Source organism: Ochotona curzoniae, unplaced genomic scaffold, assembly GCF_017591425.1.
Source record: "Ochotona curzoniae isolate NIBS_2020 unplaced genomic scaffold, NIBS_Ocur_1.0 contig_2723, whole genome shotgun sequence".
NCBI classification, from domain to species: domain Eukaryota; kingdom Metazoa; phylum Chordata; class Mammalia; order Lagomorpha; family Ochotonidae; genus Ochotona; species Ochotona curzoniae.
Window position 1 is genome coordinate 22,876,709 of NW_024465573.1, and position 519,171 is coordinate 23,395,879.

The 519,171-nt window shown below is 46.9% G+C and overlaps 4 protein-coding genes, 1 long non-coding RNA gene, 1 other non-coding gene and 2 pseudogenes across 14 annotated transcripts; 3 read left to right on the forward strand and 5 right to left on the reverse strand.

Annotated features, from left to right (window-relative positions):
- Positions 1-3,537: 3,537 nt before the first annotated feature.
- On the reverse strand, positions 3,538-290,933 carry LOC121154128. Its single transcript, XR_005883462.1, has 3 exons — positions 290,869-290,933; positions 269,814-269,967; positions 3,538-3,635 (listed from the first exon to the last, which is right to left on the reverse strand). It is a non-coding gene; the product is annotated as an uncharacterized LOC121154128 (long non-coding RNA).
- On the reverse strand, positions 214,576-214,902 carry LOC121154127 (annotated as a pseudogene).
- Positions 290,934-446,104: 155,171 nt separating the features above from the next.
- Positions 446,105-446,211, forward strand: LOC121154334. The gene has a single exon (XR_005883478.1). It is a non-coding gene; the product is annotated as a U6 spliceosomal RNA (small nuclear RNA).
- A 4,648-nt stretch (positions 446,212-450,859) lies between these two features.
- Positions 450,860-451,320, forward strand: LOC121154306 (40S ribosomal protein S15a-like). The gene has a single exon (XM_040977277.1). The coding sequence runs from the start codon at positions 450,881-450,883 to the stop codon at positions 451,271-451,273; it is 393 nt and encodes a 130-aa protein (XP_040833211.1). The 5' UTR covers positions 450,860-450,880; the 3' UTR covers positions 451,274-451,320.
- Positions 451,321-453,106: 1,786 nt separating this feature from the next.
- LOC121154307 lies at positions 453,107-453,447 on the forward strand (annotated as a pseudogene).
- Positions 453,448-457,780: 4,333 nt separating this feature from the next.
- BUD13 (BUD13 homolog) lies at positions 457,781-481,234 on the reverse strand. 6 transcript variants are annotated; one of them, XM_040976989.1, is made up of 12 exons: positions 480,998-481,234; positions 478,231-478,321; positions 472,088-472,172; positions 469,176-469,203; positions 468,787-469,097; positions 467,316-467,478; positions 467,117-467,171; positions 465,482-465,587; positions 464,980-465,118; positions 464,206-464,390; positions 463,641-463,722; positions 457,781-458,170 (listed from the first exon to the last, which is right to left on the reverse strand). In XM_040976989.1, the coding sequence occupies exons 1-12, from the start codon at positions 481,138-481,140 to the stop codon at positions 458,077-458,079; spliced, it is 1,482 nt and encodes a 493-aa protein (XP_040832923.1). In that variant the 5' UTR covers positions 481,141-481,234; the 3' UTR covers positions 457,781-458,076. The 6 variants fall into 6 exon arrangements, with proteins under 6 accessions (XP_040832923.1, XP_040832922.1, XP_040832920.1 ...); XM_040976988.1 differs by having other exon boundaries at positions 468,451-469,203; positions 480,998-481,231; XM_040976986.1 differs by having other exon boundaries at positions 467,220-467,478; positions 468,451-469,203; positions 480,998-481,231.
- Positions 481,235-485,214: 3,980 nt separating this feature from the next.
- Positions 485,215-496,971, reverse strand: ZPR1 (ZPR1 zinc finger). 2 transcript variants are annotated; one of them, XM_040976990.1, is made up of 14 exons: positions 496,800-496,971; positions 496,492-496,653; positions 496,117-496,207; positions 495,003-495,073; positions 494,369-494,455; positions 494,125-494,247; positions 493,782-493,829; positions 493,539-493,605; positions 493,044-493,114; positions 492,272-492,361; positions 491,681-491,791; positions 490,950-491,036; positions 486,435-486,500; positions 485,215-485,811 (listed from the first exon to the last, which is right to left on the reverse strand). In XM_040976990.1, exons 1-14 carry the CDS (start codon positions 496,938-496,940, stop codon positions 485,677-485,679), a joined length of 1,350 nt encoding a protein of 449 aa, XP_040832924.1. In that variant the 5' UTR covers positions 496,941-496,971; the 3' UTR covers positions 485,215-485,676. The 2 variants fall into 2 exon arrangements, with proteins under 2 accessions (XP_040832924.1, XP_040832925.1); XM_040976991.1 differs by lacking the exon at positions 496,492-496,653.
- A 1,764-nt stretch (positions 496,972-498,735) lies between these two features.
- APOA5 (apolipoprotein A5) lies at positions 498,736-502,385 on the reverse strand. Of its 3 annotated transcripts, none has more exons than XM_040977278.1 (4): positions 502,203-502,385; positions 501,108-501,165; positions 500,863-500,974; positions 498,736-500,435 (listed from the first exon to the last, which is right to left on the reverse strand). In XM_040977278.1, the coding sequence occupies exons 1-4, from the start codon at positions 502,320-502,322 to the stop codon at positions 499,499-499,501; spliced, it is 1,227 nt and encodes a 408-aa protein (XP_040833212.1). In that variant the 5' UTR covers positions 502,323-502,385; the 3' UTR covers positions 498,736-499,498. The 3 variants fall into 3 exon arrangements, with proteins under 3 accessions (XP_040833212.1, XP_040833215.1, XP_040833214.1); XM_040977281.1 differs by having other exon boundaries at positions 501,616-502,385; XM_040977280.1 differs by lacking the exon at positions 502,203-502,385 and having other exon boundaries at positions 501,108-501,537.
- Between the last annotated feature and the right edge of the window lie 16,786 nt (positions 502,386-519,171).

Sequence of the window (519,171 nt, forward strand, 5' to 3'; positions counted from 1 at the left end):
ACACACACACACTCTCTCTCTCTCTCTTTTTTTCCTCTCCCCCCGCCCCAAGCCTACTTATCAGCCATTTCTATGACCTTAGTTCAAAGAATATTCTAACCGGTCTTCACTGCTACCATTCTGGCCCATCATCATCATCTTACAACTGGATCATAACATTAGTATCTTCAGTTCATTCCTCATCATTAACACAGGAGTTAAAATCCTGAAAACTGCTGAGTTTTCCCTGAAGGTAATCTTTATCACCTGTACACTCAAGAATTAGATTTCTAAACATCGGACTAAGAGTATCATCCTGCAAGTGAATGAATTACAACACAAATTGTATTCCCAACATTACAGAGTATCTTCTGGTAACATTTAAGTGTTGATTGAAAAGAAATTTTATACTTAAAATTGGGATTGGGACATAGGATCTTGATGAATCTGGGGACCTTGTAGTTCTAAATTCTGTCAAGTCTTCTTTGCAGAAGCAGCCCTTCCAACCAAGGTTACATTTACAATGCTCTGCCTGAAACTGTAGTGAGAGTTCCTTAAGACAGTGGACTTGCAAGGTGCTACTGTTTCGCCTCAGAACCCACCCTTGTCAACCCTGTATTAGAATAGACTCAAGTCTCAACCAGCCCCAAAGGGTCAGGTGCAAAGTGTGAGCCAAGCAAGGAGGTCCACTGTGCATTAAAAGAATGGCATTACTTTTATGCTTGATACAAATAAAGATCTGCAGAACCTGTGTGAATGGGAATGTAGAGTGTAGAATCAAGGAGGAAGGAAAATAAAACTCGGTCAAGCTGACTTTACTGATGTGAGTCTACTAGCCAGAGATTCTGGATTCCATGTTAGCCTGAGAAGCTAGGAAGAGCTTTAAACAGTATATTTATTTGGTTGGTTGGTAAACTGAAGCACAGACCCAAATATGGCCTACTTTAAATAAACTTGTCATTCCAAGAATGCCTTGGTACACAATAGAGGAAGACTCCAGATTTGGGGATTTTAGGGTGTTGGAGTGAATTGAACACATGAAGCCTATTTATCTACCCCAGGAGGGTCCAGGGATTACATCTGTCCCTGCAATTATGAGGTTTCCAACACAGACACTTTGAGGGACAAACCACATCCAGACCAAAGTACACTACAGGGCCCGGTGTGATGCCTCAATTGGTGAATCCTCCCCTTGCACACACCAGGATCCCATATAGGTGCCAGTTCATGACCCAGTTGCTCCACTTCTACTCAGCTCCTTGTTTGTAACCTGTGAAAGCAGTAAAGGGTGGCCTACATCCCTGGGACCCTATACCCATGTTTGAGACCTCAAGGAGGCTCCTGGCTTCAGACTGGTTCACGTCCAGCCATTGAAGCCACTTGGGGAGTGAACCAATGGACGGGGGATCTTTGTTTTTCTCACTGTACATCTGCCTTTCTAATAAAAAAAGAAAGGTCTTAAAAAAAGAAGAAATAGATTTGCAAATCACTAAATTATTAGCTACTTTATAAGCAGAGGAGTTATAGATCTAGCAAGCAGCAATGTTATTTGAATTATCAAAACACAATCATGGCCTCTCAGGCAATTCTCAGATTTGAGCCAGTTTATGGACTCAGAACTCCTTGAGTGAAAGAAGCCCACAGCTCTTTAAGGAAGGACCTCATTATGTGGCCAAAAATCTATACAGTTTATATGTTTACCCTAGCCTGTTCCCAGGGGATCTACAGTCATTCATCAAGGCACTGGGGAAAGATAAATACAATGTTCAGGGTTTACTGGATGTTAGCTCTGAACTGACACTGATCTTTTTTTTAATGATGTTTACATGGTTGATCAGAGTGGGAAGGATGGAGGGTTAGGGGAAGTAGATGAGACCATTGTTTCCAAATTTTATTTTTCTTCCTCCCGTATTTGGTGGGAGGAGGGAGACAAGTGGAGAAGCTACACCCAGCCTCCCAAATGTCCCAGTACCCAGGGATAGGGAACAGCCACCTGAAATCAACCCAGGGTCTCTGATGTGCAGCATGTTCTGAGGGCTTTGCTTAAGTGTTTCAATAATTCTGAAATGCTGTTGATCTCACCGATCCAAGGATGAAGAAATCCTTTCAAGGTCCACTGGCTGACATAATCCACCCTAGAGTCACCATTTGCCCAGATATTTTCTGTTGGCTGGTTAGTCATCCAAATTGTTCTGCCCTCCTTCCTCTGTTGTGATATCGGATGTCCTCTGCAATTCCCAGTGGGCTACCATGTTCTCCATTTGCATCTGGGCCTGCCATCCATTTCTCCATCTTTTCCACTGAGGAGGCCCAGTTCTGATACAGTCAGTCCACCAATTCTGAATGTGAACCCTCAGGTCCCAACACGCCCCCACTTGTGCTAGCCCCCAGACTCCCTGCAAGCCCACATTCCCAAACCCCCACAAATGTGCCATTGGACAGACTGTGGGTTTCGCCCAGTGCTAATGGCACCCCAGACAGCCTGACCCGGGATGTACCAGGCCCTCTCTGAAGCAAACCCTCCTGCTCTCTCCATGTAGGTAGACCAGAGTTCCCATGCCAGGCAACTCAGGCCCTGCTGGACCTTCCACCCAAGGGGCTCACAGGTCAATCATGCAGCAACACTAATTTTTAAAGATCCAATATTACACTGCAGTCCACAATAAGACTGATTATAAAATCCAAATAATCAATGGGGTTTTCATTCAGCTGTATTACACAGTGAATCCAGTGGATCTTTGAACTCAGTCTGAAGTACGTAATTAGAATAAGCATCCTTTGCAACTCACAAATGCCTGCCTACATTGGTTCTTTGTCCAGTAGGAAGAAGGTTTTTGTGGTGGACAAGATCATGTAAAAGCCACAAGAACTCTATCTACCTACAGAAATTATAAACTGAAAGTAATAAAATTTTAAAATGGAGATCAATGCAGAGAAAAGAGAAGTAACACCTTTTCCTCATTCACCTCAAGGGTCACAGCTAACACATCTATAACAGAGTCACATTTATAAGAGAAAAGTATGATGTTCATTTAATGATAGCTAAGTGTATATGACATGGGAACATTCAGAAATGAAGGCCTAAGGCCCAGGGAAAACTGGATTTTTATGCCAAATTTGGTGAAACAATTTGGCATAAAATGGTTGTGGAGAAATGTGATTTGTCAAAAAGGGGGATATGACCTATCAGTACTAACTGAGATCCTTAGCAAGGCCTTTTGCTCAATTCCTTCTTGAACTCTAAGTGTATGGCAACACTCTTCTGGAATGAGGATCTTATGTTGTACTTTCAGGTAAGATAGGTTAGATAATGCCTTTATGACCATGGCTCTGGAGAACAAAGCAGGAGGTCAAAGCTATCTTGCTTCTGTAGTTCCTCAATTGTAAGTTTGCCAAGTTTGGGAGAGGGGCAGTATGTTTATAAGACCTAACAATAAGGACTTGGAAGATAAAGAAGTGGTGAGTCCCACCATATCTCCATGAACTTACCTTTGCAGAAGACAGATGGATCTTGAAGAAGAAGAGTGGATTATCTTAAAACTTGGTTTATTCTGCCAGCTAGGTAACAACATTCTGCAGGGCTGGAGCAAGGCTGTGTAGGCTCAAGTCAGCATAAATCCATGGCAGCGTTTCTCCTGCGGTCAGAATTCATGTACCTATGAGTCAAAGAGTTGAAATGGAAGTGGATTCAAAAACAATACTCCCAGTGCTCCACAGCAGAATGTGTGCTTCCTGTCTCTGAAATTTAGGATCACCTTATCTACGGGTCTTAGCTTCAAAGACAGCAAAGTTTCCAACAGTAGACACGACAAAAATTCCCTTGAATTAAACAATTGTTGCACTGCCATGATGGGCTTCTCATGCGTCTGAATCAACAATCAAAGAAAAGGATGACAGTACTATCTGGGATGATTGATCTTCACCGCCAAGGGGAATCTTGGATGTTGTTACACAGTGGAAAAAAAGAGAGAGGATGTCTAGAATACAGGACATTCCTCAGGGTCTTTCAGAACTCACATGTCATGTGATTTAAGTCGATGGAAAACTGTAACAACCGAGCTCAGGCAAGACTGTTAATGGCACATACCCTTCAGAAATAAAGGCTTGAGTTATCTTACCAAGTAAAGAAATAGAACCAGCTAATGTGCCTGCCAAGGACAAAAAGTATGCGGACTGGATGATGGAAAAGGTAATCAAACACATTAGCTATGATCATATGGTGGAAACAGGGATTGTAATGTTTCTTCCTAATTTTTTTATTAAAATTTCTATCTATCTAGCTAGCTAGCTAGCTATCTACCAAATGTTTTTCACTCATTCCCTTATTGTCAAACACAAACTGTGTTAACAACAGCTAATTTTTTTCAGTGTTTAAGATACAAACAACAACAGTGAGCATCATCCAAGGACTTTTTATTCCATTCTGGAGAAAGTGTTAAAACATTTTCAATTGTACTCAGGATGGTTGTATCATGTTAGGCAGAAGTGTGACTTTACTATCTTTCTTTGGATAGTAAATATGGTTTAAGGAGATATGTGTGGGTGTCCAAGGGGTGGTTTGTGATGGTATTTTTGATGTACCAACTTAGATTAGCTAGCATCCCTGTTACTCTCATGCCGAACTAGATGTTTGTATAAAGGCACTTTGTATGTGATTACATTCCATCACCAGTTTATTGTAAATTGGAGGTGGAACATCAGGATGGGACCACGTTAATTAGCACTGGAATCATGATTGAGGCTTCCCTCAGGAAAGCATTCTTCCTGTGGACAGCAGCCTCATCCCATGTTGGAGAGTTCCAGTCTGCCCTCCCTGAAGTCTGCCCCAGAATTCCAGATCTGACCAATCAGCCCCCATCATGCCAATCTCTTAGACTCAATCTCTACATATCTCCTTCTTGTTCCATTTCTCCTATTGAATCCTAGGTGATACAACTGGGAGACATAGGATTTAAAATGGTAGAGGACAAATAGCAACACTTAATTGTTAAAGACAAAAGGGATGTAACTACTGTAAGAGTTGGCAAGTTTGAGATAGCCAAGACCAACAGAGTCAACTCCAAGTTTTTTGAAACTCCTTATTCTCACCGTTAGACAAGAAAAAAACTGTTGCAACTGGGAAAATGACCGCAATTACCACTAACATAAAAAAATTCAAGATGCAAAGATAAATAGCCACATCTTGACTATCTTGGATCTGTGAGACTGACTGATTCTAACAGATGATGACAAACCATTGCAACCCTGAGCAGATGGTTGCCCCAACTGCAGCTGGCATGCTACACATGGTATCTAGGCAGGATTAGGTGAACCCAGCTTAGAAACAGGTACTGATCTGACATATATACTCTATATGTTCATCATTAAAAAATTAAGTTCACATTTACATGGTAAGGCTGGCAGTACACAGCCAGGATATCTCTCAAGCCTTCCATGAACTCTGCCAGTCCACAACAACCTGTTCACCTTGACTTTCTGTAGACCATCAGGTGAGCCACAGTATAGATGATTGTACCTGGTGAGTTCAACTGAAAATACTCCAAACAACAATTGCCCAATTGTGTGAAGGGTTGCTTTTTTTAGTTATATTACCACTTAATAAACTTTGATGAAAATGGGTTACTAGAAAAGTGAAATAAAAACAAAACATATATAAACAATCTAATCATTAGGTTCAATACATGTAAAATTAAACTTCCACAAATATAATTATGAAAAATTTAATAAGCAAAACTAACTAAAAATCTGCACAGATTGTTCACTGAATGTTATTATTAATCTAAAAATCACCATTACACTCAAAACATTTTTCATGCTTCATTTACAACTAAAGAGTTATGAGTGAAATCCTGATATCACCATTGAATAACTTCAAAGCACATTTTCTTCTTGCTTGTAAAATTATCTAAACTCAGTTGGATTGATGATAATCCTACTCACAAAGAACAATGTCTATCTAAATCATTTCTATGATTCATTTTAATGACACAGCATTCACAGCAGAAGGATATAGAAGGATACAATCAGGAATGGAGGAAGAGATTTTCATTTCCAGTAAGTTCAGGGTAATAACTTTTACTCAAAAAAAAGGCAAGTAGGCTGTATTTTCTTCTTCTTTTTTAAAGATTTATTTACTTTTATTGGAAAGTGAGACTTACAGAGAGAAACAGAGATAAAGATCTCCCATCCACCAGTTCACTCCCCAAGTGGCTGCAATGGCCAGAGCTGAGCTGATCCAAAGCCAGGAGCCAGGAGCTTCTCCTGGGTCTGCCAAGTGGGGACAGAGTTTCAAGGCTTTGGGCCATCTTCAACTGCCTTCCCAGGCCACAAGCAGGGAGCTGGATAGGAAGTGGAGTAGCCAGGATTTGAACTAGTGCCTATATGGAATGCCAGCACATACAAGGCAAGGACTTTAGTCAATATGCTACTGCATCAGGCCTAAATAGGCTGTATTTTCAGAAATCATTCTTCAGTTCTTCATTGGTTCCTCTCAGTACTTTATCATACAAAATTAAACAAGATGATCTTCCAATGAAAAAAAAATTAATTTGGGCCCGGAGTGGAGGTCTAGTGGCTAAAGTCCTCGCCTTGAACACCAGGATCCCATATGGGTGTCGGTTCTAAACCCGGCAGTCCACCTGCCTGCTTGTAGCCTGGGAAGGCAGTTGAGGATGGCCCAAAGCCTTGAGGCTCTGCACCTACATTGGAGACCCAAAAGAAGCTCCTGGCTCCTGGCTTTGGATTGGCTCAACTCCAGCTGTTGTGGTCACTTGGGGAGTGAATCATCAGATGGAAGAACTTCTTTCTGTCTCTCCTCCTTTCTGTATATCTGACTTTGCAATAAAAATAAATAAACCTTTAAAATACTAGTTTATGGTTTTATACACAAGGATTTCAGCTGACATACCAACCTTATAATATCCTGTGTTATTATTAACATGTGACTACATGTGCCTTATTGTATAAATTCATAACATGCAGGTGGATCTAACATGGCTAAGTAAGACAAAACCACTGGTAATGCACCAATGCCACAACCATGTCGTCACTATAAACCTTTCTAAAAGCTTACTTCTAGCTCTCTGCAAATACTTCACTGCAGAAAAGTACAAATAGGTCACAGGCCAGTCACGAGGCAGGCTTTGAATAGCACCGCATTCAATGCCTGGTAAGAAAGTTGAGTACAAAAATGAAGAGAAAAATTCCATAAAGACTCAAAATTCTGCTACAGAAATTGAATGTTCAGGATTCTGGTAGTTTGGGAAAGCTGAGACATTCTCTCTAAAACAAAAGACAAGTTCTTAATAACCTACTATGTATGTTCTGAGCAAATAGAAGAGAGGTACTCAAAGGCTCCAATCATAAGATAATGACAAGGAGAGAGAAACGTTAATCACCTTGATTTCAGCAGTACATATTGTGTACATTCATTGAAATGTCATACTGTACCCTGTAATTACATATAATTGTTAAGTGTTAATCAAAAAAATGTGTTTAAAAACTGTTTAGGCAATGGAAGCGCTAACAAACTGGACTATATCTTCACACATTGAATACAGGGATTGAGTTATTATATAGTACCTCACAAATATGTAGAATAAAAATGAAAAATTAAAAAGAATCAATGATAAATTACTGTATCTCCCAGCTTCTATCACTAAGTGAAAAACGGAAGTATAATGTAAACTGCTCCTGAGAATATTGCTTGGGCCCATTATCAAGTCATTTGGAGTTTTCCTTTCATTTTTTAAAAATATTTGATTTTGTTTATTTGGCAGGAAGAGTGGCAGAGAGATAAGCAGAGAGAGAAAGAGAGATCTTGCATATGTTGGTTGCATATCACTCCCCAAATAGCCACAATGGCTGGAACTGGACAAAGCAGAGCTAAGAACCAAGAACCCAGAACTCCATCTCCGTCTCCCTCATGGGTAGCAGAAAATAAAGTATGTTACCCATCTTCCATTACTTTCCCAGATGTGTTAACAGGAAGATGCATTAGAAACAGAGCAGCCGGAGAATCAAGATGTTGGAATAGGGTAAGGACACGTTAAACAGACTGAGAAACATTTGTTCAGGATGAAGCAGAGAGGATACATTCCAGGAAATAGGAGAGGACAGATGGGTACCTCAAGACTAACAGACACAGGAAAGCAGCGAAAACCATGGTGTGCTGTGGCAGTGACTGATATCCCAGTGGCATTTCAGCGAGTAGCAATGTGAACTCTACTGGCAGCCCGAACTCCACCAGCAACCAGGTGGGAACAAACTTCACTGGGAGCTTTGGAGGTGAACCCAGACAAAGAACTGTCCGTCCTGCTGGTCCGTTTGATTTGACCAGGAGCAGAGACAGAGCAGCAGATCCCAGATGGGCAGTGCAACAACAGCATGTATTTCACAGCCCAGTCAACCCCCTAAAGCCGAATCAGGCGCCATTTTGCGTAAGGAGGCAAAGGCAAGGGAAAGGACTGAGCATGCGCTGAGCTGGGAGTGAACTCATTTCTAACTCAGTGAACTACATAAATGTGGCATCCTCAGGTTCCACCCAAGACAGGTCCTGATAGCCCTCAGACCTGATGGCCAGCAGATTAAGAACTCTAGTAGTGGTACATCAGGCACCATTTTGTACACTGTGGTGCCAGTCTGTTCCAGACTGCAGGGATAAGAGTGAGCTGCACATGTGCTGAGCTCACAAGAACTCACTGAGTTCCGTGGATTGCACTGGCCTCACAGGAAAATAATACCGACTGTGGCATTGTACAAATCAAAATAGGTCTGTATGGCCCTCAGATCTAACAGCTAACAGGTTCCTGCAAGATCAGCACCACCAACAACCTAGCTATATAGGACACCTGGTGTCTCCCTAATCCTGGCACCTGCTCCAACCGGAAGCAGGAGGAAGGTTGCACAGACAATGGTGCAGCCTCAGCACAGTATCACAGGAGGTGGAGAGTGGTGAATCAGGAGCTGGGGCTCCGGAGTTCTTTGTGGAAATCTAACATAACAACCCAGACCTGAAACTCACTGGAGGGAGTGGCACAATTGGCTCCAAGCAAAGAGTGGTGTACCAACCGCAATAAGTAAAATCAAACAGTAGACCTGTGGGTGACACAGTTTAGAAACCTGCCCCAAGGAGAAGACTCTAATAACCAGAAGTACATAGACCAAGAGCAAAATAAGAGACAAAGACACAATGAATATTACTGAAGACTCCCCTGCAAAGGAGCAAAATCCTTTGCCAACCTCAGAGTTAACTAAGGAAGACATCGAAAAAAATGGGGCACACAGAATTCACAAAACTCATTTTAAAGCTTCTGATCAACAATGAGAAGGACATACTAGAGTTCAAAGAATTTAAGAAATATTTTACACAAGCAATAGCAGCAATAAAGCAAATCAAGACCGATATATCAGAAATTAAGAACACCATAGAGCAAATTAAAAGTACAGTGGAAAGTCTCCAAAACAGAATGAAACAAGCAGAAGAAACAATCTCGAAATTGGAAGATATTTTCTGTCATCAGGGGAAAGTAAACAAAAAGCTGAAAGCAGATCTGGACCAAGTCAAAAAAAGTATTCAAGAATTGAAAGACACTATTAAGAGGCGTAATATAAGAGTGATGGGAGTCCTAGAAGGTGCAGAAAGAGAAACTGGTTTTACAAATATATTTAATGAAATAATAAAAGAAAATTTCCCTAACCTAGAGAAAGAATTGGGAAACAACATCCAGGAGGGGCACAGAACTCCCAACAGGCTTGGCCAAAAGCGATCTTCACCAAGACACATGATAATCAAGCTCTCTTCAACTGAACATAAGGAAAAGATTCTGAAATATGCACGTGAAAAAAATCAATTGACATATAAAGGAATGCCAATTAAACTCACAGGAGATCTCTCACAGGAAACTCTACAGACAAGAAGAGAATGGAGTAACATATTCCAGATTCTAAAAGAAAAAAAAATTGTCAGCCTAGGATAACATATCTAGCAAAGCTTTCTTTTGTCTTTGAAAATGAAATAAAACTCTTCCACAGTAAAGAAAAGTTAAAAGACTTTGCCTCTTTCAAACCTGCCCTACAAATGATACCTAAAGATGTTCTCTTGACAGAGAAGAGGAATAGCACCAAACAAAGCCAAAGGCAGATGTGAAGAACATCCCAGGAAAATGACAACAAAAGACTAACCCAATGAACAACCCACTCCTAAAATGACAGGACCAAAGTGCCACCCATACATATTAACCCTGAATGTAAGTGGCTTAAGCTCAATCAAACATCATAGATTAGTAGACTATATTAAAAAAACAAAATTATCTATTTGTTGTCTAAAAAAGGCACATTTCACCAACAAAAATCAATGGAAACTATGTCACATGTGTTTTGATGTTTTCATCTTTTCAAAACACTTTCTTCTGATTAAATTCTTCAATGACTCATAGATCATACAGTAACATCATTTTCTGCAAGAAGGTTACTGATTTTCATTTCTTCAGCTACATGTTAGTCGTTTAGTAGCATGTTATTTAACTTCATGGTGTTGTTAATTTCTTTTTTCTTCCTGATGTTGATTTTGTTCTGTGGCTTTTCATTTAAGGGGATGTATAGTAACTGTGTAATGAAGACTGTCATATCAAGTAACATGTTATTTAACTTCATGGCATTGTAAATTTCTATTTTTCTGTTGTTGACTTTGTATTATGAGTTTTCATTTGAGGGGATGTACAGTAGCTGTGAAATGGAGACTAACATATCCAGATGTGAGGATACAATGTAGTATGCATTTCTACTTCCAGACAAAGATGGATTTACAATGAAACTATTTACTGTACCTTGACAATAGGATGCTGGACTCTCTGCCACTGTCCATGCCTACAATGATGGACATATGACTGAGTATGAAGAACTATACTTTAGTAATGATATAGAGGAACGAGGTGGGGGGGGGGCAAAATTGGGGCAGAGATAAAGAAAATACCAGGAGCCTATGGAACTGTATCATAAAATGATAATAATAATAATAAAATATTTTTTAAAAAGAAACAGAGCAGCCACGACTCAAACAGGTGATCTGATGATATGGGATGCCCCAACACAAGAGGTGGCTTCACCCACTGCACCATAACACTGGTCCCTGATTTGGAAAACATTCAACAATAAAAGGCTCTGCAAGACATGAAGGGTATAGGCACAAGCTGTAACGCCATTCAGAGCCCAGCAGCCACAGACAGAATCAGTGTGTAAAGATGTTTCGGGGAGTGTTCAGGAAATACCAACTGTGAGACCCCTGACATGCTCCTGACCCAAGTACAGACTAAGCCCACGTGAAACTATCAAAAAAAAACTACACAAATCACAAGTGCTCATTATGGTCTGGAAATAATCAATTCCTCTAAGTCAGAAGGTTGAATGATCATAATATGAATCCCCCCTACATTGGACATGACACATGTTGGATTGATCTAGAACAGGTCTAGAAGACACAAGTCAATAACAAAAAGGGAAAAATGTTCTTTTTTCTATACTCACAACACTTTTGACATCAGATGTGTGAGTTTTTTTTCCACACCAAGAATCAATTCTCCAACTCCTGAAAACAAACTGTGTGTACTACATATCCATGCATTTCTGACACAATGCTTAGAGTTAACATCAAACTTCTGGGCAAGAGCTCAGTCCCACCAGACTGCCTGCTCTTCAGACTCCAATCACAAGCCTCTAGTATGTCTGACAAGTTTGGCTAAAACTCAGAGGTCTCCAAATCCCCTCTATCTCAGGTCCAGCAATTTAATACAATAGCTCCCATAACACAGAGAAATACTTCATTCCAGTATTACTGATTTATAGCAAAAACTACAAAGGACACCGATGAACAGCCAGACAAAAGATGCTATAGGACAAGGTGTGTGGGATGGAGTGTGCAGCTTCCATGCCCTCTCTAGATGCACTACCCTCCAAGATCTTCCACATGTTCAACTGAAAATCCTCAAACCCTGTTGTTTATTGCTGTATGGACCTTATAACATGTAGAAGCATATGATTTAATCATTGATCATTACCAAATGGTGTTGGTATTTAATCCCTCCCACCTCCCCAGAGATCACAGGCAGAGCAGGAAGTTCTAGCATTTTAATCGCACAGCTGGTTCTTCTAGCTTCAGGCTGCATCCTAAAGTTGTCTTAGGGTTTTAGCCACCACCATTTCACTAACATACAAGAAGATCCACCTCACTCTGGAGATGCCAAGGGTCTTAGAAGCACCATGCCAAGAACTGATGGCAAAGCCCAAACACATATCCCTAAGCATGTCACAATTATGTTCATAGGGGGCCATACTCCCGTATACTCTCGTATCTGTAGTTACTGATGTCTCTTCCTCAATTCACAGTTCTTAATTTACAGGCTCATATTACTTGTGACCAACAAAGAAAGTCTTCAGGCTGGTTTGTAAAAGGTGCAGGACGTTAGTATTAGCTAAAATTGGAGTTGCAATAAAGCCCTGCTGAAGAGTGACTATGGGAGAATTTTCCCAGTGGTAGATATTCCCAATAGGCATACATGAAGCATTACACTTTATCTTTCATGAAGATAAAGGAAAAGGAAAAGGAAGCAGAGCTATGTATAAACACAGACTTTCGAATGGCAGGTGGCTTGCCTGGAAGGAGCACAACCAGGAGGGGAAGAGAAAGGAGGACTGCTGAAAGATAGGGAAATAGACTTGATGGTGTGTGCAGAAATCTACAGATCTCTGTCACATGCTCACCAAAGATCATCCCATCATAAAGACACTCTCAAACAGCCAGACTGATTTTTCCCTGTAGAGTCAGCCAGCCTTTGTCTTTAGTCACCAGCGTCAGTGCAATGATTTCAGGAACAGAATGACAGTAGTCAAAGCTACACATGGTGTAAAAGCATGGGATCTTCTTTGCCATCAAAAACTTAGCTGTGGACACTGAGGATAGGCCAGCAGTAGAAGCCCCTTCTGAACTCTTGATATGCCACAACTTAAGTAGACCACTCCCACTCCAGTCATTCAGTCTTTCATGTAAGATCACACAGCCTAGAAAGTCACCCAAAACTGATCCTCTGCTTGTGTGTTTGCCTTATGTCTTAGTGCATTTTATACTGTTAAAACAAGATACACAGCACTTAATAACCTACGGACAATAGAAAGGTTTATTTGGCTCACAGTTCTGCATCAGCATTCCTCTTGATCACATAACCTCATACAAACCATACCTACTAATACTATCCCAGCAGCAATTAAATTTCAACATGAGACTTAGAGGATATACAAACCATAGCAACTTTTGTTTTATTTTGTTTTGCCTTCAATATCTCCATTGGCATCCAAAGGCTTACAGTGTATGACCTATAAGGCATCACAAACAACAAGTAGACAGAAACTCCCCCATTTTATGACAAAGAAAGTGGAGTGCTTGGTACGTGACCATGACTATGGGATCCACTAGTCTAACCAAACATCTACCAACCAGAAATAGTGGACTGCTCTGTTAAAGTTCGGAATAGAACTCTAGCCAAGGATCAATATCCTGTGGCCTGAGGTCCTGTCTTCAAATGTTCTATATGTACAAAATTACAAGGGGAGAAGCAGCAGTGATCACTTCTCATAATACACCTAGAGAATTTGTCCTAACTGTATAACATTCTACAAAACCAAACAAGAGGCCCTGCTTCCCAGGGATAGAACACATGTCTCAGGGAACACAGTAAGGGCTTCACTGCACTGAGAGCTGTGGCTATCATCTGGCTACTTAAGGCCATATCACCGAATTAACAGACAAAAAAGTGTTAATTTAATGGCAGGAGAATTCTTCCTTAATTTCTACGAGAAGCTGGACTCATTGTTGTACCATAAGGAAAGGAGAAGGTGAGCTCACTGCTGTACCATAACACAGGTGTATTTATCACTTGTGCTTTCTTGCCCAGAGAGAATGTTAAATGCAGTTATATCAACCAAAGCCCACAAAGGACACTGAAGGCTTAGACTCCTCAGAGATGAAGGCTGGTGACTCTACCAAGCCAAGTCTGAAGAGTTAACTGAGGGTGAGGAACATCTGGACTGGATGATTGGGGAGAAAGGTGATAAAGGTGATAAATGTCCATCACAAGTTTGGACCAAACTGAAGGCCCAAGGGAAATAGATTGCTTTGTTCAACTTTTGTTTTGACTTTTTCCAGAGATGGTGGCTTTCCTTGACCTTAAAAGGAACTCTGATTGATTGGACTTATTCCTCCCTGCAGGGAAAAAATAGTTGCATTTTTCATAAAAATGGGGAAGAGCCCAACTTAAACAAAAATGAAAGCAGGAATTAGAAAGCAGAAGCAAATGCTGGTGCAGGAAGGGAAATGGGGGGAATGGCAGGTATGCTAAGTCTATCTAATGACATGTGGAAAACGAGCAGAGAGGAAGTCTCTGACCTGGAGGTTCTCATCCTAAATGCCAGACTCTTCGCCCTGAATCCTGATCTTTACTCAGGAGGAGCCACAGAGTGAGCTTCTGCTGTCGGAAAGACATATATACCAGGGTAGACATTTGGCCTAGAAGACGAGATGCAAGTTAAAACACTCACAGATCAACACTCAACTCTAGCACCTGACTTCAGTTTCCTACTAATAGAGACCCTGGAAAGTGATGGTTCAAGTAATTGAGTCCCTGTTACCCATGTGAGTGATCTGGACTGAGTTTCCAACCCCGGCTTCAGCCTAGCCCAACTTAGGGCTGTCGCACATATTTGGGTGAGTGAATGAGCAGATAGGAGCTTGCCTTCCCTCTTTCTCTCTCTTCCTTTCAAATAATAAAAAATATATATATTCCTTGATGCCTTGTAGGACTAATTTAAATTGTCTTTAAGCATATGAGTAACACAAATCAGTCAGAGTTAAGTGCCAATAAAATAATTTTACAGTCAGCCTGTGCTGCCAAGAGTTCCTGAGAAACCAGAGTTCTGAAGAGGGTCAGTTGGGAAGACTTCTTGAGCTTGAACTTGAGCTTGGCTTTACCTCTACCCACTGCCTTGGAAGCAGAGATTGAAACAGGACTTTCCTTGTAGATGCAATGATATCTGATTTGGGCATGATCTCTGTGCCAGCTCTAAAACTGGGTTATATTTAGGTGTCATGGAAATCTAAAGGACATCTAGTGCAGGTCACGCTCTTTATGTCAGGATAAAGTGTAACATACTCATCAGATGTCAGCCAGATTCTCCCTCACCCAAAGAGCCCAGCTCAAAACTGGCCATGATGGCACAGATAGACGTTGTTCATAGGATCAACAACATGAACATGTTGAGTTCCCTGCCACTACCCCACAGTGCCCAAAACAAAACTGCTACTAGGCTCCTACATGGCATCATTTCCCAGAGGGACCAGCCAGTCACTCAGTGATACACTGATAACATTGGAATCCTCCCCCCTACTGATCATGGAGAAGGAAGAGCATTTTCCTCAGGGAGAAAGACATGTGTCCATTATTATACATGGATTCTTAAGATGATTCTGCTAGCAACACTATCTCTGGAATTATAGAATATCTTATTCATGGTCTTCCTTACAACACTGATTCTAATCAAGCAATTCATTTCTCAGCCAAGAAGTGTGGCAAGTGGTCCAAGTCCCTAAATTCACTCTTATTATATACTTCATCATCCAGAAACCACAGGCCTAAAAGAATGGTGAGATGTGATACTAAAGTCTCAGCTGCAGTTCCAGTTGGAAGATAGCTCATGGAAAGAATGGGGTTCAGTTGTAGATAATGTAGTAAACACATGGAATTAAACACGACCCTTGGTGCATTTCTCCCGCAGCTAGAATACATAGATCTTGGAATCCAGTGGAACAAGGAGCGACTCTCACCTTTACACTCAGTGGTATGGAATTTTTGGTAGCCATCATTGCAACTTTGAGTTCTGCTTGTTTGGAGAGGCGGGAAAGCCTCTACCAGCAAAAGCAAATATTCCTGTCTTGTTATTTTAGATCCCTTGTGTCACTACCTATCAACAGATAAGCAAAGAGGGTTACACTACTAACAGAGTTGATCAACTCTCTCTCCCCCAAAAGGAAATTTAGCTGAAGAAAGAATTATCTCTGGAAGTTAAGGGATTCTGTAGTGCATCCCATAGTACTCCCACTCTCTAGAGTAAAACATTATTGAAACCACAGTAACTGGGGCAATATTATACATAATAGGCCGGCCTCTCATTTGGGTGCTAGTTTATGTCCTGGCTGCGCCACTTCCCATTCAGCTCCCTACTTATGGCCTGGGAAAGCAGCGGAAAATGGCCCAAAGCCTTAGGACTCTGTACCTGCATGGGAGACCTAGAAGAAGCTGGTTTCCAGCTTCAGATCTGCCCAGGTACAGACGTTGTGGTCACTGGGGGAGTGAACAGCAGATAAAAAGTTCTTTTTGTCTCTCCTTCTCTCTGTAACTCTGTCTTTCAAATAAAACTAATTTAAAAATCTTTTTCTTGAAAGACATAGAAAGTACAGTAACCAAAACCAGACAGGATCACTAACACACTTCAGGGATAAAACTCTGAGTCACGCCACCAAGGCTGACCACTTGTTGCCTTAGTGATGGACAACAAAAACACAAATCAGATAGTGGAAATGGAAGATTTCACATACATACCTTATCAATTATCTGATTACTGATTACCTCAACAATAACAAGTATGGGGATGAGGGGTCTTTAAGTTCATGGAAAACACATGTGATTAAAAAAAAGATTTCAAATATTTCCACCCATCTGCAATCATATTATAATTCTATCCTTTCCCAAACTTTCGGGAGGCCCCTAATACTTATTTTATGTTATGCCATCTTTCCCTGATTATGTTACACAAATTATTGGGGATTAACTTTGAAAACTACTCTTTAAAGAAAAATATTCAGAAGACAAAACTGCAACTACTTTTGAGGAGAAGTGTTAACTGGATCTAGTAATGGAGAGTGTGACTTTCTCCTAGAAATGAATACAACAATTGCTGAAAATTTGCATCTCTTCCTTTGGAGAAAAGGAAGAGAATGTCTTCCTTTTATAAAAGATGATCGCATCTTATTGGGTAATTGGGGAAAAGATTGGTTTGGGTTGTAGATGTCTAAATGTGTATAGAAAGGGATGCATGGATGCCGAGTATCCAAAGGGATAACCCATCAAACCACTATCTTTTTCTATTTGATCCATGCTCCTAAATTCTGCTTTATGATGCTGCAACTCCTGTTCTGCTGGCTTCCTGTCAGTCAAGGTTCTACATATCAGAGCTCCTGGAAGAGGACTGTAGAGCTGGAGAAGAGCAAGAAATGTAGTCCTTCTGGCTGGAGTCTTGATTGCTTCCTACTTCTGTCGTATTTGTTTACCCAGTGATGACAAGTTGTTCTGTAGCAGCAACTGAATACAGTCTAGAGATTTTCCAATAGTCTCCTTTTGCTTTCTCATGGACTGGCTCCTCAGAAGGCTTGGGTCCCAGCAGCTCCAGCCAACAGCTTTCCCTGCTCAGAGCTTTGCTGTTTAGCACCCTGGGTTCCCCAGTTCTAGGGAAGGCAGCTGCTTCTTGGTGCTGCTATTTCCATGATATCCAGTGCTGTCTTTTGCAGTTCTAGTGAGTTGGCGACCCATTTCACTGTTCAATAATGTTTTATATGAATTGTCTATACTTGAGATGTTCAAAATGTCAGGCATGGTTTCTGCCTCCTGATTAGACCCAGGATTACAAGACCGAACTTACAAAGATTAGTGGGGAAATGGAATTAAACAATACGTTTATTTTGGTGCCAAACAAGTTTGAAAATAGGTGCCTACTTTTTCTATATAGTATGCACTTTTCCAAAACTTCATAAAAACTCCTGGTTTATTATTCAAGAGGGAATTATACAAGGAGGCAACAGGATAAAGATGGAAACCCGTTTTGACTTTGGCCTTGACTATGTCTTCTCTACAATCTTATAAAAATATAAGCATGGCACATCCCACTTTGCCATTTCTGCCCCAGCAGCATCAAAATTGCCTGCTACACCCCCATAGAACTTACAGTTTCTTCCAGGAGTCATGACAATACTCTTTTTGTACCAAAGGTGAGCAGGGAAAAGTAAGACTTAATGGACCACTAAGAATTTGTCTTTATGCTGGCAAGAGGATGGACCTGGAAAGATTTTCAGCTGAACAGTCATATGGAAACAACAGCACTTGAGGACTATATACAGAGGTTGAACTGAAATATTATCTCAGCTACTAATGTCCTTCTACACTCTTGCTAAGGAAAGGGTATCCCAAGAGCTGTCCAGCTCTTCCTTCTTCTCCCTACCCTAACAGAAATCTTCTGAGGAAAAATCTTGCACCTTTTGTCATTCAGAGGATCTATCCTTTATCCCCATCATCACTACCACCATTGATTTTGTAGATTTTCAGAAGTTGATGGGGAAAATTTGGCCAAGGAGATGAAAGAGTAAGAAATCAGAGGGTAGAGGCTTATTAGAGACACAGGTAGCCAAGAGAAATTGATGGAAAAGGAAGAAGTTCCTAACAGAAGAAATACAAGATGGGCCTCCATGAGAATAGAGTACTTTCACCAATAAGTCAGCACAATTAAGTCATTTAGCAACTAGGAAGCTGAATATAGCGAGAGCAAAGACAGTTCAGACCCTCTCTTTTCAGTAGAAAGCTATACCTTTTATTTCAGAGGTGACTGGCAATTTGATCCTGGGAATCCAATGGGAATAAAAAGAATACCAGCTGGAACCACCATGCTGTTGATCTTCTCCATTAAGAAAAAAGTCAATGGTGAAACTCAAGAAAGGCTAATTATGGGACAAACACAGGATAGTTTAGGAACTTCCTTTCATAAGGACCACCAAAAGCGGAAGAAGGAGCTTTGAATAAGCCCCTTACTAACCCATTTTACCCTAGTCTTCTCATCCACTGAACATGTATTTAACTGAACCAGAGTGTTCTGGATGTTGGGCTCACAGTATTAAAATAAACAGCTGTTGTGCTTGTCTTCATGGAGATTACAGTACAGAAATGAAAGTGTGTATGTAACACAAACTGGTCGAGCGCCTTCAGAGATAAAGCAGTAGAGGAATGTAAAAAGAAAAAAACAATGATTCCCTGTATCTGGGGTCAGGGGAGAAACAGAGGGAAAAGCCCCACTCAGCCTCTCACCCATCCCAGGTTTCTGATGTGAGGCACAGGGGAAAAAATGATATTAGTATGGAAACAATGGTATTACCCACTTTCCTGTAGCCCTTGACCCTTTGTACCCTAATAAACTAAGTAAGATTATTAATAAATAAATAAATCTTTAAACAATAATTTTAAAAACTATTCCAACTGCAGTAGATTGGAGAAAATCTGCAAAGGCTTTGCTAACTGCAGCACTTGATCCAGATTTTGGAAGTATAAGGGAGGAACACAAGGGAAACTATAGGCACAGAAAGGGAAGCCCAGGGGAAGCAAAAAGTAGGAAATGTTGATGTATGGGTGGAGAAAATAAGTAGACTCATTAGAACAGGGCACAATGCAACCAACAGCACATCCTGTCTTCTATCCTGACCCCATACAAGCATTGCCACAGCCTGAACCACTACTCTAGCTTTTCATTTCTTGCACTTCTACTTCCCGGTCTCAGCACCCACTGCACCTTCAGTGAGGATGGAGTGATTTATGAGCAGCAATACTCCATTCCTCAAAGCATGATCAAAGATCAATGGCAATAATGTGGAAAATTAACCCATATTAAGATTGAATCAAGCAAATGATGACATAAACTCCTCTGGAAATACATGGAATTTCCAGGAAATTCGAGTCCTAGAGTCGTGACTCCTGGATTCCTCCTCACCTTCCTGAGGAGTAAAGGATTTGTCTGAGGAATATCAATCCTGATATTCTAAGTCAGAAACTAGCCAGGGCTCCTGAAGCCCATTGTCTTCCTAGTGTCCTGTCCCAAGGAGTCTCTGATCATTCTCAGACCCTTTACCCACCACACAGATCACAAAACAAGAGTACACCAGAGTCACAATGGAATCTTAAGATAAGTCAGCAATAAAACATAGAAAAAACTCAAAGGGCAGGTGCAAGAAGGAGTGGTAAAAATGCACTGAAAGGAAAAGCAGGGCCAAGTTCCAATTTTGATTTTACTTCCTCCCAGCTGTGGGAAGTGGACATAATTCCTTTGTAGCTCATTTTCTTCATCTATAAACAGGAGAGTAGTATAATCATTCCTATCTCTATAGGGTTATTATTAATTAACACAATGTATGGGAAAATACTTTGTTAACTGTGAAGTGCTAGTCAACATTATTATATTGTCCTAAAGGTTCAAAAACATTCTTCTGAGGTACATGTCTTACTAACAGGATTTATTGATGGGTTCCACGTAGTCCATAAGTGCTCTGAAGTTAACTTTTGTCAAATTGTCTATCGAGTGATAGATGCAGATTTCAAGGGAAAAGAGGACCTGTGGCTTTTAATAGACTCTTAAAGAGGTTTGGGGCCCAATAGTTATTTGAGAACCCTTGATGTAAAGATACTAAGGGACATCTTTCCACCTCTGTGCTATTGGGGCTAGTCAGTGCAAGGTGAAGTATCAAAGTCAATGGAAGAAAGATGTGAAATTTTGAGTTTTAAACTCAGGAATGGCCTGGATGCTAGCCTGTCTAGAAGCAGGGGGAGCGATCTTAATGGCTTCTTAGCTGTATTGTCAACCCTTCACCTTGGTCTCTGGGTTGCCCAAATCCAGAGGACTCTGCTCAGTTTGGTGTAACCAAGCCTTCGGAGCACACCGTAGGGCTCGTCCCTCACCCACCATGTGTGCTTCGCCCTAGGGATTGCCCAAGGGGTGGCCCTGCCTCCATTTTTTCAACTCTCCTTCCAGCTTGTCAATCCTCACAGCTAAAGGATTCAGAGACTCTTGGGTAGCCTCTTGCCCTTTCTGAAATCCCAGTGGCTTCTGACCTCTGGACATGCTGGGACAATTCTGCCCCAAAGTGAGGGAAGGGACAAGGTGGCACCACATGCCTTCTTCTATCCCAGACCTGCTGAGATAGACGAGCAGGTAGAATCCTCATGGATGGGATGGGGTCCTAGTGGGCTAACCCCTTTGTACAGCCAGCCAAACCAGGGTCTTTATCTTGAACTTTCTAGCATCCAGAATGTGAGTAACAACCTTTTCTTGTTTGTTAGTGGCCCAGTCTGCAGTCTTTTGTGATAGCAGCACAAGTAGACTGAGACAGGGGCTTAGATGGTAACCTCACATTGGAAGGAAATTAGGTAGTTATATGATTTGGCCTGCCTCTGAGAATCATGACTCTCCCTAATAGGGGTGAATAGTGAATATTTCACAAACTCCCCACTTCAGGGAGACCAAGAACTTCCTCCCATGGTCTAATCAAGTCCCATTAAATGCAGCCTGCATGGAGAAGGGTAAATGAGTCCTCTCAGGCTCAGTCACTTCCAGACTCAACTTTCTGCCATTGCTCAGTCCCCAGTAACCACTCCAAGTGTCTCTTCTGGGATGGATATATTGTTTCCTGGGAAACTGCCAACCATGCAGGGGAGTCAGAGGGGGCAGAAATGACCACAAAGCTACAGGGAATGCTTATAGAGTCCAACAACTGTCCAAAACAGATTTATTGAACATCTGTCATGTTCCAGGAACTCTGCAGGGCACACAGGAGAGATGGGCTCTGGCTGGGCCAGCCATTTCTGAGAGCATAGTAGCCACCCATAAATCAGTCCCATAAACCTCTCCTATCTTGGTGGGATTTATCTCAGACTATCTAATAAGTAGCAAGGCAATTTGTGTAAAGGACTTACGCCCCTTCTGGACTCCAAATGCCTTAAGGGTGAGGAGGGCTCACATAATTGTTTGTTTAATTCATTAACAACAGAGTTCATTGTCCTTCTTTATTATTTCTTGAGGTACTAGAGAGCAAAGTTACACAGAAAGAGAACAGTGAATATGCACAGAACTCCCAAAGATTCCTCCTCTCTTGAAGCACACACAACACTCACGCAAGCGTGTGCATATGTATGCATACACACACACACACACACACACACACACACGCTCAGTAGATGCTCTCAGCTCCCTACTGCTGGCTTGAAAATGCAGGCTTCAAGAGACAATTAAATATTGATATCTTTACATCTCAGTATTTTCTTTTCAAATCCAAACAGCCCCAACAGGAGCCATTGCTGGTACTTATTTAACTCCTTAAAAACATCCTCCAGGGGTTTTTATCCTTTTTAAATTAAGTTGTTAAGAGCAGAGCCCATGTAACAGGCTGTGGGGATGGGAATGGGCTAACTCCTCTAAAATGGGCCGGAGGGAAGCTCCAATTCACTCACTCAGATACCACCCAAGAGGATTGGCTCAAAGGGGATCAACCAGCCCTCCTTATCCAGGATCCAGAACCCAGACTCCCAGACTTTTCCCCACTTGGCCTGCAAAGCACAAAGGGTTGCTCTCGTCAGCTTTCCCCTACACATTCTTCAGTGCACTGCAATCAGAGCGTTGGCAGTTAGGCAAATTATCAGTCCAGAATGTTGTCATCTGTGATGCAATGAATCCAGTGGGACTACCCTCAGCTCTGTGCAGCACCAAGAACAGGCACAGTGCTCTTAGACCAGACTACAAATGGTCTTCTCACTATACTACACCACCTTCTCACTCACACACACTTCTGTCACTCACATCCCCCACCTCTTCTCTCACAGTGAGTCCAAGCAATCTACCCTTTAGAATCTCCAAGGTTGGGACTGGAACAAAAAGATCCAAAACCCTTCCCCAGGACTTGTTTCAAACACAGGTAAGTAAAAGAACTTTCAGATGGTTGACCTCTGCCCCTTGTGTTACTGAAACATGCTTCCACATCTCATGTCCCAACATGGGCAAGACTCAGACTCCCATGTCTTCAGCAGACTCAGTTCTAGGCCCTTTGACTCCCTAAGTGCTTACCAAATGCTTTCTGAATGGAACTGAATTCCAAAATTATAGATGAAAAACATCTTTGAAGTTATTTAAGAAGTCAACAGATACTCTCTGAAGGGGAGCCCTATGCCAGACACTGGGCAACATCTATGCCAGGTACCAAGTCAACTCTAGGCCAGCCACCATGAATTCCTAGAAATTATAGGCAAACTGTATCTTTAGGTAGCTTTTAGTACGGGAATAAAGTCTATAGCGTTCACTTGTTTCTTCATAGGGTCATGATCCCTCTCTAGTAAAAAAAAAAAAGTTAATGTAAACCAACACAGTATGACACATGTAGGACAAAGACAAGCATGACATACCCTTAGGAGATATGGAGGAGGTTCCAACTTGCAACAGCGACCCCTGAAACCAGGATCACCCCTTCTTGGATAGATTTTCCCAGTCCCATGTCACTAATCAGGAAAATGCAGCCCAGAGAGGTAAGGCCATTTGCCCAAGGCCACGCATCAGTAAAGCCAACCTTGAAATCTAAGATTCTAATCCCAAACTTGGTGTTCTTCTAACCTCCACCTCCCAGTAGCTGCCTCAGCACATGAGAGCCTGGCCTGTCCTCCCAGGCATGGGACCCCCGAGATGACCATTTGAATTCTGGAGAGCCCTGCAGCAGGCTTGGCAGCTAGGCCTCCCTGTCCCTGGTGTGAGCATCTTTCATGCTTCAGCGGACTCTGTCGAGTCTATTTACCACATCTAAGACCAATTTCCTTCTCTTCAGTTGCTTTGAAGATAATTGAAGCTATTGCATTGTGTGCCTGGGAATGTAAAAAGCCAGCTAATGCTGCAATCGATGCTTCCTACTTAATGCTGTGCCTCCACCCAAGCCTGCCATGAACAGCAGCTCACAGGGTCTTCAGTGATGGCTTCAGCTTCGGCATGTCTTCCCGGTCAGCTACTTTGTTAATCAGAAGGGGGAAGGGGGCTGCAGGGGCCCTCAGGATAATGGGAGGAGATTGAGTTGTTAAGCCAGATGAAATATTTAGTAGCACCATTTGCAGGATTCAGTTGTTAGGAGCAGAATTCTCAGCACTGCCTTGGGACGGGGGAGGGGAGTCCCTGCCTTGAGCACTCCAGTCAGAGGCACGGATTAGTCTTTTCCAGCCATCAGTGCCCACTCATGCTGAGAAAGTTGAGATAGAGACTGTCAAGATGTCATCTTCTGACTCAAGGCCAGGACTACCCAAGGAGTGCAAGAGACCAAATATTACAAAACCTGCCACTAACATGGGGTTAAACCGGGGTGGCCTCCACCATGGAGAAAAGTCCTATTGTCTCCATCCATCCACACCTCATCTCCCCTAGGCCCTTAGGTTCTGTATTGTAGTTCAGTTTATCATGGACATTTAATAAAGACTTGTAAATATGTGAGAGAAGGGAATGAAACTTGGAATTCTCAGGGTTGGCATGGGGCAGAATTCTGGCTCAATGTCCCATCCAGCTCCCTGCTTATGGCCTGGGAAAACAGCAGAGGATGGCCCAGATCCTTGGGTCCCTGAACCCACATGGAAGACCAAAAAAAAAAAACAATTTTTTTTTTTAAAAACCCTCTTTGCTCCTGGCTTTGGATCTGCCCAGCTCCAGCCATTATATCCATTTGGAGAGTGAACCAGTGGATAGAAGATCTTTCTGATTCTCCTTTTCTCTGCAAATCTGTCTTTCAAATAAAAATAAGCAAATCTTTTTTTTAAAAAAGGACAGAATTTTTCCTGTTTCTCCCCTTAAACAATTTGGAACATGGTATCCAGTCCACGGTATTTATACCATTCTGACTTCCTTGCTTTTAAAAAATCATGGAATCTCAGCATTGGGTGGGACAGTGTAGACCACATGTTTAATCATCACTGAATCAATTCCTAACTGCTATGATGAAGTACATACTATGTCTTCTATTGCACTGAACATTCAATGTTTTTATCTACACCTCAATTGGCTGACATCTAAACACCTTCTTGAGTGAGGAATTCATTTCTCACATATGCTCATGTAACAAGTCTTGGTTAGAAACATCTTTTCACACAGCTCAAATCTCTTCCTTTTGGTTTCTATTGATCACCTTGCACCTGGTCCTTGTATCCCCTATTTGGGTTTGCATAATAGCTAGGATGTCCTCCAAAGTCCCACGGACTGGGAGTTAGCCCCACAGTCTTATGTTAATGGTTGATTAAGGGTGGAGACAGGATATAACGAAACCTTCTGGTAGGTGGGCGCAACAGGTCCTTGTTTTCAGAAGACGCTGCCACTGAAGGGTCGGTTACCTCAGCTCAGCTCCAGCTAGCTTCTCCTTTGCTTCCTGGTTCCCCATTTCATCCTCTCACCATACATGCTCTTCCATTGCCATCCTCCAGCCAACCAAATGGTTGAATGCATGAGAGACACCTGATCTTGGATTCTGAGCCACCAAGCCTGAATACAATTTCTTGCCTTTTAAGAAGCTTCCCTCAGATAGTCTGAAGTAATGAAAAGCTGCCAGATATACTTCATTATTGCCAAAGCCAAAGTAGAGTCCTTCAGCTATCTGGAAACAGCTTCCGGGCTTCTTCTAGGCCAGCAGAATGATAATTAGTAACCCAAAGAGCAAGGTAGAATATGGCAATGCTAAACCTGCTCCTAACTCTTCTCTCTCATATTTATGTGATGTATTTTCTACTTAATCTCTAACACAAAGTAGTGATCACAAAACTTCCTTATAAAGGCAGACTACAGGGATCTCTAATTTGTATCTCTAAGAGCTTCCTGCTAATAAAAAAACTTTTTTAAATTTTAAAAAGTGTTGCAGAGGTACCAAAGTAGCTAGAACATATGAATCAAATGTAAAAAGCTGGCAGGGGGAGGGGGAGGAGGAGAGGAACTGACACAGTAGGCATATTAGGCAAAGCCATCATCTGTGACTCTGGCATCCCATACGGTCATCTGTTGGTGTCCCAGTTACTCTACATGGACTCATGCCACCCATGCGAGTGACTCAGCTGACGTTCTGGGATACTGCATTAAGTCTGACCCAGCCCTGACTATTGTGGCCATCTGGGAGTGAGCCAGTGGATAGAAGACTTGTCTCTCTTGCTTGCTCCTTTCTTCTTTCCTTCTAACTCCAACTTTCTCTTTCTTCTTTCTCTCGCTAATTCAAACTTTCAAATAAACAACTTTCTTTTAAGAATTTCAAAAATAAGGTAAATGAATTGGAATCACTCTATGTTCATGACTGCTTTTCCCTTGGATTACCCACCAAGTCAAATGCAGCAGCTCAAAGACTGAGACAGCATGTGTGTGAGAGTAGCTAAGACGCCGCAAAGCTGGGCAGAGCTGTCCCCAGATTCATGAGGCTGAAGAGACATAAAGAGGGGTTCAAGAACTACCAAGGCATCCTGAATATAAGGGTTGAAATCCTGCAGAGAAAAGAAGGTCAAAGAAGTGAACCCTACAATCAGTGTCAATTTTTCTCAAGGCATTTGTGCTCTATAATCAGCAGTCAAGGGCCTAGGAGGGCTAACCATAAACTGGCTTTGAGACTAGGAAATTTAAAAGTGCTATAGCAGTTTTAAGGTACCAGTGAGATAAAAATCGAAGACCTCTAAGAAGACCCTGTAAACATTTCAAGATTTCATTTGGGACCCCTGGAGCATTAAAAAGAGAGAGAGAGAGTAAGGAATAGATAAGAGAATGAGAGAGCCTGGCTTCAAACCCAGTAACTTGCCTCTACCCTAACTGGCTAAATATATCTTATCTAAAAGAGGTTAACATCATGCAGCAGGTATAACTTTCCATAACAATGTCTGGAGTCCAAAAAGAAATTACTAGGAACTAGGGACATAGTATTAAATGAGAATCAAATATATGGTGGCTCAGAGCTGAACCTTCAGAGCTGAACCAAACATTCGTGTTGGCAGGCACAGTTTTTAAAATAATTCTACTGAATATCCAAAGTAGAAAATTTTAGCAATAAGAAATCCAAACCAGAACCCATAATAAGAACCAAAATATAATTCATGAACTAAAGAAATATAACTAAAGCCAGTCACTGCCGTTTAACAAGAAATTAAATGCCACAGAGGAAGAAGAAATGTTTGTAATGATAGGCTGATAGACAGAAATCACTGATAAGAGAACATTTTTAAAAGATAAAAATATAGAAAGAATTATAAGAGATACATTGGGCATGTAAAAAGATCTAATATATGTGTAATCCAAGTCTCAGAAGAAAAAAAAAAAAAGAAAACATGTAGCATAAGGAGTATCAGGAAAAGTGGCTTAAAATCTTTAAAAGATATCAAGCCACAGATTTCAGAGAATCCTAAGAATAGTAATGTGTCACAGCAAAACTATGGAAAATCCAAAGCCACCTAAGTAACAAGGGGAAAAACCCACATTACTTTCAAGCGAGTAACAGAAAAACACAGATAACTTCTCAATAGAAATAGCAAAAATGGTAAACACAATAATTTTGTTTGTTATGCCAAAAATTAATATTGCCAACTAAGAGAATAACAAAAGACTATACAGTTAACACAATAACAGGATCAATAAAACATACTTGATTGACTTATGAAAAAAGAAAGAACAAAAGGAGAATTCAGAAGAGAATACAAATAACGCAAATAAGAAATTCACAGTATAGCCAAACATAAATATATCAACATTGTACAAAAGACTAATTTCTACTGAAAATAAAAATTATTAGACCCTTGATAACTTTTTAATACCAATGTTTATTTGCATTATTCCTATAACAAGTTTCTAGTTTAAAGCAGACTTTTATTGCAACAATGGCTACATCCATTTGCCATACCTAGTTCTTTCCTTTAAGGATGCTGCACTGGGCCTGGCGGCGTGGCCTAGCGGCTTAAGTCCTTGCCTTGAACCTGCCTAGGATCCCATATGGGCACCGGTTCTAATCCCAGCAGCTCTACTTCCCATGCAGCTCCCTGCTTGTGGCCTGGGAAAGCAGCCTTGGGACCCTGCACCCGTGTGGGAGACCCAGAAGAAGTTCCTGGATCCTGGCTTCGGATCGGCATAGCATCAGCCGTTGCATAGCATCAGCCATTGCGCTCACTTGGGGAGTGACTCATCGGACGGAAGATCTTCCTCTCTGTCTCTCCTCCTCTCTGTATATCTGACTTTCCAATGAATAAATAAATCTTTTTTTTTTTTTAAAAAAAAGGATGCTGCATTGACACCCATGAGTTTAGTTCTTGCCAAGCAAAATGAGTTTCTGGAAATACAGTAAAGGAATCTAAGAATTATGAACCTGGATGTTTATGTAAGAACTGATATACTCTCTGCCTTTTCCTGAGAGAGGAAGAGGGAGTTATCTTGCTAATGAATACAAATTCTCAAGAAAGAGAAAGGAAAAATCCCTACCCTGAAATGTAAGCATTTGGCTCTGGGCAAGGTAAGTTTACTTATCCTTTCAATGGCAGCAGATGGCTCCAATATAAAGAAAAAAGTCAATCATTTTTTGACTGTGAGGATCAAATGTGTCTGGGTGAAAGACATATTCTCCATTATTACAGCATGTCAATTCCCTTTGCTCAGGAAGTTTTAACCATGCAGAAACATGAAAATATTCATATTGGTTTCCAACAACTATGATGAAAGAAAACAGCCATGTGAGCAAGTGACACATCTCTAATGTAAGAACATGGAGTACCCAAAAATGACATACTATGCAAACATTAACCAATAGAAAGATAGTATGGCTATACTTATATCAATGTAGATTTTTGAGGCAAGGAAAATTAGGAAACCCCCCAAAAAAGGATATTTCATAATGACAAAAGAATCCACTGGAAAGATGTAAAAATTTTAAATATGTATGTACTTCATAACATGACCTCAAATGTAAAAAGCAAAATTTGAAACAAATAATTAAATTTTTCTCATTTAACTGGTAGAAAGAGCATACAAAATATCAAGAATATAAAATATTTGGGAAATCACTTTAAAAACCTTAAACTAGAGGCCAGTCTTGTGGCATAACAGGTTAAACTGCCACCTGGGAAAGTGGCATCTCATAGGTGTGCAATTCCCAAACAACTCCCTGATAATGAACCTTGGAAAGCACCAAATGATGACCCAAGTCCTTGAGTCCCTGCACCTATATGGGATCCCTGGAAGAAGCTCCTAGCTCTAGTTTGACCCAGCCCTGGCTATTGTGATCATTTGGGAAGTAAACCAGGAGATCTCTCTCTCTCTCTCTGCCTTTCAAATAAATAAAAATAAGGCTTTAAAAAACTTGAGCTTATTAAAATATACTAAAATACCACACTTGATACCCACTTGAAGCCAACAAAGAATAACCAGAACTAGATACGCCCTCCAAAATAGAACGACAGTTTAAAGAAAATTTCATTTTCTTACTTAGAAAATAATAGTTCTTAAAACTTTGTACATTAGGCAACAAAGAACAGTGATTCTTGTAAGACGAGAAATAAAGGGAGTGAGCCTGTGATGGTTCCCAGTTTATCTCCTAAAGAAAGTCTCCAGCCTGTGATGCAACAGGAGAAACCCTGTGCATTGCAGTGGTCTCCTCAATTCAAGCAGGTTCACACCTGAGTGAGGGGAAGCCAGCACACTTGGTGGTCCTTCATCTCAGCTCACTTACTCTCACAATCTTCTCAGTCTATTTTTATCCCTGTGATTCATTTTGAACAGTTTTTACTGCTACATCATTAAGACCACTAATCCTTTCTTGTAAAGTATCTATACTATCATAATCCCATACATTGTACTTTTTCATATAATTGTAGTTACATTTCTGGAAGTTGAAATGGGGCTACATCTTTACCATATTTACCTATACACAATACAGTGTAATGTGCTCTCAAACTTTGGAAGCTATGGATTTCAATCCTTAACTGTATTCAACTCTGCAACTCCCCCTTTTCTACTAAATCTACAATCTGGATCAGCTTGGATTGATTGACTTTTCTCCTCATTATTGCTCCTTTCCATCCTTGATATTTTATGGAATATCAACAATTATACATTTTATCATACTGGGAACTGGTTACTTTTACATTCCTGCGTAGACTCCTTGGCTTTGTTCTGGAGTACAGTTAACATTTTTGGAAACATGCTGAGCTTTCTGAAGCTTGCTTTAAACATTTGCTAGGTAGCACCAGAGCATCATTTTGACCAGGGTTAATACACTGACTAAAGCGAAGTTCCCACAGGACTGTGTCTGACGATTTCTGTTATGATTCGTACTCTCGATCTGAATAGGTGTCAAAGATTGTACCTTATCTAGTAAATTAGCAAATTCAATAAAATGAAAAAAAATTATAAAAATAGTCAATACAAATAATATTTGTCATCTGAGGCAAGTCTAATACATACATATGTGTATACACATATATATAAAGATCTTAAAGATTTATTTATTATCACTGGAAAGTCGTTTTCATAGAAGAGACAGAGAAATATCTTCGATTTGCTGACCCATTTGCCAGGTGGTCATAATTGCACACTCACACCCATACACACGTATAGGTATCCCTGTCTGTCAAATTAATAAATTAAAAACTTGGGTACAGATGACTTCATAAGTGAACCCTTCCACAAGTTTAGGAATAATATCAATTCTACACAGATTCTGCCAGAAAATTAAAAAAAAAAAAAAGATTGCACTTCCCAACTCAGTTATAAAGCCAATGTAATCTTGATAGTAAGCTTGATAAACACACTACATAAGAAAAACTACTGATCATTTTGTCTCATGGACATAAATGTAAAATTCTTAAATAAATGATTCACAAATTGAATTCAACAATATATGAAAAGTATAATGCAACACAAATAAATTGGTTTTATTCCAGGCAACAAAGTTTGTTTACTATTTGAAAACAAATCAGTATAATTGATTGTCATTCACCAATTACCAGAATAAAGGAGCAAAAAATACTTGATAACCTCAATAGATGTAGAAAAACCATCTGATAAAATTCAACACATTTTTATTTAAAATTGGATAAAGATTTAACAAATTAACAGGAGAAAGAAATTTCCGTGATTTTAGATAGTGAAGCCACAAAAAACCGGCAGCAAACACTATTCTCAATTATATATATTAAAAGATTTACCCCTATTCCAGAAATGAGGCAATTATGTTCACGATAGCCTCCTTCATTCAACACTGGGTCATAGATTCTATGCAGTGCAATTAGGTGGGAGAATGCAATGGTTGAAAATAAATACGCAGGTCCTGACTATGTATTAATCCAAAAGAATGTGCAAATAAACTGATAAAATTAAATAATCTGACTTTAGGTCAAGCAAGGTCACACTCAATACATACTTTAATCATATCTTGCTATACATCCAGCAAAGAGAAACTGTTTTCAATAGTAAAAGTTAGCAAGAAGTCTAAACAAACCCTATATATATATTATTAAGATAAAAACAAAACTGAAATAAAGTAGTTAGGTGTTTATGGACTGACATAACTGTAAAGTTGTCAGCTCTTCTCACATTAACATAAAATTCATTACCATCCTGATAAATTTCAACTTCCTTTTAATTTTGTAGAAATTGATAAACTGATCTTAAAACTTACTCATAAATGCAAAGCATCAAAATAGCCGAGACAATCTGAAAGAAGAGTGAACAAGCTGGGGATGGGTGTTCTGACACTGTGTGCTAGGCCACTGGGTGCAAAGCGGGCCTCCTATATGAGCACCATTTTTGAGTCCCAGCTGCTCCACTCTGATTCACATGTCTGCTAGTGTACCTGGGAAAGCATCCAAAGATGGCCTGAGTGTTTGGGTCCTTAACACATACAGAGAAGAACCATATGGAATTCCAGGCTCCTGTCTTAATCCTGACTCTTCCTTAGCCACTGCAGCCATCTGGGGAGTGAACCAGGGGTAAAAAATCTCTCTCCCCACTGCCGTGCGTGTGTGGGTGTGTGTCCCTTTCTCTGTAACTCTGCCTTTCAAATAAATAATTTTTTTTTTAATTTGGAGGATCTGAACTACTAGCTATTCAAATATATTATACAATTCCAGTGCAGAATTGGCATAGGGTTAACTAACACATACAACAGCATTTGAAATTCCCAAAGAGCCATACATGCTTTAATTTGACTTATTCCAAAGATGATATGACAGAACAGTGGAAAATGGACACTATGCTAACTAAATGGAAACCAAACAACTGTACATATAACTGGAAATCAAATAAATTTTGATCCCCTCTTCAAATCATGCATACAAATCAATGTCAGATGTATTGAAAGCGAAAAAAAAAAGATAACCAATAAAGTGCTAAAACATAGGAGAATACGTTAGTAACTGTGGAGAGGGCAAATATTTCTTAAACAAGGCACAAAATGTATTTACTATAAAGGAAAGATATTGATAATAGGACTATCTTAAAGTTTAAAACTTCTCTTTATGAAATGATACCTTTAAAAAGTAAAAAGCCAATCCATATAATAGGATAAGGTATTTACACATAAATATTTAACAAAAACCTTATATCCATAATACGAAATGGTTCTTACAACTAATAAGAAAAAATACAGAAAACTGAATGGGAAAATGTGGGGGTAGGAAGAGGACACACAAAGACTACACAAAGATGATATCTCTATGTCCAATAAGCAGAGGAAAAGACACTCAATTTTATTAGGAAACGTGTTATTAGGAAACATGTAAGATAAAGCTACAATGAACTACTGTATGCTCGCCAGAGAAGGGAAACAATGATACACAATAATAATCAAGTGTTGGAGATAATGTAGAACAAATGAAATTTTTACAGATTGCTAGCACATAAAAAGTAGACCCTAAGTCTACTCCTAAATACAGCCATGTGCTATCTAGCAACACGTTGGTCCGTAATGAACTATATATTCCATGGTGGTCCCAAAAGATTATCTCACCTCGTGTCACTGTAAGCAGGTCAGTCCAAATCTGTTCTACTTGTAATATTCACACAATGACAAAATCACTAAACAACACATTTTCCTCAACATATTCCCACTAAATGGCATACAGCTTTGTACTAGAAGTGTCACGTAGAAGTCTACGTATAAATGTGCACATATTTGTTTCAGAAGACATTGCTTCCATCCAAGTACTAACCAGGCGTGGCCTCTGAGATCAGATGAGATCAGGCACATTCAGTATAGAATGGCCGTAGGCAGGAGATATTCCAAATGACGACACACTGGGATGGTGAGGAAGAGAATGCATCAATGGTAGCATGGATAATGTGTGATGTGCCCATACAGTGAAATACTATACAACAAAGAAAACCAGCAAACCAGTACTACATGCAACGAAATGCACGTACCTCACAAAGATGATAAGAAATAGGAGAAGCTCACAGAAGAAAGCACATATGCTATAATTTTTTTTGTTCATATACCAGTTTCAAAGTGGTTTCCACAGTGACAGAAGGCAGAATTGTGTCTACAGTTGCTAGGAATAGTGACAGATGTAAGAGAGAGAAGTTTTGGAGTATTGGTAATGCTGTTTCTTCTTTAAAATGTTACTTTTTGTTTTTTTTTTTTTTTAAAGACAAAACAAGAGTGGAAGAGAAAGAGATGAATGAGCTCTTCCTTCCACCGATTCATTCCCTAAGTATCCTCAAAAGCTGCAGTGGGGGGCCCGGCGCGGTGGCGCAAGTGGTTAAGTCCTCACCTTGCACGCCCGGGATCCCATATGGGCGCCGGTTCTAATCCCGGCAGCCCCGCTTCCCTTCCAGCTCCCTGCCTGTGGCCTGGGAAAGCAGTCGAGGACAGCCCAAGGCTTTGGGACCCTGCACCCGCGTGGGAGACCCGGAAGAGGCTCCTGGCTTCGGATCGGCATAGTATCGGCCCGTTGCGGCTCACTTGGGGAGTGAATCATCGGACGGAAGATCTTCCTCTCTGTCTCTCCTCTCTGTATATCCGCCTTTCCAATAAAAAATAATAAAAATAAATCTTTAAAAAAAAAAAAAAAAAAAAGCTGCAGTGGGGCAAGGCAAAAGACAGTAGCAGGATATCTCTGAGGGGGTGTCAGGGAGCCAGGTACTTGAGTCACTAACTGCTCTCTCCCAGGGTGTCTATTTTCAGGACACTGGGTCACAAGCAGAGATGGAACTTGATCTTAGGCATTTCAATATGGGGCATGGGTGTGGCAAGTGGTGACTCAATCAGTGGCACCAATACACCTACCCCATAATACTGCTTCTTGATCTGATGACACTGGCTACACGACAGTGAAAAGTCACTTATCTGTACGTTTATAATTTGTGCACTCCTGATGCATTTTATATTTTGCTTTTTAAAATTAAATAATACTTTATGATATAAATTTTAAATGTTAAAAAATAAAACAAGATTATAAACATCTGTGGCATGATTATATAAACTTGTGTAAAAAATACATATTAAACACATTATAAATATATATGAAAATACTAATAGTAATTCTCTTTGAATATTGGTTTATGAGTCATATTCAATGTCTTCTTTTTACTTTTTGTATTGTCTATTTCCAATGAGAATGTATTGCTTCCATTAAACCTAAGAATAATAACACTTTAAATAAAGTTCTTATTTTATAAGATGGTAAAACAGTATTGTGATTATGTTTAGAAAAAAGAGTCCTTATCTCTTAGAAATACATAATTGAAGCATTTACAGATGAAATAATATGAGGTCTAGCAGGGGGTAGAGAGAAGCAGAGAATACAGATTTGTTTAATGACCATATGTTAATAATGGTCGAGCTTGCCTATGGTCTACAGAATTCATTATACTCTTCCCTCTACCTATGTGTGTTTGAATAATAAGAAACTGAAAAACAAACATTCTTTCACAACATGGAAATTACCATGGTGGATATTGCCCATAGCCAAGCTGCATATCCAGAGAAAGGGGGCTGAATTCTTAGAGGACATTTTCTAAATACCTGGGTGGGATGCAGCTGGACAGTATGGCATGGAAAGTGTATCCAGGTCACACTGGGAGATACAAGCCTTGATCAAGATTATAGATGACAGACCCAAGGCCATAAAGGAGGGAAACTGTTCATACACTCATCAACCTAGAAAGGCGACAAGCCCAGCAGAGAGCACCTCTACTTGAAAGACAGAACTTGCACGCACGACCCTTCCCCAGGGCTTCTCCAAAAGATGATGAAAGGACCATATCTTCCATAGGGAATCGGGCCTTACCTTGGTAATGCCTTGCCCTTTCAAGCTCAGGAATGAGGTATCAGGGATAATGGATTGGGATAGGGAAGGGGGAGTGGGTGTCCTAATACGAAGGCAGTAGCTGCCGAGAGTTCTGGCTGGAGCTAGCGACCCTGGAGTATGTCTACACTGGCCCTCAGATCTCACCCCAGACCTTGTCCACTGGATTCTACTGCTGACTTGCCTGCTCTTCATCTAAGCCTCACCAGCCTTGATCTGGGTATGAATATGCCTTAAACTGTCTTTCTGATCAAACTGGGCTCAGCATGCTCAAATTCTCTAATCTTTAATTTTTTTTTTGGCAAATAGATAATATCTCTTTATTAACAAATTTCAAGTATAGATTAAAGATTTTAATTTCTTTAGGAGGTAGATGTTTGTAGGAGGAATTAGTGAGATGGCTGAGAAACCTTGCAAATAAGGAAAGGCAATATTGTTTATTCCCAACTATCAGAGTTAGTCTACGCATAAAATGTATGTTAGACTTTGGTTTTTAATCTAAAGACAACATAGAAATGGAAGATTGATTCAGGAAGATAAATTAAGGCATGCTCTACCGTGTCTTCACATCCAATTAAAAAATAGCATAAGTCATAACTGAACGACAAATTTAATTCCAATTTTCTCATGGTCAATTTTGGAGGGAAATTGGTGCTATATTTTATTTAATGCAAAGTAGTATTTTAACAAGTAATAAACATAAAAGCATCAATGGGATATTTTACATCTTTTTGTACCATATCTTCAAACTCCATGTATATTTTATACTTAGGGCACATATATTTTATACTTAGTATATTTTATACTTAGGGGTATTTGTCCTGGCAAAATGGCCTAGTGGCTAAATCCTCACCATACATGCGTTGTGATCCTGCATGGGCACCGGTTTCATGTCCCAGCTGTTCCACTTCCCATTCAGCTCCCTACTTGTGGCCTGGGAGAACAGAGGAGGATAGCGCAAAGCCTAGGGACCCTGTACCCATGTGGTAAATCAGAAGAAGCTCCCAACCCCTAGCTTCTGATCAGCTCAGCTCCAGACATTGCATTCACCTGGGAGTGAACCAGAACATGGAAGATGTTTCTTTCTGTCTGTCCTCTCTGTACATCTGCTTTTTCAATAAAAATAAATAAATCTTGAAAAAAAAAAAACTCAGTAGGGGCATCACGTACTTGGGATGCCCTTGTCCCATATTGGAGTGCCTGGTTCAAGTCTCTGTTATCCTGCTTCCAACATAGTGTCCTGCTAACGGGTAGCTTTAGAGGCAGCAGGTGTCAGTGCCAATGCTTGGGTCTTGGTTATATATGTCACAGATGTGGACTGAAATCAGGCTCTTGATTTCATCCTGGTCCCACTATGGCTACTTCAAGCAGAGTGAACCAACAGATAGGCAGAGTGGCAGATGAAAAAAAAAATCTATCTTTCATTTTCAAACAAAAGATGGAAATAAGTAAATCTTTAAAAATTAGAACTCAATAGTCACATGTACCTATCTTGGTAAATGCAGGTAGATTTAGAAGACAGGGAGGCAGCTGAAACCTTAAGACTGCTGACAACTGTTACAGCTGTGGAGCTGGTCTGGGCACAAGGAACTGTTAATGTCCTTGATGTTCCAGCCATGCACTAGCCCTGGAGTCATCATTGCTGAGCTTGTACCATGCAGGGCCTGAGATAAGAATGCATCTATAGGGCCCGGCGCGGTGGCGCAAGTGGTTAAAGGTCCTCGCCTTGCACGCCCGGGATCCCATATGGGCGCCGGTTCTAATCCCGGCAGCCCCGCTTCCCTTCCAGCTCCCTGCCTGTGGCCTGGGAAAGCAGTCGAGGACAGCCCAAAGCTTTGGGAACCTGCACCCGCGTGGGAGACCCGGAAGAGGCTCCTGGCTTCGGATCGGCATAGCATCGGCCGTTGCGCTCACTTGGGGAGTGAATCATCGGACGGAAGATCTTCCTCTCTGTCTCTCCTCTCTGTATATCCGCCTTTCCAATGAAAAAATAATAAAAATAAATCTTTAAAAAAAAAAAAAAAAAGAATGCATCTATATCAAGCAGGAAGTGACAATAGTCACAGAGTTGGAACAAGAAAAGTCATCCAACTGTTCCCAAGACTTATTTTATTCATCTTGCATGATCATGCTTGGCTATTCCAATAAAGCTAAGTAATTTGTACATTTAAAGCACAGCTAAAATATGCTAATATCTCTTAAAGGTCACTGGAAGCCTAGTGATTCCAACCACATGACCCTCCGATAGTGATGCACAAAGTACTCAGGGGAAAATATAATCACACTCCCACATGCCAAACTTACAAAGCTAATTCTGGAAAGCAAAAAGAGCTAAGTGAAATGCTCGAAAGATACCTCTGGGGGAAAAATATAACATGATGCAAATTAATTGCAGTTTCAAAGGAAGGATCAAGCAGCAGGATGATGCAACCAAGAAGCACTGGCTTTGGAGCCACACTGTTGATCTTGAGATGTTTCCATTCTGTCATCTCTAAAATGGGAAGATGTCAGTTTCTGTAAAGTCTAAAAATGATCATGCATAGCACCTAGCAGGGTCTTGTCCAGAATAGGATAAAAAATTGTTATTTCATCAATTTGATCAATACATATTTGTTCAATAGCCAGTAGGTACTGAATACTGAAAAAAAAATTTAAAGCGCACTAAAGAGCCATTGGTGAATACAGAGCAGTGAATATCATTCAGAGTGCTTCTCCACCCTAAAAGGCTTCTACTCGGTTCAGTGGCCCAAGACTTGACATTTGTTTACGGAGCCTGTAGAGTCATGTTAGCCTCAGGAGTTTAACCTTGTCCAATCTATCCATCATTACTCTGGCTTTCAGCAGGAACTGATAACCTTTCTTGAAAATATAGAGGGCAGGACCTGGCACTATGACCTAATGGCTAAATCCTCACCTTGTATCTGCTGGAATCCCATATGGGCACCAGCTCATGTCCTCCTTGCTCCACTTTCCATCCAGCTCCCTGCTTGCAGCCTGGAAAGCAGCAGAGGATAGGTCCCAAACCTTGGGACCCTGCACCTGTGTGGGAAACCTGGAAAAAGTTTCTGGCTCCTGATTCCAGATTGAGTCTTCTCCAGCCATTGTGGCCACTTGGAGAGGAGACAAGTGGATATTTCTGTCTCTCCTCTTTGTAAATCTGCCTTTCCAATAAATATAAATGAATATTTTAAAACACCAGAAAATAAACAGAGCATATGGAGATAGGCCCACAACACCCAAAGGTGCAGAATCCAGGGAAGTGTAGCCCTATGGGATGAAAGGATGGCTTAAGAGGGACAGCTACCAAAGTCTCTGATATCCTGGATTACTTCTATGTCCTTCATCTTCCCCATCACTGCTTCCAAATGCCCACTGTTTTCCAAGCTGTCCAACACTGAGCACAGGGCCACCATGCTATGATGAGTGGAGATTTCTGGAGAGCTGTAGCTCCTCATTATCTCACCTGCTGCATCAACTGAAGGATGTTCTGAAGTGGGGAGCTTGTTCTTGGTCTACAGGGATGAGCCTAAGGATAAAGAGTTTAAGTGTTGCTCAGAAAGGGTTGCTTACTGAGGCTCACATTTTGTTTTGTTCTTGTTCTTGTTCCAGCCTGCTTGGCATCATAGCATAAGCTTCTGTTAGCTCCCATCCAGTATCTGGATTTCTCCTCCCACAATTGTTCTGTACCCTGTGTGGCAGATCTGCAACGAACAAGCCATACTTGAGCTTCAGGTATGTCTGCCTGCCAAAAAGCCGTAAGTCAGCCACAGTTCACACAAGGTGGATACCAGTTGGTCAGACTACCACCAAGGAATCAATAAATACCACATCTCATCCTGGACATCAGAGCTGTCACTCAAATGAACCTGAGCAAAGGACAACCAAGCAACAATGAGGGAAATGATGAGAAAATCCAGGACCTTCCATTGACTTCTGTTAAGTATAAATATGGTGTTATAGAGGCATTGCTCATTTTAGCCTTCTGCTTAGCTCTGTGAGCTTTCTAAGAGATAATTATCCCCATTTTACAGACGCACAAATTAGCAAAACTCATAAAGTAAAAGTAAGTTGTCAGAGAGCTTCCTTGTACTACAGAGAGACTCTCAGCTCACATGAACAATGCTCTGGCTTCTCCCTTTTTTTTTTAGATTTATTTTATTTTTAATTGGAAAGGCAGAGAAGCAAAGACAAAGAGGAAGATCTTCCGTCCGTTGACTCACTCCCCAAGCCGCTACAATGGCTAGAGCTGTGCCAATCTGAAGCCAGGAGCCTGGAGCCTGTTCCAGGGCTCCCACAGAGGTGCAGGGTCCCAAAGCTTTGGGTCATTCTCGACTGCCTTCCCAGGTCACAAGCAGGGAACAGGACACAAACCAGCCCCCATATGGGATCCCAGCACATGCAAGGTGAGGACTTTGGCTGCAGGCCTTGGCTTCTCCCTTCTAACGCTAATGTTGAAATTTGATTCTCAAGTAAAGATGTTAAGAAGTAGGACCTTTAGGATCTGAGCCCTTATGGAGGGAGTGGGTTCATTCTGGTGGCAGTAGGTGGTCTCTTCTGTACCTGCCCACTTGTTCCTTCACTTTCCACCATGAGTTGAAGCAGCACGAGATTCCCATCCCACGCCAGTCTGCACTCTTGAACTTCATAACCTTCAAAACTGTCAGCCCAAACAAATTCTTTCCTTTACATATTATTCAGCCTCACGTATTTTATTATAGCAACAGAAACGGGCTAGGATAACCACCTACCTGAATTCCAGACTCCAGTAATTGTATATACTGGAAGAATTTGGTGAAATTGCAGTTCTGTTAGAATTCTAACTCTCATATTCCCAACAGAAAACCCCACTTGTTAAATCCCTCATCAATGGTAATTCTGCATCTGGTACTCTGCCTTACACACAAGAAATACTTATTCCCATAAGACTTTCACTTTGCCTCTACCCACAAGCCTTTTATATCTGCCACCCCTCTTACCCATGGAGCAAGCAAGCCCAGAGGTGGCTTGAATGAACCCAGGAGCAGCCTGGAAGCTGAGCGTCCCCCAATTCAAGTCTTCTGGAATCTGAGAAGCTTACAACTGGAAAGAGTCTTCAAAGTCACCTTAAGATTCATCCCTCTCCTCTTAAAAAGCTCTCCAGACTTTGTGTGATAGTCCATCTCCAGTGGCCAGGAACTTCCCATCTCCCCAGGAGGCAAGGCCACTCTTATTCAGCCCCAGATAGCAAAAGCTCTTCTTGGCCTGCAGCCAAGGCCATCTTCTTCAAGGCTTCTACACATGTTTTTGTATTCTTTAGGGATGTGGAGAAGCCTGTTCTTTCTTGTTCACGACAGCTCTCAGAAGGCAGCTTTAAGTCTCCTACCGTCTTTTGGCCTCCAGACTGGACAACGCCAGCTATTTCTCACAAGGCAAGGTGTTTGCTTCCCACCTCGTCCCAGTCTCTCCTGAATATGCTCCTGATGACAAGTCGCTTGGTCATCACCTTGCACAAGAGGATTTTTAATTTTGCTGAAATTCTTCCTCCCTCCATTCTCTTGCCCTCTGTTTCTTTTTCTCCCACGTCCACCGAGTCAAAGGGTTAGGTCAAGTCTGGGAGCCTCATCATTTGTCACTCCCATGGGTTCTGGTCATCTGTTTGTTAGTATCTCTTATTGTGGTCTCTCCCTCCAGGGAAAACAGAACAGATAAGAATTCAGATGCCAATCTCCCCTTGTGCCAGGAATGCATCATGGAGAAGGGGGGTGGTGTGGAAGTTGGGGTAGGTGATGGGATAAGCAAGGGTCTGGACTACAAACTGGGATCCTCAGACTCAGCAAAGTCATCAGAGGTCACAAGCAGAAGCTATCCTTTGCCTAGAGTTCTAGTGTGGTAGGGTACCCCACCAATCACATACTTTTGAAAAGCCCTTTTGATTTAGAAGGCACCTCCTGAAATCCAACCTGAATCCAACACAATAGTCACTCTTGAGTCCAGTTACTCAGTCAGGTTGTGAGGCTACACAAGAGGCTGGGAAACATACAAAAAAGAAAACTTTGCTTCTCCCGTACCAGGCTGTGTCACCACCTGGTTTGAATGCTACAGAGGAAGCCTGCAGGGGACCTTAATGCCTGCCTTGCAATCAGTTAGAGGATACATCATATGTTGGCAGAGGAAAAGTCAGTGCCACAGCAAGCAGCAGATAAGGGGGTCTGAGAAAGTCTAGTGAAGGCATCCTAAAGAATGCGGCTATACAAAGAGCATCTAAGAGGGAGTTCAGTCAATCTCTGATGTCCACACTTTGCTCCAGTGATTCCTCCACTGATGTGGGTCCCAATTGGGCTGTAATGGCAAACATTGCTCCAGATGGTATCTCAGATCCAGGCACATGTTCAGCCGGCTCAGTGGCCCCAAGAATATTGTAAAGCATCAGCCCTCTTCACCTGCCTCCGTCTCCCTTTACATACCTTGCTATACTCCCAGGATCTCCTTTCAGTCTGCTTGTCACCTTCTAGAAGCACCAGAAAGGAGCATGAGAATCTCATTCACACCTATGCATTGCCTTTTAAAGAACAGATGCATTCAACTAAAGGAATGACATTCAAATGGTGGGATCTTGGGCATGGAGACAGAGGCAGGGAAGTATTTCTGGTTTAGAAGTGGGAGGAGATGCTTCCAAGATCCTACATCCTTGTGCAGGTGGCTGCCTCCGTGGATTGCAACAAGGAACTGGGAATCTCAGAGAAAAACAGCAGAAGGAAATACTGTGTCCCCTTTCCCTATTCCCAACAGAACTTCAGGGCAAATATCCACACTAAGGTATGGGTAGACTCAGCCCAATCCCAGCTCAGTAGAATCACAGCTTTATGATCCTGGCAAGGCCTCTTCCCAACGATGGCCTAGTTTTCTCATCTCTAAGACAAGGGAACTCAGCGGAATGGGACCTAAACCCACTTTTGTGGCATTCTGGTCCCCGGGTCTCAGTACTGCAGATGGCATACCTCTGGGTAGCAAAGGTATCCTCACCTTGCCCCACACCATCTCTCCCTGATGGCCTGCTTTCTTATTCTTCACACAAAAAAAGATTCGGAAATAAGAGATGAAAGGACCCTCTTTGCTCTTGGCCCATTCTGTACAGGAACCCAGGAAATGCCTGGAGGGACAAGAAACTGGAAGAGAATCTCTAACTTCACTAGTATGTTATTTAGGTCATTGTCTCCCAGGCCACAAGAAGATATGTGGAAGGATATATCAGAGTTTGTACCTGATAGCCCAACTCAGTTAGATGCTACTATGAGTAAACTTCCCAAATATGTCCACTCCAGAACAGGATACATAGATGAAGAGAGGCCAACATTATATCTCCTTCCTCATCAGACAAGTTGCACTGAAATTTTTGGCAAAGGCTGGAAACAGCCTGGCAATAAGGTGGACAAAGTGATCAAAGTAGTTGAGTTGCCCACCTTGACTGTCCTGCTTTGAGCCCTCTGCCAACCAAGGGCCCATTTCCAAGGTCGGATGCCCATGTGGGTCACCGTCAGCATTAGCATTACCACCACCCCTGTGTACACATATTCATAGATTCCTCTTTATGGACACAGGAGAGTTAAGCAGGCCAGGGAAACAGCCATTTCTATGCTAAGTGCCCCCCATGTGGCCTGAGGGTTGGAAAATAAATCTCGAGACCACTCAGAAGTCAAAGAAGCTGGACTCCATCAACCCTGAAGGCCAAGAGGAGCCTGGGCCACCTAGGTCTGACCTGGATGTGAGCCCTGGCCTGGATGTTGAAGACCCTTGGCAGGTAAAAGAGCAAAAGGCAGCTTCCCTAGAAACCAGCAACTCCACATAGGACACTGCTATGACCAAGGGTGGGAAAAGCACTTGACCCCATTAGCATTCTCTCAGCCATACACAGCTACACTGCTCATGTCTTCTAGTTAAACTGATTCTTCAAAAGGAGACCAGGATGTCCAATGCAAGAAGCATTACTGAGAGTCTAAAGACTGTGCAACTGGGTCTCCTAGGTTGTATTCCTCTTTGGACCTCAGTTTTACCACAAGGGGGTTGGGTCACATGACCCCCAATGGCTGTCTCAATACAATGTCCAATCAAGAGGGGATCTGGGATGCTTTTTGACAGTGGAGTGTACATAAAAGATCAGGCTGAAACACTTCTCTTAATTCAGTTATCTTCCAATAGAGAGAGAAACTTCCATGAGAGGCATGAAGGAACAACGATAGAAATTCAGGGGAAAGACAACCTAGTCAGTGTATCCCAGATAGGTGAAAAGTTTGACCTATAGTAGGGTATTTGATTTTCACTATTTGCAGGAAGAAGGGAGAGGTCACCAGCATAAGCCCCTATGCTCTGACGGACACATCCAGGAGTGGACAAGGCCAGTGCCCCCCAGTGTGTGCAGCACATCTGCCTAGAAACATGAGCCTTGCTGCCTAAAGGTCTACTGGTGTCACCAGGGCCAGCTACTTCCTGCTAGTGCTAAGACCTTTGGGTGCATAAAAACTGTATTTTGTAAACAAAGAACAATTGGATTAGAACCAAGATAGCTTGACAGGATAGAAGTTTAGAAAATAGTACATGTAACCCAGGGATAGGAGGAGTAGCTTGACTAGGGTAACGGTGAAGAAGCCAAACCCAAACTTTTGCTTTAGTGTTGGAGAGAAAAGGAGCACAGACCAATTGTGTGTGGCACATGAACATCTGGTCTTCTTAGTACTTCTGGCTGAACCACCTGGTGGCTGTGCCCAGCACCTCAACAGAACACAGGCTTTCCCACCTCCTCCTTGCCTTATGTAATGATATCCAGCATTCATTATTTAATTTTTATAATTATAAGGCCCAAATTAAACCCACACACATTTTCATGTTTAAATTTTGTTGCATTCTATCAAGAAAATGCTTTTACTAAGATTGAATTGACTGGACTCAAACTCAGCTATCCAGGCTGTTAAAACTCTACCCTCTTCTATCCAAGCTGCTGGGCTATGAAGCAGAGAGCCAGCAAATGCCTGTTTGTGAGCAGGCATCAGTCACCTCCCTGCCCCCCATCCCTACGGCACAAGGGCAGCAGGGCCAGCGCTGATGGAGGCCCAGGAGCCCATAGTGTGGCGGGAGAGTTTCCCGCAAAATGGAGCAGGCTGCCAGCATGCTCATTACCCAACCTTATTTCATCTCATAATAAATGGAGCCCCCGGAGGGCCAGGCATGATGGGGCGGGGTGAGATGGGGAGCGAAGACTATTACGGGATTTTAACCTTCGTCTTCTCTTTACGGGCCTCTGGAACAGCTGTTCAACAAAATGGATCTGTGCAGACAATCATTTTTGCTGCATTACTTAATATACAGTTGCTCTCGGCAAGAGATATAATTGACTTGCTTAACTAATCAATCTTTCTATAAGCATAGCTGCTTTGCTCTCCCACTGGGGGAGGGAAGCAGGGGGAGAAGGAGGGAAAGAGAAATTGCAAGGAGCAACCTTTGGCATGAGTTACAGCATTCTCACACCCAGCTGAGGTTTCAGAGCCAGGGGCTAAGCACTCCCATCAAGGCTCCTCCTTGGACCAGATGTGCTCTGCAGTGGCCTGTGGCCAGAGTCACCCAGCATGAAATGGAGGCACTAGTGTCAACAGGGGTCAGGCCCAGGCAACCCCTAGACCTCTTTGAGTTGGCTTTGGAGTGACTTGCTGCATAGGGAACCACAACAGTGTGTGCCATGAGCAGGAGTTTCACAACTCTCCAATCGAGTAATGAAACCATGAGTGAAATCTCCTTTGCACCAAGCAAGCAAACAGCCAGCTTTCCCCATACTCTACCCTACCATGGCTACTTTCCTTGCAGCTCCATCTTCCCAGGATCTCTTCTTTGAAGGAATTAGCAGCATCAGCACAACCAAAGTACAGGCCTCTCTGGTGTTTTCTACATTTGACTCACTCCTCACTCCAGAGTCTAAAGAGGAAATATCAACACTCCTCCTCTTCTCTTCACTCTATCTTATCAGCCTCTATAACTGCACACAGGCGCGCGCGCGTGCACACACACGTACACACACATACCCCAGGCCATTCTAAACATAGGGAAGATGAATTTGGAGAGTGAGTCACAAGGTAGAGAAGGTGACTGAGATGATTGGATTAAAATGGTATTATAAAACGTCCCTATCCAGAGCCAATCCCCACTCATCATTCAAACCCTGTTGAATGTACTTCATTCTCTAAATTCCAATTCAAATATTACTGAGGCCTGGCATCTAACCCACATGCACTGAAAATGACCACTTCACGCCATCGTTTCTATGTGTCCATCTCCCCTACTCTTCTTACAGCTCTTGAACCACCCGTGCTTCCTCAGTGCCTAGAATTTTGCCAGAAGCATAGTCAGGCATTCAATGTAGGATTATTACACAATTATGAAGTCAGACTTGTGACATCTGTATTCAAGAAGATGGGTTCCCATCACCCTTTGGGAAACCTGTCTCCGAAAAAGAGGCATGAGGATCTATCTTTTGTTTCAGGTGATGAGTCTTCTCAATGGCATGGATGAAACTTGAGAAATGACAACTGCCTAATTTATGTATGTCCAGATTTAAAGGGAGAAATTGCCTAGAGGACCAAATTTCTATCCCAGTGGGCTAGAAGACAAGCAAAATCACAAAGATGATGTCCAGTGGTGCTAAATGGAAAGTCCTACATTTGAGTTCAAAACTTCAGTTGGACAAGTACAAGATAAAAGGAATCTGTCTGGCTTGGCAGAGACCTAAGAGAAAAAGAACATGGGGTTTGAATGAACCACCAGCTCAGTATGGTGGTGCATATGCTAAGGAAAGAAAGAAATCTCAAAGATGTACAGCTAGGAGAGAAAAATAGCTCCCAGTAGTCCATCTTTGTTGGGTCCCCAATTGGACTACGGGACATCCTTCCTAGCCCATTGTGAAAGGAACAGAAGGCAGTGAACAAGGTACCTACAGAAACAGTGCTGAGGATTCTGGGAGTGTGGCACCCCCAACAAATGTCAAACAATCTAAAACCTGGTAAGGGTGACGCATTGAAGGCAAGGGAGAGAGCTACCTGGCAGCTCAGAAGCTAACAAAAGCAAACTCAGGAGCCAAAACGGCCTGGATTCAAATCCCAGCTCTGCCACATGGTAGATGGATGATCTAAGACAAGTTCCTGGGACTCTCAATGCCCCCAGTTTTATCATCTACAAAATGGGTATATGGCTTTTTAACCCAGAGGTTAAATGAGTTATAGTAAAACTGTCCACACAGAGCAAGACACATGAGTGGCAGCTCCTGCTGTGCTGTGACATTACAAGACAGACCAGACTGGAAGTGTAGCAGTTACACTAAGCTTTTATTTCACTGGCACAAGAGATTCCTGCTAGTGTCGGACATGACAGCCAGGTACAGGAGAACTTCTGACTATCGGACACATCACATGTGACTAAGCGCTGTGAATGGGACCTCCATTCCAACATTCTTGAGCTTAAAGGAAATTCCTCTCCTGTCCTTATGTCTTATAGGAGTTGGCCAAAGTATCCCTTTTACAAGGGGAATAAAGAAATGAAGCCATAAGGGTTTGAAATTGTGTAGGATGGGGCTATTGAACCCCTCACCCCCACTCCCACCCCACTGGAACAGGCAGATCCCAGGCTGAAAGTCTGGGTCAGTCCCTGGGGCTGTGAGTGCTCCTCAGGGACTCTCCTGGGGAGCACTTAGACCCCACAGAGAGGGCTGAGGTCTTGGTCCCCCAAGCTGTGAGTGAGCACCACGAAAGGCCAGGTGCCTGGGGAACTCCAAAGGGGGCAGAAATGAAATTTAATTACAAGAGCCACCAAGCTCCCTTGGGAGCAGAGGCTGCACAACCAGGTCCAACAGTGACATTTCAGGAGGCCCAGAGAAAGGGCTCGCTCCCTCCTCCTTGCCTCTGCCAGTGTTCTCAGGGACAGGCAGCCACGGCCTGCCTGTGGCTCCTGTGAGAATGAGCCAGCAGGAGGTGTTGATTGAATGACTGACCCGGCAAAAAAGCGAACTTTGAAAGACAGGAGGGAGAGTGGGTGGGATTAGACATCCTGATGACTGTATGAAGGTTTTGTGCTAAGGAAATGCCACCTGAGACCCTCCTCTGTTTGGGGCCTTGCCTTGGAATTAGCAGTGATTTCACCACTGTGTCCCAGGGTAACCTGGGATGGACCGAGTTGCCCATCTCTTCTGGCTTCAGCTTCCATTTGTACGAAAGGAGGCCCTGTGCTGGTGACCCCCAAATGTCACTTCCTGTTCAAACATAGTTGGCCAAGAACACGCACATCATGAGTTACTTAACTCTCCTGACAAGGTGTTGAGGTTGGCAGGCCAAGTTCCAGAGTTTACAGAAGAGAGAAATGCAAAGAAGTGACTACGCTCTCAGAAACACAGCACAGGAAAGGAGATCAAGACCCCCTGGCGGTGGAACCCCAAACAGGGGGATGTTTTTCCTGTACCCAGTGCCCTTCATCTCACCACGAGACACTCCACCTGAATGTCTGGTACAGTCCCCTGTTCTAATAAGGGGGTTCTGGCAACTCACAGTGAACAGTGTCCAGGCAAGAAAGGGGACAGGGATTTCAGAGACTTCCTTAAGCAGAAGCTGGGAAACGATCTCAGACAACAGTTTCCGGCTGCCTCAAGATTCAGTGCTGAAGACTCAGAAAGGGAAAACTCACAGCTTTGTTTGTGTATGAGCAAGGAGCCTTTCTCTGCAAAAGGGCGTGAATGTTATGGCATTATTTATGGAGCTGAATATTCAGATGGATTGGCTGTCTTTTCTATTTCCCACAGTTCCTTCTGAAAAGGAACAGAGATACCATAATGCCCAGCTTGGGAGTAAGACACAGCTGTCCACATTCGACCTTCTAGAGAGTGGCTCAGCATTGACATGACGTTTCTGTGAGGCCTAATTCACTCCTGGAAGACCTACTCCAATCTCAGAGAAGCCACCCAGTTAGAACTAACACTGTTTTGAGAATGACATCCTTCTATTGCTTCTCAGCCTTTTGGCTAAGATCAAGCGAGAAAGGCACCGTTTATGAGAGTCTTTCCACTATGATTTAATCACCTTCCACTGGGCTTCAAAGATCTCACTGCCTCTCAACACCACTCCATTAGGATCCAGCAGAGAAACCACAGGGAGACAAACCATTTCCAGACCATGGAAGATACTGACAGGGACCTCCAGCTAACAGCCAGCAAAAACACAGAACAACTACACAAAAGTGAGTTCCACCAAAATTCAGATGAGCTTGGAAAACCCTGCGCCTCAGTGAGCTCACAGCTCTGACTGAGACCTTACTTTCATCCTGGTAAGACCCTTAGCACAGCCTGGATGTATGACTTTCAGAAACAATTAGATAACAAAGGGTAATTTTCAAGGCCACCAAGTTGAAGGGGACAAATGAAAACAAATACATCCAGTCCTATGAGATGAGATAATAGGTTCTCGTAAGAATCCATGGTAGCATTGGATCTACCCCATAGTAGATGTTCAACAAATTGCCATTTCAAAATGGAGATAGAAATGATACCTACAGAGTAAGATCATCACAAGGATTAAGGGCAACAGTGCATGGAAGGCTGCTCAACAACAGTTACACCCACAAATATCATACTGGAGCATTGGACATAACTGCAGAGATGACAGAGAAGTGCCTGGATACCCATAGCATTTTGTTACTGCCTATCAAAACCACAAGGCTCCCTCTCATTAGCATGATAGATTGCTACCTGCCTTCCAGGTGCCTGACTACTGCTCTCCGGCCAATTTTTTCTCATACTCCTTCAAGAGTGTACCTGGGTGTTCCTTTGGGTGAGCTAAGTAGAGCCAGGACATAACTTAAGACAAAAACAGAAATCTCTCAAGAGTGGATGGATTTCACCTGCTGGAAGTAAGAAGGTTTTATCAAGTGCTGCGGTTTGAATATGTCTCCCAAATGTCCACTTGTTGGAAACTCAGTCTCCAAATCAATGTGTGTGTGTGTGTGGTTTTTTTTTTTAGAAATATAGCAGTTGTGGGGTGTAATTAGGAACAGATGAGGTCATGATGTGAGACTCCTCCCCACAAGATGGCATTATATGAAGACTCCAGCTAACACACTTGCTCTGTCTTGCCATGGGATGTCCTCTGCCATGGTAAGATGCAGTCTGAAGGTCCTCCTCAGATGCAGAGCAGGTGCTGGTGCCTGTTCCTGGATCATAGACTTTCCAAGCTCAACAACCATGAGCCAAACAACGTCTGTTCTTTGTAAAGTACCAGGTCTCAGGGATTTTATTTCAACAGCATGTAGAAAACCAACTGGGACCAAAAATTGGCTCCCAGAAGCAAGGTTGTAGTTACACAAAAAAACTGAAAATCTGAAAGCAGCATGGACACTTGGGAGAGGAATACATGCCAAAACTGTTTTAAAGGGCACGCTGCAAAATGCCTGTGCTGGAATAAACCGAGTGCAAGAGGGGAATCTGGTAAGCACTCAGAAGAAAAGACTTGGGAAAGTCTGGGATTTTTCAGAGACTACCGCTGTGATCATGACCACAATGTTCAAGAAGATGTAGACAGAAGAGGCCTTTCTGATGAGGCCTCAAAACAGAGCTGTGGAATGAGATACTGGGAATTAAAGTTAAAAGCATCCTTGTAATAAAGATAAAGGTAACTTGGGTGCATTGTGTCTGTGTCCTAGGACTTCACAAAATGCAGAACTTTGTAGTTCTATAGCAGAAAACAGTCAAAGACACAAAGCTTTCAAGTGCTACTCCCCAGAATCTCAATAGTTAGTTTCATTGATAGTCAGTCATGATTTCATTCAATAGCAAGCATTTACTGCGTACCAGTCTGGACTAAGTGCTGGGAATAAGATAGCATCCCTGAATCTGTGGAGTTCCCAGTGTGCTGAGAATACAAACAGATGGTGATAATAAGAAGATTTCCAGCTGGACTCAGCCTCCAATTGGAATTTAGCCTATTTGGGTGTGCATTATCTAAAGAGAGACAATGACTATTTCTTTCTTCCAGGATCTTGAATGCCCAGAGGCAAGATATGCAAGTAGTCTATTACCAAGGTTACCCTAATTTTGAGGCAGTGACCACCCAATACATTTTGAATAGAAACAAAATAGCTGAGTTAAGGTGTCCCCATTGATATATAGAAGAGAGCGTTCATAAGGAAGAAAGACAGAGAGGGTAACATTGTATATGAGCACTCAATATCTTCTTCCACTTCCCAGTAATAAATAAATAAATAAATAAATAAATAAATAAATAAATAAAATGACAACTTGCATAAAAGATTCAAACAGACATCCTGGCAAACGAATTTGACAAGTGCAAACCAATTCCTATGGTCCTGGACACTGTGGATTGCAAATGCAGCAAGGAGAAATTTGGGGTGGATTGTTCATGTGATTTTATTGAGAAGGTGAGGTTTCAAAGAAATGGGAATTACACAAGTGAATACCTGGAAATAAGAAAAGAGAATAGCCACAGTAAAGACTGTAAATAGAGAAGACATGCAGTGGGTTGGGAAGTCAGTGCCAGGAGTTCTATTTAGGGCACATCAAGTCTAAGAAGTCTTTTGGAATTCAAGCAAGTACAGGAAGGGTTTTGCTCATCCGAATAGGGCAGAGAAGGCTCTCTGACGCTACTGGAAATAGCCTAAGCTCGGGAGAGAAGTCAGTACTGAAGCCATCAACACATAGCTGATATTCAGTCATGAGACAATGTCAGAATATATAGAGATGACTAAGGAATGAGCTCTGAGGTTCCTAGTAAACCCAACATAAAGAGGCCTAGTAGAAGAAACAAAGAAGGGGAGGTAGAAAAGAATCATGCATAAGACAGGAAAACCAACAAACCATCATAACTGGGAATACAAGGAGTTGGGTGTTACCCCTGAATCAAAGCTTTGCTGGTGGAGCCAGTAAAATGCAGAGTGAACACCCTCAACTGGGTTAGCCCCAGGGAGGTCACATGCAGGTGGGAATGGCCCATATAGAGCTATAAACTGATGAAGTACAACAGAGGGAAGAGCTGCTAGAGGCTAGAGGAGAGAGGGTCTGGTGCTCACACAAGTGGAAGAGTGGCCACAAAAGCATGAAGCATGGACAGTCTGTTGATTCTCTCACAAGGAAGGTAGAAAATGAAAGGGCAAATGTGGGTAGATGCAACAGGGGAGGTTCCTAGAAGACCTTTTTGATTGCTTCCATTTTCCCAGGGAAGAAGGAAGCGAACAGAAGGTGAAGATAGGGAGGGTGTCCTGTGAGGAAGCTTAAATCATACTGTCATGTGACAGGGTGTTAGGACATTTGATATTGATAAAGACATGTGATATCTATCGAGTTTCATGCCACACACTAAGCCACACTTGATTCAGGTAATCTCAGTCATCCCCTTGTCTTCCCCAATTTGCCCATCCCTTGGTTTGTATATTTCACACATGATCTCTCTCACTTCCTCTGCTGTTTCATCTCTTCTGCTAGGCCTCCTAATTCTGGGCTTACCATGGATCCCAGAACTCATCATCCTCACAGCAAACCTCCAATGTTAGTGCGCATTCTGTAAAGATGGAGAAATGAGTCTCAGAACGATTGAACAAAAGATCTTTTGCCACCTGGGTGAGGAGGAGAAAGGCAAGCTTCAAACCCCAGACCCTCACTATAAAAACTGTGCTCTGACCTAGGAGTGGGAATGCAAGGCAGAAGTAGGGAACCACAGGCAAAAGGCTAAAGACACTTTTCCTACCTTAACACAGGGAAAGGTAAAGAAGAGGAGGCTAGCTTGGCTTCCTTTTGAGCCATGAACAAATAAGTCAACCAGGGAGTTGCTGAGATGTTCCCCACACCTGCCGGGTCTCTTTGGGGGGTTTTACTGTGCTTGGCACTATCTTGGGCACAATCTTTGGACAGTGCTTCTCAGTCCAGCAGATGCTACTGTCACATGTCTCAGGCTTCCCTTGATTCCACTGACCGGATCAGAACATCTGAGAAATGTGGGCATTTCCGTACTGGTTTCCTGTTGCTGCTGTAACAAATCATCACACACTGAGTATTTTAAAGCATGTTGTGTCTCACAGCATTGGAGCTCAGAACTGCAACCTATAAGTTATGCGTTAAAAATCAAGCGGTTTTCACAGCTATTCTCCCTTTAGGAGGATCCAAGAGATTGATTTTTGGTCTTCTCCAGGCTCCAGAGCCCGCACTCACCCCTTAGCTCATGGTCCCTTCCTCCATCTTTAGAACCAGTCAAGCAAGCTGGGTCTTCTTCACATGGAGTAATTCTGACCTCTTCTGTCTCCCTCTTAACACTTTGCATAATATTGGGCTCACCCAAATAATCCAGAACACTCAATCTTAAGACCAACCAATCAGTGACTAATTTCCCTTCATCACAGTCAGTTTCCAAAATGCAGGTTTGGCATCAGGAGAGCAGCTTTCTTCTTCCTTCCACAATGGCTGTTAATACCTGACTCACAGGCCAAGCAAATTACATCTCCAGACCATACGCTTGAAGGCCCCTACTGTCTTCACTCATTTATTCAGGATTCTGGGCTTTAGGAACAAGCCCTAATCTGGGGGGTCATTCTCCTGTCTCCCTTGCAATGTTAATTTTTAGTGGATACATTATTTTGTGCAGAAATTCTGCAGAATGTCTGAAAGGAATAAAGCACCATGCACTGGGAAGGTATGGGGGCTGCGGGAGGATGTGAGGAATGGAGGTAGAAATGGGGTGGGTGCCTTCCACTTCTCCAGCACCTTCTCCACCCCTTCATGGGCCCGGGTATAACAGATGTATAGGGTGATCCCTGGAGGGTTGTGGGGTTTTTCCTGACAAACTTTGTTAGCAGGGCTATTTAAATCATCCTAATTACTCCAGAAACACCCCATTAAGTTTTCCACTGAGGGTTGCTGCAGAAAAGGCGAGGAAAAATTGAGGAGAGGCTGTGAATGAAAAATGGCTACAAACCTGCCATTTGGCTCCTGCAGCCTCATGTGCAGTTTGCTTAACATAAGGAGGCAGAGGAGGGAGCCAAGGGCAAGAGAGAAAATAAACAGAGTGTCAGGCCCTGCCATTAGAAATGCAAAATTCATTAGAAAAACATTGATTGCAAAGAATTGATTTGGTAGTGATTTGATTGTCAGGCATACACTACATCCAAAGAAAATTTTCATTATGATTCAGAATCTGTTAAAAATAAGATAGAAAAACAGTGGAGGAAGGACATACTGTGGCAGCTGTCTGGGAGCTACCCCCTCCCACCCTAGGAGGACCATGCTGCCTCACCAAGGAGTCAGTGATGTACCTGCAACTGTCCTGGATGCTTCATTCTGTATGCTCTACAAAGAGGCAGTCTTGTTGGATATGACCCCATCACATGGCTGGGTGACGTGGCTTCTCTGTTACTGCCACTTACAGAGCAGGGACACTCCTCCACTGGTCCTCCTTTCTTCCTTTTTCCCTTTTTACTGCACTGAGGCTGCATAGCTAAGACAGTCAGATGAGGAAAGCATGGCTCAGATTATCATTAATGCCCTATACCAGCAGCTTTTTCCTGGCTAAGTCCCTCTACCTACAACCAAGACACCTGCTCTCAGCATACATCAGTCTGGGGTCCTGAGTTCCTTCCCATCTTTCAACTCTTTCATTATACTACTGCCTTCTCATTTCCTTCTCATTCTCTGAGAGAGCTAGATCCACTCTATTTGAGATCATGGTGTATTCCTTTTGGCTTCTGGACTTGAATTCACCTTCCTTACCCCCTGGGATTCCTTAAGGAAACTCTGATTATCTCTATCCCATCTCCTCAAGCCCATGACAAAGGCCAGGCTCTTCACTGACTCTGAAGACAGCTTTGTATCCCCCAAAACCACAGATATGTTCCATTTGATTATTGAGCTAGTTCTCCTTGCAGGCTCTGTCCTCAGCCCTGCACATCAAGATCTTGCCTCTACTTCCTTTCTTCCCTGGTACTCTTGGCTTCTGCTCTCCTCTCTTTGGGAAACACCAACCACCAGCTTTCCTCAGCAATGCTCCAGTAATGCCCTGGAGACCTGGCCATGTGTAACATCTTCTCCATTGCTCCACTTGTATACTGTTTTCCTTTACAAGGTCTCTTGACCTCTTACCTTAAATCCTCCCCTGTCAAATGAATGTGATGGTAACAGCTTGTCCACCTATCTCAGAGGAGCAGCAATAATCACACCTGTGTCAGTGCCTTATGAAACAAAACAGCTACTCAAGTGTAAACTGTATTTGCTTTCCAATTCATGGATGTACAACAAAACGTGCATTTTGGAAATGATCTCCAGTGATTGGCATTAGTACTTAAGAAACACTTCTGGGCTGATATTCTTAACCCTGGATACAATAAAATGATCCCAGTGGCCTTGGCTGAGACTCAAGCACAGTGTTTTTTAAGATTTATTCATTTATCTTAAAAGTCTGAATTACACGGAGGGAGGGACAGAGAAAGATCTTTCACCCACTGATTTACTCCCACCACTCTCTGGCTGGGCCATGTAAAAGCCAGGATCCAGAAGCTTCATCTGGGTCTCCCTTATGGTTCCAGGGGCCCAAACACTTAGCCTTAACACAGCTTTCCCCATATCATTAGCAGCCCCCATATGGAATGTTGGTATTGCAGCTTTACCTGCCACACCACAATGCAAAATATTCCTGGAAAGCTCTTAAATGCTGCAAATCTGCAGCCAGGATTGAGAATCACTGGTTTTTGCCTGGTTTCTACATTTTCACAGAGCCATCACCTATCCATTCCTATAATCCAGAAGCAAGCCCCCTCCTCCACCTACTTTCCTCCTACCCTTCTTCTTCACCTCTACTGTTTGAAGTGAGTCTTTAGATATTTAAGTGGGTTCTGGTGTTCTAATATTTGGGGCTTTAGAGAGAGACTTGCTCTGGGATGTGTGGGGGCTCACTTCCCTGGAGGTACTTCAAAGAAGGTCTCTGCCCTCTGAAAGAGACACACCTACAGACACAAACCAAGTCTCTGTTATCTGTTTCCTCTTTCCCATATCCCACTCTCTCACCTTGACCAGAACTGACTCTTCCTACCAACCAAATCTAACTGTCAGCCTTCAACGCCGCAGCCTCCACCTTTACTAACAGGTGAGGGCTTATTTCAAACTGAAGATGCCACAATTTGTAAAACGCACCCTCATTTTATGTTTCACTTAAAAAGAAGGGCCTGCTGTCAGATAAATTGTGATATGGCATTCATGGTAACATCCATTGCAAATTCAGGGATGATAAAATATGCTCAAACGCAGACTTGATTAAACACTATCTCACCTGTTGATTCCTCCTCTTGTCTCCCATCATGAACCCAATGTTCCCCAGCTGTTTCTCTGGGGCTGACCCACCTCAAACCTCTGATTTCATCTGACTCTATAATTTCAGATTCCTTCTAATTGCATAGGAAAAGAGGAGGAAAAGCATTCCAACTCTTAATTCCCCTTCCTCCTAGGCCTTCTCATGCTAAAGAACCAGTCTGGTGAAAAACCATGTAACTAGAAAAGGATCAGGCAAGAGAAAAAAATTCTTCAGACAAAACTGCCTCTGCCCCCACCAGTGTGACAGGTGTCACAGGCACTGGAGCGATGTTTCCAGGCACTTATATACTACATGCCCCGTGCTAAGTGCTGAAGGTACAGTGGTAACTATGACTTACCCTTCAACTTCAAGCATCCCATCTCAGTCCAGACAGCTGTCAACGCTAAAATACATAAGAGATCATGTGATGACACATGATCTAAATGCAGGCTGCTCTTAATTCTGTGGGAAGCTGGGGTAAGGGTCAGGGAAGACTTCATAAAACCACAATCAGCCAGGTTGTAAGGACAACAAGGACATCAACAAGTGAAGAATGCAAAAGTATTCTGGATTGAGGGGAAAGCATAAAGAAGTCAAGTTATTAAAAAAAAAAAAAGGCAAAGCGGGGATGACTAGCACAGCAGCTAAGATACTGCTTGAGGTGCCACATTCCACATACAAATTTGGGTGCCCAATTCCAAGAGTGCTAAGGCACACTTCTTGAAAGCAGCAGAGCTGCTAATGATTCCAGTAGCTGGGTCCTTGTCACCCACATGGGAGATGTGGATGGAGTTCCTGGCTCCTGCCCCAAACTGTTAGGAAATGAACATACAAATAAGAGACTTCTCTCTACCCCACCCCATTTCCTCTCTATCACATAAAAAATTATTTATTACAAAAAACAATCCAAAATACTGAGGAGCTACAGTGGTCTCACATGGGCTGCCACAATGTTTTGAGGGAGTGGCTTTCAGGATGCTTTAAGGGAGTGGCAAACAAGAAAATGCAGTCTGGTTATGAAAACCCAAAGGGTTAGACTAAACAGTGAAAGACTTTGATCATGACTCATGGAAAGTATTTGAGTGTTGTAGTCTTAGGCAGCTAATTCAGAATCTGAGCCTAAAAGCCAAGCCTCCCCCACCTAAATGGTCCCTTCTGCCCACCTATGATGCTCACCTATCATCACCTGGAACTTGAGAGAGGGCGGTAATGCATTGTTGTGTAACCACTCCCCTTACAAGCCCTCATGAAGACTCATCATAGGGAGGGGCTCTCTTGGCCTAGTATTCCCATCGCTTTTACACTCCAACTCTTGGCCTTCCCTGGAATCTGTTTGTTCTCTGGCTTCCCGCACACAGACTCCAGGGCTCACAAACCTGACAGCCACTACATGGATGGGCCCTCCAGACCCCCTACCCCTGAGGCTCATGGATCCAACACCCACCATGCAGGTGAGCACAAGGCCCTGGGCCATGTGACCGCAGACCCACTGGAACCCCCAACCCTGAAGCTGATAGACCCAGTACGCACCACGCAGGCAGGCTCAGTTGCTCCAACCAGCAGAGCCAGTAACGTGGACACGGAGAGGGTCTGGGGATGAAGCACCGACAGGAGACCAGTGATGGTGGAAGTCTGCGAAGTCTCCCTTTGTTGCCCTTTTACCTCTCCTTAAATACTCTTCCCCCCAGATCCTCATTTAGCAGCATATTGGATACAGATGAGTCCAATTAGTCTAAGTGGTTTTAGCCACAAGCACCGCTCCTGTTCCTGCCTAGGCTAACGAGCACTAATGAACTCCTTAGCCCACAACACTCAGTGACCTGGGCCTCCAAACTCCTGGGACTCATGGATCCAGCACCCACCATGTAGTCAAGCCCAAAGATTTGGATCAGGAGACCCCTGGGCTCCCCACCCCAGGTGGCTCACGGACCTGACATCCACTATGCACATGGGTCTTAGGACTGGGCCAGGAGACCCAGGGCCAAGCCAGATTCCCCAGCGCTGAGGTTCATGGATCCAACACCCATCATGCAGGCAGGCCCAAAACCCTGGGCCATACGACCCAGGACCCATTGGAACCCTCGCCCCTGGGACTCACAGAATCGGCATCCACCATGTACACAGGTTCACTGACTTGAGTCAGGAGATCCAGGCCCTTCTGGGCCCCCAGGAGACCCAGGTCACATTGGACCCATCATCCACAGGGCTCACAGTCTAAAACCTACCATGCAAGTGAGCCCTAGAACCTGGGTCAGGAAACCCAGGGCCCTCCAGAACCCCCACCCCTAGGGCTCATGGCCCCAACACTCTCCACCCTCAGACTGACATGGTTTATCTTTCCTCAGCACCCACCAGTAGGTGCTTCAGCCTAGTTCAACTCACCGTGTCCCCCCAGTTCCAGCTTGTGCTGGTTGGTACTATAGCCTAGCCTTTCCCAGTCAGCCCCAAGTCCTGGCTCAAGTTTGAACTGGCTGGTGATGCGGCCCAATTTGGCCCTTCCTGCACTCCATCCTGGTTCTTGGATCTGCCAGTGAACATTATGAACTGGCCCAGCCTGGCCCATCCCCTGATCTGACCCACATGTATGCCTACAGATACTGTAACCTGATCTGGTTTGTGCTGCTTCTTGCCTTGGTTCTTGCACTTATCTGCAGGGACTGCAACCTGACAAAGGAATTCACTAAACTCTTCTATCCAGTCTCTTCTCCCACTGGCAGATCTTGCATATACTGGTGGGCTAGGAACCCACCAGTTGTCTGCCTGTTGTCCAGGCACGAGCAGTATCCTTGCCCAATTAGCCCATTCCCTTTCCAGTTCTTTCTGTTGGGTGTTGCAGCCCATCCACACCTGATCCATGCCTAGACGCAGTTCTCACATGATTCAGCAGGAGCTGAAACCTAGCCCATCCCATTCTACACCCACCCTGATTCTCACGAGTACCAGTGGGTGCTGGAGTCTAACCCAGCCTAGCCCTCCACACACCCAGGCCACACCTGTGCTGAGGGAGATTGCAGCCATGTTCAGCCTAGGACAATGCACCAATTCTGGCTCTTGTGTTCACCAATGGGAATTCCGGCCTAGCTGGGGCATCTCCTTAGCCCCTCAGCCAGGCCTGTTCCCAGCCAAGGTTCTTGCACATGCCAAGGGAGACTGCTGTTCCACATGAGTAAGTCATTCCTCAGCTGGAGCTGAACCCTAAGCTCCCTGCTCATCCCCACTTGTGCCATCTCTCAGATTTCCTGTAAGCTCACACCCCCAAGATCCCAGAGCACATTTCCATGTGGCTGGATCCAGGGTCAAACATCCGTGCCTCCAACTCATCCTCACTTGAGCTCCCCCAACAAAGAAGGTGGTGGTGGGCAGCACCAGGGTCCAAAGCTGCCCAAAGATGTCTAAGATCTGCCCACAGTGTGACTGCTGTAGAAGGAGAAATTTCTTGGGCCTAGACAAGCTCAGGATTTGCCCATCACCTGGCAGCAGTGGCCAGAGCTAGGATCCCAAGCATTGAGCCTAACCCAGCACAGATTCCCCCAGTGGCAGCCATGTGGCTGGGAGGGTCAAGCATCCGTACCTCCAGCTCAGACTCACCTGAGCTCCCCCTGCTTTGTAAGTGTGTTCAGGTTGTTTGCTGAGTGTCTCTTAAGATAATTTATATTGCTGTGGAAGCCAGAACAAAGGTCTTCATTTTTAACAGACAGATTTCATGGTAATGACCATTTGTTTTGATTCAGACTGGATTGCCACAGTGACTTCACTTGCTAATTTCTGGTGGGCACTGTCACTGCCAAGCTTAGTTAATAAAGACCCCTTAATATATCCTAGTCTTCTCTGGCATGATCTTGCTCGCACCCTGCAACATGAGGAGGAATGCAACATGCTCTTATGCATATATGCAATATGCTTGATGGTATAGGACTTCTGCTAAATAAATCAAGATTAATGAAAATCTGACCCCCTACCCCCTAATGCTACCACACAGTTCTGTAGCTTTTACACCACCTCTGCTTCTAAAATTCCCAGGACGGTGCAGACACCAACACAGAGGACTTAGCTTAAAGGAAATTCCCCAAAGTAACAAATGAGAACAGAAGCCCTAACCCAGGTCACATGCTTCTACTCCCTGCTGGAGCCCACAGGACTGGGGTAGAAAAGTCACATCCAGATCATCTGGAAGGAGGAAGGAGTTAGGCAAAAGTTTGAGGAGAGAAAGTTGGCCAGAAAGTCATGGTCACCAAAGGTTATATTGAGTAATCACTGGCCCCAAGGGGTGATGTCTGCAGGAAAAGTGGACTTCATCCACGATCTTAATTGATGATTATTGGGCATCTTGAGTAAAAGCCAGTGATCCCTCTGAAGAGAGAAATTTGCTCAAAGGACAGCCAGAATTGCTGTAATGAGCACAGCCATTAATTTTATTATACAGAGCAGGAACCATCGTCATGGCGACACAGGCATTCCCTCTGGGCTGAGCAGTTCCAGGTGATCAAGAGGAACCCCACAATTCAGACAAGGACAATGAGAAGCATTCAGGAGGTTTTTCCAGTAGGTCATTTTCTGGAAAAGAAGCTGGGGAAGGGAAGGAAGAGGGGTGGGGACTAAGTGCTGTAGCACAAGGTGGTTAAGACACAGCCTGGGATGCCCATATCCCATCAGAGTGCAAGTTCAACTCTCTGCTGCTCACTTTCTGAGTCATCATCTTGCTAAAGCACCCTGGAAGGCAGCACATGGTAGCTCAAGTGCTTGCCTCCCTGTTACCCAGGTAGGAGACAGAGATGGAGTTCTCAGCTCCTGGGTTTGGCCTGGCCCAGTCCTTGAAGCCATTTCAGGAGTAAATCACCATTCATTCATTCATTCATTCTCTCACCCTGCCATTCAAAATTAATTAATTAATTAATTAATAATCAGTAAATAATTTCAAATGAAGAGCAAGGTAATATTAGCAACTGTAACAAACATGAAACCTTAGTGGTTTAACACAACAGAACATTTATTCCCTCCTGTGGTGGAGAAATGAATCATTCAAGAACCCAAAATGATTTAGAAAAATAAAAACTTTGTTAGTGGGATCAGCATTGTGATGTATATGGTAAAACCTGTGATGCTGGCATCTAATATTGGTTCCAGTTTGAGTCTAGGCTGCTCTTAAGTTCTGAATCATCTCCCTAATAGTGGTCTGGACAAAACAGCACAGGATGGTCCAACTGTTTGGATTCCTGTTCACTTGAGAAACCTGGATGAAGCTCCTGGCTTTTGCCTGATCCAACCTTAGCTACCGTGGCCATCAGGGAGTAAACCAGAGTATGGAAAAATTTTTCACTATATCTCTCTTTCCATGTGTAGCTCTGACTTTCAAATTAATGAATAAATCCTTAAATAGATAAATAAATTTGCTAGCATCAACAAGTAGTTATCCCAGGTAACTCTGGGTTCTGACTTCCGGAGAGGAAAGAGGAAAGACTGGGAGAATACATTCCTGGAAGGTTTTTATGATCTGGAACTGGCATCTGTCAATCATTTTGTACAGAAGTATGTGAAGAGTGGCATTTGGTCTAGTAATTAAGGTGCCTGCAACCAGACTGGAGTGCCTGAACTTGAGTTCCAACTCTGACTCCTGACTCCATCCTCCTGGTAATGTAGACCCTGCAAGGCAGCAGTAATCAAGTACTTGGGTCTCTGCCATCCATGTGGAAGACCTAGATTGAGTTCCTGGCTCTGGACTCAGCCTCAGTGTTACGCCATTCCCATAAGTGTCTTATTTTCTCTCCTCCTCCTCCCCTCCCTTCATATAAAATGAAATAAAATTTTTAAATGTACTGTAGAAGAAGCATGTCTATCTTTGGCACATAGCTAGCCATCTGCCCCCAGGAAGCTTGCTGTAAATAAAGAAAAGAGTACTGCACTGAGATTCCAGCACTCTGTGTCTACTCCAAGCTCTCACACTACCCAAATGTATGTCTGAAGCAGGAGCAAGGAACTGGGCTTAATGTCTCCTGCAGGCTTTGACTATGATGTTGAAGTTTATCTGTACTGGCCCCAAAGAAAGCTCCACCTGTAAACTGTCCCCAAGCCATGCTGCATCAATACACAGTCTCTCTCCATCTGGCATCACACAAATAGGATCCCAGAGAGGATGGAAATCGAATGATGTCCACAGGATAGGGAACAGGAAAGGTTACGTGATTTGAGCCTGCATGTGTATGCGTGTGTGGGTCAAGACACCTTTTGCTTACATGGAAAGATGCAGGCTGCTGGGTGAGTGGCCAGTAAGGCACACAGAGCCAGGAACTGCCTTACTCATAGGACCTCAGGGATTGAGAACCATTGTGTTGGAGTCACAAAGGTGAGCACATTACATGTGGCAGAAAATTCTGGAGCTAAACCAACATGTACAAAAACCAGCCCACCTGTGACCACAAACACATACAGCATTTACTCACTGGATAGTCATGGACAGGTTCACACTCTAAGTGCATATACATGGACATGCACACATGCATGGGTACACATCTACCCAGGGCAGAGAAGGCTGGACTTGTACGTGCACATAGTTAGCTGTACATAAACATTCACTCTTAGGCCAACACAATGGGATATCTGGATATCACACCAGGGCCTACCCCATGCTATACAGTTAGGTGTTCTTAGATAAACAAGCTTGTTGACACAGAAAATCCATACTGATTCATGGTGTTCATAAGGATAGCTACAATTTCCCATAAGCAGAAATGTACCAAGGAACACATGAATGTAACCATGACTAACATCACACCTGTAGTCACAGATGAACAGCTGCCTATCAGTCATATAAACTCAGATGCACAGCCATGCAATGGGGAGCTAGTGTCGAATCCAGGATAGCAATGTTGTCAAATCGCTCCCCTCTTGCTTCAGCCAGACATCAGGACATAGGGAGCTCTAAAAATGCATTCTAAACTGGCTGATGAATATTTACAATTATACCCAGTACAGTGGCCCTAACCACGTGACAGGACATAATACACTACTAAATCTTTGAGAGGCAGACAAGCATAGTTCAGAAGTGACAGGCAGGCACACGGGTAGCTGTCAAAGTACAAGCAACTGATGATGGCATTATACCGGCAGGCAGGACTCAGGGAGTTGAAAGAAAGGTGCATAAGAGCTTCCTCTAAGGAAGACTTGACTTTCTCAACTGGACAACAAAGAGGTGAATTAGATGGCCGGCCAGTCCTTCCAGGTGTGACACACAGAGTAGCTTGCATGGGGGATTCAGGAAGAAGCCAATGAGCAGAGGCTCCCTACCAAGCCTCAGGACCACAGGGCATCTGTCCAGGACAACTCCCAAAAATTAAAGCCACACTACAAGGCTCAGACTGGCAATACACCATGAACCATAAGAACTAACCCTAGTAACAAGCTACATGTTGGTTACTGTACCAGCAGAAAGCCCCCAGCAGCCCTCTGGTTTAAGGAGGCCTCAGAGAGAATGTGTGTACTCTGCCCTCCCCTGTCACTGCCTCCTAGCACCCTGTAGGACAAGGCTGGCTGAGGCACAGAAGGTATAGTTATACACATAGCATGGGTTCCTGGTTACAAATGCACTCACATCCTGTGAAGAACAGTGTGTCGCCATGTGAGGAAGTGTACGTGAGAATACACGTGGGTGTTTCATGGTTCACTGTGGTTACATCTGTCTGCACCATCCAGAAGTAACCCTTAACCAAGTGCATCTCCCCAATCTGACCCTGCTCACATAATGTACATCTGAAAGCTCAGATCTCAGCCTGGGTGTGAGCATGTTTGTGTGTGTTTTTACCCATTCACTAGCACCTGAATATTATCTGTCTTCAAAGGAAAATTGTATTTGTGCCTTTGCTCCACTGTTCTACTCCCCACCTACCTCCTTTCCCAATTCTTTCCTTGTCTAACTGATAAAACTGGAACAAGTTTAGGTCACCAGTGCCTGCATGGCCAGGGTCTGGGGTGGAATGCATATATCTGCCCTCCTGTACAAGTAGGCTCTGTCTAACAGCAGGGAATCCTGCAGGTGTGTCAGGACTGTGATTCTGGGCAACCTCAAAGCACAAAGGAAGGATAGGAAGCGCCTGGGAGCCTCAGTTCTTTAAATCAACTCTTCAGGCAACAAAGCTGAAATGCCGACAAATCTAACTGGGGTGGATTTTATAGTCCACAACTTGTCCATTGTGAAACTGTGTGTGCCTTTGAAGAAGGTGGAATACGGGAGAATTTTGATCACTGCCTGCCATTTCTATTTCTTACCTGGTTCAGAAGTAGGTGAAAGGAGGAATTCAACTCATTGGCCCAATCTCTAGATGTTGACACGCTCCTGCCCCAAAGAGTGTCTTTGTGTACCCAAACATCATTTCAGGGATGGGGAGGTGCTGTGTTATCTGCCTGTCTGAGAGTTAGAGGTTTGACACACTCATGGTTACGATGCGGAATGTAGGGCTGTGAAGTGCTGCACACTCATTCACGGGCAGTATGCTGGGCACCTGTCTCATGTAGGTGTGAATGAGTCCATGTGCTGGTCTACACACGCACTGTCTCTGTGTGGATACTTGAGCTGCAACCCCAGTCCCAGACTCACTGGCCATCACTCAGAGAGGACCACCAGCTACAGACCAGAAAGGAGGCGAGCTCAGCAGATCCTGGTTTGGACCCTCATTGCTCTGGCTTCTCTGCAGGAGAGGTCACCCAGGGCAAAGGGGTAGGTGGGGGAGGGCTCTTTGGAAACAGGCTCCTCCTCACCTATCTGAGAACAAGAAATACAAAGCAATCTAGTAATTAGGAATAATCATGTCTTTCTGATAAGCCATTATTTCACTAGAACAAAGCAGGACCTTGGGGATGGGGCAGCATCAAGGGCCAGGAACAAGAAGGATGGAGGAATTGCTCCCTTCCTGTCTCTCGCTTTGGTGTGGGTGTTGGGCCCTTCAGAGTCATTCTGTCAGGGCCTTAGGTCTCCTCCTCAGCCCCATATCGACCACCAGTCCTCCCCTGCATTCTTTCCCACCTAGGCAGCACTTAATCCCACACCACACAGAGGGGATGCAATGTGCAAACACAGAGGAAGCCAAATGCAGTTCAAGGCTCAGGGCAGGTGCACAGGAATGGCTGAGAATGCCCATGAGCCCTCAGCCCATGAACTAGAGGCTAATCAGGACCTCCTTCCTGCGGAGCTGAGAGAATATAGGATGACCCACAGGCCATGAGCTTGGGAAGGTCTTATCCCAGATCCAGCCCAACTCTCATTCGTGCTTCCTGAAGATACCTAAAGGACTACTCATGGCAGTTGCTCAGATACCAAGAGAGCTACACCAAGGGTGCTTTCCATTGAGGGGCTTATATCCAATAAGAAGAAAAGCAAATGCCCACAAGGGACAGCAGTGCAGAGCACAAAAGTACATGAAAGAGTGTTATGGGAAACAAGACCACTGCTACCTACAATAATTGGGAAATGCTTCTTGGAAGAGAATGTATTTAACCTGGTCATGAGAATTGAGAAATGTGGGGCCTGTGTTGTGTTTCAGTATATTCAGCCACCACCTGCAGCACTGACATTCAATATCAGTACATCAGTTCGACCCTCAGCTCTTGCACCTCAGATCCAGTTATCTGCTAATGCAGAGAGCAGAAGGTAGAAGATGGCCCAGATGCTTAGACCCCCTATGATCTACATGGAAGATCCAAATGGTGTTCCAGGCTCTTAGCTTCAGCCTGGTCCATCCCCAAAATTACAGACATTTGGGGGACTGAATGGAAGAGCAAGTTCTCTCTCTCTCTCTCTCTCTCTCTTTCTCTCTCCTCTGCTTTCTAAATGAAAAAAAATCATTGGAAAATTTGGGCACAAGAGTATTTTGGGTCCAGAAAACCATGAAGATGAAGATGATGACCATCAATGTCAATAAAAACACTGAAAACTTTCCCTATTCCCTCTTAGCTTTGCCCCCTGTATCCTGCCCACCCCTCTGTTCATTACTGCCTGAGCAAGTCCAAGCCTCTGTCCCTGTCCAGCTTCTGCTGCCTGGAATGTCTAAAACAGAGGAGACCCCATCTGCCCTCTGCAGCAGTCACTGTGTTGTAGGCCTGTGGTCCTAGCTTAATGACCACACAAGCTGAGAACAGGTAAGAATACAATAAAATAAACAGGGAGATAATACCAGGCATCCATATAATGCTTTATAGCTTTCAAAGCCCTCTTATACACGTTATCTCATGTTGACAAGAAAGGTAATATCAACCACATTGCAAAGATGATAACCAGAGTCAGAGGGGTGGGGTCTTGCCACAATTGTGCAGTAGGCTGTCACTGTATGTGCTGCCACGCTGCTGTGCCTGGAAGGACACATGGACCCACACTGAGCATATCTGATGGGGGGCTAGGTGTATACTCTGAGGATTAATCTCCCCACAGCATGCCTTTCTACCACTTACCCAGATGTCCAGATCCTGTGCTTCATTTCAGCTGGAATCTCACCCTTCTCTGCTAGCAAAGCTTCCAGGAACTGTTGGGAATGTGATATGAGCACAGTATCAAGCTGTGTACCCACCAAAGATACAGTCATCCAGGCATGCCCCTCAAAAACCAGCAAGGAGTGGGCCTTTTGCTAATGATTAAGGTGCCCAACATTCCACATCAGAATTCAGTTCCTGATTCCTATTCCTGACTCTAGCTTCCTGATAGTGCAAGCCCTGAGAGGCAGAAGTAATGACTCAGGAATTAGATTCCTGGTTCCTGACTTGAACCCCAGCCTAGTGCTCTGGGCATTGGGAGAGTGAACCCGGTAAACCAGTAAATGAGATCCATTCTCTCTTTCTCTTTCTCAATCTCTCTCTCTCTCTTACACACACACACACACACACACACACACACACACACACACACACACACACACAGAAAATATAAATTTTAAAAGCAGTAGAGGATCTCAGCTGCCTACAAATCAAAGCTGAGCTTCCCATAATCTCCCTCAAAGCCACTTCCCACAATCCTCCCTGACCATCAGGTGCCTCTATACCTTCAAGCCTTTCCATCCCCTCCACTCAGCACATATCCCCTTGCTTCCCTGCCAACCTTCAAACTTCATCTGCTTCACAACAGAACCCATCTGGCTTCCTACAAGTGGCAGAATGATGGACAGATGCCCCCAGATCCTGTCACTGTAACCTGGGCCCCGTGCAACAGACACCTTCACTTTCGAATCTCCCCACTGACCTCACCACCAGAGACACATGGAGCAGGCACCTTTCATGCTTATTAACTGTTGTTTCATCAGAAAGGCCACAGTATCCTTCATCAAAGTCATGCTGAGCTTCATATGATAGGACAAATTCATACCACAATGGAGCAGAGCCAAGCTGCTAGGGTGTTAACTGGGCTGGACACAGACCCCACTGCTTGGGGAGCAGAAGAATAAGGGGAAGGAGAAGAGTCCCAGGCCCACCAGGCTTGAGCTGTAGAACAAGTCACCTGGGAAACCCCCAAAAGCTGCAGTGTCTCTCCATCAAGGCCACTGAGGACCGTTCAGTACCCAAAAATGTCAACACTCCGTGAAAGAGGTCTCTGTTGGCCTGCAAATCTCCAGGCTGCCTGCACTTGTGATAAGCACAATAAATAAAACAATGAGGCCCATTTGAAGGCACTTGTGAGACAGTGGAGCTTTGAGAACTTGACTTTGATGAGTTTGAAAGGCAGTGGAAAGAAAGAAGAATGAGTTTCCTCTTGGGCCCAGGTTTGTTTATCTTGCTTCTCAGTGCCTACAAGCCTGATGGTTTCAAAGGACCCTGAATGTTTCTGGAATTCTAGACCAGATTACCCGGGCCAGAAGGCACCTGTCAGCCCTGGGCCAGAAGAGGCACAGCCACCTTGGCACCCTGCAGGGAGAGAAGGAGGAAGAAGCAGGTGTGGGGCGGGGGGACAGCCTGTACATTTGCTGTCACAATTTTTTTTAAGATTTACTTTTATTTATGGGAAAGTATAAATCTCCCACCTGCTGGTTTAATCCCCAAATGGCTGCAATGCTCAGGGCCGAATCAGACTGAAGCCATAGTCTGAAACTCCTTCCAGGTCTCCCATGTGGGTTCAGGGGCCCTAGCATTTGGCCCATCTTCAGTTGATTTCCTAGGCACATTTACAGGGAACTGGATCAGAAGTGGAGCAGCAGGGACAGAAACTGGCACTCCATAGGGGAGGCCAGCTGTGTAGGCAGCAGCTTGATTCACTGAGCTATTGTCCCAGAGCCCAAGTGTTCTCTCAATTTTAAATAAATTTGGCTCTCAATCATATTTATTATATTTATGTATTATGTATTATATTTATGCCTTTGTGTTGAAGCCTTATCTCTATGGGGATAAGAACTTGAAATAAAAATAAAGATATGTATTCATATAACAAGAGAAAGCTGAAGCTTCAAGAGATTAAGGGTTTATCTACCTCTGCTTTTGCCAATGAACCTGGAATCTGTTTCATCCTTACAACATGACCACCAAGCACACAGCCCATTCTGGCAAAAAGGATTTAGAATCCAAGAAAGAGGCAGCAACTTGCCTAGAGCTCAGCTGACCAAGAGCAGCACCGAGGCTCAGGTCCAGCCCCACTGATGGCCATGTCTGAAGCTCCTGTGCCATCTCCTCCTGACCAAACATCTAAAAGTTACCTCCATCTAGACTACAACCCATGTGGAAGGGGAGAAGCATACAAGGGACAGAGTACCCCATCCATTGGCCATCCTCAGATCCTGCCCACTCTCTGCCACCATGAGCTAGCCAGTGCACCCCACCTCCCCATGAGTCATTCCACAGAGTCCAGACACTAAGTGCTCTGAGAAATGATGACTTTAAGGGAGTTCCATGAGGACTCAGGCTTCTTGGAAAAAATAAACAGGTCATGCCCTTCCTCTCCTATTGCCTGAAGAAAGCCCAAGGCCCCACAGATAGACCTTATACCTGTCTGGAGGCAGCACTACCAGGTCAAATACAAGGCCACTGCCCTCCTCCCTCCCCCATCAGATCCCTCTAGCCCACTGCCTCCACTACAGGCATTGTAACTGGAAGGTGAACCCCCATATGAACACGGAGAAACCATTGAAGACACACATCTTCTTCAAAGACACACAGCAGAGCTGAGCTGGATTCCTTTAGACTCCAAGCAAACATACTGCCATGGCCACAGCACACTTCCAGGCTCTCTCAGTGTGGGACTTGAGCCAGTCAGTAAGTCCTATTCCTCCAGATGAGGTACAGGTGGAATGGTGTGTTGTAGGGAGCTGGCTGAGATACATCCCACCTTCTTCCAGCAGGTGCATTCTAAACACCTATCATACTCCAGAGCCCTACAAGTCCTGGGAGTTTTCAGGTAAACAGAAGATTGATACACCTTCCTTAAGCTTACAGCCATGGTTGACTTTTTCTTCCCATAATGAAGTATATAGAGTAGGCTACTTTCTTAAGGAAAACAATTTCTTTGGGCTCATGATTCTGTAGATTCACAGAATCTTGATCCACAAATCAAATGGAGCCCATTGATTTTGCTTCTTTGATGGCAGAATCCCAAAGTGACACAAGGCATCCATGACAAGAGACAAGGCATCACATGACAAGAGACAGGGCCCACACATGTCTGCCTCTCTCTCTGTCCTTATAGAGCAGCCAGGATTTAGTGTTAGAGGCTCCACCTTAGTGTCCTGCCCCGATTCAATCACCTGCCAAAGACTCCATCTCCAAACACCATCATGAAGTCAAACTTCCTCCCTCTTAATACTTCTAAGACTTTGGGGACTAACCTGTACAAAAACAAGGGGGCAAATCACACTCAAACCATGAGAGGCAGAGACACCAAATATTGCTTATGTAGTCACAGATTTCTTCACCTCCTCACCTGCTTTCCAAGAGGGAGGCCATGTTTGCCCTCCTGTACTGCTGAAATCAGGTGACTTCTCCAGAAAGAACTCTAGAAGCCCAGAGGTCACAACTGCTGCAGGGACAACTAGTCCACGCTGAGATAAAAAGGACATTTGGGAGGTGGGTGTCATGATACATGTGGCTGTTATTTATGCTACCAGCATCCAATATCAAAGGGGCTGGAATCTAGTTTCACCTCTGCTTCTAATTCAGCTATTCAGCTGCCTGTTAATGTGCCTGGGAAAGCAGGAGATGATGGTCAAGTACTTGGGTGCCTGTCATCTACCTGGGAGACCTAAACAGAACTCCTACCTCCTACTTTCAATTTTACCCAGTCCTGGCTGTTGAGGGCTTCTGGGAATTGAATCAGCAGAAAGAATATATTCTCTATGTATAGGAGGCAGCAGTCTGAGGGGGTGAAGTCACTCTTTCAAGTAAATTAGTAAATCAATCTTTAAAAATAAAAAATTTGAGATAGATTCCAACAGTTAAAACTTAGATTCTTCAATAAGATGCAGAGTTGTGTCTTCTCTTGATAAAGTCAGATCTGTTACCCCAGGTGCCCATGCCTTCACTCACTCTTGTATTCATGTAACCACAGGCATGGTCCCATTCCATATGCTGGATACCAAGATGGACATCAAGGTAACCAAGAGGGACATCTCCTAAAGAAGACCCCGCCCAGGGACAACTCCAACTGCCGCAGTCTCTGCTACTCCCTCTTGCTCACCAAGCTCACTTCTCTTGTTTCTCCTCTCTACCCAGCTACTTTGATCTCTTCCACTGGTGGGGGCGGGGGGGGGGGCAGGATGGTTAGAAAGGGCAGAGGGCTGAAGCAGTGTTACACAGCACTAACCTTTCTTTAATCTGTGGTGGAGGCCAGAGTGTCTATCCTATTATGTTCTGTCTTGGTATGAATACATCAGTCTTTTTAAAAAAAAAAAACTAACTAGAAGGATGAAGGTAAAGAGAGCAACTTACAGGGAAAAGTCTAAAAGAGTGACTGAAGGAGGGAAAGGCTGTGTTCTGGTGAAAATCCGAGCGGGTGGGAAGGCAAAGAGAATGTGGTGATACCATCAGACTGGGAGAGATGGGGGGTGGGGTTTAAGAATTTTTGTTGTGGGCCCGGCAGCATGGCCTAGCAGCTAAAGTCCTCGCCTTGAACGCACCGGGATCCCATATGGGCACCAGTTCTAATCCTGGAAGCTCCACTTCCCATCCAGCTCCCTGCCTGTGGTCTGGGAAAGCAGTCGAGGACAGCCCAAAGCCTTGGGACTCTGCACCCCTGTGGGAGACCTGGAAGAAGTTCCTGGTTCTTGCCTTCGGACCGGTATAGCATCGGCTGTTGCGCTCACATGGGGAGTAAATCATCAGAAGGAATATCTTTCTCACTGTCTCTCCTCCTCTCTGTATATCTGACTTTCCAATAAAAATAAATAAATCTTTAAAAAAAATTTTGTTGTTGTTGTCTGTTAGAAATGCATGTCCCTTTGGCATTTTCCAAGTGGCTTCATAAAAGATGTAAATTATTTTTCAATGCATTTTAGGTGTTTACCTTCTGTTTCCTTTTAATATAACACTGTGGCATGAGCATAGGGAAAGCATATTAATGAATCATAGCAAGTGCCATAGTGGGAAAGTGGGGGCGGTGGTACTGCACAGCTCTGGGGAAGAGGCACCCTCCTACTTGGGAAGCAAAGCAGGCTCCCAGGGAAAGAATCTTTTAAACTCAAATGTGGATGGGTAGATGTAGTGGAAGGTGATCAGAGATGCAGCAAAGAATCCTCCAGGCAGTGGGGATGGCTTATAGGAAGACTAAGAACAGGAGCTCCATGCTCTGGAAGTGGTATGGGATGGCAGGACAGTCAGCCTGCAGTAGGACTGCAAAGCGGTTCACAGACCACATCCACTGGGCAGAATCAGGAGTCATGAGGGTTTTAACCAGAGCAGGAAGGTGGCTAACTTGTATTTTTAATGCCCCTTTGTTCTGTGAAAAAATAACTGTAACAGGGTCAAACAGAAGTCCACAGACTAGCAATGATTGGCACAGATCAGACAAGAGACAACGGCAGCTTGTGCTGGGCTTTTGTTGAGGGGAATGTAAACCAGTGCTTGATTCCTAAAGACTCTTAAGAGGATGAGAGCAGAGTGCCTAATCCAGCACCAGGGCCCCAGCACCTAGTATACTTCCTGGTACTCCAAATAAAGGTATAATAAATATTTACTGAATGAATCAATCAAAAATAAAAGACTTGATCAACAAACAAGGAGATGCTTAAACCCCATTCATCCAGTGAACAATGTTTAAAACAAATAGTTAACTGTTTGTGAAGGCCTACTATGCCCCAAACAATGGTGCCAGAGCCTTCACATATCATCTCTACATCATCTAAAAACTCCTGCAGGGCAAGTGGCATTGCTCCCATTTTTCAGGTCAGAAGACAGAAAAGTTGAGCGGCTTGCTCGCATTCACCCAGGGAACAGGAAGCAGAGATAGATAAGTCCTTTTCCAGGTATGTCCTCCGCATCTTATCGATTCTCGGAATGTTGCCTCCAAGCTGAGGGAGTACCAGTACCTCTACCTATCGTCCCAACATAGTATTATAGGTTAAAGGGGAATGCTGCCAGAGACAATGAAAGAGTGGAAAGCAGGAACCTAGAGTTCCTGGATATGCAGTTCTGATACTCCATGGACCACCTACATCCTCACCAATGCACATTCAGAGAGTGCCCTGCCCAGACCACCTGCCGTGCTGAACCATACTGGTATGAAGAACTGAATTTGTTCTTCCCTGTTTCGGAGACCTATTGCAGAGTGGGGGAAAATTTGGGATTAGAGAGAAGTTGGGGTTCTGTAATAGCACATACAACGGTTAGAGTGGTGAACACAGCTGGCTCACACAGGAGACCAGAGAGCTGGGCCGGTGAGGTAAAAGGTAGCAGATGAGAATGGAAGCTGGGTGGATGTACACCTGAGCTGGGCTCAGAGCAGAGGAGACAAAGAAAAGAAGACAGGAATTAAAGATGCTCTGTGATAGGCCAGGCAGGAGGGTGACTGCTTGCTTATGAGAATCAATCAGTGAACATCAGCCTAGAAGGTGGGACAATCTCACTATTTTGGCCAGAACAACTACCCAGCAGACTCTTGTCCATCAGCTCCAGTGTGGCTGCTGAGACATTGTCCCTCAAGCCAACAAATCCTCAGAAATAAACCAAAGGACAAAGCTGGGACTCAAACCTCTGCCCCAGCTCCTTGATGCATAAAAGCTTTCTGTTCCCTTTATTTCTCTTCTTACCTGTCGGAATTCACAAATTACATAAACCGGCTTGCCCCTCCAACCAAATAACTCCATCTTTGGATAAATAAGAAGAGGAGATCAAGGATTTGAAGAGACACTTATTTATCTCTTTACCAGGCAGGCTAATGAATAATTTCATGTTTGCAAAAGCTCATTTTGAAATTTGAAGACAAGAGATATATTGCCAAGGCAGCTCTAATACTGCGACATTAATTTTGCACTGAAAGATTTACTCAAAAATTAGATTTTACAATTTTAATGCCTCCATTCTTTTCTTTAAATAAGCTGTGAAATACAGTTAATTAGACTTAAACCCTGGAAGCTTAGACGTTTGAGCTTTGGTGTAAGCTACAAAAGAAAGCAAGCTTTTTCACTTGCAAATTAAATCTAAATTCATTACACGCCTAAACCTATACCACTTGCAGAAATCCTACTGGGCTGAGGAAGGGTCTTCTGGAGTCTCCGTTTGTCTCCCTACAGAATTCTGGCTGCAAAGAAGGATTGGGGGAAATGAAAGGAGAAACAGATTGGAGTGGAAACGACAGAGAGTATCTGACAAAGTTGTCGTAAGCAACGTTAGTGTATTCTTTGGAATAACAGCCCGGAGAATTGCTGTTTGGAGCAAGAAAAGATTCCGTGCTCAGGGGAAAAAAAAAGAGAGAGAGAGAGAGAGAGAAATACAAAGATACTGCATGCTAGACTCCACCATAGGAAATCATGGGTTCAAAGTAGAACAAGTAAGCCAATCAAAAAAACAAAAACAAACAACAACAACAAAAAAACTGTTTTGCTTTGTCTCACCCAGGCTCTCTTGAACATATCTGACAGTGGTAGTGACATCTTTTTGGTTTTTTTTTTTTTTTAATCAAAACACACACTGTTTGGATATACTGTGCTGCAAAGCACAGCCTGCTCTGGGCCCTGGCATCTGCATGAGAACTGGCCCTGGGATCTCAGCCCTGAATTTCTGTTCACTTCCATGTTGATCTCAGTGAGAGTGGTGAAACCATCACATGCACAGCTGGCTATGAAATACAAAATTGAATTCCCAACAGGTTGAGGCATCTGGGGCCCAAGGCACAGCTAAGTGATCCTATCCGCTAAACATAGCTCTACAGGGTAATCAGAGAAAGTGTCATGAAACCCTGCACTGTTCAACTGCCCACCCAATGCCAGAATTCTTCCACAAAACCTGAGACAGTTTCATTCAGTGCCTGAGCACTTATAATAGGAAACTCCACTCTTAGACACCCACCTCACCTCTGAATAGTGCCAACTGTGAGCTTACCTGGTTTGGGGTTTTTTTATATTTTGTTTTTTGGCTTTTAGGTTTTTTCTAATTGAAAAGACAGATATACAGAGAGAAGGAAAGACAAAGATCTTCCATCTACTAGTTCTCTCCCCAGTGGTTGCAACAACCAGTGCTGAGCCAATCCAGAGCCAGGGGTCAGGGGCTTCTCCTAGGTCTCCCACGTGGGCGCAGGGTCCCAAGGCCTTGGACCATCCTCCTCTGCTTTCCCAGGCCACAAGCAGGGAGCTAGATGGGATGTAGAACAGGTAGGACATTAACCAGGATTCATATGAGAGCCTGGTGCTTGCAAGGCAAGGATTTAGCCACTGAGCTGTCACACTGGCCCCAAGACTATTTTTTTGTATGACCTGACACTGATCTGGGGTACAACAGGTCTATAACTCTGCCACATAGACTCCAAATTACTCATACAAAGGAAATATCTCTGGGGCTGGTCCATTGGCTCAACAAGGTAATCATAGCTGCAAGCACAGGCATTCCACACGGACACTGGCTCTGCTCTACTCCAATCCAGCTTCCTATCTATGGCCTGGGAAAGCAGAGAGTATAAACCAAGCCCTTGAGACCCTGCACCCATGTGGGACAGCCACAAGAAGCTCCTAACTCCTGGCTTCGGATTGGCTCAGTTCTGGCCATTGCACCCATTTGGGGAATGAACCAGTGGATGGAAGATCTTTGTCTCTCCTTTTTTCTGTAACTCTGTCTTTCTGATGTAAATAAATTTTTTAAAGTAAGTATCTCCAGTACTTTCCCATTCTTGCCTATATTTCTGTTCCAAAGAGACCCTTTCTTCTACTACCATCCAGTGCCAGATCCATGGCCAAAAACCTTCCTGCACATTAACAGGAAGCTGTATGGGAAATAGGAAGCTGCCAGAACTCAAGCAACACCTTCTATATATGGGATGCAGGCATCACAAGCAATGACTTAACTGGCTACCCCACAATACCAAACTCTAAATTGTCCAATATTAAAAGCTTTTTAAATGCCTTGATGTCTGTTCACCAGCCATATCTATGTGACTTAAAAGTAAGGCATTTATCTAAACTGTTGGTGTTAGCTAAATCTAACCTACCCTAATCAACTCTACGGCATCTGGTACAAGCCAAAGTGGACACTTCCATCAGTGCCCTTTATTACCCAGTACTCATGCTGTATTCAGGGCTTACTGTAATTATTCAGGACATAATTCATCTTTAGAGAGTACTAACAAAAGCTATAACAATAACAAAATTCTACCTTATGCTTGCAATTTATGGTATTGACATAAACTACCTAATTTGACTCTCTCCAAGACCCAAATCACAAAATTTACATTTGCTTTTGATAATAACAACAAAACAGGTTCAAAATGGTTTGAGTGACTTTCACAAAAGCCAAATTCCCAGGGCCCTTGTGCAGTATCCTTATAAAATGTTATGCTGTCTCTGAATTACAAACTCCAGATTTTCACAAAGTATCCAGGTTTCTTAGAGTCACAGAGGGGTGTTAAGGGTATCAATCTTTGAAAGGACCAACAGACTGTTTTGTACATGACATGACTGAAGAACAACGCTTTGAGTTCAAATCTTTCTCCAGCACTTGCCCCTTGGTAATTGCGAGCAAGGCGAGCAAGGCGTTTCACCTTTGGAGTTAAGATCAGAAGTGGAGTCATGGAGTTACTAGAAAGATTAAATGAGATAACACACACAGTGTACTTGAGACATTGTACACACTCAGCAGATGTGTGAACACTGAAAAGGAGTGTATGGGCCAGGGAAGCAAAAAAAAAAAAGTCTTCCTGGGAGAGGTAAGATTTAAATTGGGTTCAGGAACTGGTTGTAGGTGTGGGGAAGATGGGAGGAAGCCTATGAAATAGTGTCCAGGCAGGAAGCTGTAAAGTGCAGTGGGGTAAATGAAGTTATAAACAAAACATGGTCTGGAACAACAGAATTTGCAACAGAGAGCAAACAGGAAATCCAGTAGACTGGGAGTTCGGGCTTGTTTCTGACACCAAAAAGAATTACTGAAGGTTTCTGACCTGAATGACAGTCAATGACCTGTAACTGGAAGCAGGGAGAAACTAAAGTGTAGCAACAATTTTGGAGGTTATTGCAGTGGCCCAGGTGACAGGGAGACAAGCCAAATTTACCTTTTGCTTGGCCTTGTTCCCAATACCCAAGTCTCTCTCCCATCTTTACCCTGAGTGCAAGAGAAAGAATCACTGGGTCTCAAAAATGGACTCCCATTAGGATAGAATTAAACCACACATGCTGACTGCAACATGCCAGTCAACACTTACAACAGCTCTAATTCCTGCTTGAGAGTTTTAGAAAGAATCACCTTCCTGAGGGCTTGAACCCTTGCCTAGGGAACCAGCCATGCCCACTATAACTCAACAAGTGGAAAACACAGCCTTCAAGGAACTTGCAGTGCTGAACAGAGGGCAAACCATGATAAGACTATAATATTATGTCAAGTGAGTCTGAAAGCTTTTTTCACACAGCTCTGGCTAAGCAATGATGGCTCTTCTCTTGAAATATGATCAGAGAAGTCTGCTAATATCTCCAGTTTTGTTTTTTTGATCAATGACTATTTCCATCTGGCTTAACTGTCACCTGTCCATGAAGGAATGGCTGCTATGGGAAGAGGTAGCATTACTTCATGACCTGGCTCTACAGCTGCTGCCTTTATATCTCTGCATGTTCCAGACACCTACTAAAGCTCTTCTAGACTGCCAATATGGCTGCTATCCCACCAGCCATCAAAATCTGTTTCTCTCTCACATATACACACGATGGGATAGGAGAAGAAGCCTTTTCAAGGAAAACAAAGGAAAAAAAATCAAGGATCATTCTGATTGTAAGCTAAGCATTTAGCAAATTATTGACTCACACACACAGCCTATAAGACCCCCAAACCCTGATTTCTTCCTATCATTTCAACCTTTTTTGTTTTTAAAAGATTTATTTATTTTTATTGGAAAGTCAGATATACAAAGAAGAGGAGAGACAGAAAGGAAGATCTTCTGTCCGATGATTCACTCCCCAAGTGAGTGCAACAACCGAAGCTATGCCGGTCCGAAGGCAGGATCCAGGAGCCTCTTCCGGGTCTCCCACAGGGGTGCAGGGTCCTAAGGCTTTAGGCTGTCCTCTATTGCTTTCCCAGGCCACAGGCAGGGAGCTGGATGGGAAGTGGAGCTGCTGAGATTAGAACCGGCACCCATATGGGATCCCGGTGCGTTCAAGGCGAGGACTTTAGCTGCTAGGCCACGCCGCCGGGCCCTCATTTCAACCTTTTCTTCCTGGAATATTTAAGAAACATTTGGGCTTTTCTCCACATAGTTGGAGCCAGCGCCCTCCTGGTTGCTGTGGGATCCTCAATGCTTTTTTTAAAAGATCCACTTATTTGAAACCAAAGTTATGGTGGTGATCTTCCATCTACTAGTTCATCAGTACCACAGAGAGCCAAAATGGCCGGGGCTGGGCCAGGCCAAAGCCAGGAGCTTCTTCCAAATGAGTTAAAGGGGCCCAAGTATTTGGACATCTTTCATTGTTTTTCCCAGACCACAAGCAAGAGGTGGATTGAAAGTGAAGCAGCCAGGACATGCACCAATAACCATCCCAGTTGGGATGTTGACATAGCAGGTGGCAAACCCACTATCCACAATGCTGGCCCCTTCAGTAGCTTCTTGAACCAACCTCACCTCTGATTATGGAGCCCTATTTGCCACTGCCGGACTACAGCTGCTACTCTTACAGCCCCAGCTCTGGTCAATGTGGCACAGTTTGCTTAGGTTGCTCCTCTTTGACTGTGTCTCAGACTAAATCTACCTGACCAAACCCAACGGATTCTTTGTTTTCACTTAGGCACTCCTGACATGAGCCTTGCCCACCCACACCTTTGCTATGTATGTTTGGTTTGTTGATCCACACCTCATTCTACTAATGTCCAGCTCTGAGAGCCAATGCCACCTTTCCCTGGCTGAATCATGCTGCTATCTTCCACGGATCAGAAGCAGACACCATGGTTCAACAACTGAATGCTTTTCTTTTTTTTTTTTTTTTAAAGATTTATTTTTATTATTTTTTTTTTTTTTTATTGGAAAGGCGGATATACAGAGAGGAGAGACAGAGAGGAAGATCTTCCATCCGATGATTCACTCCCCAAGTGAGCCGCAACGGGCCGATACTATGCCGATCCGAAGCCAGGAGCCTCTTCCGGGTCTCCCACGCGGGTGCAGGTTCCCAAAGCTTTGGGCCGTCCTCAACTGCTTTCCCAGGCCACAGGCAGGGAGCTGGAAGGGAAGCGGGGCTGCCGGGATTAGAACCGGCGCCCATATGGGATCCCGGGCGTGCAAGGCGAGGACTTAACCACTTGCGCCACCGCGCCGGGCCCAACTGAATGCTTTTCACAGTGCACTTCCATGACATTCCCCAGCTTCAGGTTCCTTGTAACTCCTATTTTCCTTGCAGAAAACCCATAGCCTTCCCAGGCACAGCAAGAGTGCCCTGAGTGATGCATTTCTCACTCCCCTCTCAGTCTCATCCATGGACCATCACACACCTGCTTTCCACCTATTTAAGTTGGACATTTTTGAATGTGGCCTGCTCTCTGCTGTTGCCTAGCACAATCCATACAGAAAAAAATGCCTATTCATCCTCTCTCTCAAACACTGCCCCCACCAGGAAGCCCTCTTAGACCTATTAAACAGAAGCAGCCACATTGTTCTCCACGGATCCTGCAATGTTGGATTTGAACTTGTAATGTACTTGGACAGGACAATGCCATTTCTGTAATTACATATATTCTGACTCCATAAGACATAAAATTGTGACCAAGATATCTGACTCAGAGTCTAGCAGAGCTAAGATCAAATTCCAGCTCATCATTGACTGGCTGGGTGCCTTTGAGAAAGAAAAGACCTTCGTCTCAGCTCCCTCTTATGTAAGTGGCAATGAGGAAAATGAGACATACCACATGAGGTTGTCGTGAGGATTAAATAAGTTAGAGACCTAAATCATATTGCCTGGTATATAGTAATCAGCCAAGCAATATCCAGTTAGTTTGTTTTAGGCTCTGCAATTCTAAGTTCCCCCTACTTGGGAATGTTGACTGCATTTGCTTAGTATTTGTTGCCTATACTTGCACTGGCGCACCTGGTGTTCATGACAGCCTTCTTGTGTTCTCACCATTTTACAGAGGAAAAAAATAAAGGCAAACAGCCTAATTAACGTGCCTAACTTACAGCCAGAAGTTACAGATGCAAAACTTAAAGTCTGGCTCCAAAGATTATTGCCTCCATAGGGATCTGTAAAGCATTCATTGTATGTATGTATATATGTGTATTTGTATATATGTATACACACACACACACACACAGAGTTAACTGAACCAATCAATCCATTCAACTTTTTCTCCTCCCTGCCCAGCACACACTCAGCACAAAGTTCTCCTCAGTGCTTGCTGACTGATGAGGGGCAGGGATTCCACGCAAAGGGTGCACCCTCCACTTCTCCCAGTGCTCATACGAGGCTTGACTCAGGAGCCCAGCAGAGTGTACTTCCATGATCCTCTCACTTCAGTTTCACCATCAATACACATGGTAAACAAAGCAGACTTCACTCTCACCTAGGGAGGGGATGAAGACCCCTCCCCAGTGCAGGCAGTCATTGCCTCTCTGTTCCCCCCTACCCCTGTGACTGAATACTTTCCACTGAGCACAGAGAAGAGGGAAAGAGAACAAGCCCCAGACAGGGAGAGATAAAGTGTTTGACTCATTAGCTGCATTTTACATTCTGACGTTTGAATCTGATGAAATCCAAGCAGGGTTGTAATAATGAATTATTCCCGGGGAAGAATATAGACCTGTAGCTCCTCAGGTATTAGTGGTATGTAGCAAAGGAAGCCCTGCTGAGCCCACAGGTATCTCAGTTTACACCCCACTGGCACAATCCTTCTGGAACTTGCTTCATCTGGTCCAGCCAAACCTCAGGGAGACAGGCCCAAGCCAGGGATTCAGCATGCACCAGCTTACCTATGGGATTAACTGAAGAAGTGGATCAGCACCCCTTCCCTCATTTCACCAAGGCAGAACTGCATCTCCTGGGACTCTGTGTCCCAGTTAGTACGTCACACATCTCCTAGTGGTCATCTTGTCCAGGTTCCTGCCTTTACGACCCTTTTCTATATCAAACATCTCCTTTCAGTGGATCACAAAGAAAAACAAGTGGTCATCAGTTTCCCTAGATTTATGTTTATTCTCTGTCTCTCTTTCTTTCTCTTTCTAGCTGCCACATGTGTATACACCCACACACACACTTCATGATGTATCAATCAAATAGTCATTTCGCAAACCACCAACCCATCGCCCCTTCAGCCTCCATGGCTGCCAACGCTTTAATGGTGCTGGATCCAGGGCTAGTTAGAGGGTGGTGCTGGCACAAATCTACAAAAGAAAAAGAAAGAACGAGAAGCAAGGAGAGGTATCCCAGTCCTCCTCTTCACCCCCACCTCCAGCTCTCTTCTCCAGGCTGGGCTGTGTCTAACCCCAGGCCACAGAATTCATCGCTCACTCTGATTCAGTGGGACAGTTATTTTATATTATTAAAATAAGAGATTATCATCACCACCAATCTCCATCTCCTTTCCAATCTCATCTGAAAAGCAGGCATTGCCTCCTGCTCCCGGACCCCTAATTCTCTCTGCCTTGCCTGTTAAATCATTTAACCTAGCAAAGTGTCGGGAGATGCATTTTACATGAGAGACACGAGGCAGGATAAATCTGGGCTGACTGCAGCGTCTGCAAAGAAATATCTGCTATGTGACCGAGGGTCAAAAGAGACCTGGGTGGGATGCAAAGTCAGGAAGGATGGGGGTCTTCTTCCTCTTTCCTCCTGCTTAGAGAATGAGACAAACAAAAAATGATCCCTATTTGCAGAGAAGCGACTGAAATCCAAGACAAAGGGCCAAGGCACACCATGCAAGTGGGCCTTCCCCTAGACGGCTGAGACAAGATAGCACCATTCATGGCCTCCATGAGCCCTGGGGCTCAGCAAAGGTCTAGGATACAAGCTTTGTTTGAATCACTCAGCTGCCTCAGACCGTTTGTCTAGGTGGAAAAGACTGCCAAGCACAACTCTATTGGTTTGCAGATGAGGAAACTAAGGTCAAGATAGAGTAGGGGATTAGAGCATAAACCAGAAATTGTACCAGGCTTGTGCTGGGATGCTGGGATGCTGCTTGTTGGTCCAGTGCTCAGACCAATGGATTTTAAGATTGCATACATTATTACATACCTAACCCTTTGTGGTTTGTAAATGACAAGACTGGCTACTCAGGAGCCTGGGTGAGAATACAAGGAAGCAGTATTGACTCATGAATTCATTTTATCAACTTAATAACCAGGGTCTGTCATGTGCCAGTCTTGGGCTGGGTGCTGGGGATGCAAAAGAACTGTGGCCCAGACACAGCCCTGTCAGCAAAAGGAACTCATGCTCAGATGACCCCACAGAGATAAACAGAGAGTGCTGTAGGCACCCTGAGCATGAGGCCAAGTAACCAACCGCAAAAGCAACACCAGGCATGTGCCCTGGGAGCAGAACAAAAATTCCCTTTGATTTGCCGGATGAGGATTTTGCAAAGCCCTATGTGAAAGTCCCACAAATTCTTAAGTGTTCTGTAGTTCAAGGTTGCTCATTTCTGGTCTGACCTAAAATGGGACCATTTAGGTTGCTTTAGGAAATCTGGCATGAAGACAGCAGGTCCAAGGATCACACTCAGGACTCCCGTGTCAGCAATGATGTCAATTCCACCACCTACACTTAGACCCAGTCCCACCATTTGAAGTTCTTTGTATACAAGATGACATCAGACAGTTTGTGGCAAATGGAATTAAAAGACAAGCTTATGCTGATAAAAAATATTTTTAATTCTATGCATAGTTTTTTCATAATATGTATTTGCCATGAACTCTTTGAAGACCACTTGTATGCAAACTTCAAAAACATTTTTTGCACAAAAGTAAGATTAACCTTTTAACTCCACTGTCCATGAATTTTATGAAGTAGCCTTATGAAGTAGCCTAGGGGTGGGGGCACAAGGTTGCCAGGTGAAGCAAATAAGAACACAGGCCACCCTGTTAGATTTGAACTTCAGATAAAGAACAAACAAAATAATTTTGTAATATAAGCATGTCTCAAGTGTTACATGAGACATACACTAAAAAACTTATTCTTGTCTGAATTGAAATTGAATCGACATCTATATCTTAACTGGAGCTGGGAGACAGAGCCACTCAGAAATTGGGCACACATGACTTGGGTCAGGAAAATTCAGGCTGGAGGACCATGGAAAGGTGCTAGGAACCCAGTAGGTGACCTTCAGCTCCCAGGGGAGGCTGAGCCCTCCCTCCAACACAGCACCTCCCAACCCGACAGTAACTTGAACGTCTTCATGCAGCTGTGCTAACTAGGATGCTCTTCTCCAAACAACAGATTAATTGATTTAAAAGTTTTAATGCCAGATGCTTGGTGGAAGCATTTTAATAATCCTTGAGTCAGAATTAATCATGTCTCCTGATCTTTAAGGAGGGTAGTTACTAAATCCTACAGAAACAGGAGATGGGGCAGGGAGAAGAAAGAAGCTACTTTTTCTGGCTCCTTTTCCCTGGGCTGCTCTAATTAGAGCCATGGGACCCACCAGCAAGGGTGCAGGTGGAAGCACATCTTTGTGTACAGTCTATTCAAATGGCCCTAGAAAGGCAGAATGTGGTTAGCAAACTAACCTGGCCCTGGATCATCACAGCCCACAGCCAAGATGGCATAAAGGGGAGGTCCATGCCAGGGAGTCTCCCAAAGATCAGGCCAGAGGACCAGCTGATCTTTTGAATGACGGAACCAGGGTACCTGTGCTCAGCCCCAAGAGAAATGATGCCTGACAACAGGGCACCTGCTGGTGAGTTCCTCCTACTTATTTCCTTTCTTTTCAATTTTGTTCATTTATTTTTATTTGAAAGGCAAAGAGAGAATGAGAGAGGAGTCTTTTTTTCTGCTGGTGGTTCACTCCTGACTGCATGCAGCAGCCAGGGCTAGACCAGGAACCAGAAACCGTATCCAGACCTGCTCATGAGTAATAGAACTGCCTCCCAAGGTGGGTATTAGCAGGCAGCTAGATTGAAACTGGAGGTGGAATTCAGTGTCAGAATGCTTAATGTTAGATTAGTGGCAGCTTATCACACTAAGCTACAATGACAGTCCTACTCACTCTCTTTTCAATTCTAGGGAATTTTAAACCCACCTCTCTGAATTTTGTGACCTAGAAAAGGAAAAATGTCCCCTCTTTTGAAGTCAGAGGACTCTCTGCTCTGCAAAGCACCCCACTGCTCCCACTCCTTACTCCCCACTATCCTCCATGGCCTCCAACACTTTCCTTTTCTTCACTGCTGGGTTTAGAAATGGTTTGTCCCCTTCCCTTTTAAAACTCAGGCTGAAATTTGGTCCCCACTGTAGCAGTGTTGGGAAATAGCAGTGTAAGGTCTCATCTTTGTAACTCTCCCATTCAACTCATTATCCTTGTTTGATTACAGAGGAGTTTTGGTTATGTCTGTGACATCCAGAGAGACTTGATTCCCTGTCTTTAAGCCTCACCTCCACTTGGAGGCCTTCCTGGCTCCTCTGTGCCCTCTTGGCCTTAGTATTCCTACAGAGAATGTTATGTCCCCCTTTCTAGTTACTACACCTCTAGCCCAGGGGCGGGCATCTGGCTGCCAAATTCAAATGGCAACAGGAAGCTCATGATTAGGCTGACAAAGTTCTCTAGGCACCTAGGCTTCCCAGAAGTTCTGCTTCTCATGAGGGTCATCCCAACTATTGGGGGTGGGAGTACTCTCTTAGGCCCCAGATACTAATGCATGTCCCTCTTCCCTGTTACCCAGCTCCAGAAGCAGGCAGGGGGCTGCCAGTGGGCTCCACCCAATATGAGGTCTGACTCAAAAGCAACACTAGACCAGGATGGCCTTAGGGGTGTCACACTCTGCCCCCTATTAAAGCTGAACACCCTGGGCTCCTCCGGTCCCCAGATGCCCCACTGTCAAAGCTAAATCGATACTCCCTTTTTTCTCTGCAAGAACATCTCAGTAATCCTAATTGGTCACTATGGCAACCCCAGCTGCAGCTCCTCCTGGCCTCAATGAAGAGACAGAAGGATGAGAGCGGGTGAGATGGAGGTTAAGCCTACTTATTGTATAATGCTCTGCCTTTGATATCACCTAGATCCACATGCTAAGTACCTGGAAAGAAACAAAATCCCGTGTAAATTAGAATGATACCATCCAATCCCCTGCTTATACCCTCACTAGCAGTAGCCGATAAGGCCATTGTCTGTAGCCATTGGGCCTGACCTCCCTGTCTTGACGGCTGATGGGGTTTCAGTGGGGGTCACGTTCATCAGGGAGGACGGGCTGGGGCTGTGCAGAGGCTGCTGCTGGCAATACCCTCCCACTCCGCGCCCCTTCACTCCCCTGCCAGGAGGGCATTCAAGGGGATGGGACAGCAGTACGTGCACAGCATGCAGCTTTGTTCCTACCTCCTCTTTGCCTGAATCAGGGGCTAGTATTCCAGGCTCCCACCAGACAGATCACCTCCCACTCAACTGGATATAGTTTTTGTCCATTTTCTGTTGCTGTAACAGATCATCACATGTTGGGTAAGTTAAAGACAGTAGAAATGCATTGTGTTCATGGTCTGAAGGCCCCTTCCTGCCTCCATAGCAACATGGTGGAGGGTGAATGAGACAGGGAGGTAAGCCAGACAGGGAGACAGGGACTGAGCATATCTTTTTCAGCAGGAACCCACCCCATGGTAACTAACCCATTCTCTTGATAATGGTGCTCATCTGCTCATTGATGGCCATGCTCCCACAAGCTAACCATCTTTAAAGGACCTTCCTCTTGATAACATTATGGTTGCAATGAAACTTCAATGGCAGTTGGGGAGGAGCTGTACAAACCATGAAAGGTGCTCTCAATTCCCCCACTCCATCAGTGACTAAAGGATGAAGTTTCCCTCTCTATGCGTTACACACATACACACACACCCTTCCCAAGCTACAAATTCTTCTTCCCATTCTAGAAACATCCCTGCTATCTTCATTCTTTAAAGGTTCCTGTATGGGGTCTACATAGATGTGTAGAAGAGACCCATCTTTTTTTTTTTCTAGATAAAAATCAAGTATCTTTAGACTTTTGTATGTTTTCAGTTCCCTGGTGCTTTTTTGTTGTTGTTGTTTGTTTGTTTTGTTTTGTTTCATCTTACTTTATTTACTTATTTATTTTATAATCTTACTTAGTTACTTAGGGTACAAAGGGTCAAGGGCTACAGGAAAGTGGGTAATACCATTGTTTCCACACCAATATCATCATTTTTTCCCCTGTATCTGGGGTCAGGGGAGAAATAAAGGGAAAAGCCCCACCCAGCCTCCCTCCCATCCCAGGTCCCCGATCTGAGGTGTGCTCCAAGGGTCCTGCTCAAGCAGTTTTGATAGTTCAACAGTTCTGAATTGCTGGCAATCTCGCTGCTCCAAGCACAATGAAATCTCCTCAGAACCTACTGGCTGACAGTCCCCTCATGGTTGGGGTTCTGAGATCAGCAGTTCAGTTGGAAGGATCTCCAAAGAAATTTCATCTGAGGTGATCCCAGACCTGATTCTTGTGTGTGCTTGCCAGTACAGCGTCCGGCACAGTCCATCACCCCAATTAGCTTATGCATATGCTGGTGGTTGCAATTGCTGAGTCAGTTCTGCTTCCAGCCCTGTTTTCCACATGAACCGATGGGTGTTATAGTCCAGTCCGATCCTGTCCACTTCATACTCAACCCTCACACAAACCAGTGGGACCTGCAGCCTAATTGGGATGACGCCCTATAACCCCCACCAGACCTGCCCCCTACCCTGGTTCCCCTGCTTGCCAGTATGTACCACAGACTTGTTAAGTCTGACCCACATCCCATTTAGCTCTCTTACATATCAATGGGCATTGAAGCCTAGTTCAATCCAACCAACCCTACTATCCAGTCTACCCATCTACTGGCAGGTTCCTTTCTGTCTAACCACCCCTGTCCCTGCCCTGGTTTTCATGCTCTCCAGTGGGAGTGGTAACCCAAGAGGGAGGTGCCCACTATCTGCCTACTAGGCCTCTCCAACTTCCAGATTATGCACTCTCCAGGTGGTTCTGGAGTTTAATTTGACAGATTAAGCTCCCAGTGCCAGCCTCTGCCAACTTATGCTGCGGCTAAGCCCAACCAACCCTCACCCACTCTAATTTTTGCTTGCACCAGTCGGAACAGTCAGTCCAACCTGGCCCTTCGCTGAACTTGCTCACCTGAGGCCCACAGGTGTTGTAGCCCTGCCTGATCTGGTCTGCCCCCACCCCAACTCACGCTCTCCAGTGGCAGTAGTTGTCCAGCAGGGGAGCCCAGTTTCCCCCTGCCCTCCTTGGTTCTCACATGTGTTATTCAGGAGCTGCAACCACATCTGATATAGCTCACTCCACCTTGGCATTCTGTAATATGCACTGGTTTGTGTCATGACCAAACCCGGCCTGATCCACACTCTATTCTGGTGCTCAGATTCACCACCGGGTGATGTGAACTGGTTCAGCCTGGTCTGTCCCCAGCTGTGCCAAATGTATGCCAGTAGGTATCTTCCTCTGGCCTGCTCTGGGTTGCTCTCTCTTGTGGTTCTTGTGCTCACCTGTAGGGACTGTATCCCGACAGAGGAGTTTCCCAAGCTCCTCCATCAGAGCCTCTCCCTATGCCAGATCTTGCGCATACTGGTGGTTCCATGAGAAGAGACCCGTCTTGATGGACTGATTCACTCATGTGGTTGTTTAAGCTGAGAAGTCTCACCATCTGCCATCAGCAAGCAGGTGGCCTTGTTCCAGACAGACCTGAAGACCCAAGCATCAGCAGGATGATGGTGTCTTCCTCTGCCTCTTTGTTGTCCTGGCCCAAGGTAGACTAGGTATCATTCACCCACGTTGGTGAGTGTGGTCTACTTTACTGTCATCGAAATGTTAACTTTTTCCAGAAATATCCTAATGAGCATGCTGAGAAATGACTGTTCACTAGCTATCTGAGCAAGCCTTAGCCCAGACAACTTGACACATGAACTACACCCTCACAATTCCCTGTACCTCCTTGTCTCCAGCACTCCTAATGCTCCTTCATGCTGTGACTCTGATTCTCCCGTTGCCAGGATGATGATGCTGCTGCCTTGACATCAGAATCCTTCAGCTGTGCCCCATACACTGTATTCTCAGAGCCAGGCTTCCTCCCCAGCCCAGAAGAGTGGGTTTGAGCCTTCTCTCCCAAAGCACTGCCCTGGTTAGGCTCTATGTGCCTCAAGGGGAACCACTGACCTGTTGCCAATGTGCTGCAACTGAACAGCCCAGGTTCACAGCCTGCCCCAGCTTGGCAAGAAGCTAATTTGTTGTTCTTTAAAGGTCAACCTTTTTTCTTGGTGCAGTTGCCTCAGGTCTACTTGAGAGGAGCTTTTGATCATACCCTCAAAGATACCCCTTTGCTGACAACCTCCAGAAGTCTAAGTTTCTATGACCCACTTTGGACCATTCTCCATGGGAAGAAGAGGATCTATGTTTTTTAATATTTATAAATATTTACATGTGAGAAAGCCTTATTCATTCTGGTTCTCTGTCTCCCCTTTTCATGAGGTCCTCCTTCAACACACACTGCAGCATGCCAGTGGTCAACCATCCATCTCTAAACCCTGACCAACAGCCACATACAGCATGAGAAGGTAAAGGTGGATTCCTTCTGTCACCTCCTGCCCATTGACAAGGGACACACATAAGCCTCAGTTGTATTGATGACCTTTTCACTTCTGTCCCAATTGAACCTGCCTTGGAACAGAATCCTGCTGACTCTTGTAAAGTAGCTTTTCATCAAGAAGATAGAAGTAGGTATATTACAGATACTTTATTTGAGTCACAACACTTCGTGTGACAGGTGTAAAGAAGGCATTGTGTTTATGCCCATTATAACAATGAAAGAACTGAAGCAAGAGAGGTGAAGTGACTTTTCCAAGGCCCTGGAACCCAACAAGTCTTCCAACTCCTAGATGCAAAGCCTGTGCTCCCATACTCCACTCTGCAGCTGCCTGCCTCCGGAAGCCCACTCCCATGCTCTAGCAGGGTAAATACTTGAAGATGGCCCTTTGCTCTGAGGATGTGTTGAGTGGAACAGCAGGTCAGGGTTCAGCTGCATTTCTGGTGACAGAAAGCTGTGGAGACCATGGGAACCCCTCAGTGCTCTGTGGGGCTGGATGGGAGCAAGCGGATGTGTGGAGATTACATGCAGTTATGAATATTGCTTGTCATGCTACAATCAGCAGATGCCTTTTTCAATTGACTAGTTGCTTGTATTTCCAGAATAGGGAGTGCCAGATGTATTTACTGAAGTGAAAGGGAATGGCAAGGGCCCTTGGAAAGAAATCCAGCTGTCGCATTTCCAAGGAACCAGGGCAGTTTAACCCCTCGTGGCCTTGTAGTCTGAATTCCTGGGGTGCCAAGGACAAACAGACAAGTCAGCCTGTATCTAAAATCAATTAAGACTTCAGAGTCCTTTCTAACTTGCTGTTTGAAATTTAGGATCCAGTTTCCTGGGTAAACAATGCTACTGAGTCTTGCTATGTGCTATATGAAATTAAGACACAACATCTGCTTTTTTTTGTTTTTCACCATTTAGGGGTTACTGGCGTGTTTGTTACTCACCAAATTAGCAATACTTCACTATTTCACATGCATTCATTCTCAGCCTTCGTTACACTGGGCACAGCCATTTGACACTAGAATTTAGACGGAAATCCTGTAACCACCTCCTTATATGGTCCACAGAAGTCCCTCCTGCTTAATCCTTCAGCCCTCACTCTTCTTCCATCTGCCTGCTCAATGAAAAGTACCCAGTGAAAGGATCCCAGTTCGGAGAAGCTACAATCAATAAACCAGAAGGATCCATGTCCCCCAAAATACACCTCTACCAACCTATACAGGACTACAACATGGGCAAGAAATAATATGTAGTAAGTCACTGATATCTGGAGAGCTTCATTACTAAAGTCCACCCAACTGGCAGATCCACTGCCACCTGCCCTGGAGCCTATAATCTCACTTTAAATGAAATACCAGATAGCTAAAATGGGTATTTGGGTGTTAAAAAAAAGTACTGAATGAATTAATTCACTCCAAAACTAGACATGAAGCATCCTTTTTCATGTTTGACCATGAGATACAGTGCAATTTCCAGATTTTTTTTATACAGAAAGCTTTCATTCAATGCTTAATGTACTTTACAATCTCTGCATAAACATCACCCAGCTTAGAGGTGAGCATCAGCATGGTAGTTAAGAAGTCCATGTCCCACATCAGAGTACATGGATTCAATGCCTGATACAACTTTCTGTTATTGAAGATCCTAATAGGCAGTTATGATGGGTCAAGTAATTGGATGCTTGCCATTTATGTGACAGACCCACTTCCATCCCCACCAACCTGCTTTTGCCATATCACAAGCATTTGGAAAATGAACCAATAGATGAGAGTTTTGCCTCCCTTCCCCTCTTCCCATCGTCCCTCCATCTCTCAAATAAATAAATTTTAAAAAAAAATAGACTTCCGATCTTCACTCACACCCTCCAGTCAAAGAAAACCCAGCTATAATGCAGTCTATTTCAACTTTGGACAGCTCTGACTCTAAGAAAGCTTTTCTTTATCTTCCATAACCCCCAGACTAGGTCGATTTCCCAGTTGTCAGCTTCTCATAACAATACGCTTTTCCTTCAGAGCATATGTTATAGATTACAATTTGAAAGTTATTTGTGGAGTAATTTGTTCCATGTCTGTCTCCCACATTGCACTGTAAACATCAGAGGGCAGAGATTGCATCTGTCTTGTTCCCTGCTACATCTTCAGCACCTGGTAAACCATTAATAGGCATTCGGCAAACATACAGACTAAACAAATTTTAAAATTTACACTTTACAATTGTATTACTTTACTGAACAGAGACTAAGTTCCCTTAATAATGAATGACTATCTTGATTAATTCATTATCAGTGCAAATCAGTTGCTTTTTTTCACAAATGATGAAACTGAGGCTCAGAGAGGTAATGTGATATGCCCAAGGATGCAAAGCAAGTGAATAAGCCAATATTCCAATCCAGATATAGCTGATTCCATAGCAAACAATTTTTTCATGCTAATCACCATAAGGTTCCTAAGCCAGTCACAAAATATTTTGCTAACAAGCTATCCAGTAGTGTTTTTGTTTTTGTTTTGTTTTTCTCAATTTACCCTCATTCATTACTGAATGAAGTTTCTGGGGGCAATAATTGAAGTTCCAAACCAAACCTGGGGTTTCATTCCCTTCCCACCCTCAACAGTTTCGGAGAACATTTCTGTGTCTGTGTACTCTAGATAGAAAAAAATGTGTTTGTGGGCCCTTTTATCCTAAGGATAAAAGAGCAAGTGTTCCCGTGGGAAGGAGGACCCACTCAGATTTCCCCTGTGAACTTCATGTAGCCCTTGCTAGCTCAAATTATTGGTAGGCTGGAAGTTTGCTTGTGACCCAAGACATACAAGTATAATTTTGTCTCATAGCATATTTCTATTATTAATCACAGAAACATAGTAACCCATTTTCGTAAACCTGAAATTGAAAAGCATGGTATGACTAGTTGAGAAGTAGTGATAAGGGAAAAATACTTGAAATTGCCAGTGACCTGGAAATCCTAGGAACTGCTACCACAAGGGAAACTTCCTAATAGCCAGAGGAAACGAATCAACTCTAGCATTTGACATGTGCCACCAATAAGCCAGACCATGGGAGACAGGAATGTAAAGGAAGCATGCCTGTCCTCAAAAGGATGAGGTGATTAGGCAGAATCAGTGAAAATGCAGAGTATACTCTAGAAGCTCTCCGTCAACATACCCAGGGCTGACATGCTCCAGCCAGGCAGTTTTCACAAGTGGAACACAGAAATGTGTCCCTCTCAGATGCCCCTTTTGAAGTCACAAACATATTCATTTGTGCATTAAATCAATGGAGCAGGATTTACTGACCACTTGGTATGGAACATGATTTTCTCCTTTATTTTTTTCCAAATCTCCTCTCTTCCCTGTCCCCACTGGTTACCTCTTCTTTGTGGTTACCTACATGCTCCCACTCCTTGTTCAACTTAGCCTCCAAATATCTCAATGCTTCTTCTTTACCAGATCTTGTTCAGAAATTCCAAGCTGTTCCACCAGATTCAACCAACACAATATCCACTTCCAGATTATCAAATCCTTGGTGGGGGGAGGGGGGCGGCGGGGAGGATTGTTTCCAAGATATCAAAACTAAATGTAGAAGAAACTGTGGGCATTTTATAAATGACTCATTCACAAAAAGTTCTGATTTTTTGTTCATGAAAATTCACCTGGTAGCATCTCACCCATGGCTTGGCAGGCCAGAGTGCTGTCCATGGTGCTGAACTGGGTAGCAACTGAAGAGTATTCCTTTTCTACTCCCCACTTAACTGACAATGAATCACCCAACTCTGCTCTGAGCCTCACCCATCTCTAACAAAGGATTTACTATCAACAGAACTTATCTCATGCAAAGCACATAGTATCAAACTTGGTGCAAAGAACTCAGAAAATGGTAGTATTTATTATTATGCTGTTATTCTACAGAATTCACAGAACTGTTTGTTGCCCTTCTACTCTTTACTCTCACACTTCCCAGATACACTTTTTGCCTAAATACATTACTCTCATCTTCCCCCACACAATCTTCCGTAAAATTAACACAAGAAATGAAATTTTGCCCTAGTGACTAAGACATAGCTTGGGATATCTGCAGCTCTATCGTTGTACCTGGGTGTAAATCCTGATTCTGTTCTTAATTCCAGGCTCCTGCTAACATGTCTCTTATGGGGCAATAGGTAAGGGCTCAAGTACTTATCTGTCTGCCTCGCAAGAGATCTGAATAAAATTACTGCCTCCTAGCTTCAGCCTGGCCCAGCCCCAGCTATTGTGGGCATTTGGGGAAGGAATAAACAAATTGAAGTGCTCATTTCCTTTCTCTCTCTCAATCTCTCTCTCTCTCATGCATGTGCTCTGTAACTTTTAAATAAATTAAATAGGCAATTTAAAAAAAATAATAACAAAAAATTAATCCAAGTTCCCCCATGTCATTTTGCCTTAACAGTGAAAGAAATAGGAGTTTACAAAGTGACTAACCATGTCTGTCATCAATCATAACTGGTTCCATTGGTTGAGCTATAAGTAAGTTTATCCTAGATGCTTTCAGCTTTGATATTTTTCTTTCATTGATTTACATGGTGGCTCCTTCTCTGGTTCTTAAAACTATCTGCTGCTCCCAAGACTGTGCTTCTGGGCCTAGTGTGGTAGCCTACTAGCTAATGTTCTTGCCTTGCATGCCAGGGATCACATATGGGTAGCAGTTCGTATCCTGGCTGCTCCACTTCCCTTCCAGCTCCCTGCTTGTGGCCTGGGAAAGCAGTCAAGGATGGCCCAATGCCTTGGAAACCTGCACCCATATAGGAGACTTGGAAGAAGTTCCTGGCTCCTGGCTTTGGATGAGCTCAGCTCTGGCCATTGCAGCCACTAGGGAACTGAACCATGGATGAAAGAGCTTTCGCTTTGTCTCTTCTTCACTCTACAAGTCTGATTTTTCCAATAAAAAATAAATAAATCTTTTCAAAAAAGAAAGACTATACTTCCTTATTAGTGGCACATCTCATGCTTGGCCGAAATGGCCTCTTACAAAGATTCTACTCTTCACCTTGTTCCCTCGACAGCTGCTCAATGCTAGGCACATTCTTTGGACCTAAGCAAAGCAAAAGAACAAATTAAAGATGATAGATGGCATTTTTATCCCAATGTTCCAGCCATCCCTGTATCCACACATCCTCTTCCATGTGTCTCTGAATCTAACCCACTAAAGTATTTTGAGCATACATGGATGAGTTTCTTTGGATTCAAAATGAAGCAGACATGACTGTGATCCAGTTCTAACCTTAAACTTTAAGAAGCCTTGCACCTTGAACTTCACTGTACTAAGAATGTGTCTATGGCTTCAAAAGATAAAGAGAGTTCTGTGGACTCAAACTACCAGAACTGACGTAACCTGAAGCAGAGCCACCTAATATCCGAAGTTAAAGGTAAAACCAGTTAACAAACCCCCATCCACATGAGTCATGTCTCAAGTGTCCTACAGAAACATTAGTAATAATAAGTCATTACTGTTTTAAGCCACCATATTTGGGAGCTAACATGTTACATATCATTGTTTTGGCAATACCTGGCTAACCAATACATCAAGAAAGGCACACAGTGTAATTTTTTTAAATTAGAAGATAGTTTTTGAAGTTCAATAGCTTATTCTCTCCAAGCCTAATCCACAAAGTTTGACTGTATCTGGCCAACCTAGCCAACAGAATTCATGGTTAGCTTCAGATGAAATAAGGATAGGACAGCACAGCAATGAATTAGTCAACAGTCTCCTGCCCTGGATCCTGCATCCTTACTTGGCACTATGAAGGGTATTTGGGAACACAAAAGTACTTTAAAATCAATTCATTTCCAAAGGGTAAATTTAAACGGTCTTTTTTCACCTTTAATCAGAAAATCCAGTTGAATTCCTTGATTTTGGATATAGGAAGCTCTCATTCTACCTTGTGTTCAATGGGCTTTACAACACTCCCACCAAGAGTCAAAGCATTGGGCCTAGTGGTGAAGTCCATGTCCCACATCAGAGCACATGGATTCAATTTCTGGATCCAGCTGACTGCAGCTCCTAACTCTAGCTTCCTGCTAATGCACACTTGAGAGGCAACAGTGAAGGAGCAAGTAATTGATTTCCTCCCACCCACATGAGAAATCCAGATTGTATTCCCACCAACCCGCTTTGGTACTAGCTGAGACGAGCAACTGGAGAATGAGCCAATGAATGGGATTGCTTTCAACTCTCTCAAATAAACAAATTTTTAAAAAAATAGACTTCCGATCTTCACTCACACCCTCCAGTCAAAGGAAACCCAGCTATAATGCAGTCTATTTCAACTTTGGACAGCTCTGACTCTAAGAAAGCTTTTCTTTATCTTCCATAACCCCCAGACTAGGTCGATTTCCCAGTTGTCAGCTTCTCATAACAATACGCTTTTCCTTCAGAGCATATGTTATAGATTACAATTTGAAAGTTATTTGTGGAGTAATTTGTTCCATGTCTGTCTCCCACATTGCACTGTAAACATCAGAGGGCAGAGATTGCATCTGTCTTGTTCCCTGCTACATCTTCAGCACCTGGTAAACCATTAATAGGCATTCGGCAAACATACAGACTAAACAAATTTTTTAAAAAATCATTTCACTATATAATCTTACTAAAACTTACTGAACAGAGACTAAGTTCCCTAGATAATGAATGAGTAAGTAGAGGACAGTATAGAGGAACTTCCTCCCTTCAAAATGGCATTAATTCTTTATCTTGGAAGCCCATCAGAAAATGTGGCAGCCCTAGAACATCTCTGCGCAGTCCAAACCAACAGGAGCCTGACCTGTGGGAAATTTCTGATTAGAGGAAGTAATGGATAAAGAATTTATAATTCATGTAACCATTTTGCATTGAGCATCAATTATATGCCATCCACATTTATAAGTACTAGGGATACAGCAGTGAGCTGGATAAAAAGATAATCGAAGGATCCATGGAGTTCATGTGCCAAAGGGAGGAGGGAAATGATAAGCAAGGAAGTAAAATATTTAGTGGATCAGATGGTGCTAAGTGCAATGGGGAAGAATAAAGCGGGAAAAGAGAGCTGGCAACTTGGAGGGAAGGTTACTATTTTAAGTGCAGTGATAGGGGAGGTCTTCTAAAAAAGATGATGTTTTCACACAGTTCTAAAGTTAGTGACAGTGAGCTGTGCAGACATTTTTGAGGAGGAGGAATGCTCCAGGTAGGAAAACACAGCAAAGTGAAAGACTCTGAACTGGGAACAGAGCTGGCAGGAAGAGAGAAAGATGTGGAACCCAATATACCTATCAGGCTGATCAAGACAGGCCACAACTGGAGAGGAAGACAGGTGGGTCAGAGGAAGCCTCATGGTCATTTTAAGATTCTTGTTTCTAACTCCGAACAAAGTGCTTGCTCTCTCTCTCACACACACAAACACATACACCTATATACACACCATGCTTTTGAGCAGGATATAGTGACACAATCTGATTTCCCTGGCTGGTGGATTGAGTATAGACTGTGGAGGCACAAGGACAGAAGTGATTAGATAGGACATGACAATAACCTGAGGGATGATGATATTTGGCCTATGATGGGGTTTACTCTTTTGTATCCTCAGAATCTAGCACAGAGGAGACATTGAAAAAATATTGCACAAATGGATATTTGGATAGACAGGTGACAGAGAAGAGAATGCTCTAGTCTGGGAATCAAAATAACTGGATTTGGATTGAGAATTCCACAGTTAAGTTATTCCTAGGTCCCATAGTTTTGTTTTCCTTTGAGCCTGCCTTCAATCTAAGAATGAGAACAAAAGTTATGAAAGAGTATATAGGAATGGCCTGCTCAGCCAGACACAGGAGATCACATCCCACTCCATTTGTAGGAAACATCCATAGAGGCAAATCCATAGATAGAAAGTGGATTCCCAGTCAACAGAAGAATGGGAAATAGCTGATATGGATACAGGCTTTCACCTGGGGTGATGGGCATGTTGTAGAATTAGATAGCTACCCAGTTTTGATTTCATTAAAAACCACTGAATTGCAGTTTTAAAAGGTGAATTTTATAAAATTTGAACTATAATGTTAATTTTTAGAAAGAGAAATCATAATCAACAAACCCAAGGCTGACAGGAGACTAAGAACCTATGCCCATTGAATATCAGGCAGTGTCCTGCATGGGACCCTGGGCAGAACACAGACATCAAAAGAAAACAAGGGAAATCTGAAAAGAGTGTGAGTTTCAGTTAATTGGTTCATTATCTGTGATAAATGTACCGTACCCATACAAAAGCCTAATATGGGAAACTAGATGTGGAGGGATCCAGGAAATCTCTGCACTATGCTTTTCATAATTTTCTTTTGTGACTAAAGCTATTATAGAATAAAATATTATTTAAACATTCTTTCAAAGTGACTATTCATGCCTGAGAAATTGAAGAGGCTCACTGTTTCATCACTGTTTCATCAGGAATCTTGGGGTATTCCCCCACCTCCTGAACTGAAGCCTCCCCTCCCCTCATACCTTTTCCCACTCCAAGACCCTGGCCTTCCTGGTAGTTAGCCTTTCCTTGGCCATTCTTCCTGAATCCATTCTGAGAGCTGCTCTTTTCCACATGTGCCCTGGGCAGTAAACTGTTGGAAATAATCACAATAATAAGGTAAGAAAAGAGGGATACCAAAAAAAAAATACTTCTAAATGACTTTAACTAATGTCCTCTGGGCTTCTGGGTGGGTAATCTGGACCCTTCTGTGTACAAGCAAATGTGATTACAGTGGGGCTTGTATTGGCCTGTCTCTGAGCTCACAGCCCCCTAGGCCATGGCCTGCCCTAACCGCATTAGCAGCACAAGAGTCATCCATCAGACTAACAGGGGGCCTGGGATGGGCCCTGGCTCTGTTGCAAGCAGCCAGGCCCCACCATCAGGAGATACGTGGCTCCGACTTCTCACCATCACAGTGTCAAGGATGTGGCTGTGGAAGTGTTCCTTCTGATCCTGCCCTGTTCTTGCGCAGACTTGAGCCATCCCACTGCATCCTCAGGGCTGCTTCGTTAGGGATGGGGAAGAAGCTCTTAGTTCCTGCTACAGAACAAATCTTGCTGGGTTGACAGGCCATGTTTCACCATCTGCCTCCCACTTCCAGTTCAGCAGGTGCCCTCTCATCTGCCCCCACAATCAACTCCCTCAGTCTCCCTGGCCCAAGCCTGTCAAAAATAGAGATCATTGGCACCAGAAGCAGGAGGGTAGAAGAGGCAGGGGGTCTTGTTTACCTAACACAGTGCTAATTGCTACAAAGGTCAAGGCCCATCTGCCAGACAGTGGGTGCCAGGAAACCAGCTGCCTTCATGGCAAGGGCACCAAATATTAGTGAGAGGCAGGTGGACTGACCAAGAAACCACTGCTTGGTACCTCGGCGTGCTATACTCTGCTTCTCTCTCTCTCTCTCTCTCTCTCTCTCTCTCTCTCTCTCTCTCTCTCTCATTCTCACTCTAGGACTAGAATTCACAGGATAGGTAAACACTGAGTTCCACGCTGACTTTTTCTGCCATTCTGCATGCTCACAGCCATGATTCCTGCTTCCTGTGCAAGTTTATCAGACCTACTTATTTTTTAAATGATATATTTATTACATATTTGAAAAGCACAACAACAGAGAAATAGAAAGATGGGAGAAGGGCAAAGAGACAGAGGTTTTCATTCTTTGGTTCTTTCTTCAAATGCCCACAGTAGTCAACTGAAGCCAGGAACTTTATCTGGGTTTCCCCACAGAAGGAAAGAGCCTAAATATTTGGCCCATCACCTATTACCCTTCCAGATGCATCAGCAGGAAGCTGGATGCTAAGCAAAACAGCTGGGACTCAACCAGCAATCGAGTATGGGATCGTAAGTGGCAGCTTAACACCCTGCCCACAATGCCAGCTCCAGGGAACATATCTAAATCCTTGAGTAATTGGAGATAATCCAGAGCCATGCTGGCTATTGTTTAGGGGCAGGGGCAACAACACTCTAACTCCTTATAAAAGTGAACAGAAACAGCTAGGAAGCCCTATGGCTTTGGAGATTATCCTCAGACTGTGGCTCCTCCTGCAGCCCATGCCTTTTGGTTCCCAACTCTTTCCCCTTTCTGTGCTTCTGCTTTAATCCCTGTGGAAGCTCTGCTGAGGTGATTTGTGCAAGAATGAAGCCACAACAGGGTTGATCCTGGAGCATCCTGAAGGCAAATGAAAGTAGGAGAGCCAAGTATGAGGGACCTCTGTTGGCCTCTGAGCCCCAATCACAGCAGTAGGGAGGATGCTCCAGCCAGACCCTCTCAGAGGAGTGAACTGCCAACACCTCTCCCTTGCCAACTCTACCTCCTGGAATCTCATCTGCATGCTCAGAGAAGCTCAGAGGAGTGGTGTCTCGGGGGGAAAAAAGCCCCTTCTTCGGGTTATGTTCCACAGAGGAGATGCCAGAATTGTCTGTGGAGCCAGAGCTTGTGCTGATTAAGGTGAGGCTCCACTCAGCAGAACACATGGTGAAATTTTCAGCTCTAAAGGCAATAAAAACAGAATAAGGGTTCCCAGGCTGTTCTGGGAGAATTAAATTCTTCAGCCCTTCTGCCATGTCCAGAAATGCTGGAAGCTCCAGGTAGAGGGAGCATGGGCTCCAAATGGCTTGCACCAGCTGTGTGGTCCCAATAAGCCACCATTCTTTTCAGACACTCTTTTCAGCCTGCCATCTCTCAGATCCAGTCCCTGAGTTTCAACCTTCATTGTGCCTCAGAAACACTCAGTGCCAGTTTGAATATGACTTGGTCCCTGAACTATGCAGATATTTGTCCCGCAAAGTCATAAGTTGGGGCTATGATAATGGTAGGAGGAGCATGGAAACTATCCAATTAACGCATCTGAGAAATGGGCCTGGTGGAAGGGCCTTAGGTCATGGGGACATGTTCCCACCAGAGTAGTTGGCTGCAAAACCTGAATGGGGTCCAGTCACTTGGTGCTTCCTAACTCACCAGGTTATCCCCCTCATGGCCATACTAATGTCAAAGCCTTTGGAGAACACATTGACCAAACCATAGTACATGCTACCTCAGAAATATTAGTCCGCCTTTTATGTGAAATTCTCCTCTCACAACTCAGTCTTCTATATCTGAAGAACTATGAACAGGAGCAGACATTTTGCGTGTCCTATCTGGAGATGTTGCAAGGTGTCCTGTCCATTCTCAGTAACTTCACTCTGTGGAGCAAAGCTCAGCCATGTGATTAACCATGACATAACATGCATGCATCAAGGTAAGAAGAACAGCTCAGCCCTAAAGTGATCCAGGACTCCCCACTCCTGTACTCCATTACTTAGCTACCAATCTGGAAATGGCAGGGAGCACCTATTGTACATGTCTTTAAATAGCATCCATGGTAGCAAACCTTCAACTTGAGAGTAGATTTGATGCTTGGAAACATCCCAAAGCTATCCAGTGCCGTGAACTGCAGCTACAGTGAGAGAATAGGGATGGAAAATACTATTTTAGTCTTAAAAAGGATGTAACTATAATTAAATCGATCTGGGTTGGTTGGGATTGTTTCTAATGTCTCCTATAGCTCCAACATGCTATGATTTTCTTGCATAAATAAAAAATGAATTTGGAAGCCTAAAGAAAAACATTCCACAGGTGTCTAAAATGAAGTAACTTCAAAGGAATCCACACAGAATTATTTCTTGCAAGGTAACTATTTTAAAGGGTAAACCTCTCTTCAAAAATATACCTTATTTCACAGATTCAGAGGCACATTTTTTCACATTTCATCTCTGAAATCAGGATACAGAAAAAGACTGATGAAGAATCGTAGTTTAATGTTAGCATTTCTTCTTTTTCAGTTGTATATAAAATAATGATGCCCCCTTCAGTTGATGACATGTGAGGTTTGATGAATTACAGTAAATCCCACACTGTTTTGATTTTATCTTTCAGGACCACTTGCTTTAGAATGAGCCTTCTTACACTTTTTTCATTCCTCAGATTAGTCTTGATTTCCAACTTTGCACATTCCAGAATTTGGGGACCAGGGTTTGGGCGGGGGCAAGATTCAAACATTAGTCATTTTTAAAGCCATCCAGGTACAGAATCCATAGAAAGCCAGACTTCCAGGGAAGCTAACAGCATGAATGATGAATCAGATACATGGAAAGGTATTAGGTATAATGTTGAGTTCCTGGATTGAGCCATGACTGTAACCGTCTATTGCCTCTGGACTTTAGTTCTGTCAGCAATACAACTTCATTATTTAAACTGGTTGGGTTTTCTGTTACTTACAACACACACAAAATACAGAACCAATAGTGATATGTTATTTGCAACCGGCTGAACTGAGACACTGAAAGAGAAGAGTGATGAAGGTTAGATTGTCCTGGAGGTTAGTAATCCTGGTTCTGAGGCAGCAAAGCAGCTTGTTAATCTTTATCCTTTTTAAACCTTAAGACTCATACCACATAGCTTCTAAGGTTTGGGCATCCCAGAATTTGTCAGTAAAAATTCAATGTGTTAGATGGTGAAAGATGCCTTCTAAAAAGTTAGCCCAGCTGAAAATAGCTAGAGAACAACCCACGTTGCTGCTGCGAAAGGCCCCTTTTAGATTATGGCCTACAACATGACTACCCAGGGTCTGGCAGTGAATAATTTGGCTTGAGGAGTTGGAAAGGACACACTCTACTTCAAGCTTAATTTCCTACAAACGGAGAGAGGAAGTAAGAAGAACAGAAGACACATTGGGACCCAGGAGCTACTTGATCCCCAAGTAATTCCCAAGCACACCTGTTAAGATGAGGATTTCTCATGCTGCTGACTAAAACATAGCTAGAAAAAGGAAGACTTTAGCTCGGTCTGAGATTTTCACTTGTCCCAAAGTATAGCTCACTGAATACAGTAGGAAAAGTTTCCAGAGGCCAGGTCTGTTTGCTTGGACATAGAAGTGTCCAGATCCTATTCTAGCCTCACAGATAAATTCTTTACAATCAGTAAACAAACAGCCTGAAACGAACAGAGGCTACATGATCTACTAGGACTCAGTTTGATTCCCTGATTTTCCAGACTTCTCCAAAAATGTTTGTATATTTTTCCTATCCCCCACCATAAAACATGTATGTTAGACATAAAGGAAACATCTAGCATGTAAACAACAGGTGAGTAACGAGCTTTTCCCAAGCACTACTGATGATAAAAACAGTATATATCTCCAAAGAGAGCAAAGAATGGCCAGATAAATGTCTGGGTTGGGAAAGAAGCAGCTAGATGAAAATCTGAGCCTTAACCCCTTAGACTTAAGCCTATTCTCCACCTCTCAGAGAGATGGATCTCCACTGTGCAAGTCAGTAAACATGCTACATTGGATCCTCAGGTCCTCCTGGGAGGCTCATGCTAAAGACCACAATAGATTCCTATTCCTGGGCAACTTTTCATGTATTGGGTGATGGGCAAGAATACCTCCAAAATTGTTCTGAATGGATGATGGACTAAGAACCAGGGGTGTGTATGGTTAATTCATTCAAAAATCCAAACAACCCAGATTAGCCAGAAGGTTGACACTGATTTCAAAACTTCATAACATAGAAATGACAGTACTCAAGACAGTGTAGTGCAGGTGTAGAGACAGACACATAGATATATGGGACAGAATTGAGAGTCCAGAAATAAACCTCTACCTCTCCTGGCAACTGGTTTTGGCAAAGATGTGGAGACAAGTCAGTGAAGGAAATAAAGGTCTCTTCAACTGATGGTGCCGGAACAACTAGACCTCTGTGTAACAGGGATAAGTCTCTGTCTCCACCTCACACAATGCATGAGAATCAACTCAGATCAATCATAGACCTTCATGCAAAAGCTCACACTACAGAACTCCTAGAACACATATGAGTGAGACTGCGTGATGCTGAGGTAGGCGATGATTTCTTAACACATTGGTAAAACACAAATGGTGAAAGAAAAATGTATAATCAGACTTTATCAAAATCAAAGCATTTGGTTTTCAAAAATAAAAATACAAGCTACATATTGGTGAAAATGTGTGCAAATATATGTAAAACATGGACCTTCAAAGGGACTTGTGTTTGTGTGTGGCCCACAATCTCTCTCTCTCTCACACACACATACACACACACACACACACACACACACATACACACACACACACACACACACACACAGGTGTCCAAGTCTTAATGCTCAGAACCTGCATACCTGTAACTGGCAGAAACTCACAAAATGACTGTTTTCAGATTTTTGTCAGAAAAAAAGATGTGGCAACAGAATAAGCCTTAGAGAGCAGTGACACTGCTGGTTTTGAAGCTGGGGGAAGAGAATCAGAAGTAAGGAATGTGGCAGACTTCGAGAAACTAAAAAAGCCAAGGAAATAAACTTTTGTCCCCAAGCCTGCTGGCGCTTTGATTTTAACTCAGTGAGCTCTGTGCCAACGACTCACCTACAGAGCCATATGACAAAAATTCTATGTTAAATTGCTATGTGCATGGTAATTGTTACAGCTGAAATATAAGCTAATACAAGGAATATAAAAAAATCTTTACAACTCAATACTAAACAAATAATCTAATATAAACATGTGCTAAAAATCTAAATAGCTATTTCATCAAGGCATACAAATAGTCAATAAGCCCCCCAAAAAAGACACTGAACATCAATATTTAGCAGAGAAATGCAAACCAAACCACAATGAGATATAACTTTAACAAAAATTACTGAGTGCTTATTTATTTTAGAGATGCAGGGGCAGGGAGAGAGAGATCGCTCATCTGTTTGTTCATTCCCCAAATGCCTGCCATGTCCCAGGGTGAGGCAGAGAAGAAAGGAGGAGCTCGGAACTCAGTCCAGCTCTCCTATGTGGGTGACAGGAGCCCCATTACTTAATATATCCCATCTACCTCTTAGGATCTGCATTAGCAGGAATCTGGACTCAGGAGTTGGAGCAGTGAATTGGAAACTTTGATAGGAGATGTGAATGCCTTACTTGCTAGCCTGAACACCTAACCCAAAAGATATTACTTTAAACCCTCTAGGTTGAATAAAATAAAAATGATATTCAGTAACAGATGTTGGTAAGGATGTGAAGAAACCGGAAAGCCCACACTAGTGTGATCGAAATTTAAGTAGTGAAGCTGCTTAGGAAAACAGGAGGGTACTTTAAAAAGGACTTGGAAATAGAATTAAAAGAGAAGTTTGTTCTTTCATGCAAAGAAATCTTGGAATGTATGCAAAGTTTTTTTACCATATGCATTTCCCATTAACTTTTTGAAGACTCCTTGTGGCTTGAAACATTGTTAAAAATGTAAGCCTAAAGTATAGAAATATATGACCCAACAATTCCACTCCTAGGCATCTACTCATGAGAAATGAAAGCTATGTCTACACACAGGCTTGTAAGTGAATATTTACAGAAGTATTACTCATAATAACCAAACGTAAAAATAAATCACACTTTCATCAACTGGTAGATGTATAAACAAAATGATAAATAATAATAAACAAATATTAATAAGGAACTGAGTACTGATATAAGATACAACATGAATGAACCTCAAAAACAGCAGTTACTCTAAACGGAAGAACACAGTCACAAAGGACTACAAACTATGTGACTCCATTTAAAGCAAATGCCTGAAATAAGTACATCTGCAGAGACAGAAAATAGATCAGTGGATTCTAGAGCCAGGGGAAGGAGAGAGCTGGAAGGGTAATAACTAAGAGGGCAGTGTTTCTTTTATGGGGTAATAAGACTGTTATAAAGTTAGACAAAGTTTCCTGTTCATGTGACTGGGAGGCAGCAGATGATGGCTCAGATATCTGGGTCCTTGCCACCCACATGGGAAACTGAGATAAGAGTTTTTAAACTCCTGGCTTTCGCATAGCCTACCATGGCTGCTGAAGACATTTTGTGGAAGTAAGTCAGTTGAGTACACAATCTCAATCTCTCTCTCTCTCTCCCCCTATTACTCAGCCTTTCAAATAAATAAATAATATGAATAAATAAATCCTCAAAGAAAATAAAGTTAGACTGTGGTGACAGTTGCACCACTCTGTAAATATCCTAAATATCTTTGAATAGCACACTAGAAACAAGTGTAAACTTGATGGTATGTTAAATAGGCCTCAGGAAAGCTAAGGAAGAGAAGAACACCACACCCAGAGTTCACTGCCAACTGAAGGTTTCCTAGAGGCTAAGGTGAATCTTGAACTTTGGGGCCTGTGCAGAATCAGTTGGGCTGCTCTTTGGACAGAATAAATACAGCATTTGACTTTGTTTCAGTAGCTTATAGCATTAAGCAATCAGAGTTTCTAGTAAAAAAACTTTCTAAGGGAGAAATCACCCAGTCAGAGGAGTTCAGGGAATGAATTTGCCACAAGATCCACGATTCTCCACCCCACAAATAGGACACTAGGCAGAGGGGTACAGCTATGCCAGGGGATTTCAACAAGTTAGTGCAAGACTCCAGCATGGAAGTGCAGATAATTCTGTCTCTACTGCAATTTCTACATTCCATATAGGCACTGGCTTCAGTCCCAGATGTTCATACCACTTCTACCTGCAAAGTAGCAAAAGATGGTCCAAATGCTTGGGCTCCTGCCACCCACATGGGAGACCCAGATGGAATTCCTAGCTTCTGGTTTCCGGTTGACTCAGCCCAAGTCTTTGCAGTCATTTGGGAGTGACCTAGTAAATGGGAAATCTGTGTGTGTATGTGCGTCCCTCCTTCTCTGTTAAGTTTCAAAAAAATATTCTTTAAAAAAAATCATGGGGGCCCGGCGCGGTGGCGCAAGTGGTTAAGGTCCTTGCCTAGCACGCCCAGGATCCCATATGGGCGCCGGTTCTAATCCCGGCAGCCCCGCTTCCCTTCCAGCTCCCTGCCTGTGGCCTGGGAAAGCAGTTGAGGACGGCCCAAAGCTTTGGGACCCTGCACCCGTGTGGGAGACCCGGAAGAGGCTCCTGGCTTCGGATCGGCATAGTATCGGCCCGTTGCGGCTCACTTGGGGAGTGAATCATTGGACGGAAGATCTTCCTCTCTGTCTCTCCTCTCTGTATATGCCTTTCCAATAAAAAAATAATAAAAATAAATCTTTAAAAAAAAATCATGGAAAATGCACTTTATTAGCCTCTGTCTGCAGGCAAAGAAGAAAAGCCAGACTTTGTAGCTCACCTGGTTCACCCAAGGTCCGGCCCCTAGGCCAATATGTGGGGTTGCAGGCATTCGTCATGAACAGCGCCATCCAAACAGGCAGGAACTCATGTGGGATTTACCTCTCCTAAAAGCAGGAACTTGGACTGCCTGAATTCTGAATGCAGGAAAATCATCCTCATCCATCCATCTTCCTACCTGAGCGAGAGAAGGTGCTGTAACAAGCAACTTGATATATACGTGTCTGCAATCTGGTTATGAGGTTATCAAGCAAGAAAGACGCCCCAAGGGAATGCAAGTGCTTTTTTCATAGAGGGAACTGTGAGTAAATAGCAGAAATTTATCTTGAGGGAGATAATAGAAGCACTTTTTTAAAATGGGAGGGAAAAAAAACAATATTTTTCTCTAGAGCATTAAAGCCTTTCCAGGTTTAGATCATGTTTCTCATTAATGGGTTTCCTGGCCAGATTCATCTTAAATCCAGGAGACAAGACAAGAAGTAGATCAGCCTGGTCCAATGTTTTGATATAAGCCAAGTTGAGGGAGGAGGGAAGGGGGACTCAGCCACTCCATATCAAGCGTCCAGTTCTGCCCTCAAAAGCCTCTAGGAGAATAGTCTAAGGACATACACTGCTCATGATTTCAGGGGTACTGGAAAATTCTGGAGCAACCATATTCTGTTTGTTTTTGCTGTTCTACAGATTAATTTATGCGAAGTTATCTTCCATCCACTGGATTACTCCCTAGACACCCACAACAGCCAGGCTGCCCCAGGCTGAAACCAGGAGTCTGGAATTCCATGCAGGTCATTCACATGAGTGTCAAAAGCCCCAAGTAATTGGCCATCTTCTGCTACTTTCCCAGGCACATTAGCAGGCAGCTGGATCAGAAAAGGAGCATCCGGACTCAAACTGACTCTCACATGAGTTGCCCGTGTTGCAGGCAGAAGCGTAACCTGATGTACCACAAGGCTGGCCCCTAGACACTATCACTTCTAAGTCCATCTCCTGGGATCTCTCCATGAGATCACTGCCTTGCTGAGGGATACTGGCCTCTTTTCCTGCATCACTGCAAACACTAAGTATATTTATCAACCTACTGGTGCAGGAATGAGGCCTTCATGAACTGAGAAGCACTGGTACACAGAAGATGGCAGAGCAAGTTTGTATGAAAAACATTCAAGTACTATGCAATTTCCTTTAGGCCATTCCATTGAGGTCTTATTTTTTTAAAAAAAAAAGAATGATGAAATAGGTATTTCCACTCACCTAGGATGAACTCAAGCCAGAAATCACACAGCAGGGCCTGGCACAGTAGTCTAGTGGCAAAAGTCCTTTCCTTGCACATGCCAGGATCTCATATGGGAACCAATTTGTGTCCTGGCTGTTCCACTTCCCATCCAGCTCCCTACTTGTAGCCTAGGAAAGAAGTGGAGGATGACCCAGCACCCACATGGGAGATCTGGAAGAAACTCCTGGTTCCTGGCTTCAGATTGGCTCAGCTCCACTACATCCACTTGGGGAGTGAACCAGCAGCCAGGTAATCTTTCTCTATGTCTCTCCTTTCTTAACAAGAAAACTAAATAAACCTTATTTTAGAAGTAAGGAAGGAAGGGAAGAAAGAAGGAGAAGAAGAGAAAAGAAGAGAAAAGAAGAGAAAAAAAGGAAAGGAAAGGGAAGGGAAGGGAAGGGAAGGGAAGGGAAGGGAAGGGAAGGGAAGGGAAGGGAAGGGAAGGGAAGGGAAGGGAAGGGAAGGGAAGGGAAGGGAAGGGAAGGGAAGGGAAGGGAAGGGAAGGGAAGGGAAGGGAAGGGAAGGGAAGGGAAGGGAAGGGAAGGGAAGGGAAGGGAAGGGAAGGGAAGGGAAGGGAAGGGAAGGGAAGGGAAGGGAAGGGAAGGGAAGGGAAGGGAAGGGAAGGGAAGGGAAGGGAAGGAAAGGAAAGGAAAGGAAAGGAAAGGAAAGGAAAGGAAAGGAAAGGAAAGGAAAGGAAAGGAAAAAAACAAGACAGGCCAGCCCCATCTGTAAGTGGCAGTGCAGGATCTGACCTTCAAATGTGACTGACTCTAAATTCATGGCTAGTTCTGTAGACTGACAATGGATACCATTAGACTAAAAGTGCCCTTGGGATCAGGGCTGGAGCTAGGCATATTATTCAGAGCCTCAGGTAAGCCACGGTGCTGCCTGGCATACATGGTGCCCCCACTACAGCAGTCCTGAGATCCTCAGAGCTCTTTCAGTGAAATGATCTTTAACTCAGTGTTTTCTTTTTTAATTTTATTATTGGTGATGTTTACATAATTGATCGGGGTGGGAAGGGTTGAGGATTGGGGGATAGTGGGTGAGACTCTTGTTTACACATTTTCTTCTTCTTCTTCCCAAATATGGGGCAGAGGGAAATACAAGAGGAGAGACCACGCCCAGCTTCCCAACCACCACACTTCCTCAGGGACTGGGAAACACTCAGTGTTTCCAAATGGCCTCTTCTCCTGAGGGGCTGGTTGGACAGCAAGGAAGGAGTCCTGTCTTTCCTTAGCCATATTCAGTCCCAGCTCAGTATTTTACCTCTCTGAGCTATGAGCTTCAGATGATGAACTAAGAGCAGCTTGTTGTTTTTCAAATTTATTTCACCATGACTCACAGTAAGAAATGCATTCTGTCTTATCACTCAGTTCACATGTTAGTACATTTCTCCCTCAAAACAAAGCTGATCCTCACTGTTTGTGATGCTCAGTATTGTTCTTCTATCTTGTTCTATTTCTCTGGTTTGCCTGCTGTTTGATTCCATGCTGGTCACAGCCCACTAATTAATTTCACTACCCTGTAGGATCATGACCAACGGTTTGAAAGTCTCTTGCTCGAAGCTCTCTACTGACCATTCCATATGTGACCTGGACAGATCTTAGCCCAGACCTGTCCCCATCTAGAGCGCTTGCTCTGCCTGCCTCTGCCTGCCTCTGCCTGCCTCTGCTCTGCTCCCTGCCAACCCCTGGCCTGCTCCTCTGAGCCAGCTATCTCATGTGTGTGCACTTCATGAATTCTCCAAGGTTAAATGACTTAATAAAGGTGGTACCACTAGCAGTTGGGGGTAAAGACTTCAGCCCGTACAACATGGCTACTGAGCCAGAGCTCACCACATCACCATGCTCACCAAAGACAGTGATCAGGTGGTCAGTGGTCAGGTGGTACCAGGTCTCTGGGGAGAATGTGCTCCACCCCCACAGCTTGTGGGCTGTTGGGCTTCTTGAAAGAGCAGAACTTCCCTTCTTGCCTTTCTGCATCCAGCTCTCGTCATAACTGCCAGTTTTCAGAACTCTCCCAAGCCTATCGCTGATATCTGGGTATATCCCTATGTTTGAGGAAGTGATGGGCAAGTCCATTTAGTTTGATTTGTCTTATCAGAGGCAGATTTCTGAATCCTTGCTCCCATGGGAGCAGACATTCTACCTCCTGCAGGTACTAAGTGAAAAAACTGAGTGTGTCTCATTAACATTAGATCTCTCTTCTAGTCACTAGAGTAGAAAATGTTGGCTATTTCTGCCAAAGATGTCCGTGATTCGATGATGTGGCAGCTAGAGTCTCATGGATGCATAATGCTAGAATGTTAGGAGGAAGGGAGACCTCCCTAGTGTGAATACATAAGAACCCTACATGGACGGTGCCACTCAGCAATTGTGGTGGTAGAAGGAAAGTTCTCATACCAGAGGGGCATCTGTAAACCAAGCTCTGGCTTGGGATTTCTAATGGCTATTAATTATTGTGTGTGATCTTAGGTGGAGGAAAGGTGGAGAGTGATAGCTAGATGGTGGCTGATGGATGCTAAATAATGGAGAGTACATGGTGGATGATGAGGAACTATAGATAGTAGAGAATAAAAAGTAGCTCATAGATTGTCGCACATAGCAGATAATAGACAGTAGCTGATAGATCACAGATAACAAATGGAAGATACTGGATAATGGCTGAAGATAATAGACACTGATAGTAGATAATAGTAGGTAGTTTATAAGAGTAACTAATAATGGATAATAGGAGGTAGATGATAATAGTAGCTAATGGTGGCTAATAGTTAGGAAGTGATAATAGTTGCTAATAGAGGGCAGTGCTAATAGCAGATAATAGTGGCTGGCTGTAGATCACAGCTGAGAGCTCATAGGTAGTGGCCTGAAAGGCCACTAAATACAGAACATCTCCTAGTTCCATCTATTATTCTAAATGGCTTCAGGACACCCCATGTAAGCCTGTCCTGAAGGCTCTGGGTCTCAGGGTGGAGGGGGTAGGGAATACTCGTCCACTCTTCACAAACCCTTTTTCCAGTTTCACTGCCTCATTCACACTGGCAGGATCTTGCTCATCCCACCCAACCCCCAGCATGAGCCTAGGATTCCTCATATCTAGAGGAAGGGATGAGCTGGAATCTTGTTCTACCCAACTCAGAGGGGGAAAAAAAAAAAAAGAACCCATGGCAGGGGCAACCACATTTTGGGCTTTCACAGCAGGAGACAGGGGTCAGAAAAGCAGCACTGCTGGCGAAGACAGGATGTAGATATTGCCCCAGCTGGGCAGAGAGGATGGCTGTGTCTGGTAGCCTCACCATTAGCAGGAAACAGATCAGGCCAGGAACAGCAGAAGGCTGATGGGGCAGTGGTATCTTTCTTGGCCTTTCACAAATGCTCCCAACCCCAGTGTTCTCCTAACATCTTCCAATAGTTTCTGTCATTTTGCTAGTGGCTTCCCCCACTGCACTTAGAATACAACCAACAGCTCATCAGGATCCACAAGGTACTTTCTGACCTGGGTCCCACCCTCCTGCCAGCACTCACACTGCCCCATGACTTCTGTTCCTGAGATAAGCCAACCTCACTGCCACAGGGTCCTTGCACATGACCTTCCTCCTCCTGAGTTATACATATGGCTGGTTCCTTCTCACCAGCTAAGACTCTGCTTGCTGTCATCCCCCCACCCCTCGCCGAGAGAAAACTTTTCCACCCTGAGTCACTCCATCATTTCTCTCCTTTGTAGCATTTAATCTCTACATTAAAGAATCTTCTTTGCTTGTAAAGCTGTTAAGGGTCTCACTACCCAACTCAAACATAATTTCCATGAAATCAGGGTCCTTGCCCCAATCATTAAAGTTTCTCCAAGGCCCAGCATGATAGCCTAGTGGCTAAAGTCCTCACCTTGAACACGCCCAGGATCCCATATGGGCGCGGGTTCTAATAATGCCTGTGGCCCCACTTCCCATCCAGCTCCCTGCTTGAGGCCTGGGAAAGCAGCCGAGGACGGCCCAAAACCTTGGGACCCTGCACTCGCGTGGGAGACCCAGAAGAGGCTCCAGGCTCCTGGCTTCAGATCAGCTAAGCTCCGGCTGTTGTGGCTGCTTGGGGAGTGAATCACCAAACAGAGGATCTTTCTTGCTGTCTCTCCTCCTCTCTGTATATCTGACTTTGCAATAACAACGAATAAATCTTTAAAGTTTCTCCAGCACCTAGAACAATTCTGCCACGTAGCAGCTCCTCAGCAAATATTCATTGATGATTGAATTAATACCAAAAAATAATAACAGAAATTATCTCTGCAATGGGATGTTCCACTCCAAAACAGTCAGGGACAGAAGATGAGTCACTTGACCTCTCTTACTGTGTGTGTTTGTTCAATTACAAACATGAGGATGCTATCAACAATATTGAACTTGATCTGAGCCCTGTGTTTCCCCACTGCACTTAGGCATCACACACACCTTGCACACAATATTGCACACATCTTGCTGTGTGTTCCCCACAAATGGCTAATCCTCCCCTCACTCCCAGCTAAGACTCATCTCACACCTCCCAGATGACTCACAGAGGTTCCCTTGTTGAACCTGCCCCCTAGAAATCCCAGGCCCCCTCCCTGTCTTTTCTTTGAGGTATTCCCTAATGCAAATAACTTTACTAAAATTATCTCCTTAATTAATTAGTACATTCTGTCCTTCACAGTATTTTTCCCTTTGCATTTTTAGTGTGAGGAACAGCATGTGTAAAAGTTGCATTGCACAGCACCTTTGGTATAATTTTCTCTCAATAGGATTTGATAGATCTCCAAGGAGTCTCTAGGTTGACATAAAGTATGGGTCCTTCTACAGGTCACAGAAAAAACAACTAGGGCCTCGCCCCTGCTCCCATTACCTCCGGCTCTATGAGAAAAAGAAAAGGAAAATACCTACTGATTTTTATTGCCTCTCTATACATATATCTATATGAATATATATATTCATGAATACATGAGAGTACTCCAAAAAGTTCATGAAAGATGCAATGAAAACATTTATTTTGGTGCAAAAAAAATTTGAAATTCATGCATACAGAGAATCTTCAAAAAGTTCATGAAAAAAACTGTGCATGGGTTTCCAAATCTTTTTGTCCCCAAATACTTATCATTTAATTTTATTTCCCAGGAACTTTTTGAAGTGTCCTTATAAACATTTCCAAGTATTTTCATCTATATGTACGCATGATATGCAGTAATATAGAAAGAGCACATACTGCAGTATTAGGGAACATTTTGGTGGCTTCTACATAAAATGTGTACTAATTATCTATTATTTCTAGTCTTAGAGAAAGTTAGCTACTCGTCCAAGATCCCACAACTAATCAGTGACAAGGGTGGGATCCGAACTCTGGTATAACTGAACCCAGAACTCATGCACACTTCCTCTCTACTGTCTTGCTAAATACTGCTCATTTAACACACATTTTAAGTGCCTGCTCCAAACTCGGCATAGAGTTTGGATATGGATGTTGCCCTCAGAAAATTTGCAGTCCTGGAAGCAATGCAGAGACCACACCAGAGAGTTAACAAGGTCTCCAGGGAAACAGTCAGGACAGCCAGATCAACGTGCTCAGAGGCACAGAGTACTGCTTTACATGGGTGCTTGCTAAGCATACAAGGTGAACAGGTGATGTCACTGAAGTTTAGGAGGGGAGAATTTAATCTGGTCTTAATGATGACTCCCCTCAACATCTGGCCCTTTCCTTGTGGTAACGATGAGCTCCCTGCGGGCTGGATTTGTCTTCCTGGGTTAAAGACCCTTGACTAAGAACCCCAATCCTTTTACATGAGGCTTTGCGTTTTTAAATTCACCACGTGACTGTCTCCTAAGAGCTGAAGATGTTTAAGTTATGGAAATTAAAGAGCAAGCCTGTTCCCTAGTTCCCTGTGTGGCATGAAGGCCATTAACCAATTAATGGCTGGGCAGGTGCCAGCTGGTACCAGGGTAATTATTAGATAGTAATTGCCATATTATTAGAAGGTAAATATAGGGTCGAATTGTCATCCACCCTGTGGAGGACATTTTATTCCTATTAAGCATAATTACTCCCCATTCTCTGGGAGCCTGTGATTTCCAATATAATTATATACTGTTTGCCAACTCCATCCACATGGGATGCGGTTCGGCAGCAGACAACGAGGGGGCAGCCTAGGGAGGTGTGGGGCAGCAGCTTAAAAACTCTAAGAATCACCAGGCTTTAGAAGCTAAACCAGTCAAGCATATCCTAAGACAAAAGAATTGACTAAGGCAGAGGAAGAGAGAAGTAGGCTTCACTGTGATTTAACAGAACCCTCTGCTCATAATGCCGGGGAAACACATTGTATCGTCTTCATTACCTTAAACCTCCCACAGACCGTACTGCTTATTCATTCCTTCCACCCAAAGCAGCTGGATGAGCAGCTGGGTCAGGTGTTCTGCACGGCACAAGAGAGAGGAAGAAAAATAAAACAAGGCACCTCTCCTAAGAGTCGCAGTAGTGGCAGAGAGTCCCTCATCTTAATCCTCCTTCTGCAGGTGGGGAAGCTGAGGTGCTTTTATTGGCTACCCTGGCCCAAGTCACTCCAAGAAACAAAATTGACAATTCAACAAGCAGAAGGTTATCTGCAACACTAAAAGGTGCCCTCTCACTTGCAAATAAGGAACTTTCAATGCTTGACAAGAACATACATGTGGGGCCCTGTGCGATGGCGCAAGTGGTTAAGGTCCTCACCTTGCATGCCCGGGATCCCATATGGGCGCCGGTTCTAATCCCGGCAGCCCCGCTTCCCATCCAGCTCCCTGCCTGTGGCCCGGGAAAGGCAGTCGAGGACAGCCCAAAGCTTTGGGACCCTGCACCCGTGTGGGAGACCCAGAAGAGGCTCCTGGCTTCAGATCGGCATAGCATCGGCCGTTGCGCTCACTTGGGGAGTGAATCATCGGACGGAAGATCTTCCTCTCTGTCTCTCCTCTCTGTATATCCGCCTTTCCAATAAAAATAAAAAATAAATCTTTTTTAAAAAAAGAACATACATGTATGACCACCGAGACATAAAGTTGATGGAGACGTGTGAGAACTGCCAGGGGAGAACAAGGGGAACCAATGGTTCCAGCCATGGAAGAAGGAAAGCTTGACCAGATGCATTCTGAAAGATCCAGAGACATGACTAATACTAATGTGTAATAACGCCATTTATCACCTATAATAAGAACTTGCTTCTAACAAACATTTACACCAAAACTATTCCCCATAAATCAAGTTAACACACCCCCAAGCCTATCTGAGATGTGTTTTGTACCTGGGAGCCTCACTATTAAATCAACTATCATAATTTGCATCAGAAATGTTTGGTCAAAAGGTTAAAACAGACATACTCATTGCTTGTCAACCTCATAGATTGGTGGGAAGCCCTTCTGATTTTTACTTCTAGTACTCAAGGCCTCTTTTGCACCCCCATGGCTGCTCTGTAGCTCTCTCAAGCTTAAGGGCACTGGATTGGGGTGGTCAGATTGCTGATTCAACCAGAATAGACAGAGGATTAATCAGATCAGAGGCCTTTAATCACCTACTAGTGATGTAAAATGATCACAATAGCAGGGGGCAGCAATTATGATACCAGTTGGGATTCCCAAAAACCATATCTAAGTGTCTGAGTTAGAATCTCTCTGTTCCTTCCCTCTATTTCACCTCTTCGCTAATGTGGAAAACCGTAAGTGATGGTTCAAGTAGTCGGACCCCTGCCACCCCAGAGCTTGGACCCCAAGCTCTGACTTCAACTTGACTCACCCCGTCTGGTGCAGGCATTTGAGAATGAATCTATGGATGGAAGATCTTTGCCTTTCTCTCGCTGTCTCTTTGCCTTTCAAATAACATAATGCATACATATGTATTATAATATAGTATAGTATAGCATAGTATATAACAAAATTAGAAAATGAAACAGACAAGCTGTTTTCATGGAAGTTGTAGAGTAACAAATTTTATATCCAGTGTCTCATGTAATCCTTACAACCTGGAAGATTATCCCCATTTTGTTGTTGGCATTAATTTTCACAGGTAGAAAGAGCAGAGCAGGTTTTCCCATAGTGATCTGTCTGCTTGCAGGCCCATGCTCTTTCTACACCCTTGGCCCCCATTTCCCTCCCATATCCAAGGAAGCCCAGCTCTCAGAACACTAAAAACTTTCCACCTCAGTTCCCAGGTGGCCCTGCCAGTGTGACGTGTTGTCTCCTGTCTAGCCGGCCTGCCACTAATCGCCCCTCAATTGAATGTTTATTATCTTGTGGCATAACAGTTACCGTAGCAGTGAAATTTATACTCAGTGATACCGAACTGCCATGATTTCAACTACTAATGGAATTACTATTTTTGTTTGTTTTAAAGTCATAGCAATAAAATAGGCTCCCAACAATCCTCAGGCATTTTTTTTTTTTGTCGTCAAAATTTACTGTAAGTGAGAATCATAATAACAGAATGCCTGTAAATATACAAATGGTCTTCCTGGAAAAAGAGGGGCTTTTGGTTGCCATCACAGTGGAACCCACAGAGTGACAGATTGATGCTGGTTTAGAAGGTGAAGGTTGACAACTACTGCAACCTTGGACTCCAGAGGGGTCTGGATTACATGAATCAATATTTGATGAGCTCAGGCATAAAGAGTCATCTATTCTCCCCTCTAGAAGCACCCAAGAAAATAACTGGTGGAGAGAAGAGAAGTTAAGGAACACTTGGATGTTCGAGAAGTCCTGGTGGTTCCACATTTATTCTTTCTATGGGAAGAGGGTTTGAACAAATTGGGCCACATCCCCTGTTGTTCGTACATGTCACAGCCTGGTTATCAGTTCAAGGTTCAGGGGCAAACTGGAGGGTAAAGGCAGACAAAATGAGGAACCAGTACCCCCCAGATGGTTGACCTAATCTTGGACTCTTACAAAATATAAGGTCTTTAAGAACATGCTATCCCCAGGAGTCTCAATCTATGCCTTTAAAACTTGCCTTAAATGTGCACCATTCCACAGAAGAAAGCTGCAACTCCAGAAGCACCTGCCAGATTATAAGTGTGTCACCATTGACATGTCACATTCCCATTCTAGCAGGGGTCAGTTTATCAATCCAGCCATCTCCAAAAGCAGCACTCTTAAGACAGAAGACCCCAGATTCAAAAAAAAAAAAAAAAAAGGTTCCAAATGTAGAGGAGAGAGCCAGGTGTGGCCTAGGACAAGAGAAACAGCCAGTGGGTGAACATAATGGAGGGTGAGTTCAAGACGGTAGGGCTAGGAAAAAGAGCAAAGAGGGAAATTCCTCCCGAGGTGTCAGTGAGGAAATAGAGGCAGGAACTGTATCTGGATCAAAGACCACAATAGGCCATAATGCTTCCCTGGAGAGCCTCACATGCGAAACAGGAGTCATCAAAAGTCAAAGGGTCAGCAAGATCCGCCCCCCGCCCCAACAAAAAAGAGTCAGAGGGAAGACAGAACTTTAGAAAGACAATTTGCCCAGCTCCCAAGAAAGGTGTGAGGATTGAGTAGCCCAAATTTAAGGTCCAAGGAATAAGTTGGCCACCCTGCTTAAGGTGATCATCTGGGTCATACTGAATTAAGGGACCACATTTGATTATGGATCCCATCCACCAGTACATAGTCTATGCCCAGAGGAACATTCTATGCAAGTGATGGACCTGACTTGGAGTGGATGAATGAGATCCTACTAGGAGATAAAATAAAATCACCCCATGGAGATCCCAATACATTTTCCATCAACTTACCCTAAATAAGCATATACACGATGCATATGTCTACCCCTCAGCTACCCACAGCTGGCCCATGTGATCTTCCTCCTCACCCTCAACTTGGTTCCAAATTGTACAAGGCTGCCCTCATTGTGCCAGAAACACTCAAACCTGACTGCTTATTTTGGATGGCAGGGAAGAAACCACATCCACAGACTGCCCTGAGGGCACTTGGGAGCTGGCCTAGCTGGGCCAGGACGCAGGAGCACACATGCCACCTTCTCTGACCCTGGCTTGGCAGAGTGTCAAGCCTGATCAAGTGGAGGCTGACTTCTGAAGAGTTAAAGAGCCATGCCAAGAGCCACTGGATCAGCTGCTTCAAAGGACAGAAACAGACACAGCTGGAGCTGAGCAATACTCAAAAGTGATCTAGTGCCCACTCTGTTACAATCTCCCAAAAGGAAGAAGGTGACTATGGAGGCAACCCAGTGCGGCAGGGGCACATATCTGAGTTTACACTTGCATTTGATACTGAACATGTATACAACAGCCAAGTTTCCACACATCTGTATGGAAAATAATCCACAACCAAGTTTTAACAGCAAATCCTCTCCCCCACCATTCAGTACAGTCCCAGGGCTCTGTCCAGATGGTCCAAGTGCCCCAGGATTGCCCATGTACCTTTACTGCCTCTTCATATCCTATTCATTCTTTAAAGTAGAATCTGTTCTCCCCACAGCTGCCAGCTCCCAGGAAGCCTTCTCTAAAGACCCCTTCCCCACGGGGAGCAGTCCCTTCCAATCTTTAAGAAATCAAGTTACCTGTCTCCACCTATGGTTTTGTCATGATCTCCCCTATCTAAAGCTGACTTATGTTCATATTGCATTATCACAAATGGGGTGTAAGTTCTAGAAGGTCAAAGGAAACCCAGGCATACTACTCGAGTGTCCCTGATAGTCTTCTGCAAATAAATGCTTTTGGTTGTTAATTTGTGTCACTCTGGCTGAATGGAAATCCAGAGAGCTGAGAAAGCATTATTCTTTGGTGAGTTCATGAAGGTATTTTTGGAAATGATCTGCATTGGAGTTGATAGACGGTGTACAGACGAGCCATGTTCATCATTGAAGGTGAGCACCATCCAACAGGTTGAGAGTGCAAACAGAACCAACAGGCAGAGGGAGGGCACTTGTTCTCTGTTCTTGAGCCATGATAACTGTCTTCTCCTGTACTTGGACTTTGGCATCTCTGTTTCTCAGACCTTCAGACACACACTGAAGTATGCCACCAGCTCTCCCAATTCCCCAGGATGCAGACAGAAGTCCATGGGGCTTCGTGGCCTCCTCACCGTGTGGATCGATTCCTAAAAGTCTCTAAGTCTGCTTACACTGATGCATGTGTGTCTATACACAAACACACACACACGGACATGTTTCTCTGGAGAACACTATACAATGTTCAAAAAAGTTCTTTACAGTGTTGGAACTTAAAGAACATCTAGTGGGTAAGGTGCTGATTTAGTTACCCACAATCCCCATGAGACTGTTTGGGTTCAACTCCAGACTCTGGTTCCAAATTGCAACTTTCTTTCAATGTGGATTCTAGGGAGGTGGGGGGCAATAATGATGGCCAACAAGAGACCCTGGATTGGGCTCCAGGCTCTCAGCTTCAGCCTGGCACAGCCCCCAGCTATTGTGAGCACTCAGGGAGTGAACCAGCAGATAAAACCGTTTCTTTTTTTTCCTTTTTAAAAAAGAATTCTTTATTTTTATTGGAATAGCAGGTATACAGAGAGGAGGAGAGACAGAGTGGAAAATCTTCCATCTGCTGATTCACTCCCCAAATGGCCACAGCAGCTGGTGCTGAGCCAATCCAAAGCCAGGAGCCCAGAGCAGGGTCCCAAGACTTTGGGCCATCCTAGACTGCTTCCCAGGCCATAAGCAGGGAGCGGGAAGGGAAGTGGGGCCACTGGGATTAGAGCTGGTGCCCATATGGGATTCCAGCACATTCAAGGCGAGGACTTTGGCCAGTAGGCTATCATGCTGGGCCCTCTTTTTTACTTTTTAAGATTTATTCATTTGTTTGAAAGGCAGATTTTTACAGACAGAAGAGATGCAGAAAGAAGGGAGAGACATCTTCCATTCACTGATTCATGCCCCCAAATGGCTGCAACAGCCAAAACTGAGACAATCCAAAGCCAGGAGCTTCTTTCTGGATCTCCCACATGGGTGCGAGGTCCCAAGGACTTAGGTCATCCTCTGCTGCTTTCCCAGTCTATTAGTGGGCAGGATTGGAAATGAGCAGCCGGTACTACAATTGGCACCCATGTGAGATGTCGGCTTTGCAGGTGAAAAAGTAGCATATTATGCCAGCCCCAGATTAAAGCACTTTCTCTGATTTTCACTCCGTATCCCTCTGACTTTCAAATAAATAAACACACACAAAAAAAACTAAAAACTGTTTCTACTCATCAATGTCAATTTTAAAAAGTAAGGATCCAGTGTTGTGACACAAGTTAAGCCATCACTTGAAATATCCCATCTTGGAGTCCCGTTGTTCTGCCTCTGACCCAGCTCCCTGCTAACACGCCACAGAAACCAGCTGAGGATGACCCAAGTTCTAGAGCCCCCAACATGAGGGACTCAGAAGGCATTTCTGGTTCCTGCAGCCATTTGTGGTGATGGGTGATTGGGAATGAATGAGCAGATAGAAAATCTCTCTCTCTCTCATTCTCTCTCTCTGTCTCTTTCTCCCTCTCTGTTACTCAACCTGTCAAATAAATACATCTAAACAAAAATAAGAAGAATGATCTCTCACAGGTTCTTACAGGAAAGGTACTGATAAGGTTCAAGTTCCAGCTCTTTTCTGCTACGTGAGCTCAAGAAGTTTAGTTAGCTTCATTATGTCACAGACACAAGTAAGAAACTGAGCCCTACCTCACTCACAGTGTGATGAGCACAGAGAAATCATGGATATGAAGAGATTCATCACAAATGGGCCCACAATGGATGTTCACATAGTAGCAGCTGTACGCCACCCATCCCCACATTTTTCTGTGCTTATTCCAGAGGAAAGTGATGTGGTTCAGCACTTTAAGCCACAGCCTGGGATGCCCACCTTCCATATTTAAGTGCCTGGGATCCAGTTCTACCTCTGATCCAACTTTCTGCTAATACATCCTAGGAGAAAGCAGGTGACAGCACAGGAATCCCTGCATCCAAGGGGAGAATCACACCGAGGCTTTTGGCTTTGGCCTGGCCCAAACGCCTCTTTCCTATACGTCATTTTATATGACCCTCACAACAACTCCATGAGAGTTATTTTATTAGGATGCCTGTGCCACAAATGGAGACATCAAAATCTAGATAATTTATGTAACTCTAACCCAAGAAAACATCATTAGTGAACCCATGAAACACTATCCAATGGGGTCCATCTGATGCCCAGCTTGCCTAACCAGGGCACATGGCATTGAGGATGGTGGCTACTAGGTGAGGTCTTAGATTAATATCCAGCAAGTAGCTGAGTTAGAGAGGTGAGCAGGGACTCGGGCTGGGAGGTGGTGCTACAGCTGGGTAGCAGCAGCCTTATCACACTGACTACTATCCTGTACAATAAGAGACCAGGGCTGACAAGATTCCACTATTGCATGAAGGCACACAGTTGGTTTTGCCTTAGTCAGGATGCTGAAGAATTCCACCTGCAGACAGTCACCATGGTGATGCTGTTGGAGAAAGCTTTAAGCATGGAACACTTGTGGCCCCACCCTTCTTCTGGGGAGAAACAGGGCTTCTCTGGACAAACTTCAGCTGAGCCATCCTCTGCATGGTCCAAACCCTCCTGAAAGCAGCAGTTCAGGGAGACCAAGAAAGTCTCCACTGTTCCAAACTTCTCCCAGCCACCCTGAGTGTCATCTCCAGATGCTTATGCTCAGGCTTCAGGGAGCTGTGGGAGGGGGAGGATGTGAAAGGGAACTCTGATGAGCTGCAGCCATGTTAGGCACCGTGCTACCTTCTTTAAGTCCATTATCTCCATTGACCCATATCCAACTCTGATGGGAAAGGTGTTGATACAGGTAATGGCACCAGGTACAGAGGAAATGCAGAGCAGTGTTTTGCTAAGCCAGAATCTGAGCCCAGGTCTATCTGAAATCCATTACTGAATGAGTAGTTAACAAGGCCACACTTTATATCAGTCCACAGGACTTGGGGCTCATGACTATTAGCTGAAGGGAAAGTTGAGGGAATAGGAGATTGCTGGGGCAGTGCAAGGTCACAGGTTGCAGGGATGGGAAAAGGCACCAAAGCCCCAATTCAACTAAGGAAGTCCTACACTATTTAACAGCACCCCTTCTCTTGCCCTTATGCCTAGGCTGTGGGGAATAAGGCAAGCCCAAGGAGGAAGATAAACTTTGGAGTCTATAAAAACTGTGGTGCATATGCTTGGCATCCACTGGAAGAGAACAGGTGATTAGGGGCAGAACAACCCTGGAGCTCATTGTGGGGCTGTCTTCCTTTCCTGCCACAGCCAGGGATAGACCAGGGCACCACCCTCTGCAGACTTGCATTAAAAAGAATCAAAAAAAATAATTACAGAATAGAGAGGATTTATTAAATTGGATAACTCCTGACTACAGCTTTCTTTTTAGGCTTTGAGTAGTTTGTGTATTTTTTTTCATTCAGGCTGCATAATAAAATAATTTCATAATTAGCAAGAAATTTGTTACCTTTCAAGGAAGGAGTCTAACTGTCCTGAAGATGGCCTCCCCTCCTCTAGGCTTTGCCATTAGTAGGGATGTGTAGGAACTAAGGGGAAAAGGGAAGGCCACCCAAACCATCAACAATTCCCAAATCAAGGTCACTTACCCCACCCACCTCCAAACCAAACAGAATCATAACTTGCTCAGACTGGCTGAGCAAGCTGGGAGTCTTTCTCTCCATCTTCCTCTCAGCTCCCACTGCGGCCTGTAACAGTGCTTTCCATGGGTGAGCATCTCCCACTTTTAACAGAGAGGCAGACAAAAATTTATCAGTTCACTCCAGTTTACTCCTGGCTGGCCAAGCCAAAGCTGTGAGCCACATGGGTGGCAGGTTCCCAAGTACCTGAGCCGTCACTTACTACATTTCAGGTTGCAGGAAGCTGCAATCAGGAGCAGACTAGGGGCTCAAACCCAGATACCCATAAATGGAATCTGGTCATCCCAAGCAGTTTCTTAACCTCTGCACAAAACACCCACCTTCAGATTTCTTATAGAATCCAGGAGAGGAGTGAAACCGCAGGTCTCTGTGGCAACACCTGGCAATTGTTATTAAAGCATGGTTCCCACTGGTCCATTCATAGCCCTGTGCAGTGAGATGGGCATTAAAAACAAAGATTTGGTGATCACAGCAACAGGAAGTAGTTATATGCCTCTTCATTCCTCCATAACAAGAACAGTTAGGGAAGTCTTACTCGTGATCAAGTCTATCTTCTGACCCTTCTCCTACTCTGTCTAGTTCTCTTTTCTCATCTGTGTAGTGGGGTATTATGCCAGATATTCTAAAGCTCTTTCCAGCTCTAAGATTCTTCAATTCCCTATCAACTACTGTCTTCTGCTATGTTCTACCCCTCCCAGATTTATACCTAAGTCACCCTGTGTTACTGATGAAAGAAAAGTCAGCACATGTTTATGCTGGAAAGAATTCTCTTTTTCAGCTTCTAAAACCTAAAACTGTGGCCCCTTGTCGAACCCAAACACCACCAAGAAGAGTTGGTTATAGTTTAAAATGGTTCATTATTCTTGACAGCAGCAGGAGAGTATGTATGAGGTTGTTCATTTAGGGAAGAGGCATGGCAATGGAGTAATCTTTTTATATGATCTGGCCACCCAGTCCTACGTTCCAGTCATAATGCTGCAACATGCAACTGTGTGATGGACAATGCTGAATTTCACCTGCACCCTGTGCTCCTAGCCTACAGTGAGGTCAAGAAATCTTCCCACTCTTTGAGTTTTGGAAAAGAACCTGCTACAAAAAGACAAACATTCCTTCCCATGTGACTTAAATCAAACCCACGGATGCCTTCCTGTTGACTTCCCTGTGACAAGGTCAGACACGGTTTGTCCCCATTCTCTGTCTCATAAATGATTCACAGAATTGCTTTCCCCCAATGATAAATTGGAACAAAGCACATGGCAACCAAATTTGAGTTCAGCCTCTCTCTTTTCCCCGAGATCCTGAACTTTGGTTCATCTGTGGCCTGTCCAGACAAACCCTCCTGAGAAGAGTCTGCCCTTTGGTGAAACACTGCCTGTCACCCATATTCCTGCACCTGTTCTTTCTAGCTTGCTGCCTGCCCTCTGGGGATGAAAACCCCTGTACCTCCTTCCAGGGAAGCCTGTAGATCTCAGAGCTACTTGCAGAGCCTATTCTGTACTGCAAGACTTCCTCTTCTACCATGCAATGATCCATTTGAGTGAAGTCTCTCCTTATTCAGTCTGGATTTCATTTGTATTTGACAATGACCACTACCCAAGTTATTTCACTGCATTCTGTTTACCTGTAAAGTCAGCAAAATATATCACATTATACAATCAAAAACACTGAACACACCTGGGTAATCTTTAATACCTAAGAAAACAAAATACGCTTACAGCAGAGGCTGGAGTTGTTAGGCCTGGATTTCCCTCCATAAATATACGCCAGCACCCACCCCTGCAGCCCATTCTCTTCCCCGAGTCCAGGGTCCTGCCCCGCCTTCCAGGGCCAGAAAGCCACCAGTCCCTTCCCCAGGCACTTCTATCCCTCATTCATCACTGTCACATCCCACAGAGGACTTTTATTTAACAACCAATTTATTTCCAATTTAACTAATCTGAGGATGAACCATCTTTCTCTCTCACACACAAACCAACGAGCCCTGGGTGTAAATAGACTTACCAATGAGTGCGCTGGATAATATAAACCCTCATCACAACACCATCAGGAGAGGAGAGTGGGGAAGGGTGTGTGAGATTGCAGGGAGATAGAATATGCAAGCCCCCAAGACAAACATACCCTGCCTTGTAAGCTATGCCTTGCACTCAGCATAGCTTGGAATTATTTATTTATTTGTCTCTCTGATTGCCTGGCTCACCTTGAGCCCCAGACAAATGCTTCATAAACAATGTATGAGATGGGTTGGGCAGAAGCAGTCAGGTGTTAGGAAGGTGGGCAATCGCTATCTCAGGCCATGCTCCCCTGCCCAGCTTCTTGGGCTAAGGTGTGGAAAGGACCCTCTGGCTTGCAATTGGGCAGAATAAGGGTCTCAGGACAAATCTTGCTTTTTGAAAGAGACAGCTAATTGGTTGTCTACCAGGCACATTTTGCCCCAGGGCACACAGATCCTCTAGAGATACTCAAGAGCAGGAGGGCTTTGCTTACAATAGGCAGGGCAAGGCAGAGGTTCAAGGTGCCAGCCAGAATAGCAGGCTAAGAGGTATCCCCAACAGACCTGGAGGCTGCCATGGTACCTCTGTTCTCTTCCTCCAGATTGTGGGACTGTGTTCTTACCCCAGGAATCCCATCCTGGGTTGGATCCCTGCACTGGAGAAGATGCATGTTAGGAAATCGAATTTTACAAGGAAGGGAGCCTTACTGGCTGGGTAGCCTACAGTAAGTCCCCTCAACTCACCTCACACTCAGTGCCCTTTCTTAAAAAGAAGGCCTTGAACTAGTCAATCTCTGCTCCAGTCTCTTAGAGACGAAGTCACCAAGAAGATGGCACAGCTGCTAAGAGATTATCTGGTCCCCACCCCAATCACACATGCCAAACTCTGCCCCATTCAGGATTTTCTCAGCTATCTGGGAAAGCAGAACAAGTTTATGTTAACCAAACACCACTTATTTATTAGCAACATATTGATAGTGCCTGTGCAGCTCCGGGAAGGGACACAGAGGCATTCCCCAGCTGGGCTCCAGTGAGCAGCACACCACCAAGTAGCTCCTCTGCAGCCTCAGAACCAGGACATGGCCACTTTGGCCAAGATCAATCCCACCTGGTTTTTTTTCTGCTGCTGCCACCATCATCCCATGACTCTAGCACACTCCTGCTGGGGGACCCAGCCTACAGGCCAGCCAATTCTGTTTAAGTAGGACAGTGTGTCTGAGCATGATTCTCCATCAAATAAGCAACTGGATTCCAAGCCATTTAGAAGAGGGAGCATTCACTGAGTGAGGGCATCTCTTGCAGGGCTGAGTTCAAGATTCCAGTTTATGGTAGAAATGGGGTTGAAGGTGGGAACCTGGTATCTTAAGAGTAGGAGAGCTGGTGAGTAAGAGAGGAGGGGGAGAGGGCCCTCCCTGCAGAGACCCGATTCCCTAAGGAGGAAGCGAAGGACAGAATAGAGAAAGAAGCAAGGAGCTTCTGCCCTCTCCCCAATATCCCACTGCAACATGGCTGGATTCCTCCAGTGGCCAGAAATATTTAATCGAATACTTTTGTTTGGATCTTGCATCCTTGGTAACCTGAAGATGTTACCATGGCAATTTCTGAGTAATACATCTCGATTATTTATGGCCTTGCAAATAGGGTGGGGAAGTGCTCCTGGCCCTGCAAAAAACGGTGGGCAGGCAGGAGCCTCATTTCTTCCTCACTATTCCCAGCAGCCCCAGAGGAGTGAGAAAAGGAAGGTGCACTTTGGTTGGCTGGAAATTGTTCAAAGCCTTTCCATTTTGAGGGTGTCCGGTTTTCATTCTGCTTTTATATCTCTTAGAACTCTGCCCACCTTTCCCTCCAGCCTAGGCTTGCCACAGCACTCCCTGGTCACTTTCCATTCTCTGGAGGACAGCCCCAGGAGGAACCCAGGGGAAGCTAGAGACTTGGGCCTCCAGTTCTAGCATAAGCTGAGCTGGAACTCTCTACATGTAACCTGTGGCATTTGTGATCTAGGACACATGACTTCATCTCCCAGAGGCTTGAAGCAGTGCCAAGTGAGGACAAAAGTGGGCATTGAGGGTTCACACAGTTGGTGTGGGGGTTAAATAGAACAAGTGTCCCTCCTCTGTTCCTAAGTGGCATGAGGCTCTCCTCCTGTGATTCAGCTGAACTCAGCCTGTCTTTACTGACTGAGCTGGCCTGCCCACTCGCCGAGCCTGGGCCATCACCCAGCCCTCCATGTCTGTACTGCTCTCTCCTTGTTAGAGAAGGCCTCTCTCCCAGGCGTGGTTTCAGGAAATGACAGCCCAAAATATGCCCCCTTGGACCTCATGCTGAGAGCATCTGAAGAGCAGCAGATGCAGGAAGGCTCTCCCTGAAGGCCTCCTACTTCCCCAAGATTAGATCCTTGAAAAGGTGTCCCACAGCAGGAATCCCTTGCCCAGACAGCCCATTTTCCTGAGGAAGTTGAGGTATATCACAGAAAGGGAGGTGACAGTTGACATCATACTCCCAGTCCAGACAACTTTATCCCAGGTTGTTGTCTACTCCTGGGACTCAATCATCTCCCCTAAAGATCATTTACTCTTCCTCTGAAATGTCCTGTATCCCAAGATTGGCACAGTGGCATAGCAAGCACCGGCAACACCGGCATGCCAAAGGGGTGCTGGTTTGTGTCCTAACTGCTCCACTTCAATCCAGCTCCCTGCTGATGGCATGAAAAAGCAGCGAAAGATGGCTCAAAACCTTGGGTCCCTATATCTACACAGGAGATCCAGAAAAGGCTTCTGACTCCTGACTTTAGATCAGCTCAACTGTGGCCATGGTGGCCATTTGGGGAGTGAACTAACAGAAGAAGATCTCTCTCTCTCTCAGTCTCTCTCTATATATAGCTAACTAGCTAACTAGATAGATAGTTATAGAGCTAGAGCTAGAGATTATATAGATATACACTTCTCTCTGTGACTCTTTCAAAGAAAAAGAAATCAAATCCTAAAAAAGAATCCTACATGCATCACTTCCTATCCCCTAGGGAGAGGGCATCCCAGCTTCCACTTCTCATTGGGTTACTGGGTACTCATTTTCCTGGATGCCCCATGCATGTAACACATCTGTATATCTGTTCCTCTGGAAATCTGTGCATTATCAGTTAATTCCTCAGACTCAAGTACCAAGTTTCCAGAAGGGAAAGAGAATGCTTTTTCACTCCTAACCACTGAACATGGACCATACCCACCATTCTCACTGCCTTGCATGTTCAACCAACCACTCAATGGACTGACTCCAGTTTTTCATAGCTTTTCTTTGGAGTATGACACCAATTCCCTGTGAGAGATGGGCAGGAGGGTAACCTGCATGGGCACTGACATCAAACAAATGAGCCCTTCCTGCCAGCCCTAAGCTTGCCCTGGCCCCTGCTGGCACTGTCCCCCATTGAGTTAGTCCAAGATTTCAGCCTAGTCACTGCTCCTTGCACAAGCTTTCAACGCCTCTAATCTTGCTTCTCTATCACCTTGGGCTCCCCAGACTTCCACGTCCCCTTCTTTCCTATGACCTTCTCCTCATCCTTAAGGTGTCCACCACAGGAATTCTTCCCTAGATGGTCTCTAGTCTATTAAGAGCTACAACCTGGATTGTTGTCTGCTGGGGGGACCCAGGCCAGGTTGGACTTCATGCTTGGGGTCCTGGCTCCAGCCACAATGACCACACAGTGAGCAGGGCCTAGACCCGCCTGGGCTCAAGAGGCTTCTCCCTTCCTAGTGAGTACACTGGGAAGGGATTTCTTAGGAACAAGGCAGGCCCAGGCTCCACCCACCACCAACATCATGCAGTGGGTGGGACGAGGGGAGTGCGACCTTGGGGGTCTGGGTAGAGACAACTTCCAGCAGCCTAGGCTGCTGAGGGGATGTGGAGTGGGTTGGACTCCATGCTTGGGGCCCTGGCCCAGCCACCACAACCACGCAGTGAGCTCTGAAGTCTTGGGGGTATGGAATTGCTGCCTACGTATGTCCATGTTTAGGCCACTGTATGTGTAATTGAGGAATCAATCCTGAGGGGCTCCCAACGACAGAGTAACTGTTCTTTGAAGGCAACTGAGGGTACTGAGACGTGGTGGTTTGGAAGGGAGAGACTGGACAATCTGTATGGGTCAGATTGATACACCAGCCCACTTAAGAGTCCTGTGTAGGTAGAACTTGTTATCACCAAACAATGATGACCACCACACACTAGTCAATGTGAAAGTTAAGGCTGGGAGATGGTCTAGCAGGGCTAGAACCTAGTACCTGACAGAATGTTGGATCAGGGGACAGATTATATTAGGCATGGCCATGACACGAACCAGCACACAAGAGAACCATTTCCGGGGGTAGATTCTATGGGGGATGTGTAGGCCAAACTCTATGGAAATACTAGTCCCACCCGTTAGCTCAAGAGTTGGGGTGGTGATGGGTTGAGCTAGGAGTGACCATGGAACCTGCCATCACTCACAGTTAAAGGAACCGACAACAGTCTGGGCAGGTCAAGGCAGCAGCACCTGAATGTGCATCCTAAAACAGGGTGTTGGGTGAACTGGGCTGCAACATTCACCAGTTTACACAAGGGCAAAATGGAAGGGCAGTCTGTGCCAGGCACTGGCCTAACATCCACTGGCACGTATGAGTCTAGGACTGGGAGTGGGTCAAGTGGGGGAACTTGGGAAACTCCCCTAGTGGGTCACAACTCTCACTGATGAACACACAGTCCAGGCCTGGGGGTCGGGTAAGCTAGGCAAAGTAATTCCAATGACTAGCTAACGTGTGGGTTGGTTATGGAAGGGAACAGCCCAGGCAGGGCCGAGCAAACCTTAGCTCACAAGAAAGAACAAAAATTAGGATGGAGCAAAGGCCATGCTGAGCTAGGCTCTTACACCTACTGATATGCATGAGCCAGTGATGCTAGGCCACTGCATCTAAGGCAAAGGCCAAGACAGGTAAAGGGCTATGCCAAGCTTGGTCAGAGCAACCACTGGTATGCATGCAATCTATGGCTGGGAACGGGCCTGGTTGGGGAGTTAAGAGGACACCCTGGCTGGGTTGGGGTTCCCATTGGTGGGTGTGGGGGCTGCATTGTGGTCTGGATACGGCTGCAGTCTCCCTTGGCACAAGTGTGGGACTGGGCACACCAAGCCTGGCTAGACTCCAGCACCCTCTGGTACTCTGGAGGACCAGGATAGATGTAGGATGGACTAGGCTAGGTCTCTGCCCCTACTGAGTCATGTGTGAGCTGTGCCTGGGTATGGACAAGCCTGAGCTAGGCTGAAACATCCAACAGTAAGAACTGGAATTGGTTGAAGGCCACTCAGGAAAGGCCACAAAGTAGGGCTGGCCCATGGACCCACCAGTATGCGCGAGATCTGGCATTGGGAGAGGTTCTGATGGAGGAGCTTGAGAAATCCCTCTGTCAGGACACAGTCCCTGCAGGTGAACACAAAAATCATGATATGGAGCAGTCCAGCCCAGGCCAGGGCAAGGTACCCACCAGCATACACTTGGCATAGGTTGGGGGTGGACCAGTCTAAACGAGTTCATGTCACCCGCTGGCAAATCCGAGCACCAGAACAGAGTGTGGGTTGGGCCAGGTTTGGTTGCAACATATAACATTGAGGCTGAGATGGATGCTTACTGGACTGGGCTAGGCTGTAACCCTCACCAACATCAGCTGGAGTTGGGGGTGGGCCAGGCCGGGTCAGGCTATGGCACCCTCTGGCAAATGCCAAGGTTAGGCAGGCCATGCCAGATTGAGCTGCAGCACCCAACCAGCACATGTGAGAACCAGGCAGAGAAGGGGCAGGGCCAGTAGGGAGAATGTGGAAGGCTTCCCTGCTGGACTGCCACTCCCAGTGGAGAATGTGAGTTGGGATGAGGGCAGATAAGGCCAGACACGGCTACAACACCCGTGGACCTCATGTGAGCTAGATCAGGGAAAACCCAGGCTGGGCTGTTACTTCTGGTGCAAGCACAGATCAGAGTGGGTAAGGGTTTATTTGGCTTTTCCACAGCATCAGTTGGCAGATGCTGGCATGGGGGACTAATTCTGTCAAATTAAACTCCAGAACCACCTGGAGAGTACATAATCCAGAAGTTGGAGTGGCCCAGTAGGGAAATAGTGGGCACCTGCCTCTTGTGTTATCACTCCCACTGGAGAGCATGAAAACCTTACTGGGGCAAACATGGATAGACAGAACAGCACCTCCCAGCATGTGTGTGGGGTAGATAGTGGGGCTGGTTAGGTTGAACTAGACTTCAATGCCTATTGACATGTAAAAGAGCTGAATGAGATGTGGGACAGACTGGACCAGTGTGCCGTACATAGTGGCAAGCAGGGGAACCAGGGCAGGGGCGAGCCTGGTGGTGGTTATTGCGGGTCACCCCAACTAGGCTGAAGCTCCCACTGGTTTGTGTGAGGGCCAACTGTGTGATGGACAGAATCAAACTGTACTGCAAAACCAATTGGTTCATGTGGAAGACAGGGCTGGAAACAGAACTGATGCAGCAATTACAACCACCAGCATATGCATAAGCTGAATGGGGCGATGGACTGTGCCGAACACTGTACTAGCAAGCACACACAAGATCAGGTGTGGGATCACCTCAGATGAAATTTCTTTGGGGATCCCTCCAACTGAACTCTTGATCTCAGAACCCCAAGCATGGAGGAAATTGAGGCTCCATGGTCTGACCATGGAATGCATGTGTTAAAGCTGAGCCTCTTCAGACGCTCAGACAGAGCAGTGGACATCACATCCAGGTGCACATGGAGGATATGGCAGTCCATTTGGAACCTGCAGAGGACAATGATATCACAGCAGAGGACAGAGGACAGAACAAATCAATCAACTACCCCAGCCATGCATTAGCAGCGGATATCTGGGCAAATGGAGACTCTAAGATGGACTATATCAGTCAGTGGATTCTGGAGATGTTGCATTGTGCTTGGAATGGTGAGACTGGCAGCAATTCAGAACTGTTGGACTATCAAAACCACATGAGCAGGACCCTCAGAGCATGTCCCACTTCGGGGACCTAAGGTGGGTTGGAGGCTGGGTAGGGTTTCTCTTCTATCTCCCCTTTTACCCCAGATACAGAAAAAAATAATAATGTGGAAACAATGGTTTTACCCACTTTCCTGTAGCCCTTGACCCTTTGAGTCCTAATCAACTATGTAAAGATTATCAAAATAAAAACAAAAAGCAAGCAAACAAAAAAGAGCTACAGCCTCTGTGCCCCAGTGCCCTTCTTCAGTGGACTTCTCTATGAAGTGTCCACAGCACTTAGTAACTGTTCAATTGGCCTTCCCCTGGACTGTGAGCTCCACAAAAGCAGATACCTTCACTCCCTTATTTATCACAAACCCTCAGTACCTGACAATGTCTGGCACATAGCAGACGTTAAATAAATGTGTTCATAGCCAATGAATGACACCTAGGGACTCACATACAGTGACACATACCTCAGACTACACATAGTCTGGGTGCTGAGAACAGCTATGCTTGTTACATCCAAGGTCATTGAGATCAGAAACTTACATGTTTTAGATTAAGACTGAACAGCAAGCTGTTGGAAGAGAGGATAATGCAGGTGGTTTAAAGTGTCTATACATGTGCATGGTGTGCACAGGTGAAAGCCTGGAGCAGATGGCAGAGCCTACTCTGTCCCTGAAGGTGGCACTGGCTTGGAACAACCCCCTCTCTCTGAAGGAAAGGTACCTGGCCAGGTATCAGAGATGCAGAGGCCTGAAGAGAACAGATAAGGAAGGGCTGAAAGATCCAGTCCTGTGGTCCCAATCTTCTGTCCCCAGACCTCTATGAGCTCCCCCAGGTAGTACTAGGGCTCACAAGCTATTTTAATGTTTGTGTATGCCTTGCAGGAACGACACATGTCCCAAAGATAAGACTGCACAGAACTACTAACTGAGACATCATTTCTCCGCTTTTGGCTGGAATTATATCGACTCGGTGTGATAACACTACTAATCTCATGCTGATCTGAGCCCCTGATTGGCAGCTGTACATGGCTTTGATTAATAAAAAATGAGAAAACAAATTATTACCTGATAAATGCAGTTTGTTTGGTAGTCAAAAATCTTTTAAAAGATGGGGCCCACAGTGTCAAAGGAGGGAGAGATTATGTGACTGTTAAGAATACAGGCTTTGGAACCAGGCATTCATTTAAATCTTGGCTCAACCACCTTTTCACAGTAAGTTGCACTAGTCTTCAGGCTCTAGGCCTCAGCTTCTCCTCCTATAAAATGGAAGTCACAACAGTATCTTGCGAGTAACTGGGAGACCAAGTGGATAATTGAAAGCACTGAGCTTATGAGTGGCATACAGGAAATGTCATTCCACGTCAGCACTTATTTTCACGTCACCATCACTTCTCCTAGTGGAGTAGCAGAAAGTTGGGATCCACTGAGCCAGACTGCTCTCAGCATTCAAAGTGGGTCTGTTGTCCCTCCTCTTGAAAAGAGGCTAGGCACTTAGTAGGTCTGCTCTCCACCGATAAGAAAGTAGCATATACCTGCCAGCGAGGCCAGAAAGTAGGAAGGGTGGATTCACCTCCAGATGACCACATGTCAGACTTCTTGTACCTCCTATTGTGACACAATAAACTGTCACACAGTTCATGGCTTTAAAGAATTTTCAGGTATTTACTCCAAGTCTGTATAGGTCAGAAGCTGGGATAGATTTAAATGAATCTCAGAAGACCAAAACCAAAGGGTCAGAGGCCAGGTTGGGCCTTTCAGCATAGGTCCTGGGGAAGAAGTGGCTTCCAAGCTGTTTCAATTCATTGTCAAGAGTGCAGGCCTTGTGGCTGCAGGACTGAAGTCCTGATGCCCTTGCTGGTCCTCACTGGAGCTGCTCTCACTGCTGCAGGCTGCCCGTTCCCCCATGCTGTCTGCAGGCCATAATGACTCACCACATATTCCTTACACTTCACTCTCACAATCTCTTCTGCCACTGGCCAGAGAAAACTGCTATTAAAGAGCTCACTGACTTGGAACAGCCCTCCCCATTGAGCTCTCTTTTTCTTTTTTTAAAATATTTATTCATTTTTATTGCAAAGTCAGATATACAGAGAGGTGGAAAGACAGAGAGCAAGATCTTCCGTCCGATGATTCACTCCCCAAGTGACCGCAATGGCAGAGCCGATTTGATCTGAAGCCAGGAGCCAGGAACTTCTTCCAGGTCTTCCACAAGGGTGCAGAGTCCCAAGGCTTTGGGTCATCCTTGACTGCTTTCCCAGGCCACAAACAAGGAGCTAGCCAGGAAGTGGGGCTTCCAGGATTAGAGCTGGCAGCCATATGGGATCCCAGCACGTTCAAGGCAAGGACTTTAGCCTATTGCGCCAGGCACAATCTCCCCATCTTAGAGTTGGCAGTGCCACAACACACTCACATGAAAAGCCATGTTCTGCTCCACTCAAAGGCCAAAGGACGAAGGTTATCAAGGGTCATTCTAGGATTCTACCCATCCAGGAAGAACATGACAGGAAAATTGGCTTAAAATAGCACTAAGGACATCCCCTGATCCCATAAGGCCTTGTTTGCAACTTGAAGGATTGTGAAGTGGTGTTTTTCCAATGAAAGGGACGTAATCATCATGAAGAGACATCATTCCTAACATACAGCCCCATCATCTTTGCCAATGCCATCACCAGGACCCCCAGCACTGGGAGCAAGTCAGCTTCCTGAAATATGAAAGATCTGCAAGTTCATTATCCAGAACTTCACACACTGAAAGCCAATGTTCATTTGCCTCTGGCTTCATCCTCTTTCCCTTTCTTTGCACAGCCTCAGTGCCAGCTCTCCTTCCAGTCTAAGAGGTAGAGGGTATGCCTTTAGTTATTTAACTACCTTCTCCCTTTCCTCTGTTGGTTTCTATTCAAAGCCTCAGTGATTCCTGCATGCCTACCACCCTAACTCCAGCAGGTGTGTCTCTTCTGCTTCTTTGGCCCTTGGAGTAAGCCTCCCTGAGCCCTAGGCAGAGTCCCCAATACCCTGGTCCTTTGCTGGTTAATACTGACTAATACCAAGATACTTCAAAAAGCTCATGGAAAATGGAATTAAAAGATAAGTTTATTTTGGTGCAAAAACCTTTTTTGAATTCAAGCATACAAGGGCCTTCAAAGAGTTCATGAAAAATGCATAATATGAAAAACTATGCATGGATTTCAAAAAAATTTTTACATCAAAATAAATTTACCTTGAATTTCATTTTTCTGTGAACTCAATAAACTGTCCTCATACAATTCTACACCCTGTGCACAGCTACTACCCCACTTGCATCTTGTGTGGCAGCCAAGTCCTACATACACCCCATCTGGGTCCTTCCAATCTGGAGCCTTCTAGATCGCTTGTCCAAAGCACATGGCCCCCTGTGCCTGACTGGGTGCTCTCCAGGAAATTAGCATCCTACTGTACAGCTCTGGGTCATCTCCCCTCAAATCCTTATGCCTCTTTGAAATTACCTCCTCTCTGCCACACATCCAGTAAGATGTACTGGCCTGCATTTCCACATCTGCCTTCCACATGGGAGCAGGAATGAGGCTAGATCAGCAGCCACCATATTTCAGGGGCATCACCTGAGAACTGGTTAGATACAGTCTTGGTGTTACCTCCAGATCAGTACTTAACAAGTTGCAAGGAAACATCCAGGCCCTGTGCTGTTACTGAGTCTCAGACGCAAACTGCACCAGCCAGCTCAGGAGACCAGATCCTCCCTTCCAGATCAAACTTCATGATCTCTGAGACCTCTCTTTCTAGGAGACCCTTCAAGCTGGACACAAAGAGCTCTTGAAAAACACTGCACCACATCCTCTGAAGATTTCAAGCTGCTCCCAACATCTGTTCTGTCTGGGTGACAGGATCACCAGTGTGTCACTCTACCCATGTAAACCCACCCCCCACACACACACACATGATGTGCTCTGTTTCCACAGTACTCACTGGTCACCCTGCCAGGCACTCCAGGGTCATCTTCCACCTTGACTCCACATCCACACCCATCCCAGTAAGTCTGAGGCTACCCTGTCACCCTCTGCCAAGTTCCAGGTCCATGAAAAGGCATGAAACCTGTCATAAGACCCCTGGTGAAGTGGGCAGAACCACAAGAGTCCTGAAGCAAATAGCCCCTTACTGCACGGCCTTGCCAGTCAGACGGGGGCTATAAAGGACTGGTCCTGAACTGAGACACCTGCTGTGCATAGGTTGGGGAAAGATGATGATAGAGCTTTGCTGTCCATGAGCTTTGCAAGCAGACACTGACCCTACAGCACCTGATGAGAGACACACACAGGATTTGAGGCAGGCAGTGAGGGGACTTCAAAAGTTTATAGAGAAATGGAATCAGATGTTTATTTTGGTAGGTATAAGCAAATTTTTTTTATCCATGTAGAGTTTTTCACAATATATATTTTTATGAACTTTTGGAAGACTCTCCAATATGTATGGATTTCAATTTTTTTGCATCAAAACAAATATTTATTTATTTATTTATTTGAGAGAGAGAGAGAAAAGGGAGACATGACAGAATTCTCACCTACTAGATCACTTTTCAAATGCCTGCCATAAAGCTGGGAGCTGGGAATACAAACCAAGTCTCCCATGTGGGTAGCAGGGACCCAACTGCTTGAGTTACCACTGCTGCCTCCCAGGGTGTACCTTAACAGGAAGCTGGAGTCAGGAACCAGGACCAGAACTGGAACACAGGCTCTCTTTTAGGAAACAGGGAGCTTAACCCTAGGTCAAACACTCGCACCTAAATTTATCTTTTCATTCCATTTGATACATACTTTTGGAGCCCCCTTTTACTCAAAGTGTCAGAAGGACAGAGAGGGCCAAGAGCTGGGTGGAGGCAGCAGGTTAGGAAGGGCCACAACACTAGGCTTTGAAGAAAAGATGGGACCTGGCAACCAGGCTCTAGGTAGTGCCAGCAGAGCCTCTGGAGAATAACCAAAGGCTGCCTGCCTGGCCACCCATGTCATCTGTCTCACCAGCTCACAAACTCATTTGGAAGAGGCTAGTGAGACGTGGGATCTGGGAACTCTGACTTTCTGGAGCTCTGGGAGGGTCTTCTGAAAGCTTAGGGTCAGAAGATGCTAGTTCCAGCAGCATCCTGCCTCTTCCCATAAAAAAGGGTGTCAAGTGGGGACAGCTGGTAGGTTCTGGGTATAGGCAACTATCAGGCAGCCTTCAGGCCCTGCCAGGGATGAGGAAAGAGGAGGGAGAAACTTGGGAAGCTCCCCACGTCCCCATTTTCTCACACTGATACAAAATAGGGTTTCCTAGTGGTTGCTGCAGAGGTGTGATGTCCCCTGGAGGAGAGGCACCCCCCGCTCCCACACACAGATTTCCCTGACAGACCTCCCCAGGAGTCTGTAGGATGCAAATCAAAATGCAACTATTAATTCTTTAACTGTTTTCTTCTTCCTTCCCAAGGCACAGTAAACCCACTCTCCACTGTTGTCTGCAGCTAAGGAAGCTCACCTCCCCAAAGAAAGATCCAGGGAGCCCAGGCCAGGCAAAGCCAGGATGAGCAGAGGGCGGGTGGACTCCTCCAACCACCACTGCAGATGGCTTCCTGGAAGAGCCTCTGCAACCCCCACCCTGCCCAAGGCTCCTTTGCCTTTGTGACTGATTGGAGGAATTGCTAAAGGACTCCTAAAACAGGTCTGTTCACCCTGACCCAAAGCAAGCCATCCACTGACACAGGTGGTGAAGTAAGAACAACGCACAAGGCAAGAAGCCGGTAGTTGTTGATTTACTTCCGGCCTCCTTGAGGAGCTGGAATAAAGGTTTTTAGTCATGAAGGCCCGAGCTAAGAAAGGTATGGTCATCATATGCCCAGGTCCCTGGTAGGTCAGTTGTACTCATGGATTTGCTTTCATTGGCTGGCAGTGCTGTGTTCATAAGAGGATTTTGATGATGGCAGTGGATTCTAGTCTGGGGCAGGCTGGGGAGCCTCCATGCTAGGGATAGCTGTGTTTTGCTCACGATCTGGAGTTTCTGAAAAAGAAACCCCTCAAGAAAAGATGTGATCAGTGGGGGAAATAAGTGACTTCATGAGTGTGGGCATTGGGTGCCACACTCATGAAGTCACACCATTGGGCCAGTCACACCATGCCCTTGGTTCAGTGTGTTAATTTCAGTGAAAGCAGAGCAAGAGAAGCTTTATACTAAGTCAGGGAGACTGGGGGACCCTGAGAGGCCAAGGCTGGTGGTCTCCAGCATCTACAGAGAAGGCACTGGGGAGCTCCCCAGGCTACACTTGGCCCAGGAGGAAGAGCCCAAGAGTTCCAGGCTTGCCCAGCTGGACCAGCTGTGGCACAAAGGGTAGAAGAGAGAGAAGGCAACAGACAACCTGGGAGAACCAGAAGCAAAGGTTTGGAAGAAATCTCAGTGGTTTCTGAACGTTAAATGAGGTGGTGTTCAAATGAGATGCAAATGACATGCAAATGAGCTTCCAGTAGTTTTGAAAAGAGGCACCAGTGATTTGGCTAACAGAATAGCAGTTAATCTCGCTGCCACCGCCAGAGACAGGCAAAATGACCTCTCCTCAGAGCCACTCCACCACATTTAGGAACTGCCCAGCTACTCAAAGCCAAGCCCCTACCCCACCAGGGCCCAGGCACACCCCAACACCACCTTCCCATGTGTGCAGTGCTCCCCATGGAGTGCCTGCCCAGTGGTTTTCTTTGTTCTCCCTGAGGCATTTGGTAAGGGGCAAAGGTGCACCCTCAGATGTAACATTTACAGCACAATAGAATCTAGTGAAGGGAGGACACAGATGTCATTGTGTGGACCTGACAGGGGAGGATCCATAGCAGTTTTGTGTCAGAACCAGACCTAGAACTCAGACCTCTGTGAGTCTCTACTCCTGCCTGCCACAGTCCCTGGGCTCACTCTGCTCTCACTCCTGGCCTTTGGTGAGAGCAGAACTTCCCCTCAGAGGCCCCTCCCCAAGTGGGAATCGGTCATCACAGGGCCACTCACCCCAGCGGACTCAATACAGCTCCCGAAGCTTCTTGGGTCTCCCACCAACACCACTTCTGCTTTCTCTATCCTCTCAGAAGCCAGATCCTGCGCAGACACTTCTAGACCAGAGCCTTCACCCTGCTGGGACCCCAGGAGTCCCCAAGAGCAGGCCTGGGAATGCCAGAAGAGAGAAGCACGATTAAGTGTCAGAAGGTAGTATCACTTGAGAAAGCAGAAGCCACATTTCTGAAAGCTTCCAGAGGCTTGAGATGCCAGAAAAGACCTCCAGAGGGCAAAGGGGAGCTGGCTGAGTTTCCTCAAAAGACAACCGGTGGGCAAAGAAGAGGAAGATTAGGGAAGGACAAGGGGCTATAGAGGAAGACAGAACTGTAATCAGCTGCTCCTCTGCAGGAGGCTCCCATGCACACAGTGTCTTGCGTTCAGAAAAAGAGCTACCTCCTGTCCACTCCTGATAGGCGTCAGAGCCTGCCTTCTCCCCTCCTTCTGTCAGCCTTCCCCAAAGTTTTCCTCAACCGCAGGACCTAGGTGCCCCAAGTGCAGATAGACTTGGGGTAAATGAACCTGAACCCTGGCAATCATACACTCAGAGCACTCTCTGACAGGTGCCTTTGAATTCCAAGCTGAACACCCACCATGCTTAGTAAAACCAGATGAATATATGAATTGGTGGGCTAATTCATTCATTCCTTTTGGAGAATTCCCAGCAAGTGGGCTCTTCCCCACCTCCCTAGGCTCTGTAGTTTCCCTATAGAGCCAATGAGTCTGGCTCCACAGGTGGCCTTGAAGCCACCTGGACAGAGTGAGCGTGTGGACTATGAACAGATGTTTTCGAAGTCTGAAGGGCCTGCCAAACCATGAGCCTCACCTGAAACCAAGCCTCCCGTAGGCCCTGAAAAGTGAGCAGCTGATGCCACATGCCTGATTGTCCAACATCTGTTTCTCCACTCCAGTGCTTCATACCCTGTTTGGGCCCCTGCCTGGGGACAGCTGGAGGTTGGCAACAGAAGGCACAGATTTCAGGTGCTTTATCTTCAGGCTCAGAAAGAACCTGGACCCTCCAGCAGGGTGCTTTCCAGCTCTCATGACTAGGATATGCCCACCCCAAGGATAACCAGCCTAGGGGAGAAGGCAGAAGAACGAGGAAGAGGAGAGAAATAGTCACCAGGATTTTCCTATCTCTTTCACCCCAGTAGGCCTCCCTGGGCACTATTTCTCTCCAGAAGATAAGTGCAGAGATGGAAAATGCAGAAACCTCTTTGTGGACAGTAACTGGCCAGGGGTCAGCAAATATTTTGCCATCATCTTTACTTGGCCCCTTTCAATAGTGAACAAAGGTACATTAGTAACTCTACAAATCAACAACTTGTGCCCTGACCTCTCTCTCTGATGGTTTATCACAGAGGCCTCATATGGTGGCCTCAGAGGGATATGGAAGTCAACCAGTAAGCTGAGACCTGGAACACCACCTAGCAAAAGATAACATACAAGTATAGACATTGGAGAAAGGAAACTGAAGCATTGGATGGCTAGTCACATGCAATTTGCATTTTTGCATTCATTCATGTAATAAATATTTTCATAATGCCAAGTATTGGAGAAATATTGACAAGTGATATAGAAATCCCATCCTCATGGAGCTGATAAGCCACTAGAATATTGAACACTAATTATGTTTTCAACGAGGAAACAAAAGGGTATTGTCTAAGGAAGTTTTGATTGGTTTCTTTCTTATTTATTTGAAAGGTAGAGTGAAGGAGCGAGAAGAGAAAGAGAACTTTCTTCTCCTGGCTGCCCACAAGAGCCAAAATAGGAACAGACAGAATCCAAGAGATAGGGGCTCCATGCAGCTCTCCAGGATGGAGAGCAGGGAACATAAAAATTTCAGCCATCACCTGCTACCTCCCAGGATGCACATTAGCAGGAAGCTGTAACCATAAATTGAGCTTGGACTGAACCAAGGACTCCAATATGAGATGTGGATGTTCCAACCAATGTCTTAAACACCATGCCAAATGGCTGCCTAGTTCCACTTTTAATTAAAATCAATCTGATATGGAGATGACTACTTAGTGCTATGTCCTTTGTGTAATTTATTTAACTTTTTTGAGCCTCAATTTTCTAACTCCTAAAGGGAGGATTATAACTACTTCATGGAATTAAGCTGAAATTAAATAACAAACAAGGCAAGTACTCAAAAGACATAAATTTCCTTTTCTTTTATTTCTGAAGTGGCTTACCTCTGTGCTTTCACTCCCGTTTTTCTTTTAGCAGTTTTTTCTCCTTCCCATTCTCCACCTGAGAAGTTCCTATTCATCCTCCAATGCCCAGCCCAGCATAGTGAAAACTGCTAAAGAACAGCAGTTAAGAGAACCAGGCTTGGGCCCGGCGCGGTGGCGCAAGTGGTTAAGTCCTCGCCTTGCACGCCCGGGATCCCATATGGGCTCCGGTTCTAATCCCGGCAGCCCTGCTTCCCTTCCAGCTCCCTGCCTGTGGCCCGGGAAAGCAGTCGAGGATGGCCCAAAGCTTTGGGACCCTGCACCCGCGTGGGAGACCCGGAAGAGGCTCCTGGCTTCGGATCGGCATAGTATCGACCCGTTGCGGCTCACTTGGGGAGTGAATCATCAGATGGAAGATCTTCCTCTCTGTATATCCGCCTTTCCAATAAAAAATAATAAAAATAAATCTTTAAAAAAAAAAAAAAAGAGAACCAGGCTTTTGGCACAGTAGTTAGGATGCCCACATCCCAGACTGAAGTTTTATGCAGACCTGGATTGAATTCAAGGCTCCTGGCTTCAGTCTGACCCAGCCATAGCTGTTGCAGGTTTGTGAAGAGTAAACCAGAATATTGGAAATTCTCTCTCTCCTTTTCTCTCAGTACCTCTCAAGTTTTTTACTCCTGGGTTCGAATTTTATCAATTATTGTATAATCCTGGAACAAATAACTTACTCTGTCTGTGCCTCAATATCCTCCTGTTTCATTGGTGAGGACATAATGAGCCAATAAACTTAATATACTTAAACCATCATCTACTTTATAGTAGGTGCTATGAGAATTTCTTTAAAATAAAGAAGCAGCTCAGAAATCAATTTTTTTACAGCTTTAAAAATAAGAAATTCTGCTGATTTAAGCTGAGTTTGTGGTCTTGCCTTGAGTAGTGAATGAGCCTGGCTTTAGACTTGCATTCCATGGCCAGGTAACATTTGCAAATGGGCTATGAACCAAGTGGGGGAGCCAGGACACAGCCTTGAAAGGAGAAAGCTCTCACCTTGAGCCAACTTAGGAACCAGGAGTCTAGTGTCCAATGCAAACTCCAGACTTCACTATTCCATCACTTCTAAATTTCACAGTTTGGGATTAAACACAAGATAGATTCTCCTCTGAAATGGTTTAGCCACTGTCCTTTGGGACATAGCTTCTCAAGGTCATTGCAAACCATGGATCTGAGAACCCCTCCCTGCAGTCTCTGCTTTCCTCCCCAGAAGTACAGTCATACCAAGGGACCAACTCCAACCTCAAGACTACAGGATGTGGTCAGTTCAATTCCAGGTCCCCTCCCACCCACAGCCAACCCTCTATCCCCTGATGTAAGGCAACAACTACTGTCAGAAAATCCCATCTGGCCCTGCATTGGCATATCAACAGCCCAAGACCCAGAGATCAAAGTGACCAAAGTATCTTTACCCCTCTCTTTCCTTTTCTCCCTTCCTGGAGACTGGATGGACATCAGAATGAGCCCTGAACCACTCTCTGTTGCCAGCCACAGCTACTGTGGCTGGAATGTCTGCTTTGGGACTGGAAGTGGGGTTGGGGTTCCACAATTGATGATTACGCAGAAGCAGTTTATCACCTGTGCTTTTATGATTGCAGCAACTAAGGGAGAAAGATGTCCTTTCAGATAAGCATTTGAAGAAGGGGGAGGAAGATTTTCAAAGCTTCCTTTGTTCTCCTGGAGCGCCGTGCCATGGAGTTCTGGCAGGCAGCCCAGGAGAAAGGAGGATTTAAAATACAATCTGAGCAGTCTTCCACAGTGCTGTACCATCCCTGTCATCAATTAGAGATGGTACTTAAAAAGAGTTGGGGACATTGTCTTGTCCAGACCGCTTTCTCTAATTGGATGCAGAACACTGATGAATTCTTTTGAAAAGGGTCCCAAGTTGCAGAGGTCATTGCCGTGGCCCCTGACACTCAAGACCAACTCAGGCTGGGCTGCTGCAAGCCTCTTGGGCACACTGCTGGCAGGGAGATAAGAAAGGACCTTTCTGAGGCACCTCAGCAAAGGCGAGGAGCACAGCCCCCAGAGCTCAAGAAAGAACAGGATACCAGGCCATGGCTGCAACTGAAGACACATAGCCAGAGGGAGGCAGCTGGTTGATTCTGCATCCCCTACCAACTCCAGGCTTACCCAGCAGCAGCCTTGCACCCTTCTACTGCAGACCAAGCTCCTGTCTGCTAAGTTCTAAAAATGGATCTCCTGCAGCACACAGAACTGTAAGGTTTCAGGTTACAAAGGGGTGGCTCTGAAATCAGGGTGAACTGCCACCAACACAATACATGTTTGGCTTACATCACAGCCACAGTACCACCAGTAAGAGGACATCTTCCTCAGCAAAGCAAATCTGTTCTTCCACAGTTTGCTAAGGAAAGAAGTCCTGGGATAAAAAGAGGCCGTGGTTCCTGGTGCCCTGATTTGGAAGTGCCTGAAGCCGAGGGTTCAAGATGCTTCCTATCTCACCTCGCATGACCAAGGGTGGGAATGGGACAGCTGAGTTCAAGCTAGACTACTAAAGTCAGGCTCTGCTAACTGCTCTGCATAACCAAAGGAAACAACACAGGGGAATGGAAAATTAGACTACTAGGGCCCGGCATGGTTAGAGTCCTCACCTTGAACGTGCTGGGATCCCATGTGGGCGCCAGTTCTAGTCCCGGAAGCCCCACTTCCCATCCTGCTCCCTGTTTGTGGCCTGGGAAAGCAGCCAAGGACAGTTCAAAGCCTTGGGATCCTGCAACCACGTGGGAGACCCGGAAGAAGTTCCTGGATCCTGGCTTCAGATCAGATCGGCTCTACCACTGCAGTCACTTGGGGAGTGAATCGTCGGACGGAAAATCTTGCTCTCTGTCTTTCCACCTCTCTGTATATCTGACTTTGCAATAAAAATGTTTTAAATCTTTTAAAAAATTTTTTAAAAAAGAAAGTAGACTATGGATGGAATACACAGCTCCCCAGGTTCATCAGCAACTCTCTGGAAGCTAAATGCTTACCAGGGGGAACTCCTGGCTGCCCTTTCTTGCCAGAGGCACCTTTCCCCACCCCATGGGAGATGCTGGACATCCAAAGGTGCCCAGGGTATGAAGCACTGTGCTGTATATACTTCTTAGGTGTGGTTTGCACATGTGAGGAGTGACCTATTGCAGAGTGCTCATCCTGGTGGGCTGAGGACAAGGCCTGAGTGGATCCTCTAGGACATTCCTGACATTCCTAAGGAGACAAGGTCCGAATGATTCATTGTGGACTCACTATCACTCTGCCTCAGGCCAGTATCCTACTCTGGCAAACCTAACACACATCACCTTGCAGACTTCCAAATCATGATCGGATCAGTATGAAATCTTACAGCCTCACACACGTGTAAGTAAGACGCATGTTCTAAAGCAAAAGGTTGTTTTTCTAGCTCAAATTGGCCTAGCACATGTGTGGACTTGATTTTCAACTGTGGTAAGGTAGGCAGCTAGTTCAGGGTCATGAGCTTGGAAGCCCACTCGTCCACCACCTAGGTCTTTCCTCCTGCCCGCTTGTGACTTTAGCCTGTTACCTGAGAGGGGGCAGTATTGCACTGTTGTGTAACCACTCCCCTCACCAGCCCCTATAAGGGCTCATAAGGAGAGGTGGTTTTCTCTCTCTCTCTCTCTCTCTCTCTCTCTCTCTCTCTCTCTCGGTCATGTGCTTCCAGCTCTCTAGTACTCTTCACTCTTGGCCTCCCCACTACCTGCTTACTCTCTGGCTTCCCACAGATTCTGGGGACAGGTATCCCCTGAGCATGGTCCCTGTCTGTCTGTATTCCTCACCCTCTGTTTACTGCTTGAGTGGGACAATGAAGATATCAATGCTAAGATGCTTTGTATTTCTAATTTGTATACTATCAGGAGTTCCAGGAGCGGTGAGGCCTAGCAGTAGTGGAATGTGGGCAGAGAAGCCAGGGAAAGGTGAATATTGGCAGCTTTATAAGTGTGTCCAGGTTATTTGATGTATGTCTCTTAGGATAACTTATATTGTTGGGGAAGCTGGGACAAAGGTCTTCAGCTTAATGGATGGACTTCAATACTGACCATTTGTTCCTCTTGGGGTTACAATTGACTGGATTGCCATATGGATTTGATTTACTATTTCTAGTGTGCCCTGTTATCTCCAAGCTTGGTTAATAAAGACTCCTTAATAAACCTTAGACATGTCTGACATGATCTTGCTCACATTCCACAATACAACCTGGGTTTCCTTAGCACTCTAGTTCCTTTTGGCAACAGAATCCTGCCCTCTTAAGGTCATCTGTGCTTTCCTAGGTGCACAGAGTTGGATCAAAAGTGGAGTATATGCTGGACTTGAACTGTTATTTCAATATCGAATGCTGGTGTTGCAACCATTAGTTTAACACACTGAGCCAAAATACCGACCTTCACATAATTTTAAATCTTAAAGTATAATCATTATAGCCGCCATCTTACTGAGTTGACAAACTTTGTATGCTTTGTTTCTTTAATCCTCCTAACAACTGTGAGAGGTAGACACTGCACCCATCTTAGTGATGAGGAAACAGGTTCAGAGTGACTAAGTAGTTTCCCACAAGATCACCAACTATTGTATGACATACCTAAACTTGAAAGTTTGTTCAAGTGATCTCAAAATTCATATTCCTTCTATCATGATGGGTTGATTTCCTGACAGCTCAGCAGGAGCTGGGATCCATGCTAAGACCACAGGGGAGAGGGCACAATCCACCACTTCTCAACCAAAACTTTTCAAAATGCTGAGGATCCAAATACAAGAACACTGCAAGACCAAGCACTGGGTGTCATGGTAGACAAGCAGAACTCCAGGGCTGCCCCAGGGCAAGCAGCAGAGACTATGGCACTAATAATGCAGGGAGACTGTTTGACCAAATGGGTCACATCCTTACCCACTCTTGACTCCCTCTGTGAAACCCAGGCTGCCCATAAATCTTTATCTGTGATACTATATACCACAGAACCTACCCAATCCACACTAGCATGCTAACCTGCTAGAGGCCCAAGGAAACATCATTTCCCTTTTCTTGCTTTTACCCTAACTAAGTCAAGAAAACACAAAAGCCCTTAGCATCCTTAACCTTAGGTCAAAGGGGAAAAGCTGACAATTTCTGAGTCTCTTTAGTGTCAGGCACCCCCACCTCCAACTCTTATTTGCAGGAGTAACAGACTAGAGGTAAAGCAACTTGACTTAGGTCTTTCTGCCAGGAAGTAAAGAGCTGAAATGCAAATCCCGGCCCACCTACTCCAAAGCCCAGGGATGATCTTTCCACTATGTGCTACCTCATTACCACAGGCAAGAAACTGTGGGACATCCATCCCAGTCAACTGGATGTTTAAACCTCAGGTACAGCACGTAGCCAAGTGCTGCAAGGAGACTGGGCTAACTTTGCTATTGCCAAGACCCTCCTCAAGTTAAAGGATATGAAATAATGAAGCATCTGAGGGTTTAAGGGTAATGTGTGCCCACTGTCATCAGCCTCTTCTGGACCCACAAACCCTCCCTGCAGGCTGTCTTGATCCCCTTTCCCTCCACCTTCCCTTCCCAGCCAGAAGTCTGAGCACCAGCCTCAGGGAAATGTCAGCCAGACCTGGCCAAGCATATGCCTGTGTCATTGACACTGCAGGGAGCTCCAACAGTCAGGAGGTGGAGGAAGCTGGTGCCAGGGGTGGGGCAGATGGCATCTCATCAGCTCTGTCACTGCTCTGAGAACCCTCAGCCTACTTTTGGCTCCCTCTCTGAAACCAGCGCTGCCCATGAGCCTTCAGCTCCCATACCATGGAACTCACCCAACCCAGAAAGGCATGCCAACCTGTGAGCTGGCAAAGACACGAGCATGGCTCGGTTCCCTCTGCCACCTGCCTGTTGTCACTCTTCATTGAGCATCATTGGCCTTCCACAGGGCTGCGCTCTCAGGCTCCAGGCTTCCAATCTGCTCTCCGGGAGGCTGGGGGAGGCCTCCCTGCCTCGTTCCCACCAGCTCCTTGCCCAGGGCCTGGATGTTGGAACAAGTACTAGGAACCCAGATGGTAATTGCTGCCATCTAATTATGCGTGCATATGATATTAGCCAAAAGCATTTGACTATCTCCTGCGGTCTGAGGCAGATCAAATGGAGAGGCCGTGTGGGTTCGAGGATTACTCCAGCAAGATAATAGCTGACAAGGCTGCCTGCTGCCACTCAGGCAATCTCGGACAGGCTGTCTTGCTCCTCCCCCCAACCCTCCCACTCCCCAGTAGCGATCAAGCTTCACCAAAGGGAAAACAGAGTCCCTCTGGGAGTCAGCAGGAACAGAACTCATCCAAGGCTTAGGGATCTTGACATTTCCCTAACAAAGTCCCTACTGGCCACAAACACCCTGAGTTTCTCAGGGTGGGGGCTGGGAGTGGAGAAAGAGAGATGGAAGCAAAGCTTTCATTTCCAAAATTAGCATTGGTTGCTTGTGGAGAATTCTGATGTTTTCCTGAGACTATCATCTCAAGCTCTCATCTAGAAAAAGAAATGTCTACCTACACAGCATCCATTTGCAATGAATTAAGAACACCCACTACTGCATCTGCATGGCTCAGCATCCTGAAGGACTGATACCCTAGTTGGGACTTTTTTGTTTTTTGTTTTTTTTAAGATTTATTTATTCTTACTGAAAAGGCATACTTACAGAGTGATGGAGAGACAGAGGGAAAAAGCTTCTGTCCACTGGTTCACTCCCCAAGTAGCCACAATGATTGGAGCTGAGCCGATACAAAGCCAGAAGTCAGGAGCTTCTTCTGGGTCTCCCAAAGAGGTGTAGGGTCCCAAGGCTTTGAGCTGTCTTCCACTGTTTTCCCAGGCCACAAGCAGGAAGCTAGATGGGTAGTGGAGCAGCAGGGACATGAACTGACAGCCATATGGGATCCTGGTAGATGCAAGGCGGGGATTTTAGCCACTAAACTATCACTCTGGGCCCCCCATTTGGTTTTCGCATTCTTTCTGGAAATGGAGACTTTCAGCACAGTACTTGATAAACACTGGAAGCACAGGAAGTGTTGACCAAGCTCAATTTCACATTCCTTGTCAGTGATCTTCTGGTTCTTGCTAGGTAACAGGTAGCATGCTTGTCTTCCAGACACAGACAGAAAAAAGCACAGTCCCTGCCCCGAAGAAATACACTATCTGATCCATTAGCATCTGGTTGTGGATGGTTAGAGAGAAGGGAAGAACAACCATCAAGAAAGAAAAGCCAGGTGGCAGCTTAAGGGTTAAAGGGTAGACTGAATTGCTGAAACAGGGGTTTAAGCAAACAACACCAAGGACTTCCTGAAGATTTCAGCATTTGCACTGTTAATGGGTATTAGTTGGACCGATGGATTTACAGGTTATGAGCAGATCTTCCTACAATTATCCCGAAAGAGGTTAGGAGAATGGCACAAAGGAAGCCCTGTCCACTGCACCAGTCAGAAGGCCTCGTGGGCTCTTAGGGCCAAGAAGACCTAGTCCCTTAGCACTGCCTGGGGAGACTGGGAGCACTGAGATGCATCAGGTGCTTCAGAAACTGATCTAGTTAGGACAAAAAGAATAGAGGTTCAGCCTCGTGAACAAGTAGGTGCCAGGAGGATATAGCTATCTCCTGCCTTGATACAGGATAACATAGTTCAAGAAGATACAGAGGGAGTGATTCAGTTTGAGGACTCATGAACAGTCCGTAGAATGGTGATGGGGTAGAAACAAGGGTCTAAGGCTCCAAGCCCTGTTCTGCTGGAACAGAACTAGAATGATGGGGTATCAATGGTACCAAGGTGGGGCCAGACCAGAGTTTGCCATGGTTCTCCTTTGGGTGAACCAACTCATTCACTGATGCTTAGGCCAGGGAAGGTCTTCATGGGGTAAGTGTGACTTTAGTTGAGCTCTAAAGGAAGCAATCAGAAGGGAAGCATTATTGGCAGGGGCTTGGAATGGGAAGATATTGAGGATGAGTTTTTCAATAATGTGCTTCTGATGGAATATAACATTCAGAGAGTATCACTTACTATACTCAGGATTTGGTTTGGGGCTGGATTGTACTGGGAACTGAACAACAGACTAAGAAACTGGAGAATCCTGGAGGAACTCTAGTTCCCACGAATATAGACAAAGCAGAGGAGGAGGAGGACTGCTTGCAGATAAAGTAACCTCTTGAGATCTCATATCATCTATGGTGAATTCCAAGGTGAAAGTAGCAAACACCGTCCCTCCTGTGTTCTTCTCTTCCAGGGAGAAGTGTTCCACATAGGAAAAAACAAGACTCATCTAGGTAGCTGTGTGTGTGTGTGTGTGTGTGTGTGTGTACAAGATGTAGAACAAGCCGAGCAATCATTACATTGTGCGTAATGGGTTCTCCCCAAATGTGACTCTGGGTCAGGGGCTCAGCTCTAGAAATTAAACATGGGATAAAGACAGCACAGGGTAGGGAAGTTCAGCATGGTTGTTAAGTTGCCATTTGGAACACTGGCATTCCGTATCAGATGCCTAGTTCGAGTCCCAGCCCCTCTATTTTCCATCCAGCTTCCTGCTAAGGCATCCTAAGCAGCATTAGGTGATAACTCAAGTTATTGGGATACCTGCCACCCATGTGGGAGAGCTGAATTGAATTTCAGTTTCCTGGCTTCAACCTGGCCCAGCCCTGACTGTCGCCAGCATTTGGGGAGTGAACCAGAGGACAAAAGCTAGCTTGCTTTTTTAACAGCAAAAAAAAGCCACATTTTCCTTGAACAAGTATCTTCTTCATACTTGTCTCTGTCCTCAGATAGGATGCTGCCTTGCTTCCCCAGCCCCAGCAGCCTGACACGGAAGTGGGTGTGTCAGAATACAGATCACAGCAGGTAAAGGGTTGACACCTCACGAGTAATGAAGAGACAAAAAGCATCAAGGGTGTTTAAGGGAGATGACAGCTGATCACAGAGGCCGCCTCTTTCCCCAGATGTATTTTGTCAACTGATCACTCAGAGCAGACCTGAGCAGGAGCTAACTCCAGCCGCCCTGGGGCCCCTGGGGAGAAGAGGGTGCTTTTGATCCCAGGCGTGTGGAAGCCTGGTTTTAGCCACGCTCCTGCTGCTCCCTGGTGGGGGTGAAGGGAGGACAGGCTCCCTTTGAAGTTTGTCCTGGGACATGCTCAGTTTCCTTTCTCTGCATAAAGCTGAGATGAGCTTGGGGAAGCAAATCCCCACAGAGCGACACAGCAAGGAGGAACTGGCCAAGGGCACTGAGCCTTTCCGCACAGCCAGAACTTCCTAACAGACTCCACCAGTCTGTGCAGAAGACACTGTAACCGTGTGACCTTGAGTAACTGTCGAGTCTCTCCGAACTGCCAACTTCATTATCTACAAAACAGGGATAATTCTGTATTTCATTAAATCTAAGATGCCATCAGTTTCAGATCCTCTCTTTTTCAATTTATCACTAAGGTAGAAAACAGGGGCTACTTCTGAAACCATGATGCTCATCACAGTAAGACCTACTCTGATGTCAGAGATGTTAAAAGGAGAAGCAAATGTTGTTGGGAGCATTTATGAAAGATGCTGCCAAGAATTCTTACTGTTGCAGCTTTGGGGAAGATTAAGCATGCTAATGAGAAGCAAGGCACTTTACAAACTATGAAGAACTGGGAAATAGAGGTTTTGCTTATCATCAACAATGTTAAAGATCTTGATCTCACTAGAAGATGAGCTTCCTGTGGAAGGCTGAAGACATTTGGCCTGTGTCTTGTACCACCACATCTCAATAAAATTTTCTGAGTAAGTGAGTGATGGGTAAGCTTTAAAACTCCAAACTGTTTGCAGTCTCATCCTATGACAGGTACATCCCATGTGGTAAGGATGTGGGGTGCTGTTAACCCTAAGATCTCAGGTCTCTGTTGCTCTCCTTTCTGACCCCTTGGGTAGTGCAGGAGGTAAGAGTTTGGGCAGACTCAAGGCAGGACTTGCTGTGATAAGCAGGGCACTGCTTTTCTTAGCACTGCTCTGTTTTCATTCAATGAGGCTAGAACACTCCCAATGAGTAGACAAGACCCATCCTCCTCTTGAACAATAGAAGATTTTGAAACATTTATGAAGTGACAACTATATGAATAATCAGGGGCTGATTACTGAGTGGCAGAGATACAAATATGCACTCCATCCCTCTGGAATCCGCCCTGATTGTGAAAAGAAACATTAGAACCACTAAAGCAACCTGAGATACATGCTTTACCTTGTTAGTTGGTAAGAGCATACACTGATCTCTTATTCCTTATAAGGACACTACCCAGAAGCCTTTGATCTTAAAGGCTTCTCCAAAGGCCCAGTCTCCAAATATAGTCATAATCTGAGGACTTCAAATTTGGAAGGAATGTAACTCAGTCTGTAACAACTGATTAATTCAACAAGCATTTACTGATCACAACTGTATACCAAGTGTCATGATAAGCGATGGGAACACACAGATGATTAAGATTACCCCTGGTAGTTTTTCAGTCTAGCAGGGGAAACAGATGCTGCCCTCCTCTGTGGCAATGTGATGATAGACACATGTAACATACAAGAGTACCAAGGACAAAGTATCTGTCCCAGCCTAAGGTTGAAGGCAATTCAGGAAGACTTTCTAGAACAGACGACATCTTAGCTGACCATCAAGAGTAAGAGTCAAACTGAGTTTAAGAAAGAAAGAGGATATTCCTGAGAGAAGAAACAAGGGCCACCACGTGTAAGGTATGAGCAGGAGAAAGGCAAGGCAAGGAAGGGGCTGCCCTTGAAAACACAGGGCAGTGAAAGGTGAGTGCCACCTTCAAGGCTGTGTCCTGGGGAGCCTCAGCCATGTCACCTAGGCCAGCCCTGCCAGCTGTGCTCCTGAAAACCCACACTTGGTGCAATGCTGCTGAAAAATAAAGAAAGGACACCAGGCAAAAAGGCAGGGAGTTGGAGGTAGGACATAGCAGGGGGAAGAGTCTGTGTGCCAGGCTGGGAGACTGCTGTCCTCAAGTGTCTGGGAACAGAGACCCAAGACAGATTCCAGTGGTGTGTCTGACTGCTCCAATGGAGTGGGCACTGGGTGATTGGGAGGCTAGGATGTGAAGCATGAAGCCAAATGCCTGACTGGCAGCTCAGTGCAGCATTGAGGCCATCGTTGTTATTCTGCCCAGGATGGTTCCTTACCAGTGGAGGAGGGATAATAAAACCACCTCACAGAGTTGTTTCGAGGATTAAATGAGACAACCTATGCAACCAATCTCTCCGAACTGCAGCTTCATTATCTGCAAAGCAAGGATAATTTTGTGTTTTATTAAATCTAAGATACTGCTGATTAGAAGATTCATTATTCTTTTATTTACCACAAAGAAAGAAACGAAGATTAAATGAGATAACCCATGTAACGTGTTCCGCATTGTGCTTGAAGCATAGTAGGAGAGCCAAAAGGGAGACAGAAGTTGCTGCCTGCTTAGCTTCTGCTCGTTGCCCAGGCTGAAAATCTGGTCAGCCTTGACTCTCCCTCTCTCGCACTTACCCAGCTAAGTAATCACCAATTTCTGGGTTTGCTAAGTCCTTAGTGGTTAGAATCTGTGCATTTCTTTTCCTCCCTCCCGCCTGCGTCTTCTCTCTTCATGCAAGCCCCTTGCCTTCTAGGCTGTCACAGGGTTGTGACAGGTGTGATAAGTTCCTGCTAGAGCAGACTGGATCTGTCTACTTATCACAGCAGAGGGCCTAGACACAGTCACACACAGTCCAAGGCAGTGTGAAGAGACTCACACCCAGGGTGAAGGTCAGGTGGTGATGGAGGCAGAGACTACAGTGATGCTGCTGCAAGTGAGGGACTGCCGACCACCACCAAAACGAGCAAGGATTTCACCCAGTGCCTCAGAGGGAGTACGGATCTGCCAGCAGCTTGATCTCAGACTTCTCAACTCCAGAGCTCTGATGGAATGAATGTGCTTTCAAGCTATCTGATAACAACTCCCAGGAAACTAATACACATCCAACTCCTACAACATAATCAGAACCAAGCGGAGACTTTGTCAACGTGTGTAGAGTGAGGATAGAAGGGAGCAAGAGGGAAGGAAGGAAAGAAAGAAGGGAGGAGAAAAGGAAGAAGGGCGTGAAAGTGTGTTTCATATTACTCCAGCTCCTTCTAGACAGGGCTTCTTTAGGGGCATGAGGTGTGAGAAGAGATTTTTCCCAGAAAATGTTACAAGCATGTATTTGATACATTCTTCTGAAAGAGGAAGTTGAGTTAAGCCGTGGAAATGTTTTTCCTGCAGATAGCCAATTGACAAAACAGTAATATGAGGTTATAAAACTGGGAGATCCCTATGGACGCATAAATTGAAGAGCAAATACAGCGCTCTTTAAAAGAAATGTGAGAGAGGCAGTGTTGTTTAATTTCTCGTGTCTCTAGGCATCAATAGCCTATAAATAGGTGTTGGCGTTGTGATGCACTGGGTAAAGCCACTCCCTGCAGCACCAGCATCCCACATGGACACCTGTTCAACTCCTCATTATTACACTTTTGATCCAGCTCCTTCCCAGGCAGCAAGAGATGATTCAAGTGCTTGGGCCCCTGCACATTTGCAGGTAATGTGGATAGAGTTGCTCCTACCTTTTGCCTGGCTCAGCCCTGTTACAGAAGTTGGGGAGTGAACCATCAGATAGAAGATCTCTCTCTCTTTCACTTTCTGCATCTCACTTTCTCTGTTACTCTCCATTTCAAACAAATAAATAAAACACAACAACAACAATAACAAAAAGGCCTACAAAATAGTGCACCTGCATAAACGCTGCCTTGGTGAGGGAAGGGTAGGGCAGAAAGCAGTATTCACAAAGAGGTCCCAGAGACAAGTTGAGTCCAGATGGTGGGATGAGGGTGAGGGTACAGAAGGCCAAGGTAGAAGGTGCAGTTGTTAAGCTAGCAGGTAGCAGGGGAGGAACAGATCCCCTCTGCCCAAGTTGGTGGCCAGGTAGTTGATAACAAGTGTGAGGACAGAGGACATCAAGAATTGGACTAGCTTTCCATGACTTCTGTGTCAAATACTGCACATTTAATGACTCCAAACAGCACAGGTTTCTTACCTCATGGTTCTAGAGACCAGAAGTTCAACATGGGTTCTACTGGATCAAAGCCAAGGTATTGGCAGGACTGCCTTCTCTTCTGTAAGCCCAGGGCAAAGACTTGTCCTCATAGCGCACTGCTCTCCTTTGGTCCTCCATTATTGGAGCCCTTCGCATTGAGAAGAGTCCTACACACCCCACTATCTTTCTGGTTCTCCCTCAGTAGCCTCCTGCTATAACCTGTAGGGATCCTTGTGATTATACGGTTCTCACCTGAGGTACCCATGAGACCCTCCCTAGTTTAAGGCCTGCTGATCAGCAGCCTGAATTCCAAGTGCAGCTTTAACTCCCTTTGCTAAGTAAGCTAACACAGACCTTAGGGACTACAATGTGGATATCATGAAGGGAGCATTATACTGCTTACCACTCTGTTCTCTGATCCCCAAAGATAAACAGCAAAGTGCAGATAATTTCACCTGATTTCTAGCATCACAATCTAAATTAGAAGCAGAACCAGTAAGAGATATACATTAGAGATGTCTTTTTCATTTATTTGAAAGGCAGAATTACTAAGAGAAAAGGAAAAACAAGAGAGAGAAAGAGGCTTATCCATCATCAGGTTCATTCCCCCAAATGACCACAATAGTGGGACTGGGCCTGACTAGACCCAGGAGTTTGGAACTCCATCTGGGTCTCCACCCGGGTGGCAGAGTAGCTGTTGCCTCTCAGATTGCACAGCAGCAGGATGCTGAATTGGCAGTAGAGCATTCTGGACCCAAACTGGTACTCTGATACAGAATGCCAGGGTTACAAGCGGTGGCTTAAATTGTTGTGCCACAAAGCCAGCCCTAAGGGATTTATTGCAAGAACTTGCTTTCACAATTACCAGGGCTAGTGGGGCAAGTCTGAGGTCTCCAGGATGAGGGATAAGGAAGAACAGACCAGAGCTCTTAATACAGAGAAAAACGGTAGTTCATGGATAGTTCTTCCTTCAAGGAAGCTCCAACCCATCCTTAATAAGGCTTTTCATAGATTGAATCAAATCTTCCCAGTTTTCTAAACTCATTTCCTTAATTTAAAGCAACCTACTTATGGATTTTAACCATGCCTGCATAGCAACACTCAGATTAGTGTTTAATTGAATAACTAAGGATTGTAGCCCAGTCAACTTGACACATCGTGCTGGTTTTAGAGAATAAAATATGGCAAAAGCCATAGAACTACAACTTCACAACGACCTTCAGTTGCTAAGAAGGAAGCTGGGCCATCTATCAGCAAGAAATGTGGATGTCAGTCTTCCCACTACAAACAGCAGAAGAGGAGCCTGAACTCAGCAGAAGACATAGCCTACAGGATACCTTAATCTCAGCCTTCTAAAATCCAAGCAGAGAACTCAGTCAATACACATACTGATTAAGTCTTGCAAACTGAGTATGGGTATTGGTTTACACCACTAGGTGTAAGAGAATTGTGAAACTTAGACCCAAACAGTACCTTGAATGTGCATACTAGATACCATCAGGCCCCAGTATCCTACCCACCATCCCTTAGCTTAACTCCGCAGAATTAAGAGTGGTGCAGCCAGCCCTACAAGATTCCAATCCCTGGATTCATGAGGTCATTCGCCTCTTCAATCTACAACATCTTGGAGGCCAGGACTGTCTCCAGGAGTTTTGTATAGGGGAAATTCAGGTCTGGGCACAGGAATCTCAGGCATAAGGCAGAACACAGTGATCATTTGTATGTATCCCCCAGGTTGACTGAAGCCCACTTGGCCATCACACCTCCCAGGGGACACACAGGCAGCTCATGAAGAGCATATTGTTAGTGCTTTGGGACAGGGCCACCAACTTCCTGCTCACCCATTACCTAAGGTGCACATCACATCGGTCTTTATCTCAACTTGCTTTTCAGACAACAAGAGGAAAACAGAAAAGGTGTATACAAGACTTGGCATCTGTCTCTCAAAGACTTGTAGCTTCTTCATGATTTCATTACAAAGTACCCCCTTCTTTGTAGCCTCTTTAAAAACCCCAAAACAGGGTCAGCATTACAGCACAGTATGTATAACTACTGCCTGTCATGTCAGCAATCTGTATGCGTACCAGTTCCTGACTCAGCTCCTCCTTTTCCAATCCAACTCCCTGATAATGCACCTGAAAAAGTAGAAGATAGCCCAAGTTTTTGCACCCCTACACCCCTTTGAGACACTCCTGTCTCCTCACTTCAGCCTGACCCCTTCCCACCCATTACAGCCATCTAGGGAATGACCAGTGGAAGAAAGATCTCTCTCTCTCTTTTTCTTTCCTCTCTCTTTCTTGCTCTCCCCCCTTATCCTCCCTGCCTCCCTCTGTAATTGTACCTCTCATATAAATCTTTAAAAAGAAAAACCCCAAAGCACACTCCTAAGAGTGATAGTTTTTGAGAGTCTGAGGTCTGCTACCATTCATCTGTCAACAGATTAAACTTTCCTCTATTCTCAAACCTTGTCTTCATTATTCTGATTTGGCACTGGGGATGGAGGCCAAGGTTTTGATAACAATTTGTCACACAGCAGTAGAAAATAAATAGCTTCCTGACACTCTTTCTGTAAAAGCACAAAGAGAAAACACTATTTATATAGTATATTGAGATAAGGGGGCAGAGCTAGCCAAGGGTGGGAACACTGGTATGGGGACTCTGGGTGCCCCCAGACTCCACCCTGAGGGCTAACGATATTACTGGCTAATGACCAGAGCAACTCAAAAGTCTTTATTGTGATTGAATTATATTTCAAGACCCTGGAAGCATTTGATGTCCTCCCAAGCTGTCTTTTAGGTTTCAGTTACATTCCAGGAAGAGATGCAATCCACAGCCACTCTGGTCTAATTCTGACCACATCACAGGAGCAATGCCCAAACAGACCAGTCCAAGAGTATCCAAAGATCACTCTTTGCTTCCCTTTAATTGTGGATCCCCACCAGGAGGATTTTAAGCTTTATTAGCATAATCTGCAAAATATGCTAATGCAAGTTCTAAGGCACCAGCATGAACATGTACCTGCTCCTACATGTGATGACAAAACCTTCCCCTCTTATGTACTCATTTCCACCTAAAATAAAAGATACACATATCTCCTGATAATGGAGTCACAACTTTGGAAATGATTGTCCCATGAGATCTCTACATAGAAAGTTCTACTTGCCGTTAGTTGTAAATACAAGCACAACCTCACTGAGCTTTCTTCTCTTACTTCCTCACATTCTACCCTGGTGACCAGGCATACACTGCAACTGCAAGGACATTACATCTACCTTTCTTTTTCATGTTCTAATTAACAAAAGCAAACTGATCATCTTGTGATTGATGAGAATGTTCAACAGATGCTGGCCTGAGAATTGCAGAACTAACTGCAGTGAGTGGCTGGAACACCAGATCCCAGGTAAGGAACCCATCACCAGTGGAAAAAAAACCATACAGAACCCTCCTCCTAAGTGTTAACAATTTTTTTTTCAACCTCTGCAGCCTCACCTCCGCGTCTCCTTTAAGGCTTCCTGATAATTTTCAAATGGGGAAAAGTACTTTTGGAGCCAAAAAGGTGTACTTTCCCTAACCCTTCTCTCCAAAGATTGCTGGCCTATTCAATAAACCTGCTCCTTTGAATCAACTCTCATGCCTGGTGACATGGATGTCCAGCACTGAGCAGCCTAAGTCTATATTTAACTGGTATCACAATTTCATTCCAGAACTGTAGAATGTTCAGCAAATATCACAGCTCTCCATTTGGTTTTATGACAATGCCTTGGAAGCAGCACAGACAGCATTTATCTTATCAAAAGACCTGTCCATGTCTGGGAACCTTGTAGGTGGCTCCCAGCTCCCCCATGGACATCTCAGGAAAATCTTACCAGCACAGTATTGGAGTCAGCAGGTGTCAAGTGGGTGGGTATAGTTTGTCCAATACCACTGCACTGATCAAGCCCCAGAAGGAATTTTACAAATCAAAGTTCATGCCTAGAAAGCGCTGCCCCATAGAATAAGAATAATCCCAGAATAAGAAGGTAAAGGAACATAGGTAACCTTGTTCTTACAAAACTCTAGTTTGAATGTAGACACAAAACCAAATCCCTCATCAAAGTGCCCCATCCAGTGCCTTGGATACAGATATTAGATATCATGAGACCTCTCTCCTGCCTCACCCGACCTTAGCTTAACTCACTGAACTGAGGGAATGGTTCAGCCAGCCGGCCCTAAAGTATTCGAATCACTAGACTTATGAGGTAATTTGCTCCTTCAATAGATGATACCTTGGAGGACAGTGTTGCCCCAAGAAATACTATAAGGCTGACTGGGGTACAGGGATCAGTTATAATGGAGAAGCACTAACAAAACCTCCTGAGCAGTTTCCCTACCCCTCCCAGATACAGGTGCAGAATTTTACAGAAAATATTCCCAATTTCCAGAGTTGGCCAACTGCAAAGTTCTCTGTGACCTATAAATAACTTTCCCATTCACCAAATCCTCACTCCCATTCTACCTTCCAGTCCGGCATTTATTTATATCAACCCCAAGAAATTCTCGCTGGTCATGACTCCACTGGCCCATTGCCTCTCCTCGGACCAGTGGACTCATCCAGGAGCGCAGCTAATAATGTCTTTTTTGCTTATTAGCCATTTCTCTCTTTTTGCACCAACTCTATTCAATACTCTGACATTACAGATGCCTTTTGGAAGAATTCAAAGTCTTGGCAGGAGTGATACTGTATAAACAGGTAGCTAGATTAAAACCACACATTAGAAGCCACAACCCACACTCCTTTTATAATGCTACCAACCTATTTACTAGTCAAACCATCCCCCTCCCAGGATATATCACCCTTCATCTGGGACCTGGAAAGGGAGTTATCAAGTACATTCCCATTTTGATGTCATAGAAGAGGCAACTGGAAGGTGTTGTCTATTTTCTCTCTCTGCAGACCAAGAGAAGGTGCTGAGGTTCTACATTTCTATTTCCCTTTGCCATTCCTTTTCCCTCCTGGCCTACTCATCTATGCTCACAAATGTGTGTATACTTTCTCATATTTTTAAGTAAACTTTGTCATTTTATGAATCAAATCTGTGTCTGTACTTAGAATGCTTCTCCCAGTAGAAGATAAGAACCTGAAATAAAAATTAGATGTTCTGTCTTTCATTTCAGGGCGATATCAAGACTGGTGTGCAAAACAGCTCTACTATCTGGAGACCCTAAGCTGATGGAAGCCCACTTGGCCATTATACCAAGCAGCTGATACTGTGTAGGCAGCAATTGCAGAGCATCTCCTTGATGCTCAGGGGTTGGATCACCAGGTTCCATTTACCTGTGTCCTGAGGGACACACTGTCTTGACCTGTATCTCAAATCCTTTTGCCAACAACCACAGCAAGACAACCTCATAGGGTGGGTCTAACCTCATCACCTGTGAACCTCAAGGTAGTGGTGAGATAGAGACACACCACAGGCTTGCAGTTTTGCCAGATGATCTCCCTCTTCCATATAGCCTCCTTAAAATCTCAAAAACACCCTCATTCAGGAGGGTACATTTCTTGAGGCTTGGAAATCAGCTAAACCCTCATCTGTAGATAGGTTAAACCTTGTTTCTTTTACCCTCAGATCTTATCCTTCCTATTTTGATTCAGCACCAGGGACAACGATTGAGCTCCAAGCAAAAAACCCAGGCTCAGCTTTTGAGTTGCCCATCTGGCCATCTGACTGTGTTATTCTCTCCATTAAATACAGGTAGGATGGCTTTTTTTTTTAAAGTTTATTTTTTTAATATTTTGACAATCTTTACATAGTTAATTAGGGTAAAAAGGTTCAAGGGCTACAGGAAAGAGGGTAAGACTATTATTTTTTCCATATTGTTTCCTTCATGTTTAAAGGGGGGTACTAATGGAGAAGGCCCACCCAATTTCCAACCCTCCCCAAGTCCTGGATGTAGGGTATGCTCTGAGGTTCTTGCTCAAGTGGATTTGATATTTCATCAGTTATGAATCGCTGCCAATCTTGCCACTCCAAGCACTATGAGGTCCTTGAAGAATCATCTGATTGACATAGTCCATCATAGAGTCTCTGTTTGCCCCGTATTTCGCTGCCAAGATATAGCTGAGATGGTTGGTTGACCTGTTCTGTCTTCTCACTTTTCTTGGGTAGGGTTCTGAGTCCAGCATTTCGATTGGGGAAATCTCCAAAGAAACTTTGTCTGAGGTGTTCTCAAACCAGATTCTTATATGTGCTAGCAAGTACAGGGCCTGGCACAGTCCATCACCCCAATCAGCTGGTGGTTGCAATTGTTTTCACTCCCGACTTCCATTGGAACCAATAGGTGTTGCAGTCCAGCCTGGTTCTGCCCAGCACATACTCGGCCCTTGCATAAACCAGTGGGAGCTGCAGCCTAGTTGGAGTGACCCACAATAACCCCCACCAGGCCCGCCCCCTACCCTGGTTTGCCAGTATGTGTAGCAGTAGTCCAGTTTGTCCCATACCCCATTCCACCCCAGCCGCTGTCCTAGTTTTATGCCCTCCCATGGAAGTGGTAACCCAAGAGGGAGGAGCCCACTATTTCCCTTCCAGGCCTCTCCCACTCCCAGATTATGCATTCTCCAGATAGTTCTGTGGGTTAATTTCACAGAACTAGCCCCCAGTGCCAGCTTCTGCCAGCTGATGCTGTGGCTAAGCCCAAACAACCCTCACCCACTCTAATTTTGTTTGCACCAGTAGGAATAATCAGCCCAGCCTGGCTTTTCCCTGATCTAGTAGTCCACCTGAGGCTTACAGGTGTTGTAGCTCTGCCTAGTCTGGTCTGCCCCCATCCCAGCCTATGCTCTCCAGCGGGAGTAGCTGTCCAGTAAAGGAACCCTCCCTTATTCCCCTGCCGCCTCTGCTCCCTCCCTTCCTTGTTCTCAGGCTGGTTGGGCGCTGCGGTCCCTTCTGGTACAGGCAACCTCACCTTGACATGTCGTATTGTGCACTAGTCTTTGTTGCGACCGAACCTGGCTCAACCCACACTGTTCTAGTGCTTGGATTTGCCAGTGGATGATGTGGACAGATTCAGCCTGGTCTTCCCCCAACCCCTGCCAATTGTATGCCAGTGGGTAACTTTCCATGGCCTGTTCTGGGCTGTTTCCTATCAAGTTTCTTGCGCTTACCTGTCGGGTCTGTGTCCTGCCAGAGGAGTTGCCCAGGCTCCTCCACCAGAACCTCTCCCAGTGATAGCATGGCTTTTGATTATCTCTGTTTCATGTCTAAAATTCTTAAGACAGGAAATGTAAGGAGTTATTCAAATATCCCACCATGGACCCAGTGTCATTTCATCTTCCTCACTGTTCACTAAATTAGCGCCAGTCCAGCCATTCACCAATCAGATGTAACTCATTTCACCTGAGAACCGCACACCCAATCTCCAAACCCCTTCCCCAACTCTGCCCACTTACCAGTCATTCTTAGGCAATCACCTGTGACAGTCTCAAGCACAAATCCCCCTGGGACCTGCCCTCAATCTCTCCCAATCCTCACCCCCACACCTTGCAGGCTCACCTGAGTGACAAAAAGGCCCCCAAGTGCAGCTCTGTCTCTTCTCCTTCTGGCTCCCCTTCCACCCCCACCCCCGGCTTCCTTCCCTTTTTCCCCCTCTGATATCCCACCACCTCCATCCCCTTCCTGACCCACTGGAATAAACCTCCTAAGATACCTCATTGCATCTGGTATTTTCAGCTCATGGTAAAGAAATAGGCTGCAGGAATTACCTGTGTGTAATGGTAACATAAAAACTAGATAACTCTTTTAAAAATAACAGGAAACCCTGTTCCAGGTGTTTCCAGTAACAAAGACAGAGACAAAGTTCTTTCTCAAAATTCAGCATTTTTCTCTTTGTAGTGAGAAAGCCTCTTCTACGTTACTGTTAGGCCCTTTTAGGAAAAAGCAGGAACTTGTTCTACCCATTCCCCACCAACCCTATACTGCACTGAAAGGATCTAAGAGGTTGAAGTCCCACCATTACTAGACTTCTCTGACCTCTGCTTCCAGCCTGCTAGATGTGGCCCCAGAGTATTAAAGGTTACACTCTGGGTGGTCAGGCAGTAGCCCTTCTCCTAGAGGGCTCCCCACTTTCCAAATCTGTCTGGGCTTCTGTCAACACTGTTGCCTAGCCCAGAAAAACCCAGATCTAAGGCCCTTTCCAGAGACCCAGAGTTTAAAATTGATTCAAGTTCAATTCTCCCTCCTCCACTTCACCTCACCCTCTGGTTGCAATCTTATCTCTTTTTGGATGGAGAAAGACACTGTTCTTCTCCACAGTCTGGTTTACAATATAAAATCTGTGCTCTGAGCCCTCTGGCTTTGGCTTTTGATATTTAAAGCCAAGCTTTTGAAATTCAAAAATACCCTTTTTTCTCTCTGAGCACCTTGCCCTTAGAATTGAAATCTGTGGCTCTCAATACCATTGCCTCTACAATAGATTTACAAAAGGCTACTTAAGAGCTCAAAAACCAGGAAAGGGACTCTTTGTTCTCTCTGTATGGTCCCTACCCTAAGGGCGATGCATGAAGAAAGTCCTTGCTACAACTCAAATCGAGAGGCGGAGAAATGAGGGGGTTAAAGGCACTGCCGAGACAGGGAGTTGAATATCAGGATTTTACTTGCAGCATTTAGAAAGTGCTTGAGATGTGTTTCTCCAGAGCTCAGCAAGGCATGGCTTTCATGACTCATGTTAGCTCTAAGTATTAATAAAAGCAAGCACTTCTGCCTTCACAAATATTGACACAAATAGATGACAGGTAAATTTTTTATATTCATTTATGAGCATTTGTTGACTGAAATTTTGCAAAAATCGCCTTAGAGTTTCTTCAATGTGGAGCTTTGAACACTTCTTTTACACTTGGAAGAACACCTAAAAACATAAGCATATACACATAAGAATCCCACTCATGAGTGTTATTAGGAGAGCAGCAAGGAGGAAATGATTCCACCCTTTTGGGTTTATAGCTTTATCATGAGAACAGAAAGGAGCTATCTTTCTCACCCTTCCGATGTTTTGTTTGTTTCATCCTGAGCAAATGAGGAGCCCTAGCATGTGTTTTTGGCTCCACCCTCTATTTGATTCTTGGCTGCTGTTCCACTTTTCCCCCAAAATTGTGCTTCAAAGACTGCACTTAAACCAAATTTGGGGATCTTTCTCTCCTGGAGCTCCACAATTGACTGCTGTGGCAGGAGGGTGCTGCCTTTAATAAATCAAGCTTTGTTGACTGATTTATACATGTGGAAATTCTTTCATGTGAGACAAAAACTGAGGTCATCTTCTTTGTGTCATTTTCCCCATAACTACACCATGAGGGGACTGCAAATAGAGGAGAAGGGGACAAGAAGATGGAGAACAGGGAGGAAAACAGGGAAGAGCTGGGCAGGAAAGTTGCAGCACATGCAGGTGGAGAAAGGAGGAAGAGGGGAAGAATAGGAAGTGGATACAGGGCGGCCATGAAGGACTGGTAGATCGTCTGAGCCATAGGGGATTGGTAGGTGGGCGGGGATTACAGAGAGGGGCCTTGAGGGTAGTGTTGTAAGGTGTGGTGCCATAAAGTTACAGCAGATTGGGTGGGCAACCAGAAGGGGTGGCAGGCTTATAAGGTAACAGTGGATTGGTAGGCAACCAGAAGGCGGGAAATCTGTGAGCCAGGGAAGGGGAAGCAAATATTTAAAATAGTACTTAACACATTATTAAATACTTAAAATAGTATTTAAAAGAATCCAAAATGGCAGGGGCCTTCAGGGCTGATCTTTGAGTCACTCCTCACAAGCCTTACTAAGTTTCCCTTTTCCTTTTGAAATTCTGAACTGATAATGATATGGTCTAAGCATGCTGCTAGTTTAGAAGCCACACCTCCCTTCCCAGTGTAATCCTTTCTGCCCACCTGTGAGTCAGATGAGCTAACTTATCATTGTTAGTTATTTAAAACAGTTTGAGTTCTAGTTCATAAGATATTACGATATTACTGAAAAGAAAAATTTAGGGATAGAGGAATTTAATTTGCTTTTTTGCTTTCTGTACTTTGCTTGCTCTTGCTTTCTGTACTTTGCTTGCTGAAAAGGACAATGAATAGCCAAACAAACAACTCATGATTTAGTTTAGATAGAGCCTGGGAACCAGAGAGAGCTAAGGGGTGCCTGCAGCTACATCCAGATTAGGTCATAAGAGAAGTCTTGGGACAGGCATCTCAAGAAAAAGTGTGATAAGGAATTGAGAGTGGCAGTGGAAAAGTCCCTAATTGCATGGCAAGGCAAAGGTGTTTTATGGCCCCCTTCCTGAGTGTGGTTTTTAGCCTTTAAAAAGAATGCTGAACAAAGACTCGCTGCTGGTGTGCCTAGCCTCCTGCGTGGAGACTGGCCCTAGCCCCAGCATGCTGGTGATTGAATAAAGCCTCCTGCTTTTGCATCAAGTCTCGTCTTCGTTGGTCATTGGGGAGACTCACTCTTTCGGGGAAGGACAGTAAGGTCATCCCATTTGGGGATGCCTTACATTACAATATTATTACATGCAGCTAATTCCCACAACCTGGTTCTTTACCATGAGCTGAAAACACCAGACACAACAAGGTATCTTAGGAGGTTTATTCCAGTGGGGCAGGAACTGGGTGGAGGTGGTGGAGAGGCAAGAAGGAAAAAGGGGAAGGCGATGAGAGAAAGGGAGGCCAGAATCATTACCTGAAATCATTACCTGAAACCCAAGGAGGGCAGTGTTGTATGAATAACCACTCCTTTTTCAAGCCCCTTGAAAAGCCTATGTTGAAGAAGGGCTGGCCCTGCTCTATGTCACGTGCTTCGTTGCCATGTTTCATCACTCCCACTGCAGCTCTTGCAGGCACACTGGCTCTTGGCCTCTTGCAAACCCACTTGCTCTCTCATTTCCCATGGATAGACTACGCGGAGGAGGGAATAGAGCAATTTCCCTTACCCCTTTCCCTTAGTGGCTCACTCTCCCTGAACATGGGCCACACATGTGTACTCCTCACGCATTGAATAAATCTTACCATTTGCTTAAACCAAGTTGGTGCCCATACTTAAAATGCAAGAGCCAACTAAATAGATAATTCAGCCTAAACCTAGACCATAACACTAGTGACTAGTCACACATGTGCTACTATAAACAGAATATATCGCCCTTTCTTTTTCATGGTCTAACAAGAGCTAGTTGCTAAACTCATGGGTGACAAAAATGCGGTACAACCAGATGTGGACTTAAAGAGTTTCAGAAGCTGATTGCAGGTAGATGATGGAGGTAATAACTACCAGCCCAAACTCATTTGGTTTCATATCATTGAAGCCTCTTTCCTCCAAGTGGTGTACTCACCCTAGAAATCCATTCAACAATCTTTCCCAACCCTTTTTTTTCCTTTAAAACTTCTTCTGACTGGGAAAATGAAGAACTATGGCAGAGGACTAGGGTTTTTCTTTCTTGCTTTTCCTCCTGCCACTATGGCAGGAGGTAAGGGTCTTTTCTATCTCAAAGCCCCCTCCCATCACTAGGACAGGAGTCTCCTTTCTCAACTTCTCTAATAAATCCTGCTTTAAAACTAAACTGTGTCTGCATGAAAATTCTTTCCTGCGAGACAAGAATTGAGGTTGCTGCCGTATTGGAGTCAAAAACCCTACAACAAAAATAGTTATCTCCCCGCAATATCTTCACATCCCCCAGCACCCCAAAACCCCACCCACTGGCCACTTGAATAAACATGCTTCCTTGCTTCAGTTCTCATCCTTGGTATATTGGCTGTCTAGCATTGACTAGTCTGGGCCAAGTCTTAGCAAGAAACACAGGGAAACAATAAAAGACACATAGGCCTTGCTAAGATTGTTAACTTTCTTCCTACAAACCCAAGACACCAGACACTATGAGTCACCCACAAGAAAGGTCCTTTATTCCAGTGGGGAAGGCAGCTGTGAGGTAGAGGGGAAAGGGGTAGCACAGAGAGTCAGAGAGAGAGAAGAACAGAGTAGAGAGACAGCAAAGGGCAGAGGCATCTTTGTAGCTTTGAGGTGGGGTGTGGGAAGTGTGGGTGAAGGATAGGCAGATACAGCTGTAGCTGGACACCAAGGATAAATGCCTTGGGGCATTGGTGGAGCAATGCCTTCAGGTATGGGGTCATAAAGCATGGGCAGAGAACATGGTTTAAGTCTAAAGGAAGCAAGCTCACTTAAGTGAGCAGGCCTTCAGGGGACTGAGACCTAGTGAATATACAGTAGTACTGGATAAGCAGGTATTCAAGGTGGCACTGAGTCCAGGTCAGCCTTTGGGTTTACTGTTCAAGTCACTCCTTACAAAGATTCCAGTATGTGAGGAGTTAGATTGGGTAGTAGGCAGTTAAGGCATTCTGGGTCCCAGAGCCATTTTCTTCTCAAAAATAAAATGGCACCTTCCTCACCATGTTTTAGATTCACCAAAGCACATTTCTTCCAAGAGACAAAGGCGAGATTAACATACCAATTCCCCACCTGAAGCATCAGCCATTGTCTCCGGCCATTGTGGGGGAGGGCCTCAGACTGATCTCCTTATCATTGAAAAGGGACCAAGGAAGTAGTATGTCTGACACCTTTCTGGCCTTTTGTCTCAAAGCCAGGTACCATGGGAATCAAGAATTTCCTATTGTCTGTGGAGAAACCCCTTTGAAATAAAGCTTTATAAGATCCCAACACTGTCTATATGGGAGGAGCAAGGGGGGTTCCACTTTTCCTCCTGCCACTTTCTATCTCAGAGCCCCCTCCCATCACTAGGATGGGAGTTTCCTTTCTCAGCTTTTCTAATAAATCATGCTTTAAAACTAAAATGTGTCTGCACAGAATGGCATAATATCCAGGGATCTTTCTGTTTAGTAACATTCTATAAATAATCCCTTGTGCATAGGAAGCTTTCCACCCAGCAACATCCCAAAAGTGAGGAAGAAAAAGCAGGGAAAAGAAGTTTATCTCATATGCTACAAGTCACAGGCTAAATGCAGATGAGATATTGAACATGTTTTCTTAAAGATTTTTTTTATTGAAGATGAAGATTTAGAGAGAGAGAAAGAGAGAGAGAGATCTGTCTGTTGGCTCAATCCCCAAGTGGGCACAACAGAGCTGAGCTGATCCAAACCCGGAGCCAGCTAGCTTTGTCCATGTGTCCCACACAGGTGCATGGTCCAAAGGCTGTGAACCATCCTCTACTGCTTTCCCAGGCCACAAGCAGAGAGCTGGATGGGAAGTAGAGCAGCTGGGACACAAATCGGCACCAATATGGGATCCCATCGCTACAAGGTGAGGATTTAGCCACTGAGCCATCGCACCTGGCCTGGGACAATGAACTTGCTACTGAACTGGCTATCTCGGTCTGCCAGGTATTTCAAACTTCATTAGCTTATTTACCGTCAACTTCCAATGCCCATCTGAACTCCTACCCTACCTTACCACTAGTACAAGTGTCAGGTCTCAATTTCCACCAATTACTGATAACAGTGGGAGGTGTTGCTATGGAGCCCAAAACGGAGCCCAGCATAACACACATAGTAAGCCAATCACTGATACCAGGATGGTAAGGAAAAAAAATGTAGATTCTATTGCAAAGCACAGAGCAAGGGTATGGGCAGTTTCCTTGAGGGAATAAATGCAGTGACTTTTATAGTTCAAAGTCGGAGTTCAGAAGTGCATGATCAGCTCATGTGAGAGCCTCTGGTCAGCTCGGTGTGTGTGGCCTTCCTTTGATTGGTCACTGATAGGGGACGGCATGTTTCCTTTGGAATGGTAAAAGTGGGCTCTTGTCTGTCTGTGTTCAAGGGTAGATTATTACTGTCTGACCTGTGAATTCTTGAAAACACATCTCAACTAAAGTCAACAAGTCAATCACAGGTTGCAGTATTCTTATAATTGTGCATTTCTTTGGGTTTGTGTTGATCTAGCCAAAAAGAAACCATTTGACATTTAGTTAAGGGATGACTATATATGACTTTTAAGCCTTTTGAGAGAATTTATACAGCACACCAAGGAGATAATATTTTAGTATATGTGCTCCCAAACTGAGCACAAGGAGAACACTATTAGGACTACCTAGAGGATAATACGAAGAATTTAGATTATGCATCATAATCAGGGTCGCCAGGAACCAAACCAACCAAAATTCAAATAAACCAAAAAAAAAAAAGAAGTAAATGAGATGTATGCCCATTTTAACCACATACCATGCTAATTTCTGCAACTGAGTCTCTACACTATAGGTGTATTTATCATTATGCAACACAAAATATCAACAACTGAACACATTTTCCCTGTTCAGCTAGTAGGTACCTAATACCACTTTACTGAGTCAAAGCAGAAGTGAGAACAAGTGAGTCCAGAAATCTAATTATAGATTACAGACGCACCACAAGTAGGGTGTGAACAAAAGGTACATATTCAGCAATTCATCAAAATTGTCTTCAGAAGTCACTGTTTATATTGGAAAGATAGATCAATAGTGAGAAGAAAAGACAAAGAGAGAAAGATCCTCCATCCACTGATCACTTCCCAAATGGTCCCAATGGCCAGAGCTGAGCCAATCCAAAGCCAGGAGTTCCTTCCAGGTCCCCCATGTGGACGCACAGTCCCAAGGCCCTGGGACATCCTACACTTCTTTCTAGGCTACAAGCAGGAAGCTAAATGAAGTGGAGCAGCCAGGACATAACATAAACTGGCACCTATAAGCGGTGCGGGTGCCTGTAGGTGGAAGATTAGCCAGTTGAGCCATTGCACCAACCCCTAGTAATGATATTCTGACTACACAGTTGTAGACATAAGCAAGGGAAGATTGAGAGAAGATTCTCATTATTTTGGGGAATCTTGATCTGACTTCTAGGGAAAAGCTACCTATAGCTGGCATCAACTTCTCATTGTAGTTTGCTGTTTGAGCGTCTCTAATTATGGTATCCTCTATGCTGGGGAACTCTGTGTGACTTACATAAGGCACATTCCCCAAAGTTCGCATTGAGCTTTTATGGCTTTAGTGGCACAGTAGTTCTTTTCCCCATGTGATTCCAGGGGAGAAAACTGCATTGAAGGAAACTAGAATTTGGTATCTACTCCATTCTAGAGGTAGATAGTAAAAACTTAGAAACTGTAAGCAGGGAATGTAATAAAAGGAGTACTGTTTTTTTTTTTCTTGAAACATGATTTTTCTCACTGCAGTCACCCCTTCCCACAGCTAGTCAGAGAAAGACCAATTTGTCTGCAAAGTAAGTTTAGTTTCATTAAACCTGGTTGGATTATTCACGTAAATGCTGCAAGAATAATGATGAAGCCAACAGGCTCTTTTTAAATTTGCTTTGCTGGAAATCTTGATAAGAAATTTCAAATTGAACTTTAGAAAACCTCTTAATGCTAGAAAGCCAAACCAAGGCAGACTTCAGCTTTTGCCTGCAATACCCATATTCATTCTCAGTGTGTATTACAATATACATTTTCAAATATAACATCCCAGTTGAATCCTTAGTATTACAATCAGTATTTCCAATTGAATCCTGATATACAGGGAACAGATTCTTATCATATTTATGCAAATAACTGTATTGCCATAAAAATAAGACTACTCATGAATAATTTCTGGAATCTGAGGGAACCAAGTAGAGGGGGAAAAAAGCAAATGTTTCACTTTTTGCTCACAAGATTATAGGTTACCAAATTGCTTTAAGCTGTAGATAAACTTTTTAAAGGTTTCCTTAAGTCTAGGGGAAAAATATTGAAAGAACTAATAATGTTTCAAATTATTAAACCCACAAAATCTCATAGTTCTTCAACATTCAACTAATCTGATGTAATCCTGTTCTGTTTGATCTTAGTTTCACAAACTGATCAGTTTCTTCATTAGAGTTTTTCTTTTTATTTTCTTCATTAGAGTTTTAGAAATTCCATTCCCAAAGTTATCAAAAACCTGTACTTGCCAATGTTTTTAGCACCCTTCCTCATGAACCCCCTTGAAAACACAACACTTTTAAAGAACTGCAATTGCTCACAATAGAACCTACAGAAAAAGACAAGTAAACAGTCATGGGCCAAACTTGAAATGGTCATTGTTAGAGAGCAAATGAGAATTCATTATAACCATTAACTGTCAAGGAAATTTGGTTACTTCTATAGCCCACAATATTTTAATATAACAACCAAAATTATAACTGATCATATTAGATTTCTAATAATTTCATAAGATTCTATAATACATGTTAAGAATATACGAACACAGGCCCGGTGGCATGGCCTAGTGGCTAAAGTCCTCTCCTTGAACTCACTGGGATCCCACATGGGTGCCAGTTCTAATCCTGGCAGTTCCACTTCCCATCCAGCTCCCAGCTTGTGGCCTGAGAAAGCAGTAGAGGATGACCCAAAGCTTTGGGACCATGCACCCATGTGGGATACCCAGAAGAAGTTCGTGAATCTTGGCTTCGGATCGGAATAGCATCAGGCCGTTGCGGTCACTTGGGGAGTGAATCATCGGACGGAAAATCTTCCTCTCTGTCTCTCCTCCTATCTGTATATCTGATTTTCCAATAAATAAATAAATCTTTAAAAAATACATGAACACTTAAAAAAGATCATATGGACACACAAAAGAAGAATATATGGACACAAACATAACTCAAAGAAGCTTAAACATGTTTTATCTGAATATGCCTTAGAAATGGTTCAACATACCAAATACGCATAATTGTTTAAGATGTCTCAAACTGCAAGAGCCCTACAGAATGTTTCAAAATTACTGCAAGGTCAAAGAGATTTAATTCCGGTAATGATTTTACAAAGTTTCTCAAAAACCTTAAAGGTTCAAGACATTTAACAAAGGAGTGAACTCATTTCTGCCTCAGTGAACTGCAACAATGTGGCATCCTACAGGTTCCAACCAACACAGGTCAAGATAGCCCTCAGACCTGATGGCCAGCAGATCAAGAACTCGAGTAGTGGCAATTCAAGCACCATTTCTTACAGTATAGCAAAGAATTTAAGACTTCAGGGGACAACGGTGAGCTGCGCATGTGCTGAGCTGGGAGAGAACTCACTGAGCTCAGTGCATTGCACTGATCCCACAGGAAGTTAATACCAACTCTTGCATTGTACTGGTCAAAATAGGTCTGTGTGGCCCTCGGATCTAACAGCCAACAGGTTCCTGCAAGATCAGCACCAACAACAACTTAGCTATATAAGACACTTGGTGTCTCCCTGATCCTGGGACCTGTTCCAACAAGAAGTGGGAGAGAGGTTATACAAAAAATGGTGCAGCCTCAGCACAGTATCACTGAAAGTGGAGACTGGTGTGACCCAGGAGCTGGGGCTACAGAGACCAAGGTGGAACTCTAACATAAGAACCTAGACATGGAACTCGCTGCAGGGAGTGGCACAAATGACTGCAAACAAACAGCCATGTGCCAACTGCAATAAGTAAAACTGGACTGTAGATCTGTGGGTGACACAGCTTGGAAACCTGCCCCAAGGAGAAGACTCTGATAACCAGAAGTACAATGATCAAGAGCAAAAGAAGAGACAAAGGCACAATGAATATTACTGAAGACTCCCCTGCAAAAGAGTAAAAGCCTTTGCCAACCTCAGAGTTCACTGAGCAACATATTGAGAAAATGGGGGATATAAAATTCAAAACACTTGTTATAAAACTTTTTATCAACAACGAGACACACATAAAACAGGCATTCAAGGAATTTAAGGAATATGTCACACTGGAAATGAGTCAAATGAAAGTTGATATATCAGAAATGAAGAATACAGTGCAGCAAAATAAAAGTACAATGGAGAGTCCAAAAAAATCAAATGAAGGAAGCAGAAGAATGAATCTCAGAATTGAAAGATATTTCCTGTAATCAGGGGGAAACAAACAAAAAGCTGGAAGCAGAGCTGGCTCAAACTAAAAAAAGTATTCAAGAATTGAAAGACACTATTAAGAGGCCAAATATAAGAGTTATGGGAGTCCCAGAAGGTGCAGAAAGAAAAACTGGGATTAAAGGTGTATTTCATGAAATAATAATGGAAAAATTCTCTAATCTGGAGAAAGAATTGGGAAACAATATCCAGGAGGGTTAGAGAACTCCCAACAGGGTTGACCAAAAGCGATCTTCACCAAGACACATGACAATCAAGCTCTCTTCAAAACAATAATGAATAAAATAAAATAAAATAAAATAATTTAAAGCTAAAAAAATAAAAATTAAAAAATTAAAATTCATTTTACAAGAATCATTCATCTTCCAGGGTTGATATTGTGGCATTGTGGGTAAATCCACGGCCTGCAATATCAACATCTAATATGGACCCCAGTTAAGAGTCCTGGCTGCTCTGCTTTTGATCCAGCTCCCTACCAATGTGCCTAGAAATACAGCAAAGGACAGGCCAAGTCCTTTCGTCCCTACACCCATGTGGAAAATCTGAAAGAATCTCCTGGGTTCTGGCTTTGGACCAGGCCAGCAATGGCCACTGTGGTCATTTGGGGAGTGAACCAGTGGATTGAGGATCTCTCAGTCTCAGTTTTCATCTCTCCCTATAAACTCTGTCTTTTAAGTAAACAGATAAGTAGTTTCTAAAAATCTTCCATTACTTTCTACATTCTAGGTTGGACAGAACTTACCCTTGTTCAATCAGTTATTTGTCCTACATTTTACCTTTTCAATGCAAGTTTTAAATACCACATATTTATTGAAATTTCTTTACTGTTAGTCATCTTAATTTCTATGGAAACTCTAGAAATTAAGCAATTCTCTAATATCATATTCTAATGCTTAATGAATATGCATTTCAAGTCTCAAAAAACACCTCCTCATAGAATGATTTTCCATGTTTACTAATAGACTCATGTACATTTAGCTTTCCTGTACCACATAAAAATAACATACAAAAGTTCATATATTTTAAACTTACATTGAGCAACTTATGCTTCATCATTTTAACTTACTTAGCTTCAATTTAGATATTCAATTATTCACCAGTATTTAACTTAACTATGAAGACTTTTAAGCACCTCAGCTGTAGGCAACTGCATAGGTTGCCTTTTACCTAGACAAGTGTTACACTGCTGAGAGAAAAGCTGCCAATAGCCAGTGGCCATTCTTGGCCTGGTTAATGACAAATTTGTATCAACTGTACCAATATGTCAGCATAGCAGCTTCTTCTTTTTAAGATATGTGGAAGGGCCCGGCACGGTGGTGCAGGTGGTTGAGGTCCTCGCCTTGCAAGCCCGGGATCCCATATGGGCGCCGGTTCTATCCCGGCAGCCCCACTTCCCAGCCAGCTCCCTGCCTGTGGCCCGGGAAGGCAGTCGAGGACGGCCCAGGGCTTTGGGACCCTGCACCCACGTGGGAGACCCGGAAGAGGCTCCTGGCTTCGGATCGGCATAGCATCGGCTGTTGCGCTCGCTTGGGGAGTGAATCATTGGACGGAAGATCTTCCTCTCTGTCTCTCCTCTCTGTATATCCGCCTTTCCAATAAGAAAATTAAAAAAAAAAAAAAAGATACGTGGAAAAGGTGGGGAATGCTGGGATGGGACACACCACCCAGGCCCCAGATTGGGGGTAATGCAGACTGCCTGGCAAAGGGGATATGAGGACATACTGAAGTGGGAGTGGCTGAGGGCATGTTTTACAGGGAAGGAATGACTTCTGTGGTCTAAAACAGACTGGTTACTATACTTGCAAGTAGGCAAGGGAGTTGAGGGCATGTCTAGGTCAGGCCAGGGCATCCACCCATGTGGGTTATCTGCGGTAGGCTAAATAACACACATGCAAAAGCTGGGCCAGGGGCATGCCTGGCTGAGCTAAGCCACAGCACCCATCTGTGAGTGTTAGAGCATGGGGTAGGACATGACACACTGGGCCACAGCACCCATGAGAACATGAGAAAAGAGGATCTGGGGATAGATTCTGTAGGGGAATTATAGGCTTGTCCCCAACAGTTTATGTGGAAAGTTGGGAGTGGTAATGTGCCCAGCCAGGCTGGACCACAGAACTCATTTGATAAGAACCTACTTGACACTCTCAGGAGTTAGGGCTGGGAAAAAGCCAGTGGGACCAGGCTGTACCAGCTACCAGCACATGCAAAGGCTAGGACTGAGGGCAGACCATGCCAAGCAGGGCTGTTGCATCCATTAAGACATTTGGAATCGGGGGTGAGAGCAGGTATGGTAGGAAAACTTGGGGAATTCCCCCTACTAAGCCATAGCTCCTGCTGGAGCTGGATTGGGGGTAGACCAGGTTGGACAAGGTGGCAGCACCTGTCTGCATACATGAGGGCCAGGTCTGAGGGGATCGGGAATGAGCTAAGCCACAACACCCAGGGGTGTGCACAAGAGGCAGATGGGATACAGGGTGGGCCTCAGTAGAGGCTGGTACAGCAAAAACCAGGGCTGGGAGCTGGCACAGTAGTTATTGGTTTGCCCCAACTGGGCCATGACACCCACTGGTATCCATAAGGACTGTGTCTGCGATATGCTGACATGGTTGGGCTGCAACACCCATCAGTTCACCTGAGTTATCAGGCTGTAGCAGAGCTGACCAGGCAGCTGCATCCACAGGTATGTGCATTGGCTGGTGCCAGTGACAGACAAAAGCTGACCCTGCTGGTACACACAAGAGTCAAGTCTGAGGTCACTCCTGACAAGGTTTCTTGGGGAACTCCCCAACTGGACCACTGAAATCAATCCCTGGGCACAGGGAAAAATCACAGGATATGTTGTCCACCCTTGGAGTAAATGTGTTGGGACTGGCCACTTCAGTTACGGATACCTGTGTAATGGACAGTAGGCCAGATGCACACGGGGGACACGATAGCCAGATCATCTAAGCCAGGAGGGGATGTCAAGTGCCTCAGCAGAGGCTGTTAATCAATATTGGAAGAGTTGGAAAGACTTTTTCAACCCTGGAGCAATGAAACCAACAACTTGTCACAACTATCAAAACCTCTCAAGCACTACCCTTGGAACACTCTTCCCCACTTCCAGATCTCTGCAGCATCATCAACCGATCATCTCCCATCCCTAGACGCTAATATAGTTGGACAGCAAGGAGCAGTTTCCTCCTCAGCCTTCCCTGTGGACACAGGAGAAAAAAGCCTGAGACACTTGTCCCATACACTTCTCTTTATACCTGATCTTTTCTACCCTAATCAGAGGCCCACAAGGGTGTGCATCCCTCATAATTATGTGAACAATGCTAAAAAGAAAATAACTTTTTAATCACCAAGGAAATATTTGGAAATTTAAAAAAATATAATATTGTTAAAATATTTATAAACTTTTATCCCACTTACATTTTTTTCAAAGATTGATTTTATTTGTTTGAAAGCTAGGTACAGAGGAGAAGGAAGAAAGGGAGGGAGCGAGGAAGAGAGAGATAGCTAGAGAGAGTTATCTCATGCTAGGATGAAGTCAGGAGCCAGATTTAACTAGCTTTCATGTAGGTTCAGAGGCTCAAGCACTTGGGCCATCCTCTGCTGCTTTCAAGGCACATTAGTAGGGAATTAAACTGAAGGTGGAGCAACATTCCATATAGGAGGCTGGCACTACAAGTGGCAGCTTAATGCACTATGCCACAATGTTGGATTCCTAATTTATATCTTACATACATCGTTAACAATTATGCTTTCATTATTCACAATAGTATCATTAGACTTTAGACAAAACTACCCATCATCTCAAATGGTTTCCTTATTAATCATTTTTATAACATGTGTCAGGCAGTCATCACCAAAGAGACCTAAAGTTAAACACGGGTGTCGGTGTGGGTGTTGTTGGTTGTAACTCAGAAGCCACAGCTGTGCCTCACTAAATGAACAATATTAAGCTTACTTTATTTACCAATGATTTACCCAAATCATATGCTTTGACTGGATATGATTTGTATGCCCAAAAACTTCATGTGGTGGAGGCCTGGTCTTCGGTGAGGCAACAGAGGGTGGTAGACCTTGAAAGAGTGGGGCTTAGTGGAAGAGCTGTAGGTCCTCCAGGTTCGTGGGACCACAGTCTCTGACTCCTCCTCCTGTGGAGATGTTATCTCTTCCTCCCGCACACACTCCTATGGTAACATCATCACTGTGAGGTCTGAACCAGTGCTCAGCTGATGCTCGTGCCAATATGCCTTTGAACCTCCATAACTACTCTGGAAATTTCACTAATGGAAACCAGACTACTTCTTCACGTAAATTTGAAAATCATTTGAAGTTACTTTAGTTCTTAAGATTCTACCAGTTTAGGTATGCTCATTAATTTCCAATTCGAGTAGAGCCTTTTAGTAGCAGAGATTGCCAAGATTTTTTATTCATTTCGCTTTCAAATAGCCAATAATAGGCAGAGCCAGGGCTGCCTGGCGGCTTCCTTCTGCATTTGCGGAGCCAGAGCTGCTGGTGGCTTCACTGTCTTTCAGGAGCTCTGGGGTCTGGGGATTTGCACTGGGGGCTGTCAGAGTGGGCGTGAGATTGCATACATGTTTCTGTCCCAAGGGCACGTGGAGAGGGGGCGGGAATGGCCCCAGGCTAGCACGGTCTGGGGTCTCATGCACACACTTGTGTCCCAGGTGAGTGGAGACATAAGGTCCCAGACCTACTTGCAGAGGATTGGCTCTGGGAATCTGTCTATGATCTTGGGTCTATAGTGGGCAGGCAGAGCTCCAGTCCAGCAAGCCACATCACAAGAAGACTGGGCTTGGGAAGACCAGCCTGGAGAACCCAAGTGCTCCAGGGCACAGGGACTACTGATTGTTCAGGGAAGGTATTATGGGGATATGAGGGAGAGAGGATCGCTGAGGGAATATTTTGCTGAAGAAGTATATTGCAGCTGAGGAATGACTTCTGGGGGATTTCCACCGACAAGGCCACTGTACTTGCAGTTAAGTGGGGGGTCTGAAACTGAGCGGTTTGGAGGGGGAAAGCCAGAGGACCTTTCTGGGTCACAATGACGCACCCGCCCAAGTGGGAGATGTAGTTGGGCTAATTATCATTGCCCACTGTAGATAATCACCTACCAGTGAACACAAAATCTAGAGTTGGGGGCCTACCTGACAGGGCTAGATCACAGTACCCTCCAGTGAGTATCAGAACAAGGCACAAGTCACCTTAGGCTGGGCGATGACACAAACTACTACGCAAGAGAACCAGGTCTTGGGGCAGATTCTGTGGAGGATATGTTGACCTACCCCTGTTGAACTGCAATTTCTGCTGATTTGCTTAAGAGATGGAGGTAGTGGTGAGCTGAGCTAGGCATGACCATGGATCACTCTGACACTCATGATTATAGGAGTTGAAATAGCAGGGCTGGTCCAGGCTGCAGCACCCACAGGTGCACCCAAGAATAGGATGTGAGGCAGGCTAGGCCACAACATGCACCAGCTCATACAAGGGCTGGGAAGAAGCAGGGCAGACTATGCTAGGTAAGGGCCTAGTACCTGCTGGCATATGTGAGATCTGGGTCTGCTAGTGGCCCTGAAGGGGAAATTTGGGAAACCCCCCACCCCCCTGGTGAGCTGTGCTCCCACTGGTGAGCATATGGTCAGGTCTGGGTGTTGGTCAGGCCAAGCAAGATAGCTCCACCCATCAGCAAGTATATATGTTGGTTCTGGAGGGGGGCAGACCAGGCAGGGCCAGGCCAACCTTATCCCACTGGTATGTACAGGAGCCAAGCTAGAGTGTTGGTCGTACCAGGCTAGGATATCACACCTACCAGTTTGCATGAGACAGCGATGGGAGCAGACTGGGCAGGGATAGACTACAGCACCTGCCAGTAACAGCTGGTTGAGGACAGGCTGGAACAAGTCAGGCTGCAGCATCTGATGGCAAAGGTCAAGATGAGGGATGGGCTACACTGAGCTGGGTCAGAGCAATCACTGGCAGGTGAAAGATCTGTGGCTGGCAACAGGCCTGGTTGGGAAGCTAAGCAGATATGTGAGCTGGGTTATGGTTCTCATTGGTAAGCATGAAAGCTGGAGTAGGGATGGCAGACTGGGCCAGACATGACTGTAGCATCCCTCAGAATGGGTGTGGACTGGTTCTGGGGTGTGCAAGATTCTCTCTGGTGCTCATGAAAGCCAAGGAGGATGTAAGATGAGCTAGGTTAGCTCTCTGCACCTGCTGAACCACGGGAGAGTTGTATCTGGGTATGAACCAGGTGTGGCTGGGCTGTAGCACCCAACAGTTACTGGAATGGGTGTAAGACAGTTGAGCAAGGCCACTGGTCCTGCCAGAACAAGAGGTGGACTAAGTCAGCCTGGATCAAGGACCCACCAGAGTGCACAAGATCTGCCACTGGGAGGAGACCTGATAGAGGTGCTTGGGGAACTCCTTTGTCAGGATGTAGTCCCTGCAGGTGAGCTCAAGAACCAAGGCTGGGAGCAACACAGACCAGGCAAGGTTATTGTACCCACTAGCATATGTGTGGGTCAAGACTGGGGGCAGGACAGGCTGGGCCAGTTCACAGGACCCACTGGCAAATGTGAGAACCAGGATGGGGTACAGGAGAGGCTGAGTCAGGCCTCAACACAAGCCAGTTCACATTAGGGCCAGGACTGGGGGCTGGGCTGGGCTGGACCAGGCTGTAGCACCCACTAACATGAGCTGGAACCTGGGGCAAACCAGACCAGGTCAGACTACAGCATCCACTGGTTAATGCCAAGGTGAGGCAGGCCATGCCAGACTGGGCTCTAGCACCCATCAGCATACATTATACCTGTAGGGAAGAGGGTGCAAGCCCAGTAGCGGGTCCTTGGGGAGCTCCTCTTCTGGGCCACTGGTCTCACTGGCAAGTGTGAGAACTGGGATCGGGGGCAGACCAGGCTGGGCAGGTCTATAACACCTGTTGGACTGCATGTGAACTGGGCTGGGCTGGCTATATCCACTAGTGCATGCATGAGCCAGATCAAGGGAAAGTTGATTGGGTTTTGCACAGGATCAGCTGGCAAGTGCTGGGACTGGGAGCAAGTCTTGTCAAGCTACACTGCAGAACCATCTGGAAAATGCAAAATCTGAAACTGGGCCCAGTAGGGAAACTGTAGGCACTTCTCTGATGGGTTCCAACTCCCACTGGTGAGCCTGAGAACCAGTACTGGGGGCAGGTTTGGCTAGATAAGTGGTGGCACCCACTGGCATGAGTGTGGGCTGGATAGTGGGGTTAGTTGGATTGAGTTAGGCTTCAATGCTCTGTGACATGTAGGAGAGCTGAATAGAGTTGGGAACACTTGACCAGTCTGTAGCATATACCAGCATATGCAAGAACCAGGGCTAGGGGCATGCATAATGGGGATTACTGGGGCTCCTGCTGGTGCATGTGAGAGCCAAGTATGTGGTGGGTGGGGTTGGGCTGGGAAATCAGGTTAGAGACAGAAACAACCCAACAATTACAACTACCAGTGTGTGCATAGGCTGATGTGGGTGATGGACAGAGCCAGACTCCATACTGACAAATACACACAAGATGGATCTGGGATCACTTCAGACAAGGTTTCTTTGGAGATCCCCCAAATGAACTGTTGGACTCAGAACTCCAACCATGGGGATAATCGCAGAATCTGTGTACTGACCGTGGAGTGAATGTGTCAGAACTGGGTCTCCTAAGTAGCTTAGACATAACAGTGGATATCCAGGTGCACATGGAGGATATGGCAGTACACTGAAATCTGCAGAGGACACCTGGAACCATAACAGAGGATGGAGGACAGAACAAATCAACCAACTACCCCAGCCAAGTGTTGCCAACAAATATCTGGGCAAGCATAATCTCTAAGGTAGACTATGTCAACCAGTGGAGTCTGGAAAAATTTCACCATGATTGAAGGAAATGGCAAGATCAGCAATAATACAGAACTGCTCAACTATCAAAACCACTTGAGCAGGACCCTTGGAGCATGGTCCACACTGGGGACCCTGGGATGGTTGGGAGACTGGGCGGTGCTTCTCCCCTTATCTCCCTCTTCCCCCAGCTGCAGGAAGGAAATAAGAAAATGTGAAACCAGTGGTCTCATCCACTTTCCTCTAGCCCTTGACCCTTATCGCCCTAATCAACTATGTAAAAATCATCAAAAATAAATATAATTATCAGAAAAAATTACATTTAACAGGTACTTGTCCCAGCACTAAAAACACTGATTAGGTTGTCCTAATCCCATATGAGTGTACCTGGGTTAGAATCTCAATTCCATTCCCGATTCTTGTTTACTATTGATGTGGGTGATAGCTCCAGGAATTGAGTCCCAGCTGTTCACATGGCAAATTTAAATTCAGTTCCTAGCTACTAGTTTCAGCCTGATCCAGCTCTGGCTCTGGTGAGCAACTGGAAAGTGAACCATTGGAAAGGAAAACTCTCTTTGCTTATGCAACAATTTTTTTTTTTTTTGGAAAGGCAGATATACAGAGAGGAGAGACAGAGAGGAAGATCTTCTGTCTGATGATTCACTCCCCAAGTGAGCACAACGGCCGATGCTATGCCGATCCGAAGCCAGGAGCCTCTTCCGGGTCTCCCACGCGGGTGCAGGGTCCTAGAGCTTTGGGTGGTCCTTGACTGCTGGGTCCCAGAGCTTTGGGCCGTGCTAGACTGCCTTCCCGGGCCACAGGCAGGGAGCTGGAAGGGAAGCAGGGCTGCCGGGATAGAACCAGTGCCCATATGGGATCCCGGGCGTTCAAGGCGAGGACCTTAACCATTTGCGCCATCGCGCCGGGCCCGCAACAAATTTTTTAAAAATTATTTTTTAACTATCTTATTATCTAGGACAAATAGGTGATATTTATGGCAGCATTAAATTCCTTTTTTTTTTTTTCCTTTTTGAGTCTGTACTTCCATTTTAGCTGAGCAGATAGGGTCAAAAAAAAAATCAAAAGGTTCCTATTATATTCCAAATACAAAGGTATACCTAACAAGTGACTCAAGACCAAAGCTAATAAGCTCCAAAGAGATAGCAAAAATGTGCAGCTCTTTGATGAACCAGAACCATGTCCAAAGAAAGTGAAAAGAAAGACTTCGTGGCAGTTGATGTGAGTCACAAAAAGCAGCTTAACTTGCATGCCTCTGGCCATTGGGGTCCCAGTATCTTATTGGCCACCTACACTCAAAGATCCAATGATTCATCATAACCTGTGTGCCCCTAACACACAGAAAGACCAGCCACCTTCTCAGGACATACCTAAAACAAAATAAAATGAAATCAAAAGAAAAGCAACGGCTGTCACTGAGTAGAAAAGAATCAATCTTTAAAAAATTTCTTTTCATAAACATTGCAGGAATTTTTAATTTGAAAGGCAGAGAGAGGACAAGTTAAAGAGAGGGAAAGTTTTGCCAATAAATATTGGTTCACTTCCCAAATACCTCAATAGCCAGAGTTGAGCCAGGCTGAAGTCAGGAGTCAGGAACTCAGTCTGAGACTCCCCAGGTCTTAAGCCAGCAGCTGCTGCCTCCCAGGATGTGCACTGGCAGAAAGCTGGATTAGAAGCAGAGAAGTTACAACTCAAACAAAACACTCAGATTTGGGATACGGCATCTTAATTAAAATATCACGTGCCTGCTGCAAGTATGAATCTTAACACGCAGTTTTGTTCATCTGGAACATTTCATGCCATCACCATCACAATTTTAAATGATCTTAAATAAGATTTTGTCATTTTCATAAATATTTAACAGCTTTCAGGGCCTAATACACATGTAAAAGTCAGGTGTAGCCTGAAAGTAGACTATTTACAAACTAAAGAGATCAGCTTTAATTTCAATCTTGGATGTCTGAGAGCTGAGCTTAGATGTTAAGTGGGTGGGGTCAGCACTTTGGCATAGCACATTAAGCCACTACCTTCAGTGCTGGCATTCCATATAGGCACTGGTGTAAGTCCTGCTCCACTTACCATTCAGCTCCCTGCTAACGCCCTAGGAAAGCAAAGGATAGTCCAAGCGTTTGGGCCTCTGCACCCACATGGGTGATCCACAGAAAGCTCCTGGCTACTGGCTTTGGCCTGGCCCAGCTCTGGCTGTAGAAGCCACTTGGGGAGTAAACCATTAGATAGAAGACCTTTCTCTTTCGCTTCATCTCTCTCTATAGCTCTGCCTTTTAAGTAAACAAAAACAAATCTTTTAAAGACTAAGTAGAAAACGTCATAGGATTGGGTCATTCAACGACTTCACAACGTACGTCACTGCACAAATGTTTTCTTGAGATTCATGAATGACCTCCTATCAACTAACTCATTCTGTGACTAGCTTATCCCAGCCCAAGAGTTTAATTTTGGAGCACTCTAATAGCTCTTAATTGTCTCAACCATCCCCACCACTAAATTGAGGCTTTGGTACTTAGGTCTCTTGGCCAACTTAACCAACATTTTCCCAGTTTTCTACCTGACTCAGACATCAAAACATTCAAGAAACATTACCAAAACATTCAAGAAGAAGAAGTAAAAGAAGCTAGAAGCCAAATAGCTGTGAGTTCTGGAAGCCAGATTCTGTCCCCTGTAGTAACAGCCCTGCACTTCGACTACTATCAATTACCTCTGAAACCACAGCCCTGGCCAGTAAGTCATCAGCACCCACAAACACAAAGGGCAAAAGGCTCTTTCACAGCACAAACTCAGAATTAACTTTGTAGTAGTTACTACAAACTAACTACTGCAAAAATGTAAAGGGGTTTAGTGGAAGCAGAACAGAGTTTCGCCTGGGAGGAACTTAAAACACTCCGGACTCCTGGATAAAGATAGGCCCTTCAGGGTCCAAAAATGGGTCAACAACACCTCTTTCTCATTCCTCAATGGATCTTCAGAGTCATCAGCACAGTCTTTCATGTCCCTTGGCCAGCTGTCAGGAAGATCAAAAGACAAATACAACAAACTATTCAAAGGTCTTAACTGGCTTCATGCACAGCTCTAAACTTGGTAACCCTTTATCCCATAAAACAAAAAGTAGAAAGAATTTTTCAAGAAACTGAGCAAAGGTGCCTTGCTTTATAGAGAGAAAGCAGAAACTGTGCTGTTTTTAAGTTACTTTCCTTATAAAGGTTAAAGTGGCAGGGGCAGGAGAGGACAGGACGCACACAGCTCCTTCATCCCAGTTAAAACTGGCTTTGGGAGGATTGGGCTATTATCTCTCACTCTCTTGATCTCTCAGCTGGCCAAACAATTTAACTTCTGCCTAGTGACAAGGAACTTCAGCACGAGTGACTGTTTTTGTTTGATAGGTTGGTTCCGCTGCAAAAGCTCAGTTCACACTAAAGACCGCCTATAAATTTTATTTAATAAGTATGTACCTCACAGCATTGAAAGCATGTATCCACGCAAAGGTTTTCTTACAATGCTCATTACAGGGGATTGGATCGGCAATCTGTGATATACCCATACATTAGAACACCAAACAACACTAGAACAACAACAAAAAAACCCCAATGAACTAATATTCACGTAGTAACATGGATGAAATATATTATGTAAAGGATGCCAGATGAAAAAAGAACACACACTCTTTGATCCTATTTATATAAAATTTGAGAAAATGCAAACTGATCCATCGTGACAGAAAGCAGACCAGTGGTGAACTAAAAGAATGGAAAAGAAGAGAAAGAGGAACAGAGACAGGCAAAAAGGATGTGAAGAAATTTGTGTGAGTGTGTTTGGGGGAGAGGAGTTGATGAGTCTGTTTATCCTAATTAAGGATGATAATTTCATAAAGATATGGATGCATCAAAACTTACCCTGCACATTCAAAATATGCTCAGTTTATTGTATGTCAATTACGCCTCAATAAAGCTGTTTGGAATGACATGTTTATAAAAAAATGCATGTGTTTTGGGGTCTGTCACAGGGACAGACTTGTAACACAATCTGTGTATGCCTTCTAAACCCTGAATTTAGCCACATCAACTCCATGTGGGGCTCTCAAAGATCTGATTATGACACTCACTAAATGTCATAGCGAAGCTGAACATATTTTCTCATTTGTGTCTATAATCCCACATGGGTGACAGGGACCCAAGCCATCACTTGCAGCCTTCTAGGATGCACTTTAACAGGAAACTTGTCATCAGAAGCAGAATAGCTAGAGGCACTCTGATGCAGAAAGCAGGCATCCCAAGCTGCAACCCGCAATGCAAAACCCTGCCTCCATAACTGACCTCTAAAATGCTAATATTTTGTCAACAACTATTTATTTATTTTATTTATTTGAAAGACAGAGGGGGGAAGGAAGGGAAAGAAATCTCTAATCTACTAGTTCATTCCCTAAAAGGCCAGCAACAGCAGCGACTAGCCCAGGTAGAAACCAGAACCCAGTACCCTAAACAGGGTTTCCAACACAGGTGATAGGATCCCAACTACTGAACCATCACCAGTTATACACAAGGTGGACCACAGCAGGGAGGTGAAATCAGAAAGAGAGCTGGGGCTAGAACCTAAGCATTATGATACAGAATGAGGGTGCCCCAAACAGCAACTTAGCCACTGTGCCCTAATGTTCTCTCCCATCAAGAACTGTTAGGGCAGGTATATCAGAAGCATCTAGCCCACCCCACTATGAAACATAGAGCCCCAGGGGGCTCCAGTGACCCATGGAATTAAAGTCACTGCTACAGGAGGATGAAAGGAGAGAAGCTGCAAGAGTAGGAGGCCGGGCTGGGGAAAGGAGGTGGGAATGAGGTGCCCAGCCCTGCAGAGAACACAAATATAATCTTTGTGGCTATAAGTTATTGCAGGATTTTTAAAAATTATCTACTTGAAAGGTAGGGAGTTACAATAACAGAGATCTTCCTTCCTCTAGTTTACTCCCCAAATGGCTGAACTGGCCAGGGCTGAGCCAGGAGCCAGGAACTCCATCTGGGACTCCACATTTGTGGCCAGGACCCAAGTACTGGAGCCCTCTTCCCCTGCTTTCCCAAACACGTTCACAGAGGGTTGGATTGGAAGTGGAATAGCTGGGACTTGAACCGTCACTCACATGGGATGGCAACCTGACAGACAGAAGTTTAAGTCGCTTTACCACAATGTTTTACATGTTATCTTCATCTATCTTCAAATCCCTACGATGTCAATCCTACACTTAAATTCCTTGAAAGATGAGGACGTTGAGGCTGATAGAAAATTCAAACTACTTCACTTTGGTTAAATGACACAACCACTAGAGGTTTTTTGTTTTGTTTTGTTTTTCAATTCCATTGGTTCTCCCATTATTGCTGTCAATTGTTACCACTAATTTAGTGCTTAGGCCAACATGAATTTATTTGCTCATAGAGGTCTAAAGTCTGAAATTCATTCTCAGAGCTAAAGTCAAAGTGAGAGCAACATAGCGTTTGCTCTGGAGATCCCAGAGGAGAACTTGTTCCCTGTCCCCTTCAAGCTAGAGGCTGCCAGATTCTTTGGCTTGTGGTTATATAAGGATCTTTGTTGGTTACATAGGGTCTATCTAGTAATCCAGATCAGTCTCCCCATCTCAGACATTTTTGCAGGAGTTTACTCTTCAAATGGTTACAATGGCCAGAGCTGAGCTGATACAAAGCCAAGGGCCAGCAACCTCCTCTAGATCTCCCATGTGGGCACAGGGACTCCACACTTTGGGCCTTCCTCCACTGCTTTCCCAGACCATAAGTGGGGAGCTGGTTCAAAGCTGAACAGCTGGGAAATGAACCAGCACCCACATGGAATGCTGGTGCTGCAAACCCAAACTCACTTAACCTATAATACTATGGCACTGGCCACATTTCACTCATTTTTAAAAATCACATCTACAAAGTCCTTTGACTAATGAAGGTACTATAATCATTGAATCTATGAACACAATATGGGCTTCCTCAGGATGCAGGAGCAAGAGGAAATCTCCCCTTTTTCTCTGAAGGTGCACAATGTCTCTGTCAGGTGGAATACATCAGCAATGATGGAATTCATTCTCAATATGTCCTGGTCATCAGGATGTGCTCTGGCCAAGGACAAGGGTTGGAAGAGCCTCTGCTGCCTTTTTAGTTTTTGTCAAACCCAAGTCACTCTTCTATCCCAAGCCAAGGATAGTGTATTGGCTGTGTTACACAGCAGGAACAAGGCCACCTTCTTCCAGACATGTCACTGTCATCTGCTGGAAATCATGGCAAAAACATTCAACTACAATGTTGAATGGTACCCACTAGAATGTGTTCAGTGCATCACCTGCCTACCCTTGTGTGGTTCTATTCTATTGTTATTATCATTCCTGTACTGCCATATTGCATAGCTACTAGAAAATATCTCCAGAAATGGAACCAGCATTGTAGCACACCAGGTTAAACCATGGCTTTCAATGCCGGCTTCCTATGTCAGAATGCCAGCTAATCACTTCTGATCCGGTACCCTGCTAAATGCATCTGGGAAAGCTGTAGAAGATGTTCTAGTAGGACCAGTGCTATGGCATATCAGGCTAATCCTCTGGCTGCAGTGTCAGCATCTCATATGGGCAATGATTGGTGTCCCATCTGCTCCACTTCCTATCCAGCTCCCTTCCTATGGCCTGGAAAAATAGCAAATAATGACACAAGTCCTTGGGACCCTGCACCCACATGGGAGATCCAGAAGAGCTTCTGTCTCCTAGCTTCAGATTAGCTCAGCTCTGGCTGTTGCGGCCATTTGGGGAATGAACCAATAGATGAAAGATCTTTCCCTTTCGGTCTCTCCTTCTGTCTAAATTTGCTTTCAAATAAAATTAAATCTTTAGAAAACAAAATCCATTGCCTCATAGTTGACCTTAAATGCTAAATCTCTACTGGAAACTCTGTGTCCACAGAGGAGGTAGTAAGCCAAGCAACAGGTTTACCCAATCGGAAATGGAAATCCAGGTTTGCTATGAAGAATATGGTGGGTTAGGCATCTAACTTAGTTAATAGGATACCTCTACCCCACATCAGAGTTTCAGGATTCAATTCCCAGTACGAACTCCTGACTAGATGCTCCTAGACTGTGTGTCCAACTCCTGGCTTTGGTCTAGTCCAGCCCTAGCTGTTACAGGAAAAGAACAGGATGGAAGCTGTGTTTATCTACCTGTCTGCCTCTCAAATAAATAAAGAAGGGAGGGATTGTACCTATGAACCATGTAAAATCCATCTCTTTATATGAACAAGAAAGGTAAATAATAAAAGAGATTAATAAACTAGAACAATAAAATAATTAAATAAACCTTAAAAACAAACAAAAAAACAGTCCCATTCCCTTATGAAGAGACTTCAAAGACTTCATATAAATGCAATTAAAAGGGAAGTTCCTTTCAATGAAAAAAAAATTAATCCATCTATACAAGGAGGTTTCTAAGAGTTCATGGAAAATGTAATCCATGAAAAACTTACATGCATATTTCTAAGAAAAGATTTTGGATCACAATAGTCTTAGTGTTTCATTCTACTGTCCATGAAATTTTGAAATACTTATGCATTTCTAACCATATAGTTTCCACATTGTTTACAAACATGGACACACACACACACCCTAGTTTGCAACTATGTTTGCAGAGTTTGAATTCTTTGTCTAAAATAAAGGAGTCAGTTCTGTGTGGTTTCATGGCCCACCTGAACTCCAATGGTTTCACTAAGTGGTGAGTGAGTATGCAGGAGTGTATTCCCCAGGAGTTGATGGCTCCACCTGGCTCCCCTGTGGGAAGATGGGCTGATCCAGACACAGCACATTCTACCTGAGCCTTCCTTGCCCAGTCTTTCTCAGCAATGGGGATGCAGAACCTGTATCTCTTCAGCTTTGAATGCTCTCACCTGCTTTCTACCTTGAATTCTCCATAATTTTGTTCTTTCTCATACAGCCCCAAGCTTAGGGTTAAAACATTCTGATATTGGCTGTGGGTGTCAGAGACAGTCAACACAACTCTGAGGACACACCAGTCCCCAGACTCAAGGGCTCTGGGGAGGAGCCATTGTAGTGCTAATGGGAAGGAGATGCTCAATTGAGCTCCTGTATGGTGTACCTTCATGAACCATCTGGGAGCTAAATAAGACTCCTATGTGCTGGGGCTGTGAGACCACACTGAGGAGGGAGACATGATCCCAGCCTTTAGAGCACACACAAATCACCTCAGCACAAGGCCAAACATTATTCCCAAATGCCATGGGGATTTCAGGAAGTAAGTAGTATTGTCAACAGGAGACGAGAATGGTGGGTCTGGTGTTATGGCTCAGTGAGTTAGAGAACTTGCTTGAACACTGGTTGTTCCATTTCAGATCCATCTTTCTGCTAGGGTTACTGAGAAAGTAAATGAATGAGAGGATAAATGAATGAGTTCAACAGGAACCATGCGGTGCAAGAGTATGTATATTGTTGTCATTGGTGAAATTTTTGTCCTCTGGTCTGCAGAAAGAGGGAGACAGTAAAAGCAACACCCAGACTTCTACACTGAAAAAAGGCAAGAAGAACTGCCGAAATGAGTTCACTTCAAAGATCTCTCACCAGACAGTAGTCCTGGAGTGCTTCTACTCTCGGGGAGCAGAGGCCTTCCTTAACCCCACAAGCCATTGCTTGCTGTTACTGCTCCTCCTGTCCAGCTGTCTGTCCCACATCAGCAAAGCCCATTTATATTTACTAAGCTCATTTGCAAGTTTAAAAAATGCCATCACTGACTTCCTCTTTAGAATATTAACTTTCCAGCAGGGCTTCCCAGAGTCAGGCAGGAACCCTTTGCTGAATTAGCCAGTGTAGTCCTGCCATGCCTTTTCCACACTGATGCTGCTCACCCAAGACATGCACAGATAGACTCCAGGACAAAGCCTGGGCTGGAACAGATGCATCTGCTGAAAAAAACTAAGTTCAGACTGGCTTGGAAATTGTCTAGGTTTCAAGAAAAATGTTGGAGGGCTTGGGGTTAAGTGTCAGGTACAGAGAGTTCCATACAGAGCTGTCTTATCCCATTTTTAGCTGCTCTGCTCAATATGACGTCAGTCTACACAATGTCTGGATCCCAGGGGATCCTTGGGCTTAGTAGACAGATTGCCTCAAAGAGGGAGCTAATAAATACTCAATCAATGAAATACTTCTAAGTGAAGTGAATAGGGCAAAAATTCATTTTCCTGTCTGAAATGAGTGTATTATTCCTTTATATAGTTCTATCTACCCATCTACCTATTAATCTTTTCACCTACCTATCTGCTTATTTATGCATCTGTTCACCTTGATCTCTTTCTCTCTTTCTCAGCAATTATGCTGTGTTATGGGAACACACCCAAGCACAAAATGGGTAAGACCTCTTCCCTCCCGAAGCGCAAAATCAACAAGAAAATATAGATGAGCAAAGCATCATTTAAAGCAGAGGGACACACATGTACTGTTGGGACTTGGATCAGAGACAGCCGGTCTAATGCAAAAGGATTCCTGGAGGAAATGACAATTGAGTCAAGGTTGGATGGTTGAGAAGGAGTCACCAGGCAGCGGAGATAGCATGTCCACAGGCCCAGAGACAGACACAGTATAGCATTTCCTAACCAGTTAAGATTCTGGCTAGCTATGGTTACAAGTGGGAGAACAGAGAGGAGGCTGAAGGGAACCCTATCTCCAAGTGCCTGCCTTGTCAACCACGCATGGCATTTGCCTGTTGTGCTGGAGCCACGGAGTTAAGCAGGGAAGCACAACAGAGTTCAGGTCATATGCCAGGGCGAAGCAAATAGGGACCAGAAGAGTGACAGGAAGGGGCCAAAAAGGAACTGGGTGGCCTTGAAACCATTTATGTGCATTGAAGGTGAATACTATCATCCTCTTTTCCCTAGAGAGTACACACACACACACACACACACACACACACACACGGATGTCAAGAAATATATCCTTAACCAGCCCTCAAGTATGTTGAACTTCAAAGGCAGTTTCTACAAAGGGGGGGTCTCCTTATGTGAAATCCTTGATAACTTGGAGTCAGCAGGACAGCCATGATTACCCTCCACATTGGCAATGAGGAAAAAGAAACCCAAGGAGGGAAACTGACTGGTCAGCAACCACATGATCAACAGAGTTGCATCAACAGCTTTTTATTTTCCTAATGCTGAGGAAAACACTGTTTTGGGTTTTTTTTTTTTACACAGATTATATACTGGCTCTCAAGGTGTTCACAGGTGAGTAAACCTACAATTGCAAACTTACTGAGTGTTCGCCCATCAGAGTGTGACTGCACAGGAACAAGTACATTTTTACTACTCTTCTCTTTGAGAACTTGCCCAGAGGCCTGGGCATGGCAGGTCACACAGCCCTGGAGATAAGCTCAAGAGCAATCCTTTGTGTCTTCAAAACAGGGGAGTGATCTCAAGGCTGACTTGAGTGAGTATCCTCTATCCTCTATGCAAATGCATTATCACCAGAAAGGTCACCAAGAATTCCAAATACTACCTTAAGTTCCCACCTCTGCCCACTCCCTGTCTCCTACAACTGTGACCTGTGGCAGCCAATGCAGGAGTTAATTACAGGGCCACCCCAAGTCCCAGAAGCTTCTCGAGGCTGAGCCTGACCTGCTATGGAACACCATTTCTGCTATAGCACAAGGCCAGGAGCCAGTCCTGGGAGGACTGCTTAAAGTGGGAGAAATGTATCATTCCATTTCTATGGGCACATCTGTCTGAAGGCCTGCCTGCTCCTCTCCCAATCATAGACCCTTCTCTATGGGTAATTCATTTCTGAGGAAGGGGAGTGGCAGAGGAGTGGGGTACAGACCTGGAGATCTTTTGCTAAGGTCTTTGTTGCTGTTATTTCTGTCTTCCTCCACAGAGAGCCCTGCGGAGCTTGAGGACTGCTCAGTGCCATGGACAATTGTGTTATCAAAGGAAGCGGATTATGGCTCAGGAGGAGGGGGAAGCAGGAGCACTAGCTGAGCTGGGAACTGACAAGAGAAGTTGACAAGTCACTTAGGCCCCAGGTTGAGAGCCCAGTGGCAGGCTGTGAGATGCAGAGGTGGCAGGTCTCGTCAATTCTGAGGGACTGTTGGTGTCAAGGAGAACACGCTGTCTTTGAAAAGGAGCCAACCCCCTGAAGTGGGGGAAATCTGAAATGCAGTAGCAGGTGGAGACTAGGGGAGTGAAAGTATGACCAAGCAGATGGTGGAAGGCTGCCCCAACTGTGTCCCTGATGGAGGTGGGATAAGAAAGGGACAAGCAGGAAAGAGGATAGGGGGATATGCTGGTCAAAATGGAAGGAACGGGACCTCTAGTGAAAAGAGGCCTAGAAGACCTGGGGCAATTCAGGGAGCAAAACATTTTGGATAGGTCTGTAGGTAGGAAGGGACAATAAACTAAAACTTCAGAGACCAATGAATCAGGGGAGAAATAAAGGTTCAGTCACCCAGGACATACTGTGAGCTACCTTGAGCCCAGGTTTCTATCTAGCAACTTGCAGGAGACATTAGTCAATATGGTCTCTATCTATCTTCCTGTGGTTACAAATACATGTACAGCTGTGTGAAACACATCCATGCCAGGGTTCTCACGGTTTGTGGGAAGGGCATAGGCAAGGGATGGTTGAGTTAGAAGGCACTGCTGTGGAGAACTGGCAGCAGGAAAGAAGACAGAGGAGGGAATGAAAACAGTCTACATAATTTCTCTGAGCCTGAGTTTTCATCTGTACAATGGAGCACAGATACAATTTATATATGTTGTAGTGTATTCCCAAGGGCTTATGTATTGGAACCTGAATTCTCTATGGTGGTGGTAGAACATTTAAGAACTGGAGCCTAGTGGGAGACCTTCAGGTCAATTTCGGGCATGCCCTTGGAAGGGATTGAGGGCCCCTAATCTCTTTCTCTCTTTCTGGCTTCCTGTTTTGCAATGTAGCTCCCGCTCCCAAAGACATTCTAACATGCATCATCCAACACAAGGCCCTCACCAGAATTAAACTGATGCACTTTGACCTCTAGCACTGGGAGTTCAATAGATCCCTTTTCTGTAAAAAGATACCCAGACTCAAGAATTCTGTTATAGTCATGAAAAGTTGATTAATAGAAGTACCTCTCACTCAAAGCTTTCTAGGTGTTGCATCTCAGACATTCTGGCCTTTCTTCAAGCAGGGCCTAGTTTCTTCACTTCCTGTAATATTGGGAAGTGGTCCCTGATCTCTGTATTGCTCAGAACAGAAATTATTTGGGTCATGATGTATTCTCAAGCAGAGAAAAGCAAAAATCCATGTTGGTATTTTTAAGGCAGTTGGGAACATCTTCCAAGAGTCCCCCAGCTGTGTCCCACCCTACCACACCCAAAATAAGTAGGGGAGACACATTTTCTGGGCTCCTCTGACACATTTAATGGATATCAGATGGGAACGTCTGCACAGCAAATAGGAATCTAATCTATCCCTTGTTCAGCCAAATGGAAACAGCAGGATTTCAATGGCTGAGCTTCTAGCTTCTGGCGGGGGACACATAGAAGGAAAATGGAAACAGATTATAGTCAGTCTGATACTCAACTAACAAATAGGTATCCCAGAGAGAAATTTGTTTTGTTGATGTTCTGGAAGAGATCCACTGATTTCTTCACCTGCTCTGTCTTGCTACTTTAATTGAGGAAGGTGCTAGTTAAAAGCTAAGGGAAAAGCAAAATAAAATTAGGTGCCTAATGGCTGGTACACATCTGTCCCTGTGCACACACACTCAGGTGTACACACCTGCACTCTCTTGGCAATGAACTGCCTCCATAACAACCCAAAGGTCACCTGGAAATGCCCACTGACTGAATGTAGTTTCATTTTTTCAGAGTTGCCACGTGCTCGAGAGCTTCAGGGAAGAAACATTGTGGGGGAATGGATCAGCTATTGGGCCTAGAGCTATGGGATGGAACTTGGGAGTGTTGGATTTTTCTTGGGATTCAGGTCAAGATGAGATAGAGCCACTGAGAGACCAGCCTTCACAAAAATATCACCGTAGTGCCCCCAGAATCAGAGGAAAGGGGAACTGAAGCAAAATCAAGGAAAACAGGTAAATAGATCAAGGAAAAACAAGAAGAAAAAGTTTTAAAGGGGAAGGAGAGTGGATAGAACAGTAGATCTATTATAGTCCTGGCTCCTACAGCATCAAGACCATGGTCCTCTTCCAAAGATGCAAGTAGGAGGAGGGATTTTTGTGATATTATAAAGGCAGTTTATAGGTTTTGGGTTGTCTTTATGAGATACTCTATAAATAATTTACTGGTGTATAAAAGATCAAAGAAACTGCTAGAACTGCAGCCTGGAACATCAAATCTCTAATGTTTATTTGGAGTTATACCAACTCTGCAAATTTATAACTCGATGGGATACATTTATGGTTGTATGCCCTGTTCCTCCAAAGGTAGACATTTTAGGAAAACAGAACAAACAAAACACTTTTAAGGCAAGCAGACTTAGGGAGGGATATGAAGAAGTGAAGGAGCCATAGGTAATACCTCTCACAACAGAATGGTTCACAACTGTAACTATTGGAAATTATCAAGCACCTGTCCCACTGCATCCAATCTGCCATAAAACCACCCTTAAAGGGATGCAGATGCTTGCAAAAGCCAACAGAATGGATGTGATCAGTCTGCTGAAAAAAACCCAAGATCTGGTAAGTGGGTAGCATCAAATCTAACCAAGGCAACACCAGCATATTCCCAGAAGACTGGATGAAAACATGGTTTAAACTCTGGTGTTTTATGGGGAGATATGGCTGCAGCAATCATGCCTAGAGCATGTCTAGGCTCTGGCACCATCCCAGTCAAAGCAGTTACTCTTGGCTCTCCCACTTGGGCCTCAGTACATGCATATCATCACAGGCTGGGGAAAAGGTCTTGGGAGCCACTTTGGAGCTATTAAGTCAGGAAATTCCAAGTTCCTGGGTAAAAGAAGGACCAGAGTACAGCTTTCAAAAAGTAAAAGCCCAAGGCAAGAATCCCAATACCTAGGTCTTTGAGTGGTAGGAGCCCAAAGCACACGTGTGTTGCTTCACCCTGTACTCACTAAAAGGAAGAGATATAGAGCGACTTGAGTACTGTGGGTTCTCAGGAGGCAGTGACAAGGGAGTCACCAATTTATAGGGCTTCACCATGTCATCTTCACTAGCCCCAAATCTACGCTCACTGGTCACTGCCCTGGTTTAAGAGGGTGCTCCGAACAGCAGATAGGAATCCTCCATACACTGAAAAGGATGAGACCCTTTGTCAGTCATTCCTCTACAGTTCTTTGTGCATCTCTCTACAGTCTCTTGTGCATCTGGTTAGCATGAGTCACCCTCCCAGCGGCTCTCCCTATACTATTATCAGAGTCACTATTGACTTTTGAGGTGGGATGAATCTTGGTTGTGTTGGATTTTCCTGCTCATTGTAGGATGTATTACATCCCTGGCCCCTAGGCCTTGATTGTTGACAGTCAACAACAGTCCTCAGTCATTGAAACAGCCAGACTCTGTTTCCAAGCACTACCTCTCCACTGTGCAAGGCCACCTTCCTAGATGGGGACCACTGCTCCAGCTACAGCTAAAGAAGAAAAATGAAGGACAGATAAGAAAGATCAGGAGAACATAGACTGGAAACAGAAAGATAAGATACCACAGGAACAGACAGAAGCAGGGGAAGGGAAATAAATATGTGGAACAGCCAGTAGAGTTCGTAACAAACCCCACACACTCAGGTAAGATCTACCAGAAAACCAATATTTCTCTCTCTCTCTTTCTGTCTGTCTCTTTCTCTCTCTTTTTTTCCACAGGCAGGGGGTGAAGACTGCCACCACCTTGATGGAACCAGTCAACCATTTGCCCAGGCTGTATCATTCTGGGGTTTGGAAACCTGATAACATCAAACTGCTGGCAGTGCTGTGTTCCCTTTATCCTTTCCACGTTGGTCCTCTCCCACCTCTGCCACCATCTATCCCTAATGGAAGCCAACTGCTGACAAGTGGTTGGCAGGTTACTTTCCTCTTCATAAGTGGCTTCTGCCAGCAGGGTAGGAAGCAGCTGTTATGCGGCCAGTGGGGATGTCATGCTGCCAGGGAGCTCTTCAGAGGCTGCAGCCATCAGAGCCAATCAGTCTAGCACTGTTACCCAGACAACAGCCCATGCTGAGTTGTGCCAAAATGGACACTCTCTGTGCCCATGCCCACTCCTTCCCTGCCTGGTGGGACATGAAGTCAGTACGCCCTGTGCCCTTCCCCTGCCTTTCCAGGGCTCAGTGTCAGTAGTGGGTACTCAAGGTGTCCCACTCAAAGTAAGAATATGACTTGAGCACTCCAGGGTATCATGCAGATCTCTTACTTTCACTTGCTAGGAAGCGGTCTGGTGCAGGGAGAGCCAATTATTCTGCACTTTGCCATGTTAGCTTTGTCTTTCTGCAGCATAAGTCCATTATGTCCCCATTTCACACTCCTCATCCCTGTATCTCTGTCCACATAATTGATCTAGGCAACTGGCTAAAGCGACCAAGGATGCAGAATTCTCCTGAGTGACACTGAATGGACACCCCACATGGAGTGTCATGTGTGAACAAAATCCAAGCTACCTGGATCTCTTCCCCACTGGCCACCTAAAATTAAGAAGGAAGACGCTTTCTTCAGTAGGAACCTAGGGAGCCCAGCTCTGCTAGAACAGCTTACTTCAGTTCCCATCTTCTACTCTGCAAGAAATCAGCTGTGACTTTCTTTGCCTACTATTCACAGTGCAAGAAACTGCTTCATGATCCTGGAGCAATAGGCTAGTGGCTAAATCCTCACCTTGAACACACCAGGATCCCATATAAATGCTGGTTCAAGTCCTGGCTGCTCTACTTCCTTTCTAGCTCCCTGCTTGTGGCCTGAGAAAGCAGTAGAGGATGGCCCAAAGCATTGGGACCCTGAACCTGTGTGGGTGACCTGGAAGAAGCTCCTGGCTCCTGGCTTCAGATTAGCTCAGCTCTGTTCACTATAGCCGTTTGGGGAGTGAACCAGCATATACAAGATCTTTCTCTATCTCTATCTCTCTCTGTAAATCTGACTTTACAATAAAAATAAATAAATCTTAAAAAAAAAAGCAAAGGTTCTGGGATGCTGAAGCATGATCCACATGTAAATATAAGGCACAAAGGTTGATAATTAGTATCCTTACACTTGACTGAGTGCCCACAACCACACACTAGCCTCTTTACATCCATGCTCCCATTTGATCCCAATCATTTCCTGCCAATTAGGTATTGTCATGCAACATTTTTACAGCCAAGGCAACTGAGGCTCAAAAAAAAAGAAACAACTTGGTAAGGGCCCCATGTGTGTACTATTCTACTTCATGGAACGTCGTACATAGAGGCTTAATAAATACTTGACAAATGAAAGAGTGAGTTAAGTGCTCAATTTTGTCTTCAGTGAGTCAACCTTCTAACCCCACCCTGCAGCCAAACCCAGCCAGCTAAGCTATGTGGTTTATTCAATAAATACTTACTGAGCACTTTCCCAATTTTATTCTCTGCTGTGAGGGGTACAAAAAGTCAGCCACTGGAAAAGTTAATGGAAACATTCAACTAATAAAAAGTTAGCAACATTTAACATTAACTTGAATTAATTTCAAGGTTATCTGTTTTCACTTTCAGCTAATTAAATGTTAGTTAAATGGTGCATAACAGGTTGACTACAGAGTAATGTAGCAAAAAGAACACTGGATCTGAAGTCAGGGGTCCTGGGTTCCAAAACCTTTCCAGGACCCTCCTCAGTGTATGAACTTGACCTTTTCAAGCTTCTTTCTGGCTAACTACATTGAGACTGAACATAGTCCTACGTTTATAGCATCATCATAAACATCCAGAAGGAAAAAAAAACTGATGACAGCAGGATTTATAAGCTCCAGGAACACAGGAGATGGTACTCATTTTTGAAGGCAGAGAATTAGTCAATCGACTTAGTATTTAAATTTTTTTCTTGAAAGCAATAATGGGCAATTTGTCCATAAGCTCATAAATTTGCTTGAAACTTATCCTGGAAACAATTTGTTCCTTCCACATAATTTGCAGAATGACAATATAACAATGTTGCTAGACTATCATGGCAAGGATTTTTTAATTTGATGAGAGCAGAGAAGGGAAACCATAATTAAAATATGGAAGGACAGTGACATGGTCTAGTGCTTAATAGCCTAGTTGGTGAGTTTTCTTCTCTTCTCCAAGTTTCTCCCGTGATGATGTTTTACAGAAGTCAGAGGACTTTGGTACCACCCTGTCACCAGAACTCTGAGTGTGACGTGTATCTATCCCATGTTCACCTTCGAAACTTCTCACAGCCTAGCACAGAGCCTTGCTGCGAGAAAACTGTGAACACACGTGTGCTACTTACAGAAAAATCTTGCATTAGGATCATATTCAGTTGGAAATACTATTTTTTATTTGAAAAAGCATAGTTACAGAGAAAAAGATAGAGCAAGAGTGTGTGAGAGAGAGAGGTTTTCCATGTGCTGGTCCAAATAGCCACAATGGCTGGATTGAGCCTATCTGAAGCCAGAAACCAAAATATTCCTCTGAGTCTCTCATGTGGGTGTACAGTCCCAAGGACTTAAGCCATTCTCTGCTATGTTCCTGGGCCATAAGCAGGGAGATGGGTTAGAAGCAGAACAGATATGACTTGAAACAACACCCATATGAGATGCCAATGCCATAGATAGAAGCTTAGTCTACTAGGCTATGGAGAAGATCATTTCTAGTTGTGTCTATAAAGGCATTTCCACAAGAGATTAGCACTGGACTCAGTGGACCCTCACCAGCACAGGTGAGCACTAAATGACCGAATAGAACAAACAGGTAGAGACTATGAATTCCCTGTCTTTCCTTGGGCTAGGACATACATCCTCACCCATCCTCAGACAGGCCTCCTCCCCTGCTTTACTAGGTCTCCAGCTTGCATATGGCAGTCATGGGACATGTAGGTTAGTCATGGAACTAACCAGCCCCTCATAATAATTCTTATTCTGCAGATTTCTAGATATTCTGTTATTTCTGCTTCTCTGAAGTACTCTGACTAGTACAGGGGTTAGGTTTATATCAGCCAAGCTTGACCCTGGATGGTAAGTGTAACGCTACTAGATGATACTCCCTGAGTGCTTCTTCTCCGTATCAAGTGTTCATTCTACCCAACTCCAGGACAGCTACAAAGCCCTAGCAGCAGTCCCTGCTCTACAACTGAAAAGACGAAGGCAGAGCAAAACCAGGAAACTTGGCCCTACTTGGCACCTTCAAACTCCCTAAAATACCTAAATAGTGGACAAAGATCTGTACTTTCCCCAAATTCCATGTTTTCAATCATTGTGTGTACTACACAGAAAAGTAGCAAACATAGAAAAAGTTATCTAGTTAACCACTCAAAATTAACTTGCTCTCTGACTTTTCAAAAAGGAGAATGATTTTTTTTTCAATCTGACTAGGTCCAGATTAGTGCCAAGAATGATGAAACTGAAAAATACTTGGCTGTGGGCCAATCAATGTGGTTGTCTCTCTAATTGACGGTGACTGATCCAAGATGGGACAATACTGCCTTGATTTTGTAAACTTTCACAAGCACTGCATGTAAGAGACAAGGCAGTGCAAACTGGCAGGTTTTCTGTAACTGGGAATTCCTTTCCCATCCAGACATGAACAAGGTGGGATGAACTACTTGGCTTGTTACCAAGATTTTCAAATAGTGGTATCCTTCCTTTTCTCTCTTTTGGCTTGAGGCGAACACAGGAGGAGGCAGGCATCTGGCAAGTCAACATGCTGATCAAAAGACCCTGCTTTGCAGCTGCAAGTGGAATCATATGAATCGAGCCTCCTGAATATGGCAACTCCTAAAATATGGGGACTCTGTAGACAGAGTGTATGTGCCTTGGCACACACGGCCACAGTCCACACAGCACTACGGACCTCCAGTGTTTAAAGTTTCAATTACTTACAATCCCAGTGGGGAGGGAACTTTACCCTCAAACTCTTAAAGTTTTGATGAACTCCAAGCAACTTAGTTGCCCAAATGTTTCAAGTCTAACTTTTAACTTATTCTGTTTAAACTCTGAATATTTTTGAAATAATATGATGCTCCAGATAAGAAGGTAACTTTAGCTTATTAGTTCCTGATTAATTCATTTACCTGCAAGTGTGACTTATTGCCTCTGCCCATATGGAAGCTGAACCTCAAAAGAAAAGTGAGACATATACGCAAACCGTCCCAATGCAAGGTCCTTACTGACCTGTATCACAGGTACTATCAACAAAAAGAGAAGGTTTGCTTTCAGAGTGCCAACCTGACAGGTGGGAGGTCCAGGTGGGACTCTAACAAGTTCTTTCTTAAAGAAAGAACTGATATAGAAGAAAAATGTAAGACAAATATATATATATATATATATATATATATACATATATATGTATTCCAAGACCATGAATAAAATGTGGACCAGTTTAACTTGAGCATTAAGTTTTTGCAGGGGAATTGCTAGGAGATGGGATTAGGAAGGCAAATTGGGACCATATTGTGCTGAGCTTTGGAAGTCAAGGTAAGGCCTATGAGGTTTATTTAGAATACAATGGGGAGTCATTGAAGGTTATTGCGCAAGGAAGAGAAACAATCACACTAATGTGCTCCCTGTTCCTGTTTTTTGAGAGCGCATGATCTTTTCTGGCAGATACTACATCAAGTCTAAACTTAAGCCAAAATTATTTTCCTGGGCAGTATCTAACCTGGCTGTGCCTCCTGCCTGCTCTCCATGCCCAGAAAGCTCTCGAACAATTCCGCTTTCTGGGCATGTGGCCTGGGTCAGCTTCCCTGAGCTGCTTTAACTCTTGCTTTATTGAACACTCTCCATGATTCTTAAACAAGGTTCCTGATTCTGCCACAGCTAAAATCTAATAACGGCAAACCTTTCTCTGTTCCCAGAAAAATAAGTTAACTGATGATTCTCTTAATTGTAAATATTCAACCATTAATTTATTTTTAAATATTGGCCTCTGCTACAGCTTTCCTTTAATAGAATCTAGTCAGAGCTGCTATTTGATTTAACACAAAATTATATTTTTAATTAGTCTAGGCTTTGAAGTTGGGCCCATCTGGACAGGAATCCTTGGTCCACAACTTACTAGCTCCAGGACCTTAGGCAAATCAGTTGCCATTTCTGAACCTCAATGCACTCATCGGTAAAATGTGGGCAATTATCGCTTTCCGCCTGGGTGTTGTGAGAATTAAATGAGATTAAGCCATGGAGTGCCTAGCCAAGTGGCAAGTGCTTTGAAACTCTCAACGAATATATCAAATTCTATCTCCCCATGGCCTCTCCCACTCCTTCTCCGTCTTCCTGCTCCTGTTGGTGGTGTGGTAGTAAAAGGTGTGCTTTATGCCAAAGTTTAGCATTAACATTTTGTGCAGGGGAACCGGCATGCCTTAAGAATAGCAGAGACCTGGGTTCAAATTCTGGCAACTCTCTCTGGCACTGTGACTTTGTGGGAAGCATTCATCCTTCCCAAACTTTAATCTTCTCTTATGCAAAGGAGCACCCTGTGAGTAAGGGTCCACCAGGGAAACAGAACCAATAGGACACAGAGATATTTAAGAGAAGGGGCATGGTGGGAGTTGGTTCACACAGTTGTGGAGACTGAGTGGTTATATAATCTGGGGAAAGCCAGGAAAATGGATGGTCAGTCAAGCCCAAAGTCTTCAGGAGCCAAAGGGAAGTCAAAAGGGAAGGTGCTTACATGTATGTTCCGAATCTGAAGACCTCAAAATGGGGAGCACTGATGTTTTAGAGTGACCAGTTGAGGCCAGCTGCCTCTGTTCCTTTTTCTTCATGGAGAAAACAAGTTACAAGTCAGAGAGATAATACTCTGTATAGTAAGGCAAAACTGTGCTGAAATATGTTCCAAAGACAATCAAGATGGCAGAATACGGTAAGGACACATTCAAACAGACAGAAAACATTAGCCAGTGTGAAGCAGAAAGGGCATATTCCAGGAAATAGGAGAGGACAGAACAAGAGCAGAGCGGTACCTGGAGACTGACAGACACAGGAAAACAGCAGACACAATGCTGTGGTGTTTCAAAGGACTGATACTCCAGTGGAATTCAGCAAACAGCAATCTGAACTCCTCCTGCAGCCGAAACTACACCAGCAACAAGGTGGGAAGGGACTGTCACTGGGAGCTCAGGGGGGGAACACAAAGAACTGCCTGTCCTGCTGGTCTGTGCAATTTGAATAGCAGCAAAAACAGAGCAGCAAATCCCAGATGGGCAGTGCTGCGAACAGGGTGGATTTCAAAGCCCAGTCTACTGCCTAAAGCCAAATCAGGCGCCATTTTGTTTAAGGAGGCAAGGGCTATAGACAGTACTGCATATGCACTGGAGCTGTGAGTGAACTCATTTCTGACTCAGTGAACTGTAACAATGTGGCATCCTACAGGTGCCAACCAACACAGGTCAAGATAGCCCTCAGACCTGATGGCCAGCAGATCAAGAACTCAAGTAGTGGCAATTCAAGCACCATTTCTTACAGTGTAGCAAAGAATTTAAGACTTCAGGGGACAACGGTGAGCTGCGCATGTGCTGAGCTGGGAGAGAACTCACTGAGCTCAGTGCATTGCACTGATCCCACAGGAAGTTAATACCAACTCTTGCATTGTACTGGTCAAAATAGGTCTGTGTGGCCCTCGGATCTAACAGCCAACAGGTTCCTGCAAGATCAGCACCAACAACAACTTAGCTATATAAGACACTTGGTGTCTCCCTGATCCTGGGACCTGTTCCAACAAGAAGTGGGAGAAAGGTTATACAAAAAATGGTGCAGCCTCAGCACAGTATCACTGAAAGTGGAGACTGGTGACCCAGGAGCTGGGGCTACAGAGACCAAGGTGGAACTCTAACATAAGAACCTAGACATGGAACTCGCTGCAGGGAGTGGCACAAATGACTGCAAACAAACAGCCATGTGCCAACTGCAATAAGTAAAACTGGACTGTAGATCTGTGGGTGACACAGCTTGGAAACCTGCCCCAGGGAGAAGACTCTGATAACCAGAAGTACAATGATCAAGAACAAAAGAAGAGACAAAGGCACAATGAATATTACTGAAGACTCCCCTGCAAAAGAGTAAAAGCCTTTGCCAACCTCAGAGTTCACTGAGCAACATATTGAGAAAATGGGGGATATAAAATTCAAAACACTTGTTATAAAACTTTTTATCAACAACGAGACACACATAAAACAGGCATTCAAGGAATTTAAGGAATATGTCACACTGGAAATGAGTCAAATGAAAGTTGATATATCAGAAATGAAGAATACAGTGCAGCAAAATAAAAGTACAATGGAGAGTCCAAAAAAATCAAATGAAGGAAGCAGAAGAATGAATCTCAGAATTGAAAGATATTTCCTGTAATCAGGGGGAAACAAACAAAAAGCTGGAAGCAGAGCTGGCTCAAACTAAAAAAAGTATTCAAGAATTGAAAGACACTATTAAGAAGCCTAATATAAGAGTACGGGAGTCCCAGAAGGTGCAGAAAGAAAAGCTGGGATTAAAGTTGCATTTCATGAAATAATAATGGAAAAATTCCCTAATCTGGAGAAAGAATTGGGGAACAGCATTCAGGAGGGGCACAGAACTCCCAATAGGGTTGACCAAAATTGATCTTCACCAAGATACATAATAATCAAGCTCTCTTCAATCGAACATAAGGAAAAGATCCTTAAATATGCTCATGAAAAAAAATCAACTGACATATAAAGGAATGCCAATTAAACTCACAGGAGATCTGTCACAGGAAACTCTACAGGCAAGAAGAGAATGGAACAACATATTCCAGATTCTAAAAGCAAAAAATTGTTGGTCCAGGATAACGTAGCCAGCAAAGCTTTCCTTTGTTTTTGAAAATGAAATTAAATTCTTCCACAGTAAAGAAAAGTTAAAAGAATTTCCTCTTCCGAACCTGCCCTATAAATGATGCCTAAAGATGTTCTCTTGACAGAGAAAAGGAATAGCACCTACCAAAGCCAAAGGCAAATGCGAAGAAGATCCCAGTAAAATGACAACAAAAGACTAAAACAATGAACAACCCATTACTAAAATGACAGGACCAAATTACCACCCACTCATATTTCACCTGAACATAAATGGCTTAAACTCATCAATCAAATGTCATAGATTAGTAGACTGAATTAAAAAAAGCAAAACCTATTTTTTTGTTGCCTACAAGATACACATTTCACCAACAAAGATCAGCAAGAACTATATCTCATAGATTTTGATTTTTTTTGTTAGTTTCACCTCTTTAAAACACTTTCTTCTGATTAAATTCTTCAATGACTCATAGATCATATGATAGCATCATTTTCTTCAAGAAGGTTCTTGATTTTCTTTTTCATTTCTTCAGTAACACACTGGTCATTCAGTAGCATGTTATTTAACCTCATGGTGTTGTTAATTTCTTTTTTCTTCCTGTTGTTGATTTTGTTTTGTGGATTTTCATTCAAGAGGATATATAGTAACTGTGTAATGGAGATTATCATAACCAGATGTGAGGATACAATGTAGTGCACATCTCTACATCCAGACTAAAGGTGGCCTCCCAATGAAACTTACTATATTTTGACAATAGGATGCTGGGCTCTGCCATTTTCCATGTCCACAATAATGGACATATGACTGTGTATGAAAAACTATACTATAGTAATAATATAGGTGAACTCAGTGAGTGAGGAGGGAATAGGAGAGGGGTTTAGGGAAATCCGAAGGCATATGGAACTGCATCATAAAATGATAATAATAAAAAGAAGTTTTAAAAAAAGAAGGAAATATGTTCCTAGGGGGAAAAGGGCAGGCAAGAGAACACATGGCACCTTTCTTCTTGGTGTGTGGCTCTCCCCAGTTGCCCACACCTTATTATCACTAGGGCAGAAGATGGATGTTTCAGTCAAGACAAAGAGGAAGAATTTTCTCATCTTCCACCTTTTTTTTTCTACATGCATCCTCAACAGGTGAAGCAATGTCTGCCCACATTAGTGAAGGTGGGCCTTCTTCATTTCTCACTGATTCCAACATGAATCTCTCCAGAAACACTCTCAGAGGCACAATCAGAAATAGTATTTAACAATAAACTGGGTATTCCTTAACCAAATCAATACAAAATTAGTCATCACAAGCACCCACCACATGCATTGACTGCAAGGATTAAATCAGTTGGTCCATGTAGCCAGCATTAGCACCAGGCCTCAGGGTTCAACATATATCAGCAGCCACCGTGGCAAATTAGAAGACTTTTGGGCTCAATTCTTTCCTCCTTTATCTGTTTCATTTATGAGAGAGGAGGCAGGGGAAGGATGAGAAAAACAGAGAAACAGAGGAAGAGCTCCAATCCACTAGTCCACTCCCCAAATGCCAGTGAAGGTCAGGTCTGGGGTAAGGAAAGTGAGGGACTCAAACCATGTCTCCCACACAGGAAGCAGGGACCAAATTACTTGAGTCCTCACCACTAGCTCCTAGGGTGTGTATAACAGGAAGTGAATCAGGAGCCAGAGCTGGGTGTCAAATTGAGGTACTTTGATGTGGTACTTGAGTGTCTCATCAATGACATCCTGACCACTAAACACCTGCCCCCTTTTCCTCCAGAGCTAACCGTTCTTGGTTCCTCTTTATATATTTGTGAGGTAGAAAGACACATGGAGAAGCAGAGGTCTCCCATCTGCTGACTCACTCTCCAAATGCTAATCATAACCTCCAGCTGGAATGACAGCCAGCAGCCCATGTGTCCAAGCATCCCATGGGGACAAACTACTTGAGCCATCTACTGCTGCCTCCCAGGTTGCACATCAGCATGAAGCTTAAAGAGCAGAGTGCAGAAACTACAATACATGATAAGGGTATCCTGAGTGGTGCCTTAACCTGTAGGGTAAGTGCCCATCCCCTCCATTCCTTTATGTTCTGTTGTCAATGCTTTCTATTCTCATCCAGGAAGAAGAGCAATGGTAGTGAGTAATCAACTTTGTTACCCAAGATTTACAGACTTGCCTTAGAAATCTTTGCTCCATCATTCACAAGCCCAGTGCCTAAACCAGCATGTCATCTCCACCCCTCTCCTTCCCCTGAGAATGAGCATGCAGATTAGAGAAAATAGAGAAAGAACTCCCAACAGTGCCTGCACATCATGGTCCCAGTGAGCCTGAGCCAAGCTAACCAAGTTCAGGTGTGCTGATGTCTTTCCTATGGCTTTACTCAGTATTCAGCAGCTCTGGCTCCCTCCAAATTCATATTCCAAAACCCATGAAAGTACTGATTCTCTTATCATGGTGACAACAAAGAATGGTGCTTTAAAAGCACAACTGAAGCACAGTTCTCATTTCCTAATGAAAGTCTGAGGCTTCCACAGCCAAGAAAGAGGAAGGCCAAGCTAATGGGTGATGTTCTGTTCTTTTTTTTTTTTTTTTTGTCTATTGTACTTAAAGCAAAGCTCATAGTCACCCGTTTCTCCCCTAATCAAAACAATTGTTAATTCTGTCACCTCATCCTGAAGGCACTAGTGAATTCTTTGCTAAGCACAGCTGTAGGAATGCCCCATAAGACAGAAGCAGCACCCCCACAACCAATCAATGAAAAGCAGTGGCTAGTTGTCCCCTGCCCCTGGGTTCCTGCTGGCCCAAGAGATCTGGGGGTTTGGGCCCCAGAAAGGTGGCCTCTGAGAAAGAAATTATGCCGATTTGCTAACCCTCAGAGAAATGACCTTGCAACAAGCAGCATTTAAAGAATCAAAATGAATTTTGTTTGTACTTTCTTTGCTTATTTGTAACTCGTTGATCCCTATATCACCTCACCTGTTAGAGCTGGAAGGACCATAGAAGAGTGTGGTTTCTTCGTTTCACTGGGAAAAAATTGGGTTCGGAGAGCTTAAGAGACTTGCTCAAGGTCAGTATGTTAGGAGTTTTTGCCATTAACCCAGAATACCAGATGCAATGAGCCACACAGGAGGTCTTTATTCCAGAGGGAGAGGCAGCCACGGGGAAGGGGGAGAAAGCAGAGCAGAGAAAGATGGTCATGGGAAGGGAGAGAAGGCAAAGAGCAGAGACAGAAGAGAAAGAGGTCTCCTGCCATCGTGACTGGAGGGGCCTCTGAGGAAAGAAAGAGAGAAACCAGAGAGAGCACGCATGGGAGCATGTTTTTATGGCCAGGGGGTGGGTATTGGGCACACAGGATTGTGAGGGACTAGTGGATAAGATCATCAGGGTGGCAGGGGATTGGTAGATGTGGTGATGCTAAGCGGGTTCTAGGGGAGGGGCCCGCAAGGGATTGGTGGATAGGGCCATCGGGTATGATGTCATGAGGTTACAACAGATTGGTGGGAGCAGGTTTATGAAATTACAGTAGATTGATAGAGAACAAGGTTAGGAAGTTACAGCAGATTGACTGACAGCGAAGTTTGAACCTCTTAAGGCATAAATCTTACAAAAGCACACCTTAGGCAGCAGAACTGCATGTGGCCATGCAAACTAAGACTTTCGGTTCTGTCCATGTTCGCTTTAGGGTAGGACTCAGCCCTTACTTTGTGTTAGGTTGGACAGAGCAGGATGCTGGCCTGAACTGTGAGTCCACGTGGATCATCCCAGCCATATTTTCTCCAGAATAGCTGAATGCTCTACAGTAACCACAAGGGTTTTGTCTCAGTCAACCACAATGGTCACTTGCTACACTACCATGTACAAACTGAGAAGCTACTACTTTCTTCCATCCCCTGCACCTAAGATGTAGAAAGGCCCAGTGCTGTATATTTTGGGCAGCTATTTCCCTCATGCTGTCACTCTGCCATGTGTAAGTGGTCCCCAGCCTTCTCTCACCAGCGTGCAGTTTGTCAAGACTCTCTCCTCTGATTAAAACCCTTTGGAAATCCTCTCTCTTTCACTCTAAATCACCTTTTCTGAAAGAAAGCACAGGCATGGAAAAGATATGGAACCCATCCAGTTTCTTAGCTAGCATTTATTGAATACCAACCATACCAGAATGCTGTGCCAGTCACATTTTAATAAGTTATTTCACAGGACTGTCCTGCCAAATTTTGGATCCCTACTGCCACTGGCACATAGAAGCTTCTCAACCAGGGTGGGTTTTATTTTTTGTCTTGGGGCTCTGGCTATAGTAGAAAGGGAGTTGGTTTCAGAGTTAAGCTTAGTTGGATTCTCATCCCTAATATGTCCAAATGTTTTGGTCTTTCCCTTTCCAACCTCAGTTTCCACATCTCTAAAATAAAGACAACAACTAAATTGAAGTATGGTTGTAATTTTTAAGGTTATTGTAAGTGAAGGGCCTCAGACATTGTAGGTACTCAAACACAACACTTTCTGTCATTAACTTAATTACCTGATTTTAGAAAGCTGAAAAATCTCAGAAAATAAGAGACATACATAAATAGCAGGGAAAACTGGACAAGATCATAGAAGAGACTGGTGATAAAGTCATAAGGATAGTTCTTAATAGCCGAGGATGATGGGAACTTCCTGCCACGGGTGCCACTGTGGTTGGAAAAAGCTCAATAGTTTGAAGGGAATGGTGATGCTGGAAGAAAAAGAAGGAGATAGGAGAGAAGACAGGAGAATTCAGCAAGTATCTAGTCCAGGAGGAAAGGATCCTAGGATTTTGTGGAAATAGATGTTTGAAGGAGTAGAGGAATATAAATCTAGAAAAAGAAAAAGGTAGAAGACAAACTGAGGAGACCAAAGATTATGGAACTTGTTCTGCTAGAAATAAGGATTCAAAGAAGCATCTTGAATGGGGTAATGGTAGGCAAAGTGGTAAGACAGACAGTGACTACCGGGGTGCTATGTTCAGTATAATCTGGAAGACAGATATCAGAAAGTAATAGGCTAATCACTTACGAGACAGTGTCAAGGAAGTGGTTAAGATGCTGCTTGGCACTCCCACATCGCTTATCAGAATGTCTGGGTTTGAGTCACAACTCTGCTCCTAACTCTAGTTTTCTGCTAATGTGCATCCTGGAAGGAATTGAGGCATGGCTCAAGCAGCTGGGTCCCTGCCACCCAGGTGGGAACCTCATATTGAGGAGTTCCCAGCTCCTGACAACCGCCTGGCCCAAGTCCATCAGGCAACTAAAGAGTGAAACAGCACATAGGAGGATGTGTGTGTTCACTCTCTCTCAAATAAGTCAAATACATTAGTTTGAACATTTAAAAAAAAAAAAAAACCTACTGTGATTGACCCAACTTGAGAAAATCAAGGCCTGGCAGAGAGCAACCTAGGGGAATAAAAAGAAAGTAGATACAAAATAGATACCAAAAGTAAAATATGAGTAAGGAACTAGCTATAGATGAGTTATGGAGATGAGGGAGGAAAAAGAGTCAGAGATGGCTGTAAGGTATGGAGGGCAGGGAGAGTTCAATGATATCATTCATCTAAGTAGGGAAAGTCACAAAGATTGATTAGAGACAAAGAAAAAAGTAGGAAGGAATTGTAAAGGAAGACAGAGAGATGTGGTCACACAGGCAGAACTAAAGGAAAGAAAGTTACTGCAAGTGCAGGGCAGAGAGTAACCCAAAGAACAAGGCTCCAGGGAAGGACAGACATGACCTCTGGGTCTTCAGTCAGCATGTGATATGAGGTGAACAGACACATGAAGACACAATGGCATTTTAAGCTGGAAAGAGGAAAATTTTAATTTATTCATTGATATCCTCATTTATTCCATAACTTCCAGGAAGAGCCTACTATATAGACACCAAGCTGACCCATGTTACCCTGTACTAGACTTCCCACAAGCTAAAGGCAAGGACATTGCTAAGAGAGACAGGTCTTTAGAAACTTGTTTAAAATGCCAATCCCCAGGCCCATTCCCTAAAGATACAAATTCAGTACCACCTGTCAGCTGGCTCTTTGAGAAATGTCCCAATAACTCAGTTGAAGAAAATGAATTAGAAACCTGCAAGCACCTTAAAGTCACAGTCAAGGTCCCAGATTTGTAGAGAACCCGGTCAGCACCCTACTTAGTCAACCTAGGAATGGGAATGATGAGGCAGGCAGTAAGCAGCACTCACTTGTCATTTGGATGACTAGGAGATGAAGAAGCACAAGGGATAGGGAAGGAAGTATTTCAAAAACTTCTAGGGCTTATCACAAATGTCTCAACTCTAACCAACTTCCAATTTTTCCCAACCCTTGATAATGATACTCAGAATTCCAGTGACCTAGATATCCTAAGGTTTTCTTTTTTATTATTATTATTATTTTTATTATTTTTTTATTGGAAAGGTGGATATACAGAGAGGAGGAGAGACAGAGAGGAAGATCTTCCGTCTGATGATTCACTCCCCAAGTGAGCCACAACGGCCAATACTATGCCAACCCAAAGCCACAACGACCGATACTATTCCGATCCGAAGCCACAACGGCCGATACTATGCCGATCCGAAGCCAGGAGCCTCTTCTGGGTCTCCCACGCGGGTGCAGGGTCCCAAAGCTTTGGGCCATCCTGGACTGCTTTCCCGGGCCACAGGCAGGGAGCTGGAAGGGAAGCAGGGCTGCCGGGATTAGAACCGGCGCCCATATGGGATCCTGGGCGTGCAAGGCGAGGACCTTAACCACTGCACCACTGCGCCACCGTGCCGGGCCCCATATCCTAAGGTTTTCAAGCTTCCTTCAGCTCTAAGATTTAACTACAATTACACTTAAAACATATCTAACAATCAGATTTGTTCAAAGGAGGAGACTGTCTTTGTGATACTGCTTAATGTCATTGGGGAATGTCACAGTTTTCAGAGCAATTTCATGCATATTGCTGAATTTTATATTGTGCCTGCATTTTTCAGTGAGACATCCATGGACCACCAGCACTGATGTCATCTGAGAGCACAGGAGAAACAGAGATCTGTGGGTTCAAGCCTATACCTGCTGTTTTCACATCACCCGGAGGTGTTGCCAGGACCTAGAAATCAAACATGCTCAGGATTGATTCCGAAGAAAAGTATAATGTGGGAACTGTGACCGTGTGTGTGTGAGCTTTAGAAATGCTTGGAGCTTCCTGACAGAGGTGTATTCTGCTACTCAAATAAGTCCTTCCCATCACACTAAACTTAATTTATGCTAAAGATGAGCTCTTAAACAGCTTCAAGGGAAAGACTGCTCATGCCAGAAAGAATGAGCATGGGATAAGGTATTGTGTTGCAGTGGTTAAGATGCTCCTTGGGATGCCTGCATCCCATATCAGAGTAGCAGCTACTCTGCTTCCAAAACAGTTTCCTGCTCATGTGTACCCTGGGAAGGCATTAAATGATGGATTAAGTACTTGGGCTCCTGCCTCTAATATCAGACACCAAAATGGAATTCTAAACTTCTTGAGCCTCATCCTGCCCTGGCTATTGAAGGCACTAGAGTATAAACCAACAGACAGATAATGCTCTCTCTCTTTCTCTCTCTCTCTTTCAAAAAAACGCATGACCATTGATTGACCTACTCATGCCCACACAATGAAACCCATATCCAAAGTCTGGATACCAAAGCTCGGGGTTCTTTCCTGGAGGTGCTCCAAGGATGGCGCATGCAGACCGCATGAGAAAAGGGTGTGGAATTTCTGCTGCCATCCCCCACACCATCTGGCTGTTCCTGAATTTCATCTTCTGTAATCAAATGAGAACCATGGACATGTGCTCCCAGTGGGTCCTATGAGCTTTGCCAGCAGAGTATTAAACTTGAAGGGAGTCAAAGAAGCCCCAAATTTGAAGCCACAGCAGAAAGAATGACAGGCAAACTAATGATGCACTGTGAGAAATGTTACTCCAAAACACGTTACCTTGGTATCCTGAGTATTTTAAACTCAAGAAGTTAAGAAGCGGGGCTGGCAGTGTGGCCTAGCAACTAAATTCCTCACCTTGAACATGCTGGGGATCCCATATGGGCGCTGGTTCTAATCTCAGCAGCTCCACTTCCGATCCAGCTCCCTGCTTGTGGCCTGGGAAAGCAGTCGAGGACAGCCCAAGGCTCTGGGTCCCTGCACCCATGTGGGATACCCAGAAGAAGTTCCTGGATCCTGGCTTCGGATTGGCATAGCATTGGCCATTGCGCTCACTTGGGGACTTAAACATTGGACGGAAGATCTTCCTCTCTGTCTTCCTCCTCTCTGTATATCTGACTTTCCAATAAATAAATAAATCTTTAAAAAAAAGAAGTTAAGAAGCATGGAAATCAGGGCCCCTCTTATCCCCTTCTTACCTGAAGGCAATAAAACCAGGCCAGTCACTGGGTTTTACAGACACGTGTCCTGTCCTATACCCAGTGGGAACAAATCCAAGAAAAATCTGGCAAAAGAAGCCTTGCCGACGACTCCCCACATCAAGTTCATTACCTTTAGCAATACATTTCTATCCTCCAATCACACTTCCACATAACTGTCCATGAAAAGAGTGTTTTTGCTGGGTCTTAAGACCTTATTTCCAAAGGCTCCCAAGACATGGATAATTTTTATGCTTTTTCCTTATGAATGTGTCATTTGTTATAGGAATCTCAGACATGATCTTTGCAATAAGTAAGAAAAAGATACTACATTTCTTTTCATGCTGTAGAAACTCTATTTACGTCTGGCAACTGAAGTAAAGGAAATCCTGAAGGACACTGAGCTGGTTGAGAATTGCAACCAGGAGCCAGGGCCATGGCTTAATAGGCTAATCTTCCATCTTCCATTCCGTAAGAGCACCAGTTTGTGTCCCAGCTGTTCTATTTTCAATACAACTCTGCTGATGGCCTGAGAAAGCAGCAGAGGATGGTTCAAATCCTTGAACGTCTGCACCCACTAAGGAGACCTGGGAGAAGTTCCTGCCTCCTGACTTTGGATCAGCTCAGCTCTGGTTGTTGTGGCCAATGGTAAGTGAAACAGGAGATGGAAGAATGTGTGTGTGTGTGTGTGTGTGTGTGTGTGTTTCTGTCTCTCCTTCTCTCTATAACTAAATAAAAATCAAATAAATCTTTCAAAAATTAAAAACTGCTGCTAGAACACAACAACCATTTTGTGTTTTTGTGAGGGAGGAAGGAAAGAGGGAGGCAGAAAGAGGGAGACAAAGAATGCATTGCCACTTGCTGGTTTACTACCCAAATGCTCATAGCAGCTGGGGCTAAGCTAGGAGCTAAGAACTCCTAAGCTAAGATGTTTGCCACATGGATAACACTGAGCCAACTTCTAGAGCACATTAACAGGAAGCTGAGCTCAGGAACTGGAGCTAGGCACTGAACCCAAGTACTAAGTGTAAGGCCATGGGGCCCTGAGCTGACATCTTAACAGCTAAGCCAAACACCTGCCCCTAGAACCATAGTCTCATGGGCGTATAACCAACCACAAAACCACAACCTAGTAAGTCATGGATCAATATCCCCACATTACAAATGGGGAGACAGAGAGACAGGAAGAGTAAATGACTCGTTTACAGTCAAAGAGCTGTTTTGGTGCAAAGTAGAAAAAAGAAGTTAGGACCTTAGCCCATATCCCTTCCTTCCAGGGATCAGCAGCCCCCATATCTACTAAAACTACAAAGCTTTGGGGCTGGAACCTGTACACTGGTCACTTCAGTCAGTTCATCAGGGCAAGCTGTCAGAGAGGTAATGAAAAAGAGCTGAGGCCTTCAGACCTTTGCAAATTTAAATTATACCTTTCTGACTGTATGTGTCTTGTGTAATCCTCAAAGATTTGTAATTGTGACAGCTTAGGAAAATTACAGGTGACTCAAAGCAATTTAATGATAATAAAAATAAAATAAAAACAGTAAACAGCACTGCTGCTCCCTCTAATTTCCCAGCATCTTTATCATATAAATGCCTCGCATTCTTTTCCCCACAGACAATTAATGAATCTGCAATTTGCACTGGATGCTTCTGCCCTGCAGGGAGCCCCTCCCAGCTGCTATGCTCCCGGGAAGCCAGACTAAGAGAGCAGCACTGGGCTCTAATCCTCTACAGACCACACTTCCCTCTCTTGGTCCTTACCCCAGTGGCCCAGGCCCTGGCTTCTCCAGCCAGGTTCCTCCAGGAGCCCTGCTGATTTGAGCAACCACAAATTGACCTTCTCTCCGGGTGTCTCCTTGCCTTCTTCCCAGTGTTAATATGCGCCCTAAAGAGCTGCAAACTCAACAAGTCTCTGTTATGCAGGTTAATTCAGAGCGCAGCCAAGCTGTGATCAAATGACCTTTACCCACTTCCCTACTAATTTTGATGGGCAGCTCCATTTTCCTTCTCCCTCCTGATTCCCCCCTTGCTCTAAATTGGAAATCTATCAATTTTCGAGGCAAATGGAAAATAAAGACACACAGGCACAAGCAACACACACACACACACACACACACACACACACACACACACACACACACACACACACACACACCAGCAGCAACAGCAGTTGCTGAGATAGGGGTAGACTGAACCTGTTTCTTTTTAAACTCTAAACGCCCAGATCTCAGAACACAGTAGCTAGATCTGGAGCTGAAGTCAAAAGAAAATAAATGTTCTGAAAGAGAATTCCTCCTCAAGGTTATTCCTTGCTTTAGAAGTGGGGTACAATAACAATAGCAAATGTAGAAAACATTAATAATAATTAATGTTCACCAAGTGCTGACCATGTGTAAGTCGCTTCTCGGGGATTATCTCATTTAATTTTCCTGACAGCTTTATGAAATAAGAACTATTATTATCCCCACATTATAGAAAGAGAAACTGAGGCTTCAAGAGATTACAGAAAAGGCTTTAGAATATGCGTATAGAATGAGGCAGGGTGAACATTTGAACCTGGATGGTCCAATTCCAACGTCAAGTCTTGTTTCATTATTAACAGCAGTGTAACCTGGAACCTGTCATAGAATTACAGGCAATCTTAGTTGCCTCATCTTCAAAGTGAGGATAATAAGATCTACTTCACCAAGCTCCTGGGAGGAGAAATGAGGCAGTGATCAGACCCTGTCAGCTGTCATTACAATAATTATTATTAATTCAATTAAATTCTTATATAAACATTTCCTGATCACTTCTATGTACCAGTCCTGCTCTCACCCTGAGGACACAACAGTGATCAAAGCAGATCACAACATCCCTGTCCCTGAGGAACATGCATTGAAGCAGGGAAGACAGACAAAAATAAAGAAAATAAATACACATCAGATGAAGCTTAATGTTTTAGTAGAAATAAAATGAAAGGAGGTATAGTGGAAGGACCATAATTTTAGGTTGGCTGGGCAGAGGCAACCTCACAGAGAAGGTGATAATGCAGACAAAGTTCTAAAAAAATAAAATAAAATATGGTGACAGAGGCAAGCCACTGTCTGGGAAAGAGCATTCCAAGTAGGGAAAACAGCAAATGCAAAGACCCTGAAACAGAACCAGCAAGGGAGCCAGAGAGGACAGAATAGAGGCAGGTCACGATAGTGAGTTGAGACCAGAGAAGAAGAGCAGGAGCTGGTCCTTATAATCCTTTAGAGGGTTCTGAGCAGAGCAGTGACATTATTTAGCATGTTAAAACTGTTTAAATTTATGTATTTTGCTTATTTGAAACACAGAGGGAGAGGGAAGCAAAGAGAAAATCTCCTACCCACTGATTAATTTCCCAAATGCCCACAGTAGCCATGACTGGGCCAGGTAGAAGCCAGGATCTGGGAATTCAAAATGAGTCATTCATGTGGGTGGCAGGAACCCAACTTCTTCGGTCCTCACTTGCTGCCTCTCAGAGTGTACATTTACAGAAAGCTGGAATCAGATGCAGCGCTGGAACTCAAACCCAGGCCCTCCACACAAAAGGCAGGTTTCTTAAGCAGTATCTTAATTGTTGCACCAAACTCTGGACACTGAACACATTTTGAAGAGAGAATGACAGATTCTGCTGCTGCACGGGATGTCAACGTGTAAGAAAAGGAGGAGTCATTAATGACACTAAGAATTTTTATCTGAGCAGCTGAAAGTTTAAAGTTGACTTTTACCAGAATGAGATAAAGGAGGACAGTCAAATATTATTCACTGAATTGTGTTTTCTTTATTGTGCCCCCCTGAAAAAAAGACATTGAAGTTCTGACCCCCAACACTTGAAAATGTGATATGATTTGGAAATAGGTTCTGTGCAGGTGTGAGGTTAAGATGTGGTCATTTGGATATGCCCTCATCTACCATGACTGATGTCCCTATTAAAGCAGGCAACATGGACACAGAAGCACATACACAGGGAGAATATCACATGGAGATTACAGTAATACTGCCATAAGCCAGAAGCTGGAGAGAGGCCTCAGGCAAACGCTTCCCAGGACATCCAGAAGGAATGCAACCCTGCCAACATTCTGATTTAGGATCTCTGGCCTCCAGAACTGGAAGCCAGTAAATTTGTGCTGCCTTGTGACACTTGGTCACGACAGCCCTAGCAGAGCAACACAGCACGCTGTAAAGGTAGAGTCAGTAGTTTTAAACATTCAGGTGAAGTGCCAATTAACAGATGAATATGGGTCTGAAGTTCAGGGATGAGGGCTGCACTGGAGATATATTCAAGAAATGCATCAGTTGTGTGATCACTTGGAGAAGAGGACCAAGAACGGAGCTCTGGGATACTCCACCATTAAGCCCACAGGGGGTTAAGGCAGTCGATGTGAAAACCAAGAGAGGTGAACATCTGAAAAGTAAGTGAAGAAAATGTTTTGAGAAGAAATGAATTATCAGTTCTGTGTAATGTCAGCCATGAGTCAAGCTGGATGAAGACAAAGAATTGACCACTGGATTAAACAACTCAGAACTCATTTGTGACCTTGACAGTGGCACTTTGAGAAGTGAGAGTGAAACATAATTAGAATGGGCTAAGGAAGAGGGGAGGAGAGGAATTGGAGACACAGGTGTTGACAACTCTATTGAGTAATTTTGCTAAAAGGAGAGGTGAGATCGAGAGAGAACTTTTGAAAAGGGAAAAAGGAGTGTTTTATATGGAAATAGATAATGCAACACAGAGGGAGAAAATGGTGACCCAAGCAAGAATAGAGTGAATTGCAGTGCTGCCCTTCAAAAATCTGTCTGCAGGGATGGGGAGGGCAGGGTCAAGGCCATTAGTGGAAGGGCTGACCCTGGCCAGGAGCATAGATGAACCACTCAGGGTGACAAGAGACAGGCAGGCACGTGGGCATAGAGCAGGGGTGTGCACAGAAGTGGTGGTGTTGCAAGAGGCAAAGGCATCAACTGAGAGTGAGGAGAGGGTAGGAAGTGCTTAAGCTTTGGGGAGAACATCTTGAAATTGTCATGGAGAAGGACTGGGATGGGAAAATACAGTAGGATTGAGGAGCAGTACTCAGGGCCTGCCTGAGGTGAAGTCAGATCAATCAGTCAAGTTTAGCTGCACAGTGTTAGCTCGAAGTCAGCCATCTGACTTGAATAGGACTGGATCTTTATTCCTCAAACACAGAGAGAGCAGAAACAAAAGAGCTGAGGGGTGTTCAACAGAGTGGTTATAAAGATGGATTATAGCATTTATTTTCATTTATTTATTTTCAATAGTTTAAATTTTTGAGGAGTACAGCATCACTCAGGTTCTGTGCCTAGTGGCCTTTGCAGGCAGGTTGCTTTAAAACTTGGCACAAACCATGTCACTGTTTCCATTAGCGTGAGTTCCCTTTCCCCAGATGACTCTGCTATTGTTAGATTCACTATTAGGTGTCACTATGTTTGCTTTGTGCATGCAGGCATACCTCTTGCACAAGTAGGATTCAGTTTCATCCAGGGTATACACACCTTCAATTTTAAGCAGCACCGTGTGCTGCCTTTTGTTCTGGAGACCTCGCATGTAGCCAGCAAAAATGACCTTGCACCACAGTTTTTCAGACATTATTGTCTTGTAGAAGTCCTGTTCCCAGCATGCCTCCAAGGCTCCAAGATGGTGGAAAGAGGAGCTATGGAATTTAATTTGGTTATGGATAAAAGGCAAGACTTGAGAAAGTCAGGGATCACCAAAGACCAGTTAGATCAAGAGATGGTGTGTTCTCACACAAATTAGAATAGATAGGCAGACTTTGTCAGCATGGACTCACATATACCTTACTAGGTAGGACACAGAGTAAGTACTCCTCACCAAGGTATTGAAGATTTCTCTGCACACCACTCCTATAACTGTTATGCACCTCAATTGTTAAAATGTCAATGGAGTAGTCACAGGATGTGATTAAGAACTTGCATTATTTTTAACATATTGTTTACTCAATACTATGTCAATTAATTCCATAATGTTATATATTGTTGCTGATGTTATGTTAGGGTTTTTGATTGATCGGGATTTTACTCTGTTGGCTCTACCTTCAGACCAGAGAAGGTCTCCCCAAGAAGCCGTTGAACTTATCTGGACAATAAGATGCTGGACTCTATGCTTGGTATATGCTTACGATGAAGGAATCTCAACTGAACTTGAACTGTGGTTATGCAACAAGGTGGAGGAATCCACCATGGGGGGAGGGTTATAGGAAGGGTGGGGGGAATCCCAGTACCTGTAAAACTGTGTCACATAATACAATGTTATTAATAATAATAAAAAAGAAAAAAAAGAGAGATGGTGTGTTCTTATACGGGGAAAAGGCCTTAAGAGTCAAGGACCTAGAGCCTCTAAGCTAGCCGCATAAGAGCAGGGTCATGCATGCAAATCTTAGACAGATGGCAGTGCCAACAATAATATGGTTTAGGATATGGCCATGGGAATGAGTGGCTAGGGCAGGAATGAAAATCTGAACCTTGGTGGTGGAGGTCAGAAAACTAAGACATCAAAGTACTGGAGAGATCTTGAATATTGAAATCACCAAGAATTATGGGAGGTCTACCAATAGAGTGACAGTGAGGCAGGAGCCAAAATGCTGAAGGATGAAGAGGAAGGTACTAGGAATCACTCTGTAACAACATCTGATAATGCAAATTCTGCAGCTGGGGCTTGTACAGAAGGGATAGAGAACAGGGTGGAGACAACCAAAGGACACAAGATGTCTTACTACATTACCTCTAAGCCAGAAGGTACGATGGTGGTGAGAGATAAAAAGACCCAAAGAGCAACCAGAGAAGAGATGGACAAACTAACAGCTTTTGCTGAAGACTGAGCACGGATTCCAGCAGCAAAAGTAAAGGATAGAGAGGAAATGAGGAGTTAAGTAACAAAAGGAGATTTGCTAAGCCTGGATGCTGGGGGAACCCATGAGTTCTGGGTTGCTCATCTGACTGCCATAAATCAGAGTAAATGAGTAGTCCTGGGACACTAAAGCCGAGGTCTTAAGGACTGAACAAGAGCAGGGTGGGCCATTCCACGAGCATTAGGAGTTCTGGTGTCCCCACTCATGGGTTTTCAAAAATTTTTACTTACTTGAAAGAGTTTCAGAAAGACACTAGGAGAAAGAAAGAGAAAGAGGAAAATCCTTCATCTGGTTTGCTTCTCAAACAGCTGCCAACAGCTGGAATCAGGTTGGTCTAAAGCCAGGAGCCTGGAGCTTCCTCTGTATCTCCCACACGGGTGCAAGGCCCAAGCACTTGGATCATTGTCCACTGCTTTCCCAGGTGCATTATCAGCGATCTGGTCTAGAACTGGAACAGCTGGACTTGAACCAGTACCCACAGGGGATGCTGGTGCTGCAGAGTGGCCTCCCTCAATATATCACAGTGCTGCCCTCCTCAACTCATTTTTGCCAAATGTGACATGCAAATTATAAACAATAACTAAACTTTATTTTGGTATCAATCAGCCTTCTCAAGTAGCCCACACCACTTTGCCTAGTTCTTACAAAACACATACACAGAACTATGCATGAATTTTAAAAAATTTATGCAATATAGTAAACATACCTTTTAATTTTATTTTATTTTATTACGAACTTTAAAAAAATACTTGAAAAGTAGAGTTACAGAGGGAGAGAGAAATCTTCCACTTGCTGGCTTACTCCCCAAATGTCCACAACAGCCTGAACTAGAGCAGGCCAAAATCAGGAGCTAGGAACGGCCATTTAGGTTCCCAATATGGGTAGCAGAAATCCAGCTATTTGATCTATCATCTGCTGCCTCCCAGGCACACTGAGAGAAAACACAATCAGAAGTACTGACTATCTAAGACTGGAACCAGACACTTAGATATGGAATGTGGGCAATGCATGTGGGACTTAACCTGCTGTACCATGACACTGCTTTCCATGAACTTCTTGATGTTTCCTCCCACATATCAGAAATATACAGGCAGTTCCCAGAAACTATCCAGAGTCAAAACACACAGTCAAGACCAATACCTAGCCTCACTGGGGGTGCTCTTCAGTGCCAACACCTTCTGTGCCTCCAACAATGCCCAGAACTGAATGGCAAAAGTTCTGCAAAGACTGCTTTCAAGGAACCAAACTCCTCTATCATTGCATCAACCAAGACACTGATTCCTTTGATTTGGTAGCCTTCACTTACTGTCCACCCTCAGACAAGTCTCTATTGGTGATCATGTTGGTCAAAGTAACTGACAAGACAGGCAACTCAAGAAACACTGACCAACTGCCAGCAGTGTCATGCAGCAGGTTAAGACACTCCTTGTAGCACCGGAATCCCATTTCAGAGTGCCAATTTGAGTCCCACTATTCTGCCTCAGATGTCCTGCCTCTTTCCTAACACACTTGGAATGGCAGTGAAAGGTGACTCATGTACCTGGACCCTGCCATTAGCATAAGAGACCCAGAAGAAGTTCCTGGTTGCAGTCTGGCCTGCCCTGGCTATTGTGGCCATTTGGGGAGTAAGCCAGCAGATGTGAGGTCTGTTCCTCTTACTCTCTATCATTCTACCTTTCAAATAAGTATATAAATGAACAAAAGCTGACGAAACAGGTCTTCCAGCCTCGACCTTGGAAAGAGTCGATAAATTTGTACAGATTAGTCAAATATGAAGATGTTCAAAGATATTGATCACAACTGTCAAATATTTATTAAAAGCAATAGTAATAAAGAAGTATTACTATTTTGTCTGGTCAAGCAAGAAAGAGCAGAAGAAAAGTCTGGGCAACCACTCCACAATGAGGATAGGTGCCTTATCTTCTGGGTAAGAACACGATTCCTACTGACTAGGGCTAAGGTAGGACTTTAGTGCCTGAATCTTCCTAGATAAGAGCAGATATGTGCAGGGTTCAATGCACAGCAAAACACACTCCTGATTCTCAAAAGATGAGATGATAAAGGCTCCCATTTACTTAGTAGCCCCCCCCCCCATGCCAGCCACTGTAGTCAGCATGCATGGCCTCATTTCATCCTCAGGTAAAGAAGAGAGTGGGGTATAAGATTACATTTGAGGGGGCCCAGCACAGGGGCCTAGTGGTTAAAGTCCTCACCTTGAATGCATCTGGATCCCATATGGACGCAGGTTCTAATCCCGGCAGCTCCATTTCCCATCCAGCTCCCTGCTTGTGGTCTGGGAAAGCAGTAAAGGATGGCCCAAAGCCTTGGGACCCTGCACCCATGTGGGAGACCTGGAAGAGTTTCCAGGCACCTAGCTTTGGATCGGCACAGCACCGGCCACTCAGGTCACTTGGAGAGTGAATCAGTGGACAGAAGATCTTCCTCTCTGTCTCTCCTCCTCTCTGTATATCTGACTTTCCAATAAAAATAAATAAATGTTTTTAAAAAAGATTACTTTTAAGGAAACACTAGTTTAAAGATGGTATCAGTAACTCACCTGTGATCTCCATCCTCCATCCACTTCCCACTCCCCAACTACAAGGTCACTTAGGTAGACATGCTGGTCATGTACTGCACAACTCCACAGCACACGACTGCACTTGAGAAGGATGGCACTACTTGCAGTTAGGCAATGTACCACCTGCTCCTGCTCACTTGATTCCAAAGTCCATTTTCCTTACAACTGTATTACCAAGTCCAGTAATCAAGGTCTTTTAAGTAAGAGCTCCTTAAGGTCAGGGAAGATTTTTTTTTGTGTGTCCACAGAGAGTAGTACAACGCCCAGCACATAGCAGGTGCACAAGAAATGGCTGCAAGATTAAAGGCTATCAAAGATGAACATGAATGTGCTCATCAACTCCTGAATCACTGGATCTACAGAGGCACCACTTGAAGCCTGAAAATAGGTAGTTTAAAACAAATGAAAGGAAGAACTATTGCTTTACACAGCTGGCTGTCAGCTTATAAAACTCATTAACCCAAGAGGTGGTATAGGCAGCAAATACTAATGGACTCCAGGTGTGTCTAGGAAAGTTCAAAGCTTCTAAGTCATGATGTACTATTAAGGAGAGTAGCCAAGAAGTGAACTGACATCGCTGAAGCACCTTCTATGTTTCCAGCACTGGGCTACACTGAACATCTATTTTACTGATCTCTCCATTTCTACTTCCCTCTCTATAAACTAGATCTAATATTTGCTACCCATTGAGAGTGTTCTGATCATTAAATCAAATAATATATGTAAAGCACTTAACTCTAGCATAGTGTTAATACTCAAATCTTGAGTATTATTGCTAGAAATAACAGCAAAGATTATTAACAGATGAGATTGTATTTACATTTCACTAATAGAAAAACATCTCACAAAATTTGCAATGTAGATCAAGAAACCAGGCTCAATTTATCCCTTCATGGAGACACTTTACTAGTCAAGATCAAAAACTAAGCTTCATTCAACTTTTGGAATTGCACATAAGAATGGCTCTCCCTGGTGATTTTCAGCCAGGCCTATCCTGTACTAAAGCAACTTGGTCATGACCATCTCCAAGTACAACCATCCCCCTCCTCCTGTAATTTCTATCAACAGCTTTAGGAGACTGATACCACGCTGTGCCCGGCAACAAATAAAACATCTGGATGAAATTTCCTCCATTCTAGGTGGAGATATTGGGGCAGAATTTGTGTGCATTGTGATACATGGGGAAAATGGAATGGACTGGCTTTATTAGAAGCCATAACCTGAGGAAAATCTTGGTACTATAAGGAGAGTAGCCAAGAAGTGAACTGACATCGCTGAAGCACCTTCTATGTTTCCAGCACTGGGCTACACTGAACACCTATTTTACTGATCTCTCCATTTCTACTTCCCTCTCTATAAACTAGATCTAATATTTGTACCCATTGAGAGTGTTCTGATCTCAATCTTCTTTCCTACAAACCTGAACATGGCTTCTGAGAGGCCTGCCCTCACTGAGAGCTCTTAGAAGCAACGATCATTCAACTACATAACATTTCCTCTCTGCATCCATAGATGCCACACTGTGCCTGACACAAAGATTTTCTGAGAGAGGGAGGAATTGTAAAGATGGATGTGTGGACAATAGAACAATAGATGGATTATGGACAGATGATTGATAAACAAGTGGATAAAACAACTTAGTATAATTAACACAAGTATAGTTTAAAGTGATACTGGAGTCTAAACCCAGTTCCTCCACTATTTAGTTGTGTGGCCTTCAAAACAACTACTTACTCTTTCTGGGCCTTAGCTTCCTTATTGGTAATGTGAGGATAACAGTGGCAACCTATTTGGTAGAGTTGTTGTAGGCTTGAAGTAAGAAAATATATATAAATCACTTACTCATCCATCAGTATTTATTGTGCTTCTACTATGCATGAGACTTCAGCCCAAGCATTGAAATTACAGTGTAAAAACAGGTTTTAAAAATCTATGCCTTCTTTGAATTTAGACTCTAATTGGGAAAATAGATCAAGAATAATAAATTAGATAAGTATAGAGAATATTAAAGGTAAGTGTTCTTCAGGGGAAAAAGATAGCAGAGTAAGAGATTGGGGAAGCGATCCTCTTGGAGAAGAGACTATCTGAAAAGAGTGAAGATGTGAAAGATGGCGTTGCCTGGGGTTGGTGGGGGGAGCATTCCAGGCAGAGAGAACAGCTAGTTCAAAGTCCTTGGGTCAGGAGTGTGCCTGAATTATCTGCAGCAGAGAAGCAGCGGGGCAGAGGGAAAGGACAGCAGGTGGTGAGGTCTTACAGTAGGAGGTCAGATCCCAGAAGGCCTTAGAGGTCGCTGTAAGGCTTTGGGTTTTTGTTTTCTGAGAAAAGGGTGCAGGAAATCTCTTTGTATGATATTGAGCAGCAGAGGAACATGCTCTTACTTACCATGTATGAAGGACCAGACACCTAACTGGGACACAAGGGCAGCTAATTAACAATGTTCAGCAGAAAGAGTTGCCTTTTTGGGGGGGTCTTAGCCAAGCTGTTTGGATTTTGAATGACTTATAACATCTGTTTTCAAAGACTGCAGCAAAAAAGCTCTGCAGGGATGGGGAGAAGGAGAAAGTCGGCTCCTCCAAGTAGAATCCAGCATTGCAACTGCACACCTGGGACACTGTCAAGGTGTTCCTAAGACTGGGAGTGTGGGCAAGGGAAGACTCCGAAACCGATCCTAAGCAGTCTGTTCTCCATCCCATCAGGCCTGAGAGATGAACACATTCCACCGGAAGCTGGTAGGCAGACACTATAAGAGCCTTCATTACTTCCCCTTTTCTTCCTTCACCTCCCACTTCTCTTCCCCTTCTCTCTCCTTCTCCCTCACTTCCTTCTTTCCATCAACATCATCTTCTTTATGTCCATTATCTTTGCTTTCTACAATATCATCACTGCCATCATTGCCATTATTCATAGTTTACTCAGCCTGTAGCCTAGCATATAAGCACTTTATATGCATTAGCTCGCTCACTCACTCTCCACAATAACTACAGTCATGTGAGACAGGCATTCCCGCAATCTCCCTTTGATCCACACTGAAATGAAGGTCCAGACAGGTGACGCAACGTGCCCAGGGGACACAGAACTGTGATGCAGCAGAGCAGGACTCTGTACACAGGTAGACCATTAGGTTTCCTGTTTATAACTGCATTTTTCCGGCTTTATTCAGCCTGTCTGAAAATGTCGTCAATATGCCCCAGAGGACACAAAAGATGAGGGGACTAGGAAGACAGAATAGAAATGGTAAGCAGCCCGGAAAAGGGCAGATGACATCGCACTCCAGCATATGTGACTAGGAGCCAAAACTATCCTGATACTCATCTAGGAAAGTGTGTATGCAGAAGATGTACAGGGAAGGTAGGTGGAGATATGACTGCAGATATGCATCTGGTCGTGCACAGGAGGGTAGTGGAATCGGTAACAGGTGGGAGTAGAACCAGACCCTAGCTGTGCCCTTCACCAGCTGGGAGACCTTGAGAGAACTTCATCACTCAGACTGCTGCTTCTCATCTGTAACAAGAAGATAAGACCAGTACCTACTTCACAAGCACAATGTTGTAAGAAAAGCCATAAACACTTTATATTATAAAATATATAGCCATGGATAATGATCTCATATTCAGCCCAAATGTGGCCATCTACTGGCTAGTCTTTTTAAAAAAACATTTATTATTATTATTATCATTATCATTTTATGATACAGTTCCATAGGCTCCTGGTATTTCCCTTATCCCCTCCCCAATTCCTTCCCCCCACCTAGTTCCTCTATATCATTACTAAAATGTTGTTCTTCATACATAGTCATATGTTCATCATTGCGGGTATGGAAAGTGGCAGAGAGTCCAGCATCCTATTGTCAAGAAATAGTGAACAGTTTCATTGTAAGTCCATCTTTGTCTGGAAGTAGAAATGCATACTACATTGTATCCTCACATCTGGATATGTTAGTCTCCATTTCACAGCTACTGTACATCCCCTCAAATAAAAAGTAATAATACAAAATCAACAATAGAAAGAAAAATAGAAATCTACAATGCCACGAAGTTAAATGACATGTTACTAAATATGACAGTCTCCATTATACAGCTACTTTACATCCCCTTAAATGAAGAGCCACAAAACAAAATCAACATCAGGGAACACCATGAAGTTAAATAACATGCTGCACCATGAAGTAAAATAGCATGCTACTAAATGACTAAGGTGTAGCTGAAGAAATGAAAATCAAGAACCTTCTTGAAGAAAATGATGCTACTGCATGATCTACGAGTCATTGAATGATTTAATCAGAAGAAAGTGTTTTGAAGAGATGAAACTAACAGAAAGCAACAAAACCCATGCGATATAGCTTCTGCTGATTTTTGTTGGTGAAGTGTGTCTCTTCTAGACAATAATAGACAGGTTTTGTTCTTTAATCCAGTGTACTAATCTATGACGTCTGATTGAGCTTAAGCCATTTACGTTCAGAGTTTAATATGTATGGATGGTACTTTGGTCCTGTCATTTTAGGAATGGGTCGTTCATTGGTTTAAAGCTATAGCTGAAAGGGAAGGACCACCATGGAAACCTGGGACCAACCTTGGGAATTAAGAGGTGTGTCCCAGGCCCACATCTCAGGTGAGATGGCCGCCAACAACTATTAGCCCAGGCTTCTGCTCCCACATCAGCTTCTCAAAGGAGAGGCTTCTGGTTCACTGAGCTGGGTGGGGTGTGAGTGTGTGTGTGTGTGTGTGTGTGTGTGTGTGTGTGTGTGGTGTGGTATGGTGTGGTGTGGAGTGTGTGGCTCACTTTCCCAGCAGTGTCTGCTGAGCCCTCAAAGCATCTTCCAGGTGTCCACTGTGGCTGGGTCTGCCTTAGAACACAGCATCCCTGGGTCATGAACTTTATTTCCCAACACCAACCAAGGAGGAATAGGGCAAACAAAACAGCTCTTTGCAGGCTACTTCACTGTAGAGAAAACAGCCATCGATCTCTGAAAGCAAGGTCTGCTCACTATTTGTCGCCCAGGACCTACTGCAATGCCAGCCTAGAACATAGCAGACCTACAGTATCTGTGCAGCAACAGGATAAAGACATTATGGCAGGAAAAAGGAACATGCTGAAGTTTTTAATAAACAGCACCCCGTATTTTTGCCTGACCAAACACATTGGCCATCCCCTTGGGGACGTATGTAACTGATCTCCCTATCAGGAGAGGAAAGAGAGTACATGTGGGAGACAGGCATAATCATGAGGGTCCCCACCAGGAAGACAAATCTAGTCACCCCACCCCTCACACCCGTCATTCCAGCCCCTCCTTCGGGCAGTTCCTGTGACTCCATAAACCTACTCTTGTCAGGTATAAATAAAGCAAGCCCATTATTGCATGCGCTCCACCTGTTAATTAACAAATAAATCAGCCCCATCTCACCAATTAAGAAAAGATATCTGAGACTGCAAGACGTGACTTATTCCTCCCAGTGATAATGAAAAGTGTTTGTCACAGATTTCAAGGTGACAGGGGCCGCCCCTTCTCCCTCCAGCCCCTGCCTCTTTCACATAGCCATTCTCTCCTTAGGGCTTCTCTGAAGGCCTGGCAGGGGCAGACATGTGGGGGACCTTACTGGCCCCTGCTCTCCACCCTAGGGGCTGCAAACAGTAGCTGAGTCTGCAACAGGTAAAGCAATGTTTCCTGCTTCAGAATCGTGGAGCGGAGGCAGGGACATGGATTTGTCCAAATGAAGATCCTCGGGCCCCACTCAGTCCCCTTGAGTCAGCATCTCCAGGAACTGGAACCAGGATGCTGCTCCCTAGAAGATTGCTATAGTTTGACAATCATGGATGAAAAATCTGTCTTTTCCTTCATTTGGGAATTTATGTTGTCTTTGTATGGACCAAAAAAAAAGTTGAGGGGCATAATTACCAGTAAATAGCACAGGATTGTAGGATATCCAGGATGGAAAGGACTATAGTTCAACCTTCATTCGACAGGTAAGCAAACTAAACCCATGCCATAGTTTAATGTCTCTATCCCCCCCCGCCAAAAAAGATAAGAGGATATTTTAACCCCCAGCATTTAAAAATGTGACCTTATTTGGAAAAAAGATCTTAGCAGACGTCATCAAGTAAAATTGAGGTCATTAAAGTGAGCTCTCATCTAATCCAACCGGCATCTTTATAACAGGGGGAGATCTGGACACAGTGGTAGAACATGTAATGAAGGAAACAGATTGAAAAAAAAAAAACAGGCAGAATGCAATGGGACAATGTGGGTGATGCTGTCACAAGCCCAGCAATAGCAGGGGCAAGCAGAGGCTTGGAAGAAGCAAGGAAAGATCTTCCCCCTACCAGCTGCAGTGAGAATGTGGCCCTTCATTTCAGATTTTTAGCCTCCAGGCCATGAGACAATATATTTCCATGGTGGTGCTTGATTACGACAATCCTAGACAACTAAGGCAACCCATAAAGAGAACATGGCCTGGCCAAGGTCACAGAGCTGAACAGAGAACAACACAGGGCACAGACAGAGGCTCCTTCTCTCTCCGAGGTTCATTTACCCCATCACAGTACCACATAGTTTAAGTCTCCCCTTCCTCTTGTACAACACATGACCCTGAGCTCTGTAAGAATGTGGAGTAGGTGGCATCTCCAAGGCGTTCCTCCAGAAACATGAGGGTGTGTTGTTAGAAGGTCACTCAGCAACCAATCCCAGACTCCAGAACCAATCACATTTGTCACCAGGTTAGGTACATGACCACAGTGAAGCAGACTAAATTTGGGTGCTGTTTGAAACCCTGCTGAGCTGTCAACCAACACTCCAGGACATTTTCTGTGAGACCATTCCAGAAAGGCAAAGCACAGCAAGGTTCTCAGGTTCCCCAAGGAAGACTGCATTTGTGCAGGAAAGTAGAAATCTGGAGCATCAATGAGACCAGTACTGAGAAGACAATGACAAGAATCAGTGGGGGCCAGGCTCATCAGACAACAGCCAGTTAGGGTAAAGACATTCTCATTCTCATAGACCCTCCCCTCAGAGGCCAGGCTGCTAACAAAGTGTCCCTGGCCTCCAAAACATACCCTCCAATATCTACCATCTCTTTTATTATGGGATGTAGGCTATCATACAGGGGTAAACAGCCTTGCAAACCTCTGGTCTTTGAGGCCTGGATTAGAAGGGAAGAGAGATTTGTTGCTTGGTTTGAGAAGAGTTTGTGGCCTAGGAATTCTTCATTAAGAAACAAAGTAAAATTCTTGAGTGGCATGGTCCCTGTATTTTTTCACAGTTGATGGGAGTAGGATACAAGACTTTTCATTTCTGTGGGACATACTACTGGGCAAAGGCTCCAGGCTACCATAATCTCCATCCCCAGAGCTCAGAGAGCAAGAGTTCCAGAGGACGTGGTCTCTGCAGTGCACTCTGAGTAAGGCAGAACCCTCTGAGACTCCAAGGTCCCTACCCATTTCCACAAGTTATCTCCTTGAGTAACATGTCCATTAGAAAGTCATCTGTGATGAGGAGGGAGAGTTTGCACTCAAATTTAATTCTAATAACACTGACAAGGAGATTTGGAAGCACAGCCAATGACTCCATTACAGTAATTACTTCAGGTCCCTCCTGTCATCACCTTAGGCTTTGCCCTCTCCTCTGCCCACTATATCTCCACGTGCTGGCAATGACCACTGTGTTGAGAGACAGGAAGGACAGCAGGGATGATGCTAATGCCTCACAACCCTCACTCCACTGACCAGTGTCAGTCCTTGTGTTTGGCAGCCACAGAAAGAGAGTGAATCCCTATATGGCCACATGAGCAGCTGTGAGTAGACATGCCCACAACTGCCACCACACTTCTCTCCTATCTAGACACATGCCCCGTACACGCCACCCACACGAACTATCAGGCCAATGTCCCCCAGAAAAGTGCAGAGTGGTGACCCTTATTAGACACCCTCATATAGATGTGGACAGTTCATATGAGCTCAAACTGGGGGCTGGGGAGAAGCATGTGGCCAAGTAGTGAACACAACCATGTCCCATATCAGAGTATCTGAGTTTGAGTCTCAGCTCCATTCCTGATTCCAGCTTTCTGCTAATACAGACTTTGACAGCACTGATAGTTCAAGTTGTTAGGTTCCTGTCATCTGATTTAACTTGGATTATAGTCCCAATTCTCAGTTTCAGGCCAACCCAGCCCCCAGATTATATAGGCATTTGGGGGAGTACACTGTTAGATGGGATCTTGTGTGCTCTCTCTGAAACAAATAAAAGAAAGAGCAAAAACAAAAGATTCCAGGAGTGGAGCCCAGGTAAGTCTGAGCAGCAGAGCAGGTATGTTACTGTCCCGGCCATGTGGCTGTGGCTGGGAAAACCTGTGCCATGCCATGCTGTCTGCTAGAAACCCTACCTCCCCATGGACTGCTGCTGGGTGAGGGGAGGGTCCTGGGCTTGTGGGTGGCCAGAGTGCCAACTGGGCTCCCAGCAGTGAGCTCTGGGGTCTTGGGGTTATGGAATCACTGCCTTGGGACATCCACGGATAAAGCCACAATACATGTAGGCAAGGAATGACTCCTGAGGGACACCCAACAACAGGGCCACTGTATTTGAAGGTAAGCGCGGGGACTGAGACCTGGTGGTTTGGAGTGGAGAGACCTAAAAATCTTTATGGGTCAGACTGATACACTAGCCCACATGGAATCCTGAGTTGGGCTTGTTAGCATGGGACATGGCTGACCACCATATACCAGCACACACACACAAGTAAGACTGAGGGCCTGTCTGGCAGGGTTAGATCCCAGTACCTGAAAGTGTCGGATCAGGAAATGGATCACATCAGACTGGGTCATGACACTAACTAGTAAGTAATAGAGCCAGGTCTGGAGGTGGATTCTGTGGAGGGACAAGTGGGTCTAACCCTATGGAACTACAAGTCCTGCTGGCTAGTTTTAGAGTTGAGACGGGGATAGGCTGAGCTAGGTGTGACCATGTAGCTCACCGATGCACACAAGTGCTGGGGCTGGGAATAAGTGGGGCAGGTCCAGGCTGCAGCACCCACGTGAGCACCCTAAAACAGGGCATGGGTCAGGTCAGGCTGCACCAACTCATACAAAGGCCAGGACAGATACAGCAGGCCATGCCATGTAAGGGCCAAACACCCGCTGATGTGCATGAGATCTGGGTCTTGGAATAGCCTGAACAGGAGAACATAGGAAACTCCCCTAGTGGGTCATAGCTTCCTCTGATGAGCATGTGGTTCATGCCTAGGTGTTGGGCAGTCTGGGCAGGATAGCTCCATCCATCAGCAAGTGTGTGAGTTGGTTTTGGAAGAGAGCAGACCGGGCAGGGCCAAGCTAACCTTAGCTTACTGGCAAGTGCAGAAACCAGGCTGGAACACAGGTCGTAACGGATTATGCTGTCACACCTACCAGTTTGCATGAACCAGGGATGGGAGCAGACTGAGCAGGGCCAGGTTCCAGCACCTACCAGCAAGAGCGGGGACTAGGGGCAGGCTGGGCTAGGCCAGGCTGCAGCTTCTGAAGGCAAGGGCCAAGACTGTGCCAAGCTGAGTCAGAGCAACCACTGGCATGTGTGTGATCTGTGGCTGGGATCAGGCCTGGTTGGGAAACTAAGGGAATACCCTGGCTGGGTTCTGGGTCCCAGTGGTGAGCACAGGGGCCAGAGTAGGGGATACGGTCTGGTCCGGACATGGCTGCAGTTTCCTTCGGCACAAATGTGGAATGGATCTGGGGTATGCCAGATTGGGTTAGACTCCAGCACCCACTGGTGATCGTGAGAACCAGGGTGAATGTAGGATGAGCTGGGCTAGGTCTCTGCCCATGTTGATTCACGTGTGAGCTATATTTGGATATGGATGAGCATTGGTTGGGCTGTAGCACCCAACAGTAATAACCAGAATGAGTGAGGGTGAGTCAGCAAAGGCCACTGTTCCTGTTAGGACAAGAGGTAGATTAATTAGGGTTGGCCCTTGGACACTCCGGTGTGCGTGAGATCTGGCATTGGGAGAGGTTCTGATGGAAGAACTTGGGGAACTCCTCTGTCAGGTCAAAGTCCCTGCAGGTGAGTGCAACAACCAAGAAAGGGAGCAGCCCAGACAAAGCCAGGTTACAGTACCCACAGGCTTACCTTTGGCTCAGGTTGCGGGCAAGACAGGCTGGGCCAGTTCATATCACCTGATGGCAAATTTGACAGCCAGAATGGTGTGTGCATCATATCAGGTCAGGCCACAATACCAGCCAGTTCACATTAGGATCAGGACTGGGGACTGGCTGGGCTAGCTAGACTGTATTCTCCATCAGTGCGAGCTGGACTGACGGTGGACCGGGCTGGCCCAGGCTACAGCAGCCACTGGCAATTGCCGAGTTTAGGTAGGCCATGCCAGACTGGGCCACAATGCCCAACCAGTATACATGAGACCCAGGGGAGTGTAGGCAAACCTGGTAGGGGGACTGCAGGGAGCTCCCCTGCTGGATCACTATTCCCACCAGACCAGGCAGGGCTACCACACCTGTTGACCTGCATGTGAGCTGGATCAGGGACAAGCCAGGCTAGGTGGACTCTATCTACTGGTACATGCATATGCCAGAGTGTGGGAGGGTGGGGTTGATTGGGGTTTGCTGCAGCATCAGCAGGCAGATGCTGGCATGGGAGGTAAATTCTATCGAGCTTAAGCGCAGTACCACCTGGAGAGTGCAAGATCCAGGAGTGGGTGTGAGCCCATTAGGGAAAGAGTGGGCACCTCCCTCTTGGGTCGCCACTCTGACTGGTGAGCATGAGAACCAAGACTGAGACAAGCACGGCTAGATAGGCAGTGGCACCCGCCAGTACATGTGTGGGCAGGATAATGGGGCTAGTTGAGTTGAACTAGGCTTCAATGCCCATTGACATGTCTGAGAGCTTAATGGGATTTGGGACAGATAGGATCAGTCTGCTGTACATACTGGCAAGCACAGGATTCAGGGCAGGGGATGGACCTGGTGGGGGTTATTGCAAGGTCGCTCCTACCAGGCCACAATTCCCACTGGTTTGCATGGGGGCCATATGTGCAGTGAACAGGATCAGATTGGACTGCAATACCCATTAGTTTGCATAGAAGACAGGGTTGGAGTCAACTGACCAAGAAATTGCAACTAACAGTGTGCATGTAGGTCGATTTGGGCAACAGACTGCACCAGACCCTGTACTGGCATGCACACAAGAATCAGGGCTAGGATCATCTCAGATGAAGTTTCTTTGGGAATCCCCCAAACTTAACTGCTGATTTCAGAACTCCAACCACAGAGAAAATTGCAGGTTCCACGGTCTGACCATGGGATTATGTGTCAGAGCTGGGTCTCCTAAGTGGCTCAGATGAAGCAATGGACAGCATATCCAGAAGCACATGGAGGATATGGCAGTACACTCAAACCTGCAGAGGACACCTGGTACCATAACAGAGGATGGAGGACAGAACAAATCAACCAACTACCCCAGCCAAGTGTTGCCAACAAATATCTGGGCAAGCGTAATCTCTAAGGTAGACTATGTCAACCAGTGGAGTCTAGAGAAATTTCACCATGATTGAAGTGGCAAGATCAGCAATAATACAGAACTGTTGAACTATCCAAACCACTTGAGCAGGACCCTTGGAGCATGGCCCACACTGGGGACCCTGGGATGGTTGGGAGACTGGGCGATGCTTCTCCCCCTATGTCTCCCCTTCCCGTAGATGCAGGAAGGAAATAAGAGAATGTGAAACCAGTGGTCTTACCCACTTTCCTCTAGCCCTTGACCCTTCACACCCTAATCAAATACGTAAAAATTCTTAAAAGTAAAATTTATACTACAAAAAAATTCCAGGAAAGAGACCAGGCAGAACTTAACTAGATATGTCAGAACTGAATTGCCCTTTTTGCTACTTCGGATTTTTTTACTTTGTCTTTTCTTCATTTTTTTAAATCTTGTTTTATTTTGTTTTTTGAAAGGCAAAAAGAGAGAGAGAATCTTGCATCTGCTGATTCACTTCCCAAATGTCAGCAGCTGACAGGCTGGGCCAGATCAAAGACAGGAGCTCAGAACTCCATCCATGTTGCCCATTTCTGCGGCAAAGACTCAACTGCTTTAGCCACTGCCTGGTGCCTCTCAAGGTATGCACTGGTAGAAAGCTGGATCAAAAGTGCACCAGGACTCAAACCAAACACTCAACCATGAGATGCAGGCATGCCAAGTAAAGACAATTCATTAAGCAGTTACCCTCCCCTATTTTTCCCTCTTCCCAGTCTTTGGCAGCTACTAAACTACTTTCTGTTTCTATGGGTTTATTTATTTTGGAAATTTCATGTAAGTAAAACTGTTCAGCATATAAAGTCTTGGCTTCTTTGCCTTAGTTAATGTTTCTAAGGCCCATCCACCTTACAGCACTTGTCAGCCCTTCAGTCCTTCTTTACTGTTGAATAATATTCCATTCCAGAAACACACTGGAGGAAGATGGCTCAGGGCATCCTTCCTGAAGGATGCACAGGCTTGTGATATGCACAGGAAAAAGATAAAAACGGCCAGCTGAGAAGCCAGCTGGTGGCTAAGGGTGTGCCATGACTTAGGCAGCACCCAGTGATCTCCTGCAACACAAGGTCTGGGAGAGGCAGTCTTGTCGAAAGGTTGTGAGCTGGCCTAGAAGACATCAGCATGGCCACTAGAGATCTGATACAAGAAGGCTGGAGCTGCTTCCCACATCCCTCTGCAGCTTTATCACTGCTCTGGTCTGCATAAGGCGGGGACAGAAGTCTTGCAAAGTAAGCAAATATTTTTAAAAGATTTATTTTTTTTTATTGGAAAGTCAGATATACAGAGAGTAGGAGAGACAAACAGGATCCATCTGTTAATTCACTCCCAAAGTGGCAGCGATGGCCGGTACTAAGCCAGTCCGAAGCCAGGAGCTTCCTCCAGATTTCCCATGCAGGTGCAGGATCCCAAGGCCTTGGGCTGTCCTTAACTGCTTTCCCAGGCTACAGGCAGAGAGCTGGATGGGAAGTGGGGCTACGGGACATGAACTGGCATCCATATGTGAACCAAGCACATGTAAGTCAAAAACTTTAGCTACTAGGCTACCGCGCCAAATGTTTCAAGAGGACATTTCTTCTTTTAATTAAAAAGTTACTGACAGGTAATAATTGTTTATCTTCATGGTGTAGCATATGATGTAATAAAAAAAAAAGGAGATATTTCAGAGGAGAGTAAACTTGGATTTCAAGAAAGAACTGCTGTTCCCCCTTATACCTTATTTAAAATTGTCACAAAGGCTACTTCTGGAATTCAGCTTTGGGGCACAGCAGGTTAAGCCACCACCATCCTGTATCAGAGCACTGTTTGGAGCCCTGGCTGCTCCACTTCCACTCCAGGTCCCTGCTGATGTGCCAGGGAAGGCAGCAGAGGCTAGTGCAAGTGGCTAGATCCCTAACACACATGTGGGAGGCATGGATGAAGTTTCTGGTTCTTGGTTTCAGTCTTGCCTAGCTCTCTTGGATGCTGTGGCCACTTACTGTTACCCAGTAGACAGAAATATTTCTCTGTCTCTTTTTCTTAGTAGCTCTGCCTTTCAAATAAATAGATCTTTAGAAAAAGAAACGCAGTTTCCCACAGAGTGAACACCTGTCTAATACCCCTTTGCCATTCTGCATTTGAGAAGAGATCCCAGGCCAACATTGGGGTCTCCCTGGTACTGGCTGCACCCAGGCACCCTCTTACACCTGCGCTGCTTTACCATCTTTCCCAGACAGAGCAGCTGATCTGCCCAGGAAGGGTCTGGCCAAGCCTCCACCTCCTCCCTGTGCTGCCACTTGTCAGCGCCAAGCAAAAGAGATACCAGCTTCGTCCCCAGCCTGAAAGCCCATCCAGGGCGCTGGAAGATGAATTATGTTTCATTTATATCAAAGAAGCAATCTCGGAGCCCATTTGTGATCAAATTTGCTGTCAGAGAAACTTTGCTTTATCTCATTACATCTGATATCTCTTGGCTTCTTGTCCTTGAGACTATTAAAGTTTAATGTCAAATTCAAGATGAAATGAAATCTTTGCTGTATCATCTCATCAGGACCCAAGCATTCCCCCTTCCATCTAAAATTTTTTGACAACTAATTACAATGGGGGTGGGAGGAGAAAAAGAGAAACCCATTCCCCTCCCATTTACTAAAGATGCCAACCTCTGGATGGGTTATCAGTGACCACCGGTAGCAGGGAACAAGAAGTGCTCGTCACCATGCAACGTCTCTTCTTCCCTTCACCCAAAACTCACCATGCATGAACTTGTGACATCTGCTTTCATTCCTATCCATACAGGGCTTCCCATGGCACATGGTATGGGGAAAACATCCTGGATTAGGAGGCATACTTGAGTTTCATTCCAGTCTCTGCCAGCTACACTGTTAAGGGCAATCTCTGCCTACATCCTCCACACCTCAGTTTCCTCAACTATCAAGTGATGGTGCTGGACTAGAATTGCGTAGTCCTACATAGGTGCTAGGAGGAAGGATAAGTGAACAGCCATCTGGTGTGTAAGACAAAAGGATGGCAAGAGAAGCACACACTTCTGCCCACAGACATTCAAAGAAATCATGTCTGCGGGGCTTACAGATCACGACAAATTCAAGACTAGTTTATTTCCAAAGCCCATGACCGTCTCTTGAGACAAGTGCCTACAAAAAATGGGTCTTGAGCTGAGAATGTACTTTCCTCAGAGAAGAGCTGATATGTTAACTAATGATCCTGATTCAAATCCATATGCGCAATATGGGACCATCAGAAGTTTCATGGATACAAATACAAAGCAATGTGTGGGGAGGAAGGAAGTCAAGTCTTTAAAGAAGCTGTCTGTTAACCACTTATACTACAAACATTTACTAAACATATCTTATGTAACTCCACTTTGGCATACTTGGAATTCAGCCATTGATAAAGGCAAAAATTCTTGACCTCATGCAGGCTAGATACTGAGAGAATGAGGGCAAATAACAAACATGAACAATAATTATTTTATTTGATTCACTGAGCCAATGAAAGGGGAGACTGTGGGATGTCAGAATGATGTCAGAGAATGGCTCTGCCACTACCACTACCTAGCTGTGTGACCTCAATCATAAACATAAAACAAAGTAAAAACCAAATGGTAACTACATCCTGGAGGCAAGCTCGATTGATGTGAAGTGTCTCACACAGTGTCTGGCACTCAAAAATGACCACATCCATTGGCACGGTCATGTGGGGAAGCTTTCTGGTGATAGGACGCTCAGGCCAGCAAGCTCCAGAGCTCAGTACCTGAAGAAGGAGCGACTGGGCTAGGCTGCAGCCCACAGCTCAGCAAAGATTTCATCTCTGTTCCAAACAGCGACCTTCTGGAAGAAATCAGGAATCACTGCAATGCACTCTGCTAACCTGGGCTCTGGCTCTAATCAAATGATTCCTTCATCTTCTTTACTCACCCATCTCTATGCCCAACTCTCTTCAGAGGACTCTGTGAAACCTAGCCACTGGCATTTCTGTAGCAAGCACCTGCCAGGTCTACCCTTCCCTTCAGAGGAATCAAAGAATATCTTACAACTCACTCTGAAATCTAGGCCTCCAAAAGTTTCAGGGCAGCAACTTACGCCCTAGCTTTCTCTTCTCCAGGGGACAAAATAGCAATACTCCGAAATGTCTTTTTTTCATTTAATTAGAATAGTTTTATGCCAGATATCTGTTTTTAGGGTAGCACTGAAAAGTAGATACCATTCTCCCATTGTATAGGCAAATAAACCAAGCCAGAAACTAAATAACTACCCAAAATAGTCCAGCTGAGTGACAGAGCCAGGACATAAAGTGCACCTATTGGCTTCAAATGGCATAGTTGTATCTGCATGAGAGGGGCTTCCAGAAGTTCATGGGAAATGGATTTTAAAATATAAGTTGATTTTGGTACAAAAAAATTTTAATCCATGAATATACTTTTTTTAAAATGTGCATTTTCTATGAACATTCTCAAATACCCTTTGAATGCATAAATTTCAAAACTTTCTCAAAACAAAAATATTTATTTTCATTTTATTCAAAAATCAAAGAGAGGAAGAAAGAGACAGAGAGAAAACAGAACATGATCTTATACCCACTGGTTCACTTCCCAAATGTCCACAACAACCAAGGCTGGGCCAAGCTGAAGTCAGGAGCTCAGAACTCACTCAAGGTTTCCTACATGGGTGCCAGGAATCCAAGTAATCAACCATCACCTGCTGCTCCCTAAAGTGAGCCTCAGCAGGAAGCTGGGTTGCAAATGAAGCAAACACTCAAACCTGGCATCCAGATGTGGAAGTCAGGCACCCTAGGAGATGGCTTAAAACAGCTGCACCACATGCCAGTCCCTCAAAAATGTCTGCATCAGAACAAATGTGTCTTTTAATTCCACTTCTCACCACCTTTCTGAAGTAACTCTGTACAATATTGGTGCCATGAGTTTGGAGGTTTTCTCAGGGACCAATACGAAGTCCCCTTTTAGAATACAAGCTCCTAAAAGGTGTAAGCCACAGCTGAGGACTCACAGTTGTCCAGTGACACACATCTGCACAAGGAGCACCTGAAGCCAAAGATACAGTCTTTCCAAGAAGCCCCTGGCACTGTGGCCCTGGGCAAGCAGTGCCTTGCAGAGTCCCCTCTTCTTCCAGGGGTATTGTCACTGCTTCTGTCATTGCTGGTTTGTCTTTTTCTATCCCTGGCCTTGAACTCCTTGTTTTTCTTATTGTGAATCTGTTCAAAGATGGTAAATCTTTAATGTTTTGAGGGTAGATTTGATTTCTGGAAAAAGACCAGACTTATTTGGAGCCAAATCTTGCCAATAAGGTAGACAAGTCATTTATATTAAATTTAAAAAAAAAACACAACCCAGTGCCTGGGGCTCAATAAATATTTGTTGACTAACAATGACAACAAAATGAAAATTAAATACGCGTCGCTTGATTCTAAAGAAAAGAGACTAGTTTTATTCTGCGGCTCATAAACCTTCTTTGAAAGTAATTCCAGTAAAGAAATTTTAGAATATTTTGAACAGTGGCAGGGTCACTAGAATAAGAGCAGCCTATTGGGGCAGCTGCTTTCTGAGGACAATCTATGATTGCAGTGGCTCTAGATTTCAAATCAACAGACATTTAAAGCACCCTAATTACATGCAAGATACTTCCAAACACTATTTAGTGTAACTAAACAAGAAAAAATTCTCCAAGAGCTGTCAATCCCTGGAGAAAAAAAAAAAAAAGAGAGAGGCTGCCTCAAAAAGCAGCAGACACCCAAGATACAGCATAAACCACATGCAGTCCAGGAGCACCCTGCAAGGTGTCCCAGGGAGGGACAGAGCATTCTGGCTCAAGAATTCCAGAGACATGAGGGTGCTGGACCTTCAGGCAGCACTGCACCAGGGCACCCACCAGACATCACACTCACAAAGAGTGTTCCCTGGGCCAATAGACAGATGAGGTCCCTGACTAGGAGGGGTTCCAGGGGCTCCAGTCCCATGGAGCCACCATGAGAGCCAGGGGAGTAAGTGCTTCCATAACCCACTTTCTAACACACCAGTTAGGAAGCACTGCCTTAAAGAAGGACTAGAATCTGCAACACGTGGCTGGGGAGGAAGTTACCACAAATTCATAAGCACAAGGCAAAGAGGTGGTAAGTGCTGGGTGTATTTCAACAATGTGTTAATATCCTGAATGGCAAAAGGGCAGAAACTATAAGGAAGAGCATGAAGCAGGTTGAAGTCAGCAAACGGAGGGCCCTGAGGGTCTGTTGTAGAGTTTGTGCTTGGCAGGGAGTTTGAGTAACTGACAGGGAATTGAGTGATGTATTTAAAAGAAAACACATTTTAAAACCCACACTTTTAATTTATGTAAAAACAACCATCAATAGTAAACTTTAAATAGGTAAATTCCAAAAAGCTAGGAGTCAGGCCTTTCTCTTGTTTTTAGCTTAGTAGGTACCCCTTCTTACAGAGGAAAAAAAAAAGGTCCAGTGATTTAAAAATAAGATAAAAAATCTCCAAATCCCAATTTTTAAAACGAATGTCTGAAATTAAAAATAAACACCCAAGTGTCCTTGGAAGTTTAGGGATCCCACATACCAAAAAAGGGCAAGCTCCTTTATGTGTGTTTTGTGCATGCTGCTAGGAGTTGGAGCTGCCACTGCTGTTGTCCACCCTGCCTGAAATGAGAATACACACACGGCTGCTGAACAGGAAGCCAGCTGCCTGTGCGAGAAGGATGGAGCGAGCACTGGAGCGGGGCTAGAGGAGCACCTCAAGATGGCTGCCAGCGTTGCTATGGAAATCCAATTCCCGACTAGAAGCAAATCCCAGTCCAAAGGCCAAGAATGACTGTGTTAGGTCAAACACAGAACATGAACTGGGGGAAAAGATTGTGCTTCCAGAGAACCAAACAATTAATTTAGCAGGGGAACCACCCTACAAAGAGAACACTGCAGACTGCCTGATGTTTAAAGAGCCTACAAGGGAGCAGGTTGCAAGAGAATGTTCTCTGTCACAGCAGAGGAGAAGTTTACACGGTGGCAGGAGAGATGGGGGTACGAGGTCAGGAAAGATGGTCAGACAGAAAAGCCTAAGACACTACTTGCTTTCCTTCCTTCCTTCAATTAGAAAGGAGATCAGATTTACAGACAGGAGAGATAGAAAAATCTTCCATCCACTGGTTCACTCCTCAAATGGCTTCAATGTCCAGAGCTGAGCTGACACAAAGCCAGGAGCCTGGAGCCTCTCTTCTAGGTCTCCCCCTCAAGTGCAGGGTCCCAAGGCTTTGGGCCATCCTTTACTGCTTTCCTACACCACAAACAGGGAGCTGATGGGAAGTGGAGCAGCCAGGACACGTACCAGTGCCCATAAGAGATGCCAGTGCATGCAAGGTGAGGATTTAGCTATTGAACCATCACACCAGGTTCAACACTGCTCTTGGCTCCTAAGAAGAGTTGTGGATCTATTTCTCAAGGAATTCTAGAGAAAATGTGATTAGGTCCATGTCCCAAAGGGCTCAGATGATTGCCTTCGAAGAGTCCACAGTGCCATGCTCCTGTGCCTCTTCTAACTCGATTAGGAATACAAAGTCTCTCTGTTTTCCGCATCTCACTATCTATATGTACCCGCAAAAACAGTGTGAGACTACATTAAGCCTAGCCACAAGTGGAATGCAACTACCTAAATAATTCATAGGCAATGTGTGAAAAATACCCACACACAAGCACACTCCCTCCTACCTTCTTTTTCCGCTTTTGCTCCCTCCTCCAGCCATCACTCTCCAGCTCACAGTCCAAAATAGATCAAGGGAAGTAACAATTCAGTCAGCAAACATTAGCGGTATTATCATGCTTGAGACACTGTGTTAAGTGTCATGGAGAAAAGTGAGAGGCAAAGATTTTTATCACGGCCCATAATGCGTTAAGTCCCCACCTGCAATGCCAGCATCCCATATGGGTACCAGTTTGAGTCCTTCCTATTCCACTTTAAATCCAACTTCCTGCTAATGTATCCAGGAATGCAATGGAGGATGGCCCCAGTAGCCAAGCCACTGCACCTATAAAGGAGACCCAGAAGAAGCTCCTGGCTCCTGGCTTCAGACATGCCCAGCCCAGTGCAGCTATTTGGGAGTGAAATAGCACATGGGAGATCTATCTCTTCCTCTTTTTCTCCATAACTCTGCCTTTCTAATAAATAATCTTTTTTTCTAAGATTTGTTTATTTTTATTGGAAAGGAAGATTTACAGAGAGGAGAGGCAAAGCAGAAGATCTCCATCTGCTGGTTCACTCCCCAAGTGGCCACAATGGCCAGAGCTGAGCCAATCCAAAGCCAGGAGCCAGGAGCTTCTTCCAGGTCTTCCATGTGGATGCAGGGGCATAAGGCTTTTGGCTATCCTCTATTGCTTTCCAAGGCCACAAGCAGGGAGCTGGATGGGAAGTGGAACAGCTGGAACAGGAACCAGTGCCCATAAGAAATCCTGGCACATGCAAGGTGAGGACTTAGTCATTAGGCCATCACACCAGGCCATAAATAAATAAATATGCGTGTGTGTATCATATAACATATATATATGTATAATACATATAACTAGTGCCCATATGGGATCCCAGCGAGTGCAAGGTGAGAACTGTAGCTAATAGGTTATCACATCGGGCCCCATCTTAACCACTGTTAAACACACATTTCAGTAGCATCAAGTGTATTTCCACTGTCGTCCAGCACATCTTCAGAAGTATTTTTCAACTTGGATTCTGAAATCTTGCATCCATTAAGAAGCAACTCCCCATATCCACCCTTCCCCCATTCACAGCAGCCACAAGTATGCTTTCAAACTCTACAGAATGACACGATGTTTTTCCTTTCATGGTTGGCTTGTTTAACTGACCACAATGTCTTCAAGGGTCATCCACTTCACAGCATGTGTAGAATCTGCTTCCTTTTTAAGGCTGAATAATATTCTACTACATGTATGCAGCACATTTTGTTTGTCTATTCATCTCTTATCTTGGATTCTTGGATTCTTCCACTTCTTGGCCACTGTAATAGCCAGTAACAGCTGCCATGCCGTGCTTGCGAAAGTATCTCTTTACCACCATGCAATTTTGAATACATGTACCCAGAGGTGGGACTGTTGGGTCACATGGTAATTCTATTGCTAATTTTTTGAGGAACCAACAACTATATTATTTGACATCCCACCAGGGGTGCACAACAGTTACAATTTCTCCACTTTCCCTCTTGCTTTATCTCTGTCTTCTTAATAGCAACCATCCTAATGGATTCAGGGTGGTTTCTTACTGTGGTTTTGATTTGCGTTTCTCTAAGGATTACTGGTGTTGAACATCTTTTCAGATGCTTGTTTGCCATTTTTGGCCATCATCTTTAGAGAAATATCTACTCAAGTCCTTTACTTGCCTTTTGTTGTTGAAGGATACACATTTTTGGCTGAGCTTGGACATAGAGACATGTCTGAACAGGTAGAGACAGTCCTTTGTTGAGTCAAGAGCCAGAGAGCCCACCTGAGTGCTTTAAGGAAAGTGAGTCTGGTGTGCTATGTTGACAAGATGAGCAGCGCATGCTCGCAGACCTCTCAAAAAAGGACTCTGTGACTTGAGATCCCTAGATTTGCCTAATCCATGTTGCTAAATAAACAACGTTCTGTCATCAGAGTAGACTCAATTTACTGTTATTTATCAGAGGAAAGGGCTCTCAGGTCCCACCTTCACCCCAGGTGTCAGCCAGGGCAGTCTTCTACATTTCCAGTGTGATTTCTAGCTTGCCTGCTAGTACTATTTTGCTACAGCTTCCCAGTGATTGGCACCTTGCCCTTCCCAGCCCCTCCCCACCACCATCCTGCTGCAGCTGCATAAGCCTACCTACAAGGAAAGCTTATGTAGTGACAGGTCTCAAGTGATACAGCAGTTGAGTCTGGCCCAAGTCCTGAGGCATCCTTTGGGACACTGGGTCACAGCCTGACTTGTCTGGAGGGCTAGCCCTCCTGCCAGTGGACCTGTTGGTTCTCTTGCTGCACCGTAAATGGGGGATAACAGTCCAGATCTGTCAGCACTGAGAACTCCTCTGAGAGCCTGATGTCCCAAACCTCACAGACCAAACACCTGGCCACATTCATCACATGGCTTTTGTTTTATGCAGAAAGCTTCTGATACACTGTTACCACGTAGGTGACAAAACAGCATTCCTACAGGAGACTCCTGTTAAAAAACGAAGATACAGAGAAAGCAAGAAAGAGAAGGGCAGGGAGGTGACACACCTCAAATATTAATAGTGGTTGCTTCCGAGTAGTAGAATATGGATGAATTTTTTTTGTGCTTTTCTGTATTTTCCAAATTTTGGGCCATGAATATGTATTGCTTTTGTAATCAGAGAAAAGGACAGCACATGGTAATTTAAAAAAAGCCTTTGTTGGGCTTTATGCCCACTTGGGCTTGGTGCGCATGTGGATTTCAAGCACCAAGCTGTGTAGTCCATGCCCCTCTGAGCTCCTGATCCCCAGGTAAGCTTGCCAAGGTGCTCCAAGGGGTCCCAGACCACAAAGGAGCACAGGGGAACACACACACCTGCAGAGAGATGGCCAAGGCACCCACCCTTAGGTCACCTTCACCTCTGATGAATGCCGAGTGTACTCTGACTTCTTCAAGGGAAGGGAAATGGGAGGGACCCTTTTGGAAACTAGAGGGAAATAGCTGCACGGGTAAGGCTGAAAAAGGCCCAGAGTGGGCTTCTTGGGATGCAATAGGGGGCTGCCCCAACAGACCCTGCCTAATCCCATGCCTGCCTCACCAGAAAAAAGCAGCACATTTTCAAGGACTGATTGTCTTGATAGAAATCAGCTTGGTAAGGGAACGGGAATGAGTTCTGCGAGACAGAGAGGAGTCTGGGGGACAGTATCTTGATTTGAATCGGAGGTACAAACCCCGTGAGTCTCAGGATTCTCCTATCAGCCATTTCCCGCCCTCCGCCAGGAGGGGAAGCATCATGGGTCCTAAAGATAGCCCCTGAGGAGAAAGGGGCCTGGGAGGCAGCACCAGACAAGCTAGAGATAAGTCCTCCCTCCACCACTGCCCCTTAGAAGATAAGCTTGGGCGGCTGCCGGGTTTTATGCATGAGAGATGAGTTATGAGCATAATCCTTTGCACATATCCAGGACCTTGCCCCTCCCCCAAGAGTTTCTATGGAACACATCCTATCAGACAGGGAGGAAAGTGAGCCATGGAACCCCAGGGCACAGAGTGGAACAACCAAGACTGCTACCTGGGGGTTTCAGCGGCCACAATCAGGCTTCTCTTCCCCACAACCACTGGGATGACTCATAGGAATCCACTCACTGATCTGCGCTACAGGATGCTCTGCCTGGGAAGGAAGGGTACCTGCATCCTGGGAATTCTGAGAGCTTAAACCCAGGCCCAAATAACCCACTTTATTGCACCCCGTGTGCATACATTCTTTCTTTGCAGCCCCAAATACACCATTCTGAGGTTCTGAAGAAGAAAGTCATGACAAGGGTCCTTTTGTTCTCCAGCCCAGGAAGACAACTATACAGCCAGTCTACCTGACTAGCCAACCTTCCTGGCACCAAAGTGCCTTTGAGAACACTAGCATAGGGCACTCCCTCCTGGTGGATGAGTTACAACACAAGGCACTCTGGCCACAGGCCAAGGACTACAAAAAGTTTAGAATGGCACCCCTGGCTGCTGGTCCAGCTTTCCTCCTCAATGGCACACTCGCACACAGGTTTTCTCAAGCCCTCTCTTCCTTGTCTGGATTGCCCTCAGCTTGCACTCCGTCCCTTGCCAAAGGGTCTGGATTGCATTTCCAGACCCCCATGTTCAGCTGATGAGGAGTTTTTACGCCAGTGGGGAAGCAGAGCACTTCTCCATCCTTTGCCCACCCCCACCCCCTCTCAGAGAGCTCCTTTACTCTATTTTTAGTTTCTTGATTGCAAGTGAGAAGTCAGAATCAGAGAACACTGAAAAAACTGCAGTGGTAACTAACCCAGGAAAATGGACAACAGTGTGGAGAGGGAGGGGACTCCAGGAGTGGTGCAGGGCACTGGGGGAACAACGAGGCCCTCCCCCTCCCCATTCAACTTGTGCTCTACTCTGGGCTGCAGAGCAGCACACACAGGTGGCTAAGGCACTACCACAAAGCCAGGAGCTTCCTAGAGACTACTTCTTGCAGCTTCTTCCTTTCCGGAGATAGAAACTGAGTCACATGGCTATACAGAGGCCGGACCTCAGGAGACCCTAATTCCCCAGGTCTCCTGCCAGGGCCCTGCATGAAAACATTTCCCTATCCTTATTATCAGAGCAGCTGCCAGCTCCACACCAACTCCCAAACCTGCACCAGGCCAGCCTCTTCCCGAGCTCCGTACAGCCCCACACAGGTCAAATCCTCACTCCTAGCCACCCTCAGTTTGGTTGCATCCCTTCTCCCCAGCAAAGACAAAAGAAAAATCTCAGCCAGGAGTGTTCTCCCCATGCACAATGTACGCCACACTCCTTAAATGAATGAACTGGCGGCTCCAAGACTGCGGCGCAATTGGCAGTTATTGCTGGCAGTTTATCAGCATTAACTGATTAGGCCTGAGAAGATGGATCCCCTGTCTCATAGCGCCTGTCGCCCTGAAGGCCATGCTCCACCCTCCGTGGCCCCACACCATCCGGCAGCTCACAGAACCCCACTTCTGTGAAACACCCCAGCCCCACAGTGGCCTCCCAGCAGCCCAGACCCTCTTTTGCCTACTCCCACTCCTGACATTTTCCGCCCAGAGAGACACATTTAAATAAATAAAACAAAATTCAAATGAGGACACTAAATCTCGCCGGCGTTTAATTGATGATCATTATGCTTGGGAACCTAAACTCTTTTAATTTCACTGCGGTACGGGGAGATGAATTATAGAATTACAGTCACCAATTATCAATCACGCCTTTGCACCGTGGCTCAAGGCTGCCCGGCCAGCTCGCCCTCCCTCCTGTAGGCCAGAGGTGGAATAGGCAGGAAAATAGCACCAGGAAGGTGAGCTCTGCAGGGTGACAGGGGCCCAAAGGCCAGCTTTTGGGGTGTCCAGGCTTCCCTCTTTGCTGTCACCCCATTTCGAACATGCCACCTTCCCCACAGTGCTATGAAAAACACACACAGCAGAACAAAAAAGAAACCCTTTTTCATTTAGAGCTTGGCATTTAATTCATTTTGCTCAGGGTAAGATGTGCAAGCCTTCGGTCCCCACACCAGGCAGGGTTCCAACAGCAAGTCCCAGGCCCCACCCAAGCAGCTGCAGGCAAGCCCACCTTCCCCAGGCAGCCTGCTGAGCACTGGTGTAAGGGGCGTCACCAGGCTCCGGGGCCACCCCACTGCCTGCCTTGGGCACCCAGCTCCCACCATCCTTAGGATTGCCCTCTTCTTCCAGTCCTCCTGTTCAGTGAAAATAATAATAATAATTTGAATAATAATTTCCACTGAAGCTGTGAGCAATTTGCATTTGTATAGTGCTCTGCAATTTACAAAGTGCTTTCATGTGCATTATCTCATTTGATCCTCCCAATAATCCTGAGAGAGGTCGGAAGAGCAGGTATTTTTGTTATTCAAACGTTTATTCGTTCATTTGACTAACATTTATTGAGTCTCTACTTTGTGCCAAGCCCTGGGGATAGACAGAGAAGAATAAAGGAGACTGCCTTCCTCCAGGATTCAGCTTGTTGGTAGGACCTACTAAGCAAACACTAAATGTTCACTTCATAGGGGCAGGGCAGGATGCCCAGGGGGCTGTGCAAGCTGACCACCGGCGTGAGGATGGGCTCACTCCTGCACACCGGGTTCCACATGAGTGAATTATTATATAGTCCCCATTATCTTCATCTGTCCTTTAGAGATACTCATACATTAATTGCTAGTCCTGGGTCCAAAAATACATATGATCAATGGTAAACAGTGGTAGATTAGGAGAACAAATTTGGGAGCCTCAGATACCAACAAATTTCTTAAGGTCAAGCGTGTTGCTGCTGCATAAAGGGAGATTAAGGCTGAGAGTGGAAAGCAGTTGCCTGAATCCTCTCTGAGTGCTGGTACCACGGGATCCTTCTTGTGGGATCCTGCCTTGAAACATCTAGTCAACTGTTCATGACTGATGGGTCAGATGGCTGACTGATCAATAACTTATGATACTTTTGTTATTCCAAAAGCAGATCTGACATGGACCAAGACTATGCGGTCTCTTCTTTCAAGCCCAAAGGAATAAAGTTGATTTGCCACTGGTCATTTTCATTGCTTGCTTTGTTGAACAATCCCATCCCGAGATTAAGCTCATGAATGGAGGGAGGTCCACTACTCATCATCTAACTTTAAACCACAGTTTCTGACTGCAGGGTCTCAGGGAGGTAGAAGCTACCCTGGCCAGTTCATTTAGCTCAGTTCCATGCCAAAGGGCTTAGGCCCTCAGAGTCCCCAAGCTCACAATGAAGGCAAGAATGTACAGAGCAAGGGGGCACTCTCAGCAGGGCCACACCACTGGCTTTACTTCTTTCTGTAGAGCCAGCCACTTCCAAGAGGAGGTCTGTCAGGGATGCCTGGGTCAGAGCCCACCAATGTGCCTTGCCAATACCAGGACAACTCTATCCTGTCACCAGCTGGCTTCCCTGGGCTGTAGGCCACTGGCTTTCAGGCACCCAGCCATGCCAGAGAGCCAAGCTGCCCTGGCAGAGCACAGCCCTATAGCATTCTCAGACACCTTGGAAGGCAGAGATGGAACCAGGGTACTCAATAAAAATTATGTCTCCATCTTTAGGTAGGGAAAGCATCCCAACCTTGTCCCAGCACTGAGGCCTTCCATCCAAAGCACACCCTATGCATTGCCAGGAAAGAGAAAGCCCATCTTGGGCTGCTAACCCCATCTGGCCTCACTCATTCAACTGTGTCTGCTTCTACCACTCCATTCCCAGGCCTCCCTCACCTCTCTTTGACATGAACATCCCATCAGCCTTTAAGACCCACCTTAACTATCAACTCCTCCGAGAAGCTTTCATTATGCCACTACCAAGCCAGAGTTCACCTCTACCTCCTCAGGGTTTCCTCCGTGTCTTGTGCAGGCTTCACACATTTGAGCCCCTTACCAGGCCCAATTTGGTCAAGGTAATCCTCCTCTGTGCCCTGGGTACCTTCAAGTTGATGCCTGTTTCTGCCCTTACTATTCCCTTAAGTTCTGCTATAGTACATCATCAATACAATGGTATCAACCAACCTTTACAGCCCTGAACGGTAATACAAGCCCTATGACCACTTTAGCACAACTGACCCAGAACCTGCAAGTCCCACACACAGGGAACACCCTCTGTCCCTGGGAAACTGGGGCCATACCTCTCACTTGACACTGAAGACAGCAATGCTGATTTTAACAAGAGAAATGCTTTCAAAGCTGCTTTACCTGAGACTGATATCCTCCAAAAAAGGTAAAGCACCTCCCAGCATGGTTCCCACCAGGCGGATGTAAGGATCCAGAGAGTTCCAGAATGGACTTGTGGGTATGGGAGACTTCTTGCAAATGGAACACCTTGGAACCATTGAGAACAGGAAGCCGAGGCCATGACCCATCCACAATGGCACCAGAAGATGGAAGGACACCGTAGGACAGCAAAGAGCTGGTCCCATTGTGACATAGGTTGAACTACTGAGCCCACAGTGCCCCACCAGGGAAATAGGTCTGCCAGACACACCTAGCCCAACTACTTATCCCCAGGCAAAGAGAGAGACACTAGCATTTAATGAATCCCCAGCCCTGTGACAATGACCTTTCACTCATTACCTTCCCAGGTGTAATCCCAACACCCCCATGTCCTCTTACACATGACGAAACCAAGGTTCATAGAAGTCATATAATTTTCCTAAGCTCATCCAGTGAATGGTAGTGCTGGCTTATGCTCTGCCTTCTCTGGCCCCCATGCCCTTTCTACCATATCCCTCGTCCTTGAGGCTAAGTCCAGTCTCCTTCAGCTCCAGCTTCCCTGGGAGCCCAGAGCACAACTGCTGCTCCATCAGATGCTCACTGTCAGGAAGCAAAGAGGACCTCAGTAGGATGAGACCGGAAGCCTCTACAGAGAAGGGATAAAGGCAGAGAGGGAAGAGTACCTACCATACCATTCTTCCAAAGCCCAGACCTCAGTCAGAGAATATGGTAGGGAGTTGGTTGGCAAGTAAAGCTGTTGTGTTCAGAATGAGGGGTCTGGAGACTTTACAGGGACCTACTCCATGGAGGCATGGAAGGAGTCAGGGACAGACATGAAAGTCACAGGTGGCCAGGAGGAGCTGCTGCAGTCTTGATATCCTCCAGCCTTCTGCCCTGACTGCTGCATAGCTGGCCCCCAAGGATGCTGCCACCCTCAGTTCTTGCTCTCTGTTCTTACTCCAAACCTGTGAGTAGCAGGATGGACACCGGCTTCCTGCTGAGTTTGCTACCTGGCCTCACCCTCTTCTCCCCCAGTGTCAGCAGCTGGCCAGAGGCTTCCTCCTCCACAGGAAGATTGATGGATAGACCTTGCACCCCTAACCCTACCTGTCCCAGCAGGTTGGTGGGTTTACTGGTTGGCTTCACCCCTTATTTTGGAATGCAAAGTGGTGGCAGCTGGTCAGCAAGGATGGCCACCTCCTGATAAGACCCTGTGGAGCTCTTCCCTAATTTTTTGTTTTGTTTTGTCTTAAATATTTATTTTTTTTTTTTTATTGGAAAGGCAGATATACAGAGGAAGAGAGAGAGAGGAAGATCTTCCATCCGATGAAAGTGACCCAAGTGACTGCAACGGCTGGAGCTGAGCCAAACCCAAGCCAGGAGCCAGGAGCTCTTCCAGATCTCCCGCACGGGTGCAGGATTCCAAGGCTTTGGGCCATCCTCAACTGCCTTCCCAGGCCACAAGCAGAGAGCTGAATGAGAAGCAGGGCCACTGGGATTAGAACTGGCGACCATATGGAATCCAGGTGTGTGCAAGGGGAGGACTTTAACCACTACACTATCACGCCGGGCCCCGTTTTGTTTTATTTTTTTAAGATTTATTTCTTCTTTGAAAGACAGAGTGGCATAGACAGAGGGAGGGAAAGAATCTTGCATCCACTGGTTAACTTTGCAAATGCCTGTAACAGCCAGGCCTGGGCCAGGGAGAAGCCAGGAACTCCACCCACTGGCAAAGATCCAAGTACTACTTGGACCATGATCTGCTGCTTCCCAGGATGTATATTAGCAGGATGCTGAACTTGAAACGGAGTCAGGGCTTATCTCAGGCACTCTGATACAGGATGAGGACTTGTGTCTGTCCGGAGCGGCTCTGCCACCACACCCACTCCTCTGCTCTAGGTCTAAGCAAGCTTCAACAGATGCTCTCTCTGACGACAGAAGCTCCCCACATCCCCTACACTCCCCTTCTCAAGTCCTCCTTCTGACCCATCTTTCTGGCCAGACCTCCCACCTCTTCACTGTCATAGCAAGCCCAAAATATTCACATTGTTGCCGGATGCAAACCAAGTGCAATTGCTCTTCTAATTGTACAAACTAACAGCTGACAAACACACCAGAGGCCCCCCTCTTTTCCTGCTGACCCAACAGCCCTATTAGGACAGATCCTGTTATCTTCTCGGCCCTCTTCATATATTTTACGGAGCAGCCTCAAAAGTACTCTGCTTCTGGCTCTCCCTCCCACTCCCACTCTCCTTCAAGGCGATGCCTTTGTGAAAGCTGAGGGGGAAAAATAAAGCCTTTTACTAAAATGTCACTCTGGGAAAAGGGGGGGAAATTTTCTAATAGGCCATTGCAGGCTCGCTCTTTTTTTTTTTTTTTTTGTAAGTGTGATAAATTTGGCCTGTCTTAAAAAGACAGCTCAGTGTTGCTTATCAACTGTGATTTGACCAGATAGCCGTTTCAAAAAACAGACACTGGTCTTTTTATAATAAATGAAAGCAATAAAACCATGAGCTGGGCCAGAACTATAATTAAGAATCAGGAGCTGAAAACAGGGGTGTATGTCTGCAGAGGGCAAAATCCACTCTGGGCAGGGGGCAGGGGGTAAAGGACAAGACAAGCTGGGAGTCTTGCCAGATAAAAGGGGGTGCTGGAGGAAGTGGGCAACACCCTGAAAGAGAGGGGGGACTCCTTATGACCCCTGAAGTCCCCCAAGTCCCTTCTTTTCGCCTTTCTAAGTAGGAGAGCTCCTTTCTTTGGACAGATGGGCCCATGGGTGGAGGAGAAGGGGCGAAGAGGGGCTCATCACTCACCCCCACAGCGGAATCAAAGACGGATTTGAAATGCAGCCAGACAGCCCCCTCCTTGCTCTGCCTGTGCACAATAAACATCCCGGAGTCGGCTACTCCTAAAGAGCTGTCTGTTTAACACAATCTCCATCTCAAGCGGCTGTTTTGCATTTCCTTTTGGCTTTATTAAAACTGATTTTCTATTTGCACTATAAAAACTGATCTGATTAAATTTCCATTTTTCCCCAAAGAAAAGACTCTCCTCTCTCTCTCTCCCCCTTGCCTCTTCTCTCTTTCTCTCCCCCCACCCATTTTTAGCTCTTTCCCTCCCTCTCTCCCTCTGTCTCTTTGCCTTTTTCTCTTTCCTCCCTCCCATTCTCCCTCTACTCCTTTCTCCTCTCTCTTCAAACAAACAATCCTTGATTATTCTCTTCCTCATCCCTCTCTTATCCCTCCACGGGGTCCCCATCACAGTTTCCATGGGAATCTCTGCGGATAGGGCTCTCAGGGAAGAGAACAAGCAGGAAGCTCCCTACCCAGGAAGCTGGAATGATTTGGGGGTGGGAGGCGGCACCACGCCAGAACCCCAAGTCACTCCAGAGTCCCAAGTGACTCAAGGGCATCAGGTGTCATCCTAGCTCTCTGCCCTTGCGCCCTCCCTGCGTGCTATGGCCCTTACAAAGCCAATGCTGAGAGTTTAGTCCTGGGGGAGAGGAGTGAGGGTTGTCATCACTGAGAGCTGCCTCCTTGTGTCTGGATCCCATCCTGGCTGAGCTGTGTGTTTCTAGGGGCACTGCTGTCTACGGCCACACCACCCTGAACACGCCTGATCTGTCTAGGGGCACTGGGGGTACGGGCCATGTGTGGAGAGTAAACTGTGCAAACCCCAACCCCACCCTCTGGGAAAATAAAAGATCAAGCACTCAGTGTTCGTAATTTTGCTTCCTTTCCTTCTGGTCAACAGCAAGCCCCTTGTCTTTTTTACCTCTGTATGACTGTAATATCCATCACTCACTCAAGTCTCATTACAAAGAGCATAACAGGCCAGTGCACAATACACACAACCTCTGGAGGAGAGGCCAGCTTAGAGAGGCTGAGTAATTGGCTCATGGGAACATGCAACGTTGGGTGTACTAGCTGCCAAGCCTGCACACAGACTACTGCATCACACTTCCTGTGCAACAACAGATTCTTGGAAAGGAATAAGCCACAGTGCGCAGAGGCTTAGCAGAGATAAGGGCATGTCGGGCAGACTGCTGCACTCTGTCCTTCCAATGCTGCTTTCCCTGCTAGGTTCCCAGCCCAGGGGGTCATCTTGCCTCCACCCCCTTGGTCCCTGTGGTGTGTTCCTGCACTGAGAACTTGAGCTCCTTCAGCTCCTCCCTTTAGCGCAGCTGAAGCAGGCTGGTATTTTTAGAAGACTTTTCCAAATAATCCAGGAAAACAAAAAGCAAATAATGATAGGAAATACAAATGGCAGGCACCAAGTTATTTCCCAGTGCTCCAGATTGCCTGTGTAGCCTCAGTAATTAACAGAGGAGACAATGAGGGAGGGAGGGAGGGAGGGAGGGAGGGAGAGAAGAAGGAAGGAAGGAAGGAAGGAAGGAAGGAAGGAAGGAAGGAAGGAAGGAAGGAAGGAAAGAAGGAAGGAGTTACGCACTTATGAACCAAACCAAATGAGGCTCTGGTCAAGTCCCCAACACAGCTAGGGCTGTGTTCTCAGGGGTATAGTCTAATCTAAGAGGGCACCAGCCTGCTCTGTTAGGTCCTGATTTACATATAAGAAAAACTCCCAGGTTAGGCCTTTTTTAAATAGAGGCGACCTCCCTCACTACAGTCATCTAGTATATCTTACCTGGGCAGTAGCATGTCAGAGGAATTCACACATCCTCCTTACAATTCACCCATGGTTACAATTCTCCAGATCCGAGTCAAGACATTACCTAGTCCCTTGCTGTCCCACCACCACATATCTTGGCTCACTCAGACCTCCAGTATTTGGGATTCTCTCATTCAACCTCCACTGGGTGCCCACAGATCTGAGCCAGGCCCAGGAAGCCACTGGGATGACCCTTTGGTTTTCTGCAAACCAGCAAAGAGGAGAGTTATGCCCACAGGAAACTGTGAAATAGTCACACATGGGAGCTGAAGAGACACAGCCTAGAGGAAAGTGCCATGGATACTCATCAGGGAAAGAAAGGCTGTTTTTCTGGTGGGTGGGAAGGAAAAAGATTCATGCAGGAAGAGGGCTGTGAATCAACCCCTAAATCCTGGAGAATGGTTGTCATCCCCATGTCCAGAAACAGAGAAGGACTTCCTAAGCAAAGGGACCGCCTGAGTGACAGCATGAATGCTGGACAGAGCTGGGACTCCATGCAACCATGTTGTCTGGAGCAGAGTATGGGAAGACTAGCAAAGGTGAAGCAGGCCTGCTGAACAAGATGCCTTGGACACGACCCTAAAACAGCAGCCCAAGAGCTCAGTGAATTTGTTCTTCATCTCTGCCACCTGAAACTCTCCTTGCCCTCCAAGGTGCAGGTGGAGGCCCACTTCCTCCAGGAACCCTTTACTGAGCTCTCTTCCACTGAAGTTCTCTGCCCTTACAGTCAACAGCACTCCCTGGACACGTCAGCTTATCCACACAGCACTGCAGCAAGTACCTTCCCCAGCTGCATTTGCACACACCCTCTTCTCAGAGGTGTTCTCTCTCCCTCTTTTGCACCCATCTTCTGCTTGCTAGCTGGTGCCTCCTCACTCTCAGGGCTGAATTTGAGGAAGGATTCTTGGTCCTCAGCCCCTCACCTCTACTCCCAAAGCATTCTAGGATTCCTACCTGCCCCCCTTACCTGCACTGAACAGACATCCCTGCTCATGCACATCTTTCTCCTTGACCACAGCACAGGTTCCTCAAAGGCAGAGACTGTGTCTTTCATCTCTGCACCCAGCACAGTGTTCAATGCACCTTGGCTTTTCAACAAGCATCTGTTGAATGAGTGGACAGGCCAATGAAAAAGCATTGCCTGGTGAAGAGCTTACACTGTGGATTTGGTTTGCTGTATCACGGCAGTGGATATCACTGTCCCTCTAGTTTTTAAGTTCCTTCAGGACACAGCCCTATCTTCATGCCCTCAGCAGTTAGCACAGTGCTGTGCTGACACCAGGTACCCCTCAAATATCTGTCCAAAAAGATACCTGGATCATGTGCCTTAAATCCAGTTCTGTGACTGAAATCTCAAGACACTTCCATGGAGGTGGGAAATGTTGTTTCTGCATTGAGGTTTCATGCAATCCAGTCGAAGGACCACCCAAGACAGAGGGACTGGCACAGGAGCTGAGGCCCAAAGGGCAGCGATCCATGTCTGTTTCCTATTTCTGTGTCCTGTGCCTGGCACACAACAGGTGCCTAATATGTACTCACTGAAAGAAACATGGTTATGCACAGAGCTAGCAGACAACCGTAAACACTCTAGAAAGGTTTCTTCTGATAACTGACTGGATACAGCAAGCTAAAGAGAGAAGGATGCTCGAGAAAAAGAAGGCTGGGGGTGGAGTGGTCTAAGAGAAAAGAAGCTAAATTTGGTTCTAGACATTTATGAGGACAGCAGGACACATAAGCAAAGATGTTCTGCAGGCTCCTGGTTTTATGAGCCTAGTGTACTGGCCAGAGTTCAATACTAGAAATGAAAATCTGGGCATCTTAGGAACAAAGAGATCAGCTGCAAATGTACTGCTGCAGAATATGACTCCAGAGGCAGGGAAGACAGCTCTGGGAAAGACCTTAGGGAACAACTCCAGATGGGAGCAGAAGTGCAGAGGGGGCAGAGAAGGCATGGGGTGTTGGGAAGCAACCCAAGGACATGGTGCGGACAAGGTCGAGGAGGAGGCACTTATCTTGCTCACCTGTGGGGATTTTTAGCTCCTTTCCCAACATCTTTCAGCTTGGCCCTTTCTCCAAACTCTGGCTTGATCCCAGCCGCTGCTCTGCAGCTTCTTTCCCCACCACCTACTCACCTAGACTTTCTACAACCAGCCCAACAGTGGGACCACACAGTGTCATGTCTTTTCACATAGATTTTAAAAATAAAATTAATAAAGCATCACATCCCTGTTCTCATGCTACAGAGGAAGTGCAGAGATGGAATATAATCTGCTAAAAGTCCCACAGTCGGGGAATGAAGGACAGGACCAGATGCTAGGTCTCCTGTGGCCCAAGCTAGTGCTCCCAGGCTTCTACCACAGTTCATTCTACAAGGGAAGTCGGAGACCCAGAGGGAGGACATGACCTGCCCAAGATTCACAGCTGGACCCAATTCAGACCAGACTTCCAAGATCAAATTTCCTGATTACACTCCTGATCTACCACCTGGACAAGACCAACCTGCTTGCTTGTCTTCCTTGGGCAGCCTGAATGCCCGAGGTGCTGCCTGGAACTGGCAGACACTACCTTGTGAGTGTAGACTCGGGGCAGTTAGGGCTCAAACCCTGACTGCTCCTTTCATCCATCTTCAGCCCTCTCTGCCCATTAAATTTGCAAAGAACAGACCTCCTTTAAGGACAAGGCCCTTGGGCTCTGGGAACAGCGACTGCTAACCTCCCTTCATCCACACCTAGAATCTGGGCCACTGCAAAGACAAAATTACATGACCTTTGTCACCCTGCACCAAAGCAGCTGGCTGCTTAGAAACCCTTGGTCCTCCTGTCCTGAAGCCGCCAATTTCCTCATCAGTATTTTATTTGTCTGTTTTGCTCATTTTTAAGCTGGTGGCAATTGCTATTTAAATTGTTTTGTAAAGTGTCTTTGCATTTACAATGCCTCCTGTCAGCAGCCCCACAATAGGAAATGAGATTTGGCATCAAAGGCAAAGAAGCTACTAAAATACATTTTAATAAATATGTAAATCAATTAATCAATCACCCATCCAGGGAAGGAGCTCTGGGAACACAGACAGGCTGGCTGGGGGAGACCAGCAGCAGAGAATGAGGGTTTGAAAAGGCTGAAGAGGCTCAGTGAGCATTGAAAGCAGGGTATGTGGATGCACCATGGGCACTGGCCATACCTCTGCTCCTGGGATCCTGACCTGGCCTGCCACCCTCCCTGTTCTGCCTAAATGGGCCCCCACGTTGCTTTCCTTAGCAGCCCCAGTCAGGAAAGCAATCAAGATCACACTGACAAGATCAACTCAGAGGCCGAGACTGAGAAACCAGTCCTATGGTTGAAACACCCACTGCCCCCAGTGTCTTCTCTAATGATGCTGTTCCCCACAGAAGTCAGAAATTAGGAAGCAGTGGCAAGGTACATGTCTGCAAACTGAAGGATTAGCATCAGGCCATGTCAGAAAGAAACGGCCAGCTGTTCTTGCTTTTCCTGAAACGGCAGCAAAGCAAAACAACTTAAGCTGTTATGTATCCTGGGGCTTGGGGCAGGATGCTTGCTGTCCCCTCCAAGAAGGTTCTGATGAGAAAAGGAAATAAGACTCCAAGCACAGCATCGAACAAAAAGAGGGAGGAGGGCTATCACCAAGAGTTTTTAAAGCAAGTGCACAGACACACACTGCATCTGACAAGCAAAATGTGGGTATCTAGTGGCAAGGAGGCTGGTAACATATTCATAGAGACTTAGTCCACGCAAGGTGTTTTAGGAAGCACAATTCTGGCCAATCAATCAAATCCAAGCTGGAGCTAGTGAGCATCTCCCAACCTGGTCTAGAGAGTCCCGGAGAGCCTTTTGCAGTCCATGCAATGTGGTTTGCTAGCCAGGGTGCTACATTCCTATGTAGCTTGATCGTGGGTAGGCTATTTTCCCCACTGGGCCTCTGTCTACTCAGTAGACAATGCAGGTGTTGGGCAAAATCACTCCAAACTCAAAACTCTGTAATTCTGTTTTCCCCACATTGTAGAGATTTAACCACCAGTACCTTCCTATAACAGTTTCCAGCCCTTCCTTGGATGTCAGCAGAGGTTGGCCTAACCCTGACAGGAAAGAGACTGATCATTCAGAGTCCAAAAATCATTTAAGGGGCCTGAATGTCCCCCTCCAAAGCGCCAGGACCTAGGAAGACTGGTACATTACTATGGAAGAACCAAGGCATCCAACCCTCAGCTTCTCCCACCTCCTTATCCACTGCACATGCTGCCCATGCCCAGCCCCACCGCTTCCCCTGGAACAGCTAAGCCTTCTGATTGAAGACCTGTCTAGCTCCCAAATTACCTCGTTTTTTAAACTGATGCCACCTGGACCAGAGGGCAAGCATTCCCATCAGGGCTGAGAGCAGGCACACATGCCCAGCCCTGAGTGGCTGGATGTATATGCAAATGACAATCTGCAGAGGTTGGGTTTCAGAGGTGTGAGCAAATGCCTGAATTTGGGCCCATGTGTGTACTGCTGAGTGTAAAGATGTGTGGGCCTCTCATCAGCATGTTCATTCAGGCAGGTCCAGCTGCATACATGTATTTCAGTGAGACTGTATGTGTGTGTGTGTGTGTGTGTGGTACATTAAATGCTTTGAAACACACCTGTTACCAATAGAAGTCACATGACAGGCAGGAATTGGTAAATCAGATGTCATGTTCATATTGCTCTCTGCTCTGGGAGAATCCATTTCAGAGCACTGCCCAATGTCATCACTGTGCAGGCTACTATCAACCTTCTTAGCACCACTGAGGCACCAATAAAGCAAGTCTGACTTGCACCGATCCTTTGCCTGGGACCAGGAATAAGAGTTGGGTGTGTACTTTCAAGGGAATCCCTCTAATCTTTCTGTAAAAAAACAGAACCATCCTAAGAATAGCTTTCAGGCAGTAATCCTCTGCCCTACGTGCAGCTGTTAGGGTCAACTTTTTTAAAAACAAACCTGAGGAACGGATATTTGGTCTAGGAGCCAAGATGTCCGCTTCCCACATTGGAGTACTAGGGTTCCATTCCTGCTTCTAGTTCCCAACTCCAGCTTCCTGCTAAGGCAGGCAATGCAGATCCTGGACAGTAGGAGATGGTCCAAATACTTGGGTCCCTAACACCCATCTAGGAGACCTGGACTTAGTTCTTGGCTCCTGGTTTCAATCCAGGGCAGAGCCAGGCATGACGGGCACTTGGGGAGTGAACCAGCAGATGAAAGTATGCACTCTCCCTACCTCCCTCAGATAAATAGATGCAATCCCAGCCCCCTTTGTGTTAGTCTTCCCATGGCTTCCCACTCCCCATCTCCACCTGTCACTACCTGACCCAAATGACACAAATAAGCCCAATCTCCCTTGATAAGCCATTCACCTCTATTTAGTGTGGAAGCTTCAAGTTTCAGGAATCCTTTCCTCACTTGCAGACAGATTACTCTTCCGCAAGAGCACCTTTCACATCCACTACTTCTTTATAAGGCTTTTATACTCTGAGTTTTTATACTCCAGGCTATTGTACCCTCTCATAGTCCCAAGAACAAGGTATCGGAAAACTAAGGACAGCCTCTGTGTAACAGAATCTGCCAAAATCATCCTAACTGATGAATCACAAACCTATTCACTCTGCCTCACCTGTGCCTTCCCACAAAAGTCACATAGAGGCTCTTTCCTACATCTTCTTCACACCCCTGACCTCCTAATAGGTGCTGGTGACCCTTCACGGCCTCGGACACCACTTCATCTTGAGAGCTGTAACAAACTGTGCTTCAATGACAGTCTTCTCATCTGTTGGTCTTGCCATACCTAAGCAATAATAACTCACACATTTTAAAAACAAAGCACTCCTCTCTCAGGATGCTGTTAAGGCTAAGGGTCACTTGGTTCCTCTATCCATAAGTTCAACACTGGCTTCAATGTGCCCAAAAATTTGGCTCCAAATTCATCTTTGAATCCATAAACACAAAGCATGGCATCTGGCACACACAGTGATTAACATTCCCAGGAACATTCTTACAGTTCAATAACTTGAAGCATCTGTACAAACTTGATTCTGATATTCTAAACTGACGAACAAGACCCCTAGCTACATTCTTCACCATACTGTGGCCACTGCTCTTTAGAAACTAAGTAAGTCCCAGAAAACCAAATGTTGGGACAGCCTCAACACACAGCACCAACTCCAGGACTGCAACCCTCAGACTCTTGGCCAGGCTCCACCCATGTTTTCAGCTATCTCTCTGAGCGTGAGAAACCTCAGAGAGAGATGAGGCAAGCCACTTTCCACCCACCAAACCAAGGATCCAAGACCCTCTGACAACAAGGATTGACCTCAAGTCCTGAATGAAGGTCATATTCATTTGAGATAATGTCTCTTATTTTTGTCCCCTAGCACATAGTAGGTCCTCAGCTATAATTATCAATGAAAATAAATATTCTGAAGCCACTAGGTGCATGAACAAGTGTCCTTTCTTCCCAAATATGTGCTAAACATCTCCATGGTATAAGTACACTTGTCTATGTCTTTGGAACGTCCTCTCCATGCAACCCCTCCCTCAGCTCAATGCTGGCTGGGCACCCAGAGGCCCAAACTGGACACCACTGATGACTGCCAGACTGGTCACCACACAACTCCACACCTGCTATCCTCCTGGCTTCCCCAGGTTCCATCATCTCCACCCTGTGAGTGACACCATTCCTGGGGAAACTTCTGAGGCATTAAGTTTATTAAGATTGATTTGGCCCACTTGCCACTCTGACAGGTCCAAAAGCAAACACGGCAGGGCCATGGGGGAGATTTGGTCATAATTACCATCTTTAATTACTGCTAAAACATCAATTGCTCTTGTTCAATTAGCAGTGCGGTTTCAGGCATGGCAAACTTTGCAACACAAAATAAGCTGAAAATTGATTTCTGAACACTTAATGCAGATCTGAAATTGCTAACCTGATAAGGTTGTCATAGAAGAGCCAATGTGGCCAAGGAGGAACTTTTCAGGGCTGTAATTGCCTTGGTAGGAAGATTAATAAGTTGTATACTTACATCTTGTTCATCAAGTAGGAGGCACTGGTGGGGGAGCCAGGAGTGGCAGGTGGGTGTGAGGCAGGAAGGCAGAGGGAGGGTGTTAACAAGGACACTGGCAATTAGGCAGCCGAGAGCAGCAGCCTGCACCCAATGGTCCGTGAATGAGGACAAGGCCCTCTGGGATAGCATACAGGAGGGGCTGGCTGCTTGGGCCAGCTGCCAGGGAAGGCCAGCCACCACACAGCAGGCAGCTACTGTCTTGGGCAGGTGTAGCAAGTATGGCCAGGTCACAGCTACCTCTACTTTCTCTCCAAACCCTAGAAATGGATCCTCAAGGTCAAAGCTCTCCTAAAAGCTCAATAGCTCAATCGTCCTCTGGAAGAGTTTTCTCTCTTTAGACTGCCTGGCAAGCAAAGGGCTGAATGTGATGGACAGGGGGAGCCGCAGCTGGATCTCAAAATGCCAGGGCTGCTGCCACCACTGCGTCCACCAGGTCTCATTCTGATGCTTGGTCTCCTGGCCAGGGGCTAAGTGGATTTCTGTGCTCTGTGGACTGTGTAACTGCTACTATTATTATTATCATTGCTTTTTTTTCAAATATCTAATTATTTTTATTGAAAAGACAGATATACACAGAGGAGGAGAGACAGAGGAAGCTCTTCCACCTGATGGTTCACTCCCCAACTGGCTGCAATGGCTGGAGCTGAGCCGATCCCAGGAGCCAGGAGTTCTTCTGGGTCCCCCATGTGTGTGCAGGGTTCCAAGGCTTAGGGCCATCCTCGACTGCTTTCCCAGGCCACAAGCAGGGAGCTGGATGGGAAGTGGAGCTGCCAGGGATTAGAACCGGCGCCCACATGGGATCCCTGGCGCTTTCAAGGCGAGGACGTTAACCATTAGGCTATCATGCCGGGCCCTATTATCATTGTTATTCTATGCTGTGGGCACAATGAGAAGCCTGAGCAGCCTTGGAAGAGACACCTTTTCTCTCTCAGCCTTGTCACTGAAGCTGAGAAAGCTTGTAAAATTAACATCAGCTGAGGACCAGGAACGGGCATAGTACTGGACAGATGTGTGGATGCATGGTAGATAGGTGGATGGATAGATGTATAAATAGATAGGAAGGAGGGAGGAAAGAAAATGTCACGATAGGCAGATAATTGCATTTAGTCCTATCAAACCCACTAAAGGGTGAGTATTATTACCCCCCTTCGAGAGATAAGGGGAAAAAAGACTGACCAAGGTTAAGTAGCTGGCTCCCAAGTCAAGCATGTACTAAGCAACACAGTTGTGATTCAAACCCATGTCTCCTTGAGGTAATAGATAATACACTTAATCCCTGCCCTCTGTCCTTGGGGCATCCTTTAAACTTCTCTGTGCAGTTCACTGGACTGTACCAGGCCTTGGGCAGACAGAGATGGGGACCAGAAATGCCCTTGTCCTATGGAAAATGCAGACACTCATCCACAGCTGTGCTTCACGTGCTGCCAACAAACACCCCTGCTTCATTTCCAGAGCAGCCAGTTAGACACTCTCAGGAGATACACCTGCTAATGCCAGGCTTAAGCCACAGCCAGACTGTAACCAGGCTCTTCTCATTTGTTTTCCCCTTAGGGTACAGGTTTATAACCCTGTGGATAATGAGTTTCAACTCGATTCAATACAAGTTTTTTGAACACCTTCTTGCCCAGCTTAAGTCTGGAGTGAGAATAGTTCAAATTCTCTGTCTGGCAGAGGGATGGGAAAGAGGCAACAATATCACTGTGAACTGGGCAGAACTAGCAAATGACACACAGAACGTACAAGACAGAGAGCAGTTAGAAGACTGCCCAGGGAAGGCCGGTGAAGACTAAGTGGACTTTGCAGGTGGTCAGAAAGTAGGTAGGAAACAGGCTAAAGGGCTCTACAGAAACATGGAGGTACAAAGGGGCATGGTCTGTCCTGGAGACATTAATAATTGCTGTCTCTGAGGTTTATGCATGAGGTTGGGTTTGAGATCTCAGGGAGAGATGAGGCTGGAGGGGTGAGAAAAGGCAAGTTGACAAAAGGTCTACCAATCAGGACCAACTCTGTGGCTCAACGGGCTAATCCTCCACCTTCAAGCACCAGCACCCCATATGGACCCTGGTTTGTGTCCTAGCTGCTCCACTTCCCATCAGGCTCCCTGCTTAAGGCCTGGGAAAATAATGAGAGGATGATTCAAAGACTCTGGACCCTGCACCCATGATCCTGGTTTCAGACTGGCTCAGCTCTGGACTTTGCAGCCATTTGGGGAATGAATCAGTGGAGGGAAGATCTTTCCTTCTGTCTTTCTTTCTGTCTGTAAATTTGACTTTCTGATAAAAACAAATAAATCTTAAAAAAAAACAAACCCTACAGACCATATCAGACTTCACCACGTAGATGCTGAAGAGTAGGAGTTTAGAAAGCCCTTTCCTGCTGAAGGGAGAAAGCAGGAGTAGTTGCTTGCTAGGACTACCCTAACAAAGTACCATGACTGGACAACTTGAACAACAGAGCCTTTATTACAGAATTCTGGAGGCCAAAAGTCTAAGATGAAGGTGTTGACTGACTTGGTTCCCTCTGAGGCCTCTCTCCTGGGATTCTGACAACCATCTTCTGTGTCCTAAACTCCTCTTCTTCTAAGAGTACCACTCAGATTGGACTGGGACCACCCTCAAGTCTTCATTTTAACACAATGACCTCTTTGAAGACCATATCTCCAAATACAATCCCATAGTGACATCCCCGGGGTTAAGATCTCATGTGTAGATTTGGGAAGTGAGATGGAAAACATAACAGTGAGAGCCCAGGCAACAAGACAACACTTCCCAGAGCCCTCATTTTCTCTCCAGTTTCCAGTGATTCCCAACTACCAATTAGCTTAAGTTCAAATTTCTCAACCTGAAGTTTAAGGCCTCTCACCACTTGCCATGCCTCTCCATATTCAGCTCCCCTTCCCACTACTCCTCAGCAGGTTCTACACCTTCAGAGCTTGATTTGCAAGCGGGGCCCTCCACTCCTCAAATTCAGCCCTGACCCCAAGTCCTTACCCAGACTGTTCTTAATCAAAATAAACCCTCTTAGCCACACACTCCTGAGGAGACACGTTCCCCAGAGTTATTGAAGACCCCTTTCCTACAGTTACTTGACCAGCAGGAGTCTAACCCACCAACACACACAGATTTTCCCAAAGCCTAAGAAGGCAAAACACTCTATACAATTAAGGGTGTTTATGTCTTAGATCAACCAGAATACCTTAAACATTTTGAACAGGAAAACATGGGAAGAGCTTATCGGGTGGCTGGTAGCAAAAGCAAAAAACAAAAAAGTGAACACATTTAGATGTGAAGACTGCAAGGTGTTAGTGTTTTTTACATAAGAAGAAATTGTCAGAAACTGACATTTCTTCTAGAGGAAAAAATATTTCTCTCAAAAATCAGCTAAAAGCAATAAGGAGGAAAAAATTAAGCTTTTTAATATTTTTTGCTTAAGTAATTTTGTTTCTGGATTTTTAAAAAAAGATTTTAATTAATAGACAATTATACAGATTTATGTACTACAGTGTGAGTGATGTTTAAATCAGGATAATTAGCATTTCCATCACCTCTCATCATTCCTTTGTGTTTGAACATTCAAACTCCTCTCTTCCAACTATGATGCCTTCTAAAATATACAGTAAATTGTGAACTACAATAATCGTACAGTGTAGTAATTACCAGATATCATTGTTTCTAACTCTGTCTTGGCTTCCATTACCCATTCTCTCTGCGGCCTCTCTACTCCTACCCTCCCCAGCTACTGCTGGCCTCTGTTCTAAACTCTACTTCTCTGACAGATCAAAAATTTTTTTAGCCTCTAATCTGAGTTTTCTAGGCTCATCCATATAACTACAAATGACAGGATTACCTCTTTTTGAGAGACTGTACAATATTTCAATGTGTATCACATTTTCCCTTCCCATTCATCTGTTGATGGACACTTAGGCTGGTTCCAAATCTTGGCTGTTGTGAGTAGGGCTGTAATTGTGAGGAGTGATTCTAACATGCCATCTTGGACACGGCGCCACTTCCTCCTTCCCCTTTCCCACAGCTCAAGAAATTTGCGCCATTCCAGTTATCCACAGGTTTATAGACAAACTCCCAGATAGGTACAAAGATAGCATTAATGAGTATTCGTGAACATGAGAACAAGCAGTCTCATGAGCTGAGGAGTCTACAGTTGGATAACTTCAAGACAATCAAAGGACAAATGGATGACACTACCAAAGAACCAGAAATACTGTTCACACAATTGAGAATAAAGCTAAAATATAGCAATGTGGAGATTACAGTTTTAGCATCAAATATAGAGGTTGTGAACCTTGATAATACAAAAATTCAGAGGGCCAGGAGCAATAGCAGAGTGGCTAAAGTCTTCACCTTGCATGCACCAGGATACCATATGGGCACTGGTTTGTCTCTCTGCTGCTCCACTTCCCATCCAGCTCTCTGCTTGTGGCCTGGGAAAGCATTAAAGGATAGCCCAAAGCCAGTAAACCAACAGATGAAGATCTTCCTCTCCGTCTCTCTGTGTATCTGCCTTTCCAGTAAAAAATTAATCTAAAAACAAAAAATGAAGTGGGAGAGGAAAGAAAATGTAGTAAGCAGTGTAAATGTACTAACAATGCTCTTAATTTTTTTTAATTTATTTTTGTTGCAAAGTCAGATATATAGAGAGGAGGAGAGTCAGAGAGGAAGATCTTCTGTCCACTGATTCACTCCCCAACTGGCTGCAACAGCCAGAACTGAGCCAATCCGAAACCCAGGAGCCAGGAGCCTCTTCCAGGTCTCCCATGTGGGTGCAGGGTCCCAAGGCTTTGAGCCATCCTCAACTGCTTTTCCAGACCACAAGCAGGGAGCTGGATGGGAAGTTGGGCTGCCGGGATTAGAACTGGCACCCATATGGGAGTAGGGTGCCAGCAGTAGGCCCAATGCTCTTAATTTTTAAAAAGAATTTTGACAGTGAATATTGATGGGGTACTATATGATGTTTCTTTGTATGCATACATTATGTAATTTCCAAACACAGTAATTATTTATGCTTTCAGTTATTCGGCATTTCTTTATAGCAAAAACAACCTAAATTCTTTCTTCTGTTTTTTTGGAATACATAAATATGCAATATACCTACTGTGCAACAGAACCCCAAAACTTATTTGTAGCTAGCTGTAACGTAATATCCATACGTTTCCCCAGCCCATCCCCCTTTCTCTTCCCACCCCAAGGCTCTAGTGATCACCACTATACGTTCAATTTCCATGAGATCATATATTTTTTACCCTCCACATGAGCAAAATCATATGATGTTTATCTTTCTGCACTTCGTTAGTTTCACTTAATATAGTGACCTTCAGTTTGTTACAAATGACAAAATTCCATCCTACTTAATGTCTGAGTAATACGGTATTGTATATATGTGTGCACCTTGTTTTTATTTATCCATGTGTTAGTGATGAACAGTTAGGTGGTTTTGGCTTCACAGCTACAATGAACAGTGCTGCACTCTACATGGGAGTTTATATTTACCTTGGATATGTATCCAGCAATGGGACTGCTGTGTCATGTAGCAGATATATTTTTTTATTTTATTATTTTTAAAGAAACCTACCACAATGGCTGTACCAATTCACATTCCCCAGCATAAATGTGCAAGGGTGTCGTTTTCTCCACATTCCATTATCTTTCATCTTTTTCACAATCACCATTCATACTAGAATGTTGTGATAGCTCATGTTAGTTTAAATTTGCATTTTCTGATTATTAGTGATGTTGGACATCTTTTGTGTACCTGTTGACCTTTTGCATGTTCTTCATTGAGAAGTGTCTATTTAGATCTACTGTCTATGTTTTAATCTAATTATTTCTTTTTGCTTTATGTTGTGTTCTTTGTTATTGAGCTGAGTGACTTGCATATTTTGGATATTAACCCCTTGCAAATTGTATAGCTTGCAAATATTTTCTCCTATTCTGCAGATTGTTTCTTCACTCTGCTTATTTTTTTTTCTTTGCTGTTTTCTGTGTTTTGGGGATCTGACCTAGAAAATCACTGCCCATTCCAACGTCTGGAAGCGTTTTCTCAATGTTTTCTTCTAACATTTTCAGTGTCAGCTCTCACACTTAGGCCTTTCAACCATTTTGAGTTATTTATGTACATGGCAAGAGACAGGGACCTAGTTTCATTCTTCTGCATGTGGATATCCAATTTTGCCAGACCCATTTATTTAAAGGGCTGTCCTTTTTATAATGTGTTTTTCTTAATGCCTTTATCAGTTGATATCTGTATATGTGTAGGTTTATTTCAAGGGTCTCTATTCTCTCCACAAGTGTCATACTATACTATAGCTTTGTAATATATTTTAAAATGAAGTAGCGTAGCACATGTCCCTTGCTGTGCTCCTTGCTCAAGGTCACTTTGGCTATTTGGAATCTTTTGAAGTTCCACACAAATTTTAGTTGCATTTGTTCTAGTTCTGTGAAAAATATCCCAGGGTTTTCATGGTAATTGCATTGAATCTATAATTCACTTTGGTTACTATGAACATTTTAATCATACAGATTCTTCTAATCCATGAGCATGTCTTACCATCTTTCTGTGTCCTATTCATATGCTGCCATCTATCATAGATTTCACCGTAAAGACCTTTTACTTCTTCATTCTTCAGTTTATTCCAGGTTTGGGATTTCTGTTGTTGCTTTGTTTTGTTTTGCTTCATTAGTAACTATTGGAAATGCAACTACTTTCCTGATTTCTTCTTGAGATGATTCACTACTGGTGTTTAACAACACTGCTTTTTGTATGTTGAATTTCAACCCTGCAACTCTGCTAAATCTGTTTCGTTGTTCTAACAGCTTTTTGATGGAGTATTCAGGGTTTCACTTGTATAAGATCATGTAACTTGGCCTAGCACAGTACTCTGGTAGGTAAAGTCCTTGCCTTGTACACCTAGGATCCCATATGGGAGCCAGTTCTAATTACAGCAGTCCAACTTCCCATCCAGCTCCCTGCTTGTGGCCTGGGAGAGCAGTCAAAGATGGCCCAAAGCCTTGGGACCCTGCACCCACATGGGAGACCTGGAATAGGCTCCTGGCTCCTGGTTTCAGATTGACTCAGTTCTGGCTGTTGCAGCCAGTTGGGGAGTGAATCAGTGGACAGAAGATCTTCCTCTCTGACTCTCCTCCTCTCTGTGTATCTGAGCTTCCAATAAAAATAAATCTTTTTTAAAAAATCATGCAACTTGTTTACACTGACTATATAACTTCCTCATTTCTAATTTGAATGCTCTGTATTTCTTTCCATTGCCTAATTGCTCTAACTAGGATCTTTGGTATCAAGTTGAACAAAGGAGGTGAAAATGGGTTTCCTTATTCTGAATTTTAGAGAGAAAGCTAAGAAGTTTCTTGATTCAATAAGATCTTAGTCGTTGGCTTTTTACATATGGTATTAATTATATTTAATTTTGCCAGAGTTTTTAATCATGGAGGAATGTTGCATTGTATCAGATGCCTTTTCTGCATCTACTGAAGCAATTGTGTGATTTTGTCCTTGATTCTATTGAGGTGGTGTATCACATTGATTGGTTTGTGCATGTTATTTCACCCTTGCATCCCTGAGATGAATCCCATTTGATCATAGTGAATGATCTTCTTAGTATTCTGCTGGATTCAATTTGCTAGCATTTTTGTTGAGAATTTTTGCATTTATATTCAACAATCATATTGGCCTATAGCTTTCTTTTCACTGCATACTTGTTCAGTTTTGATATCAAGTTAATACTGACCTTATGGGATGAATCTAAAAGAAATCCCTCTTCTACATCTTTTTAAATAATTTAAGGATTAGTGTTAATTCTTTAAAATTTTTGGTAGGGTGAAGTCAACTGGTCTGTGCTTTTCTTTGCTGATAATTTGTTAAATTACTAATCCAATCTCATTATTCATTATTCTGTTTAGGTATTCTACTCATGATTAAATTTTGGTAAGGTATATGTGTCCAATAATTTGTCAATTTATTCAAGGTTACCAAATTTATTGCCATATAATTGTTCATAATAATCTCTATCAATCCCTTGTATTATTGTGGTATTAATCATAATGTCTCCATTTTCATTTCTTATTCAGCATATATGAATCCTCTTTATTTTTTCTTGGCTCGTCCCATTAAGTATCTTTTGAAACAACCAGCTCCCTTCATTGTTCTTTCATTATCCATTTAGTCTCTGTGTCATTTACTTCTTCAAAGAGTTGTATTACTTCCTTCCTTTTACCAATTTTTGCATTTGATTTTTTAAAATTTTTTAATTCCTTGAGGCACAGTGATAAATCGTTTACTGTAGTTTTAAAAATGCACTAATTGTTATAAAAGTTCCTCTTTGTGTTCCTTTTGCTGCATCCCATAGGTTTTGTTGCGCTGTGTTTCCATTTTATTTCAAGAAATTTAAATTTTTTCTCTGATTTCTTTGTTGATCCATTGATCATTTAGGAGCAAGTTGTTTAATTTCCATGTATTTATGTAGTTTCCAAAGATTTTGCTGTTACTGATTTCGGTGGTCAGAAAAGATATTTAATATAATTCCCATTACTTTTAATTTGTTAGGAATTGTGTAACTTACCATAAGACCTGTCCTGGAAAGTGTTCCTGTTGGATATCACATCTAATTGATTTAGATACAACTTAACTTACCTGTTGTGTTCTGATTTTATGCCCAGATTTTATTTCTGAGAGTCCAATGTTAAAATTCCTGATTATTATTATGCTGAAGTCTATTTCTCCACTTAGGTTTATTAACATTTGTTATATATATTTGGGTGCTCCAATATTAGGTGCATATATAATTGTCATTTTTTTTCTTGCTAGAATAATATTTTTTCTGGTCTCTTTTTACTGTTCTGGTCTCTTTTTTTCTGTCTCTTTTTACTGATTTAAAATATATTTTGCTTGATAGAAATTTGAATACTACCTCTTTTTCTGTTTTCTATTTGTATAGCACATTTTGCTCCATCCTTTCATTTTCAGGTGTAAGTCAATATACATTGACTTACAAGTGAATTGAGTTTCTTCTAAACAGCATAAAGTTCAGTTCTGTTTTTTAATCCATTCTGTTACTCTATGTCTTTCAATTGGAGAATTTAGTTCAGTTATGTTTAAAGTAATTTTTGGTATACAATGTTTTCTGCCAATTTGATATTTGTGTTTTTTTTATCATTATTTCCTTTCTGTTATCATCTTCGTTGGTGAATAAGAGCTTTTCTCTAATGAAGTATTTTGATTCGTTGCTTCTTTTAATGCTGTGTCTGGTGCACATTTGTGGTTACCTTGAAACTTAACCAAAAAAAAGATTCTTTGGACTATAACATACTATCCTGAATAACAACAACGCTGATTATAAAGATAGAACAAAAATTTTAAAAAGAGAGAGAGAGAAGAGAGGCCAATGCAGTGGTTCAACAGGATAATCCCCCACCTAGCAGCACCACTTCCATCTCATACAGGTGCCAGTTTGTATCCCATCTGCTCCACTTCCAATACAGTTCTCTGCTTCTGGCCTGGGAAAGCAACAGAGGATGCCTCAAGCCCTTGGGCCCTGCACCCATGTAGGAGACCCATGATAAGCTCTTGGCTCCTGGTTTCAGATTAACTCGGCTCCAGCCATTGCAGCATTTGGGGAGCAAACCAGCAGATAGGAGATCTTCCTGTTTTCTTACTCTCTATAAATCTGCCTTTCCAATAAAAATAAGTAAACAAATATTTCTCTAAAAAATAAAATAGGTACAAAATCCTAATAAATAACTCTACATTTGTGCTCCATTCTCTCCACATTTTTAATTTCTTACATTACATCTGACACCTTTCAATACTGTTTCTTAATGTCTTAATGCAGTATTTGTAATTTTTGTCTTCACGGTAAATATAAATGATTTACACAAAATGTTTATAATAGTGTAGCATTCTGAATGCTTAGAGTTGTTACCAGTGAATTTTCCATCATTTGATATTTTCTTCTTACTTGTTAGTGTCTCTTTCTTTCCGTTGGAAGGTCTCTCTTGAACATTTCTTACAATATAGGTCCAGTGGTGATAAATCCTGTCAGACTGGGAATGTCTTCATCTCTCCCTCACATCTGAAGGACACCTTTATAGTGTTCACCCTCATTGCTAAAGGATGGCTTTGTCAGTATTCTTGGCTGGCAATTATTTTCCTTCAGTACTGTAAAAACCTTATCCTACTCCCTCCTGGCTTGTATGGTTTCTGCTGAGCAGTCCGTTGTCAGGCGAATTGGGATCATTTTTGGGTTATTTGCTTCTTTTCTGTTGCAGCTTTGAGAATCCTCTTTTTTATCTTTAACCTTAGAGAGCTTAACCTTAACGTCTTAGGGTAGACAAAGGTGGACTGAATCTGGATCCTCTTTGAACTTCTCACACCTACACAATTGTGCTTCTTCCAGGTGTGGAAGGTTTTCTGTTAATGTCACTCTGAATATGCTTTCAAGTACAATAACCTGAATATTTGCTATCCCATATTTCCCATAAGCTTTCTTTATTCCTTATATTTTTTTCCTTTTTCTCCTCCGTCTCTGTATTTTCAAATAGCCTGTCTTGGAATTCACGGATAATTTCTTCTGCTTGATCTAGTCTATTCTATGTGATATCTTCTATCACATTTTTAATTTCACTTAGCGTGCTTTTCAGTTGAGTGCTTCCACTTGATTTTGTTTAATTACTTCTATCTCTTTCCAATCTGTTAGACTATCGAATCATCTCTCTGCCTTCTCTTTCATTTCATTGAATCTCCTTAAAATAGTGGTTTTTTGAAATCTTCATCTGAGCATTTAGAAACTTCAGTTCCAAAGTGGCTGGTCTCTGGCACCTTATTTGCTCTTTAGGTCAGAGCATGATTCCCTAGAAGTTCTCAATACTATTGGTGCGCTACATCACCCGTGCAGTGAAGGACTCGTCATAGTAATCTGTTGTGGCTGTGCTTCTAGAAATTCTAAGCAATCTGTTGATTGTGTCTGAGCCTACGGATACTATCTATTTCACCACTAGATAGAATCATAATTTGACCCACTCCCACTGCTGAAATGTTTTTCACTTCCCAAACTCAAATTTGTCTCAAACCTGCAATTGATTTGCCATCCAGTATGACCTAGGAAAGTTCCTGAAAAGAAGCATTCCATCCCTACAAGCCTGTGACAGGCTAACACCTTGTCCTGTGCCTGTGCATGTCTCCACCTGCTAGACCACATCCCAAGTCCTCAGCCTCACTGAGATCAGCGCAACCTAGAGCTAAAACCAAAGCTCATCTTCCACAGGCCTGTCTACTACTGAGGCAGGCCCATGGGGTGGGCCTCATGACCCACTGGGAATGTTGGCTTGGATGTAAGACTAGAACCACAGAACTCTGATGGCCACTGAAACAGGTCCAGAAGTTCTATCTGATTATATTGGCCCAAGACACAGGCACCATTAGGGTCTGCTTAATGCTGGGTTTTATCAACCTGACACCGAACCCCAAAACTATCCAGTGATTCTCTGCTGTCCACCCAAGGATGTAGAAGTGAAAGAAGTGGCCTCGCAGCTACCTTGGCAGGCCCTGGGTGAGTCACAACTGAGTCTCAGTCACCATGTCCCTTGCAAGCTTGAGTGTGCACGCCAGGCCTGTAAGAGTCTTGGGGTGATACACACCAAAACAAATTCACCTCCTCCAGGGCACAGCTCTCCGCCTGATGTAGGGGCAAGTTCCGAGACTCTGTCCACAGGATCTGCCCAGCACTAAGCTTTCCCAGCCCAGTGGCAAATCCCAAGACACAGCAGTCCCTGCGCCCCTTGTCATCTGCCTCAAATTGGAGGAGAGAAAAAGGCAGGCTTCTGGTCACCCGAACGGGTTGAAACAAAGTCCTCGGGGGTCCTCCAAGCCCACCAGAGGCCGACAGTGGCAGAAGCCAAAATAAGGCTGACTCTCAATGGCAGGCAACTGGAGAGGCTCGCTCTGAGCAGCGACAGTGGGCCAGGGCTCGAATCCTTCGGGTTTTATCAGGTACTGGGTCCTGGTGAGGAACGCAGGTTCCGAGCTCTCTAGCCCGGCCCCGCGCCTGCACGCCTGGAGTTTGGCTTTTAGCCCGGGAAGGGAGGCTGCTCAGAGGCTTTAGACCTTCACTCCACAGCCCCGGGCCGACAGCCGGGACAGAGGCGCTTGGCCGGCCTGGCCCTGGGGTTCAGTCCCTGGGCTCTCCAGCCCGAGGCGTCCCTCCACGCTGCGCGCCTCGGCGCTGAGGGAGGGCTGACGCGGGCAACACTTCCCTTCCTGCTTCTTCGTCACCACTTTTCTTAGGACTGCAACATAGGTAAGGCACTGCGCTCCCTCACCTGGCTTCTGTGGCTCTGGAGAAGGCGACCTGGCGGGTGTAGCTGTTCGGGTTCTCGTCTCTGAGAGAACGAGGGCGACACGGCTGCTCGTCTGCCGCCATCTTGGCGCCGATCAGCTGGGGGTGGTTTTGTCGATCTCTTGACCGCTAGAGACCTAAACATTAAAGCAACAGAAGCCGTGTCCTCAACTGAACAGGATCATTGATTCTCATGGAAAGCAATCAATAAATATCAAGGAAAAGAGAGACATCTATTTTAAAAGACATACAGGTAGAGATAATCACTGGGAAGAAACGCAAACCTTCCCAATATCAGAAGAAATGCACACATAAAAAAAATCAAACAAGTCAAACAGAATATGGATAAAAGATTTTTGTTGAAAAAAAAAAAAATCCTGCAGCAGCAAGGAAGCCAGAAACTATAACATAAAATTTGATTTAAAAGAAAAAAAAATAGCTAAGACCAACCATGTCTGTCATATTAATTTATGTGAATTTTACCTACTAAAAATATTTACCCTAAGACTGAATCACATACAGACACACACACACACACACACACACACACACACACACACACACACACACACACACAAAGCCCAGATTTCTTTTATAGCTTAAAACACAATTACTTAGGGAGGCTGAACACAAACAAATGGGAAAAGACATAACATGCAAAAGAAATCAAGGAGCACAAGTTTAGTGCTGTCAAGATTGAGTCAGGCCTGGGAGGAAGCATGCAGAGGAGCATTTAACTGGAGAAAAGGAAGCTCTGTAAGAATAAAGCATGCCACTTCCAATGAGCTTCTGACAGTCAAGAATATTCGTGCTTCAGATATCGTCACAGCAACATCCTTAAAGCAAAACTGCAGGAAACGCACCAAGAAATAGCAGCATATCATTAGGCAGAGACCGCAGCTGAACAATCAGGCCACGACAGAAAACAATGAAAGTCGTTGAGGATAGAGAAGTCAATAGTCTAATTTATAAAGTATTCCCAAATATGTAAGATTACTTTAAAAATTGGTGGAAAAAAAATAGAAGTAAAAGATAAAGTTATGTATGTACAAAACATATTGTAATCCCCTGCCTAGTTTTTTTCACAGTATGCGTTTTCCACAGACATTTTAAATCCTCTTCTTTTGCATGAATTTCAAAAAATTTTACACCAAAATATACTTGTCTTTTAATCCTGTTTTCTACAAACCTCTGAGGCACTCCTATACATTAACTCAGTGCCCTGAAACCAGAAAAATTAAAATATTGAAAATTTCAGGCTGAAAAAACAACCTTAATGTACTCCAGAGAGTGGAAACTATATAAAAATATTCTGAGAATATAATGTAATAAAAGTAGAAATTTGAAATAAAATCCTTTCACTCAAATTTTCACCTATTCTTTTAAATAGCTCGTGAAACAAAACACAAATCAAAATTGAAATTGGAAAATATCTTTCAAAGAATTCTAATGGAAATGCTGTATACTAAAATGTATGCTAAAAGAATAAGCATATAGTAAATGAAAATAGATTATCTGGTCCAAGAAGGTAGGGATGGGGTCATTGTTGTGGTGCAGTAAGTTGAGCTGCTGCTTGCAAGGCCTTCTTCCCATAGTAGAATGTCAAAAGTAGCCCAGCTCTACTGGCTTCCAATTTAGCTTCCTGCTAATGTGCCCGGGAGGCAGAAAATGATGACCCGAGTACTTGGACCTCCACCACCCACCTGAGAAACTAGAATACAGTTCTGGCTCCTGGCTTCATTCGAGTTCAAGAACTATCTGGGTCAGGAACTAGCAGATGGAAGAGTTCGTTCTCTCTCTCTCTTTCTCTCTCTTTCTGCATTTCAAGTAAATCAGTCTTTTAAAAAGTTAGAAAAAAAGGCAACAAACTCAAGCTAAAAGAAAGCAGAAGTGACATTACTTATTCAAAAGAGTACAATGAATTAAAGAATTATAGAATAAATATATACAGATTCAAAAGTTCATTCTATTTTTTGAAGTTAATCGATAGACACACTATTAGTTAACCATATCAAACCAAAGATGAACAATAGCTATACTCCAAATACAAAATGTAATGAGGAAATAGCCAAAGAAAATGTTAAGACATAAAGCGTAATGTAACATCATCTTTTTACAAAATAATTTGAGAACCTGGGAAAATCAACCATAGTGAACTCAGAGCACCTAACAGATCAATTTGTATAAAAGGACACTTGTCAAAGTCTTGCTCTGACAAAGTCCAGACAGTAGCACAGAATCTTAACTTTCAAGAAGCAGGTGATTTTAATGCTATGTAAATACATTTAGAGTAAACAAGAAAGCAAATGCAGTTTTTTTTTTTGCAATTCTTTTTTATGAAAAATCACAACAAGAAAATGCATATGCCTGTATAATAATCACAGTAAGAGTTTATGGGAAAACATGATGAAACGTCTCATTAAAGTCAGGAACAAGGCCAGAACATTGAATCTCAGGACATTTTACATTGTCCCACACATGAAAGAATTGAAAAGGAAAACATAAAATTTTTCATCATTTTCTATAGATATAATTGCTTGCTTGAAAGACCCAAGGTAATTGACTAAAAATATTATAAACTATAGGAAAGTTCATTAAACTGGCTGGTTATAAAAACAACACACACACACACATATATATATATAAACATATAAACAACTAATTGAAAGGTGTAATGGAAGAAAAAATAGAATCGCAACAGAAGAAAAGATGCATAAAATTAAGATTTTAAAAATACAGGAAGTATGGAGGGAAGAAAACTAGAAATACTTCTAAGCAGCCATAGAAGAGTTGGATATGAAAATTCAACATTCAAAATAAGACAAACTTTCCCTGTGTTAATATATAGACTCAGTGTAACTCTGCCTTTACAATAACAAGAGTTAGGATTTTTTAATTTCGTTTTTGCTTACTTGAGCATTTATGAATAAAAAATACATAATTCTGGAGGCAAGTGTTGTGGTGTAGAGGGTTAACCACCTGTGATGCTAGCATCCTATATAAGCACTGGTTCATGTCTCAGCTGCTCTACTTTCAATCCAACTCCCTGCAGCAGAAAATGGCCCAAGTGCTTGGTCCCCTGCAAGCAATGTGAGAGACTCAGATGAAGCTTCTGGCTCCTGGCCTCAGCCTGGCCCAGCTCTGGCTGTTGCAGCCACTGGGGAATGAACCAGCAGAGAGAAGATCTCTCTCTCTCACTTTCTCACTCTCTCTCTTTCCCTTCTCTATAACTCTGCCTTTCAGATAAATTAAATACATGAACTGAAATAAATGTCAGTCTCTAGAAATAAACAAGAATAACTAGAAAAAATATATATCTTACTGTAGTTTTACATTTTTAGAAAATGCATATTTATGGGTCCAGCACAGTAGCCTAGTGGTTTAAGTCCTCACCTGTATGTTCCAGAATCCCATATGACCACTGATTTGTGTCCAGGCAGCCCCACTTTCCGTCTAGCTTCCTGCTTGTTCCTGAGAAAGCAGTAAAGTATGGCCCAAAGCCTTGGGACTCTGCACCCATGTGCGAGACCCAGGAGGCTCCTAGATGCTGGCTTTGGATCAGCTCAGGTCTGGCCATTGTGGCCACTTGGGGAGTGAATCAGTGGACAAAAGACCTGTCTCTCCTCCTCTCTGTATATTTGACTTTCCAATAAAAAAAATAAATCTTTTAAAATGCTTATTTATTTGAAAGGCAGTTATAAGAGAGAGGGAGAGACACAGAAAGAAAACAGGTCCTTATCTACTGTATTCCTTAAATTGCTGCAACAGCTGGGGCTGAGCCTGGGCCAGCCAAAGCCAGGAGCCTTGAGCTTCTTCCAGTTCTCCCACATCAGGGACAAGGGTCCATGTATCCATGTACTTGGATTATCTTTTTTTTTTTCCCCCCAAGTGCATTAGCAGGGAACTGGAACAGAAGCAATGCTATGGGATTCAAACCAATTAATGCTCATATGGGATGCCAAGTGTCAGAGGCAGCAGCTTGATTCAATCCATCACAAGACCATCTTCCCCAAAATATTTTTTCAACAAGAATTATGGTTGATACAAGTAATGCTAGTTTTACCAGATATTAAAACCTACAAAGTCACAAACATCATTTTTTGTTTTAAGTATTTATTCATATTTATAATTCTTAGTTTATTTTCTATATACATTTTTAGAACAATAATGAAAATATTAGCCTCAGTACCACAAGTAAAATGTCCTATTTTTTTTTTATCCCATGCCTTATTCTATTTTAATTATAGCATTCCATGGCATTATTGGCAAAACTGCATGTCGCCTGCGTTTATTATTCCTGGAAATGTATCGCTGTTCTTGGTTCCGTGACCATCACAAGTACCAAAATCTGAAAATCCTCAAGTTCTGCTAATTAACTACCAGAGCATTTTCAGAGTTTAAACACACACCCTTCTATACGCTTTGGTCATCTCCAGGTTACTTACAATAATAAATATAAATACTATGTAAATAATTGCTTTACTGTGTTGCTTTAGGAAATAAGAGCAAGGGGGAAGTCTACACATACTCAAAATAGTGCAATTCTTTCACATCTTCCAGGCATCATTGATTGAATGCTTAACATCTCATATTCACAGATTTCTGAGTTATGTCATTGATGTCCTTTAGGGGTCACTATTCTGTCTATCACATTCCCTATCCAGGTTTCCCCCATTCTTATCATCTTATATTACCGTTTTGTATTTGTGAAAACTAAGAAGATAACATTGGTTCATTATTGTCAACTAAACTCCAGGCTGTATTTGCAAGTCATACAATTTTCCATCATATCTCTTTTTTTTCTTTTTTTCTTAGATCACGCCCTTTAATAAGGTCAGAATTTATTGGATGAGTTTTGGAATTCATTAATAATTGTGTATCCATAAGCAGTGAGAAAAAAAGAAGTTCAATGGTGTACATGGTATGAATGTAGATGTATTCTCAAAAGGATCATTCAGGCTGTTAACCTATACTTAAATACTTCTTTATTTTTATTGAAAGGGCAGATCAGATTTATAGAGAAAGAGAGGCAGAAAGAAATATCTTCCATTTGATGGTTGACTCCCCAAGTGGCCACAATGGCTTGAACTGCACCAATCCAATGCCAAGAGCCAGTAGCTTCTTCCGGATCTCCAATGCAGGTGCAGGGTCCCAAGGCTTTGGGCCATCCTTTACTGCTTTCCCAGGGCACAAGCAGGGAGCTGGATGGGAAGTGAAGTCACTTTTCAGGGTGGAACACAAACTGACACACATATGGGATTCTGGCACTTGCAAAGTGAGGATTTAGCCATTGAGCCTGCATGCCAGGCCCCAAACATAATTCTTTTTTTTTTTTTTGTAGATTTATTTTATTTGTATTGGAAATTCAGATAGACAGAGGAGAGACAGAGAGAAAGCTCTTCTAAATGTTGATTCACTCCCCAAGCAGCCACAATGGCCAGAGCTGAGCTGATCTAAAGCCAGGAGCCCGGAGCCTCTTCCAGGTCTCTCATGTGGTGCAGGATCCCAAGGCTTTGGGCTATCCTTGACTGCTTTCCCAGGCAACAAGAAGGGAGCTAGATGGGAAATGGGGCTGCCGGGATTAGAACCAGCATTCGTATGGGATCCTAGTGCATGCAAAATGAGGACTTTAGCTGCTAGGCTACTGTGCTGGGCCCCAAATATAATTATTAAAACATACGTGGCATGAGCAGGTGAAGAAATTGACAGAACAAATGAAACCGAAAGACCATGATTTCAACTGAGTTGGCAATCAACTTTTCAGCTGTTTCTTAAATTATATTTCATTTTCATTTTATCTGAAAGAGAAGGGGAAGTGGGGCAGAGAGTGAGAGACGTCAGCCCCTGCCTCCCAAGAGTACTGTAGCAGGACCCTGGAATTGGAACTATAGACTTAAACCAGGCACTCGGATAGGGGATGGTGGCATCTGAATCAGTCTTAACTCTTTGTCAAACTCTGGTCCACCTAAATTGGCATCTAGACAAAACTGGGCAGCAAGTGAAACAGAATCTGTATCTCAGACCTTACACTGAAACCAACCGCAGAAAAACTGAAGTTCCATTTTTTAAAGAATATAACTATAGAATGTTGAAAGACAGTGGAAGCATTTTACAAGTATACTTTTGTTGGGGTAGGATATACCTTTGTTACTAAGATCCAAAACCCTAGAGCTAGCAAAAAGAAATGGATTAATTTCACCATACAGTAATAATATTTGGCTGTCTCAGGGCTGATGGGATGAGTAAGTCACAAAAGGCAAATGACTAGAGAAAGTTTTTGAAGACCATTTCCCAAGCAGTTACTTCTCTTCCTTAGTTAATTAGTTTTAGTTACATAGAAAGACAGAAACACATACTAATCTTCTGACTGCTTGTTCACTTCCTAAATACCCACAACAACCAGGGTCAGGAACTTAAAACTCAATGCAGGTCCCCCTTATGGAATCAGGGACGCTGCTGTTTACCAGGGTATACATGCGCAGGAAGCTGCAGCCAGGAGCAGGGAGTCAAATCGAGGCATTCTGAAATAGGGTTTAGACATTCCACATGGCTTCTGAGCCTCTCTGCCAAACACCTGCCCCACACAGTTCATTAATTTTTTAAGGTTTATTTATTTATTTGAAAGTCAGAGCTATGGGGGGAGAAGCAGAGAAAGAGAGGGATCCTCCATTACTGTTTTATTCTCCAACAGCCAGGGCTGGCCAAGCCAGAACCAGGAACCAGGATCTTCATCCACGTCTCTCATGTGGGTGCAGGGGCCAAACGCTTGGATATCTTCTCATTTTCCCAGGCTAGTAACAGGGAGCTGGTTTGAAAGTGGAGCGTTAGGGACAAACTGACATCCATATGGGATGCGAGAGTCAGATGGCTGCTTTACCCGATATGCCACAATACCAGCCCCCAAACAGTTCATTTTCTGAAATGAGAAAGGAAATCTGCAAATCCTTGAGCAATTTGGCCAAGAATAAACCGTTGTTCACCTAACAGGGTTCCTAAACACCAGAAAAGATGGTCAACATCACCCATACTAAGAGAAATTTTAACCTTATGATACCATTTTTGCCCTAACAGATGATCAAAGGTCAAAACATTCAGTATCTTGTGTAGGAAAAAAAAAATGTGGAGACCCAGGTTTTCTTTTGCTCTGGAAGGAGCATGATTTGATATAAATTTAGAGTTGTTGCACAACAGCTGGAAATTTTGTCCTGAGCATGTTTCTTATAGATCTCACAACACATCTCTTAGGAGTGTGTTCAGATTAAAAAGATGGCATTTGCCAACTACACAGCAGATGCTGATCCCCTCACAGCTTGGTCACCACACTTTTTGACTCCAACAGAACATCCCATGCACCACTAAGGCTGTTCAGAGATTTTGCCTCCTGGGGAAAGGGATGCTCCTCCTCCCAGAGCTGGAAGAGGGACCTGGTTTATCCCAGAGACACAGCCCTCCATATCCAAGCCTCAGCCTGGACTGGCCAGCTACTGAGGATGCAGACAAGACTTCTGGGGACTTCGTCTCCACAGGCACACGTACCAAGCACGCAATGCTGCCAGCTCATTAGCGCCCCTCACTAGCCCAGCCCCTCCCTCACCCCCATGAACCAGAGCCCAGTGGAAAACATCTGATTCATTCTCAGGTTCAGGGAGACTGAATTCCAGCTGAGCTGAGTTGATGCACACAAACCCACAGGATTGTTCTGGGATGGTGTCATTCAGGGGAGCACTTGATCTTCTGCCCTCTCTAACACTAACCGGGTGAGTGAGTCCACTGACATAGGGGAGGGAGCTGAGCTGGAAACAGGGAGGAAGTGCATCTTCTACTCCAAGGCAGGACATCAGACTCTTCAGCCTGCCTTAGTACTCAGCAAGATATAAGCAACACCAAAGATACAAAGTATCTGGGAACTGACCAGACCAAAATGCAAGGAAGCTTTGTGAAGAAAAGCCACCTGCCATGAAAAGGTAAAATGTAAGGCATCAATGAGCAGAGAAAATTATCTCCACATTAATCTATAAGCTCACTATAATTCCAAATAAAATTCCAGCAGGATTTCTAAAATTAGTTTTTCATTTATTATGAATGAATCTGAATATTTTTGTAGTCTCTTAGTTATTTAGTTATTCCAATTTCCTCCTTGGAGAACTGCCTATTCCTAGGATTGCGTTCTTTAAGAGTGTTAGTTTTCGTGACTCAATGAACACTTTATTCATTGAAGTTATAAGCTTTTTCCTGTCGTGTTTATTTAAAAAATATCTCCAGTTCGGATGCCAGTTAAGATGTTCACATCTCACATAGGAGTGCCTGGGTGTGAATGCCGACTCTGGCTCCAGACTGCAGCTTGCTGCTAATGTTAACCATGGGAGGTAACAGACCCTAACTCAAGTATCTGGGTTCCTACTACCCATATGGAAGATTTAAATTATGATCCCAGCTTCCAGCTTTGGTCCCTGTCCAGGTCCAGCTCTTGCAGGCACTTGGGGAACTAACCAGCAACTGGGAGAGCTCTTTGTGTCTGTTTCTCTCTCTCTCGCTCTCTGTTTTTCTCTCTCTCTCTCTCTTTCTCTTTGCTAGAAGGAAGAAAGCCAATTTCCAGGTTTGTTTTGTTTATACAGTTTGAGCATTCAGGATTTTTGCTTCTGTATGTAGCTAAGCCCATCAGGTTGTGTGCATATGGTACCCACCATTACTTTTACAGTTAGAACCAGGAGTCAGATGTTTCGTCCATTTTTCTTTCTTCTAATTTGTACAATTATTTTCTTTATCCAAATGAATGCTTTCTTTTATGATATAAAATGGGTTATCTGAGCATATTTTTCTTTCTCTTACCGCCACACCACCTTCGACAGTTATTCAATTTTTTCCAGTGTCTTTTAATTTGTAATTAAGTGAATAGTTGTATCCTCTTTAACAACTGGCATCAGAAGAATTTCTCTTAGGGGAAAAATGTCATTTTTGGAAGATTTCTAGAGAAATATGGAATGAAAGGAGGACCCTCTGAGGGTTCAAAACTTTAGGTGAGTATGGGGCTTAAGTTAAGGTGCCATCAGGGAACCTGAAATCCGATATTATTGTATGCTCAAGACTTGCCTCTGCTTCTGATCTAGCTTCCTACTCATGTGCCTAGGAAGCGGCAGATGATGGCTCATGTACCTGACTTCCCACCACTCCCATGAGAGACCTGGATGGAGTTCCTGACTCCTGGCTTCAGCCTGGCCCTGTCACAGCTACTGCAGGCATTTGGAGTGGAAAAACAGATGGAAAATACCTCTCTGTCTCCCATACCCTGTCTTTCACATAAACAGAATAAGCACATTTTAAATTCTTTCTTAAAAAATGCATGGATGATAAGGGGAAGCCTCCCTGCATGATATTCTGGAGAGATTTTTTGTTCCAATCAAAGGGAGTGTTAGAGATAATGTAAATCAAGAATTTGGGAGAAAGAGGAGGCAGAAAATTGGCAAGATCTGGAATGAGTGAAGGGCTGGTGAGGCACACTGGAGATGTGGCGCCAATCGCATTCTCAGAAAGGTGGAAATTGCTGTGAAAACCACACCTCTTTGTATGCCAGCCCCACAAACCTCTCCCTCCTCCATCACACTTTTGCTCAAAACCATTTGTCTGGAAGGATTTTCCCAGCTGGAATTTCGTACAAGATTGACAGATTCTAAAATGGAAGAACAAAAGCCACCACAAAATAAGTAACTTTCAAAAGAAGAGCAAAGAGGAGGGACACAGTTACTGGAGGTTGCACAGGCCTTGGCAGTTGTTTTGGTCAGAGTGCAGTGCAGAAACAAAACAACCCATGCACAGTTACTTATAAGAGCAAAGTTTATTGCTGGCTTGCACTGAATATCAATCTTGGGCCAGTCTTGACGTCCACACTCCTGGATTCAGCTCAACAGTACCTGCACCTGTTCCCCCTACTTCCCTGGGAGCATGATAGATTGTCCTGGTGGAGTAGGGGAAAGGTGGCAAATGACAAAGGTGCTTGAAAGCTTCCTCTCAGAAGTGATATGCGCTACTTATGCTCACACTATATTGTTCGAATCAAGTCACATAGCCACATCTAACTCCACCAGGGCAAGGACATTTTCCTGAAAAGCAGGAGAACTTTACTGTTAGTGAATGGTTCTAACAATTAGCACAGATTTTTTTTTAAAAAAAAAGAATTGGCCGCATTGGTTCTGGGACTGACAGCCTAACAGGACAGAAAACAGGATCATGTGGGAGGAGTGTGTGAGTGTAGGTGTGTGTGTAGGATATGTAAGCATACTTCAAAATGCTTGTGAGAAACAGAATTTAAAAACGAAGTTATTTTGATGCCAAAAAAATTTTAAAATCCATGCACAAAAAGAGGCCTTCAAAAAGTTCGTGAAAAATGCATGTTATGAAACCAAATTCTGGGGCTAGGACTGTAGCATAGCATGCTATATTTCACTTAAATACTGACATCCCGAATAGGTACTGGTTCAAAACCTGGCAATTCCACCTCCCATCCAGCTAATGCAATGGGAAAAGTAGAAGATGGCCCACGTTTTTTGGGCTTCTGTATCCATGTGGGAGACCTAAAAGAAGCTCTGTGCTCCCAACTTCAGACCAGTCCAACTCTAGCCACTGGGGCCATTTGGGGAGTGAACTGTGAATTAAAGATCTCTTTCTTCCTCCCTCTGTGACTCTGTTTTTCAGATTTGAAAAATTATGTTTTTTTTAAATTCATGGACTACAAGTTTTGGCAGAAAAATAAACTTATTTAATTCCATTTTCTGGAAACTTTTTGAAGTAGGGGAGGGTGTGAGTATTCAAATTGGGCACATATAGTGAAATAACAAAGCAACAGAGAAAAATCCAGTTTCCTTAGTGGATGATGGTGAGAAACTGGTTTATCATACAAATAAAAACCCTCTAAACCTCTCCTTCTTCTATATAAATACATGAACTAACCCCAGAAGGTTACGGCCTGAAATGTGAAATGTTAAACTATAAAGCTAATGGAGGCAAATGTAAAAAGAACATCTTTGTGCACTTGATGTGAAAAGAGTTCTTTAATAAGACCCCAAAAGGCACAAACTGTAAGGCAAACAAGAACTGATACATTTAACTAGAATAAAATTGAGGATTTCTGTTCATAGAAGACACCATAGAGTTAAGAGACAGGTGACCAACTAGCAGAGCTTACCACAACTAAAAGAATACATGTAGAGCTGGCATGTATTAGCAACTCCTTCAAATTGGCAAGAAAAAGACAGCTGAGGAAATGCAAAAAAACACATTCAGATAATTCACATAAGGGAAAAATATGATCAAGCCCTTCACCATAAAAGGCACACAAAGAAATGGACAGCCATGGAGTAGTGAGAGAAGTACCTAAGCCATTGAGCTAGCCCTTTCAACCCATCAGCCTAGCAGTCATTAGAAAGCTAGATAACACCAAGTGTTGGGGAGACAGATTCCTTCAGGCACAGTAGGCAGAAATCCACTTGGCAGCTCTAAGGGAAACTGATGAGGGCCCAGCACACCCTCTCCTGAGTATCAATCTCAGATAATTCTCTGCAGGGACCCCCAGAAGATAGGTATGAAATTGTTCATCACGGCACAGCATTTGAGGCAATCTAGGTGCTATGATTTAGATGTTGAATGCCTCCTGAGGGACCAGCATCCACAAAATCCTTTATTCGTGGTAGCAAGAGCTTGGTGGAGGACTTAATCCAATTCAGGATGGGGCCTTGGAAGATAAATGGGTTAAACTGAATCGTTAGGATACAGCCCTCTGAATTAGAGCCTCCTCATAATTAGATCCTGGTGGTTTTACAGAGGATCAAGCAGATTCACAGACACACACAGTTCCTTGTTACCCTTTGCTATGCCAGGAAAGACACTACCACCAGATCTCATGAGATCACCCCCGCCCCCCCGGACTATGAATTTCCACAACTGGGAGCCAAAATAAGCTTTTTCCCTGAGAAAGGTATTTGCCTCGGGTTATCTCACAGCAGTAAGGAAAAGCTATTACACGGGATGTTCATCAATAAGAGAGAGTCAAAAGCAATATTTATTGAGTGGATAAGTAGAGTGAAATACAGCAGCCAGAAAGAAGTAGTCAGATCATGGGTGTACAGCAGCGAGAATTAAATTAAAAACTGAGTAGAAAATTATACATTTATGAAAAGATGTATGCTTTGGTTTGCTTCTAAGATACGTAGGCTGAGATATAGATATGTGATTAGTAGAGATGGGTAAGGATGGGAGTGAAGTTGAAAGAAAGAAGGAGACAAAATAAAACAAACGAGATTCTTTATAAATGAATGATGACAGTTGCTAAGTACCGTGGGATGCGATTAATTCAATTCAACACACCTGACATCCAGACATGAGCAAGAAAAGGAATGCGCTCACGTGGATCACTGCAATGACTGAGAATTCCACTTCTCTGCCCTCGGCTGAGAGCTTCTGCTCACACTGCCACCCAGTCCCAGAGATTTGGCTTCCACTCCTCACAAGGTCCTGGGTGATAAGCTGACGCACGCGAACAGTACTTAGAGAAGCCAGGAGCTGCACTGCAGTCAGAAAGCCAGAGTTCACTGCAAGGGCAGCTGGGAAATGCAAGCTGCCTCTGCCCCAGGAAGAAGGCACCATCATATCCTGCTTTGCCTGGGGCTGCTATCACTGTCTCTGTCCAAACTCCCATGTCTATCCCTACCCTCCCAACTAGACAATAGTCACACAAGGGAGGGATCATGTCTGCACCCCCACTCCAGTGCCTGACACATAGCAGAAACTCTAGAAATGTGTGTTGGGGTAGCGGGTGGGAAGTGAGGGGAGTGGGTCTAGTAGTGTGGCATAGTATGTTAAGCTGCTGCCTACAGCACTGATATCCCATATGGGCAACAGTTGGAGTCCCAGCAGCTCTGCTTCTGATCCAGCTCCCTATTAATGGCCTTGAAAAGGCAGTAAAAGATGCTCTAAGTGTTTAGGGCCCCACAACCTTATGGGAGGCCTGGATGAAACTCCTGGTTCCTGGCTTAGCTTTGGTCATTATGGATATCTGGATAGTAAACCAGCGAATGGAAAATATCTCTCTCTCCCTCTCATCTGTAACTCTGACGTTCAAATAAATAAATACTGCTTTTAGGAGTTAATGAAAAAATAAATGTGGCTGGACAGTTCAATTTTCTGAACAAGAAAGTAACTGACAAAAACGAGGGCTCCAGAAGAGGAATCTCACCAGCTAGACTGAGGGATGGGTCAGTGTGGGAGCAAATTCAGCTTCCAGGGAGGGAAACCTGGACAAAGAAGCCAGAATGGAAGACTCCACGCACCTTGAAAGGTTTGGTACATGGGGCTCCTTCCACCCACCCATGCCTCTGCCCTCCCACTCCTCACCACATTTCTCCCCAGGAGGGTGAAATTAACACAGAAGAGATGAGTGGCAAGACAGCTTGGGGCAGGATCCCCTGAGACTCCCTGGGCTATCTCAGAATAGCTGAGAAATGGCTTAGTGGGAAGACTCAGCTATCTCCAAGCCTGGAAGTTCAAAGTTCAAAGATTGACCATGGACAGATGAAAAACAAGCCTGATGGATACAGGGCTACCCGCAGAATCTGCCAATCCGGATGGTGTCCAGGTCTACCAACCCAAATGGACTAAGAACAGCTCTGAACAGGGAGCCCGTTTAATGGGTCTGAGCCCACGTCAAGTGGCTGCCTCCATTTGCTCTGAGTCCCTATACCTGTTAACATGAACTCAGGAACCCTAAAACAAAAACCTAAATGCCAGGAATCTAGGATGTAGCGTACCCTCTGCTGTGGGTTCTTTTGCCCCCTCTCCCTGGAATTATCCCTCCACTCCCAGCCCCACTTCAAAGGGTGTACAAGTTTTTGTAATGGTAGTATTTTACTCTGTGGCTAGTTCCATACAGAGAATACAGTCTTTCCTATAAGCCTGGTCAGTTGGCCTTGGAAGGGTGGCTGTCCCCAATCTATCCCAGTCATCCTTTACTCCCCGCTCCCTTTCTCTCCTTTCACCAGGACTGGGGCTGTCCCTGGCCATCAAGAGAACCAAAGTCTTCAAACCCCGGGCACTGGACACACAGGTGACCACACCTGTTCTGTTGCTGAAACCCTGGCTCTTGCTGCCTAGTGCCCTAGAATAGATGCTTGAGGCCTGGGGAGGAGTGAATTTGTCGCCTGTCAGTCCTTCCATCCTCAGGGCTGGCAGCACTGCCCCCCACCTCCCTTGCTCCAGCCACTGAGATTGCTGAGCTCCCACATGCCCAGGAGCGCCCATTCCCAGCCCCAGACTGACCTCTCCCGGTCAGACCCTGCACAGCAGTTTGGAAAAAAAGAGAAGAGTGAGGTATCTTTGTGTGCTCGCTGCTGTTGCATTGCCTGCCCCACAAAGCACAGGGGACAAAGAGGAAATCAGAAGGAGTTAGTTTGTTCCTCCTCCACCCTCACCCTGCAGCCTCCCGCCTCTCCCCCAGACTCCAGCTGCCGGCCTAAAATCACAAAGCCTTTTCGCTCACAATCCAGAGGGGGAAATAAAAAGAATGAGAAGGGAAGTAGAGGAGCAGCAGCGAATTTCAAAAGGAGGGCTAATTTGTGCAGCCCCGGACAGCTGCATTTGCATAATGAAATGTGCAGAGGATGTTTGGCTCATGTATTTTTTAGAAGGTTTAACTTTAATTTTATTTAGCCTAAGAAGGGCATGTCACTCAAACTCCGCTGGTCATTTATAAAAATATTTCAATTGTGTTTCCAAGGAGCTGTCTTTCTGGCCTAAGTGGCTGGTGCTGGAGGTTGTGAATGCTAATGCAGAGGTCGAGAGATTGATGGGGAGGGGTAGGGGAGGAGTACAGACACCAAAAGAGACACTGACACCGAACAGAAAGGACAAAGCAAGAGATGGACAAATGGGAGAATGGGGTGGACAGCAATGCGGAGTGCTGCCAACTCTAGGGACTCCAGAGAAGCAGACTGGGGAACCCTCACCCCCACAGAAATGGGATGGACATTCCCAGTGGTCCACCCTCACTCACACAGGTGGACCCAGCTCAGCCGGCTCCCGGTGTTTGCCTTTTGTTTTCAGCACATCTGCTCTCATCTCCGACAGTTTTCAAGAAGAGTGTTTTATTGTTGATTTCCACCCACCCCTGGGTCACATGAGAAGTGCTTCCTCCCGTCTAATTCTACATTGATACAGAGGAGCTCTGCTTGAGCTGCTCGCTTTGGAGACAGGGAAGGGAGTGCCGAGCTGGGCTCAGTTGGCTCAGTGCACGAATTTCTCCTGTAACTCAAGCAATAGCAGGCCTTCATTGCCTCAGCACCTCCAGCGCACCAGCCCCTATATCAAATACTCAGCTTCCAAAGCTAAACACCATGTAACCGACAGAAGAGATGGAGCAGTAATTCACCCCACCCTTATTATCCTCAAGGCATTTTGGAAAGACCCCCAAAGTCTCAGCCCCCGGGGCGAGTCCCTGACTGGTGTAGGAAGAAAGGTCAGGGGAGAGCAGTAAGTGCCCACCAGAGGCAACCAGCCTCCCCCTGCCCTGCCTGTTGGCACTCTGTCAGCCTCATCCCACCACTTCCTCCTCCCTCTGACTATTATTTGTTAAATATTTTTTAAAGGTTTTATTTATTTTTATTGGAGAGACAAATTTACAGAGAAAAAGAGAGACAGAGAAAGATCTTCCATCTGCTGGTTCACTCCCCAAGTGGCCACGATGGCCAGAGCTGAGTCAATCTGAAGCCAAGAGCCAGGTGCTTCTTCCAGGTCTCCCATGCAGATGCAAGGTCCCCAGGCTTTGGCCCATCCTCTACTGCTTTCCCAGGCCACAAGCAGGGAGCTGGATGGGAAATGGAGCAGCCAGGACAGGAACTGGTGCTCATATGGGATGCTGGCGCTTGGAGGAGGAGGTTAGCCTATTGAGCCACAGCACCACATCACTACATCACCACAGCCACCATCACCATCATCATACCCCTCGACTCCCATTCCCCTCCCCCCACCCCCGCCGCTTATTCACAGATCACACTCAGGGCTCCTTCACAATCTTCTCTTGACCTTGAAGGTCAGAAAAGAGATGTCCAGTTACATGCCTGATAAGACTCTGCAGAGCCCTGCAGAGCCATTTAGAGCTCTAGTCAGGTGCTCTGGGTTGAGTGTCCAGCTTGGACTGTCAGCTCTCACTTTGAACTGTAGACATAGCACGGGCCTTTCCACAGTTCGAGACACCTTCAGAAGTTCCAGTCTTGGAGCTTACGGCCCTCTTGATTGTGGGGCTGAAGGCACAGCACACCACTCCCCACAAGAAGCATCCCAAGCTTTATACTGAAAAAGAAAGAAAAAGAAAACTGAAAATGATACCCAAGCCAGGGTGGCCCTGGATGAGTAGTCTAACTGCAACATTCCTAGACCTGGCAGGAGGTACACATGGAGTTGAGAAGAGTGGCACCTGTGTTGACTTTTGATATGGGAGAAGCAGCCTGGCAGAGCAGGGGCTGGGAGGTGGGCACTCCTGTATTCAACTTTGCTTAAGTTTCTCACCTGAGCTACTTAATCTCTCTGATCCTCAGTTTCTCCATCTGTAAAAAGGAAGGAAGCACGACCAACAAGGTTTTGGCATTGGGCATGTCAACAGGCTTTGGCACATGATGCAAGAAAGAGAAAAATGCTGTCTGCCAGGCACACAGATAGAGAGACCCCATTGGCCAAGCCCCTAGCCCTGGGCATCTTTAGAGACGGGGGCAGAGGAGGTGAGGCAGAGACAGAAGGTGCTACCCACAGTGACAACAGCTGACTGTCCCTGGGTTGAACAAAAGTGCTTTTGATATGGCAAGGATGTTTTAATCTTACTCAAGTTCTTCCCTCACACAAAGACAAACATTCTAAGTGCAGACACGCATGGGTGCAAAAGTGATAACAATGTGAATTCAAAGGGTGAGAAAGTTAATGCACATGCAGGCATGAGTGTGAGTTGCCCCCACACAAAGGGCAGTGGACCAGAAGCTGGCTTGAAGGGTAGAGGTGTTGGGGATTGGAGAGAGAACCCCTGGGCAGCACCACCAGCTGTGGTCCTCAGTAAAAGAGAACAAATGCCCGGCCACCAAGTTATTAGCCTCTTTTATGAGGTTGGGAGTGGTGCCTGTCCAGGCCTGAAGGCCTCTAGGAATTACATGGCACTCCACAAATTCCACATGGAGCTTAATGTTTGTATTTTCATAGTATCCTCACTAGGTCCCAATGAAGCAGGTACATCCCAGGAATGCAGGTGTTTTGATGTTCAAGTAAGCAGACCAGATGACACAAGGGGCCTTGCCAGACTTCCGGCTTAGCAGGGTTATCCAGTTACCTACCTGCTCATCCCACATCCCTTTGAGAAAGACTAGAACGTCAAGGAACGGCAAGCCACAAGGGTAATAGCAGTCTAATGCAGCACTTGCATTTGGAAAGTAAGAAGACAAAAACCCAGAGGGGCGGGGGGAAGAAAGCTTAGGTCATGTAGCTGGTCCTACACAGCCAAGTCCTAGACCAATCTCCGCTTCTTCACTCTCCACTAAACAACTCCAACAGCTTCTGATGAATGAAAGAACCCACCCACCCTCAGTCACCCCCTACTCCCAAGACAGGAAGGGGCCCCAGCTGACTTGCGGCTCACCAGTTCCTTATGTGCAGCTGAGATCAGGCTGGGGGTGGGAGCAGAGCCAGGGGAAGGGGCTGGCGCTGGCCAGCACAACCCTCACAGGAACAGCCGCATATGGCCAGCCAGGCTCGGCAGCCCATGCACTAATCCTGCTGTCAGCCAGGCCGGGCGCCGGATTAGGAAATGTCACGTTTCAAAAGAAATTATTTCCATTTTCTCCCCAGGAAAGGGAAAAGGCAGAAAGACAAGCAAACTCCTGGGGTCGTGTGTTGGGAGACAGGCCAGCATCTGGGCCTCAGACAGGCGCCTCTCCTCCTCCTCCAGCCCCCATGCAGACGCCCAGAAGTGACAGCAATCGCCTGGCTGAGTTCACCCTGGCCAAGGACAAATGGATTTCACAGTTTATCAAGAGAAGAAGGGGCGTGTCACTGGCTCATCAACCATGGCCACCTTTGGTCTCTTCTACTGCTGCCCCTGTTCACAACCACAACTTCATGCCTGCCCCTCCACTCCCCACCCCCGCCCCATCTCACTCAGCTAGCTCCTGAACCCAGCTTCCTGGGAGCAGCAAGTCTGAGAAAGAGAGCTCGCCCTTGACCTTCTGTGCAAGTGCCAGACGCTCTGCTCTCAGCCCAGCCAGGGTCCCCGCCTCCACTCAGGGGTCCCAGCCTCTGCAGATGGTGAAAAACCCTTGCCTCCCTGTCAGCTTTCTCCCTCTGCTCTGCCTCTCTTGCTTCTCCTCCTCCCCCGCCCCTTCTGAGACAATAATAAATACTTCTCATTCTCACCGCCACTGGAAATTGTGGGGCTTCTTAATTACAAAAGTAATGTCACCATATTCGCAATTAATTAATTCTAATCTGGCCTGGAAGAGAGGTCGGGCACACAATCACCCCCTGACGCCTCTGGAGCCGGGGACCAAGCCGACGGATATTGTGATTGAAATGTATTTGTATGGAGTTATTAGATACTATCTGCAATCAATCCATTACCATAAACTTAAGCTTCCACGTTCTTTCATATTAAATGAATTTTCATATCACATTTCCCAATAAGCACTGCCTCAAGTCAGCCCTTATTTATCTAATAACGCCATGCAAATATTTTATTATATTTCAATGAAATGTGTCGAAAACTATTACCTTGTGCTGGCTCTGGGGTGGGGAAGGAATGGTGCTGGCAGGGCACAGGTGGGAAGGGTTCCCCATGCAGCTGCTGGGTGCACCGGTAGTTCCTGTGCTGACACCCACAGCCTTTGGTTCCCACCATAGTAGGGCCAGGCCCTGTCCAGGAAATGGGACTAGAAGGAGGGAGTTTTCTAGCTTCCTCTGGTTCTCACACAAACTAAGGATCTTCAAGCAATTGCAAGCCTACAAGATCAAAGGTCAGCCTCTCCCACCCTCTGTCCCAAGATCAGGGTTATGACCTGTGTGGTCATAGAAGGTCCCCCGCTTAAGGACCTTGTGCTTTGCTCAATGACTTACTGTCACTGGGTGAACATATCAATATATTTTGCACAGGGGCTCAGCCTTTTCATTTTTTGTTTTGTTTTGATTTAAAAAAAATACTTTTTTTACTTTGAAAAATCTGAGTTGCAGAGGCAGCAGGGGACAGAGAAAGAAGGAGATCTTCCATCTACTAGTTCACTCCCCTACATGGCCACAAGAGCCAACACTGAGCCAGACTGAAGCCAGGAGCTAGGAGCTTTTCCAAGGTTTCTCACATGGATGGATGAATGCAGAGGGTCCAAGCACTTGGACCATTTTCTGCTGCTATTCCCAGGCCATTGGCAGGGAGCTAGATTGGAAGTAGAGTAATCAGGACACAAAACAGTGCTAATATGGGATGCTGGCATCACAGGGGGTAGCTTTAACCATTGTCTCACAACACTGGCCCCCACGTCTTCCTTTTGCACTGAGAAATCCCATGGATTGGGAAGCTGGTCCCATTGAGGATATCTCTCACCTCAGCTCTATTCTCTGTCTTCTACAATGTGCCACGCACTCTGGGATGTCCCCTGACCACTCATCTTCCTTTATGATCAGAAAAGCCCCTTCCTAGTGTCATCCTTTCCACTTGTTCAGCCTCACTTTCTGGCACAAATTCTCTCCCAGGCTCAACAATCTGCAAAGAGCATTCCAGAGGCTGAGCCTGCTAAGGCTGTTCAGCCAAGAAGAGGCAGAATGCAGACTGCATCCCTGAGCTCGGACTCAACAGTGGGGATGCCTGCCTGCCTGCTGTCCTGCTGGCAGGTGACACGAGGCCATCTTAGGCAGGGGACAGGTGCTCCTGGTGATAACACTAATGGCATCTGGTCACAGTATCATCTGGGATCCAAACATCTATCCCACAGTGACCTGTTGCGGCTACCACTGAGTCTAGCAGAATTGGAAGTGAACTTGTCCCCAGCTTCCCAGTCCTACTGTTGACACCCTTTTAAGCCAGTCTTGGAAAGGGCACTCTCCCAGTGGCCAAAGCTCCTGAATGGTCAGTTGGGTCATTTAACTTTGTCCCATCAGCCTACAGGCATCGACAAAGGCACCTTGTACTCTTCCTTCTCCTTTTATGGGTGGTTTTATTACCTGCAGAATGTGAACATATCTTTTTGAGGAAAATCTGAGCTCCTGTGGAAATTAGAGGAAACAGTACCAGTTTAAAAAACCCTTTGTGTGGTGAGCTATGAGGCTTTGATTCTTCAGTTCCCAGGCATGTGCAGGATTGAGCAGGTCCTTGGTGACTTGCTTTCTGTTCCTTCCTGGGTCTGGGCACCTGTTCAAGCCTCCTGGGGAATCACCCTCATGCCTCCCAAATAATCCTCCTTTTTCTCTATCACTTCATCAAAAAGCCTATTCTTTGGGTCACAAAGGCACAAAGGCTCTTAGGCAGTGAGGTAGAGCTGAACTGTGGGGTAACAGTCCTGGTGGAGCTATTGCCTGTGAAGTCAGCCTGCAGAGACCTTGGCCATCCAGGAGTCCCACACAGAGGTTCCCTGCCACCAGCCCACAGGCTGAGTTGCCTTCATCCTTCCAGTCCTGCATCGGAGCTTCTTGTCTGCCTTGCCTCACTCTCCACTTCTGAATTCTCACACATGTAATTAGCAATACAAGTCCATCAGATGGAGACCTTCATCCCATTTCATAGATGAAGACACTGAGGCTGTACATGGAGTGGTTGAGAATCTCACCTGAATCTGTCTGACTCAGAGGATGGCTGCTTCTCACACTCAGGGCAACCTTGTGCCCTATATCTCACTGGGCATTTCCTTCCCCTCACCCAGGAAAATCTTGACTCTGTAGTCTGGTCCTTCTGTAGTCATTTATATGACAAACATTTGCTATGTGCCGGATGGTGTGCTGGCATGTTTCTATGCACTGAGCAAATCAGATACCCATACCTTCTGGAAGTCACATCCAGCCTTTGGTAGCAGTTGTCCAGTCAGTCCAGGAGCTGCATTGGCTGTTTGTTGGGTGAGGGGGGGGCGGGGGAGGGCTGTGGGGAAGGGAGGAGAGAGAAAGAGAAAGAGAAAGAGAGAGAGAAAGAGAGAATGTATCACACTCAATCCAAAGAGCCCCCAGGACCACCTGCAGCTTTGTTTCTCAAGCACCCCCATCCAGCCAAAGAGGTTAAGGGTTCTCAGTCCAGTGGGAACTGACCAATGGGTGCTTGGCACTGACTGTGCCCGCTCCCTGGAGGACAGGGGCTCTTCTTCCTACTGCTCAGTGCCCTCCCTCTCCTCCCCACTTCTTCCAATCATTCATGGTGACAGATTGACAGAAGAGCCCCCACCGGGTAGAATTGCCTCTGGGCACAAGTACAAAATATAAAACATTTAGGGAAAATCATCCAAGAACAGTTGGCACCACAAGAAAACTGCTTTAAACACTCAACTCGAAGTAACCAGCTTAAACCTCAGGCCCAGCAGAGTCCTGGCATCAACCTGGCCAGCCCCACAGGGCCCCTCCTCCAGCCCTACTGGGCTGTCCTCTCCTGGGGCTGCTGCTTTCCCACCTCCCTCCTGAAACTGGGCAGCAGCTCTGCTCCCTGACAGGTGCAGTCCAGGCAATCCCAACACCAGAGGCACACACGAGAAAGATTCTCTTTTTTGGAAGGCTTTCTCATGAAGCCCCCATCTACACAGCCTGGCGCAAGGCCAAGGATGGCACAGGTGTGACCAGGACTGGTCTTTGGACCAGTGCCCTGATCCCACACAAGTCTTCCCAAAGCCTGCTCTTGCTGATCACCCATGCTGCTTATAGTGCGTATGGTCTATAGAGTCATTTCAGCGCTTTTATTCCATAGGTCTCAACACAGCCTGTGTGGTGAGCTTGCAGCCACACTCCTGAGATGCAGAAAAAGCCCAGAAGCAGCTGCCCAGATTCCAAAGTTGGCAGGTGGCAGGGCTGGTATAGGAACCCAAGTCTCTTAGGTCCGAATGCCTGACTGATCTTGGAAGACAAAGGGCTTCTTGAGAAAAGAGAACTCTAAAGTGCTGATCTACACTACAACAGATGTGCCAGGACCAGAGGCAGGGAGGGGGAAAGCAATTCCAAACTGAGGGTATGTCTGGGATAGCAAACAGTTCACCCTGGCTGGAGCACAGGGCAGATTGGGTTGGGAATGGAGGGAGCAAACCATGAGAGATAAGGTTGGAAAGATAAGCAGAGGCCATGACATACAAAGGCAGGTGAGTGTTTAGGTGCCTGGAGACTAAAGGCAACAACAACACTATACCAAAGGTTTTGGTAGATTAATAGGGATGAGTGATCAGCAAGCAAAGCAGGAACCAGGGAGACAAACTTGCAGTAATCCAGGAAGCCATAGGAACAGAGAGACAGAGAGGTGGTCACAAAATGTTACAGGAACTGGTGCTGTGGTGCAGCACATTACACCTCCACCTGCAACACCAACCTCATCTGGTATCAGAGCACTGGTTTCAGTCCTCTGGGCTGCTCTGCTGTCAGTCGAAGTTACTGCAAACACACCTGGAAAGGCCATGACGATGCCTAAGTGCTTGGGCCCCTGCCACCCAGGTGGGAGGCCCTGGTGGAACTCCTGGCTCCTAGCTTCAACCTTCCCATCCTCCACCATTAAGACCATTTAGGAGTGAACCAGCAGATGGAAGATCTCTTTCTGTCCCTGCCCTTCTTTCTGTCACTCTACAAATATAAAATTAGTCTTAAAAACAAAACAAACAACCACCCACCCAAAAAACTCTGACAGAGGTAGATTCAGCAGAGCTAGAATTTTTAGAAGAGAGAAAATAATAGAGAATCAGTGTTCATGAAAATTTCTGGCCTAGGAAGTCAGTACTCAGGCCCCAGAGGCACTAAATAAACATGTGCTGAGTAAAAATGTGATCCCCAAGAACAGGAAAGCAGGTGAAAAGAGGGATGTGATAGGAACGGTGTGGGTGTTAAGTTAAGCTTTGCAGTCATGCGGGTGGTCTGCATGTTAGAGAGGTGCTGGCCAGAGTCTTCAGCCAACATGCCAGCTCTCGAGGTGCCCTTCTATAATGGGTACGTACACAGTATGCACACACATGGCACTAAGGAGCCAGCTCACATGGCTGTGGAATCTATGTAGATTCCATTCAAACACCCAGAATGAGTGTTGAGTAAAAGTGAGGGAGGCAGAGAACCTGCCATTGAGAAATATCCAAACCACAAAGAAAAGCAGAAGAGGAAGAGAAGCCTGCCATGGAGTCCAGAAAGCAGCCATCACAGAGGAAAGAGAAAGCGGGGATGCTGCAGCATCAAAACTAAGGAGGACAATCACGGCAAGAGAGTCTACCTGATCCCATGATCTGGAAAGGTCGAGCAGGATGAGGAAAACAACACCCAAAGATGAGCTTGTTTGGATATATGAAGTTTTGAAATCCTGCATTCAGTCACCATAAGGGCCACAAGATATGTATGGTATAGTATGAAAAGACTATACATGCGCTCCAACATTTTTGGATGTTTCTGGATGGCATCTATGTGTCAACTGCTAGGCTAAGTGTAGAAGGTTGTCCTCTGCAAAGCCATGACGAGGCCTGAACTGAGCACAAAGGTCAGTCTTGCCCCAAGCAGAGGAAACTCATCCTGCCTGGTGGCCTCTCAGATTGCTTCTTTCTTGCCTCAGTCCCAAAATGAAGCACTGACTCTCCTTGGAGCACCAGCCTGCAGCTTTCAGACTGGACCTCATGCCACCCATTCCCTAGGTTCTCGGGAGTTGGGGTCTGGATTGGAGCTGCACCACTGGCTCTCCTGGATCTCCAACTTGCTCATCAAAGACTTGGGAGCTTCTCAGCCTCCATGATCATGTGAGCTAGCTCCTTAGTGCCATATGAGCGTATACTGTGTATATACCCATTATAGAAAGGCACCTCGAGGGCTGGCATGGTGGTTCAACAGACTAATCCTCCATCTACAAGTGCCAGCATCCTGTACAGGTGCTGGTTCACATCCCGTCTGCTCCACATCCCATCTAGCTATCTGCTAATGGCCTGGGAAAGCAATGGACTGTGGCCCAAGTTCTTGAGACCCTGCACCCACACAGAAGATCCAAAGGAGCTCCTGGCTTCAGGTTAGCCCAGCTCTAGTTGTTGTGACCATTTGGGAAATAATCCAGTAGATGAAAGGTTTCTCTCTCTCTCTCTCTCTCTCTCTCTCTCTCTCTCTCTCTCTCTCTTTCTCTCATCTCTGTAAATCTTTCTTTCAAATTAGGGGGATATCTCAGAGTCCTCCTTTTGTGTAAGATGCAAAAAAAAATGAAATCTATGCATGACTTTTTCTTTAATTTGTGTTTTTCATGAACTTTTCGAAAACTCTTCAAGTCCATGGGTTTTAAAATCTTGCACGAAAATAAGCTAACATACCATCTCTGTAATCTGTTACAGAGTAGTAAAGATAAATGAATTTCTAAAAAGATTTATTTGAAAGGCAGAGTGACAAAAAGAGAGAGGGAGAGAAGAGACCAAAACAAATTCCATCTACTGGTTCACGCTCCAAATATCTGCAACAGCAGGGGCTGGACCATATTAAAGCCAGACACCCAGAATTCCATCCAGGCCTCCCACATGGACAGCAGGAACACAGTGTTTGAATCCTCATCTGCTGCTCCTCAGGTGCACCAGCAGGAAGCTGGATAGGAAGCAGAGTAGCCAAGACTTGAACCAGGCACTCTAATAAGGGTTTGGGTCTTTTAATGGAATTACTGGCTTTTGGCTTTGGCCTGGCCAAGCCACAGCTATATTAATCATTTGGGGAGTGAATAAGTAGATGCAAGTTCTCTCTCTCTCTCTAGCTGTACCTTTCAAATAGATAAATCTTTTAAAAGCTTAAAAATAATTAACTTGGCAGGAAGAGAGGGAGGAAAAGAGGGGAGGAGAGAGAGAACTAGAGAGAGACAGAAGTATTCCTAACTCCTGGTTCACTCCTCAAATGCTTACAAAGACTAGCACTGGGTCAGGTCAAAGTTAGGAACCAGGAATTCAACTCAGGTCATCTTAAATGTAAGTGGCAGGGATCCGGGTACTTGAGTCATCATTTGCTGCCTCCAAGGGATGTATTAGCAGGAAGCTGGAACCAGAGTCAGGTGTAGAATCCAGGCACCTTGATGTGGGCCATGCGTGTCTTAATTGCTCGCCCATGTCCTTACCTGCAGAAACCATCGGAGGTGTTCTCATGTGTCAGGTTAATCCTTTGCTCCACTTCAGGCAGCCACTCCCCAGAGCCATCTGGATCTGATTGTCGAGAGTTGCTTCCCCTTTTAACCCCTATATTTATGATCATGGTATCTGCCCTGCCAGGTAAGTACTGGACCCGTATATACAAATGTCTTGCACTTTGACCTCAACTTCCTACAAACCAAGACTTCTTGGCAGTATATTTTTCATTCTCATGGAATTCCTTACATTCACTGTCTTTATTTCTTCTCCCATCCAGTTTAAATTTCCTTGAGAGACACCCGGGTAATATGGCATCATTGCTCATCCCTTGAACACAAGCATCCAGGAAGAGCTGCCCCAACCTGTAGCACTTACTGCAAATGAGAAACAAGCCCACTGCTTGCTGCAACCATCTCAATCTCTAGAAGAGCCAAGGAAGCATGACTACAGAAGGGAGAGTGGGATTTAGTTGGTTGCAAGGTTTCCATGAGAAACAGCCACTTTTTCCCCTGGCAGATTGGGCTGGCAGAAGGAGAAAGGGAAGGACGGTTGCAGGAACACAGAGAAAATGGGAATGCAGGAAGACTGGGACCTATCTGGAAAGACTCAGGCACACTGTGGATTAATGCAGGCCCCAGCTGGACCTGTTCCACCATAAACAGATTCTCTCTGCTGCAGAGACAGTTACAGAAATGTGAGAAGACATTCTCCCCAGCCTGGCAACCCATGGCTCCAGGAGCTGCTGCAAACATACTAGGGACAAGGTCATGTAACCTCTCCATGCCTCTGCTGTCTCCTGCATCCTGAAATGGCGTGTTTACGTCTTCATTCATTCCACGAACATGCACTAGCCACCTAAGGCATTCTAGACATCTTGCTGGGTGCTGGAATTATAGATGAGTGTGCCATTCTCCCTGTCCAGAGCAAGGAGTCTGCAGAAGGAAGCCTTTTGGTGAAGGCAGTGCCCTTGGACACCCTTGCAGCTCACGTTTCCAGGCATTGACCTACCTTGGGACCCTTCATCAGTGCCCCCTTCTCTGATTCTCACCCAACAGGTAGTGTGAGGGTGGCAAGAGGTGATATCCTACCACCACCACTGCCACAGCTGGGTGCCTCAGGGCAGTCAGGGAGGTTTGCCCCTGCACAGCCTCTACCTCCCTAATCTCCCCGGCTACCAAGAGGACTCTTTGGTGCTCAGAGGAAGCTGAGGATGGGGAAGGTGCATGGGAAACAGAACAGCAGAGGTGTTCCGATGACAGGGTCCTGGTCTGGTTTGACATCGTTATGGTGCCCCTCTGGGGTCCCCATCTGCCCATCCCCTTTTGCTGCTCCCTCCCGGCACCTGCATCCCAGACCATCCTCCCTGCCATCCATCTCTGTCTTTCCTACTTTGCTTCTCTCTCACTCTCCCTCTGCCTCTCCCTCAGTCCTCCTGTCTCCTGCCTCTGACTCTCGGGTCCTTTCTCTGCCTCCTCGTCTCCCCTTCCCGCACCCTTCCACTCCCCCCTCCCTTCTTTCAAATCACATCAGCAAGGACTGATTGAGTCTGAGTTCTCGCTCTCTCCAGCCCTGGCCCTGTCCGTCTCCTGCCATAGCCCTGTGGTTGTCTTGGCCCTCCTAGCAACCAGCCCAAATGAGGCTGTCAGCAACAGGACTCCAGGCACAAATGACTCAATGTGTCCCTTTCACAAATCCTGCAAACTGAGCCCTGGCCCCCACTCTTCTTCTAGGCAGCTCAGGGAACGTACATTATTTAGAGAAATTACTTAGCATTCTGTTTCTGTCATTCCTTGCCATGGCACCAGGCCCTGATATGCAATAAAAATATCAACGTTAAATCGACTCTGACAACTGCTGTTTACTCGCAGTGTCACCGGAGCCAGGGGCAGAGGCAAGAGTTCCTGCAGGACCCAGAGTGCCAGCGGCAGCGGTGACAGCAACTTGCACCGGAGGCTCCGCAGCTCCTTAGCCTGGCAGGCCAGTCCTGGAAGCCAGTACTGTTGTCTGACAGCAGGAACCCTGGAGAACACTGCACCTGAGCCACCCTGCACTCAAGTGGTGCAGACTCCTCACCCAGGCAAGCATTGGCTCTGCCATCCGCGGAGCCACCGAAGTTGGACCACACACACAGGGCTCTAGGTAAACACTGAGCCCCAAGGAAGCATGTCAGCTGTGGACATTGAACATCACACGTCCAGATCACAGATTTGAACACTGAGACTTGGAATGTTATACAGCTTTCCCAATAAGCAGAGTCTAGGTCAGGCCCTGGATCTGACTGACTAGAGCTCAGTGTGTCACAGCTATTATGAGCACAGGGCAGCTAGCCTGTGGTGATCTGATTCAGGCCCTGACCACTGAAGCTTGGACTAACCTCTGATGGCCAGAAAAATGGAGATCTTTCCACAGTGTCTGACCACCAGCTTGGAATAAACCCAGAGGCAGGATGGGAAGTCTGACCTGCCCTGAGGAGTGGTGACAAGGCTGTCTAGATCTTGACACTCTCCCCATGGCTGAACAGGACTCATACGCAATCACGAAGCAGAAAATGGAGAAGTCATAGAACTGCAGGGCTGGGAGATGCACCTCGAAGGGAGTGGGAGGAAGGAAGGACAAAGCAAGAGGCCAGGAGCCCAGCGAGACAGTTCTGCCATCCTGGAAGCCTTGGATGATCACAACACCCTCACAGCCTCTCTCTCTTCTTACTAAGAAGAAGTAAAAGGGCCCAGCATAATGGTTCTATCTGTTAATCCTCCCCTTGCAAGCACCAAGATCCACATGGGTGCTGGTTTGTGTCCCTGCTGCTCCACTTCCTATCTAGCTCCCTGCTTGTAACCTGGGAAAGCAGTGAGCATAGCCCAAAATCTTAGGAACCTGCACCCACATTGGAGACCTGGAGGAGGCTCATGACTCCTGACTTCAGATCAGCTCAGCTCTGGCTGCTGCAGACATTTAGGAAGTAAACCAGAGGATGGAAGTCTTTGTCTCTTTATCAGTGTAAATCTACATTTCCAATAAAAATTAAAAATACATATTTTTTTTAAGATTTATTTTTATTATTTATTTATTGGAAAGGCAGATATACAGAGAGGAGAGAGAGAGAGGAAGATCTTCCGTCCGATGATTCACTCCCCATGTGAGTGCAACGGCCGATGCTATGCCGATCCGGAGCCAGGAGCCTCTTCCGGGTCTCCCACGCGGGTGCAGGGTCCCAAAGCTTTGGGCCGTCCTTGACTGCTTTCCCGGGCCACAGGCAGGGAGCTGGAAGGGAAGCGGGGCTGCCGGGATAGAACCGGCGCCCATATGGGATCCCGGGCGTGCTAGACGAGGACCTTAACCACTTGCGCCACTGCGCTGGGCCCAAAAAATACATATTTTTTTAAAAATGCAAAAACCTGAGCATGTAGCAATCACTAAAAAAAAAAAACAGTCAGTTGGCTCTTCTCTTTTTGTAAGATGATTTTTGGGGTCCAGCACAGTACCCTAGCAGCTAAAGGCCTTGCCTTACATGTGCCGTGATCCCATATGGGTACTAGTCTAGTTCCAGCAGCCATGCTTCCCATCCAACTCCCTGCTTGTGCCCTTGGAAAGCAGTCAAGGATGGGCCAAAGCCTTGAGACCCTGCACCAAGATGGGAGGCCTGGAAGAGGCTCTGGGCTCCTGGTTTTGGATCGGCACAGCTCTGGATGTTGCAGCCACTTGGGGGTGAATCATTGGATGGAAGATCTTCCTCTCTGTCTCTCCTCCACTCTGTATATCTGATTTTCCAATAAAAAAATAAAATCAATCTTTTTAAAAAGATGTATTTTTATTTGAAAGGCCAAATTACAGAATGATAGATATTGATATCTAGTGCCATGGAGGAGAGAACAAATTAGACAGCTCTCCTGAACAAGTATCTGGGTGAATCAAGCCTAAGGTAGACCATGTCAGCCTATGGACCTTGGAAGGATTTTCCCAACCTTGGAACAACAAAATCACCAGCATCTCAGAACTATCGAAACCACTTAAGCAGTATCCTTGGAACATGTACCACAGCAGGGACCCTGGAATGACATCAGGTGGCCTTCCGCATCCTTAGGTGCTGACGTGCTTAGGTTGCTGGGAGCAGTCCTCTTCCCTTTTCTCTCCATTTTCCCCATACATCAGAAGAAAAAAGGAGATTGTAGGCAGTTGTCTTATCCTCTTTCCCCCATTCCTCCACTCTCCCTGCCCTAATTGGTGGCCCACACAGGAATGTATCCCTCTCAACTATGTAAGCATCATCAAAAACAAAATCAATTTATTATTTAAAGAGAGATCCTCTTTTCACTGGTTTACTCCCCAAATGGTCACACTGGCCGAGGGACCAGTCCAAAGCCAGGAGTCAGGAGCTTCATCTGGGTCTCCAGATGGGTGACAAAAGTTCAAGTACTTGGGCCATCTTCTGCTGCTTTCCCAAGCACACTAGCAGGGAGTTGGATCAAAAGCAGATCATGCAGAATATGAATCAGCAACTATATGGGATGGCAGCATCTAAGTCAGCAGTTTTGTCCGCTATGGCACAATGCCTACCCCTTAACCAAAGCAGAATGGAGGCAGCAGTGGCCTTCACCAAGCATCTTCATGGCCATAGCGGATGATCCTGGCCATGAAGATGCTCATCCTGAACTTGAGTATAGGACTTCAGGGCTCCAGATGATAGCAAATCCACCAGAGGGACATGGGTAGGGGTTGCTGACTGCACTGATGGGGTGGGGGCCACTTTAACAAAAAACCAAGGTCCCACATGAGAACCGTGACAGTCCCATCTGCCTCTACAGGTCAGACCTCCCCGGTGAACTGGTTTCAGAGCATTAAACCTGGTCTTATGCATTGAAGAAATTTACGCAGACGAGGGTGATCAGGATGGGGATGGACTTCAAATCCTATCAGAAGACATTCAAGGAATTAGGCTCACAGAACCTGCAGAAAAATCCGAAGAAAAAAACCATCCAAATCTCAAAGAGCTGCAAAGGAGAGAAACTGACCCTTGGTCCATAAAGGATAAGATTCAGATGGTTGCTGAAAACCATACATGAAAGATGAGGATGCAGAAGTTCGGGCCAGTAACCATGTCACCCCACAGAGCTTCTTGACACTTCTCACATCATGTTCACATAGAACAGTCCCTGGAGGAAAGGAACTAATGGGTTGCCCCAAGCCATACATCACCAGCCATGGGATACTGGGTACCCACATGGCAACCTGATGGTTGAGAATTCACAAAACACGCTCATTGGCAACATCCTGGAGAAACTCTGGCATAGAGAAATGAGTTTCCTGTTGCTACAGGTATGTAAGTGAAGACTAAGCAAGAGTTTGGGAAGAAAGGTCACAGCACAAGTGTTCAAGTATTACAATGCAGGTTTATCCCTTTCAACGCTGAGTTTCCACAGTTCTAGGCAACCAAGGGGGACACAAGAAGGGAGGTGCAGCTTTCCTACACACTAGGCCATGCCAAGGGCAGCATCCCGCAGCATCTCTCCTCAAATTCTTGGACAACAGTTGCTTTCTGCATAGGGCAGCCCTACACCAGGATGACCTCTAGGAGCCTACTCACTATGTAATAAATAAGAAAGCAAAGTAATCCTAAGCAACAACTGTCCCCTTAGCTTCCCACACCTGCTCCTGGTCAGGCCCAGATGGACTAAGGAAAGTCTCATCCTCCTCTTTCGCCCTACCCCAGGACCTCCATGCACCATCCCAAACACAGAGCAGTGCAGTAGTTATCATCTGAGATTCAGATGTTGTCAAGACAAAGCCTCCAGGGCCAGTGTTATGGCTCAGCCTGTAGTGCTGGTATCCTGTATGGGCACTGGGTTCAAGTCTCAGCTGCTCCATTTTTAATCCAGCTCCATTCTAATGCCCAGGAAAAGTAGAAGATGGGCCAAGTGTTTGGGTCCCTGCTACCCATGTGGGAAACATGCATGAAGCCCCTGGCTCCTGCTTCAACCTGGCCCACTGCTGGCTGTTTCAACCATTTGGGTAGTGAACCAGCAGACAAAAGATCTTCTCTCCCACCCTCTGTAACTTGGACTTTCCAAATGAATAAATAAACTTCTATTTTTAAGAGGTCTCCATATTCTTGTCCCAGGATATGAGAGGAGGAAATGGCTCCAGGCTGTTGCTGAACGACCCTTCCAACACGTCTGGTGCAAGGACATAAAAAGGAGAGCCAGTCAAACAAGACTTGGTGAGGGAAAATCAAGATGGTGGAACAGGGTAAGCACACGTTTAAACACAGAGAGAAATGTTAACCAGTATGAAGCAGAGGGGCACATTCCAGGAAATAGGAGAAGACAGAACAACAGCAGAGGGTACCTGGAGACTGACAGACACAGGAAAGCAGCAAACACAACTGTGTGGTGTTGTAGTAATTGATACCCCAGCAGCATTCAGCAAACAGTGATCTGAACTCCACTGACAGCCGGAATTCCACTAGCAACCAGGTGGGAAGGGACTTTCACTGGGAGCTCAGGAGAAGAACCCAGACAAAGAACTGCCCATCTTGTTTGATTTGACCAGAAGCGGCAGATCCCAGACGGGCATTGCTGGGACAGGGTGGATTTCACAGCCCAGTTTGTCCCCCTAGAGCTGAATCAGGGGCCATTTTGTTTAAGGAGGAAAAGGCTATGGGGCAGGATTGCGCATGCACTGAGCTGGGAATGAACTCATTCCTGATTCAGCAAACTACTACGGCATGGCAACATACAGGTTCCATCCAACACAGGTCCAGGTAGCCCTCAGACCTGATGAGCAGATCAAGAACTCTAGTAGTGGCAATTCAGGTGCCATTTCTTACAGTGTGGCAAAAGTTTTAGGACAGCAGGGACAACAGTGCACTGTGCATGTGTTGAGCTCACGGGAACTCACTGAGCTCAGTGCATTGCACTGATCCCACAGGAAAATAATACCAACTCTGGCATTGTACAGGTCAAAATAGGTCTGTATGGCCCTCAGACCTAACAGCCAACAGGTTCCTGCAAGATTACCACCACCAACAACCTACCTATAAAGGACTCCTGGTGTCTCCCTAATCCTGGGAAGTGGGAGAAAGTTTGTACAGACAATGGTGCAGTCTCAGCACAGTGTCACAGGAGGTGGGGAGTGGTGACCCAGGAACTGGGGCTACGGAGACCATGGTAGAAATCTAACATAAGAACCTAGACATGGAACTCGCTGCAGGGAGTGGCACAAATGACTACAAACAAAGAGCCATGTACCAACTGCAATAAGTAAAACTGGACTGTAGATCTGTGGGTGACACAGGTTCAAAACCTGCTCCAAGGAGAAGACTCTGCTAACCAGAAGTACAATGAGCAAGAGCAAGAGACAAATGCAAAATAAATATTGCTAAAGACTCCCCCTGCAAAGGAGCAAAACCGTATGCCAACCTCAGAGTTAACTGAGGAAGACATCGAGAAAATAGAAAATACAAAATTCTAAACACTTGTTATAAAGCTTCTTTTTTTAAAAGATTTATTTTTATTATTTTTTTTATTGGAAAGGCAGATATACAGATAGGAGAGACAGAGAGGAAGATCTTCCATCCGATGATTCACTCCCCAAGTGAGTGCAACAGCTGATACGATACCAGGAGCCAAGAGCCTCTTCCGGGTCTCCCACGCGGGTGCAGGGTCCCAAAGCCTTGGGCCGTCCTCGACTGCTTTCCCAGGCCACAGGTGGGGGAGCTGGAAGGGAAGTGGGGCTGCCAGGATAGAACCGGTGCCCATATGGGATCCCGGGCGTGCAAGGCGAGGACCTTAACCACTGCGCCACCCAGCCGGGCCCTGTTATAAAGCTTCTTATCAACAATGACAAGCACATAAGGCATTCAAGGAATTGAAGGAATATGTCACACTGGAAATGAATCAAATAAAAGCTATACATTAGAAATTAAAAATACAGTGGAGCAAATTAAAAGTACAGTGGAGAGTCTACAAAATAGAATGAAACAAGCAGAAAAAAGTCTCAGAACTGGAAGATATTTCCTGTTACCAGGGGAAAACAAACAAAAAGCTGGAAGCAGAGCTGGATCAGGCCAAAAAAGTATTCATGAATTGAAAGACACTATTAAAACGTGTAATATAAGAGTGATGGGAGTCCCAGATGGTGCAGAAAGAAAAGCTGGGATTAAAAGTGTATTCAATGAAATAATAAGGGAAAATTTCCCTAATCTAGAGAAAGAATTGGGAAACAACATTCAAGAGGGTCACAGAATTCCCAACAGCGTTGACCAAGAGTGATCTTCACCAAGACACATGATCATCAAGCTCTCTTCAATCGAACATAAGGAAAAGATCCTTAAGTGTGCACGTGAAAAAAATCAATTGACATGTAAGGAATGCCAATTAAACTCACAGGAGACCTTTCACAGGAAACTCTACAGGCAAGAAGAGAATGGAGTGACATATTCCAGATTCTAAAAGAAAAAAATTGTCAGCACAGGGTAACATATCCAGCAAAGCTTTCTTTTGTCTTTGAAAATGAAATAAAATTCTTCCATAGTAAAGAAAAGTTAAAAGAATTTGCCTCTTTCAAACTTGCCCTACAAAGGACACTTAAAGATGTTCTCTTGACAGAGAAGAGGAACTCACCAAAGCCAAAGGCAGATGTGAAGAACATCTCAGTAAAATGATAACAGAAGACCAAATGAATGAATAATGGAATGATAAAATGACAGGACCAAATTACTACCCATTCATATTTCACCTGAATGTAAATGGCTTAAGCTCAATCAAACGTCATAGATTAGTAGACTGGATTAAAAAACAAAACCCATCTGCTGCCTACAATTGACACATTTCACCAACAAAAATCAGCGGAAACTGTATCTCATGGATTTTGATTTTTATTGTTGTTGTTAGTTTCATCTCTTCAAAACACTTTGTTCTGATTAAATTCTTCAGTGACTCACAGATCATATAATACCATCATTTTCTTCAAGCAGATTCTAGATTTTCTTCTTCATTCCTTCAGTGACACATTAGTTATTCAGTAGCATGTTATTTAACTTTGTGGTGTTGTTAATTTCTTTTTTCTTTATGCTGTTGATTTTGTTTTGTGGCTTTTCATTTAAGGGGATGTATAGTAGCTGTGTAATGCAGACTCTCATATCTAGTAATATGTTATTTAACTTCATGGCATTGTAAATTTCTATTTTTCTTCCCATGGTTGATTTTGTATTGTGGCTTTCCATTTAAGAGGAAGTATGGTAACTGTGAAATGGAGATTAACATATGCAGATGTGAGAATGCAATGCTGTATATATCTCTGCTTCCAGACTAAAGATGGACTCCCAATGAAACTGTTTACTATATGACAATAGGATGCTGGATTCTCTGTCATTGGCCATGCCCACAATATTGGTCATATGATTGTGTATGAAGTACTATACTTTAGTAATGATACAGGGGAACTCGGGGGTGGGGGAATTTGGGGAGGGGATAAGGGAAATCCCAGGGGCCTATGGAACTGTATCATAAAGTGATAATGATAACGATAATAATAAATAAAAGATTTTTAAAAATAAGAAAAGAAGAACCAGACAGACCTGGGCTTCTCCATTCTTGGGCTGTGTGACCTCCATCTGATTCCTTGGCCTTGCTCATTCTCTCCCTGCTCAGCTGCCCATCTCATAGACTTGTTGAACAAACATTACAAGATAACATGTAACATTGCTATGATGTCCTGTGAGTTCTTGGGGAGGCTATCACATGCATGGAGCCACAATGTCACCCTCTATAAGACAAAGCAATTTGTCTACCTGGGATTGCATGACCACACCTGGGAGAATCCAAGAAAACTTTTCTTGTGAGACCGTGGCACCAGGTCCACGGTCTCACAAGAAAGATGATGTCTTTCTCTTTCTTAGTCTTGCTCTTTCTCCCTCCCCACCTGTATTTCTCACACACACTTTCTCTCTTCCTCTCTCTCCCCCTCTCTTTTCCTTTCTCTCCTCCTCCCTGCTCCTTTTTCCCTCCCTCTCTTTTTTCTCTCTCTTCTTCTCTCCTTCTTTCTTTCTTCTTCCCTCTCTCTCCTCCTTCTCTCCCTCTTACTCTCATTTTCTCTCTCTCTTCCTCTTTCACTCTCTCCCTCTCTCTCAATTCCAGACTCACTCCCTTGGGTCAAAGGTCTCCAAATCATCTCCTGGAACTCCCCTCCCCTACCCACTCCCAAACCCAGACACCAGCCTGGGAACTGTCCATCCACACCCAGCCTAAAATCCTACAAGACCCAGAAATGGCAAGATGCTGATTTATGAAGCACTCAAACACCCTAGCCAGGTGCTCTCCACCTTTGCTCTGCACAAAAGACACTAATGGTTTTCCTCTCCACTCCAATGTCGATCAGTAGAGCATGTGGCTTCAGTGTCTCAGCCACTGACTCTATTGCCTGGGATAGGTGGTTTCTAATATGATACTGCAGAAAGGGGAACATCTGGGGGGTGTGCCATCAGAGACCAGGCAAGCACAGTGAGGGCAAGTTAGGAGGACTGGCTGGCAGGAGCAGCTGGATTCATGCTCCTGCATTTCCAGGACACAGACTTAGGGACCCACCTGACCACACCTAGCCCAGCCCAAGCCCTGGAGGAATGGAGGCTTAAGGATTCACACACAGTCTCAGAGCCAGAGAGGATTCAAGACTCCCCACAGACTCGGTACTGGGTACTCTCCTATCCTTCTGTCTCCCATTTATGCAATTCTCCACCTGCTCTGTGTCCCAAGAGGCCTAGTCAGGTGGGTTGCATGTCCCCAGCTCCCTTTCTTGTTGCAATCCCTCTGAAATCACCAGGCACAGACACAAACAGACCTTTCAGACCTCCACTTAAGGCCATTACTTCTGCAGTTTAGCTCCTACCTGCTCTTTCCTGCTTTCCCCTTGGGCCTGCCAAGCCTGGGTGGCAACAGGCTTCACCCCATCACCTTACCCCATCGCCACACCCTAGGGTGATTTGCCATCCTTCTTGGTTTTCCTTAGTTGTCTAACTTCAATCAATAACCCTTGCTAACTTGTCAACCCATTCAATAACTCTTCTATGAGCCAAATCCCATTTACATTCTAGGCACCAAAAACATAAAAAGAGCAAGACACAGTTAGGAAGAATCAGACCTACAGTGCTTGGAGTGGCAAGATTGGCAGCGATTCATAACTGTTGAAATATCAAAACCACTTGAGCAAGAACCTCAGAGCATACCCTACATCGGGGACCTGGGGAGGGTGGAACATTGGGTGGGCCTTCTCCCTTAATACCCCCCTTTAAACATAAAGGAAACAATATGGAAAAAAAATAGTCTTACCCACTTTCCTGTAGCCCTTGACCCTTTTTACCCTAATTAACTATGTAAAGATTGTAAAAAAAAAAAAAAAAGAATCAGACGTACAGAGAGTGGGGCTACATTAAATGGGAAGGAGCTATGGGGAAGGTCTTTCCTGGGGCAGAGTGATCTCTGGGAGCCAGATGAGCTGCTTTAATTTATGCATGCTACCAATACTCCAGGCTGCATGATTTCTCCATTAGGAACTGATGGAATCTGGGTCTTTCCAGAAGTACTCAATGCCATGGGTGACCATGCTGGGCCTTCAGGGAACTTCCTCAAACAACTGAGCTTTCTTTCCCCTAAGCCACAGGTAAGATCAGCACTTTTACCAACTTCACCTATGGAGCCATTGGCTTGAAGAAGGGGACAGTGGCAGAGTCCTAACCAATACTTTACCACCCCCTTCTAAACAGCCACCCTCTTCCAGATCCCAGAGGAGCCAAGAGTTGGCTAGAGCATCGAAAGTTATCAGCTCCCCTAGCAAGAGGAGGATTCCCTCAGAAGCCTTTTTCCTAGAACATGTATCATCCAGTGAGGGACCTGTTGAAGGAATCGCCAGAGCTCAGGAAGGATTTACAGCATTAATAATCTCAATACTTGCCAGCATCAGTAATTTGGTAGTTAAAAAGAAGAAATGATAAAATAGCAGGCTGATTCCATACCATTTAATGCAGTTCCCTTCTCCCAAATATAAATGCTGCCTCATACACGCACATTCAAACATGTACAGCTACTTGTTCACATATGCACCTGCACAGCCGCCAGCCTTCCAGAAAAGCCATGGTGGTATCCATGAACACCATAATCCCTGATTTGAAGAGTGAAGGTGGGGGGAGGTTGTTTCTTTAGGCTCCAAAGACAACTGTTTACAACAGATGGACAAAACTGAATTAGGCAATCACAGAGCCTGAATATGGAGTTGGGAAAAAGGGCTCCAAGCGTTACTAACAATGAATATTAAATGAGTTAAAAGCCACCCAGAATGATTTTTAACATTGAATTTAATTGAATGTTGTCAGGTAGATTCTACGTCTGAATATAATCAGATTACAAATCACACGCTTCAACACCTACAGAGTGCCATCAGGCATGCTCACCTCTGGGAAGGCTTTTGAATGCCAAGCTAAAAGGTGATGAAGGTGATGTTCTTGTCCAAAAGCAAATGTCCAGGCGCTAGACTGTTATGTGACAGTGCGAGATGTTCATCACACACTCTAGAAAGATCCAGGAAGAGAACAAAATTTGAGGCACCGTAGACTTACAGGGTCCTGGAGGTAGTTAGGACAAAGAGCCTCTCTGCAAATGGCTTCCTCTCCCCAGGAGACAAAGCTAGACACATGTCATTCTTCTAGGGGAGGAGCAAATGAGATAAACCATTTAAGGTTGCGACTTCAGGGATCCCAGCCAGAGACCACCCCTCCATTTGATCAGTGGCATGGCCCAGGCAAGGCTGATGAGTCCCTAGACCTTCAGTGGGGCTGATTTCTGGATCTGGGAAGAGCCTGGCTTTCCCTCTGGAAGGAGCACAGGCAAATGTGAATCAGAGGAGGCAACCAGGAGTCTTAACTCTCCAAATCGGGTTTGCTTGACAAATTTCAGGTCACCAAAGACAGCGACAGGTTGTAAGACACTGAGCAGAAAGACTGTTGACACTTATAAGTAAAACTCAAGTCACACATTGAAAAAGTCTGGATGTCAAGGAGGAAGACAGGATTTCTGGCTATGGTTGAATAAAAGAGATCAGCATACCCTCTTGACAAGATCAACTATAAAAAAAATATGCACAAAATAGTGAGCTCAGGGTTCCAGAAATCAACCAAGGGAAAACCATGAATCAAAAACCATTTTTTCATGAGAAATTGAACTTGTGATAAGAAAAGTGAAAGTCTGCAAAAATTCTGGACTGAGGGCCCAGCGTTATGGCTCAGTAACTAAATCCTCGCTTTGCACACACTGGGATACCATATGGGCACCAGTTCATGTCCCCACTGCTCTACTTCCCATCAAGCTTCTTGCTTGTGGCCTGGGAAAGCAGTAGAGGATGGCCCAAAGCCTTAGGATCCTGCATCCACATGGGAGAATCAGAAGAAGCTTTGGTTCCTGGCTTCAGATCAGCTCAGTTCTGGCCATTGTAGGCAACTTGGGTAGTGAACCAGCAGATGGAAGATCTTTCTCTCTGTTTCTCTTTCTCTCTGCAAATCTACCTTTCCAATAAAAATTAATAAATCTTAAAAAAAAAAAAATTCTGGGCCGAGGCTACCCCTACCGCCACACCTGGCTGTAGTTCTGGGTGTGGTTAAATTATAAGACTAATGTTCTCTATGGGAAGGCTGATTTGACTTGGAGCAGAAGACTCTGAGCCTGGGTCCAGGGGTTGACTGGGGAAGCAGGTGGGCAGGGCATACAGATCTGCAGAACTGAAGGTTCAGTCTCACTAGAGTAAAGAGCAGAAGAGCAAAATAACTTCTGAAAGTAAGAGAATCATCAAGGGATGGAGAAACATCCTGGAAGGTTGCACACATGGAGGGAAGACCCTGTGGCCTGGAGGGGAGTAAAAGCAGGAAAGCCTTGAAAATCACTCACCCTGGAGCATGCACACTTTAGGTCTACAGACAAAGGAGGGGAGCCTTTTGGCTTGAGGCATTTGCACACACCTCTGACTCATTACTGGCTGATCACAAAGCTACACAGACACAAAGGCAAACTCAGGAGGCCAGGCTAAAAGTTTAAAAGACTTTTTAAAGATTTATTTTTATTATTTTTTTATTGGAAAGGCGGATATACAGAGAGGAGAGACAGAGAGGAAGATCTTCCGTCCGATGATTCACTCCCCAAGTGAGCGCAACGGGCCAATACTATGCCGATCCAAAGCCAGGAACCTCTTCCGGGTCTCCCATGCGGGTGCAGGCTCCCAAAGCCTTGGGCCGTCCTTGACCGCTTTCCCGGGCCACAGGCAGGGAGCTGGATGGGAAGCGGGGCTGCCGGGATCAGAACCGGCGCCCATATGGGATCCCGGGCGTGCAAGGCGAGGACCTTTAACCACTTGTGCCACAGCGCCGGGCCCTAAAAGACTTTTTAAAAGACTGATGTAGCTATGCATCACTGGGAGAATTTCTGGATTAAGTACATATATATTACTAAAAGAGAGATAAAGGAAAAAAAAGAGAGATAAATAGTATCTCAGAGGGAAATATTAGATTCCAGAGTTTGGACAAGATGTTTTCTGTTATGTCCAGTTTCTAACAAAAAAAATTACCTGAAAATAAACACAAAGGAGACTCTTACTGAGACATAAACAGACAACAGAACCAACTTTAAGCAGACCTAGATATTAAGGAGACAAAGACTTCAAAACATAGCCCATTTTTAATGTGCTTAAAGAATTAATAAGTGTGTTATTAAAAATACAAATTTATTTAATAAGCCATGTCCTAAAACTTCAAGGAACATATGACAACCACTCAATTAAATAGGGAATCTCAATAAAGAAATAGAAATTATGAAAAAGAAACAAACAGAAATCATACAGTTGAAAGATGTAAGATTTGCTGGAGGAGATCAAGGGCATATTTGAGATGTCTTAAAGATACATCTATAGAAACTACCCAATCTGAAGAAAAGCAAGAAAGAGTATTGAAAGAAAATGAACATAGTATCGGAAATCTGTGGGATGACAACAGTTGAACCAACATACCTGCAATGAAAGATCCAGAAAGAGAAAAAAGGTAAGACAAATAGCTGAAGAACAAACTGGATGCCTCTTTCATCACTCCACTTTGAACTTCAGGGTATAGGGTAGGGAATACCAGAGGATGCTAGGGGTGTAGTAAAAGGTCCTGAAAGCCTTGACTCAAAGCTGCCCCTCAAGGAAGAGGAATAGAAGTCGTACCCACTGCACGCCAGGTATCAGCCCTCACCATGGTCTGAGTCTTTGAATAGCCACAATTCTCAAGATGCAGAAAAGGCTCCAAGAGGTAACACAACTACCCAGGTTACAAGTAGAAAGTGGTTGAGTTGAAACTGGAACCAAGTTTCTTCTTCCTCATGCTTTCTCTACAGCTCACACTCTTGTGTTACTATAGACTTTGTGTTAGGAGCATAGTCTTCAGAGGTCTTGGATTGCAGAAGGAGAGCAAAGAGTGTAATGGGAGTCTGAGGTGCAGGAAGTAGTGGGGAGGAAATGACGTGCACACTGAGGTGTCTAGGAGCCTACAAGACCTTCTCCTCTTTCTACCAAGATGTGAGCTTCTTTCTGGGGTGACTATCCCACTCTTTCTGGGGTGACTCTCTCCAGAGGGCTGACTCACCAAGGGAGGACTAGAGTTGGAGAGAGTGGCTGATTCCAACCTTGGGATACCCAGGAGCATCAGCTGAGCCAACCTTCCAGGTCCCAGCCTAATGATCTCTTCCTTTGCCTGGTTTGGAGTCAGACCAGGTGTTATCGTGGGAGTATCACCCCCAACACCCTACACTCTGAGCTGTACTCACATTCCTCTCCAGTAAAGAATGGCCCCAGCTGGCTAAGCAATCCATCTGAGTTCACACAACAGATGGTCTACATGTATACCCTAACATGGCTGACTCCAAAGCCTGAGCCCTGTTCCCTTTTTCTCTGGAGTATCATGCTTCAGGCAGTTACCCTCAAACTCCTTTCCCGAGGAGACAAAGATCAGCAGACCATGCAACTCATCCCCAGAACCTGGTTCTTTGGAGTGAGATAATGCCTCCTCCACAAAAACAACTACTGAGTCTCAATCTGGACCCTCCAACCCAACTCTGGTGCCCTTTGCCTCCTGACTTACACCATACCTCACAACCCAGGGAACATTGGGACCAAAGTTAAAGAAAGGAAAATGAGCTGCTTTTGTGGGGAGACACAGTTCCCAAATAGTCAAGGAGGTCCACCCACAGTGCCCTCTAGCAGGTGCACATGCCATTCCCAGGTGCCCTCTGAGAACAAGAGCTCAGAGCACACAGCCCCATTACCCTGAGGGTTCAAACCTTGTACTTATCTCACTATTCCCAGGGCTTAGCCCACATGAGGCATTTGGTAAGGACACACTGAGCCACTTGTACTGGTATTCATACTTTCATGTCTCGTTCCATGTAGAGTCAGAAGACCTGGCTGTGCAGCACACTTGAGTCTCTGTTTTCTCTCATTAAAGGGAAGACCACATGTCAGCTGATTGTAGCAGTAGCATAGATAAGTAGAACAGAGGTGCTGGGAAAAGAAGAGCAGGTCAGGGAAATGAGGACAGAGAACAGGGCTTACAATGCAAGGTGCATGGAGAAGGACTCAAGGCCAATGAGTCAGATTGGGGTAGAAAGGGTGTGTGGAGGAGGAAGGAAAAAGTAAGGGCCCCTGGAAGGAGAGAAGCTTGATACTGGGAATCCATGGGGGACACAGAGGCTGGGGGAAGGTGTGACCAGCCCCCATGCAGACTTGAAAGGATGGGAAGCCAGGACAGGGGCTCTACTGGGTTTGATGCACCTGCTACTGGAAGAACAGCAGTGGGTCTTCAGCCCCAGCCTGTCACCAGCACACTCCAAATTAAATAACTGCAACTCCCCTTTTATTTCCTCGCTGACAGCAACTTATTGCAAAGGCAGCCGCTTCTGACATTCTAATATTCAGAGTCACATCCTGTGGGATAAACACATCGCTGTTGTCTGAGCCAATGATTTGTTCTAGGATAGGAGGGATCTGGGAGGGGCAGGGGAAAGCGGGGCCTGGTGCAGCTGGCAGCAATGGGAAAGGAGATGAAGTTGCCCAGAGGGCATCCTGGAGTGCCCAGGCCATTGGCCTTTGCTTCTAGCCAAGTTTGGCCTGCCTGATCATGTTTCCTCCTACTACCTGCTCAGGTATTATGAGGGGCACAGATTCAATGCCCAAGATGCTCACATCCAATGCTCCAATGTGGGCAGGCAGCAGTCTCTTAACCAAACATACCATATAGCATAGCAGTTAGAGCCAAGTACCTTGGAGACACATAAACCACGAGTCAAACTGTTACTCTGCAGCTTCCATCAGGGGGACCTGAGGAAACTTTCCAAACTTCAGTCCTGCATCTTTAAAATGAGGACAATGTGGTCTACCTCCCAAGGATATATAGAAAATTCAATGGAAGAATGCAAATAAAGTACCACCTGCCTGAAGTTAAGTGCTCATGTGGTCGCCAGAAGGTTGCAAGGAAAGGGTGAAATGCTAAGGAGAGGAAGGACCAGCAGGGGGTGATGGTGATGATGGGGAGCTCTAGATCCTGAGTAATGCGGTCCCAGGGTTGTCCAGGAACTACCCAGGTCCACAGACACTAAGGGGAGCCTCCAGGGGCTGTGTTGAGGTGCACCACACAGCCAAGCACATGCAGGACAGAAGCAAACAAGTAAGCTGGTACATTTGAGGCATGGATCCCCTCCAAGGAACTAGAAACAAACACCTAGATGAAGCCAGCCATGCAATGTGGAAGTGTTCTTAACATGGGACATAATCCACAGGATTCCAGGGGCAGGGAGACCCAAGCAAGAGTCCACGTGGCAATGTGGGGCCTTGTGGAAGCCTATGGCTACAGATTTGTCACTGTGGAGGTTGTGGTGGCAGGAGCATTTTGGCTACATTTAAGGATCAGTATTGTGGTTGGAGTGTTTGTCCTCTACAAAACTATAGGACAAGGTGGCACTTTTTAAAAGAATTTTTTATTCAAAAGAAAGGGAGACAGAATTCTCCCACCCACTAATTCACTCCCAAAATTGCCTGTAATAGCTGAGGCTGTGCCAGGCCGAAATCTAGAAGTCCAGAGCTCAGTCTCAATCTCCCACATTGGAGGCAGGGTTTCAAACACTTGAGGCACCTGCCACCTCCCAGAGGTGTACTGGTTCTGGTACATATGGATCATAAGTCTACCTGGGGAAAACTTGTTTATAGAGATTCATCAGTACTGTTTCTTGGGATTTTAGTTTCCCATCAAAACTACACTTCATGTGGCCATGAGTACCCAAAGGTTCGTTAATGTATCCCCTTCGGCCCCACTTTGTTCTCAGTTCCACTGGTTTAAACCACAGTGCATCCTTTCTGTCGAAGAACATGTAATGCACTACTGTCGACTTAGTGAAGACTTTAAAAGGATGGCCACTCAGAACAACTCTCTTGATGACCATCCTGTCTGGATCCACTGGCATCAGATGGCCTGTGGCAATGAGGTTGTGCATTCCGTTACTTTTCTGTTTGAAGAGCAACACAGATGCAGGAGGAAAAGTGATTGGCGCATACACAGTTACCACTAGGGCCACATCAGCAGTCAGGAATCTCTGAAATTTGTGCTTATCCACTGCAGTGTACTGAGAGAATAAAGGCGATGTGCAGAAGCGCCTGAACCCACAGTGGAAGATGAGGTCCTCTTTGGCTTTCACAGGCTCGGTGTGACCAGAGGTCCGCCTCACCACCATGTTCAACTCTGACATCTTCTGCTCATGAGGGAGCAAAGAAAAGGCAACCATGGGTGCTCCTTGCTGGAAAGACTCTACCACAGAGACAGGGACGTCTGCAACGTGGGCTGTGACGTAACAACCATCCACAGGAAACTGGATCTGAAGTAGAGCTGGGAATCAAACTTGGGCCTGTGATAAGAGAGGCAGGCGTTGCAAGTGGGACTTGATCACTGCACGCCAGCACCAACAGGTAGGATTTATAAGAGGCAAATAGGGCGTGAGGCCTCCACCCTCACGGATGAGTGAACTAATTCCTAGGAACTAATTCTAGTGGAAGGAGTGAATTTGTTATTATGGAGTGAGTTTCCCCTGCTCTGTTTCTCCTTTGCTTCTTCCCACGTATGGCCCAGTAAGCAGGCCCTGGCCAAGCACTTTAACAGGGAACCTTCCAACCCCCCAAAATCTCTGTCCATTGTAAACTACCCAGTCTGTGCAAGTCTGCTGCAGCAGCACCAAATGGACTGAGACCACACAGAAAAGCTCAGGAGTGGGACTGGAGAGAGCAGCAAGCGCTGAGGAGCCCAAGAGCCAGTGCTCCTGGGGCTCGTGGGATTCCGTGAACAGAGCGTTGATTTGGGTTAGGGCTTCCCAATTAGCCTCGAAGGAGAAAAAATATGTCTCCACAGGCCTGAGAGGCAGCACACAAAGAGGAAGAGAGAAGCAAGGAGAATGCCCTGCAGAGTTGCTGATGCCTGCTCTGCCTTTAGAAGACGGGAGGTATGGTAATCTAATCAACATGGCAACAAAGCGTTTGTCACCAGGCTAATTTTATTAGGACAGATCTCAAATGGCTAATTTCCTTTTACTAATGAGAAAATTAGTTGGATCTCTGATCTGCTTTTAAGGCACTTATACTAATAAAACATGAACGACATTGAAAACTGTTGTGTGATGCGGTGATATATACATTTGGTTTGAACGCAATCGCCAGACATGAGAAAATTTGGTTGTTTCAACATGGCCCCGCTCCAATGCACCCTTGGAGCTGGGATGAACAGCAGGGAGCTAGACCAGCTTATGGAGCAGGCACAGGCTAAGAAAGTGGTGATACATGGCGGAGGGAGGAGGGGTGGAGGGGGGAGGGGGGTAGGGTCAAACAGCCTCAGACCTTCCTGACCCTGGCTGGCTTGCACCAAAGTTGAGGCCCTTCTTGCCATACCAGCCTTTTCAGGACTACATGGTTTCCATCATCCCTGAGCCCCTACACCAGGCATTGCAGTCTTCAAGGCAGTTTTGCAGGGGCCTGGAGAAGTAGGAGGCACAACATGCAGCCTTTATCCTTGGCAAAGGTACTTTGATTGGGGCCAATATTTACTGCAAGCAGCCAGGACAGGTCTAGGAGAGCTCAGCTCTGTATGGCAGAGCGAACTATCCCCCATAGGTGAACTATTCAGTAGAGTCTTTACCAATCAGGACCCAGGGAAGGAAGTCCTTCTCACTAAAATAGCATGCTTGGCATTGGCAGAGAAAGCAAGCTTTGGACAATGCCCAGTACAGAGAAAAAGACTGGGATAGTAGGGAGCAACTAGCAAATACAGGACATCCCTTGATTCCACTAGGGGAGGAGGTCCAAGGACAAGCAGGCTCCCCAGGCCAAAGCAGACTCTAAAAGTTGCTTTATGCCAACAAAGGCATGTATGAGTGTAGGGGGTCTTTCCTAGAAGGTGTCCAACCATGAGCCTCACCAAAAACCTCTCCAAATACTCAACAGGTGAAAGAGAAGCCTTCCTGACATGTCCCAATCTGGTTTGAAAAAAGAGAAGGATTCAGATCTCAGATCAGCCATATACCTTTAGCTCCGGCTCATCTACTTGCTTGCAATGTGATTTGGGTCTTGCCAGGCTCACTGTGCTACAGTTTATTTCTCATCCAAAGGGGACATGTGGTCTGACAGAGCCATCACGTGGATGCCACGAGGAAGGATCCCAACCAACAGTGAGCACTCAACAAAGCCCCATCCTTTCTGCTCTGAGGCTGATCTTAGGCAGCTGCTGCCCCTTGCAGGCATGCAGAAAGTACACCAACAACTGAGAAATCAACAGTGGCTGGGGTAAGGGAGAAGCTCCCAGATCGCCTCCTTGGTGGCTCCCGTTATTGAACTGCTTCATGCCAAAGGCAGTATCAAGAGAAGAAAACAGTTCCTGACCACCAACAAGCAGGTGCCTGGTAGGGATGCCCCCTCAAGGAACCTCAGTGCTTCTACCCCTGTCCAACACCTGCCAGAAGTCACAGGTGCATACCACCATATCTTGGCTTACTCTGCGCTTCCCAAAATGTCCCTAACTGAATGCCATGTCCTGTAGCCCTCGTTCTTGGAAGGGCTCCAGCTCCACAAATTCTCAGCAAAACCCACAAGTAGCTTTGCCGGGGTAAGCTGAGGGTACTATTGGGACGAAGTTAGCCAAGTGACAGGTCTAGGGTCTGCAGCACAACCCCCAGACAAGCTTTCCCAGCCACTTTCCTCTGTGTAGATCCATGGCTCAGACCTGCCATGGGAACCACAGCCACAGAACTTATTAGGACTCTGGGTGTCTCTGTACAGACAGACCCTGCCGCCCCCATCCCCAACCTGTCCACTCCTCTTCCCCTGCCCTGATAGTCCCCAGGGCCACCTCTCTGAAGTGCTCTGGCCTCATTCATTATTCAGCCATTTCCTCCGTTCTGAGGCCCAGGGGCCAGAGGGTTGGCAGCTTGTGCTCTCTTTCATCTCCCAGGTAGCGAGAGGAATGCAGAAATGCTGGGCGAGCGTCCAGGATGCGGATGCAAAGCGAAGGCTCTCATGCTCTGCACTCACAAGGCTGCTCTCCCTGCCCCCTGGAATTATCCCACAGCCAGAGCAAGTGCCTCCCAGGCCTTGACCTCCAACCCTGTACAGCCACGACCCACCATACCCCAATCCCTGTTCCCACGCAAAGAGAGCAGAGCTGGGATTTGATCTCAGTGAGTCTGAGACCTGATGCCTCTGTAAAGAGCACACAAGTCACCCTAGAACAAGCTTTGGAGGACTGAAGGCAGCTTCGGATCCTTTGCAAAACTCCCCAGCAGGGTGAGAAAGATCCTCTCCTAAAGTGGTGGCCAAGATGTGTGCCAACTCAAGGACTAATTCAGAGCCTGGGCCCACCCCAGTTTCAGTGTGCTGCATAGGAGGAGACCTAGGAGGCAGAGGCCTCTCCATGCAGGACCACACATCTGGCTACAAGTTCCCTGGGAGTTGCTCAAGTTTTTTCCTCAGGAGACACCAACCTGAACTGAGCCTTTGGCCATGTGAATAAATGCAAGGCTTGAGCAAGAAGAGGGAGACCTAAAAGGTTGAAGAGCCTGTTCCCAAATCCCTCTTATTCCCTCACCTGTCCTGGGTGCAGCTCCCCAACATCTTTGGTTTCTCATAGCAGTAAAATTAGAGTCTTCAATACACAATCACAGCAATCTGAGTGAAACTCCTGGACCCTAAGGATGAGGCAGAGCTGGTCCATCTCCAGCCACTGGCAGGTTATATATAAACCTGCCATGGGCACCTCTGTGCCTCAGAAGGAGGGAAGTGATAGGTAGATGGGCACTCAGCAGGCATGGTTCCTGTCACCCCTGTGCCTCTATACCTGGCACTACAGGATACAACCAAGCCTGTTTGCCTACGCTCCACAAGGCCCCATTTCAGAAGCAACTCAAGACAACAGCAAAGGAGCCATCTCCTGGTACCACCATGTAAGACAGAGTGGGAGGGGAAGCAGGATGCCAGGAGCAGTTGCCCTCTGTTGGTCCCCACATGGGGGGGGGGTTCAAGGTTCAAGGTTCAAATGGAGGAACCAGACAGTCTCAAAGCTGTGATCTTCTGGTTGACTTCACAAACCAGGATACTTCCTCAAAGCTGATCCCTAGCCTGCATCCTCTCTGTGAGCTCCTTGCAGAGAGAAGGGATAAGACCAGCCTTTGTTCTAGAAGCTCTTGCCAGAACAGAAGAGGTCAACTTGCAGAGACACCTGAGCCTCCCCAAAAGTCTCCAGGACCTGATGCAGGATCAGAGTCAGCGCAGCATGCTGCAAGGAGCACTGTCCTGAATCCAGGGAGCTGAGCCACAGCCCTGTCCTACACCAACAGCGCCATCTCACCCCAAGTTCCTTTGTCTGTGAAATGAGTGAGCTGGTATCAGCACTAAGGTAGTCCTTCCCACCCTCCACCGTGACTGATGTTTCCAGCGGTCCTGCCTCCAAGCATTGTATGAGGTTCAAACCCAAGTGTGAATATGGGGATGCAGGGGGTTCTGGGAGGCCTGGCTTGGGGAACAGAGCAGGAGGGAAGGAGGAGCCTGGCGCAGTCTCGGACTCCAGGGGAACATCACAGAGCCTGAAAGCTGGACCATTCTTCTCCCAAGGGCCTGGGGCCACCTGTGCCATCTCTCTGATCACGGCAACTCTGCAGCTGCCTCTGTTTGCATTGGAAACAGCGGGCTTTTTGTAGTTTAAGCTTAAGATCTTCAGACCCCTCCCTCTGTTCTTTCCCTTATTCAAGTTTCCCTTGCCCAGCTTATGTAATATCCAAAAATCAATTGCTTATTTTCCTGTCTGTTTAAAAATGAAAGTGGGACTTAGAGGGGAGACTGCAAGCTGGGAGGCAGCCCCAGGCTGAGCCAGAGGCACTGGGAGGGAACAGGCCAGCAGCTGCCTTCTATGCTAGATTGTAAAGGAGCTGAGAGCTAGTGGTCTCCCAAGACCTCTGGGTGGAAAAGCACTCCTCCCACAACCCTGCAGTTGACAAGGCTGCCCCTCCCCCCCTTCTGCTCTCCCTCATCCCCAACAGAGCCTAAAGCACCAAGTCACAGCTCGGCCAGTGAAATGGGGCTGAATCAGCCAGTTTCAGCAACAGCCAGTCTTCCAAAGAGAACAACTCACGCACACCTGCTCACATACCCTTGGAAGTAACGCCCCATAGGGAATGGACGCCAAGAGAGCATGACGCTTATACAGGGTATACCACGGAATCCAAGAGGGAAATCTCCAGGAAGTTATAAAGCAGAGCAGGCTTTGTCATACAGTTTGCTAAGATACCATGTGGAACATCCACATATTAGAGTGCCTGGCATCAAGTCACCCTCCTCCCCCATCTTCTAATCCAGCTCCCTGCTAATGCACCTGGGAGGCAGCAGATGATGGCTCAAGTACTTAAGGCCCTGCCACCCACTTGGGAAACACAGATGGAGTTCCTGGCTTCTGGCTTCAGTCTGGCCCAGTTGTGACTGTGGAGGGCATTTGGGGAATGAGCCAGCAGGTGGACAATCTCTCTCCATCTGTTTCTCCTTCTCTCTCATGTCATTTTGTCTTTCAAATAAGTAAATCTTTTTATAAAAAAAATCTAAAGAGACAGAAACAAAAATCCTTGGCAGAACTGTAGAGACAAGAAAGATCCATGGTTGACAGGTTCTTGAGAGTGAAAGATGAGTAAATGGAGCACAGATGCTGCTTAGGGCAGGAATCTACAGTGTACAATACTGTATGGAGGAATGCAAGACATTATACAATTGTCAAATCCCAGAGCACATATGACACAAACAGGCAGTACCCATGTAAAGTATGAGCTTCAGTTGACATCAATATATCCACAGTGCATCATCCATGATAACGATGCATCACACTTGTACCAAAAAAAGATGTGACTCATACAGAAAACTCCAGGAAGAGAGGGTAGTGATGTGTATAGGATATCTCTGCACTTGCTACTTAATGTTCCTATAAACCTAAAACTTCCTTATTTAAAAAAAAAAAGTCTATTAACCAAAGCAAATAGCCAAGTCTTGGAAACAACCCAAATATCTTTCAGTAGGTGAATGGCTAAACAAACCATGTCACATGCAAATCATGGGATAATAGGAAGGAGCAAAACATTCTTGGGGTCTACAAACAGGGTCATTAACTTGCTGTGTCATCCTAGACAAGTCACTTGCACTACGCCTGAGTGTGGCTTCTGGTGAAACCTCTTCTGCCCGCCTCAGTCTCCTCTCTTTTGTTCCAAACAACAAGACAGAGCTAACGCTAGTGGCTCCCTGGCCTCCCTAAAAGGAACAGCCTCTGGCTTGTGGGCTTGATGGCTCCACCTCTCCCAGCTCAGCAAGCACCCAGGAACATTCCTTGAATCAGACTGAGTCAGGGCCTGCAGGCCCCAGGAGCCACCTCCCCTATACTCTAAAGCCCTGCTCCTCTCCTTCCCCTCCTACCCAGCCCTCCTCCTGCTCTCTCTGGACTTATCGGTACATCACCAGGAATGCAATACCCTCTAAAAAAAAAAAGTCATTTCGCTCTGAACTAACAGAGTCAGGCCTCATTGTTCCCAATATCACCAAGCAATTTCTGAGCTAGGGGAAGTGTTGAAATGGAGCAGGCAGATGGGCAATTGGGCAGGGTCAGCTGACACAGTGGAGAGTAAGGGAATTGAGAGTTCCCAGGAGGTGAGAGGAAAGCTCAGCTTGGAATTCAGAACAAAAATGGAGCCAGGGACTCTGGAGGGCAAGCAGCAGTAACACCCTAATATTTCTGACCCTGGGCTTCCACCACCACCCACTAAACCCAATCTGAATTAACTTGCAAGGTAAGTTCTTTGCTAGTTGGCAAACTCTTCTTAAAATAACGTATATCTTCTCATTTCCCCATCCTCTGTGCTGTGAGTTTCTGCAGGAGAAACTCCTGGTGAAGAGAGTTTGAGGGGGTCTGGAATGAGGAGGGCACTGGCCCCATCTCTGCCTGCCCAACAACTACTGATTATCTTTCCAAGCAGTGTTTCTGACACCCTCCTTTAGGCACCCTGATCCCAATGCTGGAAGAAGTCACATGATACAAATGCCAACACTGAGCTCTGCAGGCTGGAGCGCCACTGCCAACACAAGCTGCATTATAAGCAGGGACTGTATTTGTTTTTCTGGACACAACGCTGATTGGCTGACATCAGTCATCTAAAAAGATATCAAGACACTCTTAGGAGAAAGAAATTTGTTACTCACAGGGCCTTAGAGCAAAGCTTTCCAACAGAAAACTCCACAAAGTTGGAAATATTCTGTATCTGCTGTCCAGTACAGAGTCACCAAGTACATGAGGTTATTGAGCACTTTGAATGTGGCTGGGGTGACTAACGATCTGAATTTTACATTTTAATGAATTTTGAGTTACATAGCCATGCAGCTGCTAGCTACCAACATGAATAACTACCAAATTAGTACAGTTCTGGGGGAAAAAAAGTGCCTCTGGAAATGGGATTGGTGACTTGCCAATAAAGTCCTATTGAGATCCTGGGGAGGCAGGAATTCTAGCCAGCATCTCACATCCAGCCCAGCTCAGCTCCAACCCCAGCTTCTTGCTAACATGCATCCTGAGATGCAGCACAGGTGTAGCTGGCTCCTTGCTACCCACACGGAGTTCTTGGTTGAGTTCCTACCTCCTTGCTTGAGTCTGGTGCAGACATGGACTTTGCAGACATTTAAGGAGTAACCCAGCATATCAGTTCTCATTTTTTCTCACTCCCTCTCCCTGTCCACATCTCTTGCTATTTCTCAAATAAGTTTTTTTAAAAAAAGGCAAAAGCTCCTGTATTACTGGCCCAGCCTTGGGTCTCTTCTGGATCATGTCCTTCAATTCCAGTCAGCTCTTCATGACCTCTTGGGACCACTAGCCTGGGTGGGCTCTGTTCAGTGCAGCCCACTTTGCAGCAATAAAGTCTAGTTAGCCCTTTACATATATATAATACGTGTGTGTGTGTGTGTGTGTGTGTGTGTGTGTGTGTGTGTGTGTGTAATTTCTATTTGAAAGGCAGATTTACAGAGAGAGAGAGAATCTTCCATCTGCTGGTTCACTCCCCAAATGGCTGCACCAGCTGCAGCTGAACCAATCCAAAATCAGGAGCCAGGAGCTTCTTCCGGGTCTCCCACATGGGTGCAGAAGCCCAAAGACTTGAGTCATCCTCTACCTTTTTCAGGCCATAAGCAGGGAGCTGGATCAAAACTGGAGCCGCTGGAACACGGTGCCAATATAGGGTGGTGAGGCTATCAAGCAGCAAATTAATTTGCTGAGTCACTGCACCTGCCCCCAAATAGTTAAAAAAAATTTTAAAGAATAATAAGAGGAATTTCATGTCTCCACATAATATTAGCAAACAGCATGCACTCCGGAACCAGGCTGCTTGAGTTCAAATCCCTGGGTCTCAAGTTACCAGCAAGTTATTTAATTTTCTGCATTTCAACTCCTCATCTAAATAATATTTACCTCATGGATTCCTACAAAAGTCAAGTGCATTAATACATAACATAGTGCCTAACACATAGTGACCTTTCAGTAAACAATAGCTGTTATGTTTACTAGCGCACAGTAAGCATTCAAAAATGCTGACTGAGTCTGACCTGGCATCTACAGAAGAATATTTGCTAATATTTACTGAACAACAATCAAGGGTTAAGCACTATGTTAAGAATTTGATAGTAACCTTAACAGCAAAGCATATGAGGGAACCTCTAAGGGTTTATAGAAATGCAATTAAAAGGAAGCTTATTTTAGTGCAAAACAATGAAATGTATAGCTTATCTGTGATACACACGTTCCATGAACTTCTTGAAAACCTCACATATGCATGAACTTCACAGTTTTGTGCACCAGCATAAACCTATTTTTAAAGTTCATTTTCCCACAAACTTTTGGAAGTGTTCTTGTAATTATCAACAGATTAAAGGTGATAAACTGAGGTTAAAGTAGTGAAGTACGAACCCAGATTTGGACTGACTGATTCCAAGATTCTATCCATTCACATATAAAAGAAGACTCAGAATGTCTATTCTATGAACCACCAGGAAAGCAAGATAATGTATACAACATGTGCTTAGCATAGAGCAAATTACTACACCAAGGGGCACCTGGAAATTCGGTGTTGTCACAATCAGTGAGTGGTGCTACTAACATCCAGCAGAAAGCGAAGCTCTGAACATACAATAGTGCCCAGAACAGCCCGCACGCCAGGAGTTATCTGACCTCATAAGTCACAAGTGCCAAAGTTGAGAGGCTCAGATCAGAGCTTCCCAGACAGGCTGCCACCAATTCAAGGAATGGGAGAACTGCAGCTCACGTCAGAGCAGGTCCTTTGTCCAGGGCTCAGCACAGCAGCACTGGGCGACATCATCAGGGTATATACGCCAGTGCGTCAAGTTGCACAGAGTGTCCCCCACTCGCCACATGAAAGGACCAAGTGTCCAGCCCCAACAGGGGTGGGGAGTGTGCTTGAAAGAGTCCCCACTCTCAGGATACTTGTGACAAAATGCACCAGTGTATGGTTAGGAAAGAAAAGAAGAGCTAGTAGAATTACTCCCGATGACAAAGGGGGAACCAATTCCATCCCACTCCCCCCGTGCCCCGTTCTCAGGGTGGAGGAGCTGCACACTGGACAGAGGAGCCCAGAGACACAGATAAAGTAGATTAGAAACTGAAGCCAGAGGCAGGATGCGAAAGTGAGGGAGAGGGTTAAGGCAGGACACCATAGTGAACGTAGCAAGTTAACCCTCCACCTGTGACACTAATATCCTGTATGAGTGCCAGTTCTAGTCATGGCTGCTCAACTACCCATCAAGCTCCCTGCTTATGGCCTGGGAAAGCAGTAGAGGATGACCCAAAGCCTTGCCTTGGCATCCTGTGCCAAGGCAGGAGACCTAGAAGAAGCTCCTAGCCCCTGATTTTGGCTGAGCTACAACTGTTGCAGTCATTGGGGAATTAACCAAAGGATAAAGTCTCTCTCTCCCTCTCTCTCTGTCCCTCTCTCTCTCTCTTTCTCTCTCTCTCTCTCTCTCTGTGTGTGTGTGTTTGTGAAATTACGGAATAAGACTTTTTAAATAAACAATCCTTTTTTAAGAGGAAAAAAATAAAAATAAAAGAAAGTGAAGCCTAGAAGAGTCCAGTCCCCCAGTATTCCAGCGTTCCTGTGTGTGGTGCATGAAACACACATTCTGCCCCCTATTCAGCTGAAAGCTTTCCTGCGTGCACTCAGGTTATGGGGTCACCCAGATGCCACCATTAACCTCAGTATGGTTTACTGAGCACCACATGACTTGTCCAGCGGGGAGTGCAGCATCTTAATTAGCCACACTGCAACCCCACCCAACCCCAGATCAGCAGACTCCATGCCAACAGCACTTGGTCACCAGGCTCTATTTCCTCTCTGGGCATCAGATGAGAGAGTGGGCAATGACTAAACTGTGCCCAAGCAATTCTGAACAATAAGATGATGCACACACCCATGCCATGGACCCCTCACCACTGAAGAATCCCAAAGGTCTCGCATTCCATAGCACAGTACCCAGCACACAGTTGGTGAACCATAAAGATTTTCTGAATGGACAGAAATGCGGTCCTTGGCTCCTGAGCTCCAAAGATGGAGGATGAAGCCACAGTCTCGTCTTCTTGGTCATTTACCACATGCAGGTCCTATGCTTGGCATTCAGCACAGTTAAGGGCAGGGGCAACCAACAGGTATAAAATAATAATAAAAGCAAGTGTTGAGAGCCACAAACAACAAAACTCTCAGGTACTTGAAAATAGGGAGAGAGGGAGGGTCTCATCAAACTCAAGCAGTGGGGCAAGAACGGGAAGGAAGAGGGAGATATCTAGCAGACCAGGAGTGGGAAGGGAGGGTGAAGCATTCCTGGCCAGGCAAGCTGAGTGCATAGAGAAGGAGGTAGGCAAGGCAGCTGGTTTAGTAAGTAGGAGCAGTGGGGTATTCAAGTTGGCCAGAACTGGGGAGGCAAGAGGAGGGAAGGAAGAGGGCCCAGGCAGTCGGGGGTCCAAGAACACCCTCGGAATGGGAGCAGGTAAGTCTGCGCCCTACCTTGGGGCAGGCTTGTAGGGGAACTACCAGCGGCCTTAACAAGCAAGCACACACTAGCTTTTATGACACATTCTGCAAACACGGCATTGATCTCCGCAAGTTAGGGCCCTAATGCCACTCTAAATTAAATTCATCAGTGTCTTAATTAAGATCTATATTTAGTTCTTAATTAAGGGGGAGAGAAAGATCCATGATGTTACATAGCAGAGATTTGGAATGGAGATAAATCATCTTTCCGCAAGCACACTGGGCACAGGCCCACCCATTTTAGGACCTGGCCTCCCGCCAGCCTTGGAAACCCTTCAACCCCACTGCCCTGTTCCTTCTCCCTCCCTTCTTCCCTTACTTCCTTCCCCTCTTAAGCCCTTTCTGCTGCATCTATTTACTGAGACTCTGCTATGTGTCAGGCACTCAGCTTTGATTCTGGAGCACAGCAGAAAACAAGACAGAGGTGGAGTCTGCTTCCCGCCCCACCCCCCCACACACACACACGAAGAACTTACACCCAGGGAAGAATAGCAGTGCCCCAGCCACAAGTTCTTTCTATGCAGGAAGAACCCTGGCATTAAGACAGGTAGGTGACGCCATGGCATCAAGGAGAGAAAGAACCAGCAGAATACGGCCCTATATCCAAATGGACATAGAGAATTCATTCAATTTTCTCTGAAACAGCAATGTGTGGCTTTTCAATGAAATGGAGAGAATCCCAACTGGAATACCAAGAAATTCAGGTTCCATTTCAGCTTCCCCCAGCTCTTAACCTCGGGCACATCACTTGTATATTGTAAGAGTCTAGTCCTTTCTCTGGCCAGTGCAGAGCCCTCTTAGCTTTCCATCTCTCCGTGACTGCTGGGAGAGGTTTTGTGAAGAGCCATGCACTGTATTTGCTTGTGCCAACACTTATGGCAACCTCAAGAGGCTGCAGTTACAGGGTTAGACACTGGAGAACTTGAGACGTGAAGAAGTTATCTGTAACACACAGCTTTTGGATTTCAGGAACATTTTCTTTAGTTTTGGCTCAGATCAAATTTTTGGTCGAGGGCTATTTTGTAAAACTGTTAGTGGCACATTTACACATGGAGATAGTCTGTCTGACTCCCTTTTCTTTTAACCTTTCTCCCTCCCCCCCCCCCTTATTCCACTTAAAGAGAGAGAGATATTCCAGCTGCCGGTTCACTTTCCAAATGTCCACAAGAGCCAGAGCTGGGCCAGACTGAAGCCAGGAATCTGGAATCCCATCCACGCCTCTCTGAGGGTGGTAGGGACCCAAGGTCTTCAGATATCACCTGCTGTCCCTCAGGCCATGCAGAGGCAGAAAGCTGGACCAGAAGCAGAGTAGCTGGGACCAGAACCAGGCACTCCCAGATAGGATGTGGATGATCTCTCCCCTGTGTCACACCCTGCCCCAGACAGGAGTCTGGAAGGGGCTCTGTTGTTTTCATCCTAGCAGCCAGAGATGCCTTAGGGAGAGACAGAGAGCCTTGGCTCTTAAGTGGGCTGGTCACAGGCCAGACCTCCAGGGACCCCCCCTCGCTCCCTTCCACCACCCCAACCAAAGAATGGTGATGAGTTGTCATGAGGATTGGGGGGGGACCCCTTGAGCTTCCCTTTAACCTTAAAATTCTAGAATTCTCTGACATTCGTGAGGCAGTGGTGCATTCTCTCCTGGGAGTGTCCTAACTGAGCAGTAGCTGATGGGCAAAGTCCCCAAAGACCTCCACAGACTAGCAGGACACATTCCTGGGAGGTCAAGCAACTTGGTCAAGTGAGCAAAGAAAGCAAGAGCTAGGATTGACACCCGTTCGGTGCCAAGGGCTGTCGCTAGGAGACAGGACTTTTGCCCTCAGCGTAAGAGATGGAGGGATGGGGAGAAGGCAGGACAAATTCTGAAGGTAAAGTCTTGAAGAGGATGAAATGGTTCAGTCTATCATTAAGCCTAACCTGCTACCCACCCTCACCCTGCACCCCTCTCCCATCTCCACCACCAGAAAAAGATTTTCCTTCAAGGCCAACCCAGATCCCAAGGACCCCTCCCAGTGTGCAATACAAAGGCCACTGGGGAAGAAGGGACCACTTGGAGCAGCCTAGTCTGTGCCCTCCCTGGCATCTCTGCAGAGGGTCCTCCAGCTTCAGGAAAGACCAACAAGTGAAACAACAGAGACAGCTTCCCCAGGGCAAGGTGCCCCCTCCCCCCGGTGTCAGAGTGACTAACCCTGAACATTCCCACCGGGAAACAAAAGGAGCAGAATCAGGACAGCAGGGCAAGGTTTGTTGTTTGGGGTGGCGTTGAAGTCCCCGGGCTTGGGATGCCCAAACTCCACACGGGACATCCTGGATTCAGTTCCTGACTCCTGATTGCAGCTTCCTGCTAATGCACGCTTGGAGAAGGCCCTGATGGCTCCCCACCACATGCACACACGGGGACACTTGGGTGGAGTTCTGGCTTCACTCTAGCTGTAGCCAACATTTGGGAGGTGGCTCTCTCGCTCTCTCTCTTAAGGAAAGAGGGAAGGAGGCCTTGTGAGAGAGAACCGTTCACTTCTGCAGTAGGATCCACTCCGAGCAGCCTCAAGAGAATGTCCATGCATGCCCGTCCAGTCCGGTTCCCCACGCCACGTCGCAGCTGGCCGATGGCGGACTGTCCTGGGTGAGCGGCGGTCTTGGCAATTTTTTTTTTTTTCAGTGTAGGCCATTTGCAGCCTGGGAAGCAGTGTTAAACCCCGCGGAGCCTGCGGGCGCGGCGGGCTGAGAAAGTTAACTTGGCACAATCCTCGCATCAAAGCGGCGCAGCTGCCGCTCGCGGAGCCGGCGTCGCTTTCTTCTCGACGCTCCCTTCTCCCCGATTAATCAGCGGCTACAGCGCGGCGCTTTGATCCCCGAAATCAAACCCTGCGTCTGATGGGTGACTTGATGTTATGCTAATCCGAGCTGATTGAGCTGAGATAATTACACTTCATCCAGGTTTCCTGGGAGTTCCGAATAAATATTGATGCACATCTGTCCCCCGCTCAGGTGTAGCGGGGAGCTTCGCGCTGGCAACAGTCTCGGCCCGACATGCGCGCGTGCGTGTGAGCGCGCGCGAGCCGCCGCCAGCCGCTAACCACCCGCCTGGCCTCGGTCCCTGCTCCGCAAGCGCGGAGAGCCAGGCTACGGCCCGGACCAGTGCGGGAGGCCTGAGGCTTTGCGGTTCCGGGCTCAGAGTCGCCGCACCTGCGGACAGGCTGAGTGATCTTGGGCTTATAGCTTAATCTCTCTGGGCCCCAGGGTCTCCGAATCTCTGACTGCGGAAAGGTGAGGCGCGGGAGAAATCGCACTCCCGGGTCTTGCTGGCAGCCTTGCTGGGCCCTCCCCCGCACCGGGAGCCCAGCCGGGAGGAAAGCACGCCATTGCGCGCGTCCTGGATGCCAGCACCCGCGCGCCCAGGCTGCGCGCTTCAGACGAGGTAGCAATGCATAATAAAGACTGCGCTTCGGAGCCGCTCCTCCCCGCGGGCTAATTAGGTCGTGTTTGTAAAGCACTTGGAAGACAAAACGCGCCCCAAGTGTTAATTATCATTAGCCCCGTCCCAACACGCTTTTCCGATAGCGCGGGAAGCCTGAGTGTCCCCTTGCCAGCCTGCGCCACGGCGACCACGGGAGCAGGGGGCGGGGTACAGGGACAGATGCCAGGCCGCACGGCCCACCCCTTCTGGCTACAGATGCATTTTTCCGGAGACTGCGAAAACTGGGGCCGCCAGGACTGAGGGAAGAGGAAGCAGAGCAAAAGACAAGAGTACTGCAGTGTGCAAGTAACTGCAGGTGTGTCGGGCTCCTACTCCCAGGGGATGGAGGAGTGTCTGGGCAGGCCTCAACAAGGAGGCGTCCCTGCCTATTGGAAAAGATGTAGGAGTCCTGGACGCTGGGGAGGTGGGCCGTTCCAAACAGGATCTTGTATCTTTCAGGGCTTGTCTCCCACCCCAGCTCTCCCGTAAAACTTTAATCCCCCACTAACTAGAGACCCTGTTGTTCAATCAGAAGCTCCTGCAACGCCAGGAGTAGGGCTGAATAACCAGGAAGACGCAAACCCCAGCCGCTTCTGGGTCTCTCTGGCTTTAATTCTGACAGATCTTGGCCTTGCCCTTGGCTTTTATCATTAGACCCGTTTCCCATCCTGCAGACGACTGGCCTACATCTCCCGCCAGAGAGAATGGGAGGGAAGATCCAGTCCCATCCCTCACCTTTAGTAGGGATGGTGGAAGTAAGGCTCAGGCGACAGGTGAATTTGGAGCAGCCTGAGGGTCCTAACTTAAAGTCCTCAGCACTGTGTGTAATGTGCGATAGAGACTAAATGAGTACTTGCCTGTAGGGGGTGGGTACTCCCCTACAAATCCACTCCAGAGCGCTGCTCGCACTCACCTGTCCCCCTCAAGAGGGCGCTCTTCCTTCATTCACATCACTAGTAACTGTGTCTTGCCTTCCCTGTTCTGACCAAGCTGGAGTCCACCCCAGCCACCGTGCCCACTTTGCTGTCTTTGTTCACACGGGTCCAGGGTGCTCTGCCAGGACTGCCTCTACCTCCCTCCACCCTCCAGGTCAGCCAGATGAGGTGCAGCAGAGAGAACCCCAGGCCCCAGCTCCTCTAGCAATGGGCAAATACATCCTTGTGATAACCACAGCAACACTTAGATTCTTTTCAGTGAAAATAATAATGAAGGTGTTAGGAATTCCTTACAATTTACAAGTGCATTTATACACGTGCATGGAGAGGCCAAAGCTCAGAGATGTCAGGAGGTTTGCCATAGGACACCCCCTGGTTAGTGGTCACAATAGGACAAGAGCCTAAGTGTGCTGTCTCCAGACCCTATGCAATCCCTTCATTTATAACCTACAATTGTGTTTCTTTTTAATTTATTAGATATATGTGTGTGTGTGTGTGTGTGTGTGTGTGTGTGTGTGTATCTGTATCTGTATCTGTATATAGTGAGAGATAAAGAGAGGTGCACCCATATACTGATGCACTTGCCAAATGTCCAAAATAGCTGGCGCTGGGCCGGGGCCAAAACCAGGAGCCGAGGACTCAGTCCAGGTCTCCCGTGGGAGTGGCAGGTACCCAACCAGCTGAGCTATCACCACTGCCTCCTAGACTCTCCATTAGCAGGAAGCTGGAACTGGGGGTTGAACGCAGGCACTCCAATGTGGAACACAAGTGTCTTCAGCCCCAGACTAAACATACACCCTTGTATTTCCTTCCAAACACTGCATTTGTGTGTTGCTGAGCCACTGCTTTCCTAAAATTGAGCATTTACATCAAAAGACACTCCTGTTGTTTTCAGAAGCTGTTGGATGGAGCTTGGTGCCAGGCATCTTAGAATCAAGAAACAAACAACAAACAAACCTCCTAAATGAGGCCCACTGGGTTGGGGTCCTCCCAGGTTTCTGCCTGGAACTGTGAACACCACAGAGCAGGCCTGGGACCTCACCAAACCATTTCACTCTGGGAACTGTTGACATTGGATTTTAGAATGCTTAGCAGCTTCCGAGCAGGGAGCACATGGAAGCAGTCTGGGGTCTATGGGAAGGAGAGTGAGACAAGGAGGCTGTGTCCCACGCCAACCTGATCCCAGGGTATTCAAAGCTTCAAACGCCTGGGGAGCTTCTTATAGGGCCAAGTCCCAGGTCTAGACTAGGAGAGAGCCCCACAGCTCTTCTTTAGACCCCTCCTTCCCCATATACACACCCCAGGGGAATTAGGCTGAAAGGCCTTCCTCCAACCACTCAATGCTGAGCACTGTACAGGGACAACCCCCACCGCCAAGGAAAGGGAAGACACCTGTCATGCAAAAAGCTGTGATGTCCCATGAGAGTGTGGCAGCACTCAGCCATCCCTACAAGAGTAGAAGCGGGGTGATGGGAAGCTAGGGGCACACTGGTCCACCCAGTGCTTCAAGCCACCCTGGCCCTTAGTGGGGAGTGCCTATAGGCACTGCAACACAGGCTGTGCAGGGAGGGGCAGTGTGAAGGCACCGCATTAGTGTCTGGATCACCGGGCAGGCAAATGTGCTGCCTGGGAAGAGCTCTGCGGACCCACCAGGGCCACCATATCACTGATCATAGGCAGTCAGGGTGTTATGGCCCATGAATGTGTTTTCATTTCTCCTGTGCTCAGGGAGAAATGTAATGGACATTCGGAGAGAATAAGGGTTGCAATAGCACACTGTGGGTTCACTTGTCTGTATATGAATGCAGGCATAAAGCAGCACTGATTTTAGTGGAGGAAGGGGCATGTGAAAGCAGAAATGTCTAGGAACCACTGAAGCCATAATGCAGCCTGAGGCAGGAGGGGAGATCCGAAGCCAGCAGAGGTGACCAGAGGTGACCACCCTCTAGCCTCAGGAACTTCCCTTAAAGCAGACTGGACTTCTCCTGGCAGCCAGAGCTCAAAGTCAACCTGATCCCTCATGGACTACCCAGGGACCTGGTGGGAAGAGGCAGCCCCAGAAGGGGTCCCTGGCATTATCATAGTGATCATGACAGATACCAGATCATCCTGTGGTCCTACTCGTGGGGATCACAATGAGAGAGAAGACAGTGAGCAGGGGCGGGAGAGCTGGCGTTTGGATAACTAAATGTAAACACAGCCAGGGGAGCTCATTTATTTATCGTCAGTGTCTAGGATCCTGGCGGATCTGGAGCCGGACTTCCTTCACTCCTTGCCATGCATCGGGAGAAAGAGGATGAGAAGGACTTCTAAGGCCTGACCTGTGCTCCTCCCACCCCACTGTCGTCCCCCTACGTCCTGCACGTGGCACGCTAGCGACTCCACCTGTAGTCAGAGGCCACAGTCACTAATCCAGAAATTAAAGCGCCCGGAGAAAACAGGCTAATCAAATTATACATTCCTGAGAACCATTTATAAGCTGGGTACATTCTTTAATCTTAATTAGAAATCTGAGCAGCTCCCACCGTCTCTGTAATCAACATCTGAACAGTACTGACCCCCACGGTGCCAACCTTAAGAGCCACACACACACAGGTCGGCGGGCAGCCAGGGAGGCCCAGCAAGGGGGCAGCCTCCTCGCAGAAAAAGGTATGAAAGGGACTGTGGCAAGATGGAACCACCTGGCTAACCCCCTTTAGGTCATGGCCTCCATTCCCCAGTGCACAGTTCCAATCTGTGCCACCCACTCCTTCACCTCTCATGTCCCCCACCTACGCCCGGGTTTAGGAGCTCATATCTCTCCCCTAACAATTACAGCAGTTTTCTAGCTGGACTATTCTCTACCCTGCAGCCCAGTGATCTCTCTACAAAGCACTTCTGATCATGTTGATTCCTGTAAAACTCCTCCAAGTTTCTTTGGAGCCTTCAAGATACAATCCAACACCTGCTGCCCGCAGCACGGCGCCCCGGGCTTTGTGTCCTGGCTCCTACCTGCCTCTTTGTCCCCCTCCTCCATGATATGTGGCCACTGCGTGCACCAAGTGCCTTGATTTTTCTGAGCCTTTGGCACATCCTGTGTGTCCTGCCAGCAATGCTTCCCTCTAATTTAACAACCCGGCTGGCTCCTATTTAGCCCAGAAAAAGAAAACTTGTGAAGAAAAGACATGTTCTGCAGGAAAGTTTTAAATGTTCTCTCTTCCCACTATAGTTCCAATCATTTTAGTCTATGAAATCAACAATAGAGCAAAAGCATGCAAATGTCTTGCATTATTGCAACACAGGACTCCTACACAAGGTGTGAGACTCACAAGTGGCCTGGACAACTGTGGCTTAGGCACTGTGCATAAGGGCAGTGCGGGCTCCTAAAGGGAGGTGGCCACAGGTAAAGGGAAGGTGACAGCAGACTGTTGCACTAGAGGAGGTTGTTTTCCTACACAGGGGAGGTCTTCCGGGTAACATCCACCAGCTGTAACCTCTAGCTAGGCCTGCTGTGCTTGACCCCTCCAATCTCTTTCCTAGGCCTGTGTCAGAGAAAAAAGCCCTGCCCAAGCCTGCTATCTACTAAATGTAAAATTCTGTTTACAAAAGTACTGATATGTTCAAGGGCCGGCACCATCGCACAGGAAGCTAATCTGCTGCCCGAGATGCTGGCATCCATACAGGCATTAGTTCCAGTCCTAGCAGCTCCACTTCTGATCCAGCTCCCTGCTTATGGCCTGGTAGAGCAAAATAGGATGGCCCAAGTTACTCACATGGGAGACCCAGAGAAAGCTCCTGGCTCTAGCTGTTATAGCTATTTGGGGAGTGAACAAGGAGATGGAAGATCTCTTTCTGTCTCTCTTTCTCTCTGTAAAACCTGCCTTTCAAGTGGAAATAAATAAGTCTTTTTTTAATGGACTGCTATATCAAGAGGTTCCTCAGATCTATAGACCCTGGATTAGCCACCTGGAATGCTGAAGACAAATAATTTGGGGTGGCCTATTTTGATCCCCCTCATTCCACATTTGCACAGAACTCACAGAGGTGTAATTCATAGTAGACCAAAACTGGAAACAATCCCAATGCCATCGACTGGTGGATGTATGCTCTAGATACAACTCAGCAATAACCGTATGTGAGACCGTCATGTAGGACACCTGCAACCCATATCACAGTGCTGATTTGAGTCCCAGCTATTCCTTGTTCCTTGTCCAGCTTCCTGCTAAGGCACCTGGAAAGCAACAGCGGATGGCTCAAATCTTTGAGTCCCCGTCCCCACATGGGAGAGCCATATGGAGCTCCCAGCTTCTGGCTTTAGCCTGCCCTCTCCCAGACTGTTATGGGCCTTTGGAGATGAAAGCTCTTTCTTTTCTGCCTCTTCTTCTCCATCTTCCTTTCAAATAAATAAATACATTTTTAAATTAAACATTATGCCACTTGAAAGAAAACAGACACAAAGACTATGCATGATGTGATTCCGTTTACATATTTCTTGAAAAGGCAAATCCATGGTGTCTAGAGGCGGATCAGGGGCTGCCTTGAGTGGGAGGGTGTAAGAGCAGCCCTGGCAGAACCTGGGGGGTGAAGGGCATCTTTGGGGATGAAGGAAGCAGGGTTGTAGAGCTAGATTTGGGTGACAGTTGTACAACACTGTAAACTCATTGAAATCACAGAGCTGCACACTTAGAAAGGGTGAGCTTCATAATCTGAATAACCTTCACAATAACACCATTCTTCAGTAATGCCAACTGATAGGTGGCTAGAAGCAGGAGCAGAGAGATTAGTGATGAGGTAAGAGCTATACAGTGGTCGTGCAGAACCCAACAGGTGGGTTGGGTGTTCACATACACACACACACACATACACAATTATTCTAACTTCTCCAATTCAATTTCTTCAAAAACATTAGACGGAAAAGCAATCTTGTTCAAACTGCAGCTTTCTGAAGCTTTGCATCTCCCATGTTGGCACACCAATCTTGGGAGGAATTCCTCACATGCCTCTGTTCACAGGCTTGTCCCACCTGCCACAGGCTCTACCCTTGAGGAGCTCATCTTCTTTGTCCTGCCCAGGGTCCCTAAAGCAACAGCCTTCTTGCAAACATGAGGATAGCAAGAGGATCATTGCTGAAAGTTTCCAGATAGAACCAAATCTTAGGGTTTTTTTTTTTTCTTTTGTTTAAATGGTTTAGCAGAATCTGCCTCATTTAAAAAAAAAGGGGGGGGGGTTTATTTGAGAGAAAGAGACATGGGCAGAGAGACAAAACAAAAAGAAACAAAAAGAGCTCTCCTTTGCTAGTTCATCTTTCAATTGTCCACAACACCTGGAGCTGGGCCAGACTGCAAGCAGCATCAAGGAAGTCAGTCTGGGTCTCCCACTTCAGAAGCAGGGACCCAAATACCTGAGGCATCACCCACTGTCTCCAGGGTGTGCATTAACAGAAATCTGGAGTTGGGAGCTGGAGCTGGGTCTCAAACCTAGGCACTCCAACAAATGATGTGGGCATCCTAACCATTGTTGTCATCATCGGACCAGACATCCACCTCCACCTTACACTGAGGATGCTGGGCAGGAATACCATTTACACAACAAGCCTAGAGCCTTCTGTGAGAAAAGAGATGATTGATATTACCTCTGCTTCCTGGGCTCAAAGCCAAGCTAATGTCAAAAAAAAAACCCAGGCCTCTAGAATAGATTTATCATAAGGAAGGAGGATACCCAACATGGGTGACCTAACACCAAGACAAGAAGGCGAACATTCATGGGAGAGGGCTGGTTTGAGAAAGCCACTCATAGAGCAGGAGTTTCTTCAGAGCCCCAGACACCTTGGAGAGTTGTATGTCTGACGATAGCTAAGCTGGTGAAATAGAGCCACAAAAGCTGAGGACTAGAGTCCAGCTATCCACTTCCTCAGCCCACGTTCACACACATGGTCCAGGGAGCTGCATGAAGACTGAAGGACAGACACAGGAGCACAACAGCCTGCTGATGGATCCCCGAGTCCAGCTGAATATGTGAAGCTAGGGAGGAAGTATTAGCAAGTTTTGGCTCCAAATAGCAAAAGTCTTATTCAGGACTGCCTTCAATAATAAAGAAAATGTGCTATTTGAGGAGCAGTAAGTCCAGGGGTTAGAGCGGATGCAGGGATGGTTGACTTGGGGATGTGAACAGAAATTTAGGTATTTCCATCTCTCCCTAGGCACCCTCTGATTTTTGCTTCATCTCCAGTCTGATGATAAGATCAGCAGCCGCCAGACCTGATAACACACAGCACACAGAGGTCTACTCTTCTCTTCCATGGCTGTCTTCTAGACACAATAAAACATTTGATCCCTAAAGCTTCCTGGTTTCTCTCTTTTTGTGTGCCTTATTGGCCCAAGTGTGAGGTGCAATGCCAATTCTCGAGCCAGTCATAGCAAGGAGCCTCGGTTTATTTTAGACTGGTCAGCTCGCCCTGCAGCATCACGAGGAGGCAGCTCCCCACTAAAGCTGATGGCTGTGCAGCAGAGCAGTGAGGACAAACTCAGCCAAGGTCTGTCATGAGTTTGAGATGGAGATGGGAACTGGTAAACTGCCAGCAATGTTCATGCTTGGGGCTCCCCAGAAGGAGTCAGAGAAGCCCTCTGGCCGGAATGACCCCTCCAAACTGGGCAGGATAGGGCCAGCATGCAGCACAGAAGATTAACCTGCTGCTTGCAATACCAGCATCCTACCTCAGACGGTAGGTTCAAGTCCTGGCTACTCCACTTCCAGTTCAACTCTTGGTTAACATGCCTGGGAAAATAGTGGAAGAGAGCCGAATTGCTTGGTCTCTTGCCACCCATGGGGAAAAGCCAAATGAAACTACAGGCTTCCAGCCCAGTCCCAGCCATTGTGGCCATTTGGAGAATAAACTACCAGATGGAATATTCCCATTTTCTTTCCCCCTTTCTCTGCCTTTCAAACAAATAAAACACGGTGTTTTTAAAAAATGGACAGGAGTTATCAATGAGACAAGAAGGGGAAAGGTATTACCAAGAGTGGGCCCAGCACTTGCAAAAACACAGCAAGATGTTCTGTGAGAACAAGTGACCTAGCAGGATTTGGGGCATGAGAAATCCACATCCTGCTGGAGGAAGCCTAAAGGGCTTTGTAAGAGCCTGACCTTGGGGCAGTGGGAGGCAGTGAGAGAATGTTTCAGTTAGAACAGAGAAGCGCTTCCAGTTAGGATCCCTCCAACCAATCCAGTTTTGTAGTGTTCTTGGAGCTGTCCGTGGTATCTGCAGCAATGTCAGGCAAGTAGCTGAGACTACTCAGCAGCCCAGAATGAGGCCATCATCCTGAACACACAGCAAGTCCAACTGTTTTGCTAATAATCTCCCTACCCCCACACCCATAGCGCAGCCAGCAGCCTGTTCTGCCTTCTCTCCAGCTTTGCTAAGGTAGCTGCTGTCTATATCCTGACACTCCCTTGGCCTGCAGCCCCCAATTCTCCAGCCAGAGAGAAGGAGAACATGGAATGCCCACAAGGAAGCGGCGTGAAGGTACAGCCTTCGCACTCTCAACCCCATAGTCTCACTTCCAGGCTCTTCTTCAAATATACCTGCTTCTTTCCAAACTCCTGAGCTCCCGTCCTCTCTCTTCCTTCCTTCTGAGCTCCACAGGGGGGTCAGCCCCCATTTCCTCACCACCTGTAGCCCTGGCAGCCCCTGCAGGCTGGCTCCATTGAAGCAAGTAATTATTACTATGGCTGCGGCCACTAAGGACCCCCAGGGACCACCCCTAAGAGCCCTTGTCACCTACTATAATGCCTGAGACTTGTTCTTCCCTTTGGACAGACCTCTTCTGAAAGCCAGCTAGTGTCAAACTCTTCCTTCACGAAAGCACCCCTGGTCCTGGACTACTACTGCCATGTGACTGCTACCTAGCTGCCTGCCTCTCCGGACTTCCCCTGCCTGCCTCTCCAACTCCTCTTCCCACTCATGTGCATGTTTTCCTTGAGTGTCTCCAGTCATGCTCTCCCACCACACCCTCTCTCCTTCTCATGTAATGCAGACTCTGTGTCTAAAGCCCCAGCCCCCTGCTGATGGTGACCTGAGGCAGCTCCTACCTCTTCCCCAGGAGACTTCTGCGGGACCCTGCTCTCTGCTTCTCCTAGAACCGCTTGGCTCCCAGCCAACAGCACCAGCCTACCTCACTCCTCTTTTTTCCTAACTACTCAGAGTGCATCCACATCTCCCAGGCCACCACATTGGACACCCTGAATTTCCCATGACAACAAACTCTCCCTGGCTGCTGGACACTTGCAATTCTGATGTTTGTCATATGCATCCTTAGAGTCTTCATGAATCTCTGACCAGTGGAAATCAGGTTCCGATGTGATCAACCCGCAGCAGCCTTTGTAACCACATCTCTGGATGCCTCCACTTGACCCAAGCCATCTCTGCTCCCTGGAGAGTCTCCTTTCCCCCAAGCCCATCAGGCCATTCTCTGCTGTTTGGCTCACTTCTTAGTCTGTGGGTACAGGCAGGGAGAACTGCCACCTTTGTGGTTGAGCAGGCCATTCTCTGCTGGTCAACTCACTTCTCAGTTCTGCCTGTGGGAACCTTCTCAACCTTTTTGGTTGAGAAGCCTGGGTGCACAAACACAGCTCAGATTTGCATCCACAGTGGGGCTCTTAACACTTGGACCTGGACTTGAGCTTTGCAAACCAACTGCAAGGATTTTTCCCATGCATTTTCATGAGGAAGAGAGGAATACTGCAGATGCCTTGTAGACAGCACTACTGTGACAGGAGGACAAAGAGTGCCCACCAGCCCAGTTACACAGGAGGGCAGCAGCAGCACTCGCCACTGTTTCTAAAGGGGCTGGGGTTCATTCCCCCAAAACCAGCCCAGGGAAAATGCTGAGTGATAGAGCAAGGGTTTTCCCCCACATTCCGTGTGCTCCACCCAGGCATGGGCCAGTATTGCATCAACCCATCAGTCTGTGAAGTCATCAGTGGCCCCCAAGAATTCCCTCATGAACTGTTAGCCCTTCCATATCACCAACAGCAGCCTATCTCTGCCTGTAAGATTCCTCACTCTACCCTGCCCTCTCTGCAAATAAATCTTCCCTACATCCTAGCACCCTTCTTCCTGGTGGTGTCTGCTCATGGGTGACCCGTTGGTTACCAGGGAATCCAGAGCTGGCTTCCTTCCTAGCACCTAGTCCCTCTGCAGCAGCCGAACTCCCCAGGGTCAGCCTCAGAGGCCAAGAACAGGCTCTGGCATTTCTACCCATACTTCCTTTCCCATTAAAAAAAAAAAAGAACTTCTTAATGTATTAGATGCCCTCCTAGGTGGAAATTGGTTTGAGTCCTGGTTGTTCCATTCCTGATCCAGTTCCATACTTATGGTCTGGGAAAGCAGCAGAGGATGGCTCAGGTTTTTGGGCCCCTGCACCTACTTGGGAAACAGAGGAAGTTCCTGGTTCCTAGCTCTTGGCTTTGGATCAGCTTGATTTTGGCCATTGTGGCCATTTGGGTAATGGAAGTGGGTGAAAGATCACTCTCCCTGTCCCTCCTTCTCTCTGTAATGTCACCTTGCAAATAAAAATAAAATACAGTTGTGTCGTTGAAAAATATTTTTAAAACAAATAAATAAATTAGATACCCAATGAGGCCACTTTTCAAAAAAAAAATGTGCCCTTCACCATTTCAGGAAGGAATTCTTTTCTCACTTTCTGCCTGAAAGTCTGACTCTTCATCTGGGTTACCCAATCCTTTCTTTCCCAAAGGACAATTTGATTCTCAATGGGGCTGTCCCCCACGACCCTTTGACCCTCTCATGGTGATCCTCACAGTTCACAGCAACTCAACCTCCAGCCCCATGTCCCAAGCCCAGCATTTAGACAGTCACAAGGTAAATGGAAGCTCAACTCAAGTGATGTCAACCTGCAGTGCAGTCGCTCTTTACGTTAGATCCCAGATTCCAAAAGGCAACCCCCCCAAAAAAAGTTACCCTCACCTGTGCTCTTCTCAGCTGCACAGGAAGGTGGTTCCATGATGGGAAACAAATCTCATCAGACACACAGCACGCACACAGACCGGAGTGGAGTACATGAAGCTTTCCATGGGCTTCCACACCAAGTTCCCCTCACCCAGTATCTGAAGGCCCCGGGTTCTGTTCATTCATCTCCTGCAAGACTTTGGGTCTCTCTTCTTCCCTCTCTGGGTCCAGCTGCTCCCTCCTCTGGACCTCCAGCTCGGGCATTCAGACAACAGGTCCCACCAAGTCTTCCCCTTGCTGCCTCTCAGAAGAGGCTTCCGATCACCCTAGTCCAGCAAGCAGCATGAGGGACCAGCCTCACATGAGACCATACCTGGAAGACAAACCTTCCCCAGCTCAGCACTTACTGCACATCAAAACCAGCCAGGCAGCTTTTTAGGGCAAAGGACCGAGACTCCACCCAGAGATATTGATCCAATGAATCTGGGAAGGGGTCCAGGTGCCAATGGCAACCTCCAGTGGATCTTAAAGTACAAGCCAGGTTGGGCACCTCTGCACTGACACCGACCACAACTCCCAATGTGACCAAACAGCAATTTTTCCTCATCAAAACATGCTCCTTTCAGCTGAACAGAGACCAGGTCTCCAGGAGAAAGACAGGTCTCCAGCCTGTGTAAGAGACCCAGACACAAGTCAAGCTGCCTTCCCCCCATGGCAGGTGGCTGTGCTGATCTGGGATTAGAGGCTGGAGCTGATGGGAGAACTGGCTTCTCAACAATGCAAGGTGGCAATGAGGATGGCAAAAAAGAGGCCATGTCTCTGGGCATTTCAGCACAGCAGGAAGACTATCTGCCTGCACCCCTTGCCTGGGCTTCCTGGATCTTGACAATGAACAACAGGGTGGTGTGAGCTAAAACAAAGACCAAGGGAGCAGCCCAGGGTGGACTAGACCTCCAGTTCTCAATCTCCTCTGGACTTCCCAGCTGGGCTCCGGGCTACCCTCTGAGCTCAGAGGCCAGGGAACTCCTCCCAGGAACCCCACAGTACTGGGAGAGAGGACACATCAAAAGACTGGCTTGCTCAGGTGCAGCTGAGGTGTGTGCTTCCTTCCACACTCACTTCCTGGAGCTTCCCTTACAGACCGGCCACACAATCTCTCCCCAGTTTATTTGTGTGGCCATTCCTAACCCTAGACCAGGCCAGAGCCAAGATGAAGGGCCCAGCACATGTCTGGGTGGTATTTCTTGGCACGCTGACCACCTCTTGGGGCTCTGCAGGCATTTTCATTCTGGCACCCGAGCTAAGCCTCCCCAGAATGCCTGGGGTGAGGGGGTGCCAGCTATATTCCACAGGCAGGAAAGTGGAACTCCAGGCAAGGAAGTCCCTGACAGGGTGAGGGCAGAGAGAGGCTGGACCTCCAACCTCTACTTCACTCCTTCATCTTTTCCCAGGAGCACTCAGTGAGGAAAGAGATGTGAACATCAACACACAGTCCAAAAAGGACATCTCTCCAGGGGGCCTCTTCTGCAGTCCCAACTCAAGGCACTCCCCACAAACCTTACTTTTAGCCAGGAGGCACAAGTTGGATCTCTGATTTCAGTCTATCACAGGCATCATCCCTCTTGTCTTCCACTAGGGGGAGCAGTCACTGCGGCATCCATAAACTCACCTTGTTTCAATGTCACCTCTTCTGGGAAGCCCTCTTTGCCTTCTCCCAACCTCTGCTTTGCTTCCATATGTTTATTCCTCATAGCATAATTTTTCTCCAATCCTCCTTGTATGAATTGGCCTCCTCTATTTCTAGCCCATCAGATAAGACATTGCCTTATTCATCCCAGTGTCTCCCACAGACAGATCAGAATGAACTGCAAATCAGGCCCAAGGCTGGGGGTTCAGGCACCCATGGCCCAACCCTGAAGTGAGAGCCTTGGATCTGGGAAAGTAAGTGGGCCTCTAGCTCAGCCCTGCAACAACAAGCCTTCCTCCCAGCCTAGGGCCGGAAATTCCCAAGCTGAGTTGGCTGGACCTAAGAACTAACAAATACCATGAGTGGAAAAGTTACTATCCTCCAGGGCCGGGCAGAGGGCCTACTCTGTCACAGATGAGGCTTTGGTCAGTTTAAGTGGGTGAGGTCAATCCGAGTTGACAGCAGCAGACCCTGATGGGCAGCATCTGATGTGAGGGCACACAAAGTGTTTGGTCAGCTTTGACCTGAACCTGCCCGAGGTACAGCAAATAACAGGTTGTGTTTCTAGGTATTCACAGGGACATGGCTGTGAGCAGGAAGATCCACAGACAGAGGATGCTCAATCCACACACGTGTAATAACAAGCATGGAGGAGCTGCCCACCCTCCTCTGGGAGCCGGGCTGCGTGTGTCTGCGGGGTGCCTGCAGCAGGGCAGAGGAGACCCAGCCCAGGGACAGCACGCATGATGCCTCCTCGCCTGGGATGAGAGCGATCCCAGGCTTTGGCTTACTGGGAAATCAATAAGGAGGCGGACCCTGCCTGGGCAGGCTGACACGCTGTATACAGGGCTTCTGCAAACACAATCATCTCCTCAGTTATTAATGGGCCCTGCTCGCTGCCTCTTCATTAGTGCTCAAATATCAACAGAAAACCGTTTACTTACCACAGGCGCCTGCTTGCATCGAGCAAATTTGGACAGGGCTAGGCAAACAGGGAGCTTGTTGTTGGGCTAATGACAGAGCCCAGTGTAAAGTTTAGCGGCAGCAGAGGCAGGCAGCGAGGGCATCAGCCTGCACCTGACCCCTAGGGGAGGTCCAGCATAAGCTGAGGAGTGGAGGGGAGGAGTGGGAGAGCATGGCAGGGACGGAGGGAAGGGAACTGTGTCATGAACCTCAGATCTCAGCCATGGTCTTGAACTGGTGGCATGCTGAGCTCCTTCATGCTATGTGACCAGTCATGACCTCTCTGGGCCTCACTTGGGGCTCAGGAACTAGCAGGAATCACACAAGAAACAGACATAAGCTGTGAATAGGCGTTTTACAGCTACTCGGAGCAAGTTCAAATCCTGGAATTGGCACGTGCTACAGTTAGGTGGGCCTCAGTTGGCTTAAGCCTCAGTTTGCTCACTTGAAAAAATGGGAACTAGCCTGATGGGATTCCGCTTGAGTTGCCCCAAAGATTCACTGAGACAGAGCACAACACAGGCTTGATACCCAGGACCCCAATGCAGATTTAAAAATCTGAGGCTGGGACTAATCTGAGACGCTTGCTCCAGGCTGTGGCATAGGGAATAAAGAATCAGAATGTCACAGCCTTGAAGTTCAAGTGCTGCCTCATAGCATCCTCCAGGACTATGCTGCAGACATGCATCCCATGAAACCCATCTGCCCCCAGACTGCAGCCTGAGCAGCACTGAGTCCTTAATGTGGCCTGGCCTAGGCTGACCTGTCCCCAAGGACCCCTCCTGCCTTGCTCCTGCATCTGCTCGCATCTCTAGGTGGGATGCAAATGGAGACCTGAACTTTGGGAATCACCTTTCTGATCCTCAGCCAGCTCTGGCCTCTCAGAGTGTTACCTCCTCTTCCTAGAGTTCTCTCCAGAGCAATCCATCAAGGCCTAGCAAGAAAGGAGTCTCAGGAACTGCCCACATCCCCTGCCAGGCTTCTCAAGTTGGTGAGCCAGGGAGACAGTATAGCACCACCAGATGTGGCTCCCAGCCAGTGGCCTGTGCTCACCCTCCGGCCTGTCTGGGGTGAGACAGTCACCCAGTTTACATCTTTCTTTGAGAAATCAGAGCCCAGGAAGCACCAGAAAAAGCACAAAATCAAAGGGGCTGTGAGCGTGGGTGGACAGCAGGGAGTCCACAATGGGGGTTACCTCTCACATCTCCCTGCTAAACCTTCCATCACATATGTGCCTATGGCAAACAGCTGCCTGGCATATCTCAACTTCTCCAGGCAAGGCAAGCAGCAGAGATTCGGGTCTGTTTGGGGCAACACACAAGCAGGCACCAACACGGTGCTCCGAGCTACAGCCAAGACTACAGGAAGGACCCTGGGAGCAAGGACAATGAGGCCTTGGTTCTGTGTGGGAAGCAGCCGATGACTTCACAGGGCATGAATATTTAAACCCAGGCTGGAAGGATGAGAGCAAGTTTCCAGTCAAGGAAGATAGGAGGGGTCTTATAGGGCACAGCAGGGATACCTGCACATGACAATGTGAAGGACACTACCAAAAACTGGAGTGGCTTGGAAGATGCAACAGGATCAGTCCTCAACAGCCCTCACCACCCTCACCATGGCACTCAGAGCATCCAGTGGGGGTGTAAGGTTAACAGCGCACACTCAATGTCCCCCAGTGACAAGGAGTTTGCTTGTTGTGACCCTGCCTGCAGCCAGGAATCTAAGGCAGGCCTGGGATAACACGAAACAATTCATTCACCATTCAGCCTACAAACCAGATTTTGTTGAGTGCCTGCTGTACACAGCTCCCGGAGCACTGAAGTCAAAACATGTTGCATGCTGCAACTGGGCATGGAGCATTCCCTTGGAGCTAATACCTCCAAGGGAACTTGGTCCAGAAAGGAGATTTTGCACTCAAGTGGAGGGCACTTATAGAGGGACCAAGGGATTGAAGTGGCCAGTAGACCCATTTGAGGAGGAGACATTTAAACTGGAGATGGAACAAATGAGAAAAGACGACTTCTGAGTTTGAGGCTTGATACCTGGAGATGCATGGCAGGTGAGATCGGAGACAGGTGGGGAATGAGCAGGCTGAGCTGCCACTGCCCTCCAGGCAGGGCCAGGGGTTGTGCTGTGACAATGCCCAGGCCCCAAAGGGTACACATGCACCTGCTCATATCTCTCCTGGTGCAGACACCAGACCCACCTAAAGGGTGTCTTTTTCCGCAGCAACTAGCATGCTTGCAGGGCACATGCCTGCTGGGCCTGATGGTCCAGGCTTCCCAGGCTTCTAGCACACACTGTTAATAGCACAAAGTATGGAGGTACACTCTCGCTACCTTCTCTTTGCTCACACACACATCTTAGTCCTTGCTCCCTTCAGAGGTTCCTCTGCTTTCTTAACCTCATCTAGCACATGTATCCACCCCAGGTGGGAGCACTAGGCTCCTCTTCCAGAAAGAAAAAAATTCTGATGCCTGAGTCACTTGAATCCGTGGCACCGAAAGGTCTCCTGACCAGAAGGAACAAGAAAATGTCACTGGCTGATGGGGACACTTTTAATGCAAAATGCCACCTTCTAATGATTGTACCTTTTGCTGCAGCTGCCAGCAAAAAAGACACTTAGCTCTTTCTCAGGGGCCAGACACTGATCAAACAGTTTTGTACTTTCTGTGGCCTCCCCTCATCCACCAGAGCAGTGCTCTTTAGCCAGTCTCGGGCTTTTCCCAGCACCAGCCCAGTCATCCTCTTGAGCAAAAGTAGACAAAGCACTTGGAGGAGCAGCTCCTGGGCAGGGTCATGAGGGGCCAATGCAGGCCACCTCACCCAGCACCTGAGGTTTGCGACCCGGCGTAGGGCTCTAAGCACCCAACAGCCCCATCACTGCATTCCCTCCTGTTATGGGACTCTTAAACTCACTTCCTCTCCCTTTCCCACTTAAATGACACAAGTCTCGCCTATGTTGTCCACCAGTGCCCTGATAGCCCAGGACATGCCTGGCACCTCGTGGTCACTGCACAGAGGGAGAATAATGCCAAACAGAGAGAAGAAGCCACATTGCTTCTGGGGCAGACAGGGCAGAGATGGTGCTTCATCCCCTGTCTTGCTAAATCTTCCTTGGAGATGGGGTAGGTGGCTGGCTGGTCCTCAGGGCCCTCACACCCACCTCTCCTCTCCCTTGGTGGGGACCTTAGTGCCTCCCCCACCTGCCAGGCTCCAGCTTCTACTCTGAGACAGCGCTCGTGTCCCATAAAGCCCCAACCCAGGAACACAGGGCTTTCCTGCAGGGGACCTTGGCTTCCTCTGGGCTCTCTTCCTCATCGTCCTGATCCTGTGGGTCCATCCATCCCCACTCTAAGGACACCTCCTCTAATGGCAAATTTCCAAACTTCTTCCAGGTTTCCTACCCAGGATATTTGTTCCCACACAAATCCAGGAACCATGGTAAAGTCTTTGCAGGTGCATTTGAGGCCCTGCCTTGATTGATCCTTGGAAGTGGATAGCATGTAGGTGGGCCTGTCATAACTGCTGGGCCCCTTCCGAGTACACCTTCTCCTGCTGGGAGTGGAAGGCAGGGCAGAGAGCTCTCAGGAGCAAAGAAGCATGCTGGCAGCAAGAGAAAGGGTACATGGCCCTGGGAGCAGCCAGTCAGGAGACGGTGACCTCAGACCAACAACTAACAGCAACACATATGAGTTGAGCCATGTGTTTTCTCCAGGTGGAAACTCAACCCAGAACCTTGTGACTAGCTGGTGGACACTCAGACCCACCAGACCTTTTGGTGTGTAGATGAACTGGGGAGTGTAACAGGTGAGACAGATTGTTGATGCTGCAATCATGGTCACATACATGTAACTACAATTCACCATCCTCACCAGCTTTAAATGCACTGCTAAGTAGTGTCAAGGACATCCACACTGTTTTGTAACCATTGCCCCCAGCTTTCCCCAGACAATTTCCTTTTGATTTTTATTTGAGAGGCAAAGCAGATGGTAAAAACCCCCATTTGCTGGTTCACACCCGCAGCAGCTTGCAGTGGCTCAGGCTGAGCCAGGCTCAAGCTCAGAGCCAGGAACTCAGTCCAAGCCTCCCACACGGGTGCCTGGGACTCAGTTACTTGAGCTACCACCACTGCCTCCAGGGCCTCAGAGCATTTTCATATTGCCAATATGAACTCTGTACCCATTAAACAACCTCTTTCCCAGCATTCAATAGCTACTATTCTCCTGTCCATCTCCATGAGTCTGTGAGCATTCATGCTGTTTAAAACATACTGTTTGGAAGGCACAGTGACAGAGAGAGAGAAGGTGTGGGAGAGAGAGAGAGAGAGAGAGAGAGAGAGAGAGAGAGAGAGAGAGAGAGAGAGAGAGCGTTCTTCTAGCTACTAGTTCACTTCCCAAATAGCTATGGTGAACGCAGGACTCAGGAACTCCACCTGGATCTCCCATGTGGATGGCAGGGGCCCAGGTACTTGGACCAGCTTCTGATGCTTTCCCTGGCACATTCACAGAGAGTTGGATCAGAAGCAGAGGAGCTGGGACTTGAACCAGTTCTCCAGTGTGGGATGCCAGTGTTGCAAATAGCAGCTTCACTTGAAGCATTACAATGCTGGCCCTAGTGGGTATAGCTTTAGGCTACTGAGTTGACAGTAATCTGTTGTGCAGTGACAGCCACATAACCTACATTTCCTCAGAAGCTTTTTGCTACCCCCCAGGCCCCTGCAGTGTCCTCTGTCCAAGCCCAGAGCCCAACTGAAGGCAGCATTAGAATCAACTGCTCATATCTAGGCAGCCAGGAGGAGCTTGGGAGTTCCTTGAGAGTAAAGAAGGCATTCACCACAGCTCCCCCACAGAGTCTGTTATGATAATAGCTACGAAAAAATCCCAACTGCCATTGATTTACTACTGCTAAGTGTCTATTTGCCAAAATGAAGCCTTTAGCTCTGTGAGTCTCACCAACAGCACCACTAGTGGTAGAATGAGGCTGAGTCGCCAGGCCACATACTCAGATGTGTTTTCTCATTTAAAACCCACTGACCACCTTATGAGGTCAGGAACGCTGTGATCCCATTGTAAAAATGATGAAACTGAGATATTAAATATTACCTTGCCCCAGATGACACACAGTGAGCAGCAACCATGTACTTACCACTAGGGTAAACCTCCCTGGCTTGTTCTCCTGGGGTCTAAGAGAACAAGCTGCAGTAATTGGACCCATGGAGTCCACTCAGAGACAGACAGGGCTAGGGATGAGTGGGCACTCAGCACTGGAGATGGTGCAGGGCACATGAGGGCAAGAACAGGGCCAGAAGCCAAAATCATAGCAAAGGAGGAGGAAGCTCAATGGGAGTCCAGTGGGAGGACCAGGGCTTCCCAGGCCCCTCCTTGCATCACAGTTGCTTCCACTTTCAGTGTTATATGTGTTAGAGTCCATTGAAAAATATTTCATTGAAAAATCAGGGTCCCCAGTGGGGCCCAGGTCGCCTGGCCCAGGTCCTTGGGCCCACCTGCGAGATCTGATCCTCCTCAGTGGAAAAGACAGAGTAGCGAGCAGCTGGCCCAGATCCACATGGAGGATATGGCAGCCCGTTGAGCCCTGCAGAAGACATCTGTGCCATGGCAGAGGAAGGATGGCAGAACAAACTGGACAACTGCCCCAGCAAAACAATGACAGCAAATATCGGGGTGAACAGAGAGACTCTAAGATTGACTATGTCAGCCAGTGGGCAGTGAAGGGTTCCCTCATCCTTGCAGCAGCAATATCAACAACATTTCAGAACTATTGGCTCCACCTGGGCAGAATCCTCACAGCATACACCACACTGGGACCTCGGGTTGATATTAGGTGGCAATTCCCCTTCCCCAGGTACAGGGGCGGTTGGGAGGCTGGGTATGGCTTCTTTCTTTATCTCCTCCCCTCTCCCTAGAAACAGGAAGATGAAATAGAAAATTTGGAAACAAAAAAAAAATGAAAAAGAAGAAACAGGGTCCCCTGTTAAACACATTCCCAGTACTTGGGCTGTAATGATGGCATAGTTACTATAAAGGCTCAGAGAGGTGAAGCGGTTTGTCTAAGCTCACACTGCCTTTTGTGATCAAGCCTAAGCCACAGGTCTCATCTCATCTCTCTCTTTGAGTTACAAGGAAGGTCTCTCACGAGAAGACTCCCAGCCTCCAACTTTCTTGGGGTTCTTGTGTTGGACCCGAAGCCTTCAGCAAAGCTGATGGGTTTAACAAGAACTGGTACTGACCCAGGAGTCAGTGTGTGGTACCAGGCTCAGCTGCGCCCCCAGAGTGCCATGTGACTTATAGCAAGTCGTACTTCCTCCAGGGTTCCTCTGAGTGCCCAGCTGAGCTTACTCCATCTTTGTCCAGACCTTCATGGCCACATGGGTGCCTGTGGGTCTGTGATCTCCAGAGAGACCCGCAACTGTGACTCAGCACTTCCCTCATGCTCTGTGCCTACCCCCACCCCCCAAGCAGTGATGATGACAGGCATTAGAACACAAAGCAGCTGCTGACAGGCAGAGTAGTGCAAAGGTGCAGCAGGCACGGGAGGGAGGCGGGAGGTGTCAGTGCCAGAGGAAGTAATTTAATAAGGGCCTGCTTGGAAATTATATCACCCCAAATAATATAATAAACCCTAATTTACTCACATTTATCTCCCAGAGTTTTTTGGGGGCAGCATAATCTTGCCTGCTCTACAGTGATGGATTAGCACACTGGAAACTCCACTGGGAAATAAAAAAATACATCTTGTAGTTTTTGACGCGTTATTATTCAGTGTTATCTCGTCGGCCTCATTCCAGGTCCATTACTCATGTTCACTCTTTTCCTTCTGTTTGGTTCCCCGCAGCCCCCACCCCTTCCCCTGCCTGAAATCCAGGGCCAGAGGCAGGGCTGCCAGCACGTGACACTCGGCCGCCATCCGCCTGAGCACAGCCAGGGCTTCTGTATTGGATGAGGAGTGGACAGAGAGGGAGGTGGGAGGAGCGTCTCCCATAAAATTCCCCAGCAGGGAAGATTCCTTGGCCAGTGGCTCCTTTGCTCCCCTCTTTCCAAACTGGAATCCAATGGATGTGCCATGTAGCCCACAAAGTCAAAAGGGACAATGCAGCCTGCACTGCAGCAAGTCACCAGGGCTGGCCTCCAAGCGGCTGAGTCTGAGTCTGAGCTCCAGTCTGAGGCACTAGGGGTTGGAATCAACCTCAAAGATGTTTTCATTGGAAGGATGAGGGCTGTCTCTTAGCACCTGCCAATGAGGGGCAAGGCTAGGCCTGGTCAGGGAGTCAGGTGCCAGGACAGTTCCTGAGTCTGTAGCTTCACATTCACATTCTCTCTCTCTCTCTCTCTCTCTATCTATCTATCTATCTCTCTCTCTCTCACACACACACACACACACACATCTGCAGGAAAGAGTCCGTGAGTGACCCAGCTGGGGCCAGGAATCACCCCAATCCAAGCAACCTTAGAAATAGAGAGGGAGAAGGAAGAGGAAGTGGGAGAATGAAGTCACGTGGAATTTTCACAGCCCCTGACTGCCATGGCTTTCACAGGCAGCTGCCCAAGAAGCAGGTGCAGGCAGACAGCCCTCTGAAGAGGTGGGTGGCTGCTCTTGCTTAGCCTTGCTGAGGCTGCTAGTCCTTATCAATAACTTTGTAACATTGGGGCTGGGGAGGGGTGATTGGTGGAAAGAAATGAGATAAAGGTTGCAAAGGTGCTCTTTAAAGGACACTGGCATGCATTGTCCCTCCCTGCCCCCAGGCTCTCCCAGATGCACTGGCAGCTACCTCTCTCCTTCCCAAGCAAGGCCAGGCTGCAGAGGGGAACAACAGGAACCAGCCGTGTGCCTGCAGCCACCTCTCCAGCCTCCCACAGGCAGCAGTGTGCAGACCTGCTCTCCCCAGAAGGAGGAAGAGAGAGGCAAAGGCAGGCAGCACCCTGGGAGACTCCGTGCATAATTGCTAATAAGCAGGCGTGACCGAGCCTTAACAATAATTAAAGTTACCAACTGAGAACTTGTCCATTTCGGGGTCTAATGGTTTTTCAGCACATTAAACATTAAAGGGGTAATCACCTCCCACGCACCGGTGCCCATGCAGCCGCCCGGCATCTTGCCTGCTGACAGCAAGGAATGGCAGGCAGAACCCCCAGCAGAATCTGGGAGGGGTTGTTTCTTGAACCCCAAGGTTGCTGGCACAAAACCCCATTACACCACTCCTGCCTAGGAGAGTGGGTCTCAGCCAGGATGGGACACCTTCGTCGGGTCTGGCTTTGTGTGCCCAGGACTGAGGTCTCCTGGGCCTGAAGGATCGCTGACCCCCAGCAGTGCTGGTCTTTGGCAGTCCTGCCCATCTGCACACGCTCTCAGCCCTGGCCTTACTGTTCCTCAGCTGCCACAAGAACCTTTACTCTGCCACCCTGCAGCATTCCTCTCCAGGCAGCAGCCCTTACTGAGCATCCTCCTAGTCATCACCCTTCCCTGCAAACATGCCGAAGCTACAGTACACCTCTGCCCAGCCAGCGTGTTTGTATTTGACAGGATTGTGACACTTTTCTGAGCTTGTCAAAGCAACACACTTTTGGGAAAATGAGGACAAAATGGCACCAATATTAAAGCCCTCTTCCTGAGTAGAACTACTCCCACCACTCCCCCTTACACAGGCACAGCCCAACTCAAGTTGCCTGTGAGCTCCGGTTTATTAGTACTCTAAGTTAAAGCAGTGTTCCAACAGTAGTATTCACTGCATGGAGCCCTAGGTTTGGAAATCTGCTCTATGTGCCCTGGGAAGGCATTCAGTCACCAGCAGACCTGAACCTATCCATGGTGCTGATGTTGTTCTTGTTTGCACGCCAGGCTTGGACCTGTCCGTGGTGCTGATGTCTTTCTCACTTGCACAGTCCTTTCATGGGCACTTAGGCCACCATCCCTACACCCCCAAGAGGGCCCACCAACATGGAGCCTTCTCGATCAGTGGGTGGATTTCAGAAAGACACAGCATATGCATCCTTAGACAGCTCAGCATTTCCCTTTGTGAGGCAGAGGTACAAGTAGACAATCAGGCCAGAGTATTGTACAGCTTGGTTGAACACTGCCTCTTGCTGCTCCACTGCCAATGTAGCTCCCTGCTATTCCACCTAGGAAGGCAGCAGAAGATGATCTGGGTGTTAAAGATCCCTGCCAGGTGTGAGAATCAGATGGAATTCCAGGATTCTGGCTTCTGTCTAACTTAAGCGTGGCTACTGTAGGCATCTGGGGGAGTGGACCGTTGGATGGGTGGATAAAAGATCTCTCACTTTCGCTCTTACTCTCACTCTTGCCCTCTCATTCTTTCTGTTCTTTCCAAATAAACAGATCTTTCACAAAAATACATATACCATATTGAAACACAGGCTTTCTTCTAGAAGCTTATGACCCACATCAACATCCTAAAAATTCAAATCGTGCCACTCTCACCTCTTACATGAAGCACTTTCTGGCATCTGCTCCATCATGGGGAATCTAATTCTCTTCCCTGGGGATACTCCCCCATGACAGTGCACAGGCGGCCCCTCCCAGTATAGACTCAACCCCATCATAGTGCTTGGCTACCTTCCTCCCTGAACAGTCAGCTCCTCCCAGGTGGGGCATTTCTCTTCCTGGTCAGGTCTCTGACACCAACCACTCTCACATATGGCAGGCAGAAGTGGCTCTTCCCTTCCCTTTCTCAACTAGGTCCTCTCTTCTGCTCCTTTTGTCCCAGGGATCCCTGACCACCCTGCTCCCCCAGTCTCTGTCTGCATCCCTTCCTACTTCCTCTCATCCTGTCCCTCCTTGTCATGCAAAATCCCTGTCTGGCTCCTAATGCTGAAGTGGGAGTTATCTACAAGGATTTGAAAGGACAAATGTGCAGGGAGCCAAATGGCGCCAGCTCCTCTCTCTTCCCTTTGGTAAATTCCTTACCTGATCCAGCAGTCTTTCAATTAGGTGAATTGAACTGTAATGGAGAGCTCTGGGAGAGAAAACAGGAACTGCCTTGGCAGGGGAAACAGAAAGCACTGTGGGATTGAACCTGAGATTCAAAGGGGGCTTTCCACACTCTGGAGGCCGGGCTGCCAGCCTGATGAATCAGCACCTCGTGCCGCCCCTCACCTGTCCAGCCCTCACAACTATCCACAACTACTCTCAACAGGGACACTACAAAGCTCCTGCCCCAACCCTACTTTATCAACAATAACACTGAGACAGAGAGCAGGTGGTCTACCCAAGGTCATAGAGTGGTGCTTCAGCCTGATCTTGGCCACTCAGGATGCTCCCCACCAATCCCTGCTCTGTCTAGGCTCCCAGCTGCCACATAACAAAAGCCTTTTGAGCTGGGAGAGTGAAGAGTCAGTAAAAGACCACCACTGTTACTTCCTCTCCTCCCCTACACACACACACACACACACACACACACCAAAGCAGGCAGGTAGTGTAGGGACAGGTAACTCCATGGAATGTAGGACAATGTGGAATTGCTGTGTAATTCCCAGGCAGCAAAGCCCTGCACTCCACAGAGCACATTCTTGGCTTTCCAAACTCTTGTAGCAGGGTGAGGTGGGGACAAGCTGACAGCACATAAGCTCCATAGTATAACTGGCCTCATGGGCATGAAAGAGGCCTTCCCAATGGGCTCCACCTAGGTCTTTTCCCAAAGGAATTCCACACAGAATATAGTCCCTTGGAAGTAGGGGGCTGGGACAGATGAGACAACCATGGTGGCTTCATCCCAGCTGCAACACACACTCACTCTCCATGCTCCTGCATCCCACCCCACCTGCAATTCAGCCTTGGCCCCTCCACTATAGCCTTCCCAGATCAAGCTCACAAAAGCAGACCTTACCTCCACAGACCCTCTCCAAGCTTCCCTGGAAACAGGTGCATAGGTCCCTGGGGGTGCAAAGTGAAGGGATATTGCTGTGCTAGAGGATTGGGAGCAGAATCACCCAGGGCCAATAGTTGGGTTTTTGAAGCCTGATTTCTTGAAACCCAGATTGCCTAAGGCTTTCAGGAGGCAGGAAAAGGGTCCAGACTAACACATCTTTGCATCAGGGAGACCAAGGCTCAGAGTTGGAGAGTGACCCTCCCAGGGCAAAATGGGTGAGGTCCCACCTAGCAACAAGACCCCGCTCTCCCAACCTGTAGTCCTCAACCCTTCCCACAACACTTTCCGTTGAGTTCTGGGGAGAGGCGGCCTAGCCAGAAACCCAGGAGAAATTGGGAAAGGTTTTCTGGGGGGCATAGTTTGGTTAGGATCCTGAAAGAACTCTGTGTTGTAGGTAAGACAACTTCCAACACTGTGAGGATGCTTGACATTCACTGTACAAGGAACTATTAAGCATCTGTGTTTGTCAAACAGGTGTTACAGAAGATAGGAGAAAAGAAACATTTCTCTTACTCTGGAGCCAATTCCCCAGGTGCATAGTTCTTTACTCCATGAGCATTCAGTGGGGCTAATTCCAGCACCTTGTGCTAAGAGAGTCAGTATGGACCAAATTCCTGTCTTCTAGGTGCTTCCATTCCAGTGGACAATCATGGCTTATTCAGCACTGAGCACACACGGGAAACTGCTGTACGGCCCATATTGCCTCAGAGAATCCACCCAGCAGTCTCTGGTGCTCATTTTACAGATGAAGCAACAAAGATCCAGAGAAGCCAAAGATGTCCCAGCTCCATGATCACTTAGCCCAGTCGGTCTTTGGATTCTAGCAGTGACCTCAAAGGCTGTGTGTGAGTTAGGACTGCACTCCAAGAATGGAAAAAAGTTCGAGAGAATACACAACCTCGCAAATGCAGCCCCACCCAGCCTGGGCCCCAAGCTGGCCATGCACGCACACACACACACACACACACACACACACACACACACACACACAGTCCCCAGGGCCCAGGGGAGGGGACTATCTTGTTATAGGTCTATAAATCATAGGTTTGAATTCAAACCCCTGTGGCCCAGGACACTTTATCCTGGAACAAGGCAGTGCTTTTTGAGACTTTGCTTAGGTAAAATTCATCACTGAAAGTGCAAGGGAGGGGTTGAAGCTTCCAGGATCCAAGGCCAAGTTTAACCCAAGCCAACAACCTCTCACCTGGCTCTCTTCCCATGGCAACTGCAGCCACAGGATGACAGAAAGCTCCAAGCTGTCTTCCTCAGGGAGGAACTGTCCTTGCTGAAAGACAAATGGCCTTGTGCTCCACAGAGATTGTCTTGACGTTCAGTGGCCTTTGGGGTAGCAAGTGAGAGTAGCATCCAGATAGGTCAGTCCTGTCAGGAATGGGGGCAGGGGCAGCAAGCACAGGGGACTCAAGTGGGGAGAGGTGAGGCTGTCACTGCAGGGGGATGAGCCTGTGACAGTAGTTCAACAGATCTAGTGAGCAGCCCAGCTCCCCCATGTCAGCCCTGACATCTTTACTTGCCCAGGCTGCCACAGCACCTGTCAGTCTGCTGGCCGAGCACCACCACCATCCATCGCCCTTCCTGGCAGCTGCTGCCCAAGAAGTAGCCTGATGACGGTGAGAGGGAGGGCTGAGGAGAGCAACTACGGAGGGCAGGGGGAGCCCTTCTGTCTCAAGAAGGTTGTGCTGCACAGTTGCAGGGCGCTGCTTATGGGGAAGGCCAGGGAGAAGAGTGAGGGACACTGAGTAAGCTCACATTTTACCTCAGGTGGGCCCTGAGTCAGACTGTGTGCAAAACATGGGAACAAGTAAGATTCAGGGCAGCCCTACAGATAGCCCGATAGCTATCAAGAGCTTACTTAGGACATATCAAGGACACAACCATCACTTCTGACCCAGAGGCTTTGGGAAGGCTTCATGGGAGAAGAATCTTTGAGAGGAGCCTGGGAAGCCAGGTAAAGTTTTGACAGGCAGACCTAGGGATGTGGGTTGCCCCAGGCTGGGGAACACCTGCAGCAAAGGGAGAGAGGCAGAGGGGCAGGGGGTGTCTTGGGACTCCAGGACTCAACTCTGCAGGGCCACAGGATTCAGGGAGGATTTCTAGCCAGAGAGGTGCATTGAGATTCAGTGATGGAAGGGAAAATAATGTGATTTTTATTTAGGAGACAATGGGCCACTCTTACAGGTATTTTAGATTGGGGTGATGGCATGATCTAAACTTGGGATGGCCAGGAGGGCATAAGGAATTTAGCAAACAAGGTGCCTGAAACAGAAAGAAGATATATCAGTTGGTTGTACATAGCGCAGACCTAAGAAACAAAAAGGCCAGGAGGATGCCACTCTAGGGCTGACACGGCCACTGTGTCCTATCAAAGATTCAGGCTCCTTCTCTCTCGATCCTTCTTTTTTTAAAAGAAAAGATTTATTTATTTTTACTGGAAAGGTATATCAGGTTTACAAAGAGAATGAGAAACAGAAAGATTTTCCATCTGCTGGTTCACTCCCCAAATGGCTGCAACAGCCAGAACTGAATCAGTCCAAAGCCAGGAGCCAGAAACTTCTTCTGGGTCTCCCACACAGGTGCAGGGTTCCAAAGCTCTGGGCCATTTTCCACTGCTTTCCCTGGCCACAGAGAGCAGCCTATACATGAATCAGTACCCAAATAGGATCCCGGTGCTTGAAGGTGAGGATTTGGCCATTGAGCCATGGACCCATTGAGCCATCAGGTCAAACCCCCTGATCTCTCAACTCTATCTTCTTAGCACATGGCTTCTATTCCCAAGGATCCTTCAGGGACCAAAAGAGCTGCTGGATCTCCTGCCTCATTTCTGCAGCAAGAGGAAGGAAACGACATGATAAAACTGCCCCCTCTGATCAGCTCCCTCCCAAGAAAGAACTCTCACACTTTTTCCTACAGCAGCTCTCCTCCTATCTTACTGACCACAATGGGGAATCACTTGAGACCCAGATTGGGAGGTGGCTGCCTGAAGTACAGTCATGTGGTCAACATGAGCTTCAGGTAGCAGAGGAAATACAGTCTTTAGGAGACACCTGGTGCACACTGAGTACAGTCAGGATTTGTCACTGCAAAGAAGCATCAGGATCCTTGGTGGAGCAGCTACAGTGCCCAGGATAGGAGGCCATGGTCACCTATCCCCATGCCACGCCTTGGAAGTCCTGCTAGCAGGAACTGACATACAGGTGCACCCCTGGCTCACAGGGAGGCTGACCCGATTCTGCTGGCACAGGACACCAATCAAGTCTTCCAGAGGCTCTGCTTCTGGCTCGACCATGCCCTGCATGCCAGCCCTGTGGGGAGAGTGGCGGGTTGAGCCACCAGGCAGAATGTCTTCCAGCAAACAGGCTTTCTTTGTGTCTGAAGAAGTAAAATGAGTATCGCCCCTGCCTCAGTTCTCATTGGGATCCACTATTTCCTCTCCCAGATGAGGGCTCATCTCAAAACGCTCCTGCTCGACACTGCAATCTATCTTATAACACACATCGTTGAGTTTCCCAAAATGTCTGACACAGGAGTGGGAAGCAGTTTGCCTGTCACCAAGCAGGGCCAGTATATTGCTAGTAGCTCTCTGGAATGTTGTGTTGAAAAGGATTCTGAAGACTCTTCTTGGTGGAAAAGAATGCTAAATCCATTTGTGATGTTTGCCAGGGGGAAAACAGGACAGGGGATAGTAAGTGGTTGATAAAGCATCACATGAACCCCAGAGGCAGCCACTCCCACTCAGGGTCTCAAATGATCCCCCATTGTGGTCTCAATAGGCAGGAGTTGAGGCCAGGATATCACTGGAAAGATTTGAGGATGCCCCCTCAAAATGCCTTGGTCTCAATGACCTGCTTCTCTTCTGTACCCCCAGGCTGATCCCTTGGCTAAGAATCTCATGCCAGACTGACAGAGAGCAGAGAATTTGAAGACTGTTTACAGGAAGGGCAGTGGAGGTTGTTGCCCTCTAAATATCCAGATACAGTGAAAACTTTGGGCTCCCAAGGAAACCCCACTTGGGGTGGGGGCCAACACCTATGCCTAAGCAGGCTATCAAACAAGATCATCAGCTATCCCCAGCCCCTCCTCCCATGGAGGATATATACATGCCTGAGCTGGAAGGGCAGTGGTCAACCACACTGTGGGGACTCTTTGCACCCACCCTTTCCTGCCCCGAGTCCTGGCAAGAGCACAGCCCACTCCACACGGGACGGATAGCCTTGGCGCACTCCTGGTGAAGTCCCCTGAGCCCAGCCACGTTAGCGAGCTAATGAGAACAGATCTGACAGAGCAGGATTACCCACGCGGAGGGAGCTGGAGTGATTGTGTTTACTCCCAAACCTGGCCCTATTTAGTGGTCTGTGTGCATCATTAATCTTCTTCCACAACCCGTTCCCCATCTGCTCCCACTTTTTAATGAACTGCCACTTGTCGCACTCAATAAAATCAGCACTTTGCGAAAATTTCAGCAGCAACGGACAGACAAGGGAAGGCGAGAGCAGCCAGAGTGGGTGATGGAAGATGGTGAGAGAGAGAGAGGGGGCAATAGAGATATCCCTGCAGGTCCAGGAACACCATTGGATCTGCATGGGCAAATGAATCACAACAGGCCTGGTGCTCTGGGCAGCCTTGGCCATGAGCAAGGCACTAATAACTACATCAGAGCAGGGTGCTGATGCATCCTGCACTGCACCACGTCAGACCAGATTTGATCTGAGCCAGCCTGCTTTACATAATTATTTTCCCAATCAGGGGTGATGTGAGCAGCACGGGGACAAAGTTTTCCAGGCCTGGCCACCAGCACTGGGGATTCATCTGATACCAAGCTACTACCTTCTGATGCCTGGACTTGGCAGTCACTCTGTTCCAATCTGCAAATCAGCAGGAAGTGTTCATGGGGAAACTGAGGCTTGTGCAATCATGCATTAGCCTAAGGTTTGAGGCTAGGGAGGGGCAGTTGGAGGGGAAAAAAAAGCTGAAGGTCTTTGTTCTACCTAGAAACCTCAGGCTGTGTATATGCGAGGTCAGGGGTCAGCAACGGAGGCTCAAAGAATGAATCGATGCAAGAGAAGGGACTTCCCAGAGCTACGCAGTGGCTGTTGGGATGAGGGTACCACATGGGACCAGAGCCCAGGGACTAGACCTTACAGGCAGCAGGACTGAGAGTTGGACTTGGCTTTGTGGGGCCCCCATCTCTGCAGATGAGGAGCCAGGCTGTTCCTCCATCCTGGGAGGCTGTCCTACCCAATTCCTGGACCAGGCAACCCAGCAGGGCAGGGAAGCATTGATGAGGCTTCAAAGCAGCCTTGGCATCCTAGACCAGGGGCCAAGGAGTCAGAGCCCACCAAACTACAACTTGCTATTCTCTCCATCCAAGCCATTGAACCTCAGTGTCAAGATCTTCTCATTCTGTTGGAAGCATAGCACTTGGCATGTCAATGAGATCTGTAACCCCTAGCCATCCCCTAGTCTCCCACCCTCCTTCCTACAGCTTCAAGTTTTCCTTGCCCTATTTTTATCATTGCAAATTGAATTCACAGAATAGAAGGAGCAGTACTGATATTAGAAGGTCCCGTAATCACCAGACTCTCAAAGTAATTTATTTTCACTCTTGTCTTGAAGGGTTTCTTTTCCAGGATCCCCAAATCCTGAGTAAGCACTGCCTGCACTGCCTGTGTTGGAGCATTCCACAGCATGTTCAAACCCTGTTATACTGCAAGCACTGACCAGCAGCTTATACAGAGCTTATACCTTGCCTCCAGCAAGCTGGTAGTCCTAAGCATCTCCCCTCTCACTGCCTCAGCTCCCACCACGATTTCTGCTGGCCCTGCCCTGGGGAACAGCATCCTGCTCCCAGGGTCACACAGCTCTGCACAACCCTGCACTTTCCCACCACGCTGTTAACTTAACCTTGAAGTATCTGCTTCAGAGTGATGCCTCCAACACCCAAAGCAGCACCTGGTGGATGCTCAGTAGCTACTTAGTGAATAAGCAGGACAGGGGATACCCGGGTGAACACAAGGCCAGAATCACCTTGCTTTCTAAGTCACCTGACCCGGTATCTCCAAGGTTGCCTCCACAACTCTCTCCATGCTCTGAGGAGCATGGATGCAGCATATGGAGAAGTCTAACCCAGGAGCTGTATGCATCGCCCCCAACACCTGACTGCCTCAGAGCCACCTTCTCCAGGACCTCAGCCACCAATGCCCTGAGGCCCCAGTCAAAGGAAGAGAGAGATACTCAGGTTCACAGCGCTGTTCCTGATAGATGCCACAGCCTGGCTGACATAGCCACAAGGGAGGTGGACAGGTTGGGAGCCACAACTCTCCTCTCCAGGAACAAAGCCAGTCCAGGGACACTGCGAAGCCAGAGAGAAAGAACCACAGACAGGAAGACAGAAGAGAGATGTGAGGGTATGGAAGTGTCTGGAGGCGAGTCCTAGGCTGCCATGAGAAAGGAACTTCTGCTTGCCCTCATCACCCTGGAGGCAGAGAACAGCCTCAGGAACCCAATTCAGCCACAGCAGCACGGTGGCTGCCAGCTGGTGCTAGGCCAAGGTCAAGTGAGTGCAGTGACAATGATGCAGCCCAGCAGTCAGAACTTAAGTGCCCCCAAACCCAACACACCCTTCATAAAGATCAGGATGGGAGCTGGTGCTGAGGCATAGCATGCAAGGCCACCACCTATAGTGCCAGCATTCTATACGGTCACCAATTTGAGTCTCCAGATGTTCCACTTCTGATCCAGCTTCATACTAATGTGCCTAAGAAAGTAGTGGAAGATGGTCCAAGTCCTTGGGCTCCAGTACTCACATGGGAGACCCTGAAGAAGCTCCTGGCTCCTGGCTTAAGATTGAGGCCCAGCCCATGCTATTGCAGCTACCTGGGTAGTGAACCAGTGGATAGAAGATAGTCTCTCAGTTTCTCTCTCTCCCTCTCTCTGTAACTTCACCTTTCAAATAAATAAAACCAAATAAAAATAATAGATTAGGATGAGGCCCATTGTCACTATAGAAGCATAGAACATGAAACAGATATGATGCATTGAAATAGAAACCCCAGTGCCTATTAAACTGAGTCATAAAACAAAATAGAAGGTAAAAATGAACAGAAGGAAGGGAATATTTCAAAGAACCATGAGTGAGACCTCAAATTTTAAAAAGTTTAAAAGCTTCAGATTTTAAATGTTCACATATGTTAAATAGAATGGATTGGTTTGAAAGTTAGGCATGTTAGAAAGTAACTTAAAAACAGAGAATAAAAAAATTTATAAAGAGATATTGAGGACATGGAACAAATCTTTTTTAGAATTTATTAATTTGTTTGAAAGACAGAGAGGGAGAAACAGAGAAATGGAGAAATCTTGAGTTCTCACTGCTTTACTCCCCCTGATAGCCACAACTGCCAGAACTATTTTTCTTCCTGTTGTTGATTTTGTATTATGGCTTCTTATTTAAGAGAATATATAGTAACTATAATGGAGACTGTCATGTCCAGATGTGAGGATACAATGCAGTCTGCATCTCTATTTCCAAACAAAGATGGACTCCCAATGCAACTGTTTACTACATGACAATGGGATGCTGGACTCTCTGCCATTGTCCATGCCCACAATGATGGACATACGATTGCGTATGAAGAACTATACTATAGTAATGATAAAGGGGAACTCAATGAGGGGGGAGGGAATTGGGGAGGGGATAAGAGAAATCCCAGGGGCCTATGGAACTGTATCATAAAATGATAATAATTTTTTTAAGAGGCCCAGAAAAATAAAAAAAGAAGAAGTAGCCTAAGAATGTTCTCTTCCTCTCTCTGCCTGAGTTCCCTGTTCCAAGGAATCTCTTCTGGCCCCCCACCTTCCCAGACAGCAGAAACAGGGGTGTGTGGGATGCCCAGCTAAAGCCCATAAACCAAACAGACCAATATCAGACACAAGGGCTATGAATCCTGTCCTTCCTGTAACAGCCCACAAATGTAGGCCAAGCCCTGTGTGTTCCACATAACCGAGGTGATTGCCTACTTTAAAAAAGAAAAAAAGTAGGACCCCAAGTCTTTGAACATAATGAGTAAAATTCCCATGACACACTTAAAAAAAAAATCACCTGACATACCAAGACCGAAGAAAAATCATGACTCTAAGGAGAACAGGCAATCAACACCACCACCCCTGAGATGAATCAGATACTGGAATTATCTGATGTGATTATGTTTTTAAGCAGACAGCATAAAAAAACGCTCCAATGATGAATTACAGATTTTCTTGAAACAAGTGTGAACAGAATCCTAGCAAAGATTGAGGTTGTATTTTCTTTTAAAGGAACCTAAAAATATATCATTCAAGTGGTCAGAATGCTGGTTAGGATACTCGAGTCCCACATCTAAGTCCCTGGTTCAGTTCCCAGCTTCAGCACCCGACTCCCCAGATATCTGTTCATTACAGACCCCGGAAGACAGCAGGGATGGCTTAAACAGCTGGGCTCTTGCCACCCATATAGGACACCTGATCAAATTCTCTGCTCCTGGCTTTGGTCTCTCAGCTGTTGCAGGCATGGGGGAGGGAAGAAAGGGGAAGTACCAGTGGATGAGAGTGCTGGCTCTCCCCCAAATAATGCTAAAAATAAATAAAAAGACATAATAGAAAGATTTGAGCTCAATAGATGAACTCAATAGTGAAGCTGAAATGACAGAGAATAAAATCAGTGAATGTGAGAACAGAAAAGAAGGCTTCAACCACTCACTCTGAACAATAGACAGAAAATAGAATGAAAGACACACACAAGCCTCAGGCATCTGGGGGAACAAGAACGAAAGATCTAAACTCACACTATCAAGTTCCAGAATGAGAAGCGATTGGAAGAACACTCGAAGAAATAATGGTTGGAAACTCTTCAAATGCAGGCAAGGACTCAATTCTATTTAAAAACCCAAGAAAACCCAAACAAAATAGACTCCAAGAAATCAGTGCCAAGGAATGTCAGAATTAAACTTTTGAAAATCAAAGACAAGGGAGAATCTTGGAATCAGCCAGAGAGAAATGCTGCAATGCCTGGAGGGGAACATCAAATCAAATCCTATTGGATTCTTCATGTGAAACCATAGAGGACTAGAGAAGGAGGTATGGCTTTTGTGATATGTTGAAAGAAATGAACCCTCAGCCACAAATTCTATACCCAGGGAAAATATCCTTCAGGAATGAAGAGGAAATGCATTCTCAGACAAAGGAAAACATGAAGATGTTACTGCCACCAGACCGAGACCTATATCAGACCCTGCATGAAGAAAGGCCTTTAAGTTGAAAGAAGGTGATAAAAGAATCTTAGAGCATCTAAGGAAAAAAAAAAAGGTCAATAGGAAAAACGGAAATGTTGGTTAATTTATTTTTTAAAGATTTGTTAATTTTTATTACAAAATCAGATATACAGACAGGAGGAGAGAGAGAGGGGAAGATCTTCCATCCGATGATTCACTCCCCACGTGGCCACAACAGCCAGAGCTGATCTGAAGCCAGGAGCCTCTTCCAGGGTCTCCCATGTGGTTGCAATGGCCCACGGCTTTGGGCCGTCCTCTACTGCTTTCCCAGGCCACAAGCAGGGAGTTGGATGGGAAGCAGGGCTGCCAGGATTAGAACCAGCACCCATATGGGTTCACAGCACATGCAAGATAAAGGCTTTAGCCACTAGGTTACCGCACCGGGACCAGAAATATTGGTTACTATTAAAAGACTATCTTTTTCATAGTAGCTTTAGAAATCACATTGGGTTAATCAGAAAAAAAAATGTCATGCTCTCATGTGACACTCAACTTGGGAGAATTTAGCCTAGCACTTAAAAAATAATGAGTATGACTCTACCACAATTTCTTTGAAAAACAGAAGAAAAGGGAAAATTTCCCGACTCATTTTGTGAAGCTATTATTATCCTAACAACAAAACCAGATGAAGACAGTACAAGAAAGGAAAAGCATCAAGTATCTCTTGTGAATATAGTTGGAAAAACCCTCAACATAAGGGGAAACTGAGTCCAACAAGGTACATAAAGAATTACGCCTCGCCACCATGTGGGATTTATTTCAGGTACCTAAAACTAAAAAAAATCAACCCTAAAAAACTAGCCCTAAAAAACCAACCAATGCAGTCTGCTGCATCAATAAGATAAAGAAGAAAAATCACTTGATCATATCACTGGATGCTGAAAAAACGGTTGACAAAATCCCATACCTTTTCACTAAAACTTTCAGTACGTTAGTAATAGAGAAGAATTACTCAACTTGATAACAAGTGTCTACAAAAGACCTACAGCTAACATTTACTCAATGGAGAATGATTAAATGCTTTCTCCCCTAAAAGTAGGAACAAGACCAAGATGCCCACTATCTTCACACTTAATCAACATAATAATGGGAGGTCTAATCATTGCAATTAGGCAAGAGAAAGAAACAAAAGGCACAGCGGTCTGAATGGAAGAAGAAAAACTGTTGTCTACATTTCTGGATGACATTATTGTTTATGTAGAAAATCCCCAGGAATCTACAGAAGAAAAATTCCTACCACAATAAGTGAATCAAGCAAAAGCTGATGAAAGATAAAACACACAACAGTCAATAATATTTCTATGTGCCAACAACGAAGATACAGAAACAAATTAAAAGTGTATCATTCATAAACACTACAACAAAATAAAATATTTGGGCATAAAGTTAGTAAAACATGCACTGAATCTATAAGCTGTGATTTACAAAATGCAATGAAGTAAATCAAAGAAGACTTAACATAATTGTAGATACATGCTGGGTTCATGGATTGAGAAGCTCAAAATAGTAAAGATATCAGTTATTCTCGCAAAACTGATGCATGAAGCTTAACGTAATTTCTTGCAAAAGCCCATCAAGATTTTTCTCTAAATGCAGATGTATTCATCAGATTGTTCCAGAGCAGTAGAAACAATATAATCCCCCAGTTATCATAAATAAGAAATGTATTACAAAGAATTGGCTCACATGATTATCCAAGCTGAGAAGTCCCATCGTCTTCAGCCAGCAAGCTGGAGACGCCAAACAGCCCACTGCACATGGTGCTAGTCCCAGTGCAAAGCCCCAGAAGCAGAGGCAGGGGTGTGATTTCCAGTCCCAATCCACAGGCAGGAGGACAGGAGAGCTGGTAGCATAAGTTCCAGTTCAAGTCTGAGCTTGAATTTGAAGGCAGGGGAAGACTGATGCCCAGCGTGAAGAGAGCCGAGGAATGGACAAACTCTGTTTTGTTCTTTTGAATGGATGATGCCCACTCACACTGCTGAGGATAATCTTTGTCTCCTGATTGAAATATTAATCTCACCGAGAAGCACCATCTTAGACACACCTAGCATCATTTTTTAATGTTCATTTATTCTAAATCCACTTGAAAAGTAGAATGACACAGAGAGAGAGACAGAGATCTTCTATTTGCTGGTTCATTCCCCCAAATTCATGCAGCAGCTCAGCCTAGGGGAGGGATGAGGAGGGTGAAGGGAAAATCCTGAGCCTATGGAACTATATCACGAAAAATAAATTAAAAAAAAAAAGAAGCTTCTATTATACTTAATCTGCGTCAATCATTTCATGAAATAATTTCTGCCCTATTTGGATCATAGGTAGTAGACTTTCCTTTGAGTGAGGTTAAACCCAAACTTAACCAGAACAAACAGAAAGATATCCCATACCAAAGCAGATATGGTTCATTTTCAGGTCAGGTAGAATTTCAGGCCAAAGTTGAATGACAAGAAACAAGAAAGAATGTCATACACTGTAAAAGCACTACAGCTCGGGAAGATACACAGGTGATGAATAGAAATGTGTTTAATAATACAGTTTCGGTAACTGTAACACAGTGGTCAGTATCACAAGGGAAAAGAGATCCACAGGAGTGTAGTTACGGAATGCAACGTGCCTCCTGCACCAGGATTAAGAGGAAAATAATGGGCAAAGATAAAAGACTGAACAATACAAGTGACAGGCCTGAACTGAAATTTAACAAAGAGCTACACCCAAGACACATGAAATATATATTATTTTTTTAGCTCACCTACAATACCTTAAAAACTCACAATGAATTAGCTTACAAAGGGAGATTATTCAACCATTTCCAAAGACTATAATAAAGCAGAAATCAACAACAAAAAGAGAAGGCTTTGTTAGTTCCAAAGATATAGAAACTGGAAAATGAATCTATTTATTAACACTTGTGCTAAAGAGGAAATGATGACTTACTTAGAACTGAATGACAATGAAAACACCACATGTCAAAATTTGCAGCATACAGTTACAGCAAGACTCAAGGAAAATTAAGGCTTTATGTCTATTAAAAAAAAGACAAAAATGGAGAAGTTATCTAAGCATTTGATTCAGAAATTTGAAAGTGAAAATCATGAATAAATCCAAAGAAAAGAATAATAAAAGAGAAAAAAGGGGTACAACTCAAAATCATGAATAGAAGTGCATTAAACAAAGATATCAAAAAGTAATTTTAAAAATAAAAAAGCATTTCATTGTGAAAGTTCTATTTCTAAATAATAAGACATGTTTTGAGGCATAAAATATCTTCTTACAGTTCTTAATTAATTAATCTAGCCATTGGTCATGACTGGTTATTAAAATCATTACCTCACTGGTAAAAACAGCACCAAAAATTAATGGGGAAAAGAGAACTTAACTAGTTGATGGCTCATCAAAAGAAAATCATTAGGGCCCAGCGTGGTAGCCTAGCAGCTAAAGTCCTCGCTTTGCATGTGCTGGGATTCCACATGTGAGCCAGTTCTAATCCTGGCAGCTCTGCTTCCCATCCAGCTCCCTGCTTATGACCTGGGAAAGCAGTTAAGGATAGCCCAAAGCCCTGGGACCCTGCACCCACAAGGGAGACCCAGAAGAGGGATCCAGGTTCATGGCTTCGGATCAGCTCAGTTCTGGCCACTCGGGGAGTGAATCAGTGGATGTAAGATAGTCTTTTCTGTCTCCTCTCTGTATATTTGACTTTCCAATCAAAAATTAATACATCTTTAAAAAAAAAAGAAAAGAAAATCATTAAACCCCTACCTCATGCCATATGCAATAGGGACTTCTAGATAGAACAAAGACTAAAATTTAAAGGTAAAAATGAACAAAACTTTCCTTGTGATACCCAGCCTGGATCTAAATTGCAAAAACTATTAGGCAAAATTTATTAGCTTGACTATATCAAAATTTAAGATCTCTATTAATTAAAAAGGATGATATGTTAATTTCTTAAGACTTGCGTATCAAAGTGTCACCAACGAGGTGGCTGGAGAGAAGAAGATTCATTGTCTCTCAGTCTGGAGGTTGAAAGACCGAACACGGGGTGTCAGTGTGTGGGGCTCCCTCTGAGGACTCCAGGAAAGATCTCTGTCCTCGGCTGGTGGCAGTAACTCAGTTTCCCACAGTGTGAAAGCTGTCAGCAAGGGCGCCTCCAAGACCACGGAGAGGAACCCTTGCCTTTCTAGCTTCGGCTGTTCACCAGCAACTGCAGGTGCTCCTCCGTTTTTGTCACCCCTATCTTTGCCTCCATGTTCGTCTTTTTCCCATCTCTCTCCTCTTAAAGGACACTAATCAGATTGGGGTAGGGCCCATCTTAAGGTCTTGGATTTGCTTATGTCACACTGACGGGATGGGGGCTAGGTCTGCAGCACATCTTTTGGGGGAACCACACCTCAACTCAAAGCAGACAGTGTGACTCCACTTCCTGATCCATCATGCTGGCCTCCTGTCTGTGTGTCCTTGCAGCCTCACCTCTTCCTATGGGGACACTGGTCACTGTGTTTAAAGTCCACTGGTTTCATCTGGAGATCCTCGAATCATCAGACAACACATCCATACAAATTCATGTGCTAGGGTTGCAGGAGAACATGTCTTTTGTCAGGGGATACCACTCATTTCAGTCACCCTTTTAGTGCTTTAAAATTCACGTTCTTGGGCCCGGTGCAATGGCTCATTTGGCTAATGCTCCACTCCTAAGCACCAGGATTCCTTGTGGGCACCAGCTTGTGCCCCAGCTGCTCCACTTCCCATCCAGCTCCCTGCTCATGGCCTGGGAAAGCAGCAGAGGCTGGCCCAAAGCCTTGAGACCCTGTACCTGGAGGGAGAACCAGAAGAAGCTCCTGGTTACCGGTTTCAGATTGACTCAGCTCTGACAGTTGTGGCCGGAGATGGAAGTTCTTTTCTCTATCTCGCCTTCTCTCTGTAAATAAATAACATTAAATAAAAATAAACCTTAAAAAATTCACATTCTTCTCCCTTGTAAACTGTGTTCACCCTATTCTAGCAGTCACAAAGATCTTAAGCCATCCCAGCAATAATTCTAAACCTAAAGCCTCCTCTAAATGGCATCGACTGGGAAGTCCAGAATCTCACTACCTAAGTCGCTCAGCCAGCGGTGGGTGAAATTCTAGGTGTGACCTATTACAGAGAAAAATTCCTTTCTATCTGTGGACCTGTGAAACTAGAAAATAAGTTGTCCACTTTCCAAAAACAATGGCAGGAGAGACACAGATGTGCATTCCTATTCCAAAAGTGAGGTTGGCATTGTGGTATAACAGGTAAGTGGCCACCTGAGGCTCTGGCATGCTGTATGGGCACTGGTTTGAGTCCTGGCTGCTCTGCTCCCTGCTGGTGTACCTGGGAAAGGAAGCTTGAACCCCTGCCACCCACATGGAAGACCCAGATGGAGTTCCTGGCTCCTGGCTTCAGCCTGGGCCCAGTCACTCTCTCAAGCAAGTCCAAAACCCAGCAGAGAAAATGCTCTTGGATTTCAAGGTTACAGGATAATCCTCTGCAGCCCGAGGACTGGTCCTCCAGGCATGCAGTGGCAGCCCTGGCCTTTGTGCCTCCCTCTCTAGCCTTGACCTGTGCATCTCCAGGTGTGACCTCCGTCATTCATCCTTCTTCTTCAAGGATGTGTTTGTAGTTGAAGAAGTCAACCAATTAGTTTCCTGAGTCTGACAGCTTGCCTTTACCTTATCCAGTCTCTGTCTTTTCAGTCTAAATTGGCAAAGTTTCTGCTAGTGTCAATTCTCCAAAACCCATGGGTCTCTTGCATATGTCAAGGGAATCCATGATAGAAGGGACCTCCATAGATCTTTCCTGCATAGGCCCCCCTCTGTTTCTGGCTTCAGCTGCGATGGTTGATGGGATCCATAAACACACACTTGACCTCTTCAGCAACACATTATCCAGCTACACCTTTGGTCCTACATGAATTTCCTAATTTTGGCAATCTGGCTAAACCAAAAATCTCCAAAATCTTCGGGTGCTATTTCCTTTATCCTTAGCAGCTGCTTCCTCAGTTTATCTCTTTTGCCTTATATTTTACCAAAACTATATAGGTATAGTTCTATAACTATATTTACTATTAACTTTCGGTATAACCTCTTTCCCCTTGCATTTTACTATAAACAGTAAGGAGAAACCAGGTTGCACCCTCCACATATTGCTGGAAATCTCAGCTAAATATCCAAGTTGAATGCTGCTCTCCACGTAGAACATAAATCAGCTAGCTTCTCTGCCACTTCATAATAGGAATTTTCTCTCCATTTTCCAATAGCACATTCCTCATTTCCTTCGAAGACATCACCAAAAGTACCATTAATGTTCATATTTCCAGCAGCGGTCTGTTCACGATGATATATGTATTCTCTAAAATGATAGAAGTTTTATTCACCATTCTTTTCACTTCCATTTTAGCCCTCACTACAACTGCCTTTGACAGCCATATTTCTGCCAACAATCTCTTCAATGCAGTCTAGGCTTTTTCTATTGTGAATCTCATAGTTCTTCTAGCCTCTGACCATTCCCCAAGCCCAAAGCCACATCTACAGTTTCAGATTACATTCGTGGCAGCAACCCACTTCTCGGAACCAACATCTGTAGTAGCTTCCTGGGGCTGCCATCACCTAGTACCATAACCTGGGTAGCTTTCAAACATCAGACATGTATCTTCTCATGATTCTGAGGTGAGACTTACATAGCTGGTGTGTCAAGGTCATGTTCCCTAAAGGCCCGCACAGTCTCTCTCCTCACCTCCTCCTGCATCTGTGGGCTCCAGGTGTAATTCCCAACTCAGTTTCTGTTAACACAGTTCCTTCTTTGTGACTCTGCATCCTCTCCTCTTCCTGTAAGAACACGAGTCAGCAGATCTAGGGCCCACCTCGAAGTGAGGATGGTTTCATCTTGAGATGCTTCACCAATGACATTCACAAAGGCCATACCTCCAAATGAGATCACATTCAGAGGTCCCAAGTAGACACGAATGCTTGGAAGATACCTTGTAACCTGTTGTCTAAATGCTGTGGACAGAATGAACAAGCAAATGACAGCTCATAGAAGAGATTTTGTGGTCTCATGAAGGATTGCTATTTTTAAATACAAGAGACTTAGAAATCAACAAGAAGGGCGATCCTAGAGTAAAAGAGGCAAAGGATATGAACAGGGTGATCCATGGCGACAGAAACTCATATGAATGAAACTTAGTGTTCAGTTGATACTAAGAGAAATCCAGATTAAAGTTAGCAAATTCTACTTTACATCCTTAATATCAACATGAAAAATAAGTTAGGTAATACTTGTGCTGACAATACAGAGAAATGAGAACTTGACATAATCTATGCTGACGCCCCGTCTTGCTCAGAGAAAAGCCAAAGTCAGCCCTCTGATCCACAAGTCCCTACCTTGCCTTGTCCGGTTACTGCTCCAACCACCTCTGTTCCTCCTGCTGCACTCCCAACCACCACTGCTCCCCTAGTGGGAGAAGTACACTTGGACTTCAGGGCTTTGGCACTGTTGATTTCAGCTGCCTGGAAAACATATTCCATTCATTTGCATCACACTGTCTTGATTCCCTGAGGTCTTTGCTTAAATATCACCTCTTTGGGAAGGCTTCCTTCATCCCTTGGTAACATGGGGACAGGACCTTCCCTTTTTCCTGACTCACTTGTCTCCACCACCATTATCACTCTCTGACATACTTTATTTGTAGCCTGCTTGTCTGATGATTGTCTGTCTCCCTCTGTTCACTGCAGCTTCCCCTTGCCAACCCCTCACACACACCAACCCAAAACAGTAGGTGGCATGTTATAAGTGCTCAATGAATATGTTGAGTGAACAATGAAGTACTAACACACATGGATTCAGTGCTTTGATTGTGCTATCTCTTTTAATCCTTACAAAAACCATATGAGTCTGTCATTATTTAATTCCATTATAGTGACTTAGAGACTGAGCCTCAGAGGGATTAGACAATCCATGGAGATCACACAGCTAGCATATGATTGAGCTGGGACTTGAGCCCAGCTTGGCCAATTCCAAATCTCAGACTTTTAAGCATTTCATTGGACTCCTGTTGACTACCCACAGATCTCATCATTCCCACATGGTACCCCTGAGCGTGAGCAGTTCAGACAACCCGTCTCAAGCAAACACAATCTTCTTCCTTCTAAAACATTCACCATATTAGCACACATCCTGTAAGGCTCCTCTTAACCAATGACTAAGCACAGCGGGTATCAAGGCAGGCCTCTTCTAGTGCCAGCTTCAGCATTGTCCACCAGCCTGGCCAATGCCTTCTAGCTCACAGCCCCTAAACTTACAAAGGGTCTGAGACCTCTCCTTTCTCCTGGTCAAAGCAGTGTTGAGCTCTGAAGATTTTCCCTGTCTTCCTCTGTTACATTCCCTTTGGCTTGTGAAGAGTAATCCTTCCTCCCCCGCCCGCCCCCCAAGAAGCTCCTGTATGTCCAATCCCATCTCAGCTTCTGTTTCCTGGAGGTCCTGATCTTACAGACATGATGGCAACCAGGAGTGGGTCAATGCGATCCCTACTGAAGCTGAATAGACACACTTCCTGCCCCAGCAGGTCCATGCCTGCAGATACGCTCAACAGCAATGCAGACGTGCTCGCACCAAACAACAAGGACAAAAAGCTCCACAGCAGCACTCTTCATAATAACCCCCAGCTAGGAAGCACCCAAAGTCCTGTCAACAGTCAGGTGGGTAAATAATTCATGGCTCAGTCACACAACAGAATACAATGCAGCACAGAGAATGAATAATCCCAATTACAACAATATGGATGAACCTCACAAACATAGCCTCAAGGGAGAAGTTCAGAGTTCGAACTGTAATATTCTAAGTATATAAAATACAAAAAAGCCACAGTGCTGGGTGTTAGGAAACAGGTACCCTTGGGGACAAGGTAGTGGCTGGAATGGACACAGCAGGAGATTGGAGGAGCTGGTGGTATTCTGTTGTTACAGCTAGATAGCAGTTGTGTGACTTGGCTTACTTTTGGAAAATCACTTACAATAAGTATACTTGCCTATATATGCTAGACTCTAATGTAAAAGGTTTTTGAATTGTACCATTTGATACTATTGTTAGAATATAGGGGAAAACAGGGGGCGGAGGGGAGAGCACACATGGGGAAATCCTGAGCCTAAGGAACTGTATCATGGAAAAGAAAAAATTTAAAAAAAAAAAGAGTTGTTATACTAAATAAATAAATAGGTAAATTTATTTGAGAAAGAGTTCTCATCCACTGATCCATTTCCCAAATGCCTGCAACAGCTAAGGGACTGAAGCCAGGAGTCAACAACTCAGCCAGGAGTCAACAACTCCCACACAGGTGGCAGCAACCCAACTCCTACTATCATCACTGCTGCCTCCCTGGCCTACGTTTACAGGAATCTGAAATCAGGAGCTGGAACTAAGGTTCAAATCCCGGTGCTTTAATGTGGGATGCCAAGTGTCTTCATGGCTAGGCTAAAAGCCCACCCCCTACAAAAGGATTCAATGAAAAAGAGAGGCCAAAATTGAGCACTCAACAGAAAGACAAAACCACAACCCAAATAAATGATCGCCTCTCGCCCCATTCCCACCAAGACACCATCAGTCTCAGTCATCTTATGGCTTAAGAAAGAAAGAAAGAAAGAAAGAAAGAAAGAAAGAAAGAAAGAAAGAAAGAAAGAAAGAAAGAAAGAAAGAAAGAAAGAAAGAAAGAAAGAAAGAAAGAAAGAAGAAGAAAGAAGAAAGAAAGAAAGAAAGAAAGAAAAGAAGAAGAAAGAAAGAAAGAAAGAAAGAAAGAAAGAAAGAAAGAAAGAAAGAAAAGAAAGAAAGAAAGAAAGAAAGAAAGAAAGAAAGAAAGAAAGAAAGAAAGAAAGAAAGAAAGAAAGAAAGAAAGAAAGAAGGAAAAAGTTCCTTTCCTTGCCCTTGGTGTTTATTTTGTCACCAAATCCTGCTGCTGCTTCCTTCACAAAGGCCATCGGCTTTGATCCACTTCTTAGATTTCTGCCTTCTCTGTTCCATTTGATGCCTTGACTCAGCAAAAGTCAGCTTCTAACTGGTCTCAGCCAGGGCTGGGACTAGGCTGAGGCAAGCAAGATGCCTAGGGGTCAGGTAATATCTAAGGATGGGTTACTTTCAAGGGCCTCTCTTGCCCAAGGATTTCTCAGCATCCTACCTGCCTATGAAATGAAAGATGACCCCAGGCAAATCACACCACCTCCCTTGGCCCCCATTCTTAAATATTACAATGAGAAGCCTGGACTCAAACTTGACAAAGAGCTATCAGTTCTAAACAGCTGGGGTGGCTACCTGGACCATGGGGTTGGGAAAGACTCTAGGAACAAGAACAGATTCACCGCAGAAGAGCGCCTTGATGGGTGACTGGCATTTGCCCCAATCTGAGTGTTTCAGTCCGTCCTGGCTGCTTTGACACACTGCACGCACTGGGCAGCTCAAACCTTTGTCCCTCACCGTCCTGGGAGCTGGGAAGTTCAGGCCAAAGCACACGCAGATCTGGCTTCTGGTAAAGACCTGCTTCCTGGCTAATAGACATCACTGTCATGTTTGTAGCTCCCCTGCCAGGAGGGGCAGGAGAATCCTCAAGAGTTTCTACTACCCTCCCTTTTCATGAGGGTCTCACCCCATAACCCCTCCTCGATGCCATCACCAGGAGGTTACAACTTTACCATTTTTAAACTTGGAGCAGACAAAAAATACATTTTGTCTATAACAGTGAGAAAAAAGAAAATCATAGTGCACACATTGTGTATTTGCCCTAAAGGATTCTGAATCCAAATCCCCAAACCCAGTATTCCAGACACTCCATAATCTATTCTCATCACACCATGAGCTGGTTCCTTAGGGCATCAACCTTACAGTGCTCAGCAGGCTTCACACCAAACCTAGGGCAAGGACACCAGAGACAGCCACCCATTATGAGTGACAGCACCAACAACAACAATAGCCACAACAGCCTCAGGGCCACTGAAACACTCCATCCTTGGGCCCCCTGACCCCCACCCCAGGTCCCTGTCCTTTTCCAGAACCCAATTCCAAAACATGCTCTGAATTCCCTCCATAGAGGTGATTGCTGCTGCAACCAAACCGCATGCCCATTGGTGGTGAAACACCAGCCAGCTCCTCCAGGCTCCTCAGGGACCTGGATTTAGCAGGTGACCAGGAGAATTAGCCCAGCCTAGAGGACAAAGCTCAGCTGGTGAGCTCACAGAAATGCCAGCCCAGTGCCTTGCAGAGGCCCCTTAGGGCTTTCTACACCCAAGATTCACACACACACACACACACACACACACACACACACACACACCAATTGATCATTTATACAGTGGGGAAATCTTCCTTGTTCTAATTATTCTTTTCTAGTTTCTTTTCCAGCATCTTTTCACCCAAATTGGTGGTGACAGTGAGCCTCTGCCTGAGTTGGTTGGTCAGAGAGAAACCAGAGGAGCATCCTTCATCCTGTGTGGCCAGAGCCAGCACACAGGGGGCAGGCAGGGATGGGAGGCATGTGTGGCTGCATGCAGGATCTATCCTGTGCTTGGACAGAGGGTCATGGAAACTTAGAGCTGCAGCGACTGCTTGTCCCAGAGCATGGCTGGCCCCACAGGGTCAGAGGTGAACTCGGCATATTGTTGAGCATCTCTGGGACCCCCAAAGTCCTATGATCCTCATGCATCCTGCAGACCATGACCTCATTCATAGCTCAGGGCCTGGAGGCAGCCATCTTTGTTCTGCACCTGCTCCATGTCCAGTTTCAGTGAGAGCCTACTAAGGACTACTTCAAGACTGTCTCAGGGACACTTTTAACATCCATCAGAGTGGACCCAAGTGGGCAAAGACACGATGGGTGACATCACAGGAATGTATGGTTTCTAGTGACTAGAGGAGACAGAAGAGAATGAGCAAGACAGCCAAACACCGCTCAGGTCTCCTGGCCCATCAACTGCATCCTTCACCCACCACGTCCCCACTCCTGCCCCACAGTGTGTGGTGAGTCCCAGTGGTCATATTTGTGTGAACAGATAAATTGCAGGAAGCACACTCCCTCCTAGGGCCATTAGAGTGGGCACAGCCAAGCGCCTGGGGAGTGGGGGGTCCCTCATCGACTTCTCTAAAAGAAATGTCACTGAAAGAAAGTAGCCTACTTCTTCATTTGGAAAGAGTCTGGCTACTCAATGGAGGCCACGTGTGAGCACAGGGGGCAGGAGGGACCCCCGGGTAGATGAGACTGGGGAAGAGGCAGAAATTCCCTTTTCTCTCATTATCCACCCCCCACCTTCTGATACTTGCCTTAAGGCACCCTCCAAAGTTCTCTCCTCTGTGCAGCTTTCTTGCCTGTCCCAGACAGAAGCACCTGAAGTATAACCAAGATTCCAGATCACTGTTGCTAGTCCACTGTCTTATGATGCAAGATGACATGGTGGAATCGGCAAGGGCTTGGGAGGCTCCATCTGGACTTTATTTCCAAGTCTGCTTTGACTAACTGGGTGACTTTGGGCAAGGTGCACATCTACCATGGTGGTTTGATTACTGCACCTACATCCTAACATTGATGTGAATTAAATAAGGTACTCTCTGAACTCAAGTACTTAGTAGACACTTGAGAAATGCACTTCTCTCATAGCATGCTTCATTGTCAAGGGTATCCCTCACCTCACTTGCACTGCTAGCTTCAACAGAGAAGTTTGGCACCTGCCCCACCCCTGCCACACACCGTGAGCTAGCACAGCACTGGGCACATGGACTGCTCAGTAAATGCCTTTTGGAAATAGCAATTTAGGGACAAGGGGGAATTTCAGAATGTGGAACCTGAGAAAGGCAACCTGACTCTGCAGCCTGGGCAGGGGGCTGCGCCTCAGCCTTCTCATCCAGCCTTAAAACACCGTGTTCATTATTTTAACAGTTATTCGTGATCAAACGATTTGGTGTTAATGTGGATCTAATGTATAAATCCATACGGGTCCCACAGTCATTTAGCATTAATTAAACGAGGCCATTATAAGGCTGGGAGTCCACTGGGTTTATTGCACTTACTCATTAATGGCAGAAATACTCTCTTTCTCTCTCTCTATCCTGGCCCTTTTGCCTCCCAGATATCCTGGGATGGAGGCAGGTGCCCAGGGAAAATTGGCTGGGGTGCAGAGGGAGCATTGGCCAGGGGGAGTTCAGCCTTGCCCCCTGGGGAGGTGATGCTTCATAAAGGGCTGAGTTTGTCCAGCCCTGGAATGGAATCCAGAGAAGGTGATTTTTGGTCTTCCTCTGCTCTTGGATGGGCTGTGCAACCTCATACAAGATGTTGTCCCTCTCTGTTCTTCATCAGCTAGCCAGCCTCCTGCCCTCTGCCTGCATGTGCCCCTCCTGGGCTCTCCAGTGGCTGCTCTTTTCCATCTTCCAAACCTCAGCTCAGACATCAGCACCTCCAGGAGGAGCCGCCGCCCCCTGGTGGCCGGCCACACGCTCCCTCCCCTTGCCCTGTTCTGCTTTCTGCAGGAAACTTACAAATCAGCTCTGCCTTTGGACCCTTTGGTTTGTTGGTGTGTCTCTGTCCTCCCTGACATTAACTCCATGGGATTGCAGACATGCTTGGTCTTGCTCCTCGCAAACACTCTGAACAGCTCTAAACACATGGCAGGGGCTCTGAAGGGCCTTTGCCCACCACCTGGATCACTGGGTGTCTCTCAAGCTGCTCCCACTGGCCTCTGATGGACACCCACCGGTCTCTGACTGGTATCTCCAGGAGGCAAGGGCGTCCAGGAAGGGTGTGGAGCTAGGCTTGTCCAGATTCCTGGGAGGACAACCATGCCCAGGCCTGAGGGACAAAAGCCAGCCCATCTGGAGGTATGCAAAAGATTGGAAACCCTTAAGAAATCAGGCAAGGAGGTGGTGTTCAGGTGGATCCTTTGCCTATGATGCCAGCGTCTTGAATGACTGTCAGTTCAAGCCCAAGCTGCTCTACTCCCACTCAGCCCCCTGTTAACAGAGAAGCAGTGAAAGATGGCCTACATGCTAAGACCCCTGCACCCATGTAGGCAACCCAGAAGAAGCACCTGGCTCCTGGCTTAGGACTCATCCAACTCCAGCCATTACAGTCATTTGAACGGTGAACCAACTGATAGAGAATCAATCTCTCTCTCTTTCTCTCTCTCTCTCTCTCTGCCTTTGAAATAAATTTTTTGAAACAAGATGATGTCAAGCAGGAGCCACATGGTGGAGAGTTTTGAGTCCCAGCAGCTGTACAAGCTTCTGGCCCCCATCCAAGACCATTTGGTGAAACTGTATTAACAGTTGTAATCACAAAGCAAGAATCCCGGTAGTCCAGAACAACTTCTCTTTCCACATGCATGCATGTCACTTCACTTTGCTCTCCTGCCATCCCCTCAATACACACAGGGGACGCCTCCACTGCTGTTTACACGTGTAAAATCACTGACAGACATCAACATTGCACAGAACTAGCCGGCTTCCAGAACCCTCTCCCCTGTGCAGAAATGGTGCTGTTTATACTGATCTTGCAGCAAAACATGCTCAGAGAGGTGAAGTGACTACTCCAAGGTCACTTATGGAATAGGTATCCTGACAACCTCAAACCCAAAGCTCAAAAATGTCCACTGGTATCCTGTATGGTGGCACAGCAGTCAATCTGCCACCTGCAAATTCAGCATCCCACGGGAGCGTTAGTTCAAGTCCCAGTTGCTCCATTTCCCATCCAGCTCCTTGTTAATATGCCTGAGAAATCAGCAGGAGACGGCCCAAGTGCTTGGAGACCCAGATAGACACTCTAGCCTGGTCCATCCCTGGCTGGTGCAGCCATTTGGTGAGTGAGTAAGCAGATGGAAGATCTTCTTCTCCACAGCCCTGCCTTTCAGATAACGCTTAACAAAAAAGAATTGTCCACAACTCGATGGTCAGCATTCCAGACAAGGAACCTGGAATGGAGAATGAGTACACGGCCAGCTTTTAACAGCTCCCAGTCCCCACACCCTCAGGGGATCCTGACTTGCAGGGTCAGAATGAATGACCAGGACAGGGGTTTGGGGACAGCCTCCCTGCAGATGGAGGTTCACCTAAAGGAATGGAGTAACTCACTGCTGCATTTAGAGCCCTTGCCTTAGTGGTGCATTTCCACCCCTCACTCGGAGGCTCCTGATACCACAGAACACTAGAAGGATAAGCTGAAACACTGTTGGAGGTATCTGTTACCTCTTCACATCCAGGTCTCAGGTACCCATCCCAAGTTCTGACACGGAAAGCATGAAGCCGTGAGCCAAGCATGCCCTCGGTGACTGCCTGCCCTCAGTGACTTCCTGCCCTCGGTGACTGCCTGCCCTCGGTGACTGCCTGCCCTTGGTGACTGCCTGCCGCAGGGCCAGGCATTGAGGGCAGAGGTTCAAGCAGGTGCAGTCAGTTCCACGGCCACATGGCACTCAGTCTCTGGGCTGCTGCTACGCTAGGGAGAGGTGGGGACTGTGGCAAGTTGGGGTGTCTACGCTCTGTGAGGAGTGTGGCTGCAGCTATTTGCAGGGCCAGGGTACCACTTCTAATTATTTTTGAAGAAAGCCCAGACACGTAAATCCTTGTAAGAAATTCCAGAATTTGACATTTAAGTAAGCACCGTGGGGCCAAAGTCTGTCCAAAACAATTTCTTTTTCTTTAGTAGTTTTATTAAGACATAATTAATAGAGTTATACAGATTTAATCCACAGGATTGCATGGATGTGACCACACTCTTGAAACCATCACTTCAGTCAGGGTGATGGGCAACTTTAACACCTCCTGCGTTCCTTTGACCTCAGAGATTTTTGTTGTTGGGGGGCAGGTGTGTGTAAGAATACTTCATGCAAGATCTGCCCTCTTCGCACATTTTCAGTGCACAATTGCACATTGTTAACCATAAGGCACTCTGTAGAGCAGACCCCAAAACCAGTTCACTTAACCTTAACACCTAATGAAACACAGTGCCCCAAGCTCTCGGGGTGTGGCACAGCTGCTGTAGTCCCCACTTCTACAAGCTTGGATCGTTTTGTCCCCTCGGGTGGATGGCATCAGGGGACAGTCTTATTTCACATAGCGAAATAGCCTCCGGATTCTTCACGTCCTTGCAGGGGCAGGACCTACATCTTTTTCAAAGCTGACTAATACTCCATGGTGGGTGTATGCAACTTGCCCTTACTCATTCACACATAGGAAGTTTGGACCTATTTGACACTTTGAGGGAAACAAATCAAACTTTGCATGAGGAAGGGGAGGCAAAGCCCCTGTGCTCCCAGGCAGATGGGGCCCAAGCTCAGTCCCTGAGCCCGCAGACCTTCCATCCAGCATGGAGACCGTCCAGCTTGCTCACGCAAGCCGCAGATGGTGTATGCAGCTCCTACAGAGTTCAAAGGAAACATGCAGCACCAGCAACATACGCATGGATTTCACACACTTCTTGTTCCAAACTAAAGTTGTCTTTCGATGTCTTTTTCTACAACCTTTCAGAGGTGTCCTCATAGAAGACCCAGGAACCTGAAGAACACATCACCTTGTGGATCCACAGATGCAGCCAGCTCGGACCTGGCCACACCTGCCCAACAGGCACCACTTACAGGCCAGGGGAGGACTGGCCAGACCCAGGCAGCAGCTTCGGGGCCTCTGCTACCCAAAGCAAATGCTCAACACTCTGCAGCCAAGTTGCCCCCAAGCCCCACCCTTGGGCCACTCAGAATGCAGTGTCGTGGCACAGGCCAGCTGTCACTTAGGCACTTACAGGCAGAACGGCGGAAAAACCAAACCACTGTCATTACACTTAATAACCAGTTTCCACATCATCAACTCATTGGCATCTGACAGGCGCTGTTAGGGTGTCAGCTCCCTTGGCCTATCCAGTCAGTACTATCAGAGAGCAATGAGGGGCTCTGAGTGGGGCTGGGCGCCAGCCTCCCATCACTGTTTCCATCCCCTCCAGTTCCAATTCCAGAACATGCACCCAAGGGCAGCCACCATGGAGCCTTTCCCTCTGCCCCAGACACATCGGAGCCTGGAAGGCATGAGGGCACTGCCCAGGATCGGGAGCTGGTCAGAAGTCCAAGAACAGAGGCACAGGACCCTGACTGGTGTCTGAGCCAAAGGCAAGAGTCCAGCTTGACAGAAAGGGCACCCTGGGTCTGCAGGAGGAGAGTCCGGGGCTGGGGCACCTGCCTGGAAGCTGACTCTGCTGTGTGACCCCCAGTAAGTGGCTCCAGCTTTCTGAGCTCTTTGCATGTTTGTAAAGATGGGACCACAAGAGTTGACCTGAAGGTAACAGTGCCAAGCATGGCACCCACATACACTAAATGGTCTCAGAGAGCTGTCAGTGAGGCAAAGGGCAGGGGGTGAGGGTTCAGAAAGCAGGAGGTAGGGACAAGCATGGGTGGGGGTCATTAGGGAATTAGACCCCTGGGAAATGCTTCAGCATTAGTCTAACACCCCAGAAAGGGGAGATCTCCTTCTGATAATAGCTAACAATAGCAAAACCTACCATCATCCTCACTGCTCCATTTCAGAGATGAGAAAACAGAAAATTCAGAAAGAAAGGTTCAGTTACTCATTCAATGTACTAAGTGGTGGACCTGGTCTTGAAGGACAGGCCATGGGGCTGGACCCTGAGAACCTCCTCCCAACCATCCCACCCTCCATCCAGGCATCCACAAGAGAAGATCTGCCAGAGGACCGGGGTCGTGGCCTGGGCCAGCGGCCAGGCTGCAGCTCTCCAGAGTCTTGAGGTCACATGTCCACACTGTTCAAATGACCGCTGAAGTCTGGGGACCAATTCAGGGAAGAAGGCCCAGTAGCCCCAGGAATGCAGTCATCTCTCTGATGTCCTGGGGCTACACAAGTCACACCTTCTGTGTGGCCCAGCCGAAGAAGTATATGGTCCCTGTCAGAGCCTCGGAGGACGAAGGACAAGCCCCCTTTTCCCTGACACACACCTGTAAGGTCCCCCTCCTGCAGCCCAGCCACAGCATTGACCTGAGGCAGTGCAGTGCTGCCATCTCATGGCTGTACATTGTACTGCAGCCCTGTCCATCAAGTGCCTTCACACGTCGGCTTCAGTCCTGCAGAGCCTGCACCTTGAGCGAGTCCACCCAGCAAGCCCTGGCAAAAACGCTCCTCCACCAGATGGGACTAGCTTTAGCAGGCCACCCAAGGGGCCTTCTGCCTGAGCACCAATGCCCCCATGGGGCTCAGGGCACCTGAACTTGTCCCTGCTTCTTGCCCCAGCCTAGTGCCAACAAGTGGGATTGAGAGCGTGCATCTCCAGTGACCCGAGGAGAGGTGTCTCCTGTCGTCCCCAAAAAGCCAGGGCAGCAGCCCTGAGAGGTGGAGCTGGGCGGTGACAGGCATGTTTTCACTGCGATTAGTCTGGGATTTTGATTCCCTTTTTTTCCTTAATTAGAATTTCACATTTTTCTACAATGCACAAGTCTCAAGGAAGAATGTGTGTTTATAAATAATTTGTCTGGAAGCAAATTTGCTCCTAAGTAATAACACAATCATTCTGGAGCAAAAGGACTTTTTCTTCCACAGATGAGGAAAACGAGCTCCGAGACGGGCAACCTACCCGAGCCACAGCAGTCTTCAGCCAAGACGGTCCCCTCTGAGTGTGAGCTGAACCTCCCCTGACCATGCTGAGAGTTGTCACCCACATTGACTCGTGTTTTCCATCCATTTCTCGCAGAATTTTCATTGGTCCAGGAAACGTATCTTGTTCACTGTGGCTTTCCCAGGGTCCATTATCGTGCCCGGCATGTGGCAACCACACCGATCCTTTGTGTTGAATGAATGGAGTTAATGACAGCAGGAGGAGGTGATATACACATCCAGTGTGGCAACAAGTCAACAGGGAAAGCGAGTACCCCAGAAGCCAGCGGCCAGTTCAAGCCGGCACAGGATAAGTAAGAATTCCCACAAAACAAAAAAATCTGGTCCCTGGTTCTAACTCCTTGCTTCATCCTGGGACAGGGAGTAGTGGAAGCCAGAAAGAATCCTCCTCTGGGACCTGGGAAGATGTACCTCTCAGCAGGTGGGTCTGCTGGGGTCCACCTGTGCCAAGCTGGGGCTGGCCGGGTCTGGGGACAGGAGAGCTGAGCTGGGCTGATCCAAGCACCGCCTCATGTGACCCACCAGCGGGATCTCCCAGGGCTGCGGTCTAGATTCCGATGTGAGATCTTCAAAATGTTCATGGAAAAAAATGGAATCAAAAGCTAAGTTTATTTTTGTGTTAAAAAGGTTCAAATTCCATACGCAATTTTTTCCTAACATGCCTGTTTTCACAAGCTGAAGTCCCCTTCACTGGCAGGGATCTCAAAATGTTTTGTACCAAATAAACTTAACTTCTTATTCCAGTTTCCATGAAAGAGTTGAAGTCTGAAAAGGGGAAAACACAGAAACCCAGGGGACAAAGTGGGCAGAGGGACTGGGAGAGTAGGGGACATGGAGCCCCAGCTTCAGCAAGTCCTGGTTTTGGGGGTTCTGGATAATAGCTCTGGTTTTAAGACCTAGTGACTTTTAGGCACAGATATAAAAGGCCTGAGAAGAATGGAAAATTTCAGTGGGGGAGGGAATTTAAAAATATATATATTTTCTTGATTGTTCTGAAAGAACCCTTCAGTAAGTTCTTAAGTATTTCTCCCAGAACAAGGTCTTTTTGCCAGGGTGGCTAGAAGCCGGTGCACCCGTTGCAGCCCCAGATAGACGCACATGTACTTAGCACCTGCTAGCCCTGGACTGGGCTTACCTGTACACAGTCTGGGTGACAAAAATGGAGGACACAGGTGCAGGCAGCCCGCGGAGATCCCGCCCAAGTCACCTACGACATTTGCCCAGGGATGACCTGGGAGGCAGGTCTCAGCCTGACCTGTGTAACCCCGGGAGGGGCACAGGGAGTTAGTTAGTGCTCAGGCCTAGTCGATGGTGGGAAACTGGGGTGTCCCAGTGCTGCAAGGCTAGCCCTGCTGCGGGCCTCAGTCAGTCAGCTGCTCCCTGTAGTGCCACATCCTACAAGCCAAGCTGGCAAGAGTATGAGAGTATGTCGGGACTCCCTTCCCGCCCCAGGGCCCCCCCGATAAACAGTATTGTTTCTGAACGAGAAAGGAAGCGCTCAGAGAGAAGATGAGAGAAAGAGCCATGGAAAGTGAGGGAGGAACAAAGAGGAACGCAGGATGGGAATTGGGGGGCGGGGGAGGGGGAGACATGGCGGAGACAAAGAGAGGGAGAGAGGAGAAGGGCTACCCAGCGGAGAGGGAGGGAGAGACACGACAGGCAGCCCCCACAGCGGAGGACCAGGGCCCGGGTCTCAGGGTGCCCCAACCCTCCCTGCAGGGAGGAGAAGGAGGCGGCTGAGCCCATAGAGTCTCCGGTAACCTTGGAGACAGAGCCCAGGAGCTCCAGGCGCGCAGGGAGCGGCTGCCGGGCTGGTGTACGCGGCTGCGGAGCAACAAGTCCTGCCCCGGGCTGGTGGGGGCCGTGGAGACACGGAGAAGGGACAGGGACCCTTGGCTGACTCTGTTCTGGGGGAGCGGGGAGGGTCAAGGACAAAGGATTCCTGGAGCGGATCTAGGGAGGCCAGAGGAATTGGAATACATAGAGATTTTACTGAGGATCAATTTAGGAGAGAAAGAACCGGCAGTTTGGGAACCGTGATAAGAGAGAGGGAGAAGCAGGCAGGCAGGTGGGTAGAGGAACAGGTGGTGGGAAGAAACCAGCCAGGCCAGATGGCTACACTAGAGAGAGAGCCCTAGGGGCTGGGACGCAGTGCTGAGGTGTGGGCGTGGCAGACTTGGTTGGGGACTTCTGGTTTCTGACACTGAAGATCTGCTGGGGTCGTCCCTGCAGGGGCCACCCCAGCTGGGGACTCTGGAAATCGGCTGCCAGTTCTAAGGACCAGTCACTTGAACATTGCTAATGTTGAAATTCTTGCTGAGCTCCCCCTGCATGCCAGAGGACTCATGGACCCAGAACAGGTGTGCCCTCTCAAGACACTCATGAGCAGACGGGAAAACGGGTTGAGGACACAGGAATGGCAAGGTGACAGACAGTGGCACCAAGAGACTGCTACACTCGTTGATGCCTTCAAGGAACCTTTTGGCATGGGGGAGGGGAGGAGCTTTCCAGCATGTGCCTGAACCAGGCCCTGGCACGAGGAATTGCTGAGAGCTGGGGGCAGGCTGAGTAGGCAGCAGAAACCCAGGACCAACAGGGGGAACCCAGAGTCAGACACTGACCACCCTGCTCTGAAGCAAGGTATCCACCTGCTCTGAAGCAGTTCTTCTCCTCACAGAACTGTTGGAGGAGTGTGGACAATGGGTATAGAATGGACAACACAGTAGGTACCAAACCAGTGGTCTCTATTGTCACCATAATAGAGGACCAGTAACTACAAATGGACCCAGAGCAGTAGGTGTGAGTCATAGCAGGGAGGCCTGGCATAAAATGAGATGGAGATGGACGCACTATGGCCCCACCTGACTCTCAGACACAGCGCTGAGCAAATCACTAGTCCCCTCCCCCCAGCCAGGAGCACGCATGGCAGGGCCCTCACTGGTACCCCCCGAAGAGCCACACGGCTTCTCTTTGCCATCAAAGAATGGCAGCTGAGAATGTGGTGGACCTAAAATGTGGCCACAGACTTCTGTTATCCTCCTTCTTTCAAAAACTGCATTCTCAAAATTGCAAGTAGATAGGAAAAAATAATAAGTTCTGGTGCTTTTGTTTGGTTTCATTTTTTAAAATGTATTTGAATGGCAGAGAGAGAGAAAGGACCGGAGCAAAGAAGACAATGATCCTACTCGTTTGCATCCTATAACAATCTCCAGCTGGCTTACACAACAGGTCTCAGTCTTGGCCTTGCTTCATCCTTATCGCATCCCCAGATTACTCACTGAGGTCTGTTCGTTCTACCAGCATCTCTCAGCCTCAGTCTCCCCCTCTGTGAAATAGGCCAACAGCAATCCTCAATCCATTTCCTTGCTGCAAGAGTTAAACGAAATCACAGGGGAACATGCCTGTACCACGCCTCAAATATTCCGGATGACTTGGACGGTTCCACTGGGATCTGCAAAGCTAAAATATGCTTCATAGCACAAAGTTTAAACCCAGACATTTTTACTTCTTTTATAGAAGGAAGCCCACTCTTTCTGAAGCTTTCTCCTCAAGTAATGAATTGTGGAGAACCCCAAGAAATTTATACTTGGGACAAAAATCTTTCCTTCTCCTTGCACACCTGCCATCTTGCTCCATCCAGCACTGTTCATATCTGTATCTAGAGCATTCCTTCCGTACCAGAGTTTCATGTGTGCAGGGAAAGGACAGGAAGGATGGGTATGCTGGTGAGTGGATGGGTAGACGGCCGAATGGACAGGCAGATGAGTGGATGGATAAAGGGGTAAGTGGATGCATGGATGGACGGGCGCATGGGCAGTTGGGTAGATGATTTGGATTGTCTTTCACACCCAGCCGCATGCCAGCCCTCATCCCAGACCTTTCCTGAGGATCAGCACTGACTCCTCCCGAGAACGAGAAGAGAAAGGGGAATCTCAACAAGCCCCACACTAGTTTTCAATCTTAATGACATGCATTGCTGTCATTTTCATCGATTACAGCTATATAGGTAGGCTCTCCTAGCACCCTCTTGTTGTAGATGTATGAAGGAGGTTGGAGGAGGGAGAGAGAAGCCCAGCCAAGCATAAAAACCCACGTCCCTGCCCCAGGCATAGAAAACACAGCTGTCAGACAGCAGCCTTCCTCCCTGTGCTCAACCCTGTGACATCTCAGAATTCCCTGGAGAAAGGTCAAGGAGTGGGAAATGGGGCAGAGACTCCTTACAGGACTCGCCCAATCACAGCTCCCCCTATCCCTCTCCACCCCAGAGACATCCAGAGCAGAGAGCTGGCTAGCAGCTGGCAGGTGGTCAGAACAGTGTGAAAGGAGCCCCGAACTCACATCGTAGGCTTTTTACCTGACGACTCAGCTCTGACACCTGCGGACCATGCAACCTCAAAGATGTTGTGGCACCTCTTTGAACCTCTTTTGAAAAGGAAGTGGGTTCCATAATTCCCTAAGATCCCTACCATCTCTCAAGACTAGGAGTCCAAAAGTGGCAAAGTCATGGACAAGCTGGTCATCTAGACCTTGTAACAGTCAAGAGTATTTTGTTCATCAGCTGTCGGGGTGGGGAGTCAGGGAACCTCTTGGGTCCCCTCCTCAAGATAATGACTGGTGCCCTAGGGGAGTCAGGAGCCTCCGATGCTGTGGCCTGGAGCTGGAAAAGAGCCTGTGGCTATGCCAGGTGCCCTTCAGCAGGTCACACACTTTTTCTGCAGAAGTGCCTTCCTCCCTGCAGCCCTCCAGCCCCCGAGCAGCCAGGAGCCAGGAGCACAGCCACATGCCTATTAAGGGGCTCATAGCCTCTCTCTGCCCAGCCTGAGTCCTGCGAGCCAGCTGCCAGCCTGAATCCTGAGCTCCCTCCTCCCACTGCGGCAAGTGCCACCTGGCCAGCCCAGACAGCCCTGGCAAGGACATGGAGCTGGGCCAGGTCCTCAGCGTGGACAGTGACTCACAGTGCTGCAGCTCTGCCAGGCCAGGCCCCTGCAAGCACAACTCGGTCTCTCTAGATTGAACACCAACCACACCCAGCCTGGCGGGGGAGGGGGAGCTGGCATCTCCCGGGGACTTTCTGGGAAGTGTCTTCAAGGCACTCACCTGCCTCCCATCTAGCTTGTCCACCTTGCAACCAAGGGCATCCTTCGTTCCCACTCCAGCCCAGCACCTGGAGTCGGCCCATTTTGCAGGTAAAATTATAGAGCACGGGGCAAGCCAGTGACGAAAGGAAGGCCAGCTCAGGGTCAAGCTGTCACGTCAAGGCCCTAAGGTAGAAGGCAGCAGAGAAGGTTCCAGGCTGCGTCACTCAGCTACCCTTGGGGTTGTGCTGACTCACACAGGAGAATCCATAGGCAGACAAGAGGCAGAGCTGTGGTATGTCTGCCCTGCAGACTGGCACAATCTGTCCTCCATACGTCCCTGCCGCTAACCTGCAAAAGGGGATCATCTCTGTTCAGGAGTCCATGTGAATAAATGCTCAGCATTATGGAACTGGCATCGTGGCACTGCAGGTTAAGCTGCCCTTTGCAATGACAACATACCACATTTGATCACTAGTTCAAATCCCAGCTGCTCCACTTCTTTTTTTCTTTTTTTTAAAGATTTATTTATTTTTATTGGAAAGGCAAATCTACAAAGAAAAGGTACAACAGAGAGAAAAATCTTCCATCCACTGGTTCACTGCCCAAATGGCTACAATGGCTAGAAATGAGTCAATCCAAAGCCAGGAGATACTTCTGGGTCTCCCATGTGGGTACAGGATCCCAAGGCTTTGGGCCATCCTCTACTGCTTTCCCAGGCCACAAGCAGGAAGCTGGATGGGAATGGAGTAGCTGGGACATGAACAGAGCCCATATGGGATCCCAGCAGAGGCAAGGCAAGGATTTTAGCCACTAGGCTACTGTGCCATGCTCTGCTCCACTTCTGATCCAGCTCCCTGCTGATGTGCCTGCCCAAAAACCCCTGCCACCCATGTGAGAGATCAGGATAGGGTACCTGCCTCCTGACTTCAGCCTGGCCATTGCAATCTTTGGGGGAGTAAACCAACTGATTGATCTGTATCCATCCCTCTGTGTCGGTCTCTTTACCTTTCAACAAAATAGGCAAATTTTTAAAAAGGAACTTTCTGGAGCTGGAGTTGTAATGCACGTTAAGCCTCTGCTTTGCAGCACCAGCCTTCCACACGGGTACTAGTTCAAGTCTCAGTTGCTCCACTTCTGACTCAGCTGATGGCCTGCAAAAGCAGTGGAGGATGGCTCAAGTCCTCTGGCCTATTCACCCATGTGGCAGGCCCAGAGGAAGTTCTTGGCTCCTAGCCTCGGACTGGCCTAGCTCTAACTGTTGCAGTCACTATAAAATATATATCTCTCCCCCCCTATCCTGTTGTATCTCTGCGTTTCAAATAAAAATAAATGAATCTTTTAAAAGATGCTACATTACTCATTAGGGCCAGAGCCACAGAGACCCCAAGAAGGGCCAGTGCAACCTGGGTTTGCAGAAGTTGCGGAAAAGGCAAGGCTTAGTTAGGTGACCTCCCTGAGGTCACAGGTGGATTTAAATCCTAGTGACTGTGCAAACAAAACATTAGTCAGAGACATTGTGTCCATACAATAGATGCTGATATCAGTGCATCAACGGTACACCAACAAAAGTCCACAGGCTGAACACACCCATATGTGCTTGTGTCACCAGCTCAACCACTGCATGACCTTGGCCAACCCATCGAACCTCTCTGGTTTCATCAACAATTGGAGAAAATACTACTCATAGATATCTCACAGGTTATCTTGAAGACTGAACCTGTTATATAGAGAGGTAAAGTTCATAACCCGGTGGCTGGCAGCACATAAGTGAGAAATAAACACCTGCTAGTGTCATGCCCCAAACATGACTTTGGCATCTCCAGAGCTCCAGGGGTTCTTTCAAACTGTCCAGAGACACCTGCTCACATCTCTCCTACCTCCCAGCTCACCTGGGCTGGGTTCCTAAACTCTGTGAGATGAGTACCCCACCCACTTGGCCATCCCCACTCAGCAGGCCAGTGACCTTCATGCAGGCCCTGACCATCCCCCTTCCCCTCACTCTGCTACCCCGTGCCCCACCCCCCAGGGAAGCCACTGCCTACAGTTCCAGGAAGCGGCCTTATCCCCTCCCTGTCCTACCCTCCCCACTGCACAAGAATCAATGCAATCCCCTAAAAGCTCATAACTCGGAGGTAATTATAAGAAGCATCAATTACCCAGCAATGTGGATTTCATGAATTCAATTAATTTGCATGGCGATCGATACAGGCGGGTTTGCTGGGATCCCCCAGGGAAGTTAGGACATTGTTCTGCACGCTATTGATTTTACAATGTAAAACAAAACCTCTCTCCCCGAATTCATAGATGCCCATTCAGCCATATTAACTTTCAGATCATTTATTTTTGTATGTCTTTCAACTCTGTTTGTTGCTATCACACAAATGCAGAGTATTACATTGTAGGGAATAATTGAATCAATAGAGCCACGCAATGCCAGGCCTTGACGGCTGGAGGAAGAAGGGCTGCTCAGCCTTGTCCTCTGCCTTCCCTGGCCAGCTACCCATCCCCAAAGCCCCCCTCTCCCAACTAGGACCCTCCTCCTCCCCCGGAGGCACCTGCTGCATTGCCTGTTGCAAGTGGATTTCAAGTGCACTCATAGGAATATGACTAGAGGACACGAGGAATTTTGCTGGTGGCGGACAGGAGCCTTAGGAAGGTTGCAAGGGACAGAACACTCCTTTTTGAAAGGGTTTCCAAAGTCAGAAAGATTCAAGGCCAACGGGGTGTGTTCTCAGGGACTCCTAGGATCCGGGGCAGGCAGGCAGGTGGAGTGTTTGTGTTTGTGCTTCTCTTTTTTCGTGCCAAAGCAGAGAGCCAGAGCTCCTACCTATGGTTCACTACACAAAGGCGCACACTGACCGGGGCTAGACCAAACCAAAGCCAGGAGTGGGGAATTCAACCGAGGTCTCCCACATGGATAGCAGGGACACAGTGTCTTGAGCCATCTCCCTGCTGCCTCCCAGGATACACAGTAACAGGAAGTTGGGACTCGAACCCAGGTACTCCAATGCAGGCTGCAGGGCGTCCCCAGCAGTGTCTTGGCCACAGTGCCAAACACCTAGCCCAGAGAGGGGCGTTTCTTTTCCTTTTCCAGTAGCAATAAAATTGAGAGGTCAGCATGTCCTGAAATTATTACGGCCCCCACCCCAAACTCTGAGAAAGCCAAGTTCACTACAAGTAAAGTTCATGGAAAGAGTGAGGGGCTCATCGGCTGCAGCTGGCCACGCCCACCTGCTCTGCTGCTCTTGAATTCTGTCCCCACCGACCCAGCCAGCCTCCCCAGGGACCTCTAGGGCAGCATCCTGACTGCTGCACCCCAACACACACAACTGTCCAGACACAAAGCTGGGAGCTTCCACCTCAGCTGTACACCAAGCTAGCCTGGCCAGGGTTGGTCCAGCCTTAATGCCCCCCAGCTGGGCACAGCACCCCAACACCTGCTGTCTGCAGAAGGGGAGAAACCTCTTTCTTTTTTTTTTTTAATTTGCCTCTCTCTCTCCAGCCCCCTGTCAGGATATTAGACAGCTAAACAGCTCGGCGCCTGTTTCCTTCAGATAACCAGTTCCTGACGAGCCCCCTAATTGTACCCAGAATCTCAGCGCCAGTGTATAGAGTAGGTCATTTAACCAACAGTACACACAACTAAATAAAAATCCATTTTCCAAGAGAAAATTCTATTCTTATCAGAGTTCTGCAAGAGGGTTGCGCGTGGCCCATGTTAATTGAAGCTTTGATGTTTGTAGGAGGAGGTCTCTAATCAGCGCCACAAAGAGGTTGGTTCACAGCCGTGCGCCCCTTGGCCAGGGAGCGCACCCCCGGCGGCCTGTGCTAAGGGGTAGGGGTACAGAGGGCCGGGGCCAGGACCTCAGAGGCCCAACCGCTCGCTGCCTCAGGCCTGGAGCCTGGTTCCCAGAGGTCAGGAAGGCCAGCAAAATTGAACTTGAGCTGAAATTAATGTCAGGGTCCCCTGGGTCAGGATCCACCTTGTGATTTGATTTGCTCAGTGTGTGGCCTGAGCCTCAGTTTCCCCTATGGGTGACCACAGTCCTCCTCCGCTGTCCTACTAAGCCATTTGATGATCATAAAGCCAGAATGAAATCAAAGACAGGAGGTTTGCTTCTGCGGAACAGCCTAGAAGCCAGGCAACCTGCTCACAACTTGACAGCGCGGTTTGACAGTCATTGTACTTCCTGCTTTCTGCTGGTTGCTTTGTCATACTCATTCACTCACTTCTTCTTGAAGATGGGGAAGCTTGACCCATTTTGCATACAAGGATGCTGAGATTTGGAGCAGGTAAAAAAAAAAAATCTTGCTGGAAACCTCACAATAGAAAAGTTGTGCTCTGCCTATGGCTTGAGAAAAGTGGAGGATGACCCAAAACCTTGGGATCCTGTGCCTGCCTGGGAGACCAGAGGAGGCTTCTAGCTCTTCACTTTAGCTCAGCTCAGCTCCAATTGTTGAGGCCATTTGGGGAGTGAACCAGCGAATGGAAGCTATTTCTCTTTGGCTCTCCTCCTCTCTATAAATCTGCCTTTCTAATAAAAATAATAAATCTTTTTAAAAAAATTTAAAAGGTGGCAGAGCTGGGATCCAAATCATTTTCTCCTAAACTCCAGAATCCAAATCTCTCATCCAAACTAAACAAGGTGGATCGGTATTTCCCCGCCGCCTGCCTCTCATCTGCTTCCTGAGTCGCATCTGGACACACACGCCTGCACTGCTTGCTTTGCTCCTCACAGCAACCCTTGAAGCAGGCAGGCAGGAACCTGGAGACAGGAAGACAGGCTTTGCAGGGTTGCATGCCGGGAGTGAGCTGTCACACATGAGCCACCTGCTCCGCTGGGACCTTCCGCACCCTCAGACTGGGAGCTGCAGTGCTGGGGCGGTAGAACCCAGCACACACAGCCACTCAGTCTCCTTCAGCCTCCGTTCTCCAGAACACAGAGACTGGAGCTCCGAGGACTGCAGTGGCCGGGGCCACAGCCAGGGAGTGCTGGCAACCGGGTGTCTTGCACTCAGAGCCTCAAAGCCATTAAGTCTCATTCAGTCCAAATCTTTGTAAAGGCCACCAGGGTTACAGCCAAGGTGAGAGGTGAGATGCAAACACAGACCTCCCTGGATTTGGCTCCAGGCCAGATGTCCCAAGCACCAGCCAGGACCACAGTCAGAAAGTGGAGTACGTTCCTAGGAAATAATTAGGTTTGGTGGGGGTGCTGGGGGAGAGGCAGAGTCTCCAGAAAAGAGGAGGAGCAGATGAATGTACCCAGCTGGGTCAGGTGAGCACGAGCTCACACTCTTCATCAACACTTTTACTATCCAGGCGCTGGGTGCTCAGAGGCAGCTGTGTGGCCAGGAGACCCCCATTCCCATAGGAGCCATGTTCAGAGGGCTGAGCATTTTGGCCGAAGTCTGCCAGGGCCTCAGAAAAGGGCAAGGAGCTTTGCAAGGAGCTGGGTCATTCCCAGGATGCCCAGGGAGTGTTAGGCAGTAAAAGGATAGGTGACAAGGGAGAGGTTTACCAGGAGCCATGACATCAGGCCTTCAATGGATGGCTGTGCTGAGACCCTCCAACAATGCAGAAACCAAGGTCCAGCTTCAGAAAAATGAGTACTGGGCAGGGCCTGCGTGGCTGGCCCTCCCTACACTGCCCAAAATTTCCAATCGGCATTGTTTATGCCAGCTGTGTCTGCAGCTGCAGCCAGGCTCAGCTCCAAAAGGGAGCAAGCATGGGGAAGGGAGGGCTGAGGGACTCTCACTTCCACCTTCCCAGGAGCTGTGGGGCCTGAGAAAAGATGATGATGAGGTTCCTGGGGCTGAGTCAAGGGCAAGGTGTGGAAGAGGCCTCAGGACCTGCAAGTCCCAGCTCAGCCAGTTCCCTTTAACCTTGGCAGCAGAGGGGATGCTTTTTGCTCCATGCTGGCATGCCAAGAGTTATAAGACCTGCAAGTGTTTAGAAAATTGCTCACACAGCAGAAGGCTAACAATTTGAGTCTCCTGATCACCAGACCAACCAGGGAAGCCTGGGAGAGGCAGCTTCCTCGCTGGTCTCCTGCCCCCTCTCCACTGGCTCAGCCTCTCCATTCTCCAGCCCAAAGCAGCCAGAGTGACCGCTCAATCTCTCTCTGCTTACACTACTACATTCCCTCACTGCCCCAGAATGCAGCCAGAAGGCTGTGCCAGGGCTGAGCCTCCAGGCATGCAAGCTCCCTTGGGTTTATGCAATGTGCTGATAGCTCCGTCATGCCAAGCCTGACCTGGTACCTGCTTTCTTTCCAACCTGTCACACTTCACATGTCACAATCACATATCCATCCTCGTGGGAGGTAGATTGCATTCATCTGAGTAGGCAGGGCACCTGATCCCATTAAAGAGGTATTTCTCTGCCCTTAACCTGGGGTGCAGATGAGTGACTTGCTTTCAGGGCACCACAGAACTAGGGTTTGGAAAGTGCTGGTGACACTGCACCAGTGCCTGTTCCAACAGCATTGGGAGATCCTGCCCAGGTCAGCCAGCTGGTCCCCAGAGGACAATGATAGACTCACAGAGTTGAGTGGCCTAATGAGGTCCCACCTAGGTCAGCTGACTCCCTGGCAATGGTATTGCAATATGCCCCCAAAAGACTATGCTTGTTACACTGCATATTGCTTTAGTAGCTAACTGATACATCACTTTCACCTGTAGAATTACTGTGTACTCATTAGGTTTCTGCAGAGGTATGTGGCATGCCTTGAAAGTTGGGCCTGAGCCCCTGACCTGTTCCATAGCTCAGAGTCCCAGAGATTCCCATAGCACCCAGCAGTACTAGGTTATACTTGTTACTTCATTTCCCTGTCTCCTCATCAGATTCTAAACTTTAGGTCAAGGACTTCAGGTTATTCACAATTTCTGGCATGCAGGGATTCCATGACCGCTGGTTGGAAGAATAGAAGGATTTTTCAAAATGTTCATGGAAAAGGAAATTAAAAGGAAAATTTATTTCTGGTGCAAAAAATAACTGATTTTATGAAAAGTCAGATAGATAGATAGATAGATAGATAGACAGATAACAGTTTTCACAAAGTTTTTAAAGATGACTTGCATACATGGATTTCAAGAAGATTTTTGTGCCAAATAAACACATCTCTTAACTTCATTTTTCATGCATCTTTTCAAGTCCCCTTTTGCAGACGTGGAGCCAGTTTTTTTTCCCAAGAGTGGAAGCAAAGACAACTTAGTATTTTTTCCACCTAGCTCACAGCGTCATGGGAAATGTCCCAAGAGGAAGAAAATTCTCATGAGTTCTCAACCCTTCCCACCTGCTGCTTGCACACACGTGGGCACATGGGAGCCCCACATCGGCCCAGGCTGCACTTGCCCACTGCCTCTTCGGCAACTAGGTGCTTTCTGAGCCACTTTGCTCCATCTTCCTACAATATCCTCCAGCAAATCAAGCATCCCCTTCTTGGGATGTTTTCAATCTGTTTTATGTTGATTTTAATTAAAGAATCCGAAACTGAACAAACAGTTCCTAGCAGGTGGCCATACAAGTGTGAAATAAGCAAACTGTTTTATCTGCCACAAACTCCGCTAGTAAATTTCTTCAAATTAATCCCAGCCTCCGAGAGTCTGCTGATTCCAAGGAGAGAGCTAAGCAATCCCAGCCTCCAAATATTTGCTTTTGTTACAACTCCTGGAGCCAAGAACTGGCGGATCTGCCTTTGCTCCATCCTCAGCCACCTTGCCTCCCAGCCCTGCCTCTGGCCTCCCCGTTGGCCCAACCCTTCAGCCCAGAACAGGGCTCATAAAGACACACAGCACTGGCTCCACGGCCAGAGCTCCAGTAGGACAACTGATGGCCAGGGGAGTATTCAGACTCCTCCTTTTGAATGTTTACTTTTTATTGATTGTTTATTTGAAAGTAGAGACAGAGATTTCATATCTTCTGGTTCACTCCCCAGAGGCACACAACAGTCAGGGCTGGGCCAGGTCAAAACCAGGAAGCAGCAACTCTGTCCAGGTTTCCCACATGGGAAGCTGGGACCCAAGAACTAGTCATCACCTGTTGCCTCCCAGGGTACACGCTTGCAGGAAGCTGGAGTTAGGAGCAAGCACTGAGACTCAAATACGTCCCTAGCTGTGGGTAATTGTCTACGTTGCATTATATGTGAGTATTACATCACTGGGAGAAAAGCAGGTAATTACTGGCAGGCATTCTGGACTTACTTAATGCCAAATGTGTGTTACCTATACCAGTGTGCCAGCATAGTTGCCTACTTTTTTTTTTAAGCTATGTCGGGTGAAGATGCTGACTTGCTGGCAGATGGAGTCTGGGGACTCATGCCCAAGCACACATGGGCCCTGGGCAGGTGGGCAGGACCCCAGGATGACATGACACACTGCCAGAGGACTGGGCTTGGGGATCTGCGTGATCATGGGCATGCAGGGCTGTGGCTTGCTCAGGGAAGGGGTAAATGAGGGGGGCTAAGGCTGAAACCAGGTGGTTTGGTGGAGGGAAACTGGAGGATCTTTCGGGGCCAAGCCAATACACCCATCTCCCATCATGGGAGACCTGAGCTAGGCCTATTGGTATCACCCACCATTTACCAGCACACACATAAGTCATGGCTGGGGGCCTGCCAGTGAGTGCTAGAGCAGGGAGTGGACCATGTCAGGCTGAGCCATGACACTAACTAGCATGTGAAAGAACCAGATCTAGGAGCAGATTCTGCAGGGGATGGCTCACCCCTGTGGGTCTGCCATACAAGCTGGTTTGCTCAAGGGCTGGAGTGGTGATGGGCTAAGCCAAGCATGACCATGAAGCTCACCAACACTCAAGTGTGCTAAGGTTGAGAACACACTGGGCTAGTTCAGGATGCAGCAACTGCAGGTGCAGCCAAGACTTGGGTGTGGGGGCAGCCCCAGCCACAACATCTCACCCGCACACACAAAGACCAAGACAGGGGGACAAATTGTGCCAGATAAGGTCTCAGCGGCTAGTTCTGGAGTGGGACTGGTGGGGAACTTGGGGAACTCCCTTGGTGGGACATCGTTCCCACTAGTGAGCACATGAGTTAGGGTTGGGTGTGGTCAAACCAGGCAAGGCTGCTTCAGTTATCAGCAGGTGTGTGGATTGGCTCTGAGAGGAAGACCAGGCAAGACTGGGTCAAACCTTAACACACTGGCATTGCAGGAGTCACAATGGAGTGCGGGCCATGCCAGGCTAAGCTAGGCTATCACACCTTCTGGTTTGCATGAAAGCCAGGGATGGGGGCAGGATGGGCAGGGCTAGACTACAGCACCCACCAGAAAGAGTTAGGATAAGGAGCAGGCAGGCAAGGCCAGACTGCAGCATCCAAAGGCAAAGGTTAAACCAGGTGATGGGTTATGCCAGGCTGGGTGAGAGCAAACACTGGCATGAGCAAAATCTGGCTGGGAGCAGGCCTGGTTGGGAAGCTAAGGGGATATCCCAGCTGGGCTGTGGTTGCCATTAGTGAGCAAGAGAGCTGGAATGGGAGTGGCAAACTGGGCTGGATATGACTGTAGTATACCTCAGCATGGTTGTGAACTATGTCTGGAGTATGCCAGACTAGGCTAAGCTCCAGCACGCCCTAATGCTTGTGAGAGCCAGGGTGGGTGTAGAACAGGCGGGGCTAGGTCTCAGCACCTCTAAACTTTGCAAAAGCTGAGTCTGGGGGTGAGCAATACAGGGCTGGGCTGTAGCACCCAACAGTAAGAGCTGGAATGAGTGTGGGCAGCTCGGGCAAGGTCACTGTACCTAATAGGACAGGAGGTGGGCCAAGTCAGGATAGGCCAAGAACCCACCAGTGTGCACAAGATCTGCCACTGGGAGGAGGTGACTTAATAGAGGAGCTTGGGGAACTCCTCTGTCAGGACACAGTCCCTGCAGGTGAGTACAAGAACCAAGGCAAGGAGTAGCTAAGACCAGGCCAGGTTATAGTAACCACCAGCATAGGTGTGAGTCAGGCCTGGGAATGGGCCAGGCTGAGCCAGTTCATAACACCATTGGCAGATGTGAGAACCAAGACAGCATGCAGGACAGGCTGGATTGAGCCATAACACAAGCTAGTTCACATTAGGGCTGCGACTAGGGGCTGGCTGGGCTGGACTAGGATGCAGTACCCACCAGCATGAGCTGGATCTGGGGCAGGCTGGGCAGGCAAGGCTGCAGCACCTGCTGGTGTAATGGAGCACCGACATTGATGGCTTGCACCCAATTGCTTGACAGCGGACAGGGAGCAGACCGCCCTCCATATATCCCCTCCCATTTAAGTTAATTGGAGGCGTGAAAAGTGTACCCCGCTCCTCCTTCTGCATCATTCAAACTGACAGCGTGGAAATTACTCAGGAGGTTCAGCACACTTGGCCCCTCCTGCCTCCTGTAGGTTTGTTAACTGTAACTTTGGGCTCTGGTAACTCCCTCACTGCCTGAAACTTTGTACTGTGTGGCTCTCAATCTAATTGGAGAGTGAGCGCTTAAACATCCCTGACTTTGGCAGCTGGGCACAGTGGCTCTTGCAGTGTAGCCAGAGCTGCTGTCACCAAGCTTGGGAAATAGACTCCTCCTAACATCCTACACTTGGGTCCAACGTGATCTTTCTCACACCCCACAACGCATGACAGACTGGGCCCAGCACCCACCAGTACACATAAGACCCCACGGTTGGGGGGTGATAAGTGCAAGGACTCCCCTCCTGGGCCACTACTGCTAGTGAACATGAAAGCTGAAACTGGGTGCAGACGAGGCTGAGCAGGGCTACAAAACTGGCTGGCCGGAATGTGATCTGGATTAGGGGGAGGGTCAGACTGGGCTAAGTGTCCATATCCACTGTTGCATGCATGAGCCAGAGTTAGTGCAGGCTGGTCAGGTTTTGCCACAGCATCAGCTAGCAGGTTCTGGGACTGCGGTCAAGTCCTGTCAGGCTAAGCCCCAGAACTAGCTATAAAACACAAGATTCACGCTGATAGTGGGCCTAGTAGTGAAATTATAGGCATCCCTCTAATAGGCTATAGATCCCAACAATGAACATGGGAGCCAGGGCTGGGGCAGGCCTGGCTGGACAGGCAGTGGCACCCGCCAGCATAAGTATGGGCTGGATAGTGGGGTTAGTCAGACTGAGCTGGGCTCCGACCCCCATTGATGTGTATAAGAGCCAAAAGAAATGCAGGACAGACTGGACCAGTTTTCTGCACATATTGGCATGTACAGGAATTGAGGCTGGGGGCAAGCCTGATAGGAGCTTTTGGGGATCACTTTGACCAGGCAGTAGTTCCCACTGGTGTGCATAAAAGCTGAATGTGGTGGGCAGAGATGGGCTAGGGTATAGCATCTATTGGTTTGTGTACCAGATAGGGCTCAGGACAGAACTGACTCTGGGACTGCAACTATCAGTGTGTGTGTAGGCTGATGTGGGCGACAGAGTTGAGCTGGACCCCACACTGGCTGGCACACAGGAGTCAAGCCTGGAGTCTTTGGGGAGCCCCGAGCTGAACAGCTGGTCTCAGAATGCCAACCATGGGAAAATCACAGGATATGTGGTCTGACTGTGGAGTACATGTGTCAGAACTGAGTATCCTCAGTTGTTGAAGCCTGTGCAGTGGACAGCATGCCCAGATGCACTTAGGGGACATGGCAACCAGTTCATTGAGGCTGGCAGAGGGAATCTAGTACCATGGAGGGCAGAACAAATTGGATAGCTCTCTTAGCCAAGCTTTGACAGCAAGTATCTGCATGAGTGGAGACGCTAACGTGGACTGTGTCAGTCAACGGACCTTTGAAAGATTTCCTCAATCCTGGAGCAATGAAAGCAACAGCATCTCAGGTCTATCAAAACCACTTAAACAGTGTCCTCAGAACATGCTTCACATCAGGGCCGCTGGGATGACATCAGGCGGCCTCCCCCACTCCCAGGTGCTGATGCGGTTGGGCTGCTGGGAGCAGTCCTCTCCCCTTCTCTTCCCACTTTTCCCAGATACATGCAGAAAAAGGGAGACTGGAAACAGGTTTCTCATCCACTTTCCACTTTCCCCCATTCCTCCACCCTCTCCACCCTAATCAGTGGTCCACATAGGCATGCATCCCTCTTAGCTATGTAAACATCATCAAAATAAAATTAATTTATTATGTTTAAAAAAAATACTCAAACATGGGCACTCTGACATGGGCTTCTTTCTCAGCAACATCCCAACATCCCAGTCAGCCTATCATGACAGCTTTACCCACCTCACCAGTGCATGCCCAATCCCAGGGGGCAGGGAAGGACTTTGGAGCCCAGGGCAGGCTCATGCTCCTCCCCCTGGTACAACTCGGGAATGACAAGAACTCTGGTGACATGATGGTACCCTGTCCCAACCAGGGCTGAGGAGGTGGTCACCCGTCTCTGCTGATGGAGTGGCCACAATGGCCAGGACTGAGTCATCCAAAACCAAGAACCAGGAGCCTCTTCCGGGTCTCCCACGTGGGTGCAGGGTCCCAAAGCTTTGGGCCATCCACGACTGCTTTCCCAGGCCACAACCAGGGAGCTGGAAGGGAAGTAGAACAGCCAGAATACAAACTGACACCCATATAGGACTCCCAGTGTAGGCAAAGTGAGGACTTTGGCTGCTAGGCTACTATATCAGGCCCCTCATATGTTTATGACAACACAACTTTGAGGGTCACAGGAGGCCAGTGCTGTGGCATAGTAGGCCAAAGCCACCACCAGTGATGCTGGCATCCTGTATGGACACCAGTTCCAGTCCTGGCTGCTACACTTTTGACTCAGCTCACTGCTGATGGCTGGGAAGAACAGTGAAAGATACCCCAATACCTGGGTCCCTGCACCCATATGAGAGACTGAGATGAAGATCCTGCCTATTGTAGCCATCTGAGGAATGAACCAGCGGATGGAAGAGCTCTCTGTCTTTCCCTCTCTGTATTACAAATAAACAAATTACATATCTTTTAATAAGGCAGTAAAGGCCCAAATTTCTAGTCGCTTTGCATGCACTGGGATCCCATATGGGGGCAGGTTCCCAGTTGCCCCACTTCCCATCCAGATCCCTGCTTCCGCCTGAGAAAGCAGTCAAGGATGGCCCAAAGCCTTGGCACCCTGCACTCACATGGGAGACCGGAAAAACTTCTGGCTCCTGGCTTTGGATTGGCTCAGCTCCGGCCATTACACTTAACCACACTGGTTCACATTCCCAAATGCCTGCAAGAGCTAGGGTTCAAACAGGCTGAATCCAGGAGCTGGGAATTCAATGCCAGTCTCCCACATGGATGTCAAGAACCCAGAAACTTGAGCCAAAATCTGCTGCCTCTCCAGGTGCACATTAGCAGGAAGCTGGACTGGGAGCAGAGTCAAGACTCAAATTCAAGCACTCCCATGCAGAATACAAGCCTTTTAACTACCATGCTAAAACACCTGCCCTTCTTCCTTCCTTTTTGTAAAATCATTTTATTAATATTTTGATTTTTAGAACTCTGGTTGGGGAATTAGCAACAAAGAATCCAACCCAGGAAAGAAGGAGAAGAAACCCAAGAATGGGTACCTGCCACCCATGTGGGACACCCAGATGGAGTTCGTAAGGTCTTGCAAGCAACTGGGGAGTGAATCAACACATTCTTTCATGTTATCTCTCTCTCTCCCTTTCTGGTTTTTGAAAAATTAAACATATCAAAGCAGAACAAAGTATATTAAATAAGAGATATTTTATAACAACAAAGATGTCGATTACTAAAGGAACATAACCATCCAGCTTTGTGTGCACCCAGCCACACAATATCAAAATATGTGAAACAAAAAGAACAAATCAATGTATTTCACTGTATTAAAAAAAAACGACACATGATCATCTCAATAGTTACAGAAAAAACATTTGACAAAACTAAGCACACTTTTTTTAAAAGATCTATTTTTATCGGAAAGGTAGATTTACAAAAAGAAGGACACAGAGAGAAAGATTTGTCTGCTTCATTCATTCCCCAAGTGGCCACAATGGCCAGAGTAAATTGATCTGAAGCCAGGAGCCAGGAGCTTCTTCCAGGTCTCCCATGTAGGTATGGGGTCCCAAGACTCTGGGCCATCCTTGACTGCTTTCCCAAGCTACAAACAGGGAGCTGAAAGGGAAGTGGAGCAGCCAGGACACAAAACAGCACCCCTATGGGATCCCAACACATGCAAGGCAAGGACTTTAGCCATTAGGCTACCGTACCAGGCCACACACACAAATTTTTTATATTTTTTTTAAAAAAAACCTTAGCAAAGTAGGAATATATGAGAACATCCTCAACCCAATAAAGAGAAATATTTAAACACTGTAACTTAGTAGTGAAAGGGTGAATATTTTTCATTAAAATTAGGAGCAAAGTAAGGATGTCTGTTCTCAACACTTCTACTTAATATCATACAGACAAGCCTAGCCAATGCAATAAAGCAAGAAAAGCGAACTGATTTGAAAAGGACAGTAAAGCTACCACATAACAACATAGTCTACACAGACAAAATTCCAAAGAATTTACAAATGAGCTATACTGAAGCTAATAAATGAAATTAACAAAGAACCAAGACTATATTTTTTAAGAATAATTATATTCCTATATATGTTAGCAACAAACAACTGGGAGTAAAAATTTTAAAGTAATAGCACTGGGGGTGGCTGTTGGCTGTGGTTCGGATGCCCTGGGGAACGCCTGCATTCCATTACATGTGGGTGGCGTAGGTCCCCATTCAGCTTCTAATTCTGACTTTCTGAGAATCCATGCTCCTGGGAACAGCAGGCAATGGCACGGGAGCTGGAGCACTTGCCACATTGGAAGATTACACTGAATTCCAGGCTCCCAGCTTTGCCCTGCCTAGCCCTAACTGTTGCAGGTGTTGGCAGAGCGAACCAGAACAATGGACCATTTTGTCCATCTGCCTTTTGAATAAAAATAACTTTTAAAAATAAAATAATAGGGCTCGGCGGCATGGCCTAGTGGCTAAAGTCATCGCCTTGAACACCCAGGATCCCATATGAGCACCGGTTCTAATCCCGGCAGCCCCACTTCCCATTCAGCTCCCTGCTTGTGGCCTGGGAAGGCAGTCGAGGACGGCCCAAAGCTTTGGGACCCTGCACCCGTATGGGAGACCCAGAAGAATTTCCTGGATCCTGGCTTCGGATCGGCATAGCATCAGCCGTTGCGCTCACTTGGGTAGTGAATCATCGAACGGAAGATCTTCCTCTCTGTCTCTCCTTCTCTCTGTATATCTGACTTTCCAATAAATAAATAAATCTTTAAAAAAATAATAAAAATAAAATAATAGTATACAAAAATCTTTTAAATACTTAAAAATTACTTTTGAAAAAGATAAATTTAACTACAACTATGTTAAAGACCTATATGTTGAAAACCACAAAGTGTTGTTGAGAGAACAGATATTACATGTTCATGGTTCAGAATATTATTAAGCTGTTAATTCTCCCCCAGGAGAATCCATAGATTCAGTGCATAGCTAATTACAGGATCCGTAGAATTTGTTATTTGAGAGGTGGAAGGATAGAAACAGAGTGTCTAGCCACCAGCTTCCTCCCCACAGGCTCTCAATAGCCACAGCTGGGCTGAGGTCAGGAACTCAATCCAGGTTTCCCATGTTAAATGTCACACCTAGAGTTGGAGCCAGGGATCGAACCCAGGTACTCCAGCATGGAATGTGAGCATCCTAGCCTGAGACCCAACACTTTCCCAAGCTTGTTCGTAGCTGATGATCTAATTCTGAAGGAAATGCAAAGCTCCTGCCACGTGAGGGGAATGCTTGGTTTCACAGTCATCAGGCCAGTGCATCCTTGGGGCAAGGGCGTGGCCCAGGACCGATGACAGGCACAGTCCATAGATTTCTGACCAGGCAGCCAAGGCAATTCAATGGAAAAAGGGAAGTGTTCCCAACACACAGTGATGGACAACTGGACATGGATATGCAAGAAGATAAGGAAGGAAAAAAAGAGCTTACATATACCTAACACACAGGTTAACCAGAAATGTATCACCGAGCTAAATATAGGAGTTACAAATGTAAAATTCTAGAGGAAAAGATTACCTTCAGTTGGGCAAAAACAGTGCTTAGGTCATGAAATTGAAATATAATGGGCAAAACCTTCAAGGCCACAGTAAAATTTGCCCCAGGTGTGCTTCAGGTAAGAGGGAGAATATCTTTGTAAACCCAAACCCAATTACTTCCATCCCTCCACACCCGCTGGCCCAGAATGAACGTTGTCTTCACATGTTTTTACAGGATGAAATCATAGATAAAAGCTATACTCCATCTAAAATAAGACATGCCTGAGATTTGGTGAGAAGGGGCAAAACGTGACCATTTGTGATTCATAGGCACCAGTGAAGAAGTTCTAACTTAGCATGCTGCACAGGAGCTGGCGTAACATGCCTTCAGTGAACTAACACTCACATGCTCAGTTGTGTTTTGTTTTGGCAGTTGACAAGAAGTTAATTTGCTTTAGTGAAAACCCCCTCACCCCAGCCTTTCTATACGAATAGCTCTTCCTTGCTGTTTGATGTGGTGTACACTATAGCCTCACAAATCTCCTAGTACAATCCACTCTGTCCTAACTAAAATTACTTTGTCTCATTTGCACAGTTTTTGTGTCATGTTTGCTTCTTGAATCTGATTAACTAGAATGTTTCTTCCCCTTGCCCCTTGACGTGTGTGATGTCACTCGGCCTAATTTATGTGTAGGAGCACTACACCATGTTTCCAGTACCAACCACGTGAGATCTACATTTGTGTGCAAAAAAAGTCTCTTCCTTCAGGCCTGTAAGACCCTTCACATGGAAGATTAATGAGGGAAATCTTTATATTCTGTATAAAAATAAAATAAAATTTATATACTAAAATCATTTGTCTAAAAATTTAGGTTGTTTTCAAATAAAAATGGAAATGCATTTCAAAAAAAAAAAAAAAAAAAAAAAAAAAAACTTCCTCTTCCTCAACCCGCCCTATGCCAGCAGTCATGTCTCAGAGCTGCTACCTCCAGGAAGTCCCCCAGGCTGCATGCCCCTCCTCTGACTTGTCCCACCCAGGATCTAGCAGTCATCCTGGCTCTCTTCCTCACCGCCTTTCTGCCTTTTCCAGGCTGACTGGCTGTGGAACTTAATGGTTCCAGAGTGGCGACTTCCATCTGCACCTTGCCCTAGTCCAAAAGGAATCCAGGACAGTACCAGCAGCTGCGTGAGCATCAGCCTCGCCTGTCCTGGCCAGGCCAGGCCGGTCCTTCGTGGCCTGAAGACAGGCTTGAGGGGGTGAGAGGACTGAGGCAGAGAAGGAGGTTGGGGAGCAGCCCCAGGAATCTCAGCCCTGGATGAGAATAAAACAGGGAGGCTTGGGAGTGGCCGGGACCCAGGTGCTCAAGAGCCTGGCCAGCAGGGAGAAGCAGAGGCTGAGACTTAGCCCAAAGCTGGTGGCTGGTTCCTAGCAGCAGGCCCCGGATGTGGCCTGCTGGTTGCCATGCTGAGAACAGAGGGCAAGGCAGGGAGCTCCTGCCAGTGCCTTTTCTAGCTCACAGGAGATGGAGTGAAAAGATAAGACTGAGAGCAGGTGTTAAAGATGCCAGTGTGTCACATCTGAGTATCTGGGTTCAATTCCCAGCTCTAGCTCCTGAATCCAGCTTCCTGCTAAGGCAGACCAGATAGGCAATGCTGATGGCTCAACATTGAACTCCTGCCACCCACCTGGGAGACCCGGATGGAGCCATCGTCTCCCAACTTCAACTTCAGCCCAGACTCGACCATTGCAGGCATTTGGGGAGTGAATATTAGAGGGGAGCATCCTGTGTGTGTGCACGTGTGTGTATGTTTTGTCTTCCTCTCAAATACATCAAGTAAATAATAAATAAAACTAGGTTAATTTTGCTGCAAAAAAATTTGAAATCCATTCATGAGGGGGTCTTCAAAATGCTCACAGACCAAGTGAAAAAAGTTTTGCATGGCTATCAACCCTTTTTTGAACGTTCAAATAAACTCATCTGGGCCCAGCACGACGGCTCAGTGGCAAAACCCTCGACTAGCATATACCAGGATCCCATTTGGGTGCCAGGTCATGTCCCTGCTGCTCTACTTCCCATCCAGCTCTCTGCTAACATGCCTGGGAAAGTGGAGGACGCCCAAAGCCTTGGGACCCTGCACCCATTGTGAGACCCAGAGGAAGTTCCTGGCTCAAGTTTCAGATCAGCTCAGCTCAGGCCACTGAAGCCACTTGGGGAGTGAACCAAGTGTACAAAAGATCTTTCTGTTTCTCCTTCGCTCTGTAAATCTGCCTTCCCAATAAAAATAAATAAATCTTCAAAAAAATTTTTAAATGGATAAAAACACACCTGTAACTCCACTGTGAACAAGCCTTTGCAGGTGCCCTGGCTGGTACCCTCCTGGGCTGAGAGGATGGGAGACAGCAGGCGAGATGGCCCTTGGTAAGCAGCCTGGTGCTTGGTGGGGCTGAACAAGCACCTGTCCAGCTGGGCCCCTCTTCCCCTCGCTGTGTGTTCCGGACTCGGGTTCGTTCTTTCTTAAGTTCTCAGGAGTGCTGTGTGCCCGCCAGCTCTGCCGTGCTGGGAACAGTGACATCACCGCCACCAGCAAGCCCTGGGACTGAGGGGGCGGCCCCTTGGGCAGGGGCTCCACAGCCCCCCACCCTCCATGACTGGTCAGGAGTGAAACAGCTGGTCCAGGCAGATTGCCCAGCATGCTCAGCATCCGGCTGCCTCCCAGGAGCTCGCCCCTGATAAATATGGATGCACACCTGGCCAGCGGCAACCCCACATCCCACACACATACACACACACTCCCTGCCTGTGGGACCCCAGGCCGCAGACAGGGGAGGCAGGGAGGCAGCCTGTGTGCTTGTCAATTACAGGAACAAGGCTCCCAGCCCCGCCTCACCTGAATATACATGAGGCCCTTGCTGTTGCAAATGCAGCTCTCCCACCTCTCCCCACCCACGGCAGACAGGAGGGGAATTTGCTATCCACCTGCAAGGCCCGGCCCTCTGCCCATGAGACCCTCCCCTCTAAGTGCTTGGGCCCCTGTACCTGCATGGGAGACCTGGAGAAGGCTCCTGCCTCAGGCCTGGCCATTGAGGCTATCCAGGAAGTGAACTACAGATGGCCAATGTCTCTGTCTCTCTGTGTGTGACTCTCTCTGCCTTTTAAATAAATAAATTTTTAAAAAGAGATCATTAAAGACCAGGTCCCATGTTTAAAAAGTCACCAGTGTGGACCCTGACACCACGTGACTGTGTGTGTCCCTGTAAATAGGGAGGTCTAGACCCAGAGCCAGGCACTTGTGGAAGCGACAGGGACTGGGAGCCCGTCCTGCTCTCGCCAGCGCTGCTCATGCCAGCCTCCTCCAGAGCCGGCAGCCTCCTCGCCTTTTCCCCAGCCCCACCCCTTCACAAAGGACCAAGGAAAGCCAGCTGCTGGTGGGCTGCTGACTTCAGACTCTCCCTCTGCCGGCTCTAATGTTCTTCCTGCGACTCCCTGAGACTCCAAGGAGCTGCTCATCGCATTTGACAGATAGGGAAATGAAGGCCCAAACATCACCCCCCCACCGCCTGCGCTGGAGTTAACCATGGAGCTGGGACCAGAACCAAGGGCTCCTCGCTGACAAGCCAAAGGCTTTCCTGAACCAAAGCAAGCTCTTCTTCCCACATTTAGCAAGTATTCTGAGAGGCTCCTGCACCCTGAAGTCCCTACAAGTTGGAATCAGGGATTGGGGAACTGCCATTGTCAATCAGACAGACCCCACCCCTGGGGGCAGGGCTTGGGCCCAGATCCCTGCCAAAGCTCCCTAGCTTCCTGCCAGGGCCCTGGAGAGTTCCTGCTGGGTCAGGACTCACAATGCCAGCCATGCCAGCCACCTGTCGTGCCCCTCCCCATCCCGGGGAGACCACATGACCTGTACATGATGTACATTGGTGCTCATCTCTACAGGAGAGCCAGCAGAATGCCACCCCTGGGACAAGCCTCCCCAACTCCTTTCGTGGGTGCCAGGGTCTTTAAATACAACTGGAAAGACAAACTGTTTTGAGGGGTTGGGGGTTGCGGCCAAGCCAGTTAAGCTGCTGCTTCAGAAGCCCCAACACCATCCTGGCCTGCCTACCCTGCTCTCCAACCAGCTTCTGCTACTACAGCTGGCAGGCAGCAGGTGCTGGCTCAAGGAGCTGGATTCCCCCACCCACAGGGGGGACCTGGATGGAGCTCTGGCCCCTGGTTTCAGCCTGGCCCAGCCCCAGCTGTTGCAGGCAATAGGGAAGTGAACCAGTGAATGAAAGATCTCTCTGTGTGTTTCAAATAAAGACATAGAAACGTTAAAAATTCAAATGGGAATCAAGATGGTGGAATAGGATGAGAACATGTTTAAACAGATGGGGAAACATTAGCCAGGGTGAAGCAGAGAGGGCACATTCCAGGAAATAGAGGACAGACCGATGGCAGAGGGTCATCTTGAGACTGAGACACAGGAAAGCATCAGAGGTAACAGTGTGGTGTTGCAGTGACCCGACACCCCAGTGGCATTCAGCGAGCAATGATCTGAACTCCACCAGCAACCAGGTCCCTGTGGCCCTCAGAACTAACAGCCAGCAGGTTTCAGCAAGATCAACATCACCAGCAACCCAGCTATTCAGGACACCTGGTATCACCCTAATCCTGAGAACTACTTGAATCGGAAGTGGGAAAAAGGTTTTACAGACAACGGTGCAGCCATAGCACGTGAGGCAGAATGCTGAGCCAGGAGCTGCGGCTACGGAAACTATGGTGGGAGTCCAACACAAGAGCCCAGATCTGAAACTCGCTGGAGGGAGTGGCACAAGTGACTGAAAACAAAGAGCCGTGTACCAACCACAATAAGTAAAATCAAATTACAGATCTGTGGGTGACACAGCTTGGAAACTTGACCTAAAGAGAAGAATCTGATAACCAGAAGTAAAATGACCAAGAGCATAAGAAGAGACAGAGGTACTATAAATATTACTGAATAATCCCCTGCAAAGAAGTAAAAGCCTTTGCCAACCTCAGAGTTAACTGAGTAACACTTCGAGAAAATGGGGGACACAGAATTCACAAAACTCATTATAAAGCATATCAGCAGTGGGAAGCCCATACAGGAGTTCAAGGAATTTAAAGGATATGCCACACAGGAAAGAATAACACTGAAACAATTCAAGGCCAAATTATTAGGAATGAAGGATGCAATAGAGCAAATTAAAAATTCAGTGGAAAGTTTCAATAATAGAATGAAGGAGACAGAAGAAAGAATCTCAAAATTGGAAGATATTTCTTGTCACAACAGGGAAACAACCAAAAAGCTGGAAGCAGGGCTGGGTCAAGCTAAAAAACGTAATCAAGAATTAAGAGATGCTATCAAAAGGCCAAATATAAGAGTTAAGGGAGTTCCAGAAGTTACAGAAAGAAAAGCTGGGTTTAAAACTGTCCTTAGGACCCGGCGCAATAGCCTAGTGGTTAAAGTCTTCACCTTGCACACCCAGGATCCCATATGGGTACCTGTTCTACTCCCAGCAGCCCTGCTTCCCATCCAGCTCCCTACTTGTGGCCTGGGACAGCAGTTGAGGACGGCCCAAAGCCTTGGGACCCTGCATCTGTGTGGGAGACCTGGAAGAAGCTCCTGGCTCCTGGCTTCAGACTGGCTCAGCTCCAGCCGTTGCGGCCGCTTGGGGAGTGAATCATCGAACAGAAGATCATCTTTTCTGTCTCTCCTCCTCTTTGTATGTCTGCCTTTCCAATAAAAAAATAAATAAATGTTTACAAAAAACTGTAATTAATGAAATAATAAAGGCACATCTTCCTAATCTGGAGAAAGAATTGGGAAACAACCTCCAGAAGGGACACAGAACTCCCGACAGGGTTGACCCAAAGCGATCTTCATGACAACACATGATCATCAAGCTCTCTTCAATCGAACATAAGGAGAAGATCCTAAAATGTGCTCGTGAAAAAAATCATTTGACATATAGAGGAATGGCAATTCCACAGTGGACCTCTCACAGGAAACTCTACAGGCCAGAAGAAAATGGGACGACATAGTCCAGAGTCTGAAAGCAAAATTGGCAGCTCAGAATAACATACCCAGCAAAGCTTTCCTTTGTCTTTGAAAATGAAATAGAATTATTTTCGTAGTAAAGAAAAGTTAAAAGAACACTCCTCTTCCAAACCCGCCCTACAAATGATAAAGATGTTCTCTTGACCAAGAAAAAACCCACCCAAACCAAAGGCAAATACGAAGAACATCCCAGTAAAATAACAACAGAAGACAAAACCAATGGACAGGCCACTGCTGAACGACGAGAACAAACTCTCACCGATTTATATTAATGAATGCAGATGGCTTGGACTCATCGGTCAAAAGTCATAGATTAGCAGACTGGATTAAAAACACAAAACCCATCTATTTGTTGCCTATAGAAGTTACATCTCCCCCAACAAACGTCAGCGGAAACTATATCTCATGGATTTTGATGTTTTTGTTTTTAGTTTCAAAACACTTCCTCATGAAATTCTTCAGTGACTCACAGATCATACAGTAGCATCATTTTCTTCAGGAAGGTTCTCGGTTTTCTCTTTCATTTCTCCAATGACACGTTAGTCATTCAGTGCATGCTGTTTAACCTCATGGCATTGTAAGCTTCTGTTTTTTTCCTCCTATTGTTGATTTTGTTCTGTGGCTTTTCACTTGAGGTGGATGTATAGTGACTGTGTAGTGGAGCCTATCATGTCCAGATGTGAGGACACAGTGCAGTGTGCAGCTCTTCTTCCGGATCAAGGATGGACTTCTAGTGAAACTGTTGGACGTGTCTTGACAATGGGCTGCTGGACTCTCTGCCATTGTCCATGCCCGCAATGACGGACACATGACTGCTTCTGAGGAATTATGCTGTTGTAATGATTTGGGAGAACTCGGGGGAGGGGGCGGCGGGAGGGGGAGTTAGGGGAAGAGATAGGAGAAATCCCAAGGCCATGGAACTATATCATAAAATGATAATAATAATAAAAAATGAAAAAAAAATTCAAATGGTATTTTGCTTTAAATAGAGGGTCTTTTTCTCCTGTCTTGATCAAGTATTGCTTGTCATGAAAATGAAAGAGCTACACTGGTACATTTCCCATGCACGCGCTAAGAGGCCCCTGCGGCATTGGCTCGCACAGTAACCCTAGGAGGTGGGCGTTATCAGAGGCCCCCTTTACAGCTGCTGCAGCTGAGGCTCACACATTGTTTAACCTGCTCAAGTTCACCCAGCATTGGGTGGTGGAGCTGAGCTTCCAAGGGAGACCTGTGACTTAGGCCACCAGTTACCTGGTTGTCTACAAAGCCTTCTGAACTTCAAAACCTTCATGACCCATAGGTGGAAAAGCCACTGAGTGATGCAGACATGAAAATGCTTAACTAAATGTTCCTTCCCATGGCTTCAAAACATCCAGGTGTTTCTCCCCGAACATGAAATGGATGACTTCAAACACACAAGCAAACCCCAACCCAGAGAGAGAGAACAAGGGCCCTCATTCTCAGTACAAAAAAAACCTTCACCCCCCACCACCCCACCACCCCACCACCACAGCCCACCCCCATCCTGGTCTCCTCCACGTCTGGGCTCCCGCCAAGGCTTCTGCCCGCTGGAAGGCGAGAAAAACACAAGCCTGCACTGCCCTCTGGTGGCCATAACTGTACCTGCAACGAGTGCCATCGCATCCCACGCCCAGGTTCGCCAACCCGCAACCTGAATCCCAGGACGCTGCTCCGGCTAGGCACACCTCCGCTGCAGCAACACCTGGCCTGTTTCACTCACGCGCTGCAACTGGGAGGCCCGGTTGCTGAGATCCAAAAGACCAAACAATGTCAGAGAACCTCTCTGCCTTATTGGCCGCTCCCCATTGCCCAAGTGATAAGGGCATATCTGGCCCTGGGGCAGTGGCCAGCACTGTGGGTGAATGTCCCTCCTCCAGCACTCCCTTCTCGCTTGGTGCACTCAAGCCCTGCCCTCCTGGGCACATCCCTCTCTGGGAAGCCCTCAATGTCCAGTCTAGCAGAGGCACCACGGGCACCCCTCAGCAGGCCCAGAACCCTTTCCAGCACTACCAGTCTTCCCTTCCCCCTCCACAGCCTGAAAACCCCTGAAGGCAGGAATCAGGAGTCCACCTGGGCAGTGTCACCTGTCAAGCCAGGTGCAAGAACCACGCTGGACCTACCAACTAGGAGCAGGAAGGCAGCAGACACCCCACGCCATCACTCTCCCTCCCAGAAGCTCAGGTATGCCCTCCCTAGCTGGCCTGGGGGCCCTTCCCCAACCTCCCGCCACCCCCAGGTACTGCTATTCCTTTGTGGGGCTCTTGTTAAAACAGCTGCCTCTGGGGAACTGTGCCAGGAACAAGATGATAAGATGACATATGCCATCCCCTGCAGCTCCTTCTGCCCACACACCAGCCCTCCTGGGACTCCAAGAAGCTCTGGGGTGAGGGGACAGATCCACCTGTCACCAGTTACAGCCAGGGAGGGCGCAGACAAATGGGACAAAGTCCCCACCCCACCACCCCACTATACACCCAGACCCTGTCCCTCCAAGGTCCTCGTGGGTGAGGCCCAAGCCAGAACACTGCTTGGGGCAAAACTCCCACCCCTGGCCCAGGACTTTGGGCCCAAGCAAAGGCCCAAAGCCCTGCGAGATGCCCATCCAGCCCCTGCTGGGAGAAGGGGGCAGAGAGCTGGTGGCTCCCAGTCGCTCAGCCACGCCAGACACAAGGCGGGTGTGCAGCGTGAATAATGGCGGGCACAGGATGCTCCCGAATCCAGATAAGGGAGAATAATAACTTGTCAAAGATATCTATGATGTGTGTTCGCTTTCCCGACGGAATATCTATGGGGCTAATTCATCAAGCCCTGAGCTGGCTGGGCACCCGGGTGGGAGACAGGAACACACGACGGGCTGGTGGCAACCCAGCGTGGCCTCCGGAGGCCCTGCATGGCGGGGACCACTCTGTCCCCAGGCCCTGCAGGACCTGTCACAGCGGGCTCCACCCCCCTCGAAGCTCAGGGCCCTCACGTGCCCTTCTTCCTCACACCCAGCCTGCTTTCCTCCTTCTGCAACCTGGGCAAAGCCCCTGGTATCAGATGGCATTTCAAGATTTTGGTGTGTTTTTAATTTTTACTTATTTGAAAGAAAGAGGTAAAGATTCTTCCACCCACAGGTTGCACTCCCCTGTTGTCCACAAGAGTCAGGGCTGGGCCAGGCAGACGCCAGGGAACCCAGAACTGCATCATGGTGTCCTGCGTGGGTGACAGGGACTCACTCAACTTGAGCCACCAGCTACATGCTGCTTCCCAGGTACCCTACGCTCTCAGGATCCCCCTATCCCCAGGCCCTGCCTGACATCCACCTGCCTGCAACCATCCCCAGCCCAGGTCTTCACCATGGCAACATCCTCATCTTACACTCAACAACCACTGGACCCACCGACTCCACGAGCCCCAGGCCCGTCTGGGCGCTGACGTCATGGCAGACTAAGAACCCTGTGGCCAACAGGAAGATGCTGAAATCATGCTACCCTCTCCCACTCTCCCTTCGGCTGCCTCCCCTTGGCCCTGCACCTGAAGGGTCAACTCCTGGCACAAGCTGGGGGGGTGCCAGGGCTCTGCCCAGCTCCTAGCCTGGCACCCATATGCTCAGAAGAAATTGGTGGCATTTTCTCTTTCAATATTTTGACTTTCACCCCCCCCTGAGAACACATCTGTGGCCAATTAAATGAGCGCTTCTCTGACTGCTTCCTCCCCCCACCCTCCCCTCGCTCATTTCCTGCCTTCCTGTGTGGGACTTGGGGTCTCCCCATCGGCCCCACCCTTCACAGCTGGAGCTCATTTGCTGACACCTCCCCTCCTCCACTGCCACCACCAGGCTCAGAGCCCCAGGAGTGGATGGGGTGGGGGCATCTCCTGGGTCCCTAGGGCCAGGAGAGAGACCAGCCCCCCCCCACCAGCACCAGGAGCCCCTCCCCCTGAATGCACACTCCAGCCACAGAGCAGTCGCAGGGCCACAAGGCACAGGGCACAGGCCTGTCCCCCGGGGGGAGAAGGCAAAAGGAGCCTTGCCCCCGCCCCAACCACCCCCACCACTAGCATCAGGGCGGCCAGAATCTGGAGAGCTGTTAACTTGGCGCCTTCAAACAAGGGCAGGGAAGTGGGAGCCCTGGGCCTGAGTCAGCACAGCGCAGAGGCAGGCGCCGAGCGGCTGGCTGGCTCAGCTCGTTAGCAGGGCAAAGCTGAGCCAACGAGAAACAAGGTCAGGGGGAAGGGGCCGGGAGCCCCCCAGCGGAGATGGGGGAGGGGAGCTCTGCCCAGCCTCACCCTCCAGCCATCCTGGACACTGCCCAGGAGCAGCCCTCACCTGCTGTCTCCCCCGCAGCTGCACCAGGACTGGGAGTGGAGGGCGAGAGGAGCAGACTCCCTCCCAGGGAGGGGCAGGGCCCAAGGACCGGCCAGAGAGGGAGGGGGAGGAGGAGAGGGAGGAGGAGGAGGAGAGAGAGAGGAGTAGAGGGTGAGGGGGAGGAGAGGGAGAGGGGGAGGAGAGGGAGAGGGGGAGGAGAGGGTGAGGGGGAGGAGAGGGAGAGGAGGAGGAGAGGGAGAGGGGGAGGAGAGGGAGGGGGGAGGAGAGGCAGAGGTTCTCGCTGGCTGGGGGCTTCATGGAGGAAGTACTGTGTTGGCTGCTGCATTTACAGAGGGTACTGTTAGCTGTGCAGTGGCCGAGGTGGGCACCTGCCGCTACTCCTCCAATGACGGCCAAGGCCCTGGCCTCAGGTGTGACTGTCCCGCACCCCACTTCACAAAGCAGACATCAACGGACTCCGTGCTGTTGGCCCCATCCGTGATGCATAATTGCTCCCCAGAGGAGCAGGTGGAGGCAGGCAGGTGAGCCACCCGGACAGAAGCCAGCACTCCATTTGGAAGGCTGTATTCCGCTGGTCAGACTCCAGGAGGCTGGGAGCAGGGAAGGTATGAGAAGGACGGGAGGGGCCAGCCAGATCCCGGCCCTGTGGGAACGGGGAGTCCTGGTAGCCAGGCTGCAAAGGGTGGAGGAGAGAGAAGCTGCTGACGTGGCTTTGTGATGGGCACGAGGGGCAGGGATGTGACAACACTCAGTGACGCTGACAAGGACCAGAAATGTCCTCAGTCCTGAGTGGCCAGGCCTGTCAGCCTTCCCGAGTTCTTGACCCTGTGCGAGGTCCTATCCCAGCGAGGTCTAAGAGGAAAGCTGGGGTCAGAGGTTTGGGCTGGGGGAGGCCAGTGGCAGAGGGAGAAGGACTCAGCAAAGCCTGCGGTGGGCATGCCCACGACCACCGGTTACGGATGGTAAGGGCGCAGTCCCAAGGCGGGTTTCTCTTGCCATCTGCATTTCTGCAGGCCCCTCCTCCTCCAGCACTCCCAGCCTGGCTGGGCTGCACCTGCTGATGCCCCCTCCTTGGGTCCCAGTCTCAGGCTATGACTCCTTCACACCCACCTCTTCTGTCTTGGGGCAAGTACATTTTTTCCTTTTCCTCATCGTGTGCCCAGGTGAGGTTAGAACATTCTGGAAATGACCTTTACTTAAAAAGAAAGGGCAGACAACGCAACATCACACAATGGACAAGTACTCCAAACATATTTGTCTAATCCCACTGGATTTCTCTAGGGTAAATTCCTTGGAGACAGCTTGTTTAAAAGCCAAAACATGAAGACAGGTCTCCCATCTGCTCGTTAAGTGCCTGCCACAGCAGGTTCAGGCCAGACAGAACCCAGGAGCCTACAACTCCATCCAGGTCTCCCAATGGGCGTGGCAGAGGCCCAAGCACCTGAGCCATCCCTGCTGCCTCCCAGGGTGTGCAGTGGCAGAAAGCTGGAATTGGAACCAGAGCCAGGACTTGAACCCAAGGAACCCACCACGGGATGCTGGGGTCCCAGCCAGTGTCTCCTGCTCAGTGTAGCTATGTTGCCAGAGCGAACAGGTGAACACCCTGCTCAGTGGAGAACCTGGCTGTGCCCTGGGCACACCTCTGACTTAAGGACACCCCTCAGCATGACCCAGATGAACCAATTCTCTCCTGCCCAGACACCTCTCTCCCCTGGTGTCCCAAGCTCCCTACTGGCCCTGTGGAGGCACAGCAAGGAGCCCCCAATGTGAACTCTCTCACCTCTGATCCTTGGGGTGTTGTTCCCAGACACCAACTGTATACCCATTTCACAGGGTTAGAGGCTGAAGGAAGCCCACAGACACACAGTTGGTACATGCAAGAACCAGGACCAGCACCAAACTCTGCATTGCCATGGTACCGCTCCGGCACCCACCTGGCTACCTCATGAATACCTGGGTATTCATGAGCAACAATAACACTGAATTTGAATTTGCCCTAGAGCCATTTGTGTGTGTAATACCAACCAATGACAACCAATCCTCCCTCTGCAGTCACATGAAATAGATATTTCCCTGGCCTGGGGTCTGGGGCCCTTCCACAGTTCTCTCTCTCTCTCTCTCTCTCTCTCTCTCTCTCTCTCTCTTTCTGTGTGTGTGTGTGTGTGTGTGTGTGTGTGTGTGTGTGTGTGTGTGTGTGTGTTGGTTGGTTGTTTTGTTTTTATTTGAAAGGCAGACTTACAGAGAGATCTTCATCCACTGGCTCACGCCCCAAATAGCCACAATGGTAGGAACTGGGCTGGTCCAAAACCAAGAGCTAGGAGCTTCTTCTGAGTCTGCCACGTGGATCCAGGGGCCCAAGGACCTAGGCCATCCTCTTCTGCTTTCCCAGGCCATCAGCAGGAAGTTGGATCAAAAGTGGAACAGCTGGGACATGAATCAGTGCCCATATGGGATTCTGCCCTAGTCCCTTCCATTTGTAAGGCAAGATTCTGTGCATCCAACAGCCCCCAGGAAATGCCATCCCTTTGTCATCTCATGTCGCCACCCTGGGGGCTTGCATGGAGTTCCCAGCTTGCTTGCAGAGAGCTGGAGCTTCAAGGAGAACTGAGCTTGGGTGACCTTGAACCCTGAGGTTTCCCAGGGTAAAGGTGTTGTGGAGCCCTCACCCTTCACTCGCTCGGCAGTGGGCGGCTCCCGAGAACAACAGCATCCCCACAGAGCCCACAGTGTGGCTGCCTAACCAAAGCCCACAGGCTCAGGATGCATGTTCTGTCACCCATTGAAGAGTACGCCCATGGCCATACGCACCAGGGAAGGAATGCCAGGCTCTCACTTGCCTCTCCACCAGCATCTTGAGCTACGGAACAGTACCGGAGTTGGCAGAAGTTCCCTGCAGTCCCTTGCACGTTGCCCTGCACTTGTCCCCCAGCCTCAGCCCCTGGCTTGACTCTGTGGCCCGCCCTTGGCATTCCTGGCTGGATGTCTGCTTGTTTCTCTGCATTCCAGAACTAACTAGTCTCTTTGATCCTTCAATGCTCACCACTGTCATGTTCAAGTTGTCCCAACGCGGTGAACTCTGAGCAGACGTGTCTTAGAAGAGCAAGCCACGGCCACGTGTACGCAGTCCTCCCGTCAGCGCCGGCTCCCTCCTAAAAGCCACTTTATTTTAGGCGCTGAATTAATGGTGTACAAATGACATGCACAGTGATGTGGAATTAGCATATGCCTTGATTCTCTTTTTTTTTTTTTAGGAAAGGATTTGGTATGTGTGTGGAAAAGTCAGCGGCTTGTCCTTTTTCCCACGGGGCTGTTTTGATTCCCGCTGCTTGACAGCAGGGACATGGCCTCATGTCTGGAGGCAGAAAAACAGGCCCTAAGCTGGGGGGCTGGAGGGGAGGAGTGAAGAAAAACAGTCTCAGGTGGTCCCTCCCCACCATCCTTCCTCTCCTTCTCCCACCCCTCATCCCCCAGCAGCCCTCACCACGGTGGCTCGGACCCATAGCTGCCCTAGCCCAGGGACCCAGTGGCAGAGAGAAACAGACCTACTTCAGTTTCCATGGCAACTGCAGGCATCGGGAGGCCGACCGAGCAAGCTGGAGCCAACGAGGCAGCTGGTTTGAAGGGTGTTGATCTCTCTGCGGACCAGCAAGGCAGAACCACCAGGGGACCAGAGGTGCCAGCCATGCCGGGAGGAGCTGTGAGAGCTGGGTGCGGGAAGGGCTTGGGGCCTGCATGCAGAACACCACCCCCCCAACCCTCCAGACAGAAATACATGCTGAGTAAGGCAGCCCCCGCCCCCGGGAGTTGCACTGGGAATCCAAGCTCAGACACAGCCTCCCCAGTGCTAGATACATCCTCCCTTGCACACACCTGCACCCAGACCCACATTCAGCCCCATGCCCAGTCACTAGATGCACAAGCAGATGACACATACCCTTCTTTCCACACACTTCCATTCCCACCTGTGGACTCACGGACATGCCCCCAGATGTGTACAGGCAGGAGCAGGCCCTCCCCTCCCAGTGCGAACACTGCAAGCTGAGGGACCTCAGGCCCTCTGACAGCAGCTCGTGGCTGCAACCGAATCGCAAAATCCCAGCCACAGCCTCCCTCTCCCTCCCTCAGACTGGCTGCCTCCTAAACCAGGCCCACCACGAAGGGGGCCCTTAATTTTCTCTATCTACTTACTCTCTGCGGTCTTTTGCTGTGTCCTCCATAAATGCCGGAAGGATGCAGAGCCAACAAGCCTTGTGTTGTCTGTCCTGGGCAGAACACCTGTGATGGATGACGCGGTTACCGAGGTGTGCTGTCCCTCACTTAGAGACAACTGGTGTGTCCCAGTGCAGACGGTCTCCAGCAGGCTCTGGGACCCCTGCCCTCTAACAGCAAGGCGAGAGAACGCAGAAATACACAACTCAGGAGTATCTGTTAGAGGCCAGATCAGCTCATCCCCAGCTTGGACACGGGCCAGCCACGAGTTCCCCCCACCCCACCCCAGGAGAATTGGAGGGACTGGGGTCATGGAGACGTTCTCTGGAAGCTCGGTGACATGGTGTCAGTGATGTCCTGTGAGGTGTGCAGTGTACATGCGTGTGTCCGCCTGGAGGGATGATTGCAACAGCAGCTTACACTCACCTATCAGCTGCTGTGGTTATAGGGCTTTCATGCTGGTCAAGAAAACCACCTGCGACTCACAGGTAGGTGTGCTGATTCGACGAAGCTGCTTTCGGCACCCAGTGTGATCCACAAGCCAGTGGAACCAAAAGGTGCTCATTCAGGTGTAAAAAAAAGAGGGGGGCAGAGTCCACACACACCTAGATAGCTTCCCCCCCACCCCAGAATCGTAGTTTTCTATGAACATATGAAGACTCCCTCTTGTGAGCACTAAGGACTGTGGGGGGTGAGGTGTGTATCAGTACCTGCCCCAGCAGGGCCTGGTGGGGCAATGAGCCCAAGGAGAGGCAGGTCACAGATGATGGCCCAGACACGGGCCCTGGAGAGCGCCCCCATGTGGCTGGAAGGTGGGAGGGCAGCGTTGGAATTAACACCTGCCCAGAGCTACTTGCAGAAGAAACAAGGACTCACTTCCTGATGGGGAGCCACTCACAGGGCTGGGGCGTCCAAGGAGGCCTCCTAGAGGCAGGGACATGTGAGTCAGGTCTGAAAGCACGATAGAATTATCCAGGTCAGGCTCCAGGCTGGGACAGGGCACTGGAGTGGCTGGCACAGGCAATGGGAGGCTATGAGGGTATGCCCAAGACAGGCACAGAAAGGCCTGGCAGGTGCAGAACCAGGTGACATGCAGGGAAACCAAGATCCTTAGGCACACTCTGGCAAGAACACAGCCAGAGCCGCAGCAGGAAGCCCTGAGGTACAGTCAGGGCCTGACCCGCACATGCCCCTCTGTAAATGTTTCCTGGCCTGTGCAGCATTGGGTCGCACGAGCAAAACGGATTAAGAGTCGGGTGACCCGAAGAGTCTGGGCAGGGCCACTATTGACTGACTAGGGCTGCAGGGTCAACCTCTCCGGCTCTAGACTTCCATGTGGGCGAAATGAATCTGATAGTGCCCTGACCCTCACTCGCTTAGCACTTGGCTTAAAGCCCAACGCAAGCCGGGAACCCAGGGAATCCGGCAGACAGCATTCCCCTGTGCCCTGCGCTGCGGGCAGTGCAGGCTGGTAAGTCACCAATGCCTGACAGCTGCAGAGGGTACCATCAGGGACCGCGCTATGCCCAGAGCCTAGGTCCGCAAAGGCCGATGCCCCACACCGCAGAGGACACGCCAGCTGCAGGGCAGTGAGCAGGTGGCCAGGCTGTAGGATGCCCAAGGGATCCTTTCCCTCACCCCCCCCCACTCCCTGAAACTGCAAGGCCGTGAAAGGGGAGTGCAGGGAGAGGCATCTGGCTTCAGGCTCAGAGAGGTTGGGGGCTTTAAGGGAGAGAGAGCAGTGCTGGAATGCTCCCAGGCTCAAAGAGGCTAGTTTTGCCTCTTTCCATCATGATCCAACCCATGTATCCTCAGATTAGTGCAAATCAGATGAACCATGCAAAAGACAAAATTGAACATCTTAAAAAAATTATTTGGATTCCTGTCGTCTTTCTTCGGTTCTTCCCGGCCTCTTCTTGAACTTCTGATTCCCTCTGGGTACCAGCAAGTGCTGCGCTGGCACCTGGAGCCCAGGACAGACCTCCCCAGGCCATCGGGTTAGTCCTTCCACGCAGCTTCCTGCTCTTCCCTGGGTGGGCCTACACCACCAGAGCCCACACAGTCCATAAACCTAAGACAGTTTGTCGGCAAGCAGGAAAGCTGTGGGCGACCTGCGGGTCATGTGGGCAGGGGCTTTCGGTCACCTGGGCAGGTGTAAGAGTTCAAAAGTCTCGAGAGCCCAGCATGATAGCATAGCAGCTAAAGTCCTCGACCTGAGCGCTCTGGGATCTCATATGGGCACCGGCTCTAATCCCAGCAGCCCTGCTTCCCATCCAGCTCCCTGCTTGTGGCCTGGGAAAGCAGTCGAAGATGGCCCAAAGCTTTGGGACCCTGTACCCACATGGGAGACCAGGGAAAACTTCCTGGCTCCTGGCTTTGGATTGGCTCAGCTCCATCCGTTGTGGCTGGAGTAAACCATCAAATGGAAGATCTTTCTCTCTGACTCTCTTCCTCTCTGTATATCTGCCTTTCCAATAAAAATAGAATAAATCTTGAAAAGAAAGAAAAGTCTTGGGTGGGCCAGGCATGTGGAATGGAGCGTTGCTTCATCAACTGCCTTTGGCTGATGAGCAGCAGGGGATGGGGGGCGTGGTGCGGCCTGCCCCGACTCTTAGAAAGCAGCTGACACCATCTCTGGTGTGCCCATAGGGTGCTGGGCTTTGCCAGCTGGCTGCCCTCCAATGAGCTCTGGAGACTTGCCTAGGGATATCCATGGACAAAGCCACCGTACATGTAGATGAGGAATAAATCCTAAGGGACACTCAACAACAGCGCCACTGCACTTGTGGATAAGCGAGGGAACTGAGACCTGGTGGTTTGGAGAGGAGAGGCTGGAAGATCTGTATGGGTTAGATTGATTCACCAGCCCACATGGGAGTCCTGAGATGGACTTGTTAGTACAGAGCATCGCTGACCACCACATGCCACTCCACGTGAAAGCTATGGTTGGGACCTGTCTAGCAGAGCTAGATTCCAGTACCTGACTGTCAGAACAGGGGATGGGTCACATCAGATAGGGCCATGACACTAACCAGCACGCAAGAGAACAAGGTCCAGGGGTAGATTCCATGGGGATAAGTGGGCCCAACCCTGTGGAAATACAAGTCCCACTGGTTAGCTCAAGAGTTGGGGTGATGATGGGCTAAGCTAGGTGTGAACATAGAACTTGTCAACACTCACAGGTACTAGGGCCAAGAACAGGCTGGGCAGATCCAAGCTGCAGCACCTGCATGTGCATCCTAAAATAGGGTGTGGGGCAGGCTGGCCTGCCTGCAACATCCACCAGCTCATACAAAGTCCAAAATGGAGGGGCAGGCTATACCGAACAAGAACCTAGCACACACCTGACTGCGTGCACCAGGTGAGTGCTGAGTAGCCCCAGCATCAGTCTGGGGACATCATCTGCCTCGGGACAGCCGCTTAGTCCCATCTCACAGAGGAGAACGCTGTCAACTGAAGGAACTTGTAGAGGATAGCATAACAAGCAGCACAGCTGACCCCACCTCTGTCTGCTGCCCCTATGACGCCCCAACAAGAACCATTCTCTGACCCTGAGGCCCCATGGAGCAGGAAGAACACTGCACTAGGAGTTACAACATCTGGCTTTGCATCCCGCTGTGCCATTTCCAGCCTCCCATCTCCTGCCCTGAGCAACGGACTCATGACGTCCCAGCAACAGGTGCACAGGTAACAAGTCCTGGCAAGCAGGTCTGGGATGAAGGTGGGCTTGTGTATGGTGTTCATCTCATTAGCTCCTGCTTCTGCTTGGCCTTCGGGGGCAGCCCCCAGCAACTGGCTTCCCAGGAACCAAGCAAGCCAGGGATTTCTGCCACCGTAGGGAGCAGGAGGCCCCTCCCCAGCCCCCAAATTGGAGAGTCAGGTTCGAGACTCCAGGTCCCCACCCGGCCTGGAGTCACTTTCTCAAGTGATTTGTCAAGTGACAAGCAAAAAATATATTACCAATTTAAGAGTGTGATTTGCCTGCAACTTTTTAATCCTCGGGCTGTTGTTGAATAGATTAAAGTGTCTGCTTTGATCCATGCATTTAGATGGAAACATAAATATAGCCATCACTTATGCTCTCCGCCGCCAGGACTGGTGTCACACCGCGGCGCTGGCTTCCGACCCGGCCAGGGCAATGCGTGGGAACGACCTTCTTTTGCCTTTCAAATCCTTCGTGCTCCTTCCAGACTTGGTGTGCCCTGGCCCGGTGGCCCTGGCCGTGCAGCTCGCGCTGGGAACTGGTCGCCAGGGAAAGGGAGGGGCGGTCGGGCAGCTCGCCGGAGCCGCACACGCAGCGCCTTCCCCCAGCTTGGCAGGGCCGTGCGAGAATAAATCTCCGGAGAAATAGATTTTGAAGAGGAATTCGGTGCATAGATCTTCTGTCAGCGAAGCAGGCTTCGGCGCGGCCGTTTTTCAGGCTCGCTGCCTATCCAGAAATACATCTATTTTTACACCAGCTCGAGCGAGAGCTTCTCTTCCCTCGCGGGGTGAGGGCGGGGGTCGCTTCGGGCTTCCCGGACCGCGCTGCGCCCTCCCTGGGCCCTTGTGCTGAGCCCCTTGCCCGCACCCCGCCCGGGCACCTGAGTCACCCTCCAGGCTCCAAGCCCTCCTCCGCCCCACCCCAGGGGCCAAGGCTTGGGCTGACTACGGTCCCCCCAACTGCACAGGTGCAGCGTGCCGCCGCTCGCGCCCCTGTCCCCCGCCGAGCGCGCACAAAGCGCCCCCGCGGTTCCCGGTTTATTCTGGGCCAGGCGGTCGGAGCGGCCTCTGTGAACAGTGGGAACCGGTTCTGAGCGGCCGGGCGAGAAGGACCACGGGGCTCCGAGCCGAGCAGTGCGCTCCTGCAGGCAATTAGGGCTCAAAACAATGACCCGCGAAATGTCAAAAGTGGCGGGGAGGCTGGGCTGTAAGTGGTGCCTGCGTGCGCTGGAGCCCAGTGGCAAAAGGAGCTCTCCTGCTCCGGGGACCTCTTTGGTCAGGCTGCACACCCCTGGGCCGCCTCCTAAGTCCCTCAACACACACACACACACACACACACACACACACACACACACACACACACCCCTCCGTCTCTCCAGGAAGCTTGCAGCTTCCCAACCCCATGGCGTTAAGAGGCAGTCCGGGTCAGAGAAAGACCCAACACCTGCTGCCCTGCATAGCCATAGCGCCTGCCTGCCCCAAGGGCCACTCGTCCGCCCCCAGATGTATTTGTTCTTCCAGGGACACCCAGCCCTGCCTTGCCCCGCTGGTGGGCCAGGGGTTGTGGATGCCCAGCCGGAAAGCAGCAGGCCAGCCTCTGGTCTTGACCATACCCGGTGCTTTTGGGTACCTCCTAGGGCTCCTCCCGCTGAAGCTTGCCATCCCACCCTCAGTCTCCTCCCTGTGCTCCAGCGTAGCCAGGCCCTTTTTCCGCCCTGCTTCCCCACGCCCCTCTCCTGCTACGGCCCTCCGCTGGCACACAGTGTCCTGACTTCCTCCCTTCCCCCATACTATCCTGCCTTCCTGGCCAGGCATCCCCGCTCCCAATACCAACCTCCTGGCCTTTGTGCCGCCCTCCTGCCCCCACCTCAGCCCTCCCTGGCCCCAGACCTTCTGGAGCAGCCCTGCAACCCTGCAGCCCTGGTCCCTAAACCTGTTCTTTCGCCCCCTCCAGCTCCTCCTCTTCCATTTGCCTTTCATGGGGTCATCCTCCCTGGGTACCCACCCAGGTTTCTTCTCCCAAGCCTTCAACCACTGGATAACTCCCAGGTGTGTAAGCGTCCTCAACAGCTCCCATAACAGTTTGGGGCTGCTGTCTGAACAAACGCACTGTCTGCCTCCATGGCGGGCTCTGCCTCCTGGAGTGACCAGCGATGGACCAGTGGGTCCATCTTACATTAACTCCTCCTTGCCCCAACACACACACGCACACACACACACACACACACACACACACACACACACACACACACACACACCCCATTGGCCTTTGCTCAGTCTTTCTACCTCGTTGCAGCCCAGGCTGTAGCTTTATCTCCACCCTCCACGGGGGTGGCAGGACAGCCTCTCTTCCTCATGATGCTCATGCCTGAACCTGGGGAACCTGTGACCATGCTCCATGGCACAGCAAATGCAGCACTGTGGTGTCATTATGGTGCCTGACCTTAAAAAAGAAAGAGAGAGATTAGGGGCTGGCACAATGGCTCGATAAGCTAAGCCTCAGCCTGTAGCACCATCACCCCAGATGGGAACTGATCTGTGTCCCAGCTGGCCCACTTCCAATCCAACTCCCTGCTTATGAGCTGGGAAAATAGTGGAGGATACCTCAAATCCTTGGGCCCCTGCACCCATGTGGGAGACCCAAAGGAAGTTCCTGGCTCCTGGCTTGGAAATGCCCAGTTCCAGCTGTTATAGACATTTGGGGAATGAATTAGCAGATGGAAGATCTCTCTCTGTCTCTTTTCTCTCCTTCCCTCTCTGTAAGTCTGCCTTTCAAATAAAAATAAATCTTAAAGAAAAACACACATAGAGGTTATCCTGGGCTGACCTATTGAACCACAGGAGCCCTTAAAAGCAGAGACTATTCAGCTGAAGTCCAAAAGGTGCACCCACAGAGAAAGGAGCTTGCAAGAATGAGAAGAATCAGAGGCACATGGTGCTGGCCCTGGCACATAGGGGCCCACATGCAAGACATGCAAAAGGCCCCTGGGGAGGAGGGTGGCCCCAGCGTTCAACCCTTCAACCCTTCAACCCTTCATCCTGTAACTCAGAGAACCCAAACAAATGTAGGAGTAGGTCCTTTCCAGATTTCCCCACTGGACTGGTCAGTGCATCTGCATGTGGGCTTCTGACCCCCATGCTCACCGTCTGTGTGGCTTTAAGATGCTAAAGTTGTGATCATTTATCACAGCAGCAACAGGACATCCCTTACTTCTTACTGCTACAGCAGAAGATGCCTTATACAGATGGAATGATTCTAAACAGTCAAGGTGCACTCCTCATAGTCAAGGAGGGTTGGCAGGAAGCCCAGCAGCGCAGCGTGGCAGGATGCCAGTCCCATCCACAGGGCCAGAGCCCTGATCTGCTCCAGAGGGCCTCACCTCTGCATGCCATCCCCTTGGGGGTTGGGCTACACCCCCCAGACCCTAACTCCCTCATACCCACTTAGCAAACAGCTGCTATAATACTCACCACGCACCCCAGTGCCTGTATGAGTGCCCCCAACCCCCACCTGAACCCGAACCCTCCTGCAAATACGCTGCATCCCCAGCCTGCCACCTTCGGGTCTCTAGCTCCCTTTTCCTCCATCTGCACCCATCCAGATCTGATCCTTACCAAGCTCTCTGTAAGTCCCCCTCTTCCAGGAAGCCTCCCTGAGCCTTCCAGCCTGCACAGCCCTTGCTCCCTACTCTCCCACCTCATCTGTCTTTCCCAGAGACCCTTCCCAATGGAATGGTGAGACCCCCAGCTTTCATTTCTCTTATGTCTCCACTAGCCCGTACCCTTTTGAGGATGAAGTCAGAGGCAACAGAAACCTGTTGAATTGGAGCCAGTGCTGTGGCACAGCAAGTTAGGCTGCTGCCTGTGGGGACAGTATCCTATATGGGTGTTGGTTCGAGTCCTGGATGCTCCACTTCTAACTCAGCTCCCTGATTATGCACCTGGAAAAGTAGCAGAAGATGGCCCAAGTGCTTGGGCCCCTGCTACCCATGTGGGAGATCCAGATGACACTCCTGGCTCCTAGCTACAGATAAGCCCAGCACTAACCATTGTGGTAATCTGGGGAGTGAAACTCTTTCTAACTCTTTCAAATAAATACGTAAATGCAGAGGAAAGAGAGAAAAGGAAGGAAGGAAGGAAGGAAAGGAAGGAGGAAGGAAACAAGGAAAGGAAAAAAACAAAGTCTGCTGAGTGACACAGTGACATGTCCCCAGTGTGAAGACACTAGGAGGCAGGTGTGAGAATCTGACTCCGTTCAGCCTGGCTTGGCTCCCAGGGATCAAGCAGAATGAAGGATAGAGGCCCCAGGCCAGGGGTCCTCGCACGTGCCGAGTGCACACGAGGTCCTGAGAAGGCTGGAGCAGGATCTCCTGAACCAGGCCACAGAAAAAGCCAAATCGGGAGCAGGAGAGCTAAGACAGTCCCCAGCTGGGCTACAGGGGGTAGGGAGAGCCAGGAGAGGGACGCTTCAGAAAGTGTCCAGGCTGGGCTCCGGAAGCAAGGTGAGTCAACGGAGCCACCTGCAGGCCTTGACCTGCCTCTACCTGCAGAGCTGAGGAGAGAGAGAGAAAAGACAGGGAAGGGATGGGCTGCCAAGGGCAGGAGGGGAGGAGCCTGAGAGCGGTGAGAACAGGAGAGGCAGGTGTAAGCACACAGCCCCATCCCCGGCCCACCCGGGGTTAAGGTGAGGTGAGGAGATGGCAAGGCCACCTCACCACCAGCCCCCGCACCCAGCACAACGAAGAAATTATGTAGAGTAATTAATCAAAAGCTAATGAGAAATGTGTTTTCTCTCCCAGCCTAGCCCCACATCACATTCTTATTAGCTGAGGTTATTACAATAGTAATCATGCGTGCTCCAGGCGCAAATTGGGTTTTTTGCTCCACTGCCACCAATTTAGAAAACCATTAATGGCAAGATAAAGCCCCCATGGCTCACACCAGGCCGAGCCGGGAGTGCCTGCCCCTGACTGCTGCTCCTTCCAGGTGCCCACAGCCCAGGGGGCAGTGCAGAGCACGGCAGGCAGGGGCTTCGCTGGAAGCTGGACAAGCAGCCAAGTGCTGGGGGCAGTGCTGGGGACCTCAGGTTTTGCCCACACTTCACAGAGGTGATGGGAAGCAGAGATGGAAAGCTAAGCTTAGGGGCAGGAAGGCACAGCAGCTGAGATGACACATCCACATCCAAGATCAGAGTGTCTTGGGTTCAAGACCCAGTTCTGTCCTCAACTCCGGCTTCCTACTGGGCACATCTTGGGAGGCAGCAGGGAGGGCTCTGCTGGCTGAGTCCCTGCCGCCCACTTGGGAGACCCAGATGGAGCTCCAGGCTCCTGACAGGCTGGGGCAGATAGGAGGCTCACTCTCTAGCCCCGTCTCTGTTTCGTCTGTCTTTCAAATAAATAAAGAAATCATTGAAAATACATATTTTGATTAAACAAAGTTCATTTTGGCTCAAAATATTGGACTCAGTGCATAGTTTTTCATAATAGTGTTTCCTATGAGCTTTTTGAAGACCTCCTTCAGCCTGTGTGTGTAAAATCTTAACTTGGCAATTACTCGGCATTCTTTCGGTCGCAAGAAATGAATTTAAATGGTTATTGTAAAACTGAAGATGTGGAGCCCAGTGTTGTAGCCTAGTGACTAAATCCTTGCCTTGCATGGTCTGGGATTCCATGTGGGCGCTGGTTCTAATCCTGGTTACTCCACTTCCCATCCAGTTCCCTGCCTGTAGCCTGGGAAAGCAGTCAGACGGCCCAAGGCCTCGGGACCCTGCACCCACGTGGGTGACCGGCCCAGAAGCTTCTGGCTTCTGGCTATGGATCATCTCAGTTCTGGCCATTGCAGCCACTTGGGGAGTGAGCCAGTGGATGGAAGATCTCTCTCTCTCTCTCTCTTCTTTTAAAAATTTATTTACAGGGCCTGTTGTAATAGGATAGTGGTTAAAGTCTTCACCTTGCATGCGCCAGGATCCCATATAGTCACCGGTTCTGAGCCCGGTGGCCCCGCTTCCCATCCAGCTCCCTGCTTGTGGCCTGGAAAAGCAGCTGAGGACGGCCCAAAGCCTTGGGACCCTGCACCCGCATGGGAGACCTGGAAGAGCTCCTGGCTTCGGATTGGTGCAGCTCCAGCCGTTGCAGTCACTTGGGGAGTGAACCATTGGATGGAATATCTTCCTCTCTGTCTCTCCTCCTCTCTGTATTTCTGACTTTTTAATAATAATAAATAAATCTCTGAAAAATTATTTTACAGAGTGGATATACGGAAAGGAGGAGAGAGGAAGATCTTCCGTCCGATGATTCACTCCCCAAGTGGCTGCAACAGCTGGAGCTGAGCCAATCTGAAGCCAGGAGCCAGGAACTTCCTCCAGGTCTCCCACGTGGGTGTAGGAAGCCAAGGCTTTGGGCTGTCCTTGAGTGCTTTCCCAGACCACAAGCAGGGAGCTGGATGGGAAGCACAGCCACCAGCATTAGAACTGGTGCCCGTATGGGATCCCAGCACATGCAAGGTGAGAACTTTAGCCACTAGGCTATTGCGCCGGACTCTGTCTTTTTTTTTTTTCTCTTTGTAAATCTGACTTTCCAATAAAAATAAATAATACATCTTAAGGAGAAACTTGAGATATGTTGGCTAATGTAACTGGGAGGAAGAGGGGTAAACTCAGTTACATGATAGTATTGGGTCTCTCTCATTCTCTACATCTCTCCTTCTTTTCCCCTCTGTTTGTTTTTCACTTACAAAGTCAGATTTACAGAAAGAGAGGGAAATATTCCACCCACTGGGTTTATTTCCTAAACAGCCATAATGGACAGAGCTGGACCAGTCCAAAGCCAGGAGCCAGGAGTTTCTTCTGGGTCTCCTACACGGGTGCAAAACCCAAGCATTGGGCCTTTAGCTGCTTTTCCAGGCACATTAGCAGGGAACTGGGTGGGAAATGGGGCAGCTGGAACATGAATCAGCACCCACATGGGATGCTGGGTGCCGGCAGATGGTGATGCCTGCTAAGCCAGCACACTGCCCCCTCTGCATGTCTTTTTGTATTACTCTGTATTTGCCTCATACTAAATTTGTGCTTCTTCCCTGGACTGGGAGTCTGGGAGGGATGGCTGCTGGTGTGAGCCAAGGCTGCTCCGGGCGTACCTAATCCCTGCTCTGATCTCAGAGGAGAAAGATCTTCATCCTCCCTTGGCACTCATATACAGCACACAGGGCAGGAGTCCAGTTGCGCCCCTCAGCTCATGCCTGCCTGCTGAGGCCCATCTGCAGCTGGGGACACCAGCTTAGTCAGGTCTGAGTCTCAGTGACAGCTCTGTCCTGCTCTGACAAATGGGGTCAGTGTCCCAAGGGAGCAGAGCTATGACAGCCAGAGGGGGATAAAGAGGTGCTGGGCACACAAAGACAGTGACATTCCCAGGACCTGCAAGATTCAAAATGTAATAAGGCTGTAAGAGCTCCAACCCTGCCCCTTGCAAAAATCTTCTGGGGTTAGAACCATGGCACAGTTGGCTATGCCTCTGCCTACAGCATCAGCATCCCATATGGGCTATTCTGCCCTAAAAACCAAGGTGTAAATCTAAAAGGCTCTCATAGCCACAGGACTATGAGGCTAAGGTCAGTAGGCAGCAGTGTCTCCCCATGGTCCCAGAGACCCAGTCAAGGTAGCTTCAACATATTTCCAGAATACTTGAAGTAAATCGCCTCCCTAAGCAAGGCCACAGCTGTCTGACTAATGAATCAGAAGTATAGCCAGGACATCCTTCTCCTAGAAGAAGCTCTAAGACTCTGGTGTAATTATATCTAATGTTTGTTAGTATTCAGCTGTTTGAATTTGTTTACAGAAGTTTCCCAAATAGTAATGCTGCCGCCACCTGCTTTGACCTGCTCCCCATCTGGAGCCAAACAGAACCAACCTGAAGCCTGCTTCTCCCTCCCCACTGGCCTCCCTCTGTAACCTAGGAATACATCTGCCTGCACCTTCAGAAGTGGCCCAGGAGCAGCCAGCTCAGAGGCATCCTGGGATCTTTTGAGAAGTGTCAACGGGCACGTGTGAAGGGTCAGATATGACGTGAGCCACTGTGTATGAAAGGAGGACCCGGGGGCACTCTCGCTAGGCATGCTGGGGTGGAAAGATTCTTTCTCAGCAGGTGCAATGCCCAGGAGAACAAGACCCATGTCACGAGAGAGCTTTGACTCAAGTGCTGTGGGCAATTAAGGGAAGATGAATAGGATGGAAGGAGATAGGCAGGGGAATGTGCTTGTGAGCTGGGAGCAGGACAGATGTGGGGGAAGAGATGTCTACTGCAGCCTGGGTGGACAGCTGACATGGTCATGACTCAGGCAGGTCTTCACTCCCCTGGGCACCCCCAAGCTGAGGTCTGTAGAACAGAACCCTGAAGGACGGGATGTGGAAAAGGCCCCAGTTGAAAGGGGCCTCCCTTCTGAGCCATCTCCTTTCTCTTCTGCTGCTGGAGTTCCTCCCTCTCCTCTCACAGGTGATGCTTAGCTACACACAGCTAAGAAGTGGCCTCACAACTCATCCTTGGAGATTCTGGTGAATGGATGGTTGAATAGGTGGTGGGGTGGATGGGTAGATGGATGGATGGGCAGACTGGATTAGGAGACAGATGGTTGATGGGTGCGTGGATAGATGGATAAGCAAAGGGATGGATGAGTGATAAAATATTTCACTTTATAGACTACATAACTGAGCAGTACAAAGAGAAAGTGTGTTATGAAAGGCCAACCAGACAATCAAATGCCAGCTTATGAGCCATCTCGCATGTTTCCTAACATCCAAAACTGTCCTCTCCTCTGGCTCCTTGAGCAAGCTCAGCCAGGAGATACCAGTCCTTCTGAAGCGCTCACTGCTATCCTTCCCCCTGGAAGTTGGTCAGAAGCTGCAATCCGGCCATCGCTGCACCCAAAGGAAGGACAGTGTCTCCAGAGCCCAGCGACCAAGAACACCAGTGTCTGATCCCTGTCCTAGATAAACCTGACAGGTAGGGAAAGGTGGACAATGGTGTCCAGCGTGTGATCCCCCAGGGAAGAGCTGGTGACCGCAGTGTTGCTGGACAGGACAGGCCTTGGAATCACACAGACATCAGTCACACTTGCAGCTCTGTCACTCCAGCAAGCACCTGCCTCTCCCCATTTGTCGGTTTGTGCCCTGGGTACCATCCTCCCCACTGTAACATCTTCCCTCCCTCCCTCCCTCTGTGTCAGACACCTTGGCTTCCAACCTCTCCAACCCGAGTCTGCCTATGGGTGACACAGGGTGCCCACATACCTCTGAAGGCTAAATTTTTGCAAGAGATGGGTGAAGCCCAGTCCCATCGCAGCTCTGGCTCTAACTGGACTCCTCCTCTGGGACACAGAGCACAGGCCTCAGTCATGGTCTGTGTGCCTCAACCTGGGAATCTCCCACTGCAGCTGCCCAGCCATTCCAACCTCATCTGCTGCCAGAAGGCCAAGAGTTGCCCTCTCTCACCTGCTTCTGCCCCAATGCCAAGTCAAGGCCCCATACCCCAGCTGCTCCTGTGTCCTGGAGTCTCAGGTGAAATCTTCCCACACAGCAGTGTTCCCCTCCCAGGAGCCACCCTCGCACTCCCCACACTGTCCTTGGGCAGCACCCTGGCTGTTCTCTCATTCTCTCCAATTTTTCCCAAAGCTCCTGATATCTTTGCCCAGGCCTGGCAGGAGTCCTTTGCCCCGGCAGGCTTTGGGGTTGGTGCTCCAGGCCCATTTTACAGGAAAGAAGCCCATACCTGGAGGGGTGCCCGAGATACCCTGAGGATCTGCTGCCTGAAAGCCCCGTCCCAACTTGTGCCTCACCCATAGCTGGCAGGCAGCAGCTGCACTTCACTCCGCTATGACTCAGGGTAAATTTTACCCACTTGAGATGGGTTGAAGTTTAGCCCAGTAGTTAAGACTCCTGCATCCCATATGGGAGTGTCTGGGCTCAATCTCTGGCTCCCGCCTCCTAACTCCAGCTAATGCACACCCTGAGACGCAAGCAGTAAGTACTGCGGTTTCTGCCATCCACATGGGAGACCCAGCTCTTAGCCTCAGCCCCACCCCCAGCCATTGAGGGGATTTGGGGAGGGATCCCACACATATGTTCTCTCTTTCTCCCGAATAAATGTAAAGGGGCCAGCACCATAGCATAGTAGGCTGAGCCTCCGCCAGTGGTGGCACCATCTCATATGGACACTGGTTCAAGCTCTGACAGCTCCGTTTTTCATCCAGCTCCCTGCTGGTGGTCTGGGAAGGCAGCAAGAGATGGTCTAGGTCCTTGAATCCCTGCACCCACATGGGAGACGGGAAGCTCTTGGATCCCGCTCTCCTCTCCTCTCTGTAACTCTGCCTTTCAAATTAAAATAATAACAATAATAAATGTTTAATTTTTTTAAAATTTGAAATGCACTTAACATGATTCCCTCCTGAATGTCAGGGTACAGATATATCCCCTTAATTATCACAGACTTCCAGTCCCCTCCCTGACCTTGACCTCAGCACCATTCAGAGCCCAATGACTCCACTAAGGGCCTGGTACACAAGTCAGCAACACCACCCACTACCCTCCTTGCCACATCTCCTCTCCAACAGCCTCTGGTCTGTGGCTGGAAAGGCCCTTGCAGGTGCCTCTGATAAGAGCTGGATTCTGTACTGAGTGACTGTGGCATAGATGCTGCTGACCACTCAGAAGTCAGAGCAGAGCAGCTGGGCCTGGGATCCCAAAACACCACCCGACTCAGCCAATCATTCGAGAAGCCACTGCATCAGCTTCTCCCACATGTGCAACACTGGAGAAACAAGCAGGATCTGGTCCACTGGGCATTGCTACCTACTGTCAGCCCCGTTCCTCAAGAGAAACACCTGAAGCCCGAGCCTAAGGCTGTTAGAGGCAACCAAAATGTTAAAAGGTCTACATATTAGCAGTGGTTTGAGTAAGTCAAAAGCAACTTGAATTTAAAGTAAAAAGGAGAAGTTTCTACAAATAACTTGGGCCCCACTCCCAGGCTTAGGCTGTAAGGGTCAGTGGGTCTTTTGCAGAGTAAGAGCAAGAGCCCATTGTCCCCTACACCCAGGCTCAGGATGCAAGTAAGGGTCAGTGGCCCTGATAAGGGTAAAAATAAAATAGCCCCATGGTCTGTATTTCACAGATATGTTACCTATTGCTTTGCATCTGTAACCCCTTCGCTTAGAATAGTTTTGTCTTGTCATGATGAATGGGGACTTGAGGCATTTCGCGGGCCTTTAGTTGATTGGAGTGTTTCATATTTACTTTAAAACGATTGGAGTGTTTTTCGTGTGCATGGGTTTTGCTGTAACAGCCAAACTGGCCTATAAGAATCTGGCTTGTCCCTACCTCGGGGTCTTGCTTCATCCACCGGTCCTACGTGTCCGTGTGAGGAGCTTGACCCTGGCTAGCCAGCTCAATAAACTCTGCTTGCTGACTGCATCCACGTCTGGTTCTTTGCTATCCAACGGAGGAGTGATTTTGGAACCTAACAAGGCCCATCCCAGGTCAGACAGTGAGCCAGGGAGAGAGGAACCACAGGAAACTCAAGTGTCCTGGCTTCCTGGGTTGACTGAAGGGTTCAGAAGACACCTGCTATGCGCAGTGATCACAGCGGTGACTCCGCGGGCCCAGCCCCTGGGACCAGCCTCCATGCCCAGCTCAATGTACAGGAGGGCTGGCCACCAGTGCACAGACGCCAGCATTAACAAGTCTCAATTCTGGGTGAAGCATTCACAGGGCTCATGGCAGAGGAGGGTAGGGGAGAAATCGGGAAGCCACAGCCTGTGCATGCAAATGAAGCAGCTGCATAATTAATTAACATCAAACAGTTTCATTAAAAGATTGAGCTTTCCGGCTGTTTGTCTTGAAAAAGAAAGAGAGAATTGGACCAGAGAACAGAGGCTTAGCCTGTTCAGGTCCAACCTACAAACTCAGTATTCCACCTGCTGTGCATAGGGTGTGGGGGAAGAAGGTGACAAGACCTGCCCGGGATGACTTAGCCCATCCCTCACCCCCCAAATCTGAGACTGGACATCCTGGAGTCCTCCTATGCCTCCAGGACAGGAATACCTCTCTTCAGCCCCAGCCCACTGAGAACCATGCCAATCACCCCTCACCATCTCTTCCCTACCACTCCCCCATCTTCTTCCTCCTCCCTGGACCCTCAGGAGCCAAAGTTAAGGAAGGAAGGTGAACATCACCAGGCTGGGTTCCACAGCCCATCCCAGGGTGGCGGAGCTGGCACACTGCTCTACATCACAGGACACAGAGAACCATGGGAAGAAAGCTAAGCAGGGGTCTACTTGCCCCTGCACTTCATCGCCCCTTCCCCTCCAACCTGACATTTGGAAAGGGGAGGGCAAAGGAGAGAGTTGCTGGGCAGCACAGGTGGGGCGGGAGCACCAGGCCTAGGGATGCCTTCCTCTCCTACTCGGTTCCCATGGGCAAAGGAGCTCACCTCTCAGAAGGAGTGCCCCTCCCTTCCTCCCACCTCCTCCCCTCCTCCCCACCACTTCTCCCGTTGCCTCCCCACCCTCAGCACTACTTGGGCCAACCCTCCTGCTTCTTGCAACACCTGGGTTTCAACTATACTGTAGCAGGATGTGTCCCCAGAGCAGCTGTGGCCTCTCCTGGTCCCCACTCCTTCCTCTGCAGCTCCCACTGTCTTCTGCCACATCTGGCTATCCAGCTCTTCCCTGTCTGCCCGAATAAACTCCCACCCTTTGTGCAGTCCCACCCTTTCCTCCCTGATGGATAACAGTGAGTGTTGCAAGGGCAGAGGTCATCATCTTCCTCAAATCACTAATGCGTGCTGGCAATGTGGCATAGCATGTCATGTGAGTGTCAAGTCTTGATACTGTTCTTTCAACCCAACTCCACACTAATGCACCTGGTAAAGCAGCAAAAGATGCCCCAAGTGCTGGGCTCCCTGCATACACATGGGTAATCCAGATAAAGCTCCAGGCTCCTGGCTTCAGCCTGGCTCAGCTCTGGCCATTGCAACCCTTTGGGGAGTCAAACAGCAGATGGAAGGCCTGTCTCTCTGTGCCTCTTTCTGTAACCACCTTTCAAAATAAATGTTAGAAAGAAAAAAAAAATATATCGATACTCACCTCATTTAAACACTTGATTTTTTTTTAATTTAAATTTATTTGAAAGGCACAGAGAGCGAGCTTCCACGCACTGGTACTCTTCCCAAACATCCACAACAGGCAAGGTTGGCAGTGGAAGCCAGGAGCTCCAAGGCCCCTGTGTGGGTGACAGGGACTACCTGGGCTCTATGTCAGTAGGAAGCTGGGTTAGGGGTGAAGGCAGGAAGAGAACAGGCTGCTGACCTGGGATGCAGGCAGGCAAACTGCCTAAACCACCTGCAGTGAGTGGTACACCGGCTTCCTGGATGTGTCTCTAACCCCCAGGGCCGGGAAGGTGGAGTGGCCCTCGGCTGGCTGGGTTTGAAAGAAACCAGTGCTCCAGGGGGTGTGCGTTACAGCAGCTAGGCAGCCAACGGTAGAGACTGGGAACCCAATCTTCCAGCTCAGGTGCCACACCGGTGCCACAGGGTGCCTCCCTGGACACTCCTGCGTCCAGGAAGTGTATCACACAGCCTGCGTTAGGGCAGCTTCTCCTGCAGGCCCACATCTCTGGTTACACACCAGGCGGCCCCACAGGACCTGCTCATGCCCCAGCCCTGTCTCTTCCGTCCTCTCCTGACCTGCAGACTCCTCCTTGTTTCAATCTTCCCAGAGATGGCCAGAGGGGAGGGGATGCAATTGAGGTAACAAGACTATTATCAGTTAATTACCTGAGGTGTCCTAGTAATTGCAAAGAAAAAGAGAGGAAAGAGGCGCATAAACATTCCCCTTGCCCTCCACCTCCCTCCTGCAGACTTTCTCAGCTTTCTCTCTGCATAAGCAGGCCTGTTTGCGGCCACCCAGCCCCGGTGGCAGAGGCGCCACCCTTGAAGCCACCAGCAAGCAGGGTTGGAGCTGGGCAGGGAGAAGACACAAATCGGAGGGGTCCAGGGGTCCACTCCACATTCCCCAAGGTTTTCACTTCAGACTGGTGTGTTAGTCTGCTACTCAGTGGCCCTGGCACATGCCCGCATTGTGGCTATTCCACCCCTGATTCCTTGCCAGCAGAGACCTGGTGCAGTCAGGGGTCACTTCCCATCTTCAAGGACAGGTCCAATGCCAGGCTGGTCAGGCACCCCCAGGACCTACTGATGGAGACTGAAGAATGGGTGTCAGAGGCAAGTCAGTCCACGGAGTGGACTGGGGTGACACACCTAAGGCACTGGGTCAACAGGGGACCCAGGGAGGCAAGCAGGCTCTGTGTGTTCCCTCAGAGCTCCAGCAGCCCCCCACCCCATCCCTGCCCAGGCCTGTACTAGCCCAGATGCTGCTCCTCTTGTGGGATCCCCCTTACCTCAGAGTGTAGGTCTCCTGGGACACCAGAAGCAGGGCCACACTGCCTAGCTGAGGAAGCAGGTAATAGCCTTTTGATTTTTTTCCAACCTAGGGGTAGCGGCAGCCTCAGGTTAGGGGGAGAGGATGTGCAGCTTGGATTGGAAAGTCATCCCCGTACATGGAACTGAAGCCTGAACCCAGAGCAAGGGAACAGGGTTGGGGGTGGGGGACACAGATAGGAAGGTCCCCTCAGGGTGGACGTTGTGGGAGTCCCTGGGCTGGCAGGTATGCAGCTCAGCAGCAAAAGCAGGGCCCCTCATGTGGTCTTGGAGTAGGTGCAAGGGACAGGATTTGCAGCTGCACTCCCCCTAAGCAAGGACCCCACTGTAGTGTCCTGTCTCAGCCATTTCCTGCAGGGAGGCCAAGGACCCACGATGCCTTGGGTGACCCAGGACTCATTCTCACTAGTCCAACAGTGTACCCGCCCACCAGAGTGCTCACTGGAAGGTACAAGGTCAAAGTCAAACTCCAGCGAAGGGTCAAGTCCCTACTTGCTCTGGACCTGAAGATGATCAGAGAGAGGAATTAGGAAAACAGGATGGTACAGTGCTAGATTGGGAGCCTGACGGGCCCTTCCCTTGAGGCTGGACATCCGGGACTCCCCAGGCAACATCAGCCCCTCTCTCCCTGCCCCAATGTCCCTTTCCCTAGGATAAGGGTGGGGAGTGGGGACAGGATGGCAGCTTCCAGACACTCAGACCCAGATCTGCCTCTTCCTGCTTCTGACTACTCTGGAGCCACAGACCAAGGCCATGTTCACCAGCTGGAGTGTGGATGGGCTTGGGCCACCCCAGTCTTGGGCAGTGGTCACCGCGTCTGATTCCAGACATGCCCATCCCCTGCATGCAGTTCTTCCCTGGTGCCACAGAGCCCACAGAACAAGCTCCGGAGAAAAGGTCCCGCGACCCACACCTCCCCTCGGCACAGGGCCCCCCATCACCCTGCAGACTATCAGCAGCATTGCATACTGATAGCGCTCAACTCAGCACAAGGATGTGAGGATGCCGATCCAGTGAGTGGGCACCTGCAGATGGTGGAGGTCTCTTGTCATAATGGCAATAAGTAAATTTACAAAAATGTAACACACTTCCTCCATCAGCTGCTTCATCCTGGGCCCAGCCTCAGCCTCATTCCATCCAGCCTGCTGCTCAATGCTCAGCACCCAGGACTCCAGGACCCAGCGGGAGGCAGTTGTGTGATGGTGTGGCCAGTACGTGGTTAGCCACTCCCAGATGTCAGCCAGTGGGACATGTGATGACTGTGTGCCCTGGAGAGCATGGGTAGTGCTGCTGAGCCCAAGGAGTATGATCCCTTCTGGCCCCAGCCTGGTAGTGCCCAAGGCCAGCCAGGTCAAGCAGCTCCCATGCATAGCCTGTTTGGTGACAGGGGAAGCTCGGAGCTGGGCAAGTCGTGGGGCTCACAGCCCTGATTTGCTTCCTCTGTGTTCCCAGAAGAGGACACTCTGGGCCCTAGGCAACATCTCAGCGCTTTGTATGCTCACTTCACCCCTACCAGGAGCCTTCACACATCACAGTTCTGGCCCAGAACTGGGGCTTTAGTGATAGCCAAAGACCGATGGAAAGTGATAGAAAAAGTTGGTACAAAACCTGCCCTGCACATTCCTCCAGCCCAGCTCTCCTCCTGGCTCAGCCAGCTCTATCCTGGCTGGACTGCAGGGGACACACCAGGAACTGGAAAGGGCTGGAATCCAGCACAGACAGCCCTGGACCCTGGCCACCCACTCCTGAGCCCCTGGCAGCACAGAGCCCCATTTCTAGGCGCTAATTAAATCCCCCTAATGAGGAAAGGAGACCGCAATGAGCCAGTTCCGCCACAGCCTACCCAGCCCACCACCCTCACTTCTCCATCGGACTTATCGCTCGTCACAGGATGTTTACAATAATTTTTAATTTGTGCAATTATTAATCACTTTTCTATCTGCCTCATTTGCATAATAATTAGTCATCTCACTGTTTGGCATGCCTGTGAATGACAGTGTTTTAAATTGAATTAAGATTTTAATATTCTATTTTCCTGCTTTCTTCCCCCTCCGTGCACTAATCAAAGTCAGATTTGGCAGCCAGAGAGAGGGGTGGGGAGGAAGTTGGCAGGCACTGCCCCGTCTGCTCTGTGCTTCTGAGAACAGGGCTGGGAGGGGCCAGCTGCAGCAGCTGTCGCTTCTCACCTGACATCCGGCACTTGAGGGGTTAACCCCACGTGGCCACCTGAGTGACAAGGGGCAAAGGCCAGGATGGAGAGCACCTCTTTCCTGTATTCTCTTTTTCCAGGCAGGTGGGAGCACAAACACTGGGACAGGCCATTAATCCCTGGTTTCCAAGGCCCCTCCCAGGGTTCAGCAGCCCCCAGGGTCCCCACCAGGCTGGACCTCCCAGACCTGCAAGCTGGGGACAACAAGAAGGGGAATGGTACCCCACGTGGGGTTAGTGTGGGGTTGATGCCTCTCAGTTCCAGCCCAGAAGAAGCCTGCCCCACCTCTGCCTCCCACTGCTCCTGCCAGATTGCCTGTGTGTTGCCATGGCAATCCCCCGGCTTCCCCGCACACCCACTGTTGCTCTAGAATTCTCTGCTGAGGCCTGGAAGCTTTACCTGCAGCTGCTTAGAGCATCTCACCTTTCACGATGGTGTGAACACCAGCATGGAGTGTGCCCAACGTGGTCCTGGCCTAGCCATTCAGATGAGCAAGGAGACAAGCCTGGAGCCAGGGACCAGTGCAGGGTGAACAGCCATGGATGGGTTAGGCCACCATGGCTCAGCCCCTCCTTAGCAAGGTCTCTCGAGTCTGCTCTTAGGGATCAAGCAAGGTCCCTTGGGTCGGGGAGAAGGAAATGAGTTGCCCAGTATTAGACCTGGTGTGGGAGAGAAGAAACTTCACAGGATTCCAGACTGCTCTGAATTATACACCTACAAGCTAGTCAGCACAGTCAGGCAAAGGAGGTGCCAGGTGTTCCTCAGGTCCCCTGGAGCCCAGAGCATCCCTGGGTTGACCCTTGAGCCCTCCTGCCTCTGTGTCCAACTGTTGGTGCAGCGAGGCAGGTGACAGCCATGGGTGTGCTGACAGTGAGGAACCTGCTTGCCTGAAGTTTCAGAATGAGGATCACCTAGAATTCCAGCCAGGAGTACCAAGAAGTTGTTAAGAGCATGGCAGGCCTGAGGGCTCTAGGCCATGTCTGCAAACTAAACTAGAAACAATACACAGCCTCCTTACCCCACTGCACACCAGGCCCAGGCGAGCCAAAAACGCCAGGCCTTTCCCACCACTGACTGCATACCCTGTGTCCTTGTAGTTGGCAGGATGCCTTCCAGGTGCTCAGCAGCCTCTGCTGGCCACCTTAGCCACCACAGATCATCTCAGGATGCAAAGAAGGCTGGGAGGCCTTGCAGCCCTGCTGACCAGAGTTCATCGTTTGGTTGACACCTGTCATCTTGGCCCAATTAGTTAGAACACCAATGCACATGCTCTCATGAGCATCCCAGTCTGGATGATGAGCTGAATGGTCCCTAGTCACTGCCAGCTTCAGAAATCCCAGGGGGTCTGTAGGACAGGAGAAAGAGAGCCTGGAAACCCAGAAACCCCAGGAGAAGTGAAATTTCGCACCTTGAGTTGGCACTAGGAGGACTCGCAGAACGTGAGCCTGCCAGAAGCCTCCACACAGTCCTACCTGGGGGAAGAAGGAACATAGAAAAAGGCAGGTTGGGGTAGCAGGAACAAGATGAGCAGAACAGAGGCAGCAGGAGGGAGCAGGATGCATCACTCTTTGTGTCCAACAGATGGCAACATTGAGCAGCCTGCCTCAGTGCATGCTTTGGCGGCAGCTTGGAGGGGTCAGTGGGTGGCCCCCCACAAATTGTGCTGAGTGTTGCTTGTGCCCTGTGTAAAGCCTTTAATATGCTCGCCACCTGCTTCTCCCTCCAGGATTTCCTAGCCTGAATCACAGAATCAAGACATGAAGACAGCTCACAGGCCTCACCGTGCTCTTCCTTCCCCAAGAAACAAGGCCGGGGAGCCTGAGCCAGCAGCTCCAGGGTAGCAGGGCTGCTGGGTGCCCTGCTCCCATGCTGCTGCCTGGCTGCTGCAGGGCTCCCCAGAACCCCCTCTTCTCCACTCATCCGGCTGGGCGTGCCTGAAGAGAGATGTATAGAAACCGTGTTCTGTGGGGTCAGAGACACTAGAACCTTCTAAGTGTTGTTCCAGGCCGCAGATGCACATCAGCTGCAGCGTGAGCGATGCACAGTGCCATGATCAGCAGTCACCAGCGGTGGTACCTGTGGGGCTTAGCAGCAGAGCGGCCACAGAGCCTAGTGGTATGGTGAGAACGGAAGGTATCTGGGCCGATACAGACTGGCTTTCCCACCTTGTCCTCCCTCCTGAGTCCCCACTCCACAGAGGCCATTACAAGCTGCTTGCAGTAAAGAGTGGCCACAGCACTCAGCCACATGCTTCCCCTCTCCACTGTCCCTCCAGCCCCACACTAAGGCTCTACTTGGCACATGATTGTGGCCAATTTCCTCCCCACGCATGAGAAAAGCTTAAAAAAGAGGGGGTGGCACAGTAGCATAGTGTCTAAAGTCCTCACCTTGCACATGCTGGGATCCCATAGGGGCGCTGATTCTGATCCTGGAGGCCCTACTTCCCATCCAGCTCCCTGCTTGTGCCCTGGGAAAGCAGTCGAGGACAGCCTAAAACCTTGGGACCCTGCACCCGCGTGGGAGACCTGGAAGAGGCTCTGAGTTTCCCAGCACTGCAGAGGACTCCTGGTGGGGTAGGGGTGGAGGGGACACTTTGTCTCTTGTCAACACTTTCTCTTCCATTCCCATCAGCACTCGACTTGCCAAGCTGGGCCTCTGAGGCTAAGCATGTGCAGGTGGGCTGAGAGGAGCTGAGCCCAGCAGATGGCATGGGCCCAGATGCCCCCAGTCCAGCCTCCTCCTCTCTTACACCATGGAAAACGAGGACAGGGGCTGTGTCCCACTGACCCACTGTCCCACTGCTTCATGTCTAGGAAGCACAGAATGGGCATGTGGGATTTTAAAAGGTGAAAGACTGGGACCAAAACACTGACAATGCTAAAGAAAGGTGTGCAGCATGACTTCCCTCCTTGCACAGCCTGTGGGAAGGAAAAGACGTAAGAACCTGACAGCAACTTGCATAATAGGAGTCACACAATATGATGTGGCCACTATGTGAAAGCTCATTCAGTAGAGTGAATAAAATGGGGTGTCTAGCTGGCACCATGGCACATTCGGCTAAGCTTCTGCCTTTGGTGCCAGCATCCCACATGGGTGCACCAGTTCAAGTCCCCACTGCTCCACTTCCAACCCAGCTCCCTGCTTGTGACCTGGGAAAGCAGTGAAGGACAGCTCAGGTTGTTGGGCCCTTGCACCCATGAAGGAAACCCAGAGGCTGGCTTCTGGTCAGCTCAGCTCCAGCTTTTGCAGCCATTTGGTGAGTGAACCAGTAGATGTAAGATATCTTTCTCTCTCCTCTTTTCTCTCTGTAACTCTATCCTTCAAATAAAAATATGATAAATCTTTAACAAGTAATAATAAAATGCAGTATCTTGGGGCCAGAGCTGTGCTGCAGTGGATTAAACCACTGTTTGCAAAGCTGGTATGGTGTTGATTCCAGTCCTGGCCGTCCTCTTCCAGCTCCCTGCTAATGCATCTGGGAAGGTAGCAGAAGGGCCAAGTCCTTGGGCCTCTGCCATTCATGTGTGAGACCTGGATGAAGCTCCTGGCTCCTGCCTTTGGCCCAGAACTGGCTGTTGTGGGGAGCAAGCACTTGGCCTGGTGGCTCACGATGCTGTCTGCAACATTTATGTCTCATTTTGGATTGCATGGTTCAATTCCCAGCTCCACTGAGAACCAGAGCTGGGACTGAGGCTGATGGCAGATGCAGGGCCATCTACCTTGAGAACTGCGGGATTCAACAGGCACCCACTTGGGAGCTGGGGACTAAGGACAGGGCTGGCAGCAAAGTAACTGCCAATTGCACCCAGTCCAGGGGCTTGGAGTGCCTCCATGCTATCCCTGCATCACCTGGTCACCCCAGTCATGCACACAGCGCCCCTTCCCGTCCCCTTCCCACCCCCTCCCAGGCCCCAGAGCTCCTTCTTCCCTCACACGAAAGCAGGCTGGGTCACGGCTCTGCTCAGACCTCTGGCTTCCACTCACCTCCTTCCCCCACCAGAAAAATGCACATCCCCTCCCTTTCTCCCCACCCTTGAACCTCAGACACTGCTTCTGCTCCTGTCCCAGATGCAGGCGGAGCCTTGGGGCTTTGCAACTCTTCTTTCTGTTGTCCTTCAGGAGACCCAGGCAGTGACTGTATAGTACCACGCCTGAGGGCGGGTAGCCCTGCACATGGCAGCCCACCGTCCCACCTGTCCACGGTAAGCCTCCCTGTCCAGGCCTGCACAATCTTCAAGGCCAAAGAAACTGGATGCTGTTCCTGAGCAAGAAAGGGCTTGGAAATGATACCTGTCCTATGAGGGGAACACTACATCCCCACGCCCAGCACTTACGGGTCTTCCCTTCTCTCTGCTGTGGGGTGGAGGTTGAGGCAGGGAAGAGCCACAGAGCCTCCAACCACCCTGTTCCTCCCCTGCTCTCGCCCCAGCCCTCCCAGGGACAGAGTGTCCTGCCCTCTCATCCACTCTGCTTCCAACAGCTCCGTCTTCCATCCCATCCAGGAGGATGCCCTGGCCTTCTCAACACAGCCAGGGAACCGTGGCCCTGGTGTTCCGATAAGGTGGCGGGAGGGGTGACAGACAGCTCCATCCTCACTGTTGCAGTGGATGCTAGTCAGAGGGCAGTCTGTTCACTTGGTTCTTACTAGGCACTGTGCCTAGTAAGTTGTTCAGCTACTCAGAATGGGAAGTTACACAACTTGCCAGAAGGCAGCAGACACCTGCCTAATTCCTGAGAGTCTTCACACAAGAAGAGAGCCCACCATCCCCTCCTTCGTACCTCATCTGTGGGAAGAAGGTTGCAGGGACTCCCCCCTGAAGACAGCAGCTTTCCCATCAGGGGAAGCAAGAGGAGAAAATTGCCTCACAAGACATCAGATGCCACCTGGACCCCCTGGTCAAGGCTCCCCTTCAGACACAGCCCCCCCATCTCCCTCAGCTGGCTCCCTCAGCAAGGCTCGGGGGCTGACCTTCAGGACAACCTGTGGAGGATACCCAGCCTTAGGGAACAGAGCCTGCCACCTTCCATGGGGAACAGCCCTGGCGTTCAGGTGAGACCAGGCTTGGGATGGGGGACAAGCACATGGTGCTCTGTGCACTCCCCTTCATCCTGCCCAGGGGACACGGGCCCTAGTCCCTGAGCCCTTTAGGTGATGTGTGTGAACAGGTGGACATGCTTAGCTAGGACCCCTTGTTCTAGAAGGCATCATACCAACCACTTCTTTCCACCTCCCCTCCTGCCTGCTTTGTTGATCCAAACAGGGCTGGCAGGCCCTGCTGGGATGTTCTGGTTCTTAAAGAGAGACAAGCAGAATACTAGAAAGCAGTGGAGGACACAATGCTGATACACTCTGGCTCCCCATTAGATGGAGAGTTTGGAGGGGGAGGCCCAGAATAAGAGCAGGTGCAGTCAAGGGGAGGCTGGCCATGTGCACAGGCAGGAGTCCATGGTCCCTGCATGTGATTTCTTTGGCATACTCTCTCTTCCCCCTAGGTGACTATAGTGTGACTACTGCTCATCAGCCTGCCTTACCAGCCTCTGGGTCATCCAACGGTCCCAGTTCACATCCAGTGCCAACAAATAGCCCCAGCAGCACATCCGGGCCCTGTGAAATGTGTCAGTCAGTACCAGAGTGACTCCCAAGCCCTAGGGTGGGACGCAAGTCCTTGCTGCCAACCCCGACAACAGCAGACAAGCAGTCACGCCAGCACAAGAACACCTGTCAGGCTGCAAGGGTGCTGTGTGTGAAGCGGCCAGGGCATAGCCCCACACGCAGGCATCTCTCTGTCTTAGAAGCATGTGGAAGGCCACAGGGCAAAGAACTGACCGCTCTAGGACTTCCCAGTTGCTCCTGGCTCAGCTCGCCCTGGGCCCTCACCTATGATGGGAATGCAACCTGGGGGTCAGCCCCACCCTAGGAATCCAGAGGAGGCATGAACCCCAACTGCAAGCCACAGGTAGAATAACCAGGCGTATCCAGTGTTCATGAATGTCCACTTGCTTGTCCTTGTCCTGGTCGCTGTCAGGGCTCAGAGTGGCCCATACACGGCCTTGTTTCACCTACATGAGGTTAGGAAGTCCAGCTCCAACCCAAAGCCAGGATCAGGCGCCTCACAAACGTTATGGAAGCCACAGTGCTACTGCAGCATGGAGGAAGGGTCATGTCCACCCCAGAGGGACCAGGAACATGACCCTGGAGACTACGACGGCAGACGTACCCCATGTTCCTGCTTTCCAGGATCTACTTTCCCATGCCACACCTCCAGCTGCCCAACAGCTGCTTCAAAGGCTCCCGGGCCACCCTAGGGCTGCGGCTGACTGGGCAGTACGGTAACCTGAAGGGTATGGAAAGAAGTGGGTTAGCTAAAACTTCACTCTCAGAGGGGAAAACGTGAAATCGCCTGAGAACACACTGGAATGCTCTAGGCACAGTAACAGGTGAAAGGCAAGGAGACAGTTTGAGAGCATAGTGTCCTTGGCTTCATGGGGACTGCATGGGCTCTAACAGCAGACAAGCCCTGCCCACCTTGAGCAACCCATGTTCCCCCGCGCAGTAAATATATCCAGTATGCATGGAGGGAAGCAGCCCCCTACCCATCTGCACCCGGAGGCACGGCGGCGTGGGAACAGCACAGCTCAGGACTCTGTGGTCAGGGTTAAGTGTCCAAGTTCTTGGTCAAGAGGTAATTAGCGTGAGTGTCATGACTTCTCTTTTGCGGGAGACACAGGGGAAAGGGGCAAGAGTTTACCCCGCCAGAGTACCCGGCCCTGCTTTTCTCAGGAAACCTAGAGAAATGGACTTTCCCTTCACATTTCCTTCACACCAACCTCTCCCTGAGCAGAAGCTGGCGTGAGGATGCACTTGACATGCAGTTAGGACTTACAGAAAGACGGCTTCTCAGGCCACTGCTGTTTTCCTAGACATGCATCCCTCCCTTCCCAGATGGTTTCTCTACCTCCCCCCAAGCACCTGGTGAAAACACACAAAGGCAAGTGGCCCTCTAACATCCTCAGGGGCATCAAGACCAATATTCAAGCTGAAACTATCAGCAAGCAATTCTTCCAGGACGGGGGAGCGCAGCCAAAGGCACGAGGACCCCTGGACTGAGGCAATCAGAAGCCCCCGGTAAGAACTGTGGTGAGAAGGACACAGTACCCTGACTGTTCTCCACCCTCTGCCCTCGCTGAGAATGGGTGGCAGGTTGGAACCAAAGGCACATGCCAACCTCTTGAACCGCAAAGAAATGGGGCCTTGCCTGTTGAGCACTAGGGGGCGCCTTTCTGCCTGTGCTAAAACCCTGTCCCTGATGGGCAGAGGATGCTGAGTGTGAAGTGCAGAGGGGAAGACTTGGCTGCTTCTGCAGCTGACGGCTCTCATGCCTCCCCACCGTTCCCTCCTCCCAACCCGGGGTGGGCTCACAGGTACCAGCAGAGGTTAGAGTGACCACCAGGACTGCCTACATGCCCATGTTTTCTGAAAGGATGAAGCTGTGCAAACCCAGGATCAGCGGCGGCAAGTTTGAACCTATCAATATCTCACCTGAGCACAGGTGCCAGAGAGACAGGTGGTAAAAAAAAAAACAAAACCAAAGCTGCAGGGGCTGCAGGGGAGACGGGACTCAGTCCCTCCCCTCCATGCCCTCCTCCACACCAGCCCTGCCCCCTCTCTCGGCCTATTTCCTCAGGTCAGTCCAGCTGCCCGAGATTTGACTCCCTAAGTGCTTACGCCTTGAAAACCAAAGACTTCCGAAACATCCTACGTAGAAAGACCCAGTTTCGGATATACACCTCCTGCGTGAGCTACCTGACGACAGCCCAAAGCCAGCTTCTGCACGAGGACTGCTCCGGGTCACCCTAGGCGTTCTTCCGGCAGCCCGGAGGACCTGCCTTGTGGAGCACACGGTCATTGTTCCAGGAGATCCGAGGAGGAGGCCAGAGGACTCTGTCCAGCCCAGGAGTCCGCGAGCCCTCGAGCCCTCGGCAGATACCTCGACTCCCCCCAGTGGTGCCACCCATGAATTAAATGCCGCTTGGACCACAGGCTCCATCCGGCGGCTCTTCTTTGTGTTTCTTTATGATCTAACTCTATAGGCTCACCCTTTCAATGTATGCCACTCAGAAGGTTACAGCATTGTTCACTACTTCTTCACTCTAAACCTGGAAGTGGAGGAGAAGGCCCAGGAAAGGAAGGAAGGAAAGCCAAAGAGTCTGAATTTGGTTAAAAATCTCCCATGTTTCCAAAACCCAAGGAAGGGTACATATACATATGCACGTGTGTGTGTATAATTTTAATGTTTACTTTTATTTACTAACCCTGAAGAGAGAGCACGTGAAACAGAGTACACACTTCCCACTTGCTGACACACTCCCCAACACCTGCCAAGGACAGGCTGGGTCAGGCGGAGGGAGGAGGAGATCTGTCTTGGTCTGCTTCATGGGTGGTAGGAACCCAATTTGAACCATCGTCTGTTTCCTCCTAAGGTGCGCATTAGCAAGAAGCCAGATTGGAAGCAAGGTTGTCAGGATCAGAACCAGGTACTATGACAGAAGATGTGGGCATCCTAAGCAGTGGTTCAACTTGCTGCAACCACTGCTGGTTAGGGAGACTCTTTTTTTTTTTTTTTTAATAAATATTTAGGCCAGGCATGATAGCCCAATGGCTAAATCCTCGTCTTGAACTTACCAGGATCCCATAGGGGTCCTGGTTTGTGTCTTGACTGCTCTGCTTCCCATCCAGCTCCCTGCTTGTGACTTGGGAAAGCAGTAGGGAATGTCCCAAATCCTCAGGACCCTGCACCCACATGGGAGACTTGAAGGAGGCTGGCTCCTGGCTTCAGATCAATTTAGCTCCAGCCATTGTGGCCATTTACAAACTGAACCAGCAGATGGAAGATCTTTCTATCTGTACCTCCTTCCCTCTGTAAATCTGACTTTCAAATAAATAACTCTTACAGAAAATTTGACAGGCACAGTGACAGGGTGAGAGGTTGAGGGGGCTGGTGGCAATTGAGAAAAACTGAGAGAGATCGTCCAACTGCTGGATCGTCCATTCCCTCAAGTGACTACAACAGCCAGGTCTGGGTCACGCCAGAGGCAGGAGCCCAGAAATCCATCTGGGTCTGCTACATGGTGACAGGGACCCAAGTACTTGAGCCATCTTACCCTGTTTTCCCAGACACATTAGTAGGAAGCTGAATGGGAAGCAAAGCACTTATATAGATATTGGTGTCACAAACAGTGATTTAACCCACTGCATCACAGTGCCAACCCTAACTCCCACCCTCAGTAAGACAGAATCTGATCAAAATCTAAATACTAGGTCTTCCTTGAAAATTTTTACCATACTGTGCTCGCTTCGGCAGCACATATACTAAAATTGGAATGATACAGAGAAGATTAGCATGGCCCCTGCGCAAGGATGACACGCAAATTCATGAAGCGTTTCATATTTTTAAACTCACACAAGAATCAGATCTGGGATCAACTCAGATGAAGTTTCTTTGGATATCTCTCCAAATGAACTGCTGATCTTGGAACGCCAACCATCAAGAGACTGTCAGCCAGTGGACGCTGAATAGGTTTCATTGAGGTTGGGACGGTGAGATTGGCAGCAATCCAGAACTGATGAACTATCAAAACTGTTTGAGCAGGACCCTTGGAGCGCGCCTCATGTTGGGAATTGGGGATGGGTGGGAAGTTGGGTGGGGCTTTTCCCTTTGCTACTCCCCTAACCCCAGATACAGGGAAAAATGACTGTATTAGTGTGGAAACAATGATATTACCCACTTTCACCCTGTAGCCCTTGACCCTTTGTACCCTAATCAACTAAGATTATTAAAATAAATTAACGCCAAAAAATTTTTTTTTTTTACCATACTGGAGGGCCCAGCACCGTGGCCTAGTGGCAAAAGTCCTTGCCTTGAACACGCTGGGATCCCATATGGGTGCCGATTCTAATCCCAGCAGCCCCACTTCCCATTTAGCTCCCTGTTTGTAGCCTGGGAAAGCAGCTGAGAATGGCTCAAAGCCTCGGGACCCTGCACCCGCATGGGAGACCTGGAAGAACCTCCTGGCTCCTGGCTTCGGATTGGCTCAGCACCGGCCATTGCGGTCACTTGGGGAGTGAATCATTGATGGAAGACCTTCCTCTCTGTCTCTTCTCTTCTCTGTGTATCTGACTTTGCAATAAAAATAAATAAATCTTTTTTAAGAAAAGAAAAAGAAAATATTTATCATACTGGAGACAGAATTATATTTCCGGATCTAAGGTTTAAATAGGGAGCGGAGGAATATGTGCCTGGATTTAGCCATACCCTTACCCCTGAGAGTGTCCAAGGATTTCTTTTAGTTTTATTTTTGATGATGTTTACTTAGTTGGGAAGGACAAATGGCTATGTGGACTACTGATTGGGTGGGAAGGTTAAAGAATAGGGGAAATTGGATGAGACAGTTTTTCCTTCTGGAGGAAGCAAAGAAAGAAGGGGAGAAAGTTGCTCCCACCAGCCTAACCACATCAGTACCCAGGAATGTGGGACGGCCACCTGACGTCATCCGAGGGTCCCTGATGTGGAGCATGTTCCAAGGGTACTGCTTAAGTGGTTTCAGTAGTTCTGAGATGCTGTTGATCTCATTGTTCTAAGGTTGAGGAAATTCTTCCAAGGTCCACTTGTTAACATAGCCCACTTTAGAGTCTCCACTCATCCAGATACTTGCTGTCAAAGCTTGGCCAGGAGAGTTGTCCAATTTGTTCAACCCTCCATGGTACTAGATGTCCTCTGCAGGCCTCAATGAACTGCCATGTCCGCCACGTGCATTTGGGCACTGCACTGTCTTTAGTAACCAAGGAGGTCCAATTCTGATACATGCACTCCATGGTCAGACCACAGATTCTGTGATCTTCCCTGTGGTTAGAGTTCTGAGTTTCTCCAGAGAAACCTTGCCAGAGGTGACCCCAGAACTGACTCCTGTGTGTGCCAGCCAGTGTGGGGTCCAACTCAGTCTGTCACCTCAACCTAGGCACACACTGGTGATTGCAGTTGCTGGGTCAGTTCTGTATCCAGCCCCATCTGATATCCAAACCAATGGAAGCTGCAGCCAGGCCCAACCCAGCCCAGCCCTGCCTACCACACACTCGGTCTTCACACATACCAGTGGGAACTGCAGCCTGGTTGGAATGACCTTCAAAAACAGCCACCTGGCTCGTACCCAGTCCTGGTTCTAGTGCTTGCCAGTATGTGCAACAGACTGATCCAGTCTGTCCCATTCAATTCTCATATATATCAATGGGTGTTGCAGCCTAGCTCAGCTCAATCAACCCTACTAACCAGCCCACACTTGTGCCAGTGGGAGCTACCACCTGTCCAGCCAGGCCGATGCTTGATCCTGGTTCAAATGCTCATGGGTGAAAGCTGTAGCCCATCAGATGGGTGCTTACAATTTCCTCACTAGATCCACTCTTAGCCCTGGATCTTGCATCTTCCAGGTGGTTTTGTAGTAGAGCCTGGCAGGACTTGCCCTGCCCTCCTCTGTCCCAGCACTTGTCAGCTGATGCTGTGGCAAAGCCCAATCACCCTACTTATTCTGGCTCATGCATGCCCCAGTGGATATGGACACTTAGCCCACCCTGGTCTGCCCCAAGTTCCAGCTTTCATATTCACCAGTGTGAGCAGTGGCCTAGCAGGGACACTCCTGCAGCGCTTCTACTGCTCCACAAGCCCAGGGTCTTATTTGTGATGATGGGTGCTGTGGCCCAGTCCAGCATAACCTGCCTCACCTCGGAATTTGCCAGCAGGTGCTGCAGCATGGCTCACCCAGCCTGCCCCTGTTCCAGCTCATGCTGGCGGGTGATGCAGCCTAGCCCAACCCAGCCATCCCCGAGTCCCAGCCTAATGTGAACTGGCTGGTGTTGTGACCCAACCTGGACTGTCCTGCACCCCGCCCTGGTTCTCACGTCTGCCAGCGGGTGCTATGAACTGGCCTAGACTGATCTTCCCTAAGACCTGACCCACACATATGCCAGCAGGTACTGTAATCTGGCCTGGTCTGAGCTGCTCCCAACCCCAGTTCTTGGCTCACCTGCAGGAACTGCATCCCAACAGAGGAGTTTCCCAAGTTCCTCCATCAAGTCACCTTCCAATCACAGATCTTGCACACACCAGTGGGTTCTTGGCCTAGCCTGACTTGGCCCACCTCTTCTCCTGGTAGGTACACTGACCTGGCCTGACAGTCCACAGCTATTCTGGCTCTTAGCATTGGGTGCTACAGCACTGTCTTGCCTTGCCCACCCCCAGACCCAGCTCTTGCATTGTTCAGCAGTTACAGAGACCTAGCCCAGCCTGTCCTACACTCACCTGGGCTCTTGCGAGCACCTGTGGGTGCTGGAGCCAAGCCCATGTCCACACTCACGCCGAAGGATGCTGCAGCCCTGTCCAGCCAGTTTGCTGACCCCGCAACTGTCTCTTGTGACCACAAGGGGGACCATAGCCCAGCGGGATGTCCCAATAGCTTCCTGGCCAGGCTTGCTACTAGCTACAGATTTTATGTGTGCTGGTGGTTGCTCCAACTCAGCCTGGAATAGCTCATCCCCCATCTTGGCCTTTTCCTTCAGATACTGTAGCCCGGCCTAGCTAGCCTAGCTGGCCAGGCCCCAATCCCAACTCTTGCTGATAGGTGCTGCAGCCTAGCCCTGCCCAGCCTGCCCCCGTAGATGTGATATCCTAGCACAGCATGGCCCACATCCCATCCTGGCTCCTGCACGTGCCAGTGTGCTACTGCCTGGCCCAGCCCTGGCCAGTCCGCCACCTTGGAGCCAACCCATATACCTGACAACAAGTGGAGCAGCCTTGCCTGGCCTAACACTCAGCCCTGACTCATGTGCTTACCAGCAGGGCTGGGGAGTTCCTTTTGTTCCCCCTCCAGGCCCACTCCCAGACCCAGATCCCTTGTGTGCCAGCAGGTATTAAACCCTTACCTGGCACAGTTTGCCCCCTACCCTTGGCCTTTGTGTGTTCTGATGGATCTTAGTCTGACCTGACCCACATTCAGTTCTTGGGTGTGCCTGTTGGCGCTACAGTTTGGACCACACTGGCCTGTTTCCAACCCCAGTACCTATGAATGTGAGTTCCACGGTTACACCCAGTTTGATCCATCACCCCCCATAGCTCTGGAGCAAACCAACAGATACTGCCCTCCCCAGCCTGGGACCCACCTAGGACCTCAGATCCAGTCCTCCAGCTCACATGCTGGCCTAGGACCCTGCCCCTCTGCCCACCCAGGAGCAAGCATGTTAATAGTCTATCAATATATCATGCCAAAATGCCAGCCTGGGGCTCTGACACCTTTCCACCAACCAAAGCACATGTGGGAGTTCCCATACCTGCTCCACTCTACTGGCCCCCAGCATGAGTACCCAGTCTCCTCACCCCCACAAAAGACCTGTTATTCTGAAGTATGTACAGACCAAGGGCCTGCTTTCCAGAAAAGGCATGTCACACTGCCCTCTGGCAGCCAGCCTAAGGAACAACAGCCAGCTACAGCTGGACAGGTTTGGGGCTTTATCCTGCAGTGCTGTGTTGTTTTCACATGGCAAGGAAGGTAGAGAAACTGCAGGAAGAGCTCATCTGATACAGAATCCATTTCATCTATGCCTCAGTCTCTACTTGAGATTATTTTGTTATGGGAAAAAAATTGATTTAAGACTTCTATGTGTGGGCCCGGCAGCGTGGCCTAGCGGCTAAAGTCCTTGCCTTGAATGCCCCGGGATCCCATATGGGTGCCAGTTCTAATCCCAGCAGCCCCACTTCCCATCCAGCTCCCTGCTTGTGGCCTGGGAAAGCAGTCCAGGATGGCCCAAGGCCTTGGGACCCTGCACATGCGTGGGAGACCCCGAAGAGGTTCCTGGTTCCCAGCTTTGGACTGGCGCAGCACCGGCTGTTGCAGCTCACTTGGGGAGTGAATCATCGGACGGAAGATCTTCCTCTCTGTGTCTCCTCCTCTCTGTATATCTGACTTTGTAATAAAAATGAATAAATCTTTAAAAAAAAAAAAGACTTCTATGTGTGAGGACACGGCTGCAGCAGTTAAGAGACCACTTGGGTTTCCGCCATCTTTCCGTGCCGCCACCATGGTGCGCATGAACGTCCTGGCTGATGCCCTCAAGAGCATCAACAATGCCGAGAAGCGAGGCAAGTGGCAGGTGCTGACCTGGCTATGCTCCAAGGGCATCGTCCGTTTCCTCACCGTCATGATGAAGCACGGCTACACTGGCGAGTTTGAAACCATCGATGACCACAGAGCTGGGAAGATCGTTGTGAACCTCACGGGCAGGTTAAACAAGTGTGGAGTGATCAGCCCCAGATTTGACGTGCAGCTGAAAGATCTACAAAAATGGCAGAACAACCTGCTGCCATCCCGCCAGTTTGGTTTCATCGACCTGACAACCTCAGCTGGCATCATGGACCATGAAGAAGCAAGACGAAAACACACAAGAGGAAAAATCCTGGGATTCTTTTTCTAGGGATGTAACAGATATAAATAAAAGCTAAATGGACAAAAAAAAAAAAAGAGACCACTTGGAACATCCATATCAGAATGCCCGGCTTCAAGAGCTAGCTCCATTTCTGACTCAAACTCCTGCAAATCAACACCTTGGAAGACAACAGGTGACGGACGGCTCAAGCAATTGGGTTCCACCCCCCATGCTGACTGCATGCCTGGTTCCTGGCTTCAGCCTGGCTCAACGCTGACTACTGGCGTCGCTTGGGGGAAGTGACCCACCAGATGGAGATCTCTGTCTTCAATCTGCATGTCCCATAAATTCAAAAATTTACAAATAGCAAATTATGATTTTCAAAATATGTATAAGGCATCTGGACCTCTCAGAGCTAGACATTCCTAAGAAAGTGTGGGGCTGCACGCCACATCAAAGCCTGAACCATAAGGAATCCAGACCTGGCTGGGCAGAAGGGTGTGGCAACGGGCTAGGACTGTGTGCTCGCTGCCTCCTTTGCCCCAGAAAAGGGGCAAAGGAGCTAATAAAAGGATAATCTCAAAGGCAGAATCCAGTGTCCAGACCTAGGGCATTTAAAAAAACAAGCCTTTCATTTTAGAGGCAGTTTTACAGATTCACCAGTGTAAAGAGAGTACAGAGTCTCCTGTACTCCCAATTCCTCAGTTAACACCTTATACAATCACACTATGGTCAAAACTGAAAGATCAACACCAGCAACTAAACACTGTGTTTTGTTTTGATTACGCAGTTTCTCTCCCCTTACTGTTCCAACCTTTAACCTTTAAACACACATTGGCCAGGAGCCCAAGGACAGATAGGCAGTGTGCCTCTGGGAACGAACATTGGGTTCCGACCCCAGCTCTGCCACACACACTCACTGCAGAATGTCACCGTCTTTTCTGAGCCCTCATGCCATCCAACTCATGAACCCTGGTCCCAGGACACTTCAGTTGTGCCTGTCCTCTCCCTGATCACATGCTTCTCTGACACCCACAAGCCAGTCCGGGAAGGCACACCCCTGGACTTGATACTGACCTCTGGCAAAGCTCTCCAGATACAGAATGGAGTCCTATTGGAATTTGTACATCTCAAAATGATTTTAAACCCCACACGACTCACACAGCTGGGGTGGTGGATAGCCTTCTAGGGGAGTCTAGGAAGTATAGGATGAGCTGGAGATGACAATCACATAAAAACATCCAATGCTTTCATTCTTAACGGGTGCACACTGTATTTGTTAGGCCCCCCAGCATTAAGGGGGAACCAAGCAACCACATTTCAGTCAACAGAACAGAAGAAGTGTGGGCCATTTCTAGGATTCACCCCTAACTTTGGCCTAGAAATCCTCCAAGCTCTGCTCAACTCACCAGAGTGGCAGTGCCCAAAGCAACCTGAGAAGCCTCCTGAAGCTGGCCAGCAGCCTGGTCCCTAGATAACTAGAGTACTCTCCCATTTCCTCAACTGGAAACAGCCTGGATATTAATGAGTGAAAAGGAAAAGAAAATCTTCCACCTACAGTTTGCTATAGCAGCTCAGTCTACCCCGATCCAGGTGCCAATGTGTCAATGTCAACTCCATTTGAACAAGAACTGACTCCTGGAGTTGCAATTGGCATGTTTGGTGCACAAACTGAATTGACCACAGGCCACAGTTCATGACCCACTATCACTTTCATACATGCAGGCCTCTTAATCCCTTTATGCCCCACTCAATTCCTATTCCTTCCTTGCCTAATTCTTATTCTGGCAAACTAAGGTATCCAAGGAGGTCTCAAAAGGTCCAGAGCATGAGAGCATGCTTATTGTTTAAAAACTATACATGCGACACGCGGGGCCCAAAATGGCCGCCAGCCGCTACCTGCGATTTCTTAAACTGTGTGAGGAATGGCCGGTGGACGAGACCAAACGGGGCGGGGACTTGGGTGCTTACCTGCGGCAGCGGGTAGCACAGGCCTTTTGGGAGGGAGAAAATACGCAGATTGCAGAGCCCGAGGCCTGCGATGAGATGTATGAGAGCTTAGCATGGCTCCATTCAAATTACTTCAAACACAAGACACCTTGGAAGAGTTTAAGGAAATGAACAAAGGCATGTGGAAGAAATTGCAGAAGAAGTTTGCCTCCCAGAGTCCCGAGGAGAAGCATAAGACCTGGGTGCGGGCCTTATCCCGCCCACCAACCTAGTGTGCAGTCTCTTCCGTTGCCCTTGTCAATAAAGCCATTAACCTCCCCCGCACCTCCCCAAAAAACTAACATGCACTTCAAAAATTTTTTTTGCACAAAAATAACTTTTAATTCAATTTTTCATGACTTTTTTGGAGATCCCCTCATGTATCTTCCTTAAGAATTAAGATTGCAGGGACCTGGTATGATGGTTCAATGTCTAAATTCTTGCCTTGCACCTGCTGGGATCCCATATGGGTGCCAGTTCGTATCCTGGGTGTTCCACTTCCTATCCAGCTCCCTGCTTTGTGACCTGGGAAAGGAGTAGAAGATGGCCTGAGCTTGTTGCTCTCCATACTACTCAGGCCAACACCTCTTTACCTAACTCGGGGAGGATCATGCAAGTTTGTCTGAGGGATTCAGCCAGGAATAGAAGTACTCTGACTTGTGGCCATATTTAATCTATCTGGCTGCTGTTTCCCAAATTAGCTACCCTAAATGAAAAGTACTCATCCTGAAACTCTGGCTAAAGAAACAACTCATAGACAAAAAATCTTCACAAACAACACATAAGGGACCTGTTACCCCAATATATCAAGAATTCTTTACTTGTGTTATGTGTTTATACACATAATGCACTCATATACACACACACAACACATAACCCAATTGGCTGTAGGGCAATTCCAATTAAAAACCCAGTAGAGAGCCGGGCACGGTGGCCTGGCAGCTAAAGCCCTTGCCTTGAACACACTGGGATCCCATATGGGTGCCGGTTCTAATCCCGGCAGCCCCACTTCCCATCCACCTCCCTGCTTGTGGCCTGGGAAGGTAGTCAAAAACAGCCCAAAACCTTGGGACCCTGCACCCATGTGGGAGACCCAGAAGAGCTCCTGACTCTTGGCTTCAGATCAGCGTAGCACCGGCCGCTGCGGTCACTTGGGAAGTGAATCATCAGACAGAAGATATTTCTCTGTCTCTCCCCCCTGTGTATTTCTGACATCTGACTTTACAATAAAAATAAATTTTTAAAAATAACTAACTAAATAAATAAATCTTAAAAAAAAACAGTAGAATGGCTATACTCAAAAGACAGGTCATAAAAAGTGTTGACAAGCATGTGGACAGCTCAGAACTCTAATTTGCTACTTTAGAAGTTCGTCAGTTCCTCAAAAAGTTAAACATTGAGTTACAATGTTTGTCCCAGCATAAATCAAAGAAAATACACACATCCACATGATAACTTCCACATGAGCTGTTCACAGAGCATCATTCACAGTCACCCAGATGTCCACCAAATAATGTACGGCTCAATACAAAAGTGGTCTCAACACAAGGAATACTACTTAGCCATTAAAGGGGAGAGTACAAACACGTCACAACATGGGTGGACTTTGAAAACATGTTAAATTGAAAAAGTCAGTCCCAAAAGGTCACATATGGGATATTCCCATTCACACACCATACAAAATTCCAGAAAGGAAAACTTACAGAAAGTAAATTAGAAGTTGCCCAAGGCTGGGGGAGTTTGGAAAAGTGGAGACTTACTGTTGATGGTACAGTATTTCTTGGGTTCACATGGTGATTTTTAAAAAAGCCTTAAAATGATGGCTCTGAATTGCTAAACTTCCCTGCACTACTTCAAACGGATGAACTGTATACTACATAAATCACATCTTAGTAAAGCCATTTTTCAAAAAACAGTTTCTAAGCGGTTTCTCTGAAACCACTGTGAGGTGGCCTTGCAAGTGAATAAGCAGACACCTGCCTCTGACGCATTACCCAACACAGAGGCCGAATTCCCACAAGAAGGGTTTACTCACGCAATGTCATGGCAGCAAAGAGCATCTTTCTGCGTTTGAACCAGACATCTTAAAACAGCAAATAAATGAGAGTACACATGAAAAAATATATATATGTAATGCCTATTATCTCCCAGTTTCTGGGAATTTGAGTCAGCCCTTTGCCTTCAGAGTCAAGGTGCTGGCTCACACACCCACAGCCGATGCTGGAGTGCCTGGGTGTACTGCCCGGCCCCAGCTCCTGCAGACTCACGTGATCAGATTCCTGCCACTCCCCAGGAGACTGACTGCCGTCCTGTCTCTCAGCTCTGGTTCCAGCCAGTGAGCCACTCACTGCTGGCATTAAGGGAGTGACCCAGCGACAAGGGAGCTCTTCTCTTTCTTTGCTCATCCTTTTGGTTCCCTCTCACTTTCCTGGCTTAGAGTCTGTATTTTGATTGATTAATTCGTATTTATTTGAAGGACAGAGCGACATGACTTCCAAGTGCTTGTTCACTCTCCAAAATACCTATAGCAGTCAAAGCTGGGCCAGGCTGAAGTCAGGAGCCAGGATGCCACCAGGGCGTCCAACGTGGATGGCAGGAAACCAGTCCTGCTCTCTCCCAGGCACACGGACAGGAAGCTGAACAGGAAACAGAGGCAGAGTTTGATCCTAGGCACTGTGATATGATATTGGTGCCCCATGCTATACTCAAAGCAGCAGTGTCCAAACACCTCCCGTTCAGGCCCTCAAATAAACATGATAAGAAAAGAAAGAATTTCTGGGTCCAGCACGGTGGCCTAGCAGCTAAAGTGCTTTCCTTGAACATGCCGGGATCCCATATAGGCACCGGTTCTAATCCCAGCAACCCCACTTCCCATCCAGCTCCCTGCTCGTGGCCTGGGAAAGCAGTTGAGGACAGCCAAAAGCCTCAGGACCCTGCACCTGCACAGGAGACCTGCAAGAAGCTCCTTGCTCCTGGCTCCAGATCGGCACAGCTCCGGCCACTGCGGTCACTTGGGGAGTGAATCATCCATCGGATGGAAGATCTTCCTCTCTGTCTCTCCTCCTTTGTGTATTATCTGACATCTGACTTTACAATGAAAATAAATAAATCTTTAAATAAAGAGAGAAAGAATTTCGAGGTGGGTAGTTCTGGCTCAGGGCTTCTTATGAAGTCGTAGTCAAGCTGTCAGGGTGGCAAGCACTTGAAGGCTTGAACAGAGCCGGAGGCCCACCCTAAGGTGGTTTGCTCACAAGGCTGCCTGCCCCCACCCCACCATGGGGCTCTTCAGATGGTTGCTGGAGTATCCTCATGACCCAGAGGATGGCTTTTCCCCAAGTGAGTGACCCAAGGCAGTACCAGGTGTATGCTTCAATGTCTGTCGCTCATTATCAGCTACCCATGTCAGTGTTACTCACTGTGGGAGGGCACTACCCAACAGCTTGAATGCCAGAAGGCGGGAGGCCGTTCTGGAGGCTGATGACAAAGAATCCTAGCAGCAAGCAATTTTACTACTACTTTATGCCAGATACTTCTCCAAGCTTACAGTAAGCCTATGAGTTGGGTACTATTATCTTCACCTTGCCAATGAAGAACATCAGCCACACAGAGGTTTAGTGGCTTCCCAAGCCTCACATAGCTAGCAAAGGATACAGCTGGGACTCAGGCAACAGGAATTCCAGAGCAACACGCTCCAAACAGCACTAGCGCACTCAGGCCATCTGTGGCTTCAGTAAGTGTTGCCCACTTGTTCTCCACAATGGATGCAGTAGTCAAAATTCCCCGTGTCTCTGTTTTCCTCAGATTTCAGATAATCATTTTTGCCAGACTAACAGATATAAAGTAGAAACTCAGGGCTCCAGCTAACTATTCCCTAATTCCTACTGAGGGAGTACATTTACTAGCAACTCAAGTTTTCTCATTTGACTTTGCTTTTCTATACTCTTTGCATATTCTTTATTTTGTGTTGTCTTTTTCTTGCTAATTTGCAGTTCTTTCTGAATCCCTTATATATTTGAACATTGCAAATACTCCTTTATAATCCTCACCCAGCACAGCCTTGACTAGGAGATGCCCTGCTGAATCGAAATCTAGCTCCAAAGACCTCAAAGGCAGCAGATCTTACAGGCTATGCTTTGAGAGCATAATTAGGAACTGCCCACTAGCCCAAAGTCATTAAAGACACCAGTTGTTCTTGCTAGCTCTGTCATGTTGCCTTTCATTCAGGTCTTCGACTGTTTTGCTTTTCATTGTATGTGAAATGATGAGGTATGGAGCTAAGCTTATATTTGTTCAATAAGCAAATATCTGAGCACCATTATTCATCTCTTTCCCACTAATTTGTGTCACTATCTTTATCAAATGCTGTGTCCGGGTGTCTAGTCCTAAATTCAGTTTAGTACTACTTCTTGTTCTCTTAGAGCAAAAAGCATGGTGAAAGTTTTTTACTTACATTGACTTCTTAATTAATAAAACAGCCAATCACCATCCCCAAGACCTCTGGAAATTCAAGACTGGCTTACATTCTTGCCCAAAGCAGAGAACCCATGCAAGAAAGTTATTTTTAGAAAAATAAATGAGTGTTTATTTTTAAAAAGAAGGAAAAAAATTTCAACCAAGAACAAAGGATGGGGCACGGAAATCAGTGCTTCCTGTGAAAAGTCAGCCACAGCCAGTGCTGGAACACCTGCAAAGCACAGGTACCTCTGTCCAAAAATCTGGCTTCATTCTTCTGTGGTGAACCCCGTGTTGACTGCTGGTCTGCGTGGCTGTGATCACGAGTACGGAGGATCATTCCTGCCGGAGGTCTAGCTGCCCTGTGCCCGCCACTACAGCCCACATCTACCTGCACAGGCTCTGGAAAGTTACATATCTTCAACGCTCCACTTGTAGGCAAGTTCTTCCACTGCCTTCTTGCTGGCAAGCCTGGCAAAGCGCTTCTGTTCAAACCCATTGGATCTGCAATTAAGAGATGCCAACCACAATCCTCAACTGCACATGTATTTTATAAAGGACAGAAAAGTTCACAATAATAATGGGACAGAAGGAAGTACAAACAGCTCTGTGAAAACACCAAAAGCATATGCAACAGGATCAGAGGGACAAAATATAATTTGTCTCCTCAGCCCTTGCTCAGCCCTTCCTCCCACTCTGTGACAACTATTTCAAATCTTAACCATTCTCTTAAGCTCAGCTGATTTCAACAGCTTACAGCTCACCTACTCACTAAACAAGCACTTACTCTCATCAGGCACTGTGCTAAGCCTTAGGAGAATGAATACAACAATTCTCACCATAAAGAATTCATGGACTAATAGAAGAGAGAGACATCTAAACAACTAAAACTGAAATAGAAAGCATCAAGTATGGTAAAAATACACATGGAGTAACATGTAACAGAATAGATCTTACTCAGCAACCCAATAAACAGTAAAGCAAAAGATGGACAAAAATGGTCAGCAAAGGCTGAAAGAGCAAGCACTGACCACAGGGCTAGAGCAGGGTGTAGGAGCTGGAGGATCAGGGTCATGTAGGGCCAGAGACCAGCATGAGCAGCAAGAAGAAGGGCTGAGAAATAGTGTCCTGATACGTGTAGTGCTGCAGCCTACAGAACAAGAAAGAAGTCCAAGGTGGAAGGGCAGACAGAATCCAAGTCCTAGTGAGCTTGGTACAGCATGGCAAAAAGCTTAGATTTTCATTCTGAAAAAAATGGGTTGGTCTTTTTACCAGGCAGGAGACACAGAGACAGAGCTCACATCACTCCTGACATGCACATGACATCCAGGGCTGAGATGGGCTGCAGCCAGAGCCAGGAGCCAGAAACTCAATCCAAGTCTCCCATATGCATGGCAAGGACACAGTTCCTTGAGCCATCACATGCTGATTCCCAAGGTCTGTACCGTCAGGAAGTGGAAATGAGACCAGGGCAGGGTATTGGACCCAGGCACTCTGATATGGGAGGTGGGTACCTTAACCAGCAGCTTAACCACTAGGACAAACGCTGGTCCCTGTAAAGTTGGGGTTTACACTGGGACATAAGCTGCTCTTTCTTCTCTTTTCTCTTCTCTTCTCTTCTCTTCTTTCTTTTTCTTCCTTTCCTTCCTCCCTCCCTCCCATCCTTCCTTCCTTTCTTCTTTCCCTCCCTTTCCCTTTCTTTTTAAAAAAGATTTATTTATTTTTATTGGAAAGGCAGATACACAGAGAGGAGACACAGAAAGATCTTCCATCTGCTGGGTCACATCCCCCAGAGCTGAGCCAATCCAGTGCCAGGGGCCAGGAGCTTCTTCTGGGTCTCCCACACAAGTGCAAGGTCCCAAGCATTGGGCCATCCTCTACTGCTTTTCCAGGCCACAAGCAGAGAGCTGGATGGGAAGTGGAGCAGCCGAGACAAGAACCGGCTTTTGCTCAGAACTCTAGCATCATCACGCTAGAGACCTGACTGTACGTAAACTGCAGATTTATCTAGTCCTCACTTTCTTCCTTAAGTAATGGAGTTAGAATAACTAATCTAATGGGTTTTTCTGACTATAAATTACAAATTTGTTCTGGGAAAAATTCCCTACGGTAGGCCAAGAGGACACGAAACTAGGAAAATTGATTAAAGACTGAATAATCAGAAAGTAAGCAAGATGACAATACAAAATAAAAGAATAAACAAAATGTTAAGGGCCAACACCGTGATATCATAGGTTAAACCTCTGCTTGTGGTACCAGCATCCAATATGGGCACTGGTTCATGTGCCAGCTGCTCCACTTCAGATCCAGATCCCTGCTTCTGGGAAAGCAGCAAAACATGGTCCAAATCCCTGGGCCCCCATATCCATGTGGAAGATCTGGAAGAAGCTTCTGGCTTCAGACTGGCCCAGCTCTGGACGGCCACTGCAATCATATGGGGAGTGAACCAGTGGATCAAAGATATCTCTGTTTCTCCTTCAATACTAATCTGCCTCTCTCTCTCTCTTTTTTTTTTTATATATATTTACTTATTTTGATTGGAAAGGCAGATTTACAGAACGTCCTCCATCCAATGATTTACCCCCCAAGTGGCTGTGAGGGCTGGAGCTGAGCTGATCTGAAACCAGGAGCTAGGAGCTTCTTCTGGGTCTCTCACATGGTGCAGGGTCCTAAGGCAATGGCTCATAAAGCAGAGAGCTGGATGGGAAGTGGAGCAGCCAGGATACAAACCATCACCCATATGGGATGCTGGAGGTGGATTAGCCAGTTGAGCCAGATGCCAGCCCCTAAATAAATCTTCAGTAAAAATAAAATCTGAAGTGGAAAAAAGCAACTGGGTAATGAAAACATCAGCACAAAACTAGGTCAGAGAAAATTCTTAGTTTTGAGAACAAAAAATTAGACCAAACAACAAAAAAGAAAAACAGGAATAGATGTTTGGCACAGCAGTTAAAGTGCCACTTGGGATATGCATTTCCCATAGCAGTGTGCCTGGGCTTCAGCCCTGTTCCTGCTCCCAATTCCAGCTTCTACTAATGCAGACCTGGCAGGCAGCAGCCGACAGCTCATCACTCACGTGACAAATGTGGACAGACTTCCTGGTTTCTGCTCTGGCACAGACTAGCCACCCCACTGTGTGCTTTTGGAGAGTAAACCAGTCGGTATATTTGTCTTCCAAATATATAAAAATTTTTATGTTAAAAAAAAAAAACAAGCAGAAATTTTAGGTGTTGCCCATTGCAGAAGAGATAATTTATAGTTCAAATACCACCATGTTGCCATGTTAACTCTAAGAATAAAAACCAACAAACTTAAAATATTAAAAAAAATCCAACATACGTGAAAAAAATTCTAAATAAAAACAGAAAGGAACTTTAGGTTTATTGATTTAAAAAAAAAACTTAAAAATACACATTTAATCACAGAAGACCATGTTTTGCTAAGATTAGAAATAAACAAAAGACATCAGCTCTTACAATTTCTAGTTAGGCTCTGCACTGGAAAGATTAGCTAATGCCATGTGCCAAAATAAATAAATAAATACATAAATACATAAATAAAGCCATTCAGAACAGAAAAGAGGAAGTAAAACAGTCTATATTAAAAAATAGTACAATTCAGATATAAAATCTGATGGTGTTTACAAACATAATTATCATACAAAGTGAGCTATCCATCAAGAAAAACTGACAACACTTGTTACCAATTATAAGATTCAAGGTTTTAAGTGTAAATTAGAATTCTGAAAAAGTGTCACCATAATTCTTAGTTCTCCATATTTGAAGAGTCTTGTGATAAGGTCAGAGATCATGTTAACAACAGCAACATTTTTTGTTACTGTATAATGAAAATATGTCAACATTCGGAACAGCTGTAGAACTCAGCACATCAGTGCTCTGCAATCGACTGACACGTGTTATAGCTCACGTACTGAGCAGGCATGTGGTGTACTGACTAAGATGCCTGCATCTCATATCAGAGTCTGGGATCGAGTCTCAGCTCACTGCAGATTCCAGTTTCCTGCTAATGCAGACCCTGGGAGGTGGCAGGTGACTGCTCAAGAAGTTAGACCCCCACACCTATGCGGGAAATCTCAACTTAGCTGTTGGCTCTTGGCTTCAGGCTGTACAACCCTGGCTGTAACAGGCACGAGGAGTCTGACACAGAAGACAGGAACTCAATCTGTCTCTGTGCCTTTCAAAGCAAATAAATATATTGATAAAAACTAGGAAATGAGTCTAGAAATAACAACAAAATGACTAAAGGCACTGTGGTAGAGCATTACTGGCTAAGCTGCTGCCTGCAGCATAGCATACAGGCACTGGGTTCCAGTCCTGGCTGCTCCTCTTCCAATCAGCTCCCTGCTAACGCACGGGAGCAGCAGTGGAGGATGGCCCAATTCCTTGGGCCCCTGTGCCTACATGGGAGACCCAGGGAAGGCTTCGAGCTCCTGGCTTTGGACTACCCCAGCTCCAACTACTGTGCCCATTTCAGTAGTGAAGCAGTAGATGGAAGATCTCTGTCTCTCCTTTCTGTAACTTTGCCTTTCAAATGAAAATTTTAAAAATGTACTAAAGTTACACATGGATAGAAGATTCACTCAAATTAAGAAAAAATAAAACGGATTTTGATGCAACAGAATGAAAAGTTCTGTGATAGGGTTTCAGATTCCAGAGACCTAACCTTTATGGAATCAACATGTACTTGAGACACTGTGAATACAGTATGTGCCCCTTCTCTGCCTTCCTAGGGGCAGACTGAACCTTCTGCACTTCAGCTAAACAACACCTGATAATAGACAAAGAGAAAACCAGCTGGCTATGTAAGTCAGACGAGTGAGATTCGCAAAAACATAGATCAACCCTATCCTTGTTGGTATTTCTGCAATTTGAAAAACAGTTATTTTTATTTTAAAAAATAGTAATTATGTTATCATAGCCTTACTATTTTTCAGAATAAATTAGTATACTCTTTAAATGTCTCAGTTTTCATTTCTAAAATGGTGAATAACAATATAGTCTACATAAACAAGGATTTTGTGGGTCCTACATTTTTAAGAGCATAAAGGGATCATGAAATTAGAAAGTTTAGGAATCACTGTGCTAGATACTAGAACAATGTTCTTTAGTAGGCAAGAAATGAGGTGAGATCTGATAGTAGAGGGACTGTGTCTACAGCCATACCACCCTGAACGCGCCCGATCTTGTCTAACAGTAGAGGGACTGACTCGGGGTAGGAGCAATACAGCTCAACCATCATGACAGAAAGGAAGTAGAGCACATGGGCACAGACGCTGGTGAGTGAATATATGAGGTATTAGAGTTTGGGAAACATTACAAGCAGCTCGCTCCTAAGAACTACAGGGCCACATTTTACAGATAAAACATACAGAAGGCTGCAGACCGCAACTCATTATTCATTCCCTCTAAACCTTAAAAATATGAAAGGTAGCTAATGGGCCTGGCACAGTGGCCTAGTGGCTAAAGTCCTCATCTTGCATGTACTGGGTTCCCATATGTGCACTGGTTCTAATCCTGGCAGCCTCACTTCCCATCCAGCAGCCTGCTTGCAGTTTGGGAAGGCAGTCAACGATGGCCCAAAGCCTTGGGACCCTGCACCCACATGGAAGAGCTGTAAAAGGCTCCTAGCTCCTGGTTTTGTATCAGCTCAGCTCCAGCCGCTGTAGTCGCTTGGGGGGTGAATCAACATATGGAAGATCTTTGTCTCTGTCTCGCCTCTTCTCTGTATATCTGACTTTCTAATAAAAATAAATCTTAAAAATAAAAAAGGTTGGTAGTAAATGTCTAAAACAAAGGTATCCTATATTAACCATCTAAGTTTTTGTCCCAAACTTTAAGTTACTCACCTTGTGACTGTCACAGAGAATGAGGCAGAATATAGATTTAAAAACAATTAGGAAACGTTAGGGTCAGGCAGAAGAGAACAAGCAAATGTAGGAAATACTCAGGATTACCTGTCCACTCCATCCCATCGATACCCAGGCCAGATGTTGAATCTGTTGGGTGGAGGTGCTGGGCCACTGTAGCGAGGTCTCACTAAGGAAGGAAAGGAAAAGAGTTACTGCATCGTAGTGTAGTGGCTTAAGCCACCCCCTACTGTTAAGGCAGCCCCTGTGAGCAATGATTTGCATCCTGGCTGGTCCACTTCCAATCAAGCTCTCTACCAACACGCTTAGGAAAACAGCGAAGGACGGCCCAATCACTTGGGCCCCTACCACCAACATGGAAGACCTGGATAGAATTTCATCTTCTGGCTTCCTGCTGGCCCAACTCTGGCCAATGTAGCCCTTTGGGGAGTAATGAACTAGTAAACGGAAATGTAAGTCTGTCCAGTAAATAAATAAACTTTCAGGGGGAAAACAGTAGTATCAGTGAAGTTAAATTTAAATTCTCTAATACAAAGGAATTTAAAAGTACATGGGAAAGCCTTCTTTTACACATGGCTGTGTGTGCGCGCCCTAATAATTCTCTCCCTTCACACAAATCAGGTCCAGATCTGGTGACTGCCAGGAGTCTCACCTTTCTTATTCTTGTTCTCCTTGGCCTTACTCTTCTTGATGAAGTTGGCCATGGGGTCCCCTTCCCTTTCTTGTTCTCTCAGCATCCGATCGAGGTCTTCATCATCAATGTATCGGGCCAGAGGCTTCTGCATCTCTTTTATTGCATCCTCCACATTTTGTTCCTGTTGCCGGCCCTGGGCAAGCCTGAACCAAACAGAACCAGGAGGGGCTGTGACTGTGACACTTCCACTCCTACACTGAGATGACCATACTCCTCCCAGTAGCTCAGGCTAAACACCGAAAACAGTAAAATTCTCAGAATATGAGCTGCAAGTGTGAAGTAAATCGGTATTCTAGGGGGTTCAGCACAATGAATTTCCCATTCCTGATTAATGGTATGTTAAAAAAATTTTTTACATTAATGTGCAATATCTGCACAGTTTTAAGGGGTATAATACAACTTTTCCAAATACACCACATCAACCACATCAGGCAATCCTATTTGGAGTATACCAGCTCCCCTCTTCTAGTCTTTTAGACAGGGTACTTCACACCATCAAGAGCTTCAGTCACCACTACTGTGCTGCAGTACACGGGAAGCTGCCAGGTTCACCTGACTGTGTTTTAGTTCCCTACCTGTTGCCCAACCCTCCTCCTTTCCACTCCCCTCACCTTTCCATGCATCTCATCATCACTATTTTAAAGTCACATTCACTGTGTAATAACAGCTTGGGCAGGACAAGAAACGGCCTGCTCTGATCCCTGCAGCCTTGTTTTCCTGTTGTTTCCTTACCCTTTTCCCCATCGTGCATACAACTCATCTCTCTCCATGTCCTTCTCCGCTTTTCTCCTCTCCTCTAAACGCTCCAGCTTCAAATTCCTCTTACGACCAAGTTTATCTCGAAATACAGTTTCAGCAAACTGGAATTGAGCTACCAAAAAAAAAAAAAAAAAAAGAAAGAAAGAAAGAAAAAGATATATAACGGGTATCAAATCAGAAATAATATTCTAACACATGATACCAACAGCCTAGGATTCAGATGCTAGGTAAGGACCTCTACAGCCAGACCACTGACAGTTCCTAGATAACATCTAGCAGCACTTTGGTAATGGGCCTGAGAAATGACATTTTTCCAAGAAGGCAGGAACCATTTAATCCCCATGGCAAAGTTAAAATGGATGCATTACAACAAAGTTGAAATTTGACAGCAATTAATTATCAATAAGCTACATCAAAAACAAAAAAATAAAAGCTCCACTGACTTGAAATATTCTAAGCACTTCCACATTTTTACCTTCGAACTCCATGGATTCTTGGTCCTGTTTCTTGAGTTCCTGCTGTTCTTGCTTTACATTATTCAACACCAACCCAGTTTTCGCCCCAGAATACATGTGCGCAGCCTATACAATGAGAAAGAAAACGCCTGTTACAGATGAGGCACTGTCCATGGTATACATGGTTAACCACATTTTTGTCTGATGATCAATAATGATCAATTAAAGATTTCCAACTTTGTGTTCTCATCATCACCAAAGGATTTGCAAAACAGAAAATGAGTAAAATCAGATTTCATGGATAATGTAATAGTACCATCAAGTTAAAGAATAAACGGAAACACACACCAACAATGAGTAAGAGGGCGAGCTTAGCATTTGTAGTCCTAACTTTGCAGCATATGAACTGTACACCTCAAGACTCAGTATCATAAAGTTGTACAAAGCTCTAGGCTCTCCAGAACAGACCAAATTGAAAACAACTTCTCCACTTAAAGCACAAACCTGAACAAATGTTAGGTCTTACACTGTAGATCTATTTCAGGAAATAACAAGATATGACCAAAGGAAATCTTTTTACTAATCTCCACTTTGCATCAAGAGAATAAAGCCCACATCACAAATTGAATAGTTGGTTTGTCTTGATATCCTTCAATGAATAATATCAAACTTTCCAAGAACTAAACAGATACATAAAATGTCAAGGGGTCCAGTTGACACAGATACCTTTTTTTTTTTCTTCCTAAAAGTAAGTTTAGGACAGGCCAGTTGACCTTGCTAAGGACCAATCCTTTCTGGGTCTGTCTTCTCCTGAGAAGACTTAAGGAGAAACAGGAAGCCTCAGTTCCTAACTAGCTGTAGTTCAGATGCTTTTCCTGCTGCTCTTCTTTACGAATACTCACGGTTCAAGTGGCTTTTCATTTTACTAATTCCCCAAGCCTTATCACAGATACAAAATACAACAAAACACATTCTCCAGACAATGTAATTTCTGAAAGTGATTTTACAGTTTAAGTAACTCTCTTTATGTCTGAGCTAAAGACATGCAATCAAACTCTTAACAAATTGCACTAAATACTCACTTTGTCCTAAGTTTCACTCATACTTAACTCATTTCTCAGAATAATCTTAAGGTACTATCATTATCTACAACTGAGATGCCGATATTAAGCATCTTGCCCAAATATCACATTTATTAAGTAGCAGACATAGGACCCAATTACCCGATCAATCTGATACAAGCTTTGTGCCTCAAATTTCACCCAGCAAACTACAACCCTTCATTTACTCACAGGCAGAAAAACAGGAAGTTTTTCTAGCTTTATCAACCTGAGATTTGTTAGGGACATCTAGGTGGGGTTACAGCCAATCCTGCCCAGAGAGAAAGGCAGAGTCCTTCAAGGGTACTTCTATTTTTTTCTTTTCTGATGCCGTTTACATAATTGACAAGGATGCACACCCATAAGGACCAGTGATTAGGGTGATGAGGGTTGAGGCAAGGGGGGAATGTGGGTGGAACAAATGCTTCTAATTTTCCTTTTCTTCTCCAAGGGTACTTCTACCCCGTGAGCCCCTGTGCTGCTAGTGCTTCCTCCTCTCTGGCTCAGCTCCCCAGCACTCGTGTGAAGTCAAGACTGGAAGGACAGTGCTCTTACCCTCTTTCCAGAAGACTGACTTCTCCTTGGTGGAGACAGATCTGAATCAGGGGACCTGGTTTGCCGTTTCCTCCTTGGTGGAGAGAGGTCAGAATCAGGAGACTTGGTTTGCCGTTTCCTCCTTGGTGGAGAGAGGTCAGAATCAGGGGACCTGGTTTGCCGTTTCCTCCGTGGTGGAGAGAGGTCAGAATCAGGGGACCTGGTTTGCCGTTTCCTCCGTGGTGGAGAGAGGTCAGAATCAGAGCTTCGGCGCTGAGGTCTATTCCGTGGAGGAGACAGGTCTGAATCTGAATTCTGAGGCCTTGGGTTTTGTTTACGGCGTGGAGGAGAAAGATCAGAATCAGGAGCTTCCTGGCAGGTCCCTGCATGGGAAGAAGAGTCCCATGTGTGACTCAGAAGTCTCTTAGCTGAAGAATTTAAAAGGCATTTTATTTGGATGGGAGAAGAGCCTAGAAATTAAACAGTAAACTAATCTCATTGGAAGTCTCCTCAAGAAAAACCTACCCAGCTTACATGCAACACAGACCTAAACACAAGCACAGATGCTCTGGGGAAAAGAGCCAAGGCAGAGACATTTCCAAAGCACCAGGCAGGACCCTGACTTGTCACTAATGCATCAAAACCTCAACACCCACCCATGTCAGATTCAGACCAGGCAAAAGGCAACCTGGAGTCAGCTCACCACGGGATGGCCAAAGTTGGAAATACATACTAAATTAAAGAAAAAAAAAAGAGAGAGAGAGAATAATAGCAGGCAAGCACTTAACTTACTAGCTGAGATGGCCACACTGCACATTAGAGTGGCTGGGTTCAACATCAGGCTCCAGTTCCTGACGTAAATCCCAGTAGGCAGCAGCCTCGGCTTGTGCCACCCAGACAGAACTGGACCAAGTGCCCGGCCTCCAGCTTCAGCCCAGGATACTGCAGGCATCTGGGCAGTGAACTAGCACACGGGAGCTCTCTTTTTCACTAGACCTCTGCCCCTCAAATAGATTAATTTTTTTAAAAGGCCAAAAGGACACTGGTTACAACATGCCCAGGGATTGCCTGAGTGACAGAATTTTGCATCACTTCTTTTCTGCTGCTTTGTACATTACTGTACATTCTAAAACTTCTGCCACAAGCATGTAGTATTTTTATACATGGGGAGGAGAGAAAATAAAGGAATTCATTAAAAACTTTCCCTCTGCCACTGTCATTTTTTAATTCTCTAAGCTGAGTCTTTCACTTTTCAAAGAAACCCCATTCTCACACCTGACAGAGCAAGTAAAGATGTAACAGAAAACCAACAAGGAGTAAGTGCTTCGTGGACGGTGACACGGCGACACACTCACCTTTAGAATCAAGCTGCTTCTTGTCTCCAAAATGTGATTTTGCTTTCTTTTTGTGTGGCGGGGAGAGCTCTGAGTCACAGTCATATTTGCTCTTCTTTGGGAGTGATGAATGAGAAATCTTGCTAGGTGCCGTTTCTGGGGCTTTGTTACTTTTGGTTTTGGACACTGAATGAGTGACATCAGGTGCCGAACTAGGGGAGTCATGACGGGCCCTCCTGAGTTGCCCTGTGTCCGAGCTGTTAAGAGTCATCCTGGGTTGGCATGTGTCCGGGGAACTGTCACGGGCTCTTCTGGAAGAACTGTGAGCTCTCCCAGGAAAAGATGTTTCTGCTGAACCAGGACGGGACCTCCTAGGGGAGTCACGCTGGACCCTCCTGGGAGGGGAGGGATCCGGGCTGTCGTGACGGACTCTCCTGGGAGGGGAGGGATCCGGGCTGTCATGACGGACCCTCCTGGGAGGGGAGGGATCCGGGCTGTCGTGACGGACCCTCCTGGGAGGGGAAGGATCCGGGCTGTCGTGACGAATCCTCCTGGGAGGAGAGGGATCCGGGGTGTCGTGACGAATCTTCCTAGGAGGGGAGGGATCCGGAGTGTCGTGACGGATGCCCCTGGGAGGGGAGGGTTCTGGGGTGTCATGACGGATTGCCCTGGCAGGGGAAGGGTCTGGAGTATCCTGACGGCCCCTCCTGGGAGGAGACGGATCCGGGGTGTCGTGATGGGAACGCCCTGGAGAAGGCAGGTCCTCACTGTGACCTAAACACAAAGGGCAGAGTCAGATTCCCAACCATCCAGTCAGCGTACACCTTAGGACTACTCAGCCCACCAGGTCTCACAGCTCACCTCCTTATGGATAGCCAAGCACTCACCACAGTCCATGTGAAATCTTTAAAAATATGCAGCAGAGGAAAAAATTCATATTTTCACACCATCCATTTCAGAGCCACAACATAATAAAATAAAATGTTTATAGACACTAGAACATTCCTCAAAACCAGTTCCTCCTCTCCTTCTAATTCTTATCAATGAGCTCCATGGACAAAAACCAAAAACCTGGACAGGACCACGTGGATACTTGCTAAGTACATGAAATAAACCAAGGCTTCTTCTCTCTTCAGGTGACAGGCCTACCACATTAGATCCACCCTCCAGGGAAAAGCATGAGCGTCTGCAGGAGACCGGACAGTAAAGCTAACCCATGAGGCTGGTAAATTCCATGACATTAATAAAAGCGGAGAAGCAGTCAGAACTTTGGGAATGTGGGACAGACTGTACAAGTCTGATGCACATAATGGCAAGCATGGGAACCAGGGCAGGGGGAGGGCCTGGTGGGGGTTATTGTGGGTTGTTCCAACTAGCCTGCAGCTCCCACTGGTTTATGTGAGGGCCAAGTGTGTGTTGGGCAGAACCAAACCGGACTGTAACAACCATTGGTTCCAGTGGAAGACAGGGCTGAAAACAGAACCAACCCAGCAATCACAACCACCAGCTGATCGGGGTGATGGACTGTGCCAGGCCCTGTACTTGCTAGCTCAAAGAAGAATCTGGTCTGGGAACACCTCAGACAAAGTTTCTTTGGAGATCTCCCCAATCGAAATGCTGGACTCAGAACCCTAACCAAGAAAAGCAAGAAGACAGAACAGGTCAACCAATCATCTCAGCTATATGTTGGCAGCAAAATACGGGGCAAACGGAGACTCTATAATGGACTATGTCAATCAGTGGATTTTTCAAAGACCTCATTGTGCTTGGAGTGGCAAGATTGGCAGCAATTCATAACTGGTGAACTATCAAAACCACTTGAGCAAGAACCTCGGACCATGCCCTACATCCAGGACCTGGGGAGGGTGGGAAATTGTGTGGGCATTCTCCCTCAATATCCCCCTTTAAACATGAAGGAAACAATATGGAAATAATAGTCTTACCTATTTTCCTATAGCCCTTAAACCATTTTACCCTAATTAACTATGTAAAGATTGTAAAAAATATAATAAAAAAAAAGGAAAAAAAAAAGAAATTTGGGGATATTTTCAGCAATAAATTAAGGATTGCATGAGTGTGTGCGACAGAGAGAGACAAAGAAAGAGACTGGTATTTCATAGGCCTTCAAACATGGAAACCACATACTCTCTGAACAGATTAACGAAAGTCTGGAAACACAACTGCAGGATAAAGTAGCATATAAGAAAACTGAAAAGGATTCTGATAAAATCATCTTGAGACTGAAGTTTTTGTTCATAAAAACCTGAGTCAACAGTGATCACCAACCTATAGCTGCCACTTCTATTATACTCGTTTTCAAATCAAAAATGCAGGATAATTAACATAATGGCACAGGGTACAATACAGATTGACAAACCCTGTCTAGGAATTGATGTCATCCTCAATATGGGGAAAGGAATAAGCATCAGAGATTTAACAACTACAAAGAGCAAGGTCTTTCTTCTATGAAAGCATACACACAGGGGGCAAAACTAAGCATGCTCCCAGTGGCCACAAGGAGCTGGGTTCAAGACGGACTCACTGGCCTGGGTCCTTAACAGCTATGCCTACCTACAAAGGTCCAGGAAAACGGGGCATCAGTGCAGAGCCTTCAGTGAAGGGCAGCAGCCTGCAAGCATCAAATGCCTATCTGCAAGTCAACCACTCCACAAAGACTTAGTGGGGACTCCTCCTGTGTCAGGCAGGAGGAGCACCAGGGCAGAGCACAAGTCTGCTCAGACAGCGAGGCACAAGCACAGCCCTCGCAGCCAATTCTCAGGCTCAAACAAACAAACAAAAAACCCACAAAAGCCAAAAAACCTTTTTAACAGTAAGTCCAATTATAAGCCTAGGGAGAAGGTCTAGAGTAGGCAAGTAGAGGCTACTGGGCTGTGAAATACCAATATTTATGGGAACAAAGAAAAATTTATTGACACAAATGAAACATACAGAAAACACTGGCCCTTGACCCATACAGTGGGGACAGAGGACAGAGGGGCTGAAGTCTCCAAAGTGTTCCTGTTTCTTGTCAAATCCTGCCTGTGGGCCAACTGCTCTCTCATTCAGGCCAGAGAAGAGGCCCAAACGAGCGACTTTCTGACCGCAGTAACCCACAAGAGAGAAAGAGGGACTCTCGGTCTGAGTTCCCATGTTCTATTCCAATGAAGAAATCTTGAACTCTGCGACAGGCACTGCAGCACAGCAAATAAAGTTACGACCTGTAATGCTGGAATCCCATGTGGGTGCCAGTTTGTGTCTCAGCTGCTCCACTTCCTGTCCAGGTCCCTGCTAACAGCCTGGGCTAGGTAGCACAGGATGGCCCAAGTGTCTAGGCCCTTGACATTCATGTGGGAGACCAGGAAAAAGCTTCTGGCTCCTAGCGTTAACTTGGCCCAGACCTTGGTATTATAGCCATCTGGGGCGTGAACTAGTAGAGGGAAGATTGCTGTCTCTCCTTCTCTGTCATTTTGACTTTCAAATAAATAGATAAATTAAAAAAAAAAAAAAAAGAAATCCTGAATTCTTCCCACCATATTTTTCAGGCTCAATAACACACCAAAACTATCATTGCTATAAAAGCAAAGTGTGGAAAAGGAGGGGAAAAAACAGGTGTACCCTGTAAGTGGGAAGCTGAGATTCATCTATTGGTGGAACTTACCTCCTAGAAGCTTCCATTTGGCACTGGAGCGAAAGGCTTCCATCTGTTTTACCTCTTCCGGCCTTTCATCCACAAACTCAGCCACCTGTGGAAACAAGGACACCGTGTCCAGGAAAACCACAGCGATAAGGAACACCATGGTCTCTCAAAAACCCAACGTGCTGATGTTAGCATTCCTGGGACACAAGGTGCACACAGCCTGAAAACGTGCTGTAGCCTTCAGTGATGCTTGCTCCCCAATCCCCAGTGATGATTTAAATATTCTGGTTTAATTACAGACCTTCCTCTAACTGCTCCATCTCCTGATCTAAAGGTTCTTTCATTACAAAGCCTTCTGTTAACACTCCAGATACATACCTGCCACTGCGTAAGCTAAAAGCAGCTACATTCCTTTCATGCTTTCACTTTTTTGTTCAAAGGGAAGAACACAGGCTGCCTCCCTGTCATGCCTGTCACGACTCCTGGGAAACCTTGGTGTTGTAGACAGTCACGATGTCAGCTATTCTTAAATCCAACAAGTGAGCCAGAGATGTACACAGAATCTTTACAGCACAAATCTACATTTCATTCTCCAAATTCTCAAACTGGCATCTTCTCTGAATTATCTCTGATAAGTGATTACTCAATCCAAGACGGGGAACACATTATCTTACAAGGCAGCCCATTGAATTTGGGTTTTTTTTCCTATATTTTTGACAATCTTTACATAGTTAACTAGGGCACAAAGGTTCATTGGCTTCAGGAACGTGGGTAAAGCTATTATTTCCACATTACAGAATGTAATTGTTTTTGTCATGTATCTGGGGTAAAGGGGGGCAGATATAGGGAGAAGCCATACCCAGCCTCCCACCCATCCCAGGTCCCTGATGTGGAGCATGCTCCGAGGGTCTTGCTCACAAGTGGTTTTGATAGTTCAACAGTCATGAACTGCTGCCAATCTCATCATTCCAAGCACGATGAAATCTATTTGAAATCCACTGACTGACATAGTCCACCTTGGAGTCTCCGTCTGCCCAGTTTTTCACAGCCAACATATGGCTGGAGTAGATGATTGATTAGTTCTGTCCTCCATTGTGGTGCCAGGTATCCCCTGCAGATTCTGATAGACTGCCATATCCTCTACTGGTTATGCTCTTCACTGCTCTATCTGAGCTTCTTAGGAGGCTCAGCTCTGGCACTTGCACTCATGGCAGACCATGGAACCTGCACTTCTGTTTATGGTTAGGGTTCTGAGTCTGGCAGTTCAGATGGGGAGATCCCAAAAGAAACTGTCTGAGGTGATCCCAGACCAGATTCTTGTATGTGCTAGGAAGTACAGGGCCTGGCACAGTCCATCGCCCAGATCAGCTGGTGGTTGTGATTGCTGGGTTGGTTCTGTTCTCAGCCCTGTCTTCCACATGAACCAATGGTTGTTGCCGTCCAGCTGATTCTGCCCAGCACACACTTGGCCCTCACATAAACCAGTGGGAGCTGCAGCCCAGTCAGAGCAACCCACAATAACCCCCACCAGGCCCGCCCCCTGCCCTGGTTCCAGTGCTTGCCAGTATGTGCAGCTGACTAGTCCAGTCTGTCCCACATCCCATTCAGCTCTCATACATGTCAATGGGCATTGAAGCCTAGTTCAACCTAACCAGCTCCACTATCCAGACAACACACATGCTGTTGAGTGCCTTTCTGTCTAGCCACCACAGCCCCTGTCCTGGTTTTCATGCTCTCCAGTGGGAGTGGTAACCCAAGAGGGAGGAGCCCATTATTTCCTTTCTAGGCCACTCCCACTCCTGGATTATGCACTCTCCAGGTGGTTCTAGAATTTAACTTGACAGATTTAGCCTCCAGTGCCAGCCTCTGCCAGCTGATGCTGCAGCAAAGCCTAACTAGCCCTCACCCACTCTAATTTCTGTTTGCAAAAGTCCAAACAGTCAGTCTAAGCTGGCTTTTCCCTGATCTAGTTAAAATGAGGTCCACAGGTGTTGTAGCCCTGCCTGGCCTGGCCTGCCCCCATGCCAACCCATGCTCTCCAGTAGGAGTGGCTATCCAGCAGGGGAGCCCATATTCCCCCTGCCAGCTCCGCCCCCTCCCTCCCTGGTTCTCACATGTGCTGTTTGGGAGCTGAGACCACATCTGGTATGACTCACCTCACCTTGACATTCTGTAATGTGCGCTGGTATGTGCTGCAACCGAACCTGGCCCAACCCACACTCAGTTCCAGTGCTCAGATTCGCCAGCGGTGATGTGAACTGGTTCAGCCTAGTCTGCCCTCAACCCATACCAAATGTATGCCAGTGGGTACCTTTCCATGGCCTGTTCCCTATCGTCCTTCTTGCACTTACCTGCAGGGACAGTGTCCTGCCAAAGGAGTTGAAAAGACTCCTCCAACAGAACCTCTCCCAATGCCAGATCTCACGCATATCAGTGGGTCCATGAGCCAGCCCTACTCAGTCTACCTCCTGTTCTAGTAGGAACAATGGCCTTTCCTGACTGGCCTTCAATCCAACCTGGTTCTTATTGTTGGATGTTTCAGCCCAGCCAAGGCTCATCCATACCCAAACACAGCTCACACATGGTTCAGTTGGGGGCAAAGACCTAGTCTAGTCCATCTCACATCTACCCTGGTCTTCTAGAGCACCAGATGGTGTCAGAGTCTAGCCCGGCATGGTGTGTCCAGTCCCAGTCCACACTTGTGCCAAGGGAGTCTGCAGCCATATCCAGATGAGAACACAGCCCCCACGCTCCTTGGTGGGAACCTTAACCCAGCCAGGGTGTCCCCTTAGCTCCCCAACTGGGCCTGTTTCCAGCCACAGAGAGTACGCAATGCCAGTGATTGCTCTGACTCAGCTTGGCACAGCCCCTCACCTGTCTTGGCCTTTGCCTTAGATGCTGTGGCTTAGCGTCCCTGGCTCATGCAGACTGGTAGGTGTAAGAGCCTAGCTCAGCATGACCTGTGCTCCATCCTGCTTTCTATTTTTGTTTGTGAGCTAAGGTTTGTTCAGTCCTGCCCAGTCCACCCCGTTCCATTACCAACCCACACATTAGCCAGCCAGATGTTGGAACTACTTTGCCCAGCTTGTCTGACCCCCAGGTCTGGACCATGTGTTCACCAGCAGGAGCTATGACCCGCCAGGGGAGTTTCCCAAGTTCCTCCACTTGATCCACTCCCAGACCCTGTTCTCATACATGCTAATGGGAGTTAGGTCAGTGTCCAGCATAGTCTGGCCTTCCATTTGGCCTTGTATGAGCTGGTGAACGTTGCAGCCCAGCCTACCCCACCCCCTATTCAGGATGCACATTCAGGTGCTGCTGCCTTGACCAGCTCAGACTGTTGTTGGTTCCTTTACCCGTGAGTGATGGCAGGCTCCTTGGTCACACCTATCTTAGCCCATCCCTACCCTAATGCTTGAGCTAACCAGTGGGACTAGTATTTCCACAGGGTTTGCCCCACATATTCCCCACAGAATCTATCCCCAGAAGTGGTTCTCTCGTGTGTTAGTTAATCTCATGGCCCTGCGTAATGTGACCCATCTCCTGATCCATCATTATGTCAGGTACTAGGATATGGTCCTACTAGCCAAGCCCCAGCCTTAGCTTCTGCATGGACTGGTGTTCGGTGGTCAGCATTGTTCAGTGATAACAAGTTCTACACAGGACTCAAAGGAGGCTGGTATATCAGTCTTACCCATACAGAGCATCCGGTCCCTCTCCTCCAACCTACCAGGTCTCAGTACCCTTGCTTACCTTCAAAGGAAAAGTTACGCTGTTGTAAGGAGTCTTCAAGATTGATTCGCAACCCAGAAGCATAAATCGCTCAACATGGAGGTGCCTAAACAGCAATTCACAGCCCCAAAACTCCAGAGCTCGCAGCTGGGGAGCCAGCAAGCAGAGTCTGGCACCAAATGGCACACTGGCCACCCGGGGACAGCTCACCACATGTACGCGGTGGCAGGAATCAGGGCTCTGAGCATGAAGACAGACGTGGCCTGGAATCTTAACCCCCAGACCCCAAGGTCACCCCCTCCTAATCCCATCCACAGCACAATGTTGGCGGTGGTTGGGGCCCGGGCCTGCCCTGTTCTCCAGATTTCCCCTCTGTGTACTCACCAAAAAGGGAGCAGACTCTGGATCTCAGGCAAGCCCGGGGACAGCTCACTACATGTCTGCTGTGACTGGAATCAGAGCTCTGAGCATGAAGACAGACCTGGCCTAGAACCTACAGCCCATTGAATTTTGAAAGCGTTCAAAAACTAAGAGTTTTATGGGCTCATGTCCACCTGCCTATAACTTCCTTCCTTCCAATGATCCTTGCTCTGATCTCTAAAGAGCAGATTTTCTTTTCTTTTCTTTTTAAGATTTATTTATTTTAATTGGAGAGTCAGATATACAGAGAGGAGGAAAGACAGAAAGGAAGATCTTCCGCCTGATGATTCACTCTCCAAGTGGCCACAATGACTGAAGCTGAGTAGATCCGAAGCCAGGAGCCAGGAGCTTCTTCAAGGTCTCCGAACTGGGTGGTCCCAAGGCTTTGAGCTGTCCTCGACTGCCTTCCCAGGCCACAAGCAGGGAGCTGGATGGGAAGTAGAACTGCCGTGATTAGAACTGGCACCCACGGGCCCAGTGGCGTGGCCTAGCGGCCAAAGTCCTCACCTTGAATGGGTTGGGATCCCATATCGGCGCTGGTTCCCACTGGACCCTCAGAATAATTGTAAACAAAAATAAATGCCCCGGTGCAGCAGCCTAACAGCTAAAGCCCTCGCCTTGCACGCCCAGGATCCCATATGGGCACCGGTTCTAATCCCAGCAGCCCTGCTTCCCATCCACCTCCCTGCTTGTGGCCCGGGAAAGCAGTCGAGAATGGCCCAAAGCCTTGGGACTTTGAACCCGCATGAGAGATCCGGAAGAGGCTCCTGGCTTCGGATCAGCGCAGTTCCGGCCATTGCAGCCACTTGGAGAGTGAATCAGCGGATGGAAGATCTTCCTCTCTGTCTCTCCTCCTCTCTGTATATCTGACTTTCCATTAAAAATAAATCTTTGAAAAAGAAAGAAAAAAAAAAGCTCTGTGCTTCTGAACAGAAAATTATTACTTGGAGAAGTAACTTTCTCAATGTCACAAGCTAATCAGTAGCAGAACTAGAATTCAAATCGTGGTCATAACTCCCCTCTCCTGTTTCTCTTCTACCAAGATCCTACAATCACTCCTCACATACTCTAGTTTAAGCTCTCTCACTGGGCATTAAAATAACGGCTGTTGGGTGAGTGCTGTGGTGTGGCACATTAGACCTGCAATCCCTTATCAGGGTGTCTGAAATCAAGTACCAGCTCTATTTCTGATCCAGCTTCCTGCTAATGTGCCTGAGAGCAACAGACGATGACCCAAACACTTGGGTTTTTGCCACCTGCATGGTACTCAGACTTCCTGCTTTCAATATCGCCCATCTCTGGCTGTTGCAGGCAACTGAGGAATTTACTAGCAGACAGATCACTCTGTCTTTATTTCTATGTCACTCCGCTTTAAAAACAAAACAAAACATAGGCAGGGGCCCGGCAGCGTGGCCTAGTGGCTAAAGTCTGTGCCTTGAACGTGTCGAGATCCCATATGGGCACCGGTTCTAATCCCAGCAGCCCTGCTTCCCATCCAGCTCCCTGCTTGTGGCCCAGGAAAGCAGTCGAGGATGGCCCAAGGCCTTGGGACCCTGCACCCATGTGGGATACCCGGAAGAAGTTCCTGGATCCCGGCTTCGGATTGGCATAGCACCGGCCTTTGTGCTCACTTGGGGAGTGAATCATCAGGCAGAAGATCTTCCTCTCTGTCTCTCCTCCTCACTATATGTCTGACTTTCCAATAAATAAACAAATCTTAAAAAAAAAAAAAACATAGGCAGGGACTGGCACAGTGGCATTAACACGCTAATCCTGCACTTGTGGTGCCTCTCTAGATTGTCAGCATACTGTTAGCCGAGAAGAAGGTGAACACTCAAGACAAGGACATTTTCTCCCGAGAGCCTGCTGCTCAGGGTCCAAGCAGGCATCATGCAGGACCAGGTAAACAGCTCTTGGTGCTCTACTTTTCCCTCACAAACCAGGTCTGCCCGAGGAGGCGGCACTGAGGAGCTACAATCATTATAGAGCCCTGGAGACTTAAGGATACACACCACGGGCAGATCCCCATCATCTTCCTCTTCCTTCTCCGGGTTGGTGGTGGAGATCGCGGTCCAGCTCACATCATCATCCACAATCCGCATTCTACATGGGAATGAAAAAATCACAAAGGATACCAATCTAAGAACATGATCTACTGGTTTGATGCTAAAACCCTAAATCCTACATTGTCTAAGCTTTGCCCCAGTGGCCAACAGCATCTCATCCCACTGCCCCCTCAGTTCACAGCCTCATTGGTCACCCTCTGGTATCCAGAATGACCAAATTCCTTACCACACCAGTTCACATATGGAGTGCCATTCCCTCAGCCTGACCAACTGTTCCCCGTTCTCTTCCAGGAAACTCACTCATTCTTCAGGTCCTAGTAAAACAGCACTTCCTTGGAAACAGCTTCCTTGCCTACCCTCTCCCACCAGAGCGTAAGAGCACTTTCATTGTCCTTATCACATAAGAAATCCACTAGCTCAGTGTGTACTTAGTTGCTTAACCCCGAAGCTCCATGAGAATGGGAAGCAGGGCTATGTGGCTCACAATAATCGCATAGTGATGCCCACCTGGCCCTCTGTGTACACAGCCCCACACACACACGATGGCGGAGAACAGGGGAAAAACAGCACATCTGTACTGGACAGACCCACGTGTTCTTCCATCATCTCTTAAACAATTCATTGTAACAACTACGGAGACAGCATCTGCATCCTACTAGGAATGGTGAGTAATCTAGAGATGAACTGAAGTGTGTGGGATTATGCACACGGGTTATATACAAATGTTATGCCATTTCATACAACGAATTTGAGTAATACACTGATTTGGGGAACCAAGCCCCCACTGACTGAGGGACAACTTCAATGCGAGTTATTAGGATAAAGTGTGATGTGAATAATTAATATGTATAAAACCTAGGGCAGGCACTTGATGAAACAGTTATGTCACTGCTTGGGACACGGACTTCCTAGGTCGGGAGCCCGTGGTTTCAGATGGGACTACTCCACATCTAATCCATCTCCCTGCTGGGGAGCACCCTCAGGTACTCAATTCCCAACCATCTGGAAGACCCAGGCTGAGCTCCTGCCTCTGGTGTCTGTGCTAGCTCCTGGTTTCCACACAGCCCAACTCTGCCTCTCACAGCCATTTGGAGAGTGAGCCAGCAGATGGAAAGCCCCTGCCTCTCCCTCCCTCTGTAAAATCCGCCTTTCAAATAAACACATCTTAAAAATAACAATAAATCCCTAATAAACCTTTAACAGATAGGGATACTTGTACAACATCTGTAATCACAACAATCACCACTTCACATTAGTTATATTACTCCAATTTTACTCAATCATTTTTAAAGCTGGCAAACAAAGGCTCAGGGAGATGCACTAGGTCACTCAGAGCCACACAGCCGACACTGGCTCGGCCAGGAGGGACAGGCACCACCCAGGCTCCTGTCTCCAGAGTCCACACCCGTAAGAGAAGAAGGAAGGAGGAGGCAAACATCGCATTGAGAGGAAAAGTGCACCAGTTCTTGGGAACTAGCTCCCTTCCTGGGCATACTGGTGTTCTAGGGCTTGGCCATAACAAAGTACCATAGACTGGAGGGCTGAGACAACAGAAATATCTCCCCCACCACTCTAGAAGCTAAAAAGGACCAAAGTCCAAAATGCCAGGCCATGCTCTCTAGGGAGCCTCCTGGGAAGACGGGTCCTTGCTTCTCCCAGCTTCCCGACAGCCTGTGATGGGGTGAGGGGAGCCAGCCTCCCACAGCAGACATCCAATCAAGTGTTGGTCTCCATCTTCACAAGACCATTTTCTCTGAGTCTCTTTCTTTTTTTTTTTTTTCTAATACAAAAAAAAAATTATTTTTATTGGAAGGCAGATTTACAAAGAGGAGAGACGGAGAGAAAGATCGTCTATCTGCTAGTTCACCCCCAAAATGGCCTCAAGAAAAGGAACTGAGTTGATCCAAAGCAGGAGCCCAGAGCCTCTTCCAGTTCTCCCACGCGGGTACAGGGTCCTGAGGCTTTGGGCCGTCCTTGACTGCTTTCCCAGGCCACAAGCAGGGAACTGGATGGGAAGTGGAGCAGCTGGGACACGAACCAGCGCCCATACTGGATCCTGGTGCCTGCAAGCGGAGAACTAACCAATTGAGCCATTGCGTTGACCAAAGGAGTCTCGTTGGATTTAGTGCCCACCTGAACCAAGAAAGATCTCATCGTAAAAGACAAAAATCGGCCTAAAAACCTGTTTCCATCATCCGGCCAGGATGCAGCAGTGAGGGGCATTTTATAAAAGACGGAGATTAAAAACACCTCCCCAATGGGAGTGTCATGACGCTTAGATAAAGGCCCGCTTAAAGTTCTCAGAACGCTGCTTGGTAGGAAGTGTGTAAATGACAGCATCCCATAAAAAGTTGTCACTGCTGGTAGTATGGTTAGAAGTAACCGGATGTGAGCTCGTGGGTGCATGGTTCAGGATGAGATACCAAAGCCTCTCAGACATGCTCCGGCCCCTGAAAACCCAAGCCGAGACACTGAATTCGGGCCCCCCATTCCCTCCCCTCCTTCCCACAGGCGGGACACGAGCGAGGGGCGCTAGGGCCTGCTCTGACACGCAGGGCACTGCTCGGGGGCGCCGGCCGAAGCCGAGGGCCGGCGACCACCGGGCGGAGCGGGGATTCTAGAAGGCGAGCCCGATGAGGCCGGCCGGGCCCGGGAGCCGGAAGGCCGGGGGCGGGGTTGGGAAGGACGCCCCGCCCCGCCAGCACCAACTCACCCCTTACCGCCGGCCCCGCTGGGCTTCGGCCGCTTTTTGCGCCGTTTGCGACCGGACTGCGGGGCTCCATCGACGCCGGCATCTGGTCCGGACAAGTAACGCTTCAGATACTCGGCCTTGGAGACCGGCGGAGCTGCCGCCATGGCAGCGGCGGAGGCCGGGAAACGGCTCGGCGCTGAGGACAAAATTCTTCAGAGCGAAACCGTCCGGCGCCGCTCCGAGAGGGGCGGGGAGGAGCCAGAACCCGGAAGTGGCAGAAGGGCTCGGGCCTTGGGGAGTGACAGGTGAGGGCCGTCCGCGCGTACCGGCTGAGCCTGGCCTACATTGTCATGGTGACGCAACCATAGTCTTCCTTTGTCCATCCCACGTACTGCAGCGAGCCGAAGGAAGCGGGATCCCTGCCCCGCAGCCGGCGGCGGAACTGCCCCGGTGGCTGAGGACTCAGGCCCTGGAACGGCAGTGGACCATGTGTGAATCCGTGCCCAGCACTTCCAGCTGGGCGATCTTGGCCTAGCAAGATGATGGGTATCGCCTAACTCGGAACGGTGGTGAGGACTGAAATACTTGTATTTATCAGTTCCCCTTGGGTGGCCAGGAAACTGCTCTGGCAGTCTGCAAGATACCATTCAAAAGTGAAAATTGGGAAGCCCAGCTCCAGTATAATTTCCATGGCTGAGGGCTTATGTGTAGGTTTCCAAAGCGTGTGCAGCTACCCAATCCTTGCCCCTGGTTTTGCTGGAATAGTCGCTCAAATTTTCACCTATGTTAAATATATTCGTTTTATTAAAGCTTATTAGTCTAATAGGCATTGATAATTCTGCAACTAGATACAAATCTTGGGAATATTATGTTCTGAAAATCCTTTACTTGAAGCGTGGATTTTTAGCCAGTAGGCTGTACTGCGTGTAGCCGCACCCAGAACGGAAAGCAGGCAGGCTGAGGGCTTGTGTTAAGGGGTTGCTGGTCTGAGGCCCCTACTCCACAGTCCTGCCTTGGCTTCTAATCTAACTTGCCATATCTCCAACTGAACTTCACGTTGGTGCCAGCAGACATTGGCAAAGTCTCTCACTTCTGCTCCATTGAACATGACGTATGGCATCCTTGGGCTCCCCACCTGCGTCGGTCTTCAGCTCCACTGGTACCTGTTCAGCCTATCCCCAACCTTGCCAGCCTGCCAGGACTCAAGCTCAGGGGCAGGTAGTTAAGACACCTGCATCCTATACCAGACTGTCCGAGTTCAAATCCCAGCTTGACTTCTGTTCTGGCTTCCTCCTCATGTGCACCTTGTGAGATGGATGCTGGCTCAAACACTTGGGTTTCTGACACCCACACGTGGAAGAGCCCAGTGGAATTCACTCCACTTGGGGAGTGAACCATAAGGTGGGCAATTTCTTGCTTCTTTTCAAATAAAGGAAAAAACATAAACAGAAGAAAAAACCCAAAAAAGTACATAATTTCTATTTAGGAAACAAAAAAAGCCAAGCTCATACCCAAGCTCCCATCTCCAGGCAGTTAAGCAATCACAAAACCATGTGCCCTGAAGGATAGCTAACAAAACAAATATAGTAACTCTGGACTCTTGGGTGCCAGGACTGGCAGGCCAAGCTTTGAAGTCTGCCTTGTAGAAGCTCTAAAGTGGGGATGATTTTATTTGTAGATGACGCTTCTTAGAATACTTTTCAAGCAGAGAACTTAAGAATTCTTGGATATGAGAAGATATAAAAGCACTTCCCAGTTGACTCACTTATCCTCACAAAACCCCTATAAAATAGGTGCTTTATTCCCATTTTTCAGACCAAGAACTCAAGGCATTAAAAGTGCTGCTCACACTAACCTTTAACGTGAACACACCTTCACAGGTGAAAATTGCTGCTTGCCTACAAAGTAGACAAAAATCTTCCCTGAAAATGTTGTAGCATCACTAAAGCTTTCAGTTAGCCCAGTCAGCTGCCCTGAGTCTCAGTCCCAACACAGACACATATCTCACACCCAACTACCTGCACGTTCACAGGTCTAATGACTCAGCATGCCCACACTCCACAACTTGAAAGATGAAAATACGAGGCATGCTCTCACTAGTGAATCACTTTCCTTCTTTAGCCACAGAACTTTCCACTTTTATTCCAATTTCCAATTTGGAAATTTCCAATTTTATTTTCAATAGCATTTCCATTTTTTTCCCAAAAATATTTTCAATTTTATTCTCATGTCGATGGCTGGCTCATCTCACCTCCTTTGGCCCTCAGTAGGGCCTCCCCACACTCAGTACCCACATGTTAATGTAGTGCTCTAACAGGACTCCATCCAAGGGCTATAAACCATGTTCAATGTGCTAGGCGCCAGGGACCAAGACCCCTTAACTAGAGGTGGGCTCCCATTCCAACGGGCTTTCTGAAGGAGAATGCTATGACATTCAAGATGCCAGACCCCGGTCCTGTCAGTCATCAGTAAGAACTTTAGCTGGCTTATTCCAATCTATTACCTGGCCCAGTCTTTGCAGATTTAGAAACTCAGTTATCACTTCTCAGGAACTGACTGGAATTTGGGCAACTGTCTCACACCAATCAAGAGATTCAGTAGAAAATCAGCCATTGTTCTCCCATCACAATGGAAGGTGAACCTGATTCCAGGGCTCACCTTAAAAGAGCAGCCCCCAACTCAAGGGGAAGTTCTTCAAAGCCAATGATCTGGTTGGCCTCGCAGAGCCCAGCACAAAAGCCTAGTGGCTGAATCCTCATCTTGCTTGCCTGGGATCCCACATAGGCACCAGTTCATGTCCCAGCTGCTCTACTGCCCATCCAGCTCCCTGCTTGTGGCCTGCGAAAGCAGTCGAGGATGGCCCAAAGCTTTGGGGCCCTGTACCCACATGGAGACCTGGAAGAAGCTCTTCAGATCAACTCAGCTCCAGCTGTAACAGCCACTTGGGCGTGTGAACCAGCAGGTAGATCTTTCTGTCTTTCCTTCTTTTTGCCAGAAGATGGCCTGGCAAACTCCAACCTCCACAGTCAGCAGACAGCACATGTACAGACAATCCTTATGGCAGAATACTTGCATCTTCTAGGTCTGCTCTGAAGCGTGGTGGCTCTGTGCTATGTTCTCAAAATCCTTACCCTCACTTTGAGAAGTAGAGGAACAGAACAGGAGTTAACCCTAAAAGAGAATAAGAGGCTAAAGAACCCAATATGAAGAGGCACCTGAAGGGGGCACCTTCAGAAACAGAATACAGAAATTTACGACTAAGGAATGATCAAAATAAAAGGGACACTTGGCACACAGGACCCAAGACAGGTTCAGAAGAGCACATCCATCATCAGACACAACAGAGAACATTTCCAAGCGGAACATCACTCATGACCCTTGAGAAAAGTTTCACAGAGCAGTCAGAGTAGGTGTCTGGTTGCTAAGTCATCCAAAACTAGGAAGAGGTACGTGTGTGGCACAAAGCAATAACATTTGTGATCACGTCTCAATTAACTGCTCTTTATTAAGCTAATACCCTTTAGCCCACACCACAGGAATCGCACTGGCAGGCGAGTCCAGGGCTCAGTGGGCCCTCAACTTGCCCCACTGCTGCCCACAGCCCCCTCCTGCTCTCGCTGAACCCACTGACCTGTTTACGGTTAAGAGTGGGACTCGCTGACCCCTGGTTCTAACATTCTCCAGCCCCAGGGCATTTCCATCTGCAGTTCTTTGCCCAGAAGTCTATTCCCACACCCTTTACCAGCAGGACTCCCTCTCTAACCTCCCTCTCAACTCTGCCCAGATGTCAGAGCACCTTCTTGTGGAGTTCTTCCCGGCCCACTCTAGTGCAAACACCTGTGTCCTCTTCCTAGCGCCACTCACACCCCTCCCTGCCAGGAGTATTCAAGAAGTTCTTGGAACAGGACTGAATCTGTTAATTCCACTTTTCCCTGACTTTTTGTAGCTTCCTTGCCCACTCCCTGGTACCACTAACCACCACTGGGCCTGCTGTTGTTGTTTGTTTCCTGTCTATCTTCCCTGTTAGACTTTAAGCTCCAAGGAAGCAGGGGCTTACTTTGTTCACTGTTCTGTGCCATTCCTGGATGAAATAGGAAAGCAAACCTCTGTGGGAGAAATGAATGAAATGCCAGCTCTATCCCGAATTCCAGCAGTCACCCTGGAGAAAACTGCAGGCTAACACTCGAACAGCTGATGTCAAACAATGACAGAGTGAACACAGAGGCTAATGTTGTTTGAAAGCCATCACTTTAATGGTAACTTCTTCACATGCCCTGGAGCCTCTCTCCTCAGCCCTGACTTGAAGGTCAGTACCTCATTACTCAGTAGGAACTCCCCACTCCAACTGTCACTGGGTCCCATCTCTGCCAACTTTGGGGTTCCAACTCTAGACACAACGCTGTGTGAAAGGAAGGTTCAGAGTTGATAGAAAAATGTGATACCAACAGATCCCGTGGTTAATTTGTGTTTCTTCCCAGGCCAATTCAAAACCTCCAAAATAAGGTCAAGTAACGCACACAGGCTTGAACTTGCATTGCGAGCTACTTAGAAAGTGTGCCTAGATCACTGACTTGGACCAGATGTCTTTCCAACCAAAGGCCAGGCCTGGTGCGGAGGTCTCTCTCTCAGCCTTATTCCATTAGTAATAAATAACTCTACACTAAGAGCAGTGCTGGAGGCTGGCCGCGGCCTTCCCACTGCTACCGCTGTGGGGCCAGATCTGCCTCATAGCCCTCTGTCTTCATGTCATTGAGCCCCAACTCCTCGTTTTGGTCAAAGGTGCGTTCATAACGCTCCACCTTCATCTCAGGATCATCTTCTGGTGCATACACATTCTGTAAGGCCAAGGATAGATAATCAGTGCCTGTACCACCACCCCTCCCTCACGCAGCCACCAGCTTCCACTTCCCCAAGAACTCGGTCTTTTAGTCTTCAGTTCCCCCAGACCAGGCCAAGCCAGTGTGTCAGGAGTGGACAGTCCAGCACTGGGTGAAACTGAACATCTTTATCTGCACCTTCTTAGAAGTGGGACAGCAGCCTCAATCATGGAAAGACCTTAGAACACTTTGCCTGATCCATCAGTACTCAATTATAGGGACACCAATCACCTGACTATCATCCCCAGTCCATTTAAATCCCAAGTTTCCCTGTCTTTGCCTCTGGATCTGGTTCCATGTCTCCTCACTGCACCATCAGATGTGCAGAATGAAAGCTCTGTAACTGGAAGAGCCAGGAGTCTGTCTTTTTCCTTCTTCATACAGCCATGAAACTCCTCCCCAGTCCCACCTAGAAAGGCTCCCATAGTTTGACTTCCACCAGAAGCTTCCTGATCAGAAGCTGAACAGTACAATTACAAGCTTCCTGATCAGAAGCTGAACAGTACAATTACAAGCATGTCCTTTCTGGAGAAATTACACCTACTCAAATGAGATCAGATATCAGGGAAGGTCTACTGTACCTGCAAGTAACTGTTTCCTGCTGGATCATTCATAATGAAGTGGGCCTGCATATGACCTTCCATGATCTAAAGGAAAGGGAATAGCGTGTAAATGTTACAAAGCTCAGGACGAGCTGTGTCTGCCAGACATAACCCAACCCGATTAACCCACAATGCTTTAAGAATTACTGAAATTAGACACTCTGAAAGTGAAGTTGAAAAGGCCTAAAACTGCATGGCATGATGGCTCCATGGCTAAATCCTTGCCTCACAAGGGCTGAGATCCCATATGGGCACTGGTTCATGTTCTGGTTGCTCCACTTACTTCCCTTCCAGCTCCCTCCTTACGAACTGGGAAAGCAGTGGAGGACGGTCCAAGTCTAAAGGACCCTGAACCTGCATGGGAGACCTGGAAGGGGATCCTGGCTTTCGATTGGTTTATGTCAGGCCATTGTGGTCATTTGGGGAGTGAACCAGTGGACAGATAGAGGATCTCTCTGCTTCTCTCTGAAAACCTTCCTTTCCAATAAAGATAATAAATAAATCTTTGTATTAAAAAAAAAAAAGAAAGGATCTAAAACTGGGATGGGGAACATCTAGCTCACCGGTTACATAAGGCCCATGAAATCATTTGTTCTGGTCCTGCCAACACAACTTGTAGTCAAGACTCAAAATTTGGTACATTTGCAGCAGGTTCATTTGTCAGTTGATAAATTTTGTATGGTCTGCAAATAGTGTTGTAAATATCCCAATGGCCCTTGGCAGGAAAAACAGTACCCAATTCCTGATAAAATACTGTTTGAAAGCTATTCAAGATGCAATTCAAGCACGGGCATTTGGCCTAGAGGCTGGCTCAGGTTAAGGCACCTGCATGCCATAGAGGCCTGCCTGGGTTGGATCCAAGCCAAGATTCCCAATTACAGCTTCTGGCTCATGCCAAGCCTGGGAAACAGTGGTGATGGCTTAAGTAACTGGGTTCTTGCTATCCAAATGGAAGACCTGGATAGAATTCCCAGCTCCAGCCAAAGCCTTGCTTCAGTCTCAGCCATTGTAAGCTTTTAGAGGAGTAAGCCAGCAGATGGGAGTTCTGTCTTCTATCTCTCTTGTGTAGTAATACAACATCCCCAATCTCATTGTCCACTAAAGAGAGCTAACAATTCTTCTACCTGAAGAAATTACCCCAGCGAACCATGGATTGGAGGACTGGCCAACTGAGAGGAGAGGGAACAAACCAAAGAAGTGGAAGGCAAGATCCAGGGCTGGCAGTTGGCCTAGTAGGGAAATTGCGGGCACCCTCTGATATGTTGCAGCTCCCAGCAGTGAGCATGAGAACCAGGGCTGGGGGTAGGCCTAGCTGGACAGGCAGTGGCAATCGCTGGTATGAGTGTGGGTTGGATAGTGGGGTCAGTGAAGCTACAGCACACACTGATGTGTAAAAGAACCAAATGGGATGCGGAACAGACCACTATACATACAAGCCTGCGCACAAACTATGAGTCACAGGAACCAGGGCTAGAGGTGGGCCTGATGGGGGTTATTATAGATAGCTTCCACTAGGCTGCAGTTCCTACTAATGTACATGAGGGCTGAGTGTGTGGTAGGGTTGGGCTATGAGTGGGCAGGGTTGGGCTGCAACATCCATTGGTCTACATATGACCAATGCATATGAAATGTGGCTGGGGACAGAACTGATAAGGTTCCCGCAACCACCAGCGTGTGTACAGGTTGATGTGGGCGATGGACTGAGCCAGACCCTACACTAGCTGGCACACACAGATATCAGGTTCAGGGTCACCTCTGGGGAGGTTTCTTTGGACACCCCTCCCCTCCCTCAACTGGACCGCTGGACTCAAAACTCCAACCGCAGGGAAATGACAGGCTAATTTGACCATGGAGTGCTTATGTCTCTTTGGTTGTTGAAACCTGTGCGGTGGACAGTATTCCAGATGCACCTGGGGGACATGACAGATCATCAAGGCTCGCAAAGGATATCTAATAATATAGAGGGCAGAACAAAATGGACAAAATTCCTGGTCAAGCTTTGACAGCAGGTATGTGGACAAATGAAGACTCTGAGGTAGACTATGTCAGCCAATGGACTTTGGAGAGATTTCCACAACTTTGTAACAACAAAATCAACAGCATCTCAGAACTATTAAAACCACTTAAGCAGTACCCTCAGAAAAGGTTCTACATCGGGGACCTAGGATGACATCGAGTGACCATCCTACATCCTTGGGTACTGGAGTGGTTAGGCCACTGGGAGTGGTCCTCTCCTCCTCCTCCTTTCCTCTTGCCCCAGAAACAGGAATAGAAAGATTGGAAGCAGTTGTCTCATCTGCTTTGCCCCATTCCTGGACCCTTCCCATCCTAATCAGTGGTTCACACAGGCATGCATCCTCCTCAACTATGCAAACATTATCAAAACTAAAATAAAATTCATAAAAAAAAACCCAAACAAACAAAACCAGAGGTGGGGCTGGCTGGCACTGTGATACAGTGGGCTAAGCCATGGCCTACCACTCTGGCATCCCCTATCAGAGTGCTACTTCAAGTCCCAGCTTCGAATGCAGCTCCCTGCTAAAGTGCCTAGGAAAGCAGTTGAAGATGGCTCAAATACTTCGGATTCCCACACTCCACATAGGAGATGCAGATGTAGTTCCTGGCCCCTGGCTTCAACCTGACTCAGCCCTGAGGTACCATCTGTGGAGAGAACCAGTAGATGCAAGATCTCTGCCTCTCCTTTGAAATAAAGAAATAAATCTAAATGTATTCATAATCAGACATATTCCCCAGGAGACCCTGAGTACTCACAATACATCCATGCAAGACTTTAGCTTGTGGACAGAAAGTACAGTAGCCACCTGGTGGGCATCTGACCAGCCCAAAAGGGGCTGGGGATTACCTTACCACAACAGCTAAGCTAGACAGAGTCTCCATGTCAATAAGCATAACCCCCACTGAGGATGTGCAGTTTTGCTGTTACGTTGTCCAGATTTATTCACTGGTTCATTTGTAAGACAGAGGGAGAGGAAGAGTGATCTTCCATCCACTGGTTCACTCCCTGCAAAGGCTAGGGCTGGGCTAGGTCAAAGCCAGGAGCTAGGAACTCTACCTGGGTCTCCAGTGTGAGTGACAGAAACTCAAGAACTTGGGTCATCTTTTACTGCTTTCCCAGAGCATTTAGCAGGAATTGGATGTAGTGTAGCTGGGTCTTGAAACTGGCAGTATGGAGCCCGGTGGTGTAGCCTAGTGGCTCAAGTCCTGCCTTGAACGTGCCAGGATCCCATATGGGCGCCGGTTCTAATCCCAGCAGCCCCACTTCCCATCTAGCTCCCTGCTCGTGGCCTGGGAAAGCAGTCGCCTAGGAAAGCAGTCGAGGACGGCCCAAAGCCTTGGGACCCTACACCTGTGTGGGAGACCCGGAAGAGGTTCCTGGTTCCCAGCTTCGGATCGGCACAGCACCGGTCGTTGCTGTCACTTGGGGAGTGAATCATTGGACGGAAGATCTTCCTCTCTGTCCTCCTCTCTGCATATCTGCCTTTCCAATAAAAATAAAAAAAGAAACTGGGAGCGTGGTATGGGATGTGAGTATTCCAAACAGCTGGTAAACACATGGTATCACAACACCCTCCCTGCCCCCACTCAAAATACAAGTCCTCAGGCCTCTACCAAGTTGCTGATAGTGAGAAACCAATGGAGAACTATGCAAGGAGAATAAAATGTGAAAAAAAAAAAAGAAAAAGAAAAAGAAAAAATCCAACGTCAACATTCTCAAGAAAATGTACTAATCACTAAAATAGGATATTATTATTTTTTAAGGCAGAGGTATTCAAAGACCGAAAAAAGCTATAATAAAAAAATATTGAGCAGAAATGAAAATTTCAGTTCAAGTTCAGGGAATCTCCCAAAGTAAAGTAAAATATGTAGAAATTAGATAACAACAGAATAAATAACAGAAGACCAGACAATGAGCTGAATATCTAAAAGCTAGGAGTTTAGAGAAACAACAAGAAAAAGATTGAAAACACAATGTTCAATAGAACTGGAGCACCCATTTTCCAGATTGAAAGGAACCACCAGGTATTTCAACAGTGCTGAACGACCCACACCATGGCCCATCCTGAAATTTCACCTCTCTGGGAACAAATAGGTCCCCAGGTCACATGCCAAAGACGCTCACCAGGCACACTGGGAAGGGAAGACAGTTGTTCGATGCCTCCCAAACATAAGGAGAAATGACTTCTAGGCTAAAGTTCTATTCCCAGCCAACAGTCCAGTGTGAAGGCAGAATAAACAAACTTAGATGTGGAGGGTCCTGGAAATTTCACTTCCCATGCACCTTTTCAAGGAAGCTATGAGACAAGATGGGAAAGCAAAATAATGGAGAAAACTGAGAAAGATGAGATGGCATGGGACACAGGAAACCGACATGGAGGTTCCGTGTTTACAGAGTGGTGAGAATGTGGAAGCAGCCGCTAGTTCACCTGAGCCCCAGGACCCGTGTACTGACTGTGGAGGTAGGGGGGCCCTTACCTGGTCCAATTTCCGGCTGAACTCCTGCAGCTTCTCTGCCTGGCCAGGGTTGGAACTGTCGCCCAGAGTAAAGGGGTTCTTGGTTACCTGCAAGAAATGCCATCCAAATCACTAGTCTACCAGCTTTCTGTTTATAAGGCTTGCCTATGAAGCAGACAGGAAGTCACCATGGGGTACACAGCACCTTTCTGACTCAGGCACTGCCCCCTGGAAGTCTGTAATCTGTGGAATCAGAGTGTCATAAGGACAACAGAACCGGCCATTAGAAACATCTATAAATAGTTTTTAAAGGGCTTGGCGTGATGGGTCCATTAGCTAATCCTCCCCTTGCAAGTACCAGGATATGGGCACTGGTTTGCGTCCCGGCTGCCTCCTTTCCCACTCAGTTCCCTGCTTGTGGCCTGGGAAAGCAACAGATGGCCTAAAGCCTTGGTACCCTGCACCCACGTGAGAGACCTGGAAGAAGCTCATGACTTCTGGTTTTGGATTAGCTTGGCTCCAGCTAGTTCTTTCCACAAAGTCTTTACCCCAAATCAGAAAATAATTATACTGTCCCAGCGTAGGCCTGGAAACTTCCATGCAGAATTTCCCGTAAACTTACAAATCTATTAGAGAGACTTTACAACCAATGAAGCCCCCAGTTAGCATAAACAAATGAAGATGCCAGAAAGCCTCCAGCCCCTTCCTAAGCCACACCGCTGGAAGCCCCTGCACCTGCCCAGGGGACTCACCAGTTCCCGGATGTCTTTTAGCAGCCCCTCCAGTGTGGTGAACTTGCCCCCAAGGACAGCCATTCCCAGTTCAAACTCTAGCTCCGGGATTTCCACACTACATGTCTCAGACTGTGAGATGAGAAGTCAAATTTAAAAAAAGAGAAAAGTCAAATTGGGCTTGAAATTCAGAGCAAGGGAAACAAGCCAGCAGCCTCCTGTAACATAATCAAGTGACAGTTTGGGGACAAACTCAGCTATCCCAGTTTTTCTCTGACTCCCCAGTGAAAGCTAAAGTTCACTCCCATCCACCTGAGCCACAGAAATGGAGCCAACTTAATAAAGGGAGACTGAGTCATCACTCCATGCTGTCAGGTGTGCTGTCACAAGGGCTCAGAGAAGATGGCCTTGACACACACCCAAGCCAAAGGGTGCCAAGCCATCCGCAAGAGCAAATGGGTCACCTTCCGGCTTGCCACTTCAACCATGGATGATCCCAGCCTGGGGACCCTCAAACACAGGGGAGTGAAGAGGTTGCCATGTCCCTGACTGTTATTTGGAGATGCCAGTTTCCTCAATGCAGGCACAGCTGAAGGACAGGCAGGTTCTCACCTTGAGGAGGTCTCTGGTCATATCCGAGGGATCTGTGATGTGGAGGGTGATCCTGGTGCCCAGCGGCTCTACTGCGCCTCCAGATTTCACCTGCACAAGCAACCGTCAGGAGCGGCAGCAGAGAGAAGCCCAAACCTCTTCTGGCACCCGGGGAGATTGCCAAGTGCAGGCACCAGGAATGGCTCCCAAGACAGAACCTTCTAGATCAGAACTGATAATAGTCCCCACCTTCCCAAATCAACAGCATCAAGTACCAAGGGCCTGGTGCCAATGGCATGTCAAAACTGCCTCAAAGGACCAGGGAACTGAATTAACCTTTTAAAAAAGAAATCTGACTCTCAGAGTTGAAAGAGAATTGTAAGCATTTAGTCCACTCCTTTCATCCACAGAGCCAATGTATGGATCCCTTTCAAATACTCTCATGGAAGAACTTAGCCAGTTAATGCTAAATCTGACAAGGGGAATCTACAACCCTCCCAGGCAGCCCATTCCATTTTCCAACAGCTTTAATCACTTCCTCACGATGGCATCAAAATCTGCCTCCCTGAACTCGAGAGTGGCTGAGGAGCCAATCTTTTAACATGGAGGATTTCTCCAACTCCCCTCCACTAGGCTCATTCCCAGTTCCTTCAAGGGCTCCTTGCCCCACAGTAAGCCTAAGGAAAAGCCCCCACAAAGCCCCCAACCCGAAGCAGGAGACTCAGGAAGAACCAGGGTCAGAGGGGACTGGCCTCTAGCCAGGTTCCCATTCCACTGCATGGAACCCACTCACCTCATTGGTCCGATGCCCACAGCTCTCGCAGTTGGTGGCCATGATAATGACCTCCTTAAAGTGGGGGATTTCTAGAAGATGGAGTTAAGAAAAGAAATTCTGCTCCCAGAAAAACAAGGCCACCCACTATAGGAAAGCAAAGCCAAACCCCATACCAACAGAGGCTGTTCCCAGGGCTATAAGGACCATTTCCTAAGAGGCAGCCGGACTCCAAGGGTCCTCCACAAGATGGCCAAGTTCCCAGCCCTTGGCAATCCCTACTCATTAACCCAGGAAGACACAACTCAAGCCCCACACACGGGAGCCTTAAGGCCATGGACAGAGTTTCCCTTTGAGCCCAAAACCATGTTGCATTGTTTAATCAGAGGCAACACCATCCTCTTCATGACCGGGAACAAAATTCTAGGTGTTCCTGGCTACTTTTTTCCCCAGCCAAAATACCATCTTCATGTCTTGGTCAGATGAGGAGTGCCCCAAGCACTTGACAAAAGATACGTACTAGCTTCATGTTGGTCTGAGCTGGGGCATTGCACTCAGGGCAATTGGTGTTGAACTGCAGTACCTAGAAGGCAGTAAGTGGGTACAGGGTGAGGCCTCCCAGGTGGGATGCTCAGGCTCAAGGTAACCCTGTGGGATGCACACAGTCACCCTTGCTGGTGCTGATGAAGAAACGCCTGAGCAACAACACTCTCGGCCTGCAACTCTGCCCCTTCCTCATGAGCGGGCAACGGGACTCACTTCGTTTCTGAGATCTTCCTCTTCTGGCCTCTCTGCTGGTGCTTCTGCCTAAGCAACAAGGATACAGATCACAAGTTGGCAGGGAGAGCTCAGCTTGCCCCACACTCCTGCCCTGCAGTAGGAGAAAATGCTGCAGCTGGCTTGGGTCAAGTGCCGTCTCAAGGGTAAAGGCCCAGTCCAGGGAAGAGGGTTCAAAACGGGTCCACAGCTCCCATCCTCCTTTCTGGAAGGGCTACCCTCAGTCCTTGACTTGAGAGGCACACATAGGCTGAGGTAAATTCCAAGCAACCCACACTGCAAGATATTTCCAGAGCATTCTTACTGCCCGCTTCAACCCATTTACCTGCAGGCCCAGCATCTGTTCCTGCTGCAGAGTGCGGTTGTAGTGTGTGATCACCAGGGCATCATCTTTCTGGGGAGCATGTGGGTTCTCCACAAAGCTGTTCCCTGAAGGGTCATCAATGATCTAACAGAGGAATGACAACAAGAAATCATATGCAAAGCTCCAAATACCATCAGATCCCGGTGGGAAAATCAGACAGACCGAGTCATTCATTCCAAGCAACTACTACACCTTCAGGACTCACCAGAGTGAAAGGCGAGTCCACTTGCTTTAGCTCTTTCAGCTTGACAATGAACTCATCGATTCTTTCAGCTATGGCATCTTCATTGGCCTACCATAAACACAAAGTAGACGCATTGAACTAAGAGCTACACACTTGTCTTCATGTGTACGGGAGGCCCCAAACCTCACCATAGCATGTAAGAAAGCTGACACAGCAAAGCCTCAGGGTTAGAGGAGGTCCAGGATGACCCTCAGTGATCCTCCCATTCAACCATTTGGCCCAGGCAGTCTGCATGCCAGGGGAGGGACAGAACAGCACTCTTCATAGAGGCTCCTTACTCAACTAGGGTCTGAAGACTAAATACAGTTACGTTATTGCTGTGATACTAAGTACAGACTGTAATGGGACAGTTAGGAGGCACAAATCTCCAGAAGGGGATCGGGAAAGACTCTGGGAACAGCTCTTGCTAAACTGTCTCAGCAAGGTCTGAGCATGCACTGCGGGAGGGAAGGAGGAAGGAATTATAACATCCTGGCCACTGCAGTACCACCAGAGGCTCCCCGCAAAACGTGCTGGGACATTCAGAGCGTTCAGCTGCCTAGGGGGCTCGGGCTCCACACAGATCCAGACATACAATCAGAAAACCCCCATTCACCCTTCGCGTAGGTTGGTCTTGCTCGAGGCCAGAGATAGCACGGTTGATCAATCCTTCAACGGTGGTCAGAACTTATGGACAAAAAGGAAAGACCAGTGAGTCTCAAGCTCTGCCATCAAGTGCCTGCATGACCCCAGGTAACTCACTTAAAGTCTCTGGGTCTTGCCCTTCTCTTCCTGTAAGACAGGGAGCCAGGCACCAGGCTCCATCACCTCCCTTAACAGTGATGCTAAAATTGTGCTTGTTGGGAATTTTTTTTTTTAATTGGAACAGGCAGATCGGATTTACGGAGAGGAGACACAGAGAGAAAGATCTTCCATCCACTGGTTCACTCCTCAAGCGCTGCAACAACCTGAGCTGAACTGATCCAAAGCCAGGAGCCAGGAGCTTCTTCCTGGTCTTTCATATGGGTACAGGGTCCCAAGGTTTTATGCCACAAGCAGGGAGATGGATGAGAATTGGAGCAACCAGGACACAAACCAGCCTCCATATGGGATGCTGGCACCACAGGGTGCAGGATTAACTTGTTGAGCCACAGCACTGGCCCTGTTGCTGAAATTCTGTATAAAAGGACACCACTGGGCCCGGCGCGGTAGCCTAGCGGCTCAAGTCCTCGCCTTGAACGCGCCAGGATTCCATACGGGCACTGGTTCTAATCCCGGCAGCCCCACTTCCCATCCAGCTCCCTGCTTGTGGCCTGAGAAAGCAGTCGAGAACAGCCCAAAGCCTTGGGACCCTGCACCCATGTGGGAGACCTGGAAGAGCTCCTGGATTCGGATCAGCTCAGCAGCAGCTGTGCGTTCACTTTGGGAGTGAATCATCGGACAGATCTTCCTCTCTGTCTCTCCTCCTCTATGTACAGATCTGCCTTTCCAATAAAAATAAATACATCTTTAAAAAAAAAAAAAAGACACCACTGTCTTGTTCTGACTCTACTGCATCAGGCTGCTTCCCTGAAGCGTTCCAGTCCAGCTAAAGCAACACAGAGCCTAACAATCACACGAGCCAGACACAACCACCAGCCACTAGCCCTGCCACCCAGCAGGATTGTGCCAGCAAGGGGCTAGACTCCAGTTCCAGGTAAAGCCCCAAACACTGCAATGATAAAACTCACCCCCCTTCTGGCTGAAGGCAGGAATTTCAAAATCCAGCTCAGGGATCCTGGTGGTGGCAGAGTCGGTCTTCACTACTTCTCGGTTCATGTCCTGGACACAAAGGGAGACAGCAGGTGTACAGCTCCTTCGGAGGAAATACCCAGCCCACCCCCGTCCCCGGGGCCCTGCCAAGCAATCTGTCCCTCCTCTCCACTCTAGAGGGAGTGGTGGGAGCCTCAGACCACCATTCACACCACAGCTCATCTCAAGCTGTCTGCCAAAACTCACAAACACCATGGCACCTTAACAGGTAAAAGCACCCAAAGAGAAATCGGAGGTTTGGAGATCCCACGAACCCCGACTCCCTGGGGTACTCCCCCCGGGGTTGCCCTCACCTCCAGAGATGTCACGGTCAACGCATAACGCACTCCCTGATCCTGGATCCGGCCCGCCGACTGGATCTCCGTGTTGCTCCAGCCACAGTGCTCGCAGTCGAAGGAGCTCACGATGACTTCACGGAAGAAAGGGATCTTGGTGAGCAGGAGGCGCGTCGTGCCCTGGGCAAGCGAGAGGAAGAGTGACCCGTGGTGTCCCGTCTTACGGATGGGACGTGGGACGAGCCCGGTGAGGTCGCCCCGGGCCGGTTCAGACCCCCGCTCGCCCCCGCCGCTCCGGTCCTGCACCTCCCGCCGCCCGGCCTCACGTTGCGGTAACAGTTCATGCACAGAGACTCGATCTCGGTGGGCTGCTGCTCCTCGTCCTCGGCGCTGATGGGCCGGAACAGCTGCCCCGAGGCGGCGGCGACCCCCGGGGGTCCCGGCTCCACCGCGCCGCCGGCCGACATCACCACGCGCCGCTCCAGCCGCGGCTTCCGGCTTCCGCTGCGCCCGCGCCCCGCCCCGCGCCGCCGTGCGTCCGCCCTGCGCCTTAAAGAGCGCGTCCCCGCAGAGCCTTCGGGCAGCCGGCCTCCTCGGAGCGGGGTTCCCGGTGACGCGGGGCTGCCACAGCCGGCGGGGCCCACCTCCGTTCAGCCGTCACTTCCTGCAGGGGCGTGCTCGCAGGGCCACCGGCTGTTTCCTGCGCCCCCTTGGCAGGAGCGCTGCTGCACCACGCAGAGCTCCGAGCGCTGGCTCTCGGGTGGTCCATTGGGGCTGGGAGTCCCTGGGCTGGCCCGCTTGCGCGGATGACCCAGGCCCTGCGAGACTCCAGGTGGTTCAGCCATGTTCCCTTCCCGGCCCTTCTCTTGCTTTGGGTGCTTCCCACAACCCACTCCAAGCTTCAGCCTCCATAAGCGCCTCTGCCGGTTCAATTCCAGCCTCCTGTATGAAGCCTTTCACTGCCACCACATCCAGCTGACCCACACCCTCCGCTCGCCTCACTTGTCGCGTGCTACACTTTTCCTTCCATCACTTCCTCTCGGCTGGGGCCACACATCACAGTTCTGTGGCTAAGTCTAGGATGTCAGGAAAGCCCAGGCTGCGGGGTGCGAGGAGCCTAGATTCCCATGGAGTTTTGTGCTGAGAATCCCATGCAGGGTGGGGTGAGGGGGAGAAGGATGGAGTGTGCTTATGCTTTCCTCCTTGCTCCATTCACCCCCAAGTTCCCTGTGGAATTGACAGGATCTTTCACGATTCTCAGTGTGAACTGGAGGGTGGAAAGTTAAGAGTTTGGGGGTCCCAAGGCCCTGCGATGGGACAGTGGATAAGACTGTCTGCAATGCCAGCATCCTATGTGGATGCCTGTTCAAGTCCTGGATACTTCACTTCCAATCCAGCCCCCTGCTAATATGCCTGAGAAATCGCCAGAGAATGGCTCAAGTCCTGGGGCCCCTGCATCCATGTGGGAGACTTGGAAGAAGCTCCAGGCTCTCAGTTTCAGACTGGCCCAGCTGCAGCCATTGTGGCCACTGGAGAGTGACCAGTGAATGGAAGATCTGTCTGTTGCTCTCCCTCCTCTCTAACTCTGTAACTCTGTTTTTCAAACAATGTTTTTAAATCTTAATTTATTTTCAATTAAAAAAAATAGCCACAGTGTCTAGAGGTGGACTAGTCTAAAGCCAGGAGTGCTCCCTGGTTCTCCAGTGTGGGTGCAGGGACCCAGGGACTTGGGCCATCCTCTGCCTCCCTCCCAGGCCACAAGCAGGGAGCTGGATGGGAAATGGAGCTGCCAGGATTAGAACCAGTGTCCACATGGGATGCTGGCACCACCGGTGGAGGATTAGCTTGTGAAGCCAGGACAATGGCTCCAATAAATAAATCTTTAAAACAAAAAATAAAAGCTTGGTGGGGGCTGGAATGCCAAGAAAGTGACTGTAAACAGAGGCTGTGAGTGTGCATCAAGAACAAGAAAGGCAAGGCAACTCAGGGCTAGCAGGGCCACACTTGTCCAGTGATAGCCTGTGTCCCCCACCACACAGGATTAGTGCAGAGAAAGTCTCCAGTCCTGGGCCCACCATGCCTGCTGTAGCACACAGCTGTTGTCCAGCCAGTGCCAGGTCCCTCTGGCAGAACCAGCCTGGGAGGTGGGGGGACTGCGATGAGAGGGATTGCAGCAGGAGGTGGATGTGCTAGGCAGATGGTGGTGATGATGCTGCTTCCAGACATGGTCCAAATGAGAGTCACACCAGGCAAGCAAGCTTCCATCATAAGTGTCTATTTCATTCGAGCCAGAAGGTCAGACCAACCTTGGCGTCAGCAGATGGGGAGGGCATGCTAGGTGCTCCCCCAGAGGGGTTTAAGGAGTCCTGCGACCCCCCCCCCCCCCTCGCGCAGTTTGGAAAGCTCAGTCCCTCATTTAAGTTCACAGTCTGTAGGGGAATGCAGATCTGCCCACTTTCATCACTGCACCTGTCATTCATTCCCAGGGGCATCAGAGCCATCAGGGATAGACCCACGACCCTCCCATGCGCTCCCCCTCAGAGGTAGTGTCCTCCATCCTTCTCCTCGTTAGCCCCACAAAAGCCGCCCCAAGGCAGCCCCACTAAGAGCTCCAGTAAGACAAGACATAGGACCAGCGACGTCACTGGCCACCAGGTGGCCACAGTGGGCTTTGAGCTTGATTGAGGATGCGCCCCTAGTGGTGGCACAGGCTTCAAGCACCTGACAGGTTTGCGGATAACCACCTGTGCTGCACTCAGGCCCCTCCCCACACCCTCCTGTCCCGAAAGGAGCCACTCTTAAGGATTCCTAAATGATCACGGGAAGCTGGCTTCTCAACGCCTGCTGAGTGTAATGCATCCACACGGAAGAGCTGTAGAGGACCAGATACCAGCAGCCCCTTTAGTGGCCTCAACTATCCCACAGGACCCTCCACCCTCCGCCCAGGGGCTGTGTCCTGACTGAGGCTCAGATCCTCAGCTCTCCAGATTAAGAGTTGGTGAATGGGCCTGCAGAAGCAAGACCCTCAGGGTGCTCCCAAGTGACCGTGGCCTTGATCTTGGAGGTTGTAGGTAATGTCTTCCCACAGGTCGTCCAGACGAGCCTGTAGCTTGCTCAGGGCCTTGCCATTGTCCATCTGTCGCAACTCAGGGGCGAAAGCATTGTGGCCTGGCGGGGGCGGCGCCAGCTGCTGCTGAACTTCCTCCGTCTCCTGGTCGATGGCCTGAGTGAAGTCAGCAATCTGCAGGAAAGTGTCTTGGCGGAAAGCCTGCAGTCGCTGGCGCACCTCCTCGGAGAGAAGCTGGGGGTCTGGTCCGGCTCCCTCCTCGGTTCCTTCCAAGCCCACAAAGGCGCTGAGTTCATCGCGCAGCTGGTCCAGGTTCTGCTGGATGCGTGCATGCAAGGTCTTGGCTTTGAGCGTGAGCTTGTGCGAGAGAGCCTGTACGCAGCGGTTGAGGCGCGCAGGGCTGGCGGCAGCATGCGGGGCTACACTGCGGTGCAGCTCCTGCACATGGCGCCCGATGCCGCTCAGCAAGCGCTCGGCGTAAGGGTGGAAGAGGGCTTTGACACGGCCGGTGTGGTGCACCACATGGCCCTGTAGTCCCCGCCATAGGCCGTCCACACCCCCCAGCAGCTGGGCCTTGGCGTCCTCTCCCACCACACGCAACTGCTCCTGCAGCTCTTGTGCGTGCAGAGCCACCTGTTCCATGAGCTCTAATGTATAGGGCTTCAGCTGCCGCCGCAGCCCCTCTAAGTTCGAGCCCACCAGCTCGTGCACCTCCGCCATATAGGGCTCCAGGCGTGCCTTCAGCTCTTCCAACTCTTCTTGCAGCTGTTGCCGCACGCCTTCCCGATCGAGTGGCAGCCAAGGGGAATCCTGCGCCTGTGCACTTAGAGGCTCTAGCTTTTTCAGGAACGTGTTCAGGTTGCTGAGATCTTGCTCAAGGTTGCCTTTCAGGCTTCTGGGGAGGGGGAGGGAAACAGGCTGTCAGACTGCTTGATCCACCATCTCCTCACGCCCAACACCTCCCCCTGCAGGGGCACAGCACAGGATCCCCTGGGGAAAACCAAGGACATGGAAGCATGGCTTCTGTCGCTATCCCCCAGCCAATCGCAGCTCCTTGCACACAAAACCCAAAACATCCATCCCGTGGGCAAATTCAGGCTTCCATTGACAGGTGCACCAAAACTTTCATAGCGTTCTTTTGTTCTGGGGACCCTATTATGATCCTGAGGGCAGCTGCTATGGCGAGGCCTAGGTCGCTGCAGAGCCCCAAGCAGCAGAAATTGCCTGAACAGCTAGCACCGCATCCCTCCGGTGGCCCACTGAGCCTGGGGAATCCCATGCCCTGCTGGCTTCCCGTGGACACCATGGCCCCGGCCACTCACGTGGGCTCCCACGCCAGCTTCTGCTGTTGGCTCTGCTCCTCCCTGCCTTTGTCCCCGCTGCTCTGGCTGAAGTAGTCCCAGAAGCCTTTCCCGGCCTGGGTGGCTGGAAGCGCTGTGGGAAGAGGAAGGGTGTGAGACACTCGGTTTTCCTAGGGCAGGGCAGGTAGGATGGACATCCCTCCCGCCGGCCTCCATCCCCAACCCCACCCCCAGCCTCCTGTACTGGACCAGGGTTGGAGACCTACCTGAGAAGAGGGCCAGAACCCAGGTGAGTGCTGCCGCCGTGCTAGCCATTATTGTCGCCTTTGAGAAGGAAAGGGGCCTGGTTAGCCGGAAGAAGCCAGGGAAGGGACAGCCGGCAGAAGCTGCCTGACTCAAGGTGGAGGAAATGTGGAGCTGAGGGGGCTCCGGAGGGCTGACCCAGGTGAGCTTGGAGGAAAGGGTGTCTTCCTCAGATGGGAGGGTGTGCTCTTTTCTCACCTCCACCGTAGCTCACAAAGTGCCTCCCCTTCCACCTAACCTCTCCTGAAGTCCCAGGCCCCCAGAGGCAGCTCCCTAGTGCACCTCGACCACCATCCCTCACTTGCCCATCTCCCTGCCTTCTGCACATGGACCAGGGAAGAAGTGACTCTGCCAAAGTTCTGCAAGATGTGGATGTCTCGTTTCTTCCCCCACCTAACTCCCTGCTGAGGACGCCTGCAAACTCCCCTCCCTGGGGGCTGTGACTCCCACCTGCTGCCCTGAGCCACTCACCTGCTCCAGTCTGGGCACAAAGAACAGACATTTGCACTTTATATTCCAGGGGCCTGGGCCTCAGGCCACGACTGCTCTTGGTAAATACCACGTGGAGGTTCAAAGAAGGCTGACCTCAGCTTTCTCTCAGCACTCACCTCCCACCCCCTTGCTGGCACTCAGGGGTTAAGGAGTATTCCAGTACCAGGAGCTGACCCCACTAGGGAATGCTGCCTAAAAAATATTCCTAATGGGGTTAAACTGCTCCCCGGACCCCATGACAGGCAAACCATCCCACCAATCGCCCGGCGGGCAGGGCCACCAACAGAAAGGAGCCTGTCTGTCTGCTGAGGGCTGGCCGCACTCTTACTCAACTACTAGGGCCAGCCAGGGCCAGCGTCCAGCTGCTGCCAGAGCCTGAGCAGTCCTTGGCAGCCCGAAGTGGGAGCAGGGCAACCACCAGCCTTTATAGGGTGAAAGGCCCTCCCACCTCCTGATGCATGAGACCATCCTGGCCCAGGCAGAGTGAAGAGGAGCCACGCGAGGACCGGGGTCAGGGACTCTGGACCCGAGAGATTTGAGCAAGAGGTTCACCATCAGCACCCCACCTTTGCCAAGGGAAGAAGCAGAGTCCATCCCCAGGGCCTGCCTCTGAAGAAGGAGACAGGATGGCATTCTTGCTGCTTACACACACACACACACACACACACACACACACATGCACGCATGCACACACTCACATGTTCCTGGAGCTAAGTGAATGCCTTCTCTGTCCTTTCCCCCACTACCACAGTCCTGGAAGTCCTCTTCTCCCTGCCCTGGTCCTTCCCCTTCAGTTTGTCCCCTCCTCCTACTTCCCTACCCCATTCTCAGCCTCATCTCCCACAGCAGACAGCCTTGGCCTAGACTGTCTTCTCGGGACAAAGGAAAGTTTTCTTCTTTTGCAATCAGTCTTCATTTGTGCAATTTCTCTCTCTTGTCTGTGGAAGGAGCCTAGGGCTTATTCTGTCTTCTGGCAGGCAGTGTTACTCTCAACAAGGAGCTCATGTCCAAGTTCCAGCTGCCCTAGCTCCTGTCATCAAGCCTACCTCCCAGCCAGCAGGAAGAGAAAGAACATGTCTCCCTGTTCCCACTCCATCCCTCCCTCAAGAGATGCATCCCAGATGCTACACTTACCACTTCTACTGGCATCCCACAGGCAAGAGCTTTGCCACATAGCTGAATGAACTAGCAAGGGGGGCTAGGAAATGTGGTCTTTTTAAAAAGACTTATTTATTTATTTTTATTTGAAAGCCAGAATTACAAAGGAGAGACAGAGAGAGAAAAATTGTCCATTCTTGGTTCATTCCCCAATTGGCTGCAACAACCTGAGGCTGGCCGATCTGAAATCAGGAGCCTCCTCCAGGTCTCTCACATGAGTGCAGGGAGCCAAGGCTTTGGGCCATCATCCACTGCCTTCCAAGGCCATCAACAAGGAACTAGATTGAAAGTGGAGCAGCCAGGATCTGAACTGGTGTTCATATGGGATGCTGGCGCTGCAGGAATGGAAGAATATGGTATGCCACAGCATCAGCCCTGGAAATGTGGTCTTTACGTTGGGCCTCACTGAAAATAGGCTTTATTATTATTATTATTATTTTAACTTGATGAGGATCCTTTTGAGGTTTTTATTTGTTTATTTATTTCGTTTTAAATATTCAGTTACTTAAAAAGCAAAACTCTTAAAAACCAGAGAAAGAGAGAAAGAGAAAGATCTTCCATCCACCAGCTTGCTACCCAAATGGCCTCCCTCAGTGGTCAGACTGAGCTGGTCTGAAGCTGGGAGGCAGGATTTTCTCCTGAGTCTCCCATATGAGTGCAGAGGCCCAAGGGCTATCCTCTGCTATTTTCCCGCCACTAGCAGAGAGTCAGGTCAGAAGTGGAGCAATCAGGACTTGAATCAGCATCCATTTGGGTTGCCTGCTCTGCACAAAGTAGCTTTTCCCAGTATGCCACAGAGCCAGGCCCAAGAGGGGCTTCATTTGCCCAAATAAGGTACATTCGGGCAGTGTGGCTCTACTACCACTCTGCCTGCCCCTTGCACCTTCACTCTTCCCCACCTGTGGGCAGACCAGTGCCACATTCCTGCTCTAACACCTTGCATGTTCCCACACTTCCTGCACAGTGCTGTGATTAGGTGCCACAACTGAGAACTCTTTGAGCACAGGATCTCTAACCCATCTCTCTATCCTCTATGTTGTTTGGCACATCCCCTAATACTTGGCTCAGTGACTGAGTTCATTCGTTCAGTGCATTAAGGAGGTGGAGTGACCTGCCCACCACCACAAAGAGTTACAGCAGGTGTTTGACTCTTGACAGCAGGACCAGAGAGGTGAGCAGACCACGGAAAGGTCACAAAGAGCCCGTGAAATCGGCTGTGAGAGGGTATGCGTTGGGCAGATCCCTGGAGAAGATGACAAGACAAAAGACAGAGGCTGCAAAACATGACAAAAGCTTCAGGTTAGCCACTCCAGAGAGCTTCTATGGGAAGGTGTGTGCTGGGAGGATGTTAAGGAAGCCGAACGGATCAGATCGCACTTGATGGTGGATGGGAGAGGGAAGTGAAGGAGAGAATCCAGGCCACAGAGGGCAACTGTTCCTTTCACCACCAGCAGGTGCCTTGCTGAAGGAAGTTCAGGTTGGGTCAGGCAGGGAGAACTGAGTGTAACAGGAGTCCTTGTTGGGCTCCAAGCAGGCCCAGGGCAAACTCAGTTGAGCTATGTTTATATAAAGGCTAGGAATCCTCCCAAGACAAAGTGCATTGAGGAGGAACTGATAAAAGGAGACACAGGTAGCATGGAAGTTGTAAATGTTTAGGCACACACAGCAACAGAAGCTACAATCCCCGTCCCCAAAACTGTCATCATCAAAGAAGGGAAACTCAAGAGTGTTGGGGAAGGCTGCATGTTAAGGGGGAAAAGGAAGGTGATAGGGAGAGAATCGTGATAATTTGGATTTCAGGGGCAGGCGTCTAGCCTGGAAGTTGGGAAACTCGGTTGAGATGTCTATGACTCATGTTGGAGAACTGGAGTTCAACCTCTGGCGCTCCTTCTGATTCCAACTTGCTGCTAAGGCACAATGCAGTAAACAGCAGGTGGCAGCTCAAGGACCTGGGTTTCTGCTACTCATGTGCAAGGCCCAGATGGGGTTCATGGCACCTCGCCATTGTAGCCATTTGAAGAGTGAACCAGCAGGTGGGAGTCCTCTGTCTGTTTCTCTTTCAAATAAATAATGTTTTTCTTAGAGAGAGGTTGACAGACATGCAGGATGGAAGGAGAAAGTCCCACTTATGGTATAGAGAATACAGGGAGGACAGAGAGGCAATGTATTAAAGTTGACAGCAGAGAAATTTCAAAAATGAAGACAAACATGAACTGAAGTGTAACAGAATCAGCACATACGTCAGCTGCACAGCGTCTGAGACAGTGGCTCCCTTGACAAACCAACCACAGAGAGAACAGTAGTTATCTACACTCATAGGATAATAAACCAGACCCCCAAGTCGTCAGAACACTGGCAGCAAATGAATGAACCACCAGGTGAACTATTAATGGAGAATAAGTTACCTGCAGAGAAAGGCAGGAAGTTTTGGTCCTCATTGAAAGAGCTACAAGGATCTAAAACAGAAACAGAACCTCCAGAGGTGGGGAGCGGAAAGAACTGATAAAAGGAGACACAGCATGGAAGTTGTAAATGTTTAGGTATACACGCACACACAAAAGCATTAGTGAAAGCACACGTATCGGTTGGTATGGTGGCACAGGAGGTTAAACCACCACTTGCAATCCTAGCATCGTGTGTCGGGAAGCCAGTTTGAATCCCAGTTGTTCCACTTCCAATTGAGTTCTCTGCTAATATACCTGGGAAGGCAGCAGAAGATGGTCCAAGAATTTGGGCTACATAGGAGACCTGAAGAAGTGCTGGACTCCTGGCCTCACCCTGGAGCAGCTCTGGCCATGGTGGCCATCTGAAGAGTAAATCAGCTGATGGAAGATCTCTCTCTCTCTCTACCCCACACAACTCCGTCACGCTGCCTTTCAAATAAGATAAAGGGGACTTTTCCCTTTATCTCTCCCCTTACCCCAGGAACAGAAAATAATAATAATAATAATAATAATAATAATAATAATAATGTGGAAACAGTGATCTTACCCACTTTCCTGTAGCCCTTGACCCTTTGTGCCCTAATCAACTATGTAAAGATTATTAAAATAAAAAATTGAAAAGAAAGATTTATTTATTTTTACTGGAAAGGCAGATTTACAGAGAGGAGAAGAGACAGAGAGGAAGATCTTCCGTCTGATGATTCACTCCCTAAGTGACTGCAATGGCTGGAGCTGAGCCAATCCGAAGCCAGGAGCCAGGAGCTCTTCCAGGTCTCCCACACAGGTGCAGGGTCCCAAGACTTTGGGCTGTCCTCGACTGCTTTCCCAGGCCACAAGCAGGGAGCTGGATGGGAAGCAGGGCCGCCGGAATTAGAACCAGCACCCATATGGGATCCCGGCATGTTCAAGGCGAGGACTTGAGCCGCTAGGCTACTGTGTTGGGCCCAAATCTTTAAAAAAGACACATATGAGACATGAATTTTTAGCTAAAATTTTCTCAAATATTGGTAATTGCATGAAGTTCTAACAAAATATGTTTGCATGTGGTTTAGTCTGCTTCTTGCTCTATATAAAGTACTTTGCACTTACTTCACAATAAGGAGAATTTAAATACAGGTATGTGCATGTGTGTGTGTGCGCGTGTGTATAGAGAGAGTGAGAGACAGTGGTTTAAGAGAAATGTTAAAAAGAAAGAGGAACTAAAACAACAGAGCAAAATAACTTCGTGTGAGAATGAGAACAAGATCAAAGTTAGGCCTTCTGCAGTCTTTGCATTATTCATGAGGAAGTCAGGAATATTGATTACCTTTAGATCTTGTTGGGCCAGGCAAAAATACCCCAAATTTTAAGGATGACCCATTAAAAGAAAGGAAAGAATGTGTGACTTTCAACCTAGTATCCAGGCAAGGGGCTAAAGAGCATCAGACTGATGGATTTCTGGTGAAGGAGGATGGGTTAATGGCACACATTAGCCGCTGCCGTTTTCTGCAGTTCCAATAAACTAGCATTAAAGTGCACTTTTTAAAAATGCGTAAGCCTGCAAGAAGTGTAGAAAAAGGGGACAAAAGTAAGAACACCGTAGAAGCTAGAAAGTTCCCAGATGGTCCATTGGGAATAACTGGGGGGACATGAAAAGATGCATTTTGAAACTCAGACACTAGCCACAATAGATTCTTCTGGAAGCCTGGTGACAATTGTCCAAGAGTGCGTAAGAAGCAGCTGTGCCCTTCAGCTCTGCTCAGCTGGGTGGCCACCCTCACCCCCAGCAGCTACAGATCAGAGGCTGCTGTTCCAGAAAGGGTGGCTGGGAGCAGGTCTCTGGCCTGCTGTGGATAGCTGGAACTCTGGCACTTAAAACAGTGAAGGAAAATGGAGTGTGTTAGGTGCTGACACACCTGGTTCCACACACCCTCCTTGTGTCATCCAGCATGTGGGCCAGTCTGACCTTGCCCTCCAGGAGGGAGCCTGGAAGAACGTTCTCCCTAAACAATTTAACTACCTGGAGGAAACATATTTGATTTTTTTTTTTTCTTCAAGGATTCCCTGGGGTCCAGACCATGTCTCCCAAAAGCACACAAAACTTCACATCAGCTTCTTGTTTCTTGTAGCTTAGTGCAAACACTTTCAAAAACTCCAGTCAAGCCCAAGAATCACCTGATGACAGCAATCAAGATCATTAATTGTTAACATTTTGCTGTATTTGCTTTCCTTGCTCTCTCTGTACATACAAGCATACATGCATATACACACATATACATGCACTCTAACATATATGCACATATACACATGTAAACATCCACACTATATTTGCATACACACCTACATTTATGCGAGTGTGTGTTATACACATTTAACCATGTGAAAGTTGCAGACAATGTTCACTTTCCCTCTACATAACTTCATTTTTCACCTCCTAAAAGCCAGGGACATTCTGCAAAACCATAGTTCCAATGTCACATCTAAGAAATTAGCAATGACCCTACACTATTGCCAAAGGACAATCCATGCCCACCTTTCTCCATTTGTCCTTTCAACAAGTTCCTTTTAATTGTTCTCTTTGTATTTTTTTTTCAAGATTTATTTTTATTTGAAGGGAGATTTACAGGAGAAGATTTACAAGGAGGAAATTTACAGAGAGAACAATCCCCCATCTGTTGGTTCACCCCCCAAATGGTCACAGAAGTTGCAGCTGAGCAAATCCAAAACCAGGAGACCGGAGCTTCTTCTGGGTCTTCCACATGGATGTTGGGTTCCAAGGCTTTGGCCTACCCCCTCTGCTTTCCCATACTCAGGAAGCTGGATGGGAAATGGAGCAGCTGGGATGTGAAGCGGCACCCATGTGAGATGTATGGGATGCTGGTGCTTGAAGGGGGAGGATTAGCCAGTTTATGCGATGGCCTTTTCTTTTTAATTTTAAATAAAGGTCCAATCAAGGTTCATGCTTCACAGTTTATGATTAAACACTCCCTTTTTCTACTATAAAATCTTTGGGTCAGCTTAGCTCAGGTTCTTGCAGCCATCTGGGGAGTGAACCAGTAGATGGAAGATCTTTCTCTCTGTTTCTCCTTCTCTGTGTAAAACTTGATCTGTGTTTCTAATAAAAATAAATCAATTTAAAAATAATATAAGCAAGAAAAAAGTCATGGCAAATAGAAAATATAAAAGAATATGACAGAACTAAATTAATAGCCACCACCAAATTAAACTTTCAATATGCCCTGAAACACGTACTCTGGGCGGGGCGGGCAGTGTTATGGCACAGCAGTTAAGCATTAGTCAGAGTCCTGGCTGTTTGTCTTCTGACCCTGCTTCCTACTAATGCAACAGAGAAAGCAGTAGAAGCACCTGACCCCTGCCGCCAGGCGGGAGACCTGGGTGGTACTCAACTCCCAGTTCCTGGCTTTGGCCCGGCCTAGTCCCAGCTATTCTTGCCATTTGGGGAGTAAACCAGCAAATGGAAGATTCTTTATTTCTCTCTCTTTCCCCTGCCCTCACCTTTCTATAACTATGGCTCTGAAACAAATAAAATAAATATTATAGGCCTGGTATGGCAATACATACACTAACCCTCTGCATTCAGTGTTGGCATCGCAAAGGGATATTAGTTCATGGTTCAGTAGCTCCACTTCCGATGCAACTCCCTGCTTATGGCCTGCGAGAGCAGCACCCACACCCATGTGGGAGAGCAAGAAGAAGCTCTCGGCTCCCAGCTTTGGATCAGATCAGCTCCAGCCATTGCAGCCATTTGGAGTCCAGCGACTAGAGGACCTTTCTCCCTGTCTCTCCTTCTCTGTAAAAATCTGCCTTTCAAACAAAAAACATAAATCTTCAAAACATACTATTATTTTGGTTATATAAATGTGTACATAAGAATAAAACCAGGATAGCAAGGGGAGAGACCAATCGAACCTGGTAAATGGAGCAGAGGAATCAGGGAAGAAACAGCGGCAGAAAACAACAAAACCACATCTGCTGCATTTTGTTTTTTAAGAAGGTTCTGAGATGTAAATGCCAAGGCACTCAGGTTTGTTACTTCTTGGTAATGCTCTGAAGCACGTTAGTGACACTGTCCCATGCAATGTTACATAGACTTGGAAGACTGTACTGCAAAGAGTTAAAAGCAAGAGGCCAATATTTTCTGGCTAAAGGGATAAAAATTGACAAGGACCCGTAGGCTGGTACACAGGGACTCCTGATGAGCCCAGGGGAAGCAGGTGCTGTGGTGGAAGAGGCAGAAGCCAGAGACAGGGGCCTCAGGGGAAACCTGGCCAGGAGGAGCCAAGAAGGGACTTGCTTGTTCCTGGGAATAGTAGTGAGAAGTGAGGAGGAGCTAGAATGTTCAGTGGCGTCAATCAGAACATGGCCTTCTCTAAGAGGCACCCACAAGGTGACAATGACTGAGTAGATGCCACATCTATCCTGAGGGAGGCTTTGCAGGTGACAGGGAGAGAGACAGGGATGGAGGCCAGTCTTGTAGGAGAGATGCTTGGAGGGTGGCGGGGGGTGGGCCAGTTGGGAGGCCTCAGCTAAGTGGGTAGGGCAGGTAAGAGAGACGGAGAGCATGTCTAAGAGGCAGGTAGCGGAAGTGGCCCGTGCTGGGTCTCCAGGGTGCACAGGTGTGAGTAGCTGAATGAGAAGGAAGAAGGCCAAGGAGCTGAAAGGCACAGGGGCCAAGAAGGGATTTGCCTCTGGAAGTGTCTTGAAGGAGAATGACAGACGGCCCCCAGGAGCCCACATGCCAGAGGCTGCAGTGCCTGTGAAGGGCAGCCATAAAGATGAGCAGCTGAACGTGACGGTGGAACCAGCCAAGCCCAACCACCCAGATGGAATGGTCTGGAAACAGCAAGACACGGAGGAGGCTGCTGAGAAGCCAGACAGCCCAAGCCAAAGTCAGACCCCAGTGAAGACCAGGAGGTGGAAGGAGGGAAGGAGAGTCTAAGTATGCCCAAGAGAGAGGAAGTTTGTTCCAGAGGGCAATGGCGCAAGCCTGTGGGAATGGACCTTTGACCTGGGGGACAGGGAGGAGAAGACATCATGCAGAAAAGGGAAGGGGCGTTTCCCTCACCCCAAAGCCTTCTGTCATGGGTGTGAGCAAAAACAAGGAAGATGCAAGCCAGCTGGGGGCACAAGGCAGATGAGCACGGCGTCTACCACACCAAAGGCTTTTTGAGGAGACAGACAGAGCCAAGGCCATGTTGGGGCATCTGGAAGAGCAGGACAAGGTACACCCAGCAGGACCCTGGAGAAAAATGACCCTGCTGATTTAAGGAGTTAGGAAACTGATGAGGGGCCCAGAATGGGTAGAGCCCCAAATCCACCACTCTTGCTGAGCTGGCCCCAGCAGGGTTCCAAAGACTTGCCCGCAGCAGTCTCTCTTGAGCCTGGGATTTGTTTTCCTTATCTGGAAGGCTCAAGTCAGGGCTCCAAAGGAGATACTGTTATCCTCATTCCAGTTACAGAGAACTCAGAGAGATTCCAGATCTTGCTCAAGGTCTGATCCCTGGGCCAATTCCAGGTCTATCTGACTCCAAAGTCCGTGCTAAGCAAACTCAGGAGCTGGAAGGACTCTGCTCCCAGGCCCAGTAGCTGGACAGGAGCCTCTGTTCATCTTACGGGGGGATGGCCATGATTCGCTATCTCCACGAGAAAACTCCGTTCTCCACTCCGTGGGGTTCCTGACATGGGAGGAAGTGGAGGGAGGGCTGTGGAAACACAGGCTCCATGCATTAGCAGATGTGAGCTCAGGACAGTAGCTCAGGGCCAGCCAGGACACATAGCCAAGCCCATGCACAGCTACCAAGTGGTCACCAGACATGGAGGTCTTTCCCTTCTTGTGCCCCCTACATCTACTTATGCTCCCTTTCCTTCCTCTCCGGTCCATGGGCTGGCCCTATAGTCTGTTTACCCTCTACAGGCCAATGTCACCATGCCTGTCAGATGCACTGGGGCCAGGCGTCAGTGTCAGAAACACCTGCCGGTGGTGCAACAGCTGGGCAGGGCTGGTGACGTGGCCGCTAACATCGCTCTGTGTCCCCAGCACATTCTGCGTCAACACAGTGAAGGCATGCAGCACAGATAAAGACTGGCATTATTTATTTGCTTAGGTTTGTTTATGTATACTTCTCTCCATCATCAAAGTCTTCGGTGTCCTTGAAATAAACAGCAAAACAACAAAGAGGGCAGGGGGAGAAAGCCTTGGAACCAGGACCCATGAAAAGAACAACAGAAATGCATGGCCCAGTGAGGAATCCATCACAGGAGCATTGGAAGATGACGAAATTGCCAGAGCTGACTTTGCCATGGTGACTTTGGTTTTCCTGGAAATACAGGAATAGGGAAGACTCTGCCCCTGTGATATGATTGTCATAGTTGGAAACAGGAGGAATACCTGATTCACAGGAAAACTTGCTCGAGGGTGGAATTGCAAATGAAATACCTCGTTAGGTATCAGATGGAGGACCCTCTGAGTTTCAGTGAGAAGTCCCTCAGGAAAGGCAACTTGACAGAAAGTGAAGCGAAGGCAGCGCCATTTATCAGCCTGCTCCCAGTGGAGGGTAGAATTCAGTATGCAAGGCTTCTCTGAGCTCTCGTCTATCAAGACGCTAAACCATGAACTGAAATTAATCAAGAGCTTTGTGTTTTGTTCACATAAAAGTACAATGCAGAAACGTAGAAAAGACCAGCTAAGCAAAAGGAAAAAACAGCAGCCCTTGAATTCCCCCACTCACACTTACCTGTACTTGCATATTTGTGAACTAGGCTTATGTTTGCATATTTTTCACCAACTTATTTTTATGAGACCAAGTTGTTCATGGACTGGTTTGCCTTTTAAGTGGCATTCAAGTATTTCAAGTTGGAAATAACACTGCAATGAATATCCTTGCAGCTAAATGCACACACTCCGTGGTAGTTTTCTTAAGAGAAAAGTTCAACTGCAGAACATTGTCCAGGCAAACACATCTCTCTCTGCAAACCGTCTAACAATGAAGCTCTCCTGTGAAGCAAGCATCAGTGGCTTAGCTTCCGGAGGAGTAAATGATCACAAATCCTTTGGCAATCAATCTTCTTTCTGTGCTACGTTGTGGACATTCAGTTAAACACAGCAGGCTGAATGCATTGTTCAACTTAACTTTTTTTTTTTCCCTAAAATCTTCCTAAGACTACAGGAAGAGATTCTTTTCCCCCACCCCCATAGAACAAATGTTGTCTTCCTGAAGACTAAAAGAAAAGACCTATGGCAAAAGTTTGGAACCTAGGAAGCAGGTAGAAGAGTTGCAACTAATTGAGCATGTCTGAGGATGCTGGGCTCACACTGGCAGTGGGCAAAGGCAGCATCAGACTGCTTTGACTCCTGGGGTTCTCCAAAAGCCAACGAATTGCAGGAGAGCTGCGTGTGCCCAGGCTGCACCTGGGTGTGGATTAGAACTAACTTTTTCCTTCTCAAGGTATTCCACAGGCTCTGCCAGAAAAATGTCCTGTTAAATACATATGTCTCTGGTGTCTACCACATGAGAGGGTTTGCACAATCATACTTGACAGCTCTGAACCGGATGTACCAGCTTCCCCAAAAGCAGAAGTGAAAGAGGAAGCTGTCACAAATGTGAAAGGTTAATTGACAGTGCTAAAGAGGGGGCTAGAGCTCCAGGTCTCCAGTCACAGCTTGGTAGAATATTGGAGAAAAGAGTAATGCCAGCAATGTCAAGGAAAGGAATCCTATACTAGACAGAGAAGAGTCAAATCCAAGCATACCCTTGGATGCAGAGCGAGTCCCATTATGCTTCCTCTTTTTGTAAGGATTTATTTTATTTATTTGAAAGACAGTTACACAGAGAGAGGCAGATGGTTTTTCCATCTGCTGGTTCACTCCCCAATTGGCAGCAAAGATCAGGGCTGGGAAAGGCTGAAGCCAAAAGCCAAGAGCTAGCACAGGCCCAAGCATCTGGGCCATCCTCCATTGCTTTCTTGGGCATATTAGCAGGGAGCTAAATCGGAAGCAAAGCAGCTAGGACCCAAAGTGGTGCTCATATGGGATGCTGGCATTACAGGCAGCAGCTTAATCCTCTACGCCACAACACTAGGCCCATTCTGCATCTTCCATTGACCCCAAGAACACAGGCCTAAAAAGGCCTTCCAGGTGGGAAAATGGAGAAATTTATTAAAGGAACATGCCAGCTCAAGGGTGAACACCTAAGAAATTTTTAAACTGGGAGTTCTCCACATGAGTATTGCCCTAATTCACGCTACAGTGAGGTTCATAACCAGTAAGTACCGACCCTGCACCTTGAGCTTCAAACCATCGTTTTGTCACCTGCCCCATTTTTTGTTGCTCATTTTTGCACTGCTGTATGTACTTTACTACATCTCTGTGAACACATTAAGCCTTTGTAATCAAGAGATAAACAGCTTTTAAAAACAGTTTTATTTTTGATGATGTTTACATTGCTGATCAGGATGGGAAGGGTGGAGGATTAGGGGAAAGTGGGGGACTCACCTTCTTTTTCTTCTTCCTGCATCTGGGAGAAAGGGGGAGACAAGGGGAGAAGTCACACCCGGCCTTGTAGCTGCCCCAGCCCCCAGTGATGGGAAATGGCCAGCTGCTGTCATCCCAGGGTCCCCAATGTGGAGCACGTTCAGAGGTTCTGCTCAAGCGCTTTCAGGTGGGTTGCTCTCACAGCTCCAAAGAGGAGGAAACTTTCCCAAGGTCTGTTGACTAACATTTGCATGTGCTCATGGGTACCACGGCCCAGTCTGGCATGGCCCATCACCTCATCACCTCAACATTTACCAGTGGGTGCTGTAGGCTGGCCCCGCTCAGTCTGTCCCCAGTTCCAGCTCGTGCTGGCAGTCACCCCCAATTCCTTTTTTTTTTTTAAGATTTATTTATTTATTTTTATTGAAAGACAGATCTACAGCGAGGAGGAAAGACAGAGAGGAAGATCTTCCATCTGCTGATTCACTTCCCAACGGCTGCAACAGCTGGAGCTGAGCTGATCTGAAGCCTGGAGCTTTGTCCAGGTCTCCCATGAGGGTGCAGGGTCCCAAAGCCATGGGCCATCCTTGACTGCTTTCTCAGGCCACAAGCAGGGAGCTAGATGAAAAGCAGGGCTACCGGGACACAAACTGGTACCCGTGTGGGATCCCAGTAGGTGCAAGGCTAGAACTTTAGCCACTAGGCTACCATGCCGGGCCCACTCCCCATTCTTAAAATGTAAGCAAACAACCAGAGATCACCAGTGATTTGAGGAAAGACATTCATCGAGATCAAAACAAATAAAAAATATTCACCAAGAATGTGGTAGCAGGCTTTTATCTAGCCTGGTAGCTAAGGCAGGAGCATAGTAAGACCAAAGGAAAGGAGCTGAGCTGGGATGATTCCAGGTTAAGTTCAATACTTTTTCACAGAGGAGGAAAAAAATAAAAAGCAAACACAGAAACTGTATTGGAAAGAGCACATTTCATTTTGTTTATTTGTTTACGATTTATTTGTTTGAAAAGCATAGTTGAAAGACAGAAATCTTCCATCTGTTGGTTTACCAGCACTCCCACTCCCAATCAAACTGTTGCATTAGCCGCCAGAACTGCTCTAGTTTGAAATTTCTGCCCTTCCAGAGACCACTAACAGGACACTGGATTGGAAATGGAGCAGCCAGAGCTCAAACAGGTAGTCAAACTAGTGCCCTTATAGGGTGCCAGTGTCACAGGTGGGAGCCTTACCCACTAGGCCACAACACCAGCACCAGAACCAGTTTAGCATCAATCATAGGATTGTTCAAAGATGAGATGAAGCAGCATGAATGAAGGTAGATTCTGGAAGAGTTCTGTGTGAAGGAGAGTTTATTTACTGGACAGCGCCAGGCCCTGTGCTAGCTTGTGTGTGTGTGTGTGTGTGTGTGTGTGTGTGTGTGTGTGTGTGTGTGTGTTAGCTACTGCTGCATAACACATCGCTGCTGAACTTAGTGTTCTTGGAACAACCCTAGACCTTTGGGATCTCCTACAGTTTTAAGTCTTTAAAAAAAGCATTTATTTATTTAAAAATCATAGTTGGACTTTCCATTCATTCCTCAAATGACTGCAGTGGTCAACCTAGGCTAGTCCCATTTGGAGCCAGGAGCCAGGAACTCTTGTCCTGGTGTTCCATGGGCGCTGCAGCAACCTAAGTACCCAAGCCATCCCTGCTGCCTTCCAGCATCTGCATAAACAGGAAGTTAGAATTGAGAGTGAAGCTAGGACACAACCCTTGGCCACTCCAGCCTGGAAAGTAAGCCTCCCAGAATCTCACCCACTAGTCCAAGTGCCCAGCCCTGACCTCCCACAATCCCGGTGGACTAGCAGCCCGGCTGTTTCTGGTTAGAGAGCCATCTGGAGGTTGGAAGCCGGGGGCTACTGTCACTGGCAGGTTTGCCAGAGGCTGGGGAATCTTGCTGGCAAATCGGCCTGTGGAGCTGGGGAGGGGCCTCGGTTGCCTCTTGCAAGGACCTACCCACAGGGCTGCTTGGTGTCCTCAGGACAAGGCAGTTGTTTGATCCAAGAGCAAGGCAAAGGAGAGCCATGATATCCTTCAGGATTTAACCTTGGGAGTCAGTTATGGTGACCTCCACCAAGCCAGCCCCTTGGGTAGGAGAGAACTACAAAGAGGGGACTGCTCAGTAGTATAGCACGCTAATCTTCTATCTACAGTGCTGGCATCCCATTTAGGTGTTGATTCTAGTCCTGGCTGTTCCACATCCCATCTACTCCCTGCTGATGGCCTGAGAAAGCAGAGAAGTTCTCAGGCCCCTGCACCAATGTGGAAGATCCAGATGAACCTCCTGGCTCCCAGCTTCACACTACCCCAGCTTTGGCCTTTGCAACTTTTGGGGGAGTGAACCAGCAGATGGAAGATCTCTCTCTTGGTCTCTCTTCTCTCTGTAAAAATTTGCCCTTCAGGGCCCGGCACGGTGGCGCAAGTGGTTAAAGGTCCTCGCCTTGCACGCCCGGGATCCCATATGGGCGCCGGTTCTAATCCCAGCAGCCCCGCTTCCCTTCCAGCTCCCTGCTTGTGGCCTGGGAAAGCAGTCGAGGACAGCCCAAAGCTTTGGGAACCTGCACCCGCGTGGGAGACCCGGAAGAGGCTCCTGGCTTCGGATCGGCATAGTATCGGCCCATTGCGCTCACTTGGGGAGTGAATCATCGGACGGAAGATCTTCCTCTCTGTCTCTCCTCTCTGTATATCCGCCTTTCCAATGAAAAAATAATAAAAATAAATCTTTAAAAAAAAAAATTTGCCCTTCAAATAAGAATAAATAAATCTTTAATTTAAAAACAAATGAACAAAAGAAGACGTGAATGCTGGCAGCTAGGCTACCAGGACCATCTTGGAAGCTGCTAGCCCACTGCTAACTATGGTGATACAATGGCTTAGGCAACGGCTTCCATGTGGTTTATCCCAGGGGCATGTGTGGGAATCTCGGTTCCCAGGATAGCAACGTGGAAAGGTGGTACTGGTGGCAGTGGAAACTGATTAGGTCACTGTTGTGGGGAGCCACCCTCAGGAGGGATTACTGCAGTTCTTGAGGAGTCCTGGCTGGTGCCCGCGAGAACAGGTTGTTATAAAAAATGGCAAGGCCAGCTCTGGGTGCCTTTAGCTTTAAGGCTCCCAATGTTTTCTCCCCATCCACTGGGCTGCAAGAAACACAGCCAAGGCCCTCACCAGAGCCTGCCAGGCTGGGGCCACCCTTGTGACTTTCAGGTTGAGCTTAATAATCCTGTTTTCCTTAAACCTTTCTCAGCGTCAATAACAGAAAACAGATTCAGACAAATGGGGGACACACAGGTGGGGTGCCTGAGCCCAGGTGGCTGCTCCCTTAGACTGAGTTAATATCATTTGCTAGAGGGCATGGCAAGAGAAACACACTGATAGGCAGGTGCTTCCCTCCAATCCCAATGTCCTGACAGTGTGGTCTAGATGCTGAGGTCCCCAAAGCTCAAATCGCCAGCAGCTCACAGCCACACTCCTTTGACACCACGAACCTGAAGCTGCCTCTGGGCTCACCACTGCCACCACCCTCTGCTCTCAACTGTGTGTCAGCCCTCAACCCTGGTTTCCATCTCGTCCTGCCGCCTGTCACTCATAGTGACACAGAATCCCCATGTAACTCCAAGCTTGTTGTTTCCATCCCCTGAGCAAGCCACTGCCCATGCTTGTGCCCCGGGCAGCACAGAATGTCCTCTGATGATGGTGAAAGGGTGCCCACATCATGGGCTGTTTTGGATGCCACCTGCAGCCAGGCTGCGGAAAAACGACCTCTGCCCTGGCTGGGCCACCCAGGCACCAGAGCCCTCAGGGGTAGTGACCCCTCTGATGGTCCCAACCACTCTGACCTTCGAGCTTGGCGTGTGTGTGTTTAGGGGTGTGGCTGGGTCTCTGCTTGGCAAAGTACTGGAGTGCCCTGGGCAAGTCTTGTACTCTGGAAGTGACAAGGGCTCTAGTCTTTTTTTTTTTTTTTTTTTTTTATCCTTTCAACCAGAAATAGCCAATGTCTATATCTGGGTATATTTATTCTTGTTTTTAAAAGATTTTATTTTATTTTGTTTTTTTTTTTATTTAATTTTGACAATCCTTACAAATTTAATTGGGGTAAAAAAGGGTCAAGGTCTAAAGGGGGATATAGAGGAAGAAGCCCCACCCAGTCTCCCGCCCACCCCAAGTCCTGGGTGTGGGGCGCGCTCCGAGATACTCGATCAAGTGGTTCCAATAGTTCACCATTCATGGGTCGTTGCCAGTCTCGCCACCCCAATCATGATGTGGTCATTGAAGAGTTCATTGATTGACACAGTCCCTTCTAGGGTCTCCGTTTGCCCAGTCTCTGCTGCCAACAGATGGCTGAGGTTGTTGCTTGATTTGTCCTGTCTTTCCCTGGTTAGGACTCCGAGTCCGGTGTCTCGAATGGGAAGATCCTCGAAGAAATTTTGAGGTATTCCCAGTCCAGATTCCTGCTGTTTTAGTAGCATAGGGCCCGTCACAGTCCACTGCCCCGGTCAGCTGGCGGCTGCAGTTGTTGGGCCGGTTCTGTCTCCACCCGTGTCCTCTTGCAGTCCCGCCTGGTTCCACCCTGGACGCATTTGTCCCTCGCACGTACCAGTAGGAGTTGCAGCCCAGTCAGGGCGGCCCACAGTAGCCTCAACCAGGCCCACCTCCTACCCTGGCTTGCCGGTATATATGGCATACTAGCCCAGTCTGTCCCCAGTACCCTTCTGTTCATATTCTTGTCAACAGGTGTTGCCACCTACTTCCATCTAACTATCTCCTCCTACCGTCCCTAACGGATATTGTTGGGTGTCTGTCTAGCCACCCCAGCCCCTGTCCTAGTTCCCATGCCCTCTCGTGGGAGGTGATGACCCACGAGGGAGGAACCCACTATTTCCCTCCCAGGTCGCTCCCATTCCAGTTATAAGGGCTCTAGTCTTACCTGGTGGCCAAGCTGTGTTCCCTGGAGAAACTCCAGTGGGGATTCAGTCATTCCCTTATTTCTGGTTTTAAAATAATACCCTCAGGAGAAAGAACTCTTCCATCCATTGGTTTACTCCCTAAATACCTACAGCAGCCAACATAGGGCCAGGCTAAAGCCAGGAGCCAGGAACTCCATCTGGGTCTCCCTTGTGGGTTATAGGGGCCCTGGAATCAATGTCTGCTGCCTCCCAGACTGCATTAGCAGGAAACTGGATCAGAAGCTGAGTAACTGGGACTTGAACCAGCACTCCCTAATAAAGGAAGTGAGCATACACCAAATGGGGCCTTAGCCCTTGTACCCCACAGCCCAGCCCGAATGGCTGGGAAATGAGAAGGCGAGTGGGAGCAGGGGACCAGGAGTCCTGCAACCTGCTGGTCTGCACAAGCTGCAGTGTGGAAACCAACCAGGACTCTGTCATTCAGTGCCCGACACCCCTTGTTCCA

Coding starts and splice junctions, on each gene's coding strand:
- LOC121154306 (XM_040977277.1), top strand. CDS start 450,881: ATGGTGCGCATGAACGTCCTGGCTGATGCCCTCAAGAGCATCAACAAT.
- BUD13 (XM_040976983.1), bottom strand. CDS start 481,140: ATGGCGGCAGCTCCGCCGGTCTCCAAGGCCGAGTATCTGAAGCGTTAC. Junction 469,204..472,087: donor CAAATGGAAGCTTCTAGGAG/GTAAGTTCCACC, acceptor CTTTGTGTTTAG/GTCACAGTGAGGACCTGCCT. Junction 458,171..463,640: donor CGATGGGATGGAGTGGACAG/GTAATCCTGAGT, acceptor TCTTAATTGCAG/ATCCAATGGGTTTGAACAGA.
- ZPR1 (XM_040976990.1), bottom strand. CDS start 496,940: ATGTCGGCCGGCGGCGCGGTGGAGCCGGGACCCCCGGGGGTCGCCGCC. Junction 496,208..496,491: donor TGACCGTGACATCTCTGGAG/GTGAGGGCAACC, acceptor CTTTGTGTCCAG/GACATGAACCGAGAAGTAGT. Junction 486,501..490,949: donor TCAGCCGGAAATTGGACCAG/GTAAGGGCCCCC, acceptor CCTTTCCTTTAG/ATCATGGAAGGTCATATGCA.
- APOA5 (XM_040977278.1), bottom strand. CDS start 502,322: ATGCGTGCATGTGTGTGTGTGTGTGTGTGTGTGTGTGTGTGTAAGCAG. Junction 501,166..502,202: donor TGCTTCTTCCCTTGGCAAAG/GTGGGGTGCTGA, acceptor TCCTTCTCAAAG/GCGACAATAATGGCTAGCAC. Junction 500,436..500,862: donor AAGCTGGCGTGGGAGCCCAC/GTGAGTGGCCGG, acceptor CCCCCTCCCCAG/AAGCCTGAAAGGCAACCTTG.